The sequence below is a fragment of the Dendrobates tinctorius genome, unplaced genomic scaffold (assembly GCF_039654945.1).
Source record: "Dendrobates tinctorius isolate UK_male_01 unplaced genomic scaffold, ASM3965494v1 ptg000171l, whole genome shotgun sequence".
Classification (NCBI taxonomy): domain Eukaryota; kingdom Metazoa; phylum Chordata; class Amphibia; order Anura; family Dendrobatidae; genus Dendrobates; species Dendrobates tinctorius.
Genome location: NW_027361838.1, coordinates 2,058,925 through 2,598,792, shown reverse-complemented (window position 1 = coordinate 2,598,792; position 539,868 = coordinate 2,058,925). Strand labels below are relative to the sequence as shown.

At 45.3% G+C, this 539,868-nt stretch overlaps 2 protein-coding genes and 1 long non-coding RNA gene across 3 annotated transcripts; 2 read left to right on the top strand and 1 right to left on the bottom strand.

Annotated features, from left to right (window-relative positions):
• Nucleotides 1-76,017: 76,017 nt before the first annotated feature.
• LAMA3 (laminin subunit alpha 3) lies at nucleotides 76,018-373,598 on the bottom strand. The gene is made up of 77 exons (XM_073550824.1): nucleotides 373,020-373,598; nucleotides 345,812-345,964; nucleotides 334,840-334,957; nucleotides 328,530-328,648; nucleotides 320,724-320,894; nucleotides 317,137-317,234; nucleotides 312,260-312,375; nucleotides 300,692-300,810; nucleotides 290,796-290,886; nucleotides 289,423-289,554; nucleotides 282,082-282,147; nucleotides 275,932-276,069; nucleotides 263,344-263,478; nucleotides 261,605-261,739; nucleotides 260,334-260,471; nucleotides 254,042-254,088; nucleotides 251,939-252,038; nucleotides 251,762-251,814; nucleotides 251,454-251,559; nucleotides 245,264-245,363; nucleotides 229,866-230,022; nucleotides 218,623-218,755; nucleotides 216,539-216,681; nucleotides 210,363-210,460; nucleotides 208,441-208,594; nucleotides 201,526-201,683; nucleotides 200,455-200,563; nucleotides 200,043-200,140; nucleotides 198,496-198,667; nucleotides 196,771-196,897; nucleotides 196,552-196,691; nucleotides 192,090-192,205; nucleotides 185,695-185,906; nucleotides 184,470-184,674; nucleotides 177,083-177,227; nucleotides 168,269-168,409; nucleotides 164,425-164,586; nucleotides 163,039-163,140; nucleotides 157,761-157,844; nucleotides 152,227-152,457; nucleotides 138,181-138,294; nucleotides 134,709-134,827; nucleotides 133,495-133,575; nucleotides 133,268-133,374; nucleotides 132,984-133,025; nucleotides 121,284-121,435; nucleotides 120,875-120,985; nucleotides 119,706-119,817; nucleotides 117,802-117,963; nucleotides 116,860-117,056; nucleotides 116,439-116,555; nucleotides 113,760-113,914; nucleotides 113,246-113,387; nucleotides 112,470-112,569; nucleotides 112,192-112,308; nucleotides 111,915-112,094; nucleotides 107,665-107,804; nucleotides 105,415-105,597; nucleotides 105,067-105,218; nucleotides 104,368-104,527; nucleotides 95,673-95,806; nucleotides 93,887-94,034; nucleotides 93,630-93,755; nucleotides 93,202-93,338; nucleotides 92,972-93,089; nucleotides 91,029-91,169; nucleotides 90,252-90,388; nucleotides 88,473-88,607; nucleotides 87,900-88,047; nucleotides 84,769-84,938; nucleotides 82,794-82,983; nucleotides 82,166-82,306; nucleotides 81,562-81,721; nucleotides 81,070-81,200; nucleotides 80,839-80,932; nucleotides 79,932-80,051; nucleotides 76,018-78,343 (listed from the first exon to the last, which is right to left on the bottom strand). The coding sequence occupies exons 1-77, from the start codon at nucleotides 373,332-373,334 to the stop codon at nucleotides 78,201-78,203; spliced, it is 10,353 nt and encodes a 3,450-aa protein (XP_073406925.1). The 5' UTR covers nucleotides 373,335-373,598; the 3' UTR covers nucleotides 76,018-78,200.
• Nucleotides 191,334-221,527, top strand: LOC141053775 (uncharacterized). The gene is made up of 3 exons (XR_012221266.1): nucleotides 191,334-191,716; nucleotides 220,802-220,994; nucleotides 221,309-221,527. It is a non-coding gene; the product is annotated as an uncharacterized lncRNA (long non-coding RNA).
• Nucleotides 373,599-438,772: 65,174 nt separating the features above from the next.
• ANKRD29 (ankyrin repeat domain 29) lies at nucleotides 438,773-536,685 on the top strand. Its single transcript, XM_073550800.1, has 10 exons — nucleotides 438,773-438,931; nucleotides 453,631-453,741; nucleotides 462,182-462,280; nucleotides 462,410-462,508; nucleotides 491,042-491,140; nucleotides 524,470-524,568; nucleotides 528,974-529,072; nucleotides 531,095-531,190; nucleotides 533,399-533,497; nucleotides 536,414-536,685. The coding sequence occupies exons 1-10, from the start codon at nucleotides 438,911-438,913 to the stop codon at nucleotides 536,501-536,503; spliced, it is 912 nt and encodes a 303-aa protein (XP_073406901.1). The 5' UTR covers nucleotides 438,773-438,910; the 3' UTR covers nucleotides 536,504-536,685.
• The last annotated feature ends 3,183 nt before the right edge of the window (nucleotides 536,686-539,868 follow it).

The window sequence follows — 539,868 nt, the reverse complement described above, 5'->3', positions numbered from 1 at the left end:
AAGGAAAGCACCAACCATACAGTCCCCTACCAGAATGAGGGCAGTGTACCCCATAACACTGGCCCCGGGGGCAGCAGCCCCCAGAGTGGAGACGGGAAGGAAAGCACCAACCATACAGTCCCCTACCAGAATGAGGGCAGTGTACCCCATAACACTGGCCCCGGGGGCAGCAGCCCCCAGAGTGGAGACGGAAAGGAAAACACCAACCATACAGTCCCCTACCAGAATGAGGGCAGTGTACCCCATAACACTGGCCCCGGGGGCAGCAGCCCCCAGAGTGGAGACGGGAAGGAAAACACCAACCATACAGTCCCCTACCAGAATGAGGGCAGTGTACCCCATAACACTGGCCCCGGGGGCAGCAGCCCCCAGAGTGGAGACGGGAAGGAAAGCACCAACCATACAGTCCCCTACCAGAATGAGGGCAGTGTACCCCATAACACTGGCCCCGGGGGCAGCAGCCCCCAGAGTGGAGACGGAAAGGAAAACACCAACCATACAGTCCCCTACCAGAATGAGGGCAGTGTACCCCATAACACTGGCCCCGGGGGCAGCAGCCCCCAGAGTGGAGACGGGAAGGAAAACACCAACCATACAGTCCCCTACCAGAATGAGGGCAGTGTACCCCATAACACTGGCCCCGGGGGCAGCAGCCCCCAGAGTGGAGATGGAAAGGAAAGCACCAACCACACAGTCCCCTACCAGAATGAGGGCAGTGTACCCCATAACACTGGCCCCGGGGGCAGCAGCCCCCAGAGTGGAGACGGAAAGGAAAGCACCAACCACACAGTCCCCTACCAGAATGAGGGCAGTGTACCCCATAACACTGGCCCCGGGGGCAGCAGCCCCCAGAGTGGAGACGGGAAGGAAAGCACCAACCATACAGTCCCCTACCAGAATGAGGGCAGTGTACCCCATAAAACTGGCCCCGGGGGCAGCAGCCCCCAGAGTGGAGACGGGAAGGAAAGCACCAACCATACAGTCCCTTACCAGAATGAGGGCAGTGTACCCCATAACACTGGCCCCGGGGGCAGCAGCCCCCAGAGTGGAGACGGGAAGGAAAGTACCAACCATACAGTCCCCTACCAGAATGAGGGCAGTGTACCCCATAACACTGGCCCCGGGGGCAGCAGCCCCCAGAGTGGAGACGGGAAGGAAAGTACCAACCATACAGTCCCCTACCAGAATGAGGGCAGTGTACCCCATAACACTGGCCCCGGGGGCAGCAGCCCCCAGAGTGGAGACGGAAAGGAAAGCACCAACCATACAGTCCCCTACCAGAATGAGGGCAGTGTACCCCATAACACTGGCCCCGGGGGCAGCAGCCCCCAGAGTGGAGACGGGAAGGAAAGCACCAACCATACAGTCCCCTACCAGAATGAGGGCAGTGTACCCCATAACACTGGCCCCGGGGGCAGCAGCCCCCAGAGTGGAGACGGAAAGGAAAGCACCAACCATACAGTCCCCTACCAGAATGAGGGCAGTGTACCCCATAACACTGGCCCCGGGGGCAGCAGCCCCCAGAGTGGAGACGGGAAGGAAAGTACCAACCATACAGTCCCCTACCAGAATGAGGGCAGTGTACCCCATAAAACTGGCCCCGGGGGCAGCAGCCCCCAGAGTGGAGACGGGAAGGAAAGCACCAACCATACAGTCCCTTACCAGAATGAGGGCAGTGTACCCCATAACACTGGCCCCGGGGGCAGCAGCCCCCAGAGTGGAGACGGGAAGGAAAGCACCAACCATACAGTCCCCTACCAGAATGAGGGCAGTGTACCCCATAACACTGGCCCCGGGGGCAGCAGCCCCCAGAGTGGAGACGGAAAGGAAAACACCAACCATACAGTCCCCTACCAGAATGAGGGCAGTGTACCCCATAACACTGGCCCCGGGGGCAGCAGCCCCCAGAGTGGAGACGGGAAGGAAAACACCAACCATACAGTCCCCTACCAGAATGAGGGCAGTGTACCCCATAACACTGGCCCCGGGGGCAGCAGCCCCCAGAGTGGAGACGGAAAGGAAAACACCAACCATACAGTCCCCTACCAGAATGAGGGCAGTGTACCCCACAACACTGGCCCCGGGGGCAGCAGCCCCCAGAGTGGAGACGGGAAGGAAAGTACCAACCATACAGTCCCCTACCAGAATGAGGGCAGTGTACCCCATAACACTGGCCCCGGGGGCAGCAGCCCCCAGAGTGGAGACGGAAAGGAAAGCACCAACCACACAGTCCCCTACCAGAATGAGGGCAGTGTACCCCATAACACTGGCCCCGGGGGCAGCAGCCCCCAGAGTGGAGACGGAAAGGAAAGCACCAACCATACAGTCCCCTACCAGAATGAGGGCAGTGTACCCCATAACACTGGCCCCGGGGGCAGCAGCCCCCAGAGTGGAGACGGGAAGGAAAGTACCAACCATACAGTCCCCTACCAGAATGAGGGCAGTGTACCCCATAAAACTGGCCCCGGGGGCAGCAGCCCCCAGAGTGGAGACGGGAAGGAAAGCACCAACCATACAGTCCCTTACCAGAATGAGGGCAGTGTACCCCATAACACTGGCCCCGGGGGCAGCAGCCCCCAGAGTGGAGACGGGAAGGAAAGCACCAACCATACAGTCCCCTACCAGAATGAGGGCAGTGTACCCCATAACACTGGCCCCGGGGGCAGCAGCCCCCAGAGTGGAGACGGAAAGGAAAACACCAACCATACAGTCCCCTACCAGAATGAGGGCAGAGTACCCCACAACACTGGCCCCGGGGGCAGCAGCCCCCAGAGTGGAGACGGGAAGGAAAGTACCAACCATACAGTCCCCTACCAGAATGAGGACAGTGTACCCCATAACACTGGCCCCGGGGGCAGCAGCCCCCAGAGTGGAGACGGAAAGGAAAGCACCAACCACACAGTCCCCTACCAGAATGAGGGCAGTGTACCCCATAACACTGGCCCCGGGGGCAGCAGCCCCCAGAGTGGAGACGGAAAGGAAAGCACCAACCATACAGTCCCCTACCAGAATGAGGGCAGTGTACCCCATAACACTGGCCCCGGGGGCAGCAGCCCCCAGAGTGGAGACGGGAAGGAAAGTACCAACCATACAGTCCCCTACCAGAATGAGGGCAGTGTACCCCATAAAACTGGCCCCGGGGGCAGCAGCCCCCAGAGTGGAGACGGGAAGGAAAGCACCAACCATACAGTCCCTTACCAGAATGAGGGCAGTGTACCCCATAACACTGGCCCCGGGGGCAGCAGCCCCCAGAGTGGAGACGGGAAGGAAAGCACCAACCATACAGTCCCCTACCAGAATGAGGGCAGTGTACCCCATAACACTGGCCCCGGGGGCAGCAGCCCCCAGAGTGGAGATGGAAAGGAAAGCACCAACCACACAGTCCCCTACCAGAATGAGGGCAGTGTACACCATAACACTGGCCCCGGGGGCAGCAGCCCCCAGAGTGGAGACAGAAAGGAAAGCACCAACCACACAGTCCCCTACCAGAATGAGGGCAGTGTACCCCATAACACTGGCCCCGGGGGCAGCAGCCCCCAGAGTGGAGACGGGAAGGAAAGTACCAACCATACAGTCCCCTACCAGAATGAGGGCAGTGTACCCCATAACACTGGCCCCGGGGGCAGCAGCCCCCAGAGTGGAGACGGGAAGGAAAGTACCAACCATACAGTCCCCTACCAGAATGAGGGCAGTGTACCCCATTACACTGGCCCCGGGGGCAGCAGCCCGCAGAGTGGAGACGGAAAGGAAAGCACCAACCATACAGTCCCCTACCAGAATGAGGGCAGTGTACCCCATAACACTGGCCCCGGGGGCAGCAGCCCCCAGAGTGGAGACGGGAAGGAAAGCACCAACCATACAGTCCCCTACCAGAATGAGGGCAGTGTACCCCATAACACTGGCCCCGGGGGCAGCAGCCCCCAGAGTGGAGACGGAAAGGAAAGCACCAACCATACAGTCCCCTACCAGAATGAGGGCAGTGTACCACATAACACTGGCCCCGGGGGCAGCAGCCCCCAGAGTGGAGACGGGAAGGAAAGTACCAACCATACAGTCCCCTACCAGAATGAGGGCAGTGTACCCCATAAAACTGGCCCCGGGGGCAGCAGCCCCCAGAGTGGAGACGGGAAGGAAAGCACCAACCATACAGTCCCTTACCAGAATGAGGGCAGTGTACCCCATAACACTGGCCCCGGGGGCAGCAGCCCCCAGAGTGGAGACGGGAAGGAAAGCACCAACCATACAGTCCCCTACCAGAATGAGGGCAGTGTACCCCATAACACTGGCCCCGGGGGCAGCAGCCCCCAGAGTGGAGACGGAAAGGAAAACACCAACCATACAGTCCCCTACCAGAATGAGGGCAGTGTACCCCACAACACTGGCCCCGGGGGCAGCAGCCCCCAGAGTGGAGACGGGAAGGAAAGTACCAACCATACAGTCCCCTACCAGAATGAGGGCAGTGTACCCCATAACACTGGCCCCGGGGGCAGCAGCCCCCAGAGTGGAGACGGAAAGGAAAGCACCAACCACACAGTCCCCTACCAGAATGAGGGCAGTGTACCCCATAACACTGGCCCCGGGGGCAGCAGCCCCCAGAGTGGAGACGGAAAGGAAAGCACCAACCATACAGTCCCCTACCAGAATGAGGGCAGTGTACCCCATAACACTGGCCCCGGGGGCAGCAGCCCCCAGAGTGGAGACGGGAAGGAAAGTACCAACCATACAGTCCCCTACCAGAATGAGGGCAGTGTACCCCATAAAACTGGCCCCGGGGGCAGCAGCCCCCAGAGTGGAGACGGGAAGGAAAGCACCAACCATACAGTCCCTTACCAGAATGAGGGCAGTGTACCCCATAACACTGGCCCCGGGGGCAGCAGCCCCCAGAGTGGAGACGGGAAGGAAAGCACCAACCATACAGTCCCCTACCAGAATGAGGGCAGTGTACCCCATAACACTGGCCCCGGGGGCAGCAGCCCCCAGAGTGGAGATGGAAAGGAAAGCACCAACCACACAGTCCCCTACCAGAATGAGGGCAGTGTACACTGTAACACTGGCCCCGGGGGCAGCAGCCCCCAGAGTGGAGACAGAAAGGAAAGCACCAACCACACAGTCCCCTACCAGAATGAGGGCAGTGTACCCCATAACACTGGCCCCGGGGGCAGCAGCCCCCAGAGTGGAGACGGGAAGGAAAGTACCAACCATACAGTCCCCTACCAGAATGAGGGCAGTGTACCCCATAACACTGGCCCCGGGGGCAGCAGCCCCAAGAGTGGAGACGGGAAGGAAAGTACCAACCAGACAGTCCCCTAATAAGAATGAGGGCAGTGTACCCCATAACACTGGCCCCGGGGGCAGCAGCCCCCAGAGTGGAGACGGAAAGGAAAGCACCAACCATACAGTCCCCTACCAGAATGAGGGCAGTGTACCCCATAACACTGGCCCCGGGGGCAGCAGCCCCCAGAGTGGAGACGGGAAGGAAAGCACCAACCATACAGTCCCCTACCAGAATGAGGGCAGTGTACCCCATAACACTGGCCCCGGGGGCAGCAGCCCCCAGAGTGGAGACGGAAAGGAAAGCACCAACCATACAGTCCCCTACCAGAATGAGGGCAGTGTACCCCATAACACTGGCCCTGGGGGCAGCAGCCCCCAGAGTGGAGACGGGAAGGAAAGCACCAACCATACAGTCCCCTACCAGAATGAGGGCAGTGTACCCCATAACACTGGCCCCGGGGGCAGCAGCCCCCAGAGTGGAGACGGAAAGGAAAGCACCAACCATACAGTCCCCTACCAGAATGAGGGCAGTGTACCCCATAACACTGGCCCCGGGGGCAGCAGCCCCCAGAGTGGAGACGGGAAGGAAAGCACCAACCATACAGTCCCCTACCAGAATGAGGGCAGTGTACCCCATAACACTGGCCCCGGGGGCAGCAGCCCCCAGAGTGGAGACGGGAAGGAAAGCACCAACCATACAGTCCCCTACCAGAATGAGGGCAGTGTACCCCATAACACTGGCCCCGGGGGCAGCAGCCCCCAGAGTGGAGACGGAAAGGAAAGCACCAACCATACAGTCCCCTACCAGAATGAGGGCAGTGTACCCCATAACACTGGCCCCGGGGGCAGCAGCCCCCAGAGTGGAGACGGAAAGGAAAGCACCAACCATACAGTCCCCTACCAGAATGAGGGCAGTGTACCCCATAACACTGTCCCCGGGGGCAGCAGCCCCCAGAGTGGAGACGGGAAGGAAAGCACCAACCACACAGTCCCCTACCAGAATGAGGGCAGTGTACCCCATAAAACTGGCCCCGGGGGCAGCAGCCCCCAGAGTGGAGACGGGAAGGAAAGCACCAACCATACAGTCCCTTACCAGAATGAGGGCAGTGTACCCCATAACACTGACCCCGGGGGCAGCAGCCCCCAGAGTGGAGACGGGAAGGAAAGCACCAACCATACAGTCCCCTACCAGAATGAGGGCAGTGTACCCCATAACACTGGCCCCGGGGGCAGTAGCCCCCAGAGTGGAGATGGAAAGGAAAGCACCAACCACACAGTCCCCTACCAGAATGAGGGCAGTGTACACCATAACACTGGCCCCGGGGGCAGCAGCCCCCAGAGTGGAGACAGAAAGGAAAGCACCAACCACACAGTCCCCTACCAGAATGAGGGCAGTGTACCCCATAACACTGGCCCCGGGGGCAGCAGCCCCCAGAGTGGAGACGGGAAGGAAAGTACCAACCATACAGTCCCCTACCAGAATGAGGGCAGTGTACCCCATAACACTGGCCCCGGGGGCAGCAGCCCCAAGAGTGGAGACGGGAAGGAAAGTACCAACCATACAGTCCCCTACCAGAATGAGGGCAGTGTACCCCATAACACTGGACCCGGGGGCAGCAGCCCCCAGAGTGGAGACGGAAAGGAAAGCACCAACCATACAGTCCCCTACCAGAATGAGGGCAGTGTACCCCATAACACTGGCCCCGGGGGCAGCAGCCCCCAGAGTGGAGACGGGAAGGAAAGCACCAACCATACAGTCCCCTACCAGAATGAGGGCAGTGTACCCCATAACACTGGCCCCGGGGGCAGCAGCCCCCAGAGTGGAGACGGAAAGGAAAGCACCAACCATACAGTCCCCTACCAGAATGAGGGCAGTGTACCCCATAACACTGGCCCTGGGGGCAGCAGCCCCCAGAGTGGAGACGGGAAGGAAAGAACCAACCATACAGTCCCCTACCAGAATGAGGGCAGTGTACCCCATAACACTGGCCCCGGGGGCAGCAGCCCCCAGAGTGGAGACGGAAAGGAAAGCACCAACCATACAGTCCCCTACCAGAATGAGGGCAGTGTACCCCATAACACTGGCCCCGGGGGCAGCAGCCCCCAGAGTGGAGACGGGAAGGAAAGCACCAACCATACAGTCCCCTACCAGAATGAGGGCAGTGTACCCCATAACACTGGCCCCGGGGGCAGCAGCCCCCAGAGTGGAGACGGGAAGGAAAGCACCAACCATACAGTCCCCTACCAGAATGAGGGCAGTGTACCCCATAACACTGGCCCCGGGGGCAGCAGCCCCCAGAGTGGAGACGGAAAGGAAAGCACCAACCATACAGTCCCCTACCAGAATGAGGGCAGTGTACCCCATAACACTGGCCCCGGGGGCAGCAGCCCCCAGAGTGGAGACGGAAAGGAAAGCACCAACCATACAGTCAACTACCAGAATGAGGGCAGTGTACCCCATAACACTGTCCCCGGGGGCAGCAGCCCCCAGAGTGGAAACGGAAAGGAAAGCACCAACCACACAGTCCCCTACCAGAATGAGGGCAGTGTACCCCATAACACTGGCCCCGGGGGCAGCAGCCCCCAGAGTGGAGACGGAAAGGAAAGCACCAACCATACAGTCCCCTACCAGAATGAGGGCAGTGTACCCCATAACACTGGCCCCGGGGGCAGCAGCCCCCAGAGTGGAGGCGGAAAGGAAAGCACCAACCACACAGTCCCCTACCAGAATGAGGGCATTGTACCCCATAACACTGGCCCCGGGGGCAGCAGCCCCCAGAGTGGAGACGGGAAGGAAAGTACCAACCATACAGTCCCCTACCAGAATGAGGGCAGTGTACCCCATAACACTGGCCCCGGGGGCAGCAGCCCCCAGAGTGGAGACGGAAAGGAAAGCACCAACCACACAGTCCCCTACCAGAATGAGGGCAGTGTACCCCATAACACTGGCCCCGGGGGCAGCAGCCCCCAGAGTGGAGACGGAAAGGAAAGCACCAACCACACAGTCCCCTACCAGAATGAGGGCAGTGTACCCCATAACACTGGCCCCGGGGGCAGCAGCCCCCAGAGTGGAGACGGAAAGGAAAGCACCAACCATACAGTCCCCTACCAGAATGAGGGCAGTGTACCCCATAACACTGGCCCCGGGGGCAGCAGCCCCCAGAGTGGAGACGGAAAGGAAAGCACCAACCATACAGTCCCCTACCAGAATGAGGGCAGGGTACCCCATAACACTGGCCCCGGGGGCAGCAGCCCCCAGAGTGGAGACGGAAAGGAAAGCACCAACCATACAGTCCCCTACCAAAATGAGGGCAGGGTACCCCATAACACTGGCCCCGGGGGCAGCAGCCCCCAGAGTGGAGGCGGAAAGGAAAGCACCAACCACACAGTCCCCTACCAGAATGAGGGCAGTGTACACCATAACACTGGCCCCGGGGGCAGCAGCCCCCAGAGTGGAGACGGAAAGGAAAGCACCAACCATACAGTCCCCTACCAGAATGAGGGCAGTGTACCCCATAACATTGGCCCCGGGGGCAGCAGCCCCCAGAGTGGAGACGGGAAGGAAAGTACCAACCATACAGTCCCCTACCAGAATGAGGGCAGTGTACCCCATAACACTGGCCCCGGGGGCAGCAGCCCCCAGAGTGGAGACGGGAAGGAAAACACCAACCATACAGTCCCCTACCAGAATGAGGGCAGTGTACCCCATAACACTGGCCCCGGGGGCAGCAGCCCCCAGAGTGGAGACGGAAAGGAAAGCACCAACCACACAGTCCCCTACCAGAATGAGGGCAGTGTACCCCATAACACTGGCCCCGGGGGCAGCAGCCCCCAGAGTGGAGACGGAAAGGAAAGCACCAACCATACAGTCCCCTACCAAAATGAGGGCAGTGTACCCCATAACACTGGCCCCGGGGGGCAGCAGCCCCCAGAGTGGAGACGGGAAGGAAAGTACCAACCATACAGTCCCCTACCAGAATGAGGGCAGTGTACCCCATAACACTGGCCCCGGGGGCAGCAGCCCCCAGAGTGGAGACGGGAAGGAAAGTACCAACCATACAGTCCCCTACCAGAATGAGGGCAGTGTACCCCATAACACTGGCCCCGGGGGCAGCAGCCCCCAGAGTGGAGATGGAAAGGAAAGCACCAACCATACAGTCCCCTACCAGAATGAGGGCAGTGTACCCCATAACACTGGCCCCGGGGGCAGCAGCCCCCAGAGTGGAGACGGGAAGGAAAGCGCCAACCATACAGTCCCCTACCAGAATGAGGGCAGTGTACCCCATAACACTGGCCCCGGGGGCAGCAGCCCCCAGAGTGGAGACGGAAAGGAAAGCACCAACCACACAGTCCCCTACCAGAATGAGGGCAGTGTACACCATAACACTGGCCCCGGGGGCAGCAGCCCCCAGAGTGGAGACAGAAAGGAAATCACCAACCACACAGTCCCCTACCAGAATGAGGGCAGTGTACCCCATAACACTGGCCCCGGGGGCAGCAGCCCCCAGAGTGGAGACGGGAAGGAAAGTACAAACCATACAGTCCCCTACCAGAATGAGGGCAGTGTACCCCATAACACTGGCCCCGGGGGCAGCAGCCCCCAGAGTGGAGACGGGAAGGAAAGTACCAATCATACAGTCCCCTACCAGAATGAGGGCAGTGTACCCCATAATATTGGCCCCGGGGGCAGCAGCCCCCAGAGTGGAGACGGAAAGGAAAGCACCAACCATACAGTCCCCTACCAGAATGAGGGCAGTGTACCCCATAACACTGGCCCCGGGGGCAGCAGCCCCCAAAGTGGAGACGGAAAGGAAAGCACCAACCATACAGTCCCCTACCAGAATGAGGGCAGTGTACCCCATAACACTGGCCCCGGGGGCAGCAGCCCCCAGAGTGGAGACGGAAAGGAAAGCACCAACCACACAGTCCCCTACCAGAATGAGGGCAGTGTACCCCATAACACTGGCCCCGGGGGCAGCAGCCCCCAGAGTGGAGACGGAAAGGAAAGCACCAACCATACAGTCCCCTACCAGAATGAGGGCAGTGTACCCCATAACACTGGCCCCGGGGGCAGCAGCCCCCAGAGTGGAGACGGGAAGGAAATTACCAACCATACAGTCCCCTACCAGAATGAGGGCAGTGTACCCCATAACACTGGCCCCGGGGGCAGCAGCCCCCAGAGTGGAGACGGGAAGGAAAGTACCAACCATACAGTCCCCTACCAGAATGAGGGCAGTGTACCCCATAACACTGGCCCCGGGGGCAGCAGCCCCCAGAGTGGAGACGGAAAGGAAAGCACCAACCATACAGTCCCCTACCAGAATGAGGGCAGTGTACCCCATAACACTGGCCCCGGGGGCAGCAGCCCCCAGAGTGGAGACGGGAAGAAAAGCACCAACCATACAGTCCCCTACCAGAATGAGGGCAGTGTACCCCATAACACTGGCCCCGGGGGCAGCAGCCCCCAGAGTGGAGACGGAAAGGAAAGCACCAACCATACAGTCCCCTACGAGAATGAGGGCAGTGTACCCCATAACACTGGCCCCGGGGGCAGTAGCCCCCAGAGTGGAGACGGAAAGGAAAGCACCAACCACACAGTCCCCTAACAGAATGAGGGCAATGTATCCCATAACACTGGCCCCCGGGGCAGCAGCCCCCAGAGTGGAGAAGGAAAGGAAAACACCAACCATACAGTCCCCTACCAGAATGAGGGCAGTGTACCCCATAACACTGGCCCCGGGGGCAGCAGCCCCCACAGTGGAGACGGGAAGGAAAGTACCAACCATACAGTCCCCTACCAGAATGAGGGCAGTGTACCCCATAACACTGGCCCCGGGGGCAGCAGCCCCCAGAGTGGAGACGGGAAGGAAAGTACCAACCATACAGTCCCCTACCAGAATGAGGGCAGTGTACCCCATAACACTGGCCCCGGGGGCAGCAGCCCCCAGAGTGGAGACGGAAAGGAAAGCACCAACCATACAGTCCCCTACCAGAATGAGGGCAGTGTACCCCATAACACTGGCCCCGGGGGCAGCAGCCCCCAGAGTGGAGACGGGAAGGAAAGCACCAACCATACAGTCCCCTACCAGAATGAGGGCAGTGTACCCCATAACACTGGCCTCAGGGGCAGCAGCCCCCAGAGTGGAGACGGAAAGGAAAGCACCAACCACACAGTCCCCTACCAGAATGAGGGCAGTGTACCCCATAACACTGGCCCCGGGGGCAGTAGCCCCCAGAGTGGAGACAGAAAGGAAAGCACCAACCACACAGTCCCCTACCAGAATGAGGGCAGTGTACCCCATAACACTGGCCCCGGGGGCAGCAGCCCCCAGAGTGGAGACGGGAAGGAAAGTACCAACCATACAGTCCCCTACCAGAATGAGGGCAGTGTACCCCATAACACTGGCCCCGGGGGCAGCAGCCCCCAAAGTGGAGACGGGAAGGAAAGTACCAACCATACAGTCCCCTACCAGAATGAGGGCAGTGTACCCCATAACACTGGCCCCGGGGGCAGCAGCCCCCAGAGTGGAGACGGGAAGGAAAGTACCAACCATACAGTCCCCACCAGAATGAGGGCAGTGTACCCCATAACACTGGCCCCGGGGGCAGCAGCCCCCAGAGTGGAGACGGAAAGGAAAGCACCAACCATACAGTCCCCTACCAGAATGAGGGCAGTGTACCCCATAACACTGGCCTCGGGGGCAGCAGCCCCCAGAGTGGAGGCGGAAAGGAAAGCACCAACCACACAGTCCCCTACCAGAATGAGGGCAGTGTACACCATAACACTGGCCCCGGGGGCAGCAGCCCCCAGAGTGGAGACGGAAAGGAAAGCACCAACCATACAGTCCCCTACCAGAATGAGGGCAGTGTACCCCATAACACTGGCCCCGGGGGCAGCAGCCCCCAGAGTGGAGACGGGAAGGAAAGTACCAACCATACAGTCCCCTACCAGAATGAGGGCAGTGAACCCCATAACACTGGCCCCGGGGGCAGCAGCCCCCAGAGTGGAGACGGGAAGGAAAACACCAACCATACAGTCCCCTACCAGAATGAGGGCAGTGTACCCCATAACACTGGCCCCGGGGGCAGCAGCCCCCAGAGTGGAGACGGAAAGGAAAACACCAACCATACAGTCCCCTACCAGAATGAGGGCAGTGTACCCCATAACACTGGCCCCGGGGGCAGCAGCCCCCAGAGTGGAGACGGGAAGGAAAGTACCAACCATACAGTCCCCTACCAGAATGAGGGCAGTGTACCCCATAACACTGGCCCCGGGGGCAGCAGCCCCCAGAGTGGAGACGGAAAGGAAAGCACCAACCACACAGTCCCCTACCAGAATGAGGGCAGTGTACCCCATAACACTGGCCCCGGGGGCAGCAGCCCCCAGAGTGGAGACGGGAAGGAAAACACCAACCATACAGTCCCCTACCAGAATGAGGGCAGTGTACCCCATAACACTGTCCCCGGGGGCAGCAGCCCCCAGAGTGGAGACGGGAAGGAAAGCACCAACCACACAGTCCCCTACCAGAATGAGGGCAGTGTACCCCATAAAACTGGCCCCGGGGGCAGCAGCCCCCAGAGAGGAGACGAGAAGGAAAGCACCAACCATACAGTCCCCTACCAGAATGAGGGCAGTGTACCCCATAACACTGGCCCCGGGGGCAGCAGCCCCCAGAGTGGAGACGGAAAGGAAAGCACCAACCATACAGTCCCCTACCAGAATGAGGGCAGTGTACCCCATAACACTGGCCCCGGGGGCAGCAGCCCCCAGAGTGGAGACGGGAAGGAAAGCACCAACCATACAGTCCCCTACCAGAATGAGGGCAGTGTACCCCATAACACTGGCCCCGGGGGCAGCAGCCCCCAGAGTGGAGACGGGAAGGAAAGCACCAACCATACAGTCCCCTACCAGAATGAGGGCAGTGTACCCCATAACACTGGCCCCGGGGGCAGCAGCCCCCAGAGTGGAGACGGAAAGGAAAGCACCAACCATACAGTCCCCTACCAGAATGAGGGCAGTGTACCCCATAACACTGGCCCCGGGGGCAGCAGCCCCCAGAGTGGAGACGGAAAGGAAAGCACCAACCATACAGTCCCCTACCAGAATGAGGGCAGTGTACCCCATAACACTGTCCCCGGGGGCAGCAGCCCCCAGAGTGGAGACGGGAAGGAAAGCACCAACCACACAGTCCCCTACCAGAATGAGGGCAGTGTACCCCATAAAACTGGCCCCGGGGGCAGCAGCCCCCAGAGTGGAGACGGGAAGGAAAGCACCAACCATACAGTCCCTTACCAGAATGAGGGCAGTGTACCCCATAACACTGGCCCCGGGGGCAGCAGCCCCCAGAGTGGAGACGGGAAGGAAAGCACCAACCATACAGTCCCCTACCAGAATGAGGGCAGTGTACCCCATAACACTGGCCCCGGGGGCAGCAGCCCCCAGAGTGGAGATGGAAAGGAAAGCACCAACCACACAGTCCCCTACCAGAATGAGGGCAGTGTACACCATAACACTGGCCCCGGGGGCAGCAGCCCCCAGAGTGGAGACAGAAAGGAAAGCACCAACCACACAGTCCCCTACCAGAATGAGGGCAGTGTACCCCATAACACTGGCCCCGGGGGCAGCAGCCCCCAGAGTGGAGACGGGAAGGAAAGTACCAACCATACAGTCCCCTACCAGAATGAGGGCAGTGTACCCCATAACACTGGCCCCGGGGGCAGCAGCCCCAAGAGTGGAGACGGGAAGGAAAGTACCAACCATACAGTCCCCTACCAGAATGAGGGCAGTGTACCCCATAACACTGGCCCCGGGGGCAGCAGCCCCCAGAGTGGAGACAGAAAGGAAAGCACCAACCATACAGTCCCCTACCAGAATGAGGGCAGTGTACCCCATAACACTGGCCCCGGGGGCAGCAGCCCCCAGAGTGGAGACGGGAAGGAAAGCACCAACCATACAGTCCCCTACCAGAATGAGGGCAGTGTACCCCATAACACTGGCCCCGGGGGCAGCAGCCCCCAGAGTGGAGACGGAAAGGAAAGCACCAACCATACAGTCCCCTACCAGAATGAGGGCAGTGTACCCCATAACACTGGCCCTGGGGGCAGCAGCCCCCAGAGTGGAGACGGGAAGGAAAGCACCAACCATACAGTCCCCTACCAGAATGAGGGCAGTGTACCCCATAACACTGGCCCCGGGGGCAGCAGCCCCCAGAGTGGAGACGGAAAGGAAAGCACCAACCATACAGTCCCCTACCAGAATGAGGGCAGTGTACCCCATAACACTGGCCCCGGGGGCAGCAGCCCCCAGAGTGGAGACGGGAAGGAAAGCACCAACCATACAGTCCCCTACCAGAATGAGGGCAGTGTACCCCATAACACTGGCCCCGGGGGCAGCAGCCCCCAGAGTGGAGACGGGAAGGAAAGCACCAACCATACAGTCCCCTACCAGAATGAGGGCAGTGTACCCCATAACACTGGCCCCGGGGGCAGCAGCCCCCAGAGTGGAGACGGAAAGGAAAGCACCAACCATACAGTCCCCTACCAGAATGAGGGCAGTGTACCCCATAACACTGGCCCCGGGGGCAGCAGCCCCCAGAGTGGAGACGGAAAGGAAAGCACCAACCATACAGTCCCCTACCAGAATGAGGGCAGTGTACCCCATAACACTGTCCCCGGGGGCAGCAGCCCCCAGAGTGGAGACGGAAAGGAAAGCACCAACCACACAGTCCCCTACCAGAATGAGGGCAGTGTACCCCATAACACTGGCCCCGGGGGCAGCAGCCCCCAGAGTGGAGACGGAAAGGAAAGCACCAACCATACAGTCCCCTACCAGAATGAGGGCAGTGTACCCCATAACACTGGCCCCGGGGGCAGCAGCCCCCAGAGTGGAGGCGGAAAGGAAAGCACCAACCACACAGTCCCCTACCAGAATGAGGGCATTGTACCCCATAACACTGGCCCCGGGGGCAGCAGCCCCCAGAGTGGAGACGGGAAGGAAAGTACCAACCATACAGTCCCCTACCAGAATGAGGGCAGTGTACCCCATAACACTGGCCCCGGGGGCAGCAGCCCCCAGAGTGGAGACGGAAAGGAAAGCACCAACCACACAGTCCCCTACCAGAATGAGGGCAGTGTACCCCATAACACTGGCCCCGGGGGCAGCAGCCCCCAGAGTGGAGACGGAAAGGAAAGCACCAACCACACAGTCCCCTACCAGAATGAGGGCAGTGTACCCCATAACACTGGCCCCGGGGGCAGCAGCCCCCAGAGTGGAGACGGAAAGGAAAGCACCAACCATACAGTCCCCTACCAGAATGAGGGCAGTGTACCCCATAACACTGGCCCCGGGGGCAGCAGCCCCCAGAGTGGAGACGGAAAGGAAAGCACCAAACATACAGTCCCCTACCAGAATGAGGGCAGTGTACCCCATAACACTGGCCCCGGGGGCAGCAGCCCCCAGAGTGGAGACGGGAAGGAAAGTACCAACCATACAGTCCCCTACCAGAATGAGGGCAGTGTACCCTATAACACTGGCCCCGGGGGCAGCAGCCCCCAGAGTGGAGACGGAAAGGAAAGCACCAACCATACAGTCCCCTACCAGAATGAGGGCAGTGTACCCCATAACACTGGCCCCGGGGGCAGCAGCCCCCAGAGTGGAGACGGGAAGAAAAGCACCAACCATACAGTCCCCTACCAGAATGAGGGCAGTGTACCCCATAACACTGGCCCCGGGGGCAGCAGCCCCCAGAGTGGAGACGGAAAGGAAAGCACCAACCATACAGTCCCCTACGAGAATGAGGGCAGTGTACCCCATAACACTGGCCCCGGGGGCAGTAGCCCCCAGAGTGGAGACGGAAAGGAAAGCACCAACCACACAGTCCCCTAACAGAATGAGGGCAATGTATCCCATAACACTGGCCCCCGGGGCAGCAGCCCCCAGAGTGGAGAAGGAAAGGAAAGCACCAACCATACAGTCCCCTACCAGAATGAGGGCAGTGTACCCCATAACACTGGCCCCGGGGGCAGCAGCCCCCACAGTGGAGACGGGAAGGAAAGTACCAACCATACAGTCCCCTACCAGAATGAGGGCAGTGTACCCCATAACACTGGCCCCGGGGGCAGCAGCCCCCAGAGTGGAGACGGGAAGGAAAGTACCAACCATACAGTCCCCTACCAGAATGAGGGCAGTGTACCCCATAACACTGGCCCCGGGGGCAGCAGCCCCCAGAGTGGAGACGGAAAGGAAAGCACCAACCATACAGTCCCCTACCAGAATGAGGGCAGTGTACCCCATAACACTGGCCCCGGGGGCAGCAGCCCCCAGAGTGGAGACGGGAAGGAAAGCACCAACCATACAGTCCCCTACCAGAATGAGGGCAGTGTACCCCATAACACTGGCCCCAGGGGCAGCAGCCCCCAGAGTGGAGACGGAAAGGAAAGCACCAACCACACAGTCCCCTACCAGAATGAGGGCAGTGTACACCATAACACTGGCACCGGGGGCAGTAGCCCCCAGAGTGGAGACAGAAAGGAAAGCACCAACCACACAGTCCCCTACCAGAATGAGGGCAGTGTACCCCATAACACTGGCCCCGGGGGCAGCAGCCCCCAGAGTGGAGACGGGAAGGAAAGTACCAACCATACAGTCCCCTACCAGAATGAGGGCAGTGTACCCCATAACACTGGCCCCGGGGGCAGCAGCCCCCAAAGTGGAGACGGGAAGGAAAGTACCAACCATACAGTCCCCTACCAGAATGAGGGCAGTGTACCCCATAACACTGGCCCCGGGGGCAGCAGCCCCCAGAGTGGAGACGGGAAGGAAAGTACCAACCATACAGTCCCCTACCAGAATGAGGGCAGTGTACCCCATAACACTGGCCCCGGGGGCAGCAGCCCCCAGAGTGGAGACGGAAAGGAAAGCACCAACCATACAGTCCCCTACCAGAATGAGGGCAGTGTACCCCATAACACTGGCCTCGGGGGCAGCAGCCCCCAGAGTGGAGGCGGAAAGGAAAGCACCAACCACACAGTCCCCTACCAGAATGAGGGCAGTGTACACCATAACACTGGCCCCGGGGGCAGCAGCCCCCAGAGTGGAGACGGAAAGGAAAGCACCAACCATACAGTCCCCTACCAGAATGAGGGCAGTGTACCCCATAACACTGGCCCCGGGGGCAGCAGCCCCCAGAGTGGAGACGGGAAGGAAAGTACCAACCATACAGTCCCCTACCAGAATGAGGGCAGTGAACCCCATAACACTGGCCCCGGGGGCAGCAGCCCCCAGAGTGGAGACGGGAAGGAAAACACCAACCATACAGTCCCCTACCAGAATGAGGGCAGTGTACCCCATAACACTGGCCCCGGGGGCAGCAGCCCCCAGAGTGGAGACGGAAAGGAAAGCACCAACCACACAGTCCCCTAACAGAATGAGGGCAATGTATCCCATAACACTGGCCCCCGGGGCAGCAGCCCCCAGAGTGGAGAAGGAAAGGAAAACACCAACCATACAGTCCCCTACCAGAATGAGGGCAGTGTACCCCATAACACTGGCCCCGGGGGCAGCAGCCCCCACAGTGGAGACGGGAAGGAAAGTACCAACCATACAGTCCCCTACCAGAATGAGGGCAGTGTACCCCATAACACTGGCCCCGGGGGCAGCAGCCCCCAGAGTGGAGACGGGAAGGAAAGTACCAACCATACAGTCCCCTACCAGAATGAGGGCAGTGTACCCCATAACACTGGCCCCGGGGGCAGCAGCCCCCAGAGTGGAGACGGAAAGGAAAGCACCAACCATACAGTCCCCTACCAGAATGAGGGCAGTGTACCCCATAACACTGGCCCCGGGGGCAGCAGCCCCCAGAGTGGAGACGGGAAGGAAAGCACCAACCATACAGTCCCCTACCAGAATGAGGGCAGTGTACCCCATAACACTGGCCTCAGGGGCAGCAGCCCCCAGAGTGGAGACGGAAAGGAAAGCACCAACCACACAGTCCCCTACCAGAATGAGGGCAGTGTACCCCATAACACTGGCCCCGGGGGCAGTAGCCCCCAGAGTGGAGACAGAAAGGAAAGCACCAACCACACAGTCCCCTACCAGAATGAGGGCAGTGTACCCCATAACACTGGCCCCGGGGGCAGCAGCCCCCAGAGTGGAGACGGGAAGGAAAGTACCAACCATACAGTCCCCTACCAGAATGAGGGCAGTGTACCCCATAACACTGGCCCCGGGGGCAGCAGCCCCCAAAGTGGAGACGGGAAGGAAAGTACCAACCATACAGTCCCCTACCAGAATGAGGGCAGTGTACCCCATAACACTGGCCCCGGGGGCAGCAGCCCCCAGAGTGGAGACGGGAAGGAAAGTACCAACCATACAGTCCCCACCAGAATGAGGGCAGTGTACCCCATAACACTGGCCCCGGGGGCAGCAGCCCCCAGAGTGGAGACGGAAAGGAAAGCACCAACCATACAGTCCCCTACCAGAATGAGGGCAGTGTACCCCATAACACTGGCCTCGGGGGCAGCAGCCCCCAGAGTGGAGGCGGAAAGGAAAGCACCAACCACACAGTCCCCTACCAGAATGAGGGCAGTGTACACCATAACACTGGCCCCGGGGGCAGCAGCCCCCAGAGTGGAGACGGAAAGGAAAGCACCAACCATACAGTCCCCTACCAGAATGAGGGCAGTGTACCCCATAACACTGGCCCCGGGGGCAGCAGCCCCCAGAGTGGAGACGGGAAGGAAAGTACCAACCATACAGTCCCCTACCAGAATGAGGGCAGTGAACCCCATAACACTGGCCCCGGGGGCAGCAGCCCCCAGAGTGGAGACGGGAAGGAAAACACCAACCATACAGTCCCCTACCAGAATGAGGGCAGTGTACCCCATAACACTGGCCCCGGGGGCAGCAGCCCCCAGAGTGGAGACGGAAAGGAAAACACCAACCATACAGTCCCCTACCAGAATGAGGGCAGTGTACCCCATAACACTGGCCCCGGGGGCAGCAGCCCCCAGAGTGGAGACGGGAAGGAAAGTACCAACCATACAGTCCCCTACCAGAATGAGGGCAGTGTACCCCATAACACTGGCCCCGGGGGCAGCAGCCCCCAGAGTGGAGACGGAAAGGAAAGCACCAACCACACAGTCCCCTACCAGAATGAGGGCAGTGTACCCCATAACACTGGCCCCGGGGGCAGCAGCCCCCAGAGTGGAGACGGGAAGGAAAACACCAACCATACAGTCCCCTACCAGAATGAGGGCAGTGTACCCCATAACACTGTCCCCGGGGGCAGCAGCCCCCAGAGTGGAGACGGGAAGGAAAGCACCAACCACACAGTCCCCTACCAGAATGAGGGCAGTGTACCCCATAAAACTGGCCCCGGGGGCAGCAGCCCCCAGAGAGGAGACGAGAAGGAAAGCACCAACCATACAGTCCCCTACCAGAATGAGGGCAGTGTACCCCATAACACTGGCCCCGGGGGCAGCAGCCCCCAGAGTGGAGACGGAAAGGAAAGCACCAACCATACAGTCCCCTACCAGAATGAGGGCAGTGTACCCCATAACACTGGCCCCGGGGGCAGCAGCCCCCAGAGTGGAGACGGGAAGGAAAGCACCAACCATACAGTCCCCTACCAGAATGAGGGCAGTGTACCCCATAACACTGGCCCCGGGGGCAGCAGCCCCCAGAGTGGAGACGGGAAGGAAAGCACCAACCATACAGTCCCCTACCAGAATGAGGGCAGTGTACCCCATAACACTGGCCCCGGGGGCAGCAGCCCCCAGAGTGGAGACGGAAAGGAAAGCACCAACCATACAGTCCCCTACCAGAATGAGGGCAGTGTACCCCATAACACTGGCCCCGGGGGCAGCAGCCCCCAGAGTGGAGACGGAAAGGAAAGCACCAACCATACAGTCCCCTACCAGAATGAGGGCAGTGTACCCCATAACACTGTCCCCGGGGGCAGCAGCCCCCAGAGTGGAGACGGGAAGGAAAGCACCAACCACACAGTCCCCTACCAGAATGAGGGCAGTGTACCCCATAAAACTGGCCCCGGGGGCAGCAGCCCCCAGAGTGGAGACGGGAAGGAAAGCACCAACCATACAGTCCCTTACCAGAATGAGGGCAGTGTACCCCATAACACTGGCCCCGGGGGCAGCAGCCCCCAGAGTGGAGACGGGAAGGAAAGCACCAACCATACAGTCCCCTACCAGAATGAGGGCAGTGTACCCCATAACACTGGCCCCGGGGGCAGCAGCCCCCAGAGTGGAGATGGAAAGGAAAGCACCAACCACACAGTCCCCTACCAGAATGAGGGCAGTGTACACCATAACACTGGCCCCGGGGGCAGCAGCCCCCAGAGTGGAGACAGAAAGGAAAGCACCAACCACACAGTCCCCTACCAGAATGAGGGCAGTGTACCCCATAACACTGGCCCCGGGGGCAGCAGCCCCCAGAGTGGAGACGGGAAGGAAAGTACCAACCATACAGTCCCCTACCAGAATGAGGGCAGTGTACCCCATAACACTGGCCCCGGGGGCAGCAGCCCCAAGAGTGGAGACGGGAAGGAAAGTACCAACCATACAGTCCCCTACCAGAATGAGGGCAGTGTACCCCATAACACTGGCCCCGGGGGCAGCAGCCCCCAGAGTGGAGACAGAAAGGAAAGCACCAACCATACAGTCCCCTACCAGAATGAGGGCAGTGTACCCCATAACACTGGCCCCGGGGGCAGCAGCCCCCAGAGTGGAGACGGGAAGGAAAGCACCAACCATACAGTCCCCTACCAGAATGAGGGCAGTGTACCCCATAACACTGGCCCCGGGGGCAGCAGCCCCCAGAGTGGAGACGGAAAGGAAAGCACCAACCATACAGTCCCCTACCAGAATGAGGGCAGTGTACCCCATAACACTGGCCCTGGGGGCAGCAGCCCCCAGAGTGGAGACGGGAAGGAAAGCACCAACCATACAGTCCCCTACCAGAATGAGGGCAGTGTACCCCATAACACTGGCCCCGGGGGCAGCAGCCCCCAGAGTGGAGACGGAAAGGAAAGCACCAACCATACAGTCCCCTACCAGAATGAGGGCAGTGTACCCCATAACACTGGCCCCGGGGGCAGCAGCCCCCAGAGTGGAGACGGGAAGGAAAGCACCAACCATACAGTCCCCTACCAGAATGAGGGCAGTGTACCCCATAACACTGGCCCCGGGGGCAGCAGCCCCCAGAGTGGAGACGGGAAGGAAAGCACCAACCATACAGTCCCCTACCAGAATGAGGGCAGTGTACCCCATAACACTGGCCCCGGGGGCAGCAGCCCCCAGAGTGGAGACGGAAAGGAAAGCACCAACCATACAGTCCCCTACCAGAATGAGGGCAGTGTACCCCATAACACTGGCCCCGGGGGCAGCAGCCCCCAGAGTGGAGACGGAAAGGAAAGCACCAACCATACAGTCCCCTACCAGAATGAGGGCAGTGTACCCCATAACACTGTCCCCGGGGGCAGCAGCCCCCAGAGTGGAGACGGAAAGGAAAGCACCAACCACACAGTCCCCTACCAGAATGAGGGCAGTGTACCCCATAACACTGGCCCCGGGGGCAGCAGCCCCCAGAGTGGAGACGGAAAGGAAAGCACCAACCATACAGTCCCCTACCAGAATGAGGGCAGTGTACCCCATAACACTGGCCCCGGGGGCAGCAGCCCCCAGAGTGGAGGCGGAAAGGAAAGCACCAACCACACAGTCCCCTACCAGAATGAGGGCATTGTACCCCATAACACTGGCCCCGGGGGCAGCAGCCCCCAGAGTGGAGACGGGAAGGAAAGTACCAACCATACAGTCCCCTACCAGAATGAGGGCAGTGTACCCCATAACACTGGCCCCGGGGGCAGCAGCCCCCAGAGTGGAGACGGAAAGGAAAGCACCAACCACACAGTCCCCTACCAGAATGAGGGCAGTGTACCCCATAACACTGGCCCCGGGGGCAGCAGCCCCCAGAGTGGAGACGGAAAGGAAAGCACCAACCACACAGTCCCCTACCAGAATGAGGGCAGTGTACCCCATAACACTGGCCCCGGGGGCAGCAGCCCCCAGAGTGGAGACGGAAAGGAAAGCACCAACCATACAGTCCCCTACCAGAATGAGGGCAGTGTACCCCATAACACTGGCCCCGGGGGCAGCAGCCCCCAGAGTGGAGACGGAAAGGAAAGCACCAAACATACAGTCCCCTACCAGAATGAGGGCAGTGTACCCCATAACACTGGCCCCGGGGGCAGCAGCCCCCAGAGTGGAGACGGGAAGGAAAGTACCAACCATACAGTCCCCTACCAGAATGAGGGCAGTGTACCCTATAACACTGGCCCCGGGGGCAGCAGCCCCCAGAGTGGAGACGGAAAGGAAAGCACCAACCATACAGTCCCCTACCAGAATGAGGGCAGTGTACCCCATAACACTGGCCCCGGGGGCAGCAGCCCCCAGAGTGGAGACGGGAAGAAAAGCACCAACCATACAGTCCCCTACCAGAATGAGGGCAGTGTACCCCATAACACTGGCCCCGGGGGCAGCAGCCCCCAGAGTGGAGACGGAAAGGAAAGCACCAACCATACAGTCCCCTACGAGAATGAGGGCAGTGTACCCCATAACACTGGCCCCGGGGGCAGTAGCCCCCAGAGTGGAGACGGAAAGGAAAGCACCAACCACACAGTCCCCTAACAGAATGAGGGCAATGTATCCCATAACACTGGCCCCCGGGGCAGCAGCCCCCAGAGTGGAGAAGGAAAGGAAAGCACCAACCATACAGTCCCCTACCAGAATGAGGGCAGTGTACCCCATAACACTGGCCCCGGGGGCAGCAGCCCCCACAGTGGAGACGGGAAGGAAAGTACCAACCATACAGTCCCCTACCAGAATGAGGGCAGTGTACCCCATAACACTGGCCCCGGGGGCAGCAGCCCCCAGAGTGGAGACGGGAAGGAAAGTACCAACCATACAGTCCCCTACCAGAATGAGGGCAGTGTACCCCATAACACTGGCCCCGGGGGCAGCAGCCCCCAGAGTGGAGACGGAAAGGAAAGCACCAACCATACAGTCCCCTACCAGAATGAGGGCAGTGTACCCCATAACACTGGCCCCGGGGGCAGCAGCCCCCAGAGTGGAGACGGGAAGGAAAGCACCAACCATACAGTCCCCTACCAGAATGAGGGCAGTGTACCCCATAACACTGGCCCCAGGGGCAGCAGCCCCCAGAGTGGAGACGGAAAGGAAAGCACCAACCACACAGTCCCCTACCAGAATGAGGGCAGTGTACACCATAACACTGGCACCGGGGGCAGTAGCCCCCAGAGTGGAGACAGAAAGGAAAGCACCAACCACACAGTCCCCTACCAGAATGAGGGCAGTGTACCCCATAACACTGGCCCCGGGGGCAGCAGCCCCCAGAGTGGAGACGGGAAGGAAAGTACCAACCATACAGTCCCCTACCAGAATGAGGGCAGTGTACCCCATAACACTGGCCCCGGGGGCAGCAGCCCCCAAAGTGGAGACGGGAAGGAAAGTACCAACCATACAGTCCCCTACCAGAATGAGGGCAGTGTACCCCATAACACTGGCCCCGGGGGCAGCAGCCCCCAGAGTGGAGACGGGAAGGAAAGTACCAACCATACAGTCCCCTACCAGAATGAGGGCAGTGTACCCCATAACACTGGCCCCGGGGGCAGCAGCCCCCAGAGTGGAGACGGAAAGGAAAGCACCAACCATACAGTCCCCTACCAGAATGAGGGCAGTGTACCCCATAACACTGGCCTCGGGGGCAGCAGCCCCCAGAGTGGAGGCGGAAAGGAAAGCACCAACCACACAGTCCCCTACCAGAATGAGGGCAGTGTACACCATAACACTGGCCCCGGGGGCAGCAGCCCCCAGAGTGGAGACGGAAAGGAAAGCACCAACCATACAGTCCCCTACCAGAATGAGGGCAGTGTACCCCATAACACTGGCCCCGGGGGCAGCAGCCCCCAGAGTGGAGACGGGAAGGAAAGTACCAACCATACAGTCCCCTACCAGAATGAGGGCAGTGAACCCCATAACACTGGCCCCGGGGGCAGCAGCCCCCAGAGTGGAGACGGGAAGGAAAACACCAACCATACAGTCCCCTACCAGAATGAGGGCAGTGTACCCCATAACACTGGCCCCGGGGGCAGCAGCCCCCAGAGTGGAGACGGAAAGGAAAACACCAACCATACAGTCCTCTACCAGAATGAGGGCAGTGTACCCCATAACACTGGCCCCGGGGGCAGCAGCCCCCAGAGTGGAGACGGGAAGGAAAGTACCAACCATACAGTCCCCTACCAGAATGAGGGCAGTGTACCCCATAACACTGGCCCCGGGGGCAGCAGCCCCCAGAGTGGAGACGGAAAGGAAAGCCCCAACCACACAGTCCCCTACCAGAATGAGGGCAGTGTACCCCATAACACTGGCCCCGGGGGCAGCAGCCCCCAGAGTGGAGACGGGAAGGAAAACACCAACCATACAGTCCCCTACCAGAATGAGGGCAGTGTACCCCATAACACTGGCCCCGGGGGCAGCAGCCCCAAGAGTGGAGACGGAAAGGAAAACACCAACCATACAGTCCCCTACCAGAATGAGGGCAGTGTACCCCATAACACTGGCCCCGGGGGCAGCAGCCCCCAGAGTGGAGACGGGAAGGAAAGTACCAACCATACAGTCCCCTACCAGAATGAGGGCAGTGTACCCCATAACACTGGCCCCGGGGACAGCAGCCCCCAGAGTGGAGACGGAAAGGAAAGCACCAACCACACAGTCCCCTACCAGAATGAGGGCAGTGTACCCCATAACACTGGCCCCGGGGGCAGCAGCCCCCAGAGTGGAGACGGAAAGGAAAGCACCAACCACACAGTCCCCTACCAGAATGAGGGCAGTGTACCCCATAACACTGGCCCCGGGGGCAGCAGCCCCCAGAGTGGAGACGGAAAGGAAAGCACCAACCATACAGTCCCCTACCAGAATGAGGGCAGTGTACCCCATAACACTGGCCCCGGGGGCAGCAGCCCCCAGAGTGGAGACGGAAAGGAAAGCACCAACCATACAGTCCCCTACCAGAATGAGGGCAGTGTACCCCATAACACTGGCCCCGGGGGCAGCAGCCCCCAGAGTGGAGACGGAAAGGAAAGCACCAACCATACAGTCCCCTACCAGAATGAGGGCAGTGTACCCCATAACACTGGCCCCGGGGGCAGCAGCCCCCAGAGTGGAGACGGAAAGGAAAGCACCAACCATACAGTCCCCTACCAGAATGAGGGCAGTGTACCCCATAACACTGGCCCCGGGGGCAGCAGCCCCCAGAGTGGAGGCGGAAAGGAAAACACCAACCACACAGTCCCTTACCAGAATGAGGGCATTGTACCCCATAACACTGGCCCTGGGGGCAGCAGCCCCCAGAGTGGAGACGGGAAGGAAAGTACCAACCATACAGTCCCCTACCAGAATGAGGGCAGTGTACCCCATAACACTGGCCCCGGGGGCAGCAGCCCCCAGAGTGGAGACGGAAAGGAAAGCACCAACCACACAGTCCCCTACCAGAATGAGGGCAGTGTACCCCATAACACTGGCCCCGGGGGAAGCAGCCCCCAGAGTGGAGACGGAAAGGAAAGCACCAACCACACAGTCCCCTACCAGAATGAGGGCAGTGTACCCCATAACACTGGCCCCGGGGGCAGCAGCCCCCAGAGTGGAGACGGAAAGGAAAGCACCAACCATACAGTCCCCTACCAGAATGAGGGCAGTGTACCCCATAACACTGGCCCCGGGGGCAGCAGCCCCCAGAGTGGAAACAGAAAGGAAAGCACCAACCATACAGTCCCCTACCAGAATGAGGGCAGTGTACCCCATAACACTGGCCCCGGGGGCAGCAGCCCCCAGAGTGGAGACGGAAAGGAAAGCACCAACCATACAGTCCCCTACCAGAATGAGGGCAGTGTACCCCATAACACTGGCCCCGGGGGCAGCAGCCCCCAGAGTGGAGGCGGAAAGGAAAGCACCAACCACACAGTCCCCTACCAGAATGAGGGGAGTGTACACCATAACACTGGCCCCGGGGGCAGCAGCCCCCAGAGTGGAGACGGAAAGGAAAGCACCAACCATACAGTCCCCTACCAGAATGAGGGCAGTGTACCCCATAACATTGGCCCCGGGGGCAGCAGCCCCCAGAGTGGAGACGGGAAGGAAAGTACCAACCATACAGTCCCCTACCAGAATGAGGGCAGTGTACCCCATAACACTGGCCCCGGGGGCAGCAGCCCCCAGAGTGGAGACGGGAAGGAAAACACCCACCATACAGTCCCCTACCAGAATGAGGGCAGTGTACCCCATAACACTGGCCCCGGGGGCAGCAGCCCCCAGAGTGGAGACGGAAAGGAAAACACCAACCATACAGTCCCCTACCAGAATGAGGGCAGTGTACCCCATAACACTGGCCCCGGGGGCAGCAGCCCCCAGAGTGGAGACAGGAAGGAAAGTACCAACCATACAGTCCCCTACCAGAATGAGGGCAGTGTACCCCATAACACTGGCCCCGGGGGCAGCAGCCCCCAGAGTGGAGACGGAAAGGAAAGCACCAACCACACAGTCCCCTACCAGAATGAGGGCAGTGCACCCCATAACACTGGCCCCGGGGGAAGCAGCCCCCAGAGTGGAGACGGAAAGGAAAGCACCAACCACACAGTCCCCTACCAGAATGAGGGCAGTGTACCCCATAACACTGGCCCCGGGGGCAGCAGCCCCCAGAGTGGAGACGGAAAGGAAAGCACCAACCATACAGTCCCCTACCAGAATGAGGGCAGTGTACCCCATAACACTGGCCCCGGGGGCAGCAGCCCCCAGAGTGGAGACGGAAAGGAAAGTACCAACCATACAGTCCCCTACCAGAATGAGGGCAGTGTACCCCATAACACTGGCCCCGGGGGCAGCAGCCCCCAGAGTGGAGACGGAAAGGAAAGCACCAACCATACAGTCCCCTACCAGAATGAGGGCAGTGTACCCCATAACACTGGCCCCGGGGGCAGCAGCCCCCAGAGTGGAGGCGGAAAGGAAAGCACCAACCACACAGTCCCCTACCAGAATGAGGGCAGTGTACACCATAACACTGGCCCCGGGGGCAGCAGCCCCCAGAGTGGAGACGGAAAGGAAAGCACCAACCATACAGTCCCCTACCAGAATGAGGGCAGTGTACCCCATAACACTGGCCCCGGGGGCAGCAGCCCCCAGAGTGGAGACGGGAAGGAAAGTACCAACCATACAGTCCCCTACCAGAATGAGGGCAGTGTACCCCATAACACTGGCCCCGGGGGCAGCAGCCCCCAGAGTGGAGACGGGAAGGAAAACACCAACCATACAGTCCCCTACCAGAATGAGGGCAGTGTACCCCATAACACTGGCCCCGGGGGCAGCAGCCCCCAGAGTGGAGACGGAAAGGAAAACACCAACCATACAGTCCCCTACCAGAATGAGGGCAGTGTACCCCATAACACTGGCCCCGGGGGCAGCAGCCCCCAGAGTGGAGACAGGAAGGAAAGTACCAACCATACAGTCCCCTACCAGAATGAGGGCAGTGTACCCCATAACACTGGCCCCGGGGGAAGCAGCCCCCAGAGTGGAGACGGAAAGGAAAGCACCAACCACACAGTCCCCTACCAGAATGAGGGCAGTGTACCCCATAACACTGGCCCCGGGGGCAGCAGCCCCCAGAGTGGAGACGGAAAGGAAAGCACCAACCACACAGTCCCCTACCAGAATGAGGGCAGTGTACCCCATAACACTGGCCCCGGGGGCAGCAGCCCCCAGAGTGGAGACAGAAAGGAAAGCACCAACCATACAGTCCCCTACCAGAATGAGGGCAGTGTACCCCATAACACTGGCCCCGGGGGCAGCAGCTCCCAGAGAGGAGACGGAAAGGAAAGCACCAACCACACAGTCCCCTACCAGAATGAGGGCAGTGTACCCCATAACACTGGCCCCGGGGGCAGCAGCCCCCAGAGTGGAGACGGAAAGGAAAGCACCAACCATACAGTCTCCTACCAGAATGAGGGCAGTGTACCCCATAACACTGGCCCCGGGGGCAGCAGCCCCCAGATTGGAGACGGGAAGGAAAGTACCAACCATACAGTCCCCTACCAGAATGAGGGCAGTGTACCCCATAACACTGGCCCCGGGGGCAGCAGCCCCCAGAGTGGAGACGGGAAGGAAAGTACCAACCATACAGTCCCCTACCAGAATGAGGGCAGTGTACCCCATAACACTGGCCCCGGGGGCAGCAGCCCCCAGAGTGGAGACGGAAAGGAAAGCACCAACCATACAGTCCCCTACCAGAATGAGGGCAGTGTACCCCATAACACTGGCCCCGGGGGCAGCAGCCCCCAGAGTGGAGACGGGAAGGATAGCACCAACCATACAGTCCCCTACCAGAATGAGGGCAGTGTACCCCATAACACTGGCCCCGGGGGCAGCAGCCCCCAGAGTGGAGACGGAAAGGAAAGCACCAACCATACAGTCCCCTACCAGAATGAGGGCAGTGTACCCCATAACACTGGCCCCGGGGGCAGCAGCCCCCAGAGTGGAGACGGGAAGGAAAGTACCAACCATACAGTCCCCTACCAGAATGAGGGCAGTGTACCCCATAACACTGGCCCCGGGGGCAGCAGCCCCCAGAGTGGAGACGGGAAGGAAAGCACCAACCATACAGTCCCCTACCAGAATGAGGGCAGTGTACCCCATAACACTGGCCCCGGGGGCAGCAGCCCCCAGAGTGGAGACGGAAAGGAAAGCACCAACCACACAGTCCCCTACCAGAATGAGGGCAGTGTACACCATAACACTGGCCCCGGGGGCAGCAGCCCCCAGAGTGGAGACAGAAAGGAAAGCACTAACCACACAGTCCCCTACCAGAATGAGGGCAGTGTACCCCATAACACTGGCCCCGGGGGCAGCAGCCCCCAGAGTGGAGACGGGAAGGAAAGTACCAACCATACAGTCCCCTACTAGAATGAGGGCAGTGTACCCCATAACACTGGCCCCGGGGGCAGCAGCCCCCAGAGTGGAAACGGGAAGGAAAGCACCAACCATACAGTCCCCTACCAGAATGAGGGCAGTGTACCCCATAACACTGGCCCCGGGGGCAGCAGCCCCCAGAGTGGAGACAGAAAGGAAATCACCAACCACACAGTCCCCTACCAGAATGAGGGCAGTGTACCCCATAACACTGGCCCCGGGGGCAGCAGCCCCCAGAGTGGAGACGGAAAGGAAAGCACCAACCATACAGTCTCCTACCAGAATGAGGGCAGTGTACCCCATAACACTGGCCCCGGGGGCAGCAGCCCCCAGATTGGAGACGGGAAGGAAAGTACCAACCATACAGTCCCCTACCAGAATGAGGGCAGTGTACCCCATAACACTGGCCCCGGGGGCAGCAGCCCCCAGAGTGGAGACGGGAAGGAAAATACCAACCATACAGTCCCCTACCAGAATGAGGGCAGTGTACCACATAACACTGGCCCCGGGGGCAGCAGCCCCCAGAGTGGAGACGGAAAGGAAAGCACCAACCATACAGTCCCCTACCAGAATGAGGGCAGTGTACCCCATAACACTGGCCCCGGGGGCAGCAGCCCCCAGAGTGGAGACGGGAAGGATAGCACCAACCATACAGTCCCCTACCAGAATGAGGGCAGTGTACCCCATAACACTGGCCCCGCGGGCAGCAGCCCCCAGACTGGAGACGGAAAGGAAAGCACCAACCATACAGTCCCCTACCAGAATGAGGGCAGTGTACCCCATAACACTGGCCCCGGGGGCAGCAGCCCCCAGAGTGGAGACGGGAAGGAAAGTACCAACCATACAGTCCCCTACCAGAATGAGGGCAGTGTACCCCATAACACTGGCCCCGGGGGCAGCAGCCCCCAGAGTGGAGACGGAAAGGAAAGCACCAACCATACAGTCCCCTACCAGAATGAGGGCAGTGTACCCCATAACACTGGCCCCGGGGGCAGCAGCCCCCAGAGTGGAGACGGGAAGGAAAGCACCAACCATACAGTCCCCTACCAGAATGAGGGCAGTGTACCCCATAACACTGGCCCCGGGGGCAGCAGCCCCCAGAGTGGAGACGGAAAGGAAAGCACCAACCACACAGTCCCCTACCAGAATGAGGGCAGTGTACACCATAACACTGGCCCCGGGGGCAGCAGCCCCCAGAGTGGAGACAGAAAGGAAAGCACTAACCACACAGTCCCCTACCAGAATGAGGGCAGTGTACCCCATAACACTGGCCCCGGGGGCAGCAGCCCCCAGAGTGGAGACGGGAACGAAAGTACCAACCATACAGTCCCCTACCAGAATGAGGGCAGTGTACCCCATAACACTGGCCCTGGGGGCAGCAGCCCCCAGAGTGGAGACGGGAAGGAAAGTACTAACCATACAGTCCCCTACCAGAATGAGGGCAGTGTACCCCATAACACTGGCCCCAGGGGCAGCAGCCCCCAGAGTGGAGACGGAAAGGGAAGCACCAACCATACAGTCCCCTACCAGAATGAGGGCAGTGTACCCCATAACACTGGCCCCGGGGGCAGCAGCCCCCAGAGTGGAGACGGAAAGGAAAGCACCAACCATACAGTCCCCTATCAGAATGAGGGCAGTGTACCCCATAACACTGGCCCCGGGGGCAGCAGCCCCCCAGAGTGGAGACGGAAAGGAAAGCACCAACCACACAGTCCCCTACCAGAATGAGGGCAGTGTACCCCATAACACTGGCCCCGGGGGCAGCAGCCCCCAGAGTGGAGACGGGAAGGAAAGTACCAACCATACAGTCCCCTACCAGAATGAGGGCAGTGTACCCCATAACACTGGCCCCGGGGGCAGCAGCCCCCAGAGTGGAGACGGGAAGGAAAGTACCAACCATACAGTCCCCTACCAGAATGAGGGCAGTGTACCCCATAACACTGGCCCCGGGGGCAGCAGCCCCCAGAGTGGAAACGGGAAGGAAAGCACCAACCATACACTCCCCTACCAGAATGAGGGCAGTGTACCCCATAACACTGGCCCCGGGGGCAGCAGCCCCCAGAGTGGAGACAGAAAGGAAATCACCAACCACACAGTCCCCTACCAGAATGAGGGCAGTGTACCCCATAACACTGGCCCCGGGGGCAGCAGCCCCCAGAGTGGAGACGGGAAGGAAAGTACAAACCATACAGTCCCCTACCAGAATGAGGGCAGTGTACCCCATAACACTGGCCCCGGGGGCAGCAGCCCCCAGAGTGGAGACGGGAAGGAAAGTACCAACCATACAGTCCCCTACCAGAATGAGGGCAGTGTACCCCATAACACTGGCCCCGGGGGCAGCAGCCCCCAGAGTGGAGACGGAAAGGAAAGCACCAACCATACAGTCCCCTACCAGAATGAGGGCAGTGTACCCCATAACACTGGCCCCGGGGGCAGCAGCCCCCAGAGTGGAGACGGAAAGGAAAGCACCAACCATACAGTCCCCTACCAGAATGAGGGCAGTGTACCCCATAACACTGGCCCCGGGGGCAGCAGCCCCCAGAGTGGAGACGGAAAGGAAAGCACCAACCACACAGTCCCCTACCAGAATGAGGGCAGTGTACCCCATAACACTGGCCCCGGGGGCAGCAGCCCCCAGAGTGGAGACGGAAAGGAAAGCACCAACCATACAGTCCCCTACCAGAATGAGGGCAGTGTACCCCATAACACTGGCCCCGGGGGCAGCAGCCCCCAGAGTGGAGACGGGAAGGAAATTACCAACCATACAGTCCCCTACCAGAATGAGGGCAGTGTACCCCATAACACTGGCCCCGGAGGCAACAGCCCCCAGAGTGGAGACGGAAAGGAAATTACCAACCATACAGTCCCCTACCAGAATGAGGGCAGTGTACCCCATAACACTGGCCTCGGGGGCAGCAGCCCCCAGAGTGGAGACGGAAAGGAAAGCACCAACCATACAGTCCCCTACCAGAATGAGGGCAGTGTACCCCATAACACTGGCCCCGGGGGGCAGCAGCCCCCAGAGTGGAGACGGGAAGAAAAGCACCAACCATACAGTCCCCTACCAGAATGAGGGCAGTGTACCCCATAACACTGGCCCCGGGGGCAGCAGCCCCCAGAGTGGAGACGGAAAGGAAAGCACCAACCATACAGTCCCCTACCAGAATGAGGGCAGTGTACCCCATAACACTGGCCCCGGGGGCAGCAGCCCCCAGAGTGGAGACGGAAAGGAAAGCACCAACCACACAGTCCCCTAACAGAATGAGGGCAGTGTACCCCATAACACTGGCCCTCGGGGCAGCAGCCCCCAGAGTGGAGAAGGAAAGGAAAGCACCAACCATACAGTCCCCTACCAGAATGAGGGCAGTGTACCCCATAACACTGGCCCCGGGGGCAGCAGCCCCCACAGTGGAGACGGGAAGGAAAGTACCAACCATACAGTCCCCTACCAGAATGAGGGCAGTGTACCCCATAACACTGGCCCCGGGGGCAGCAGCCCCCAGAGTGGAGACGGGAAGGAAAGTACCAACCATACAGTCCCCTACCAGAATGAGGGCAGTGTACCCCATAACACTGGCCCCGGGGGCAGCAGCCCCCAGAGTGGAGACGGAAAGGAAAGCACCAACCATACAGTCCCCTACCAGAATGAGGGCAGTGTACCCCATAACACTGGCCCCGGGGGCAGCAGCCCCCAGAGTGGAGACGGGAAGGAAAGCACCAACCATACAGTCCCCTACCAGAATGAGGGCAGTGTACCCCATAACACTGGCCCCAGGGGCAGCAGCCCCCAGAGTGGAGACGGAAAGGAAAGCACCAACCACACAGTCCCCTACCAGAATGAGGGCAGTGTACACCATAACACTGGCCCCGGGGGCAGTAGCCCCCAGAGTGGAGACAGAAAGGAAAGCACCAACCACACAGTCCCCTACCAGAATGAGGGCAGTGTACCCCATAACACTGGCCCCGGGGGCAGCAGCCCCCAGAGTGGAGACGGGAAGGAAAGTACCAACCATACAGTCCCCTACCAGAATGAGGGCAGTGTACCCCATAACACTGGCCCCGGGGGCAGCAGCCCCCAGAGTGGAGACGGGAAGGAAAGTACCAACCATACAGTCCCCTACCAGAATGAGGGCAGTGTACCCCATAACACTGGCCCCGGGGGCAGCAGCCCCCAGAGTGGAGACGGAAAGGAAAGCACCAACCATACAGTCCCCTACCAGAATGAGGGATGAGGGCAGTGTACCCCATAACACTGGCCCCGGGGGCAGCAGCCCCCAGAGTGGAGACGGAAAGGAAAGCACCAACCATACAGTCCCCTATCAGAATGAGGGCAGTGTACCCCATAACACTGGCCCCGGGGGCAGCAGCCCCCAGAGTGGAGACGGAAAGGAAAGCACCAACCATACATTCCCCTACCAGAATGAGGGCAGTGTACCCCATAACACTGGCCCCGGGGGCAGCAGCCCCCAGAGTGGAGACGGAAAGGAAAGCACCAACCATACAGTCCCCTACCAGAATGAGGGTAGTGTACCCCATAACACTGGCCCCGGGGGCAGCAGCCCCCAGAGTGGAGACGGGAAGGAAAGCACCAACCATACAGTCCCTTACCAGAATGAGGGCAGTGTACCCCATAACACTGGCCCCGGGGGCAGCAGCCCCCAGAGTGGAGACAGAAAGGAAAGCACCAACCATACAGTCCCCTACCAGAATGAGGGCAGTGTACCCCATAACACTGGCCCCGGGGGCAGCAGCCCCCAGAGTGGAGACGGAAAGGAAAGCACCAACCATACAGTCTCCTACCAGAATGAGGGCAGTGTACCCCATAACACTGGCCCCGGGGGCAGCAGCCCCCAGAGTGGAGACGGGAAGGAAAGCACCAACCATACAGTCCCCTACCAGAATGAGGGCAGTGTACACCATAACACTGGCCACGGGGGCAGCAGCCCCCAGAGTGGAGACGGAAAGGAAAGCACCAACCATACAGTCCCCTACCAGAATGAGGGCAGTGTACCCCATAACACTGGCCCCGGGGACAGCAGCCCCCAGAGTGGAGATGGAAAGGAAAGCACCAACCATACAGTCCCCTACCAGAATGAGGGCAGTGTACCCCATAACACTGGCCCCGGGGGCAGCAGCCCCCAGAGTGGAGACGGGAAGGAAAGCACCAACCATACAGTCCCCTCCCAGAATGAGGGCAGTGTACCCCATAACACTGGCCCCGGGGCAGCAGCCCCCAGAGTGGAAGAAAATGAAGAGAAAAAGACTATCCTCAGGCTACGTGCCCACGTTAGCATTTTTAAATGTTCAGCAAACCGGACTCCTACCCAGAAAATGCGCGGTTTATTTCAGCGCGTTTTTGATGCGTTTTTTTCCGCGCGTTTTCTGGGAACATTGGAAACAGTTAAAAACGTGGATCAATGCGGAAATTAATGAGCACGCTGCATTTTTAGCCGCTAAGCGTTTTCTGAGCGGAAAAAAAAGCATGCATTGGCACAAAAAGCCAAAAATGCATTAAATTTAATGGGAAGCTTCTTTTAAGCGTTTCTGCAGCGTCTGAGCCGGCTCAAACGCTGCGGAAACGCTTACAAAAAGGCAACGTGGGAACAAAGCCTTAGGCCCCCTGCACACGGCAAGGTTTAGCCAAGCTTTCCCAGGCAAAGCTGCTGCAGGAAAGTATTGGCGGTCATTTCCTGGGGCAACTTTGCTAGCAGTTTTCAAAAACTCCACAAAAAACTAATTTCTCCATGGATTCTATAATAATAATAATAATAATTTTGTATTATTATTATGTAGATGACATTAATTACGAGGGGCGATCCAAAAGTAATGTTAATCAATAATAAACACAATGAATATAGTCAAATTTTTTTTTTATTTTTCTACATAGTCTCCTAACAAGTCTATACATTTAGTCCATCTCTTTTCTAAACTTAGAATTCCCTTCGAAAAAAATTCTTGATCTTGACCCTCAAAAAACTCCCCAACAGCGGTTATCACGTCGCTATTGTCGTCAAATTTCTTGCCCCGGAGGTGTTCCTTGAGCCGAGGAAAGAGAAAGAAGTCACTGGGGGCTAGATCTGGCGAATGGGGGGGTGTTCCACCAGTTCAAAGCCCGCTTCTTGAATGGTAGCCATGACAACTGCAGCTTTGTGAGCCGGTGCGTTATCTTGGTGAAACAGCACTCCAGCCCGCAGTTTGCCGCGCCTTTTCTCCTTGATAGCCTCCCGCAATCTTCTTATTTGTTCTGCGTAGTAGGAGCACGTAATAGTGGCTCCCTTCTCCAAATAGTCCACCATAATAATTCCTTCAGCGTCCCAAAAAACGGACGCCATAACCTTCCCTGCTGAGCTTGACACTTTGAATTTCTTCTGCGTCGGTTCGTCGGCTCGTTTCCATGTCATCGATTGTTGTTTAGTTTCAGGATCAAAGTGGTGGATCCAGGTCTTATCCATGGTCAAAAAACATGACAAAAAATTCTCCTTGTCTGCTTGGAACTTTTCGAGATCTGCTATTGAAATATCAACTCGTTTCTTCTTTTGCTCGTCGGCTAACATTTTTGGCACCCAACGCGCGGAGACCTTTCTCATATGCAATTCTTTTGCAAGGATTCTTTGAATACTGCCATATGAGATCCCTGTGACCTCAGCTACATGCCTGATAGTCACTCTTCGATCTGCCAACACAACTTCTTCAACTTTTTTCACGTTTTCTTCATTGAGGGACGTGGATGGGCAAAATTCGCGATGTTCATCTTCCGTCGATGTTCTTCCCAGCTTAAATTCCTTGGCCCAGCGTGCAACGGTGGAATATGGAGGAGAAGAGTCCCCCAATGTTTCCACCAAGTCGCTGTGTATGTCTTTGGTAGACATTTTTTTCAAGCAGAGGTATTTGATGACATCTCTGAGCTCGTTTTTTTCCATTTTGATGTTCACTCCTTGGCAGTTCATATTCAAATGAATGTAGCTCCCGGGAATCGTGGCCTATTTAAGTGATTTTTTTTTCCTGGACTAGTGGGTACCTAAGAAAGAAGAAAACATTTTATTTTAATTTCTGTGTGCAATAGAAATAACCGATTATCATTACTTTTGGATCGCCCCTCGTAAATATAACAGATCCATGCCTAAAATCAGTACTAAATATGTAGGGTGTGATCCTACCATAAGGCTCTTTCACAGGTCAGTGTGTCCAGTCTGTGTGGTGACAGTTTTCACACGTACCGCAGACACTGACCCATGTAGACACATTCAAGTGAATGGGTCTGTGCACGTCAGTGTGTTTTCATGGACCGTATGGGCAAAAGTCACTGACATGTCCGTTTTTTAACAGCAGCATGAGCCGCAAAATGTCCCGCACACGGATGACTTCCATGTGTCACACTACATACCGGCTCCAGGGAATCAACTGTTCACCAGCACCAGGTGCTGAAGTGAAGACAGCTCACATCACTGTCCCCTGCTCACGCCGCAATCAGTGCTAGCAGGGGACAATGTTGAGAGTTGTATTCAGCTGATAACAGTGAGAGCATGGGAAACTTCATCAGCCACTGCCTGAGCTATAAATTTGAAAAAAAAAGTGACGTGGGTTTCCCCTGTATTTTTGATAACCAGCCAGGCAAAACTGACAGCTGCGGGCTCCAACACTCAGCTGTCAGCTTCAGCAAGGCTGGTTATCAAGAAGAAAGGGGTCCCCACACTGTATTTGTAATTATTTAAATAATTTAAAAAAAAAAAACACATGGGGTCCCCCCCTTTTTTGACAACCAGCCAATCAGAAAGCTGGGGGTTGGTATTTTCAGGTTGGTAAGAGGACATGGATATTGCCCCCCACCAGCCTGCAGCTGCTCAGAAAAGGCATGTGTCTATTAGATGTGCCAACTCTGGTGCCTCTCACATGCCCTATAGTGGTGGCAAGTGGGTTCATATTTCTGTGGTTGATGTCACCTTTGTATTGTCTGGTGACATCAAGCACCCGGGTTCGTAATGGAGAGGCGTCTATAAGACACCTATATATTACTAATCCTACAGTTATATGGTAAATAAATAGCAAGTATAAAGTTGATTATTTGAAATAAAAACAATACACACAGGGTAAGTTCACACTAGGCATTTTTTCAGATTTTATTCTGCAGAAAAACGTAATCTCTTGACAGGAAAGAAGCTGCAGAAAAAAGCATGTTTTCCTTGTTTTTTCTTGCCTTTTATGCGGTGTTTTTTTGTGCATTTTTTGCGGCGGTTTCGACATGCTAGATTTGTCTCTTGTGCATGCTGATAACGTTTAGTATTGAATAAAAAAGTCCTAGTCTAAAGAATGAGGTTTTGGCACAAAAAATGCTGCAAAAAATTAGACCTGCATTTTTTTTTTTTTCAGCGTTTTTTCACCACTCTTTCAAGTCAATGGGTGTCCAAGAAGTATAATTTCTCCTTGCGGAGAATGACATGCTAAGCATGTCAAGATGAGGAGACTAAGGGTGTGTGCACACGCTGCAGATTCTGCTGCGGTGTACAGTAGCATTATAATTTATAACCTATGGAAAACGAAAACCGCAGTGCAGACGGTGCAGATTTTTCCGCGTGTTTTTGCTGCGGTTTTCAAACCGCAGAAAGAAATTACATGTCAATTCTTTCTGTGGATTCCGCTGCGGTTTGCCATCTGCTCCATTGCAGAGATGATAAACCACAGGGAAAAACCGCAGGCCAATCCGCAGATAAACCGCAGGTCTTCTTACCTGTGGATTTACCTGCGGATTTTACTAAATCCGCGCGGACAAATCCGCAGAGCATTCCGCAGCGTGTGCACACACCCTTAAAGCCGCAATGCTCCTCTGGGAAATATGCTAATTATGCAAATTGTCTCTTCAGAGAGGAAGAGGACTAGAACTCTAGTGCCACCTATTGGAGGTAGCAATCCTAAAAGTCAATGTCGACCTTTAACAAGCTTTATTACATGACTTAGGATAGCTTTTATCCTAAGTCATGTAATAAGGCTCGTTAAAGGGTCGACATTGACTTTTAGGATTGCTACCTCCAATAGGTGGCACTAGAGTTCTGGTCCTCTTCCTCTCTGAAGAGACAATTTGCATAAAGCCTGTTTCACACTTATGTTTATCGTGTCAGTTGGCAGCCGCCAAAAAGGTGGAGAACGGATCTGTGGCCGATGAAACACCAACGGAGCTACCGGACCGTTGGTGCGCCGGGATCCGCCGATATGGGAAAGTTAAAGGAACCGCGCTGAAAAAAATAAATAAATACCGCCGATGTAGCGGGAGCCGAGAGCGGGCATCTCACGGGATCCGGGAGCGGGCATCTCGCGGGAGCCGAGAGCGGGCATCTCGCGGGATCCGGGAAGTCGCGGTAAGGAGAGAGAGAGTTTAGCTCCAGCAATCAGAACAGGATTTAGGGTTAAATCTCCAGCAAGTGGGAAAAATGCGGATCCGGCCACGCAAAAACGTTGCATTGTCCGTCCAGTGATGTCAGCGTATGCCAAAATTTTGGCGGATCCGCAGAAATACGGATGCAACGGACGACTGTCAGTCAAAATCCGCCATTAATGCAAGTCAATGGGGAAAAAATCGAATAAGCCAAGAAAAATGGCGGATCCGTTTTTTAGGCAAGACGGCGGATTTTGACTGATGGTGACAAACGGATGTGTGAAACAGGCCTAAGTCAATGGGTGTAATTGCTGAAAAAACACTGAAAGAAGTGACATGCTTCTTGATATCAAGAAAACCCGCAAATGATGAATGTGTAATAATTATATGGTTTCTCTGGAAATGGTTTATACAGTTGTGCTTCGGGCAAGGGTTGATCTTGTCTGAGAAGAGTCATGGTGTTTATAGTGCCTGACTGCTGCGGCTTCATTAACTATTAACTAACTATCTCTACACCTGCACATTATAACAATGCGCATTAGACAATTTCCGGGCGTTCACCGCTCCGCACTGAAGTGATGATTATGTGCAATAATTATAGAAATTATAATCTGCAACATGAAAACATATTTATATTCTTTCATTCTTGAAGTCCTTGAAGCTTTGTATATTTTCTCTATTACACCGCCCATTATTCTAGCTTCCTGGGTAGTACATCCGTCGAATATGGTTTCTAATCAGAGCTGGATCCTATCCGCCTCTAAAGGGAACCTGTCACCTCCAAAAATGTAATTTACCTGTAGATAAATAGCAATTCAGCCATGTTTTGCCGTGTTCTAGGAAAAGCAGCTAAAGGGAAAATATGAAGTTATATTCTCCATGCAGCCGCTCAATCCCAGTTATTGGGATGGTGCAGGGAGCAGTGAGGCTATGTGCCCACGTAAGCAGAATTTTCCTGAGCAAAACCGGACTCCTTCGAAGTAAGGCTATGTGCCCACGGTGCGTGTTAAAACGCACACCAAAAACCGGATTCCTTCCCAGAAATCGCGAGGTTTTTTCCGCGCGATTTCACCGCGATTTTATCGCGATTTTGCCGCGATTTTCATGTGCGATATTCAAGCACTTTCCAAGCGATTTGAAGCATCGCTTGGAAAGTGATTGACAGGTTGGTCACACTCGTCAAACATAGTGTTTGACAAGTGTGACCAGGTTTTTACTATTGAGGCCGCCTATGCGGCATCAATAGTAAAAGATAGAATGTTAAAATGCTAAAAAAAAATAAAAAAATCGGGGTATATTTACCTTCCGGCGTCCCGCCCTGTATTCCCGGGCCTCAGCGTTCCCAGTAATGCCTTGCGAGACCTGTGATGACGTAGTCTCGCGTTCTATAGCGATCTCGCGATACCACGTCATCACTGGATCGTTCCGCAAGGCATTACTGGGAACGCTTAGGCCGGGAATACAGCGCGGGACGCCGGAAGGTAAATATACCCAGATTTTTTATTTTTTATTCTTTTTTTTACAGGGGTATGGTACCCAGGGCCTGGAGGACAGTCTCCTCTACTCCACACCGTGGGTACCAACCGCACATGAGACGCTTGTGCATAGCCACATGCGGGAAGTAAGGGATTCTCATGCATTCCTATGGGTGCAGAATCGCGGCAATTCTTTGCGATTCCGCACAAAAGAATGAGCATGCTGCGATTTTTTCCGCGATGCGATTCCGCCGCAGAAAAAAGCGCAGCATTAGCACAGCATGTGTGGAATGCCATAGGAATGCATGGGATGCGCTCTGTACACGATTTTTAAACGTTTTCGCTGCGTTTTTGCGCCGAAAATCGCGGCAAAAACGCTTAAAAATCGCTACGTGGGCACACAGCCTGAATCCGCTTTTTTTTTGCGTTTTTTTCGCACATTTTTCGTGTTTTTTTTCTGGAGCATCCTAATACAACAGTTTTATAAAATCTGCAGATTTTCCGCAAAATTTATGAACATGCTATGTTTTTTTCCGCGATGCGTTTTTTCTGCGAAAAAAAATTCAGCATGGGCACAAAAATTGCGGAATGCATTCTATTAATGGGATGCTTAATGAATGCGTTTTTTTGAGCGTTTTTGCAGGGAAAACGCTAAAACCCCCGAAAATAACGCAAAAAAACCTGAGCAAGGGCACACATTATGTTTCTGCTGCTTTTTTATGCCACGTTTAAGTTGATAACAAAAAGCAGGTGTTGTTTAGGTTTTTTTGTGTGTTTTTTTGCTTAGTTTTTGCTGTGTTTTTTGGTGCTTTTTTTATTTACTGTGATTTTGTCAGGGTCCATTTGTCTCTTGTACATAAAAAAACCAGATCACCTAGGAGACCAAAAGCTTCAAAAAACAAATGCATCCAAAACAAACAGAAGCTAAGTCTAAAATTGTAAATCTTTATTGCAAAAATTGTTCATAAAAGCATGAAACATATAAAATGGAGGACACGACAAATAGGTCACCGCACCATAGGGTGAATGGTAGAATCAGCAATGCATGTTAAATGTATATTTCCATGGAGATATATTACAAATCAATCATATGCATAATACAAAATGGTAAAAAATGCGCCATAATTTAGGCCATAAAAATATGTAAACTTGTGCCAATAATTGTTATGTGATTAATGCACATATGTACAAGATAAATCAATAATGGACTCCATAGAAAAAGAGTAAAATGAATGTCTATCATATAACCAACCGGGGGTAACTAGTATCCTGAGCTACATAAGAATAATTACATGCCAGTGCAGATAATAATAGGATATATAGTTAAATAGACTCCGAGGCTGCAGATGGAGAGAGACATTGATATGTAATCATGGCATATTTACCTTGGGTGCCGGCAGGGGTAACAATTACAATGTTCTGGAATGGCCATCCCAGTCCCCAGACCTGAATATCATTGAACATCTGTGGGATGATTTGAAGCGGGCTGTCCATTCTCGGCGACCATCAAACTTAACTGAACTGGAATTGTTTTGTAAACAGGAATGGTCACAAATACCTTCATCCAGGATCCAGGAACTCATTAATAGCTACAGGAAGCGACTAGAGGCTGTTATTTTTGCAAAAGGAGGATCTACGAAATATTAATACTTTTGCACCGGTCAAATTTTGATAAAATGCAGATTGCACATTTTCTGTTAGTACAATAAATCTCATTTGAATCCAGAAATATAACTGAGTCCATCAGTTATTAGATATATGAAACTGGGGGCGTGGCCTAGCGCGGATGTGAGTGGACGCTAGGTAGAAGAGCTCCGCCGTCAGATTTATGAATTATCCTTAAACAGGCCGTTCTAACACTGACCTGGGCACATCTATTGGCACAGTGAGTGCCCAAGAGTCGGGAGGAGACGCCGTGAGTGCAGAGGAGCGCCGAGATGGGGAGGAGGAGGCAGAAAGATATCAGGGAGGATGGCAGCGTGACTGCACAAGATGGCGCCGGGAAAGTGGAGGAGGCGCGGAGACAATCTGAGAGCTTTGGTAAAAGGTCACAGATCCTTCAGAAGTTGCAGCGCTTTGCAAGAGAGGAGGAGGGGGACACTGAAGAAGGTATAGTGCTGGAAGGAGAGGGGGTGAGCGATGAAACCGTAGGAGATGCTGATAGCAGGAGAAGAGAGGGAGGGGAAATCGCTGGCCCTGAGTGTGTGTATGAGGAGGAAGACAGTGGAGCTGATGATGAGACTCCTGAGAGAGAGCCACTGACTAAGTTGAATAGCCGGGTTGATAAGATTAAAGAAGAAATCACTGGCATTAAAGAGGCACTGAACAAAGCAGATACCAGGATGGGTGCTGTGGAAGAGAGAGTGAGCAGCACTGAGGACTCTGTAAACAAAATGCAGAGGACTCAGTCCCAGCATGCTCAAAAGATATCAGCAGTGCATTTAAAGCAGGATGATTTGGAAAATAGATCAAGGAGGAACAATCTCAGATTTGTGGGTTTTCCGGAAAAAGTAGAGGGCAGCGACCCCACCGACTCTATTGAGCAATGGATTTTATCCAAGATCGGCAGAGACACGCTTTCCAGGGTGTTCGCGGTGGAGAGAGCACACCGTGTCCCCCTACGACCCCTCCCACCGGGTAGTGCTCCTCGTACTATGCTGGCCAGGATACTGAATTGTAGAGACAGAGAGACTATCCTCCGGGAAGCTAGGAAGCTGCAGGATCTCACGTTTAATGGAAGCCATATTAAAATATATCCGGACTATTCAGCAGAGGTCCAGAAAATGCGGATGAAATTTGGCGAGGTCAAGAGAGAAATGAGAGCGCTGGGAGTGAAGTATTCTATGATGCATCCTGCTAAACTGAGAGTAGCCGCGTTGGGGTCTGTTCAGTTTTTTCCGACCCCAGAAGAAGCAGTCAAATGGATGGAGAACAATCGTTCCAAGCTGGGAGCAGTGAGAGACGGTGAAGGATGAAGTAGAGACTCTCGGACATATTTCATTTTTTTTTGGATGTTGTGCTCCGAGGCACCTGGTTTTTCAAAAACTTTTTTGGGGGCGTTGATCCCCGGGTGCTTTTTGATGACTATTGCAATATCCTTGTTAGAAAATGTTATGCGGCCTGATTAGTATTGATGAGTGTTTTTGTTTTTGATGGTGGGAGTGATGGACGCCAAACAAAGGAGACTCAGTGGCTTTATATGGGTGTGAAGTAATTGGGTGCTGGCTGTATTCTCTCTCGTTGGAAGGAGAGAATCAGCTAGATTGGGATGGAGGGGAGGGGGGGAGTGGAGGGGGACAGGGGAGGGTTGGTTGTGGGGGAGTTCGCATACTGCAATATAATATAGTGACCACAGAAGACCGGTTATTTTTTATATTTTTAGGACATAATGAGTGGTGATGTAAAAATTCTAAGTTGGAACGTACGGGGAATGTCAGATCCAAATAAAAGAGCGGCAGTTATGGCAGAAATTAGAAAGCATAAACCAGCTATAGTATGTCTATTAGAAACTCATTTGATTAAAGGAAAGGAAAATTGGTTAGAGAAAAAGTGGGTCACTCGGGCCTATCACTCTATGTATTCGGCTTACGCAAGGGGTGTATCTGTACTGATACACTCTCATACTCATTATGAAGAAATTGACTCTTATATAGATAAGGACGGTCAGTTTGTTTCTCTGCGTTGTCGAATTTCTGGAATATGCATAATTGTGGTGGCCCTCTATATCCCACCCCCATATTCAAAAAAGAAACTACAGGAGATTTTTGAGTGGATTGGGGGGAGAGGGGATTGCCCAGTGCTAATATTAGGAGACGTCAATAATGTTATGAATGAGTATTGGGACCGGGCGGGCAATGAGGGAAATTGCCCTAAGAAAGATAGGATGACTCCATTTGGGACATATGTTGGTGAAATGGATATGATAGACTTATGGAGAGTACGCAATGAGGGGAAGAAATGCTTTTCGTGTTATTCGACTTCGTATCATACTCTATCACGCATAGATTTGGCACTGGGTAATAGGGGCATGGACAGATTGGTTGGAACAGTGGAATACTTACAGAGACTTATCTCCGACCACAGGGCAGTTGAGGTTAGTCTGAGATTGGGAGTGGGGAAAAGGAGGAGAGTAGGGGGGACGATTCATCCGGAATGGCTCAAATGCTTAAACATGGGAACTATTAAGAATGATATTGTTGAGTTCTTTCAGTTAAACGAAGGCACTGCGGATCCACTCATAGTATGGGATGCCATGAAAGCTTATCTGCGGGGATTATTCATACGAGATATCTCGAGGCAGAAGACACGAACGAGTCAGGTAAACCAAGAGGCAGCTGATAGGCTCAGCAGGGCAGAGGAAGAGATGATAGTTAGACCCAATGCCGACACCCAGAACGCATTAAAAGAAGCACAAGAAGAAGTAAATAAGTTATATCTACAAGGGATAGATAAGAAAAGGGCATTCCAAAAAGCATTGTTCTATGAAGAGGGGGAAAAGGTGGGACACTTATTATCAGTGATTACTGCTGCGCAGAAAAAACCATCACAAATATACAAAATTGTCACTAAAGATGGGGCAGTTCATAGGGATACCGTCGGGATATTGGAATGTTTTAAGGAATATTATGTAGAATTGTATACCTCGGAATTGAGGGCCTCGGATTTGGAGATGGATAAATACTTACAAGGGATAGAGTTACCTAGGTTAGATGACACTGATAAACAAAATTTGGAAGAATTATTCACTGTAGAAGAGGTAGAGAAGGCTATCCTATCATTAACAAATGACAGGTCACCTGGATCTGACGGAATCCCGGGAGAAGTGTACAAAGAATTAATAGAAATTGTAGCGCCTAAATTTAAGCATGTACTTGAGGTGGCAGCAGAGAAGGGGGTATTGCCAAGCTCTATGAGGGAGGCTGTAATCGTGGTGATTCCTAAAGAAGGGAAAGATGCCTCATCCGTAGAATGCTATAGACCAATCTCGTTATTGACATCAGATGTTAAAATACTAGCCAAAATGTTGGCGTTAAGAATGTCTAGAGTTGTCCCAAAATTAATACATCCAGACCAATCAGGGTTCCTACAAAACAGATCTACCGCCATTAACCTGCGAAGACTGTTTTTAAATATTCAAATCCCAGCAGATAATAAGGGGGAAAGGGTGGTGGCCTCACTGGACGCACGGAAAGCCTTTGACAGGGTAGAGTGGAATTATTTATGGGCAGTATTGAAATGTATGGGATTTGGGCACAGATTTATTTCTTGGGTTAAGTTATTGTATGTAGACCCGAAAGGATATATTAGGATTAATGGGGAGACCTCGGGGGCATTTGGGTTGTTCAGAGGAACTCGTCAGGGATGTCCATTGTCACCGTTATTGTTTGCTGTGGCGATGGAACCGTTAGCGATTAAAATTCGCAACTCCAAAGAAATTCAAGGCTTTAGATATGGGGAACTGGAGGAAAAGATCGCCCTTTACGCGGATGATATACTCCTGTTCTTAAAAGACGGTGGAGAGACACTGACTGAGGTCATGGACCTTATAGGGAAATTTGGTTTCTTTTCCGGATTAAGAATTAATTGGGACAAGTCATGTATCATGGGGATTGATGGAGAGTTGGGATGTCGAGCTGTAGGGGAGGCGGCTGGACATTTGAAAGTAGTTAAGGAGTTTAAATACCTCGGAATATGGGTATCTATGCCTGTATCTAGATTTCTCGAACTAAACTTCGACCCGTTACTAGTTAAATTCAAAGTTAAAATGACAGCATGGTGTAAGTTAGTATTATCAATAGTGGGGAGGACGAATATAATTAAAATGATAATGATGCCTCAGTTGATGTATGTCCTCCATAATGCCCCGGTTTGGATCCCAAAGAAAAAATTTTACAAAGTTAATACCATTTTTAGAGAACTAATCTGGGGGAAAAAACAAGCAAAAATTAAATTGGAAATACTGCAAAGGGGGAAGGAAGAGGGAGGGTTGGCGGCGCCAAATCCATGGATATACTTTGTAGCAACGCAGGGGCAGCACTTTAGGGGCTGGCGAGAGGAGGGGAACTTGAGCGTTATGGGGGAAATTTTGGTCCAACTGACCAACAAGAGAACATTGGTACAAAGTTTGGAAGCAGGAAGCTTTGGGAGACTTGGGAAGGACATACCCACATTTGGACTATTGCACAAGATATGGCAGCATATCAAACTTCTTAGACGAGTTGAGGAACTGACGATATACACACCTATTTGGGATAATGTGAATCTATCGGAACTATATAAACTGAAGGACTTTATCGATTGGGAGAGGAGAGGTTTGCAATATGTGTGGCAACTATTGGAGGGGTCCGAGATCAAGCCTTTCTCTGTTCTAAAAGAAGAGTTTGGACTCTCACGTAGTGGGGAATTTCGATATTTTGGTCTTAGGCATGCATTTCAAGCACAGAAACAGACAACGAATATGACGGTACAGAGGGATGTGGTGTTGGATTATGTGTGTGCGTCCGGGGGTACTAGAGGTGCTATCTCTACCATTTATAGAGATTTATTATACTCTTACTTGGCTGGGTTTCCTCTAACAGTAAAATCTAAATGGGAGAGAGAAGTGGGGGACATAGTAGATGAGACATGGGAGACCATTTTAGAGTATATACCTAAACTCTCTTTGAGTGAGCCGGGTAGGATATCTCAACTATATATCATACATAGAACATATAAGACCCCAGAACTTATGAGGAAAATGGGCTTGAGGGACAACGCGGAGTGTCCAAGATGTGGGTACGAACCTGCGGGACTGCTTCATATGCTCTAGTCCTGTCCAAGACTTTTGTCATACTGGGAAGAGGTTATAGGGCTTGTTGAGAAGATATACCGATGTGATATAGGAAGGGATCCAATAACGTGTGTGTTGGGATATGTGGAGGAGGTGTCGGTGGGAAATGCCTATAAGTCCATCATAGCAAAACTCTTATATATTGCCCGTAAGCTGATCGCACAAAAATGGATTGATGCTGTACCCCCAACGATTGGGGAGTTTGTCACTCGTGTGAATAACGTAATCCGATTGGAAGAGAGAATTTATAGAAAACGACATAAAGAGGCACACTTTGAAAAACTCTGGGCCATGTGGTTACAGTCGAGATAATCACATTGAGAAAGTCTGTATTGCAGTTGGGAAGGGGGGGGAGGGAGGAGGGAGGAGGTTGGTTTTGTTTTTTATTTTTTTTTCTTCTTTTATGACGGGGAGGAAATTGAATGTCGTGTTCCTTTTTTTCTGTATGCAATGGAGATGATTTGAAAGCTTTGCCTAAATGTAATTATAACGACATTTGAATATAATAAAAAATCTTTGGTTTAAAAAAAAAAAAGATATATGAAACTGAAATAGCTGTTGCAAAAACCAAAATTGTTATAAAGAAAAAAGGTTAACATTAATAGGGGTGCCCAGACTTTAACATATGACTGTACATGCTGCTAATTGGGTGTAATTGAATCATTTAATGAAAGGGGGATCTAATTAATAGCAGTGCGGAGTCCAGTACTGAGGTCATTCATTCTGTGAAACACGTGTCAATTATGGCTCTTATTTAAAGATGGAGGGCAGAAAATGTTGTACCTGCTGGTTTTAGCCCTTGCTCAGTTAATAAAATGGGTCATTCCAGATATTCTACCGAAGGAGAAAGAACGTTGATTGAGAAGTCGATTCAATATTGGAAAACATATAAAGAAGTGCACAAAATAATTGGTTGCTCGGCTAAAAATATTTCTAATACTTTAAAATGGCAAACAAAAGCCAAAATACATGGCAGGAAAATAAATATTACCATCCACATACTTGTAGATCACAGAATCACAAGAAAAGCAAAGAAGCATCCAGTGATCAGTTCCAGGGAGATCAAAGAACATCTTCAGTTACCTGTGAGTTCAACTGTAGGGATTAAGTAAAAATGTTCCTTGTATTTATTACTTTTTGCTAACTGGTACTGCTACATGTTTTCATATATTACCGTATGTATGATATGGTACTGCTACCCCTTCTGGGTATTACCATCGTTTTGTCTTCATGTTTTACTCTATTATTGCGTTTACTTGCACATAGTTGTGATATTGTTTACTGCATTTCATGGTTTGTCATTTTTAGTATAGGGAAAGCATAGTGCTCTGTTTGAGACACTAGAGGGGGGCACTCTAGTGCATAGAATTCATAGCAGGATAGGGTTAAGTGTAGGAGGGGCTGCCGGGAGTTAAGGTTAGAGAAGGGAAGTTAGTTCAGACGGGGCTGGGGTGCCCGAAGTGTCCACATGGGCTATAGGCTCAGGACGGCTCAGCAGCCACGCATCATTAAGCAGTGACAGCCCACGTTATCCACAGCCACTGGACATCAATACTGTGGGCCAGTACAGTAGAGAGAAAAGATGTGGCGACTCATAGCCTGGGCGGACACCTTTAGGGTGGGAGTCGGTTAGAGTGAGGAACTGAAGGAAGTTGGAGCTTCGCAGGGAACGGTACAGACGGGTCAGATGCTTTTCCAAAGGCAACCAAACCGGGTGACTGATGATTTCAAGTCTGAGGCGAAACAGGCTGAAGGAATTGTCTTCATGGCGAGGTTAGGCCAGGAAGAAACTGGGAAACAGTGTAAGACGGTCCTGTCCAGACATGTGCCGTATAGAAGCGTCAGCAAAGTAGGGAGAGCTGAGGAAGCAAGTGAAGTTGAATGTGTGTCCCCTGATGCGCCAACTGTGGACATAATGTGTGAAGTCATAAGTAAAGAAAATGTTCAAGTTACTCTGGACTGTGTCTCAATTACTGGGAGTCGCCTCGGAGAAGGGCCATTGCCGCTTGGGAAGTGCCCAGGGGGACCTGAACCTGGAGACGCAGGTACGCTGAAAAGTGAAATGCAATTCTCTGTGAGGGAAGGCCGGAACACTGATGCTTTAGTGTCTCTGGCTACGACTATAGTCTTGGCCGACCCTTACACAAAAATCCAAAGACGTCTATGTGAAGCCATACTACCATATATACTCGACTATAAGCCGAGGCACCTAATTTTGCTACAAATAACTGGTTAAACTTATTGATTCAAGTAGAAATCAGGTATGCATTGTCCTCTCATCCCTATCCTGGTATGCATGGTTCCCCAGTCCCTGTCCTTGTATGCATGGCTCCTTATTGTTAGGCGTCGGATTCCTGGCACTGCACAGCGGGAATCCAGAGCCAGACATCCTGCGGTTGCCCATTCCTCTCCGACCGCTCGGACTCCTGCTCAGCAATCTCGGCTGGCCAGGCATCTCCCTCTGACTCGTTCTGTGAGCCTGGATGTTGCTGCCACCTCTGGTGCAGCAATGGTGACGCAACCTGCTTTGCAGGGAACTGCTCCCGAGGCTAAGTCCTCATGCCGTGCTACTAGGCATGCCCACAACTTGTCCTCTCAGTGGAGAGCAGGGGTCACATGTGCAGGTCCTATGTCGGATCTGATTGGTCCTTCCTATAGTACTGGAAGGTCCCGGAAGCGCATGGCTATAAAAAGCCTGCATAGCGGCTCGGCCATGTGCTAGTGTAGCATATTATGCTGTGTGTGTATGGTGATGGATGCATGAACTGGTGACTGACTCATTTGAAACCCCTTCCCTCGGTTATTACGAATGGTGACAGATTGTTGGGTAGTCAGCTCCAGGTTGTGGCCAGCTACACGCCACTGTGCCTCCTGCACGACACACTAGCGTCCGATGGTGCTCGGTCGTTCCGGCGCCGTCGCTCAGCAGCGATAGTTATTGCCGCGCTGCGGTTGCAGCGTTCTTGGCGTCTGCGTTGCAGCGTCATTCGCTGGGTATCCTGTGAAGTAAACAGGGCCAGCGTCCTCATACAACTCTGTTGTTTTAGCGACTCTGTGTGTGAACAGAGCCGTACTTAGCGTTCGGGTGACGTTAACCCGAGCGCAGTACCTCACCTTTCGATGCATCCGCCATTACTCAGCAGCGGTCTTGTCACCTACCGCACGGTGGACCCCGGGCGGCGAACGCACCTCCTATTATTTATATCTGGTGCGTTCCGCCGACCCTAACATTACACTAGCGCCAGGGTCTGGCTAGTAATGGCGGATGAACAGCGACTGCTGCAGCACATCCGGCAGCTGCAGGGCAGGTTGGCGGCTCTCGAGCGTTCAGCCTCAGCTGCGGATGTTACTGCAGTCGCTGTTCAGGCAGCCACAGAGGCTGTTTCCCGTGTGACCACTGCCATCCCTGCCCCGACTTTGTCCCACCTCCCGCTGCCCGAAAAGTTCTCGGGTGATAGTGCAGCTTGTAGGGGTTTCGTAAGCCAGTGCTCTATACAGCTGGAGCTGCTGGCCGCCCGATTCCACTCCGAGCGGGCTAAAGTGGGATTTATTATTTCCCTTCTGTCGGGCAGGGCTTTGGAGTGGGCCACACCGCTGTGGGAGCGTGGTGATCATGTGGTGCAGGGTGCTTCGCGGTTCTTAGACACTCTGAAACAGGTCTTCCTGGGACCACGAGCCACCCATGACACCGCTCTCCGGCTGCTGGCACTGTCACAGGGCTCGTCCATGGTCAGTCACTTCGCCATCCAGTTCCGGACGCTGGCCTCAGAATTAGAGTGGCCAGATAAGGTCCTCATTCCGGCGTTCTGGAGAGGTTTGGCTGGCCATGTGAGGGACGCTCTGGCCACCAGGGAGATTCCCGCTACACTGGAGGAGCTTATCTCTGTCTCCACCCGAATCGATCTTCGCTTCATCGAGCGAAGGTTGGAACGGGACCAGTGTAGGCAGAGGTTTAGGTTGGCACCTTGTTTTTCTAGACCTCTGGAATCCCCCGATCGGGCGTCCGAGCGTCAGGTGGCTTCCCGTGAGGGATCTAGACTCCGGTCCGCTCGAGCTCCTGTGAGCTGTCATATTTGTAGGCAGGCCAGTCACCTCGCCAACCGGTGCCCACAGCAGCAGGGAGAATGCTCGCGCCTATTGGCCGTAGGAGGCGGCGCACTAAAGCCAGCGACGTTTTCCTCCAAGCTGTCCTTTAAGGGGACTCTTGGGTTTAATTCTTCCACTCTGGCGGTGGAGGTTTGCGTGGATTCCGGGGCGGAGGGCAATTTTATGTCGTCAGCCTTCGCCCAACGGCACGCTATACCTCTGGTTATGATGTCTACACCAATCACCGTCAGAGTGGTAAACGGCACCACTCTACCCTCGCAGATAACTCACCAGACCGTCCCCTTGGTACTCTCTGTGGCTCCGTCTCATCAGGAGACGATATCCCTCCTCGTCATGCCCGAGGGTATTGACCAGGTACTTCTAGGGGTTCCCTGGCTGCGGTATGACTCCCCCCATATAGAGTGGTCCTCAGGTTGGATTATTGGGTGGAGTAAGTCATGTGATGGTAGATGTCTGAGGGAGTGCGTTCAGGTTGCCTCCACCGAGGTTCCCGCTGATCTCTCCTCGCTCCCCAAACACTATCGGCAGTATGCAGACGTGTTCTCCAAAAAGGCGGCGGAGACCCTTCCACCGCATCGCCCCTATGACTGTCCTATTGACCTCTTGCCTGGTGCTGAGCCTCCCCGGGGTCGAGTCTATCCCCTATCTCTCCCGGAGACTGAGGTCATGTCTCAGTACATCAGGGAGAATCTGGCAAGAGGATTCATTAGGAAGTCAGTGTCACCAGCGGGGGCGGGATTCTTCTTCGTCCAGAAGAAGAGTGGGGAACTACGTCCTTGCATTGATTATAGGGGTCTTAACGCCATCACCGTTAAGAATAAATATCCACTGCCCCTGATATCAGAACTGTTTGCTAGGCTACGAGGAGCGAGGGTATTTTCCAAACTTGATCTGCGGGGGGCTTACAACCTGATTCGCATCCGTGATGGGGATGAATGGAAGACGGCATTTAACACCAGGGACGGGCACTATGAATACCTGGTGATGCCCTTCGGGCTCTGTAATGCCCCGGCCGTCTTCCAGGACTTTGTGAACGATATCTTCCGGGATATGCTTACCACCTCGGTTGTAGTCTATCTGGATGATATCCTCATCTACTTTCCAGATATTGACTCCCACCGGAGAGAAGTTTGCAAAGTTTTCGATCGCCTGCGGGCGAACTCCCTCTATGCCAAGTTGGAGAAGTGTGTGTTTGAGCAGGAGTCCTTGCCTTTCCTGGGCTATATCATCTCGGCCCAGGGATTGGCCATGGATCCTGCCAAGCTACAGGCGGTGATGGATTGGCAGGAACCTCATTCTCTCAAAGCGGTGCAGCGCTTTATGGGGTTCATAAATTATTATCGCCAATTCATCCCCCACTTCTCGACTTTGGTAGCACCCTTGGTAGCCCTCACCAAGAAGGGTGCAAATCCCAAGTTGTGGTCGGAACCGGTCTCCAAGGCCTTCTTCACCATTAAGTCCCATTTCGCTAGCGCTCCCATTCTACATCGCCCCGATGTAGACAAGCCCTTCATTCTGGAAGTGGATGCCTCTTCCGTCGGTGCTGGAGCAGTCCTGTTCCAGAAGGACACGCAAGGTCGGAAGCATCCATGCTTCTTTTTCTCCAAGACCTTCACACCGGCGGAGAGGAATTATGCCATCGGGGACAGGGAGTTGCTAGCGATGAAGTTGGCCTTCTCGGAGTGGAGACACCTCCTGGAGGGGGCTCGTCACCCTTTCCAGGTGTTCACCGACCACAAAAACTTGGTGTATTTACAAACAGCCCAGCGGCTAAACTCTCGCCAGGCTAGATGGTCCTTGTTCTTTTCCCGGTTCCATTTCACCCTCCACTTTCTCTCCGGGGAGAAGAACGTCCGGGCCGATGCTCTCTCCCGCTCCGTGGTGTCATCGGAGGAAGAGGAGGAGGAGCCTCGGCTGATCGTCCCATCCGAAAGCCTGAGGACTGTGGCTCCGGTTGCCCTTGAGTCTGTGCCTCCGGGCAAGACATTTGTCCCTGCCCGTCTGCGACCGGAGGTCCTCTCTTGGGCTCACTCGTCCAGAGTGGGTGGACATTTTGGGACAAAACGGACCTCCGACTTTTTGGCGAGGACGTACTGGTGGCCACATATGGCCCGTGACGTCAAGGACTATATTGAGGCATGCGTCTCTTGCGCCCGGAATAGGTCCTCTCGGCAGCGGCCCGCTGGGCTTCTTTTCCCTCTGCCGATAGCAGACAGGCCCTGGGAGATGGTCGGTATGGACTTTGTGGTGGGGCTACCCAAGTCCAGCGGCAGCACGGTCATTTGGGTTGTCACCGACCATTTCTCTAAGATGGTGCACCTGGTACCTCTCTCCCGGTTATCATCAGCGCGGGGCCTGGCAGTCTTGTTCATCAAGCACGTTTTCCGCCTGCACGGCATGCCGGACAAGATTGTCAGTGACCGAGGTCCTCAGTTTGCGTCCCGGTTTTGGAGAGAGCTCTGTTCTCTACTCAGCATTGAGCTGAATCTCTCCTCGGCCTATCATCCCGAGACGAATGGGTTGGTAGAGAGAGCCAACCAGACCTTGATAACATATCTTCGACATTTTTTCTCAGCCAGGCAGGACGACTGGGCATCCTTGCTGCCGTGGGCAGAGTTCGCGTTGCACAATGCTGTGGCCGACTCTACCGGTCAAACCCCATTCCTCCTAAATTACGGTCAGCATCCGCACGTTCCTGTGCCCATGCCCGTGTCTTCCACCGACTCCAGGGTGGCAGACTGGGCGGTGGAGGCACGTGACATTTGGGATCGCACCCAGGATGCTATCCGAGCTTCCAAGGAGAGAATGAGGATCTCCGCTGATGCACACCGGCGTCCTGCTCCAAGCTTCTCCCCTGGCGACATGGTATGGCTCTCTACCCGAAACATTAAACTGCGGGTTGAGTCGCCCAAGTTCGCGCCACGATACATTGGCCCATTCAAGGTCCTTGAGTGACTTAGCTCGGTGGTCTACCGTCTGGCTCTTCCCCCACATTTGGCCATCTCGGACTTCTTCCATGTGTCCCTCCTCAAACCAGTTCACATGGCCCGGTTTTCCGAGCCATCTGCCGGGTCATCAGACTTATCGTCTGACGAGTTTGAGGTTAATGCCATTGTGGGGCGCAAGTTTGTCCGTGGCAAAAAATTTTATTTGGTGGACTGGAAGGGTCATGGTCCCGAGGCTCGGACCTGGGAGCCGGTGGAAAACATTCACGCACCGCTCCTGATCGCGGCTTTTGAGCGCAGTGAGGCTCAGAGGGGAGGGGGCCCTAGGCGGGGGGGTGATGTTAGGAGTCGGATTCCTGGCACTGCACAGCGGGAATCCAGAGCCAGACATCCTGCGGTCTCCCATTCCTCTCCGACCGCTCGGACTCCTGCTCAGCAATCTCGGCTGGCCAGGCATCTCGTTCTGTGAGCCTGGATGTTGCTGCCTCCTCTGGTGCAGCAATGGTGACGCAACCTGCTTTGCAGGGAACTGCTCCCGAGGCTAAGTCCTCATGCCGTGCTACTAGGCATGCCCACAACTTGTCCTCTCAGTGGAGAGCAGGGGTCACATGTGCAGGTCCTATGTCGGATCTGATTGGTCCTTCCTATAGTACTGGAAGGTCCCGGAAGCGCATGGCTATAAAAAGCCCGCATGGCGGCTCGGCCATGCGCTAGTGTAGCATATTATGCTGTGTGTGTATGGTGATGGATGCATGGACTGGTGACTGACTCGTTTGAAACCCCTTCCCTCGGTTATTACGAATGGTGACAGATTGTTGGGTAGTCAGCTCCAGGTTGTGGCCAGCTACACGCCACTGTGCCTCCTGCACGACACACTAGCGTCCGACGGTGCTCGGTCGTTCCGGCGCCATCGCTCAGCAGCGATAGTTATTGCCGAGCTGCGGTTGCAGCGTTCTTGGCGTCTGCGTTGCAGCGTTATTCGCTGGGTATCCTGTGAAGTAAACAGGGCCAGCGTCCTCATACAACTCTGTTTTAGCGACTCTGTGTGTGAACAGAGCCGTACTTAGCGTTCGGGTGACGTTAACCCGAGCGCAGTACCTCACCTTTCGGTGCATCCGCCATTACTCAGCAGCGGTCTTGTCACCTACCGCACGGTGGACCCCGGGCGGCGAACGCACCTCCTATTATTTATATCTGGTGCGTTCCGCCGACCCTAACACTTATCCTCTATTCTTGTATGCATGTTTCCTATTAAAAAAACAAACACACATCCTACTCACCTTCCGGCGTGCCCTCGCTGCATCTCTTTCGTTACTGAGCCAGCAGCTCTTCCTGCCAAGCAATCACATGGCCCCACTCATTAAGGTAATGAATATTCACTACACGCCTATGGAAGTGGAGAGGCATGCATATTCATTACCTTAATTAGCAGAGCCAAGTGATCACCTGAAATGCTGGCGCAGGAACCAACGAGATGCAGCGAGGGCGTGCAGGAAGGTGAGTAGGATGTCTTCTGGAAGCCCGGCAGCTGCGGGTGTCACTCTGCGCGCTATAAGAGAAATGAATATTCATTTCTCTTTAGCAGCAGGCACAGTTACAGCCACAGCACCCAGCTCCTGTGACCCACTGCTCCCCCTCCCCCGCCAGCCCTCTGGGACAATTGACTCTTGTTTAAGATGAGGGCGGCGTTTTCAGCACACAAAAAAAGTGCTGAACAACATTCTATTCAGATGAGAGCAAGATTGTTTGTATTGGGACTAAAAGCCACAGACAGTTTGTGACATTACCTATAAACACTGAATTCAAGCCACAGTACACTGTGAAGACTGTAAAACATGAAGGTACAAGCATAGTGGTTTGGGGATGTATCTCATACCATGGCGTTGGGCCTATTTATTGCATACTGGGCACTGGGGACAAGATTGAAAATATCAAATTACTGGAAGAGGTCAGGTTGCCTTAGGCCTGTTTCACACTTCAGTTTTCTGCGTCAGTCAAAATCTGCCGTTTTGACGGAATGACAGATCCGTCGAAATTAGTGAAAAATGGATGCAACTGATCAGTTTTTTCTACTGATCCGTGTAGCGAATCCGCCCAAAAAACGGATCCGTTTAATCAGTTGCATCCGTTTCTTTCATCCGTTTATTCCGTTTTTCTAACGGATCCGTCGAAATTGCAGATTTTGGAATTGAAAGGGATACGGTTCGAGAGAGAGAGACGCCAATACAAGTCTATGGGGAAAAAACTAATCCGCCAGGCAAATCCGTCAGATCCGTTTTTTTCCCCAAACGGCAGATTGTGACTGATGCCTGAAAACGGAAGTGTGAAACAGGCCTTATGCTGAAGAAGAAAAGACCTTGAAATGGGGGTTTCAGCAGGACAACAGCCCCAAACACACCAGCAAGTGGAAACATCCTGGTTCCTGACCAACAAAATTGATGTTATGAAGTGGCCAGCCCGATCCCTAGACCGAATCCTAGACCTATCCCCTGACCTCAATCCAACTGAGAATTTGTGGAGTGATATAAAAATAGCTGCTTTTGATACAAAACCTAAGAATGCAAAATAACTGTGGAATATAGACGAGTCAGTGTGGGCTGGAATATCTGTTCACAAGTGTGAGATGTTAGTTGACTCCATGCCACACAGATGTAAGGCTGTTATCAGAAATAAAGGTTCTACATCTTAGGGCTCATACTCATTTGCGAGTGACTCGCATGATTCTCGGGTGAGTCTCTCCCTTGAAAACCTGGCACTGCCGCCGGCACTCGGACCGGAGCGTGCGGCTACATGTATTTCTATGCAGCCGCACACTCCGGTCCGAGTGCCGGCGGCAGTGCAAGGTTTTCGTGCGAGTCTCTCGCAAGTGAGTATGAGCCCTAAATATTAGTTCAGTGATTAACAGGAAAGCTAAGTCTGTAAAAAAAATTTTGGTTTATGCTGTAAATATTCAAGTTTGTAAATGAAAATGCAGACACTGCTATTTATTTTGACCAGCCTATTATTCTTCATTTTCAGTTTAAAAATATATATTTTGTTTGCGTTTTCATTTGGAAATGAATGTGCAGCTCCCAGTGCCTTTGTGTATATGGAAATTAATGCTATTATGAGGATTTTTATCAGTTGTTTTAATACCTTAAGGACCAGAGGTATTTCCGTTTTTGCACCTCCATTTTTCGCTCCCCTCCTTCCCAGAGCCATAACTTTTTTGTTTTTCCATCAATATGGCCACGTGAGGGCTTGGTTTTTGTGGGTCGAGTTGTACTTTTGAACGACACCATTGATTTCACCATATCATGTACTGGGAAACGGGGAAAAAAATTCCAAGTGCGGTGAAATTGCAAAAAAAGTGCAATTACACAATTGTTTTTTTGATTTTTTTTTTACCATGTGCACTAAATGATAAAACTGACCTGCCATTATGGTTCTCCAGGTCATTACAAGTTCATAGACACCAATCATGTCTAGGTTCTTTTTATTTAAGTGGAAAAAACAAAATCCAAAATTTGTAAAAAAAAAAAGTCACCATTTTCCGAGACCCATAGCGTCTCCATTTTTTGGGATATTGGGCTGGGTGAGGACTTATTTTTTGCACGCCGATCTGATGTTTTTATTGATACCATTTTGATCGCCCGTTATTGCAATTGCAATGTTGCAGCGACTAAAAAAAACGTAATTATGGCATTTTATTTTTTTTCTCACTACGCCATTTACCGATCAGATTAATTCTTTTTATATATTGATAGATTGGGCGATTCTGAATGTGGCGATACCAAATATGGGTATATTTGATTTTTGTATTGTTTTATTTTGAATGGGGTGATTTGAACATTTTTATATATTTTTAAAAACATTTTTTTTTTTCACTTTTTACTTACTTCAATAGTTTCCATGGGATACTAGAAGTTGTGATCATCTGATCACTTGTGCTACATACAGCAGGGCTGTATGTAGCAGAAATGCTCACTTAAGGGCCCGTTACACGTAGTGATATCGCTAGCAATATGTAACGTCACTGGCTTTGTGACGTAGCAGCGATATTGCTAGCGATATCGCTACATGTGACACTTACCTCTGACCGGCTCCCCTGCGATGATCGCTGATCGCGCGAGAACGGCCTGGGCCATTTCTCGTTGGCCGATTCCTGCTGGGCTTCCTGTGGCGCCGACGAGCGAAGTGTGGACGCGGGCGGGAGGACGTCAGGATCGCCTCGTCTGACAGGTAAGTAGCGACCCCCGACCACTGCTATGTCGCTGGTGAGATCTGCCTGTGTGGCAGCTCACTAGCGACCACTTAGACATGCACCAGCAATCCATATCGTTGTCAGGATCGCTGGTGCATCGCTATGTGTAACGGTACCCTTACTATGAGCGCCGACTGCTCATAGAAAGTGACCACACTGCGGGGCTCATTGCTGGAGCCCGTACCAAAGAGGGGGAGGTGTCCAATGTCAGATATATCTGTCATTGGACGTTAAGGGGTTAAACACACTGCTATTATTTTGCACATAACTGTATACACTACACACAATGCAGAGCAGGTTGTCCCTCAAGGTGCAGTAGGGTGTAGTGAGCGTGACTGTCACCGCTCCGTGTACACCCTATGATTGAAAATTTGGAAGCGAGAAGCAGCAGGGAGAATATAACTTAATTTTGATTATGCATTCACTCTTTCAATAACACAGGAAAACATGTTTTAAACACTATGTACATGCAGAATACCACTGGCTCTGCTGGTAACTAGCATTTTTGGGGGTGACAGGTTACCTTTAAATTTTTAGGTCGAGGTCCAGGAAAAGTAAGTTGGGTAGTAAAGGTTACCATCTGAAGAGGTTGTCTTGTCCCTGGAAGATGTGCAGGGAGAGGCACTTGTAGGGCGCTAGTGCTGATCCGATCATCAGAGGAATGGTGCAGCACAGACACTGGCTGGTGGAGGAACACAGTAGTACTAGACTGTACACTCCTGTGTGCTGAGACCAAAAAGTAGAGAGCACAGGGGCCCGATCCACAGATGTTGTGATTTTTAGATCCTGTCAGAGACCTTCGGATTCCAGGTAGAATAATGTTAAATAGTAAAGATGCCCTACATACAGTTACTATGTTTGTATAGAGATTTTGTATTCCATTTTCAATTGAAGAGGGTCTGCAACAGGATTAAAAGGTCACAACTTCTGTGGGTTGCCGGTAATGAATCATAACTTTTTGGGCATGAAATTACTTGTGCTTTATGAAGCTGACTTGGATTCTATCGGGCATGCTGTGCATACTATACACAAGGATCCAAAAAACACAAGCAGAAAATATGTACGTGTAAGGAGGTGGCAGGACCCCTCAGTCACATGCTCTCCTCCTCCCGTGTGGCCCCCCGTGCACTTCATGTACATACTGTATATCCAGCACCTGTATGTTCTATGTGTTGTTATGCTGTATCTGTATTATAATATAATGCATCGTGTTGTTTCCCCTTTAAATGTATTAGAGTTAGGGCAAGAAATGGTTAATGTGAGGGGTTGGGTTAGCAGCAACAGAGAGAGGAAGCTGCTGTTTCCCTCCACTTCTGCCTGGATCCTTGACAGGTACAGATGTGTCAGACAGACGGGCACTGCCAGACCCCCCAGATGGGAGAGGTCTGTTGCCCGGGACTAAAGAAGGCCACAGACTAAAGAGGTCTTCCATACAGGCTCTCTGGACTTTAGAGGGGCCTCCACTGAAGGGGTCTCAGGCGCCCAGATACCAGCGGATTGGACGACTGGGATCCTCTGCTGCTGCAGCTGTAGTGGGTGCGACTGCAGCTCATGTCAGGGATAGAAAAGGAAATCCAGTGTTTGAAATTGTTGTTGATGTCCATTCTTCTCTACCTGTTTTCAATAAAAGTTATGTTTTCCCTGTTGGAATGGGTCGCCCTCCCAGGGCTGTGGGGTCCTCGGTACCGGGCTGGTATCAGTGGGATGTGTCACAGCAGCAGTGACCTGGACCGTGGCCCTGGGCGCCCAAGTAATGGGGAAAATGGGAATGGTGGAATATAGTTAGATGAATAGTTTGTGACGCCACCCGTGGGTCCGGCAAGGGAGGTGTTAAGCCGACGCTGCATGCAGGTCCGCTGGGACTGATGGTATGGTGCAGCAGAGATGTAAAAGCTCCCCACAGGTGAAGCTGTAGTCCCAGGGCAGTGTAGATGTGATTGGCACAGGGACGTAGCGGTGCCGGAAAGGTAGGAAGCAGACAAGACACAGCGGGGTGCAATTTCTGTACCTTTACTTGATAAACGCAGTCCAGGGTCCTGATTACAGATGGTAACGGAGCAGGCTAGCCTGGAAGCAACTCAGGGATTCTCTCTCAGCAGATGGGCTGTGCAGTCTCCTTCCTAGCGCTTGCTTAAGGGATCTCCAGTACTGAGTTACACTGAAGTTCCGCCTGTCAGATGTTCCTAAGAACTCTACTTGTATGGCAGACAACTGTAGCCTGTTCCAGGGAGTCCTCACTCCTAAGTCCCGGCTCACTATCCGTGTTGCTGTGGTGCCCTCAAGTCTTAGATGGGAGTATTACATTTACAGCCTTCTACTCCTCTGGTGTCTGCTGTAGGACCATCAGTGTCCATACAGCCGTGGAGACCAGGCTCCAGTTCATGCGCTTGTACGGGAGATGAGCTCTTCCTCTCAGCTCTATCTCAGCGCTCCTTCCACACGTCTGCACACTTCACCCTCCGCAAACTAACTAACCACTCCTTCCTCTTGGCCCTCAGAGAGCACTCCTCCCCTTAATTCCAGTTCAGAGCTTCCCCTGCTGGCCTGGAGTGGAACTGTGTTGCATGCATAGATTGACTGTGAAAGAGACCCGTCATTGCCTCCAAGCCTGGCATTACCCTCCCTGAAGGAGGGCAAAGCCACTGTGGTGGCCATGCTCCTGGGGGCGCCACAGGAACACGGCTACATCTCTGGACTTTTAATTACCTGGACTGCTGTGACAAAAGGAGAGAAGTTAACTTGGTTTGGGGGAAAAGCCTAATCCATCTCATATCACATGTACAAGGGGCCGGGGTATATACACACTGTGTTTAGTGGGTGAGCTTGGTCCAGACTACCACGCCGGCGTCTCTTGCATTACATATGCAGGGCTCTGTAGTACATATAACACAGTGGGAGAGATTTACTAATCTGCATGCTCAAACTGAGCCACAAGCTGGCACAATACCTGTTCAACACGTGACACATACGATGTCATATGTCGGGTGCTGCTCAGGGCCAAGACCAGGCGTACGAAGGGTATGCACCAGCTTAGGGCCCTACCTCCTGCTTCCCTGAGGGGGCTTACTTTGGGGGCAAAAAAAAGATACCTTATTTTGAAGACTATAAAATAATCTGGCTGTAGCTGTGGGTGGGGAAGCAGCAGGGTCACAGGAGGCAGGAGCTGGGGTCTCTGGATAACAGTGTGCCTGCTTTTAAAGAAAATGAATATTCACTGCTCCCCAAGCCGATAATCCCCCCACCTCTCTGAACTGAAGCCAGTGCTGAGGGATTGGTGAGACTATGAGTGTGGGGAGCAGTGAATATTCATTCTACTTAATAGAGGGCACACATGTTAGTCGCAGCCACCAACGTCCTACAGTGGCTGCGCCATCACGTGTGCCCGCTATTAAGGAAAGTGATTAGTCCTGGTCGTGGGGAGCAGTGAATATACTGGCAACTGACATCGGCATTTGGCGGGTGTATGGCAGTGATGTCATGTGCTGCTTACACCCTGAAGTCAGCTGCCAGCATCAGAACAGGATGCCACGCTGCAAGGGAACGGAAGAAGGTGAGTAGAATATTTTTTTCTTTTAATGTGCGCGGCTTGATAGGGCCATATATGCCAGGATGGGGGGGGGGCATCTATGTCCTGGATGAGGTTGGACCTATACCAGGATGGGGGCCATATATACCAGGATGAGGGGACATCTATACCAGCATGGAGAGGGGTCAAATATACCAGGATGAAGGGGCATCTCTAACAGGATTGGGGGGCATATATACCAGAATGAGAGGAGGGACATATATACCAGGATGGAGGGGCATATACATCAGGATGGGGGGGCAATCTATACCAGGATGGTGGGCCATCTATACCAGGATGGGAGGAGGGGGCATATATACCAGGATGAAGGAACATCTATATCAGGATGTGGGGGGTCATCTATTCCAGGATGGGGGGCATATATACCAGGATGGGGGGCATCTATACCAGGATGGGAGGGGCATATATACCAGATTGGGGGACCATATATATCAGAATGGGGGCCATCTATACCAGGATCAGGGGGCATGTATGCCAGGATAGGCTGACCATCTTCCCTTCCAGTTCATCATCAAATTCATAAAGACTACTGCCTTGTGTGCCTGAGTACGCCAGTCATATTTTACAGAGTAACACAACTGTGGGCAGCATGGTGGCTCAGTGGTTAGCATTGCAGTGCTGGGTCCTGGGTTCAAATCCTTCAAATAACAACATCTGCAAGGAGTTTGTGTAATGGGAGTGGTGGAACCACTGTGCCATGATCTGAGTGCCTGGAAGGGAGAGACTAGGTGAGCACCTGACTTTTCACTAGAGCCCCTGATGGGGTTAGGTTTGGTTCCCGATGAACACTAGGTGCTACTCCAGGACAGACCGCGGACGCACGGCAGCTGACCCTCAAGGGACTAATAGCTGGTACAGCATAGAGGGAGAAGACAGCTGATGCAGGCAGACACTGGTGGAAGTGGACTAGTTCGGCTGAAACACAAGTTAACACGGCAAGTGCAGACAGGTTTGGATGATGTACAGATTTGCACGGCCGGTACAGGTGGGTCCAGATGATATACAGATTGGCACGGCTGGTACAGGCAGGTCTGGCTGATGTACAGACTGGCACGGCACATGCTGGCAGATCCGTCTGATGTACAGGTTGGCATGGCAAATTCTTGTGGATTCGGCTGATGTTCAGGCAGGCACAGCAGGTGCTGGTGGGTCCGGCTGTAATACAGACTGACAAGGCAAGGAGGATAGTGACAGACAGACACTAGCGGGAGCTAGTGGACAGGGATCTGAGAACTAGCAAGCATGTTTGGGAACAGACTAACAACTTTGCAGAGGCACCTCCCATCAGGTGGACATGCCTTAAATAATAAGTGTCTCCCAGCCATCGGCTGGGGACACTTTAGGACAGCGTGCGCTGTCCCTCTAAGAGAGCCATGTGCAGACCTCGGGTGGCAGAAGGAGGAGGGAGTGCGGGACAGCGGCAATGAGTGAGTCAGCGTCACTGCTGGAGGAGGGGGCAGCGTGCAGGGACACCGGTGCTACAGTTTGTATGTTCTCCCCATGCTTGCCTGGGTTTCTCCCAGGTTCTCTGGTTTGCGCCCAAATTCCAAAGACCTACTGGAGGTGAATTTAGATTGTGAGCCCCAATGGCGCTATATAAGTGAGTAAAATAAATAAACTGTTCAAAATAGTAAAGGAAAATGTTTAAAGGTTGTAGGAGATGAGTTGTCTTTGCAGTTCATCTCAAATATAAAGGTTATATAGATATGCAGAGCAATGACGAGGGTTTTATATCCTTTGCCTTTCAACTTATGGGTCCACGTTTGTAGCAAAGCAATTATGATTATAATGTAACTTACAGGATGAGCAGCATGTATGTATTAGACATTGGCTAAATGATCTTAGCCATGTACAGGGCCTTAGGAAAGTATTCGACCCCCTGGAACTTTCAACCTTTCCCCACATATCATGCTTCAAGCATAAAGATACCAAATGTAAATTTTTGGTGAAGAATAAACAAGTGGGACACAATTGTGAAGTTGAATGAAATTTATTGGTTATTTTAAATTTTTGTGGAGATTCAAAAACTTAAAAGTGGGGCGTGCAATATTATTTGGCCCCTTTACTTTCAGTGCAGCAAACTCACTCCAGAAGTTCATTGTGGATCTCTGAATGATCCAATATTGTCCTAAATGACTAATGATGATAAATATAATCCACCTGTATGTAATCAAGTCTCCATATAAATGCACCTGCTCTGTGATAGTCTCAGGGTTCTGTTTGAAGCACAAAGAGCATCATGAAGACCAAGGAACAAAACATGCAGGTCTGTGATACTGTTGTGGAGAAGTTTAAAGCCAGATTTGGATACAAAATGATTTCCAAAACTTTAAACATCCCAAGGACCACTGTGCAAGCGATCATATTGAAATGGAAGTAGTATCATTCCACTGAAAATCTACCAAGACTCGGTCATCCCTCTAAACTTTCATCTCAAACAAGGAGAAGACTGATCAGAGATGCAGCCAAGAGGCCCATGATCACTCTGGATGAAATGCAGAGATCTAGAGCTGAGGTGGGACAGTCTGTCCATAGGACAACAATTAGTCGTACACTGCACAAATCTGGCCTTTATGGAAGAGGGCAAGAAGAAAGCCATTTCTCAAAGATATCCATAAAAAGTGTCGTTTAAAGTTTGCAACAAGCCACCTGAGCGACACACCAAACATGTGGAAGAAGGTGCTCTGGTCAGATGAAACCAAAATTGAACTTTTTGGCAACAATGCCAAACGATATATTTGGCGTAAAGGCAACACAGCTCATCACCCTGAACACACCATCCCCACTGTCAAACATGGTGGTGGCAGCATCATGGTTTGGGTCTGCTTTTCTTCAGCAGGGACAGGTAAGATGGTTAAAATTTATGGAAAGATGGATGGAGCCAAATACAGGACCATTCTTGAAGAAAACCTGTTGGAGTCTACAAAAGACCTGAGACTGGGACGGAGATTTGTCTTCCAATAAGACTATGACCCCAAACATAAAGCAAAATTTATAATGGAATGGTTCACAAGTAAACGTATCCAGGTGTTAGAATGGCCAAGTCAAAGTCTAGACCTAAATCCAATTGAGAATCTGTGGAAAGAGCTGAAAACTGCTGTTCACAAGCGATCTCCATCAAACCTCACTGAGCTCGAGCTGTTTGCCAAGGAAGAATGGGCAAGAATTTCAGTCTCTCGACGTACAAAATGATAGAGACATACCCCAAGCGACTTGCAGCTGTAATCGCAGCAAAAGGTGGCGCAACAAAGTATTAAGTTAAAGGGGCCGAATAATATTTCACGCCCCACTTTTCAGTTTTTGAATTTCCACAAAAATTTAAAATAACCAATAAATTTCGTTCAACTTCACAATTGTGTCCCACTTGTTGTTGATTCTTCACCAAAAATTTACATTTGGTATCTTTATGTTTGAAGCATGATATGTGGGAAAAGGTTGAAAGGTCCCAGGGGGCCGAATACTTTCGCAAGGCACTGTATGTTTATCTCTGAAACGCTGTGGCTGCTGCAGGGAGAGACTTCAGTCACCAACAGCGGGCGGGTAGAAGCTACCTGGGACCCACCTGTCTGATTAGTCTCTCAGTCCCCAGCGGCTAGTAAACTGTGCTTTTCCCTGAAACACTGTAGCGTTGCACAGCTAAAGGGAACCTGTCACCAGAAAACCACTATTAACCTTCAGACATGGGGTAAATCTGCAGGTTAATAGTGTTACTGTGCTGCCTGGTGCCTGCACTTAGCTGAATGCTGTGGGGGGAAAATGAACTTTATTATCCCCAGCAGCATTCCCATTTCAGGCACGGCGGCGGTTCTGACTGCCAGCCCTAATGGCGGGGGTGCGGTTACAGCCGCAACACTCTCTATACTCAGAGTGGTGACTAAAACGGAACACTGCCAGGAGGAATAAAGTTAATTTTCTCCCCGCAGTGAAGAGCTAAGTGCAGGCACCGGCCAGCATTATAATGACATTAACCTGCAGATTACCCTGTTTTTTCAGGTGACAGGTTCCCTTTAAACATACCTGGCTGAAATCATACAGCCCCTGTAGATCAGGCAACATGAATCAGCTGTCAAGAATCCTTTAATATTTAGGAATGACTTAATGAAATTCTGCATGCAATTCCCTTTTATAAGGCCGGGATCACACTTGCGAGTGCATTGCGAGAAACTCGCGTGAGTCTCTCTCATCAATACTCGGTACTGCCGCTGACGGTTTGGACCGGAGCGTTCAGCTGCATAGAAAGACATGCTGGTGGCAGTGCCGGGTATTGAGGCGCGAGTTTCTCGCATTGCACATGCAAGTGTGACCCCGGCCTAAGAGTGCAGGTAATACTACAGAAGTGAACCTCTAAATACTATACATCCAGTAATTGACTTTGCCGTTTCACTTTTATCCTTCTGCCCGGAGTGCGGCATTACAAAGTCTACAATACTGGAGAATATGTTCCACATTATGTTCTCATTCTATTTATTACAATGTAGATATCAACTCTCAAGATTTAATTTGTACTTTAGTAGATCAAGTAAAAAAAGATTCACTGCAGGCAAAGGAATTACTGTTATTTAATCTGCAGTCTGGAATGTCATAGTAAGAACTGAAAAAACTTAATAACAAACCACACATTACAAAATTGTTCTCCAAGTATGCAGATGGGACCGTGTCCTAGATACAGATATCCTAGAAGACGAAACCAAAGCAACGAGGACTAATCTGACCAAAATGTCTGAGTATAGGGGGTGAATAATGCAGGATTGTTTGTCTTATGGTAGATTTAGATCAACAGCGTTAATGATATAACAATTGTGAAAAAAAGCCTGCAGACAAAACACAACAAAAATGTTTACTCTGCTACATATAAAAGTTACAGTCCCGCGTTACGCCACAGAGACATTGAGATTGAAAAACAAAAATGTAAAAATAATGAATTCAGGTTTATAAGGAGTAAAGGCATTCTGATTAAATGCTCACAACTTAAAGGGGTTCTCCACTTTTAGAAATGATTCCAGTAAAATAAAACAACATAGATATGACTCACCCTCCCCCCTCTACAAAGCTGGATCTCTGACGCTGCTGCGGTCGCTGTATTTTGCCCACAGCAGTGATGAAACGTTGACAGCTCACATCACTGCTGCAGCTAATCATTAGCTAAGCGACTTGTGTCATCTACCTCAGTAGAGCCGCTGAGCTTTGTGACTGGCTGCAGTGGTGATTTGAGCCACTGACATTACGTCACCACTGCAGTCAAAACAGGGAAACCAGAACAACAGCGAGGAGCTGGCGTTGGAGAGGCAGCTTGCTGTATGTTAGTTTAGATTATGATAATTGCTTGGGATCCACTTTTCTAAAAGATCTTTGATTTCCCCACTACCTAACTGCTTCATCATTGGGTTCTTCTTACAAAATAGAGAACTTCGGAGTCAATTCATTACTTGTTTACACCAGAATTCTGCGTAAAACACCTTAATAAGTCACAATATTTTTGTGCATCTCCAAAGTTGTGCAAAAATTTTGCAACTTTAGGCAGTCCAAGCCAACATGGACAGAACATGGGTGGGATGGTCTTAACTACCGCCCGACCATAAAATTCATGAAAATTAGGTCACTTCCCGACTGGAGTAAATTTTATGGGGAAGCGCATGCCAGTTAGAGATATGCCTAATTTTTTATTTATGAATTAGGCACATCGTACACCAGTGAGACTGGAATGCACAACGCCAATCTTAAAGGGAACCTGTTGTTCTGTCCCCACATGAGGCGAATGGAGGTGTAGTTGATTGGGGTTGGGAGAGATTCCCACCTTCCGTTTCCTCAATGCAGAGCAGACAGGACCATTGTTGCTATTTTGCTGTTCATGCATCCGGAGAGATGATACACACCAGATATTGTGAAGTCCAGACTTGTTTATTGGAAATCTGGACATACAGCGTATGATTGGTAATGCAGTAGGTTCTCCAGAAATGCAGGTGTAACAACCCAAGTGATACAGCGATGTGTGTGCTGCAAGATAATTCAGCAAAATTGAGCAAATTGTGAGTGTGGTCAGAAAACTGATGCCTTTCACAGCCTGGTAAGCCTGTCTCTCCCAGAAGAAAAAGAAACTAGTAATGGCCACCGGCAGGAAGAGAAGCAGTCACCTGACCAGGAAGTTGCAGGCATGTACTAAAAATAATTAGCTGCAGTCTGCTATACAGAAAAAGGACAGCAGGTGGCAGCAGAGCAAATGCAAAACTGAACACAAAGAATGGTAACATAACACAATTATATAAGCATACAATTATAACTTTAGATGGAACAGCACACTCCCCATCTGAAATTCCGAAAGGGATTTCACAATATTAATGTTTTTTGTTTAAGTTAAGTTCAATAGCCTAGAAAGGAAACACAAATATGCATGCAATAATAACAACTTCAAAACAAGGTAGATGACAGTCAGTTCCTGAGACAATCCAATGGTACCCATCTTCGGATCGGAGAAGCCGCACCAGGCTAAACTGTCTCCGACCGAACGGTAATCCAATGGATGAAGTAGTAGGGCAGCGTCTATTCGTGGTTCATCCTACCGGAATGTTCTCAATTGGTAGTGATTTATGGCAAATGTGCCAACTGTGACAGTCTTTGTCTCCACGTGAGCTGAGATAAGATCCCGCAATGTGGACTAACCTTGCTACAGTCTTAAGAAGTTTCATCCCATTGGAGAAGTATTTGAGGCACTGGCAACCGAGGCTGGAGGTTGATTTAGTGTTCGTCACCAAAGCACTGACCTCGGAGCGGACTTCTGGATCGCCATACGGATCCTGGATGCTGAAGACTTCCTGGACACGTTCACTTCCCTTCTGTTCCAACAGAAACTTAGGACCTGAAAGCCAAGAAGAGTTAGCAAAGGACCTTATAGACATAGGTCTAGTGGCATGGTCAGCTGGATTAGTTCAGATGGGATATAGTGCCATTGTTCAGGCTTGGAAGACCTCCTTATTCTCTCGATGCGGTTACTGATGTACACGTAGAAGCGCCTTGTTTGGTTGTAGATGCAACCTAAGACAACCTTACTGTCACTGTAGTATTGCACATCATCTATGTTGGTGTCCAGCTCGTGCTGTATAAAGTCTGCGAGTTCTACTGCAAGCACGGTCGCACAGAGTTCAAGCCTGGGAATAGTGTGGTCAGGCTTGGGAGCCAGGCTTGCCGAAGACTAACCCAACGTGATCTTGATTGTGGGGTCCCGTCACCTTCAGATAGGCAAATGCTGCAATGGCCTCCGTGGATGCATCCGAGAACACATGGAGTTCCTTCCTAGTGCTAGCAGCAAGTGAGGTTCTGGCGTAGCATCTCGGTATGTGGATCTCATCCAAGGAACACAAAGACTGCTTCCAGGTTCCCTATTTTGGTTCCTTCTCAGGAGGGAGTGGAGCACCCCAGTCCTTGACGGTTTCGGAAAGCTGTCTCAGAAGGGATTTACCTTGTATGGTAATTGGTGCTACGAACCCCAGTGGGTGGTATAAGCTATTCACCACTGACAGGACACCACGCTTTAGTGAATGGTTTGTCTGCACAGTTGATTTGGAAACTGAAGGTGTCGACTGACAGGTTCCACCTCAAGCCTAAGCTTCTCTGCACAGGTGGACAGTCTGGTCCCAGGTCTATGTCCTTGAATCCTGCTGTGTGGTCACTTGAATCAAAGGCTATCATGACAGCCAGGCTGTTTGAAACAATTTTGTGCAATCTAAGCTTAGCTTGGATCAGCATACCTTGGGTCCTCTTGAGTAGATCGATAGCCACTTCTTCTGTGGGTAGAGATTTTAGTCCATCATCTACATAGAAGTCTTTCTCTACAAAGTCTTTGACATCTGTTCCATATTCGGTCTCTCCTTCTTGAGCGGTTCTCTGCAGGCCATAGGTTGCCCCTGCTGGGGAAGGGCTGTTCCCAAATACGTGCACCCTCATGCGATGCTCCACCATCTCTTTGCTGGGGTCATTGTCCTTGTACCACAGGAACCTGAGGAAATTCCTATGGTCCTCTCTGACTATGAAACAGTGGAACATCTGTTCAATGTCGGCGGTGATGGCAATGGGCTCTTTCCGGAACCTCATCAACACTCCTACTAGGTTGTTTGTAAGATTAGGACCCGTGAGGAGGACATCGTTGAGAGATACACCTTGATGTTTGGCGCTTGAATCAAAGACAACTCTAATTTGCTTAGGTTTCCGTGGGTGATATACTCCGAATGAGGGTAGGTACCAGCACTCCTTGTTTTCCTTTAAGGGAGGCGCTGGCTCCGCATGGTTATTCCGGAATATCTTGCTCATAAAGGTGACAATGTGTTCTTTTATCTCCGGTTTGTTGCCGAGTGTGCGCTGGAGAGAGTTGAATCTGAACAAGGCTTGTTCACGATTGTTCTGGAGTCTTACCCTTATAGTTCGGAAGGGTAGGGGAAAAACCCAGTGATTAGTCTCCTCCTTCAGGAACTCATTGTCCATTATCCTGACAAATTCCTTGTCTTCCATTGATGGGGCTACTTTGTTGTCATCCTTAGTTGTATGAAACACCAATCTTCCCAAGTCGTCTGCATAGGGAGAAGGAATGACATCAGGCAGCTGTATGGGATCTGGAGGCTTCTCTTTCACCTCGTAGTGATGAGGGCATGGTTTGCAGAAAGTAGCTCGTCCGTCTCTGCGTACATAGGTCTTAAAGGAATCGACTCTTGTTCGGTCCAAGCACACATTTCCTATGATTACCCACCCCAAGTCGAGTCTCTGTGCGTAGGGGGCATAGTCAGGACCATTGCACTGTTGGCAGACCTTATGTATCCTTAAATTATCTCTGCTAAGCAGAAGCAGGATTTCAGCATCTGAGTCCATAGGTGGGATAATGCTGACTAGGTGCCTTAGGTGTGGTTGGTGGAACGCAGCTTCCGGGGTAGGGATCTCATCCCTTTGGTTGAGTATTTGATCGCATTCGATTAGCGTAGGTAAGGGTATTTCTACGCCTCCGTTGACAGGAGAAGCAATGAAACCTTGTGCCCTTCTGCCGCTATCTCTATACGGCCTGAGCAAGTATTCAGAATATAGGGCATTGCTGGTCCCTTGATTCCAAAGGCTTCAAAGAAACTTAGGCCCTGCTAGGGATCAATTGCTCTGATTGTCAATGATGGCATACATTTTTACTGCCTTCTATGGTTGCCCTTTTGGATAAACTCTGATTAGGCATATCCTGGCACAGCATTTATCACTTTGGCTCTCCCCACATACCTCTGAGCATGAGCAGGAGACAGCCGTGGTAGAATTGGCGTTATTCTGTGGCTCCCCGCCATGGCTTGTAGCCGGACTAGAGGTAACTGCGACTGCTGGATCGCTGGTGGCTGAGGTTGGATGCAAAGCTGATGGGTGTTTGTCACTATGACACTCTTCACACTTAATGGCAGATTTACAGTCCTTGGCCATGTGTTCTAATGAGGCGCAGCACTTGAAACATACCCCAAGTTCGCTGAGGATTTTCTTGTGCTCCTGCATGGTTTTGGACCTGAAACCTCTACATTTGTTCAATGAGTGTGTTTTTTTGTGAATGGGACACTCACGATTGAAAGATTTATCTCTCAATTGAATAGTGGGCCCTGTATTGTTCAACATCTTTATCAACGATTTAGATGAAGGAATTGAGGGTAAACTGATTAAATTTGCTGATGACACAAAGCTAGGAGGGATAGCTAATACTAGAGAAGAGAGAGAGAGGATTCCAAAAGATTTAAATAAACTGGAGAAGTGGGCAGCAACTAACAGAATGGTTTTTAACAGGGAGAAATGCAAAGTACTACATCTGGGCAATAAAAATGAAAAAAGCATATATAGAATGGGAGGAATAGGGCTAAGTGACAGCACATGTGAAAAAGACTTGGGTATACTAATAGATCACAGACTGAATATGAGTCAACAGTGTGATGCAGCAGCAAAAAAGGCAAATGCAATTCTAGGATGTATTAACAGAAGCATACAGTCTAGATCACGTGAAGTAATTATTTCCCTCTACTCCTCTTTGGTCAGACCTCATCTGGAATATTGTGTCCAATTTTGGGCACCACATTTTAAAAAAGACATCAACAAACTGGAGCAAGTTCAGAAAAGAGCGACCAGAATGGTGACCGGTCTTCAAACCCTGTCTTATGAGGAAAGGTTGCAGGATTTGGGAATGTTTAGTTTGCAAAAGAGAAGACTGAGAGGAGACTTAATAGCTGTCTACAAATATCTAAAGGGCTGTCACATTGTAGAAGGATCAACTTTATTCTCATTTGCACAAGGAAAGACTAGAAGCAATGGGATGAAGCTGAATGGGAGGAGACACAGATTAGATATTAGAAAAAACTTTTTGACAGTTAGAGGGATCAATGAGTGGAACAGGCTGCCACGAGAAGTGGTGAGTTCTCCTTCAATGGAAGTCTTCAAACAGAGGCTGGACAGACATCTAACTGGGATGATTTAGCGAATCCTGCTTTGAGCAGGGGGTTGGACCAGATGGCCCAGGAGGTCCCTTCCAACTCTACGATTCTATGATTCTAGTGTACTGTTTATCGGCAGTTACTGCAGAAGGTGGCAGGTTAGTCTTTCTGACACTTAAACTGCTCCTCAAGTCCTTGCGTCTATGTGAGACACTTTCATACCTTGATGACGGTGTTGCTGGAGCTGTAGTGTTAGACTCCAGGAAGTCTAGGCTAGGGTCGTTCCTCATTTGGGCCTGTTCATCGACAAATTTGCAGAACTGATTAACGGAGGAAAGGTGACATCATGTTACCTTTTGTACCTGGAAACGCATACTGCCCACTTCTCTTGCAGACTATGCGGCAGCTTTGAGACGATTGGGCTCACCCCATGGGCAGTGTCCAGGTAGCATAATCCAGACTGACGAGGGTCTCTCTTTGCGAGTTCCAGTTCCATAAGCAGATCGCTTAAGTCCAGAAGCTTGTGGGCTTCCTTAAGGTTGATCCTTGGAACATTCTGCAGTCTCTTGAATAGGGACTTTTCTATGTCTTCAGCGCTGCCATAGGTTCTTTCGAGTCTCAGCCAGGCAGCAGCGAGACCTGCTTCAGCTTGCCCCACGTAGACGGTCCGAAGACTCTTGATACGGTTTGTGGAGTCAGGACCCAACCATTTTACCATAAGTTCGAGCTCCCGTTCTGCAGATAGATTGAGGTCAGCAATGGTGGCCTTGAAGGTTGCTTTCCAGGCTCTGTAGTTCTCTGCACAGTCGTCAAACTTTGAGAGGCTAGTGTTGATTAGATCTTTGCTCACCATAAACCTGGCTAACTCAGGCATATCCGATCCTTCACTCCTTGTTACGATGTTTGCTTGTGTTGCCTCTCGGGCGTATAAGCTGTGTGGCGTGGAAGGGTGAATTGTTCCCGGGTAGAATGATGTTGCTGCAGGGTTGAGCTGTGGTTTAACCTCTGGAGATTTTGATGACTGCGGCTTGAACTGTGGAGATGGACTGGAATGCATCTTGCGATTGTCTTGTGATGATTGCTGCTCCTGAAGGGACACATTATTGTGTTGGTCTTGGGTCTCTGCAGATGCTGTGGGTAACACTGGCACCATAAGTTGGGCTGACTTGGACGTTTCCACATTGTTGGGTTGAACGTCGCTGGAGGTGTGTGCTGCAGATATCTGCTTCTGCACGTAATCACTGGTACGGACAGCTGGGTCCTCTTCTTCCAGTGGTGATAGGCAAATCGGGTCAAGGTTTTGCTTCAATGCTTGCCTGAGTATTTTTACTTCAGCTAGCGCGATTTCTTCCTCCATTTCTGTTTGAAGAATCTTTGCCCGAGCCTCTGCTTCTGCTTTCTTGGTTTCTGCCTCTGCTTCTACTTTCTTTTCTGTGTAGGAGCGTCTTAGTTTGGATCGCTCTGCGTTTAAACGGGCCTCTAGGATTCTGTCGCTGAGGGCTGAAGTTCTTGAGCAGGATGATTTGTATGACCGAGCAGAGCGTCTGGATGAGCCTGACTTGTGACATCCAGCTTCTTGCAGATAAGCGTTACGGAGCTCCGCTTTATCTTTGGCGTCTTGCATGGCGGCGTCCCTTTCTCTGTCTGTGGAATCCACTTTGCTTAATTCTGATGAGGCTTCATCAATATTAGAGTCTTTTAGGAAGGCAACGTACCTTGCGGACAGTCTCTTGTATCTTCCGTAGGTCGTGTCTAGCCATTTTATAGTGTCCTGTAGACCCGCTGCATCATTTTTATGGCGTTGGATGCTTGACATGAGGGAGGTGACTCGTTCCCATAGGTCGTCCAGGTTGTCAGTGAACTCATCCTTTGTACTGTGATAGTTTTCGACAGCCTTTATGGTTGGTTTGACAGAGTATCTTGGTCGTGAGTCTTGGTCTGTTTCTGAAGCTTGCTCTGTTTGCCCCTCTTCATAATGGACAGCATCGGGTAGTATTTGCTCTGTTTCAGCAGTGGGATACTGTGCAGGGTCTTTTTCGGCCATTTTGATTTAAGGTACACTGTCTCTTTAAGAAACTGAACTTTTGAATTGGGGGCTGGAAATCGCAGTGCAGCTTAGTTAAGACGTCCTGACGAGATCCCCAATGTGTTTTTAGAGAATTGTGGGGTTTTGCAGTCCAACAATCCGCAGCAATGTTGTATAATATATGGAGTCTCTATGCACAATGCGGTCTGGGGTGACGCTGCAGAGTTTTCTTAGCAGCTCAGGGCTGCAGTATGTGAGCGGGCAGACGGGTTAGGATATAAAGGTGATTTTATGCCGGGTTTCAAGGCAGTTTTTTGACTGTTCTGTCCCCACATGAGGCGAATGGAGGTGTAGTTGGGGGTTGGGAGAGATTCCTACCTTCCGTTTCCTCGATGCAGAGCAGACAGGACCATTGTTGCTGTTTTGCTGGTCATGCGTCCGGAGAGATGATACACACCAGATATTGTGAAGTCCAGACTTGTTTATTGGAAATCTGGACATACAGCGTATGATTGGTAATGCAGTACTTCTCCAGACATGCAGGTGTAACAACCCAAGCGATACAGCGATGTGTGTGCAGCAAGGTATGCAGCAAGATGATTCAGCAAAGTTAGCAAATTGTGTGTGTTCAAAAAACTGATGCCTTTCACAGCCTGGTACGCCTGTCTCTCCCAGGAGAAAAAGAAACTAGTAATGGCCACCGGCAGGAAGAGAAGCAGTCACCTGACCAGGAAGTTGAAGTCATGTACTAAAAATAATTAGCTGCAGTCTGCTATACAGAAAAAGGACAGCAGGTGGCAGCAGACCAAATGCAAAACTGAACACAAAGAATGGTAACATAACAACTATATAAGCATACAATCACAACTTTAGATGGAACACCACACCTGTCACATGAAAAAACTGCAGATACGAGATTAAGCTGCAGGTTAATAGCATTTTGAAACTGCCCGGTGCCTGCACTTGGAGCACCGCTGACAAGAGGAACTTAACTTTTATTCCTCCTGGCAGTGTTTGTGTTTTAGCCATTGGGGTGGTGCTGCCGTGGGTACAGTCACCGCTCAGTGTATAGAAAGTGGCAGCTGTAACCGTGCCTCAGAACAGACTGACAGCAGGATGAGTGAGCATTAGAGCCAGGTGTTGGTTGGTGCAGAGGGTGAAATGACAGGTTAGCATGCTCTGGTGCTAACCAAGCGTCTTTGGCATGCTTGAAAAATATGTTAGAATCCCCACGTTTGTATGTCTCGTGGCTGTTAGATAGCTGCAACACATGCAGGAATTGCCAACAAACAGGCAATCCCTGCATGTGTTGCAGATGCCTTACATGCAGCCGCGAGGACTTGAACATAGTCTTCAAGCACACTGAATACACCCGGATAGCACCCGAGCATGCTCAGAAAAGACATTATCCTAGCATATTTGCTCATAACTACTTCGTAGCTATACGACCAATACAGTAGTGAGCCATAACAGTATGCCATATAAATCGCATCTTTATTTTGACATAATCGGTGTATGAACATGTTGTGTGTTATTTCCTTTATTAGAATCTGTCATCAGGTTTACGCTTCCCAATGTGAAGGCAGCATAAAAAAGGCGCAGAAAATCGACTGATTCCAGTGCTGGCTCACGTCTTTGTTCTTCTACTGATGCTTTCGGATGACAATAGCACACATATTCAGCCATCACATATGTCTGTAGGGGTCTTGGTTTTTATTTTCATTTGTTTCATTGCTGTTACAGACAATAACTTCTACATCTGCACGTTACTTTACATTTTATTTACTGTTGCAGAATACAGCTGGATAATATCACATTATATACAAGAAAACCCAATATCATATGTATAAGGCTATGTTCACACCTACGTTTGGATCTTCCATTTCCTTGTTCCATTTTCAGGAACAGACAATAAGGTGAAAATGGATCAATTCCATAACTGATGCCAATAGAAGCAGAGCGACCCTTATAGCGACTGTCAGGGGCATGTTACTTGCCCCTTTTTAGACCATAAGGAAAAGTTCTGCAAGCTTTTCAATTCTAAAAATGGACAAATAACCCAGGCGAACGCTATAATAATCAATGGGACTCGTCTTGGCGTCAGTTACGCAAAGGATCTGTTTTGTTACATTAATTCCCGTCTGTGTGAATGAAGCCTGACCTCTCAGAGCGTGGAGAGCAGCAATCTACACGGCAGGAGCTCTGCAATTAGAGGCCTCCCATAATGTAGACCTCTTCAGCCATTTTTCTAACACAATATCTGAATTTTTCATCTAGGCTTAGTCATCATCAGTTATCTCAATTTCTATCATTTTTAAATTTAGGATCATGTCCTGATAACCACCAAGTCTGAAAAGTCAAGCGAACATTAGCAAGCTACTAATATATCATCCAGGGATTACAACGTCCCAGAACAGAAAATATTTTTTGTGTTGACATTGGATGTTAATCTCACCTAAAACAATTAAAGTAGATTTGCTGATTGGAAAGTTTTCTATTTTCAAGATGCATTTGGTTGTTTTTACACAATGGAGACTTAGTAGGCTATCCTCAAGTTTGGAAGCTATTCCTATCCCTGGGACAGGGGATAACTTCCTGATCACTGGGGGTCGCAGGGACCCCCACCGATACAGAAAATCAGGGCTCTGGAGAGCTCCCATGTGAATGGAGTGCCGATCGATAGTGATGAGCGAAGGTCTTATCCGAGCATGCTCAGGTGTTATCCGAGCATCTGGAAGTGCTTGTATTTTATGTTCGAGTTCCTGCAGCTACATGATTTGTTGCTGTTAGACAGCCTCAACACATGAGGGGATTGCCTGTTTATTAGGGAATCCTCACATGTGCTGAGCCTGTCTAAAGGCCAGAAATCATGCAGCCGCAGGGACTCGAACATAATATACGAGCACTCCCAGAAGCTCAGATAACACCTGAGCATGCTAGGATAAGACGTTAACCGAGCACATTCGCTCATCACGAGTGATTGATCATGCAGACATCTGCACCATTGATTCTTAACGGGAGTCACCACTTCCTTAAGAAATGGATGTGCGCATGATCGGGAATTTTTCTCATGATTAAAAGAAAATTTCCAAATTTGAAAATACCCCTTTAAATTTGGATCTCTGCCTATTCTATCAAAATAGCAAATATACAGTTTGTTTTGATAGCAAAAGGATGGAAAATTAGTTTTGTTCATGAAAATCTATCAATTTATAATTAAAATGTTTCTTGGATATTTCCAATGCACAATGATATTAGCAGCTTTTTAGTGGAACAATGAATGTAAATCATCATACTAACCCCAAAAATGTAAAGATGGCACCAACATTGCTGCACAGAACTTGGTCTGAAGACCATTCATGTTCCACAATGGAAACAAAAGAATCCAAGCGCACCCAATATTTTAGTGACCCACTTGACAGCTTTTCATTGGTTGGACACAATCACTTTTATAACTGGGACACAACAGTACTTATCTGTCATACTGGCTGGCTACTTGTGTCTCCGTGACCTGTTTAAGGCCTGTTCGACAATTTTTCTTGTAATATTTCTTGCCCCATCTCAATTGTTGATCTGTTGTAGCAGTTTTAGGAATATTTGCTACCAATAGACAATCAACGTGCCCATCCTTATACTCCATCACATTTTAAACAGCATATTCTATCACAATTCACCATTTTAATAGTAAGTAACATACAATCTTATTGAGGTAGTTGCATTGTGACTTTTTGAACAAACCACAAATGAACAGATGAGGAGTCCGAAGAGTGACCATTTTTTAATCTATAGAACGGTAGTTAACGTGGAAAATGAGTCTTCTTAAGAGATCTGTATCTCTGCATGTCTCCAGGTGAGTGATGCCTGACTTATACACGACACTTATGCTGCGGGACACAGACTTAGGCTTATAGCGCCATAAACGTCTGTTTTACTAAACTTGAGGACTTTCTTATTGACTTTCAAGTTCTTCACACAGCCAACGAACGATCTCTTCACAGGAGGCCTCTGAGTTTCCAAAGAATCTGAAACAGAACAGGATCTTGTAAACGCTTGAAAAACTGAACAGTACGGTTGAAAGTAAAAATCAATTCTGAAATAATGAAAAATAAAGGTGTGTATTTTAAATGTGCTGCTTCCATGTAGTTACTGACAGGTAGACCTTTGGATAACTTCTCAAAAAATGTATATAACTTATGAGTTATACACAACCTATTAATGATTTCATCTGAAGCCAGCAAAATGGTCCAGAGATTAAAAGTCAACCTCCAAATTAAAACTCTTTAAATCAGCAAGTGATTTTGCAGAGCGAGAAGCCATAGTCAGAAGTTTAGTGTTAGACTGCAATGATTCAGAAAAGTCGCCATCCATGTAATACATAGACAGCAGAAGTCCAACAAAGCATCACCTTGCTGAAGGGGTATTCCCATAACTGAAAAATATCCCCTATCCATAGTGTGTATCATCAACTTCTCTCACGGCTCTGAATTCTGGGAATGGGCATAGCCCTGTGTGGATGTTGAGGAGGTGCACATGCTTGACCTCTACTCCATTCATTGTCTACAGGACTGCCAGAAGTGGACGAGCGATGTACTTGGCTTTCTCCGACAGACCCATAGACAATTAATGATGCGGAGATCAAACATGTGCCCTATGCATAAAGGATAACTCTAAAATGTGGGAATACTCCACTAATGGTTCCTCACTCGATGTAAAAGGAGGTTCTATGCATGGTGCCCCCTTCTGATGTCCAAATGCTCTAATACATTTAATACGCCCCTTGAGGAAGGAGCCGAGCGCTCCGAAACGCGCGTCGGGGTCCGGCCACTTTACGTCTCCTTGTCCTCTCCAGGTAACCTATGCCATCATGTGTATGGCGATTCTGCTTGCATCTGTTTTGCAAAGGTGGATGATTCCCCTTAGTCATATAGATGGCTATTGACACTGTCAGTATATTTAACTCATTACTTTATATCCATATGTACATGTCATACCACTAGCTCCCACAAGGGAGGATCTATGTTATTAATGCGTTACTTTCTTGGTCTTGGCATTTCATGTTTATGGTCATGTAATCTGACAGTATCCTTTACACAGATTTACGTTATATCTTTGCCAGGGGAACATCGCTGCATGAATGCGTTTATGGGATATTTTCCCTTTTTATATATTTAATCACTCCTATTTCCTGGAGTACCTTGGTGACGTAATTGGCCGCATTTGCCATTTGTATGCCATAATTGTTGGTTTTCCCTCCCCCCCCTGTTTAATTCCTGGTCTATATTTTACCTATTTATATTAATAAAGTATTTTCTTTTAATGGACATTTATGACTGTTGTGCCTTCCTTCTTGTTTATTCTGTATACTGTACAGTTGTCCGCGATCTAGTCCTGCAGGTATATGTGGCCTGGAGTGACATTTCGTCATTTACTTGACCATCTGTTTGGCCACATGTATACCATTTGTGCCTCAATCTTCTTTTACTACATTTTGGAGTGTAGAGAAAAACCTGTCGCTCTCTGTGAATGCCTGTTGGCATTTATGTTGTTCCAACTGGGAAAAAAAATACTTATATAAGAACTATATATGAGACTGATGTCTGCTCCGCTTACCTGGGAGTCCACCAATGTACAACGTAGCCTCTCTGCTGGACCTCAGCGCAGAGTTGGGGCCAGCTGTGTCTTTGGACTGGTTATCCACATCCAGCTGCACTGCATTATTTTTCTGACTCACTTTGAAAATGAAAATTAGAATTTTAAAGCTAAGTAGTGAAGGAATTACAGTATTTTATTTAAAGCACAATGAAAATAAAACTGTCAACATAATACACATGTAACATCCATAGTAAAAGTGCATAGCTTTATATGTCCTTAATCAGTACTTATCGGGAGAGAATAATTCTGCCGAACTAATTAGAGAGATTAGTCCTGCATGGTGATGATTACTGCCTGCCTAGCATTGGGATGCTACATTAAGCCTATGCATTGGGGGAAACGCAACACAGCCATGTTCTCCAAGCTACGTCCAAGCTAGTGTTCAGCTGATCTCAGGAGCCAGGATTAAACTTGTAAGAACACTGATTTCTCTTACTAACGAAGTATATTAACTGGTAAAGAATTAAATTATAGCTCATCACACAGAGCAGGCAATCACTGCACGCGTACTATACAGAACCCAAATAAAACAATGTCCCTCTCAGTTACTCTGGACTCCATTTTTCATCCCTTTTGGAAAGTGTCAGGAATAAGGGAAAACTGCATATTATAGCGTAAATATGACCTGCAACATAATTTCCAATTTTTTACCACCAGAAAACTCAGGCAGAGCATCAACAAATGACTCTCACTAGGTTTAGAAATGTTGACATGCTTTACCACACTATTGTGTTGTTATTATTATTATATAATAATATAAAGAACTATGGAAGCAGATTTTGGGATACAATAAAAATAATAAATAATTCTGTATACTGACATGTACTGGGTGCTTTTAGGGAAAAAATAAAAGATTTGGCATTACCTGTTATAATATGCCATTTTCCATCACAAAGTGATGCAACAGGGGTAACTGAAGCCTGGAAATTTCCGTTATTGTTACTTATGGACAAAGATACCTAGAAAGAAAAAAAAACACAAAATAAAATACATAATTTCTGAATTTCATGATGAATAGTCACTTGGTCTCTGAATTCACAATGTAACTTTTTTAATAGTCACAAGTAAAACATCTCCAAAAAATTAATCTACTCACCTTGCCATTATCTATGTATAGGCTGAAAATATATTCTTTTCCTTCATGTGCATGTAATAATATAGAGTCCTGACTTTGTGGTCGGAATTCGAAAGATATTTCAAACTCATTTCCCAAGTTCAAAGCATTATCTTAAAGAAACAAGAAAAACAGGTTCTAATGGAAGTGAGCAGCTACCTAGAACGTTCACAAGTTCTTCTACTTAGGTCTGACTAATCACAAAGTTCTCCCCAATAAAATACCACCTTTATTTATCACAAATAAAACAAACAAAACACAAAAGTTCCTGAAATATCCAAATAATGTTGGCCTGAGTGGTTTTGCTTTCCAATACTATGCCAAATAAACTACAGGACTGAGTAGATCAGGAAACGGAAATGAAGGGACCTGATACTTTCCTAAAGGATGCCCTAGATTGAAGCACGCAAGATTGGTGCCCCCGCTCACTGTCGTCTAGCCCTAGGAAGCCAAGTTTCAAGTTCCTCTACTTACCAACAGCCACATGTCCAGACTCTGGAGCAAAATAGACCCCTGTCTCATAAGAACCATCATAGCAAGGAGTGACCCCGACTGTTCTCCACGGCTTGGCTAACATCATCTCATTCACTCTCACATTTTTCATGCAGCCAGTAAAGCTTTTCTTGGGCATTCCCTGAAAAATACAATTTAATTATGCATTTCACAAAATATCCTCTTTTTTGCTATAAATAAAAAAATGAGACTCAGAGAATGAGACTGAAAATCAGACAACTGGTGAATACATGTAGGGCCAAATGGCTGAAAGGTAAATACAGCCACAACAGTAATGACTGCAGGAGGTTTCAGGTTTATCAGATATGCACGGTTCAAGTATGGACTGAGATACCTGGACCAGCCACAGCTCTCCATACCCGATCTCAAGAGACTCAGAGTCAGGCTGTTGAGTTCGGATCAGGAGACTCACGGCCGCTCTGGACATTATGGTTCATACTCGGACCATGAATGTCAAATATGCAAAACTGGCCTATTACTACTACAGCGTGTCTGCCTGTATATACATGTAGTCATATTTGTGTAATGCTGATAAGATCCATAATCCCAGAATAGATGTCCTTACCTGAACCTTTAGAGAAGGGACCCCTCCAAGGTAGAGCAGTGACATATTCTCTATACTCATTTGTTTTGACAGACTTCCTTTCCGAGCTTTTAGGCCATCTATAACAAGACGACCATTTATTCCATCCCAGCTGAATGCAACCTACACAAAAAAAAATTTGGATCATTAAATATTAAATCCTCTTGGCTCCTGCACGATCGATGAATGACTTATACGATTTGTATGAGGAAAATTGACTTTTGAAGTTATAAGGGTCGTCTTAAGGTACCAATAAATATACTATACTGCAGATTATTTATGGGTGTAACATTAGTATTTATCAGACTGGCAATTAACAGTCCACCACTGCCCATATCTGGATTATTATATATTTATCTATGGGTGCCATTTACATAGAACTTTATTAAACTACATCACGTAGTCACCAGTAAGTGACATAATGCATAAAATGAGATTTAATCCAACTTCCACAGAGATGATTCTTCCACTATGGCGCAAAATCAATATCATGGCAAATATAAAGTCAATAAAGAGAATTTTCAAAGTTAGAAATAGAAAAAGTTTTAACATTATTACTTCTGAGTGGTATTAACGGGAGATCTCTACAGCCAAACTATGCCAAACTTACTGTGTGCCACTTCCCTTCATTGTATTTTTCTTGGCTTCGTATCTTGAGCTTGTTGCCTTTGGTGCCCAAGGAAAACACAAAACGACCCTTGGATATATGAAGGGCCAAGTAACTGGACTCCTGTTTATCAGTCATTAGGAAAATTAAACCAGCTGACTGTTTAGTTTGAACCTCTAATGAGAAGTGTGACCTGCAAGATAAGAACACGGACCAATAATTTTCATGTGTTTCAATATACAGTACCAGTCAAAAGCGTCGACAACCTGTTGAAGCAATGATCCAAAACACATTTTACGGCATATGTGACCAAGAAGGATGGATGGCTGCATCAGATGATATAACCTCTACTATCACCCGACCTCAACCCAATTGGGATGGCTTGAGATGAGGTGGACGCAGAGCGAAGGCAAAGCAGCCAACAAGTGCTCAGCACCTCTGGGAATTGCTTCAAGACTGTTGGAAAACCAATCCAGGTAAGAGAACGCCATGGGGGTATTAATAAGTCATCAGAATGTCACGTGGACCGGTCCTGTGTGACACGACCTGCAGGCTGGTAACTGAAACAACAAGACACAGCACGTGAAACCGTCCTGTGTGACACGACCCGCAGGCCGGCAACCAAAACAACAAGACACAGGGGAAGGGGAAACAGTTACAACGGTGTGCCCTGCTATAGGGAACGGGGACGTGGAGACCTCCTGCACTCCCCTGAGTCAGTGTCCCTCACACTCCTAACGTTCCCTATACAGGCTCCTAACCTGTCGCCAAGCCGGAACCTGTCACCCTAGCACACTCTACACCTATCCCTTGCTATGGAGCTGGGTGATGCAGGCACTGGCCCCACCGCTGTACTAATACACACCAGGGAAAAATACAAACAGGGAAACACCACTTAGCTTTGCTCTGTTGCTCTTGCTCCCAGCAACAGAGTCCACCACCAGAATGCAGCTTTCCTCCTGAATAGCTGCCACCAAGCTCTCTCAGAGCTGCAAGGAAATCCCCTCTGTGACTCCTTCCACACCAGGACTCTGACTGTGCTGCACGGAACTCTCTCTAGCTCCTTCCTCCACCAAGGATGGTTGGAAATGACCACTATCACCAACAGTGATTGCAACACACTCTTTTATAGAAGAGCCAGAGCAATCACACCTGCTTTATAATCACATGCACGCAACTAAAAAAAACAGAGTGCAATGACCCTAGCGGCCACCGGGGGCAAAACTAGAACTGAAACCACCACAGTGCAATGACCCTAATGGCCACCGGGGCAAAACTATCTTTAAGCACCACAGCTTAAGAAAAAAAAAAAAAAGGTTACTAGTGCATTTTATCTGTCATGATCCAGCATGGATCATGACACAGAGTAAATGGAGGGTACTTTGAGGGATCAATGGTTTTACACAAATTCTGGTTTGTCCCTTTGTAGTTTTGCTGCCTTCAATCTGAATCTACAGTGCGCACATTCCAATAAAAAACAAAGAAAAACAGTGGATGAACAGGGTGTCCAAGCTGACAGGAACTGTATAGATCAACTTATTCTCTATGTACAATATTCCTCAGGTAAATGGGGACCATGTCTCTTACACAGATAACAAATGAAACAACGGCCACCATTAAAGTGTCTTATGTAGGTGCCTCCAGTTTTAGCCCTCAAACACACAGCAAAAACTTCCGTACACTCTATTTTTTGACGCTGTACTCTGAGGCTGTGGTGCATATTGTAAACCTTCTATGCCGTGTCATATTATAGAGATATTTACCTAGTAAGGTAAAGCTTAAAGGGAAGAATATTTCCATAATACAACATTTGATGGAACATGACGTGAAATCAGAAGCTACTGATTAATAATGGGGCCAAATAGATTTCACAAGGTCATACCCAATCAGTGTTTGCAACTCAATACTGTGTTTTATCATTAATATACCGTATCAATATAACAACTATATATATATGTACTCTGGCCATCACACATACCTGTCCTTGAAACTTTGCTTGCTTAGATCATAAACCATGAGACTTGCTGGAGTGTCCCCAAATCTTTGGGCGCTCAGGTGAGATGTGAAGTTTGAGTGAGGGGCGCAGCCTTGTAAACTCTTCAGGCCAGTTTTTGTATTCAGGAGATTGCTCACAATGTCCAGGCCCGACTGTTAGAGGAGAGGCACAAGTTCAAAAATGTACACGTTAAAGCCTGAAAATGTTTTTGAGAAACCCTAAATGAAAGCGAATATACGGGATGATTTACCGATAGGGCAGGGACAATTCTAAATACTATTAAAAGGGTTCTCCAAATACATGTATATTCAGAAATATCGTCAGTCAGAGACGATTCAAGGACAGCGTTTGAAACACATTGAACCTTTCTGGTATATCCTATCGATAAGCAATGAGTGTCTGAGACGGGCGAATCTCTCTGAATCGTAGGTCCAGCTACGTGTTGGCTATAGAGCTTTGCAGGAGAGGCTTCAGGCACTGGACGGTTGCCAGTTTTTGACAGTGTTACACCGACTCCCATGAACCTTTTACGACAGATACTGCCAAACTTGAAGCTGAAATTACCCTTTGATAAAGAGACTACACTCTTTAGTTTTTTTAATACACAAGCATAGACTTTTTCCTGTTTTTATTTTGACCCTTTATATGATTTTTCTAAGAGCAGTATTCAAAAAGTGTCTGTGGATCTCAGTATATCTTCCACTAAGATACACAAGAGTGAATCTAGTCTAATTGGTCTATCTACACTACTGTTAAGGCTTCCTTACTTAAAGAGGACATGGAACCTCTTCTAAAATATGGTCCTTTCAGTAAATGTGTGTATTTCTCAAATAATCTCTTGCTAGAACGCAGCACTGCATCATTCCTCTGTTATGCTGGGTTCCCACGTAGCGGAATTCCCAATTTATTCAGACTTTTACCAGAGGATTAAGGCTGCGTTCACACGTTCAGGTTTTTCCGCGTCGGTTTTTACCGCGCGATTTTGCCGCAAAAAAACAGCATCCCATGCAATCCTATGGGATTCCGCAATGCTGTGCTAATGCTGCGGATTTTCCCGCAGCGGAATCGCATCGCGGAAAAATCCGCAGCATGCTCATTAATTTGCAGAATCGCGGCAATTCCACCCACATAGGAATGCATTGTTCTGCTTACTTTCCGCATGTGGCTGTGCCCACCATGCGAAAAGTAAGCAGAACATTTGCGGATGGTACCCACGGTCCGGAGGAGAGGAGACTGTCCTCCAGGCTCTGGGTACCATAGCCCTGTAAAAAATAGAATTAAAATAAAAAAATTGGGTTATATTCACCTTCCGACATCCCGCACAGCGTCCCCAGGCTTCAGCGATACATGCGGCAGCTCCCGTTCCCACTAATGCATTGCGATGACCTTTGCTGATGTCGCGTCTCGCGATGCTGTAGCGGTCTCGGGAGACTGCAACGTCATCAAAGGTCATAGCCGCTATGCATCACTGGGAACGGGACCTGCCGGAGCATCGCGGAGGCCAGGGGACGCTGCGCAGGACGTCGGAAGGTGAATATAACACAATTTTTATTTTTTTTAATTATTTTTAACATTAGATCTTTTTACTACTGATGCTGCATAAGCAGCCTCAATAGTAAAAAGTTGGTCACACTAGTCAAACACTATGTTTGACGAGTGTGACCATTCTGTCAATCAGTTCTCCAAGCGATGCTACAGATCGCTTGGAAAACGCTTGCAAATCGCTATTTTTTCCGCTGGAAAATCACGGGAATTTAAAATGTGATTTTCCCGCGGAATGGAATTCTCGCGGTAACTTCTGCGGGAATTCCGCTACGCGTGAACCCAGCCTTACTGCTCCTCTTGTTAGCGCTGATTAGTCTGTCAAAGTGTATAGGAACAAGCACCTGTCACAAGAAGAGTGGTAATACCTAGTCCTCAGATTATTGTGCACAGTATTTCAGGAATGATAACAGAGGAAGAGCAAAGTTGCGACAATATACTTGGATTCTTCATGATGTAACAATTGTTAATCCTTTCTTCTTATAAGGTCACATTCCTAAGTCCGTATCATACAATTTGCACTTGGACCAAAATTCCACAGGTCTTCTCAATCAAACCAAAAGCTTCATATACGCCTATATGGCTAATAGTACAAGGCAGAAGACCTGCGGTCAGGCTGGGAATTGCGATATCAGCATGAACTGTATGATATGGACGTGTGAACTCGGCCCTATAAGAAGAAACGCTGCATTATTTCCTAAAACTTGTAAGAAGTGACAAGATCTTTTTCATGGAATCCTGACCCATATGAGAGATGTTAATAAATAGATGTGAAGGGCCTAAGTCACATATAATGGGGTTCTTCAGTTTTTCATCTAACTTGCAGACTGTTATTTTGCAATAAAAAAATTAAATAAATAAAAAAATCAGTCATGTGAATAGAGCTTCAGGTAGACAAACTGTTTCATACCATCACCCTATCCCATACTGATTCTGAATATCACAGCACCGGTTCCTGAACACCATAAGCAACTAAGCAAGATGAGGAATGTTCCTGTCTGATGATGCAAAGGGCCTCTTCAGAGAGGAAGAGAACTAGAACTCTATAGCGCCACCTGTTGGAAGCAGGAATCCCACAAGTCACATATCGACCCTTTAATAAGCCTTGCAATATGACTTACGATAAAAACCAAATCAGAATCTCAATTTGCAGATAGGGTGTTTCAGGGTATTGCCCTTCATCAGTGCAAAGTATAAGAACTGATTTGGCTAGGTAAGAGGCTCTGGACTGAGGTGTAAGGGGTAAGGTTTCTCCTTATGGAGAGTGACATACTGGCTCTGGCATGCCAAGGTAAGGAGGCTTATTTGCCATGCAATGCTCCTCTGGGAAATTTAATATGCAAATTACCTCTTCAGAGAGGAAGAGGACTTGAACGCTATAGCGCCACCTGTTGGAGACAGCGATCCGACAAGTCAGTAGCCTATCTGATGAGGCATGCTCTATATGCTGCACATGAATATCTATTCAAACCATGCAGATACTGTATCAGCCATTCTGCAAATATATATATATATATATATATATATATATATATATATATATATATATAGTAGATGAACTGAGGAATTACCAAGTCAATGTCGTTAAGTCTGAGATTCAAAGGCTGTCCACGCAGTATCAGAGGCACGGGGGCTTCTTCTGGGGTGCACACTCCTAGTGACACCTTATTCTTCTCCGTATGGTCAAACAGGTTCTGTACAGTAGGATTTTGTAAAGCTCTGAAGTAGAGAAAAAGATTAGTAGCCAACATGAGTATGAGTGTGTGACCCGTAACTGTGACATAAAATGTATAAGCCATAAAGGATCTGAGGAGTGGCATCTGAATGAATTCACTGTAATGGTGTGACCCCCTGTCCAATGGGTTTATAATAACATTCACGTGAATCAGTCAGAGACCCCGGCTCAGTGGTCTTTAGACTGATGCTCTCCAGCTGGTATGACCCTATAACTTCAGCATGCCGGCTGTCAGGGTGTTAAAGAAATTGTACATAATGTCGCCACATTGTGCACGTACCCCAGATTATCCTGCTAGAATGCTTGGCTATACTGAATTACACAGACAGGGCTTCTAAAGCAAGTAGGAAACAGGAAAATAATAGCAGCCTGCAACCCCATTGTGTAACCTGGAGGACAATGCAATTACCTTTTAATAAAAACATTGGTCATACAGCCCTTGAAGCCATTTCCTCCAATGTAGATATCGGAGGGTGATAGACCGGGCCTCCTGGAACTCACAGTATTTTCTGTTTCTTCTTTATCATCAACCAAGAGCTTATACCTGAAATAAAATAATCACTTTTATATGTTCACAGCCATAACTGACGGTTACTATCGTGTCACACACGGGCTCAGCTGTACCTTGGGCACACATTGGTAATATTTATCGTCTACGACAATCAGACATGAGCTCAAGGAGAAATGCAGTCCAGGAACAAACGGATAGAGATTCCAGGAGAGTATTCAGACTACAGCAGCTTCACCAAGATGAAGTTATCACTGAATTTAATAGGAGCCTTTCTAAACACTGCGGGGGGAAGTTTATTAGGACTGATGTTCCATGTCCCAGTCCTACACCACACCGTGCTCTATCACAGGAACACTAAACGTCACAGTTAAGCAAACAGATTCATTGGCTCCTGGACCAGCGGCGACATCAGTAGTCCATGGCCACTAGACCCGAGCGCTGCTAACCTCCTCCTACCTGCTGGCATCACTGGCGCCTCTTCTGATTAGTAGATCCAGGACGTCATTGTTGCAGAGTGATGCATGCATCACAACATACCGGTGCCAGGAACGCTAGCAGGTAGGAGGTTATCAGTGCTGGGGTCCAGCAGCCACGGAATGCTGACATAGCCGCTGGACCAGGCCCTGCAAATCTAATTCTCAATAATGCTAAACATAGAAAGTGTCGAAAAAAAAAAATCAACTTTTTGGTGTAAATTTCAGAAAAGTGACAACAGAAGCGCAAAGCAGCAAGTGCAACTGATTTGCAATTTTTTTCCACCATAAATCTGGAGTATTGCCCGAACCCCATCTCCCCCATACTAACAATCAGGGGAGACTCAGGAGGCCCCCATATACAGTATATGAGACAAATATCATGTAAAGTGTGCAGGTAAGGAATCAGGAATGTTACCTGCCGTTCTGTACTATGATTTTATACTATCATGCTTGTTTTATACCTTCGCCATGTGAATACTGAGTAATATATACTAATCCTATTCTCACAATCACAATGAGCAGATTTCTAACCTATAGCAAAGCCGCCTGCGGTCCCCTAAAAATAGCAGCTACTCCCAGAACAGCTCCACTGACGCCACACTTCATTTATAGGGAGATACAAAGGTGTTAATTAATCTGTAGGGACAGAGAAGAGAATCTGATGTGGTATTTAGCAGTGTGTATTTAATCTCCCGCTGTTTCCGCAGTCTATAATTTATCTGGTTCGGGCAATGTACAATACTGTGCGCGCTTCATGAGGTCGGCGTCTCAATAATGAAAAGGCAGATGCAGGGAATATCTGGTTACTGGGAAGTGTCGGACTCCTCATTATGGTTTTACTCCTTGTATGGGGAGAGGATTATTCAGCTTGAAGCTTTGCCTCTTATCTTCAGATATTACATTTTCACAAGGTGCTACTGCTAATACAAATTCCAGTAAGAGAAAAACCTTTCTATAGAATCATTATATTCCCATGTGACCTTAAAGGGGTTGAACCACTTCTGAATCCCTGCCCCCCCCCCAGTAAAATAATAACCCCTATACTCACCTCCAGTGCAGGCGCCGTTCCAGCAGTGTTGGCCACTCGTTCCCCCGTGGCTTACATGACATTGTTCTGATACTCAACCCCTGCAGCCAATCAGCGCTGCTTCACTCTCCCATCCCATCCATTTTTATAAACTGTCCATAACCAGGAACTTACTCATTATCGTTTCTTATCACTGACACATAGTGAAGCTTTCCATCGCTGTACTTGTCCCTGGATCGCAGGTTGACATTGGAGCTAGTCGTGGTTACAGATACTGTCCCATCCTCCAGAGAAACATGTAACTCATCAGACTGCAGGAGGAACAATAGGATATTACATGAAGAGGATATTAATAAATATATATTGTGTGTGAGTAATACCTGCTGGTTAATATACAGCCCCATATGTGAAGCACGTGACAGTATCAGATCTGTGTGATGAGATTGGGCAGCGTTCACACTTTGCTGTATGATTTGCTCTATATCTGAGTGAAAACTGATGATACATTGAGATTAGTTTCCAACAGTAGTTTCAATCTTTTACCTATTGGTCTCAATGGTAAAAAAGATACATAATTAATGAAAAAGGTTGATAATAAGGGAATTGAGGAAAAGCTCAACTGTGAATCTGATGGTGGACCTTAGGGCGTGGACCAGTAGAAATTGCCGGTAAGCAACCTGGATGCCTCCATACTGAATTCAGCACAGATGTAAAAAAAAAACCTTCCTCCTCGTAGGTGCTTTGGTGTTGCTGTTATCAGCATTTTCTGGTACAATGTTGATTTCTGAATCCTATCCTGGGCGTATGACATCATCAAATCTGCAGTCATGGGGAAGCCACCATCACCTTTCTATGACCACCCTTGTGAACACAACCTCAATGTTCATGGAGTTATATTGCTTAAAAGTGGACAAATAAGAATAAAACCTGTACTACTGAAGAAGAACAAACCTGTGTATTGTGGTTCAACAGCATGGCATCCACCTGAGGAGTCTGGAAGCCAAATGATGCCTGGAAGTCACCAGGGAAGGAGAAGCCATCTGCCTTCAGGCCCAAAGTTCCTCCATTAGAAAACTCTGCAGAACGGATGATCTGAAACAAAAAGGGAAAACGTAACTTCACGAAGACATCATTGTAAAAGTGTAAACCATGTCACAAGTCAATAGGAGAACACTGAAATATTTGCTTCAAAAAGGAGCAGCCCAACAAAAACATAAAAAGAGTCCACCAAACTGCTCCATGAGTCTTAATAAAACTAAATGTTCTATGTGACTGCCATTATACTGTTCAAACAAAGCCTATATCCCTATATAAAAAGTAAAGCGAATTTGTGAATACAGAGATTTAATTATTTAGTACTGATTTACAGGCTGTATTGTTGTCCGGAACTGCATTTAGAATTTTGCTGAAATCTCTAAGTATCTCCTTGTCTACCTGACTCTTGCACTAAAAATATAGGTTCCTAAATATGTAACTGGATTTAAGGTGTTGTGTTATGAATTAATTGCTACAGGCCTACATCCCAGCACAGGATTCTGCGGAGAGCCAGATACTGTAATTCTCCTTTAAAGGGAGGTAATCTATAATATAATGGACTCAAGCGTCACTCTGTCTGAAGCCTTTATAGACTGCGCAAGCGCGACATGCCTGCGCAGTCTGGCTCCAGACAGAATGAAGCAGCCAGCGGTGAGGAGTGTGTATGGCGCACGGAGATGGCGGTATGCTTACATACCGCGATCTCGGGCGCCAATCATACTTACATGACCGGGAGGAGCATTGCCGCGGTGCTTCTCTTAGACCGGGGCAGGAGTTCAGCCGGAATCTCGTATGCGCATAGCGCGATCTGGCGCCATTTTACTGAAGACACATTTGCAGTGTCTTCAGCAATATGGTGCAGGACAGCGCTATGGGCATGCGCGTACTCCGACGTCAGACTCCTCCCCCGGCCTCAAGCAGAACGTGACAACGCTGGAGCACAGGAAAGAATGGTGAGCATAAATGGTTTTTTTTTGCATGTGTGCAGTTTAATAGAGGTGAGGGAGACCATGCATACCAGGAAAGGGGGGGTGAGAGGACCACGCATACCAGTATTGGGGGGGTGAGGGGTAGCATGCATACCAGGATATGGGTGCAAGGGGACCATGCATACCAGGATAGGGGGTGAGGGGACCATGCATACCAGGATAGGGGGTGAGAGGGACCATGCATACCAGGATAGGGGGTGAGGGGACCATGCATACCACGAAAGGGGGGTGAGGGGACCATGCATACCACGAAAGGAGGGTGAGGGGACCATGCATACCACAAAAGAGGGGTGAGGGGACCATGCATACCACGAAAGGGGAGTAAAAGGACCATGCATACCACGAAAGGAGGATGAGGGGACCATGCATACCACAAAAGGGGAGTGAGGGGACCATGCATACCACGAAAGGGGGGTGAGGGGACCATGCATACCACGAAAGGAGGGTGAGGGGACCATGCGTACCAGGATAGGGGGGTGAGGGGACCATACATACCAGGATAGGGATAAGGGGGTACCATGCATACCACAAAGGGGGGTGAGGGGACCATGCATACCAGGATAGGGATGAGGGGTGCCATGCACACCAGGATAGGAGGGGGGCAGCACATACCAGGACGGGAGACCATATACCAATAAAAATGCTCGCCACCCGGGCGAGGAACGGGTTTCATAACTAGTAATACATATATGCCTGAAATCTGCTTACAGAGTGTATTTCCTTTGTGGACTATGATGTGGTCACTAACAAGAGACGCCCTCTATGATACCATAAGGCCATAGCAAGGTGTGTGTACACGGGTGTCCCCATAAGAGAACCTCTTTCTCTAAATCTACAAAACAGTTCTTAAAATGAAAAGGTCTCACTTACACTCCATTCACTGTAACACCTCCTGCTGACTCCGTACATTTCTTTAAAAGCGGCGGCACTCACAGGGGTCCTTACATTTTTAACACATCCACGGAATGGTGGAGTTTTTATGTTAAACCTGTTTAAAGTGGACATAAAATATATTCAGTATTGTAGACATATTAATGCAGCATTGACCCCGGGGTGGTTAAAGCATTAATAACGTTTCGAGCAGGGCTTCATGGACTCACTTTTCTCTAAATTCTGAGGGGGCTCCTCCCAAATAGTATGTGCCAGTAGTAAATACATCCACATCGGCAGCATTTAGGACCTCCTGACCTTGAAGAACACGTATGACTTTATCGCTGGGTGCGAGCAGAATCTGAATCTATGAAGGCAAGGAAATATCCGCTTATTTACAACAGTATGGCCACAAAATGACATAGTGACTTATATACTGAAATACCTTGGTGGAAAGCCAATGACAGAATGTAGGAAGCAGTATAGCGAGTTTTACACCATGGTTTGCACTATGGTGACGATGAAAAGTAGATTTAGTACAGCGTCAGTAGGAAAAACCTAACAGGAGAAGAGGAAGAACCCACTACCAAGGTGAAAAGAAAGACATCAGGAAAACATGAAATAATAAAACTTATACGCACAGTATGTGACTACTTACACGGATTTCTTCTCCAGTATTTACACGCTTTAATGTGGGATTTTTCTCTTGCTGCTCTGGATTAGAATTTATTTTGTATTTAAGGACAAGGAGGCCATCCTCAATTTCAACACTGATGTAACTATCCTGTATTAAAAAAAAAAATCTGTATAAAAGTCATAATATACAGTGTATGTGTGAGTATTGTACGCCTGCTCATAAATCCAACTCACACATTACTTTATATTACGCGGAACCAATTTTAGATATCTAAATACCTCTTTTTCTGCAAAATATAGCAAGCCAACATCTGAGGTGGTCCGGATGATTTGCTCAAAGCGCAGGATTTTGATGTTGGGCACATTGTAGGATATGCTGGCATAGCCAATACCTTCAAAGAAAATTTGTTCTGATTCTTCTTTATATCTGTGGAAGTAGAAAGTGGTTTAGTTAAGCAAGAAAGTGAAAAAAAAAAATACAGAATTACCAGCTATTTCTCACATAAAAATGACATTCACTCACTCAATACAACATAACCAAATGGAGCTGATGGTGGTTGATCAATGACTTAATGCCATGACTACAAGGCAACGTTTACAAAACCACTAGTGACACTGACTGGGGTCATTTTCAGTGTATTTAGATTTATTTTACAAATGTGCTCAGTGTGGTGTTAAAAAAAAGGTACATTGACTTACCGATCCTCCATACAAACGTGTGAACTCAATGGTTACTGACTGGCTCTGACGGACATCCTCCGTCTCCATTGGAGGACACTAACATTAGTACAGAGGAGCGGCATGAGATGGGTCGTTAAGTAATATGTTTTTTTAAATTAAAAACAGGGATGGACAATCCCTTCAAAATCTAGTAGGCTTCGATATTTGGCAACAACAATTGTGGCTCGATCTTGTTGACTAGAGTGTTGCCACATGGCTAGAGTCTGTCAGGCGTTGGGATTTGAACCTGTTATTGTAGTCGGCTTCTCTATTCACTGAGCCACAGCAGATACACCTTTGTGTTTAGTTTCTGTTATCCTTGCTGCAGTATTTTTAGGGTAACATGCTTTTTCATTTACTCATCTGTCTGTATTATCACCTTTCAGGTGCGGCTTTATATTCTTTTCCCTGCGGTATGTCCAGCCATACTGTTGTAGTTTAAGCCAGTCAGTGAAAGGCCAACTGGGGTTTATCTCGCTGCTGTTTATATTGTTTACCCTGCACCTATTTTCGGTTTCTTGTTGGGACATAGACAGCATATCTACTAAGAGTAAGTATTTAATCCCTTTGTATTTCGTGGATTGTTTTACTCACTCTGATTTCTTTCTATTTCAGCACACTTTCCCTTGTGTAGGTAATTTGCACTCTGCTTTGTCCTCGGATTCTTTAGGAGATAGGTGAAGCGCTTGACAACCTTTTAGGCAGCATAGTTACGAGTTGCCATTGTCTAGTCTGCGGTTAGGGCTACCTCAGCTCACGCAGGCACCACTAGGGACTGCAGGGTCCGAAGTTCTGGTCTGTACAGGAACCGGCAGGGTCAGTTGCAGCTTTTAGTGTGTTACCTATTTCCCGAGTTTCTACACTATCATAACAGAATCTCTATTAGTTAGAGAATGGGCATCACAACATTGTGATTTTAACAAGCATGGCCAACCTGTCACCAATAACCGCACCTCTCACCAAACAGACCAACTTCTGTTGTACATCCAAATGTTTTAAATTGTGAATAGTCACAAATTTTCCGCAATGATGATCTGTAGTGGTCCACACATCTGTATTCACCCTGGAAAGGGCTGTCTACTTTGGACAATCCCTAAACTCCACAATAATGAACTGATAACTGCTGTGACCCGAAAGATCAGCTGTAAACACTGGGGAAAGGCAGCAGTAAGTGTTCGCCTATGCCTTACCATGGTGGAAATGAAGTATTACACAGCTCGCTTTCACATCCATGCGCGGCCTATGTAGTGCAAGAATGTGCTCGATCCTTCATAGATCACCCCTTTATTAACTCAGAAATTCCTAATAGAGTATTCAAAAGTTGCCAACCTCTTTACAAGCATACCTTTTGCAAGGTTCAACACTAGTTGTGTCAATATTGAATGTCTGACGGAAATTGTACAAGCTGATTGGATTTTGGTTCAAGTCATCGAGTTCAATGCAGCCTTGGTATTTTGGAAAATTCAATCTGGGTGGAGGCTTTTAAGATATAACAAAAAAGAATATACAGGATTAAGAAGGAGAACACTGTGTTCACACATTGCAGATAAACTGTTTTTACCTAATGGACTGGAATATGAGATTGTGCTATTTTCCTCTTTAACTCATACTAAGCTATGCTACCGGAAACAGGGATTTTTGTGATAAACTCACCGTAAAATCCTTTTCTCCGAGACGCTCATTGCGGGACACAGGTACTGTGGGTGTATGCTACTGCCGCCTGGAGGCTGACACTAAGTGAAAAAAAAAGAGGTTAGCTCCTCCGCCGTATACACCCTCGCCCTGATTGCGGGCGGAAACCAGTTTAGTGCAAAAGCAGTAGGAGAACAACAAAATCAGCCTTAATGCAAGTTACATGTCTAGAAAATAACCACCTCAATGTCAACGAAAATGCACATTAATTAAATAAACAAGAGCCAACTGGCTATCAGGGTGGGTGCTGTGTCCCCCAATGAGCGTCTCGGAGAAAAGGATTTTACGGTGAGTTTATCACAAAAATCCCTGTTTCTCCTTTGCCTCATTGGGGGACACTGGTACTGTGGGACGTCCTAAAGCAGTCCCTGGGTGGGAAGTTGACTCACTGATCCAAGCTACATGCACCTCCTGTCTAAAGGTGCGCCACCGCTGCTTGGAGAATCCTTCTACCTAGGCTTGCATCCGCTGAAGCCTGAGTATGGATATTGTAATGTTTGGTAAACGTGTGCAGGCTGGACCAGGTTGCTGCCTTGCAAACCTGTTTCCGTCGAAGCCTGGTGCCGAAGCGCCCAAGAGGCACCCACTGCCCGAGTAGAGTGTGCTCTGATCCCTGCTGGAACCGGCCACCTTTGATGCGGTAGGACTCCTGAAAAGTCAAACGAATCCATCTGGCTATGATTTCGAGGCAGCGAGTCCCTTCCTGTGCCCCTCGGGGAGCACGAATAGCGTGTCTATCTGCTGAAAGGGAGCCGTCCGTGACACGTACCTCCTGAGGGCTCTTACCAGGTCCAACGTGTGCCGAGCCTTTTCCATGCGGTGTACCGGTGCTGGACAGAATGAAGGCAAGATAATATCCTCATTAATGTGAAACGAGGAAACAACCTTCGGCAGAAAAGGGAGGAGCTGATCTGAGAACCACCTTAACCTTGTGGAAAGTGAGAAACGGGGCTTGGCAGGATAGAGCTGCCAGTTCCGAGACCTGCCTGATTGATGTTATCACCACAAGAAACACTACCTTCCAGGAAAGGTATGACAAGAAGACATCCTGTAGCGGCTCAAATGGCGCTTCTTGCAGAACGCCTAGGACTAGGTTAAGGTCCCAGGCGTCCAGGGGCACCCTATAGGGAGGTACCAAGTGGGAGACTCCCTGGATGAAAGTCTTTACCTGTAAATTGGCCGCAATTCTGTGCTGGAACAGGACAGATAAAGCCGATATCTGTCTCCTGAAAGAGCTCGGGGCCAATCCTGAGTCTATGCCAGACCGTAGAAAGGCCAAGATGTTGGGGATAGGGAATCCCAGCGGAGGATAACTGTGATCTCGACACAAAGAAAAGAACACCCTCCAGGTGTGATGGTAAATTAGCGCCGAGGTAGGCTTCCGGGCGCTAACCATTGTAGCCACAACCTCGCGCCCAAACCCCACCTGGGTCAGAATCCAAGATTCAACGGCCATGCCGTCAAACACAGGGCCCCTGAGCTCGGGTGCAAGATCGGGACTGGGAAAGTAGATCTGGGCGCTCTGGCAGTCGCCAAGGAACGTCGGCGAGCAGCTGCACTAGATCTGCGTACCACGCTTGACGGGGCCAGCAGAATCGCTGAAATCCCCTTTGTTTTGATCTTCTTGATGACCCTCGGAAGTAGTGGCAGCGGGGGGAATAAGTATGGGAGGCGAAACTGGTTCTATGGCAGAACCAACGCATCCACGGCGATCACCTGCGGGTCTCGGGACCAGGCGACAAACATGGGCACCTCGCTGTTCACCCTGGAGGCCATCAGGTCAACATCCAGTGTTCCCCACCGTTGGCAACCTTGCTGGAAGACTTCGGGGTGCAATAACCATTCCCCGGACGCAAGACCCTGCCGGCTGAGGAAGTCTGCCGCTCAATTCTCCACGCCCGGGATGTGGACCGCCGATATCACCGAGTGGTTCCTTTCGGCCCAGTGAAGAACGTGCCCTACCTCGCGCATGGTCGCTCTGCTGCGGGTGCCCCCTTGATGATTTATGTAAGCCACTGCCGTGGTGTTGTCCGACTGAATCCGGATGGGGCGACCTGCTAGAAGGTGCTGAAACTGTTGCAGAGCCAGCCAGATTGCTGGTATTTACAAGTTGATTGGGAGGCGTGCCTCCTGCGGCGACCACCGTCCCTGGGTCATGTGGTGATGAAAAACCGCTCCCCAGCCGAGGAGGCTGGCATCGGTTGTGACTACCAACTAATGGTCTGGGGGAAAAGGTTTCCCCTGAAGCAGTGCGGAACTAACTGTCCACCACTCGAGTGACTGACTGACCTGAGAGGACAACCGGCATCGGTGACAGAGCGTGAATGGGTTCTTGTCCCAGGATGACAAGAGGGCGTGCTGTAGGGGGCGAAGATGAAACTGGGCGAACGGGATCGCTTCCATCGCTGCCACCATCTTTCCTAGTATCCTCATCCCGAAAACGGATGGTGTGAGGGACCAGTCGGCGAAGCGTTTGGACTCCCTGCTGGAGCGCTAGGGCTTTGTCTCGAGGGAGAATTACCAACTCTTGGCAGGTGTCGAAGATCATCCCTAAAAAAGCAATCCTCTGAGCTGGGACCAGGGATGATTTCTTCATGTTGACCAATCATCCTAAGCGGGAAAGAGACACTTTCCTCACATGCCTGAATTGAATGGCCCTTGACCCAGAGGTCGTCTAAGTAAGGCAAAACGACTATGCCCCGAGAGTGCAGGATGGCCATGACGACTGCCATGACCTTTGTGAACTCTCTGGGGGTGGTGGCTAGCCTGAAGGGCAGCGTTGCAAACTGGAAATGTAAACTGCTGATGGCGAAGCGTAGAAATCTTTGATGCGGAGGGGACAATGGGGATGTGCAGGTAGGCGTCCTGGATGTCGATAGAGGCCAAGTATTCTCCCTGCCCCATGGCCGATATAACTGAATGGAGAGAATCCATCCGGAAATGTCTGATCCTGATAAATTTGTTCCGGAGCTTTAGGTCCAAAACAGGCCTGACCATTTCGTCTTTCTTGGAGACCGCGAATAGGTTGGAATAGAAGCCCTGAGCCTTCTTGTGCTCTGGTACGGGAATAATGACTCCGTTCTGCTGGAGTAATTCGATGGCTCCTAGCAATGCCCTTGCCCGGGTCTCCCCTTTGGGAAGAAGGGAGAGAAAGAACCGCTTTGGGGGGTACCCGACAAACTATCTTGCACCCTGAGGACACCAGCTCTCTCACCCATGAGTCGCATGCGACGGTGACCCAGACGTGGCGAACCAGAGTAGGCGGCCGCCTACTTTGCTGATGTCGCCTAAAGAATGCCTCGAGTCATTTGGCTGAGGCTCTCTGGGACCTGGTTCCCCTCGACCTCGGCTGGCGAGCATGCAATCTCCCCAACGGGTTGGCTCTGAGACTTGTCGATCCCTATCCTGGTTGGGGCTACTTGAAGCGGCAGAATTGGCGTCAGAGATGAGCTGGTCTAACTTCTCTCCGAATAGGCGGCCGCACTGATAAGGTAGGGAAGTCAAGAACTTCCTGGGGATTGAATCGGCCCGCCATGTCCTTAACCATAAGGCTCTCCTAATGGAAATTGCGTTTGCGGCAGCCAGTGCCACGCAACTGGCCGCATCCAAAGAAGCATTGATTAAGTAGTCCCCAGCCACAGCGATCTGACTCGCGATCTCTGATACCTCTACAGGTAGTTCCCTATCCTGCAAGGCTCTGTTCAATGATTCAGACCAAGAAATTATGGCCTTGGCTACCCACGTTGCTGCGAACGAGGGAGAGAGTGCTGATCCTGACGCTTCAAAAACTGAGCGAGCCAAGCTCTCTATGAAACGATCAGTGGGGTCCTTAATAGGAGAACCACTAGGTACGAATAACAGGGTTTTAGAGGCCAAGTGTGACACGGATGGATCTACCGGTGGGGATTCCGTCCATTTTTTGCAGAGATCCGGGGCAAACAGATACCTTGCTTCCAGCGCCTTCTGGCCTGAGAAACGCCTGTCTGGCCGTTCCCTGTGTCGTTGCACTATGTCCTCAAACTCTGGATGAGTGCAAAAAACTCTATGCGACCACTTAGCTTGCTTAAATGACACCTTATGGCCTGAAGCCAGGGTGGAATCATCCTCAATCCCCAGAGTCTGATTGACGGTTTCAATGAGGCTGTTCACTGTTTCTCGACACCCCGGGGTACCTAGATCAAGGGGTTCGTCCGAGTCATAATCTGAACTTTGCTCGCTCTCGGCTGCTGGTGAGGGAGAGCGAGAGGCAGAACTCACGGATGCTGAGGCACCGGACGGGCCGGGAGATGCCGTGTGGGTTCGTTTCCCCCCGCGTCTGCCTGGAGTGAGAGCGGCCCCTGCAGGCCGGAGGCTCCTGTGAGGTCGAGGACCCCTCCAAGACAGGCAAGCCACCATCCCTGCCCCTATCTGGGGTGCAAAGGGACCCGATTGCTCTCGTAAGTGACGCCGTAGACTGCGACCGTGATAAGGCCCATTCTGGAACACCAGGCTCGGTCGCAGGGGAGGGCTCCTGGGCGCGTTTGGAATCGCAGGCTTCGCATAATCGCTTGCTCTGCGCGCGCAGGAAAGCGGCCCGACAAGAGATGCATGCAGCGTATAGGAACGTGTGCGTCTTCCCCTTCCCGGCCATACTCTGACTGCCAGGCATCAGGTACTGTCCTGCTGGGGGGTGGGGGGGGGGAAGGCACTCCTCGATAGTACGTAGTATGGCCTCGGGGCTGCACTTACCCCGGTCCTGTGTCCCCCATGTGTCCTTGCCAAGCGCTGCTCCTCTCCGCGATGCGCGCACTTCCGCTGTGGGTGGGCCGACGGAGGCAGCTGACCTTTCCCGGTTGCAGCCTACCCTGGAGTGAAGCCGGAGGCTCAATTCATTCGGCGCCCGCCCAGGCCATGGAGGGCGGGCCGCCGGAAGTGACTCTGCGAAGGGAGGGCGGGACTTCTGCCCGCGGCCTAACACCGGCCGAAGCCGCGGGCTGAATTTTTAGCGTCCGCCAGTGGAGGGGTGACGGGCGAGCAGGCCGCTGCAAACCAAGGAAGCGGCTGGCGTCCGCACGCTGCCAGGGAGGGGAAGGGGGAGCATGAATATGGACCTTCGCGCGCTGCCGACCGCATGAAGCTAAGGGCTCCAGCCCTCTGGACGCTGCCGCAGGGCCCTCCCAGCCACCCTATCCATGACGACTTCGCCGATCAGGTAGGGGAGGGGGGCGATATCCAGGACGGGCAAGGCACCCTAGCCCTTCCTCCGTCCAGGGATGAGGAGAGGGACCGTCCGCCGCCGTGCAGCACCTCCGTCTAGCGTTGGTGGAGCAGTGGGGGCCGCTCAGACTGTCTTGTGCCTCTGTACAGCCCATTGTTTCAATACCTAGGGGTGGTCAGGGCTAAGTCCAGCATCATGTCCCACGTCGCGGGAGAGGATACCTGGAGGGACACTCGCACGTGCTCGCCCGTAGATGGTTTTGGGGAAATCGGACCCTTTCAATAGGGTCCGTTGGCCGTCTTATCTTCATAGAAAGAAAAAAAAAAAGTCTGGTGAAAACGGCCCAGATATGTCCCACTGTGTGGGAGAGGATACGTGGAGGCGATACTCAACACGTGCTCGCCCGTTGGAGGTTTGGGGAGATCGGACCCTTTCAATAGGGTCCGTCGCCCCTGTCTCATCTTCATAGAAAAAGAAGGAAAAAAAAGAAAAAGTCTGGAGAAAACCAGACGTGTGTGCCTCCAACAAACACTAAGCATAAAATTGGTTTCTGCCCGCAATCAGGGCGAGGGTGTATACGGTGGAGGAGGAGCTAACCTCTTTTTTCACTTAGTGTCAGCCTCAAGGCGGCAGTAGCATACACGCACAGTACCTGTGTCCCCCAATGAGGCGAAGGAGAAAGTTAAATCACATACATGTAAGTGGAGATTATTATGATTCAATCTGACTGCATTATAATCCAAGATGACAGTACTGTAGGACAAGGCTGAATACTACTGATTGACACTACTGAAGCCTGATAATATATAATATTTCACTGGTACAAAAGACCGATAACATGTTCTAGAAATGTTTTAGCTTCACAAACTTTTCCGTGCTTTACTATGGTAAAATAGGAGATCTGAAAACTCGGCACCAGAGTATAAAAAAGTTACATCTGTTGGAGTGCAGAGGAAGGCCTCTATCTGGTGAATGCAGTTTTATGCTTTTACTGAAAGCTTACAATGTAAAATGTATTGTTAAGAATGCCTAATAATATTACTAGTAGGTTCTGAGTTTTGGCTATTAATGCAGGGATTTTTTTCTGGAATATTCCTGCTTTTTTTTTCCTTTTTATTTGGAGTTGGAAATAACTTTTTCCCCATTGATATTGTTAACTGCCCCATAGGTTGGACTTAAAGGATTTGTGTCTGTTTCCGCTTTGTTAAAGTCATAACTGACCTCCTGACGAAGCCCAGTGTTGGTGAAACACGCATTCAGGTGGTTTTTCTACATCAGGTTTACTTTACCAGCAAGGTATAGACAAGCTATAGGACTTATCTAATATATAAAGCTCAATGTGGGTGTGTATGTATGTATGTCCGTCCGGGATTGGCATTCGCACCGTCGCAGCTACAGCCACAAAATTTTGCACAGTCACACGTCTGGACCCCGAGAGCATCATAGGCTATGTTGTGAGGTGAAATTTTAACCCCGCGTGTTCCAATTCACCAAACAATTTTGCCCCTATCTACATATTGGGGAAAAAGTGAAAGGAAAAGTGTTGGAGGCAAATTGACAGCTGCCAGATGTGAACAAGGGGGACTTAAAGAATGGGAGCGATGGCGCCAAATAGTATATACCGTACAGTTGCCAAGGTTGGGCCCTGACATGGGATATGAACACACAAAATGCGCCACACACTACCACGTGCTTCAACATATATACCACCCTCAGCACACATTTCACCACACATACACCAACCTCGCCACATAAAAGTCGAAACACAAAAGTCGCTGTTTAAAAGATGAAAAATGAGCTGTGGTTGCCATCAGCAACAGTTTTCTTTGTAGACAGTTGTGGTAACTGAGGCCTATTATTCTTATCATTTCTATGGTGTTATCGTCCTTCCGTAAAGCTGGAAATAACACAATTTATTACCGTGCCAACACAGACCACCCTCTGACACAGACTGCAGGGGGAGCCCAGTATCACACAGGATAGGCTTAGATACACTGCTCAGCAGTCAGTATCACACAGGATAGGATTAGATACACTGCTCAGCAGTCAGTATCACACAGGATAGGATTAGATACACTGCTCAGCAGGCAGTATCAGACAGAATAGTATTAGATACACGGCTCAGCAGTCAGTATCACACAGGATATGTACAGATACACGACTCAGCAGACAGTATCACACAGGATAGGATTAGATACACAGCTCAGAAGTCAGAATCACACAGGAGAGGATTAGGCACATGGCTCAGCAGGCAGTATCACACAGGATAGGATTAGATACACAGCTCAGCACAGAGTATCACACAGAATAGGATTAGATAGGGGGCACTCTTCCGACTGTGTCCGCCACTGCATTATGTTATATGGGTCCTTCCCCCTATACATGTCTTTTTAGTCCAGTTTCTCCTGTATTATGTACTCTTATTATTTATGTATTTTTGTAATTGTATACGTAGTTGTAAGTATATTACTCCTTTGATTCTATCCCCTTTTTGTGTAATATGGGCAAGTCTAGTATAATAGAACTTTGCCATTGTGCTTTTGGTTGATGAAATGAGCAATACTTTGAAGCTTGGTATTTTTAATTTGCAGCAGGTTTTATTTATTGAATTACCTGATATAGCACACTAAACACGGAATGAAACTTCATAGATGATGTCCCAGAATATTGGTCATACCAACTACCCCCGGGGTAGGAGGTAGCTTGGGAGCTCATTGCTTCAGTACCATACACAAGGATCACTGAGCGGTGTAACACTGGACACAGGGGATTTATCGGGCAATTTAAAAAAAAAAAATATTTATGCAAATTACAAATGTCCATACAACAAACCTAGACGTGACTTATTAAAGCACTAAACTATGGCCAAGGGAAAAGTAATTTCTGGAATTCAATTCTCTGTGTAAAATGGGGGTAAACAGGTGTAGGGACTATCTGTAAGAAGCTCCGAGACACAGGGGGCTGACTGGGGAAAGGCTGCTTATAACATGCAGTAAATATGTGCATAATATTAATAAGGAATACTTATTACTAAATAATGTTTATAGAATTACACTCAATTTTACTATACCTTTTTCCCTAAATATCTGCTTAAGTCACAGAAAAAGACTTTCCACTAAAATAAACTATATAGCTGGTTGTATAAACTCACGGTGAAGTCATCTGGGTATCCTCCAACATAAAACACAACATTGGCAGCATCCAGATCGAGCAGCGTGTGCCTCTGGGTTTCCGCGGTGTATGTTCGGGTCGGATCTGGCTTATTGGAGGTGAATGATTTTGTGTAATTCAGAGTAACATATTGGTAGATCCTGAAATAAGACATTACATCAGGTCAAGCATATAACAGCTGATACTATAAATAAGAATATTAGCACATATCAGGTAGAAATGTGTATGTCATAATGTACGTATATTTAACGGCTCTGATTCATTAAGACTCGTGCTTCGTACGTCAGTGTTAATGTAAGTCAGTCTTACGCGCAGTATTAAATGGCCACTTAATCAATTTGGTGCATTTTTTCAGTGGTGTGCGCCTTGCCAGAAGCGTGGCTCCGTTAGTGTCTGGAATAACATTTCTGGCATAAGAAATGCCAGGCCCCCAGCTACACCCATTTTAGTGAAAATGCCCAAAACTGGTGAGAGAAAAGCTCCAAAAGTCACAACATTTTTGCTCAACTATTAATATTTATAAAATGTTTTATGCCAAATTTATGGCACAAACACTTTGATGAATTGGGGCCTATGACCTACATACGGCCCAGAAGTTGTACGTTTGCCATAAAGCAGAGACATCTGCCCACCAGACACAGCGTCAGTGAAATCCCATTAAACGTTCCATATTCCTCACCTTTCTAGAACAACTCTATCCAATATAGCTTCTTCTGTTCTACTGGATGAAACAAATGGGTCCACGTTGATTTCAGCCACGTTGCCTCCAAGATTATAGACACACATGAGACGGCCATCTTCAACTCCTAAGCCAATGTAATCCTTGGAAGTCTGTAAAGAGAGAATGCTGGTCATATTCACATACAACATACTCTAAGATAGAAAATCATCTGGTATACTTTAGCCCACCAGCAATAACTACTTATTGCAAACCATTTTATAGCTCCCTGTTCGGTATACTTTTTAAGAAACAGTTTGTCTTTATGTCTAGGAAGCGCAAACATTTTAATATAGGTATCGCACTTACATCTTTACTGCCCAGGTACATCACAAACATGTTGGCAGAGAGCTGGCGTTTCTTACGATCTCCTCTACTTGGTGGTCTTTGAAGGAAGAATGAAAGTGACGTATAGGCCTTTAAGTCTTCTAAATTGCTTGGGGGTCGCACTTCCACTCCAGAATTGCCATCAAACCTCATTGGTACAACAACCTATAAAGAGATGACCACAATGAGATGGAATGGGAGACAATGCTTGATGTTGGTGCTAGAGGGTGACAGAAATACAAGGCCCAGATTCTCCTAGCCTCATGTACATGATTATTGGGGCAGACATCTTGCCCTAGCTACCACTCTGCATTGTTGACAGCAGTCAGAGGTTTGCTTTATAGCAGCCACATAAACTAGAGGAAGAATTTTGATGGCATTCTCTGTGAAGAAAATGTGCAGGAAGGAGGAGAAGGAGAGCTGTAATATCACCAAGAGTGTTGTCAGTGGTGGACAGCTCCAGCTTTATAATATAGATGTTCATTTTCATTATATTTCTGCCAGTAATGATAATGAGATGACTACTAGGAAGTGATCTCTACAGAACATGGAGAATGTGAATGAACTGTCTAACTATCATGGGGCGACATGGTCAAAATGAAAACTGCAAGATCTCGGGATTCATTGTTAAAATAAATAACATTGGCAATTGGGAAAAAAACATCATCATTCATAAAATAACATTTAAACAAGAGGTTCTATTTGATGATACGGTCCTTTTAATGAGGTTGCTCACGACTACCAATAACATTGGTCCAAGTGCGATCCGACAAAATATCGGAATAAGGAATTATAAGGAAGTAATGCAAGGAATAAAGAAATAATAAGGAAGTAATGCGAGGAATAAAGAAATAATAAGGAAGTAATGCGAGGAATAAAGAATAATAAGGAAGTAATGTGAGGAATAAGGAATAATAAGGAAGTAATGCAAGGAATAAAGAAATAATAAGGAAGTAATGTGAGGAATAAGGAATAATAAGGAAGTAATGCAAGGAATAAAGAAATAATAAGGAAGTAATGCAAGGAATAAAGAAATAATAAGGAAGTTCATTGGAGAGATCTCTGTATTGCCCTCTGATATACTTGTACATATATATTAAGTCTCCCCTAAGTCTTCTCTTTTCTAGAGTAAATAGACCTAATTTTGATAACCTTTCTGGGTATTGTAGTGAACCAACTCCATTTATCATTTTAGTAGCCCGCCTTTGAACCCTTTCAAGTTCAGTAATGTCTTTCTTGAGCACCGGCGTCCAAAATTGCACACAATACTCCAAGTGTGGTCTGACGAGTGATTTGTACATTAATATGAAGAATAAAGAATAATAAGGAAGTAATGTGAGGAATAAGGAATAATAAGGAAGTAATGTGAGGAATGAGGAATAATAAGGAAGTAATGCGAGGAATAAGGCATAATTAGGAAGTAATGTGAGGAATAAGGAATAATAAGGAAGTAATGTGAGAAATAATGAATAATAAGGAAGTAATGTGAGGAATGAGGAATAATAAGGAAGTAATGCGAGGAATAAGGAGTAATAAGGAAGTAATGTGAGGAATAAGGAATAATAAGGAATTAATGCGAGGAATAAGGAGTAATAAGGAAGTAATGTGAGGAATAATGAATAATAAGGAAGTAATGCAAGGAATAAGGAGTAATAAGGAAGTAATGTGAGGAATAAGGAATAAAAAGGAAGTAATGCGAGGAATAAGGAGTAATAAGTAAGAAATGTGAGGAATAAGGAATAATAAGGAATTAATGCGAGGAATAAGGAGTAATAAGGAAGTAATGTGAAGAATAAGGAATAATAAGGAAGTAATGCGAGGAATAAGGAGTAATAAGGAAGAAATGTGAGGAATAAGGAATAATAAGGAAGTAATGCGAGGAATAAGGAGTAATAAGGAAGAAATATGAGGAATAAGGAATAATAAGGAAGTAATGCGAGGAATAAGGAGTAAAAGGAAGAAATGTGAGGAATAAGGAATAATAAGGAAGTAATGCGAGGAATAAGGAGTAATAAGGAAGAAATGTGAGGAATAAGGAATAATAAGGAAGTAATGCGAGGAATAAGGAGTAGTAAGGAAGTAATGTGAGGAATAAGGAATAATAAGGAAGTAATGCGAGGAATAAGGAAGTAATGCGAGGAATAAGGACTAATAAGGAAGTAATGCAAGGAATAATAAGGAAATAATGTGAGGCTTTGCCGCAGCGCCGGTTCATCTTGCTCCGGAGCTCACCTTATTTGCGGCATCTCGTGCTTGCTCAATGAGCTCTCTTATACGACTCACGCTCTCAGAGATGTTCCCTAAAGGCATAAGACTATTGATGCGATTCATAGCATCAAAAACATCAGGAAGGCTTCCACTCAGCTTCATCACTAGAGTTCAAAAATAAATTATAAATTACAAATCAATGTACATTTTTTTAGTCAGTGGTCACACTTTTAAAGCGTCACTCCAGCGGTACTTTCAGTACCACAGCGGTGGCACTAATAGTTTCCTGTCCCTAGTTCTACTGTATAGTTACCAGCCGCTGTGTTCAGCTCTTCCTGGCGCCGCTCCGCCATCTGTTGACTGCTAATACTAACTGACCGGTACTCAGAGGTAACAGTAACATGCTCTCAGTCTAAGCCTATGAGAGGCTCGTTCTGGCCTCATTCTGGCTCTCATAGACTTGCATTGAGAGCTTGTGACCTCTGACTTGACTAGAAAATACTGGAGCAATCCGGCAGGTCACAATCTGCAGGAGATGATGGGAGCGGCGCCAACAGCAAAACAAGGCAGCGGCTGGTAAGGAAATTACTATGGGCAGGGTAAAACCTAGAATGGTGCTTAAACCCCATAATATTTAGTTTTTTTCTTTCGTTTTTACACGTCATTCTCCGAATGGTCATCTTGCCATACAATGTAGTGGAAAATGGGGAAAAATTTCCAAATAAGAGGAAATGGTAAAAAAAATATGCAATTTTACCATAGTTTTGTGGGTTTTGTTTTTATGTAGTTCATTGTGCAGTAAAAATGACCTGACATCATAATATTCAAGGTGAGTAAACTTACGGCGACATTAAACTTTTATTTATTTAAGTAGTGAAAAAAATCAGAAGTTTGCACAAAAAATAAAAACTTTTCAAAAATTTCTTCTGTCTAAAACCCCCGTAACATATTCCAGAAAGGTACTGGAGTTGACGCATACAAAAATGTAGAAAATGTTTAAAAAGTCGCAATTGATGAAGCAAATGCAAATGTCTGGAAAAGCATAACCACACCCATAATAATAAACATAAAAAAAATCAAACAGGCGAACACATAAAATGGACGTAGCAAAGGGTCGTAAATAAAAAAAGGATTTGGCGCAAATCAAAAACAGGCCTAAAAAGACTGTCCTTGTGGGACAGTCCCTACTCTAGTATTTAAAACCTTTTCACTTGCCAAGTGACGTGAATGTGAACAAGGATCGAGCGGCTGAACCACTAGTAAAAGCTTAGGCCAGACAGGATGGTTTTCCCTGCTCAGAAAGAGGGCCTGTTAGTAGGGACTGTCCCACAAGGGTTGCCGTGACGTGGCGGGATGGCTTGTACATTATTTTGATCAAAATTATCTTTACTAAATACCCTTATTATTATTACCTTTATGCATTATTTGCAGTTTATTTTTTACTTTTTAGTTCAGGATATTTGTGTTTTTTGCTTTCTGTTTTCTCTGGTTAATGGTAATGTGTTAAAATGCACTTACATTGTGCATACACATTAACTTACTTTTCTCAGTTCAGATTCGTTTTTTATTTTTTTCATAAAGTCTGTAGCAAGACACACAAGCTCTTACACATACTACATGGTGGAGCCGTATCCCAGCATTCTACACCTGTCTTACAGTACATAGAGGTGTGTATGGTGCCTACTGCTTGCACTGATGTAAGCAGAAAGAGGGGAGTGTGTTGTTCAGGGTTAAACCAGCTAGGAGGCCAGCAAATGGATGTGATATACTCCGTTCTCCGTGATAGGCCATGTTCCGTATTTGGTCAGTATGTGTAAGTCAAAACCAGGAATGGAACAACCAGAGGAAAAGTCTAATAGAAAAACGTCACCACTTCTGTATTTATCACCCACTCCTGGTTTTGGATTACAAATACTGATGTGAACCATCTCCATATGGCCATTTTTTTATTATTGACGATTTTTCGGATTTTTTTTTTTCTGGATTTGTACATTTCTAGCAGATATGTCTTTCATACCACTGTTAGATGCATTTACATATATATAATATCTATGTATACTGTGGCGTAGCGCTTACTGTGTGTGTTGGGGAACACTCGCTTGGCAGAGGATTAACGTAGTCAGGCACAGTTTTTCCACACAAAACAGTCCATACGGTTTATTTAAGCATCATAAACCGCACTGTAAGCCAGGTTGCACATCACCAGCTCACACACAGTCCATTACTTCATCACGTGTGGCTTTACAAAGCATTCACTAGTCACGCCTGACTCTCCAGTCACCGGGTGACCGTACAGTTCAGTAACTGACCATTGTCAGTGCACATAGTTCTTTCCCCATTCCCGGGGTTACGTCTCAGGAGCTCCTGCTCCTTTTCATACTGAAATGAGATACACCGGATAGCGCCGATTTTCATTTGATGTCTCTTCACAGCTCCACTTGTCTGAAGAAGGTCCATTTTAAGGACCGAAACATTACACAATAATTGTCTTGTGGAAAACTAAAGCTGTGAATAAAACACAAATTCTTTTCTCTGCAATTGGGAGTGCCAGATCGCGTATTTTTTCCTGCTCCAAAGGCTGACTCCTCGTCAGTCCAAGGTCCTCAACAGGACAGCAGCTTTCTCAGTGTAGGGCCATCCCAGGCTGTTGTGAACTCATTTTCTGGTCTGCCTCTGGTTTCTGGTGAGGGAGCTGGTTGTGCTGACAGAGGAGTTGTGAGTTCTCTTTCCGGGCTCCCTCTGGTGGTGGCAGGAGGTAGTGAAGCTGATCTAATTAACAGAGACCTGCCACCTGATAATGAGGAAGAGGAGTGGACATCTGGAGTCTCAGACTGGATTTAAGACAGCCGACTCCCTATTCCCATGCTGGTGATTTTTTCCTGCCTCCTGAGGTCTTAGTTTCCAGCTCAGTTCCTGCCTTCTCAAGCCAAGTTGTCTTTGCTAATATTCACATTTGATTTGGTTTGGTCTATTCAGTTTTTTGTGTGGTCAGCCAGCCCCGGCTGGGGCTGTGCTGAATTTCCACTCTTATGTCACTGTATGTGCCAGTTTTCTTTTTTTCCCCTTATTAGATTGGCCTCTTTTTGCTCTGTTCTCAGAATATGCCAGAGTGCTGATATAGTGGGAGAAGTCTAGTGACTTCAGGGTATTTTTTGCTATCAGAAGTGTTGGACATTTTTGCAGGGTTTTTTGGTGTGATTGCAGACAGTATCTTTCCTTTCCTGTCCTTTCTAGCTAGTGTGGGCCCCATTGTTTGCTCAGCCTATTTTCCTACCTGTGTTCGTGTTTTCATCTTGTCTCACCGTCAATACATGTGGGGGCTGTCTATTTCTTTGGGGTCTGCTCTGGGGCAGTTTTAGATTTTCCCTTTTCTTGCTTTAGGCTTATTTAGTCCTCCGGCTGTGACGAGGCGTGTAGAATTATCGTAGGTACGCTCCATGGCTGCTGTTAGTTGTGTGGTTAGGATCAGGGGTCTGCAATCGACGTAGTTACCAACCTCTCTGGTTTTCTGTGACTTGGCTTGGTCTTGTTTTCCTCCTCGGTGACCCATTTATAACACCAGGCTCTGCACACACATGTTGCCTGTCCGGGTGCTATTCAGGACATTCATCCAACACTCAGGCCACCAGGTCCAAGGCCTCACTGCGTGCTCTTCAGGAAGTTCATCCCCACCCGGGACTTTCCAAAACAGACCTTCCAGGACCTAGCACTCTGAACCATTCAGGTCCATACATTCTGAACATGTGACCAGACCTCAGTCACATTATATGGTTGTAACCACCCCCATGGATGGGCGGTGCATGTGTGGTTAGTCAATTCCCACCCAGCTCTCTGACTAACCCTATAAGCCCCCTTATAAGTAAACACAACAAACACTTGTGGAACTATAAGTCCCAGCATAACCATATCATTTCGGGCTTACAGTGTAGAGAACCTCTGCGACACATACCGGCCATTTACAATAATGCCAGTCTCTAATTCACCATCATATTTATGCCTCCAAGCGTATCCCGAAGCGCACACACAGCGCCCCCTATCTGTAACAGGGGTCACTGTGTCATAATACACATATATTATCTGCATGATTTTATCTCTGTTGTATACCCAATAAAAATAACGTAAAATACGGTACATAAAATGAGAAAACAAAAGAAAAGAATTCATGAAGCCTAACAGATGGCGATAAATGATTCAGTGCTAGCCAGTTGCTCCCCACACTGAATCAATACATCAATAAGCTAACACATTTGGTCTCCTTGTCACAAGTTGCTCACCAGAGTCGCTTGCTTCCTTCAGAGCCTGATTGAAATTATCATTTTGTGCCGTTCCGATCGTACCCTGAAGATTTTCCACATCTTCTTTGATTGGTTTTAATTCTGCTTTGACCTTGTCAGTGATTTTATTTGCATCGGAGACTAATCCCTTAGCATTATTGATCATGTTCTCTATGTCATCTGAAAAGCAGGCAAGTGTTGGTAAATCAGCGGGAGGAGGATAACATGACAGAATATTACAAGTGAAGGAGCTAAAAAGAGAAGACAAGCTATTCACCTCTCTTGATGTCGTTGATGCTGTTCTGGACAGACGTGAGGTCACCTGACAGTCTATTTTTCTTATCTGTGGCGTCCGTCAATCGGTCCTTTATGTCTTCAAGTTGGGGGGTTACATCTGATTATAAAAGATGAATTTATAATATGATGGTTAACTAAAAAAAAAGAACTTTAATCTCCTCTGCGCTGTATGTCTTATTGGTACAGAGATGTCCAAGATCTTTTAGAAGATCTCTTCCATAGAGATGGTTTGGCCTTCAGGAGCGTGCTCAGCTTTACCTGTGAGTGAGTTCTGTGTCTTCTTGGCCTGATCCAGAAGGGCTTCAGAATCTTTCAGAGACTTTTTGGCTTTTCCAGGCAGGTCCTCACTTTCTACTTTCTAAAAAAAAAAAAAAAAAACATAAATAAGATTGTCTGACTATATAAGAGTGAATCACAAGAGATTCAGTACTGTGTAGAGTGTATAGACACCAGTCGCAGTGGTCCAGGGGTTGGTTCTGACCACCACCCTATCTCAGTGCCACCAGTCAACTGCTCCAGTGCAGCTGCACATACAATTGGAGACCGAAGCATTGTAGTAAATCACAACATCCTTCCATGACTAATGGAATGTCTTCCATCACCACATGGGTATACTCTCATGTCATCTACATCACCACATGGGGCAGATATGAGAGATGGACCTAAGCTCGACAGCAATGACACATGCAGCAATCACTCAGTTAAGATGCATACAATACAGTCTGCCATCACATAAGTCAGATTTCTTCAGCCACCTAGGGGTTATCTGCACGAACTAAGCCTGCCACACACTAGTTTTGATTATCAATTAAACTGTACAAACTACCACTCTATCCCAAAAACCGACCTCTCAGAGGCAAAAATGTAATTCTTCTAATTAACATTTGTCTCTCTGCTCAGACGTTTTAGGTTTCTATAATCTATAAGTGATGATAAATCTGTGATGAAAAGGGATGTGTCCGTAAGACTTAACAGGACCTTGTTCCATTGTGGACAGATTCCATGTTTTAAGGATTTTCGAATATTAAACTTACGGTCAGGGCTGACTCAGCCGCTGTCTTGGCTTTCTTTGCAGCATCTTCTGCAGCTTTGATTGCATTTATAATATCTTGGTAAGCATTGGCAGCATCCATAGCGCAGCGCACCAGCTCCTCACTGCTCGTGTTCTTCTTAATTCTATGAAATAAATAACATTTTAGTTAGACTTGCATGTGGTACATAAACCGCGGTTTTACTCAATCTGACATAGAGGAGGAAATGTTGAAAAATATAGAAATGAACATTACCTACACTCCTTGAATCCACCACTGCTCCTGGTCCCAAGCAGTGCAGGAAGTGGTGTCATCCCATCTATTGGCATGTGGTTACTCAAGCCAGTGACTGGCTGCAGCAATCAGGTGATTGATTGACAGGACATCACCATTTCCAGTACTGGCATGGGCCAAAAGAGTGATGGCACTGGAGCGGTATGTAATGAGGGCAGGGAGGGAGCAAGGAGAGGAGAAGCCAGCAGGGACATAAGACATAAAGAAAAAGTCTAGTACTTACTCCAACAGCTGATTGGCCAGATCCTGCAGGGACTGAGCATGCTTTTCTGCCAATATCACTAATGGCTCCTTGCTGGCAGCTCTGGAGATGTTGTTGACTTTCTCAATGAGTTCCAGTTTAGCGCCATGTAACTGTGCATCCAACTTCTCATATTCCTTTTATTTAAAGCAGAATGTGCCACACATTAGCAATTTGCTATTATTTCAGTTCATATGATTCTATCTCCTGATGGTAGTAAAACTTGTCCAGCACGTCTCACATCTGCATCAAGTGCTGGGATAAGCTGCTAATGCAGTGACCACAGGGTGCACTTGTCAGATGTCATGCACGAGTCCTATTCTAATTAATAGGTGCATGACATCTGAAGTGCACCCTATGTTCACTGCAATAGCTGCTTATCCCAGCACTTGATGCAGATGTGAGATGTGCTGGACTTAGGTGCTCGGATACCTACTGTAATGATCCAGGTTGGATCTGACAGATTAAATGCGCAAAGTAACCATTTTTTTTTTCCCTTGGCTGTGTGCCAAAGGTGGTTTTGCCCCTGGTGGCCATTAGGGTCATTGCACTGTGGTGATTTCAGTTAGTTTTCCTCCCGGTGGCCATTAGGGTCATTGCACTCTGGTTACCTTAGTTTGTGCACGTGATTATGTAACAGGTGTGATTGCTCTATAAAAGAGTATCAGGTGTGTTAATCACTGTTGGTGATAGTTCCTCATTTGCAAGCAAGCCTGGGTAAAGAATTGAGCTGAAGGAGAGTCACGGGCAGCCCAGTCAGAGTGCTGGAGTAACAGCTATGGTGTCTGCAAGGAGGGCTGGCATGGATTGGTGGAGTGTCAGCTATGGTGTCTGCAAGGAGGGCTGGCATTGCTTGGTGGAGTGGCAGCGATGGTGTAGAGCTGCACTCAGGATGCTGGACTCGGTTGCGGAAAGCTGGACTCAAAATGTTGGACTCTTTGGCAGAAAGGCTGGACTCATTTGCTGGACGCAGGTGTGGACTCTGTTTGCTCCAAGGCTGCACTATGGTGCTGAGAAGAGTCCAGGACAACTCAGTCAGAGTCCTGGAGTGGCAGTTATGCTGTCAGTGAGGAGTTCGTGGAAAGCATGGTGGAGTGGCAGCTATGGTGTCAGTGAAGAATTCTTGCAAAGCTTGGTGGAGTGGCAGCTATGATGTAGAGCTGCACTCAGTTGCTGGACTCTTTTGCTGAAGTTGCACTCAGGTGCTGAACCCCGTTGCTGGACAGTGCACCCAGATGTTGGACACGGTGGAGGAAAAGATGCACGCAGGTGGTGGGCTCTGTTGCTGGGAGCGTAAGCAACAGAGCAAAGCTAAGTGGTGTTCCCCTGTTTTATCACTTTTCCTTATGTGTGTTTAGTGCAGTGGTGGGATTAGTTTCCGCACCGACCAATTCCCTAGTGGGTTTAGGTGCAGGGCGTGTCAGGGTTTTTAGGTTCCTGATCAGCGCCCGGTGTGGAACCGGCCTAGGGAACGTTAGGAGCGTAGAGACACTGACTCAGGGGAGTGCAGGAGGTCTCCACTTCCCCGTTCCCTATCGCAGGGCCACCATTGTTATTGTTACCCAGGTTTTCCCTATTCCCTTGTCTTATTGTATAAGTTACACGTGCCGCGTCCTGTTGTATCAGTTACCGGCCTGCTGGCCGTGTCACTCAGGACGGGGCACGTGACACCTACCTAGTGTTTTAATATATAATTTCAAGGACAGGTTCTGGTTCAGATAACAAAGGGGACCTGGCAACTGACTATTTGTCCATCACTAGCTAAATCAAGGTGGTTGCTCAGGCACCATAACATACAGGACAGAATGCCTTATATACTTTATGCCTCCCAGATATTGTCTAGAGGCATTTCTAAAGTGTGCACGCTGCCCATTTAAGAATCAGGGAATGGTTGTGCACTGGGTGTGCTGTCGGGAGACCAGTGTGGAGTGCGAAGGCCCAGAGAGACAGGAAGCCATAGCAGGCAGTAAGTATGTTGACGTCGCTTCTGGGAGGAGGGAGAGGAACTACGTAGGGACGCTGGCATTGGCGTTACACAGATGTTGCAATATGTCGCCAACTTGTTCATTTTATATCTAAAAGACTTGCTGCTGTCCTTACAAATCATTGGAGGCCATAGCGAAAGGTAGATGTACTAGTTTTTATGTGAAGTATATTCATTTTTGCATCAACTAATTTGAGTAAAACTGAAGATTTTGTAATGAAAATTATATAGTATTAACCAACCTTACCAATCTTGTCCTTGTCAAAGGGGGTGTACTAATTTATGCTGAGAGGTGTAATAGGATCAATATAGGAATGATTAGATGAGATGGGCAGAACTAGTCATTCCCACCATCCAATCCATGAGTGCGGCTGGTTATAAAGGATAGCTGAACTGTTCATTCCTTGTCTGGGAGTAGAGGCGCAAACTCCTCTGGTATTGTGGGTTGTGGATGTTGCTTTGCCTGTGCAAGAGGCCGAGTATTGGACTTTGAATATTGAGCAGCTGAACCACTTCTCATACTGCTGTGGATGTTTTACTTTCTGCTGAAAGTCAATGGAATTAATAAACCTTCCTGTTTGGACAAGAAACTGAGTGCCTGTGTGAATGATACCCTACCTGCAGCCTGAAAGCAAGTGAATCCGTACAATATGTTTGACTGATTTGCTGTGATGTACCTCTTTACTTTTCTGCAGTAAATTCACCAAACTGCTAGTCTGTGCCAGACTGGTCTCTGCTGCCTTCAGATGGTTCGTTGCCTCCTTTTGTTGTCTTTTTAAGTCATCAACTCTTCTCTAGAATTAAAGCAGGAAAATAAACTTATTAATATCACAGAAAAGCTGCATCTCCAGGTTACATCTACACCTATTCTACTGAGCTATACATTAACCAATGTGAATATGGTATAACACCTTCTTCCCAGCTCAGATTGTAATGTATGTACAGTACATACAGTATATACATTTAAAGCCTATTCATTTTAGGAATCCAAGGAAAACAAATCTATTTCACTGTAGCCTAAAGCCATACCATATACATACAAGTATACATAATATAGACTCTTACCAGGAGAATAACCATAAAACACACAATTATTACCTTAATATCTTCAAGGGTCATTGCATTTTGTTTATTCAAGTCATTAGCTTGCTTCGTTTGTCCCAAAGCCTCAGCCAGCGCATCCCGGAGATCATTGAGTTTTACTTCATAATCTTTTATTGACTGGGTGATCTGTCTTATCAGGTCCTTATGTTGATCCTGGTGCTTCTGGAACTGGTTCCTTACCCGGGCCAGTACTAATAATACATTACATAAATTATTAATTAATAGCAACTGAGAGAACCAGGGAGCGACAACTATACAATAAAAGGATCTTGGTGTCCTGCTCTGTACACCGTTTCCTTCCGGCCACCACAGGAGCTGATCGTTGGGAGCGCCGGGTGTCGGACTCTCACTCATCTGATATTGAAGACCTATTCTAAGGATAGGTCTTCAATATCTTAACCCAGAAAACCATTTATGGTTATATCCAACTTTAATACTGTTCTTATTGACTGCATCAACAAAACAACAACAAAACCCCATAAAAAGCTGGCTGACATGAGTGCATGATGTTATGAGATATAAAAACTGAGACAATATTCACATTACGATTTACTTCACATCAGAAGTATATGTCAAAGGCTTCCCACTGTATATTTCAACATGGCCATGGGCTTCTGTGCACCCGGCGAACGCCAAAAGCGAGGACTTTTTTCCATAAGCTGGGCAGGAACCTCTATTTTCACACTACAGGAAAGTTTGGTCAATTCTACTTTCCTATACAGAGAGATACAATGTAATTTATTTATTTTTTATATTGGATCCTATGGGCAACGTATTCCACTACTTGCCAATACAGTGGGATACGTCAAAGCCTTCATTGGGGGTATAGGAAGGGGATCCTCCCAGCATATGTCTCTGACATAGCCTCAGAACGAGATGCAAACTGCTCCTAAGTGTCCTTTACCCAGTTTTTAAAAGCGATCGATCCGAACTTACAAGAGGCGGCTTCTCCTTTCTCCACTTCAGCTTCCTTTTTCTGCGCGTTGAAGTTGCGCTTCCGCATCTCATTTAACATACGCTGAGCTTCAGCCATGTTCTTAGTTACCTCTTCAGGGGTTGCTACACCACCTTGCACATTCCCAATATTCTTAATAAAAACTGAAAATAACAGCAAATGAAAAAACACATGACTCTAAAAAATACCATATCTGAATCTAATGCAATAAATGTCAAAATATAAAGCAAGCGGCGATATTATCAAATATTAAAATGTAAAAAAAAAAGTGCATCATTGGTAAAAGACAACAGGCAAACTGAACTAAAACTATAAAAAAAAAATTGCCTAATAGTCAATGTTCAAAAGACTTTCCTTCTTGCATGTCTATGATTTTCAGCAATCTTTAATTTTATTGTACCATAAAAACTAGCAGGGTATATAACCAGACATGTATGTGTGTGCACAGAGGGAGAGCGCTCCTTCTGTCACTACCCTCATCACCATGATGTCTGGTGTTAACTTTGCAATCGATAGGAGAAGCCCTGAAATTTATTTATTTGTTTCAGACCGGAAAAATCACGGATAAAACACTAATGGTAAAAACTGACAAACTGACCAAACAGTGATGGAAAATCGGATGAAAAATTTGAGAATAATCAGGCCTTTTTTTCATTATGGGAAAAATCATTGATGCCTGAAAAAAAAGGTATTCATGACTATGGGTCCGTGAAAATCATGGACAGCAATCGGATGGGGTCAGACAAGAAATCAGGTGATACACTGATGGTAAAAACTGTCACACTGACCAGATGCATCTTGGATCCAAAACACTGTAAATACAGACTTTTTTTGGGCACCAGAAAAATCACTGATGTCTGAATGAGTCCGTAAGGCAAGGTTCACATTTGCGGATGGCCGAGCTGCGGACATCCTCCGTGAAGCTCCGCCCACTGCCGCACCTTCTCCAGTCAGCTCCGCCTACATCCGTACGTGGCCTGCGTACCTGTCTTTAACATTGGGTACGTAGGCCGTGTGGATGTATGCAGATGCCTCAGCATGCGTCGTTTTGACGATGCGGCGACCGCACCAAAATTGCAACTTGTTAGGTTCGAGACGGGTCATAGGTGGAGCTTACCGGAGGAGGTGCGGCAGTGGGTGGAGCTTCACGGAGGAACTACGCAGCCCTCCGAAGCTCTGCCGGATGCTAGTGTGAACCTAGCCTAAACTAATTTCAGACAAGACCAATTTGAGTAGTATTTGTGAAATCTGACTTAACCATTCGGTAGCACTGAAGTCAATAGCACAAGTCAGACAAATTCAGTGTGCAGTGGTCAAGTCCAATTTGCAGAAGAGACGCTTCCATTGAACTAAATGGGAGCATACAAATAAAAAGAGAAGCCCTATGAACACTGTCCATAAGGCACGAGGGTCCACTGATCCACTGGAGTAAAATGAATGAGGGTTTTTTCAGAGTGAATGTAAACAGATGAACACCATTTAGATAAACAACTTTTTTTAGGCTATGAAAAAGACAACTGATAGGGTTAATGAGCTGCCTGTCAGTTTTACACTGGTAGGCATAATCCAGCGCATAGAAGAAAAATTATTAAAAATTATTTATTGTGTCAGAAAAAATGTAAATATAACTGGTATCACTGCATTAGTACCGACACCAACTATGAAATCACCAGGGTATGCAAAAAAAGAAAAAGAAAAAATGACCGGTCCCAGATAGATGGGCTGTTAAGGGGTTAGGATATGATATTGTATTAAGCATGTTTATTTTTTTTTTAATTGGTTTTATAGATTTTCTATAGAAACCTGCATTTTTTTTAAAGATAATTTGATATTATACAATATATTTTGAAACCAGCTTACTGGACTGCAAGGGATCATAACTTACTATTAATATTCTTTATGAGAAGGTCTATGGTCAGCAGCATGTGACTAGCATTGCGGAAGGTATCTTCTGCGTTCATCATGATGGATTCATATTTCTTAGAATTCATTTCAGCCTGAAGGAGAAAGAGGGAATAAATATAAAAGCTTGTGTATTAATTGGCCCATTAGAGGTTTCAGGCACAGTTAGGATCTACCATCTTAGCAGCCCACAAAATACAAAAAAATAGAAATATTACATTGTTGTACAATCATTTAATGCACTTTACTGATAAAATCATGTTCAAAGTAGAAATATAACACTTCATTTTGCAATCTAAATATGTTCAAAATTCTGTGCCGATTCATTACTTGATATTTTTATAGTGGTTGGAGCTCAGTTTCCTAGATTCTAACTGCCTGTACCAACAGTAGAGGGAGCTAAAGAGCTTACTGCATACTGTTTATACATTAAACTCATTTAAGGGAATCTGTAACCATATTTTTGCTACACGTATTAGAGCAGCATGAGGTAGGGTCAGAGACCCTGATTTCAGCGGTGTATCACTTACTGGGCTGGTTGCTGTCATTTTGGTAAAATCACTGTTTTCTTTGCTGCAGATCTAGCAGTTCTCTGAATGTTGAGCTCTGTATAACCCCGCCCACACCACGAATTAGCAGCTTTCTGCCCATGTTGTGTGTACACAGAAAGCTGCCAATCAGTGGTGGGGGTGGAGTTATAAAGAAGTGGGGGCAGTATTATAAAGAACTCAAATATGCGTGACTTCCTAGCAGCAGGTTTACTAGTCCTCTAGTGATAATCTCCTGCTATTAAAGCTGTGATTTTGTCAAAACTAGAACAAGCAGCCCAGTAAGTGACACATCGCTGGAATCAGGGTCTCTGTCTCTACATTATCCTGCTCTCAGATTTAATGGCAAAAAACTTGGTGAAGGCTTCAACTTAAGAACACATTAAGCTCCAAGTAATGGCTACAGGCAGCCAGAGTGCTAGGATTAAGTCAATGGGGATTTTGAGATTGACTTACAAGAAACAGAGCTCCACTATAATATATATTAAGAAATGAATCATAATAATAGTAGTTGGATATTAACAGTACAATCTGAGGTCAGGTATAGCGTTAAATCTCGTTCCTAGACACACGAGCCCCCGCTCTTACATGACTTCATGCTCACCTTTTTTAGTAGACCTGTTATCTGCAGTTTGAGAGCATTAGTTTCTGTGTCCAGGCTGTTCACTTTCTGGCGCTGACTTGAGAGTTTACTGTTGTAATGGTCATATTGTCGCTGCAATATAAATCCAAAAATAAATACAATTCTTAGTAAAATTTTTACTTCTGTCCATCTTTGAAAAATAACCATGATTTTGTCAATTTCAATCAATTTCGCAGATCTGCAAAACCCCTTTAACTAGTACACAAATGTCTTCCACTTCATACATTTAGGCATGTGTTAGGGCTTAGACAATAAAAATCTAAAGGCATAGATGTGATTAACAACATGGGACAAAGGGGATGTAACATAATATATTCACATCACATTATACAACGGCTATTAGGAGGAAGTAAAGTAGCCCTTTTCTTACTTTGACGTCTCGGATGCGGGCTTCTAGAGCTCTGATCTGTTCCAGTGCGCGGGTAGTGGCATTGATGCTCTGCAATCTTGCCTTAATTAGGTTGAGTTCATCATTTATCGTCATTAAGTCGATGAGGAGAGTATCAACGCAGGTGTCACAAGCTGGAAATAAACCGTCACAAGCACATGATCATCAGATTACGATTTAAGCTGCGCTCACACGTTGCTACTGCAATGCTTTCTTTGACACAGCTGTGACAAAACAGCAACATTTTTGTCAGAATTTTGGAAAAATCACAACAAAACCAGTAGATGCATAAAAAAAAAAAAAAAAAAAAAAAAATCCAACGCGGTCATAATGGGCGAACACAGCCTTAAAGGAAACCTGCCACCTCTGAAAATGCTATTTGCCTCAGATAGAGTTAATCTGCAGGTTTTTTTTTTTTTTGTTTTTTTTTTAAATCAGATGATTTTTATTTAAAAATTGTCAGCATGAAACTTTGACAATACATTTAACTTTAGCATATAATATAAACCATGTTCAACGTGACAGGCGATATAACTGTACTTACATCCTAAATCCCCTACCCTCCACCCATCTACCCTAACCCCATCCCTTTAAATCATTGCACTTATCACCCACCATGTCACATTTTGAATCTTTTTTCGAGACAGCCACTTAAGATCCCTGTTTAAAGTACCAACACAGATGGTCAAGGGCGCGTAGGTAGACGCATTCTTTCTCTCATAAGAGCCTCTGAAGCCAGGCCTGGGTGCTCCATCCAGCCACCCCACACATTCTCAAACTGCATGTGTTGACCTCTTTTCGCATATATGTTCTGTTCCATCAAAACAATAAAGTTAACCTTATTAATCAGTTCCTGTCTAACTGGCGGTTTGTCATCTAACCAGTGGGCTGCAATGAGCTTTCTGGCAGCATATAGGATTCTGGCTATGGTCAGCTTCCCCCACTCATCAACTGCAATATCCTCCATGCATCCCAATACACACGTCAGCGGGTTCCTTATAAGATCCACTCCCATTACCTCCTGAGTCAAATTAAGTGTTTGTACCCAAAAGTTCTACAGGGCAGGGCAGGACCACATCATATGTAGGAGATGTGCCCCATCCTCAGAGCAATGCGGGCAGCAAGAATCCCTTCTCAGGCCCACCCTCTTCATCCAGACCGGGGTCCTGTATACCCTATGTTAGGTAGAGTTGTGAGACTCTCCTGGCTTCACTCATAGAGACCTTGGGGATGAATTGTAATACGCACTCCCACTGAGAGTCCGAGATTGGTCCCACATCCTCTTCCCATTTTTCTCTGGACTTAGCCGGGTGCCTTACTAGGAATGAATCCAAAAAACCCCTATATACGAGGGAGATGAAACCCTTAGTGCCCCTCAGTGACACTATAAGATTCACCATCACATCTGATTGCACCACTATTCTTGATGTTTTAAGCTGTCGATCGACTGCATGCCGCAGCTGCAGATATTGAAAGAAGAGGGATTGACTCAGAGGGAACTCCCTCCTGATCTCGTCAAAAGTCTTAAGCATGCCGTCAACCAACAGTTGTGACACAAACCATATCCCGACCCTTCTCCATTGAGCAAATCCCCTCAGACGTATTAACTCCCCCAGTCTCGGATCAAACCAAACCGACGAAAAGCGCGTGAACTCCGTAATGCCCCTCCATTGTCTAACTCTTTGCCAAATCTTGTCCACCATAGCGATCGTCGGGAGCCTTTTAGGGTTCACCCGGAACCTACCAGCCTCTAGACTAGTCAGCAGCGGACCTCTGCCCACTATAAACTCAAGGACCTTCCCGGCCGACATAGATTAAGTTGGCTCCCCCCACCCCACCATATGCTGACATTGGGATGACACATAATAAACCCACGGGTTTGGGATTGCCAGGCCCCCCTCCTCTTTTGACCTCTGTAGTTGTTCAAGTTTATTGCGTGCCCTACTACCCTTCCAGATCAAGTCCCGGAAAAGAGAATCAATCCGGTAGAATTTATTTTGCGCCAACCAGACAGGCGTATTATGAAGTATATATAGGAGCTGGGGCATGAGGATCATTTTTAATAAATTTGCTCTACAAGCCACAGACAGGAATAGTTTCTTCCATGCTCCAATTTTTTGTTGAAACTTATTGATAAGGGGAGTAAGATTGAGCTGTTCATATTCCTCCAATTTAGCCGAGACCACAATGCCCAAATATTTAAACTCCCTAACCACCCTCAAAGGGGTCCCAGGGTCTAGCGTTAGGGGAGCAGCCGAGTCCACGGGAAGCAACACGGATTTATCCCAGTTGATAGTCCAGAAATAGACCCGAATTTACCAATAACTGCCATAGCCGAACTCAGGGAGTCGCTCGGGTCAGCCAGAAACAGCAGCACATCATCCGCGTATAAAGCCACTTTCTCTACGTGGCAGCCATATAGGAATCCCCGGATATCTGTAGTACCCCGAATCTTTGCCGCTAATGGCTCTACTGCAATCGCAAACAGCAGGGGGGACGGGGGACACCCCTGCCTCGCTCCCCTATATAGGGAGAAACTCTCAGACAGCAAACCATTAACCCGTATTTTAGCACTAGGGGATATATATAGCAAACGCACCCAACTCACAAACTGATCATCAAATCCCATGGTTCTCATTACCGCCCACAAATACCTCCACTCCACACTGTCGAACGCCTTAGCGGCATGTAGGGAAACTATTACCCTCTGTCCCACATTATCCGCCCTCACCTGCATGTTTAAGTATAAGCGCCAGAGATTTATAGTTGTGGATTTATTGGGCATAAACCCTGACTGGTCTTGGTGAATTAGGGATTCGATGACCTTGTTAAGTTGGTTCGCCAGCATTTTGGCCAATAATTTAATGTCAGTGGTCAACAAAGAGATCGGACGATACAAAGCTGGGTCCGTCAAATCTTTTCCCTGCTTTGGTAGGACAACAATTATCGCCTCTCGCATGGACCGGGGCAGCTCCCCCCCGCCAAACCCGCAGAGTAAACCTCCATCAACTTGGGAAGCAACACCTCCTTGTCTTTTTTGTAGACTTCCCCTGGGATATCGTCCCCCCCCCACCCCGGGGCCCTGTCCCTAGGTACAGAGGCCAGAGCTGCCTCAAGTTCCTCCATATCAAAGGGCTCCTCAAGAAGCCTCTGCTCCGCTAGTGAGAGTCGTGGAAGCTGCACCCCACTAAAAAGTTATCAATTTCCTCCTCCGACGGCTGCAGGTGTGACTGGTACAGATTGGAGTAAAATCCCATCATCACCTCCAGTATGGCCCTACTGCCTGTATGCTCACATCCGTCTTTCCCCTTTAATTTTGCAATATACGCTGATTCCATATGGGCCGCCACCACCCTGGACAGAAGGTGACCCGCTCTCTCCCGCCTCGAAAAACTTCACTGTGCAGAACAGCCTTTTCCTCTCCGCAGTTTTCATAGTCATATTACAAACCTCTCTCTGCGCTGATCTCAAACGGTCCCGGGCCTCAGGGGTTTGCTCCTCAATTAGTGCCGCCTCTGCTCCCTCCAATGACCTAATCAATTCCTGGTCTCTCCTGCCCGTGTCGGTCTTAACTAGCGATATGTCTTTAATGCACAGCCCTCTAAAGTAGGCCTTCATGGTTTCCCATACCATTAATACCGAGGCCGAGCCCATATTAATTTTAAAGAACTCTGTCAGGTCAGCCCCCACATGGCTGTCCAGATCAATCATCTGGAGCCAGAACGGATTTAGCCTCCACAGGGGTCTCCTGGAAAACTCGGAGCCCTGCCCCTGAAGCACCACACACATAGGCGAGTGATCCGACAGAGTTCTAGCCAAATAAGTTACCTCACCCACTAGACTTAACATCGGACCATTCCCCAGAGCCAGATCAATCCTGGACAGTGAGGCAGAGGTGGGCGAGAAGCAGGAGTACTTATAGGTTCCGGGGTAATGGATTCTCCATATGTCTATTAGTGCAGTCTCCTTCAGAACCACCCCAAAAGGGGTGCAGTTACCACCCGGTCTCCACGCCTCCTGACCACCCCTGTCCCAATGGGCATCAGGAACATTGTTGAAGTCACCAATTATCAGAAAGGGAATCCCCGGGAAATCGCCCACAACCTCCATGACCTTGTACAGCAATTTCCCACAATACGGTGGAGGGATATATATCGAGATCAGTAACATCAGTATACCAGACAATTTACATAGCAAGCAAGCAAGCATACGAACACTGTTCAAAAGGCATACCCGTGCGAACAAGAACACCGACCCCCCGTGAGTATGAGGAATATGTTGCATGATACCCCGCCTGCAGCCACCTTTTTTTAAGAAGATGCGTTCTACTCTCTATCAAGTGGGTTTCTTGCAAGCCTATGACTGCAGGTTTGGTATCGAGCAAGAAGGTAAACATTGCCTGTCTTTTTACTCCGGACACCAACCCCCTAACGTTCCAACTTATTATCTTTATTTTATCCGCCATTACCCTGCAACCCCAAATACCGTGCCATCCATTTCCACATTTGTGAATTAGTAAGGCTGTCTCCACTCAAATCTGTATGACATAGACAATAATTTAACATTCCCCCCTCCCTCCCCACCACCACCCAACTCAAGCTTTCCATCTCCTCCAGGTGTCACGGAGGAGAGGGCGTACTTTATCCGATTCAGAGTATCCACTTCACCGAAGCAAGCCCGCTTTACTCCCCAACCTCTGGGAGTAGCATATGACTAGTGATTGCAGCCAAACAATTCCACAGGTCTGTGACTAAAAAGCTATTTGATTATTTTCATCTAATTTCCATGTATTTTGGTGTGCTGAAGACGAAGAAAATATTGAAAAAAATCTTGGACGTCAGGATTTAACACAAAATGCAAAATTCTCTTCAAATTTAGTAAATTTTTCTCAATTTTTTTTTTTTTTTTTTTTAATCTTAGGGTTTTGAAAGTCAAAATTACTATTAATTAATTCACATCAATGCATTGAAGATATACAATGCCAAAAAAATATAACTTTCAAAGAAAAGAACTTGCAGAGTGAGCTAATGAAATCAGCATCAACATGTTGCAAGCTGAACGAGCGGGCTCTGACATGCCCGGGCTTGTTTCAATTGTTTTATCTTGGTTCTCGCCTGTTCACACTTTTTAATCTCAGTTCGTGTTAACTCGTCATATTCAACCGTGTTTCCCAAAATTAACATTAAGTGTATTAATTCGCCTGACAGTTTCTGCTACATTTGTGGTGAATATACAGTGTTGAAGCAACAGCTGAATATTACAGACTTTGTGAAAAAAGTATACTTCGCATATTTCGGACTAAAGCTTGGAGATCAAGATAAAGCTTGGACGCTTCATAAAGTGTGCAAAAGGTGTGTTGAGGACCTCCGAAATTGGTTCAAGGGTAAGAAAAAAGCTTTCCGTTATGGGATTCCTATGGTATGGCGAGAGCAAAAGAACCATAGAGACGATTGTTACTTTTGTTCATGCGATGTGAAAGGGTATAATTCAAAATGGAAGCATTCAATTTCATACCCCAATATTCACTCAGCAATTCGTCCCATCCCCCATGGCACAGATATACCAGTACCCAAGGCCCCTGCTACCTTGGAAGAGATAACTAGCTCTGATGAAGGTGGAGTCATACCTGAACCAGATGATGAATCAAGTTCTGACTTTGAAGATGATACAAGACCAAAATTGTTTTCCCAGGAGGATATGAATGATTTGATAAGAGACTTGAATCTTCCCAAAGATGCTGCTGAGTTACTCGGATCAAGGCTCAAAAGCAAGAATTTATTGTTGCCAGGAGTGTCTTTTTCATGGTTCAGACATCGTGAAGACGAGTTCGTTCCTTACTTTGCCCAGGAAGATAAGTTGGTTTATTGCATCGATGTCGAAGGTTTGATGGGTCAATTCAAAATCCAATATGATTCAGCGCAATGGCGTATTTTTATAGATTCTTCAAAAAGAAGTCTCAAAGCAGTTTTACTCCACAACGGCGGTTTTTATGCGTTCATCCCTGTAGGTCATTCCGTACACCTCAAGGAAACCTACGAGAACTTGGAATTGGTTCTTCGTAAACTTAAATATGAAGACCACGGTTGGCAAGTGAGCGGGGATTTGAAAGTCTTGTGCATGCTGCTCGGGCAACAAGCTGGGTATACCAAATACCCTTGTTTTCTGTGTCTATGGGACAGTTGACACTGACAAAATCACCGGACCAAGAAGAATTGGCAGCCGAGGGTGCTCACAGTTGGTGAAAAAAATGTCCTCCGAGAAACTTTGGTTCCTCCCCATAAAGTTCTTCTACCACCTCTCCACATCAAATTGGGATTGATGAAGCAATTCGTAAAATCACTTCCAAAAGATGGTGGAGGCTTCAAATACTTGGTCACCAAGTTTCCAGGCCTCTCGGAGGCAAAACTGAAGGAAGGTGTGTTCGTCGGACCAGACATTAGAAGGCTTATAGCTGATCAAGAGTTTATCAATACCATGACGCATCCTCAAAAAGAAGGGTGGATTGCATTTAAAGAGGTCGTAGAGAAATTTTTAGGGAATAACAAAGACCCTGACTACAAAAAAATCGTCGGACGAATGCTGAAAGCATTTCAAGCTTTAGGTTGCCTGATGAGTTTGAAAGTGCATTTCCTCCATTCTCACCTTGACAACTTTCCTGAAAATTTGGGAGCTGTGAGTGAAGCGCAAGGTGAACGATTCCACCAGGACATTAAAGAGATGGAAAGAAGATACCAGGGAAGATGGAGCATTTCAATGATGGCAGACTATTGTTGGACGCTTCAGAGAGACATTACAGATGCTACTCAAAAGCGTAAATGTACCAAGAGAAGCCTCACAGGGAAGAAGAATCGATTTTAGCGTGTGTTAGTGAGCTCATTGCAGTTAAAAAAAATGATTTTCATGAAACATTTGTAATAAAAAATTAATTTTATGAGTATTTTCATTTATTTTGAGGTATTTTCTTATTTAACAAAGTTACTTAAATTGTCAGAAAACATGATGTCCTATGACAAAACGGAGGTCATTTTCGGATTCAGCGCACTCAAAAACATAAAGATTACGTGGAATAATCAAAACAGCTCTTGAAAATTTTTTTATTGCAGACCTGTGCAACAGTTAACCATAAAACATTCACATTAACTTTCTGTTAAATACCTTCAACATGTCTAGAACATGTGAACTAGAAAAATAGAAAGAGGTAGGAAAATTTCTCCCTCCCCCTCCAAAGCACAGCAAGATTATTTCCCAAAATGAGAGGGAGGGTCCTCCTACTGAGAAAAAGGTATACAGGAAGGAAGAGCGAATATATGTAGGATCCCGTCCCGATTAAAGGACAAGTCCCGTCCCGATTAAAGGACAAGTCAGCTCAGTCAGCCAGCTGAGTCCTTAGAATTCGCCTTGCGGGGACGCATCTCGTTGCTGTCCAGCCAGTTGAGGGCCTCCTTTGCATCCGGGAAGAAATGGACAATGTCCTCATCTACCACTCTTATTTTAGCCGGATATAGCATTGCGCACGGCACACCCAGAGCTCTCAACTTCTTAATGTCAACATATTGGTCCTCTGCTTTTGAACCTCCATAGAGAAGTCCGGGTAAATGGAAATCCTGGAGCCGTTGATTTTCAGGTCCGGATGATTCTTGGAAAAGCGAAGAATAGCATCCCTGTCCCGATAATGCAGAACCTTGACAAGCACCTGTCTTGGAGGACGACCAGGGGGAAGGGGAAACGCGGTGAGCTCTTTCCACAGCGTATAAACGGGACAGGTTATTCTGGTCAATAGTTGTTAACAGCCACTGTTCAAAGAACTCGGTGGGCGCAGAGCCTTCGTTTTTTTTCCGGCACCCCAATGATCCGCACATTGTTGCGTCTTGACCTATTCTCTAGGTCATCAGTCTTTGCCTGCACAGCTGATATTGCAGTGGCCATACGCTGATGCTGCTTGTCAGATTTTGCAATAGTATCTTCCATAGTGCTAATACGTTTCTCAGCTTCCCCCATCCTCTCCTTAGTGACATGCGTCGAGTGTTGTAACTTAGACATACTGGCCTGCAGGACCCCCAGCTGTGCTGCCACATCAGTAATAGTAGTGTGAGAGTGCAGAGCCAGCCTGAACAAGTCTTTTAATGTGGGCTCCTCTGGGATCACCATCCCCCCCATTTGCCGCTTACATTTCTCCAGCTCACCTCCGCTCTCCCACCTCATGGTTCCTTGCTCTTCCTCCCGGCTCCCGCAGTCACTCTCCTCACCCTCCTCCACACCAGATTCCTCTGGCTCCTCTGCAGGCTGACCTCCACCTGCATGTGCCGGGCTCTGCGTGTCTTCCTCCAGCCTGGCGAACCTTAGGTTAGACGCGGCATCTGACTTCTTGGGGATTCCCCCATCCTCCTCCGGGTCCGCCATCATTACGTCCTCCCTGCCGGCGCCATCTTGTGCTTTCTTCTTCGACTCCCCTGCCGGCCTTCTGCCTCCTTTCTTCCCTGCCATTTGTTCGTGCACTCCTGATTTACAGAGCCTGCGGTCAGGGTCAGCACCCTCTCCAAGGAATGTGAATTTGACAGCTAAATAGTGGCTGCAATCTATCAAATTGTCCTATATCGAGCGGGAGCTCCTTCAGCATTCGTCCACTCACATCTTCCTCAGGCCACGCCCCCTGGTTAATCTGCAGGTTAATAACGTTACGATGCTGCCTGGCTGCCTTACTGGAAGTGCAGCTACCGGGAAAAAATGAACTAATATACTTCTGGAAACCGACAGCTTCCAGTCATTGGGGCGTGAAGAGACCGGCTACAGTCATTGCTGATGGCACTGCTTACTATACTGTTAGCAGCAGCTGTAAACACACCGCAGCGCCGCAGAGTGAGCTGTCACAGTGCTGGGGAGTGATTCAGCTGCCACTCGCAGTATATGGGGTGGTGCTGTGTGGTAACTGTAGCCGCTCCATGCACAAGCCCATGACTAAAAGCCGGCGGGTCCTAGAGTAAATAAATTATTTTTTTTCCCCTGTAGCCAAACTTTCAGTAAGGTGGCCGAGCAGCATTGCACTGATATTTACCTGCAGATTGTACAGATATCTACAGCTAAAAAACGTTTCCAAGTGACCGGATCCCTTTCAAGAGGAACCTGACAGCAGATACACACTGCCCAACCCACATTCATTATGTATCAGGTACTGGCTATATGATCTCAGCCAGGTATGTTTGGCTATGATTCGTGTTTCAGAGAAAATCATACTTTGAAAGTCGTCAGGGACTGAGACACACGGGAGACTCGTTAGACAGGTGGGTTCCTGGTGACTTCTCCACGCCCGCTACCTGGCATGACAGGTGTTCCCGTGTGTGTGTGTGTGTGTGTGTGTGTGTGTATATACAGACCCCTAGAATACAGGGTCTTCTACAATGTGTGGTTCCTAAACTTTTGATGTTCCATACTGTAAAATTTCGGGGAATTTTGCCTCAATATTTATATAGCACAGTACTCCTTACTCAAATAAAGTACATCAAGGTACAATGAAGATTATTATCATACACTATGCTAATAAGTAAAAGCAAAGTAAGAAGACCTTGATTTTAAGCCTACAGACATATCACATGCTATGGCTGCAGAACTTAGGTTTCACCCAGTGATGTAACTTGAAGGTTATGGGCTTCATTCTGCAACTAAGCCCCTGAAGTATCACAGGTCATAAATAGTATTTGTCTTCTTATATGGGCCAAAGAGACTATCCTAAACCAGTATAGTTTAGGCATTGGTTTGATGTTTTTCCTGACTGACCATCCACTGGGTGTCCTGTCTTGGTGTCCCTCTTATATACAACCCCTACAAATTGACTAGTGAATTACTTGCCTGTATTTTACTTTTTTTTCCCCACTGTTTGACTCCTAAACTCTCCATACTGGTGGGAATCTTAACTACAATGACAAGTCTAGACTGACGTCTTACATAGGCAGATATGATACATTCATGAGACAACTCGTTTTCCTGCATGTACTGCATAAAGTAGTCAAGCCCACCAGAAAGTGGCAAAAACAGGGGGACTTGGTGTCACATATCTGCAGTTCCCCACTGGATTGTACAGTGGGTACAGAAAGTATTCAGACCCCTTTAAAATTTTCATGCTTTGTTTCATTGCAGCCATTTGGTAAATTTAAAAAATTTAATTTTTTTTCATTAATGTATACTCTGCAACTCATCTTGTCTGAAAAAACACAGAAATGTAGAAATTTTTGCAAATTTATTAAAAAAGAAAAACTAAAATATATCACATGGTCATAAGTATTCAGACCCTTTGCTCAGTACTGAGTCTTCTTGGGAATGATGCAACAAGTTTTTCACACCTGGATTTGGGGATCCTCTGCCATTCTTCCTTGCAGATCCTCTCCAGTTCCGTCAGGTTGGATGGTGAACGTTAGTGGACAGCCATTTTCAGGTCTCTCCAAAGATGCTAAATTGGGTTTAGGTCAGGGCTCTGGATGGGCCAGTCAAGAAAGGTCGCAGAGTTGTTCTAAAGCCACTCCTTTGTTATTTTAGCTGTGTGCTTAGGGTCATTGTCTTGTTGGAAGGTGAACCTTCGGCCAAGTCTGAGGTCCAGAGCACTCTGGAAGAGGTTTTCATCCAGGATATCTCTGTACTTGGCCACATTCATGTTTCCTTCAATGGCAACTAGTCGTCCTGTGCTGCCACCACGTTTCACTGTTGGGATTGAATTGGGCAGGTGATGAGCAATGCCTGCTTTTCTCCACACATACCGCATAGAGTTCTCACCAAAAAGTTTTATCTTTGTCTCATCAGACCAGAGAATCTTATTTCTAATTGTCCGGGCGTCTTTGATGTGTTTTTGTAGCAAACTCTATGCGGGCTTTCATATGTCTTGCAGTGAGGAGAGGCTTCCGTCGGGCCACTCTGCCATAAAGGCCCGACTGTTGGAGGGCTGCAGTGATAGAGGACTTTGTGGAACTTTCCCCCATCTCCCTACTGTATCTGTGGAGCTCAGCCACGGTGATCTTGGGGTTCTTCTTTACCTCTCTCACCAAGGCTCTTCTTCCATCATTGCTCAGTTTGGCTGGACAGCCAGGTCTAGGAAGACTTCTGGTGGTCCCAAACTTCATCCATTTAAGGATTATGGAGGCCACTGTGCTCTTAGGAACCTTGAGTACTGCAGAAATTCTTTTGTAACCTTGGCCAGATCTGTGCCTTGCCACAATTCTGTCTCTGAGCTCATTGGCCAGTTCCTTTGACCTCATGATTCTCATTTGGTCTGACATGCACTGTGAGCTGTGAGGTCTCATATAGACAGGTGTGTGCCTTTACAAATCAAGTCCTATCAGTTTAATTAAACATAGATGGACTCCAATGAAGGAGTAGAACCAACTCAAGAAGGATCACAAGGAAATGGACAGCATGTGACTTAAATATGAGTGTCTGAGCAAAGGGTCTGAATACTTATGACCATGTGATATTTCAGTTTTTCTTTTTAATAAATTTGCAAAATTTTCTACATTTCTGTTTTTTTTCAGTCAAGATGGGGTGCAGAGTGTACATTAATGAGAAAAAAATGAACTTTTTTGAATTTACCAAATGGCTGCAATGAAACAAAGAGTGAAGAATTTAAAAGGGTCTGAATACTTACCGTACCCACTGTATATACTTTCTACTAATGGATTCATATTTAGCGCCACCACTTACAGCCATCATCTCCTGTGTCTTTGGGATCTTCATCAAGGCATTCTGTAATGGAAGGAATGAATATACAACATCAAGTCATTGAAATTGTACTGAGCAGTTAACAAGTTCATTTATTCATTTTTCGTGATAGACAGTTATCTCTACAACATATTATTACCCCCATAAGAAGGATCTAATGTATGCTGTGGCCTGGAGCCAAGTCCATGAGTATGGAGCTGAAACCTCTAGTGATTGATGACAATAATGAGGATAAACTAGAAAGAGACATTCTTCTTCATTCCTACCTCCTGTTAGAGGATCACAACCCATCAGCTGGCCATTGTTACCGCAGTTACATGGCTGACACTTGCCGCCAAGCCTTAAAGGATTCCCGTAATAGCCGTGTGCACATCTAGGAAACAGAAGATCTATAAATTAACGTTATGCTACATGACACAGCGCTGTGAGTGTGACACGTATAAATGTAATGGAGTGCAGCCGCATATTGGATTAGACAAGACCGCATACTTACTCTCCGCAGTTGAACCCTGTGTATCCTGGTTTGCAGAAACACCTGAGATTTCTACCACTTCCAGAACATCCGGTAGCAAAACTATTAAGTAGAAAGATTATTACTTTAACACGTCCTAAAAGTCAATATTATCTGTGAAAATAAAAGTTGTTATATATATATATATATATATATATATATACACACACACACACACACACACACACTATATACATGTGTATAAAAATACGAGCTAGATAAACGGATACACAATGTAGCCCTTTTCTTGTACCCATTGCCAAAAACAGATTGAGGTGTTTCATAGAGTTGCTAATATTGCCACTAACCACCTGAAATTAGAGACCTACAAAATACCATCTAGCGGACATCATAAGTTCACTCTACACCATTATTTTGCGCTTTCATGTGTCACAAGCACATTAAGGCTATAAGAACTATAAGAACCAGTCCTGTGCACCACAATAGTTCTCTTTGTGGTAGACATATTTTCATATTAAACAACAGAATTGACATAGTATTAAAGGGAATTTGTTACCATCTGGAAGCAGCATGATGTAGAGGCAGGGACCCGGATTGCAGCGATATATTACTTATTGGGCTGCTTGTTGAAGTTTTGATAAAAATCAGTTTTCTCTGCTGCAGCTGTAGCAGATCTCAGAATGCTGAGCTCTGTATAACCCTGCGCACACCGCTGATTGGCGGCTTTCTGTGTATACTATGTATAGGCAGACAGCTGCCAATTAGTAGCAGGCTGTGGGGGTAAACAGAGCTCTTGAATATGGAGGACTACAGCAGCAGGTTTTCTAGTCCAGTAGTGATAATTTCCTGCTGATAACACAGTCATTTTTTTCAAAGCTACAGCAAGCAGCAACCATTGTTGGAATCAGGGTTTCTGCCTCTACCTAATGCTGCTCTCAGATAAGGTGGCAAAAACCTGGTGACAGATTCCCTTTAATACAGTTCTCCTTACTGTAGATTGGTCACAGTTGCGTCTATCTTACAGCACTTAGACAGCAGTAGGTGACTGCCATGATTCTGTCTGGAAGCCCTATATAGGAATAATTCTATAGTATGTATACTAAGTGGAATATTGTAAAATATTGATTCAGTTGAATCAATTCCCTTCAATTATTGAATATGTTAAAAATGTTCTAATATTCTTCTGATTCATACTTATAATACCATATGTTGTTCATCACAAATGTGAAACCCACCTGTTGGAGGCCACGGGGAGAGGGCAGGGACATAAGGTGCAGGAGCCTTGGGTGGCATCCCCGCTGTAGCCTTCTCTGCACAGTTCGCAGTTGTCACCCTCCGTGTTATGCTGGCAATTCTATAGACATAGTCAGGAACACATTAGTGGTATATGAGTATATTTCTAACAACTACTTGTAAATAAGAACATGGCTGAATCTGTTTTCTCACATCTATTCACATGTGCAAACAGACACAGTTTAAGTAAAAGCAATTGTGTTGTTTAAATAGGCACCCTAGCTGTAATTACTATGTGCTAATGTAATGGTTATGATCCAGCCCACATGAGTCTAGTCATACTTTTCCTTTATACGACATGAGGACAAGCAGAATTACTGACTGTTCTCATAGTCTGATATGCGGAGTCCGCCATCCTGTAGCAGCTTGTCCTGTATATGTACAGCTGCTCCCTGAACCCGACTGTTAACTCTGCAAACTCTGCCATGAGATCTGACAGCTTCAGCCAAACTCAGCCACAAAGCAAGTATTGTCAGTAACTTACACATGCAAATAATGTCATTAGAAATGATTTATGCAGGTGTGGAATGATAGAAGGGTCAGAGGCAGCAGATGCACCTGGACCCTGGTGTTTGAGGGATTCAAAAGCCCTTCTGCCACACAAGTCTTATAAATGGCACAAGTTAAGGCCACGTTCACACGCTCAGTAATATACCTCAGTATCTGTAAGCCAATATCAGGAGAGGAACAATCAGAGTTAAAGTACAGTGTAACAGAAACATGTCACCACTTCTGCATTTTTCACCCACTTGTGGATTTGGCTTAAGGCTAGGGAGGACTGGACTTGTGGAAGTTTGGGTTCTGGTGCTCGACCCAAACTTTATACCAAAGTTTGCGTAGGGTACCAGAATTGTATCTGAACTGGAACCAGAACCCCATTGAAAACAGTTGGGACCCGGACTTTTGAGCGGGAACATTCTCTCTCTCAGACACTTTCAGACGTCTGTGATCCTCAGATCACAATGCACGGGCTGGCTGCACGTCTCACCACCCTAAGCGTGACAACTTAATATATTTTTATGAGTCTGTCACGCTCGGGGTCTTTAGACGCATTGTGATCTGAGATCTGAGGATCACGGACGTCTGAAAGAACCCTAAGCCAAAACAAAGAGTGCGTGAAAAACACAGAAGTGGTGACGTGCTTCTATTATACTTTTCCTCTGATTGTTCCACTCCTGATTTTGGGTTACAGATACTGACCAAATACTGGACGTGTGAGTGTAGCCTTAGTGGGAGTTCAATCATAGATTTTACATCGGGTTGTATGACCCTCATGTTACAAAGTTGGATTCATCACTTACATAACATTGTGAAAAACATTCTGTATAATGCAAAAAAATCGGAAAAGAAGAAACCTCATAGATAAGTCATTCCTATATATAAAATGCCTAATGCACAAGGGTCGAGTATATCCCTAATCAGAGCTCAGCTTCAGCTTAGGACAGAACCGCTCACATATTCCTGTATGCTGCCCCTGGATTTCGGATTTAAAGATAAAATATAATAGAAAACTCAGTCAGCATTCCTCAGGGAGAGGTAGTAATAATTAGCCAGCTTGGCCACTGTACAAAACTGTGGGCTAAAGTCCATCAGGATATCCAGGGAAATGTTTTCCTTTTGTGACTTAGGACTTGTTCACACGCTGCATTTTGTTTTCTGCAACATTTTTTTTTTTTAAACGCTGCAGCAAAGTGAAAGAGTTTTCTGAAATCTCATGCACACTGTGATTATTTTGTTCCTTGCAGGTTTGAACCTTCAAAACATTTTTTTAAAATCTGCAGCGTGTCAATGATTTCCTATGAATGGAAAAAACACACAAATTCGCCTCCAGAACACGTGTATAAGAGCAGAAAATGTCTCCTGCGATAATCGCATGGCACTGCCCGGACTGGCCGGCACCTCTCCTGACCTGAGCATGACAGCATGATGGCTTACTATGCAGCTGTCAAGCTCAGGAGAGCCGACAGCCAGTGCGAGTTTTACAATGCGATTCTCGGATGAAAAATACGACAGTGTGTCTCTGCCCTAAGGGCTCAGTCAGACGTCCGGTTTTCGCGTACGAGTGATATCCATGTTTTTCAAGGATAGCACTAGTACCTGTGATAGATTAGGGAGACATTCACATGTCCATGATTTTTTGCGGACAGAGGTTCGTGGAAAATTGCAGTGACATGTCTGATTTTGATCTGAGGATCGAATGAAAATCGTTAATGCAAGTCTATGGATTTCTGAAAAAAAAAAAAAAAAAAAAAAAATCGGACTGCACTCGGATTAAATCAGAATAGAGACGGTGGAGAAACTTTTTTTTCCTCAGGGTATGTGCACACGCTGCGGATTCCGCTGCGTTTCCGCAGCAGTTTTAGCTGCGGTGTACAGTACCATTCAAATGAATGGTAAACAAAAACCGCTGTGTAGACGTTGCGGAAAAATCCGCGCGGATTTCCTGCGGTTTTGAAACCGCAGAAAGAAGTGACATGTCAATTCTTTCTGCGGAATCCGCAGCGGGTTCCTATTTCCACCGTTGTGGAGATGGTGAATCCGCAGGACCAAACCGCAGGCAAAACCGCAGATAATCCGCGGTTTTTGCAAAATCCGTGCGGATTAATCCGCAGCGTCTGCACACACCTTTAATGTATGAGAAAAACAGATGCCACTTGGACTGCACTCTGATTACTCTGATCAGACTTTAATTAGTCTGTTTTTCTTGTAGGTGGAAAAATCAGATATGTGAATGAGCCTTAAATGGCACTTTTCCTGCCGATACTGGTTTTGTTGCAGAAAAGTCAGTGTGCACATAGCCTAAAAGGGAAAAATCCACAGGGTAATCCGCAACATGTGCACATAGCCTAAAAGGGAAAAATCCACAGGGTAATCCGCAACATGTGCACATAGCCTAAAAGGGAAAAATCCACAGGGTAATCCGCAACATGTGCACATAGCCTAAAAGGGAAAAATCCACAGGGTAATCCGCAACATGTGCACATAGCCTAAAACTGCTAACCCTTCTCAGCTGAGCCCTGTGAACTATCCCATGCGGTGCACGCCATGCTTCTGATTATCAGTATTCATCATTAGATGAGATTTCCGCTCTCTCATATAAGGAACCTACTAATGCTCAGGCCACAAACACTTTTGTAATATGACAATTTTTTTTAATACAGATTAATCAAAATCACGACAGGCAATTTTCAAGCGATTTTTGCCTAAAAAAAAATCCCACCATACAGCAATTAAGAAAAAAATCACTGACGACACGCCTGACTCTGTGGAGATATCCAGGCCACACAATGCGGTACTATGAGGAGAGATTTCAGAGCGATTATTTTGTAGCCAGACATAACAAGTCTCGGTGTCGGCCGTGCAAGAGGCTTAACAAATAAACAATTCTGAGGAGTGATATGAAATGGAACTTACAATGCATATTCCAGATCCGTCGTGGCATCGGCTGGAGTGCCCATTACATCTGCACGGGACGCATCGTCCTAGATACAACCCTTTTCTCTCCCGATAATGCCCGGGTGCACATGCCTGTGAGGAGAGAAGATTAGAGAGGATCCCGAATATCCAGGTTTATATAGTACAAGCTTGGCTGAAAGAAAACCATCAAAATAGCATTTTATGTGACCAAGAGTCTGCTCGGTTCATTACAGACGCTTAGGCCACGTTCACATGGTCAGTATTTGGTCAGTATTTTACCTCAGTATGTGTAAGCCAAACCAGGAGTGGGTGATAAATACAAAAGTGAGGCCGTGTTTCTATTACACTTTTCCTCGGATTGTTCCACTCTTGGCTTATAAATACTGAGGTTAAATACTGAATATGTGAACGATGCCTTAATCAGAGAAAAACCTGTGTGCCCATCACAGTTGCACAAACATTTGAGACTTAGGGAAGGTTCACACAACAGTATAAAAAACTGTTCAGAGTTTTATCCAGAAAAAAGGCGATTTGTTTCTCACTCGTCATCCGTATATAATCCGTTTTTACCAGCAGCAGCTAATAATCATTTACAATATATCCGTAAAAATCATATGTGATAAGGAGGCTCCGTATAAACAACCAATTTCTTTCACGCCCCCATAGACTTGAAGGGCGAGTCTCATACAATTTAAAGAACAACTGGTGCATAATGTGATTTTTTTCGACACAGATTCAGTCCGTGGAATAAAAACACTCTTTTGCACTGTCCCAATGGATAACATTGCAAGCACGTAAGTACAGTTGTGTACTGTGCCCTGTACGGCGCATTTACTACACCTTTAAAAAAAAAAATAAATGGGAAAAGCGTAGAAGGAGGCATAGTTGAGCCCGGCCAGCAAATTCATGATACTTTACATCAGAAAAGTAGGGTAACATACAATAGTGATGTTCTCCAATCACTGACTGGAGTACGTTCCTTGCAGTGGTGCACCGCAGCTGAAAGATGTACCACATTCAGTAAGAGGCTCTTCATGAATTCGCCACTTCTTACATACAAAACAACAGTTTGATGATCCAGAACCTATGGGTTCTCTGTAAAAACCTTCCGTGTCTTCGCTTCCATTCAGGCTACATGCACACCACCCTACTATATACTCAATCCATATACTAGAAATTGGGAAGATAATAGCCACGTTCAGTATAATGCCCTAGTAGAGCATGCTGAGAAAATGAAACACGGAGGGGGTAATTTCAGTCCTCTTTTTCTGGTCATAGTCACCTGATAGCAAATCATGTATAGAAAATGCCCACTGTTCCTCTGACGTCGGAAATTCATGTACTCCAGAGGCCACAATCGGGAAACGCTTTATTGATTCTATATTCCCCATACAAATTATTAAAACATAAATTTTCAGAAAGTTTTAATAACAGTAGATTAGAGCCATACTGCTTCCAGTCAACGGTACAATCATTCATATGCCATATATTACCTAAATTTGCAAAGTTTCTATATATTTAAGATGCAAATTGTCTCTTCAGAGAGGAAGAGGATTTGATTTCTATAGCGCCACCTGTTGGTAGTAGCGATCCTACAAGTCACAATCACACATTTAGGCTGTGTGCACACGCTGCGGATTAGGTGCGGATTCATCCGCGCGGATTTTGTAAAATCCGCAGGTGAAACCGCAGGTCAAAAGACCTGCGGTTTTACCTGCGGATTGCTCTGCGGTTTTGCCCTGCGGTTTTTCATCTCCTCAATGGAGGAGATGGCAAACCGCAGCAGAATCCGCAGAAAGAATTGACATGTCAATTCTATCTGCGGATTGAAAACCGCAGATAATCCGCGTGGAAAATTCCGCACCGTCTGCACTGCGGTTTTTGATTCCCATAGGGAATCATGGTACTGTACACTGCAGCAAAAACTGCTGCAGACCCGCTGCGGAACCGCAGCAAAATCCGCAGCGTGTGCACACACCCTTAACATGTCTTGCAATATGACTTGGATAAAAGCCAAATCAGAATCTCAATTTACAGACACGGTGTTTCGGGCTATTGACCCTCATCAGTGCAAAGTACAAGAACTGATTTGGCTAGGTGAGAGGCTCTGGACTGAGGTCTAAGTGTATGTGCACACGCTGCGGATTCCGCTGCGGTTTTGGCCACTGCGGCCCGCAGCAGTTTTAGCTGCGGTGTACAGTACCATTCAAATGAATGGTAAACAAAAACCGCTGTGTAGACGGTGCGGAAAAATCCGCGCGGATTTCCTGCGGTTTTGAGACCGCAGAAAGAATTGACATGTCAAATCTTTCTGCGGAATCCGCAGCGGGTTTCTATCTCCACCATTGTGGAGATGGAGAATCCGCAGGATCAAACCGCAGGCAAAACCGCAGATAATCCGCAGGTCAAAAGACCTGCGGTTTTATCTGCGGTTTTTGCAAAATCCGTGCGGATTAATCCGCAGCGTCTGCACACACCCTAAGGGGTAAGGTTTCTCCATGTGGAGAGTGACATGCCGGCTCTGGCATGCCAAGGTAAAGAGACTTATTCGCCGTACACTTTTGAGGAATAAGTGGTCCAAATAGTGTTTATCTACTAAAGATTTCTAATTTGTCAGTCTAATGACTATTGAGGATTTATTAAAGAACAAATTGGACATAAATTGTGCAGTAAAATAACAATAATGATGTAAAGACTGCAGATATCCAGTTATCTCAAGTGACAAAGATTTTACAATAAAAACTGTATACCCTATTAAGTAGATCAAATAGACCAGATGAGACTGTTACAGAGTGAGAGGTCATCAGTCCAAGTGTATGCTGACAGCTGCAGCTTGTGCTGAGCAGTGTGAGATCTCAGCAGTAAGAGGGACACTGAGGAGCTGCCAATCAGGCTTTGTGAGCGAAGATTGACTTAAGATGTCATAAAGGATTATACAGCCATTTTGACATGGGTTTTCAAAGTAAATACATAAGTCTCATTAGAACAAAGATCTGTTTAATAATGTATGTAGTTTATGTTGTGAATTCTGATGAAAAATACATTAAGGTTTTACAGCCACATCAGACAGCTATGTTTTTGCAGTCAAATGTTTATAAGGACTAATGAAAAAAAAGCCAAAGTAAAACCACAAACCTGAACATTCCTGTATTTTATAAAGCAATAATAATGCTATAAAAAAATGGCAGGGTGTGTAACTTTAAAATTGTGTTGTGTGCCATGTGGATAGAAAATGCCACAAAATCTCAGCAGCTTCTGACAGCCTGTGACTGCCGAACAATACCAGCAGCTGTAAATGGCACCTGTCCATTTCTGATGGATACAGAAGGACAACCATGAAGAATTTTAATTCCAATTTTCCTCCAGGTATTTCAAGAATTGTTTCCACTTCTAAAAAGTATTTCCAATAATCAGATCATGGCCCTGATTTATCGTTGCCTTTGCATCTGTTTTTTAGTCTAGTTTTGTGCTTATTTTATTTTCTCCCAATTCATTATTCTCTTTCTTTTTAAGTCAATTTTATATGTGCTACCCTGCTTTTTTTTTATTTTCCGCATTGTGGATGGAGATTAACAATTCTAGATGTTTTCGCCTGATTTGACAAGTCGCAAAATTTGGCACATTTTCACTCCACTTCTATACTGGTGTTTTTTGTGCAATTGTTGCTAATTTATGGAGAAAAATGGAAGAAAATTAATGATGAATTTGACGCCATAACCTGGCAACTAACACCACAAAGCAAAAAAGGAAAGAGAATAAAAAAAAAAAAAAAAAAACTGCAAATGATGAATCGGGGTCTGTTTATGGAAATAGCTATTAAAATAATTCCCTCATACACGGTATAGTCACACTTGTCAAATTAGTTGTAGAAATTTCTGTGATTGGGCTATTCATCTAAAGGGGACTTTCAGAAATTCACCAAAACAACCCCAATGAGATATGCAGAAACGATTTATGCTCTGAATATATGAATACACCCTAATGGAGATCTGATGCTGGTCCATCGGTATGTGTGCCAGTACTAGGTGAAGCAGAAAAACATATTCCGCTCAATGCAAATGTTAGGCCTTGTTTGCACCACATCTGTGATCAATATCCGTAAACCAATTTTGAGAAATCTCCTAGTGCTGAAAGCATAGATGACTATGCTCATATCAAGGTGAAAGATAATAGATCATGGTAGACCACCTAGAACGTACCCCAGATTCTCATGAAGGTGTCTTTTGTGTTTCAGGTACTACTAGTAGCAATTTACAAGAAGAAAGCAATAACCTTTGGGATGATCGCACATCAAGGCCCCATAATGTTATAATACAGCTGGAGTCCAGGTGCAATGTTATAATACAAGAACACTGATGAGCTGAATACAGCTTTCCAGAGAACATGCACCTACTCGCAGATCCTTGGCCGCCAGTGGGATCTACAGGCCCTGACAGACGCGGCAGCTGAAATATTACTAATGCATCTGAACTACTAATGTAGGACGTTGGCACTTCATCATCAATATTGGGAAGAAATTATCTAAAACAACCACTGATAGTAAAGGTAGTCAGAGGTTATGGCTGGATTACAAGAGGGAGAGTGAGTTGGCCATTGCTATCACAGGATCACATTTACCAAACTGACCAACGACATTTATAGAGAAGTAAAAATCCGTCCATCTTATCCACAAGAACTTCCAAGAACCGTTAAAATGATCTATATTGAACATGGAGGCACCTGTATACCCCCAGCAGCACGCACTGAAGAAAGTATCATTAATAGATGAAGAACACTTAGATGCCTCCGTCCTGATTGTCCCATATACTCACATTGTTGGCTTGGTCATTCAGGATGTTCTGCTGCTGATCAATACTAAGGGGCATCTGCAGGAAGTCCACCCTCTGCTGGGTACCAAGTGCCCCACATAGCATCAATCCTATTAGGAAGTTTAGCAAGTGAATCATTTTTCTAACGCTCCTGTTTACAGTAAGGGGTCCACTGTATATTAGTAAGCGTCCATTCTTCCCAGTGCAGTTGCCGCTTCACAAAACTGTCATCCACCTTGTCAAATCCTTCTTATACTGCAGCCCTTGTGACTCAGGTATCCCGGCTCGCTACGAGGCTCGCATGGTGCTGAGCTACGCCCCACCTCCCAAACCAAGGCGTGATTCATGTTGTGTAATAAATATGAGTGGCCCCAAGGGCTGACAGTTTAGAATATTGCAGCGTATCTAAGGTGTGTCTGATAACACTTCACCTCCACCCTGCGAGATTCAGACATTTCTAGACCACTGGGACGGTAAATCTCAGCCTGAGTAATGCAGCAGACAAATATTATGTATGTGTGATGGATAAGTCAGAGATGCCGCAGCTTCCTTTGGGCTACATATTTTCGACATAGCACTGTTATATGAGAACCGCTTACAGCATTTTAAGAAGCAAGCCCCTGCTTGCAGCAGACCTGAATATTCTTCATTTACAGTATTCACATTTCTGATTAACCTATTCAAATCAGTGAAATGTTAGATAAAAGACAATGACCATTATACTGAGATTAACTGTAAGGAACAGAAGTTTGGTCTTTGATCTCATTTTTTCCTACTAAGATGGTCACTCAGCTCACTAGAAACTAGAATACAGATTTCACATGAGGACAATGTGAAACAGAGAATGAATGCAAGATCTACAGCTCTGGGAGTTGCAAAGTACAGAGGTACACAGTGGGGTAACTTGAAGCTGTGGTCTCTAATGCAAAAGCTCCAACTCGGTCCGAATTATTGCAAGTCTTTAATAGTAATGGTCTTTTCACATGGGCCAAAAATGGCTGTACAACCTCTCTACTGCTCCCTAGCGGTGTTTGTGCAGCTCTACAGGTCTTCGCTTGAGGTGAGCCCCTGTTACCTCCCTTCATTGCCCTCTAGTGGTTGTCCTTGTAGTGCATGACAGTAGGCCTACAACAGACTGTAGACTGGTGGGGCAGGGATCCTATGGCTTGACGCTGATGTCTTGTAGGCCTACGGCGAACTGTAAACTGGTGGGGCAGGGATCCTATGGCTTGACGCTGATGTCTTGTAGGCCTACAGTGGACTGTAGACTGGTGGGGCAGGGATCCTATGGCTTGACGCTGATGTCTTGTAGGCCTACAGCGAACTGAAAACTGGTGGGGTAGGGATCCTATGGCTTGACGCTGATGTCTTGTAGGCCTACAGTGGACTGTAGACTGGTGGGGCAGGGATCCTATGGCTTGACGCTGATGTCTTGTAGGCCTACAGTGGACTGTAGACTGGTGGGGCAGGGATCCTATGGCTTGACGCTGATGTCTTGTAGGCCTATAGCAAACTATAGACTGGTGGGGTAGGGGCCCTATGGATTGACGCTGATATAGTTCAAAGTGGTTCTCGCCCTGATATACATAGCACTATTTCTGCAGTTAAACAAAATGCATGTTTGCAGCTGCCAGCGGCGCTCTTCAAAATATTAGTGTTAGGTGCAAAGAGCATTACCTTTGGGTAGGTAATCAATGTAAGATCACATAATAAGGATGGACCATCAATGTAAAAAATCCCTTTAAAAACAAATACTGTTGGGGGAGGGTAGTAGGTTGGCAGTGGTGCGACAGTTTAAATACCTGGGCATTCTGATTTCGAGCTATGCAGATTTGAATCGGATTCCACTGCTGAGTAAGTTTAGGAGTAAAGTAAGGGCATGGTGTAAACTGTATCTTTCAGTAGTGGGAAGAATTAATCTGATTAAGATGATTTTGATGCCCCAACTGCTATATGTCTTGCACAATGCCCCTGTCTGGTTCCCTAGGTGGTGGTTTCGTACTATTGACTCTATATTTAGGGATCTTTTGTGGGGAAAAAAGCAGCCAAGGATCAGACTTGAGATATTGCAGAGGCCCAAGGATGGAGGGGGACTGGCGCTTCCGAACCCTTGGATTTACTACTTAGCTGCTCAGGGTCAACAGATGAGGGGGTGGAGGGATGTGTTTGGAGCTGGTTCAACACAAAGGGTCTTGGTTCAGGTGATGGGGAGGGATCCCTTGGTTCAGGGGTTGGAGGCAGGAAGTTTTAGGAAGTTAGGTTTGATGTATCCTACTTTAGCGCTGATACATAAAGTCTGAGAGGCAATTAAAAAGATTAGGGGTTTGGAACACTTGACAAATTTTTCCCCAATATGGCAAAATAAGACTCTATCCGAATTTGTTAAAATGGGAGAATTTAAAAATTGGATGAGACTGGGAATACAGTACTTGGTTCAGGTGCTGGACGCGCAGGGACTGGTGCCCTTTGGAAAGTTGCAGGAAGATTATGGGCAACCGGAGGTCTGCAGATTTCAGTATGGACAGTTTAGGCATGCTTATGTTACACAGAGTAGGACGATGAATATGGAGATTCACAAGGATATATTCATTGATTATGTCTGTGCAGAGGGGGGAACAAAAGGGGTAGTGTCGAGCATTTATAAGAATCTAACGCATACTTTGTTAAATAATTACCCTATTAGAGCACAGGGAAAATGGGAGGAGGAGTTGCGTAGATAGAGGAAGATAAATGGGAAGTGATTATGGAATATATACCCCAATTATCGCTGAGTGAACCGGGCAGACTCTTGCAGATATATGTACTCCATAGAGTTTATAGGACTCCTGAACGGCTGTATAGAGCAGGTCTGAGACAGACTTCTGAGTGTCCTCGGTGCCGAATGGAGGGGGGCTGGAATTCTCCATATGTTATGGCAGTGTCCAAATCTGAACCCATATTGGACGGCGGTGCTTAATGCCATAGGAGGCGCATATGGTTGTAGGATTGAGAGGGATCCTGTGGTGTGTATACTGGGATATGTGAAGGAGGTCCAGGTACATCTATTATATAAAGCTCAAGTGTGTGTATGTATGTATGTATGTATGTATGTATGTATGTCCGGGATTGGCAACAGCACCGTCGCAGCTACAGCCACAAAATTTGGCACAGTCACACGTCTGGACCCCGAGAGCGTCCTAGGCTATGTTGTGAGGCGAAATTTTAACCCCGCACGTTCCAATTCACCAAACAATTTTGCCCCTATCTACATAATGGGGAAAAAGTGTGTGTGTCAAGCCCCGCCCCTCATTATGATGTCATAATGGTTGCCATGGCGACGCTGATGTCATCATAGGTTGCAAGACCCGCCGCTCATTATGATGTCATAATGGTTGACTATGGGATGCAGGATGTGTGATGGGTATATGGGCACTGGACTATGGGATGGAGGATATGTATGATGGATATATGGGCACTGGACTATGGGATGGAGGATATGTATGACGGGTATATGGGCACGGGACTATGGGATGGAGGATGTGTGATGGGTATATGGGCACTGGACTATGGGATGGAGGATATGTATGACGGGTATATGGGCACGGGACTATAGGATGCAGGATGTGTGATGGGTATATGGGCACTGGACTATGGGATGGAGGATATGTATGACGGGTATATGGGCACGGGACTATGGGATGGAGGATATGTGATGGTGATGGGTATATGGGCACTGGACATGTATGATGGGTATATGGGCACGGGACTATGGGATGGAGGATATGTATGATGGGTTTATGGGCATGGGACTATGAGATGATGTGTGATGGGTATATGGGCACTGGACTATGGGATGGCGAATATGTATGATGGGTATATGGGCATGGGACTATGGGATGGAGGATGTGTGATGGGTATATGGGCATGGGACTATGGGATGGAAGATGTGTGATGGGTATATGGGCACTCGACTATGGGATGGAGGATATGTATGATGGGTATATGGGCACGGGACTATGGGATGGAGGATAATTATAATTTGTTATAACTAACCACAGTAGTAATAAATATAAAGTGGCTATATCTAGATTATTATATATTGCACAAAAACTGATCGCCAGATACTGGATAAATGAAGATCCCGGGACATTGAGGGAATTTTTCAGACAGTCTGACTATATTGTGAATATGGAAAAAGATATTTACGTTAAGAGAAAAAGCATAAGAACATTTGAGACACTGTGGACACCTTGGGTGGAGAGAAGATGACCCTGAACTTAGGTTACACCATGCATTATTTGCTGCTCTTGTATGTAATGGGGAGAGGGGAAGGGAGGGAATTTCTGAAACTAATGACCATTGTTAATGTTTTCATTGCGATTTTTGTTCTATTGTTTTGTACCTGAATTTGGTTAAATAAAAATGTATCTGATTTAAAAAAAACAAAAAACAAATACTGTTAATTACCTGTCTGGCCAAACATGGATCCATGATGCTTTGTAGTGCAAGTCCATAGATACACCATTTGCATTTGTAGAAAAGCTTTGGTTCAGAACACAGCATCTGATGAAGCACCAAACGATTTTCCATATGATACTATGGGTTCGGTATTTGGGCCCTGTACAAGTCATAGGTAAAACCACTACTCTCTACCTTGGATCGACCTGCCTTCTTAGTTTTAGAGTCTGCTCCCAATTTCTTCAGGTCACCTCCTTCTAGATAAAGAAAAGTTGCTCATCCGGGAAAGCGCTCAGAGAATCCGACAAGTAATGAACTTTACATGCTGGTGCTGACTTCCATACAATGGAAACATTACACAAGATGTTAATGTTTCTCACCTCTACAATCAGCATGTACAAAAAATAAAATGATTTGAAGGAAAAAACAAGTGCGACTTTCACATGTTTTATATCACACAGCATAATAACGGCAATGGTTATCGACTTTGATCCATATATCAACATGAAGACAACTGAACCATAATTATTATTATAAAGTGTACAGTGGGGAATGTAACATAAACATAACATAAAATATCATAGCTATGGCCCTAGAAACATAAAGCTGGAGCGCTGTACATCATGTACTGTATGAAGTCAATCGTTTCACTGCTGCAGGTCCAAAGGTGATATTGTCAAGGTTTGAACTTGTCTGCTCAAAGCATTCACGGCGGCACACCCAGATCCCACTCCCAACTTTAGTTACAGTGCGCTTAAATCTGTCCTATAGAGGCAAAGATTTTACAATATTTTCTATTCTAGTCACAGTTATATGTTCTGTATAGAGAAATATCTTTTAGATTATTGGTAAATGGAATTTCTAAGATTTTTCCATAAAAAAGTCATGTCATCAGTGGCTTACGCTGTGCAATGCAAATGCTCAGCTACAGAGACATAGAATAACTATGCGTGTAGAAAAAGTTACAATATACTCACTCTATTTTGTACTCAGTCTACAATGTTCTATTTTGATGGATCATTGATATAGAAACTCACTGGAGACTGTAACCAGCAATTTTGTATCTCCCTAAGAGTATAACGAGAGTAGAGTATTCATCATTGAACAATTGTAACATATAAAATGGTTATCCCATGAACAGAAAACATGAAAAGTAGATGACTGGAGGGACCATGACCAATTGCAGATGTTAGGTCCTAAAGTCTTGCAATAATGGAGCTCCAATAGACAAGTAGTTCTCATACATGGGCACTAACACTTAATTCACATGTGAGGGAGCAGTGGACAGGGGACCACTGTTCTCATGACTGGTGGTCTGCCATTGCCCTGATTAGTGATGAGTGAGTATACTAATTGCTCGGGTCTCCCCGAGCATGCTCGGATGTCCGAGTATTTTGGCATGCTCGGAGATTTAGTTTTCGTCGCCTCAGCTGCATGATTTGCGGCTGCTGGACAGCCTGAATACATGTGGGAATTCCCCAACAAACAGACATTCCTCACATGTATTCAGGCTGTCCAGCAGCCGCAAATCATGCAGCTGTGTTGACAAACTAAATCTCCGATGACGCCAAAATACTCTTAGGTCACCCGAGCATGCTCGGATAAAACCCGAGCAATGAGTATACTCGCTCATCACTAACCCTGATCATACATTTACTAGTATGTTTGTCTACAGGTACATGGCTGTGTTGCAGGCCACCAGCTTCTGCATCAGAACACTGACATAATGGAAGCCACCCCAGCTCATTCCTACCTACCACACATTCAGAAATCTACAAGCCATTAACCCTCAGACACTTTCAGACTCCCTACACTCATCACTGTCCCCAATCTCCTCTTTTTCCTGTCCTGATCTGGCTGTTCATCACTACAACGACACTCTTAGAAGCACCCTTGACCAAGTAGCTCCCCTCACCCTCAGAACCTCCAAGCACAGAGTAAAACAGCCCTGGCTAACATCGCAAACTCAACTTCTCCAGCGATGCTCTAGGAGTGCTGAACGCCTGTGGAGAAAATCCCGCACACCAGAAGACTTCATCCACTTAAAATTTATGTTAAGAACCTATAACGCTGCCCTTCACCTCGCTAAACAGACCTACTTCACCACCCTGATCTCCTCACTAGCCAACAACCCCAAGAAACTTTTTGACACTTTTCACTCCCTCCTCAGGCCAAAAGCACAAGCCCCTATCACAGACATTTGTGCTGATGACCTGGCCTCCCACTTTACAGAAAAAATAGATAATATCCGTCAGGAAATCTGCTCCCAACCACCAAGTGCTGTGACTCACATCCCTTCCTGCATCTCCCCTGGCTCACTTTCCACATTTGATAACATCACAGAAGAAGTCTCCAGACTCCTCTCTTCCTCTCGTCCGACAACATGCACTACCGATCCCATTCCCTCACAGTCTCTCTCTCCAGTCGTCACAACTCACCTAACTGCAATCTTTAATCTCTCCCTCTCCTCGGGCATTTTCCCATCCTCCTTCAAACACGCCATCGTTACTTCATTACTAAAGAAACCCGCTCTCGACCCATCCTGCACAAACAACTACAGACCAGTCTCCCCTTCATCTCTAAACTTTTGGAGCGCCTAGTTTACTCCTGCCTTACCCGTTACCTCTTCACTCATTCCCTTCTAGACCCTTCACAGTCCGGCTTCCGCCCCCTACATTCGACTGAAACTGCATTCATCAAAGTGACCAATGACCTTCTGACAGCAAAACGTAACAGTGGCCACTCTCTGCTCATTATTCTCGACCTATCTGCAGCTTTCGACACTGTTGACCACCATCTCCTACTCTATAGGCTCCAGTCACTAGGCATTAAGGACACTGCTCTCTCCTGGTTCTCTTCCTATCTTTCTGACCGCTCCTTCAGTGTTTTGTTCTTTGGCTCCATGTCATCTCCTCTTCCTCTCGCTGTCGGGGTACCTCAGGGCTCAGTCCTTGGCCCCCTTCTCTCTCTACACGGCCCCAACTGGACAGACCATCAGCAGATTTGGCTTTCAGTACCATCTTTATGCTGATGACACACAACTATATACGTCATCCCCCGACCTTACCCCCGCTGTACTACAGAACGCCAGTGACTGTATGTCCGCAGTCTCTAACATCATGTCCGCTTTCTATCTGAAACTCAACCTCTCCAAAACTGAACTTCTTCTGCTCCCGCTGTCTACTAACCTCCCTAAATCTGACATTTCCCTCTCCGTGGGTGGCACCATAATAACATCCCGGCAGCAGGCACGCTCCTTCATATCCCATATACAATCTCTTGCCCGCTCTTGCCGCTTATACCTAAAGAACATCTCTAAAATCCACCCTTTTCTCACCATGGAAACAACAAAAACCCTCATTGTAGCATTGATCCACTCCCGCCTGGATTACTGCAACGCTCTATTAGGCTAGTTTCACACTAGCGCTTTTGAGCGCAGCGACGGCCTGCGCACGGCCGCAGCTAAGCCCCGCCCCCTGCCGCGCCTCTGCCGGTAGCTCCGCCTTCTGGCACATGACGTTGCATGCGTCCTCTATCTTTATCACTGGGGGCGCAGGCCGTGCGCAGTATGCGTTTGGCGGCGCATGCGCCTTTTTGACGGTGCGCCGAGGGCAACCAAACTGCAGCAGGTTGCGTTTGGCGCAGGTCGGCGCACCGTCAAAAAGGCGCATGCGCCGCCAAACGCATACTGCGCATGGCCTGCGCCCCCAGTGATAAAGATAGAGGACGCAGGACGCATGCAGCGTCATGCGCCGGTAGGCGGAGCTAACGGCGGAGGCGCGGCAGGGTCGGGGCTTAGCGGCTGCCGTGCGCAGGCCGTCGCTGCGCTCAAAAGCGCTAGTGTGAAACTAGCCTTAATTGACCTCCCAGTCACTCGACTATCCCCTCTCCAGTCCATACTTAATGCAGCAGCCAGAGTCATCCATCTGGCTAATCGATACTCGGACACGTCCACTCTTCGCCAGTCCTTACTTTGGCTGCCCATTCATTATAGGATCCAATTCAAAATACTTGTTATCACCCACAAAGCTCTCCACAGTGCAGCACCCGCCTACATCTCCTCCCTCATTTCTGTCTATCAGCCTAACCTACCGCTGCGCTCTGCAAACGACTTTCGACTAACCTCTGCACTAATCCGTACCTCCCACTCCCGACTCCAAGACATCTCCCGTGCGGCTCTCCCTCAAAACACATTTGTTCAGAGCAGCCTATCACGTTCACTAATCAAAGTCATTCTATGTGTAAGTGTGCGTGTGTAGCCCATTCACTATCTCCATCCATCCCTCACTCCCTCAAGATGGCTGGACCATCATTGTAAATACACACCTGTACTCTGTATCTCCCCCACATCAATATAGATTGTAAGCTCTCACGAGCAGGGGCGGCTTATTTTGCTTTATTGTATTGTTAACGTTGTTACTTATGACTTGTGTTTTGAAACTGTTAAACTGTAAAGCGCTGCGGAATATGTTGGCGCTATATAAAGATTATTATTATTAAGCCAAGTGAAGACGACTGATGACATGAAAATCCTACTGAAGTCAAGATGGCCAGTAACAGAAACGTTTGTGATGGATTATAAAACCTCACAATGAAATATTAAAAACAGAGAAGTTTCATTTTTAAATATTTTCACATAAGACTGGGATTATAAAAGTATAGTTTAGTGATATATTTGTACACTGTTATCAGTAGCAATATCATTACATCAAGAACAAAGATGGCAACTGAAAAGTTTAATTTGGGTGCCAACAGGATCATAGCATAAGATAAAGAACCAGACTATCTAAAAACATACCTGGCATGAATCACCTGTGTATTCTGGTGGGCAGGCACATATTTCTACATTCAGTGCTACACGTCCACTTCCGGACATGGTGACGTCCTCCAGCCCAACCTCTCCAAGGGTGAGGCGCTGTGTCTCAGTGAAGTACAGGGCTCGGATGTGCAAGCTTTCCAGTCTGGACAAGATCATCATCAGTTCTTCTCGAGACACCAGGCTGTTGCTACTTGCATGCCGGAAGTTGCTCTAAATAGTAACAGCAGCATATCAACAATGAATTACTCGAGACAGGATGTTTCATCCATAAAGAAGAATTAACATTCTTTCATTTCTAAATAATTTACCAAATCTTCATGTCCGTACTTGCAACGTTAAAAAATGTGCGAATCTCTACTCTAGAACTGCTCCATGTCTTTATTTTTCTATTAATAAGTTAATTTCACAAAGACTGTGCCGGTCCACATTGCCCACCGATGTGTATGGACAATTGCCCCTCTATGAGCCAGAGAGGAGGGCTTCTGGTAAAGAGCGATTCTTGGTCTGGCAATCTTCAGGTCTAAATGTGTGTTAGTAGTTGTCATCTTTAGGCATTTGCTTAATGTGTCAGGGGAGGAGGATAATGTTCCTTTAAGACTTCTCTCCTTAACTGGTCTTGATGTTAAATGTGTTATTATAATGTCTATATGCTGCTATGTTTTGGTACTGCTAGCCCACTAAGGTGTATTACCAATGTTTGTAATATTGGTACTGCAATATCTCATATGTATTACCATTTACTGTATTTTGTATGTATTAAATAGGGACAGTGTACTACCCTGGGTCAGCCACTAGATGGGGGGCATGTTTATGTTCATAGTTTATCAATAGTGTAGCTAGTGCAACTACATAGTTAATTGTAGGAGGGGCTGCTGCCCGTTAAGCTTGAGAGAGTCTGAGGTAGAGTCAGAGGGCCAGAGGCGCCCGAAGAGTCCACGTCGGCAATAAGCCCAGGACTCGGCAGCAGTCTTGCAACATTTCAAGTGAGAAGCCCAGGCTTCCTCCGCATCAGCACAGCACAGCAACTGGCTAGTATAGCAGAATGTGGCAACTTATTGCTTGGACACACACCTTTAAGACCGGGGCGAAACAGTGAGGGGAACCCACAGAAGCATTAAGTACAGATGGAGAAAAAGCAGAGCCAGTACAGAGAGCAGTACAAAAGAATAGGGCTCCTCCTCAGTGGCTACTGACTCCAGCGACTAATGATCTTGTGTCTGGGACGAAACAGACAAAGGGATGCTTGGCTGTGGCAGAGCTGAACAGAGAGGAAACTGGGAAACTGACAGGGACGGTCCGACCCGGGCCCGTGCAGTGTAACCGTGGAAATAGTGCAGGGAAAGAGAAGGAACCTTATGTGAAGCCTGTTGTAAACGCTGAGGAGTCTTTGGAAAAGTTGTGTAATGAACTAAGTAAAGATGTCTTTGTTGAAGTTATGTTGGACTGTGTCTCAGTTGATGTGAATTTTCCTGGAAACGATCTCCCACTGCATAGGGAAGAACCTGAAGAAGCTGAATCCGGAGACCCAGGTATGCTGACTGGCGAGCATGAAGTTTCTGTGAGGAGAGGCCAGGACACCAGAGCTCCGGTCTCCTCGGCTCCGACTACTGTCCTGGACCTCCCTTACAAGTGCATGGGGGTCTATAGTGCATGGGGGCTATTGACAAGATGGAGGTACAGTATATGTGAGGGAATATCCCCAAAGTATACCACAGAGCAAGTGTAGAAACAAAGGCATTATAAATAAAGTCTAATAAAGCACCAAAAAAGCTTCCTGCGCCTAGAATCACATAGAAGATAAGAAGCTTAAAAGGCAAAATCGATACATTATATTTACATTCAGAAATTGTTTGTTTTTGGCTGAAGGCAACATCCACACTTGAATAAAACAAGATATGCTAGGCTATGTTCACATGTTAAAACCCTTTTATCTATTTGAGGAACAAACAAACAAAATATTTTTTTTTAAAAAATTGATAATTTTCATAATTGATGCAAATCAAAGCAGAGGGATCACAATGATTTTTATGGGGTCTGTGAGATCTGTTATGTGTCCTTTTTTGAAACAGAAGATGTGCGGCATGCACAACTTTATCTTGCATTCTATAAATAGATGGATCCCATAATAATCAATTCAGGTCTTTCCCTTTACATCCACTATGCAATGGATCTATTTTTTATTTTATTCCATTTGTCTGTTCCTGAAATAGAGGTATAAACATAGCCCAATATGTATAGTCCTAGGCAGCTCCTAAACTGCATGTACAGTAGGTGTAGAAAGTATTCAGATCCCTTTAAATTTTTCACTCTTTGTTTCATTGCAGCCATTTAGTAAATTCCAAAAAGTTCATTTTTTTCTCATTAATGGAAACTCTGCACCCTATCTTAACTGAAAAAAACAGAAGTTTAGAATTTTTTTCAAATTTATTAAAAAAGAAAACTGAAATATTACATGATCATAAGTATTCAGACTCTTTGCTCAGTATTGTGTAGAAGCACCTTTTGAGCTAGTACAGCCAATGAGTTTTCTTGGGAATGATGCAACAAGTTTTTCACATCTGGATTTGGGGATCCTCTGCCATTTTTCCTTGCAGATCCTCTTCAGTTCTGTCAGGTTGGATGGTGAAAGTTGGTGGACAGCCATTTTCAGGTCTCTCCAGAGATGCTCAATTGGGTTTAGGTCAGGGCTCTGGCTGGGCCAGTCAAGAAAGGTCACAGAGTTGTTCTGAAGCCATTCCTTTGTTATTTTAGCTGTGTGTGCCTAGGGTCATTGTCTTGTTGTAAGGTGAACTATCAGCCAAGTCTGAGGTCCAGAGCACTCTGGAAGAGGTCTTCATCCATGATATCTCTGTACTTGGCCGCATTCATGTTTCCTTCAATGGCAACCAGTCGTCCAGTCCCTGCAGATGAAAAATATCCCCATAGCATTATGCTGCCACCACCATGTTTCACTGTTGGGATTGTATTGGGCAGGTGATGAGCAGTGCCTGGTTTCCTCCACACATACCGCTTAGAATTATCACCAAAAAGGTCTAACTTCATCTCATCAGACTAGAGAATCTTATTTCTCATTGTCGGGGAGTCTTTCATGTGTTTTTTAGCAAACTCTATGCGGACTTTCATATATCTTGCAATGAGGAGAGGCTTCTGTTGGGCCACTCTGCCATAAAGGCCCGAATGGTGCAGGGTTGCAGTGATAGTTGACTTTGTGGAACTTTCTCCCATCTCCCTACTGTATCTGTGGAGCTCAGCCACAGTGATCTTGGGGTTGGGTTCTTCTTTATCTCTCCCACCAAGACTCTTCTCCCACGATTGCTCAGTTTGGCTGGACAGCCAGGTCTAGGAAGACTTCTGGTGGTCCCAAACTTCTTCCATTTAAGGATTATGGAGGCCACTGTGCTCTTAGGAACCTTGAGAACTGCAGAAATTCTTTTGTAACCTATGGCAGATCTGTGCCTTACCACAATTCTGTCTCTGAGCTCCTTGGCCAGTTCCTTTGACTTCATGATTCTCATTTGGTCTGACATGCACTGTGAGCTTTGAGGTCTTATATAGACAGGTGTGCGCCTTTACAAATCAAGTCCTATCAGTTTCATTAAACACAGCTGGACTCCAATGAAGGAGTAGAACCATCTCAAGGAGGATCACAAGTAAATGGACAGCATATGACTTAAATATGAGTGTCTGAGCAAAGGGTCTTAATAGTCATGACCATGTGATATTTCTTTTTTAATAAAATTGCAAAAAATGTTTACATTTCTGTTTTTTTTCAGTAAAGATGGGGTGCAGAGTGTACATCACTGAGAAAAAAAATGAACTTTTTTGAATGTACCAAATGGCTGCAATGAAACAAAGAGTGGAAAATTTAAAGGGGTCTAAATACTTTCCGTACCCACTGTATGTGTTAGCCACAATTATAATTTGTATAAGCTGTAATAAAACATTTTCAGAATCAATGCAATTCTCTTTTGAGCCCGGACATTCCAAATAATGGGATCAAAGAGTCAGAGGCTTCAGGGATCATGGAGTTTGACCATTTCCCAAGCACTCAAATAGTTTTCTTTGGGGCATGAGGCTCCCATTCTTCTAGACTCCACTTATGTGATGCTATGAGACCCAGGTTTTTCAAAACTTTTGCACCACTGTTCTGGGGTAAAAAGCTTTGAGAAGTCACAAAATGTGCGACTTTTGGCGTTCTTAGGCCTTTTTAAGTACTCGGAGGTGTGGCGCGATAGGGGCGTCAAATCCACGACAAGCTGCAGCGTTCGCTAAGTCACAAATTTTACTCCAGCAGGGAAAGGAGTAGGACTTTTGGTAAGGAGCACAAGGATTCTTCACATGGATGGGACATCCCACTTGTCCAATGCTCCTGATTCATGAAGATGCTTGTGCCTCTTAATGAATCAGAAAAGTATGACTCAAGCATGCCCCCTCATCAAGACCAACAAGAACAACGAATAAGGCCCACCGAGGGAGCACAATGGCGCAAAATGCTCGTGATTCATGAAGAGGTGCAGACCCACGCTTGTTTGTGAATCTGGAATGTCTGATTAGTGAAACGCCCACCCATCCCGCCCTAGATTCGCCCATTTTGGAGAAGCTGGGAGAAATGGGAATGAAAACTCCAAAAGTTGCAAAATTTTTGAGTAATTGCAAGTAGTGCCAAATGTTTATGACTTTTTAAACCGATTTCTGCTAGAATTCTTGTGAAATTGCTTCGATGAATCAGGGCCTTTGTGTCTAAATGGTTACACAGAAAATTCTAAAACTGTAGGACAATAAACCTTTCCTGAAGGATTATGAAAAGTACCACTAACGTATCTGTGGGCTAGATGAAACTACTAGATGAGGTTAGAAGCCAGTCCTGGCCAGTCTAAGAGAAACAGTGCACTCAGACTAGCGTAGATTCCTTCATGCGAGAGAATCGGCTGATTATGTTAATGACACTTGGCTCAAGCTCTGTCAGAGTTTGAGCCGATTGTCATCTAAGTGTGATTCAATTCTCTTGCATGACAGAATCGTATCATAGGTGTGGAGAAGAAGAAGAATTTAATTTCTCCATTGTCTCTGGGAGCGTACATTGGACTGCACTTCGATGACATCCGAGTGCAGTCCGATGTTTCACACGCACCCATAGATTTGTATGGGTGCGTGTGATCCGAATATTGGAGCCACTTGCAGCATGCTGCAATTATTTTCTCATCCCGAATCAGCATGAAAAAATAATCGCTGATCTGCACTGCCCCATAGTATAACATTGGGTGACGTGCTATCTGATAAAACATTGCACAGCACTCGGCCATGTTATACGGTATTGTGAGTGATACCTAAACAGGAGTAAATGGAACAGTTGGGTTCACTGTATGACTAAACCAGCAATGGTTATTTTTCAACTTCCATATGAAATTTTGCAATGTCACCATTTCTACCTGATCCTCTATAGCAACATCCCCATATACACAGATACATGTGACTATGTCAGTAGATAGAAATAATATTAATAACCGTCTTACCTCGACAAGCTGAACACGTCCATAGTGTTGTCTATCTGGTAATGGATTATTTGGATCCACATAAACAACTGTCATTTGTCTGCCCTAGAGAAATACACTTTATCATATATTTTTTTAAATTAGACACATACAAATTCTAAGCAATAAAAGAAACCCGGCATGTTCAGAAATGCTGTATACCTGCAGATATAGTGTTAAACTTTTGGTAAATAGCATGGAAATCATGTTATGCTGCCTCACTGGAGCAGCAGCTACACGGAGAAAATGTGCTTATATACGTGGCTTTCAGTCTTCAGTTGCTGTTAGGTTTTGTCCTGATGAAGAGGTCGTGCACTGTCCTCAAAACACGTTGACCTATAAAACCTATTCAATAAAGTTTTGAAAGTATACCGTCTGGCCGTCCATATCCATCAGCAGCGTAACAAGTGCCACTTTACCCAGATTCGGTGCAGTGAGCGGCGACAGTAACTGCTCACTACTTTGTGAGTGGCAGCCGTAATCACTCCAAAGTACTCTGATTGACAGTCGGCTCTGCACTGTGTGCGTTAAATAAAGCTGCTTTGCTTTGGGTACTTCCTGGTATTTGGCTTTGACAAAAGTTGAAGTGCGGATTACATTTGTTTTTAGTGCATTTTAGCTGCGGAAACGCACTATAAACGCATGTGCATTTTTTACCTTGGAATTTTGGGGAAATTCCAAATTCTTTACCCACAAAAGAAATTGATACGTTGCGGATTTGAAACCCGCACTGCGGGGAGTTTAAGCAGCATAAAAAAAGAAGCACAATGGGCATGAGATTTCTATCAATCCCATCCACTTCTTTGCTAGAACTGTAAGATGCTGCGTTTTTGGTGGGTCAAAAACGCACCAAAAATTTATTGTGGGCACAAGGTCTAAGGTTTAGTTCACACATCCTTGTGTAAACACGTACATGAAATAATGGCACCAGTATCATCAGTGTTTTAGATCAGTGTGTTATCATTATTTGGTCCGGAAACCCACACCTGCATCCTGCAATAGCGCGAATACACATCACTTTTCTGCCCTCCTATGGGCATTGGCTTCTTTGTTCTTCTGCACAGGTGAGTCACTGCTACTTCCCCTCCAGTGACCACCGGCATGCGCGGTGATAAGGTGCTCTCACCACTCCAAGTGACCACTGACATGCGTGGTGCCAAGGTGCTCTCACCACTCCCAGTGACCGCCGAAATGTGCGGTGATAAGGTGCTCTCACCACTCCCAGTGACCGCCGAAATGTGCGGTGATAAGGTGCTCTCACCACTCCCAGTGACCGCCGAAATGCGCGGTGATAAGATGCTCTCACCACTCCCAGTGACCGCCAGCCTGCGTGGTGATAAGGTGCTCTCACCACTCCTCACTCCCAGTGACCGCCGAAATGCGCGGTGATAAGATGCTCTCACCACTCCCAGTGACCGCCAGCCTGCGTGGTGATAAGGTGCTCTCACCACTCCCAGTGACCGCCAGCCTGCGTGGTGATAAGGTGCTCTCACCACTCCTCACTCCCAGTGACCGCCAGCATGCGTGGTGATAAGGTGCTCTCACCACTCCTCACTCCCAGTGACTGCCAGCATGCGTGGTGATAAGGTGCTCTCACCAATCCCAGTGACCGCTGGCATGCGTGGTGATAAGGTGCTCTCACCAATCCCAGGGACCGCTGGCATGCGTGGTGATAAGGTGCTCTCACCACTGCCAGTGACCGCTGGCATGCGTGGTGATAAGGTGCTCTCACCACTGCCAGTGACCGCCAGCCTGCTTGGTGATAAGGTGCTCTCACCACTCCTCACTCCCAGTGACCGCCAGCATGCGTGGTGATAAGGTGCTCTCACCACTCCTCACTCCCAGTGACCGCCAGCATGCGTGGTGATAAGGTGCTCTCACCACTCCTCACTCCCAGTGACTGCCAGCATGCGTGGTGATAAGGTGCTCTCACCAATCCCAGTGACCGCTGGCATGTGTGGTGATAAGGTGCTCTCACCAATCCCAGGGACCGCTGGCATGCGTGGTGATAAGGTGCTCTCACCACACCCAGTGACTGCCAGCCTGCGTGGTGATAAGGTGCTCTCACCACTCCTCACTCCCAGTGACCGCCAGCATGCGTGGTGATAAGGTGCTCTCACCACTGCCAGTGACCGCTGGCATGCGTGGTGATAAGGTGCTCTCACCACACCCAGTGACCGCCAGCCTGCGTGGTGATAAGGTGCTCTCACCACTCCTCACTCCCAGTGACCGCCAGCATTCGTGGTGATAAGGTGCTCTCACCAATCCCAGTGACTGCTGGCATGCGTGGTGATAAGGTGCTCTCACCACTCCTCACTCCCAGTGACTGCCAGCATGCGTGGTGATAAGGTGCTCTCACCAATCCCAGTGACCGCTGGCATGTGTGGTGATAAGGTGCTCTCACCAATCCCAGGGACCGCTGGCATGCGTGGTGATAAGGTGCTCTCACCACACCCAGTGACCGCCAGCCTGCGTGGTGATAAGGTGCTCTCACCACTCCTCACTCCCAGTGACCGCCAGCATGCGTGGTGATAAGGTGCTCTCACCACTGCCAGTGACCGCTGGCATGCGTGGTGATAAGGTGCTCTCACCACACCCAGTGACCGCCAGCCTGCGTGGTGATAAGGTGCTCTCACCACTCCTCACTCCCAGTGACCGCCAGCATTCGTGGTGATAAGGTGCTCTCACCAATCCCAGTGACTGCTGGCATGCGTGGTGATAAGGTGCTCTCACCACTCCTCACTCCCAGTGACCGCCAGCATGCGTGGTGATAAGGTGCTCTCACCACTCCTCACTCCCAGTGACTGCCAGCATGCGTGGTGATAAGGTGCTCTCACCAATCCCAGTGACCGCTGGCATGTGTGGTGATAAGGTGCTCTCACCAATCCCAGGGACCGCTGGCATGCGTGGTGATAAGGTGCTCTCACCACACCCAGTGACCGCCAGCCTGCGTGGTGATAAGGTGCTCTCACCACTCCTCACTCCCAGTGACCGCCAGCATGCGTGGTGATAAGGTGCTCTCACCAATCCCAGTGACCGCTGGCATGTGTGGTGATAAGGTGCTCTCACCAATCCCAGGGACCGCCGGCATGCGTGGTGATAAGGTGCTCTCACCACACCCAGTGACCGCCAGCCTGCGTGGTGATAAGGTGCTCTCACCACTCCTCACTCCCAGTGACCGCCAGCATGCGTGGTGATAAGGTGCTCTCACCACTGCCAGTGACCGCCAGCCTGCGTGGTGATAAGGTGCTCTCACCACTCCTCACTCCCAGTGACTGCTGGCATGCGTGGTGATAAGGTGCTCTCACCACTCCTCACTCCCAGTGACTGCTGGCATGCGTGGTGATAAGGTGCTCTCACCACTCCTCACTCCCAGTGACCGCCAGCATGCGTGGTGATAAGGTGCTCTCACCAATCCCAGTGACCGCTGGCATGTGTGGTGATAAGGTGCTCTCACCAATCCCAGGGACCGCTGGCATGCGTGGTGATAAGGTGCTCTCACCACACCCAGTGACCGCCAGCCTGCGTGGTGATAAGGTGCTCTCACCACTCCTCACTCCCAGTGACCGCCAGCATGCGTGGTGATAAGGTGCTCTCACCACTCCTCACTCCCAGTGACTGCCAGCATGCGTGGTGATAAGGTGCTCTCACCAATCCCAGTGACCGCTGGCATGTGTGGTGATAAGGTGCTCTCACCAATCCCAGTGACCGCCAGCCTGCGTGGTGATAAGGTGCTCTCACCACTCCTCACTCCCAGTGACCGCCAGCATGCGTGGTGATAAGGTGCTCTCACCACTGCCAGTGACCGCTGGCATGTGTGGTGATAAGGTGCTCTCACCACACCCAGTGACCGCCAGCCTGCGTGGTGATAAGGTGCTCTCACCAATCCCAGTGACTGCTGGCATGCGTGGTGATAAGGTGCTCTCACCACTCCTCACTCCCAGTGACCGCCAGCATGCGTGGTGATAAGGTGCTCTCACCACTCCTCACTCCCAGTGACCGCCAGCCTGCGTGGTGATAAGGTGCTCTCACCACTCCTCACTCCCAGTGACCGCCAGCCTGCGTGGTGATAAGGTGCTCTCACCACTCCTCACTCCCAGTGACCGCCAGCCTGCGTGGTGATAAGGTGCTCTCACCACTCCTCACTCCCAGTGACCGCCAGCATGCGTGGTGATAAGGTGCTCTCACCAATTCCCACTCCCAGTGACTCGCCACATCTGCGCAAAAACAGCCAATGCCCATAAAAGGGTGGAAAGATGATGTGTAATCACGCTATTGCAGGGCGCAGGTGCGGGATTCCAGGGCCACCACTACACATCACAGGGCAATGTGATGCTGATGAGAGGGGGCTGTTATGATAATGAAGACAGAAGGCAGGGTTTTCTTCCAGGACTCGGACGCCCCAGAGCCTGGAAGAACTCATTACCATAACAGAATAAGAGAGGATTTCTCCCCAAGAATACTGCTGAGGCATACAGGTAGGACTGTGTTTACCATTCTATCACTTGTATGCCCATATTAATAGGTTAAAAACATCCCAGGGGGTGAGATTCCCTTTATTGCATTCTTATATCATGAGGAATTTTTTAGAGTATAACTTTTCTAGGTGTAGGCCTATCCTAAAATGTTATCCGATATGAATCCATGATCAGTTTGAGCAGAAGATATTGCTTGTTTTTTATGTTTCTGCCCCTTTAAATGTATCCAGGAATGTGACCATCCTGCTAGAGAAGAAAAGATGTGAGAGATTCAACACATTCTTGTATAATATCCGCAGTACTGACTCTCAGTCAATAGAGACTTTCAGGATTGTAGGTGACGGCTGGAGCAGGCGTTTGCAGCATTCACCTTAGGCCTCTATGGTGGTGGGATTCACTTGTCTAACGCTTCTTGCATCCCCTGCAGCTTGAATGTAACCTATTATCACCTGGTCAGGGCTAAGGAAGTGTGAAATGGCAGCAAATATGGCTGAACAAGAATGTTTTGCACGCCTCATCCATAATAGTGTCTGACAGCCTGCGGTCGCTAATGGCGGAGCGCTCAGATCCAAATCCCCACCACCCAGCTTACTGCAAGCACTGAACCAGAAAATCGTGACTTGCCCAGACAACATATCATTTTGTGTCTCATGGTACAAGAACAAATTCGGCAAGTCTGTAATGTACTGATACAGTGTTACATCGTAATTACACGTTTACAGAAAAATAACTTCTGGTCTCCAGATTTTCGCTTTACAAAACGCAATCTGGCATCTACTTACTGTGAGCAGAACATCTGGTCTCTTGTCTAACAGCACCATGCCTTCACTTGGCAAGCCAAAAGACTTCAGCTGGTAGGTCAGATAGCCTCCATATGACGAAACCTGCACAGTGACAAATGATTAGGCTGAGAGGAGATCACATGGGGCAGCTGGGGGGAGTAGTGAGGTTACAGTCGTGGTCAGATCATCTCATGAAAAATACATCATAATGAACAATTTTCATCCATAAGTCATCCGAGTGTGACCCCGATGTCCATTTTAAAAACATTTGCAAGACCAATTATTGTTTCTTATACTGCAGCGGTTTTTTTATTGCTGGAGTGGTGCCTCTAATCTAAGGTCCCTGCCTCTGATCTCATAATTACCCACCGCCGTCTTCACCTTCTATCGCTGTCACTCGGGTCAATATCCAGCAGTATGTGACCTGAAGTGCTTGCTGGAGTGAGCCGGAGGTCAGTCTTCAGTCTATGAGAGAATTGTTCTGGTTCTCACAGATTAAGGCTAGTTTCACACTAGCGTATGGAGGAGCTGCGGAGGGATGCGGACTTCCTCCATGAACCTCCGCCCACGGCCGCACCTCCTCCAGTCAGCTCTGCCTCTGTCGGCATGCGGCCTGCATTAGGTCCGCAGGCCGTGCCGATGTATCTGGCTGCCTCCACATGCGTCGTTTTGACGGTGCGGCGACCTGCACCGAACGCTGCATGTTGCATTCTGGTGCGGTCGCCGCACCGCCAAAGCGACGCATGCGGAGGCATCAGCATACATTGGCACGGCCTGCGTACCTTATGCTAAAGATAGGGTACGCATGCCGACAGAGGCGGAGCTGAGCGGAGGAGATGCGGCCGTGGGCGGAGGTTCATGGAGGAAGTCCGCATCCCTCCGCAGCTCCTCCATACGCTAGTGTGAAACTAGCCTTACACTGAGATCTTGTGATTATTACTTCTGACTTCCGGCCAGTCAGAAGCTGTGGGCACAAGAAGGCACTACGGGACCGGAGAGGCGATGATAAAATGTGAAGACGCCGGCAGGTAAGTATAAGGCTAGGATCAGAGACCTTAAATGGTGCTTTAAGAAACACAACGTATTAGTAAAAATTGGATGCAATACAGATGATCCATATTATTTCCAGTTTATTTTTGGGCTCTCAGATATGAATAGGTGAGTCTCATCCGAGACACAGAAGAGACCAGGGCTTGCTGCAATTTTCTCACACTTACACTCTTTCTGAACAGCTCTACTAAATAACATTGTCCGGTGAAGTAACTATCTGTGTAAACGGATAGCACATGTATGTATGATACACTCAACTGAACGAGCCCGAAACCACATCCACAAAGCATGCTCAATACTGACACTTTTCCATGCATTGCATTTATTCTTACGTACCCTCTTTCCCAAGTACGATGCTGGCGCCACCCAGTGCAAAATGTGAACAGATGGGGGTAATTCTTGCACATCCGCTACAACACTGTTGCTCCCTGGATTAAAGGTGACATCTACTCTGGTCTGATCTGATGTTTCAAGTATCCAGAACCTCATATCTACAAACTTAACAGAAGAAGCATATTCATAGTAATGGCAGTATATACAAGAAGTCAGGTCCAAACCCTTAACTAATATGTACACAAATATTTAAGAATACTGTATATATTACTCAATCATCTTCATTATAAAAATATGATCTGTAATAGCAAAAATGGGCGTAGAAGGAGAAAAAAACTCAAAACTTTGGGAAAGTATTGTCTGCTACTGTATATAGGGCACTTAGAAGTGGTTGGGAGAGAGTGGTCTGACACAGAAGAGCTGGGGGAGTGGTCTGACACCCAGAAGGGCTGGGGGAGTGGTCTGACACCCAGAAGGGCTGGGGGTGTGGTAAGATGACGGTCTGGGGGTGTGGTCTGGCACACAGAAGGGCTGGGGGAGTGGTCTGACACACAGAAGGGCTGGGGAGTGGTCCGACACACAGCAAGGCTGGGGGGAGTGGTCCGGCAAACAGAAGGGCTGGGGGAGTGGTCCGGCACACAGAAGGGCTGGGGGAGTGGTCTGGCACACAGAAGGGCTGGGGGAGTGGTCTGGCACACAGAAGGGCTGGGGGAGTGGTCTGGCACACAGAAGGGCTGGGGGAGTGGTTTGACATGCAGAAGAGCTGGGGGAGTGGTCTGGTACGCAGAAGGGCTGGGGGAGTGGTCTGGCACACAGAAGGGCTGGGGGAGTGGTCTGGCACACAGAAGGGCTGGGGGAGTGGTCTGACACGCAGAAGGGCTGGGGGAGTGGTCTGACACGCAGAAGGGCTGGGGGAGTGGTCTGACACGCAGAAGGGCTGGGGAGGGAGTGGTCTGACACGCAGAAGGGCTGGGGAGGGAGTGGTCTGACACGCAGAAGGGCTGGGGAGGGAGTGGTCTGACACGCAGAAGAGCTGGGGAGGGAGTGGTCTGACACGCAGAAGAGCTGGGGGAGTGGTCTGACACGCAGAAGGGCTGGGGAGGGAGTGGTCTGACACGCAGAAGGGCTGGGGAGGGAGTGGTCTGACACGCAGAAGAGCTGGGGAGGGAGTGGTCTGACACGCAAAAGAGCTGGGGAGGGAGTGGTCTGACACGCAGAAGAGCTGGGGGAGTGGTCTGACACGCAGAAGGGCTGTGGGAGTGGTTTGACACGCAGAAGGGCTGGGGGGGTGGTCTGCACACAGAAGGGCTGGGGGGAGTGGTCCGACACACAGAAGGGCTGGGGGAGTGGTCCGGCACACAGAAGGGCTGGGGGAGTGGTCCAACACACAGCAAGGCTGGGGGGAGTGGTCCAGCACACAGAAGGGCTGGGGGAGTGGTCTGGCACACAGAAGGGCTGGGGGAGTAGTCTGGCACACAGAAGGGCTGGGGGAGTGGTCTGACACGCAGAAGAGCTGGGGGAGTGGTCTGGCACGCAGAAGGGCTGGGGGAGTGGTCTGGCACACAGAAGGGCTGGGGGAGTGGTCTGGCACACAGAAGGGCTGGGGGAGTGGTCTGGCACACAGAAGGGCTGGGGGAGTGGTCTGACACACAGCAAGGCTGGGGGGAGTGGTCCGGCACACAGAAGGGCTGGGGGAGTGGTCTGGCACACAGAAGGGCTGGGGGAGTGGTCTGGCACACAGAAGGGCTGGGGGAGTGGTCTGACACGCAGAAGAGCTTGGGGAGTGGTCTGGCACGCAGAAGGGCTGAGGGAGTGGTCTGGCACGCAGAAGGGCTGGGGGAGTGGTCTGGCACACAGAAGGGCTGGGGGAGTGGTCTGGCACACAGAAGGACTGGGGGAGTGGTCTGACACGCAGAAGGACTGGGGGAGTGGTCTGACACGCAGAAGGGCTGGGGAGTGGTCTGACACGCAGAAGGACTGGGAGAGTGGTCTGACACGCAGAAGGACTGGGGGAGTGGTCTGACATGCAGAAGGGCTGGGGGAGTGGTCTGACACGCAGAAGGGCTGGGGAGGGAGTGGTCTGACACGCAGAAGAGCTGGGGAGGGAGTGGTCTGACACACAGAAGAGCTGGGGGAGTGGTCTGACACGCAGAAGGGCTGGGGAGGGAGTGGTCTGACACGCAGAAGGGCTGGGGAGGGAGTGGTCTGACACGCAGAAGAGCTGGGGAGGGAGTGGTCTGACACGCAGAAGAGCTGGGGAGGGAGTGGTCTGACACGCAGAAGAGCTGGGGAGGGAGTGGTCTGACACGCAGAAGGGCTGGGGAGGGAGTGGTCTGACACGCAGAAGGGCTGGGGAGGGAGTGGTCTGACACGCAGAAGGGCTGGGGAGGGAGTGGTCTGACACGCAGAAGGGCTGGGGAGGGAGTGGTCTGACACGCAGAAGAGCTGGGGAGGGAGTGGTCTGACACGCAGAAGAGCTGGGGAGGGAGTGGTCTGGCACACAGAAGGGCTGGGGGAAGTGGTCTGACAGGCAGAAGGGCTGGGGGAGTGGTGTGACACCCAGAAGAGCTGGGGAGGGAGTGGTCTGCCACGCAGAAGGGCTGGGGGAGTGGTCTGACACACAGAAGGGCTGGGGAGGGAGTGGTCTGACACAGAAGGGCTGGGGGAGTGGTCTGACACACAGAAGGGCTGGGGAGGGAGTGGTCTGACATGTTATTAATTTACACTGTTCTTGCACTTTTTACTCTGTTAAAGCTCAAAAACTTGGTGCCTGATTCTGAAATACAAAGATGAAGTACATTAACAGCTTAGTAAAGGCATCTATGGCAAAAACAAAATGTGTACAGTGCTTTCTGCTTACAACCCAACATCAAGTCATGTATATTTGGTTCTCATTATAAACCCACTTGTACTTTTTAATTTTATTTTTAGGCCCAAACCTTTTTTTTGGGATTAAGAAATTTTATGAATGACTACGGCCCAAGAGCCACTCACAACTACTGGCAGAACCCAAGTGATCCGACCACTATTGTGACTGTTGTTACAACTCTTAACACTTTCATGAGTCACTTCCACTATCCCTTAACACATGAAGTCTAGAAATTCTTTTTTTTTTTTTTTTACTATAAAACAAAATGCAAACCACGAGAAAATCTTTCCTAATCCAGGAATATCAGACATCCTTGGGATAGGCTATAACTTGAAGTTACAGTAACTTGATTATGTCACTAGTTTATATGGAATGATATCATCCAGTCTGAGGATTAGCTAAGATCTCTATTTGTATTCTCTCCGGTCTTAGACGAGCAGACAGGCCTAAAGGGCCTGTCACACTAAGAGATATCGCTAGCAATATCGCTATAACTAGTGACGTTATAGCGATATTGCTAGCGATATCGCTATGTCTGATTCTTACCTACGACCGGCTCCCCCGCTGGTTATCGCTGATCGCGCGAGAACGTCCTGGACCGTTTCTCGTCGTCAGCTTCCTGCTGTGACAACGAGCGACGCGTGGAGCCGGGCGGGAGGACGCAGGATCGCCTGGTGTGACAGGTAAGTAGCGACCCCCGACCCCTGCTATGTCGCTGGTGAGATCTGCCTATGTGGCAGCTCACTAGCGACCACTTAGCGATGTACCAGCGATCCTGACCGCGTCATATCGCTGGTCGGGATCGCTGGTGCATCGCTAAGTGTGACAGTACCTTAACAGTTTTACCAAAGTACAAAATATCTGGAACAATTATGGAATTATTTCAGACTCTTATATAAAAGAAACAAAAACTTTCAATTTATACAATAGATGTTTCACTTTCAGTCTATAAACATTGAAAATAATTGCTTAATTTACCTTTTTCCTATGTTTATTGGAAGAATGGCAAATATCAGTTGCTCCGAAACAGAAACATTTGATGCAGCCCTTTATATTTGAAGGGTCAAAATAAAAAGATCCACTGCGACATATATCACATCTCGTGCCTTCTGTATTTTCCTGCATGTGATTAGAAAGTTATATTTAAAAAGTTATAATCCAAGTGGACTCAAAGGGTTACTCCCATCTTTACAGGTAACTACTGTCAGATACTGCTTGTAAATGCAAGAAATTTTGCAATTTGCTGCTTATTAAAATGAACAGGTTTTCATAAAATATTAACACTTATTTTGTTTACAGCTCATTGCCTAAGAGACCGACCATCGCTGCCGTCTAGCTCGTAAGCACTGCGCTGAACCTGGCCAGGATTTGGAGGTATTGTGCATTAGCGATCCCAGGAAGCTTCAAAACAGTGCTTACAAGCTCAAGAGATAAGAGCAGACCTTCGCATGTCACTGCATATGTCTTGCTAATCTTTCTCGTCAGTTGTCAGTCTCCACGGTGACAATCTGGAAACAAAAGAAAAATGTGACCATCTGAAGAATGGATGGAAATTTTAGTAGCAGTAAATTGCAAAATTACTTTGCATTTACAAGCACTATCCGACAATACTCATTAAAGGGACTCTGTCACCCCTTTTTTGAGATATCATATAATGATATCATTCAATTGTGTGTCACATAAGGATTCTCTTAGTACTTTTGCTTCCCCCTAACCCTGCACCTTTCATGCATAAATACCTTTTTTATATCGGTTCAGATGTATGTAAACTGCCACTGTCCGGTCCGATGGGCGGGGTTTATTCACCTGCTCCCCCCCTCCCTGTCTTGCTCTACACAAGAAATGCGTAGAGCAAGACAGGGAGGGGGGGGGGAGGAGCCACGCTCAGCCCAGAAGGGCCGGTGGCTGGGGCCCCGCACCGCGCCCGCAGTCCGGTAACTGCAGGCCGCGCATGCGTTCCCGCCTGGCACGCAGGTGGAAGGCAAACCGGAAGTTCGGCGCCAGTCCCGACGCCACCTCCGGTGTGCACATGCGCGCCCAGATCGCATGCCGCATGGGGAGGTTGATGCCAGGAAGCTCCAGGAGGACCCCGGCTGCACAGCACCGCCCAGCTTTACCCCGCTGAGGGGGCACAGGAGGGGCGGGCAAGGGTCCCGAGTACCAAAGTGGAGACGGGAGCAGCCTTCCTACGGAGGAGAGCAGAGCCCGTGACCGATGACTGCCCGGCGTTACAGGTATCTGATGTTGTAGTGCCTCCGGTCGCCGGCCACTGCAGCACTATCAGGACCTCTTCATGCCCCATAGGGGACAGGAAAAACACTGGAGATAGCAGGAAGGGGAGTGTTATTTAACCTCTTGTGCATTTCCTGTCCCCCATTAGGGCGGGGAGACATCCTCCGATATGGCTGTCGTGGAAGGTGACTAGAGAAAGGTAGCTAATAAAATAGAGAAAATAAGGATTTGTCTTGTCAGTAGTGGATGCTGTTGTTGATCACTTTTATGCTATATTGTTCTCAAGTTTAAAAGTAATCTCCTAGCCATAGGATATGGTATAACTTTCAGATTGCTGGAGGTATGACTGATCTAGCCACACTGGTCCCGAGAACTGGGGCTCTTCAGACCGGGCTGAATGGAGCAGAAGTTGATTCATTTTAATAGGAATGCCGAAGATCAGCCGAGCGATGCGCTTATCAATCTGTGGTTGGGAGCATTAAGAATAATGGAGCGGAAGTGGACATAACGACCTCTGTTACATTCGGAGGGGGCTCTTCTTCTTGGGATCGGCGGGGCCTTGGTAGTCGGAACTCCTGCGATTGGTAACTTATTACCTATCCTGCAGTTACGAGATATCTTTTAAACTTGAGAACTCCCGTATAAGGAGGTTTTTTGACATGCCATAATGATAGCATTAATGAAGGTCCAGGCTGCGTGTTGTCAGGGACGACTTGGAAATGTAATTACATTGACACTTTAAAGCCACAAGTTGCAGAACACTGATATTCATTCTTGAGAGTCGAGGAACACAACAGATGCAATCTCTCCATGGCATATGTCATATGAAGCAGGGAGGATGAGAAGAACGCCTCCTGCTGTCTGCTTTTTGTATACATTGCAATAATAGTTATTGTATGAATAGTATTTTCCCAGACTATTGTCATGAACGAGAGCATGCAGCCTTGTATTCCCTGCATCAGCCTTGAGGGATCAGCGTTGTTGATGCCAAAGGTGTTGAGAAGGTTTCATCCATGACCCCCCATTCATTGATATGTCCTGGTGGAGAAATATAGAAATGACTGATTCTACATTAATCAAAGAGATGAAGACTATACTGGACACCATATGAGACACCAGGCTTTGCTTTTGGCAAGCTAGTTGGTTTGATTGTGAATATTTATTTGCCTTTTCAGTCTTTTAATATGCAGGTTGGTTTAGCTTATCTCGCTTTGGTATATTACCTAAGGGCTCATACTCACTGAAGAGAAATATGGACGAGTGCAATCCGATAAAAAATTGGATTGCACTCGGACCTATGTTATTCAATAGGTGACATCTCATTTGCGTTTTTTTTCTCAGCTGAAATCGGACTGAGAAAAAAATTGCAGCATGCTGCGTATTGCTGCGATTCTCAGATGAGACGCGCCAATGCAAGTCAATGGGTGCGAGAAAAACACGGAAGAAAAATGGACAATCTGTTTTCCATCCGTTTTTTTATGGATACATTACCATTCTGTGTCATGGAACACTGTAAATGGTCCTGTAAATGACTGTAGAAAAATAGTTGCAGAGAAAAAAAAAAGCATTGCATACGGATGTCATTCGGATGCTATGTGAGAAAAATTGCATTGTACTCGCATGACACTCGTATGTCACTCCAGAATTCGGACCTTTTTTTCTCGCGTGTGAGTATGAGCCCTTACACATAGGCTTTATAAAATTATCACCAGTTAGAACAAGTACTTGGTATCTTATAATACATAAAAGTAAGTGGTCTAATAAACCTTATAATTTGGATAACTTTATTTTCTGAATCACATTTTCCATATTTAAAGTACCCCTCCAGTGATTTTTTTTTGCCTTTGTTTTGTTTCATGTGTGCGAGTGTCATGAAGGTAGTAATATACTTACTGGTAGCTATTTCAGGTCCATTCCTGCACCACGTGACTGAATAGACCTGCCGAATCAGAGTAGTTGCTGTTTGGAGCAGAGGTTGCTTTTAGTATTTTCTGAATGCAAATCCATGAGTATCAGAACAAGACTATACTGTATATCTTTCCTGTATCAGAGTGAGACTAGAGAGATTTGTCCTGAGTCTAAAAGACTTACAATGAGAGGCTAACCGTCATTCCACACAGTGATCCGATAGGTTACCGATATAGTCAGCCACGTGGTACCGGAACGGGATACCGCTGAAACTGGGAGAAGACAGCGACCAATGAGTATGATACTATCCCCTTCATGACGCTTAAATAAAATATACCTAATAAAAGATCAAATTAAAAAAGAATCACTGGATAGGTACATTAGATCTAACTATTAGTGATGAGCAAATGTGCTCAGAAAAGGTGTTATTCGAGCATGCTCATGTGCTAACCGAGTGTCTTCAGCATGCTCGAAAAATGTATTCGAGACCCCGTGGTTGCATATCTCATGACTATTCAACAGCCGCAACACATGCGGGGATTGCCTGTTTATCAGGCAGGTCCTATTTAAGTGATTTTTTGATTGAGAACAGGTGTGGCCGTAATCAGGCCTGCGTGTGGCTAGTGAATTTGAATTCAGCTTCCCAAAGATGTGATAAACCATAGTTAAGCTATGTTTTAAGGAGGGGGGGCAGCAGTCACTTTTTCACACAGGGCCCTGTAGGTTTGGATTTCTTTTTCCCATAATAAAGAACTTAATTTAAAAGCTGCACTTTGTGTTTACTTGTTAATTATCTTTGTCTAATATTTAAATCTGTTTGGTTATCTGAAACATTTAAGTGTGACAAACATACAAAAGAATAGGAAATCAGGAAGGGGGAAAACACTTTTACGCATTTGTATACTTCCCTGCCTGCATCTTCACTGTCTGTGATGCACTGTTCTAATGCCCTGCAATGCAAAAGCATTGCAAAGTATTAGAACAGCAATCAGGGCAGGAAAAGTTCATGTACTATACTGGGACAAAGTTAAAAAGTTATTAAAAATTGTAAAAATATTTTTTTTTTAAAAAATCACAAAAAAATATGAATCCACATTTATGTGCAAACAAAAATAAACAAAAACTAGACTTATTTGGCATTGCCAAGTCCAGAACGACCCGACCTATAAAACTGTCCCACTAGCTAACCCCTTCAGTGAACACCGTAAAAAAAAAACAAGTCAAAAAACTATGATTCATCATCATACCGCAGAACAAAAGGTGGAATAAAGTGCGATCAAAAAGATGAATGTAAATAAAAATGGTATTTCTGAAAACGTCATCGTATCCCGCAAAAAACAAGCCGCCATAACATGCCCGAAAATGGTACCAATATAAAAGTCAACTCATCCCGCAAAAAACAAGTCCTCATCTTTAAAGGGGGTTTTACACTAAGCGATATCGCTAGCAATATCGCTAAAACGTCACTGGTTTTGTGACGTTATAGCGATATTGCTAGCGATATCGCTATGTGTGATACTTACCAGCGACCGGCTCCCCCGCTGTCCATCGCTGATCGCGCGAGAATGTCCTGCTCCATTTCTCGTCGGGCGCTTCCTGATGAGACTTCCTGCTGTGACGACGAGCGGCGCGTGGAGGCGGGCGGGAGGACGTCTTCATCGCTGTGTGTGAATGGTAAGTATCGTGCGCTGCGTCGCTGCTGAATCGCTGTGAGGTCTTTCTGTATGAAAGCTCACTAGCGATCATTTAGCGATGCACCAGCGATCCTGACCGGGTCGGATCGCTGGTCGGATCGCTGGTGCATCGCTAAATGTAAAAGGGGCTTTAGTGTGTGTCAGCAGCCAAACATAAAAGAAGATATAAATCTGGTATCGCTGTAATCGCACCAAATCAGAAAAATAAAGTCGTCTAATCACTCATACCGCCTGAGGAACGGCATAACAAATAAATAAAACCAATTCTTCATCTGTTGTTTTTTTTCATTCTGCCTCCCAAAGATTGCAATATGGCTAGGTTCACATTTACCTGCACTCTACACTGAGCGCATACACCGGGGTTTCCATGTAAGTCTCTGAAATACGTGATTCAGATGGAAGCTCTGGCGGAAGATCCCTTATAATGAGGCAGATGGAGGCACTATGGACACAGTCTGATCTGTGATCCGGGAGTGCCTGTCTTTTTAGACGTGCATAAAAGCGTGGTCTGCCACAGTTTTGTGCACTTCTGAAAAGAAGGACACCGCTGAACAGAGGCCAGACGGTGTCCAGAGCAACTGATGCCTCATTATAGTGAGTGCCTCCCTTGGGGGTTTCATCTGGATCTGATCACTTGGAGATTTAGATGGAAACTCTGATACAAGTGCTCATCGTAGAACGCAGGATAAATGTGATCCCAAACATTATGTAAAATGTTCCCAATAAAAACTTCAACTCAATCCACAAAAAAAGGGGCTCTCCAAATGTGACATGACACCCGCAAACCATCTCTGTGTTTCGAAACATCACTTCTTTTCTGAGCCCTGCTGTGCGCCCAAACAGTAGTTTTCTTCCACATATTGAAAGCTGGCGTACTCAGCATTAATTGCACAGCAAACTGTATGGTGCATTTTCTCCAGTTATCCTTGTAAAGATAAAAAATTGGGGCAAAAAGAACATTTTTGTGGGAAAATTTGATTTTTTATTTTCACAGCTCTACGTTATAAACTTCTGTGATGCACCTGGGAGATCAAGGTACTCACCATACATCTAGATAATTTCCTTGAAGGGTCTAGTTTCCAAAATGTGGTCACTTTTGAGGGGTTTCCACTGTTTAGGCACATCAGGGGCTCTCTAAACGCTAATGATTTCAGCACATTTTGCTTTCAAAAAGTCAAATAGGGCTCCCTCCTTCCTTTCTGAGCCTTGCTGTGCTCCCAACCAGTAGTTTTCCCCACATATGGGGTATCGGCATCCTCAGGAGAAAATGCACAACAAACATTGGGGTTCATTTTCTCCTGCTACTCTTGTTAAAATAAAAAAAATTGGGTCTAAATTAACATTTTTGCAAACTAAAAGTAAAATATTCATTTTTTCATGAAGGGTTAATAAACTTTTTGAATGTGGTTTTGAGCACCTTTAGGGGTGTAGTTTCTAGAAATGTGTCACTATTGGGTATTTTCTGTCATATAGACCCCTTAAAGTCACTTCAAACGTGATTTGGTCCCTAAAAAATGGTTTGGTTTTGTTGTAAAAATGAGAAATCGCAGGACAACTTTTAACCCTTATAACTTCCTAACCAAAAAAAATTTATGTTTCAAAAATTGTGCAGATATAAAGTAGACATATGGGAAATGTTACTAATTTGTTTTTCTTTATTTATTAAACTGCATAAGAACATAAGAACAACAAGAACTTAAGGCACTCTGTGTGCCACATTCGTAAATAATGGCAAGTAAAATAGTACAATGTCCATATAGGTAGTCATAAGGACTGTGACTTAGCATCTTGACATTGAGGTAATTAGCCAAACTAAATTTTTATCAACAGTTATACAATTGAACGATCCAATGTAAAATTTCTTTATAACATCAACCAAAAATAAGATGGAAACCAAGAGAGAAGCAGATAGAGAAGAAAAGGAGGAAGCAGATGAGAAAGAACAGGGGAGCAAAGATGCAGACTAAGGGTCCTATGTTTAGTGATCCTCGATATATGCCCAGTACTCGGCAGAGATCTAAAATCAAGCCAGTAAAACCAAGTTTTATGACAGTGATCATAATAGTTATTAGCTGTAGTGGTCAGTTCTTCCATGAACATCCCCCTCATTTATATCATAAAGCCAAAGGGCGATTGTTGGAATTGTATCTTTTTTCCAGAGAAGAGGAATACACACCCCAGCCGTCACAATTAGGTGCCTCAGTATAGAATGCCTGTATGTTTTCAGTGGGATGTTGCAGTGATGGAGAAGGACAAGAGCAGGGGTCAAGTCAGTCATGAAATCTGTGAACCTTCATATCACTGCTTGGACTCTGTCCCAAGAAGAAGTGATAAGCTTGCATGATCTCTTTTCCACATCTCCAACACATGGGGCTGGCCTCAGGAAAAAGAGTGTGTAGTCTAGTTGGGACGCTATACCATCGAAATTACAATTTATAACTTGTCTCGTGAAAAAAAAAAGAACAAATCGATGCTCTATGTGTTAGGGAGAAAATTATCCTCCATTGATCTTTCGATAGAGAGTTGCCAAAATCCCCCTCCCACTGTCTCTGAAACTTGGCAACCGGAAGGTCTGGTGGGTAAATCAACAGAGCATATGAAAAAGACTAGGTGTGACTCAGAGGTCCTGCACTTGAGCAAGCTGCCTCAAAAGTCATTTCTCACTATTACAGAAGGCTCCAGTAGGGAATGACTGAAAGAAATGCAGCAGTTGAACTACTCTCCAGATGTCCAGGATGGATGGCGAAGAAATGCCAAGTAGATGATCACTCGAGGGCCTGAGGTGTCCTGCTTCAAAATGCCAAATTCTAAAATGGCCCCTATTTATCCAAACTTAGAAAACACTGTCACTGAGGCCCGAGGGGGGGAAGGAATTACCCAAAATGGGACACATATAAGAGTATTGCGGTATGATATGGTCACGCACTGTGGGACGGGAACAGCATGCCAAAGTGATCACAATTGTGGGATGTTTTAAGTGCTTTACGCAAACCAGGGGGCTGATATGAGAGGATATTTGTAAAGCTGTGCTCAATCCTCTCCAATGCCTTCCCGATACCATTCCTACACCAGGTGGGAGGCAATTTAATAAGAACTGAAGACGGGCAAAGCTATAGTCCGAAAATTTGGAGCGATGTAATATGGTTCTTCTAATACGAGGAGGTTTGTCGGACCAAATAAACTTGGTCTGAACCGATGCTAAGCTCCTGAATAAGGATGAGGGAATCCTAATAGGGAGGACCTTTAAGACATACAGAAAATGTTCATTTTAAATATCACACTTCTCCTGAACCACGTAATGGCGTTCCTCGTCCATCTTGCGCAGATCTCCCTCCCCGATTATAGTAGTTTAGGGCAGTTAAGTGATTATGTCAAATCTATGTCTCTTGGTAGGAAAATCCCCAGATATTTTAAAGCTAATTTAGCCCACTTAAAGCTAAAAGCATTTTTCAAGGGCGCTACCGTAGACAAAGGGATATTAATATTCAGAATTTCCGACTTGATCATAAAATTGGATAAACCCTTATATAAAAGGAATACTGCCATCAGGAAATGTTATTTAGTAACTATTTTGGGTGACAACTCTGTGATTTAAGAGCATAAAAATGAAATGTTTGAAAACTGCAAAATTTTCACAAAATGTCCTATTTTTTCACAAATAATACAAAAGTCATATCGAATAAATTTTACAACTATCATGAAGTACAATATGTCATGAAAAAACATTCTCAGAATCACCGGGATCCGTTGAAGCGTTCCAGAGTTATTACCTCATGAAGTGACAGTGGTCAGAATTGTAAAATTTGGCCTTGTCATGAAAGTGAAAACAGGCTCGGGGGTGAAGGGGTTAATAACATAAGAATACCCAGTAAAATAGTTCTATACAAATTGCTTTGCATATTCTAAAAAGAAAGACACATAAGTCGAAAGACATTTTTTAAGCAATACATATAAATACCTTGCACAGGCAATCCCCTGTGTGATGGTCACAGATCTGGTCTTCAGTCCCATATGAGTTGCAGTCACACGGAATGCATTCGGGAAAGCGGAAGTAACCAGGGGCACATCGGTTACATTGTCTGCCGGTTATTCTGGGCTTACACCTGTGACAGAGACCAGTTACAGTATAAGGCAGGGGTCACACTTGCGAGTGCAATGGGAGAAACTCGCGCGAGTCTCTCGCATCAATACTTGGCACTGCCGCCAGCAATCGGGACCAGAGTGTGCGGCTGCATGTATTTCTATGCAGCTGAATGCTCCGGTCCAAACTGCCAGCGGCAGTGCCGGGTATTGATGCGTGAGTTTCTCACATTGCACTCACAAGTGTGACCCCGGCCTAATACACAAAGTGGCTACACATAAAAATTAATGTAAATCAACAATAGATTATCATTTACTTCAGACATGTCAGTAAATGACTTCAGTGTATCTCCTGCAAACCACCATCTACAGTGCTAAACAGGAAAATAGGGCTTAGCCAACGGTCATACATTCAGTATTTTACCTCAGTATTAGTATCCCTAACCTACAGTGGGTGAGAAATCCAGAAGTGGTGACGTGTTTCTATTATACTTTTCCTCTGACTGTTCCACTCCTGATTTTGGCTTTAGATCTAAGGCTGGTTTCACATTAGTGTTCTCGTGCACGTTTGCGTCGCATCCATGCGCATGCGTCATGCGTCCCTATCTTTAACATGGGGGCGCATGGTCTTGCGTTCGTATGCGTTTTCGTGCGCATGCGTCGTCTGGACGTTTGCGAAGGGGCGAGGCTAATGCAACATATTGCATTTTTCTGGCGTCGAATTTCCGTAAAAAAAAAACACATGCTTGCGTACAGAATGCGCCAAAAGAAAGCATGACAGTCTATGGGGAGCGCATATGTGCGCAGAGACATGCGCCTGACTGCGTTAGCGTGCGCATGCGTTTTTTGTGTAAACAAGTCTAGGAACTGTCTAGACCAGTTCCTAAGACCACCCCTAAAACCAAGATAAATAAAAATAGGGGGTGGACATTGGAATTCACTTCTTTACAGACTCTGGAGAGGAAAGCTGCAGGAGAGATGCCTGAATTGGAAATGTAATTATACCAGCTAATGGATGTCTGTCTGTTTTTTATCCCTGCAGTGTGTAAAGTTTTTTATTTTGTATTTCTTCTTGCAGAATTCATTAAGGAGGATCAGCATGTCATCCAACAGTGACAGTTCCCACAGCGGACACCCAAGTGAAGTGAGTACATTATCCACTGTTGGTAAGTATTCACTGTCACTTCAAGACATGAGTCCAATTTTTTGTTGTTCTTCACAGAGCTCTTCAAGTGGCGAGGAACACCAGCAGGAGCAGGCAACTCGGGGCCAAGCTGCGGTGGCAACATGGCATGTAAGTATATATATCTTTTTTATTTATTTTTTGGGGGTTAAAACTGTTTTATCTTGCAAATATTAATGTCTTTTTTTCTATTATAGGTTCCACAACGGGACAAGGACGAGGTCGATAACGACCTCCTCATAACATCGGTACAGGAGCGAGTTCCGTTGTGGGACACCCGTGATCCCCAGCATTCCAATGCACTGGTGATCCGGCGGCTGTGGGACGAGGTGGCCAAAGCGCTGTGGGATGCATGGGACAATGCCTCAGCTCGGATTCAAAAGGACTTTCGTAAGTATTGCAACTACGAGGCAGTGAAGCAGTAGACCGGGATTACACAACCGTGTGTGATGTGATGAACTCCTGCGAGTTTCTTGCATCACACACGGTTGTGTTATCCCGGCCGAAAGTGCAATTTTTAACATTGTTTTTTTTCCTTTCACAGTGAAGAAAGTCAAAACTAGATGGCGTTCCATGAAGGACCGATTCAATAGGAACCTGAGGCAGGAGTACCATCGTCTCCTCAGCTTCCTGAGACCGGTCCTTGCACGCCAAGTGTAAGTATTTTCTTGTTGGATTCCATTGTGTTGTGTTACCTAATCTGAATTTTTATATTCCACAGGAGTTGGCGAATGTAAAATTTAAATTTTTGGATACTAATGTTTCCTTTTCACAGAACCCATAGCAGCACCTTAGAACCTGGACAAGCATCAGGAGTGGTCCTTCATGAAACGCCATCGGACCCGTCCCAGACATCCCACAGTGAAGGGGTAAGTAGGCCTGCAGCACAGTCTGGAGAACCTTCAGCCGGTCCATCCGGGCTTCCCCTGTCAGAATCCTCTGCCGCTCCTTTTTTTGTCTTTTCCCGCCAGCGGCAGCGGGGCTTGGACAGGCCAGTCATGCCCGAGTTTTTACATTTGGGCACGGTCTTCCAGAATTGCTTCAAGGCGCTGGGTGACACAGTGCAAACTGGTTTGTCACAAGTCACCCGACGCCTTGACCAACTGGAAGCCGAGCACGAGAGACAGGCAAGACATTTTTTTTGTGCCATAGAGATGGGCATAACGGAAAACCTAACGCCGAGACTCCAGCTTTCTGTGATGCAGGCCTGCAATGCTGCATATGTCAGTGCTATGCAGCAGACTCGGTTCATGCAGCCACCACCAGCGGCTGCATTTCCATCAGTCCCACCGCTGACAAGACTGACGTTACCGATTTCTGCTGCATATCATTGTGCAGCCGCCACCATGACCACAGCCGCCCAACAACACTACACCATGCCGGGTGCTGAGGAACGCCAGTACACTGCGCCGCCGAGTAATGCTCCTGTGAGTACAACCACTATGATGCCGGGGCAAAGCAGCCATGGACAGGGGCAAAGAAGCCATGGAGCTCGGAGTCCAAGAAGCCATGGACAGGGGCAAATGAGCCATGGAGAGCGGAGGAGCCAGCGCACTAAAAAAATAAAACACAAACAGTCCATGTGCCGCCGCCCTCACCTCAAACTTTGGCTTTGCCGGACCATGTGTCCAACCCAAATGACTCTATCTCCAGCATCCCTGACCTTCCATCCAGTCTACTTGCCCCTTCCCCTGTCACCACCTCTTCACCCACCCCAACCCAATCACTCAGTCCCCCCTTGTCCATAATTTTTCTCCTTTTTATCGTCCCTAAATTTTTTTCTAACAATAAATGTTATTTTTTTCACCCATCAATGATTGTTCTTTGTGTTTTTCATCACTGGCAACACACACCGTGCGCCGTCTACACACAAAGGTTTTGACACCTCATATCTCCATGACAGACACAATCTGATCATCCTTTTCTTTGTTTGCTCTACAGCTTTCTGTGTCTTTCATGGAGCTATGAGGTGTCACAAACAAAAAGAGGATTCAAAATCCTCTTAAGAAAAAAATAAAGGGTCAGGGGTCACCAATGCTTCCCTGGCCAGGTGTTTGCACTATTATACTCAGGATGGTTTTCAGCATACTTAGGTCAATAGTTTGAACATACAGCCTGGTAAGCAAAGATATAGATTTGGTCCATGCAGACTTTATTTGTGAACTGGTGATCACCTTTCATTTTTTTTTTTTTTGGTTTATACATTTACATCAGGGGTCTCAAACTCGGCAGAGTAAATGGGCCGCACATAAAAAAAAAAATTGAGCTGGGGGGCCGCATTCCTTTCAAACTTAATACACCTCGTACACACACGGCTCCGCTCCGTACACCTTGTAAACACACGGCTCTGCTCCGCACACCTCGTACACACACGGCTCTGCTCCGCACATCTCGTACACGCATGGATCCGCTCCGTACACCTCGTAAACACACGGCTCTGCTCCGCACACCTCGTACACACGCGGCTCCGCACACCTCGTACACACACGGCTCCGCTCCGTACACCTCGTTCACACGCGGCTCTGCTCCGCACATCTCGTACACGCATGGATCCGCTCCGTACACCTCGTAAACACACGGCTCTGCTCCGCACACCTCGTACACACGCGGCTCCGCACACCTCGTACACACACGGCTCCGCTCCGCAAACCTCGTTCACACGCGGCTCTGCTCCGCACATCTCGTACACGCATGGATCCACTCCGTACACCTCGTAAACACACGGCTCTGCTCCGCACACCTCGTACACACACGGCTCCACTCCGTACACACACGGCTCCACACACGGTTCCGCTCCGTACACCTCATACACACACGGCTCCGCTCACCTCATACACACACAGCTGCGCTCCGTACACACACGGCTCCACTCCGTACACCTCGTACCCACACGGCTCCGCTCACCTCGAACACACGGCTCTGCTCCGTTCTGTACACACGCAGCTCAGCTCCGTACACCTCGTACACACGGCTCCGCTCCATACACCTCGTACACACGTGGCTCCGCTCCGTACACCTCGTACACACACGGCTCCGCTCCATACACCTCGTACACAAGCGGCTCCGCTCCGTACACCTCGTACACACACGGCTCCGCTCCGAACACCTCGTACACACACGGCTCCGCTCCGTACACCTGGTTCACATGTGGCTCTGTACACACACGGCATAGCTCTGCTCCATACACCTTGTACACACGGCTCCGCTCCTCATACACACACAGCTCTGCTCCGTACACACACAGCTCTGCTACATTCACCCTGTAAACCCCTCTTGACCCCACACAGAAACTTTACCTCATCCAGCACCATGACAACCAGTACAGACAGCAGCGTCTTGCATACACGGAGGCCCCTGATCATGTGACCCCCTGACTCCTCCCCCTCCTGTGACCTCATCCCAGGTCCTGTGCAGAGTGCTGTGTGCACACAGAACAGCCATCGCGGATCGCACGCCTTCCCCCTGCCTCAGGGAGTGAGACATGTGGTGCACCGCGGGCCACAGATGCCTGCCTCAGGGGCCGCATGCGGCCCGCGGGCCGCGTGTTTGAGACCTCTGATTTACATAGTTGATCACCAGTTCACATGTGTAGGCCACTTTTTTCAAGAGGTGTTAGTAAACGTTAAATGGACATTTTAATAGTCAAAAAAAAGGTGTTTTTATTGTCTGCAGCATTAAACAATACAGGCACTGCATAAACTAGACCATTTCATCTTGCCAGGACAACCGGCCAACATCAGAAACAAAATAGGCCGGAAATCTATCCCTCATTTGTGCAATTTCCACTGTTGTCCTCAGAGGGTGTTGATGGTAATCTGGCAATGGGTTACGAACTGGTTCATCTAGTTCAACGTTGGGTCGCTCTTTAGCCATAATATCATTATGGAGAACCACACACGCCTTGACCACCTCATCAACTGTCTCAATGTTAAGATTAATTGCTGTCCCCAAAATGCGCCATTTCGAGACAAGGATACCAAAGGCGCACTCCACAGTTCTTCGTGCCCTGGTCAGTCTGTAGTTAAAAATTCTTTTAGTATCTGAAACGCCTCATCCCCAACAACAATCGGCAGTGCAGATCCTTCAGTGTTGGGAAGAGGTCGTGGCTGAAATTATTACGATATAAGCGTTGGCCCATGTCGGAGTCTTTAAATGTACTGGAATCATTAGCAAGTCCGAAAGATCCGATGTCCACAAAGCTGCAGTCCGCACAGGCAATCGCCATGAGCACTGGTGAAAAATATTTTTTATAATTGAAGAACTCAGATCCAGTTCTTGCAGGTTTGGTAATACGGATATGTTTCCCATCCACCGCTCCAATACAGTCGGGAAAATCACAAAGTTCCTGGAATTTTGCAGCTTTGGCCTTCCATAATTCCGTGGTGGGCAGGGGTAAAAATTCATCCCGAAGAACGTCCCACAAAGCCCGGCAGGTGTCTGCAACAATTCCGGAAATTGTAGAAATTCCAATCCGGAACTGAAAATGGAGCGATGTTAAGGTCTCTCCGGTAGCCAGGAGTCTTAAAAACAGAGAAATTAAAAATAAATAAGTAAATTGCGGAACAAGAATAATAAGGGGCGTTTAGTTTTAAATATTACGTAACGTAGTGTCACCAACAGACGTTCCTCAGCAGGAATTGCTCTCCGGAGCTGGGTGTCCTGCCTGCTGATGGATCCTTCAATGTGTCGAAGCAAATACCGGAAACTGTCTTGAGACATCCGCGTGTAATCGTAATATTTGTCCGGGTTGTCATTTAGCTCGTGGAATAAAGAGTGGTAAGCTCCAAAGCTCTCCCGGAGTTCAACAATAGGGTGTCGCCAATATCGCTGACACCGTCTTCTCCGTCTTTCTTTCTTACGTTCTTCATCATACGCAACAGCAAAAGCAAGAGACAAGCAGAGATCCAAATCCATATTGCGGTACAAACTGTTCATTTGAAGATCCAGCTTGACACACGATACAGGAGCAAAATGGGAGGATTTCATCTGTGCAAGGGTATATAAACTGAAATTCCAGTAGACAAGCCCACTTGTGTCCCATTGGTGGTGTTGTTATCATGGTGTTTAATCTGGAAATTTTGTTTTCCTTTTGGAACGCATGCGCTTAAAAACGCAAACGCATGTAAACGCAGCGCTTTTAGGCGCATGCGTTAAGCGCATGCATTGAAAAAAGGGTGCGTTATGCATTTTTACATGCGTTATGAGGTGCGCTTGAAACGCTGCGCACAAGAACGCTAATGTGAAACCAGCCTAAAATAATGACCAAATACTGAACGTGTGAACTTGGCCTAACGACTAATATTTATGAACTTGAATTACAATACAGTAGGTAAAATGAGGTACCGTATTTTAATATGTAACCTATAATTAGAAATTATCTATCCCTAAAATAAATCTTTTAGGCCGGAGTCACACTGGCGATTTAAACGGCCGAGTTTCGCATGATAATACACGGCGCTGCCGCCAGGACTCAGGAGCGGGGCGTGCAGCTCCATGTATTGCTATGCGGCCGCATGCCCCGCTCCTGAGTCCCGGCGGCAGCGCCGTGTATTATCATGCGAAACTCGGCCGTTTAAATAGCCAGTGTGACTCCGGCCTTAGTATCAGATCTGTAGGGTCCATTTAACATTTTTTTGGGCCAGATGCAAACCATGAATGGAACCAAACAGCACAGCTCCATACACTGTGCAGTGGTCGTTCCTCTCTGGTCCTACTGAAGTTAATAAGAGCTGCGCTGCAGAACCTATGAACCGCTATTACACGGTGAACGGAGCTATGCATTTCAGCTCCATTCTCTTTTGGTAATCAATATTTGAAGCCTGGGAAATCCCTTTAAAGTGGTTGTTCAAAAATACCATGGCTACTTTTTTCTAAAGACAGCACCATGCTTGTCCACAGGCTGTGTGTGATCTCGCAGCTCAGCTCCAACCACTTTATTGTAATTGTGCTGCAATACTAGACATAAACTATGGATGTGTGTTAGAATCCCGTGAAACAAAAGTAACCATTCCATAGCTAAAATCCCATATGCCTTAGTGTGTGAACATCGGTAAAGAAATAAACAACGAATCTTGTACCCGACCTGCACTGCCCACTTGTAGAATCGCACTCTGGCCGGAATGGCTGTATGACTCCTGTGGTCGAACAGTTGCATCCTTCACACCCAAGGAGTGGGTGATAACTGAATGTATGTTGTTCACACACTTCACACATAGGTTTGACCGTCTGAGGTGGGCAGATGCATTTTCCGGTTATTTCATCACACAGGCGACGACCACATGTACATGCTAAATTGTGAATAAAAAATTTGCATGTTAATTGAGTGCTTCACCAAAAAAACAAAAAAGACTTTAGCAAACAGATCATACAGACCAATGCTTACCATGTTACAAACTGGAGTTGGACATAATATTTTTTGCCCATCATTTTTAGGCTATGTTCACATGTTGCGCTTTTTCAGTGGTTTTTATGCATTTTATTTTTTAAATGCAAATTTTCAGCTGTGTTTTACAGTACCAGCAAAGTCTATGAGATTTCAGAAATCTCATACAAACAGTTTGGTTTTTTTTCTGTCCTCAGTATTTTGTGCAAAACCTTAGGTTTTGCAAAGTAGAGCTGCTCATTTCTTTCAGCAATTTTTCAGCGTTTTTCAACCACTGAAAGCAATGGGTGATGCAAAAAAACGCTGAAAAAAAAAAAAAGCTGAAAAAACTCAGATATCAGTTTTTGGTGCCAAAACCTGATGAAGTAGAATCAATTTTTTTTATGCACTAAACTTTATCAGCATGTACAAGAGACAAATGTAGCATGACAAAAATGCAGCAAAAAAGGACCAAAAATGCAGAAAAAAACCAGAACAAAAACTAAGCAAAATCTGCTTTCTGGAAGTTTCTTACTGCAAAAAAAACGAATCAAAAATGCAAAGTGTGAACAAAGCTTTACACTTGGTGGACCTGTTGGCTTCTCGGGAATGTATGGTGGGTCATGATTAGAAGAGACTTGAATCTTCACCAGTGTAACATTTTCATGGAGTTTATATGTCTTCTACATGACTGAATAGGTTTCTTTAACTTTAGTAAGAACTTTGTAAAGTTAATAATTCATTCAAGTACAGGGAACGTTATAAAGTTCTACGAGAGGAACAAAACAACAAGCAGTCTAGCAACCTATTTTCAGGGGGACACATTTTAGAACCTGATCTCTGAAATCAAAGAAAGCTTTTGTGCAATGAGTCCAACCATCAACCATGACTTGAACAGGGATAAAACTAAATGAACAAATGCCCGGTAAAATCAACTTGAACTCACATATGCAGTGTGGAAATCCATAGTAACCGGTAGCACAACGGCTACAAGTTCTTCCAATGATGTTAGGTCTACAAGTGCACTGCCCTCCAAACGGATTGCACACTGGGTTTGTGGATCCTTCTGCGTGGCATCCACAAGGCACTGCTCCATTATTATAATATGCCACTAAAGATCTTGCTGAATTTTTGCAGAAATCAGGTGAGGAAAAAGGACTAAAGGAAAAAAAGTATGTATTGTAAATACCTTATTGTTCTATTAAGACAGTTGAAAATCCTTATGCTGCCGACTTCACACTAGAAAGTGTGGCTCTTCTCAGAAACTGAACTGCATAATAACATATACTTTGGCTTGCTAATCCTATAGAAATCTGGACTTCTTCTCTATATTGCCCTTCAATGTCAGCTGCCTCCAAGCCACCCATTCTGCCTATGCCTATACTTACCACCTGTATCCGTCACACCTCGATGGTCTCCACTAGGATGGGAGTAATGCTGGCCCAACCACCAGAGACCTCTATAAGGTCAGGTCACTGATAGCCAGGATGTCCCAAGCACTTCAGAGGGGTCGGATTCTGGTGATGTGTATGGCTTGTTTTCTTTCTTTTACGACTCTTTCTGACTTCAGTGATATTTCATCAGTGTTTTTATACCAAAACCAGAAATGTCTCCAAAACAAACAACAGGTGTCAATCTTTCAATTATAGTTTTTCTCTGTATGTTCCATTCCTGGTTTTGTCATCTAAACACTCATGATAAATCACTGATGTCTGAATGAGCCCTTATAAGTATACTTACACTCTGCAATGTTTATAACACGAGCATAAAACCCCTGTGAGGCAGTGAGGGGAATCATCTACGAGGGTCGTTATGTGTCCCCTAGGGTGCGTATAGAAACATACTGAGCCCGCTGGAGAGCGTTGTAATTACAGCCACAGCTGTGGTCACAATACAAAATAAACGAGATTGTGGATTTGGTCAAACTATTTGACCAAGTCAGATAAAAGCCTATGCCCAGTTTTCTTATACTTTTGGAGAGATCAGTAGGATTGGTAGTGGGACGGATCTCTTCCTCCACTCTGGGTCCTGGGAGGCAAGCACAGGGCAGGAGCTCTGTGTATGATAGGTCTGTGTGAGTTTGAACACAGGCCAGAGCTAGAGAAGCCACTGACGCACCGAGTGATACGGTGGTCAGGGCCGGCCCGAGAGATTACGGCGCCCTAGGCGAAACTATTTTGTTGCCCCCCTACTATTCTTGGCAGTAGATGAAAACTTGGGATATAAATTTAGGAGCAAAATAAACCACAACAACAATGATTAATTAACTCTCTCCTAACTCTTTAATCTTCTGAGAAGTTGTATAGGACAAATATATAAAAAGTAATCAATAACACAAAACAAAAACGACCATAGGTAATTAAAATTTTTGTTTCCTTGCCTTTTTTTTTTGAAAAGGATGACACTAAGTCACCGAAATTAATTTGTTTAGCAACTTCAGATTCTATCGAAATTGTTGCCAACCCAACCAACCTCTCTTGCGTCATATTTGCCCTTAAATATGTACACTTTTCTTTCCATCCCTAAAACTTTTTGCCTTTTGAAAAGATTTTTTAGAATTTTTTCTATTTTTTCTCTGGCGCCCTCTTTGGGTCGGCGCCCTAGGCGGCCGCCTAGTTCGCCTATACGTTCGGGCCGGCCCCGACGGTGGTGTAGTCGCCCACAACAATGAAGTGCTGTGGACTGTTATGGATGATCCAGCTGCGATCTGGAGGAAAACGTTTGCTTTTATGTTGTAAGTTGCTAAAGTAAAGACTTTTACATTGAAATATCTTGGGTCACTGCCTCATTACCACGCAGACACAAAAGCCTCTGATTTATATTCCATTAATGGCACAAGCACCTTTACCTAAAAGGAATAATGTGATAATAGAGAAAAGAGGGGCTGGTATGTGCGCCAAAAATATAAGAGAACGTTATTACCTCCTACATGAGTGGTGGGGAACCTCAATGACTTTTTATCCGGCCCCAGGCAGGCAGATTCTAGATGACCGCAGAGCTCGGGCCAGCAGCTATATTTTGCCACCCGCTGGCCCATTAATTTCTTCTCGGTCTGTGAGCACATGTACACAGTGTACACTACTAAACTCTGAGGCGCATGTAATGAAGGATTACATCCTTACCCCAGCGTCAGGTCATACTTTGTGGGCGGACTTGGCGTGCAATTTGTACGGCCCCCGTAGAATGGTACAGATATGCAAATAGCCCTTGGCAGAAAAAAAATTTCCCACCCTTGTCCTACATAGATGGTGATTATTGTGCAAAACAATGGTAAATTGAGCAAATGTTTATCATTACCCAGTGCAGATATTCACAGATCGTCAATAATTCACTCATTTGTCATTGCTCTTTTATGAAGGTAAATAAGTGTCGTCAATGATACAGCTTTCATGTCAGGCATCTACTAGTTATCAGAAACAACAAGAGGAAATCAGTGCATAGATGTCCAAAGTATGATAAAATCACAAATCTTTATTAGATAACACAGGTAGAAAAGCACAAACAATGACAAATAAAGGGTGACACAAGCAGAAGCAGAGCAAAGGGGTATACAGTGTCAAAAACCTCACTCTGACCCTTATCGTGAGTAAACACCTGGTGGTAAAGATTCAAGTATACACACCCGATATATAACAGGCAGACCAGTGAAAAGCAATAAGGGGTAAAATCCCCAGCTGGACAGCCATATAATCAGGGGTGAAATTACAAAGACACAAAAGTAAGGTAAACATACTGGGGCCGGATAAAAAGTCATTGAGGTTCCCCACCACTCATGTAGGAGGTAATAACGTTCTCTTATATTTTTGGCGCACATACCAGCCCCTCTTTTCTCTATTATCACATTATTCCTTTTAGGTAAAGGTGCTTGTGCCATTAATGGAATATAAATCAGAGGCTTTTGTGTCTGCGTGGTAATGAGGCAGTGACCCAAGATATTTCAATGTAAAAGTCTTTACTTTAGCAACTTACAACATAAAAGCAAACGTTTTCCTCCAGATCGCAGCTGGATCATCCATAACAGTCCACAGCACTTCATTGTTGTGGGCGACTACACCACCGTCGGGGCCGGCCCGAACGTATAGGCGAACTAGGCGGCCGCCTAGGGCGCCGACCCAAAGAGGGCGCCAGAGAAAAAATAGAAAAAATTCTAAAAAATCTTTTCAAAAGGCAAAAAGTTTTAGGGATGGAAAGAAAAGTGTACATATTTAAGGGCAAATATGACGCAAGAGAGGTTGGTTGGGTTGGCAACAATTTCGATAGAATCTGAAGTTGCTAAACAAATTAATTTCGGTGACTTAGTGTCATCCTTTTCAAAAAAAAAAAGGCAAGGAAACAAAAATTTTAATTACCTATGGTCGTTTTTGTTTTGTGTTATTGATTACTTTTTATATATTTGTCCTATACAACTTCTCAGAAGATTAAAGAGTTAGGAGAGAGTTAATTAATCATTGTTGTTGTGGTTTATTTTGCTCCTAAATTTATATCCCAAGTTTTCATCTACTGCCAAGAATAGTAGGGGCGCAACAAAATAGTTTCGCCTAGGGCGCCGTAATCTCTCGGGCCGGCCCTGACCACCGTATCACTCGGTGCCTCAGTGGCTTCTCTAGCTCTGGCCTGTGTTCAAACTCACACAGACCTATCATACACAGAGCTCCTGCCCTGTGCTTGCCTCCCAGGACCCAGAGTGGAGGAAGAGATCCGTCCCACTACCAATCCTACTGATCTCTCCAAAAGTATAAGAAAACTGGGCATAGGCTTTTATCTGACTTGGTCAAATAGTTTGACCAAATCCACAATCTCGTTTATTTTGTATTGTGACCACAGCTGTGGCTGTAATTACAACGCTCTCCAGCGGGCTCAGTATGTTTCTATACGCACCCTAGGGGACACATAACGACCCTCGTAGATGATTCCCCTCACTGCCTCACAGGGGTTTTATGCTCGTGTTATAAACATTGCAGAGTGTAAGTATACTTATAAGGGCTCATTCAGACATGAGTGATTTATCATGAGTGTTTAGATGACAAAACCAGGAATGGAACATACAGAGAAAAACTATAATTGAAAGATTGACACCTGTTGTTTGTTTTGGAGACATTTCTGGTTTTGGTATAAAAACACTGATGAAAAATCACTGAAGTCAGAAAGAGTCGTAAAAGAAAGAAAACAAGCCATACACATCACCAGAATCCGACCCCTCTGAAGTGCTTGGGACATCCTGGCTATCAGTGACCTGACCTTATAGAGGTCTCTGGTGGTTGGGACAGCATTACTCCCATCCTAGTGGAGACCATCGAGGTGTGACGGATACAGGTGGTAAGTATAGGCATAGGCAGAATGGGTGGCTTGGAGGCAGCTGACATTGAAGGGCAATATAGAGAAGAAGTCCAGATTTCTATAGGATTAGCAAGCCAAAGTATATGTTATTATGCAGTTCAGTTTCTGAGAAGAGCCACACTTTCTATGCACTGATTTCCTCTTGTTGTTTCTTATTGATTACAGTGTGTCCTACACTGATTTTCCATGGGCTGATTGTGTTGGTTTCATCTGCACCCACATGCAATATATGATGTTATACTGTTTCAGCCTTGTGGTCTGTCATTTTTATTTATCTACTAGTTATCAGTAGATTAGGCATGAGGGAAGGGTGAACCCAAACTATAAAAACTAGATTTACAAATCCATCAACACGTGCAAAGCTTTGAGACTGACACGGTTATGGAAGAACTATGGCTGGCTCTGCCACGTGCCAGGATACACAAATATAAGGGAGCATAATTACATCTCTTTTTTTTGTAATATAAATTCTGCAAATAATCCAAAAATTGATTGTGGACTTTTTGCACTTTGCAAAGGTTCACTAGATTATATGAAGTATATTGGAATATTTGTACTGGGAACACTGGTACGATCTCTATCGATCATTCTGCCAAAATATGGCAAAAAACTACTGTACATAGATCAAAAGTATCACACGTACTGTAACATGAGTAACATTAGTCCCCACAAGGTGGCAGCAGCACATTTGGAAATTAAAATTCTTCACCTGTTCTGCGAAAATTTGATGAGAACATACAAATGATACTATAAACTGAAGAGTCTACAGATTATAACAGTGGGACTATCACTAGAGGAAATCACATACCCTAATGTTATACACGGGGGTAGTTTTTATCCTCAAATGGAAGCTATCATCAGGAAATGACATTGTTTAAATGATTTTTTGTGTTATATTTTTTTTTTTTTTTTAAAAAGTCAATGTTTTATTTTTCATCAAATCACAATCTTTCTAAAAAAAACAAACAAAAACAATATTAGCAATCTTGCCATTTCACAGAGCCACTGTTTTTTTTTAGCTTTAATTTGCCCATCCTTTCAGGAAGCGTCTCCGCAGAGGCAGGATTACAATGACACACAACATTTGTGTACACAGCTGATTACACAGGATCCACCATTCACCATATCAGAGATAACCCTGCTCTCTCCCTTCACATACAACCAACTCTGAAACAGTTTTCTGCAAATGAAGCTTTTTTTCCTTCTGGAAAAGATCCTGGTTTTGCTTTAAAGCCCAAGTTAGGCGGTTAGGTTCTTTAAAGAATTTCTTGATAATGACTCTAGTCTAGGATTGCTATCTCCAACAGATGGCGCTAGAGGCTCTGTTCTCTCTCTTTGAAGGCTTCATGCATACCTTTGCACACCATTCACACTGCTTGGGGTCCTAACAAGCACAGAGCATCTGAGGGTTTCGGTGCATGTGCCGAGCAAAAGTGAAGTTTGGCATGTACACTCAGTTTCAATGCACATGCCCAGGAAGCTGTCTGTCAGCGCGCAGACGTGTGATTTCCTTCAAGAAGGCCATGACGCTGGAGCAGCTCAGCCATCAATGAAACTGCTGTGAGCACGACTACCGATCAGAGGAGCATAACTGAACGGATATCCAGTGCCACCTAGACTGGACATAGAAGGTAACTAACAGCTCAGTATGCAGCAGACCCATGTGGTTAAGATGGCGGCAACACAGGTGCAAAAATACCGATGAGACAACTACTCACGGCCTACTATGTATATGTTTTTGCAAAACAGTGATGGTCAAACTGAGATATTGAGATTGTGTGGGTGCGATTGTTCTCTCATTCATATGCTACACATTGCACCCCTATGGACGGGCAGAGACACACATACGACCTTGCACAGCTTTATATGCAACAGAGTGCAGGGAAGCTCCTCTGCTCTTTAAGGGGACAGCATTCAGTGTACAGGAGACTAGTATATGGAATGTAAAGGAATTAAAGCTAAAATAAAAACAGATGAAACTGGAAACAAGAGAATTACACTTACTCAACATAGAAGCTGTTTTCTCCACAAATATTTATGAAGTCAAAAGATTTATCCAGAGGTTTCTCCACCAAGATGTCATGAGTATAGCTGTTCACAGGTACAAGTAGAATAGATTCCTGAAAGACAACAATATCCTAATGATATTGAACTAATACTCGGGCTTGATGGGGAGGTAAAAACAAAATATTGTATAAAGTGGGGCCCCAATAAGTTATCAAACCAACAAGAAACAGACCCATCTATAACGCTGTAAGCGTCACTCTGTCCAAAGCCTTTATAGACTGCGCAAGCGCGACACGCCTGCGCAGTCTGGCTCCAGACAAAGTGACGCATCCCCCCAGGAGCTTGCGGTATGCATAAGCACTGAACGCATACCGCCATCTCCGCAACACCTTGCGAATCCGGTGTTGCTGTTGCCGCAGGGTCTTACGTCTTGATGTGGTGTCAGGAGAGGGCGGGTTGTGGCGCCGCAATCAGCGCATGCTCTTACTGCCACCATTTTGTAGAAGACACACTGCAGTGTGTGTCTTCAAGAAAATGGAGCTGGAAAGCGAGGACTGTGCAGACGCCGAGTCCAGCACCACAACACACCCTCTCCAGACATCACGGAACAACAAATTAACCATCGGGTATTGACACGGGCACCTCTCCTGACATCACGGCGAGACCCCGTGTCAATACCCGATCATTACGTTGTTGGGCCATGATGTCTGGACAGGGTGTGTTGTGGTGCCGGACTCGGTGCCTGTGCAGTCCTCACTTTCCGCCGCCATATTGTAGAAGACTACAGTGTGTCTTCAAGAAAATGGCGCCGGAAGCGAGGGCTGCGCAGGCGCCGAGTCCGGCACCACAGCACGCCCTCTCCAAACATCACAGCATTTGGGGCGGGGTGAGGGGACCATGCATTCCTGGATTGGGGGGTGAGGGAACCATGCATACCAGGATTGGAGGGGTGAGGGGACCATGCATACCAGGATAGGGGGGGGTGAGAGGACCATGCATACCAGGATAGGGGGGTGAGGGAACCATGCATACGAGGATAGGGGGGGTGAGGGGACCATGCATACCAGGATAGGGGGGTGAGGGGTTACCATGCATACCAGGATAGGGGGGTGAGAGGACCATGCATACCAGGATAGGGGGGTGAGAGGACCATGCATACCAGAATTGGGGGGTGAGGGGGCCATGTATACCAGGATTGGGGGGTGAGGGGACCATACATACCAGAATTGGGGATGAGGGGACCTTGCATACCAGAATTGGGAGGTAAGGGGTGCCATGTATACCAAGATTAGGGATGAGGGGACCATGCATACCAGGATTGGCGGGTGAAGGAGTACCATACATCCAACGATAGGGATGACCATGCATACCAAGATTGGGGGGTGAGGGGACCATGCATACCAGGATTGGAGGGTTGAGGGGACCATGCATACCAGGATTGGGGGGTGAGAGGACCATGCATACCAGGATTATTGGGTGAGGGGACCATGCATACCAGGACAGGGGGGTGAGGGGACCATGCATACCAGGATAGGGGGGTGAGGGGACCATGCATACCAGGATAAGGGGGTAAGGGGACCATGCATATCAGGATGGGGGGGGAGGGAACCATGCATACCAGGATGGGGGGGTGAGGGAACCATGCATACCAGGATAGGGGGGGTGAGGGGACCATGCATATCAGGATAGGGGGGTGAGGGGTTACCATGCATACCAGGATAGGGGGGGTGAGGGGTTACCATGCATACCAGGATAGGGGGGTGAGAGGACCATGCATACCAGGATAGGGGGGTGAGAGGACCATGCATACCAGAATTGGGGGGTGAGGGGGCCATGTATACCAGGATTGGGGGGTGAGGGGACCATACATACCAGAATTGGGGATGAGAGGACCTTGCTTACCAGAATTGGGAGGTAAGGGGTGCCAAGTATACCAAGATTAGGGATGAGGGGACCATGCATACCAGGATTGGCGGGTGAAGGAGTACCATACATCCAACGATAGGGATGACCATGCATACCAAGATTGGGGGGTGAGGGGACCATGCATACCAGGATTGGGGGGTGAGAGGACCATGCATACCAGGATTATTGGGTGAGGGGACCATGCATACCAGGATAGGGGGGTGAGGGGACCATGCATACCAGGATAGGGGGGTGAGGGGACCATGCATATCAGGATAGGGGGGGGGAGGGAACCATGCATACCAGGATGGGGGGGGAGGGAACCATGCATACCAGGATAGGGGGGGTGAGGGGACCATACATATCAGGATAGGGGGGTGAGGGGTTACCATGCATACCAGGATAGGGGGGTGAGGGGTTACCATGCATACCAGGATAGGGGGGTGAAAGGACCATGCATACCAAGATAGGGGGGTGAGGGGACCATGCATACCAGGATTGGGGGGTGAGGGGACCTTGCATACCATAATTGGGAGGTAAGGGGTGCCATGTATACCAGGATTAGGGATGAGGGGACCATGCATACCAGGATTGGCGGGTGAAGGAGTACCATACATCCAACGATACGGATGAGGGAGGACCATGCATACCAGGATTGGGGGTGAGAGGACCATGCATTCTAGGATTGGGGGGTGAGAGGACCATGCATCCAGGATTGGGGGGTGAGAGGACCATGCATACCAGGATTGGGGGGTGAGGGGACCATGCATACCAGGATTGTTGGGTGAGGGGACCATGCATACTAGGATTGGGGGGTGAGGGAACCATGAATACCAGGATATTGATGAGGGGGCACCATGCATACCAGAATTGGGGGGGTGAGGGGACCATGAATACCAGGATGAGGAATGAGGTGCCATGCATACCAGGATTGGGGGGCATACATACCAAAATAGGGATAAGGGGGCCATGCATACCATTATAGGGATGAGGGGGCATGCATAGCAGGATAGGAGGGGGCAGCACATACCAGGATGGGAGACCATATACCAATAAAAATGCTTGCCACCCGGGCATAGAACGGGTTCATAGCTAGTAAAATATAATGTTTATTGACTATGAATAAAACTCTCAAAAACACTCTAAGACCTGTTTCACACGTCAGTGACTCCGGTACGTGTGGTGACGGTACGTCATCAGAGGTCATTCTCGCAAAGCACGCCTGGGAACAGAACTTGCCGGCAGCGCTGATGAGGACCGGGATCGCCGCTGAGGAGATCGGGAGCTGCCAGGAGGTGAGTATATCCCTATTTTTTATTTTATTATTTTTAACATTCTAACTTTTACTATTGATGCTGCATAGGCATAGGCATAGGCAGCATCAATAGTAAAAAGTTGGCCACACTTGTCAAGCACTATGCTTGATAAGTGTGAACAACCTGTCAATCACTTTTCCAAGCGATGCTTTAAATCTGTTGGAAAAGCGCTAACATTCTGCAAGCTAAAAGCCCTTGCAAAACGCTTGTGTTTTACCCACAGGGGGGAGTTGCAGAAATGCTGCTGACAATTCCGCAGCATTTCTGCAACGTGGGCACATAGCCTTCCGCAGATAGGTAGGCACACTTTAGAGATTACTAGGGAATCCTTCGTCCCCTTATACCATTTCAAATTTTTTCTTTGGCCTAATATGCTCTGTATGTATACAGACACACCTCTATAATTTTTTATCTATCAGTAATATACAGCCACATTGCACATTGGCTCTACATACTATTTCCAGAGGTCTATGTCTGATCTAGGTATATAGAAAACTAAGAACTAAGTGAATCAAAGTACATAAAGAACTTAAAGAGTAACTAAACTTTCATTTTTTCATAACTTGGTTCATATGGAAGTTTATAAAACGTTCTAAATCTCTTTACTAGGTAATTTATCTTCATTGCTGGTAAAAGATTGCATATAGCTTCAAAATTCCTGCTAATCCCCAGATTCTTTGCTTGGTTTCAGCTGCATTCATATCATAACAACCTGATTTGGAGTACAGAAGATGGCAATGAAGGTGTCAGCTCTCCTGCCTCTTCCTCTGAGTGTCGTGCTTAGTCCGGGTTCACACTTGTGAGAAACTCGCATGAGTCTCACGTCTCAATACCCAGCACTGCCGCCGGCACTCAGGAGTGGAGTGCTCAGCTGCATAGAAATACATGCAGCCGCACACTCCGGTCCCGAGTGCCAGCGGCAGTGCCGGGTATTGAGACGTGAGACTCGTGCGAGTTTCTCACAAGTGTGACCCCGGCCTTATCAGAACAATCTCCTGCAGCAGCTTATCCCCGAGCTTGTAAAACACCAGGGCTGCGCTGATCCTTCACTGCCATCATCTGTACTCCTAATTAATATGTTCTGATATAAATGCAGCTAAAGACAGGCAAATAGACTGGGGTGTAGCTGTGATTTGACAGCCACTCACATGCAATACTTTTACGGACAAAGTTATTTAAAAAAATAGATACTCTTTAATTTAGCATTATCTTTAAGAAGAATCAATGTCTTAACTCACCACGTGTAGGGGCTTATCTGGTGGAGTTGTCACAGTTACTGACAGTTCTGGGTTAGTGACATCAAGGCTGATACGGTTACCAGCAACAACCAGATCTCGGCATCCAAAAGTGTGAGGACAATACGAAGCATTGAAAGTACCTGATAAAATACCACATATTCACACTATGGCTACAAAAAATGAAAATGACCATACATGAAGGAGCGTACAACATCATACCTGACCACAGTGCTCCACCGTCAACCAGCACAGACACTGGAAACGCCGGGTTCTGAGTCTGGTAGTAATGGACAATGAAGACATACCTCCCGGTATTAGGGATTCCTCTGCCCAAAATGATCTGATTCTGTATAGAACACAAATTGAAACTAATGTACTAACATAAATATAACATACAAGCTCAGAATTTGTGGACATGCAGGAAAAGTTGGCCATGCACACTAGATCAGGGTCAACCAACCAAGCCACCTTTGTTTCAGTATATTGTACTTTTCACTTTTTCCACTGTTATCTGCGTTGTGCAGCCATATGAAACTTTTACACACGTTGCTTATTTTTCCTTGCACATTTGCAGCAGACTTAAATCTGCAGCATGTCAATTCTTTCCGTGTTTTTGCTGCAGATGTCACCCATGAGTGGGGAAAAATCTGCAGCAAAAACGCGCTTATTTTAGACAGTGTTTTTCCTGTCAAGAGATGCAGGAAATACTTAATGTGTGCACATACCCCAAGGATCTGTGCATACTTTGTGGTTTTGTCGCATTTTTGTTGCGTTTTTTCCCCGACAGTTTTGTCACAAAACCTGACGGATTTCCTAGTATCAGCAAAGTGATTCCTGAAGTCTCATGCACAAGTTGCTTGTTTTGTCCTTGAAGAATTTTTTAACATTTAAATCTGCAGCATGTCAATTAGGCTGGGTTCACACTTGCATTTGGCTGCTCTGCGTATGGCTGCGTACTTCCTCCCTTAAGCTCCGCCTATGCTCTGCTTACTTCTGCATGCGTCGTCCTGTGTACCTAACTTTAACACTGGGTACACAGGGACATGCGTTATATGTGGATGCGTTTTGACGTGCCCGCCGAACCAACTTATATAACTGCAACATGTTGCGTTCCCGTGCGGTCGGTGGGCACGTCAAAATGCTGCATGCGGACGCATCCGCAAACAACGCATGTCCCTGCGTACCCAGTGTTAAAGATAGGTATGCAGGATGCATGCAGAAGTAGGCGGAGCGTAGGCAAAGCTTAAGGGAGGAAGTACGCAGCCATACAGAGACCAGCGCAAGTGTGAACCTAGCCTTATTTCAGCGTGTTTGCTGCAGATTTCACCCATACTAATAAATGGGAAAAACGCATGCAAAAAAAGTTTAAAAAGATGCACCAAAATCACATGATTTTATGTTGTGTTTTTCCTGCCAGCACATCAGTATTTGCAACAGATTTGCAGCAGATTTTTCTACTGCATATACTGAACGTGTGCACATGTTTCCACAGTCAGTATCCGGCAGCGCTTTGGACACAGCACATGTCCGCTCCGTCCAAAGCGCTGCCTGCTTTTGAACACAGGTGATTCCGCATGTGTTCATGGAACCGTGTGGAATCATCGCGTCCTATATATTGTATGGGTGACTTTATTTTGCGGAGACGGAGCGTCTCCGCAAGATAAATAGACATGCTGCGGTCTGGAAAGACGCGCTGCATGTCCGGTTACGCAGGGAAGCCGGAGGCATCCGTGCACGCATAGTGGACATGGGATTTCATGAAATCCCATCCACTATGCTGTAACATCTGGCCACTGTGGGTTGAACGTTGCGGCTGTACGTAGCGTCCAACCCGCAGTGTTTACTGACCGTGGAAACATACCCTAATTCACAGTGCAACATGACCATTGCAGCACTGTTGCAGGCAGCCATAGAGCTAGTAACATTACAAAGCCTACCAAATACCTGTTGTGCTGCCAGCAATACTCTGCTGCCCTGCTGCCAAGGAAGACCTGCTCCATGGACAGGCCCTTGTCCTGTGCTCCTCTGCCCAACAGAGTCTCTAACATCTTTGATGGGGTCCAGCAATAAGGAGAGAGGTGGATTTTCATAGACTGAAGACTGGATACAAGAAGGACTTCAAGACAAGAACAATATAAGTTAATCGCAAAATTATCATTACATTCAATCTCAGTGATTTTTCATGCACATTACTCTATGTACTACAAATAATCAATTCTAAAGATGTAATTAAACATGAGCTATAAAAGGGAAGAAAATGTGGTGTAAAACAAAGCTCCCACCAAAAATGTATGAATCAGATGATTTGTCATAAGGATGTCCGGCACACTGCACAGCCATGTACATGGCGCCTATACGTGCTGCAACATACTGTCATGATCCCAGTGCAGGTTTTTGAGCTGCACGTCAGGGGTTAATGTCTGGAGCTCAGAGCAGGTTTTGACCTGCACATCTGGGGTTAATGATTGTGGCCTCTTTCTGGTTCTGGGAGAGCTTCTTAAACCCCTGGGAAGCTCCAATCCCTGTCAGTTATACTTTTGACTTAGGCCGAGTGTGCTGACCTCTGTGTGCCTGTTCGTTGTTATAGCTTGTTTATATGGTTCTGACCCGATTCTGTTTCCCATTGTGAGTTTGCCTGTTGATTCTGTACTGTGCTATCCTCTCTGTGTATGACTCATTGCCTGTGACCTGACTACTCTCTGCTCGCCCCTCTTGTACCTTGCAGCTATCTCTGTGTATGACTCATTGGCTACGTCCTGACTATCCTCCCTGTCTATGCCCCTTGGTAACTTTGTCTCGCAGTTACCCTGCTAGGAGTTTTCCTGCAGCTCCTTGCTCTCTGGAGTTTAGGCCACGCCCCCAGCAGTCACGTGCTTCAGGTCCTGCTGTTCTGAAGTACGCATCTATTCGGCTGCTGCCCGCTCCACAGGTATCTTTGAGAACAGTTCGCTTTACTCAGGACACGCGCACTGGCTCAGTGAGCAAGTTCAGTGCGGTGTTTCTGAGACATACATACTGGGTGATTCGGTCATTCTGTGCTTGAGTCTGTAAAATCTAGTTTATAATCAAAAGATGAATACAAGTTCTTTACTAAAGGAAAAGATTGTTACTCTAGTTCCAAACTAAAATTGCCCTTAAAAAAAAAGTAGAATGAAAATTTTAAAGGGCTTGTCCGATTCTCTGATATTGACGACCTGTAATTACAATAGGTCATCAATATCAGATTGCGGGGATCTGACGCCCAGTACTCCCACTGATCAGCAGTTATAAGCTTCATCGGCAGCTGGGTGTACACAATGTAAGCTGCGTAACAACCCAGCTCTGTCCAATGTGCCTGTCATGGACATCAGCATCAGCCACTAAACAATGAAAGAAGTCACAATCAATGCTGATCGGAGGAGGTGTCAGCAGTAGAGACGACCATTCTAAGATGTAACCCTATGTCATCAGTATCAAATGAGTGGACAACCCTTTTAGAGATATACATTTACATTTGGGCGGGAGTTCGTCCATAAGCTGCTATACAGTGCACCTTTGGCTCTCCATACTCAATGAAGAACTCCTCCACTGGGATGATACACACAGTGTGCTGAAACAGAAGAGGTAACAGTCAAGGGAAATAAAGTAACATATATTTTGTCGAAATATACAAGTCGATTCCATGGGAATTCATATTTAAATAATGAAAGTGCAAAGTGTAGTAGAATTGTATAGCTGCATAGCTACAATGCAGCGATGGCTTCCTCGGACATGTACACGGCCCCATAGCATAACATTGGCCCGAGCGTGATGCAATGTTTTGCCGGATGCCTTTCGAATCGATCTACGCTTGCCTGCACCAGTCCTTAGAGAGGATCAAACTATGCATTGACAATGGTGGATATTTGGAAATGTGGAACTCACCAGTAGGAAATTGACTGATGATGCCGTCACACAAATTTCAGTGTCCGAAAACATCTCAAACTTTGCAACGCGATTCATGTTGTCCACCACAATACTGCGACAGAGGAAGCTGCAGTGTAACATATAAAACACGACAAAATAGAATTTACTTCAACAAATATTTTTATGCACAATCGACGAAGAAAAAAGGATTTTTGGGCACTATATGCCGGAGGGCGAATAGCTAAGGACGTGGTGGATGCCAGAAACGCGTCAGGTTTTATCTTCATGATGGATCTTTCTGTTATTAAATTAATGTCTAAAAAGATTAATTTTATGGATGGAAGTGTCGTCAAATCCTATTTTCTTCGTCGGTTCTACAGTAGCTGAGCTCCACCAGCAGGAATTGTCACCGATTCATCAACTATCCGATGTATCCTGAACAATATTGACATGGTGAGCTTCTTTATTTCTATTTTTCTGCCCATATTCCCTATAATGTTCATAAGAGGCATAGTTAGATAATGAGCGACTAGGGCAGGCTAATAGTCTGTAGACCCACATGTATATTCTTCTTTCTACAGCCTCCCATTAGTAGGATTGCTATTATTGGTTCTTATAATTAAGTTACAACACAAAAAAAAATTGCAGGTGGAGATAATAGGTCAGACAAGCAGTCCTTTTTCTAACATTTTAGACAAGAAATGAATGTTTGATGGTTAGGGGTATAACTAAAGCTTTCATAGGGAGCAGAATTGGTATTGTGGCTCTGTTTGGTATCTAGCAGTAACTATGCTGCCATAGAGGGGTTCGAGCCTTGCTAGAATAAATTATGGCATGCTCTATTGGCCTCTGTAAGTATGGAGATATGCCCCCTAGAAGCATTGCATTTACACCAGGACTCACTGAATATTACATTCAGGAAAGTAATGAAAACAGCATTCACTCCTCTATCCCCAGTCATTACCGAGCTGGCATAAACATTAGTAAAAACAGGCGTACTAGAAGTAAGCACAGGTAATGTAATCCAATGAATGTGCTGCTTATGAAAATTCAATCATGGAGACAAACAGAACAATACTCGTACTGTACCTGTATTTACAGCTGTACACGTTCACTCGGCCTGACATACTGGGGTCATTTCTCATCATCACAGTCAGAAAATATTGCTGGGCATCTTCATTGGCATATTCAAAGACAAAAGAATAAACTCCGGCACGAGGGACTTTGATACTAAAATATAACTCCACCTGTGGGAACCAAGATGTTTCACAATTATGTCATGTTAATTCATCTCAACCTAAACACACTGCAATAAAAGTGCGTTTGCATAATCAATGGGTTCAACTGAAGGATATGCCCACTTCTGGAAGCAGTTTGTTATTTCCCCATTACCCTGTAGGGCGAAGGGTGGGAACCTTTTCTCAGGCAAGGGCCATTTGGATATTTAGTTGATCCTTTGGGATTAATTTGAAAACTACCTTGTTATATTTGGTCAAACAATTAATTAACTCACTCCTAATACGATGGCTGGTGCAATGATGTTACATCATCAACAGGTTTTCATTAAAAATTGGAAACTTTGTTTCTTCACTATGTACCAGACTGCAGAATAACATTAGTGAATTAGTAAGTGAGCTTGTTTTGAAGGCAGGATTTGTAAGTTTTATCTTTCTTTTCTTGATCTCCACAGTGTCCCAAAAGCTGTTTTTCAATACCAGAACACCTGTTGTTCAGTGTTCACACTTTTGTGAGCAGTGTGCGTGGCCTAAACGTTCTACTATGGCCTGCAGGATCTCTCGATTTGTCTCCTATTGATGACACCTGGGACGTCATTGGTTGACAATTACAAAGGGAGCTGCCATCCTGAATGGAGGGACACGAGAGAGGAATACCGGGAAACTTACCGGAGGGCACAGGGGGATGGGCGGCTGGGTCGTAAGAGACGAGCAGCCGTCCCTCCTGGCTGAGATGCGAACCCTGATTCGGGAGGAAGTACAGGCCTCCAGATCCAGCCTCTCACGGCAGCAGTCCCCCAGTCCGGGACCAAGCCGGAAGCGGCCGAGGTGGGAGACGGAGCTAGCCTCGGAAGCAAGCTCGCCTGAAGGGTCAGACTTCTGGGACTCGGACCCCGAGGAAGAGATCCTGACCGACAGGCGGTACCAAGGCAGGAAATACCTGTTTAGGCTAGAGGATACTGACGACTTGGTGCAGGCGGTAAGGATCACCATGCAGATTGAGGAAGTTCCTAAGCCGCATTCCAGACAGGACCTGATGTTTGAGGGACTGGTTGCTCGGAAACACTGTGTTCCCTGTGAGTGAACACATTAAGACAATGGTCCTAGAAGAGTGGAATGAGGCAGAACGTCGACTCGTGCTGTCCCGGGACTTTAAGAGCCGACTGCCCTTTGACCCAGAGGAAACACGATTATGGGAGGAAATTTCTAAGTTCCTAAGATCAATGTTCCCGTAGCTAAGGTCACCAAAAAGACCGCCATTCCCTTTAAGGACACATCAAGTCTCCGGGACTCGATGGACCGGAAGGCGGATGTTCTGTTAAAGAGAACATGGGAAACGGCGGCTGCCCTCACTAGGGTTAACATAGCAGCCACCTCGGTGGCCAGGTCCATGTTCTTATGGGTGGAGCTGTTGGAAGAGAACTTAACCAACAAGACCCCTAGATCCGAGATCCTACCTTCCCTTCCCCTGATGAAATCAGCCACGGCGTTCATGTCAGATACGTCGGCCGGATCGGTAAGATTCGCAGCCAGGAACAGCTACCTTTCCAATGCAGCTCGAAGAGCGTTTGGCTAAAATCCTGGTCGGGGGATAATGCTTCGAAGGCGAAGCTTTGCTCCATCCCCTTTTCAGGCACAAGGCTGTTCGGACCAGCTTTAGATAGCATCATAGAGCAGGTGTCCGACAAAAATAAAGGTTTTCCAGAGGAAAAACCCAAGCGTCCCCAGTCCTTTCGGAGGGGGTCCTTTTTTAGGAGACAGACCGACTTTAGGAGCCAGGGTAGATACAACAGAAGCTCCTATAGAAGCTCCCACAACCAGGGGGGGGGGAAGCAAAGCCTCCCTTTTTGCGTCAACCTCCAGGTCTAGGAGGCAATGATGCCAGATGTGTCGGGGGAAGACTTTGTCACTTTGCAGGAAGGTGGGGCAGGGTTACTCACAACCGGTGGATCCTCAGAACCATCGCAGAGGGTTACAGCATAGAATGTTGCTCCCCTCCCCCGACAGATACATTGCCCCCACCGTAGTCCAGGCGGACTCTGCCATGTGGACAGACCTACAGGACATGCTCAGGTCAGAGGTTATAGTACCAGTTCCTCAGTTGGAGAGGGGAAAGGGTTACTACTCCTCCCTGTTCTCCATTGCAAAGCCATCTGGCGAGGCCCGAACTATTATAAACTTAAAACCCCTAAATGCCTGGGTCATGTACAAGAGGTTCCGGATGAAATCTATACGGTCGGCAATTCATCTTATAGACAGGGATGCCGTCATGTTTACCCTTGACCTGAAGAGTGCGTACCATCAGGTCCCTATCCATCCCTCATCCCAGAGACTGCTAAGATTCGTAGTCAGACTACCGACCCGGACCTGCCACTTCCAGTTCCAATGCCTTCCATTCGGGCTGGCTTCAACCCCCCGAATATTCACAAAGCTGGTAGCAGAGGTGGTGGCCTACCTGAGGAATCAGGGTGTCATTATAATACCATACCTAGAGAACTTCCTTCTAGTGGCAAGATCAGTAGAAAGGCTCATTCAGGACAGAAGGCGAACAGTCAGAACATTGGCGTTCCTCGGCTGGCTGATCAACGAACAGAAGTCAGACCTAAAGCCAGAAAGCAGGAAAATCTTCCTGGGAGTTCTCCCAGATTCAAGAAACAGGATATCCCTGCTACCACAAAAAAAGCAGCGGATCATTCAGGACAGAGCCAAGGACCTCCTGAAGCATTGTTCCTCCGTAAGAGGGGCAATGGATGTCTTGGGCCTGATGAAGGCTTGCATTCCGTGCGTCAGATGGGCCCAGTTCCATTCGAGACCACTGTAAAAGGAAATCCTCGCAAAGTGGGACAGGTGTCAGGATTCACTCGACAAGCCCATAACATTGCCAGATCCGGTGAAAAGGTCTGTACGGTGGTGGATACAGCCCAGAAACCTACAGGTGGGCGTGCTATGGACAACTTCGCCATACGTGGTAATCACCACAGACGCCAGTACGTGGGGTTGGGGAGCCCACGTAGAAGGGAAAATTTTCCAGGGAAGATGGCCAGTCAGCATCAGAAACAGATCCTCCAACTTCAGGGAGCTCTATGCGGTCTGGGAAGCCCTGCGGCAGAACCGGTCGGTAGTGAGGAATCGACACGTTCGAATATTGTCCGACAACATAACGGCAGTCTCATTCCTGAAACATCAGGGAGGCCCGAGCATCGACCACTCCAGGCGCCAGCAGAACGAATATTCGCATGGGCAGAGGAGGTTGTCTGTTATGATTGAGTCACCGTAGGAGGCAGACACAAAAATAGAAGCTACGTTCAGAAAACCAGAGAAGTTGGCAACTATCAGATTGCAGACCCCTGAACCTATCAACACAACTAGCAGTAGCCGTGGGGGGTTCCTACGATGCCCTAGACCCCTCGATCACAGCCGGAGCGCTAAATAGCCTAAAGACAGAAAAGGAAATCTAAACTGCCCCAGAGCAGACCCCAAAGTAAAAGGCAGCCCCCAACATATAATGACGGTGAAGCAAGATGAAAAAACACTCACACAGATAGAAAGATAGACTGAGCAAAGACGGGGCCCAAGCTAACTAAACAGAACAGGAAAGGAAGGTTGCTGTCTGCAATCTGCCAAAACCCTATCAAAGACATAAGCCAACAAGCTGATATGCAAAAGACCCTGAAGCAGCTAGGCTTCAAAAACTAAATCAGCACTCAGGTATTTTCAGAAGACAGAGCTAAAGGAATTCAGCACACCCCAGCAGGGAATGGCAGAAATCCAGAAAAACAAAGCAAAACAAAGTCAAAGCAAGAATGCAAAAACCCGAGCTGAAAACTTAGCTTTAGAAGAGCAGGAATTCAGACTGGTCTCCAAGGATCCCACAGAGAAATCACCCGCAGGGCAGAAGGGCGTCGGCAGCCTTATATCCAGTCAGTAACTCCACTCAGCCAGTCATCATCATCAGACTCAGGTGTTTGATAATCAGGCTCACTACCTTTCTTTACCAGAAGAGGGAGTTCCTCGGGCCTCAGTAGTGAAGGGGAAAATGAACTCACAACAGTTGTCCTCTCGGTAACGGCAATCCACCTGGAGGGTTCCCAGAACATGGTGACAGACTACCTAAGCAGACAGCAGGTCTGCCCGACAGAGTGGGAACTGAACGAAGAGATCTTTCATCAACTGTGTCAACGTTGGGGGACCCCCAGTATAGACCTGTTCGCAAATCGGAAAAACTCAAAGGTCTCCAGATTCTACTCCCTGAACCCGGCGGACCACCCGGACGGAGTAGATGCCCTGAGCCAGGCCTGGAAGGATCCCCTCTCGTACGCATTCCCACCACTGGCGCTCATACTGGCAGTACTCAGGGAGATCCGCGAGGACCACGTGAAGGTGATAATGATAGTTCCATACTGGCCAAGGAGAAGTTGGTTACCTCTCCTAGGGGCCATGGCAGTAGAAAACCCAGTCGAGCTACCCCTGAAGGAAGACGTTATCCACCAGGGCCCGATCTGCCACCCAGATCCAGCAAGACTCCACCTCTCGGCGTGGATCCTGAAATGGACATCCTGAGAGCAAAGGGCTTATCAGATCAGGTCATATCGACCCTACTGGCCAGTAGGAAACCGGTTACATCCGCAATCTACCGGAAAATATGGAAGAGATTCTGTCTGGACGGTGGCAGGTCCGACCTCGTGGCGGTACCCCCGACCTCCCTAGTGTCCTAGACTTCCTACTGTCGGGGTATAATAAGGGCCTTAAACCTAGCACGTTAAAGGTCCAGATTTCGGCCTTGAGCTCCTTTTTTGACTACCCTTTAGCTTCCCATCCTTGGGAAGTAAGATTCATAAGGGCCACGCAGCGTCTTCACCCAACAATTAGGCACCTTGGGACCTTGGCCTGGTACTCAGATCCCTATGTAGGGACCCATACATTCCCAGTGAAGGGATGACCATTTCAACTCTCATTCAGAAAACGGCCTTCCTTGCAGCCATTACCACGGCCAAAAGAATAGAGGAGATCCAGGCCCTGTCCACCAAGGATCCATATCTCCAGATCAGAGAAGATCATATAATCTTAAGATTAGATCCGGCATTTATCCCCAAGGTAGCCTCTTACCAAAATATAAATCAAGAGATTGCGTTACCATCTTTCTGCGGCAATCCCCGCAACGAAAAGGAACAGCGTCTCCACTCTCTAGACGTAAGACAGGCAGTTATAAGCTATCTCGAGGCCACCAACAACTGGCGTATTGACCCAAGCCTGTTCATCCTCTTTGGGGGTAAAAATAAGGGGAAAAAAGCCTCTAAGGCGTCCATCGCAAGATGGATTACCTCAGTAATTTCAGACGCCTACCAGTCGGAAGGCGCCAGCCCGCCAAATACTTTAAAGGCCCACTCTACAAGGGCAGTATCGGCCTCTTGGGCCGAGCGAGCGGGCGCCTCAGTTGAGCAAATTTGTAGGGCGGCAACCTGGGCCAGCCTTAATACAGTTTGCAAACACTACAAGCTTGAAGTGCTATCAGGCCAACATACCGCATTTGGGAGAAAAGTTCTCCAGGCGGTAATCCCACCCTGAGGAGATGCTTTGGTACTCTCCATGGTGCTGTCAGGTGGACGTCCTGGAAAATAGGTATTAGACCTACCGGTAATGATGTTTCCAGAAGTCCATCCTGACAGCACGGGTAGTTCCCTCCCTGTTATATTATGTTATGTCATATGCTGTAATATGATGGTATCATTAAAAATGTTATTGCATTATCCACGCTGTGGTACTTGTTAAATCACTGAGGGAAAGGGGGTGGGACGGGGCCTTTTAACCTCTCGTGTGCTTTCCTGTCCCTGTAAGGAGGAGGAGGACGTCCTCCATGGTGCTGTCAGGATGGACTCCTGGAAACATCATTACCGGTAGGTCTAATACCTATTTTCTATCCTTTCATAATATGTCTACCGATTCTGTGATTTTCATAATTCTACAACTTTTCCTTCCTGGTGTTACACTCCTCAGTATTGAAATTGCATACATAGTATAAATCAAACCAATGCATGACAAAAGGACATTTTTTGCTTTCATCTAGCATAGATGGGCAAGGTAGACATTTAGTTGGGAGATTTTCCTGACACATTAGCCATATTACAATGTAAACTTAGTCTAAGAATCCTGGAGATCTATTCTAACCATATATTCTTGGTGGAACAAGGGTATTTTAACAAGAGTATTTTAAAATTGGCCACATGTATTAGACAATGAAACTGAAACCTCTGACCAGTTGACCGTCTCATGTGTTTACTGCACATCAGCAGTAAACACATGAGATTTGAATAGGAGGTGGATTTGCAATATCATGGCCCGGCCACTACAAGTAGACAGAGCAGCCTGGCAAGTGAGCGGGGGTGCTGGGTGTTGGACCCTGGTTGATGATAGGCCATCAATGTCAAAGTAGTGGATAACCTCTTTAAATTTTAAAAACGTCAGATATTAAAGGAAAAATGCAGATTTCAGAGGTATGTCCGGGGCACAACAATGGGACTTCCTACTTAACATGCTGACAAGCTCCTGTCTTATAAGCATTCTAGGACACATTTCTGGCAGAGTAACATTTTAATTCTCCAGCAATTACATCCATAGATAAAGCAAGTATGATTTGCTAATTAAAGGTACTTAAGAATTATCCATGACATTTTGTTCTATATTTTTTTCTATTTCAGGAGAACCTCTTTAAGCTTTGTAGCGTACTCTACTAAATTTGTTAATTAAAACAATAAAAAGGAGCACGTTGTACCTGACTTCCAGAAATCGCTGCCATTAGAGGATGCCCATAACTTGGTTGCCGAACACTTATTGGGCGACTTTGTCCATTCTGTTTGAAATACTCCATTTCTGTGCCATGTAGACAGGTAAACTTTTCCATGGCCAAATGCTGAAAAACTAAGCAGCTAAGCAGCAAAGACAAGAAAGTGCAATATTACTGCAGTAAAAAGGAATTGCTTAAATAACAGTCATCTGATTTTTTATTATTCGCAAAGATTGGTAAGGATGGAGTAAAAAAGTGTTCAACGCAGACTGTAAAAAATCTTTGTAATATTGCAAATATACATGGCTTTTGTCTTGGCATAACCAGCGTGAATAGAGGTGGCAGTGCTGATTTTTTTATGACCCACACGTGCACAGATATTGAGTAATGTTGGCATACGGTGAATATTATAATTTGTAAAGAAGCTGAACATCCAGTGTTCCATTTGAATAAATCACCCTTTAATTATTATTGGAGGAACCTGGTAGGAGACAATTATTACTGCAGTTCTTAACTTTCTCCATTATGGCAGCTAGGAAAGAAGTCCAGACCCGGGATGCGGGAGCAGAAGGCATAGACAGACAGCGTGCTAGCCTCATAAAATAGTATTAATACCGTCCCCAAACAGTTCTGCCATTAATGCTCTGTGACTGTGTCCGGCCGGCAGCTCCTCTGTATTGTGACATGGTGGGCTATGCTAACAGCTTCACGTTAGTGAATTAGGAAGGGGAGGTCGGCAGTAGAAATATCTGAGCTTTGAAAGGAAACCTCCCTGTATTGCACAGGAGGATCTAAAAGCATAAGGGTGTGTTCACACTTTGCGGTTTTTGCTGCAGTTTTTTTTCGCAGAGAAACCGCAGCTCTTGGCAGAAACCGAAGGGTGAAATATTCCTGCGGATTCCTAGTTTTTGTTCAGTGGATTTGATGCATGTTCTTGTGCGTTTTGCCAATGCGGGGAAGACAGAGAGGGAAGAGAGAGAGATTTTTTTTTGTATGTCCCGAAACAAAATGCAGCTGCGGTTCCGCAAAAAAGAAGTGACATGCTGCGGAAAATAAACCGAAGCGAATCTGCTCGGAATTTTCCGCAGCATGTGCACAGCGGATTTGGTTTACATGGTACTGTAAGCTGCACGGAAACTGCTGCAGATCCGCAGGACCAAATCCGTTGCGGATCCGCAGCAAAAAACGCAACGTGTGCACACACCCTTAACGTTTCTTTTCACTGAAGATACAAAACGTACCGTTCTCTGTGATCATGGCTTACCACAGGTAATCAGTGAGTGAGGGAACAGTGGTTATTACAATTAAAGAGGGTTTTCCCCACAAATAAAGAGAATTTTAATCAGTAGATCTTGGAATAATAATAATTTCCACAATTTGATGTATTAAAAATGTTCCTGTGCTGAGATAATCTTATAAATGTGCCCCTGCTGTGTACTGTGTAATGGCTGTGTCTGACCGTACAGGAACATGGTCTGATCATACCACAGCTCCTGGGCAGGGGAGGAAGTAAAAGAGAATATACAGACATTACAGCACGGGATCACAGCTGATTCTTTCAGTGAGGTTAAAATTTTGATGCTTGTTTTTACCTCACAGAAATAATCAACTGTGATCCCCTGCTGTAATATCTGTATACTCTCCATTTCTTCCCCCCCTGCCCAGGAGCTGTGGTATGGTCAGACACAGCCATTACACAGTACACAGCAGGGGCACATTTATAAGATTATCTCAGCACAGGAAGATTTTTCTTAACATATCCAATTGTGTAAATTATTATTATTCCAAGATCTAGTGATTAAAATGTACTTTGTTCATGGAAAACCCTCTTTTACATAGTCAGGTCAGATACTTTGTTTTTATAACAATAGGTTTATACAGTATATAAGATGAAGCAGTTGTAGACTTACTTTGTCCCCACCGGTCCATTATAGCCACATGGATGGGTAACTCTCATCTGTAGAATGGAGGCTTCATAGTAATCACTTGGCAGAAGCACAAGGTAATCCTGTTATAAAAAGTGGTTGTGAAATAAGTTATAAATGCCTTACTTTGGCCCAAATTTATAACAATAAAAAGATCAAAAAGCATTTTGTATAAATTGTTTCTTGTTAGATACAGTATTTCACAAATGTGAGTACACCCGTCACATTTTTTGTAAATATGTTATTATATCTTTTCATGGGACATCACTGAAGATCTAACCATTTGATATAATGTAAAGTAGTCAGTGTATGAGTTGTACAGCAGTGTAAATTTGATCCCCTCTAAATAAATCAACACACAGCTGGTAACAAAAGTGAGTACACCCCTAAGTGAAAAGGGCCAAATTGTGCCCAATTAGCCATTTTCCCTAACCGATGTCATATGACTTATTAGCTTTACAAGGTCTCAGGTGTGAATGGGGAGCAGGTATGTTAACCCCTTCACGACATGCACCGTACATGTACAGCGCATGTTGAGTCTCTCCATTTGATGTAGGCTCTGGCATTGCGCCCACATCTTTCCCAGCATGTCAGCTGATTTGAACAGCTGACATGTGCCCGCAACAGCCGCAGGTGAATCGCGATCGATCCACGGCTATTAACCTGTTAAATGCCGCTCTCAATCTCCAGAAGCGCATCATTAATCCCGCCCATCGGTGCCTGTGTCACGTGACTGCGGGTCGCTGATGGTAGTGGGTATGATAACCCGGGGTCTGCAGCAGATACCTGTGATTGTCATAGCTGGATAGCTATAAGTGCCATCCAGCAGTCGGTGCTCATAGCAAGTGAGCATTTCTGGTACATAGAGCAGGGCTGAAGGCCTGCTGTGTGTAGAACAGGTGATTGGACGATCGCAGTTTCTTGACTCCCGTGAAGACTATTGAAGCAAATGTAAAGTAAAAAAAAATGTTTTTAAAAATATAAAAAAATAAAAAAAATATATAAAAGTTCAAATCACCCTCCTTTCAACCCATTCAAACTAAAACAATTAAAAAAAATACACATTTAAAATCGCCGTGTTCAGAATCGCCCGATCTATCAATATATAAAAAGAATTACTCCAAACGGTAAAACGGAAAAAAAAAGTCAAAACGCCAGAATTACGACTGTTTGGTTGCTACAACATTGCAATAAAATGCAATAACGGGCAATGAAAAGATCGTAGCTACACGAAAATTGTATCAATAAAAACGTCAGCTCGGCACGCTAAAAATAAGCCCTAAACCCAGCCCAGGTCTTGGAAAATGATGCAATTTTTTTTTTTTATTTTAATAAACTTTGGATTTTTTTTCACCACTTAAATAAAAAACAACTTAGACATGTTCAGTATCTACAAACTCATAATTACCTGGAGAATCATAGAATCATAATGGTAGGTCAGCTTTAGCATTTAGTGAACATGGTGAAAAAAAAAAACCCAACTGTAGGATTGCATTTTTTTGCAATTTCACCGCACTTGGAATTTTTTTCTCGTATTCCAGTACACAATATGGTAAAACTAATGGTGTCGTTCAAAAGTACAACTTGTCCTGCAAAGAATCAAGTACATACATGGCCTTATTGCCAGAAAAGTAAGAAAGTTATGGCTCTGGGAAGCAGGGGAGCAAAAAAACAGAAACACAAAAACAAAAATTGGCTACGGCGTGAAGGGATTAAATTTGGTGTTACCGCTCTCACACTGTCTCATTCTGGTCACTGAAAGTTCATTATAGCTCCTCATGGCAAAGAACTCTCTGAGGATCTGAAAAAAAGAATTGTTGCTCTACATAAAGATGGCCTAGGCTATAAGGAGTTTGCCAACACCCTGAAACTGGCCAAGACCATACAGCAGTTTAACAAGACAGGTTCCACTCAGAACTGTCCTAGCCATGGTCGACCAAAGAAGTTGAGTGCACCTGCTCAGCATCCTAGCCAGAAGTGGTCTTTTCAAAATAGAAGTACGAGTACTGCCAGCAATGCTGCAGAGGCTAAAGGGGTGGGGGGTCAGCCTGTCAGTGCTCAGACCATATGCTGCACACTGCATGAAATTGGTCTGCATGGATGTTGTTCCAGAACGAAGCCTCTTCTGATGATGCGCAACAAAGCCTGCAAACAGTTTGCTGAAGACAAGCAGACTAAGGCCATGAATTAATGGAACCATGTTCTGTGGTCTGATGAGACCAAGCGTGTGTGGCAGCAACCAGGTGAGGAGTACAAAGTCAAGTGTGCCTTGCCTACAGTCAAGCATGGTGGTGAGAGTGTCATGGTTTGGAGCTGCATGAGTTCTGCCGGCTGTGGGAAGCTACAGTTCATTGAGGGAATCATGAATATCAACATGTACTATTATATACGGAAGCAGAGCATGATCCCCTCCCTTCAGAAACTGGGCTGCAGACCAAACACACCTCCTAGACGCCTTGCTACAGAAACTGAGGGTAAGGCCGGAGTCACACTAAGGCTGGTTTCACATTTGCGTTTTTTAGCGCTGGAAAAAAACGCTAACCTGCGCATGCGTTTTTTCCCCTATCTTTAACATGGGTGCGCATACTTGCGCGCTTGTAAGCGCATGTATGCGATTTTCATGCGCTGCGTTTTTTTGGGGTGTGCGATTGGATTTTCCAGACGCATCATGTTGCATTTTTTGGCCCTGCAAAAAAGCGCATGCGCACATATGCGCACGTTTTGCGCTAAAAAGGGCCATTATAGCCTATGGATGCGCATATGTGCGCACTGGCATGCTCATGTAAGCGTTTTTTTGCATATGCGTTTTTTTTTTTTAACCATGGAATTTAGGGGTTTGAGTTAGAGTTAGGGTTAGTTAAGGGGGTTTAGGGTTAGGGTTAGGGTCAGGGTTAGGGTTGGGTTTTGGGTCAGGGTTAGGGTTTAGTATGGTTTGGTTAAGGGTTAGGGTCAGGGTTAGGGTCAGGATTAGGGTTAAGTATGGTTTTGTTAAGGGTTAGGGTCAGGGTTAGGGTTAGGGTCAGGGTTAGGGTTAGGGTTAGGGTCAGGGTTAGGGTTAAGTATGGTTTTGTTAAGGATTAGGGTCAGGGTTAGGGTCAGGATTAGGGTTAAGTATGGTTTTGTTAAGGGTTAGGGTCAGGGTTAGGGTTAGGGTTAGGGTCAGGGTTAGGGTTAGGGTCAGGGTTAGGGTCAGGGTTAGGGTTAAGTATGGTTTTGTTAAGGATTAGGGTCAGGGTTAGGGTCAGGATTAGGGTTAAGTATGGTTTTGTTAAGGATTAGGGTCAGGGTTAGGGTTAGGGTTAGGGTCAGGGTTAGGGTTAGGGTTAAGTATGGTTTTGTTAAGGGTTAGGGTCAGGGTTAGGGTTAGGGTTAGGGTCAGGGTTAGGGTTAGGGTTAGGGTCAGGGTTAGGGTTATGGTCAGGGTTAGGGTTAGGGTTAGGGTTAGTTAGGGTTTAGGGTTTGGGTTAGGGTTAAGTATGATTTGGTTAAGGGTTAGGGTCAGGGTTAGGGTTAGGGTCAGGGTTAGGGTTAGGGTCAGGGTTAGGGTTAGTAAAGTCATGGTTTGGGTAGTGTGAGGGGCCACCTAAAAATGTTGGACAAAAACGCAAACGCGGTAAAAACGCGCTAAAAACGCATACAAACGCATAAAAACGCTGCGTTTTTTTCATGCATGCTCATAAAAATGCTTGAAAAAAACGCAGCAGTTGTATGCTTATGTATGCGTTTTTTCAATGCGTTTTTTTGCGGGAAAAACGCGCTGCAAAAAAAAGCAAGTGTGAAACTAGCCTTACCGACGCAAAATACGGTCAGTATTTTACATGCGTAATACGGATGAATGACCCCTAGACAGTGCTCCGTATGTCATCCGTAATCAAGGTGTAGTCGCGTATTTTGCGCATGTAAGCATCCGTATGTAATCCGTATGGCATCCGTATGGTGAGATTTTCTCGCCGCCTTGCAAAATGGACATATAATGGAGCCCTATGACAGGGTTTCTAACAGAAACGAAAGAATAGATATAGACACATAGAATGCATATATATATATATATATATATATATATATATATATATATACAGTATATATATATTTATATTCTATGTGCCTATATCTATTCTTTTGTTTCTTTATTAAACCTGTCAGTGTGAGTTTACTGTATCGCGCACTGAATTGCCGGCTTTGCTAAAAGACTCCGGGTGCGTATTTCTCGCAAGTCACATGTGTAATCCGTATTTTTTGCGCACCCATAGACTTGCATTGGCGTATTACGGCCGTAGTATGCTGACAGTCCCAGCATGCTGCGATTGGCACTGAGCGCAGAATACGGATGAGAAATATACGGCTGGTGCGAGGGACCCCATAGAGAATCATTGGTCCGTGTCTAATGCGTGCTTTTAGCGCCTCTCACTCGGCCGTATTCCTCGCCAGTGTGACCCCGGCCTAAAGGTGCTGGACTGGCCAAGCATGTCTCCACACCTAAGCCCTATTGAGCAACTGTGGGGCATCTTGATATGGAAGGTGGAGAAGTGCAAGGTCTCCAACATCCACCAGCTCTGTGATTTTGACATGAAGGAGGGGAAGAGGATTCCAATGGCAACCCATGAAGCTCTAGTGAACTCCATGCCAAGAGAGTTAAGACACAGCTTGAAAATAATGGTGGTCACACAAAATATTGACACTTTGGGCACAATTTGGCAATTTCCACTTAAGGGTGTACTCACTTTTGTTGCCAGGGAGATTAGACATTAATGGCTGTATGTTGAGATACTTAGAGGGCACACCAAATTCACACTGTTACACAAGCTGCACACTGACTACTTTACATTGTATAAAAGTGTCATCTCTGCAGTGTTGCCTCATGAAAAGATATAATAAAAGATTTATAAAATGTGAGGGGTGTACTGACTTTTGTTTTATACTATAACTACTAATTTTATTTTTCTCTGTTCACAGTGTCAGGAAATCTTCAGAAAAAGCATAGAGTGATAGAATATATTTTTCCAGTAGTCCAGTAGAGGACAACCTCTTCTAATTCACTCCAGTGGCCATCATAAAATAAATAACATTTTTGATGCCTCCTGCAGTGGCACTGCTCCAGCAATGTCAGCGCTGACACTCATCACGTGATTGCTGCAGCCAAACAGCAGCCATTGATCAGCTGCAACCTTAGCTATTCGGTCAGAGCAGACTTCCAAATGTTTTGTTTTTTTGATGATCACTGAAGCGATTAAATGGAATCTGTCAGCAGGTTTTTACTACATAACCTGAAAGGTAGGAATAAAGACACCGATTCCAGCAATGAGTCACTTAGTACACTGGGTTATGATAGAGTCACAGTTTTCTCTTCTGCAGATTCAGCAGAGCTCAGTTGTTGAGCTGTGTATAACCCTGCCCACTCCACAGCATTCTGTGTACAATGTATAGTGACAGAGAGCTGCTAATCACTACTAGAGGCGTGGCTGGACTATCCTGCAGGTGCAAAGTTGTCCTGCAATGATAATTTCCTGCTGATAAAACACTGATTGTATTGAAACAGTAAAACACAGTCCAGTAAGTGACATATCGTTGCAATCAGTGACTCAGCGCCTAAATTATGGTGCTCTCAGATTACATAGCAAAAACATGGTGACAGATTCCCTTTAAGAAAGGGTTGCCCAGCAGTGTAAAATATATTAGGTTTGCAGCCACAACTGGATGGAGCTTAGAAGTTTCATACATATTCATATTATGAACAAAGCTCCCAAGCTCCTTCTAGTGGGGGCAGCCAGAAACTTATAATATAATTAAGTGCCTGATGATTTGGAGATTTGGGACCTCAAAATGAACTTATGGACCTGAATGTAGATTATTGTAATTCATTCAACACTGAACAATTGAACAATGCATCAGAAATGACAGGTAAATATTCAGTGTAGAAATATTTTCAGGGAATTTCAGGTTATCGATTCTAGAGCTACTGTATATAAATACTGATACTGTGACTTTTACATGTAAAAACCAATATAGAGGTGCTGTGCAGCCTGTGGCTCTCCAGCTCTGACTGCCAGGGCATGCTAGGAGCTGTAGTTCAGCTGGTGGTCACAAGCTGCAGAGCACTAATATACACTACTATGCAGAAATTCACACTACTGACTTGTGTGTTTTGAGAGCAATGAACTTACCAAAAGTACTCCTTCTACAGAAACTGTAATTATCCAGTTTCCAGGCACCAAAGAGAACGGCTCTACAAAACTTTTTCCTGGCACAGTAAGGAATGTTGGCTCCGCACTTGGAGGGAACACAATGTCTTTGACATCTAATGAACCTATAGATTCACAATTTGAGAAAATGAGATTGTAAGTGTAAGAGCTCAGAATGTAAAGGCTATTTTAATTTACTATTGCATAAAATGCATTTATTTATTGAATAAATGTAAATTAATTTATCACGGTTATATTCTAAATATTACACTTAAAATTTTAGATAATGTTTTAATATTTAGTATAGTCTATTACTCTACAAAAATAATGTAATTTATATATTCTTAATCATAAGAACATGTGTATTCCAACTATAACAAAGTCTCTGGCAAACTACTGGACAGGAGATATGTATCACTGAGGTAATTAGCTTCAGTGATATGAAACTAGGAAAATGCAGCACTAAGTGCTGAGAGGGATTAATTGGCCATGTTAAGGGCAAGGTTTAGTGAACAGCTGAAGAGTTGGTGGGAGGTTGTTCATCATATCTCCACCCCAAAGTGGAGTCCAGAAGGTAAATACACAGCCTTCTGGCTTATTTAGAGTTGCGAGTGCCTGGAGACGAGAGCTCCATAGCTTCATGTTTTGTGACAAGGAAAACTGAACCTTTTTTTGTATTTGTTTCCTAAGCGGACAGACCCCTGCAACAACATGGATTGTGACATATATTATGCTTTGCTTTCTCATTAGTCCCAAAAGGCCCGTGTTTATTTTGATAACTTAGCGCTGGTTTATGTAGTACCTTTAAAGGGAACCTGTCAGCAGTTTTGCCTGATATAAGATGTGGCCATTGCCTTTAAGGGCTTATCTACAGCGTTTTATAATGTTGTATATAAGCCCCTGATCCGACCTGAAAGATATGAAAAATAAGTTTTATTACACTCACCAGGGGGGAAGGGGGCGGTCCGGTCCGATGGGTTTTGCAGGTCAGGGTCCGGCGCCTCCCATCTTCTTGTAATTCCACCCTCCTGCTTGCTTCATGCCTCCCCGGCATTGCGCTCCTGCACAGGTGCACTTATCTGCCCTGTTGAGGGCAGAGGAAAATACTGCAATGCACAGGCGCCGGGAAAGGTCAGAGAGGTCCAGCGCCTGCGTACTGCAGTACTTTTCTCTGCTCTTAACAGGGCAGTTAAATTTGCCTGCCCAAGAGCGCGATGCCGGCAAGCTATGAATCAAGCAGGAGGGGGATGGCGTCGCAAGAAGATGGGAGGCGCCGGACCTGCGACACCCATCGGACCAAACCGCATCGGACCGCCCCCCCCCGGGTGAGTATAATAAAAATTATTTTTCTTATCTTTCAGGTCGGATCAGGGGTTTATCTACAGCATTATAGAATTCTGTAGATAGGCCCTGAAAGGCAGTGTCCATATGTTATAGCAGCCAAAACTGCTGACAGGTTCGCTTTAATAAACCAGTGGAAGATTCAAAGAGACAGTGCAACTGTGTCTACCTCTATGTGAAGCCGAGTGAGCCGATCTACCACACAACAAATAAGAATTTGTTGCGATAACTTATCTCCTGATGTAAAGCTTTTACAAATTAAAATCTAATTTTTTTTTATCTACAACCTGATATGTTAAGATGCCCAAACACATTAAATTAAAGTTGAATAAATTGGACGAATTCAACCATGAGGAATGTCCGTCAGGTGAAATTTAAGAATGAATAATGGATTCCCATTATTGACATCCCACAGGACATAGCACAAATTGTTTTTTCTGCTGGATTCCAAAAATCTATACAAAAGAAAATACCCATGTCCCCATATGGAACTGAAGGCATAAGGAGGTGCACTGTACTGTGTGAAATTAGCCGCACAGGACAGATGCAAGAAAGCCCAAAATAATTAGCAAAGTACGCTATGATATTGGGTCTTTAGATATAGGCTATGTCATTTGTGTAGTGCGTGATGCCCAGTTACGCTATGCTAATATTGCATGTGCCCCACTTGTAAACAACATAAGACAAGAACATCTGGATGTCATCAGATAATATTTTGTACTCACCTTTGGTTGAGCGAGATCGGTGTACTGAAATCTGTCCATTTATTACATTTACTCCAGGATTAATGTATCGTAATATAATACGAAACAAGTTAAGATTGGATTTGCCCACAGTGACTGGGACTCTTACTTCATTCTGTAGAAACAGGAATAGTGTGAATGTAGAATGTAAGGAACTCAGCTCTCCATATAGTCTTACATGAGCTCGCACGTGCCATCCTCTATATCTTTTAACCATTATTTATCTTATGAGTTTGGAAATGACATGCACATCTGATTTACCATACTACATATTATTATATTTTTGAAAAAGCAATATACCGGTACATAAAATACACATAATTATTTCTGAGCCAATACTGTATTGAGATCACGGAGTGTAACTCACAAACTGCACCTGACGGGCCCTGTACTGATCATAGGGAGAATGTTCGGCACTGCACTAGGAAGCACAGAGTTTGGTTGCAATTAGAAAGCAAAATACTCTTATTCAATAATTTATAAAAACGATTATATATTATAAAGTCTTGCATCATAAAAAATACTCTTACGATAACGAAGGTGCACTTTAACATGAATAAAAAAAAAGTACGTCTGGCTTTTTAGGGGCCGTCGACTGTAATAATGATGTCCTATCTTTTGGATAGGTTATTGAAATCAGGTCATAGGGATCAAATGACCGGCAACCCCACCGATGGGTTTTTAGTACATAAAAGAGTGGCCAGATGTACAGTATATAGTGTATGGAGCCGGAAGGCCACTGCTCCAAACATGGTGTGGTGTAGTTCTTGGATTCTGCAGCTCCAATCCTATTGAACTAAATTGGAGATGAACTGTTGTACTCAAGAACATCCACTACACAGTGAACAGGGCTTTCCTCATCCGGCTCCATTCACTGTTCATATCTGTCGGCACAGAGTCCCCCACCAATCTGATATTGATGATTGCTGCTATGGACCAACCATGAATTTCATAGTCATGGACATTGTCTCTTCAGAGAAGAAGAGGACAAGAACTCTAGTGCCACATATTGTCAGTAGCAATTCTAAAAGTCAATATCGACCCTGTAACGAGCCTTGCCACATGACTTAGGGTTAAAGCTAAAACCAAAATCTCAATTTGCAGACACTGTAATTTCGGGTACTTATGCTCTAGTCAGTGCAAAGTGTGAGATCTGGTTTGGCTGTGTGAAAGGTGTCTGACCGGGATCCAATGGGTAACATTTCTCCTTGCGGAGAGTGACATGTCAAGCCTGACATGCCCAGGTGAGGAGACTTTTAAGCCTTGCAATGCTCTTCTGGGAAATGTGCATATTGTCTATTCAGAGCAAAAGAGGGCTAGAACTTCAGTGCCACCTATTGGAAGTAGCAATCCTAAAATTCAATATCGACCTCTAACGAGCCTTGCCACATGACTTAGGATAAAAGCCAAAATCTCAATTTGCAGAAACTGTTTCGCGGTGCTGCCCATCGTCAGAGTACAGTCCTGGACAACCCTTTCAAAAAAAATTTAAGACTTCATATTGACTGAACTGGGGCCACAACGATCTACTCAATATTCTGTCCATCCAGGTTGTAGCTCCAAGATCTAACAACAAGGAGGTGTCAAGACTCAAATACCACCAGGAATGTCAACTTCTGATGTCAACTGAAGCCGAGACCCCATCAACTGACAGAACAAAGCTTCCCCCTCTATTAGCAATGAAGTTGTATATTACAACTGTATTCCATCTGGGGCTATGTGCAATGTTTTCTTATAGACAGTTACGATACATGAAGCCGAGTAACAACTATTTATTCAAGAAAAAAAATCTTTAGCCTCAAAGCTTATAAGTCCTGTGGTAGATAATGGAAGAAGAAATCACTGAGCAACTGAATGATTCCATTAAAGACGTTTAGGAAAACGAGCAAAGCACAAAGAAGGTAACACAAGCGGCAGACAAGTATAGCCAGGTCTGGCAGAAAGGAGACCAACAGAACAAGACACAGATGTGATTACCTAATCCTTCCAAGGGTTCTCAGTTTTTGTAAACTGAATTTAGAGTGAATATCTAGCACTAAACATGATTTTGTAATGTGCAGTAATTAATTTATTCATATTGCTATATGGCTCAGTTTTTCCATTACAGAGCGCCGAGTTCCCTACATTGACAATTACCGTACTTTTTTTCTACTGCTTACAGAAAAAAACTGTATAAAGCGACGGAAAGATAAAATGGAATGTCTATACTTGAACAGATTCTACTGCCATCCTCCCAAAAAATGTGAATACACAGAAAGGAGGTCGTTCTCCGATTATGTAGGAATGAAAGCAGAAGTCTGAAATTGGCACCAAGATTTCATAATTACAGGCTATTTGTAAAACATCCATATGCGGTAACTATTTATGTTTCTAAACAATCCTGTTAACTATACATGCAAACTTGTTTTTTGGCAAACTGGTCACACGTTTACTGATACTAATGATTTGGGATTACAAGTGTTATCGCAGTGTGGCACACTTTCTGTTTTAGGCATTATACCTTTATTCAGGGGCATATGAGGTCATGCTGGTTTTTCCATGTATGACTCATGTTTAGCTACAAGCTCGTTACGATTCTTTGATTGTGGTTTATCATCCTATTGGATGATGTTGTAATAAATACGACTGTTTTATTATACATTGGTGTTTTTATCCTATTGGTTTGTAGAGTTGATGACCTTCTAGACAAAGAGAATGGAAGAAATATCAAATTAACACTAAGCAGTTCCAACCTAGAACATGAAGAAGACGTCATCTGAACCAAACGATATCAATAAAGTGGTGCAGCATAACTGATATGATATGAGAACCAATGCACTAAAAGTTATATGGAAAATGAAGTTGCTTGGTACGTGTATTTATAGTTTTATCTGTTTTTATGTGTAATTTTTTCTCCGTTGTGAAGATCTATCAATAGTTTGTATGTGTTTGTCACATTTTAGGCTTTGTTCTATTATGCTTATTCCTGCATAGGCTAAACATGACAGTATTGAAAGTGTTTTTAACAATGAACAATTGGCCACCTCTGTGTATGATGACTCGACCATCCACACTTCTGACCATTGAAGCCACTCGCTAGCCTCAGTGGTCTTGTGCCATCCATTGGCTACAGCGATTTCCATGAGTCACACACTGGTACGCCCAGAAGAGGAAGTATGTAGGTTGGCAGGGGACACTGAGAGGAGAATTGTCTAATGGTGCTCACCAGGACGGGTTCGATGCACACATAACGCTAATCTGCTGTAGACCCACGAAAAGATGAAAGTGCAGGTAATGGAGAAATTAATGGGTTAAATCTGTGATGCCATGTGGAAAGGACGAAGGATGCCAATTCGATTATAAGTTGTTTATTAGTCAACGCATTTTGAAGTATACATACTTATTCTTCAGGACAACCACGTGGAAACATTCTTTCTCAAAACTTCCTTGTTCTTTCTTCCCCTGTCTACACCCACTACACTTGGCTTAGTATCCTATCATCCCTTCATAGGTTTACGGGCTCGCTCACACTGCTGCATAACACGGCATAGTGCTATGCAATGTTTTATCGGATAGCACTTGGCCCAATTTTATACTATGGGGCAGTGCAGATCAGCAATTATTTTCTCACTACCATCGAAGTGCAGTCCGATTACAACTGATGTCGGCAATGGAGAAGATGGAGAAATTACTTTCTCCGTCTCCACACCTGTGCTGTGATTCTCTCATGCAAGAGTCGGAGCACAGTGCATTGACACTTGGCTCAAACTCTACCAGACTTTGAGCCGAGTGTAATTTGCAGAATCGGCCCGATTCTCTCGCATGACAAAATCTACGGCCATGTGAGCGAGCCCTTACACTATCTGTCTGCAAAACCGTATTTTCATCTTTGAAAGTAGCTCTCTCCACTTTCCACATCTATGGGAATCCATCAACATTTACACATCTAGCAAGTAAAGTCTATACTAGCGCATGTCCGAGCGGCCATGCGGGCCTTTTATAGCCGTGCGCTTCCGGGACCTTCCAGATCTCTGAGATGGGCCAATCAGATCAGGAGAAGGACCTGAGCACGTGACTCCCGATCTCCATTGGGAGATCATCTCGTGTGCATGCCCAGTAGCGAGGACTTAGCCTCTGGAGTGGTTTCCTGCAGAGCAGGCTGCGCTACCATTGCTGGTCCAGCGGTGGCAGCAACAACCAGACCCAGAGAGCTGGTCTGAGCAGGGCGTCTGGATCGCCAAGATTGCTGTGCAGGTCCCTGAGAGGTCGGAGGGGAATGGGAGACTGCTGGCTGCATGGCTCTGGATTCCCGCTGTGCAGCTGCAGGAACCCGACGCCTAACATTTACCATCTCAGGTGACCCACCAGACAGCACCACTCGGTCTCTAAATCTCACCGTCCCACCGTGAGATTTTGTCCTTGTTCATTTTGCCTGATGGCATTGACCAGGTGCTCCTCGGAGTTCCCTGGCTCCGTTGCCTTTCCCCTCATATTGATTGGGCTTCGGGGAATATACTGGGTTGGAGCAAGGACTGTAAGGGAAGATGCCTGAGGGGCAGTGTTCAGGTAGCTGTAGATTCCGCGGATCTCTCCGCGCTCCCCAAACCGTACCATCAGTATGCAGACGTCTTCTCTAAAAAAATCTGCGGAGACGCGTCCGCCGCACTGTCCTTATGATTGTCCGATAGATCTATTGCCAGGCACGGAACCTCCTAGAGGCTGCGTGCATCCGCTATCACTCCCCGAGACGGAGGCTATGTCTCAGTATATCCGGGAGAACCTGGCAAGAGGTTTTATCAGAAAGTCGGTGTCGCCGGCTGGTGCAGGGTTCTTCTTCGTGTAGAAGAAGAGCGGAGAGTTACGTCCCTGCATTGATTACAGAGGTCTCAACCCCATAACGGTTAAAAATAAATACCCTCTCCCGTTGATCTCTGAATTATTTGAGAGGTTGCGAGGGGCCCGGATCTTTACAAAATTAGATCTACGGGGGGCGTACAACCTGATCCGCATTCGCGAAGGAGACGAGTGGAAGACAGCTTTTAACACCAGGGATGGCCATTATGAAAATCTGGTCATGCCTTTCGGCCTCTGTAATGAGCCTGCTGTCTTCCAGGATTTTGTTAACGACATCTTCCGCGATATGCTCACTACCTCGGTGGTGGTCTATCTGGATGACATCCTCATCTTTTCGCCAGATTTGACCTCCCACCGGAGAGACGTCTGCAGGGTCTTCGACCGTCTGCGGCGAACTCTCTTTTCACCAAGCTGGAGAAGTGCCAGATTGAGCAGGAGTCCTTGCCGTTCCTGGGCTACATCATCTCGGCCCAGGGGTTGGCTATGAATCCGGCCAAACTGCAAAGCGGTGCAGCACTTTTTGGGGTTCGTCAACTATTATCGCCAGTTCATCCCCCACTTCTCCACACTGGTAGCTCCTCTGGTTGCTCTCACAAAGAAAGGAGCTAATCCTAAGGCTTAGTCTGAACAAGTCTCCAAGGCCTTCTCGTCTCTAAAGTCCCATTTTGCTGGCACTCTCATCTTACACCGTCCCGATGTGGATAAACCTTTTATCCTAGAGGTAGATGCTTCTTCTGTCTGTGCAGGAGCAGTCCTTTTCCAGAAAGATGCTCAAGGTCGGAAGCATCCCTGCTTCTTCTTCTCAAAGACCTTCTCACCGGCGGAGAACTACTCCATCGGGGACAGGGAGCTGCTGGCAATGAAGTTGGCCTTTTCCGAGTGGAGACATCTCCTGGAGGGAGCCCGGTTTCAGACTGGTCAGACTCCATTCCTTCTTAATTACGGCCAGCATCAACGCGTCCCTGTCCCGATGCCAGTGTCCTCCACTCATTCCAGGGTGGCAGACTGGTCGCGGCCGGCCGGCCAAATGTCGCAAGCCTCCACTGCCCAATCAGCGACAGGCGCAATCCGGCTGTGAATCGGCGCGGAATTCGAACGATGCACACCACTGTCGGGAGATCTGCGGTGCTAGCCGCTGATCTCCTGACGGTTGCCGTGGGTCATCTCCTGCCGCACGGATTTGCCGCAGTCAGCGATATTGGTGCGGAATTTAAAGGGAATCTGTCACCCCATTTTTGGCCTATCAGATGCCCCCGATAAAACCTGAAAGCTAAGAAAAAAGAGTTAGATTATACTCACCCCGGCGTTTGGTCCGGTTAGATGGGTGTCGCCGTCCCGTCCGGCACCTCCCCATCTTCATACGATGATGTCCTCCTGATGACTTCTCCTTTGGCTCCTGCGCACGCGTACTTTATCGGTCCTGTTGAGGGCAAAGTACTGCAGTGCGCAGGCGCCGGACCTCTCTGACCTTTCCCGGCACCTGCGCACTGCAGTACTTTACTCTGCCCTCAACAGGGCAGCTAAAGTACGCGTGCGCAGGAGCCGAGGGAGAAGTAAGGAGGAGGACATCATCGTATGAAGATGGGAGACGCCGGACCGGACCGCGACACCTACCGCCCCCGTGTTTTTCAGGTTTCATCGGGGCATATCTACAGCATTATGAATGCTGTAGATAAGCCCTTGATGGTGGTGGCCTCAGCTTATGGGGTAAAAATGGGGTGACAGATTCCTTTTAAATAAACTACATACATATTCTAGAATACCCGATGCGTTAGAATCGGGCCACCATCTAGTATAATTATACTTAAGAGGGGAAAGACCCCCTTGAGTGTGGATCATACCGCCCCATATCACTGGTAAATGTAGATTATAAAATTTTTACTAAGGTCCTGGCCAATAGACTGAATTAGGTAATATTGGACCTTATACACCCTGACCAGACAGGCTTTATTCCTGGTAGGAGCACTTCTGTTAATATCAGATGGGTTCAGGCGATGGTTCAATACAGTTCTTTGATACCAGACAATAATTGGGCTTTGGCGTCGTTAGACGCGGCTAAGGCCTTTGACTCTCTTGAATGGCCCTTTTTATTTGCATGTCTGCAGAAGTACGGTTTTGGTGATAAATTTTAGAGGTGGATCGGCGTAATATATGCAAAACCCAAAGCTTGTATAATTATATATAATTCTATATCAGTACCATTTTCTCTGTCTAGAGGGACGCGACAGGGGTGCCCCCTTTCCCCAGCCCTTTTTGCCCTTGCGACTGAGTTGTTAGCAATACGAGTAAGGTCTTCTCCAAATATTATGGGTATTAACATAGCAGGTCGTCTAGATACTATCGGCTTATATGCCGATGACATGGTTATATTCATGGATAAAACAGAAGAGACGCTACCATATGTAATCACTACCATTGATAAATTCAGTAAATATTCAGGAATTATATATTAACTGGGAAAAATCTGCCTTGTTTCCCCTTTCTTGCAGCTCAGGAACCCACCATTTCAAATATTTAGGAATTAATATACCAAAAAATAGCGAACTTGATCTACAACTCAACATCCTTCCATTATTAGATCTAAGGTACCGTCACACTTAGCGATGCACCAGCGATCCCGACAACGATATGACGCGGTCAGGATCGCTGGTGCATTGCTAAGTGGTCGCTAGTGAGCTGCCAACAGGCAGATCTCACCAGCGACATTGCAGGGGTCAGCCGTCGCTACTTACCTGTCAGACGAGGCGATGAAGGCATCCTCCCTCCCGCGTCCACGCGTCACTCGTCTCCACAGCAGGAAGCTGACGACGAGAAACGGCCTAGGCCGTTCTCGCGCGATCAGCGATAATCAGCAGGGGAGCGGTCGGAGGTAAGTATCACACATAGCGATATCACTAGCAATATCGCTGCTGCGTCACAAAACCAGTGACGTTATAGTGATATTGCTAGCGATATCGCTTAGTGTGACGGTGTCTTTAGTTAAGCTTAAATTTGCATGTTGGGAAAAACTCCTGTTGTCTGTCACCGGCCGAATAAATCTAATTAAGATGATTTTACTTCCTAAGTTTAGTTATTCCCTTCAACATAGCGCGGTGCTGATCCCTAAGTCCTTCTTTACAAACTTAAATTCTCTAATCACAACTTTTAAATGGGGGGGAAAACCAGACCCAAGCTTAAATTATCTACTTTACAGAGGCCCAAACAGATAGAATCATAGAATCGTAGAGTTGGAAGGGACCTCCTGGGCCATCTGGTCCAACCCCCTGCACAAAGCAGGATTCGCTAAATCATCCCAGTCAGATGTCTGTCCAGCCTCTGTTTGAAGACTTCCATTGAAGGAGAACTCACCACTTCCCGTGGCAGCCTGTTCCATGGGTGGGGCGGCACTGCCAGATTTCTATTTATACTATCTGGCCGGGCAGATTTAAGGCCCCTTTACATTTAGCGACGCACCAGCGATCCCGACCACGATACGACCCGGTCAGGATCGCTGGTGCATTGCTAAATGGTCGCTAGTGAGCTGCCACACAAGCAGATCTCACAGCGATGTAGTGACGCAGCAGCGGTCTCTACTTACCTTTCAGACACGGCGATCCTGACGTCCTCTCGCCCACGTCCACGCATCGCTCGTCGGCGCCAGCAGGAAGCCCAGCAGGAAGCGCCCGACGAGAAATGGAGCTGCACGATCTCGCGCGATCAGCGACAGACAGCGGGGGAGTCGGTCGGAGGTAAGTATCACACATAGCGATATCGCTAGTGATATCGCTGCTGCGTCACAAAATCGGTGACGCTTTAGCGATATCGCTATGTGTAAAGGCCCCTTAAGGCTCTGAGTAGATGGATGCCTGATAGTCACTTATCTAACCCTGAAAGTCATTTCGTCCACCCTGCAAGAGTTGACTGCCTGTTGGGTTTTCTAGAAGCGGATAAACTTAGTTTCCCTCGGTTATTACCTTTACTTCGATTAGCGAGGTCAGTTTGGAGACAAATTAAAAGGGTAGTCCGCTTTGGGGATATTATAGCTGAAATGCCACTATGGAATAATGCTTATTTTCCGGTGTTGTTGAACCACCTGTCCTCTGAATTCTGGATTTTACATAAGGTTTCCTCGGTCAGGGATTTATATGAATGAGGTGTCCTAATGTCTTTCGAACAAATTCAACCTAAAAACAATATTCCGAGGTCTCAATTTTTCCGCTACCTTCAGCTTAGATCAGCTTTCCAGTCACAATTGCGCTCTATGGGTGGGTCCCAGACTGTCTCGTCCTTCGCTTTTAATAGGAATCCTTAAGTCACAAGGACCCCAGGGTCTAATCTCTGCCCTGTACATGTATATGCTATCTGTGGGAACTGGCTCTGCAATAGTGGCAATCAGGAGGAGGTGGGAGGGGTCTTATTCATGATGCTCAAGATGAGGATTGGGAGGAGGTTCTTGAATCTTCAATTAAAGTGTCCTCATCAATCAACAATAGAATGACTCAATTGTATATGATACACCAATCGTATTTAACTCCGTCACGATTCTTCAAAAAGGGTCGATTTGAATCTTCGGAATGCTTGAGATGTCAATCATTGGAAGCAGACTTTGCTCACATGATATGGAGTTGCCCTATTATCCTTTCATACTGGAGTGAGGTAACATCGATGTTAATACAGACCTCGATACCCCTTAACCCACTAGTCTGTTTGTTCGGGGTGATGGACGAGGAGATGTGGGGACACTATGTTATGATTTTCTTACGTGAGACACTCTTTCTAGCTAGAAAAGAGCTAGCACTACATTGGATGGGTGGCGTACATCCCTCTCTTAGGGCCTGGATTGAACTGGTAAAGGCAGTTATACCATACAAGTGAACATTATATCAGAACAGGGGATGCTTGAGGAAATTTGACAAGATTTGGGACAGGTGGAACTCTTCTCATCTTACTATACTGATACGTAGTGGTCCAGTACCACCGTGACATTATGGTTAAAATACACTGAATCAATCTATGGCATCACATGGCTATTAACATTACATTATATAACTATGCTTGGCAGTGTGTTAGTAGTAGTTTAATTAGGCATGTAGTGTTGTTTAAGGTGTATGTTTCCGGATGGTTATAAAGTTAAATAATGTTCCACTCACTTGATACTTGGTTTATTGTCCATACAGCAATACATGGATTTATGAAGCTTAAATTATATTGGCAATCTACTGTGCAAATTTGCTGTTCCACTATAATTGTTTGGATAAATGCATGTGTACTTATCTGGCTATATGCATATGTATATATGTTTTGTGGCTAATAAATGAATAAAAAAAAATGATGTATTCATTTATTTTACATTACAATTTTAGATTATTGCATTCCTAGTTTTCTTTTGTTAGTTAAAATTCAAAATTTACAAAAAAAAAAAAACAGGAGCCAAAACACGGATAGAGTACAAATCTTTCATTATACTTTTTACTCTCTGTAGGATACAATACTGGCTTAAAAACATTGGCCAAAACATCGCCATATGAAAATTGTCATAAGGCTATGGAGCTTGTACTGCTGTGCACTGAGCTTGTGCAGCCTCCATGAACTGCCACAGACACCATCAGTCTCCTTGTGTAGGATATTATTCTTTCCCAGAAGCTATGCCATATGCCGCCATACACAAGGAGTCTAATGGAGCATGTTTATAAAATTTGCGTTTGTGAAAAATAGCAGTCATTTGTAGGTACAGTAAGGGACTCACACACAGACCTCATCTGGAATATTGTGTCCAGTCGAGGGCACCACATTTTAAAAAAAGAAATAAAAAAACTGGAGCAAGTTCAGAAAAGAGCGACCATAATTGTGACCGGTCTGCAAACCATGTTCTATGAGGAACGGTTGCAGGATTTGGGAATGTTTAGCTTGCAAAAGAGAAGACTGAGAGGCGACTTAATAGCTGTCTACAAATATCTCAAGGGCTGTCACATTGTAGAAAGATCATCTTTATTCTCATTTGCACAAGGAAAGACTAGAAGCAATGGGATGAAACTGAATGGGAGGAGACACAGATTAGATATTAGAAAAAACTTTTTGACAGAGTGATCAATGAGAGGAACAGGCTGCCACGAGAAGTGGTGAGTTCTCCTTCAATAGAAGTCTTCAAACAGAGGCTAGACAGACATCTGTCTGGGATGATTTAGTGAATCCTGCTTTGAGCAGGGGGTTGGACCAGATGGCCCAGGAGGTCCCTTCCAACTGTACGATTCTATGATACTATGATCTATAGCAGCTCAATTATGGATCTTTAGAAAACAGTGTGGGAGGTAAGCCATATGCATAAGCCTTAAAGATATAATGCAGGTGAAAAATGTGACGAAAACCTTAAATTAGAGTAAAACTCATTAAAGATGACTTAGTATAACTCTTACTTGTACGGCAGACAACTGTGCATAGCCCCTCCAGCTGAATCCTGGAAACTCTTGAGAATTATAGCCAAAGCGAACAGGTCTTCCACTAGCAGTCGTGCCATCCTCAATTTCAAACTTCATCTGATGGAGGTCAGGGAAGTAGTAGTTTTGTTTGGGCCTTGGAAAACAGAGATACATTTAATGGTTAAAATTGAAGATGAGCGACTTTGCCTTTTTTAGGGTCGAGTCGGGTTTCATGAAACCCGACTTTCTCAAAAGTCGGGTCGAACGAAATCGGTCGACTATAGGGAAAAGTCGGAGGCCGACTGAAACACGAAGCCCAATGTAAGTCAATGGGGAAGCAAAGTCGGCAGGGAGTGGAGGACAGGAAACACACCTACAGTGCCCATTTCAATGCCAAAGACATCAATTCTGATTACTGAAGCTTGTCAACCTTAATTTACTTCATAATAATAGTTACGCATTGAAAACAGGGGGTTATTTGGCTAAAGTTGTGGGGGGGTAGGGCTGGCTCCAGGTATTCGTGTGCCCTGGGCCAAAGAGTGTCAGTGCGCCCCTTTAACACATACCACAACTCATGATGCTCTGATACGGCACAGAAATATAGGTATAGTACAATGACAAATACTTCACTGCTTACATGACATGACTGATCTATTTCAAATTGTACAATAGCTCAAAAAAAGGACAGTATATTACTCCATACAGTATTATGGCCACCACATTGTGCGCCATACAGAATAATGAGCCCCATATATTTCTCCATACAGAATAATTGGCCACATATAATGTTCCATACAGTATATGATGAGCTCCACATAATGCAACAGTATATGATGGTCCCCATGGACGATGCTCCAGTGTGTTATTGGCCCAAATAATGCTTCACATATAATGGGCTCCATTTCTAATGCCCCAGTGAATAATGGGCCCCGTAAATGCTGCTCCAGTGTCTGATGTCCCCAATCTGGAATGCTCCAGTATATGATGGGCCTCATGGATGATGCTCCAGTGTATGATGGGCCCTAATAATGCTCAATATAAAATGGGCTCCATTTGTAATGCTCCAGTGTATAAAGGGCCCTGTAAATGCTGCTCCAGTGTCTCATGTCCCCCATTTGGAATGCTCCAGTATATGATGGGCCTCATGGATGTTGCTCCAGTGTCTTATGGGCCCTAATAATGCTCCATATATAATGGGCCCTATTTCTAATGCTCCAGTGTATCATGTGCCCCATAGATGCTGCTCCAGTGTCTGATCTGCCCCATTTGGAATGCTCCAGTATATGATGGGCCACATGGATGATGCTCCAGTGTATTATGCGCCTCATGGATGATGCTCCAGTGTCTTATGGGCCCTAATAATGCTCCATATATAATGGGCCCCATTTCTAATGCTCCAGTGTATCATGTGCCCCATAGATGCTGCTCCAGTGTCTGATCTGCCCCATTTGGAATGCTCCAGTATATGATGGGCCTCATGGATGATGCTCCAGTGTCAGATATCCCCCATTTTGAATGCTCCAGTATATGATGGGCCCCATTTTTAATTAACCCAGGCATGGTATGTGAAAAGAGCTCCATGGAGTAATCTGAAGTGTGTACTGCCGCATTCTTCACTTTTGGTGTGGGTGAAGGACACAAGGAAAGTGGTTGCTCTTGACCAGAAGCCTGCACTTACGACTCAGTGCTTGCATTTTTTTAAACTTCAGAAGAGGAGGCGATAGAGCTGGAGGCTGTTTCAGCAATGTAAGCCAAAATCAGTTCCTGATGCTCCGGCTTTAAAAGCAGTCTACCTACTCCCAGAAAATGGAGCCTTACAGGCCTTCCAGAGCTACACCATGACGCAGGCTCAACACCTCCTGCCTTAGCTGCTATTGTGTTTTTAGCACTACCAGCAGATGCACCACCACCACCACCATCAGTACCAGGTGGCCGCACACGTCCGCGTCCTCTTCCACCATACTTCCTCATGTTTTAGAAAACTGACCCAAAATACCAGCAGATATATGGTACTGTATCAGAAGCGTACAGCTCTATACAGTCTAAGGATAACAGTAAATCTCCGTATATATTTCATGAGTCATACACAGACGCTCACAGGCTCAGTATGGATTACCCAATAAAATAAAAAGGTGAAAAAGGGTACAGTATCACCAGATACAAGGTATATATAGTATAGTGTAAACATTCTGAATCTCCGTATACTTTTCAGGAGGCAGACACAAACGCTCTCAGGCCCAGTATGGATTACACAAGAATATGAAAAGCTGTAAATTGGTAATGTAACACAAGCGTACAGCTGTATACAGTGTTGGCCAAATTTGAAATCTCGGTATATATTTCCGGAGTCACCCTCAGACGCTCACTCAGTCTGGGTTTGGCCATAATAAAAAATGTTGTAAAAAAGGTACTGGATAAGAAGATAGCTATTATAGGGTACAATTGAAATCTCCATATACATAGTCCCGTAGTCAGTCTCAGACGCTTACTCAGTATGGATTTGACCGTAATACTAAATGTCGAACAAAGGTACTGTATAACAAGATACAAGCTGTATCGAGAATAGGGTAAAAATTGGTATCTCCGATTCACCGTATATATAGAAGGCGTAAACCACATACGCTCACTCACTATGGATGATACCGTAATACAAAATTTGGAACAAAGGTACTATATCAGCACATACCAGGTGTATCCAGTCTAGGGGTAATTGTAAATTTCCATCTATACTTCCGGAGTCAGACACAGACACTCACAGGCTCACTATGTATTACACCAGAAATTAACAAGTAGAAAAAGGGAAAGGTAGTCGAAGCGTACAACAGTATACAGTGTTGTGGTACTTTTAAATCTTCGTATATATTTCAATCTCAGTAAGCCAGTCCAGACTCTCCGCTACTGGAAGCTACATGGATACAAGTACAGACAGAAAGTCGAGTGTTAGCAGAAATTTGGGAATTACTCATCGCGGGAAAACCTCCCGGTAGATGTTGCAGAGGCGATGCAGACCCTCAATTACTGTGTCTGTGGAGTCAGCGAAAACGGTTCTTTGTGAAGAAAGAATTGCTTTATCGCAGTAGCGTGGATCACATCACCGTTACTCGTCTCCATCAAACTGTGATCACAGGGAGAGATGTAGACATGGTCCTCACTGCCTATCATGATGTGTCTGGTCATTTTGGAGTGCAAAAGACAGAAGCCACAGACCGTAGGCGATTCTATTGGATTGGCATGAGAGGAGACATTGAAAAATGGTGGCAGGAATGTCACACGTCTGTGACTATCATAACTGTGAAAGGTGATCATAAAGCACCACTGCATCCGCTTGTAAGTTGACGTCCATTACAAATGGTAGCCATTGATCATCTGAAGGTAGAGGCCAGCAGGACAGGCCATAGCTTCATCTTAACCATCATCGATCAATACACCAAATTTCTAGTGGCTGCCCCTGTGAAGGATTTAACTGCCCAGACTACACAGCGGTGGAGCAGGGAGAAGTAAGAATTGCAACTTGCAATTGTTGTGGCCATGACCAAGCGGGGGGGCACACTTGGGGTCGACGGTACTGGCACAGGGCCCCTTATAGTACGCTGGTGTGTCTGACGACGAGTGGGCCCCCCACCGTCAGAGACACTGTATTGTACTATGAGGGGCCCTGTGCCAGTGCCGTCGGCCATCTGTGGGCCCATCCACCTGTTCAGAGCAACGGCACTTACCCGGGTGCGCCAGGTGTTGACCCCAGCCATTGGGGGGGGTGGGCAGCCCCCTTAGGGAGGTCTAAAAAATGGCATATATTGATGTGTTGGCTGGACATTCAGCTGCTGCAAAGGGCGGAATTGGGCAAGTCCAAGGAAGAGGAGGACAAAAGCGAGGCAGTTTTCTGGCAACCTATGTGTCATCAGGGGAAGGTGGGACAAAATCCTTTGAAACCCATGCATGGTTCATTTTAATGAAGGTTAGATCATCAACATTTTGGGTAGACAGACAGGTCCTTTTTTCTGTCAGGAATGATCCAGCAGCACTGAAGACTCTTTCAGATAACACACTAGCAGCAGGGCAAGCGAGCTCCTGTAAGGCATATTGTGCCAATTCAGGCCAGGCATCCAGTTTAGAGGCCCAACAGTCAAAGGGGAATGACCTGTGAGGGAGAACATCGATATTGGAGGAGAAGTAGTTTGTAACCATAGTTGACAACTGCTGTCTCCTGTCACTTTTAATCGATGCAGTATTAGCAGTCGTGTGAGCGGTACTTGAGAAATCATTCCACAACATGGTCATTAAACCCCTGTCTCCAACGCCACTTTGGCTGTGTGCACCACGAACATCTCTTTCATTGTGTCCACTACGGCTCGTGGGAGAACCAGCACCGCTGCTGTGTGCTGGGAAAGCCTCAAACAACCTGTTTACCAGAGTTGCTTGTTTGTTAGCCAATATTATCTCTAGGTTCTCCTGTGGCATGATGTTGTGTAATTGCCTTTGCAGCGTGGATTGAGGATGCTGGCCAGCCAGTAGTCGTCATCCCTCATCATTTTGGCAATGCGGGGGTGCCTTTTTAGGATCCACAAGGCATAATCGCACATGTGAGCCAATGTTCCAGGTGTCAATGATGCACTGCCAGTGGTGGGAGGAGGAGCACTTTCTGGCAAATCCACATCGCTACAGTCACGCACAAACACTGTACCTGACCTTGGAACGCCAACATTTTCTCTTTCCCCCTGAGAAGCATCCTCCTGCCCAAAATAATCATCCCCCTCCACCTTATCCAGGACAGTTCCCTGACCAGACAATGACTGACTGTTGTCAAGGATTCCCTCCTCCTCCGCTGCAGACGCCTGATCCTTAATGTGCGTCAAACTTTGCATGAGCAGACGCATAAGTGGGATGCTCATGCTTATGATGGCGTCATCTGTGCTTACCAGCTGTGTGCATTCCTCAAAACACTGAAGAACTTTACAGAGGTCTTTCAGCTTTGACCACTGCACACCCGACAATTCCATGTCTTCCCTCAAACTGCCTGCCCGTGTATCCTCCCACAAATGCATTACAGCCTGCCTCTGTTCGCACAGCCTCTCAACCATGTGCAGGGTGGCGTTCCACCTTGTTGCAATGTCTATGATTAGGCAGTGCTTGGGGAGGTGGAGCAATCGCTGCAGCTTCTGTATACGAGTGGAGTGGACGTTTGAGCGACGGATGTGCGAGCACAGTCTTCGCACCTTATGGAGCAGGGATGTTAACTAAGGATAATTATTAAGGAAGCACTGCACAACCAGGTTCAAAGTGTGAGCCAGGCAAGGTATGTGTGTGAGTTTTGCACGGGCTATGGCTGCCACAAAATTACGGCCGTTATCACTGACTATCTTGCCTGCCTCAAGATGTAGACTGCCCAGCCATTACTCAGTTTGTCGCTGCAAGTAGTCGGCCAGTACCTCAGCGGTGTGTCTGTTGTCGGCCAAAGACAGCATCTTTAACACAGTCTGCTGACGCTTACCACTAGCTATTCGATAGTGGGACACCTCGTGTGCAACACTGCCAGCTGCGGATGGAGTGCTCGTGCGACTGCGCTCTGTGGACGAGCTTTCGCTGATAGAGGAGGAGGAGCGAAAGAAAGCCTACAGCCAACTGTTTCCTTCTATGATTGAGTCACCGTAGGAGGCAAAAACAGAAATGCTAGCTAAGTCCTGAAAACCTGAGAAGTTGGCAACTATCAGATTGCAGACCCCTGAACTTATCAACACAACTAGAAGTAGCCGTGGGGGGTTCCTACGATGACCTAGACCCCTCGATCACAGCCGGAGAGATACATAGGCCTAAACAAGGAAAGGGGAAATCTAACTGCCCCAGAGCAGACCCCAAAGCAATAGGCAGCCCCCCACATATAATGACGGTGAAGCAAGATGAAAACACTTACACAGACAGAAAGACAGGCTGAGCAAAGACGGGGCCCAAAAACTACCTAGATAGGAACGGATAGTGCTGTCTGCAATCTGCCAAAACCCTATCAGAGACAAAAGCCAACAAGCTGATATAAAAATGGCCCTGAAGCAACTAAGCTTCAAAAACTAAATCAGCACTCAGGTACATTCAGAAGACAGAGCTCACGGAACACTGCACACTCCAGCAGGGAGAGGCAGAATCCAAAAAGCAAGAAAAACAAAAACAAATCTTAGATGCAAAAGGCAAAACAGAAAACTTAGCTTTAGGAGAGCAGGAATCAGACTGGTGTCCAAGAGTCCACAGAGAAATCACCCGCAGGGCAGAAAGGGCGTAGGCTGCCTTAAATCCAGTCAGTGACTCCACTCAGCCAATCGTCTTCATTAGTCCCAGGTGCCTGATAATCAGGCTCACTACCTTCCTTCACTAGAATAGGGAGTTCACCAGGCCTCAGTGACGGAGGGGAAAATGAACTCACAACAGTACCCCCCCTTGAGGAGGGGTCACCGAACCCTCAACAACGCTACCAGGGCGATCAGGGTGAGCCCGATGAAAGGCACGCACCAATCTTTTGGCATGAATATCAGAGGCAGAGACCCAGGAATTATCCTCCTGACCATAACCCTTCCACTTAACCAAATACTGGAGCCTCCGTCTAGCCAGACGGGAATCCAGAATTTTCTCTACCTCATATTCCAAGTTACCTTCAACCAATACAGGGTCCGGAGGTGCCACCTCAGGCACAACTGGCTCAACAAACCTCTTCAACAAGGACTTATGGAACACATTATGGATCTTAAATGTGACAGGAAGAGCCAAACGAAAAGAGACCGGATTAATAATCTCCAAAATCTTGTAAGGTCCAATAAATCTAGGCTTAAACTTAGGAGAAGCCACCTACATAGCAATATTTTTTGATGATAACCACACCATATCACCAATCTTAAACTGGGGACCAATGGTCCTATGTCGATTGGAAAACCGCTGGGCCTTTTCCTGGGAGAGAGATAACTTATCCACCACTTGGTCCCAGATCTGGTGCATTCTCTCCACCACAGTGTCAACACCTGGGCAGGCAGAAGGCTCCACCTGCCCTGAAGAAAATCGAGGGTGAAAACCAAAGTTACAAAAAAAAGGTGACATCAAAGTGGCAGAACTAGCTCTATTATTTAAAGCAAATTCGGCCAAGGGCAAAAATGAAACCCAATCATCCTGATCAGCGGAAATAAAACATCTCAAATACGACTCCAAGGTCTGGTTTGTTCTCTCTGTCTGCCCATTGGTCTGCGGGTGAAAAGCAGAGGAGAAGGACAACTGAATTCCCAACTTGGAACAGAACGTCCTCCAAAATTTAGACACAAATTGAACTCCTCTGTCAGATACAATGTTCTCAGGAATCCCGTGCAAGCGAACCACCTGTTGCAAAAACAGAGGCACCAACTCAGAGGAAGATGGCAACTTAGGGAGTGGTACAAGATGAACCATCTTAGAGAACCTATCACAAATCACCCAAATAACAGTCATTCTTTGAGAGACCGGCATATCAGAGATGAAATCCATTGAAATATGGGTCCATGGCCTCCTGGGGACCGGCAAAGGCATCAACAACCCACTAGAGCGAGAACAAGATTTAGACCGGGAGCAAGTCCCACAGGACTGCACAAAATTCCTGACATCATGAGACAAGGTGGGCCACCAAAAAGAGCGACTCACCAGATCTCTAGTACCAAAAATACCTGGATGACCAGCCAATGCAGAGCAATGAACTTCAGACATCACCCTCTTCTTCCACTGGTCAGGAACATACAACTTTCCACTGGGGCAACGCTCAGGTTTGTCCTCCTGGAACTCTTGCAGAGCAAGTCTCAAATTGGGCGAGATGGCAGAAAGAACTACCCCTTCGCCTAGGATGGTGGCAGGCTTGGTCACCACAGGAGAATCAGCAAAGAAACTCCTAGAGAGGGCGTCTGCCTTGACATTCTTAGTTCCAGGAAGGAAAGAGACCACAAAATCAAAACGTGTAAAAAACAAGGCCCACCTAGCCTGTCTAGGGTTCAAGCGTTTAGCCGACTCTAGGTAAATCAAATTTTTGTGGTCAGTGAGGACCACAACTTGATGTTTGGCTCCCTCCAACCAATGTCTCCACTCCTCAAATGCCCATTTCATGGCCAACAGTTCCCGATTCCCCACATCATAGTTACGTTCTGATGAAGAGAACTTACGGGAAAAGAAAGCACAGGGATTCATTTTAGATGTTACCGGATCCTTTTGGGACAACACCGCTCCTGCACCAATCTCAGAAGCATCCACCTCTACCTGGAACGGGAGTGAGACATCAGGTTGCCGCAGAACCGGGGCAGAGGTAAATCTACGCTTCAGCTCCTGAAAGGAAGCAACAGCCTCCGGAGACCAATTCAACACATCCGCACCCTTCCTGGTCAGGTCAGTCAATGGTTTGGCAATACTAGAAAATTTTGCTATAAATTTCCGATAAAAATTAGCAAAACCCCAAAACTTCTGGAGGGCCTTCAAAGAAGTGGGCTGAACCCAATCATAAATGGCCTGTACCTTGGCCGGGTCCATTTCAATAGTTGACGGAGACAAAATAAATCCCAAAAAAGAAATTCTCTGTACTCCAAAAAGGCATTTTGATCCTTTGACATACAGAGAATTCTCTCTCAAGATCCGGAACACAGTCCGAATATGTTCCACATGAGAATCCCAATCCTTGGAGAAGATCAAAATATCATCCAGATAGATAATCAAAAATTTATCGACAAAGTCTCGGAAAATATCGTTCATGAAGCACTGGAAGACAGAAGGGGCATTAGTGAGCCCAAAAGGCATCACCAGGTACTCAAAATGTCCCTCCGGAGTATTAAACGCCGTCTTCCATTCATCCCCCTGCTTAATGCGGATAAGATTATACGCCCCCCTGAGGTCAAGCTTGGTAAACCAGCAAGCACCTCTGACTCTAGAGAATAGATCCGAAATCAGGGGTAACGGATACTGATATTTAATAGTAATTTTATTGAGGGCACGATAATCAATACAAGGTCTTAAAGAACCATCCTTCTTGGCCACAAAAAAAAACCCGGCACCTAAGGGTGAAGAGGATGGTCTAATATGACCCTTCTCCAACGCCTCCTTAATATAGGACCGCATAGCCTCGTGCTCGGGTACAGATAAATTGAAGAGCCGACCCTTAGGAAATTTACACCCCGGGTTTAGTTCAATTGCACAGTCATAACTCCTATGAGGAGGCAAGGACGCAGACTCATTCTCACTAAATACATCATAGTAGTCCGCCAAATAGTCAGGAACCTCATGCGACTGAGGAGAGGTGGAAAAAACCGGAGCCTCACTAAAGGTACACCGGCAACCCCAACTCACCACAGACACAGACTTCCAATCCAAAACTGGATTATGAATCTGCAACCAGGGAAACCCCAGAACAACGGCATCATGCAGACCATGCAGCACTAAAAATCTGCAATTTTCTTGGTGGTCTGGGGCGACCCGCATGACCAACTGGGTCCAAAACTGAGGTTTATTTTTAGCCAGAGGGGTAGCATCAATCCCCCTCAAAGGGATAGGCGTCTGCAGAGGTGTCAACGGAAATCCACAACGTTTAGCAAAATCCAAGTCCATTAGGTTTAGCGCTGCTCCCGAATCCACAAAAGCCTTGGCGGAAAATGTGGACAGGGAACAGATCAAAGTAATCGCCAAAAGAAACTTAGGCTGAACCCCACCAACAGAAAACGTGTGTGCAAAGCGTTTCTCACGTTTAGGACAAACAGAAATAACATGTGAGGCATCTCCACAGAAAAAACACAGCTTATTACGCCTTCTGAATTCCTGACGTTGCGCCTTAGACAAAACTCTATCACATTGCATAGGTTCAGACGTCTGTTCAAGCGGTGGCAACACGTCTAGTGTAATCCTGCTTTCATGTAAACGCCGATCAACCTGAATGGCTAAAGACATAGAATCGTCCAGACCAGAGGGAACAGGAAATCCCACCATAGTATCTTTTACAGCTTCTGACAAACCCTTCCGAAAGAGAGCAGCCAAAGCACTATCATTCCAGGTAGTAAGGACCGCCCACTTTCGGAACTTTTGACAGTACAACTCTGCAGATTCTCGACCCTGGTTCAATGCTAACAGGGTCTTTTCAGCCTGATCAACAGCATTAGGTTCGTCGTACAGCAACCCCAAGGCTTGAAAAAATGCGTTCACATTAGTCAGCATAGGGTCATCTGGATTCAAAGAAAACGCCCAATCCTGGGGATCGCCACGCAGCAAAGAGATGACAATTTTAACCTGCTGCGCGGGGCTCCCTGACGAGTTAGGCTTCAAAGCAAAAAATAATTTACAATTATTTTTGAAACTCAAAAATTTAGATCGATCCCCAAAAAATACATCAGGTGTGGGGATCTTTGGTTCAACAGCATGTGAACGAGCAAGATAGGCGGAAATTCCTCGCACTTCAGCAGCGAGCTGCTCCACACGATCAGACACTTGCTTTATCTCCATTGAGAGAAAAAAAAATTCCCCCTACGGCCTCAGAGATATAGAGGAAAGAATATACACACACCCTTTTTTTTTTTTTTTTAAACACAATTCTTTCCTGCTATTGAGTACCCCAGGATCTGCGGTTGGGCGGGTGATTCTGTTATGATTGAGTCACCGTAGGAGGCAAGAACAGAAATGCTAGCTAAGTCCTGAAAACCTGAGAAGTTGGCAACTATCAGATTGCAGACCCCTGAACCTATCAACACAACTAGCAGTAGCCGTGGGGGGTTCCTACGATGACCTAGACCCCTCGATCACAGCCGGAGAGATACATAGGCCTAAAGAAGGAAAGGGGAAATCTAACTGCCCCAGAGCAGACCCCAAAGCAATAGGCAGCCCCCCACATATAATGACGGTGAAGCAAGATGAAAACACTTACACAGACAGAAAGACAGGCTGAGCAAAGACGGGGCCCAAAAACTACCTAGATAGGAACGGATAGGAAGGCTGCTGTCTGCAATCTGCCAAAACCCTATCAGAGACAAAAGCCAACAAGCTGATATAAAAATGGCCCTGAAGCAACTAAGCTTCAAAAACTAAATCAGCACTCAGGTACATTCAGAAGACAGAGCTCACGGAACACTGCACACTCCAGCAGGGAGAGGCAGAATCCAAAAAGCAAGATAAACAAAAACAAATCTTAGATGCAAAAGGCAAAACAGAAAACTTAGCTTTAGGAGAGCAGGAATCAGACTGGTGTCCAAGAGTCCACAGAGAAATCACCCGCAGGGCAGAAAGGGCGTAGGCTGCCTTAAATCCAGTCAGTGACTCCACTCAGCCAATCGTCTTCATTAGTCCCAGGTGCCTGATAATCAGGCTCACTACCTTCCTTCACTAGAATAGGGAGTTCACCAGGCCTCAGTGACGGAGGGGAAAATGAACTCACAACAGTTTCCTTTACCGTGGGCTAGGCAGCACTGTTCCACCGCCGCTGTCCCCAGTGGAGCCTGCATTCACCACATTAACCCAGTGCGCAGTGATGGACACATAACGGCCCTGGCCATGCCTACTGGTCCATGCATCTGTTGTGAGGTGCACCTTTCCACTCACTGACTGTTTTAGTGCATGGACAATGCGGTCTTTCACATGCCGGTGGCGGGCAGGGATGGCTTTTCGAGAAAAGAAGTGCCGACTGGGTAGGTCATAGCATGGGACAGCGTAGGCCATGAGGTCGCGGAAAGCTTCGCTTTCAACCAAACGGTAGGGCATCATCTCTAATGAGATTAGTTCGGCAATGTAGGCGTTCAAAGTGTACACGGATGAGAGGATGAGTACTTTCTTGTCCTACTCAGAGTGTCTGGTAGGGTGAGCTGGACTGGAGAGCTGCATATGGGGGAAGTAGCGGTGGACCGGATGGAGTGAGAGGGGGTTGGTGATGGTATTGGTGGTGATGGCCTAGATTCAGTGTTGTGTTGCAAAACCATTGTGATTCCCTGAGTGCTTTGGCCTTGCAACGACACCTCCACATTTAGTGCTGATGGTGTGCTTAACAGTGGCGGTGGTCTTACAGTGGGGGAAGCGATGGAGCATTGCTGGCTACCTTCAGTCGGAGCAGGTGCACACGTGCTACCTGAGGTTTTGAAGTCCGTCCACGCTTGCAAAGTGCATGTTGATTAAATGTCTAAGCATGCAACTAGTATTCAAATTTCTGAGTTGTTTAACTCGGCTAAAGGTCCTTCCGCACTTCTTACAGGTAACCTTTGCCTCATCAGTAGGATTTTGGACAAAGAAGTGCCACACTGCACTCTTCCTACTATGGTATACATTTTCTGGCCTTGCATGCTGTGCTAAGTTGACCGTCTGGCCAAGCTGTCCTGCAACTCTTTTAGTTTTTGTTCCACGTTTTTGGACAGCTATGGGCCTGGCAGATAACCGCTGCTGCGATGTCAATGCCTGCTGCGGATCCTTCTCCTTATCTCAACTATTTCCAGCACCACCCTCCTCTCCCAGTGGATGCCAATCCGGGTCCAGAACTGGGTCATCCATCACTTCCTCTTCAAAGTCATCTGCACCTTCCTCTTTACCTTTCTCTGGGTCACCGTGTAAGGTGGTATAGTATGCGGGAAGGGGCACCTGAGTTTCATCAGGGTCAGATTCTGGCTCAATAGACTGCGAGGGCAGTGTAGTGCTCTGGGTTGATGTACCAGCAGAATCATCTAGCAGTGGCTGTGCATCAGTTCACTCCATGTCAGGTTCATCTTGGACTGTGGAATTCTGGATTTGACTGGATAACCCAGGCATGGTATGTGAAAAGAGCTCCATAGAGTAATCTGAAATGTGGGCTGCCGCATCCTTAACTTTTGGTGGGGGTGAAGGACACAAGGAAAGGTGTTTTTCCTGACCAGAACCCTGCACTGACGACTCCGTGCTTGCAGGTTTCAAACGTTCAGAAGAGGAGGCAATAGAGCTGGTGGCTGTTTTGGCAATGTACGCCAAAACCTGTTCCTGATGCTCCGGCTTTAAAAGCGGCTTTCCTACTCTGAGAAAAGACAACCTTACAGGCCTTCTTGGGCCAGACGATGAGGCAGGCTCAACACCTCCTGCCTTAGCTGCTATTTTGCTTTTGGCAGAACCAGCCGATGCACCACCACTATCAGTACCAGCTGCGCCCCCCTGCCCACGTCCACGGACTCTTCCACCATACTTCCTCATGTTTGGGAAAATGTACCAAAAATACCAGCAGAGAGATGGTACTGTATGAGGAGTGTCCAGCTGTGTAAGGTGTATTAAAAAAATTCAATCTACGTATATATTTTGTTAGTCACAGACGCTCTCACAGTATGTATTGGACCGTAATCCAACAAGCAGATATACGGAACTGTATCAGAAGTGTACAGCTGTATACGTTTTTTGTGTAACTAACAATCTCCGTATATGTATTTACGGAGTGTCACACACACACGCTGACTCTGTATAGATGTGACTGTAATGCGAACGGCAGATATACAATACTGTTTGAGAATCGGACAGCTCTATACGGTGTCTGTATGGAAAATTGTCACTCTCCATCTATTTGTATAGGGACTGACACATGCTGTCTGTCTAGTTTTGACTGTAATCAAACTGCAGATATACGAAACTGTTTGAAAAGTGGACAGCACTCTAAGGTGTAGGTCTGGAAAAACAGACAAACTCCTCGGCTTTTTTTTCCAGAGTCACGCACAGATAGCTTCTATTTGTCCGTGATACAAGGTGGTACACGGTAGTGTGTGAGGAGCGTACACCGCTATACGGTGTGTGTATGGAAAATTGTCAATCTCCGTCTATTTGTACAGGGAGTGACACACGCTGTCCGTCTAATTTTGACCGTAATCAAACTGCAGATATACGAAACTGTTTGAAAAGCGGACAGCACTCTAAGGTGTAGGTCTGGAAAAACAGACAAACTCCTCGGCTTTTTCTTCCAGAGTCATGAAAAGCGCTATCAGCAGAAGCAGTTTTTTTTCTTCTTCCCTGCCTAACGCTCTCCCTGTTCAGAATCAGCAGCAGCACCTCTCCCTATTCTAAGATCGGCAGAAGTAAGATGGCGGTCAGCGGTCACAGCCTTTTATACCCACTGTGACGCCACACAAAGCCAGCCAATCACTTCAATGCCCTTCTCTAAGATGGTGGTGGCCGCTACCCATGTCATCGCGTTGCCCACAGTGTGTGTCATCCATCATTGGCTGAGAAAAGGCGCTGGAAGCATTATTTGAAACGCGACTTTGGCGCTCCGATCGGCGACCTGATGGCCGACCTCACGCTATGGTCGGGTTTCGATCGGCGAAACCCGACTTTAGCTAAAGTCGGCTATTTTTGAATTTGACCGACCCGTTTCGCTCAACTCTAGTTAAAATGTTTTGCTGCTATTTTTCATACATAAACATTACACCCAAACTATCATACTACAACATAATACAAAATATGTGTGGCACAGTCCAGTCCACCATACAACTAGTACAAGGATAGAAAGAGACCATTATCACATAAATGTTATCATCTGAGATGCCATATGTATTATTGTATGGTTATCACTATTCTATATTGAAATGCAATGTAAGCAAGTGAGAAAAGACTTTCCCTAAGGGCTCGCTCACACTGGAGAGTAGCATCTGGTGATTATCTCATGCGAGACAATCAAATGTCTATACACAAACGACCCTTGGCTCAAACTCTGCTGCGAGGATGAGCTGAGTGTCATTTTACTGTGATCATTTTTTTTTTTTTTTAAATCAGATAATTTTTATTAAGAAAATTACACAATAACATTTTTACAAAAAGAGATCAGTAGAACAAAGAGATTTTCAGAATTACATGGTACCATTATATATTATATTATTATACATAAAATACAATAAAAGTTGTCATCTTCCAAGAATTTGATTTTTTCCATTCAAACAAACTAATACTAATCGGACTTCCCTTGGATGACAATTGAGTGCAGTCCGATGTCTCACACGCATCCATAGACTTGTATAGGGGCGTGCGATCCGATTCTCAGATGGAATCACAGCATGCTGCGATTGTTTTCTCATCCTGAATCCATCGGAAGAAAAACCATGGCGTAATGAATCGTAGATTATATGTATAGAACAATTCTCCATAAAAGCAATGTGAGAAGTCAGACAGGCTCAATGACAGTGAAGCTTGGAGTTCACTCTGTTCAGTTTCTATTCCCTTATGTACATGTGACTTTTTAATACTTTGTGTTATATTATGTAATTAATAAAATTTATTTTATTTTATCTTGGCTTCACACTTCTGTTTTTTGGATTCTCTCTCCTCAATGACATTGAAGTTATACATTTTAGCTTTCCTATTTTTTTTGCTATTCCTGTTAAGATATAGAGTGAAAAAAAAAAATAAAATATTAATAATACTAATAATAGGTTAAGTATAAATAAACGTACCGATTGCAGTTCTGGCCTTGAATATTATTTCTGCATATACATTTTCCTGTGGACTGATCACAGAGATGACTGACCGATCCTCCAACATCGCACTGACAACCTGCCATAAAATATAGACACTAATGTTAACAAAACAATTGTAATCATTGTCCTCAATATGAATCTCAGAATCTGCCTCATTTTGTTACCGCACGCAATATAATCATTTCAGCTACTATCACAGCCTCAGTTAACATCACAATGAACAAACTGATAGCCGGGTCTTACAACATCCCTTATCAACAGTGGGTGTCCCTACACAGCGCGACACTGTCAGCAAAGAATGGGCACCACCAGACGAGCGCGAGGAAACTATCCAACGATAAAGAGACTAAGTAGTCCATTTATTTATACATATTCAAGAGACTACATGAAGGAACAAAACAATGAGGAATTATAAGAAATGTTGCTCCAAAATTGTAATTTATGGAGAATGCAATTATTTACTAAAATATATAAGACCAGAAGGCTGACAGGTCCTATTTTAAATATATTTATGGTATTTGTTCCCTTTTATCTAAACCATATCATCATAGAGACCAGGCTGTTATGTATCTGCCAGCCTTCTAAGGGTAAGTGCACACGTAGTTTTTAGGTTGTGTGGATTTTGTTGAAAAATCCGCAGGTAAATCCGCAGGACAAAAGTCCTGCGGTGTATCTGCGGATTAGCCTGCTGTTTTGCCATGCGGTTTCACACCTCATAATCAGGGCTGTGGAGTCGGAGTCGTGGAGTCGGAGCTCATTTTGGTGGAGGTGGAGTCGGAGTCGGTATAAAATGGTCCGACTCCGACTCCTAAAATATATAATAAATTGGCTACAGTAGTTCAATGCAAAATGTGCTGAATATTTTTTCATAGGAATTTGGGAAAGTTATGAAATGTCCTATAAATGACTGTTCTAAGGCTACATTCACACACAGCGTTTTTGCTGGTTTTTTTGAGGATACATTTTTCAGCTGCAAAAGCAGATCAGCTTTTTAAAAAACCGCATCACCTGAAAGGTTTTTAAGCTCATAGATAATGTTTTCAATAGAAAAAGCAGATTAGAAATCTGCTCTGTCTATCCATATCTTATCTGTACCAAAAAGAATGAAAGCCGGGTAGCACACAGACTAACACTCCTTTTTTTTTTAGCACCAGTCAGGTACACCTCATAGCTGCCCAAAAGGACGCCCAGGACAGGCATTGCTCGTCTTCAGTAACACATCAACATCAATTGATAGTTGGAATAAATAGACTGCATTCACCACATCTTAAGGTGCAGGCTTTATTTTCAAGTGTAGGGGTGTGCAGTATATGGTTCTGCAGCAGCTGAAGTGTGCAGTATGAGATTCTGTGGAACAGTATGAGGTTCTGCCCCCTCCTAGTTTTGATCCTGGCTAAAACGGTTTCTTATAGATATGGCGAACCCTCAGGTAACCCTAAATGAAGGTCAATGGACACAGGTGGCTGAATTGAAGGAATTTCTTAATCACCTATTTACCGTCACTAAAAAATTACAAGCTGAGGATTTAACTCCTGGCATTTTCATATGGGAGTGGAAGAACTTGCTATTTTGCATGTCCCAAAGAGGTTTAATTGCAGATGGCATTTCTGCTTCATTGAAACGGAGAGAGACAAAGCTATTGGAAAATAAAATTTTTCTGGCAGCTGTTTATGTGGACCCAAGTCATCGTATTTTGCTTGATGATCAACAGCTTACTAAAGGAAAAGAAGCGCTGAATGAGGTAGCAGTTAGGATGAGTGGCCTACAGGAGGACTGCCAGGCGCAAGAGGACTTGGGTCCTGACAGTGCTACTGCTGCCATATCTTCGTCCTCATCAGATGAGGAGTTTGACTTTGACAAGTATTTGGATGACATGGAGCAGGCAAAGCGTTGCTGCAAGGAAAAAGATTTCACTCCGTCTCCTATAGCAAGCAGATTGACCATATTTCAGCAAAATGTTTCACTTGCTGTCAAAGAAAAAGAAAAATTCAACCGTTCATCAAAACTGACTGTGCATGAGGCAATTCCTTTATACTTGGAAATTGTTAGAGATGTTGCCCATGTGGTTACGGCTTTGCCTCCAACCCAAGTTACTGTAGAGAGGTTGTTCTCTGGCCTTAAAATTATTAGGTCAGATTTGAGGTCATTTATGAAGGAGGATCTGATGGAGGCAATTCTATTTCTTAGAACAAATTCATAGACTTCACAAATGTTATTTAGTATGTTTTTGTTGAAAACTGTTTTTTGACACTTACATAGTTTATTACATAGTGTTTTATATATATATATATATATATATATATATATATATATATTGTGGTGTAGTAACCACTATGTCTGCTAGGGGGCGCTGTGTGGAGGTTCCAAGGGAGAGGATGAGTGGCAGAATCCTGAAGGATGGTTGTGTATCTCAAAGGGGGTGGCTTTGAGATGGAGACTTAGTTATGCGTATTGATCAGCAATGGTATTGCTGGGGTGATATTTCAAGGTATAAGGGAGAAGTCTCTAGGTAACTCGGGAGTTGGGCGGGCCAGTTACCTACAAACCCACCCAGGGGTGTGTCTGAAAACACCTGTATTAAAAGCTATGTGAGTGTGTGAAGGACCTGTGATGAGGTCATAGTCACGTGACCCGGTGGGCGTGGCTATAGACCATATAATGTGGCCAGGGTAGGTCACAGGGGGAGGAATGCTGGGACCTGGTTGGTCTGGTGTGGAAGGTCTTGGAGACATGGAACTTCCTGCCTGACAGCATGTGTGAAGTGTCTGGGAGCAATGGCGATGTGTGCCTGAGAGTTCCCTGGAGGGAACGAACGTGTGCGGAATGCTGCAGCCGCATGAGGATCCCTGACGTGGGTGAGATAATTGTGAGGCTAAGTGAGCCTGCGTACTGGACATTGATAATAAGAGTGAAGCATTACAATGGATGCTATCCTGGTAATTCTATTGGGTGAACTTTCTGTTGCTGCTGTGGTTTATGAGGCGTGAATAAACCGCAAGGACTGTATGATTAGATGGAAAATCCGTGCCGGAACTGTTTTTTGTTTGCTGCAAGTGAGAATCCCCTAAGCAAATGACAGCGCTACCTCACATATATATATGTAATCGATATTACAGTGTATTACATATTTACAATTTATTACAGTTTTTTGTGTTCTAAAGTTGTTATAATCTAAATATCTTGATTATTGTATCATAAAAATGATTAAATGTCTGATGTTCACATTGTACTACAATAAATTTTTCACTTAAATATAAGCAATATATGTTGGAGTCAGTGGAAGGGAAATTGAGGAGTCGGAGTCGCAGGTTTGGCTTACCGACTCCACAGCCCTGCTCATAATGATAAGGTATGAAACCGCAGCGGAAACCGCACAAAGAATTGACATGCTGCGGACTGTAAGCCGCAGAAAAATCTGCAGCATGTGCACAGCGTTTTTTTTTCCATAGGAAATAAAGGTACTGTACAACGCAGCAGAATCCGCAGCGTGTGCACATACCCTAATGCCCCCATAGATAGAGGTCTTCTGAATATGCCAATTTTAACCTCATCATCCAACCATCTAATGTGTTTGGGGCCTCCTGCAGTTGATGTTTGGGGATAGAAGGTTCCAGCCCATTGCATTTTAACAGACAATCTTTTTGTTCGGTGTGGAGATAAGTTGCTGCTAGTGTAAGAGCGAGTATACGCGTTGCTCGGGTTTTTCCGAGCATGCTCAGGTGTCCTCCGAGTATTTTGGCGTGCTCTGAGATTTCGCTTTCGTCGTCTCAGCTGCATGATTTGCAGGTGCTGGACAGCCTGAATACATGTGAGGAATGCCTGTTTGTTAGGGAATCTCCACATGTATTCAGGCTGTCCAGCACCTGCAAATCATGCAGCTGAGACGGCGAAAACGAAATCTCAGAGCACGCCAAAATACTCAGAGGTCACCCGAGCAACGAGTGTACTCGCTCATAACTAGCAGCAACATTTCTCCACACCGAACAAAAAGATTGTCTGTTAAATTTCAGCGGGCTGGAACCTTCTATCCCCAAACATCAACTGCAAGGGAAGGGTCAGGAGGCCCCATACACATTAGATGGTTGGATGATGAGGTTAAAATCGGCATATTCAGAAGACCTCTATCTATGGGGGCATTAGAAGGCTTAAACAACCTGCAATGATCCCCGCTGCCTCCTCACCATCACTGGAGCTGCTGCAATCCCCCAACCTACTGTCTCCTTCCCCACCTTCCTGTAGCATGTAAGCCCGCAAGGGCAGGGTCCTCTCCACCTCTGTGTCTGTCTGTGATTGTTAGTTTGTTTACTGTAAGTGATATCTGTAACTTGTATTGTAACCCCTTCTCATGTACAGCACCATGGAATCAATGGTGCTATATAAATAATAATAATAATAATAATAATAATAATAATAATAATATTGCACCATTAATTCCATGGTGCTGTACATGAGAAGGGGTTACATTCAAAGTTATAGATATTGTTTACAGTAAACAAATTTACAATGACAGACTGGTACAGAGGGGAGAGGACCCTGTCCTTGCGGACTTACATTCCATGGCATGGGTCTCAAACTGCATTCGAGGGTCGCAAACCATGCGTGTTTTCAAGATTTCCTTAGCATTGCACAAGGTGCTGGAATCATTATCTATACAGGTGATTAAATTATCACCTGTACAATACAAGGAAATCCTGAACACATGACCTGTTTGTGGCCCTTGAGGAATGCAGTTTGAGACCTCTGTTCTACGGGATAATGGGGAAGAGACAGAATGTCGGGGGTGCGGCAGCTCTGGTGGTGGTGAGGATGCAGCTCGGTGGGTGGTGAAGCAGCAGAATGGTTATTGCAGGCAGTAAGCTTTCCTGAAGAGATGGGTTTTCAGGTTTCGTCAGAAGGATCTGAGGGTGGTGGATAATCGGACGTGTTGAGGCGTGGAATTCCAGAAGATGGGGGATAATTGGGATCTTGGAGGCAGTTGTGTGAGGAACGAATAAGTGTGGAGGAGAGTAGGAGGTCTTGGGAGGATCAAAGATTATGTGAGGGAAGATATTGGGAGATTAGTTCAGAGATAAAGGGAGGGGACAGGTTGTGGACGGCTTGGTAGGTCAGTGTTAGTAGTTTGAACTGGATTCATTGGGAAATTGGGTGCCAGTGGAGGGATTTGCAGAGGGGAGAAACAGGGGAGTAGCGAGGAGAGAGGTGGATTAGTCGGGCAGTAGAGTTGAGGACAGACTGGAGTGGTGCAAGACAGTTGGAGGGGAGGCGACAGAGAAGGCTGTTGCAGTAATCAAGGCAGGAGATGATGAGGGCATGCACAAGAGTTTTAGTAGATTGAGGATTGAGGAAGGGACGGATTCTGGAAATATTTTTGAGTTGGAGGCGACACGAGGTGGCAAGAGTTTGGATGTGTGGTTTGAAGGACAGGACAGAGTCGAGAGTTACTCCGAGGCAGCGGATTTCAGGTGCAGGGGAGAGCGTGATGCCATTTATCATAATAGATAGATCGTGTAGGGAAGATACGTGAGATGGAGGAAAGATGATTTCGGTTTTGTCTACATTGAGTTTCAGGAAGCGAGAGGTGAAGAAGGAGGATATGGCTGATAGACACTCCGGGATTCTGGACAGCAGAGAGGTGACATCTAATCTTCCCAATAATTCAATATTTGCCAGGACTATTCCAACTATATAGACATACTGTAGATGACAAGTTTTGGTATGGCCCAGTCTACAAAATGGGGGTTTCCACTTGAATTTTGTCATTTCCATGGGCAGTCCTAGTGGAATGGACGTAAATGCCCTTGTTTTATCAACTGAGATGTCGGTAAGTTTTCTACTTGCCTAAATACTAACACAGTATTAAAAACAAACAACACTGGAGCAAAAACTTTCCAGATTCATGTATTTGCCTATTTCTTTCATACATTATTTATTCCCACAAAAGCCATTGACAAACCCACTGTCACAGAAATGAACAATTCTTCATTAGAACAAGTTTTTTTCCCCCCCAACACATTTCTTGGTGTAAGTAGTGATACCAGCAATTATACCCCTACTGATCCAATGGATAACTCTTCAAAATCCTGAGTACAGTTAACACTTCCTACACTATAACACATGCAGCACTCGCATTGAATACGTTATTTTAGAACTTCGAAAGCCATCCTACCTCTACATCCAAAATAGTTCTTTCCTTCGAGGTAGAAATAACCATCTTTGCAGGTTCCGCATGATGTGCTGCATGTGTTTGGTTTGCAATGACAATCGCCTTCAGACTGAGAAGAAAAGTGACAGCATTTGTACAAATGTAATGAAATATCACACTCCTTACGATAAATTCATAAAGGTTATTTTTTAATGTAATAAAGATGAGCTGCAATACAAGATGCTGCCTATATGGACAAGAGTGGCGCTGTTTAATGGGGAAAAGGCAGCTCCTCTATCTTATTCCTGCGCGATACTTTTATGTGTTATTACCTGATGACATTCACCTATTCCACTTAAAGTCCCTTCAACATCACAAGCACAATCTGAAAAAGAAAAAGACTCCACTATGTACGTATTGCAGGCTATACATAACATGTATCATAGTATATACATATGTACCAATCACATGCACATACTTAAAGCTAGAAGCAAATCATAGTTTCTTACCAATGCAGCCTTGGGGGTTGTCTTTATCTAAATTCCAGAATAATGGCTTGCAGTGATCACAAGTGGTACCCTCCACTCTTGGTAAGCATTGGCAGTGGCCCTGCAAAATAGTAACAGTCAATAGTACAACAATTAACTATTTTGTGCATTTTATACAACTAGGAGCCACAGAGAAGAGAATTCCAGGAGACTGGCGGGGGACACAGTACGGAGTACTGGTAAATGATTTAGATTTTTTTTTTTTTCTACCTCGCTGTGCCCATTAATAATACTTTTCAAAATAGTACACTTTAAAAGGGTTGTCTATCTGTCAGCAACTTTTAGAAAGTAATTTGTATCAGTTTAAGATATATTCTTTTGCAGATTTGTAGATAAGGCCGGGATCACATTAGTGTATAACATCTGATGCAAGAGTATCGGATGCGATATGCTAATTACCCTTGGCTCCAGCTTTGCTGTGAGCGTGAGCCAAGTGTCAGTGCCCTGACTGTCTCACATGAGAGAATCGAGCACAGGTGTGGAGGAGATGGAGAAACTCATTTCTCCATCTCCTCCACTGCCAGCGTCCGCAGTACTCAGATGACATCCGACTGCAGTCTGATGTTTCAAACGCACCCATAGACTTAAAAGTGTGAGTGTGATGCGATTCTCAGATACAATGGCAGCATGCTGTGATTATTGTCATGCCAAATCAGCATGAGAAAATAATTGAAGATCTGAGCTTCTCCATAGAATAACACTTAGCCGAATGCCATGTGATGTTTTATTGCATAAAACTCGAACGTGTTGTACGCTCGTGTGGGCGACTGTGACATATAGAAGTAGTGTTAACTGCTGTTGATTGAAAAGCATCCAGAAACTAGAGGGGTTAACACAGTCACAGGAGACAGGGAGTGGTTAGCAGAGCCCCAGGGGGATTGTGGGAAACTTGTTTACTGTTATGACAGCAGCTGAAGGGATTAGTGGTGTGTGTCTGTGATCTGTCTCAAAAACGTTCAGGCAAGTGAACAATAGGGACACAGGATTCCATTACAGAGTGGAGCTGGGTTAACCAACCTGTGTACTGCTAGTTGAGAAAGTCTATCAGGAGCAGGAAGATAAGTACTCTAAGAAATTGTGTAACAGAGATAATCTCCCTCAGCAAACCCTCCCTCCATTACACTGTGTTAGAAGGAATGCTGTGTACTACTGTGCTACTGTAAAGAGTCTTGATCTGTGCTGAACTGTGCTATCAAGAGAGACTGTTAGTCCGTGTGCCTCTAAGAAGCAGCTGTGCTGTTTATGAAGCCTGTGCTTAAGAGACTTGAAGTGTAGTGAATGTGCTGCGACATTAAACTACACTGTTCCTGTTCATGAGGACTCTATTAGTTGTATCTGTGTGAGCAAGTGGATTCATCTTGTGCCTGAGGAAGCCGCAGTACATGGTCGCCCTGAGTAACGGTTCCCGCAGAGTTCCAAAGAATTCATGAGACCTGTTCCGCCCCTGTCTGAACCTAGCGGTGTGCACGTAACACGACCCCTAAAAGTGCCTTTTTTTAAACTTTATTTCATTTTCAGTTACATTCACGGTGAAGTGATTGAGTTTGAGAGATAGCCTGGGGTCTGAATAAATCTAAAATATGGGGATCAGATTCAATTCAGCATCATGTCAGGTGATATGAACAACCAATCAGCAGTTTAAAAATAAATCTGAACAAAGCCTGAACCCCCATGATTAGTTATGAGCAGTTGTGTTGTTACGGTACATAGATATAATACTGCACTGCTGCAGGACGAAAACGCTAGTCATGGAGAAAAATGTATAGAATTGTTCATATAGAATGCGCTTCGGTAAAAGATACTCTTTAAAGGGTTTGTCTCACCACAGATGACCCCTTTACTATTGCAGGGAATAAGCCGTCCTGCATGGCAGCGGCAGCCATTCAAATAAATGACAGCAGTTGTAATAGAAGTCTCCATAAAAGGAGACCACCCTCCATACTGCACACAAGCCCTACATGAGAAATGCTTTCATGTTTCATTTACTGCAGAAACAAATGGAGTCATTACATAAGAGATGCTAAAACTGTGGAACTGAAGGCAACAAAATGAAATTGAACTTACAGCTTGTGATGTAAGGGTCCCTACAGGATCACATTCCCCATTCACATCTATAGTAAAAAACACAATAAACATTATTGAGCATCAACAATGTAGAGGAGGCCTGTGACTATGACCAGCTTAGAGGGGTTTTCCAGGTTTACTACATTGATGACCTATCATACAATAAGTCATCAATATCATATTTGTGGGGATCCAACAATCAGCTGTAATTAGCTCTGGTGGTGACGGATGCAAACACTGAACAGAGGGAAAGTTCACAGTACAGTCCCAGTTCCAGGGTACTGCAGCTCAACTCTTACAGGACTGAACAAAATCTGATCTGCAGAACCTGAGAACAGCCATTATATATAGTATGATGCTGTGCTCTTCAGTAACATTCACTGTCTACACCAGGCTTGGACTGGCCCAAGGGTGGGCAGGTAAATCCTCTGGTGGGCCCCAATGAATGAATATGCCATAAATCTTTCTACAGTACGTGGCTGAATATACCGTACTTGATTCACTATGTGAAGAAGAGGACAACAAAAATGATGGACCACTGAAGCACAGTGTAACCAGAAATGTATTATAGTATAAGTAACCTTTATTAAGGATGGGAAGGCAACAATGAGAATTACAAAAATACAGGTGCGTACAACCAGAATTTGTAAAAAAAACACTGCCACTTCTTACTGTGCAGTAAGTACAGCCACCACTCTCTTCCATTGATTTCGCACTGACACTTTACCTTGGGCACTTTTGGACTTTGTTACTAGCGATGTGTGCCATATTGATAATTAGATATTTCACATTACTGTATATATGGATTTATAAATTTCCTGGCATTGTACCATATTATGTAAAATTTGCTCCCTGTGATATACTGTTTCTTTATAAATTCCTGGTGTGCACCCCCTGTACTTTTGTAACTCTTAATGTTGCCTTCCTAATGTTGCCTTAACTCTATAACGGCGACCGCAAAAAAAAAAAAAAGCCGCGATTTTACATTTAATTTCTCTCTCCTCTGATGTGATCGCACATCAGAGGAGAGAGAGATAGGGTCCCCGATCCCCCCCCCCGGTATCTCTTCGTGGCCCTCCGTCCCCTCCCGGTGGTCCCACGTCCCGCCGGCATCCTCCGATGGGCGCCGCCATCTTGAAAATGGCGGGCGCATGCGCAGTGCGCCCGCCGGGAATCTGCCAGCTCCGGCTGGCAGATTCCATTCATTATTTTGATCACTATGATAAACGATCATAGTGATCAAAATAAAAAAATTAGTACATAACCCCCCGTTTATCACTCCCTTATATAGGCCAATATAATGAAATAAAGAAAATATTTTTTTTTTCAGTTTTCCATTAGGGTTAGGGTTAGGGTAGGGTTAGGGCTAGGGCTAGGGTTAGGGTTGGGCTAGGGTTAGGGTTGGGCTAGGGTTAGGGTTGGGTTAGGGTTGGGCTAGGGTTGGGCTAGGGTTAGGGTTGGGCTAGGGTTAGGGTTAGGCTAGGGTTAGGGCGAACTAGAATTAGGGTTAGAATTAGGATTAGGGTTGGGATTAGGGTTAGGGTTGGGATTAGGGTTAGGGGTGTGTTGGGGTTAGGGTTGCAGCAAGAATTGAGGGGTTTCCACTATTTGCCAACTTTGAGGGTCTAAAAATTGGGGTCTAAAAAATCACTTTTGTGGAAATAAAAAAAGACTTTATTTTCACGGCTCTGCGTTTATAAACTTTTGTGAAGCGCTTGGGGGTTCAAAGTGCTCACCACACATCTAGATAAGTTCCTTAGGGGGTCTAATTTCCAAAATGGGGTCACTTGTGGGGGATTTCTACTGTTTAGGCCCATCAGGGGCTCTGCAAGCGCAACATGATGCCCGCAGACCATTCCATCAAAGTCTGCATTCCAAAATGGCACTCCTTCCCTTCCGAGCTCTCCCATGCGCCCAAACAGTGGTTCCCCCCCACATATGGGGTATCGGCGTACTCAGGACAAATCGCATAACAACTGTGCGGGTATGATTTCTCCTGTTACCCTTGTAAAAATAAAAATTTGGGGGCAAAAAGATCATTTTTGTGGAAAAAAATAGATTTCTTATTTTCACGGCTCTACGTTATAAACTTCTGTGAAGCCCTTGGGGGTTCTAAGTGCTCACCACACATCTAGATAAGTTCCTTAATGGGTCTAGTTTCCAAAATGGGGTCACTTGTTGGAGGTTTCAACTGTTTAGGCACATTAAGGGCTCTCCGAACGCAACATGGCATCCGATCTCAATTCCAGCCAATTCTGCGTTGAAAAAGTCAAACGGCGCTCCATCCCTTGCGAGCTCTGCCGTGTGCTGAAAAAGTGGTTTACCCCCACATATAGGGTATCAGCATATTCAGGAGAAATTGTACAACAAATTTTGTGGTTGATTTTCTCTTTTAACACTTGTGAAAATAAAAAAAATTGGTTCTGAAGTAAATTTTTTGCAAAAAAAAGTTACCGTAAATGTTAATTTTTTCCTTCCACATTGCTTTAGTTCCTGTGAAGCACTTAAAGGGTTAATAAACTTCTTGAATGTGGTTTTGAGCACCTTGAGGGGTCTAGTGTTTAGAATGGTGCCACTTATAGGTATTTTCTGCCATGTACACCCCTCAAAATGACTTTAAATATGATGTGATCCCTAAAAAAAAATGGTTTTGTAAATTTTGTTGTAAAAATGAGAAATCGCTGGTCAACTTTTAACCCTTATAACTTCCTAACAAAAAAAAAATTTGCTTCCAAAATTGTGCTGATGTAAAGTAGACATGTGGGAAATGTTATTTATTAAGAAATTTGTGTGACACATCTCTCTGATTTGAGGGCATACAAATTTAAAGTTTTAAATTTGCAAAATTTTCAAAATTTTCACCATATTTCCGTTATTTTCATAAATAAACACAAGACTTATCGAAGAAATTTTACCACTAACATGAAGTACAATATGTCACGAAAAAACAATCTTAGAATCAGCGGGATCCATTAAAGCGTTCCAGAGTTATAACCTCATAAAGGGACAGTGGTCAGAATTGTAAAAATTGGCCTGGTCATTATGCTGCAAACTGGCTCTGTCGCTAAGGGGTTAATACATTTCTGAAAGCACTGGGATTCAATGGTTGGTACAATTTTTTGTCCTCTTCTTCTTATTGTCACTATACCGACTGTTCGTTTTTTTGCCCTTTTTTTCCTGTATATCATTTAGTGTGGAATTATTTTATATATACACATATATATACTGTATATATTTACTTATTACATTGACTTTTGTGCCCCACCTATATGCCATTTCCCTTGCTCCTCCATTGATTCACTATTTACAGACAGAGGCGGCGTCTCGTCACTTATTTAACAAACTACGGTACCTAGTTTATTATTATATACATTTGTAAATGTGGGCAGTGTAATATTTGCACGTAGCTGAAGAGTGGGCTTCCCCAGAGTTGATGTTAATGGTGGGTCCTTGACATCCCAGTCCACTGGTTTACACCGTCCGCCTCTGAAATTAAAAACAGCTGATTGGTGGAGTTGGGCGACAGGTGTCAGACCCCCACTAATCTGATATTGATGACCTGTCTTCAGGATAGATCATAAATACAGTAAGCCTAGTCAATGTCAACACCTTTAAACATTTGATCTTAATATTTCACTCTTAAAACTGTCATAATCAAGAATATTTGTCAACTACGTTTGTAAGTTTTGTTAGAAGGGCCACATTACAGGTTCATACCGTACAGATCGGCAGAGCATTCGGCACCCAACGAATACACCACCCATACAAATCGAAGATCCCTTACTGTACTTTAGTAGGCCTTTTATGTCACACACAAGCCTAGTGGAGATGTTCTTCCAATGGAATTCGCAAGAAACATTGTTGCATGATGTATTACCGAGACTATGCCATTAAGGGTGGTACATGAGAATGACAGATGGCAGCTGTGTCAAGTAATAGTTAAAGTCCCTTCACTCTGGTGATTGGTGGGGCACCGGTTACCAGGCCCTGCTGATCATTTACTAAAAAGTTATATGCCTTTGTGTCTATTTAAAATAAACAGGATCCCTTTAACCTGTATATCAGCTTTTGCCAAAATACATTTGGTACAAGACTATAAACTTCCTAAAACAATTATACCTATTCGCCTCAGCATTCATAACATGGGTCACACTAATGTCTATATACAAATGGAGATGGAGTCCAGCCAAATATTTCAGAGGAACTGAACTCGGCTGCTCGCTATAATAAAGGAGTCTTCCATGATGGTTTACTGCACGTCTGTAATAAAGCGGACTTGATTAACAATCTCTAGAGGACTGTGTGTTATAAAACTAGCAGCCAGCGCCGACCTCACAAAAGTCCTTTGTCTGTTAGTTGTTTCCCTTAGGACCGTACCTCACAAGTGTCACACACTTGACAATGCTTGGGAAAGAAGAAAATCCAATAGTTTGGTAGTAAGAGCACTGGATGTGAGCCCAGATGTCTGGAACAACACCGGAAATGTGCCAAGGAGCCAGTTTGGGAAGTAAGTTATAATGTCTATAAAGCAAATTACCCAGAACATGTCTTTTTTTAGGAATCTTAAAATGTTGGACAAAGACAAAAGATACATAATAGCTGAAAGTCTAGAACAGAAAGTATAACTTTCAGCATGCCCTGACAACCACAGACTATGGTCAAGAACCAATAAACTCTTGAGAATCTGTTACTTCTTCTGTTTCTCTCTAAGACAATCTTTCACATTTGTCTTTGTTATCATTCTGCCAAAAATTCTGCCAAGATCTGAGCACAATCTGATCATTATGATTCCATACGACTGTACAAAGAGGATGAGGAAGATCATTCTGCAGCAACAAAGTTTCTCGAGCTGTGAACCACCCCTAGTTGTTGGTATACTTAGCATTATCCTTTCTATGGTTGCAGAAATCCCTAGTTTAGCAATATAATTGACCCATGTTTTTCTTATTTTAACATTCTATTGGGTCCAGGAGGCAGGAAAGGAAAATTGATAGATATTTTTGATTTGAGCATGGATTTTTTGCTACATATGGTGAGACCCAGATAGCATCTTGATCATGGTGAGGCCCCAGTAGAAAAAGTTTGAGAAGCACTGATCTCCAACATTAACTGGAGGAAGACACTCAGGTGTCAGTCATTACTTTGATGACTGCCCAACATGGCACTGTTCTCACACTGTAAGGCCTGTCTGACAATAGATGACTATACGCAATAAAGATATCTATGGGTTCATTTATATGAACACAGTAGGGTAAGGGCACTTGTATGAGACCTTACAGAACGCCTTTGATTTCATGAGAAGCCAGACAGAAATATTTTATTATGTTGGACTGCTAATGATTCCGAAAGAGAAGAAAAGGGGGGAAAAATCATTAGAGTCTGTATGGGGTGGGTTAAGTATGGTTTCTAACAGGCAATTAGTGGTGAGCGCGTATACTCGTTGCTCAAGTTTTTCCGAGCATGCTCGGGTAGTCTCCGAGTATTTTGGCGTGCTCGGAGATTTAGTTTTCGTCGTCTCATCTGCATGATTTGCGACTGCTAGACAGCTTGAATACATGGGTGGAATGCCTGTTTGTTAGGGAATCCCCACATGTATTCAGCCTGTCTACAAGTCGCAAATCATGCACATGAGACGAGGAAAACTAAATCCCCGAGCACGCCAAAATACTCGGAGATCACCCGAGCAACGATGCTACTCGCCCATCATTACAGGCAATGCATCGCAGAAAAAAAGGATAAAAAACAGCTTTCTGCTAGTGAAGAAAAACTGTCTTTGTAGTACCACCTATTGGAAGTGGCTATCCTGCAGGTCAAGGTCTGACTCTTTAACAACTCTTGCAATATGACTAGGCATTATAGCCAGATGTCTACAGATAGGTCTCTAGTCATCTTGCAACTCATTAAAGGAAGCTACAATCTCTCCAATAGTTCTCCTTCCTGCAGGATAGCCTATTCGCACTGAAGTTCTACACTAAATCCAGCTTATCACTGAAATCTGCCAGCAACACAGGGGCAGAGGACTATTTTGGAGATGACCATTCACATGCCAAGGGCAGAGTATTGCTCAGATCATCGTAATCCCACATGTACACAGTTCAGGTATTAAGTATTTTGTTGTAACAGTGTCATACACAGGAATTGTTTATACACTCCCACTGCCACATGAACTGCACAATTTCTCTTTATATTACAGTCTAAATGGTCATAAAAGGTTACATCAAGAAATTGGGAAATTGTACAGTTCTCTCTTTTGAGCCGTGTTTAACTCTCATTGATATACAAAAGAACATACCGTGACAATATGGATAGTTATCTAATCCAGGCGAGCACCTGTCACACTTCTGCCCAGTTACCCCTGGTCGGCATTCACATTGACCAGTAATGGGGTCACATGCGCTCTGATAAGATCCTTGTGGAGAACACTGACAGCCTAAACAACACATAATGCAAAAATAATAAACTTCCGCAAAAATACACACTATACACAAAGAAAAAAACTGCATTCTATAAAAACTATAATCCCACACCCCAAAAGTAGAAAGTAATTGATGACTTCACAAAAAATAATTTTTCAGAACAATCACCTATCTGTAGATTTTATTGGCAATGATAATAGGAAACATATTTGTTAGGCGTCGGATTACTGTAGCTACACAACAGGAGTCCAGAGCCTCACATACTGCTTTGCAGCAAGTCACTCCTGAGGCTAAGTCCCGCTGCCGCTCCACTGAGCATGCTCATGAGACGATCTCCCATTGGAGCTCGGGAGTCACGTGCTCAGGTCCTTCCCCTGATCTGGTTGGTCCATCTCAGAGATCTGGAAGGTCCCGGCAGCGCATGGCTATAAAAGGACCGCATGGTGTGAATAGTGACGGATGTATGATTCTGGTGACTGACTCATTTGAAACCCCTTCCCTCTGATATTACGCATATGGATAGGGAATTAGTTCAGTAGTCAGCGCCAGTCAGCGGCAAGCCTTAGGCCACTGTGCACACCGTGCCTCTACACTAGCGTCCGATTGTGCTACTCCACATGGCACTATCGTCTCGCGGCAGTGTCCTACGCCGCGCTGCAATTGCAGCTCTCTTTGGCGTCCACAGTAGCGACGCCGCACACACGGTAGGTCTAGACGGACGCAGTTCCTCCTGCCTTGGGTCCTGCACCTGTGACCTGATACCGTGTGTGCATTTATCTGAGACCTGTGACGCTAACAGGCTCAGCCTTTTTGTGTTTACCCCTACTGGCATCTCAGTGATTAAACAGTAATTGCTCTGCGCACCTGGGTGACGTTTAACCCCGTGCGCATTATACCGCCATATAGCACGTCTGCCATTACTCAGCAGCAGCTTCACCTTCTGCACAGTGGACCCCGAGCGGCGAACGCACTTTATTATTTATTTTATTTAGTGTGTTCCGCCGTTCCGAACAATATTAAAGGAAACAAATACAATGTTTTGTCTGTATGCTAATCTGCACTGCTGGTCTGTTATAGCACTTATCACATGATGTTGTATGGCTAGGACTCCTATCAGAACCTCATAATGCCGCCGTGATACACTTACCTATACAGATAGGATAGTTGTAAAAATTTGGTGCACACTGATTACACGTCTGTCCTGCGTAGTTAGGATGGCAAAGACACTCTCCATTTGGTCCACACGAAGGGTCTAAGGCACCAATCGTGCCGCAGTCACATTCTAGTGTTAAAAGAAAAATGTAAATTAAATAAAACAGTGTTGAATTGGTCAAAGTCTGAAAAGTTAAGTTTGTCATTCAGTCAAACGTATATCATGGCCCGACAAGATGTTATGTGTGATTTTACACACAATTGTGGTGAAAGGTTTTAGGCTGACGCAAATTTTGGTTTTCACAAAGCTTACTGCTTCAGTTTCTATAGAGGCAATTCCCATTAAAGTGTTTAGCCACTCCGTTTTATTTATTACTTAATTGCTTATCCTTAGGCCACCAATATCTGATCGGTGGGAGTGTGAGACCCGGCACTCACAACACTCGACTGTTAATGGCATCTGACAATTTTTGGAAGCTGCGGGAACACTGCAGCTCCATCATTTCTACAGTGACCGTCACTGGTTACTACAAATGAATAGGGGATGGATAATTCAATATGAGGTGGATTGTAGCACCAAGCCATGGCCTCTATAGATATGAAGGAGTTGCTGTGTTATGGCAGCATTCAAGAACTTCCAGACAGTAGTATGAGCTGACTGGTGGGGGTGCTGGGTGTCGCACCCACACAATTAGGTAGAGATGGTCTATTCTAATGATAAAATATCAATTAAAAAAAGTAGTGGCCAAACCCTTTAACTCTAGATTGTTATGAAAATTAATCATATGAATTGCAAAAAATTGCTAAGTCATCCTTTGTCATGTAAATTAACATTTTTGTGATTAGTTATTATGGAGCCATTTATTCTATGGTTATACATGTGAAAATGGGTATACATAAGAAACATAATAAAAAACAAGTACAGTAATCATGAACAATACAAGTCAGTGACTGGTACAGGAGGAGAGAGGACCCTGCCCGTGAGGGTTCACAAACTACAAGGGATGGGTGAGGATAGAGTAGGTGAGGCTAGAGCTGGTCCTGCAGTGGCTTGGTCGATCGGTGGTTACTGCAGGTTGTAGGCTTGTTGGAAGAGGTAGATCTTCAGGTTCTTTTTGAAGGTTTTGATGGTAGGTGAGAGTCTGATATGTTGGGGTAGAGAGTTCCAAAGTAAGGGTGATGCACAGAAGAAAGCTTGTATGCGATTGTGGGAAGAGGAGATAAGAGGGGAGTAGAGAAGGAGATCTTGTGAGGATCGGAGGTTGCGTGCAGGAAAGTACCGGGAGACTAGGTCACAGATGTATCGAAGAGACAGGTTGTGGATGGCTTTGTATGTCATGGTTAGGGTTTTGAACTGGAGTCTCTGAGTAATGGGGAGCCAGTGAAGGGATTGACAGAGTGGAGAGGCCAGGGGACAGGTGGATTATGAATAAATATTAAGTTAACATATAGGTCCAAGTGGCTAAATAAATAATCATGTACGCATATCACAGCAAATACTGTATATCACACTACATATGAATAAATAAGGAGAAATTTCCAAGCATGGCCACCCAAAAAACTGTATAGTGAGCGCTACCATGAGACCAATGTCAGGCCAAGAGTAAAGCATCCTAATGCTCCTTACATTTGGTAGCGGTTGCATCTGATATTGCGGCTCGTGGCTTTTTATTTCAGTTGCAAATACTGTATATATGGTTGAAACTCACATAGTATAGCCATAAAGACACTAACCTTTACAGTTTGGAAAGGAATGGTAGCCTGGTCGGCACTGGTCACATTGTGCCCCCTCGATTCTCAGCTTGCACAGGCACTTTCCTGTAGGGCTGCATACCTCAGGGAGCACACCAGCAGGATTGCAAGCACACCCTAAACAATCAAAGGAAATGACCTTTATACATTGAAAAAATATCATTTTTATTTTATGACACTGGCAGGAAATTAGTTACAATGTCAACAGTAAAGGAATTCAGCTCTAAACTATGCCCATTCTACTACAAAATAAATCCATCATTATGAAGCTGGAAGAGAAGACAGGAAAACATGGCAGTCATATAACACATTACACTCTCTACCCTTACTGACGTCTGCAGTGTTAGGCTTTGTAAGCTCTCTGCATACTACATTTATCATATACCGAATATAGACAGAATAGCTATATATCCATAACATTGAAATATTTTTTAGTTAATTTGAACTTTTTCAAATATTTTATCTCACTTCTTCTAGTAAAAAACTGAATCAATTTACTTTAGGCGGAAAATGAATGTTCCAAAGAAATCCGTGTGCGGACTCACGCCCCAAAATAGGTCACAGTACAGTAATATAAAATAGGAAGTTTTTTGACCTTCAGACAATCTGACAGTAGATGAGAATTCCACTGTATCTGTGATTGCAAGAAACTCCCGTAAGACACACATTGGATCCTGTCATAAATCACATTTTATCAGAGCGTGAAAGTCAACCTTTTGTACTGTGATGATGATTGTGTTAAGGCAGAGTCTGGCAATGAAAGGTTTCAGCAGGATGAACTTGCTGCTATCGATCTGCACAATGAATGTGTTGTTTCTAGATGGGAATCATCTTTTAAAATGGCATTGTAAGAAGAAGGACCCGACTGCGGGTGCCTGTTCTGTGCCGGGTCCGGAACTGTCGGGGCTGTCTTCTCTGCTGTCCGGGGGAAAGCTAATGAGACCAGACAAATCTATACATCCGGGAGTAGGTGGTGTGGCTAAGCGGTTGTAGCCACAGCGCGCGCATTAGTACATAGTTTCAGGGGGAAGAGAGTGCGTGGCAGGCAGAAGTGAGTGCTCTGGTCTCCGAGCCCTGTCAGAGAGCAGATCCGTGCCTGCAGATCACCACAGCGACAAGCAGTTTCCGCCAGAAGAGACGTGCAGGACGCCCGTTGGTCATCCTGAAGCAAGGTGCCAAACGCTCCAGGCTCATGAGTACCTCGCCCGCATCACCTCAGAGAGACTCAGTGTGGGACCGTAAGCTGTGCCCTGATTCCCCCGCTTACGTCCACCGGTCTATCTTGAACCCGGAAAGTGTTGAGACCTATACCCTCTTGGTTGCATTAGTAAATGGACTAAATGCTCAGCGGGAGGTATCGGAAGCCAACTGCTGCCACCAGAAGACGGATCCTCATTACCCATAGGACTTCATCGGATCAGCATCGCGCCCGCCGTTGTGGGCGCCATCATCGGTTCAGCAACATCCATGACCCAAGAACTGACCTACACGATAAGTCAACCAAGAGAACTTCTGTTGTTATAGTTACTGCTATTTGCCCCCATCATATACCTCACGTTTAACCACCTGTTCCCTCCTTAAATTTGCTTTATCTCCCTGCGTGGAGTATTCCCGTTAATTAAATCCTTTAACCCTTGCTCTGCCCCTGCTGCCTCACTGCATCTCGCAACCTGCTCACAGCATTACCTGGACCCGAACACTATGGCTCACGTTATACTAATGAATGTAGTCGGAGCCACTTCAGCCATTAGATGAGATGTGTTAGGCGTCAGGTTTCTTCATCTGCTCTGCAGGAATCCAGACCCTTACATTCTGCGGTCTCTTGCTGTTTATCTACCGCAGAGGAGATTGCCTTGCAGCAAATCTCTCCAGGGGCTAAGTCCCTCTGTCCTCCTACTGAGCATGCTCATGAGACGATTTCCCATTGGAGATCGGGAGTCATGTGCTCAGGTCCTGCTCCAGATCTCTTTGGTCCATCTCGGAGATCTGGAAGCTTCCGGAAGGTCCTGGCTGCTATAAAAAGCATGCATGGCCGTTCCGCCATGAGCTAGTATAGCTTCTAGTTGCTACTGCGTGAATGATGATGGATGTATGATTCTGGTGAATGACTCATTTGAAACCCCTTCCCTCTAATATTACGTATGTGGACAGGGACTAAACTTGGAGTCAGCGCCAGCGCGCCACTACTACATCATCCACAGTTGTAGCGTCTGACATTGCGCTTGTGTACTAGCTTTGTCGTCTAGCGGCAGTGTCCTACGCCGCGCTGCAGCCCTCCTTGGCATTCGCAGTTGCGACGTCGCACGCACGGTAGGTCTAGACGGACGCAGTTCTGCTGTCTTTGGCTCTGCTTGTGTGACCAGATACCGTGTGTGCATTTACTCTGAGTACTGTGATTCCAACAGGCTCAACCCTATTGTATTTGTCTTTGTTGGCACCTCTGTGACTTAACAGAGATTTCTCTGCGCACCTGGGTGATGTTTAACCCACGTGCTCATTTCCACCATATTGCTTGCCTGCCACCACTTAGCAGCAGTCATATCATCTACTGCACAGTGGACCCTGAGCGGCGAACGCACTTTATTATTTTTATTTAGTGCATTCCGCCGTTCCTAACAAGATGAGCATCTCGCCTCAGACAGTGGTTTAGTTTACTCACGTATATAGCGCCATTAATTCCACAGCGCTTTACAGACATTATCGTATGAGGTTACTCTCAGGGGGCAGCATTTTGCAGAGCTAGTCTGGGTGTGAGCACATCAGCCTGCAACACTTAACGGTATCGGCATCCTCGAGAGCTGTGGCAGAGTGGAGAGCCATCACCTGCCTAAACCGCCACTTTCTCCAGCATGATTCTTCCAGCCTGAGGCCTTATGAAGGCTGACGTTACACAGAAGATGTCAGATGGAGAAATTATATCTCTACATCAAACCCCCTATGAGACAAGATAGAATAGGAGACAGTGGTTTTGGAGAATGAGGAACAGAATTAGGTGAGTATACATTTTTTGTTCTTACTACTATGCAGCTGGCTGTGGTGACATCAAATAGGGTTTGTATTGTGAGGCCATAATACTGTGAATATGGGGCTGAAGACATCATACTGTATACTGGTAGCTATGGGTGACATTACACTGCATATAGGATGCTTTGGATGCCATTATACTGTATATAGGAAGCTGTGGGTCATCATACTCTTATATAAGGTGGCGATGGTGCCATAATACTGTATATAACAAGCTGTGTAGGCCATCATCTAATATACAGTCATATGTTAAAGTTTGGGCACCCTTATTAACCCCTTCACCCCCAAGGGTGGTTTGCACGTTCATGACCGGGCCAATTTTTACAATTCTGACCACTGTACCTTTATGAGGTCATAACTCTCGAACGCTTCCATGGATCCCGGTGATTCTGACATTGTTTTCTCGTGACATATTGTACTTCATGTTAGTGGTAAAATTTCATTCAAATAACTTGCGTTTATTTGTGAGAAAAACGGAAATTTGGCGAAAATTTTGAAAATTTCGCAATTTTCCAACTTTGAATTTTTATGCCCTTAAATCACAGAGATAAGGCACACAAAAAACTTGATAACTAACATTTCCCACATGTTTACTTTACATCAGCACAATTTTGGAACCAAAATTTTTTTTTGTTAGGAAGTTATAAGGGTTAAAAGTTGACCAGCGATTTCTCATTTTTACAACACCATTTTATTTTTAGGACCACATCACATTTGAAGCCACTTTGAGGGGTCTATATGATAGAAAATACACAAAAGTGACACCATTCTAAAAACTGCACCCCTTAAGGTGCTCAAAACCACATTCAAGAAGTTTATTAACCCTTTAGGTGCGTCACAGGAATTTTTTTGAATATTTAAAAAAAAATGAACATTAACTTTTTTTCATAAAAAAAATACTTCAGGTTCAATTTTTTTTATTTTACCAAGGGTAACAGGAGAAATTGAACTGCAAAAGTTATTGTGCAATTTGTCCTGAGTACGCAGATACCTGATATGTGGGGGGGAACGACTGTTTCGGCGCATTGCAGAGCTCAGAATGGAAGGAGCGCCGTTTGACTTTTTCAATGCAAAATTGGCTGGAATTCAGATTGGACGCCATGTCACGTTTGGAGAGTCCCTGATGTACCTAAACAGTGGAAACCCCCTACAAGTGACCCAATTTTGGAAACTAGACCCCCCAAGGAACTTATCTAGATATGTGGTGAGAACTTTGAACCCACAAGGGCTTTACAGAAGTTTATAACGTACAGCGGTACAATTAAAAAATCATATTTTTTCCACAAAAATGATCTTTTCACCCCAATTTTTATTTTCCCAAGGGTAACAGGACCCTAAAAGTTATTGTGCAATTTGTCCTGAGTACGCTGATACCCCACATGTGGGGGTAAACCACTATTTGGGCGCATGGCAGAGCTCGGAAGGGAAGCAGCGCCATTTGACGTTTTTGGCTAGAATTGAGATAAGACACCATGTCGCGTTTGGAAAACCCCTGATGTACCAAAACAGTGGAAACCCCCCACAAATGACACCATTTTGGAAACTAGACCCCCTAAGGAACTTATCTAGATGTGTGGTGAGAACTTTGAACCCCCATGGGCTTCACAGAAGTTTATAACATAAAGCCATACAATTAAAAAATCATATTTTTTAAACAAAAATGATCTTTTCACCCTCAATTCTTATTTTTCCAAGGGTAACAGGACCCTAAAAGTTATTGTGCAATTTGTCCTGAGTACGCTGATACCCCACATGTGGGGGTAAACCACTATTTGGGCGCATGGCAGAGCTCGGAAGGGAAGCAGCGCCATTTGACGTTTTTGGCTGGAATTGAGATCGGACACCATGTCGCGTTTGGAAAACCCCTGATGTACCAAAACAGTGGAAACCCCCCACAAATGACACCATTTAGGAAACTAGACACCCTAAGGAACTTATCTAGATGTGTGGTGAGAACTTTGAACCCCCATGGGCTTCACAGAAGTTTATAACATAAAGCCATACAATTAAAAAATCATATTTTTTCCACAAAAATGATCTTTTCACCCTCAATTCTTATTTTTCCAAGGGTAACAGGACCCTAAAAGTTATTGTGCAATTTGTCCTGAGTACGCTGATACCCCACATGTGGGGGTAAACCACTATTTGGGGGCATGGCAGAGCTCGGAAGGGAAGCAGCGCCATTTGACGTTTTTGGCTGGAATTGAGATCGGACACCATGTCGCGTTTGGAAAACTCCTGATGTACCAAAACAGTGGAACCCCCCACAAATGACACCATTTTGGAAACTAGACCCCCTAAGGAACTTATCTAGATGTGTGGTGAGCACTTTGACCCCCCCAGTGCTTCACAGAAGTTTACAACGCCCGGGCGTGAAAATAAAAAATTCGTATTCTTTCCACAAACATGATCTTTTAGTCACCATTTTTTTATTTTCCCAAGGGTACCAGGAGAAATTGGACCCCAAAAGTTGTTGTCCAATTTGTCCTGAGTATGCTGATACCCCATATGTGGGAGAAAACTACTGTATGGGCACACGTCGGGGCTCGGAAGGGAAGTAGTGACGTTTTGGAATGCAGACTTTGATGGAATGGTCTGCGGGTGTGATATTGCCTTTGGAGAGCCCCTAATGTACCTAAACAGTGGAAACCCCCCACAAATGACACCATTTTGTAAACTAGACCCCCCAAGGAACTTATCTAGATGTGTGGTGAGCACTTTGACCCCCCCAGTGCTTCACAGAAGTTTACAACGCCCGGGCGTGAAAATAAAAAATTCGTATTTTTTCCACAAACATGATCTTTTAGTCACCATTTTTTTATTTTCCCAAGGGTACCAGGAGAAATTGGACCCCAAAAGTTGTTTTCCAATTTGTCCTGAGTACGCTGCTACCCCATATGTGGGAGAAAACTACTGTATGGGCACACGTCAGGGCTCGGAAGGGAAGTAGTGACGTTTTGGAATGCAGACTTTGATGGAATGGTCTGCGGGTGTCATGTTGCCTTTGGAGAGCCCCTAATGTACCTAAACAGTGGAAACCCCCCACAAATGACACCATTTTGTAAACTAGACCCCCCAAGGAACTTATCTAGATGTGTGGTGAGCACTTTGACCCCCCCAGTGCTTCACAGAAGTTTACAACGCCCGGGCGTGAAAATAAAAAATTCGTATTTTTTCCACAAACATGATCTTTTAGTCACCATTTTTTTTATTTTCCCAAGGGTACCAGGAGAAATTGGACCCCAAAAGTTGTTTTCCAATTTGTCCTGAGTACGCTGCTACCCCATATGTGGGAGAAAACTACTGTATGGGCACACGTCAGGGCTCGGAAGGGAAGTAGTGACGTTTTGGAATGCAGACTTTGATGGAATGGTCTGCGGGTGTCATGTTGCCTTTGGAGAGCCCCTAATGTACCTAAACAGTGGAAACCCCCCACAAATGACACCATTTTGTAAACTAGACCCCCCAAGGAACTTATCTAGATGTGTGGTGAGCACTTTGACCCCCCCAGTGCTTCACAGAAGTTTACAACGCCCGGGCGTGAAAATAAAAAATTCGTATTTTTTCCACAAACATGATCTTTTAGTCACCATTTTTTTTATTTTCCCAAGGGTACCAGGAGAAATTGGACCCCAAAAGTTGTTGTCCAATTTGTCCTGAGTACGCTGACACCCCATATGTGGGAGAAAACTACTGTATGGACACACGTCGGGGCTCGGAAGGGAAGCAGTGACGTTTTGGAACGCAGACTTTGATGGAATGGTCTGCGGTTGTCATGTGCGTTTGGAGAGCCCCTGATGTACCTAAACTATTGAAACTCCCCACAAGTGACCCCATTTTGGACACTAGACCCCCCACGGAACTTATCTAGATGTGTGGTGAGCACTTTGAACCCCCAAGTGCTTCACAGAAGTTTATAACACTCGGACGTGAAAATAAAAAAATCATTTTTTTTCCACAAAAATGATATTTTTGCCCCCAATTTTTTATTTTCCTAAGGGTAACAGGAGAAATTGGACCCCAAAAATTGTTTTGCAATTTGTCCTGAGTAGGCTGATACCCTACATGAGGGGGTAAAACACTGTTTGGGCGCATAGCAGAGCTTGGAAGGGAAGGAGCACCATTTGACTTTTTCAACTCAGAATTGGCTGGAATTGAGATCAGACGCCATGTTGCATTTGGAGAGCCCCTGATGTGCCCAAACAGTGGAAACCCCCAATTCTAACTCCAACCCGAACCCCAACACGCCCCTAACCCTAGCCCTAACCCTAGCCCTAACCCTAGCCCTAACCCTAGCCCTAACCCTAGCCCTAACCCTAACCCTAACCTAACCCTACCCCAACACACCCCTAGCCCTAACCCTAGCCCTAACCCTAATGGAAAAATGGAAATAAATACATTTTTTTTATTTTATTATTTTTCCCTAACTAAAGGGGTGATAACGGGGGGTTTGATTTACTATTTATGGCGGTTTTTATGTTTGGCGGCTGTCGCACGCTAAAAGACGCTTTTTATTGTAAAAATAGTTTTTGCATCACCACATATTGAGAGCTATAATTTTTCCGTATTTTGACCCACCGAGTCATGTGAGGTCTTATTTTTTGCGGGACGAGTTGACGTTTTTATTGGTACCATTTTCGGGCACGTGAAATTTTTTGATCGCTTTTTATTCCGATTTTTGGGACGCAGAATGAACAAAAACCAGCGTTTCATGAATTTCTTTTGGGGGGGGTGCGTTTACACCGTTCCGCGTGCGGTAAAATTGATAAAGCGCTTTTATTCTTCGGGTCAGTACGGTTACAGCGATACCTCATTTAGGTCGTTTTTTTATGTTTTTGTCGGTTTTATGCAATGAAAACTATTTTATATAAAAAATAATTATTTTTGCATCGCTTTATTCTGCGAGTTATAACTTTTTTATTTTTTTGCTGATGATGCTGTGTGGCGGCTTGTTTTTTGCGGGACAAGATGACGTTTTCAGCGGTACCATGCATATTTATATGCGTCTTTTTGATCTCGCGTTATTGCACTTTTTGTTTGGCGGTATGATAATAAATCATTATTTTTTGCTTCGTTTTTTATTTTTATTTTTTAAGGGGTTCGCTAAAGGGGTTAACTAATGGGACAGTTTTATAGGGCAGGTCGTTACGGACGCGGCGATACCTAATATGTGTACATTTATTGTTTTTTTTTTTTATTATTTTAAAAAAATGAATTTATTGGGGAATATTTTTTTTTTTTTTTACTAATTTATTTGGCGATTTTTTTTAATTTATTTTTACACTTTTTTTTAAATTTTTTTTTACTTTATTACATAGTCCCAGGTGGGACATCACTGTCCTGTGACAGATCGCTGATCTGTCACATCACAGATCACTGTGACAGATCAGCAATCTGTCACAGGCAGTGCACAAGGCTTCCTCATGCCTGCGCTTTGCAGGCACTGAGGAAGCCAGCTTCCCCAGGCCCCCGAAGGCCCCCGTCGCCATCTTGGATTCGGGGGCCTGGAGGATAGGAGTCCCCCGCAGCAGCGCTGCACATTGCGCTGCCGTGGGGGGCTCAGGGAAGCACGGAGGGAGCCCCCTCCCTGCCGATGCTTCCCTTTAACTCCCGGTACACCGCGATCGCGTTTGATCGCGGTGTGCAAGGGGTTAATGTGTCGGGGGCGGTCCGTGACCGCCCCTGACACATTGTGCCGGGTGTCAGCTGTGATAATCAGCTGACACCCGGCCGCGATCAGCGGCGCTCACCACGTGGGCGCCGCTGATCGCGGTAGACGTACTATCCCGTCCCCGGTCATACGGGCCCGGGTACCGTGGACGGGATAGTACGTCTCATGTCAGGAAGGGGTTAATGTTAACCTTTCTTTATAACAATTTTGGTTTTTGCAACAGCTATTTCAGTTTCATATATCTAATAACTGATGGACTCAGTTATATTTCTGGATTCAAATGAGGTTTATTGTACTAACAGAAAATGTGCAATCTGCATTTAAACAAAATTTGACCGGTGCAAAAGTATGGGCACCCTTATCATTTTCTTGATTTGAACACTCCTAACTACTTTATACTGACTTCCTGAAGCACTAAATTGGTTTTGTAACCTCATTGAGCTTTGAACTTCATAGCCAGGTGTATCAAATCATGAGAAAAGGTATTTAAGGTGGCCACTTGCAAGTAGTTCTCCTATTTGATTCTCCTATGAAGAGTGGCATCATGGGCTCCTCAAAACAACTCTCAAATGATCTGAAAACAAAGAATATTCAACATAGCTTTTCAGGGGAAGGATACAAAAAGTTGTCTCAGAGATTTAACCTGTCAGTTTCCACTGTGAGAAACATAGTAAGGAAATGGAAGAACACAGGTACAATTCTTGTTAAGCCCAGAAGTGGCAGGCCAAGAAAAATATCAGAAAGGCAGAGAAGAAGAATGGTGAGAACAGTGAAGGACAATCCACAGACCACCTCCAAAGACCTGCAGCATCATCTTGCTGCAGATGGTGTCACTGTGCATCGGTCAACAATACAGCGCACTTTGCACAAGGCGAAGCTGTATGGGAGAGTGATGCGAAAGAAACCGTTTCTGCAAGCACGCCACAAACAGAGTCGCCTGAGGTATGCAAAAGCACATTTGCACAAGCCAGTTACATTTTGGAAGAAGGTCCTGTGGACTGATGAAACAAAGATTGTGTTGTTTGGTCATACAAAAAGGCGTTATGCATGGAGGCTAAAAAAAAACACAGCATTCCAAGAAAAACACTTGCTACCCATAGTAAAATTTGGTGGAGGTTCCATCATGCTTTGGGGCTGTGTGGCCAATGCCGGCATCGGGAATCTTGTTAAAGTTGAGGGTCGCATGGATTCAACTCAGTATCAGCAGATTCTTGACAATAATGTGCAAGAATCAGTGACGAAGTTGAAGTTACGCAGGGGATGTATATTTCAGCAAGACAATGATCCAAAACACCGCTCCAAATCTACTCAGGCATTCATGCAGAGGAACAATTACAATGTTCTGGAATGGCCATTCCAGTCCCCAGACCTGAATATCATTGAACATCTGTGGGATGATTTGAAGCGGGCTTTCCATGTTCGGCGACCATCAAACTTAACTGAACTGGAATTGTTTTGCAAACAGGAATGGTCACAAATACCTTCATCCAGGAACTCATTAATAGCTACAGGAAGCGACTAGAGGCTGTTATTTTTGCAAAAGGAGGATCTAGGAAATATTAATGTAACTTTTATGTTGAGGTGCCCATACTTTTGCACCGGTCAAATTTTGTTAAAATGCAGATCGCACATTTTCTGTTAGTACAATAAACCTCATTTGAATCCAGAAATATAACTGAGTCCATCAGTTATTAGATATATGAAACTGAAATAGCTGTTGCAAAAACCAAAATTGTTATAAAGAAAAAAGGTTAACATTAATAGGGGTGTCCAAACTTTAACATATGACTGTATAAAGCTCAATGTGGGTATGTATGTCCGGGATTGGCATCCGCACCGTCGCAGCTACAGCCACAAAATTTGGCACAGTCACACGTCTGGACCCCGAGAGTGTCATAGGCTATGTTGTGAGGCAAAATTTTAACCCTGCGCATTCAAATTCACCAAACACTTTTGCGCCTATCTACATAATGGGGAAAAAGTGTATGTATTGGCATCTGCATCGTCGTAGCTACAGCCACAAAATTTTGCAAAGTCACACATATGGACCCCGAGAGCGTCATAGGCTATGTTGTGAGGCAAAATTTTAATCCCGCACGTTGCAATTCAAACAATTTTGCCCCTATCTACATAATGGGCAGCTGCCAGATGTGAACAAGGGGGACTTAAAGAATGAGAGCGATGGCGCCAAACAGTATATACTGTACAGTTGCTAAGGTGGGGCCCTGACATGGGATATTCACCACACACGGGGATATGAACACACACACAAAATGCGCCACACACTACCACGTGCTTCAACACATATACCACCCTCAGCACACAATTCACCACACATACACCAACCTGTCCACATAAAAGTCGACACACAAAAGTCGCCACTCAAAACTCGCCACACTGTCCCAGAGCTGTTTAAAAGATGAAAAATGAGCTGTGATTGGTTGCTATCAGCAACAGTTTTCTTTGTAGACAGTTGTGGTAACTGAGGCCTATTATTCTTATCATTTCTATGGTGTTATCGTCCTTCTGTAAAGCTGGAAATAACACAATTTATTACTGTGCCAACACAGACCACCTTCTGACACAGACTGCAGGGTGACCCCAGTATCAAACAAAATAGGATTAGATACACAGCTCAGCAGTCAGTATCACACAGGAGAGGATTAGATACACAGATCAGCAGTCAGTATCACACAGGATAGGATTAGATACATGGCTCAGCAGACAGTATCACACAGAATAGGATTAGATACACGGCTGAGCAGTCAGCGTCAATGCTCAGGGACAGTCCTTGAAAGTAGTAGGGATCGATTTAAGTAGTAGGGATCGATTTGCAATCTCCATGCTTTTCTCATGGTTAGCTTTACGTGATCTGTTCAAGAGTTGGAACTGCCAAAAATCTGTTCATCTTTGCACCGAAAGGAAAAACCAAACATGTTGTTTATCAAAAGGCTCTTGAGTGAGTTGAAAATAAAATACTATCTATACTCGGGTAATCGTTTAGTTAATTTGTGTTACAAATCTGTAGTGTTAAATATATGATGTGAAATATTTTTATATGCAACATAATCATTATAACTTGTTATAACTAACCACAGTTGGTTACTATGCCTGGGCAACGCCGGGTTCTTCAGCTAGTACTGTATATAAGTGGGCTGTGTGGCAATAATACTGTCCATAGGAACTGTTGGGGACATCAAACTGAATGTAGGGGATTGTGAGCCTATTCTGTGCATATGGAGCTGTGGATGCCATATTGTACATAGGAGGCCAACATACTGTACGTAGGGCGCTGTGCGGGATATCATACGGTTTATGGGTTGGATGTGGGACTATCATACTGTGTATATTTGTAGTATTACGAGTTCAATATTATGTACAGTGTGTCCGTAAAATCATGGTGCACTTTTGACCAGTCACTGGAAAGCAACAAAAGACGATAGAACTGTGAAATCTGCTCCAAATAAAAGAATAACTCTCCCAGTTTCATACCTATTCAGTGAGTGCGATGTGGGCTCCATTTGTTGCCCTACACACATCCAAACGATAGTGAAGTTCTTGCCACACACGGGTAAGGACGTCCGGTGTAAGAGAGTGAACAATGTCTTTGATTCTCTGTTTTAAGTGATTAATGTCGTTGATACATTCAATGCACATGCTGCCACATCATCCTACAGAAAATGGGAGGGTTTTCCTTTTATTGGTGATTGACTCAGATCACATCACCCATCTATCCTCTCCATGCTCACTCCCCCTTCTCGTAGTGATGCTCCTGACCACAATGCAGGAGAAGCTACTATGGATAACACAGTATAGAGAACCCACTGGACTCATTCTGTTAATGGTTGTAATATGATGATAAGTTGTAGACTTACTTTGACAGAATGGATAATGGAAGTATCCAGGAGCACACATATCACAAGCTGTCCCCCGGAATCCTACACGGCAGGGACACTGTCCTGTCACTGGGTCACAATTATTGCTCAGTGCTCCAGCTCCTGTACAACTGCAACCTGTCAGCAAGAACAACATGTATGATTGCTAGTCACAGATAGCACAGGGATTTTTTTTTTAGGTTAGTCTTATTATTTTTCAAAATTGCAAAAGATCCTGTCCGTACTCAGATATCTTCTTTCTAATGTCAAAATAGATTTGGGCTTTAGGATTCTTTGCTTCACCCCTAACTGATATTTTACATTTGCTTGTATACAGTGTCTGAATAACCCCCTTCAGAGAAAGGAGTCCCTCCTCTTGTGATCCCCATTCACATTAGACAGAGGCAAGAGAGAATTACGCAAATAGTAGTTCCCACTATTCTAGACTCAGATTGGCCATGTTTTTATTTCACTCTACGCTGTGCACAATTATTAGTGAAGTGAGTACTTTCACCATATCATCATTTTATGCAGATTTCCAACTCCAATTGGTATAAAGTTGAATGCTGATTGGATGAGTAAACCAGAAAGAACAAAAAACTTTTAAAAATTAACTTTTAATTAATACAATTAAGAGTGTCTTGTAAAAAAAAAAAGCTTAAAAAACACCTTCTATGCTCTTTTTAGGGGGGTGCAGAGAAGGAGATATTCTGAGTAGATGTCCTCAAATGATCCCAGTAGGTCCCTTTTAATCTGTTAGATCCTACCTGACTGCTGAGGTTGGCACCCTAAAATTCGATATGAAACCCCCGCTCAACGTCAGCAGTCCCTCAGAGTCCCTGCATGCTCCCAAAATATTTAACCACATACACGCAACATAAATCTTACTGTCATGGTTTGTTTGGAAGTTGTTGGCTGATGTGTCAGGGGTTAATGCTGTAGGCCTCTCTCTGGCTATGGGAGGGCTTTAAATAGCCTAAGTTGGGCTCTGTTCCTTGTCAGTTATACTTCTGCCCTCGGCTGAGTTAGTTGACTCCTGTGTGCTTCTGCCTTGTGCATGCTTTTCGTATGATCTCCTGTTATTGACCAGATCTGTTTCCCCGATCGGCATTTTGGCTCCGTTTTTACTGCCCGTTTCGCCTGTTCTCCTGATACCTTAGTTGCCCTCCATGGTTTTTGACATTTGGCTTGAATCTGACCCTTCTGTATCTCATGCCTGTACCTTGTTGTCCTCCCGGTAATGACCTCGGCTCTCCTGATCTCTCTCCAGTCCTGCCGGTCCTCGCAGCTCTCCGCTACCTCCTTCGGGAGTTCTGTGGCTGGCTCTGCCCCAGTCCCTCCCTCTGCAGTCACGTGTCGCAGGTCCTGCACGTCGGCGGTCGCGCTCTGTCCCGACAATCTCTCGGTGAGCAGCGAGACCCGCCTGCATAGCATCTTACAGGACAAGTGTACTGACTGGAGTTCTATCAGTCACGGTGTTCCTGATACTTACTGTCTATGATTGGGGTGACCGTGTGACCGCCCTCTTTCTGAGCTGGGAAAGCCATCCAGTCTGGCCTAAGCTGTTACTAGTGGTTCAGCCGCTCGACCCTTATTCACATTCACGCCACTTGGCAAGTGAAAAGGTTTTAAATACTAGAGTAGGGACTGTCCCACAAGGGTTGCCGTGACGTGGCGGGATGGCTTGTACATTATTTTGATCAAAATTATGTTTACTAAATACCCTTATTATTATTATTACCTTTATGCATTATTTGCAGTATATTTTTTACTTTTTAGTTCAGGATATTTGTGTTTTTTGCTTTTTGTTTTCTCTGGTTAATGGTCATGTGTTAATATGCACTTACATTGTGCATACACATTAACTTACTTTTCTCAGTTCAGATTTGTTTTTTATTGTTGTTTTTTTTTTTTTGTCTATGATTTTAGTTGTCTGTGGCTATGGAGGTACAGTCATGGCCAAAAGTATTGACACCCCTGCAATTCTGTCAGATAATACTCTGTTTCTTCCTGAAAATGATTGCAAACACAAATTCTTTGGTATTATTATCTTCATTTAATTTGTCTAAAATGAAAAACACAAAAGAGAATGAAGCAAAAAGCGAAACATTGATCATTTCACACAGAACTCCAAGAATGGGCCAGACAAAAGTATTGGCACCCTCAGCCTAATACTTGGTTGCACAACCTTTAGCCAAAATAACTGCGACCAACCGCTTCCGGTAACCATCAATGAGTTTCTTACAATACTCTGCTGGAATTTTAGACCATTCTTCTTTGGCAAACTGCTCTAGGTCCCTGATATTTGAAGGGTGCCTTCTCCAAACTGCCATTTTTAGATCTCTCCACAGGTGTTCTATGGGATTCAGGTCTGGACTCATTGCTGGCCACCTTAGAAGTTTCCAGTGCATTCTCTCAAACCATTTTCTAGTGCTTTTTGAAGTGTGTTTTGGGTCATTGTCCTGCTGAAAGACCCATGACCTCTGAGGGAGACCCAGCTTTCTCACACTGGGCCCTACATTATGCTGCAAAATTTGTTGGTAGTCTTCAGACTTCATAATGCCATGCACACGGTCAAGCAGTCCAGTGTCGGAGGCAGCAAAGCAACCCCAAAACATCAGGGAAACTCCACCATGTTTGACTGTAGGAACTGTGTTCTTTTCTTTGACTGCCTCTTTTTTCTCCTGTAAACTCTATGTTGATGCCTTTGCCCAAAAAGCTCTACTTTTGTCTCATCTGACCAGAGAACATTCTTCCAAAACATTTTAGGCTTTTTCAGGTAAGTTTTGGCAAACTCCAGCCTGGCTTTTTTATGTCTCGGGGTAAGAAGTGGGGTCTTCCTGGGTCTCCTACCATACAGTCCCTTTTCATTCAGACGCCGACGGATAGTACGGGTTGACACTGTTGTATCCTCGGACTGCAGGGCAGCTTGAACTTGTTTGGATGTTAGTCGAGGTTCTTTATCCAACATCTGCACAATCTTACGTTGAAATCTCTTGTCAATTTTTCTTTTCCGTCCACATCTAGGGAGGTTAGCCACAGTGCCATGGGCTTTAAACTTCTTGATGAGACTGCACACGGTAGACACAGGAACATTCTGGTCTTTGGAGATGGACTTGTAGCCTTGATATTGCTCATGCTTCCTCACAATTTGGTTTCTGAAGTCCTCAGACAGTTCTTTGGTCTTCTTTCTTTTCTCCATGCTCAATGTGGTACACATAAGGACACAGGACAGAGGTTGAGTCAACTTTAATCCATGTCAACTGGCTGCAAGTGTGATTTAGTTATTGCCAACACCTGTTAGGTGCCACAGGTAAGTTACAGGTGCTGTTAATTACACAAATTAGAGACGCATCACATGATTTTTCGAACAGTGCCAATACTTTTGTCCACCCTCTTTTTTTATGTTTGGTGTGGAATTATATCCAATTTGGCTTTAGGACAATTCTTTTTGAGTTTTTTCATTTAAGACAAATTAAATGAAGATAATAATACCAAAGAATTTGTGTTCGCAATCATTTTCAGGAAGAAACTGAGTATTATCTGACAGAATTGCCGGGGTGTCAATACTTTTGGCCATGACTGTATCAGTTTGCTGTAGATTACAATGAGCCTATAAGCCGCAGTCTCTGCTATTTAAACTAAAGATGCATACAAAGAGTCACAAGGAGAATCCAAAGGACTGTGTTGTTCAAATACGCATCTGCTAAATATGTGGGTCTTAATGCGGATCCCCCAAATAACCAACCAAGGGACAATGGATTTCTGGAAGAAAAGTTCCCAGATAACTATCAGCTAAGTGGTCCACTGGGATCTTCACCCAAATTATTTTCTGATCTGTCCATTATCGATGGTGGGGCACACATGCACTTTGTTTAATTATGTGCAGTATGCCAAATGTATTGGTGGGGCACATATGCACTTTTTATATAATTAGATGTGGCGCACCAGAATTTGACATGGACCCTTCCTCACCTGACCTAAACCCTATTGAGAACTTGTGGGCTCTTCTTAATTGGGAGATTTACGGTGAATGAAGGAAACAGTCCACCACTCTTAACTTTTTAATTTAGTTGCATAATTATGCACACTTAGAAATTCTAAGAAAGATAAATCCTCACTTTTCCTTTCTTGAATATTCAGGTTTGAGGTTTCATAAACTTTTGGACTGACTTGACAGCAGTGTAGTTCAATAATAAAATTAGATGTCAAAAATACAAATTGCCTAATAATTCTGCACACAGTATACAGTGGGGAAAATAAGTATTTGATGCACTGCTGATTTTGCAAGTTTTCCCATTTTTTCCCACTTACAAACAATGGAGAGGTCTGTAATTTTTATCGTAGTTAAACTTCAAATGTGAGTCAAAATCTAAAAAAAATTCCTGAAAATCACATTGTATGATTTCTACATAATTAATTTGCATTTTATTGCATGAAATAAGTATTTGTTACAATAGAAAAACAGAACTTCATATTTGGTACAGAAATCTTTGCTTCCAATTACAGAGGTCAGATATCTTCTGTAGTTCTTGACTAAGTTTGTACACACTGCGGCAGGGATTTTGGCCCACTCCGCCATACAGATGTTCTCCAGATCTTTCAGGTTTTGGGCTGTTGCTGGTCAATATTGAGTTTCCGCTCCCTCCAAAGATTTTCTATTGGGTTCAGGTCTGGAGACAGGCTAGGCCACTCCAGGACCTTGAAATGCTTCTTACGGTGACACTTCTTTGTTGTCCAGGCTGTGTGTTTTGCGTCATTGTCATGCTGAAAGACCCAGCCTATTATCAATGCTCTTGCTGAGGGAAGGAGGTTACTAACGATAATGTTTGAGACTGTGGTCCCAGATCTCTTCAGGTAAATAACAAGATCTTCCTGTGTAGTTCTGGGCTGATTCCTGACCTTTATCGAAATCATCCTTACCCCACGAGGCGATGGAGCACCAGACTGAGGAAGAATGACAGTCATCTTGTATTTCTTCCGTTTTCTAATAATTTTGCCAACAGTTGTTGCCCTCTCACCAAGCTGATTGCCTATTTTCCTGTAGCCCATATCCCAGCCTTGTGCAGGTCTACAATTTTGTACCTGGTGTCCTTAGACAGCTCTTGGGTCTTGGCCATGGTGGAGAGATTGGAGTGTGATTGAGTGTCTGGACAGGTTTCTTTTATACAGGTAACAAGTTCAAACAGGTGCAATTAATACAGGTAATGAGTGCAGAATAGGAGGCCTTCTTAAAGAAAAGCTAGCAGGTCTGTGATAGGTGATCAAACACTTATTTCATGCAATAAAATGCAATTTAATTATTTAAAAATCATAAAAGGTGATTTTCTGCTCTTTATTTTTAGATTCCGTCTCTCACCGTTGAAGGGTATCAGCTACTTATTTCCCCCACTGTATGTGTGAGCTCTTGTAGTTGAGCCCTTCTGTTTTCTGCTGTTGTCACTAAGGGGTTAGAGAGTAACCATTATCTTAATTATTGTTTCATAAATCAAAAGTACATATGATAAATCGGCAACTTTGTATTATATTTTATTTGATAAATATGTTTTTTCCCCCTCAGGGATTGATTTTTCACTCTTAATTTATGGGTAAAATCTGTCAAATCTGTTTTCAGGGAAGTGCTTTTAAAGTTATATGAGGATGGGCGTGGAGAAGCTAGAGGCAGAGACAGACATTCTACTGGAAGTTCCATAGAACTTGATGAGCACCAATCGTTATCTCCTCTCAGTATTGGGAAAATCTGGATTTACTAAAGGCAGATTATAGTCCAGAATTGAAAATTTTGAGAATAAATGATCAGACAGAAGGAGAAAGATGTGGCCATCACTAATAAGACAGATTACAACGTTTCTTGTATTCATGTGTACTATCCATTTATGGAAATAAAAACTAAAATGTCAGCTAATCTTTAATCTGTCAATCAGTTGATGATCACCAGCGTTTCTGTTTGAGGAACAATATCAGATAGGTGTCACAATGATTCAGATGTAATACTGAAAACCTTTACTGCCATTCCCAATATTGATATTTCATATAATAAATCTACAATCAGGGGGAAAAAAAACAGATATGAAGAAAAGAGTATGCAACACTCTCTGCTGCGAAATAATACAGGTGATAATAGTTTTAAAGTGAATGGTAATATCTTGCCTTTTATATTTCCAGCAGTTGGTCCCACAGGAATTGATGTGGTAGGAACAGGATAAAAAGGAATTCCTAAAAAAAAAAAAAAAAAAAATTAAAAATACCATGTGTTATAGCTTAACACACATTTCTGAGAGAGAAAATAAGCAGAATTTTTGTTCTACAGATTTAATTTTTTAAAAAATTTTCATCTTAATTACTCACAATAGAGAAAAACGCTCTTACTACATGGAATTTGTCAATTTTCCATAATTACACCATAAATGCCTGATCAGGAAAAGGCTTCGCGTCACAATCGTCACCAATCCAAAATGGACAGAAATAGCCAAATCCACGTAGATTGTAACTGAGACCTGTTTACAAGCAGCCACAATATTTTGGTGTTCCAAGCAACAAAAGAAAGCACTTAGCACCGCTGCACCACCTATACCTCAATCCTGATTCCAAGAGGTCAAAATACACACCAATTCTTAACGCCAAACTACCCCATATGGAACGGGTGCTCAATCCATGAGAAAAAAAAAAAAAAAGAAAATCCACGTATGAAGAAATGACGGATAGCACTCACCGGGTCCTGTTGAAGCGCAGCAGCACGAAACGGCCATAGTCCGTACTTTGCACATGTCTCCCGTGCCGATGTCTTTTATTCCTGAATAAAGCCTTTCATATTCGAACGGTGAGTGCCATCCGTCATTTCTTCATAAATTGTTGAGACGAGTTTGGGAGTACAAATTTATGACGAACTTTGACACTCTCAGTGCTGGAATGAATGTGTCGCATGGATTTATGTCTCTTTACATCAATTAAGGAATTTCCTTTTAAAACCTTGCGGGGCAACACAGAACTAGACCCCAATCAGAGGACCATAAAACATCCAGACTCCTTATCTATGAACTGGTCCAATGTTTATATTTATGTTTCTCCCTCTCCCATATTGATAGTTCTGCTTCACGTCACTTGTCTTATCTATTGCATTTTTTCCAGGCTGTATTGTGCATAAATTTGTGACTTCAGATTTTGTATTAGTGTAGCCTGATGAAGAGACCTGAGTAGTCTCGAAAGCTTGCAATGTATTACCATCTTTTCAGTTAGCCATTAAAAGGTATCAACTACTGAGGACTCTCAATCCTGAATATTTTTCTTGGTCTTATTGAAGAATCTTTGTAATTTTTGTAATTTTTATCTTTTATTTTTCAATTCAACATGTTGAATTGAAAAATAAAAAATCAAAATTACAAAAATTATAAAGATTCTTCAATAAGACCAAGTCATTTTTGAGTGCGTCTGTCTATTTAGAGGCACATTTATAACATTATCTCAGCACAGGAACATTTTTTTTTTAACACATCCAATTGTGAAACTAATTTTTATTCCAGGATCTATTTGCACTTTGCACATGAGACAACCCTTTTGTATCAATGATTTGGGGGCTCAGAGGCCAGAATGTTACTTTTTCTAATTTTCTTGGCCAGATATGACATGAATAAGACCTGAAAATGATCATCTTAATTTGTAACTACAGCTAAAGGAACAGCAGTGACTTAGTGATCAATAAGACAACCAATACAGTATGGCTGCTATTCCTGTTATTGTTTTTTTACAACAGTGGACAACATAAACATAACAAAGCAGAAAAATGCAAATATGTTTTTGTTTTTCGAGGAAGCGTGATGTAATTATTTACTGCTCTAACTTCTCAGTCATTACTATATGGCCTGTCCGGTGCCTTACAGAGACATACGTGCCTAATAAAACATTAAGCGATAAAACATTGACTGCATGATAGATCAAGAGAAGCAGTCTCAATGTTCAACCTCACTATCCCATTGTAATGAGAGGATGAGTCACAAAGCTTCATGTTACCTTTCACTCTCATTCCTCCCTGATATCAAACACTGCGTCACCTTTAATGATCAATATTTACATCAACTTCTGGTTTCGCTTAGGCCTTGATCAGGAGTTACAAGGAACATGTCCTAAGTTGACCGATGGATAAAAAAAAAAAGTTTCTCCGATGCATGGATCAACACCATTGATATCACATTACTGCAGATTTATTTCACAGGCTAACAAATAAAAATACAGAAATTAATTAATTCAGCTTTGATTGTCTGCATGGTAGCATACTCAGTAAAGGTTATTAATATTGTGCATATGATCCAGTTATCATCTCTTTTTATTAAAGGGAACCTGACACCAAGAGAATGTTGTGCAATCTGCAGGCACTTTGCTATAGAGCAGGGGTTGCTGAGTAGATTGATATATCGTTTTGGGAGAAAATATTCAGGATAACTTGTGTTTTAACCATTTAAACATCAGCTTTTTCAGAGATTTTTAGTCCAGTAGGTGGTGCCATCAGTGACTGACAGCTACCTCTGTATGCACACTTATTAAAAAAAAGGCTGTCAGTCACTTTTAGGACCGCCCATTAGAAAATCTCAGAAAGAGCAGAGTCTAAATGATTAAGCACAGGTTATACCAATAGGAGGAAACCGCTAAGGCTAAATAGAGCTGTAAGGGGCACAATACATGACGAAAATAAAGCGTTTAGAGAATTAAAACAAGAAGGTAGTGATGAAGCATTAACTAATTGTAGAAAAAAAATAAACTGTGTAAAAAAACAGATCAAGGCAGCAAAGAATGAGACAAAAAGGCTAATGACCAAAGAAAGTAAAAATAATCCCAAAACATTCAACTACATAAACAGTAAGAAACTCAAAAATGATAGTGTTGACCCACTTAAAATAGTCTGGATGAAATGGTGGAAGAGGATGAGGAAATGATCAATATGCTAAACTGCTTTTTCTCTCCAGGAGAATTTCACTGCGGTGAACTTGCCTCTGCACCTTGAAACATTTTGTCACTGTGCTTGGGTGATGTCAATGGAGGTAACCGCAGTTCATTGACCTGCCTGGGAACGCAGTCCCAGTAAGCTGCGGTAACCTCGATGACTTCACCGCTTGTCACTGAGGCTGCGCTCACAGCAGCTCATTCTCCAGTAGTTCTGTTCTCAGCCTGGACGGTCACATCTTGGCACCGCCCAGGTTAAAAACTAGTAATACCCAGATGTGGATTATGGCATGGGACAGAATGTCGGACAGGTGAGGGATATTGTTGCTTTCTATTTTTGTTTTATTACAGGAGACTCGGGATTCAATGGAATGGGCGTTAGGTGAGTATAACTGTGTTTGTTATCTTTAACTAATAAAAGGAATGTGTGTTTAGTTTTATTTGAAATAAAAGACTTTATTCTGGCTGTGTGTTTATTTACCATACAACTATAGGATTCATAAAGGATAACTGTCTTATAGACGCCTCTCCATTACTAAGCTGCAGGCTTGATGTCACCAGACAATACAAAGGTGACATCAACCCCACAAATATGAACCCACTTGCCATCGCTACAGGGCAAGTGGGAAGAGCTGGGCAAAGAGAAAGAATTGGCGCATCTAATACATGTGCCTTTTCTTGGCGGCTGTGAGCTGCTATTTTTAGGCTGGTGGGGGCAATATCCGTGGCCCCTTATTAGCCTGAGAATACTAGCCCCCAGCTCTCTGAAGCAGTGTTTGCAGCACTGTCATGCACATGACAACATGGCAAACACTTGATGTTTTGCCACCCCCCCATTCAAGTGAATGGGGTCTGAGTTTGGGTTCGGGTCCGGGTACTGTTCTGGTTCCCAAACCCAAATTTTTTTCCACCGCTCAGCCAAACCCGCCAGACCCGAACATTCAGGGGTCCGCACATCTTTAATCCAGAGAACTAGTCTCATTGTTGTATGTGGAGTGGGGAAGAAACTTTTCCCTTAGTTTCATGTTATTAGCTTTTAACTTCCGCCCCATGGGGTTTTTGCCTTTCTATGGATCAATATGTTAGGCTATACGTTGAACTCGATGGACTTCGGACTACCTTCAACCTTATAAACTATGAAACTACTAAAATTAGGTCACTTTGGTTTTTTATTGTGTTTTTGAGTGCGTTCTTTTACATGCCTTTTTACCTCTTTTTGGTTTGTCATATTTTAAATATAGCTGCTTCGTTTTTTATATTTCCTGGTATTTGGATTTCACGAAACTTTATTCATACAATCATGTGTGGCTTACATGCGTTTTAGTGTGTCGGAAACACACCAAAAACTCATATGCGTTTTTCCATATCTAATGCAATGCTTTGTTGAAAATTCAGACATAAAACTCAGTGTACCCGTAAGAGAAATTGACGTGTTGCGGATTTTGAAACACGCAGGTCCGTTTACACCGAGTTAAAAATAAAGCACAGGAGGAAGGAGATTTCTATAAATCCCATCCACTTCGCTGGAATTGTAAGACATTGAGTCAAAAATATGAAGCATCAAAAACGCAACAAAATTCATTGTGGCAAGAACTTGACCTAAGTGAAGCACCCGGGTGGAGCAATTTAAGTCAACGGAATTTCGGAGCACATTCTATTAATGTCGCAGCACTTGACAAGTGTAGTGGTAAGAACTCAAAGAGTGGTATTCCTCCAAAGAAATACAGCGTCACAGAAGGCAGACATGTTCAGGTGCTTTTCACTTGGGTCATTATTTACTCTCTAAGTGTTTGCCTTCTGTATAGACACAGGACGCTTTGTATTTAATTCACTGATATTTATGGGAAAAAAAGCTGTGTAAACAAAAGTTTTTCCATTGCTTTCAACCATACTGAAATATTCTACTTCAAAGATTTGTAAGGTTTTGTGATACTGTCTATAACATACAAAGTGCAGCAAGCACCTGCAGAACTGCTGTGCACATGTTTTACACACCAGTAATACTGCACTTGAATGGTGCGAGTGGGGTCTACAATTGGACCAAACTCAAACTTGTCTTTACTTTTTTAACTACTGATAAAAAATAGGACATGTGAAAAGTCCCATGTGCTGTCAGTTAAAAGAATGGACAGCAGAAAGGCCTCAACCACTGACATGTGAATGAAGCAAAACTTCTGTAGCTCATCTTGAAGTTTCTTTTAGCATTCTCTTTCCTTCTGCAGTCATACTGCCATATTTCTGTACATTGTTTATCAGTCTGCAGCAAGATAGGTCCAGAAATAGATGGACAGTGACACAAGTTTTGGCATTTTAGCTGTTTACCAAAACATATTAAAGATAGTTATTTAATCAATATGGGCTTAAAGTGCAGAATTTCAGCTTTAATATGAGGGTATTCGCAGCCTAATTGGAGTAAGTGTTTAGGAATTATGTAGCTGCTTTTCTTTAAAGGGATCAAAAGTATTTAGACAAATATCTCAATATGTCTTTATGTGGTGCTCTGCTTACATATTCATCCTTATGGCTTATGACAGGTCACTGATCCCTCAGAGACCTGCCCTCTATTTTACATTCTGTAAACCTTATTATTTGAAAAAAAAATACATTCAACACGCAGGCACAACTGTCAGCGCCATTTTGATGGAGCAGCCTCTATCACGTTCTAAATGATGTTACTGTGCAGGCGCAGCCGCTGGCATCATTTTGATTACGATAGTTCTTTTTTTCCCTCAAGAAATTTCTATGCGAAAACTGAATAAAAATATAGATGTTATAGAGTGCATCTTACTACAGTACAGGCGCCGGCGTCTGCATGATGAATGTAATTTTTTTTACAAACAATAAGATATACAGTGAGTAAGTAAGGTGAGTATTATTGTTTTTTTTTTTCTGTTTTATTTTCAGGGGACGAGGGCTTCAATGGAATGGACGTAAAGTATGTATTACCTGTTTTTTTTTTTTATAGATAAAAAAGTAATACGGTGTGTATTTTAATTTCAAATAAAGGACCTTATTTTGGCTGTGTGCTTATTTACAATCTGACTATAGGGATAATAATGGATAGGTGCTGTCATGGGTTTACTGCAACAGAGAGAAGCCAGAAGACCACAACATTTGATTTCTCCTACTCCTGCACTGATTAGAAGCACTTCACCTTCATATTAAACGGTGCAAATTGATTATGGCAGTGCAGGGGTTAATCTGCTCAGTTGAAAGCTCCTGAAAGCTTTCCTGCATTAAGGCTCAGCTGCTCACTGTTAGCCACTCCCATCTCCTATATAATTTGGGCCTGCCAGAGATAGCTTTTGCTGCATGGCTGATGTTTGTTGGTGGTTGTTAATGGAAAAGGCGTATGGTGGCTTTATTTGTGACTGTTGCTAGGTTTTGAGTGTGTGATAATTCCCTTTCTTCTCCTACTCTGGTATTACCCCATCCTCCACTCCTCGGTTCATTCCTCTCTCATATCTGTGAGTATATTTGTATGTATGGTATTTTTGTTTATCCTTGTTCGTCTTACTTTGTTAGTTTGGTTGTGTATTACGGTACACTACTTCTCCCTCTTCCTTGGGTGGTGGAAGGCTATAGACTGAAGGTGGATTCAGGAGTTAAGGCAAGGTACGTGGCCCCAGCGTCTTCACCATCAAAAGTAATCCAGGGAACAGAACGAGATAGGGTGCCCCTAGCGTTAGGGACAGGGAACAAGCCCCTGGTCCCGGCACACTCGACAACAGATTCGTGACAGGCGTCTTATAAATGCCTCTCCATTACTAACTTGTGGGCTTGATATCATCAGCCATAAAACAGCTAACATCAAGGCCACAAATAATAACCCCACTTGCCACCGCCACAGGGCAAGTGCGAAGAGCCGGGCAAAATGCCAGAATTGGCATACCTAATAGATGCGCCTTTTGTGGAGAGGCTACGGGCTGCTATTTTTAAACCGGGGGGGTCAATATCCATGGCCTGAAAATACCAGCCCACAGCTGTCTGCTTTAGCTTGGCTGATTGTCAAACACGGGGGGACCCCATACTGTTTTTTCTAATTATTTATTTAAATATATTTGTCTTCTCTAGAAGCGTGCACATTCACACTTCGTTGCTAGTCACTGACAATCACAGCTCAGTAGCATTTGAGACTGTTAGATGAGCTTCCTTTGCTGTGATTAACAAGAAAGGAGGGATGATTGCATATGTCCGCAGATAAATCTCTTCAGAAATGCTCAGTTGAACTATAAGCAGAAATTTCACATACTGAGCTCCAGAAGCAACAAATGTAAACATCTCTGCAATGGAGGAACGCAGCGCAAAATGGAAGAGAGTGTCAGAATCAGTGGAGCTCAGGGATTTTTACTGGGCATTTAACTAAATCTTTTGAACAAGTGACACATTTTTAAATATAATGTTATTCAACCATTTTTCTACCTTTTACATCTACATGTAGAACGGAACAAAGCTAAGGTTTTGTGTTTCATCTAATTATTTGCTGGTGCTACTAAACAAGTGTAATTAAGAAAACAGTTATACAAATAGAACAGAAGTCAGTTCCTCATTACTTACTCAGACAGACTGGGTACCCATAGTAGCCTTCAGCACACCTCTCGCAGCTATTTCCACTAAAGTTGGGCCTGCAGTAGCACCTTCCTGATCCTTCCTCGCAGCCATTTGCATGTTCAGGGTTACAGCTGCACGCTGAGGAATATCATTAATGAATTCTTATTATTAAGAGAGTATTTTTCATTATTATTCTATTACATAAGAATGTTAACTGTCAAATTAGTTGGTTTAAAACCACACAATATATGACCACGTAGAAGGAATTATCACATAAAGCAATAACCATGGAAGGTCTCAACTCTTTACTCTATAAATTACAGTATAAAATGAGCCGTTTGTAAAAAGTATGCTTATATCTAACCACACAAGTATTTCTCCTGCACCTAATACTATTTGTTTTGCTACTACTTTACCACTAAAAATGTATAAAAGAAGATAGCCCCATTTAAATGCCATATGCAGAATACATGTTAGAATGCACAAAGGTGTAAGGCTCAGTTCACAAATTGCGTTAAGAATGCAGTTTTGCCGCGATTGTCTGAAAATAGCATCAGGAGTAAAGGTGGCTCATTTTTACCCCCTTTTCAGAAAATAACGTAAAAATCTGCATAAGGCCCTCTTCATACACCTGTTTTTTATGTCCATATGAGGTCCGATTTGTAACCCCTTTCCGACATTGGACGTAATAGTACGCCCATGTTGGACTCCCAGTTTGATGCGGGCTTCGGCATTGAGCCCACCCCTTTGCGGGCACATGACATGTGCCCACAACAGTCGGGGTGGAACCGCAATCCACTTGTGGCTGTTAACCAGTTAAATGCCGATGTCAATCTCAGACAGCAGCATTTAACTCACGTTTCCAGAAGCGTGTCGCTAATCCCGCCAGTCGGTGACCCTGTCACATGATCACGGGTCATTGAAGGGTTGTCATGACAACCAGAAGTCTGCAGCAGACCTCTATGGTTGTCATTGCCAGATTGCTGTGAGTGTTGCCCCGTGGTCGGCGCACATAGCAAGCAAGCATTTCTGCTACACACAGGCATTCTGATTATCACCTGTGTGTAGCAGAGGTGATGAGAGTACTGCAGCTTCTAGTCTTCCATGGAGACTAATGAAGCATGCAATAAGTAAAAAAAAATAAATTTAAATATAAAAAATACAACATAAATCACCCCTCTGTCGCTCCATTCAAAATAAAACAATTAAAAAAAATCAAATATAGAATTGCCAGATCTATCAAAATAATAAAAGAATTAACCCAAAGGAAGCTTTTTCACCTGCACTTCCTCACCCCATTGCTAAAATGTCTACTAATATTTAATATTATAGCAACATCTATCCACAGAGAGTAACTGAGAAATGAGTAGAAAACTTACGTATACAGCCATGCGCAGCTTCTTTTGGGACCCCATAATGCCTAAAATATCCTACTGCGCACTTCTCACAATTTATACCGGCTGTGTTATGCTGCAAGTGTGAGAAAAAACACAGACAAAAAAGGCATCAAGATATTGTTCAGGAAGGGGGAATATTATCAGAGAATTCGCATAAGTGATACAGGAAAAATGCTAAGATATTTCTGCAAATTATGTTCTCTACATGTTACAGGGTGTTTAAAATTCAATGATAATGTCCAGTGTTCAAGCCTCCATCAATATAGCACAGTGTATGTAAATGCTGAAAATAAATGTATTTCTACGACAAACAGACCACCGCTATAGAGCTACCAATAACTCCCTTATCTCAGATGAAATGTTACAGTATATATCTACAAAATGGAATATTATAATAAATCCTGAGTGACATGAAAAAAACCAACAAAATTTAAAGATAAGCTTTCATTTCATTCATTGGTTTATTATACCAGGCAATAATAAAGGGAGAAAGTGGATGACACTCAGTGCCAGACTGAGGAACATTGGGCCCTCCAGAGGACTAGATTCTGAGTGTCCCCTTTTTATCTATACAAGATCAGTACATTATCGCTAAAGTGTTTTTTTGGACCTGGGCTAAGTTTCATCATGCACTGTATCAAGTGATATGAATGTTAGGATTTGGCTCTGCTTGCTGATTCGATTGGTTATCACGTGATTGCTCAGATACCGTTGAAATCCAGATTGTGGTGCCGGGTACTTACCCCCCCAAGAGCCCTATAGCATCTGCAAGGTCTGCACTGTAAACTCCCCTGAAGGAGAAGTGGGGCCCACCGTAGGATTTTCCAGTTTTCCGGTGGTCCAGTCCAACCCTGATGACAATGATTAGGTTCCCAGTGTGCGTGACTGGTGTCCAAAGTAATTAGAAAAATTGTTTGGGAGTATTGATGACATGGTGTCAGCACTTTTGCCTTATAAATTTATCTGAGACAAAATTACAAAGATTTTAATTTTAGGACTTGAATGGATCACGCTCATGTGTTTTGATTTTCAGCCCAGATGCAAACCAGTTGTTCATGTCATCTGCATGGATCCTTAGTTATTCTTGAAAAGCCCCTCCAAATGTCAGCTTCTAGAGATTGCCCATTGCTGGCTGCACTATGATCTGGAACAATTATTTCTGCCTACCTAACATTAGTAAATCTATATTGCATAGTAATACCAGACACTGTAGTGCTGGATTTCATGAATACAAGTCAGATCATGCCATTACCTTCTAAGAACCCTATCCATCATCACAAATAATACAGCCGTGATATAGTCCCATTATCTAAGTTCTTCAGAGGGATGAGCTTTCTCATCTCCTTACTCACTCAATAGACAAGAAGCTACATGCCATGCTCTGCCCTATTATTCCTTACATAGAATTTATGCACAGGGGAATCAGGCCAGGATAATATCTATACTTTACACCTTATCTTATTAGGGAGTTAGGCTACATTCTCATATCTATTTTTCTCATTCATTGGCTATTTTTAAAACGGACAGCCCTCTAACTCATAGAGTTTCATGGACTCATTCACACTTCTGTATTATTTTGTTAAAAGGATCTGTGTCTGTTCCGTCAAACTCAGTGTAAGTCCTATTTTCATGAGGTTTTAGGATGAGATTCAAGCTAATGGGGACACATCAAAACTAGATAACAAACAGAAATCTATTTTGCATCAGTTTTGCCTTTATTTTCATCAGCTTTTAATGAATTTGCCGTTAAAGGGTAAATGGAATAAAATTCAGTTAACCTCCTTTAGTGTTTGGATGAGAAAATGGATGAAAAACAGCTGCAATTGGGAGGAAAAACTGATGACATGATGGGCGTAAAAACAGTAATGGAGGAAGGATGGGTGAATATAGCCTTATAGGGGGTAACTTTTGGATTGCTGGGGTTTGAATGATGTTGCTTCTACTAATCCAAAGATTCAGGTCTCTAAAGAGCCTTGGTTGAATGTAGAAGTATTCGATAATGCGAAATAACGCTCCGTACATTCCAAAGGTCAGTCGAGTGATGTGCTCAGCAATCTCCAGCACTCCCATTAAGAATGAGTGGAACAGCAATGCGCATGATCGTCTTCTGCTACATTCAGCTGGAGCTCTTTAGAGCCCAGGTATTTGGGATGGGTGGAGGCCATGGTGGTCGGACCCCCAGCAATCGGAAACTTATCCCCTATCCCATTGATAGGAGATAACTTTTAAACTTGAAATCACCCCTTTTTGAGATGTCAGACAATTACTGACTCTATTCCAACTGTCTTTGTAAGGTCCCCTTCACATGTCCTGGTGATTCCTGTACTGAAAAAAACAATACTGGTGAGATCAGTGGTCCATGTCTGTATGAGATCTGTGTACACGTATGTGATATCAGTGTGACATCTGTGTGTCCACATGCTCTCCATGTCAGTGTGCTGTCAGTGTGACACATATAGAATGAAATGCAGAATAAGAATTAAAGAGTTGTATGTATTAAAGATGTTCAAAGATAGAGGTAGACAGTGATGAGGAACATGATAGATGATATATAGACAGAAATATGTCAGTGTGATTTCCAATCAGTGCTTTGCGTGCTTATTTTTCTGTACTTGTATTTTACTGTACTTGTATTTATTGTATTGAGAGGAGTCAGCTCACAGCTGACGCCTCTCAATTGCACATATATTCAGGGCCATGCGTCTGACCAGACGTGTCTGACCATGCATATTTCAAAATCCATATTTCAAATTACAGATTTCTAATTACACTACTGTGAATTAGACTAGAATTTCATGATGCACTTACCCATTCATCACTGCTGTATTATCATCATCCTCACCACAACCTGCGTCATCTAATCGAGTTGTTTTGTCTACCCACAGATATGCTGCTCACTCATCCACTCAACTTTCCTGCATTGTGTATGCTGCTCATTCATCCATTAAACTTTCCTGCATTGTGTGTGTATATGACTTGCATATAATCTTGCTCTGGTATGCTGCTCACTCATCCATTCAACTTTCCTGCATTGTGTGTGTATATGACTTGCATATAATCCTACCCTGGTATTGCACTGCTTTTGTATCCATAATGTATTCATTCCTCTTGTGTCTTCCATGCATACCTGAGTAGTCAATCCCTCCCCCCTTTTTATCACCTCTCTTTGAGTCAGAACATGTGGTCTGGGCAATCACACCCACAACCCCCTCACAGCTGACTCCTCTCAATTGCACATATATTCAGGGCCATGTGTCTGACCAGACATGTCTGACCATGCATATTTCAAAATCCATATTTCAAATTACAGATTTCTAATTACACTACTGTGAGTTAGACTAGAATTGGACTGGAATTTGACTGTAAGTAAAGGAATCTTTAATCACCACAATGTTTCGGTTTCTTCTCACTTTCACACCCATACTTCTCTATTTTGTCCGATCTCCTGTAATCCCCCCACCTAGTAAGGAACTTGCCATTTCCCCCTCCATCCTCCCTAGCCACCTAACCTTCTCAGAACTGTTCCTCCACATACAATCCTTTTTCTCCAGACTCACATGGCCACATCATGTCCTATCCTGCTCCCATGTTCTAACGCTCTGTCTGCCACTCCTCATTACTGGCGACGTGTCCCCAAATCCTGGCCCTCCTCGACACATCCCCACACTCATTTCTAACATCCTGCCACGATCCTCTACACGTTTTTGCAACCATGATAACCTCATACCTATTCATTCAGCCCCCACTCCCCCGGTCCTCTTACCTGGCGCCTTATGGAACGCACGCTCTGTCTGCAACAAGCTTTCGTTTATCCATGACCTCTTTATCACCATCAAACTCTCCTTTGCCATCACTGAAACCTGGCTCACTCCCTCTGACACAGCCTCTCCAGCTGCGCTTTCCTATGGCAGATTCCATCTCTCTCACACCCCTCGCCCCAGCAACAAACATGGTGGAGTTGGCTTGCTCCTGTCTGATCCTGCTCCTTTACCCCAATTCAACTTCCACCCTCCGCTACTCTTCCCTCGTTCGAGGCGCACTCCGTCCGCATCTATTCCCCCTCCAACCTCCAACTGGCTGTCATCTACCGCCCCCAGAACTAGCCATCTCCACCTTTCTCAACCACTTCACCACGTGGCTACTCCATTTCCTCTCTGCTGACATCCCCACCATCATCATGGGCGATTTCAACATCCCAATTGACACTTCTACCTTAGCTGCCTCTAAACTTTTATCACTGACTGCCTCCTTTGGCCTCACTCAATGGTCCTCTGCAGCCACTCAAAAAGATGGTCACACGCTGGACCTTATCTTCACCCATCTCTGTTCCTTCACTAATCTCACTAACTCACCCCTCCCCATGTCCGACCACAATCTACTGACATTCTCTTCCCTCTCCTCTCCGACGGCGCAACCCCCACTCCACAAACTTGCTCACCCTCGCAGAAATCTCAAACACCTCAATTTACAATCACTCTCTGAGTCCCTTCTCCCTCACACAGACATAGCTTCCCTTCATGACACAGATGCTGCTGCCACCTTTTATAACACCACAATAACAGCAACACTTGATTCAGCCTCCCCCTCATGCAGAGAAAAACTAGTACAATCAACAGGCAGCCCTGGCTGACCAGCCTGACCAAAGAACTGAGACGGGTTTCCAGGGCCACTGAGCGGAGATGGAAGAGAATCCGTTCTACCGAGCACTTCAACGCATACAAGATGTCCCTTGCCAGCTTCAAGTACACGCTCTCTGCCGCCAAACAAACTTACTTTGCATCCCTCATATCCTCACTGTCTCACAACCCTAAACAGCTTTTCAACACATTTAATTCTCTACTCCGTCCCACAGCACCTCCTCCATCTCCTCTCATTTCTGCTCAAGTCTTTGCCTCCTTCGTATCGATCTTCTGCTTAAAGATCAGAGAAAGCTTTGGTCCGCAGCCCCCAATGCCCCTCCTAGCTGCTCAGCCCTGTTCTTCCAAAACCAGCTTCTCCACCATGACAGATCAGCTCTCCACCCTCCTGTCAAGATCACATTTCACCTCTTGTGCGCTTGACCCACTCCCGTCTCACCTCATCCCTAACTTTGCCACAGTCTTCATCCCAACTCTAACACACCTCTTCAACCTTTCTCTTACAAATGGTGTCTTTCCCTCATCCTTCAAACATGCCTCAATCACACCCATACTCAAAAAGCCCTCCCTCGACCCATCCTCTATGTCTAACTATTGCCCGATATCTCTTCTCCCTTACGCCTCAAAACTACTGGAACAGCATGTATATCTTGAACTGTCCTCCCACCTCTCCTCCTGTTCCCTCTTTGACCGGCTACAATCTGGCTTCCGACCGCATCACTCAACTGAAACTGTGCTAACTAAAGTCACTAACGACCTACTAACCACCAAGAGCAAGCGACACTACTCTGTCCTTCTCCTGGACCTGTCTTCTGCCTTCGAAACCGTGGACCATTCCCTCCTGCTACAGATTCTCTCATCTCTTGGCATCACAGAATTGGCCCTATCCTGGATCTCACCATACCTAACAGACCGAACATTTAGTGTCTCCCTCTCACACACCACCTCCTTACCTCGCCCCCTGTCTGTCGGTGTTCCTCAAGGCTCAGTCCTCGGACCCCTACTCTTCTCCATCTACACCTTCTGCCTGGGACAGCTCATAGAATCCCACTGCTTGCAGTACCACCTCTACGCCGATGACACGCAGATCTACCTATCTGGACCTGACCTCACCTCCTTACTGACCAAAATCCCTATTTCAGCCTTCTTTTCTGCTCTCTTTCTCAAACTGAACATGGACAAAACAGAATTCATCATCTTTCCCCCATCTCACTCTACCCCTCCACCAGACCTATCCATCAATGTCAATGGCTGCTCGCTTTCCCCAGTCCCGCACGCTCGTTGCCTTGGGGTGATCCTCAACTCTGCCCTCTCTTTCAAACCACATATCCAAGTCCTTGCCTCCTCCGGCCGCCTCAAACTAAAAAATATTTCCCGGATCCGCGCATTCCTCAACCATGAAACCACAAAAACACTAGTGCATGCCCTTTTCTCCCGCCTCAACTACTGCAATCTCCTACTCTCTGGCCTCCACTCCAGCACTCTGGCACCACTCCAGTCCATCCTACACTCTGCTGCCCGACTAATCCACCTGTCTCCTCGCTATTCCCCAGCCTCCCCCCTATGCGAGGCCCTTCACTGGCTTCCTATTGTCCAGAGGCTCCAGTTCAAAACCCTAACCATGACATACAAAGCCATCCACAACCTGTCTCCTCCAGTCTCCTCCATACAACTGTGACATGGTCTCCCGGTACCTACCCACATGCAACCTTCGATCCTCTCAAGATCTCCTTCTCTACTCCCCCCTCATCTCTTTTTCCCACAACCGCATACAAGACTTCTCCCGTGCTTCCCCCATACTCTGTAACTCTCTGCCGCAACACATCAGACTCTCACCAACAACGGAAACCTTCAAGAAGAACCTGAAGACCCACATGTTCTGACAAGTCTACAGCCTGCAATGATCCTCAGTCTACTGAACCACCACACAACCAGCTCTACCCTCTCCTAGTGTATCCTCACCCATCCCTGTAGACTGTGAGCCTTGCAGGCAGGGTCCTCTCTCCTTCTGTACTTGTGTGTCCCTTGCCTTGCACATGTTTATTGTACTTGTCTATATTTCCCCTTTTCCCATGTAAAGCGCCATGGAATAAATGGCGCTATATAAATGTATAATAATAATAATAATAATAATGTTTAAATAAATAGTTATAAAAAATGGTGTGGGGTCCTCCTTAATTTTCATAACGAACTGATGGAAAACTGACAGCTGGGGATAATGTTAATATTCTGGTAAGGGGCCAATAGCCATAAAGGTCCCCAAGCTATTAATATCAGCTCACACCTGTTTTGCTTAGGCTTTACTGGTTATTATAGTGGGACTAAAAAAAATTATGTGGGGTCTCCCTATAATTACTAACCAGCAAAGGCTAAACAGACATATTATGGAGCTGTTCACATGTCCATGCTTATCAGTATAAAGCCATATTCACACATTCAGTATTTGGTCAGTATTTTACCTCAGTATTTGTAAGCAAAAACCAGGAGTGGAACAGTCAGAAAAAAAGTATAATAGAAACATGTCACTACTAGGGTTGATCGAATAGCTTCGGATAAGTCCTTATCTGAATAGCCATAGTGCTTACCGAATTGCTGCACTGGGAACCCGGATACCTGGAGCGCTCCCGATAATAAGCTGCTCGGCGCTGCAGCTGCATGTGTCGCGGCTGTGTGACAGTCACAACACATATCCAATGTGATATTCTCACTTGGATTTGTAAAGATATATATTGATCCCATGACTTGTCAATTCCCCCATCTCCACATTAGGTCCCTTTCACAGGTCAGTGTGTCCAGTCTGTGTGGTGACAGTTTTCACACGTACCGGAGATACTGACACATGTAGACACATTGAAATCTACTTTGCTGTGCACATGTCCGTGTGTTTCGATAGACCGTGTGTCAATGTGACCCACGCGTACACATGTCCGTTTTTTACTGGCAGCATGGGCGGGAAAACATCCCGCACACGTGCACATGGATGACACACTGGGATGTCATCTACTGTATGTGACACATCCCGGCGCCTGAGGAGCAGCGGTACAGTAAGGCCTATTCCCCGGCGCCGGGTGCTGAAGATGACTCTCATCATTCTTCCCTGCTCTGCCGGCAATCAGCGCGAGCAGAGAATGATGAGAGTTACAGTGGGTACGGAAAGTATTCAGTCCCCTTTAAATTTTTCACTCTTTGTTTCATTGCAGCCAATTTGGACAATTCAAAAAAGTTCATTTTTTTCTCATTAATGTGCACTCTGCACCTCATCTTGACTGAAAAAAAACAGAAATGCAGAAATTTTTGCAAATTTATTGCCACACGTGTGCCGCAAGTATTACACACTCGGACACTTACATCTCTGGTAACGTTTTTTTCCGGTCAGAAAGTGTGAAACCGGCCTTAAACTTATACAAAATAAGTCTTGAATACAGAAGCATATAAGTAGTGCATGTTCTATGCCATCTCCTTCTCTGTTCATTTTAGGCAAACATTATTGTATATATTAGAACAAGACAAAATATTTTAATACAAATACCAAAGAGCAAATATGGAGATAGTTATCCAAACTAACCAATATGTCAGTCCCTCTATCTGAGGATTGGCTGAACTATTGTGTATTTGCAGCTCGGTGGCTCAGTAATCAGCACTGGTGCCCTGGGTTCATATCCCACCAACGAAAACATCTGAACAGAGATTGTATGTTCTCCCCATGTTTGTGGTGGTTTCTTCCAGCCCTCCCAACACTTGCTGATAAAGAGTTCAGATTGTGGGGATAGTGGTGATGATGTCTGTAAAGCGATGTGGAGTTAATGGCGCTATACGAGTGAGATGAAAGTGAGTTGCCATTTGGATGTTTTTTATACTTGTTCTTCATCATTTCCTAAATAAAAGTTGAAGACATGCTATTGGGATCTATGAGTTAAAGGGATTTTCTTTATTTATTATGAAAAATATATTATATGCAAAATTATTTTGTATAAAGAATAACTGCAGAGTTAAAATGTTCTGTGCACTTAGAAGGGGTTAGCCATTACTGACTTAACAATAATAATAATTTTATTTCTATAGCGCCAACATATTATGCAGCACTAGACATTACAGAGGGGACTTCTACAGACAATAGACATTACGGCATACCAATAAACACAGATCAAAACAGATACCAAGAGGAATGAGGGCCCTGCTCGCAAGCTTATAGTCTATAAGGAAAAAGGCGAGACACGAAAGGTGGATGGTAACAATTGCTTTTATTGTTCGGACCAGCCATAGTGTACGAATCGGGTGTTCCTGTGATGCTGCATGAACCAGTTAACAGTCTAAATATGTAACAGTACAGACACAGAGGGCTATTAAATGCATAAAGCATATAAGAACATGATGCGAGGAACCTGGTTATGGTAAAAAATTTTGAATGAGCCACACAGGGATATTTAGGTTAATGCGTTGAGCCGATAGGCCAGTCTGAACAAATGCGTTTTTAGGGCACGCTTAAAACTGTGGGGATTGAGGATTAATCGTATTAACCTGGGTAATGCATTCTAAAGGACTGGCGCAGCACATGAAAAGTCTTGGAGACAGGAGTGGGAGGTTCTGATTATTGAGGATATTAACCTCAGGTCATTAGCAGAACGGAGGGCACGGGTACGGTGGTAGGATATGATGAGGGAGGAGATGTAGGGTGGTGCTGAGCCATGGAGGGCTTTGTGGGTGAGGGTAACAAGTTTATACTGAATTATGGAGTGGATGGGTAACGAGTGTAAGAACTGGCACAAGGTAGAGGCATCGGTATAACGATGGGTGAGGAATATGATCCTGGCTGCAGCATTCAGGACAGATTGGAGGGGGGAGAGTTTGGTAAGAGGGAGACTGATTAGTAGAGAGTTTCAATAGTCCAGAAGAAAATGAATAAGAGAAACAGTAAGAGTTTTTGCAGAGTTGAAAGTAAGAAAGGGTCGAATTCTAGAAATGTTTTTGAGGTGCAGATAACAAGAGCGAGCCAGTAATCGGATGTGGGGGGGTGAATGAAAGCTCGGAATCAAGTATGACCCCAAGACAGCGGGCATGTTGCTGGGGAGTAAGGGTGGAACCACACACGGAAATGGCAATGTCGGGCATAGGTAGGTTAGTAGAGGCAGGAAACACTAGGAGTTTACTGATAAATGACCAGTAGATATAGAGCTAATGTAGACATTACACTAGAGAAGACACATATATGTGGTTCAGGTAAAACACTGTATGAGCAAGTACCTGGCAGTTAATGCAGACTCCTCCACCGCTATATTCTCCATGTATGTCCAGACTTGCTTGACGATTGTCTACATCACTATCATAATAGCAATCAGACGCATGTCCATGACAATTGCAAGCTATGGGGAGGTAACAGGATATTCATTAGTCATTAGAAGACTTGTTTCCTGCAATTCTAAAAATAAAAATAATGTGTCTTGGATGCAGTGAGTTTTGTGGCCCTATGTCAGTTTGGTGAATGACAGCTTAGCCGTCCAATCTAGTGCAGGGGTGTGCTGAGCTGTCGGTATTTTGATAGATAGCTCAGTCGTCCATTCTAGTGCAGGGGCATACTGAGTGGTTAGTATTTGGAAAGACAGCTCAGACGTCCAATCTGAGACTGAGAGGTGATGAGCTTCCTTCAGGTGTTCTCTGTTCCAAGTGAACACCCTGTTGCTTAGCTAAGCTGTCAGTCCCAGATCTCTGCCAGTCATAGCTTTCGGCATAGTGTTGTGTTTGCTCTGTGCTCTCTGTTCTGAACTCTGATATTTTGATCTTTGCTCCCAGACCTTAGATTTGCCTTATGACTACCTATTTGTATGACCCCTTTTGCATTGATGCACTCTGATCTTGGAATTATGACCCCAGACTGTGAGCTGATCACACCTTTGTCTCTTCCCTCTGTTTATGACATACCCTCCTGGCTCTTGCCTTCGGACTCCTTGACTCTCCCAACTCACGGCTTGTCCGTGAGAAGTAACTCAACGACACGATAGCTTTTATATTCAGTTGTAAAAGATGCATGTACAACTGTACATTACAGTGTTTCTGCAGGAAACGCAGAGGCAGGCTTCAGGGATTTTTTTATAAAGTTACAGTGTAGCAATGCCAGAGGCGCAATATCCTACTGGGAATTTTATTAAACAAGACCTTTCACCAAATTTTTCACACTGAACCGGACCCCTGATGTAATAGGCAATGACGAGCAAAATAAAACATTTCCTTTTTAATTTTGCCTCACTATTGCGTAGATATTAGTAAGTAAAATGTTTAGCTCCTAAACAGTTAATTTATTTTTCACCAGAGAGATTTCACTGGGGGGGGGCGTGTACTTCTTCCTCTTTCTGACACTGGCCAATCATAAGCAGGCAGCAACCCACTGGGGAAAAAAGAACACACCCCCACAATAACATTGACAAACTTTGCTCTCCTCATTGCAGTGTGATAACGATGGAACACAGCACAATTGAGTGTGATTGATGGACAACTTTCATGCTTCATCTCTGCCATTAAATGTGGGGGGAGGGACAATGCTCCAGAATTTAAGTCTAAAAGTTGCGGGCTGCTTATGATTGGCCAGCGGTAGAAAGAGCAAGAAGTACTGTACATGCTACCAGTGAAATCTCTGGTAATTCCCACTTGGACTTTAACACAATTAACTGTTCAGTTGGCAAATACTTTGACAGCTAATATGTCCGCAACGGAGAAGAAAAATGAAAAAAAAACAGAAAAAGTTTTATTCTGCTCTGCACCGCCAAATAAATTGTATGTCAAGTTCAACATGAAAAATTTGGTGACTTCTTTAAATTATAAGGCCAATGACCAAAACTGCTTTAAAAAATACTGGTCTTTGCAGAAGCACCACGTTTAAGAGTAATTATCACGAGCATGATCTCACTCTTTAAATATGGTTTCATAAAAAGTTGTATAAAACAAATACATATAAAGGTGGGGAAAAAACGAATTTATAAAAAAAAACCAGAGAGAGTGAGGTATCAGATTATAGGAAAAACAATACAAGTGATATAGAAATGTTAAAGGTACTGCAATTGGTCAGATATGGCACGCCAAACATTGGCCAAATGCATAAAGCACAAAATATAAAACCAGCAGAATACTAAACAACAAAGTGACAAGTGCAAATATCAAGAAATATAACACACCAACCCAATGGGACAGATCATATACAGTGGGGTAAAAAAGTATTTAGTCAGCTACCAATTATGCAAGTTCTCCCACTTAAAAAGATGAGAGAGGCCTGTAATTGACATCATAGGTAGACCACAACTATGAGAGTCAAAATGAGAAAACAAATCCAGAAAATCACCTTGTCTGATTTGGTAAGATTTATTTTGCAAATGATGGTGGAAAATTAGTATTTTGTCATTAACAAAAGTTCATCTCAATATTTTGTTATATATCCTTTGTTGGCAATGATAGAGGTCAAACGTATTCTGTAAGTCTTCACAAGGTTGGCACACACTGTTGGTGGTATGTTGGCCTATTCCAACATGCAGATCTCCGGACTTTAAAATCCCTCCAAAGGTTTTCTATGGGGTTGAGATCTGGATACTGGCTATTCCACTCCAGGACCTTCATATGCTTCATACAAAGTCACTCCTTCACTGCCCTGGCAGTGTGCTTTGGATCATTGTGATACTGAAAGACCCATCCACGTTTCATATTTAATGCCCTTGCTGATAAAAGGAGGTTTGCACTCAAAATCTCACGATACATGGCCCCACTCATTCTTTCATGTACACAGATCAGTCATCCTGGTCCCTTTGCAGAGAAACAGCCCCAAAGCATGATGTTGCCACCCCCATTCTTCATAGTAGGTATGGTGTTCTTTGGATGCAACTCGGCATTCTGTCTCCTCCAAACACGACGAGTTTTGTTTCTATCAAACAGTTCTACTTTGGTTTCATCAGACCATATGACATTCTCTCAATAATCTTCTGGATAATCCACCAAATGCTCTCTAGCAAACTTGAGATGGGCCTGGACATGTACTGGCTTAAGCAGGGGGACACGTCTGGCACTGCAGGATCTGAGTCCCTGGCGTCGTAGGGTGTTACTGATGGTAGCCTTTGCTATGGTGGTCCCAGCTCTATGCAGGTCCACTAGGTCCCCCCCCGTTGTTTTGGGATTTTTGCTCACCGTTCTTTTGATCATTTTGACCCCACGGGGTGAGATCTTGCGTCGAGTTCCAGATCGAGAGAGATTATCAGTGGTCTTGTATGTCTTCCATTTTCTTATTTTTGCTCCCATAGTTGATTTCATCACACCAAGCTGCTTGCCTATTGCAGATTCAGTCTTCCCAGCCTGGTGCAGGGCTACAATTTTGATTCTGGTGTCCTTCGACAGGTCTTTGGTCTTGGAGTGTGACTGTTTGAGGTTGTGGACAGGTGTCTTTTATACAGATAACAAGTTCAAACAGATACCATTACTACAGGTAATGAGTGGAGGACAGAGGAGCCTCTTAAAGAAGAAGTTACAGGTCTGTGAGCCAGAAATCTTGCATGTTTTTAGGTGACCAAATACTTATTTTCCACCATAATTTGCAAAATAAACCTTGCCAAATCAGACAAGGTGATTTTCTGGATTTGCTTTCTCATTTTGTCTCTCATAGCTGTGGTCTACCTAAGATGTCAATTACAGGCCTCTCTCATCTTTTTAAGTGTGAAATCTTACACAATTTGTGGCTGACTAAATACTTTTTTCCCCACTGTACAAATGAGCACATAAAGAAGAACAACAGTATCTAAGTTTTGTGATGTATTTATGTAACTTCAGATCTTCTTTCTCTTCGAAAGATGGAAGAATGGGGCACTGTCTGCGCCAATTAGGAATCCGTGTAACCATAACTAAGTTGTGAACAGTTTGTGTACCTATATGGAATGGAATTCAGATGTAAGATCTGATAATTGTGCTCAAGCATGTTCATAGCTACCAAGACCCAGAAAGTCTTTTCTGTTATTAAAGTACAGCAATGCCAGAACAACAAATACTTTGTTTAATTCAGCAAGTTACACAGCAGTGGGCATTTTAGTCTTCAGTCTACTCTATAAACTTGGACAGTTATACAAGGACGATATTTAGGCTTGCAGAAGGATTTGGAGGATACTTGTCCAAAATAATGGATCGCAGCGAGGAGCTACATCTTCGCAGTTTAGCTTTGTGTGAAGAATAGGTTTACTGTAGCATAAAAGGGCAGGATTTATTTTTCTGATTGCTCTGATTTATAGCATCTCACATCATGAAATTTACTCTTTATGCCCATTTACAAGGGCTAATTGTCAAATTTTCATTCCAGAATGTTTAGTTTTTATTAACATTTTTAACAATCTGTGCAAAATACAATATTTAACCATTTTCTTGTTTGATTTTTATTGTTAAACGCCCTAAATTTTGTTCCAAACCTATTTATTGGAATATTACAATTAAATGATTACCGATAAGATGTTTGTTTTGTGATTTTTAATTAATTAAACTATAGAACTTTTTTTTATCCTTTTAATTAACTACAGTGGTGCTTGAAAGTGTGAACCATTCGGAATTTTCCATACTTGCGCATAATATTTCAGCTAAAACGACGTGGGATTTTCACACCAATCACAAAAGTAGATAAAAAGAACCAAATTAAAAAAGAGTCTCAAATATTAGACCTGTCTTTTTAGTAAGGTAAATGATGCAATACAACATGTCCGTGAGTGGCAACAATGTGCAAACCTTTCTGACTACTAGGAAATTTGAAGGTGAAAATAGGGTCCAGTGTTTTCAATCAATGGGATGACAATCATGACTATGCACAGATGACACTTTATTTAAAGTACAGTGATTTATCAAAGCCTGATCTTCCTATCACGTTTGTATCAAGAGTACCATGGCACAAACAAAAGAAGAGTGCGTGATGCTCACAAGGCGGGGAAGGGTTACAAAACCATCTCGAAAGAGTTTGGACTTTACCAATCCTCAGTCACATAAATAGTTTACAAATGGCGGAAATTCAAGACAATTATTACTCTCTCCATGAGTCGTCAACCAACAAAGATCATTCTAAGGGCCCCGTCACACACAGCGAGATAGCTGATTTTGTGACGCAACAGCGATCTCTCTAGCGATCTCGCTGTGTGTGACATCCATCAGCGACCGCCCCCCCCCGTCGGGTATCGCTGATCGTGCAGGATCGTCCTGGGCCATTTTTTGATCGTTGGTCTCTCGCTGGCCAGCACACATCGCTGCGTGTGGCAGCGGGAGACCAACGATCAGCGATGCTGCACGCTGGTATCTAGGGTAAACAGCGGGTAACTAAGAGCCGCGTGGCTCTTGGATACCCGCTGTTTACCCTAGATACCAGCTTGCTCGCTGATCCTGATCGCTGGTGAGTCTGTCTATGTGACAGGTCACCAGCGATCAGCCTAACTATGTCCCAGCAATTCCATCCATGTTGGATCATTGGTGGGATCGATGGGACATCGTTGTGTGTAACGGGGCCTTTAGAGAAAGGCATATAATAGTCTGCAAGATCTCAAAGGAAGCCAAGGTAACGTAAAAGCAACTAACGGCCTATCTTGCATTAGTTAATGTTAATATTCATGATCCCACTATTTAGAGGCACTAAGCAATAATTGTGTGCATGGCATTGAGAAGGCCACTTCTCTCCAAGAACAGCATTACTGGTTATCTGCAGTCACTTGGTCAAACCAGAAGACTATTAGTTAGAACAATGATTTGTAGACAGACGAGCCCAAAATACAGTAGAGCCTTTTAGTTTAAAAGAGAGGTGTTATGTTTGGAGACAGAAAAATGCTTAATTAGTGCATAAAAACCTCATACCATCCATGAAACACAGTGGTTTGGGCATGTTTTTGTTAGGAATCTGGTGTCTACAATACCTATGCAGGAACACAGATCCTCACATTTGTCTCCAGAGGCTAAGTCCTTCGTGCCTTCTTCTGAGCATGCTCATGGGATGAGCTCCCATTGGACTTCAGGAGTCAGGTGCTCAGGTCCTGCTCCTAATTCCATTGGTTATGCTCAGGGCTCTGGAGATTTCCGGCAGGTCCTGTACGCTATAAAAAGTGCGCATAACCGTTCCGCCATGCGCTAGTATTTTTCATACTGCTGCTGTGTGTATGGTGATGGATGCTTGGACTGGTGGATGACTTATTATGAAAACCTTCCCTCTGATATTACGATTGAGTGAGTGATTGGGCAGTCGCCAGTAGCAGCGCTAGCGCCAGCTCGCTCCAGCCATACCTTTTGCAGCAGCTAAGCGTCCTGCATTGCGCCAGCGTTCTTGCAGCGCCTTGCTTACGGCTCTGTTCACGCCGCGCTGCGGTTGCAGCCTCCCGGGTGTTCGCAGTTGCGACACCTTGTACCTTAAGTTTTACGGTAGGTCTAGAGGGGATAGTCCTGGTGTGTAAGGCTATTTCTGTGACCTTTAATACCGTGTCCACATCGCTGAAGTCTGTGACCCTAAACAGATTCAGCGGTATTTATGTTTTGTTAGCAGCTCTGTGCATATAACAGAGTCTGCTTTGGTGCATTGACTGCAGTTAAAGTCCTGTGCACATCTCCGCCTGAGTGCCCTTCCTCTTTCAGCAGCAGTTTTGTCATCTACCGCACGGTGGACCCCGAGCGGTGAACGCACTTTATTTTAATTTTATTTAGTGCGTTCCACCGCTCATAACATAATACTAGCGCCAGGGTCTGGCTGGAGATGGCAGATCCGCAGCAACTGTTGCAATGCGTTAAGCAGCTCGGCGACCGGGTGGCTGCTCTTGAGAAGTCTCTCTCAGCTGCGCAAGCTACAGATGCTGCCGTACAGGCGTTAACGGATGCAGTAGCACGTTTGTCCAGGTCTACCCTTGCGCCGACAGTTACCCGCCTCCCGTTGCCCGATAAGTTTTCCGGGGATGGCGCCTCCTGTAGGGGTTTTATCAGCCAGTGCTCGATCCATCTGGAGCTGCTAGCTGCACAATTCCCTACGGAACGGGCCAAAGTGGCGTTCATTATATCCCTACTGTCGGGCAAGGCTCTAGAATGGGCTACGCCATTATGGGAACGTGGTGATCCCGATATATGAACCGCAGCGCACCTGCTGATGGCCATCAAGCAGGTTTTCCTCGGTCCACGGGTCACGAACGACACCTCCCTACAGCTACTCGCACTCTCTCAGGGATCCCTCTCGGTGAGCCAGTATGCCGTACGTTTTCGGACACTGGCGTCCGAGTTGGAGTGGGCTGATAGGGCCCTTATCCCTGTCTTTTGGAGAGGTTTGGTGGAGCACGTCAAAGACGCTCTTTCTACCAGAGAGATTCCTACTACCTTGGAAGAGTTGATTTCCATCTCTCGCATATTGACCTCCGTTTTTCGGAGCGCGGCTTGGAGCGTGCTCAATCAAAAGGGAAGGGTACTCCGCTTCCCAAATTTTTAGAGTCTCTGGAGCCACCTAAGCCAGAGGTCTTACCCCCTGAGCCCATGGAGGTGTCTCGTACCGATTTTAATACAGACTCGGACCAGGAATCCGTTTGCGGTTGTCATCACGTATGTGCGGTTTCTCCGGAAGCCAGCTCCCCGCAATGGTCTGAGCCTGAGCCGGTTGTCGAGACCTTTGTCCCTCCTCATCTTAGGGCTCAGGTACTCGCCTGGGCGCATGACTCCAATGCGTCTCACCACCGAGGCTACATGCAAGTCTCGAAGCTCTTGGTTGGAGCGTATTGGTGGCCCCATAGAGCTCGAGACATCAAAAAATTCATTCGGGCATGCACGTTATGTGCTTAGGACAGTCTCCCCGAACGGAGGGTGGTGACGGCCGTCGATACACGGCGGCGGTCTCCTAAACCTTCTGCTCCTATTGTCAACAGGATATCCCTCCTGAGACCTGGTGACCTGACCTCCGCTGATACCATCTGTATGTCCCGGTTTTCAGTTTCACCTACTTGGACATCTGGTTCGCTGTTCGGCGAGCCTGCGGTCTGTGCCATTGCCGGGCACAGGCTTGTGGGTCGGAGGCTTCAGGGAGGGGGGGCCCTAGGAGGGGGGGTAATGTTAGGAATCTGGTGTCTACAATACCTATGCAGGAACACAGATCCTCACATTTGTCTCCAGAGGCTAAGTCCTTCGTCCCTTCTTCTGAGCATGCTCATGGGATGAGCTCCCATTGGACTTCAGGAGTCAGGTGCTCAGGTCCTGCTCCTGATTCCATTGGTTATGCTCAGGGCTCTGGAGATTTCCGGCAGGTCCCGTACGCTATAAAAAGTGCGCATGGCCGTTCTGCCATGCGCTAGTATTTTTCATACTGCTGCTGTGTGTATGGTGATGGATGCTTGGACTGGTGGATGACTTATTATGAAACCTCTTCCCTCTGATATTACGATTGAGTGAGTGATTGGGCAGCCGCCAGTAGCAGCGCTAGCGCCAACGCACTCCAGCCATACCTTTTGCAGCAGCTAAGCGTCCTGCATTGCACCAGCGTCCTTGCAGCGCCTTGCTTGCGGCTATGTTCATGCCGCGCTGCGGTTGCAGCCTCCCGGGTGTTCGCAGTTGCGACACCTTGTACCTTAAGTTTTACGGTAGGTCTAGAGGGGATAGTCCTGGTGTGTAAGGCTATTTCTGTGACCTTTAATACCATGTCCACATCGCTGATGTCTGTGACCCTAAACAGATTCAGCGGTATTTATGTTGTGTTAGCAGCTCTGTGCATATAACAGAGTCTGCTTTGGTGCACTGACTGCAGCTAAAGTCCTGTGCACATCTCCACCTGAGTGCCCTGCCTCTTTCAGCAGCGGTTTTGTCATCTACCGCACGGTGGACCCCGAGTGGTGAACGCACTTTATTTTAATTTTATTTAGTGCGTTCCACCGCTCATAACAGTTTTACTGCATTTGGACCAGGACGACATGCCATCTGTAACATCTGCCTGAGGTCACAGGCCCAAAAGGCTGACTCAGACAGACTTGACTAAAAAGAAACTCATTCTGGCAGACTCCAGGGAAATCCCAGCACCCTTTAACCACTGTACAGGGATCTGGTTTTACAATAGGACCCAGTGGAATGCTGCAATGGAAGACCTGACGTCCAGTGGTAGGAATGGCCGCCAAGCAGGGTCAGAGCCGAGAGATCATGTCAAGGACAAAATGAGGATCTGTAAGGCTAATCAGAAACAAGCCGGAGTCAAAGCAGGAATACACTAAACAAACCAGGAAGAGAACATGCACACCTAGCTAAGGAAACACTAATCTATGTCTGGCAGCTTCTAGCAGCAAGCTGGAAACCTTAGTAGAGTGTGATGCTCTCCAATTGGCTTGACCAGGGAGCTGATAACTTCAGATGGATAGCACACACACTCATACTGCCAGACTGGATGGCACTACATGTCCCAGCCACCCTAACCTTAGTAACTGGACAGCCCCAACCATTCAGAGCTTCTAGTTCTGCAACAGAAGAAGAAGTCACAGGAACAAGCTCTTGGTGGAGATGTGACACCATCATTGATAGGACAATGGATTCTGAATTTTATCAGCAAATTCTAAAGTAAAATGTGAGGACTTGAGCTGAATCTCAAGACAAAGTGGGTCATGCAGTAGACATCCCAAAGAACGTAAGTCATTCTACAAAAGAATGGATAAAGAAGAATAAAGCAAACATTTTGGAATGGTCATGTCAAAGTCGTGAAGGACTGAAGTGAGCGGTTCATGGAAGAAAACCCACCAACGTAACAAAGTTGAAGCTATTTTATAGGGAGGGATGGGTTAAAATTCCTCCAAGCCGATGTGCATGATTAATCAACAATTGATGGAAATTATGAGGTGCAGTTATTACCGCACAAGGTGGTCCTGTGTGAACCTTTGCATCATTTCTGCCACTGTCAGACATGTGATATTGGATTATTTTGATAACAAAAAAATGACAAAGTCTAATATTTTGACGCATTTGTTTGGATTTTGTTCTCTTTATCTACTTTTAGGACTTGTGCAAAAAAATCTGATGTAGTTTTAGGTCAAATTTATGCAGAAATATGGAAAATTCTGTTGAATTCACAAACTTTCAAGCACCACTGTACATGTGTAAGCTCCCTTGATGGAATATAGGCCCAGTTTCATGAGCCGATAATTGTCGAACAAGTGTTCACAAGTGAGAATATGGAAAAAGTATCTGGGTCATCTCTATATCTGCCTGGCATCTCTATAACAAACCATACATTTACTACTCCCAGTACAGAATCAACTCCACTGAATATGTTTGTCTGTCCTTGGTCACCTTCACACGGTCAGTATTTTACATCAGTATTTGTAAGTCAAAACCAGGAGTGGGTGATAACTACAGAAGTGGTGACGGGTTTGTTATACTTTTCCTGTGATTTTTCCACTCATGATTTTCTCTGACAAATAGTGATGTAAAATACTGAGCAACTGACCGTATGAATGTGGCCTTAGGTTAGATGCACTCAATCGTTTTCTCCACATCCCCCCAAAAAATGGCCCAATTATTCTGATCAGAGTTTGATCAGAGCTTGATCAGAGTGGCATCAATTTTTCTCGGAGGTGGAAAGAAAAACTGATGCCACTCTGTCCAAGGAAAATAAATCACGTGCACAGCCACATATAATAACATGGGACAAGTGCTATCCGTAAAAACCACGGATAGCACTCATGTGATATAATTGGTTGTGTGCATGAGCCCTTAGAGTACCGTTACACATAGCGACGCGCCAGTGATCCCGACAACGATACGACCTGGTAGGGATCGCTGGTACGTCGCTACATGGTCACTAGTAAGATGTCAAACAGGCAGATCTACTCAACGACGCAGCAACGATCCGGTGATCCGTATAACGACCTCGGCGGTCATTGGGACCTTGTCACACAGCAGCGATTCTGACGACTCACGCCTGCGTCCCTGAGTTCTGCGTCGCCAACGAGGTCGCTCGTCGACGCCAGCGGGACGCCAGCGATCAAAAAATGGCCAAGGACATTCGAGCACGATCAGCGATACAAAACCTGTGACGTTTCAGCGATCTCACTAACGATCTTGCTATGGGAGATGGGGCCTTTAGAGCAATTACACAGATATTATCTAAACATAACCCCTAGCATTCACTGTCAGACTGAAGAGCATGTTGCACCATCTAGCGTGTGCAAAGAATCTCATAATTAAGCTAATTTATTAAATTTAGTACATACAAGATAGCAGAATTCATCATAAAAGTAGACTAAACCTAATGTGTAAGTCGCTAAGCTTTAGTAGAATATTTTATTGATGTCAAATTAAAGTACATTTACAAAGCTGTTAGAATTTCCCTCGAACAGAGAAGATAAAGCAGTTTTTCAATTTCACACAAATCATATATTACCATAATCACTAAACGGGCTCGCTCACATGAGCAATGATTCTGTCTTCCTACAGAATAGGATCGATTTTGGTAATGACACTCGGCATAAACTCTGATCAGATTTTTAGCCGTGTGCTGGTTTACTGAGAGAATAAGAGCACAGCTGTGGAGAAGACAGAGAACTTAGTTTTTCCGTCTTCTCCATTGTCTTTGCGAAAATTGGACTGCACTCGAATGACATCAGAGTGCAGTTCAAGATTTAATTTTACACGGACCCACAGACTTGATTTGTGTTCACTCGCGACATGCTGAATGGGCATGAGAAAATAATCGCAGTTCCGCGCTGCCCAATAGTATAACATTGTTCCAGGTATAGGATAGCACTTGTCTGAGTTATACGCTCGTGTGAGCGAGCCAGCCCAGTAAGATCGGGTTCAGAGCTACGCTAGTAATGATAAAGAAGCACTCACGTTCACACTGATTGGCAGTGTCAACACTGGCAGGACGCCAAGGCTTCTGATTGTACCCTGGGCAGCAGTGGTCACATATTTCCCCACATGTGTTATGTTGGCAGTCACATCGATACCTGCACAAAAGAATGTCAAGCAAATCAATGGCTGAACAGTATGTTTTGTTAATGGACCAGTAATCAACATTCTACAAAATATCCATTTTTATTGTATGAATAATTAATTCTATGTAAGTTCTGCCTAGTAAATAGAATCGGGAATGTAACAAACTGACATAGCATTTATATTACTGCGGAAGCTCAGACCCCACGGGGGTCATCAATTCAGATAAGTAATGCTCTCAATTATTGACTGCTCTTTTATAAATGTACCTATAGAATACTAAAAACGCACAGTAATTATATATGAGATGATGAATATCATCAAGTATAAGAACTTTTGCACAAAAATGCTCCCTAAAATAGTAAATCAGGGGAGGTCTCTGCATGTAGTTGGGTACATAAAACAGTAGCCTATAGCAGACTGAGTAATGTGGGCATGCCAGGATGGAGGCTACCAAGCAGGGGTGGAGGGAGATGTGCATCCAGAACATGTGTCTCGTGTCCCAGAATGTGTGCAGCTGGGATCCATGGGAGAGCAGAAGGTACCAAGATTTGCCACAGAACACAGCCAATGTGAAAGTCGCCTTAAAAGGAATTGTTCTGCCACTTAAATTTTCTTTTTTGTTACAAATCCTCAGAACATTGTGAATTTGTAAAATAAGGAAAAATCAGCTTACTGATCCTCCACTTCCCCATTCTGATACTTGCTGGGACTGACAGGAGGTCCCATGAAGTGTCAAAATTGGTGCAATAGGGAGTAGGTAGGGTAAGCCTTTTATGTAAATAATTACCGTAAATTTGATTAATGCAAAAAAACAAACAACTTCCTAGTATACTTTAAAGGGCTTGTCCGGTCTTCACTCTGTGTGACTGCAGACTTCTGAATCCTTACAGAACGCACACTGCATACAGTAAGGATTCTCCGGGTTGTAATATGCATACACGCGGTCACATACCGACTAGACGTGTGCAGCCTCACTCAAAGCCATTGAACTAAGGCTGAGTACATCTAGGCGGAATTTGTCCAGAAATATGCAGAAGTAAGTGCGCATTCTGTGAGGGTTCAGAAGTCTGCAATCACATAGAATGACTGCAGACTTTTAGCAGAAGACTAGGTTTCCTTGGATTGATCTAAGGATAACAGCACCGATCCAGGCAAATCCTGAGTCTGCATATGACCAGTGCTCTGTGTAAGGGGGACTGGAATGTTTTGTTTGGATATTTGACCTTGGGTCTAATATAAGAGCTTGGTATCGGAGTCTGAATACATTTTGTACTCTAGTTTGAATTTCTTAAAGGGTCTGAATTAATTTAGGGGTTTGGTCTGGAGCCTGAATATACTTTGAGGTCTGGTCTAGGGTATGAATCAATTTCTGTTGCTACAGAGGTTGGTTGCAGAAGTTGTTAATCAGTGTGCAGGGGCATGCCGAGAGCTTGTGAGCGATGAATGAAGCCGCTCAGGGGAACACCTCTATGACCGAAAGTCGGCGGCTTCGGGGAGGAATAAAGTCAGTTTTCTCCCATTAACGGCACCTTCAAACAGGCAGCCAAACTGCGAATAATGCAATTACCTAAGGGTGGCAGATGTGTTGCTGAATCCATCTGAATGAGGTTGTTTCTGCATGTGCAGAGATGGAAACCACATTTAGTCCTCATTCACTTGTGTGCTTTTGACTCCTTCTAATCTACGGAACTATTCAGGTGTAACAAGTACATGGGTCATTGGGATCACTGTACAGAGTGAGTGCTGTCTGCAACTAACATTGCAATGAATACGTGAAATAAGAGAAGTTTTGCAATTTCTCTATTTTTTTCATACATGGAGATCACTGATGAAACACTGTTGGTAAAAACTGACACACTGACCAAATACTGATGAAACACTGATAAAAAATACTGAAGAACCAAGGTCCGTGTTTTTACATACAAGACAAATCATGAACATCTGACCTTATATGTGTGGAAACATTGCAGAAATTTCTAATATTACAAAGAAAATCTGTCACCAGGTTTTTTTCTACCCATTTGAGAGCAGTATGACCCTAATTCATGCGATGTATCACTTACTGGGCTGCTTGATGCAGTTTTGATTAAAAACGGTTTTATCTACAGCAGATTTACGAGATATATATATATATATATATATATATATATATATATACAGTGCCTACAAGTAGTATTCAACCCCCTGCAGATTTAGCAGGTTTACACATTCGGAATTAACTTGGCATTGTGACATTTGGACTGTAGATCAGCCTGGAAGTGTGAAATGCACTGCAGCAAAAAAGAATGTTATTTCTTTGTTTAATTTTTTTTTAAATTGTGAAAAGTTTATTCAGAGGGTCATTTATTATTCAACCCCTCAAACCACCAGAATTCTGTTTGGTTCCCCTAAAGTATTAAGAAGTATTTCAGGCACAAAGAACAATGAGCTTCACATGTTTGGATTAATTATCTCTTTTTCCAGCCTTTTCTGACTATTTAAGACCCTCCCCAAACTTGTGAACAGCACTCATACATGATCAACATGGGAAAGACAAAGGAGCATTCCAAGGCCATCAGAGACAAGATCGTGGAGGGTCACAAGGCTGGCAAGGGGTACAAAACCCTTTCCAAGGAGTTGGGCCTACCTGTCTCCACTGTTGGGAGCATCATCCGGAAGTGGAAGGCTTATGGAACTACTGTTAGCCTTCCACGGCCTGGACAGCCTTTGAAAGTTTCCTCCCGTGCCGAGGCCAGGCTTGTCCGAAGAGTCAAGGCTAACCCAAGGACAACAAGGAAGGAGCTCCGGGAAGATCTCATGGCAGTGGGGACATTGGTTTCAGTCAATACCATAAGTAACGTACTCCACCGCAATGGTCTCCGTTCCAGACGAGCCCGTAAGGTACCTTTACTTTCAAAGCGTCATGTCAAGGCTCGTCTACAGTTTGCTCATGATCACTTGGAGGACTCTGAGACAAACTGGTTCAAGGTTCTCTGGTCTGATGAGACCAAGATCGAGATCTTTGGTGCCAACCACACACGTGACGTTTGGAGACTGGATGGCACTGCATACGACCCCAAGAATACCATCCCTACAGTCAAGCATGGTGGTGGCAGCATCATGCTGTGGGGCTGTTTCTCAGCCAAGGGGCCTGGCCATCTGGTCCGCATCCATGGGAAGATGGATAGCACGGCCTACCTGGAGATTTTGGCCAAGAACCTCCGCTCCTCCATCAAGGATCTTAAGATGGGTCGTCATTTCATCTTCCAACAAGACAACGACCCAAAGCACACAGCCAACAAAACCAAGGCCTGGTTCAAGAGGCAAAAAATCAAGGTGTTGGAGTGGCCTAGTCAGTCTCCTGACCTTAACCCAATTGAAAACTTGTGGAAGGAGCTCAAGATTAAAGTCCACATGAGACACCCAAAGAACCTAGATAACTTGGAGAAGATCTGCATGGAGGAGTGGGCCAAGATAACTCCAGAGACCTGTGCCGGCCTGATCAGGTCTTATAGAAGACGATTATTAGCTGTAATTGCAAACAAGGGTTATTCCACAAAATATTAAACCTAGGGGTTGAATAATAATTGACCCACACTTGTATGTTTAAAATTTATTAAAATTTAACTGAGCAACATAACTTTTTGGTTTGTAAGATTTATGCATCCGTTAATAAATCCTGCTCTTGTGTGAAGTTTGAAGGCTCTAACTTATTTGCATCTTATCAAACCTGCTAAATCTGCAGGGGGTTGAATACTACTTGTAGGCACTGTATGTATGCCAAGCTCTATAAAACCCCACTCACACCACTGATTAACAGGCTTCTGTGCACACCGTGCAAAGGCAGAAAGCTGCCAATCAGTGGATGGGTGTTATACAAAGCTTATGAATACGGAGGACAGTATGTTTACTAGTCCTCTAGCGATAATTTCCTGCTAATAAAACTGATTTTATTCAAACTACAGCAAGCAGCCCAGTAAGTGACACATCACTGGAATCAGGCTCTCTTCCCCTTCATTATTCTGCTCTCAGATTAGGTGGTAAAAACCTGCTGGTAAATTCCTTTTAAGCAAACCACCTGTAAAATGTTGTCTTAACCTTGATGACCTTCACTTTATTTTTTTAGGGATATAAACACTTAGATTAACGAGTACCTATCAGCGATCTGAGGCTGCTCTTTTTATTTGGTGATAGAGTGGTGATTTTTCTAAATATAAGCTATATTCAAAAGTGCACTGAAAAAAAACCCTAATGCATGCCGAAAGTGCGGCCGAGGTTCCAGGCTGTGAGATCCCGACATGTAGAACTGGATCCAACAACCCTCCGTGACCGATTTTGAAGTAAAAAAGCGAGATTACAACAGCTCTAATGTTACTGTTCAGTAACTGCGTAGTAAACTAGGCGGCTGCGCAAAGTGCAAGATCTCGTGATAACAGGCAAGATCTTGTGCTTTCCCCTAGAGAGGGTCCGCGGAAGGTTGTGAGGTCCTGCTCTGCACAGCAGGATCCCACAACCAGGAGGTTGTAGCAAAAGTTGGGCCCATTGAGGGGGCATAAGGATCCCTTATCAGCAGTTGTGACACAAACATATTTAGTAAAATCACCAGTCTTGGGGATACCACTCTCATTAAATTAAAAAGGACACTTCTTCACTGCTGATAGGCACTCTGGCCAGCTGTAAGTTAGACGACCAGGTCTTCTTCTCTTCCTTTTTTCATACATGAACACAGTCTATTCGTAATCCAAACAGATAAAATCAAGCAGGTTAAATTGTGAATATCAAGTGTTACTTACAGGTTTTGGTTGCCAAAACTCCGTACACTGCAGACATTAGCATGACCATGGCATACACAGCGACCTCCAATGCTTATATCCTTAATACTATAATAATACTAGAAAAAAATGTATATTAGCTGTTGATTAAAAATTCACAATTCAACAAATAAATACTAAAATCTAACATTGTTTATACATATAGTGTGTATATATATATATATATATATATATACACATATATACACTCACTGGCCACTTTATTAGGTACACCATGCTAGTAAGGGGTTGGACCCCCTTTTGCCTTCAGAACTGCCTCAATTCTTCGTGGCAGAGATTCAACAAGGTGCTGGAAGCATTCCTCAGAGATTTTGGACCATATTGACATGATGGCATCACACAGTTGGCGCAGATTTGTCGGCTGCACATCCCTGATGCGAATCTCCCGTTCCACCACATCCCAAAGATGCTCTATTGGATTGAGATCTGGTGACTGAGGAGGCCATTTGAGTACAGTGAACTCATTGTCATGTTCAAGAAACCAATCTGAGATGATTCGAGCTTTATGACATGGCGCATTATCCTGCTGAAAGTAGCCATCAGATGTTGGGTACATTGTGGTCATAAAGGGATGGACATGGTCAGCAACAATACTCAGGTAGGCTGTGGCGTTGCAACGATGCTCAATTGGTACCAAGGGGCCCAAAGAGTGCCAAGAAAAAATTCCCCACACCATGACACCACCACCACCAGCCTGAACCGTTGATACAAGGCAGGATGGATCCATGCTTTCATGTTGTTTACGCCAAATTCTGACCCTACCATCCGAATGTCGCAGCAGAAATCGAGACTCATCAGACCAGGCAACGTTTTTCCAATCTTCTACTGTCCAATTTCGATGAGCTTGTGCAAATTGTAGCCTCAGTTTCCTGTTCTTAGCTGAGAGGAGTGGTACCCAGTGTGGTCTTCTGCTGCTGTAGCCCATCTGCCTCAAAGTTCGATGCACTGTGCGTTCAGAGATGCTCTTCTGCCTACCTTGGTTGTAACGGGTGGCAATTTGAGTCACTGTTGCCTTTCTATCAGCTCGAACCAGTCTGCCCATTCTCCTCTGACCTCTGGCATCAACAAGGCATTTCCGGCCACAGAACTGCCGCTCACTGGATTTTTTTTCATTTTCGGACCATTCTCTGTAAACCCTAGAGATGGTTGTGCGTGAAAATCCCAGTAGATCAGCAGTTTCTGAAATACTCAGACCAGCCCTTCTGGCACCCACAATCATGACACGTTCAAAGGCACTCAAATCACCTTTCTTCCCCATACTGATGCTCGGTTTGAACTGCAGGAGATTGTCTTGACCATGTCTACATGCCTAAATGCACTGAGTTGCCGCCATGTGATTGGCTGATTAGAAATTAAGTCTTAACACACAGTTGGATAGGTGTACCTAATAAAGTGGCCAGTGAGTGTATATATATATATATATTATATATTAACACAATCTTATGTCACGAGATTACAGCGACAGTGTGGAGCCAGAAAACCGCAGTGTCTGATTGTTGCTACTACTCCGGCGTTGAGAAGAAGCATTTCTCCTTTATTTTAGATGTGTGTTTTTTTTTTTTTTCTGGCAAAACAGAGGTTAATCGGCCATGATGGGAATCCCTATGCTCACAGCTATGTTCGGTTAGCCACTCCTTTTCCCTTTATAATATGAGCTCTGCTACTAATCCTGGTCAGAGCTAGCATTTACTGCATTGCTATCGGTGGGAGAGGAGTACATATGAGAAGGAGAGTTGGAGGAGTTATTAGTGACTGTTGCTTGGTTTGTCGGAGTGGTAATTCCTTATCTTCTCTGTTTTTGTTTATTCCCCTACCTTCACGCCCTGATGCATTCCTCTGTTATATGTGAGTGAATATTTTGTATGCCTGGAGTTTTCTGTTAACCCTTGTCCGTGTTACCTTGTTTGTCGGGTTGGTGTACTACAGTGCACAGTAGTGCCCCCTCTTCCCTGGGTGGGGGAAAAGAACAGACGGAGGGCTTACTTAGGAGATAAGGCAGGAGCGGAGGCCCAGGCATCTTCGCCATCTGAAGTATCCCGGGGAGTAGGGCAAGCTAGGACGTCCCCTAGTGTTAGGGACAGGGAAGGAGCCCCTGGTCCCAGGTCACCCGAGAGCTGTGTCGTGACAATCTACACTTGTGTGTGCGTGTTCCTTATCAACTGTCACACATTTGAAAGGAATCTATTATATGGAAGCAGTGGTTTGGTTGAGTAGTAGCTTGTCACCAATAAAAATGTTACCTTTTTTGTGGAGATCTGATGTTCAATATGCAAATCAGGCAGGAAGTGTACTAAGGGTGGGTCATTGTAATTGGAAGAAGTAGTCCAAGTACACTGACGTACCCTAGGTGCACTCTTACCCTCATTGTATTTGGCTTCTACAATAGATTTCTCTTGACTGGCACATCAGATTTGTACAAAAAATGTATAACTATACTACTATAACAATACTACTACTTCAATATGTAAAACCTGCAGACAGGTCCCCTTTAAACTGCCAACAACAGCCGGCACTGGACAGTGGCTGAGATGCTGAGAAGGGATCCTCATATCGTCTGTGATTGCCTTTCCCAGGTTTCTCATAGTCATTTCTGAGCAGTCATCTGAGTGTTTAATTTTGCTGAACTACTAACAGCCTGCTGCATCCAAAAATAACAAGTTATTACTCCACAGTTTACAACCCCCTTCACTGGCCTCAAATCGTGATTTAGGGAAAACAAGCTGAAATGTTATGTCCTAGCTGAAAGTGGGTTACTAGCAGAAATTCAGCAGAAGGCCCTTCTAGGAAGTTTGAAAAACTATGAAAACTCTTGTCACTCAATGAAAAAAACTAGAGGAGAAGCCAGCCATAATATGAGACGACTTTATTATGTTTCTGCCTTTTTTCCTTTGTTATGTGGAGCTTTTGTTAGAATATGGATGTGATTTTAAATATGCAAATTGTCTCTTCAGAGAAGAGGACTTGATCTCTAGTGGCACCTATTGGAAATATCATCCTTAAAAGTTAATATCGACCGTTTAACGAGCCTTGCCACCTGACTTAGAATAAAAGTTAAACCAGAATCTCAATTTTTGGGGTGTTGCCCCCTCCTCAGTCCAAAGCATAAGATCTGATTTTGTTGTATGAGAGGCCTCTGACCAGGGTCTCTTTCCTTGTGGAGAGTGACATTCCTGGCATGCCAGTGTAAGGATACTTAAAAAAGATGCAATTTGCATATTTAATTTCCCAGAGCAGCATTGCATAACCTATAAGTCTCCTTACACTGGCATGTCACTCTCCACAAGGAGATGTTACCCCTTAGATCACATTTTTAAAGATATGTCACAAGCCTCACACACCGTAGATTTTACACCTGGAAAATCTTCTGTGTATTAGAATAATTACAATAGCAATATTGTGGATGATATTTTAACAAAGCGCCTCTATGTGGAAATTGGCCAACGTTGAAGATTTGAAGTCAGCAGACTGTCAAAAAGTTCTTATACATGGTCACATATAAATAGACATGCAAAAAACAACACAAAATAATCCTCACCAGTGTTACTCACCCTCCGTGTTACTGTTTGATCTCTTTCTGCTTTCGATATTAGATGACCAAGAAGAGTATTTGTTCTAAGGAAACGCAGTCGGATGTTTGTAGCCTTTGTAAATTCTCTTAGTATAGGAGAGTCCATAAATTGCTTAGCACTGGGTCTTCCACTTACTAGCCTCACTACCACCTGAAATTCATGAAATAAATATCAACAGGTTAAATAAAGCTAATGTCTAATTAACCTTTTAGAGATTTCTGAGTTTATACAAAACTCCTCTTGCTCTGGAGAACCTTGTGTCTACACATAGCTAATGTTAATGGCTGGGTTCACACGTAGCGGAATTCCCGCGGAAGTTACCATGAGAATTCTGGAATTCCAATCCGCCGGAAAATCGCATTTTAAATTCCCGCGATTTTCCCACGGAAAAATTAGCAATTTGCAAGCATAATTAGCTTGCAGAACACTAGCGTTTTCCAAGCGATCTGTAGCATCGCTTGGAGAACTGATTGACAGGTTGGTCACACTCGTTAAACATAGTGTTTGACTAGTGTGACCAACTTTTTACGATTGAGGCTGCCTATGCAGCATAAGTAGTAAAAAGATCTAATGTTAAAAATAATAAAAAATCGTGTTATATTCACCTTCTGGCGTCCCGCGCAGCGTCCCCAGGCCTCCGCGATGCTCCGGCAGGTCCCGTTCCCGGCAATGCATTGCGATGACCTTTGCTGACGTCACGTCTCGCGATGCTGTAGCGGTCTCGCGAGACCGCGACGTCATCAAAGGTCACTGCCGCAATGCATCAATGGGAACGGGACCTGTCAGAACATCGCGGAGGCCTGGGGACGCTGCGCGGGATGCGGGAAGGTGAATATAACCCGATCTTTTATTTTTTTAATTATTTTTAACATTAGATGAATAGGCAGCCTCAATAGTAAAAAGTTGGTCACACTAGTCAAACACTATGTTTGACGAGCGTGACCAACCTGACCAACCTAGCATTCTGCAAGCTAATTACGCCTGCAAATCGCTAGTTTTTCCACGGGAAAATCGCGGGAATTTAAAACGCGATTTTCCCGTGGAATAGAATTCCGGAATTCTTGCGGTAACTTCTGCGGGAATTCCGCTACGTGTGAACCAAGCCTTAGTGTTGTCAAGTTCTCCAACCATGATTGGTGGGGATGTTTATTCTTTTTTATTCAATTGTTAACTAATCTTTATATTTTTAATGGAGAAATAATCACACTCACTGATGTTCACAAATATCAGGATGTAACAAGAAGAGCGGCATAAAGCAGCCTTCCTCTGCCACACATCAAACAGAGCAAAGTGCTCGCTCTCTCCTACTCACTCCAGCAACTCGTTTATCTAGTTTCCTGCAGTACAATACACCTTTTCCACTGATAATGATGCAAACATTTGGATATTCAGTCTACACTAAAAACATCAACAAAACAAGAATGCACACTGATGGGGTTAGGCCCTGAAATGCCTGTTAGAAGGAACATATGATCGGGGTGATTACTAAAGTCATTATACTGTCTGTATGTAAGGAACACATTAAAGAGGGCCTTTCATCAACTTTTTCATGCTGAACTGGACATATGATGTGACAGCGACTGCAGAGTGGAATAATACTTTTTTTTTTTTCATTTTGCCTCTTTGCTTGAGATATTAGCAATTAAAGTATTTAGCACCTAATGAGTTCACTTTTGTTAAGTCTAAGTGGGTGGATAGTTTTCACTGGGGGCATGTGCTTCTTCTCTCTGTATGGTGCTGACCAATCATAAGCAGGCAACAACACAGTGAAAAAAAGAACAACCTCCACTATAGTATAGATTTCTCAGTGTGTGAGATGTAATGAAACAGCTCTGATCTCTTGGTCTAAAGCGCCCGTTACATATAGCGATATCGCTTGCAATATCGCTGTAACGTCACCGATTTCGTGACGTAGCAGCGATATTGCTAGCGATATCGCTACATATGATACTTACCTCCGACCGGCTCCCCCGCTGGTTATCGCTGATCGCGAGGTTCTAGACCATTTCTCGTCGGGCGCTTCCTGCTGGGCTTCCTGTGGCGCTGACAAGCGACGCGTGGACGCGGGCGGGGGGACATCAGGATCGCCTCGTCTGACAGGTAAGTAGCGACCCCCGACCCCTGCTATGTCGCTGGTGAGATCTGCCTGTGTGGCAGCTCACTAGCGACCACTTAGCAATGCACCAGCGATCCATATCGTTGTCGGGATCGCTGGTGCATTGCTAAGTGTAACAGTACCCTGATCTCCTGCATGATTAGAAAATGCTGGTAGATTAGAGCGCAGATGACTCAAACCTTTCAGATAAGGCCCCTGTGGGGCAGCATAACTGAGTTTAGAAGTGTGATAGTACAAACCCTTCTATCAGCTCTCCTCCTTTTATAGCACTGTCATCTTTGCTGTGCTCTCTTTTCTCTCACACTGCCTGTCCAAAGATAAGTCACTCTTTTGTCTGTTGTGCTCAAAGCAATTTTTGAGCACAACAGACATAAGTGAAGCTACTGACATAGGTCCTGACAGGCAGTGTGGGAAAAAGGCAGTACAGCTGAGTGACAGTGCTATGAGAGTAAAGGCCCCGTCACACTAAGCGACTTACCAGCGATCCCGCCACCGATATCAAGGTGTCAGGATCGCTAGTAAGTCGCTATGTCATCGCTGGTGAGCTGTCACACAGACAGCTTCACCAGCGATCAGCACAGCGATGCCGAGCGCCCGGCATCGCTTGCCATCCCTGTAAAAAATAGAATTAAAAAAAAAAATATTGTTATTCTCACCTTCCGACGTCCCGTTCAGCCATCCTGCCTCTCTCCACGCTACGGTCCCAGTGATCCTTTGCGAGAATGACCGCGAGATGTCACGGTCTCGAGGGATAACAAAGTCTCGCGGTCAGTCGTGCAAAGGATCACTGGGACCGGAGCGTGGAGAGAGGCAGGATGGCTGAACGGGACGTCGGAAGGTGAGAATAACTATATTTTTTATTTTTTTTTATTATTTTTTTACACTTGATCGCTGGTCTCCCGCCTGTCACACACAGCGATGCGTGCTGGCCAGCGGGAGACCAGCGACCAAAGAAATGTCCAGAGGTTTCTTCCAGCGATCAGCGATACCGGCAGGGGGGCCGCTCGCTGATCGCTGTCACACACAGCGATCTCGCTGGTGAGATCGCTGTTACGTCACAAAAGTTGTGACTCAGCAGCGATCTCGCTACCGAGATTGCTTAGTGTGACGGGGCCTTAAGAGAGCTGATAGATTAGATTGTAATGTTACACAGCTAAACTCAGCTGTCCTGCCCCTTTCCCTACAGGAACCTTATCTGAAAGGTGACAGTCATTCGTGCTCTAATCTCCCAGCACTTTCTAATCATGCAGGAGGTTAGACCAGGAGGTCAAGGTTGTATCCCTACATCTCATGCAGAAAAACGTAAACTATTGTGGAGCTGTGTTTTTTTCTGCTGTACCGCTGCCTGCTTAAGCTTAGAGGACTCAGGGGGAGAAGAAGTACACAAATCCAGTGAAACATATCTGATAACACAGACTTGAACTTAGCAAAAGTTAACTCATAAGGTGCCAAATGACAAGGGAGAGGAGAAGTTTAAAAAAAAAAACATTTTTTTATTCCGCTCTGCAGCCACAGTTCCATTGTGTGTCCTGTTCAACTTGAGAAATTTGATAAAAAGGCTTCCTTAAATTTTAAGACCATTGACCAAAACTGCTTTAAGAGCGACTACACTTGTCAGAAGCAGCAGCACGCTCTCTCCAGAGTGCAATAAAACTAGCATTGTCAAAGCTTGAATTTGATCTCCCTTTACTTGATGCTTATCTTATTACATACCATTACAATCAAATTACTTCATTACTTATCCAGCAGCAAGAATGGAAAGGTAAGAATCTTCTTTCATAATTATCCTAACACACAGGCGTGGTTCCCAAGTTTTGGCAAGTCTATCAAAGTGCCATAAAATCAATTTACGTTGTTTGAAACAAGAAAGACATAAACCGATGTTCTATTTTCCAGATACATTTTCCACTCACCACATGCTTCTTTACCCATTATTACAATTAACTTGTCCCTGATATTATACATTATCTAAGAATTTTCATTGAGACCAGAGTCTTTCTACATGGAATTGTTACTGTAATCCCATTATAACAGCAAATTATGAAAAATATTTATTAGTTCTAAAGTTTAATCCGTTATTAACAATCAAGCTCAATGGGATTAGTTGTGAGATGTGTAAAGCACTACTCATTATAATTAGAACTTATTTACATGGATTGTCACGGCTTTATACAACCTTTAAGTAACGTTCCGTGGTATACATTTTACTACATTTAGAGCCACATAGAGTTTTTCTTCAGAATCAATTAAAATGGCATAGGATGCTCCATCATAATGTGGCACTGAGATACCATATGCTGACACATGCAATTCCTATTTTTGCACAGTACAGACCTATTGGGGAATCATGCACTGATGCGCAAATTTGGTGATAAATTGACTTTTTATCAATACTTTAGATCCTTTTTTTCCACTTTTCTCATATGAACAAAACAATTTCAAAGCTTCTCATATCAATTGCTGAATAGGAGCTTAATGGTACCTAATGGGATAACGAGAATGTGAGTTTTGTACCATTTCTCTAATCTTTGTCTCTGTAAATTGCAAATATTTTCACTTTTTACTTACGGTATATGTTTGTCCTTTTTTATAGTTATATATTTAATTACTGTTATATTTTATTTGCTCTGTGTGGAAACTGGAGATATAGGTATGTGAAAAAAGTGTTTGCCCCCTTCCTGATTTCCTATTCTTTTGCGTGTCTGTCACACATATGTTTCAGATCACCAAACAAATGTAAATATTAGACAAAGATAACACAAGTAATCACAAAACGCAGTTTATAAATGAAGGGCTTTATTATTAAAGGGCCTTTTACACATAGCGATATCGCTAAAGCGTCACCGATCTTGTGACGCAGCAGCGATATCACTACATGTGACACTCACCTCCGACCGCCCCCCCCGTTGGATATCGGTGATCGCACGAGATCGTTCTGATCCATTTCTCATCGTCGGGTTCCTGCTGGTGCCGACGAGCGAGCCATGGACGCTGGCGGAAGATGTCATCTGACAGGTGAGTAACGATGGCCGACCATCGCTGCGTCGCTGGTGAGATCTGCCTGTTTGGCAGCTCACTAGCGACCATTTAGCGATGCATCAACGATCCTGACCGGGTCATATCGTGGTCGGGATCGCTGGTGCATCGCTAAATGTAACGGGACCTTAAGGGAAAAAAGAAATAGAAACCTACAGGGTCCTGTGTGAAAAAGTGGTTGCCCCTAAACCTAATAATTGGTTGGGCCACCATTAGCAGCAACAACTGCAATCAAGCATTTGTGATCATTGGCAATGAGTCTTTTACAACGCTCTGGAGGCATTTTGGCAACTCATCTTTGCAGAATTGTTGGAGTTCAGCCACATTGGAGACCATGAACCGCCTTGTTAAGGTCATGCTACAGCATCTCAATCGGATTAATGTCAGGACTTTGACTAGGCCACTCCAAAGTCTTAATTTTGTCTTTCTTAAGCCATTAAGAGGTGGACTTGCTAGTGTGTTTTGGATCACTGTCCTGCTGCTTAACCCAAGTGTGCTTCTGCTTGAGGTCACGAACAGATGGCTGGACATTCTTCTTCAGGATTTTTTGGTAGACAGCAGAATTCATGTCAAGTCTTCAAGATAATCAAAGCAGCAAAATTGCCAGTCCATCACATTACCAAAACACATTTTGCTGTTGGTATGATGTTCTTTTTCTTAAATGCTGTGTTACTGCTATGCCAGATGTAATGGGGGGGCATACACCTTCCAAAAAGTTCAACTTTTGTCCCATCAGTCCATAAAATATTCTCCCATCATCAAGGACAATGGGGATCATCAAGATGTTTATGTTCTTATTGCTCAGCAGTGGTTTTCGTCTTGGAACTCTGCCATGCAAGCCATTTTTGCCCATTCTCTCTCAAATGTTGTCATGCAAACTGACCTTAACTGGGGCAAGTTAGGCCTGCGGTTCTTTGAATGTTGTTGTGAGGTCTTTTGTAACCTCTTTGATGAGTTGTCGCTGCGCTCTCTGGGTAGTTTGGGTCAGTCAGCCACTCCTGGGAAGGTTCACCGCTGTTTCATGTTTTCTGGCTCTCACTGTGGTTAGCTGGTGTCCCAAAGCTTTAGAAATGGCTTTATAACCTATTCCAGACTTATAGATCTCAATTACATTGTTTCTCATTTGTTTCAGAATTTTTTGGATCGCAGCATGATGTCTAGCTTTTGAGTATCTTTTGGTCTACTTAACTTAGTCAGGCAGGTTCTATTTAAGTGATTTCTTGATTGAGAACAGATGTGGCAGTAATCAGGCCTGGGTGTGGCTAGGAAATTTGAACTCAGCTTCCCAAAGAAGTGATAAATCACAGTTAATTTATGTTTTAAGGCGTGGGGGCAATCACTTTTTCACACAGGGCCTTTCTTTCCATTTAATAATAAAGAACTTCATTTAAAAACTGCATTTTGCGTTTACTTGTTATCTTTATCTAATATTTAAATTTGTTTGATGATCTGAAACATTTCAGCGTGACAAATATGCAAAAGAACAGGAAATCAGGAAGGGGGCATACACTTTTTCACACAACTCTATGTCTTTTATTTTTTTCCTCCACTGATGCAACGAATCTTACCTTGGATCCAGAAGAGAAAAGGATAAGGTTAAATAGATGAAAAGTAGTAAGTATGAACCTGTTCTGGTTTTAGCAAATCAACAGCGTTATTATTATTATCATCATTATAAATTTCTAGTCACTACATAATACTGCTTTTTAGCAATTATATAACATTAGCACTTTGTTTTACCAGCCGCCCTTTTTATATACTACTGGTTTCTTAGTATTCATACTTTAATCATTATGTCGACTACCGCCATCAAAAATATGACAGGATAAAATCTTCAGACCTGTGGTACGCATGCTCCAAGGTAATCCGGTCCAGTCTATCCCATAGAAGGCACCTTGGGATGGATTGTACATTTTTGTTGCATTAGGACTATGCCCTATCTGGCTGGATCATTAGAAATAAATAGAGATGAGTGAATATTTCAATATTCAGTTTGGATTACGATCGCCGTACTTGAAATATTTGCCGAACATAGCCTAACACTAGCGAATATGTTCGGAAACGATCGTCAAACATAAATTACGCACAAATATGGCAAATTTGGATTTGGCAATCGTTTTCCATACATATTAGCTCATCTCTAGAAATAAAGCGTTCTCTTGATCTCTGGTCAGAATAACTATAAATAATAATATTGACTGACATTAAAGGTGGAAAAAGTTTTGAAATTATTCTTATTGTATGATTTTTTTTTTAGTTGGCATTTGAACAAGAGTGTTGCAGACTTTATATATCCACTGTAAATGTAATATTGAAGTAATTCTGGAAGAAATACATGGTATTTCTTATGAATTACTGTTTTGAGACTCTAATTTCTATTTTGGTTAATCTACTCAATAGGAGCTGCAGTCCCTATAACCACTGCACAGTGCATGAAGCTGCGCTATTCTAGCTCCATATACTGCATGCACTGCACATCCAGCTGATCGGTGGGGGTGCTGGGAGTTAGCATCCCACCAATGTGATATTGATCACCTATTTTACTGATAGGTTATTAATTATCTAAGTAGTAGACAACCAATTTAGGCATTTCAGCATTACAAAATGATGCCACCTGTTCACATTACACGTACCTCTCCGTTCTCAAGCGGAACTATTCGTGAGTACTCTGTTGTGCAAATAACATCATCATCCCTGATAATAGGCTGCTTTGTGTCCTTTCCAAAATGAAGCAAGCAGTCCTGTTTAGAATCTGTAACACAAGTCCAGGTCAATCAACTTTAATGTAATAAGGCATCATAGTGTGCAAAAATGGCAAGCTGCTTGCTTACATTGCCCCTACTCCTTGGAGGCAAGAAGGAACAATATCATTACAGTGCCTGCAAAACAAGAGCAGGTGGGGTCAACCTACTGGTCCCCGCAGCCTTTCCTATACATACATGGATGTTTTCATTTGTACAGGAATTGTTTTTGGTGAGGAATGCTGTTGAAACGTAAGAGGAGATAGGGTTTTGACTTTACGTGCAGAATAAAAAAAAACATTTTGCTAAGCCACGTGAATACAGACAAAGGTGGTAGCTCAAGTAGTAAGGTGACTCCAGCGTTTTTGAAGCCATTGCTCAAAATGTGAAACACAAAACCAAAAGATGACATTGTAATAGATCTATTAAAACATGCTTTTCTTGCCATCCCCTCTATGCCGATATAATCTTGTGGTCCATAGAAAGAAATAGAGGCGGATACATTCAGACTGCCTTAATAGTTGCTTACCAGATACAAAGATACTAACCGGCAATTCAGAATAAATTACTCCATCCTACATCATACAATGATCTAAGACTGGTTTCACACTGTCTGTGGACTTAGTCCGTGATCAGATCAAAATTCTGTGGTTCCAGACCTGAGCCATCTCCATCTACAAGCATTCATGGGTCTGGCCCTGGCTTATTCGCCCCTACTCAATAGAGAAAACTTGGTGGAGTTGTGAAGAAATTCTCGCTGACAGCTATCTCAAGTACAGTATATGGCTAGATTAAAGAGGAGCTATTATCAGAAAATGACCTGTTGTTTAAATCAAGTTTTTGTGCGACACGTATTCATACTATATTTTTTGGCAATTTTTTTTTACATATTACATAGTAACATAGTAATTAAGCTTGAAGGGAGACTTTAAGTCCATCTAGTTCAACCCATATCCTATCCTAACTTGCCCTAACATGTTGATCCAGAGGAAGGCAAAAAAAACCCATGTGGCAAACAGTAAGCTTCACATTGGGGAAAAAAATTCCTTCCTGACTCCACATACGGCAATCAGACTAGCTCCCTGGATCAATGCAGCACTAAGGAAACTAGTGTATATACCCTGTAATATTATACTTTTCAAGAAAAGCATCCAGTCCCTTCTTAAATTTTAGTAGGGAATCACTCATTACAACATCATATGGCAGAGAGTTCCATAGTCTCACTGCTCTTACAGTAAAGAATCCGCGTCTGTGATTATGCTTAAACCTTCTTTCCTCCAGACGTAGAGGATACCCCCTTGTCCCCGTCACAGGTCTAAGAGTTAAAAGATCATTAGAAAGGTCTTGGTATTGTCCCCACATATATTTATACATTGTAATAAGATCACCCCTAAGCCTTCGATTCTCCAAACTAAATAACCCCAAGTGTAATAACCTGTCTTGGTATTGCAGACCCCCCAGTTCCCTAATAACCTTGGTCGCTCTTCTCTGCACCCGCTCCAGTTCAGCTATGTCTTTCTTATACACCGGAGACCAGAACTGTACACAGTATTCTAAGTGTGGTCGCACTAGTGACTTATATAGAGGTAAAATTATGTTCTCCTCATGAGCATCTATGCCTCTTTTAATGCATCCCATTATTTTATTTGCCTTTGCAGCAGCTGCCTGACACTGGCCACTAAATGTGAGTTTGTCGTCCACCCATACACCCAGGTCTTTTTCAGTGACTGTTTTGCCCAGTGTTTTACAATTAAGCACATAATTATACATCTTGTTCGTTCTACCCAAGTGCATGACCTTACATTTATCCCCATTAAAGCTCATTTGCCATTTATCTGCCCAAGCTTCTAGTTTACATAAATCCTCCTGTATTATAAAATTGTCCTCCTCTGTATTGATTACCCTGCAGAGTTTAGTGTCATCTGCAAATATTGAAATTCTACTCTCTATTCCCCTTACAAGGTCATTAATAAATATGTTAAAAAGAAGCGGGCCCAAAACTGACCCCTGTGGTACCCCACTGCTAACTGTGACCCAGTCCGAGTGTGCTCCATTAATAACCACCCTTTGTTTCCTACCCCTGAGCCAGCTCTTAACCCACCTACACATATTTTCCCCTATCCCCATTGTTCTCATTTTATGTATCAACCTTTTGTGTGGCACCGTATCAAAAGCTTTTGAAAAGTCCATGTACACCACGTCCACTGCATTCCCTTGGTCCAGTCCGGAACTTACCTCTTCATAAAAGCTTATCAGATTAGTCTGACAGGAACGGTCCCTTGTAAACCCATGTTGATATTGGGTCATAAGTTTATTCTTCTCCACATACTCCAGTATAGTATCTCTTAGAAAACCCTCCAGGATTTTACCCACAGTTGAAGTTAAACTCACTGGCCTATAATTTCCAAGTTCAGTTTTTGTCCCCTTTTTGAATATTGGCACCACATTTGCTATACGCCAGTCCTGTGGTACAGACCCTGTTATTATGGAATCTTTAAAGATTAAAAATAATGGTCTGTCTATGACTGTGCTTAATTCCTGCAGTACTCGGGGGTGTATCCCATCCGTGCCCGGGGATTTGTCAATTTTAGTGATTTTTAGACGCCGCCGTACTTCCTGCTGGGTTAAGCAGGTGACATTTAATGGAGAATTTTTATCCCTGATCATGTTATCCGTCATGGGATTTTCTTGTGTAAACACTGTCGAAAAAAAGTCATTTAGCATATTGGCTTTTTCCTCATCCTCCTCCACGATTTCACCCAGACTATTTTTAAGGGGACCAACACTATCATTTTTTAGCTTCTTACTATTTATGTAGTTAAAGAATATTTTGGGATTATTTTTACTTTCTCTGGCAATGAGTCTCTCTGTCTCAATCTTTGCTGTTTTGATTTGCTTTTTACAGAATTTATGTAATCTTCTGTATTTAGTTAATGCCTCATCACTAGCTACTTGCATTAATGATCTAAATGCTTTATTTTTATCTCTTATTGCACCCCTTACAGCTCTATTTAGCCATAGTGGTTTCCTCCTATTTCTAGCATGTTTATTCCCATACGGTATATATTGTGCACAGGTCCTATTCAGAATGCTAATAAACGTCTCCCATTTTCTTTGTGTATTTTTATGTCTCAGGATATCGTCCCAGTTAATTGCACCAAGATCATCTCTCATCCGTTGGAAATTTGCTTTCCTGAAGTTTAGTGTCCTTGTAACCCCTCTACTACACATTTTATTAAAGGATACATGAAAACTTATTAATTTGTGATCACTATTACCCAAGTGACCCCCAACCCTTACATTTGATATGCGGTCTGGCCTGTTGGATAATATTAGGTCTAGCAGTGCCCCCCCTCTTGTTGGGTCTTATTAAAAAGCAAAATTAAAAATATTGCAGTTTTCACAAGTGCCAATGGGGCTTTTTTAGGCTCTCCTTTCAGTAAGAGTTTACAGCAAGCCTCCATATCATCAGAGGCAGGATCACAATGACAAGTAACCCAGGGGCAGACATATCATTGGTACAACCTGTGCAGCCGCATAGGTCCACAAGAAGTAAGGGGGTCTATTTCCACCTCCAAAACAGGTTTTGAATTGTCAATTAAGGTGAGCTATTGTTCTGGAAAGGGCTCCTATATTGTCCTTGCACAGGTGTCCTTTTCTGTTTGTGTCCGCCAGTGGATGCACCAATCACAATCACAATGTCTGAACTGATCCTGCTGCTCCAATTCACAATGACCTCAGCACTGTCTTGTTAGACACTTCAATAGAAATGATAGGTTCTGGATCCACCTTTTGTATCTATGTACATGTGTTGTTTCCTTAAGAATTTTTTTTTTTAATACAGATTGTAATGTGTAAAAAAAAAATTAATTGCCAAAATTGAAAAACAAATATTTAACACAAAAAAATGATTTTAACAATAAAACAAAATGCCATTTTCTGGTAATATCTTCCCTTTTACACATGTCAGTACAGAAAAGTGAACTGCTCCAAGTATATACAGGAATAATGGTTGATCCTTTTTAACAACTATAATAGGCTTGTCGTTAACAAGCCTTGTAATACAAGCTCTCTTTTCTTTTTGATCCATACACCCTTACGTTTTTTTTTTTTATGTTGTCATAAAAAAAATTTGACCTGCCTCTGTCTCAATAATGAATAGAAGAAAAAATGTTGGCAATCGAATATTGAATGGATGAACATTTCACCTGCATTCCACATACATAAGAGACAGCAATTAACAGCACAAAGTATATGAGAGCAGCGAGCCCGATGAAGGCACCATGCCAAGAAATTCCTCCTGGATTACTGGACTAGAAGGTATAACACCTGCGCTTCACGTCAGCTTATTGTAAAGCCAACATTCTGGTTTTAGAAGAAATACAGTTGTGGCCAAAAGTATTGACACCCCTGCAATTTTGTCAGATAATACTCAGTTTCTTCCTGAAAATGATTGCAATCACAAATTCTTTGGTATTATTATCTTCATTTAATTTGTCTTAAATGAAAAAACACAAAAAGAATTGTCCTAAAGCCAAATTGGATTTAATTCCACACCAAACATAAAAAAGAGGGTGGACAAAAGTATTGGCACTGTTCGAAAAATCATGTGATGCTTCTCTAATTTGTGTAATTAACAGCACCTGTAACTTACCTGTTGCACCTAACAGGTGTTGGCAATAACTAAATCACACTTGCAGCCAGTTGACATGGATTAAAGTTGACTCATCCTCTGTCCTGTGTCATTGTGTGTATCACATTGAGCATGGAGAAAAGAAAGAAGACCAAAGAACTGTCTGAGGACTTGAGAAACCAAATTGTGAGGAAGCATGAGCAATCTCAAGGCTACAAGTCCATCTCCAAAGACATTAATGTTCCTGTGTCTACCGTGCGCAGTGTCATCAAGAAGTTTAAAGCCCATGGCACCGTGGCTAACCTCCCTAGATGTGGACGGAAAAGAAAAATTGACAAGAGATTTCAACGCAAGATTGTGCGGATGTTGGATAAAGAACCTCGACTAACATCCAAACAAGTTCAAGCTGCCCTGCAGTCCGAGGGTACAACAGTGTCAACCCGTACTATCCGTCGGCGTCTAAATGAAAAGGGACTGTATGGTAGGAGACCCAGGAAGACCCCACTTCTTACCCCGAGACATAAAAAAGCCAGGCTGGAGTTTGCTAAAACTTACCTGAAAAAGCCTAAACGTTTTGGAAGAATGTTCTCTGGTCAGATGAGACAAAAGTAGAGCTTTTTGGGCAAAGGCATCAACATAGAGTTTACAGGAGAAAAAAAGAGGCATTCAAAGAAAAAAACACGGTCCCTACAGTCAAACATGGCGGAGGTTCCCTGATGTTTTGGGGTTGCTTTGCTGCCGCTGGCACTGGACTGCTTGACCGTGTGCATGGCATTATGAAGTCTGAAGACTACCAACAAATTTTGCAGCATAATGTAGGGCCCAGTGTGAGAAAGCTGGGTCTCCCTCAGAGGTCATGGGTCTTCCAGCAGGACAATGACCCAAAACACACTTAAAAATCACTAGAAAATGGTTTCAGAGAAAGCACTGGAGACTTCTAAGGTGGCCAGCAATGAGTCCAGACCTGAATCCCATAGAACACCTGTGGCGAGATCTAAAAATGGCAGTTTGGAGAAGGTACCCTTCAAATATCAGGGACCTGGAGCAGTTTGCCAAAGAAGAATGGTCTAAAATTCCAGCAGAGCATTGTAAGAAACTCATTGATGGTTACCGGAAGCGGTTGGTCGCAGTTATTTTGGCTAAAGGTTGTGCAACCAAGTATTAGGCTGAGGGTGCCAATACTTTTGTCTGGCCCATTTTTGGAGTTTTGTGTGAAATGATCAATGTTTTGCTTTTTGCTTCATTCTCTTTTGTGTTTTTTCATTTAAGTCAAATTAAATGAAGATAATAATACCAAAGAATTTGTGTTTGCAATCATTTTCAGGAAGAAACTGAGTATTATCTGCCAAAATTGCAGGGGTGTCAATACTTTTGGCCACAACTGTATTCGGCTTCTTATCACAGGAGAGATTATAATGCACCCCTAGCTTTTACATATTAATATCTCACACAAGAGCGTATGGAAGAATCCAAATACATCACATGCGAAACGTTCCATTCTGATATCATCTGCTAATAACAGACGCATGTATAAAAAAAAAAGCTATAAAGTAAGATAAATGTACTTACTAGCAAAATATTGCCAAGGAATATAAGTGCTTCCAAAGTCAACTGATCGCTCAAGCACCCAAAGATCAGGCCGAGGAGAGTTTGCAAATTTTATGAGAACATAAGCAACATGGAAAACCTAGTGAAACAAACATGAAAATAATAATAATAATAATAATCTTAAAAGTTGTTTTTTTTTAAATTAAGATTTTGGAAAATAAAGTTGCAAGAAACAATAAAGACATAATGAAACACAAAATGTATTTAATGAGCATCTTAAGTCAGCACTTACATATTTGGTATCTTCACAACTGTGGAGACATTGCCATCTTAGCTTTTTACTGAGCAGTATAAAATTAATTACAAAAATTCTACAATGTTTTTTAAATGTATTCTTCCATAATAAAAGGCGAAATAAATTCAATGGTAAGACTCGGTAAGATAAAGTTCCCATACAGCTTTAGTTTACAGGAAAATAAAAAAAAACTAGGGTTTTCAGGATGCATAGAAGAAAAAGTGGGAAAAAAAACCCAATTGTACAGATCTAAAACATTTTTTACAGGACTGCTGGATTTCAGATGAACTGACATTAAACCCGCTCTGATTCATATTTTTTTTTAGCTCAGCCTTGGACGTGGGCATGCTGCAGTCGTACTGCTCCTGACCTTCCAGCCAGCTCCTCCTGCCAGATCATAAACCATTTATTTGGGCTAAGTATTTACTACTGCCTCTTGGCATGAATAACATTGTGAGCTCATCAGGGAAAAATGACATTTTTTTAATATGTTAGAGCAAAGTAAGATCTTAAAACTTGTGGACAATTGCCAGCCAAGGCCCGAGATTGGGAGCCATAGAGTAGAGGGGGCAGGAAATGCAACTGCGTACAAGACAATATAAGACGCAGCATTATGCAGCATAAATCCTTTCTACAATCTGCACCTATGGTTATCGCAACACTGATTCCAGGCACATAAAATCTGCTGTACAGTGCCATCATATAAGCAGCTTAGGACCAACACAAGAGACTAAAAGTGCATTTAGCCGGGTTGAGAAATGGCCAGGTGAAACATGCAGGAGATTACTTGACACATGAGCAAAACACTTAGTTGTCGGGTAATTTAATAATTTATGCCAGCATAAAAATCATCCTTATAGACATCCCATTACTCCGAGTAAAAAAGGAGATTTCCGGTAACATGTTGCTGTATGGGGACGGCACAACTGCATTTATTATCATTGTTCTGCCCATTCATGAGCAGCAAAACATTTCTTAAGTGCTGTTCCAGCTATGGCCATTAGATGTCATAGTTGCCCTTCTTTTGCCTGTTCATGGATTCAGAATCCTTTCCCTTTAATGGTTAATCTGTTCAGAACCGCACCTTTATCTTCCAGAGCTGAAGCATGTAGCCATTTTCCCTGGGATCCCTGAGCTGCTCACACGTGTCCAGCCCCCTGCAAAACCACTGCTTATATCAAGCGGATTCCAGTAAGGTTTAATGCAATTATGTGCTATGCATCTGTGTTAGCTGCCATAATGCAGCCCCCCTGATATTTGCAATGCATTTTCATCTCCTGTAATGCTCTTGCTCTGCATGAAGTTATATGCATTTTCTGTTCGATTAGCACAATGCTTGCAGCCTAAGTTGTTTAAATATCTCCTTTCTCTTTTCACTGCATTGTGTGTTGTATAACTTAGCCTCTGTATAATGCATGCACTCTGTATACTGTTATGACAGTACCCTGTATTACTGCTGTGATATTATCTGCCAGCACTGACATACTGTATTGTCTGTTTCTTATAGTTTTTACCCGAAATCATCCACTTCTATATATCTGATTCATCCACAATGGTGTTCAACAACCTCTAATATCATCTACTACTGTGATCTACTATACCATCTGTTATCATCTCCCTTTGTTGTCCATATCATCCCAATAAACATAGACTTAATCACCCATACGATCTTCTTACTGGGAGTGGATGAAGGGTTTAGCCGTATGCTGGAATCCACACAGCGTCATACGTGGAAGAAGGCAGAACAATCATGCTGTTCCTAACAGTAATCGTTGGTCAGTGTAAACAGGTATCTAAACGAGTGCCGACCAACGTGTATATAGTCAATCAAAGGTCATTAATGGGCAGAGATTGGCCCACCTAAATGCATCTTAACAGTTCTTTCAGATGGCCGAAGAATCAGTGAAGGGATGTTTGTAATAATGTACATTCTGGATTATCAGCCTACGAAAACATGTCAGCGATCACCCGACAAACTAACACAACGCTCCTTTGTTAGTTGATTGGATCTTTAATGCATGCATAAATCTCACCAGTTTTGGTAGCTCATTGCCCCGTGTTATTAGGGAATGTGCTGCCGATAATATAATTTATGGGGACAGAACAATAGCATTAATGATCATTCCCATAAATACTTGTTGCACTTGCACTGTGTAAACAGGTCCGAAAGCAAGTCACGGTCGACTTACATATAAAGTACATCGGCGCAGGGTAACGGGCCACGATCAGTCTGTATGAATGCACCATAAATGTAGCATCAGTAGACACAAAACTCCTTGTACAAAGAAATCATAGCGACTATAACAAGCATTTTGATATCCTACAGACAGGAGCTTCCTGTTGCCCCAGTATAATAATGCTCCTTCCTCTCCACAACTATCTTTTCTTTGAGAAAAGCGCCGTCTGCCCCACTTATCTCCATTGTATGTATAACGCACGTGTACAGTGATACATTTCTGTCCCATTAGATGCAACATTGTTCTCTCCTCTCTAGATGCTGCGGCTCCTGATTTCCCACAAGAGAGTGTAACACAATAGGCTCCAAACTGAATGTAATGGTTCGTCAAATTTTAAAATACATTTTTAGTCCGCATTGATTGTATTTCCTGCTAAAAAAGCAGTAGTTCCTGCTAAAAGGTACTTTTCTCTAGGTAACGCCAAAATCAAAGCTGCAGTCATGGTCATTTAGGAAGCTAAGGGACCTCTCTATTGTCCCCCAGCCTGAGAAAATACATACAAGCGTGTATATAATTTCCTGCTTTTTGGACCCATATATATTATTATATGTTATAAAAACCATGCACTACAGGCACATGCTCCATCATGTCTCCCTGCAACTGCCATTGTCAACTGTATCTACATTGCCAGGAGGACACAGCTATAACGAAATACTGTCTGACTCGTGGCTCACATCATGCTTTCAGCAGGACCTAGTAAAAGTTGTGTTCGTGTAAGGGAGTGGAGAAGCTGCCCACACTACCCCTTGAAGATCTTGTGGTTATATCATGCAGGGTTAAAGCACCACTCCAGCGGGGTTTTTTCAGCGCTGCAGTGGTTCTTTAAATTTAAGCCCCCTGCACCGATCTTTTACTCACTCTCCGGCATCTTCACCTTTTACCGATGCCCCTCAGGTCATGTGGCGCCATCTGTGACAGTAGCTTCTGATTGGCCGAAAGTCAGAATCTATGTCACAAGCTCTCAATACAAATCTATGAGAACGAGGCCATAACGAGGCTCTCATAGGCTTATTTTGAAAACTAACCTCTGACGCTCTCCAGCTGACACTGGAGAGCACCGGCAGGTCACTTTTTGCAGGAGAGGGAATGGAGCGACGCTAGAAAAGAATGAATGTAACGACAGGCGAGTGTTAGACAGGGGACTAACATTTTAAAGCACCACTCCAGCGGTGCAATAAAAAAAAAACGCTGGAGTGGTGCTTTAGTTGTTAGGACCAGCCCAGGATGGGAAGAGTTACATGGTCACATGGTAGAATAATTTCCTGCTAATGACTCAGAAAGGGTTAAATATTGAGAAAAACACAGCTTTGGTGTAGCAGCTTGCAGACCTGCGTAGAAAAGGGGTTGTGTGCAAAGAGGGAAGACCACGATATGTCAGTATTTTCTGAAGAAAAACAAGGATTAAGAGACAATCACGGGTCTGGTTCTCAGGCAGGAAGCCTAGTAGGGATAAAGGGGAGGACGAGGTCCTCCGCCCAGGCCAGAAGGTCTAATTTAAAGGAACGGAATATGGCTCAGGGGAGCAGCAGGACAAGATTCTTAGTCTACGCCAGGAGGCCTACTTAAACGGTATAGAATTTTGCCCAGAGGTAGAAGAAAGTGAGGAGGCCTAATTAAAGGGGATTAAGCTGAAGGAAGGATTCCTTATCTCAGATATACAGGACAATTCTATACTAGGGAGAAAGATAAGCTGTCAAATACCAGGACATGAGTTCTACTATGGAGAGCTAAAGATGCAGTGGCACAGCAAGGAGCTTCTAACCATCATCGAATGAGTTTTGAGCGTACTGGTGAGGCATTGCACCAACACACCTCAGTCACTGAGGTCCTCACAAATCAAGTGGGAGTTGAGACTAGCTGCAAGACACGGTATAGCATAACACCTCGCACGAGGAGTCCTCACCGGGGAAGTTGGAACTTCCCATAATGGGTTCCTGTCCCTGCATTATGCAGAAGAAGCATTCATGAAATGTTGTGCCTGCTATCTGACGTACAGACTTATCATCTAATTCTTGATAATTAAAGAAAAGTTTATTTTTTTTACTTTGGTCTCCCTCATTCATCTCTACCTCAATTGGTACTGGTCAAATGGCAGCCTTGGGTCTGCAGTGGCATATAGCCAAGGTATCATCAGCACACACATCTAGCTAGGACTTTAATTTCCTGTAGCGTGGCAGAGCATGGACGATGCTTCCCTCACCCACGACTGCAGCCTCGCACCATGTTACACTTGGTGTAGTCGGCACGATCGAGTTTGCAAAAGAAGAAAAGGAATGAATACTGTGTCCAGTTCTGGGCACCACATTTTAAAAACCACGTGTACAAACTGGAGGAAGTTCAGAGAAGAGCGACCAGGATGGTGAGCGGACTGCAAAGTATGCCCTATGAGGAACGGTTAGAGGATTTGGGAATGTTTAGCTTGTAAAAGAGTATACTGAGAGGAGACTTAATAGCTGTCTACAAATATCTCAAGGGCTGTCATACTGTAGAGTGATCATCCTTATTATCATTTGCACAACGAAAGACTAGAAGAAATAGGATTAAACTGAATGGGAGGAGACAGATTATATAGTAGAAAAAACTTTTTGACTGTGAAGGTGATCAATGAGTGGAACAGGCTGCCACGAGAGGTGGTGAGTTCTCCTTCAATAGAAGCCTTCAAACAGAGGCTGGACAGACATCTGTCTGAGATGGTTTAGTGAACCTGCATTGAGTAGGGGGTTTGATAAGAGGACTAATGAGGTCCTTTCCAACTCTACCATTTTTTTCTATGATTTTATGACTACGGGGAAGACTTGTGAAACGCTACATTCATTAGATACACACATTAGTCATTGCGACATCAACTATAAAGTTGTTTATTGTGAATCTGACTGTGCCAGGTATAAAGAAAATTATAATGAAAAGAATACACCAATATGATAAGTCTAAGATTCACATGAATAACTCTGCACAACAGGTCATAAAATCAGTGAACACTTATTACGGGCCAGGAAGCTAACAGGAATTTAAAACCAAGGAGGTACTACAGAGGGTACCATTCCTGACACTTTGACCTGGTTTCAAAGGATGGGCAAATGATATGAAGCTGAACATTCCCTGTTTACTAAAGGAGGCTGTAAGAAAGCAGTAAGTAAGGTCCTGGATGGCAAATACATGTCACTGAGATGGTTGGTTGGCCTCGGTGATGTCAGTCCCTGGACAAAGTTCGCCAGTAACAATAGGTTCCTGAGATGGTTTTAGTTATGACTGGATTTTGGGTCTGGGATTTATGAGTGACCAAAAGAGCCTGGGTGGAAAAGGTCGCTCACATACTCCAGTCTGGGTCTTGCAGGTCTAATATTAGGCAGCTGGGTTAGAACAGCAGTGTTTGTTGTGTTGGATCTGGAGAAAGACAGTTCAAGGTGGACTGTCTATGCTAGAGACTGAGAAATGCCTGTAATACCAAGTTGGTGAGACTGTTTTGATTTACTTTGCCTTTCCCATAGAAAGGATTGTTTTGTTATTCGTTTGTGCCGAAAAAATTACAGTTTTATTATTCATTTGTTATGAAGAAAAACTTCCTTTCTCCAGCTACAGTGGCAAAGTTTGGGCACACTTGGTTAAAATTACTGTTATTGTGAATAGTTAAGCAAGTTGAAGATGAAATGATCTCTAAAGGGGCTAAAGTTAAAGATGACACATTTTCTTTGTATTTTAGGCCAAAAAAAGTTTTCATTTTTTACATTTTAAAAACTAAAAAAAAAGAAAATGGGCCGATGGAAAAGTTTGGGCACCCTGCATGGTTAATACGTAGCAGCACCCCCTTTTTGCAAGTATCAGAGCTTGTAAACATTTTTTGTAGCCAGTCAAGAGTCTTTCAATTCTTGTTTGAGGGATTTTCATCCATTGTCAACTTGGAAAATTCTTCCAGTTCTGTGAGAGTCCTGGGTCGTCTGGTATGCACTGCTATTTTGAGGTCTAGCCACAGATTTTCAATGATATTCAGATCAGGGAACTGTGAGGGCCATTGTAAAACCTTCAGCTAGCGCCATTTGAGGTAGTCTATTGTGGATTTTGACCTGTGTGTTTAGGATCATTATCCATTTGTAGGAGCCATCCTCTTTTCAATTTCAGCTTTGTTACAGATGGTATTATGCCTGCATCAAGAATTTGTTGAAATTTCATTTGGGATCCAAGGGGTAACATTTTTCCTTGCAGAGAGTGACATGTTAAGCATGCCGAGATGAGGAGACTTTAAGCCGCAATACTCCTCTGGGAAATATGCAAATTGTCTCTTCAGAAAGGAAGAGGACTAGAACTGTAATGCCACCTATAGGAAGTAGCAATCCTAAAAGTCAATGTCGACCCTTTAACAAGCCTTGTCACATGACTTAGGATAAAAGCCAAAACCAGAATCTCAATATGTGTTTCGGGGTACTGCCCCTCGTTTGATCCGCATAGATCCGCATGCGTCCAGCGTACAAATATTTAACATGGTGTACGCAGGGACATGTGTTTGCATGCGTTCGCATGCTTTTGCGTATGCATGCATCGTTTCCTAAGTCATCTATATGGCCATGCAGGTCATAGGAAGATGAATAAAAATGATACATTGATTGAGATCCAGTGTCTTATTCCGGAGAAATACACATGTTTCTTAATAAGTAAATGATCTATTATGATCTATGGGTGGGGCATGGATCAAGAACCTGTTTACAGAGTTTATTTTAAATAAAAGGGCGCATTAAGTGTGTGATACATGGAATGACTGTCAATCTGCTCTCCTCATCTACATGTTTCATACTGTTAACTCCCCTTTAAGTTAAAATAAGCTCTGGAGGCAGATTCTTCTTAGATCTATGTCCTGCTCATATACATATTAAGAAAGGATTTTTCGCTCAAATAGATGGAAGGGTAACTCCTATTGACAGATAAATGGGGAAGAAAGTTGATTTCTCTGATAAGATATATTAAAACGTTTCTTATATTTACCTCTACTATTGATTTATGCAAGTTTGTTGATATACAGTTCCATTTTAAAGGAGCAATTCACTACTCACAAAACCCTTTCTGAATTGCTAAATTAACCCGTGTAACATAAAAATGCAACTGACATTCGGAAGAGGTCAGAGGGCAGTAGCAATCCTGACTTCCTCCGAAGGGAGTGAGATTGAAGTGGCTCATTAGCAGCCAGTATTGGCTGACGGGCTCAGGGGACATAAAGTCAAGAGAGCCCCCAGAGACCCAATGCCGATGTCACTGGAGTGGCGCCAACGCCGGAGGTGAATACAGACTGTTTTATTTTACACGGTGTAATACAGACATTGTTAATGGCTTGTCTGAGTAGTGGACATCCCCTTGAATAAAGCTACACTACTTTATTGATGTATGTTATGACATTTTTTTTATCTGCAAGCTCCCTTCTTTGGTAAAATTGTCACAAAATACCATGCATCATTCAGTTTAGAAACTTGGCACGCCAAGTTCTTTTTATACAGGACTATGGCTTCGAAAGATACTTGAGCACCCCGATTCCTTGGGAAAGCCATGTGTCCACGTTATCATTACTCCATGCATCGTTGCCATTCATTTTCACACTGGTTAGAAGGACGACCATTCTTGTACGCTAAGTGCTGTGTTGATTTTTTTTCTTTACAAGTTGCATTTCATAAAAGTGTCCAAATCAAGGACAAGCAGGAGGTCACTCCAACTTTTCAACCTAGATTTCCAGACTGACATTTTTGATGCAAATTACTGCAAACTCCGTTTAATGGATATGTCACAGAGCAGATCAAACATAATTTTGGCATGAAGCTCAAATGTATTAATAAAAAAAGAACTATTTCTCTATTTCATGCATTCATCGACTGTTCTTTACACTGGCTGCCTTCAATGAAAAGCTATCAAGAATAAAGTACTAAGGTCAATGATAATCTACTTCTCATTTCCTATGATGAGGCATGTCCTGGGGAAACATTACAACCTAGCAACCAGAATACAGAAACATGTTAGTCATACAAACAGCTGCACTTCCAATCTACACAATGTAGTGCAATATGCATACAGAATCAATCCGGCACACAAATTATGCATCATTCTTAGGCAGGGTTCACACATTGTGTTTCTGCAGAGGTTTTTTTTTTTTGCTGCATTTTTTTATGCTCTTTTTTTGTGTAAATTCTTTATTTTGGGTTTATCATAGGAAAGATACAGACATGTTGTAGGCATATACATAGTACACAGCAGTACCTATCCAGCCGACATGCCGGAAAAAGAGAGTGAAACATATACTGTATCCAATCTTGCATAATCTTCAGAAAACCTATGAAGAAAGGCTAGAAACATCTGTATAGTTATGTTGGGTAAGGGTATTTATAATGAGGGAGGAGCCACAGGAAGGTAGACCTCATCTGTAGCCTGTACCTATGTGGCACCCCAGGAGTTCGGTGGCCACAGTGGCCTTGCCTCCCTCCAGGGGGGAGTGATGTCATGCCTGGAAGCAAAAAAGGAATCCCCTTATCAGGTAGTTCCAGCATAAAACACAGTTCCTGCTCCAGGCCAGCAGGGGGAGCGCTAAACCCGACTTCAAGGAAGCTGCTCTCTCTGGTCAGGAGGAGTAAGTTAGTAGTTAGTGCCTGAACAGGGTTGAGACAGGACGTGTGGAGAGAAGCTGGGGACAGGAGCTATAGCTGAGCTCACCCCCAGGCTTGAGCGCCAGAGACCGGACCCCGGAGTCCGAGGTTGTGTGGGTACTAAAGCCCCAGCAGCAGAATCCAGAGGACAGAAGACCGTAGATCCTCTGTCCCAATTGATGCTCGATGACACAGCAGCACGTGTGAGCCGGAGACACTAGATAGGAGCAATCCCTGAAGCAGGGTACAGCTGCTTGTCATGCGAGTGGAGTTCTACCTAAGTAGCAGACAGAGAGAGGAACTTGAATAGAGTTCACAGCAGCAAGTACCTCAGAGAACAGCGCTACAGAGGAGGCCTCACAACCCACCTGCATAAGGAGATTCTCAAATTGCTTCCAGGCTAACCGGCTCCAGAACCATCTGTAACCTGAGCCTCGGACTGTATCTGCACAGCTCAGTAAGAGGTAAAGGAAACTTCACTCTGTTGTGTCCTCTAATTATTCCTGCATCACATACATCATCTTCTCTTTCACAACTGCCCTGGGACAAAGCTCTGCCTGTGGAGAGCTGTACCCACCCTGCTGCATTACTATCAGTCCCAGAGGATCTGCCCTACAGCGCTGGTCACCTCTGACCAGAAACCACAGGTGGCGTCACGAACACTTCTTTAAAAACTTTATTATCCCTTGTAAATATCCCCTTTTATTGGACGCCCAGGGCCACGGACCGGGTCACTGTCGCTTAGACACTTCCCCTTTAAGAAGCGGCCCGGTACAGAGTACCCCACGGCCCTAGCAGGCGAACCACCTACGTATGTAAAAAACCTTATATTGAAACTCTAGATTTTTATGCAAATTTTAAGCTGCGTTTTACAGTACCAGCAAAGTCTGAGATTTCAGTAATATCATGTACACACACGTTTTTTTTTTCCTGACTGATTTGGAAAGCAGCTGCGTTTTTGCAAACTGCGAGTCACTTCTTTCAGCGTTTTTTTTTCTACGTATTTGCAGCATTTTTTCACCCATAGGAAACAATGGGTAAGTGCAAAAACACAGCAAAAAAAAAACCTAAGGAAGTGAAATCATGCTTTATTTTGCACCACTAAACTTTATCAGTGTGCACATGAGACAACAAAAATGCAACAATCAAAACGCAGCAAATAGGCAGCAAAAAATGCACCAAAAACACAACGTGTGAACATAGCCTTATCGGAACAATTCTATGATATACCGTATACCTGCCACATAAAAAGTATAGCAATATAGCCATTATAGATATCATATACACATCATCATATCTATCACAAATAAAGCAACAGATCATACATATAGAAACTGATATTTTATATACAGTAAGAAATCTACCATACATCAACATTTCTATCACACATACAGCAACATAACGTATCGATAATACCGAAAGCAATATATCTATCAAACAAATCCTGTGTTCACAAGTCACAAAAGACTATGCTTTTCTTTATTACCACTTAGAAATATTTTCAGGTTGATATTTTGAGTTAATATAATAATTAAAAAAAACGTACATACCCACGGCCTTCACACTCCAGAAATCACTCATATCCACAATCTCTCCGGTTAATAATTATATCAGCAAAGACTAAAACAACTTTTGCAACCAGAAGAAAAATTGCTGATGGTTTATCATGTGTGATTGAGATGGAGCAAATATTTCACACATATAATGCACGCTATTTAATGGTAAAATGCGGCACCTCACGGCTCCCACCATCAGCACCACGGACAGAGGTCTAGATATAGAAAGCTGACGGGTGATCTATATTGGGAAGACGTAATAATACGAGAATATGGCCCGGCGCTGCTTACCTGCCCAAGGTCAACAGTGACATTCACTTCATTGTATCTTAAGCCCAGGGATAACGGGGGACTTTGCCACCATCGCTCTGTGCCATCAATGGCATTGGAAGCAGGATGTGCTTTATTAGGGTCAGAAGAATCGCAGAAATCACAAGACTGCCCCTGTGAGGGAAAAAGAACTTAAGAATTCAAAGGAAACTTATCACAGATGGATTAGCCTTAGACTTAAGACTCATGTCCTATTCTACATTCAGAATTATTAGGAAAGATTACATTATGTTCATATGTATTAACCATAAAAAATAAAGAGTAGAATCACTATCAGGAGATAAATATGGTCAATGAGAAATATGAGGACTCGGAGTAGAAGTACTAGAACTAGATTACTGAAGACTTTAATGGGTTATTCACATTTTAAATAATAGTAACACAAATCACTTGGAATTTTTATTTGCCTTCATTCACTTCCTATCACTCATTTTCTGTATTTTTTATTGCTAATTGCCCAGAGGCCAGCCTCTATTGTTCTATTGTTGCATGGGGCAATGGCAAAACATGCACACTTCATACAATGAGTCCGGACAGGATTTTGCTGCTGTTTCCAACCTCCTCTGTTACCGGCTCACTCTGTTCCAAGTCCCCCTCTGTTCCCAGCCCCCTCTATGTGCTGCTCCAACTGTTCCCTGCCTCCTCTGTTCTCTGTCTCCTACCTGCTCTGTTCCCTGCCTAATCTGTTTCATGCCTCCTCTGTTCCCAGCCTCCTCTGCTCCCAGCCTCCTCTGTACTCTGCCTCCTGTTCCCTGCTCTTCTGTTCCCTGCCTCCTCTGCTCCCTCCCTTATTTGTTCCCTGCTCCTCTGTTCCCAGCTTCCTCTCCTCCTCTGTTCCTTGCCTCCTCTGATCCCTGCTCCTCTGTTCCCAGTCTCCTTTGTTTCCTGCCTCCTCCGTTCCCTGCTCCTGTTCCCTGCCTCCTCTGCTCTCTGCCTCCTCTGTTCCCTGCCTCCTCTATTCCCGGTCTCCTTTGTTTCCTGCCTCCTCTGTTCCCTGCCTCCTCTGCTCCCTCCCTCCTGTTCCCAGCCTCCTCTCCTCCTCTGTTCCTTGCCTCCTCTGATCCCTGCTCCTCTGTTCCCTGCCTCCTCTGTTCCCAGTCTCCTTTGTTTCCTGCCTCCTCCGTTCCCTGCCTCCTCTGCTCCCTGCCTCCTCTGTTTCCTGCCTCCTCTGTTCCCAGTCTCCTTTGTTTCCTACCTCCTCTGTTCCCTGCCTCCTCTGTTCCCTGCTCCTCTGTTCCCTACCTCCTCTGTTCCCTGCCTCCTCTGTTCCCAGCCTCCTGTTTCCTGCCTCCTCTGCTCCCTCCCTTATTTGTTCTCTGCTCCTCTGTTCCTTGCCTCCTCTGCTCCCAGCCTCCTGTTCCCTGCTCTTCTGTTCCCTGCCTCCTCTGTTCCCTCCCTTATTTGTTCCCTGCTCCTGTTCCCTGCCTCCTCTGTTAACAGCCTCCTGTTTCCTGCCTCCTCTGCTCCCTCCCTTATTTGTTCTCTGCTCCTCTGTTCCTTGCCTCCTCTGCTCCCAGCCTCCTGTTCCCTGCTCTTCTGTTCCCTGCCTCCTCTGCTCCCTCCCTTATTTGTTCCCTGCTCCTGTTCCCTGCCTCCTCTGTTCCCAGCCTCCTGTTTCCTGCCTCCTCTGCTCCCTCCCTTATTTGTTCTCTGCTCCTGTTCCTTGCCTCCTCTGCTCTCAGCCTCCTGTTCCCTGCTCTTCTGTTCCCTGCCTCCTCTGCTCCCTCCCTTATTTGTTCCCTGCTCCTGTTCCCTGCCTCCTCTGTTAACAGCCTCCTCTCCTCCTCTGTTCTTTGCCTCCTCTGATCCCTACTCCTCTGTTCCCAGCCTCCTCTGTTCCCAGTCTCCTTTGTTTCCAGCCTCCTCCGTTCCCTGCCTCCTCTGCTCTCTGCCTCCTCTATTCCCAGCCTCCTTTGTTTCCTACCACCTCTGTTCCCTGCCTCCTCTGTTCCCAGTCTCCTTTGTTTCCAGCCTCCTCCGTTCCCTGCTCCTGTTCCCTGCCTCCTCTGTTCCCTGCCTCTTCTGTTTCCAGCCTCCTCTGTTCTCTGTCTCCTCTGTTCCGAGCCTCCTACTTCCAGCCCAATGAATTTCTATAGGATTGCTCCTGGGCATACACAGTAGCGTAGGAGCAGTAATATGGTTCTGTACACCTATCCAACAGTGCACACTTCTGGCCCTAAGAGTACCAATCCTGCTGGCATGAACTGTCAGTCAACCACCCACCACCATGAATTCGACAGGCTGAGGAGAGGCGCGTTCCTGAAATACAATGCTGATTACAGTCCTTCAGGGTGTGCTCACAAGTCACGATCAAACTGAACACATCCTAAAAGGCAACTACAAATCTGCAGGAACCAGTTGATAGTAGCCAGGCAGTGAACTTCCTCAAAAAGTTGCCATCTGCAAATTTCTACACATATCGGCTACAATTCACAAAAGATTTGTCCCTTCCAAGCTGGCATTCAGAAGCGCCATTAGCTTTCTTATGTCTTGCAGGCTGGATCTCCCCTTAAGGCTGTGTTCACACACAGCGGTTTTTTAGCGGTTTTTACCGCGGTTTTCACTATAAAACCGCTAAAAATAAGCTTCCCAGTCATTTCTATGCATTTTGCACTTTTTGTGCACATTGATGCGGTAAAAAACGCAGCATGCTCATTAATTTTGCGGATTTTTCCGCGGTTTTGGCTTCTTCCATGCGGTTTGAAACCGCTGCGGAAAAAAACACATCAAAAACGCATCAAAACCGCGCATACAAATCCTGTGTTCCCAGCGGATTTTACCGTGCAGAAACGTTGCATATCCGCATTGTGATGTACAGTAGCATTGAAAGCAATGAAAAAAAAAAACGCTGTGCAGGCGCGGCAGATTTTTCCGCACGGTTTTCCTGCGGTACAAAATCCGCAGCATGTTACTTCTTTTGTGCGGTTTTCCACCTCGCCTGTCTCCAAATCCGCAGGGGGAAAACCGCAGTGGAAAACCGCACAAAAACCGCAAGAAAACCGCATTAAAAATGGAAGAAATCCGCAGGAAAAATGCAGGTCATTTCACCTGCGGATTTCTTCTATTCTGCACGGAAAAATCCGCAGGGCCAAAAAGTACGTCTGCACTCAGCCTAAAAGTCTCTATGACGGTCCCCATTACATTGTGAGCGTAAAACAAACAATAAAGCACAAGCACGCAGAAGAGAATGCTGGAAGTATCCGATTTCCAATGTTTGACAAGAAAAGCTGCCCGCTCTATTATTATAAATTACTACAAGACAGGACATGATGATAGCTCTAAAAACAGAAAGAAACTGTGAATCATCCACTAAAAGACGGCATACACCGAGCAGTGTGAGATTAGCAGCAGCCAATCCTCCAGCCAAAGAAAACACCTTTATCTCATGAGTCACAATATAATCACTTTATCAGCTTTGCCCCAGTAGATCTTAGTTTTAATCAAACATAGACATATAGGGCAGAACTATCAACGTGTCACAGCTTTATAACTTGTGAAAGCTGCATCACTGCCGTACAAAGGAGATCCCAGCGCAATCACACTTGGATCACAGTAAGGCCGGGGTCACATTGCGTTCTGGCAGTCCGTTAGACGGACCGCGTTACACCGCGGTATAACGCAGTCCGTTAGCGCTGCCACTGACCCCCATTATGCCGTAAAGCGGCATGCGCTCGCGATGTGCCGTCATTCAGTGACGGAGCCTCGGACGTGGGCTCCAGTGTCTGAGGCTCAGTCACCGCTAGCACAGCGTTATGCTATATCGTTAACGCAGCCAGTCAACGCTATGCGTGAACGGGCTGGGTTAACGCAATATGAACCTAGCCTAACACGTTCGGTTCAGCAGTTTGGTTTCATTCCTTCTTCAATTTAATGGAACAAAACCCAACTCCCTGGGACGGGTCACACTGTGGCTTGCAGCAATCAGATGTCTATTTAAAATCATGTAATATTTAAGAGCTGAGATTAAATACTGCGTCATTCAGAAAGCAGTGACTCACCAAGAACTTGGTCCAACGGAGTCCTACAAAGCGTTACTTCTGCCATATTATCAAATAACAGTGAAAACATACGGCGTGGCCTGGAAATGTCAAACATTACACTCTGGCAACCGTGGCAAAACGTTTTGAGACTGACATACATTTTGGTTCTCACAAAGCTCGTAACCTCAGTGTTTTTAGATCTTTTAGAAAGATGTTTCTATGATAAGTGAAGCACAATTTAAGTATTTCAAATGTTTTAAAATTTTATTACTGTAGAAATTTAGATGTGGGAAACAGAGCGCACAGAAGGATAATACCCTACGGATGGAGAGTGGGTAGGTGTTTGAGTAACACTCTGCTGGTGGAGATGTAACAGGCAAAACTCCAATTTAAACATAAAGAGAAACAGCTGCTGCACCACGGCTGGTGGATAAATCATCCAGGAAATACTGGATCCAGTTGGATAGAACATGAAGGTTGTTAGCACCACGCCGGAATCCCTGCTCTGACAGGCAGGGTCTCCGGCGTGTCACTTCACTCACCTGTGCAGCGGTCGGTTCTTCCTTTCACCATGCTCTGCATGCTTCCAGTAGAACTTCCAGCCGGGCCTCTAACCATGCACTTGGAGCACGCACGCATGTACTTGGAGCACACGTGCATGCTCCCACCCCCTTAAAGAGCCAGCGCATGCACTTGTTATTTCCTCCCCAGCCAATGGCTGTATGTATATATTGCTTCCTCCCCACTGGAGAGGTGCCTGAGCAACCTACCTGTTTTGCAGTCTATGTTGTGTAAGGTTACATACCAGTCCCTGCAGCACTCTGGTGCAAATCCTGCCTGCTGCACTCTGGAGCAGATCCTGCCTGCTGCACTCTGATCCAAACTCTGCCTGCTGCACTCTGGTGCGAACTCTGTCTGCTGCACTCTGATACAAACTCTGCCTGCTGCACCATCCAGTCTGTCCTCTGGGTCCAGCTGCTACACCTCCTTTGGTCTGTCCTTGAGTGGCACCTGGCGTTCATCAGGAGCCAAGTCTAACCTGACCATCAGAGGCTCTAGTGAACAGTCCGGTGCTCCCTTAGTCACCCCCCTCCAGGCTCTCCGCAGTCCATGGCACACTGGTTCCACAAACCACGTTCGTGACAAAGGTGGGCTGCGTTGCTGGAGTAACAACAAAGATAAGGGGTTTTTTTGTTTTTTTTTTATTCACAGCGCATTGCAATGCTGCACTGGCGTCTTTATCAGGTGGAAAAAAACAAAAGGTTTAAACTTTAATTGACAAATACATCAAGTTTACGTAAAGACTCAATATTTACTGTTTTGACCTTTATTTTTCAAAACTTGTGCACGTCGCCCTCACTGATGACAGACCAATCTTGCCTAATCAGGGCTTAGAGTTTATCACAATTCTATGTTATACGCTATTTCTATGTTAGTTATCTTGTAGCTTCTTTTTCTCTGTCCTTCTCAATGGCCCTGATAAAAGTCATTTTGACCGAATTGTTGGCCTTTGCTGTACTAAATAAAGATTGTGTGCTTTCACATGCAAGCCCCCAGTGCCGTGTGATATATACAGTATACTGTTTTCTACCACATAGCACAGATCATTTATTGAACCACTGAGTGGACACCATAGCATTTCTATGTATTTCTCAGCAGTGAGGATTGCTGCCAGCTATGAGCTGATGGTAGTACTGCTGGACATCTTCCTATTTTGAAGTGAAGTGAGCAATATTTGTCTTCCAACTGCTGCACTAAGGCTGGTTTCACATTTGCGGACAGAGGGCTGTGGACTTCCTCCGTGAAGCCCCCCCCCGGGGTGCCTCCTTCAGTTAGCTCCGCCTATTTCTGCATGCGGCTTCATGCGACGTAGAACGCATCATGTTGGAGTTTTATGCGGGTGTCAAAACGACGCATGCGGCAGCATCCGCATACTGCGGTACGGTCTGCGTACCCAATGTTAAAGATAGGGTACACAGGCCGCATGACGCTGCATGCAGAAATAGGCGGAGCTTACTGGAGGAGGCGGGCCAGGGCTTCACGAAGGAAGTCCGCAGCCCTCCGTCCGCAAATGTGAAACTAGCCTGTGTCCTTGGTTGACCACTGTATCTACAGTACTCAACAGTATCCATTTCTTTTGGTGTATCTTCAAAACAAGCTTGAACAGAAACCCCCGTCTGATTTAATAATATTAATCTTTATTTATACATCGCCAACATATTCCACAGCGCTTTACAGTTTAACAGTTTCATACACAACAGTCATAAGTAACAATGTTAACAATAATACAATAATTAAAGCAAAATAACACGACCCTGCTCGTGAGAGTTTACAATCTACTGATTTGAAATCTTTGCCTGGGAGAGACTTTGCTGATGCAGTATAACTACCTTTTGTCTTCTTACAGTGCTTAGTCTTGCTATTTTGTGTGACCAGTGACATAAAACTGTTTTCTCCAACATCAATTTTGCAGCAAAGTTTTGCTGTTTGTCACCCAATATTAAGCTTCCCACACAGTTGTTTAAGTTAGTGACTTACATGTGAGTAAAGCTCCCTGCAGTCTGGTACCCTTAGTTAAAATTCTGAGTGACCAATTGCCTACAGAAGTGACATAATTAGTAAATTGAGTCCACTTATGTGTAATCTATTCTTAGTATAACCACAGCTGTTCTGAGAAGGTCTCACAAGTTTATTTGAGAACATTAGGCCTCTTTGACGCTTCATTTTTTTGTTTCAGTTAAAATCCGCGAAAAAGGCAGAAAAGTGGATCCGTTTCTAATTGATGTGAACGGATGGCACAGGATCCTTATTTTGACGGATCCGTAGAATGAAGAATTTTAAAGGAACAGCTGGCCGGGAAAAAGGAGAGAGAGAGAGAGAGAGAGAATTTTTCGTCCGTCGTAAGGCTTTCAGGGTTAATTTTCTCCCTGACTTCCTTTCTCCGGGCATGCGCTATGGAAAATGCGGATCCAACAACCAAAAAAACGTTGCAAGGTCCGTCCAGGCATGCCGGTGGATGAAAAAAATTTGGCGGATCCTCACAAAAACGGATCCAACGGATGGCCATCCGTCAAGATCCGCCAGTAATGCAACTCAATGGGGAAAAAAACGGATCCTCAAAAAAATGGCGGATCCATTTTTTTCAAAACCTGGCGGGTTTTGACTGATGGTCAAAAACGCAAGTGTGAATGAGGCCTTAGTGATCAAACAGCATTATGAGCCCACCAGACAGGCCAGGGATAAAGTTGTGGAGAACAATAAAACAGAGTTAGGATATAAAAAATTAGCTCATGCTCTGAATGTTTCACAGAGCACTGTTCAATCCATCATCTAAACATGGAAGGAGTATGGCACAATTACAATCCTACCAAGATATGGCCATCCACCTAAACTGACATCCCAAGCAGGGAGAGCACTAATTAGAGGAGCAGCCAAGATTACCATTGTCACTCTGGAGGAACTGCAGAGATCTACAGCTAAGGTAGGAGAATCTGTCCACAGGACAACTATTAGTTGGATACTCCACAAATCTGGCCTTTATGGAAGAGTGGAAATAAGAAAGACACTTTATATAGCAAGCCATATAAAGTCCAGTTTGCAAACCGTCATGTAGGGGACACACCTAGCAGAAAAAAAGGTGTTCTGGTCAGCTAAGATCAAAGTAGAACTTTTTGAGCTTAATGCAAAAACATATATGTGGGGGAAAACCACTTTACTTTGCTTTGCTTCAGCAGGGACAGGGAAGCTGGTCTGAGTTCATGGGAAGATGAATGGAGTTAAATACAAATCCTTGAGGAAAACCTGTTAGTAGCTGCAAAAGACTTAAGACTAGGATGTAGGTTAACCTCCAGTAGGACAAAGACCCCGAACAACCTGCCAGAGCTACAATGGAATAGTTTAAATCAAAGTATATTCATGTATGTGAATGGACCAGCCACAGTCCAGACCCAAATCCCATTGAGAATCTGTGGCAAGACTCAAAAATTGCTGTTCAGTCGTTCTCCATTCAGTCTCACTGAGTTACAGCTAGTTTGCAAATAAGTATAGGCAAAACTTTTCTGCCTCTAGATCTGCAAAGCTGTTAGAGACATAGCTATATATATATATATATATATAATATATATATATGTAAATACAGAGTGTAAAGAGTGCCCATGCTGTCCTCTAATAGCTGAAAGCACTCTGTAAGAGTTCCAGATGTTCCTTAGAGCCTGTTTTGCCATTGTCCAAGATGGAGTCTGATGCATCGCCCTGCACTTGAACTTCCTGTCTATCTTGCTATTTTAGTCCGGGCGGGTCAGGAGATCCTGCTTGTCTGAGTATTTTGTTGCTGTTGGCTCCTGAGTTAATGCCTATTTGCTTCGGGACTCCCTGCTGCTGCTCGTTACTCGGTGGTCTACCTCTCCACTGCAGCTGCCTTCAGTCCTTGGTGCAGCTCCTTGATCTTGACCAGGGTTACATATTGTCCGGTCTTCTAGTGAGGAGCTACTTGCCTCTGGATCTGCTGTGGTCATTAAGAAATTCTGACATCATTATCTCTTCTTGGACTGACTCTGTCGGGCTGCAGTGCTGGACTTGAGCGGGACTTTTCAGCCCAAAAAGGTACATTTGGAGACCTCTCATGTTGGACTTCCACACATATGTGCCGTGCGGCACTTGTGATCATATTACTGCTGGACTTCCACGTTTAAGTACTGTGTGCACTCTCACTCATACTTTTGTTGGACTTCCGCGTTTAAGTGCTGTGTGCACTCTCACTCATACTTTTGTTGGACTGCCGTGTTTAAGTGCTGTGTGTAGTCTCACTCTTATTATTGTTGAACTTCCACGTTTACATGCTGTGTGCATTCTCACTCACATTATTGCTGGACTTCCACGTTTAAGTGCCGTGTGCACTCCTGCGTCATATTACTGCTGGACTGGTTTGTATTTGCGGTCGTGCCACGCTATTCAGTTTGCTAAACATTTCTATATTGTGCTGTGCACTTTGTTACAATTGCAGGAAGATTTCTGTTAGTTTTGCTTCACTTCTTACTTTGTTAAATACAATTGTTTGCCTCAGCTTTGGTCTCAGATTCGTTTTATCCCACGCAATCAGATTCCATAGTACCCATATAATTGTTACAGGGTCATAGCTTCAGAACCGATGGAATCACACTATATTAACTGTTCAAGAACATGAAAGAAAGTGGGTGAGATCTGCTGAGGCTCCACATTGGTGACATTGGTGTATTATATATACATCAGAGCAAAAAAGTATTTGATCCCGTGCTAATTTTGGAAGTTTGCCCACTGACAAAGACATAAACAGTCTATAATTTTAAGGGTAGCTTAATTTTAACATAGAGAGATAGAATATCAAAAATAAAATCCAGAAAATCACTTTGTATAAATTATATAAATTTATTTGCATTTTGCAGCGAGAAATAATTATTTGATACCCTATCAACCATTAAGGCAGTCTTCACACGTAGCATTTTTTTTGCCTTTTCGCGGCGATTTTAAACGCGTGATTTTGCAGCGATAACGCAAAAAAACAGCATCCCATGCAATCCTATGGGATTCCGCAATGCTGTGCTAATGCTGCGGATTTTCCCACGGCGGAATCGCATTGCGGAAAAATACGCAGCAAGCTCATTAATTTTGCGGAATCGCAGCGATTCTGCACCCATAGGATTGCATTGTTCTGCTTACTTTTCTTTCCGCATGTGGCTATGCCCACCATGCGAAAAGTAAGCAGAACATTTGCGGATGGTACCCACGGTCCGGAGGAGAGGAGACTGTCCTCTGGGCTCTGGGTACCATATCCCTGTAAAAAATAGAATTAAAATTAAAAAATCGTCATATTCTCACCTTCCAATGTCCCTTGCAGCGTCACCAGGTTTCAGCAATGCTGTCGGCAGGTCCCGTTCCCAGTGATGCATTGCGGCAATGACCTTTGATAATGTTGCGGTCTCGCGATACTGTAGCGGTCTCGCGAGACCGCGACGTCATCAAAGGTCATTGCCGCAATGCATCACCGGGAACGGGACCTGCAGGGAGCATTTCGAGGATCGGGAACGCTGGGTGGGACGTCGGAAGGTGAGAAAAACACCATTTTTTATTTTTTTTCATTATTTTTAACATTAGATCTTTTTACTACTGATGCTGCATAGGCAGCCTCAATAGTAAAAAGTTGGTCACACTCGTCAAACACTATGTTTGACGAGTGTGACCAACCTGTCAATCAGTTCTCCAAGCGATGCTACAGATCATTTCGAAAACGCTAGTGTTCTGCAAGCTAATTACACTTGCAAATCGCTAGTTTTTCCGCGGGAAAATCGCGGGAATTTAAAATGCGGTTTTCCCGCGGAAAGGAATTCCGGGATTCCCGCGGAAGCTTCCGCGGGAATTCCGTAACGTGTGCACATAGCCTAAGAGTTCTGGCTCCTACAGACCAGTTAGACGCTCCTAATCAACTCGTTACCTGCATTAAAGGGAACCTGTCACCTCTTTTGGCCGCTATAAGATACGGCCACTGCCTTTCAGGGCTTATCTACAGCATTCTATAATGCTGTAGGTAAGCCCCTGATCCAACCTGAAAGATAAGAAAAATAACTTTTATTATACTAACCCGGGGGTGAGGCGGTCTGGTGCGGCCCGGTCTGATGGGTGTCGCAGGTCCGGGGCCTCCCATCTTCTTGCGTTGCCACCCTCCTGCTTGCTTCATCACTCCCTGGCATCGCGCTCCTGCGCAGGCGTACTTCTCTACGCTGTTGAGGGCAGAGCAAAGTACTGCAGTGCGCAGGCGCTGGGTCTCTCTGACGTTTCCCGTTGCCTGCGCACTGCAGTATTTTGGCCTGACCTCAACAGGGCAGAGAAGTACGCCAATGCAGGAGCACGATGCCGGGGAGCGATGAAGCAAGCAGGAGGGTGGCGTTGCAATGAGATGGGAGGCACCAGACCCAGACCTGCGCACCCATCGGACCGGACCGCACCAGACCGCCCCACCCCCGGTTTAGTATAATAAAAGTTATTTTTATTAACTTTCAGGCCAGACCGGGAGCTTATCTACAGCATTATAGAATGCTGTATATAAGCCCTGAAAGGCAGTGGCCGCATCTTATAGTGGCCAAAACAGGTGACAGGTTGCCTTTAAAGACGGATGTCTTACATAGTCACCTTTATAAAAGACTCCTGTCAACAGACTTAATTAATCAGTCAGACTCTAACCTCCACAACATGGGCAAGACCAAAAGGCTTTATAAGGATGTCAGGGACAAGATCATAGACCTGCACAAAGCTGGAATGGGCTACAAAACCATAAGTAAGATGTTGGGTGAGAAGGAGACAACTGTTGGTGCAATAGTAAGAAAATGGAAGAAATTCAAAATGACTATCAATCGACATCGATCTGGGGCACCATGCAAATTCTGACCTCGTGGGGTATCTTTGATCATGAGGAAGGTGAGCAATCAGCCTAAAGCTACACGAGAGGAACTTGTTAATGATCTCAAGGCAGTTGGGACCACAGTCACCAAGAAACACATTGCTAACACATTACGCCGTAAAGGTTTAAAATCCTGCAGTGCCCGCAAGGTCCCCCTGCTCATGAAGGCACATTTGTATGCCCGTCTGAAATTTGCCAATGAACACCTGGATGGTTCTGTGAGTGAATGGGAGAAGGTGCTGTGGTTAGATGAGACAAAAATTGAGGTCTTTTGGCATTAACTCAACTTGTTGTGTTTGGAGGAAGAGAAATGCTGCCTATGACCCAAAGAACACCGTCCCCACTGTCAAGCATGGAGGTGGAAATATTATGTTTTGGGGATGTTTCTCTGCTAAGGGCATAGGACTACTTCTCCGCATGAATGGGAGAATGGATGGAGCCATCTATCGTAAAATTCTGAGTGACAACCTCCTTCCCTCCGCCAGGACATTAAAAATGGGTCGTGGCTCAGTCTTCCAGCACGAAAATGACCCAAAACATACAGCCAAGGCAACAAAGGAGTGGGTCAAAAAGAAGCACGTGAAGGTCATGGAGTCGTCTAGCCACTCTCCAGACATTAATCCCATAGAAAAGTTATGGAGGGAGTTGAAGCTCCGAGTTGCCAAGAGACAGCCTCAAAATCTTAGTGATTTAGAGATGATATGCAAAGAGGAGTGGACCAAAATTCCTCCTGACATGTGCGCAAACCTCATCATCAACTACAAAAAAACGTCTGACTGCTGTGCTTGCCAACAAGGGTTTTGACACCAAGTATGAAGCCTTGTTTGCTGGAGGGATCAAATACTTATTTCTCACTGCAAAATGCAAATAAATTTATATAATTTATACAATGTGATTTTCTGAATTTTATTTTTGATATCCTATCTCTCAATGTTAAAACTAACCTAACCTTAGTGGCCAAACTTGCAAAATCAGCACGAAATCAAATACTTATTTCCCCCAAAATATATATATATATCCACCTTCCATTTGAGGATGCCCCACAGATGGACAATAGGGTTTAGGTCTGGAGACATGCTAGGCCAGTCTAGCACCTTTAACCTCAGTTTCATTAGCAAGACAGTGGTCGTCTTGGAGGTGTGTTTGGGGTCGTTATCATGTTGGCATACTGCCCTGCAGACCAGTTTTCGAAGGGAAGTGATCATGCTCTGCTTCAGTATATCACAGTATTTGTTGGCATTCATGGTTCCCTCAATGAACTATAGCTCCCCACAGCTGGCAACACTTATGCAGCCCCAAACCATGAGACGCCCACCACCATGCTTGACTTTGTATTTCTCAAATAGTTGCCACCACACACACTTGACACCATCTGAACCAAATATATTTATCTTGGTCTCATCAGACAACAAGACATGATTCCAGTAATCCATGTCCTTAGGCTACTTTCACACATCAGGTTTTCGCCGTCAGGCGCGTTCCGGCGTCATGCCGGATCCGGCAAATGTTTTGTAAAACCGGATGTGACGGATCCGGTTTTCTGCCGGATCCGTCTTGCGCATGACAGCCAAAACCGGATCCGTCTCATCCGGTTTTCGATCCATTTTTCGACGGATTACGCCGGATCCGGTTTTTAAAAACGCCCCTTGTGGCCTTCCGAACGGGATTGGCTACTGAAAAACTATATATACCGTGTTCCTACAGCCCTTCTTTGACAGGTTGTAGAGGAGAAAGTGCAGTTTGGAGAAAAGAGCAAGTGACTGGCGAAGATGGATGTTGTGATTGGAAATATTTTGAAGAATTTGGCGGATTTTACAGCGGAGTCGAATCGTTTGAGGGTGATTGTTCTGGAGAAGGAGAGAGCGAGACAGCAGCGCATCAGGCATCGTAGACGACGTTTGTGGATCCACCCCATCACAGCCAAGAGAATGACGTGTGGGGTATATTCTACACTCTGCATGGACCTTAGACGAAACCTGGAGAAATTTTTGGGATATGTTCGGATGAAAATGGAGAATTTTGATTACTTGGTGGAGCGCATTGCACACCTCATAAGAAAATCGGACACCTATTGCCGCTTCTCTGTTTCATCCGCATTGGATATGCTCGCATCAGAGCACACTTTCACTGCAATCTTGTTGGTGGTAGTTTGTATCTCCAAGTGTTATAGCTGAGTTTTGGTATGTAATGCTGTTATTTTAAACTAATTGATTGTTTTTTAATTCCCCACAGATTTCTTGCAACTGGAGAATCCCTTTCGTCACTGCATTTCCAGTACAGACTCGGGATTTCCACCATATCTGGAATAGTGAAGCACACATGCCGTGCACTGTGGGACTCCTTAGCTGAAGAGTTTTTACCAGAGCCCACAACAGAGAGGTGGATTGAAATTTCTGAAAAGTTTCTACAGATATGTCAGTTTCCGAACTGCTTGGGCGCTGTGGACGGGAAACATATCCACATTGTAAAGCCAGCCGGATAGGGATCGGAATATTTCAATTACAAGAAATATTTTTCAATTGTCCTCATGGCCATCGCTGACGCGGAATACAAATTTATTGCTGTTGATATTGGGGCCTATGGTCGCTCAAATGACTCTCAAGTTTTCAAACTGTCTGCCATGGGGCGTAAACTGTATGGAAACACCTTCCAGTTCCCATCCTCTAGACCGCTGCCGCAAACATCTGGTCCACTTATGCCATTTGTCTGTGTAGGGGATGAAGCCTTCCAGCTGTCAGAACACCTTTTGAAACCGTACGGTAGCAGAGGATTGTCAAGAACAAAACGCATTTTTAATTACCGCCTCACAAGAGCAAGAAGAATGGTTGAATGTACCTTTGGTATTCTAACAGCCAAATGGCGGGTCCTATTGACTGCGATCAACCTCAAGACAGAAACTGTGGACGAGGTGATCAAAGCTTGCGTGGTACTCCACAATTTTGTTATCTGCAAGGAACCCATTTCCATTGAGGACACCTCTGAAGAAACCACCTTGCAAGATTACCAGGACATTACCACTAGAAGTTCTGTGACGGTTTCAATAATTTTGCACTATACTTTATGTCACCTCAAGGCAGAGTTCACTGGCAGGATGACAGAGTGTGAAAGATTTGTGCCCTTAACCAAACTTGTGTACCTTCTGTACCAACAGTATATACCTTTGCCAACCAAAGTTGGCTATCTTGTCATGGTCTTAGTATTTTTACCTTTAGGCCACAGGTGTGTACCTGGTTGTGTTTTATGCAAAGTATTTCAACTTTTAATAAAAGTTGTGTACATTGTTAGGAAATCACCAACAATAAACACAACTTTTTAGGTGAAATACTTTGCTTCAAACACAACCAGGAACACAACTGTGGCAAAAAGCTAAAATTTACCCACAGTTATATACCTGGTTTTGAATACCTTTTTACCTTTTAAATACCCTGTATTTAACCTTTTTTTAAACATATTTCGCCGCAGAAAGAAATGACAGACAACCGGTGTAAACGATAATTTAACTTTTATTTAAAAATTTTTTTTTTTTGTAAACTGTTTTTAAAGTTAAAAAAAACTTTTTTAAGAAAGGTTTGAAACCATAAAACTGGTCATTTTTATTAAAATACACACATTATAAATTGGTGTAGTGTGGGGTGGAAATACTGCTGGAGGGGCTGTGGGACACTTCGACACTGGGAGTGTGGAGAGAGGACTGGGATCGTGGTGGGGAAGGAACAGTTAGAGGTGGAGGTGTGGAAAAAGCTAGAGAATGGGTGGACATGTGGGAGGCAGAAGAGGTGGTGGGTGGTGGAGTGGAGGGTTGGGCAGGGACTGTAGGAGCAGATGATGTTGATGGAAAGTTGTATGGGGACGGAGTTTGGTACGGGGAAGGAGTTTGGTACGGGACATGTTGCTGGAAGTGGGGAGATGTCTGGTACTGGGGAGGTTGCTGGTACTGGGGAGGTTGCTGGTACTGGGGAGGTTGCTGGTACTGGGGAGGTGGCTGGTATGTAATAAGAGGGGGAGGATGGAAAGTGGCTGGAGGGGGTGTAGGTGGAGGAACTACTGGGGTGGGAGGAGGAGGTTGGGAGGTAACGTGCTGGAGAGCACCGTGGCACGAATGCATTACATGCATCTGCTGGCTAGGAGAGAGCGTTTTCATGCGCTCCACAACAGACCTGAAAAAGGTGTGGTTTGGCGAAGATCTTGCTTCTGATCTGGAGTTGATCTGCTGAAAGCCTGCGGAAATTTGCTCTGACAAGACTTTTAGACAGTTCTGGAAAGATGCATTCAGAAGCAAGAACTCTGGCGCATAAGTCTTTTCCTGACCCCTCTGCCGCTGCCGCCCAGTACCCGCAGGTGTACTAGAGGTGGCAGGGGCAGAAGGGTGGGGTAAAGGGAAAGCGATCTCCTCACCAGCAGCTTCATGTAATGTTGTCGGCCACGATGCTCCTGCGCTGGTGGATGGGACAGATGGCTGTAATGTGTGGGAAGGTGCAGATGTACCGGGGCGGTCGAAGTGTCCCTCGGTGCAGGTCTCCTCAGGGATTGCCTCAGAAGGGTCCAATCGTGCAGGCTCCCGAGTGCTGCTCACCGTGCTGTGGAATAAAGAGAAAAAAAAACAATTAAAATAGTGACATGGCATGGCCCTGGCTGAAAAATTTTTTTTACATCTAAACAATTTTTTTTTTACATGTGGTGTGTAATATTTACCTTCTGGTGACCATTGTATCCCGGAGGAACGACAGGGCTCGTGCGTACTTGTACTTGCTCCTGCGTCCTCCAGATCCACTCGGGGCCCGCATCTCTTTATTGAACTCCTTCTTGAAACGATCCCTCACAGACCGCCACCGCTTCACAATTCTGTCCCCTGAAACGAGAAAGGACAAAGTGGTTAGTATACAACATCAGTGTTTCCCAAACTCCAGTTCTCATGGTCACCAGGGGTCATGTTTTCAGGATTTCCATAGTAAATAGAAATCCTGAACACATGATCCGTGGGGACCAAGAGGACTGGAGTTCGGGAAACACTGGTTTACATCAAGCAACCGGTACTGTATATACTTACGCTCTTTAATCTGGGCCCGAGCATCGAGGTCCTACCAGCGGTCCACAAGGAGCGAACAGATTTCCTCCCAGAGCTGTCGGGTAACAATCAGGTCAGCATGGCGGCGGTCAGCCATATTCCATAGCGGCTCCCTTTCTCTGAGGAGATCGATGAGGTGGTCCACATCAATTCCTCCATCCTCACCGTAAGAGTCGGGAGCACGCTGTGAAGGCTGTTAAAGTAAAATAGAAAAATAGCAAAATTAGTCACCACACTTTAAGACATGAAATAAAAAGTGTACCAAAATTTAACTTAAATATTATACTTACACGCTGGTGACCGCCGCGTTGCTGTCGCCGACGACCCTGGGAGGCACTGCGAGGACCTCTTGGCCGAGCACCAGATTGGGAAGACTAGAGAAGAAAAGAAAAAAATTTATGTGTTTGGATGTTGGCATATTTGTTTGCTGTGTGATGTCTGCGGTACATTGTTTTCTATGTGTTGTGTGTAGTGTGATGTTGTGTTTCTGCGTTTGATGAAAAAATCTTACCAATTGTGAGCCCACTACAGGTGTCTGTCCACCCCTTCCTTCTTCTTCTGGGAGCTCCTCTTCAGCTTGTGATTCCTGTTTTGAAATAAAAGGCAATGAATAGACATATATTACAGAGATGATGGATTTTGGAAATAAAAACTTACCATCAAACGCTGACGATGCGAGGGAGGGCTCCCAGAAGAAGATGTGGTGTCCTCCTGCTGGCCAGACTCCATGGCTGTGGGTGGTGCTGCTGCTGCTGCCAGTGCTGTTGCTGCTGCTGCTGCATCTCTTGGGCGGCTGTTGAATAAAGAGAAACAAAGGGCCAATGAATATCTTGATATTCCATGGCCCTAGTTTTGAGGAATGGGGGATTTGATAATTACCGTCTCTCATCTGCTGCTGGACTCCCCTCCCGTTGTTCAGCATGTTCCCTTTGCTGCTCCATTTGGGGTGGTGGTGGTGCTGATGGTGCTGCAGTGGTCTCCTGCCTTCTCCTGCGCCTGGTTCCTGTCTTGGGTGGCATGTTGGGTGTGGCTGAGTGTCCCACTGTCATGCTTTTATATATGTGAGCTGTGGGCAGAGCTACTGAGCATGCTCAGACCCAAAAAACCGGATCCGGCCACTGGATCCAGCTTTCGCCGGATTCGGCGCATTGCGGCGCTCATAGACTTTCATTGTGTGAAAAAGCCGGAAGCGCCGGATCCGGTGGGTCCGGCTTTTTCGCCGGAGACAAAAAACGTTACAGTTGCCGTTTTTTCCAGACGCCGGATTGCAACACATTGCCGGATCCTGCGAAAACGGGACGAAACGCATGGCCATCCGGCGCGATCCGGCGCAAATGCTTGTCAATGGGGGGGAAACCAGATCCGGCATTGCATTTCGCCGGATCCGGTTTTTGTCAAAAGAGCCGGATGGCGCCTGACGGCGAAAACCTGATGTGTGAAAGAGGCCTTAGTCTGCGTGTCTTCAACAAACTGTTTGCAGGCTTTCTTGTGCATCATCTTTAGAAGAGGCTTCCTTCTGGAATGATAGACATGCAGAACAATTTGATGCAGTGTGCAGAGTATGGTCTGAGCACTGACAGGCTGACCCCAACCCCTTTAACCTCTGCAGCAATGCTGGCAGTACTCATACATCAATTTTGAAAAGCCAACCTCTGGATATGATGCTGAGCACATGCATTCAACTTCTTTGGTCGACCATGGCGAGGCCAGTCCTGAGAGGAACCTGCCTTGTTAAAGCACTGTATGGTCATGGACAACCGTGCTGCAGATCAGGTTCAGGGTGTTGGCAAGGATCTTATAGCCTAAGGCCCAAGGTTATCTTTATTTAGAGCAACAAATCTTTTTTTTCAGATCCTCAGGCCAATATTTGCCATGCAGTGCAATGCTGAACTTCCAGTGACCAGTATGACAGAGTGTGAGAATGATAACACCAAATTTTACACACCTGCTCCCCATTCACACCTAAGACCTTGTAACACTAATGAGTCACATAACACTAGGCAGGGGAAATGGCTGATTGGGCAAAATTTGGCCATTTTAATCTATGGGGTGTACTCATTTTTGTTGAAAGCAGTTTAGATATTAATGGCTGTGTGTTGAGTTATTTAGATGGCACGCCTATATATAATAGACCAACATGGAGCCTCAGCAGGTCTCACCCAGTTTCGCTCATGTTACTGGAACTCCTTTTGAACAGTTATTGCAGAGTGGTTCCATCGGTTCGGCCAGGGAGGTAGTCATGGCTGAGATTTACAGCCCAGCCACGCCCTGGCCTCCCCTCACATACACATCACAGTTCTCTGTCAGCATACCTGTTGCTCCATTCTTCTCACATTCAGGGCTTTCCCTGGGTAGCTGTATACTTTTCCATAAATTTTGGTACATACAGAGTCACAGTCTAATTCCAACTTTAAACAAGAAACTTTACTCTTATACATTCTCAGTCCGTTCACTTCAGTTACAGCATATACGTCAGCTAACACACAGTTTGCCTTCTTCTCTTTCCCTATATCTCACTGTCACCTTCCAGAACGGTCCAGGGTCATCCCGTCCCAGTCAGCATCACAGAATCCACCCTGTCCAGCTTCGCTATCTTTGGGAGTTCACCTGTCCGTTTCGCCCCAGACAAAAGGGCATCTGCCCACATAGCAAGCTGCCACATGATGCCTTAATAAAGCCTGCCCTGCTGCAAACTCTGTTATTCTCTTTGGCCCTCTGGCCCGGAACGGCTGAGCTACTATCTTCACAATGTTATGGGGCTGACTGCCCTGTCAGGGCTCCCCTAGCCCAACTGACTAAAATGTCGGATGCTCCCCGGCTTAACCACAGTTAGCCCCTACTACATTTAACTATATACATCCTGAGCATAACTCTGCCCCCATCTAGAGGACTAAATAGGGTACTGCACTTTCCCTACCATAAAGCAATATAACAATATACATTTGTAAAACCATACATTAATATATGGACATCTCCTACTATATATACAAGACGGTCTTTTTAACCTCTTACACTATGACCCCATTTTGGGTGCTTTCAGCTATTAGTGGTCAGTATGGGTACTCTTTCCAGTCTGCATTTACACACCCCTATATGCAGGACCCTCTGAACCATTTCTGTGAATGGATAAGATGATCTTCACTGATCATTGAACGTTGAGCGCTCATGACCCTGGTGCATGTTTATCAGTTGCCCTTTCTTCGGCTACTTTTGGTAAGTGCTACTCATTGCATATTGAGAATGTACCATGTTGTCATTGTATTGGGAGAATATTATTCACTTCCCCTGACAGTTATTTTAATGTTCTGGCTGTGTACAATATAAATTAAATGTATCTTATTAAGAATGAATATGTAGCTAATGCAACTTCAAAATTATTGTAAGGAAAAATATCAATTTCCAGAAGATCACAATATACCGTATATGACTCGTGGCTTAGAGGAACACGCCGGTAACACCTATTTGGATTGTGATGACACATGTTTGCATTTAGGCAACCTGTTTCTGACCCCAGACGTTCACGACAAAACAAACCTACATGATAATTATGACATGGAAAAGTGCAACATACCTTATCTATGCAGCATTATTGTGGAAAATTTATTTTACCATATATTATCGGAAAACTGTCAAAACTGCTACAGTAATCCCAGATATTACCGGAAACCCCACTGCAATTCTTTTATACTATTGGAATCTTCTCTGTACTACTTACATTCTTCTAAATATATTCAATCTCCATTTACAAAATTATAGTCAGGTTAGGAGAGTTCACATGAGAGTTGTCATTATATTTTTTTTTGTTCTGTGATAGGAAAAGAAAATAGAAAAATATAAAGTAATGAATCCAACAAATGGACACCAAAAGAACCTGAAGGACCCACTAATGAAGTGCGTTGACTTTTGTCTTAGCCTCCGATATCTTTTGGGGAGGAAAGATGCTGCATGATGTGCTGTTCTACCAGTCAAATGTGACAACATCCGTCATGAAGCCTCTGACATAGATGTGAGCTTAGCCTAAGAGTCAGGCTTGGACTGGCCCACAGGAGAATCCTCTGGTGGGCCCCTGCGCAAGAGTGCGCCCTCTTACATGAGCAGGGCTTGGCACTATACACTTGAATCACCATGTACACAAGGAAGCATCATATTCATCTAACAATCAACCCAGCTCATTGTTCCATAAATTTGTGAATGAGGGTAATGTCACATCTGCATGCAGCTGAAAAATGGGCCCCTGGAGTTGGTCACTAGTGGGCCATTGGCACACAGGTCCGACACTGCTGAAGAATCGTTCGGATGTCTGATTTACGAGAAAAAAAGACTGATTATTCTGATCAGACTTTGATCAGAGTGTGGTATGAATGTAATCCGTTTATCTCGTACTTACAGAAAAATAGAAAAGTTTCTCCACCTTCTAATATGTGACTGTAAAATTTGGCTTCCGCGTGCAGTCCAATTTTTCACAGACCTATTGACTATTATGTTCTGAAAATCGAACGTCTCTTCACAATTTTCCATGGACTGCATAAAATCACTGACATGTGAATGGCCCCATAGACTATCACAGGTACAAATACCATCCGGGAAAACTACATATAGCACTAATCCATGAAATTAGGGCGTCTGAAGGAGCCCTTAAGGGTCACACATACCAGATTCGTGACATTAAGAGTAAGACGTGGGGAAACCCGCACCAACCTCTCCGCGCCAAGTGGTGCAGATCTGGCAGATAATTTAACTGTGAAAACAAGTGATGGTGTAAATGCTAAACATCCCGCTGCACTCACCTCTGCTGGCGATCTTGTGGCAGCACTCGCTTTTCAACCAATCTCTGTATACCCAGCCCAACGGTGTCTGGTCACATGTGACCGCTGCTGCCTGTAAATGGCTGCTAATGAGACGTCAATGCTGGAGGTGTAGAGACACAATTCTACTTTGTTGTGTGGATTTTAACTTCACCACTGCCCTCAGTGCGTGAAATCCACAACAAAATCCACAATCAATCTGACCCCCCGCGAGTTAAGAAATCCACAATACAGGTGGAAAAAAGTCATCCACAATATTGCTAGTATATTCCAATGCAGATCGTCTGTCTAATAGTCAAAAAACATCACGAAACAATCACTGACCTCAGGGAGACCAGTCAAAGAATACACTGCGGCAGCCGGCAAAGGCGCTCAATCAGTGAAATCCTAGGTGCATCGCTCCCTGGGAAATACGAATATGCAAATAAAGTCCGTGGAGCCTCATTTAAGAGTCTCAAACACGGGACTAGGCAGATCTTGCTCCAGGGAAGGACCCAGCCAAGGGGTGGCTCCTTTCGGAAACCACCATTACCAGCATATTAAGTGGCCCTTTAAGTCAATATCCAGCTCTTTACGAGTTTACAAAGATGACAAGGGAAATACCAAGGCCAAGTATCCATCCACAGACAGTTGTTTCGGGGTGTTGCCCCTCATCAGTGTGGAGTAGGATTCTGGCTAGGTGGGAGCAATGCCTAGTAGACCAACATCACGAAACAATCACTGACCTCAGGGAGACCAGTCAACGAAAACACTGCGGCAGCCGGCAAAGGCGCTCAATCAGTGAAATCCTAGGTGCATTGCTCCCTGGGAAATACGAATATGCAAATAAAGTCCGTGGAGCCTCATTTAAGAGTCTCAAACACGGGACTAGCCAGATCTTGCTCCAGGGAAGGACCCAGCCAAGGGGTGGCTCCTTTCGGAAACCACCATTACCACCATATTAAGTGGCCCTTTAAGTCAATATCCAGCTCTTTACGAGTTTACAAAGATGACAAGGGAAATACCAAGGCCAAGTATCAATCCACAGACAGTTGTTTCGGGGTGTTGCCCCTCATCAGTGTGGAGTAGGATTCTGGCTAGGTGGGAACAATGCCTAGTAGACCAACGTCATGAAACAATCACTGACCTCAGGGAGACCAGTCAACGAAAACACTGCGGCAGCCGGCAAAGGCGCTCAATCAGTGAAATTCTAGGTGCATTGCTCCCTGGGAAATACGAATATGCAAATAAAGTCCGTGGAGCCTCATTTAAGAGTCTCAAACACGGGACTAGCCAGATCTTGCTCCAGGGAAGGACCCAGCCAAGGGGTGGCTCCTTTCGGAAACCACCATTACCACCATATTAAGTGGCCCTTTAAGTCAATATCCAGCTCTTTACGAGTTTACAAAGATGACAAGGGAAATACCAAGGCCAAGTATCCATCAACAGACAGTTGTTTCGGGGTGTTGCCCCTCATCAGTGTGGAGTAGGATTCTGGCTAGGTGGGAGCAATGCCTAGTAGACCAACATCACGAAACAATCACTGACCTCAGGGAGACCAGTCAACGAAAACACTGCGGCAGCCGGCAAAGGCGCTCAATCAGTGAAATCCTAGGTGCATTGCTCCCTGGGAAATACGAATATGCAAATAAAGTCCGTGGAGCCTCATTTAAGAGTCTCAAACACGGGACTAGCCAGATCTTCCTCCAGGGAAGGACCCAGCCAAGGGGTGGCTCCTTTCGGAAACCACCATTACCACCATATTAAGTGGCCCTGTAAGTCCTTCCCTGGAGAAAGATCTGGCTAGTCCCGTGTTTGAGACTCTTAAATGAGGCTCCACGGACTTTATTTGCATAAAAGTCTAAAAAAAGAACATCCACAGCAATCTCGGTACATGTGAATGTACCAAAATAAGAATCTTGAAGCAGAATAACAATTACCGGTAGCCATTTATTTATTTAAAGAGATTGACCACTTCTTAGATATTGAGTCTATCGTAAGGATAGGTCATCAATATCAGAACAGTGAAGGTTCAACACCCAGCACCCGCACTGATCAGCTGTTCACCGTGCCGCTGCAGGACGGATGTGAACGATGCACGGAGCCGCAGCAACGCGGCTCCACAATCTAGTGGCTTTTCCTTGGTGCTGCAGCTAAGCTCCCATTAACTTCAATAAGAGCAGAGCCTTAGTACCCCAAACAGCCACTGCACAGTATATGGAGCGGTGGGGTTTCAGCTCTGCAGACTGTGTACGTTTCTCCACCACAGGAGCTGTAAACCACTAATCCTAAGGCTAGGCCATCAATATCTAGGAAGTGAGCAACTCCTTTAATTGTGTGTTTGTGCCTATGTAAAAATGTGTCTGTGTATTATGTGCATGGATGCTTGTGCATAATGTGTGCACGTACATGAATGTTTGTGTAGGTGTTGCTGTTTGTATAAAGATGTCAATGTGTGTATATATTGTGTGTGTACATAGAGATATAGTGTGTGTGAACAGATATATAGTGTGTGTGTGTATATAGATATGTGTGTTTGTATATAGATATATAGTGTGTGTATTTAGATATATAGTGTGTATATAGACATAATGTGTGTTTGTATGGATATAATTGTGTAATGTTTTCATAAATGTCAGTGTTTAATCTTAGATACCTGTGTACAAAGTGTGATGTGTATGTGTATAGATAGTTGTGCTCAGAGGTTTCCATACCCTTGCAGAATTTTTGCTTTCTTGGCCTTTTTTTCAGAGAATATGAGTGATTGATAACACCAAAACCTTTTCTCCGCTCATGGTTAGTGGTTGGGTGAAGCCATTTATCGTAAAACTACTGTGTTTTTCTCTTTTTAAATCATAATGACAACCCAAAACATCCAAATGACCCTGATCAAAAGTTAACATATCCTGGTGATTTTGGCCTGATAACATGCACAGAAGTTGACACAAATGGGTGTAAATGACTACTAAAGGTAACATCCTCACCTGTGACCTGTTAGCTTGTAATCAGTGTCTGGGCTTAAAAGCTGAGCAAGTTTCTGGGATCCAGACAGACTCTTGCATCCTTTATCCAGCCACCGACGTTTCTGGATTGTGAGTCATGGGGAAAGCAAAAGAATTGTCAACGAATCTATGGGAAAAGGTAGTTGAACTATATAAAACAGGAAAGGGAGACAAAATGATATCCAAGGAATTGATAATGCCAGTCAGCAGTGTTCAAACTGTGATTAACAAATGGAAAATCAGGGGCTCTGTAAAAACAAAACCACAGTCAGGCAGACCAACAAGAATTTCATCCGCAACTGCCAAGAAAAATGGGTTGCATGGTCGAGTCGTCATTACTGCGCAAATGCCACAAAGTATCTTGCCTACAATATGCAAAACAGCACGGAGACAAGCCTCAAAACTTCTGGAACAAGGTAATTTGGAGTGATGAGATCAAAATTGAACTTTTTGGCCACAACCATAAACGTTAAATTTGGAGAGAGGTCAACAAGGCCTATGATGAAAGGAACACCATTCCTACTGTAAAGCATGGAGGTCGATCGCTGATGTTTGGGGATGTGTGAGCTACAAAGGCACAGGAAACTTGGTCAAAGTTGAAGGAAAGATGAATGCAGCACGTTATCCATAAATACTGGAGGCAAATTTGCAATGATCAGCCCGGAAGCTGCGCATGGGACGTACTTGGATGTTCCAACATGACAACGATCCAAAATACAAGGTCAAGTCGACCTGTCATTGGCTACAGCATCAGAAAGCGAAGGTTCTGGAGTGGCCATCTCAGTCTCCTGACCTCAATATCATTGAGCCACTGGGAAGATCTCAAGCGCACAGTTCCTGCTAGACAGCCCAGGAATTTACAGGAGCTGGACTTTTTGCTAAGAAGAGTAGGCAGCTTTACCATCAGAGAAAATAAAGAACCTCATCCACAACTACCACAAAAGACTTCAAGCTGTCATTGATGTTAGAAGGGGCAATACACAGTATTAAGAAATGGGGTATGTGAACTTTTGATCTGGGTCATTTGGATGTTTTGGGTTGTCAATATGATTTAAGAAGAGAAAACACAGCAGTTTGACAATAAATATCTTCACCCAACCACTAACCATGAGTGGAGAAAAAGTTTTTGTGTTATCATTCATATTCTCTGAAAAAAGGCCAAGAAAGCAAAAATTCTGCCGAGGTATGTAAAGTTTTGAGTACAACTGTATAGGGCACACTACGTGTCTATATATGGACAACTGTAACATGTCTGTATGTTTGTGTGTATATATATCCATGTCTGTGTGTTATGTTTATATGTTTGTACAGATATAGGCAGTGTATAGATGTAGGACACTCTGTGTCAGTGTAAAATGTATAATGCGTGGGCATTTTCTTCGTGCTTTACATGTCACATTTATGATATTTCTATGTTTCACAGAAAGAAAGAAAAAAGACAGAAAGAAAAAGGTAGAAAAAGAAAAAACAAGAAATGTGAAAAAAGAATGAAGTAAAAAAGACAAAAATAAGGAAGGAAAGAGAAAAGACTGAAAGACAGAAAGAAAGAAAAATAAGGAAAGAAGACTGAAAGAAAAATAAAGAAATAGAGAGAAAGAAAAAAAGTAGAAAAGAAAGAAAGAAGTAAGAGAAAGAAATTGAGAGAATGAGAGCTGAAAGAAAGAATGAAAAAGAAAGGAGTAGGGACAGAGGGAAAGCAGAGTGCCGGCAGACAGAGAGCAGAGTGTGGGCAGAGTGCGGACCGACGTAGAGCAGAGTGCGGGCAGACGGAGAGCAGGCGGAGAGCAGAGTGCGGGCAGGCGGAGAGCAGAGTGCGGGCAGACGGAGAGCAGAGTGCAGGCAGACGGAGAGCAGGCGGAGAGCAGAGTGCGGGCAGGCGGAGAGCAGAGTGCGGGCAGACGGAGAGCAGGCGGAGAGCAGAGTGCGGGCAGGCGGAGAGCAGAGTGCGGGCAGGCGGAGAGCATAGTGCGGGCAGGCGGAGAGCAGAGTGCGGGCAGGCGGACAGCAGAGTGCGGGCAGGCGGAGAGCAGAGTGCAGGCAGGCGGAGAGCAAAGTGCAGGCAGGCAAAGTGCAGAGTGCGGGCAGACGGAGAGCAGGCGGAGAGCAGAGTGCAGGCAGGCGGAGAGCAGAGTGCGGGCAGACGGAGAGCAGAGTGCGGGCAGACGGAGAGCAGGCGGAGAGCAGAGTGCGGGCAGACGGAGAGCAGAGTGCGGGCAGACGGAGAGCAGAGTGCGGGCAGACGGAGAGCAGGCGGAGAGCAGAGTGCGGGCAGGCGGAGAGCAGAGTGCAGGCAGGCGGAGAGCAGAGTGCGGGCAGACGGAGAGCAGGCGGAGAGCAGAGTGCGGGCAGGCGGAGAGCAGAGTGCGGGCAGACGGAGAGCAGAGTGCAGGCAGACGGAGAGCAGGCGGAGAGCAGAGTGCGGGCAGGCGGAGAGCAGAGTGCGGGCAGACGGAGAGCAGGCGGAGAGCAGAGTGCGGGCAGGCGGAGAGCAGAGTGCGGGCAGGCGGAGAGCATAGTGCGGGCAGGCGGAGAGCAGAGTGCGGGCAGGCGGAGAGCAGAGTGCGGGCAGGCGGACAGCAGAGTGCGGGCAGGCGGAGAGCAGAGTGCAGGCAGGCGGAGAGCAAAGTGCAGGCAGGCGGAGTGCAGAGTGCGGGCAGACGGAGAGCAGGCGGAGAGCAGAGTGCGGGCAGGCGGAGAGCAGAGTGCAGGCAGGCGGAGAGCAGAGTGCGGGCAGACGGAGAGCAGGCGGAGAGCAGAGTGCGGGCAGGCGGAGAGCAGAGTGCGGGCAGACGGAGAGCAGAGTGCGGGCAGACGGAGAGCAGAGTGCGGGCAGACGGAGAGCAGGCGGAGAGCAGAGTGCGGGCAGACGGAGAGCAGGCGGAGAGCAGAGTGCGGGCAGGCGGCAGTACCTGGATCGTGTGCCCCTGGGTGGAGGAGAGCACTGGTCCTCCTACCAGCTTACAGTACAGGTCCACCCTGCGCTGTGCGCCCCCGGCTCCGCTCGCCTCCTCGCCGCAGGTCGCCGTTGCCCGGATCTTGGCCCCTTCTGCCAGGTTGAAGGAAGGCGGGTGCAGGCTGAAGCCAGTGCTGACTGCTCCGAACTCCTGGCCGCGTCCCCCGTGCAGCCAGGAGAGCAGTGCGGATGCCAGTAACAGCGCCCCTGGCAGCCTGGTGCCAGTCCTCGCAGTGTGGCTCCAGGGGCAGGGCCGGGTCCGCAGCACCATGGTCAGGTGGAGACACTATCTCCCCGCAGCCAGTCACCGGCTCCTCCGCTCCCGAGCTGCTGTCAGCGCTGCAAAACAAAGCAGCAGCGAGGCTGCCCCTGGTGCCCAGCCCCGGGTGTGAGAGGAACGACACTCCCCCAGCAGCAACCTGCCCGCCCGGGTCACCTCGGCACAGGCTCTGCTGCCACAGCTACATCTGTGCTGCAGGTGGATGCTCTCTATTGTTCCCTGCTATCAGCCCATTAGGTTGGGCAGCGGGCGAGTGAAGACGTCAGTAATGTGTCTGCTCCGTCAGTAACGTGTCCGCTCCGTCAGTAACGCGTCCGCTCCGTCAGTAATGTGTCTGCTCCATCAGTAACGTGTCTGCTCCGTCAGTAACGCGTCCGCTCCGTCAGTAATGTGTCTGCTCCGTCAGTAACGTGTCCGCTCCGTCAGTAATGTGTCTGCTCCGTCAGTAACGTGTCCGCTCCGTCAGTAATGTGTCTGCTCCGTCAGTAACGTGTCTGCTCCGTCAGTAACGCGTCCGCTCCGTCAGTAATGTGTCTGCTCCATCAGTAACGTGTCTGCTCCGTCAGTAACGCGTCCGCTCCGTCAGTAATGTGTCTGCTCCATCAGTAACGTGTCCGCTCCGTCAGTAACGCGTCCGCTCCGTCAGTAATGTGTCTGCTCCATCAGTAACGTGTCTGCTCCGTCAGTACCACGCCCACTCCGTCAGTAACGTGCCCGCTCCGTCAGTACCGCGCCCACTCCGTCAGTAACACGCCCGCTCCGTCAGTAACGCGCCCGCTCCGTCAGTAACGCGTCCGCTCTGTCAGTAACGCGTCCACTCCGTCAGTAACGCGCCCGCTCCGTACCGTGCCCGCTCCATCAGTAATGTGCCCGCTCCGTCAGTAACGTGTCTGCTCCGTCAGTAACGTGCCCGCTCCATCAGTAACGTGACCTGGAACAGCCCCGCTCACCGAGGACTCCAGAAGGACGGTGCCAAGGCGATCATCCGAGACTTGCTGCCCCGCTCCAGCCCGCGGTCACTGCGGCCCCAGTAGAACCCGTGACCGCTGCCGCCTCCCCTCAGCCCGTGGCTGCGGCCTACCCGCGGTCACCCGCGGCCGCTGCCGTCTCGCTCCAGCCCGCAGCTGCGGCCTGTTCCCCACCACCTGTAGCCGCCCTGCTCTCACCAGTGGCCGCGGCAAGTACAGTGCCGTCGGCGGCCACCACTGACCCGCTCCGGTCCGCAGCAGGGGCCGGGCCTCCGCTGACCGCAGACTCCCCGTCGCAGCCGTTAGCTGCGCAGGTGGCCTGTCATTCGCCACCACACATCGCTGCCGCTTGCCCCAGTCCGGGGGCTGCAGCCCATCCATCCAAAGACTCCGTCGGGGCCTGTGGGGCTCCAGTGTCATCAGCGCGCCTCAGCAACTGGGCCCAGCAACTACTACGCCGAATGACCACCATCCCGAACGGTGAGGGACGTCTGGACGGCTAAGTTGACTATACATTTAAGGACCCGTAGTCGGCCATACCGCGGCCCTATAGTGACCGGCTATTGCCGGAAGTAGTCGTGTTCTACCCGTTTTGTGTTTGCTTGTATAGAGCCCCTGCGAGGGCAACCCGTGTTACCCCTTTTGGTGATCAGGCCGTGACTGAGGAAAGTTCCCTCTAGTCTTATAAACGTTATTATAGAAAGCACCAAATTGTCTCGCGACTCGTCACTGCATCCTGCGTACCTGCAAACACCACATTTGGCGTAGTCGGCAGGATGCAGTCTCCGAGCGCAGACGGCGGTGCACCTGATCAGAGTGGGGTTGCAGGCGCTGCTGATGATGGGGGTCCCCGCTCCAGCATCTCCCTGGGGGCTATGCTAAGTAAGTTGCCCCGGTTTTCTGGCTCCGATACGCTGTTGTGGAGCTGGACAGAAGGTATGCGGGGCCTTTTCTGCATGCACCCCATGACCGCCGATTTAGAGGCTGAGGTGGCCCTTATGGCACTAGATGGGGAAGCCCGGAAGTCGGTAATGTTGAGACCCCCGGGGCGTCGCAACACCTTCGCCAGGGTCTTGCAGATCCTGGAAGAGACCCACGGGGATCCAACAGACGTGGGGGAGTTGAGAAGCCGGTTGTTCAGTCGGGGGGAGGGGGAGACCACCACCCAGTATATGAACGCCCTCCAGGAGCTACACACCGCCATAGAAAGGAAGGATGGAATAGGGGTAGGGCCCATCGACATTACCCCGCGTGACCTGCTAGTGACTGGACTCTGGGACCCGCTAATCAAGCAGGCATTGCGGGAACAGGTCCGAGTGAACCCACGTTTAGCCTTCTCCGAAGTGGGGAGTCAGGCCCGGGTGCGGGAGCAAGAGCAGGGGATGACGGCTCCTGTGGGGAAGGCCCGGAGCATGGAGTCTTCCGTAAGCATTGTTGAAGAACCTCAATGGATTGAGGAAATGAGACAAGAACTGAAGAGTATCCGGGGCGAGCTGGCTGATGTGAAGAAAAGAACGGAGCCTGCGCCCGGCCGACCTGGCTACAATTCCGGGCCCTGGGGGCCTCGCAATACTCGAGGTGGCCGAGCCTCACCGCCCCGGTGTTATGAGTGTGGAGAACTGGGCCACTTCGCACGGGAGCGTCTGCGGCGTGGGAAATACCCACCCCGGCGGACATTAAACTAGAGGGCTCCATGAATGGGGGATGCCGCTCGGAGCCGGAAGCCACAACGAGGGGTGGTGGAAGTCCCGAAGAACTGGTCGCTAAGTGCCCAATAGTATGGGCCGAAGTCGAGGGTCGTGCTGTGCGGTGCCTAGTGGATACAGGGTCGCAGGTAACGACCATGCCGGCAACGTACTTCCGGCAGCATTTCCCGGAAGCGGCAAGGCCCCAGTGGGGGCCCATGATACGACTAGTGGCCGCAAACCAACTGCTGGTACCTGTCGGCCACCGGGGAGTGGTCCTAACCCAAGGAGAAGCTAACAACCGTCATCCGATCATCTTGGGCATGAACATACTGCGGGAGTTCGGTAATCTACTCCTCAACGATTCCATGCAGGAGACCCTAAGTCAGTGGCCCAGGGGCAGGTCTTCCAGCGGTTGGTGCGGGAGGCATGAGTGCTCCAGGAGTGTCAAGAAGGTGAGGCGCTGGGCAAGGTCATCGCGCCGGCAGCCCCCCCACTCGTGCTTCCTCCGAGGCAGACGGTGGTGGCTCTGCCGATCCGCGCTCCGATACCACTGGAGGGCGTGAAGGTGCAGGTGGAACCATGTTACTCGGAGCGTCTGCACCCTGGCATCCTGGTGGCCCGCTCCCTGGCCACAGTGCGGGAAGGGACCATCTTGGTACGTTGTGTCACCCTGGAAGATCAGGATATCGCCCTGAAGCCCCGGGCCGAAATGGCCAAACTAGTAAGGCCATTGGAGGAGATGCTGCCGGACCCCGCAGTCCAGTTGAGAGTGCAACCCGAAGATCCCTGGGCAGTAACGGTATGAACCCAACAGGCTGCCGCATCCGTGGCCCAAGAAAAAGGTTGAGTCATTCTGGAGAGAATGCGGGCTGAACTTTCTGGCCTCGCGCCAGCCCAGCTTCTCCAAGTAGAGACACTTCTTGGACAATTTTACAGTGTCTTCGCCAGCCACAAGGACGACTTCGAATGTACCATGGCCATCACGCATGGGATCCCCACGGCAGGAGCGGCCCCCATCCGGGAGCGATATCAGCAAATACCACCACAGCTATACCAGGAAGTGAAAACTCTATTAGCCCAAATGCTCTGGAAGGGGGTCATACGAGAAAGCCAAAGCCCTTGGGCGGCCCCTATTATCCTGGTTCGGAAAAAAGATGGCACTCTGCGTTTTTGCGTGGATTATCGGAAGTTGAACGCCTGCACCATCAAGGATTCGTATCCACTGCCCCGCATAGAAGAGTCTCTTTCCGCCCTGGGGAACGAGACGTACTTTTCAACCCTTGACCTGGCCAGTGGGTACTGGCAGGTGCCGATGTCGAAGGAAGACAGAGCCAAAACGGCATTCATCCTTCCCATGGGACTGTTCGAGTTCAATCGGATGCTGTTTGGGCTGGCCAACGCCCCAGGAACTTTTCAGCAGTTGATGGAGCGGTGTCTAGGAGACCTCAACTTTGAAACCACGTTGATATACCTGGACGATATTATCATCTATTCCGCCACATTCGAGGACCACCTGAGGCGGTTGGGGTAGGTGCTTGGCCGGCTGCAGAAGTACGGGTTAAAGGTAAAGCCCCAGAAATGCCACCTGTTCCGCACCCAGATCGAGTACCTGGGGCATACTGTCTCGGCAGAGGGCGTCTGACCATCCCTGGAAAAGGTCGCTGCCATCCAGGGGTGGCCTACCCCCGAGACGGTGAAGGAGGGGGTTGGCCGGCTACTACCGTCGGTTCGTGAAGAATTTTGCACGCCGAGCTCGAGCCCTGCAAGACCTGCTGAAGGGGGCTCCCTCCATGGCGAATGGACAGAAGATCCAGTAGCAGCAACCGCAAGAGGATGCGTTTCAAGATCTCAAAGCTGCTCTCTCGGACGCCCCGGTATTGGCATATGCGGATTTTTCGCAACCGTTCATCCTGCATACCGACGGGAGCCTCCAGGGACTAGGAGCTGTGTTGTCACAGGTGCAGGATGGCCGGGAGAAAGTGATCGCCTACGGTAGCCGGTCGCTGCACGACTCAGAACGCAATCCGGACAATTACAGCTCCTTTAAGCTCGAGCTCCTCGCGGTAGTGTGGGTGATGACGGAGCGATTCGCAGAGTATTTGGCGGGCTCCGAAGTAGTAGTGCGGACCGATAACAACCCATTAGCCCATTTGAAGAATGCCAAACTGGGGGCCCTCGAGCAGCGGTGGGTGGCTCGGATGGCCAAATTCAATTATAAGACAATTATAAGATCATCTACAAACGGGGAGCTGAAAATGTGCACGCCGACGCGCTCTCCAGAATCCGACACACCACCCCAGGGAGAAGTCGAGACGACGAATTAGAAGCAGACGAGACGCCGTTCGCCCTTCACCATCACCGCGCTTACAGTCAACACGCAAGAAGCGCCACATCCGGAGCTCCTAGGAGGGATGCTGGAACAGCCCCGCGACAACTGGATCCAGCAGCAACAAGAAGATACAGAAATTGGAGTCCTGCGCCGATGGGTGGCCACTGGTAAATTGCCCACGGGCTCACAGAGGCAGACTTTGACCCAAGTTATGTTGCTGATGTTGCACCAGTGGGAAAAACTAGTCATCAAAAAGGGACTTTTATATCGAAAATGCCATGTCACGAACCACGTCAGCTACGATATGGCAGGTGATCGTGCCCGGGAAGCCCATGAGAAGGGGGCTCATTTTGGTGCTCAAAAGACTTTACAATGGTTGCACAAGATAGTGTACCACCCACGCTTGCACGCTGCTGTAGAAGAAGTTTGTCGAACCTGCCGCCCGTGCGAGCTCGCTAAACCCCCCGCGTAACGAGCCCCGGTGCAAACTATTGTAACATCAGCCCCTCTGGAGCTTCTTACGGTGGACTACCTGACCATAGGTTCTGCATTTCTGGGGTATGAACATTGTCTCGTTATGGTGGACCATTTCACCAAGTTCGCCGTGGTCACCCCCACCCGAGACCAAACAGCGGAGTCGGCCGCCTATGCGATTTGTAAGAACTTTATTCAAGTGTACGGCTGTCTACAATGAATACATTCGGACCAAGGAGCTTGCTTCCTAGGAAAAGTCATGGAAGAGCTACACCATCTTTACGGTATCGATGAATCGCGGACTACGCCGTACCACCGGCAGGGAAACGGAGCCTGCGAGCGATTCAACCATACGCTAATCCAAATGCTGCGCACCCTGGAGAGCGACCGCAATGCTCGCTGGCCTGAATATGTCCCCGAGCTGGTGTGGGTATATAACAATCGGGTGCATCGAGTGATTGGTTACACCCCCTACTCATTGCTGTTCGGACGGGAAGGCAAAGGAATTACGGAGGTGGAATTGAATCCGGAGGAACCTCAACCCTGTATCCTCGTGGGTCCGAAACCACCGGCACCAGCTGCAGACCCTTCACCGTATCGTCCATACGAAGCTCCAGGATCTAGAACACCAGGGGGGAGCACTGCCCCCACCCATTGACTTTCAGACTGGGGATCGGGTACTCATACTTGATCAAATTCCCCAAAACAAGTTAGAACCACGGTGGGAGGTGAACCCGTACCGAGTGTTGCGCCGAATAAGCCCCGACGGGCCTGTGTACGAAATACAATCTGAAGGGAACAATGCGCCTCTCACTTGGGTTGTGCACGTAACATGTTACGACCTTGTACGTCTACCGATCCCCCGTGGCTCGAACCGACCCTCCAGGTCCCCGACCACCTGCCCACGGTCTGGGACCTGGATGACGAAGAGGACTTCCTCGTCGCATCTGCGGGTCGCCCCAGTAGTGGCACTACAGTAGACCTGGAAATCCCACCAGAACCAACTATTCGACCACCCTCCACCACCCCAGAAGACTCCACTACGCCCGAGCTTCGACGCTCCGAGCGGTCAACAGCTGGCAAACCCCCCGAACGTTACGAACAGGACCAGTTCGTATGGCGACAAGGACTGTCGTCCCAAAAAACTAACCAAAGTCTACAAAAACCGTACCCCGAGGACTGGTGAGCATACAGGGCGGGGGAGTGTGGGAGGAACGGCCCCCATCGGGTGTCCGAACCGGAACCAAGGGAGCTGTCATCTGGGTTCCGGGGGAAACTGTCCCCGGGGGACAGAATTCGGGGACGGACCGGTGTGACAGACAGAAGGGCTGGGGGTGGGACCAGTATAAAGGAGGCGGGGAATTCCTGGGACGATGAGTCAGCAGACCGGGACAGAGGCAGCAGGAGACCGTGGGAGCGACTGAAAGCTAGAGCGACTTACCAGTGCCAAGGAAGACGCTCACCGAGGACTCCAGAAGGACGGTGCCAAGGCGATCATCCGAGACTTGCTGCCCCGCTCCAGCCCGCGGCCACTGTGGCCCCAGTTCAACCCGCGGCCGCTGCCGCCTCCCCTCAGCCCGCGGCTGCGGCCTATCCGCGGTCACCTGTCTCGCTCCAGCCTGCGGCTGCGGCCTGTTCCCCGCCACCTGCAGCCACCCTGCTCTCACCAGTGGCCGCGGCAAGTACAGTGCCGTCGGCGGCCACCACTGTCCCGCTCCGGTCCGCAGCAGGAGCCGGGCCTCTGCTAACCTCGGACTCCCCGTGGCAGCCGTTAGCTGCGCAGGTGGCCTGTCATTCGCCACCACACATCGCTGCCGCTTGCCCCAGTCCGTCCGAAGACTCCGCCGGGGCCTGTGGGGCTCCAGTGTCATCAGCGCGCCGGAGCGCGCCAAGACTTCGTCATCACCTCAGCAACTGGGCCCAGCAACTACTACAGCAAAAGACCACCATCCCGAACGGCGAGGGACGTCTGGACGGCTAAGTTGACTATATATTTAAGGACCCGTAGTCGGCCATTACGCGGCCCTATAGTGACCGGCTATTGCCGGAAGTAGTCGTGTTCTACCCATTTTGTGTTTGCTTGTATAGAGCCCCTGCGAGGGCAACCCGTGTTACCCCTTTTGGTGATCAGGCCGTGACTGAGGAAAGTTCCCTCTAGTCTTATAAACGTTATTATAGAAAGCACCAAATTGTCTTGCGACTCGTCACTGCATCCTGCGCACCTGCAAACACCACACAGACACTTTACTGACGGAGCGGACACGTTACTGACGGAGCGGACACAGCATACACAGTTTGCAATGATAGATTTTAGAGAACCTCACTATTTTCTTGGGTTTTACAATTTCTTTCTGCGATGCATCATTATTTTTATAGATAAAATGCTACCTCAGCTGGAGCAGACACTCAGTCCTCCGCGTCCCATTATAAACTGCCTCTACCATCTTCACTCTATTTATCCCCTGTTTACAATCCAGATACTTCAAATTTTCCAAATTAATTCTCACCTCTGAAGGTTGTTTAGCAGATCCAGTACAGACTTATTTTCCGTTCGGCCCCATAATTGCTATTGTGCCCGGTGCCCTGGTAATTATGTCCTTGTCCTTTGGCTGTACTTGTATGAGAAATACCAGTTTGAGGTCTATAAATGGTTAGTTTCTCTTAGGCCACCAGCATAGAAAGGCTACAAGGATCATTGTTCTCTGCAACTGTGACACAGCAACCATAGGAAGTGACCCAATTACTGTCCTATTCTGATTTGAAATAATTAAAATGAACGTTTTACAAAATTGCAAAATAGGATGATCCTACAATAGCAACAGTGAAAAAAAGAAAATACTGTACAAGAAACCATGATTCTTATATAGTGTTAAAAACTGATATTGCAATTTTTAAATCATCAAACTATATATACCATGCCAATTCCAGAAAAGTTTGGATAAAATAAGTTAGAGTAAAATGTAAAGAAAACAAGAATGGAGTGATTTAAATATCTATTATTGCCATATTTGTTTCACAAGAGAACATAGAACACAGATCAGAAGTTAGACATTTTTCCATTTCATTTGAAAAAAAAAAAAAAAAAACTTAGAAATTGATGACAGCAACCCTTCTGAATAACGTTGGGAAAGAGTTAATAACAGTTTGAAAGTGCAAGTCAAAGCTCTATCATGTAAAAAAGAAGCCAGATATCAACACAATCCAGAAATCCTGCCATTTTTCTCTGAACCAAAGTTCATTTAAAATGAACTGGGGCAAAATGGAAAACTGTCCTGTGGTCAAATGAATCAAAATTTGAAGTTCTTTATAGAGACCAGGTATGCCGCGTCCTGCAGAGTCAAGAGCAGAGTAACCATCCAACACACAGTTCAAAAGCTGGCATTTCTGATGGCATGGGGTTATGGGCAGATTACACATCTTGAAAGGCCCTATCAATAATGAACATTATATGGAGGTTTTAGAAAAATATATACTCCCATCCAGGGATGGGATGAGTAGTAGGCAGGGTATGTAAACAAACACCTAGGGCGCTGTCTCCTTGCTCTCTGAGTGGAGCATGCTTTGGGGAGAAAAAAAAGTGACGTGGCTGAATGCCTGCGGCCGCCCAGCGTCTTCCTCCGGCTGCAGACATTCAGCACAGTGAAGACCGGTGGCTGGGCACACAGGGGAGCAGTGTCAGTCACTGACATCGCTCACCCCTCTCTGTCTTGCGCTCCGGCCATCGCACCTTCCCTGCACTCAATTGTATTTATGGAAAACATAAGAGCGGCAGGCTATGGGGGACATTTGAGGGGCTGGCTATGGGGGACATATGAGGGGCTGGCTGTGGGGAATATAAGATGGGCTGGCTATGGGGGACCTAAGTTGGGCTGCTATGGGCGACATAAGAGGGTATGTGGGGGACATATGAAGGGCTGGCTGTGGAGGACATATGAGAGTGGCTGAGGGGGAACAAATGAGGCGCTGGCTGTGGGGGGATACAGTGTGAGGGGGATACAGTTTGGAAAAGACAACGTGTTGGGCAGTATGAGGGCACAGAATGGATATGGAGAGGGGACAGTGTGAAATGGAGGCACAGTATGGAGAGAGATTACCATGGCGGGGGCACAGTGTGGGCAGGGGCAGACACTGACAGCTTGGGGCCCCTGTGCAAGAAATGTGTCTGGGCCCCCCTCCTTTCATGGCGTCAAAGCTACGTGTGTTTGTATGTATATATATATATATATATATATATACAGTAGAGACCAAACGTTTGGACACTCCTTCTCATTCAAAGAGTTTTCTTTATTTTCATGACTATGAAAATTGCAGATTCACTCTGAGGGCATCAAAACTATGAATTAACACATGTGGAATTATTTAATTAACAAAAAAGTGTGAAACAACTGAAAATACTGCATGTCTCATCATGTATATATATATATATATATATACACATACATACTGTATTTATATTATAGAGCCACACACACACATACATGTATATATGTTACTGCAATGATGACTGATGAAGCATGGGAAAGCGTCCTTTCTAATGGAGGAGCTGATGGACTGGTAGTTTGGTCACCGGCTCCTCGATCAGCAGTCATTTTATATCTAAAAAGAGAGGGGACTATGTAATAAAAGAGGGCACTATGAATAACAAAATTAACAAGAATACACTATGTAAGAGAGAGCACTGTACATAACAGCAGGGGAAGCTATATAATAAGGGAAGGCATCATATATAACTAGAGAGGATGGTACATAATAAGGGACGGTGTTATACATAATAAAAGCGGAAACTATGTAACTAAGGATGGTGTTATACAGAATTAGTGAGTACACTATATACTAAGGGACTGTGTTAGACATAATAAGCGATAATAATGTCTTCCTCCACCTCCCCGTGTTCCTAAGGCCATTATAAGTCCCCCTTCCTCCCATCCCAATACCACACACCCGATTGTCCTCCTCCCCTCACATTCCATTATTGTACTCTCCCCCACCCCATCATTGCCCTCTTCACCACCTCCATCATTTTCTTCTCCCCCACCACTATCTCCTTTCTCCCCCACCACCCCCATCATTGCCCATTCCTCCACCTCCATCATTTCCTCCTCCTCCACCACCCCCATTATTGCCCTTTCCACCACCACCATCATTGCATTCTCCCCCACCACCCCATCATCATTTCTTTTTCCCCCACAACCCCATCATTGCCTTCTCCCAATCACTGCCTTCTCCCCATCACTCCCATCATTGCATTCTCCCCATCACTCCCATCATTGACTTCTCCATCACTGCTATCATTACCTTCTGCCCATCACTGCCTTCTCCCCATCACCCCCATCATGGCCTTCTCCCCATCACTCCATCATGGCCTTCTCCCATCACCCCATTATGGCCTTCTCCCATGACCCCATTATGGCCTTCTCCCCATCACCCCATCAAGGCCTTCTCCCCATCACCCCATCATGGCCTTCTCCCCATCACCCCATCATGGCCTTCTCCCATCACCCCATCATGGCCTTCTCTCATTACCCCATCATGGCTTTCTCTCCATGTCCCCATCATATCATTGCCTTCTTCTCCAGGGCCAGGCTTCACCTACACACATACTTACATATACACACACACAGCACCTCTCACACACAGACATACACACACACACAGCACACACACACAGCAGCACCTCTCACCTGTCACACACACAGCAGCACCTGTCACACACACACACCAGCACCTCTCACCTGTCCGCAGCATCGGCCGCGATTCCTCGCTCTGGCACAGCAGCGGCAGCTGAATGATGACGTCATTCTACGGAGCGCTCCTCTCTGTGTCAGAGACATGAAGCGCTGGCGCTGGGCAAGAAGGATCCTTGCAGCTCCGCTGCTATTTTCTCTTGCAGGCAGCGGAGCTGCTTGGATCGCTCCCTGCCCGCTGAACATGAGGGCAATCTGGCCAGAGGCCCCAGGAGCCTCGGGCCCGGAGAAACCGGCCAGATTGTCCTCATCATTAGCCACCCTGTAGGGCCTCCTGGAGGCTCTGGGCCCCGATGCAGTCGCACCGGTTGAACCGGCGGTATGTCCGCCCGTGAGTGTGGGGATACAGAGAGTGTAAGGTAAAACTAGAAAGGGGACAGCCATGCTATGGACCATTGACGGCGAACCTTTTAGAGACGAATGCCCAAACTGAAACCCAAAACCAACTTATTTATGGCAATGTGCCAACACGGCAATTTAACCCTGAACACTGAGGATTTAGTTAATAAAAAAACAATATGTACAGAGAGCAGGTGGGGGGCAGCAGAAAGCAGCCTCAGACAGGAGCAGGGGCACCAGACTGCAGATATAAATTAATATGCCAATCAGTAGATTTGGTTTCCAGTACCATCTCTATGCTGATGACACCCAATAATACGCTTCTTCTCCTGACATCACGCCAGCCTTTCTAAAAAACACCGGCGATTGTCTAAACGCTGTGTCTAACATCATGTCCTCACTATATCTGAAACTGAACCTGGTAAAGACTGAACTCCTGGTGTTTCCTCCCTCTACTAATGTACCTATACCTGACATTGCTATTTCTGTGTGTGGCTCCACTATTACTCCCCAGCAACAGGCCCGCTGTCTTGGGGTCATACTTGATTCCGAGCTTTCCTTTGCCCCCCACATTCGATCACTGGCTCGCTCTTGTCATCTGCACCTCAAAAACATTTCTAGAATTCGACCTTTTCTTACTTTTGACTCTGCAAAAACTCTTACTGTTTCTCTTATTCATTCTCGTCTCGACTATTGTAACTCTCTTCTAATCGGTCTCCCTCTTACCAAACTCTCCCCTCTCCAATCTGTCTTGAATGCTGCAGCCAGGATCATATTCCTCACCAATCGTTACACCGATGCCTCTACCTTGTGCCAGTCATTACACTGGCTACCCATCCACTCCAGAATTCAGTATAAACTTATTACCCTCACCCACAAAGCCCTCCATGGCTCAGCACCACTACATCTCCCTTGTTTCCGTATACTACCCTACCCGCGCCCTCCGTTCTGCTGATGACCTGAGGTTAGTATCCTCAATAGTCAGAACCTCCCACTCCCGTCTCCAAGACTTTACACGTGCCGCGCCAATTCTTTGGAATGCACTTCCCAGGTCAATACGATTAGTCCCCGATCCCCACAATTTTAAGCGTGCCCTGAAAACACATTTATTCAGACTGGCCTATCGCCTCAACACATTAACCTAATCTATCCCTGTGTGGCACAGCCAAAAGTTTTACCATAACCAGATTTCCCGCATCATGTTCCCACATGCTTTATGCATCCATTAGCCCTCTGTGTCTGTACTGACACACACTTAACATTATGGCTGGTCCATACAATCAGGGCAACTGTTACCACCCACCTTTCGTGTCTACCTCTTTCCTCATAGACTGTAAGCTTGCAAGCAGGGCCCTCACTCCTCTTGGTATTTGTTATAATCTATGTGATTATTGTTATGCTGTAATGTCTATTGTCTGTACAAATCCCCTCTGAAATGTACATGCCCCCAATCCATGTATTTGCTCCCTCATTTAATGTATATGCTACTACATCCTTGCATATGCTCCTCAATCCTTGTATGTGCCCCCCATCCTTGTACATGCTCCCACAATCCATGTATATGCTCCTCCAATCTATGTATATGCTCCTTCAATCCATGTACAGTGGGGCAAAAAAGTATTTAGTCAGTCAGCAATAGTGCAAGTTCCACCACTTAAAAAGATGAGAGGCGTCTGTAATTTACATCGTAGGTAGACCTCAACTATGGGAGACAAACTGAGAAAAAAAAATCCAGAAAATCACATTGTCTGTTTTTTTTTCATTTTATTTGCATATTATGGTGGAAAATAAGTATTTGGTCAGAAACAAAATTTCATCTCAATACTTTGTGATATATCCTTTGTTGGCAATGACAGAGGTCAAACGTTTTCTGTAAGTCTTCACAAGGTTGCCACACACTGTTGTTGGTATGTTGGCCCATTCCTCCATGCAGATCTCCTCTAGAGCAGTGATGTTTTTGGCTTTTCGCTTGGCAACACGGACTTTCAACTCCCTCCAAAGGTTTTCTATAGGGTTGAGATCTGGAGACTGGCTAGGCCACTCCAGGACCTTGAAATGCTTCTTACGAAGCCACTCCTTCGTTGCCCTGGCGGTGTGCTTTGGATCATTGTCATGTTGAAAGACCCAGCCACGTTTCATCTTCAATGCCCTTGCTGATGGAAGGAGGTTTGCACTCAAAATCTCACGATACATGGCCCCATTCATTCTTTCATGTACCCGGATCAGTCGTCCTGGCCCCTTTGCAGAGAAACAGCCCCAAAGCATGATGTTTCCACCACCATGCTTTACAGTAGGTATGGTGTTTGATGGATGCAACTCAGTATTCTTTTTCCTCCAAACACGACAAGTTGTGTTTCTACCAAACAGTTCCAGTTTGGTTTCATCAGACCATAGGACATTCTCCCAAAACTCCTCTGGATCATCCAAATGCTCTCTAGCAAACTTCAGACGGGCCCGGACATGTACAGGCTTAAGCAGTGGGACACGTCTGGCACTGCAGGATCTGAGTCCATGGTGGCGTAGTGTGTTACTTATGGTAGGCCTTGTTACATTGGTCCCAGCTCTCTGCAGTTCATTCACTAGGTCCCCCCGCGTGGTTCTGGGATTTTTGCTCACCGTTCTTGTGATCATTCTGACCCCACGGGGTGGGATTTTGCGTGGAGCACCAGATCGAGGGAGATTATCAGTGGTCTTGTATGTCTTCCATTTTCTAATTATTGCTCCCACAGTTGATTTCTTCACTCCAAGCTGGTTGGCTATTGCAGATTCAGTCTTCCCAGCCTGGTGCATGGCTACAATTTTGTTTCTGGTGTCCTTTGACAGCTCTTTGGTCTTCACCATAGTGGAGTTTGGAGTCAGACTGTTTGAGGGTATGCACAGGTGTCTTTTTATACTGATAACAAGTTTAAACAGGTGCCATTACTACAGGTAATGAGTGGAGGAAAGAGGAGACTCTTAAAGAAGAAGTTACAGGTCTGTGAGAGCCAGAAATCTTGATTGCTTGTTTCTGACCAAATACTTATTTTCCACCATAATATGCAAATAAAATGAAAAAAAAAACAGACAATGTGATTTTCTGGATTTTTTTTTCTCAGTTTGTCTCCCATAGTTGAGGTCTACCTATGATGTAAATTACAGACGCCTCTCATCTTTTTAAGTGGTGGAACTTGCACTATTGCTGACTGACTAAATACTTTTTTGCCCCACTGTATATGCTCCTACATCCTTGTATATGCTCCGCCATTCCATGTATATGCTCCCCATTCTATGTATATGCTCCCCATCCATGTATATGCTCCCCATCCATGTATGTTCCCTCATCCTTGTATATGCCCCCATCCTTGTGTATTCTCCCCCAATCCATGTATATTCGTATCCTTGCATATGCCCCCTATCCATGTATATGCCCTTCATCCTGGTATATATGCCTTCATCCATATATATGTTCCCCCCAATTCACGCATATGCCCCCCTTGTATATACTCCCTCAATCTATGTGTACACTCCCCCAATCCATGTATATGCTCCCCATCCAGGTATATGCCCCCCCAATCCATGCTTATGCCCCCCAATCCTTGAATATGCCCCCTATCCTGGTATATGTCCCCCATCCTAGTATTTGCCCCCATCCTTGCATATGCCCCCAATCCATGTATATGCTCTTCATCCTGGTATATATGCCTTCATACTGGTATGTTCTCCCCATACTGGTATATGCTACCCCATCCTGGTATATATCCCCCATCCTGGTATATGCTCCCCCATCCTGGTATATATCCCTCATCCTGGTATATGCACCCCATCCTTGTATATTCTCCCACATCCTTGCTGTATATGCCCCATCAATGTATATGTTCCCCTATTCTTGCATATGCTCTCCCAATCCATGTATATGCCCCCAATCCATGTATATGCTCCCCCATCTTTGTACATGCTCCCCCAATCCATATATTTGCTCCCCCAATCCATGTCTATGCTCCCTCAAGCCATGTATATGCTCTCCATCCTTGTATATGCTCCTCATTCCATGTATATGCCCCCCATCCATGTATGTTCCCCCATCCTTGTATATGCTCCATCAATCTATGTGTACGCCCACCCAATCCATACATATGCCCCAATCCATGTATATGCCCCCCATCCAGATATATGTCCGCCAATCCATATATATGCTCCCCCCAATCCATGTATATGCTCCCCCCAATCCATGTATATGTCCCCCATGCTGGTATATGTTCCCCATCCTGGTATATAGCCCCCATCCTGGTATATGTCCCCATCCTACTGTTGTTGTTCAATACATAGAAAAAAAACACAATAAACACTCCTACTCACCTTCCTTCCTCTCCCCCGCTTCTCCGCGTTATCTTCTGAAGCCAGCAGCTGACTGCAGCGTCTAAGCAAGGTGCACATGAAGTCACTACCATGCGCCCAGTCATGTGTACACGGACATAAGCTGCTGGCCTCTGATTGGCCAGTAGCATGTATTGCTATGCACGGACCTGGCAAGTTCGTGCGCTGCAATACACTTCAACTGGATGTGTGTCCGTGGACTCAGATCCAGCTGAAGTAGGGGCTGGTATCTCTTCTCCACAGGTTCTGTGTGCCCTCTCTGGCACACATGCCATAGATTCGCCACCACTGGTAAAGGCTGTGGTTAATAAGGGTGGATGGTGTAGCAGTTATAGCAGTTATAGCAGATAATAGCAGCCAGTGGGGCGGTTATACCCCATTAAGTTCAACAGTGTTTTGGGTGTAGCTCATTAAGGTGGACAGTGTGGAGGCCATATACTAGTGGAGGCTTATTTCGGTCATAATATGGACAGATATTTTTATGCAGAGAGAATTTTAATAACACTGCTATTTTTTACCCCTTAACCCCCCGGAGCTTTTTTCAGTTTAGCGTTTTCATTTTTTGCTCCCCTTCTTCAGAGCCATAACTTTTTTATTTTTCTGTCAATATGGCCGTGTGAGGGCTTGTTTTTTGTGAGACGAGTTGTACTTTTGAACGACACCATTAATTTTACCATGTCATGTACTAGAAAACGGGAAAAAAATTCCAAGCACGGTGAAATTGCAAAAAAAGTGGAAGTCCACTCTTGTTTTTTGTTTGGCTTTTTACTATGGTCACTACATGCTCCAACTGACCTGCCATTATGATTCTCCAGGTCATTATGAATTCATAGACAACAAACATGTCTTGGTTCTTTTTTATCTAAGTGGTGAAAAAAATTCCAAACTTTGTTAAAAAAAAAGAAAACAAATTGCGCCATTTTCCAATACCCGTAGCGTCTCCATTTTTTGGTTGGGTGAGGGTGTGAAGTACAGTATTCAGTTGTACTGGATATCTTGTTTTCCAGACCTCCACTTTTGTGCTTGCGATGCCATTTTGTTGTTTACAAGTTAAATTTTGTAACTAGGTGAAAGTTCGCAGCTGTTATAAAACCAGACTGTTCCAGCTTGCACAAGATATGAGATATAAGACCCTGATGAATGTGCTATTGTTCTATTCTCTACGTCGCGTAACTAGGGACATATTCCGATTTTCTTGCAATACTATTGGCTTATAAAGTAAATGTGTTGCGACGAAGCTATTGGTAACTGGGTACTTTGCATAATTAAGCAAAATACTATAAAAGAGGTGGCATAATAAACGGGGTTAGTGATCTGCCTTGATCCTCCCATACAGAGGCACGCGTCTCCGTCTGGTCATTCCCAGTTGCTAGCAACGCCTTGTGGATTAATTTGGAAATCACTTGGTCAACCGTGAAGGGTTAATTTAGCCCTCCCTCAAAAGCTACCTTGTCAAGAGCCCACATCAAAGGGAGGGTGTCTGACGTTAGCGTACTATTATGTCTAGTGTCAGAAAGGGGTTAAAATCATTTTTCAAGTTGGTGTTATAAAGTATTCTAATTTACTGAGATAATGACTTTTGGGTTTTCATTGGCTGTAAGCCATAATCATCAACATTAACAGAAATAAACACTTGAAATAGATCACTCTATTTGTAATGACTCTATATAATATGAGTTTCACTTTTTGCATTGAAGAACTGAAATAAATTAACTTTTTGGTGATATTCAAATTTTGTGAGAAGCACCTTTAAGTGAGTAAAAGAAATAAATAGAAAACATTTGGTGCATTACAAAACTGAAAATCTGACAGAGAAAACCAAGAGCTGTGGAGCAGCTAAAGTTCTACTCATCAGACATGAATGGGACAATATTCTGGTCCCAAAACTCCCGCAATTGGTCTCCTCGCTTCCCAGAGCTTTACAGATTGCTGTAAAAAGAGGCACACAATGGCACACTTGACCTTGTTTCAACTATTCTGAGATGTGATGCTGCAATTAATTTCTAATTTTTATTTTTCATTCAATTGTAAAAAAACCCCTTTCCACGTCAGATCTGTGGTCTTTGTTCTGTTGGAAATAAAATATGGCTATAAGAGATTCCCAAATCATTGCACTCTTGTTTTCGTTACATTTTACACAGCGCCCCCACTTTTGGGGAATTTGCCTTGTGGAAACAAGAAAATATTTTTAGATATACAAGAAAATATTTTTGCTACATTATGTTCGCTTTGAAGATCATGATAAATGATGATCCTTCCTGTGCCAAGCACTTTTCATTAATCATTCGGCCCTTTCTTATTGTGGGATTTGAGTACTCCATTACTATGACTTCACTTCCGATCAATACAATAGATATGCATTTTGTAAATGAAATGTTTTGCAATTAAAGAAATCCCGTGTCCAAAAAGTATTCTAATAACATCCATCTTTTCACCTATTGACCATTGGTAACTAAAAAGATAATCTGATTATTTGTAAAAACAAGAGCAAGTGCTATGTTTATTTTCTGCTAAACCTTAAAGCGAATCTGTCATTCCCCCTTTCATGTCTGCAATGGTAAATATGTACTTACAATTCCCAATAAATAACAGTTCTGCAGCACTACTTCTTAGGGTATGTTTCCACGGGCCGGAATACTTCAGAGTATTTGCTGCTGATTGGACGCTGCGTACAGCCGCAGCGTCCAATCCGCAGTGTCCGGATGTTACAGCATAGTGGAGGGGATTTTATGAAATCCCGTCTCCACTATGCGTGCAGGGCCACATCCGGTGGCTCAGCCTAACCGGACATGCGGCGCTTCTTTCAAGACCGCAACATGTCTATTTATCTTGCGGAGACACTCAGTCACCGCAAGATAAATAACCCTGTCTATGGGTGAATGAACACGTGGAATCACCGCACATACAACAGGGGGCGGCGCTTTGGGCAGAGTGGGGTATCCGCTGCGTCCAAAGCGCAGGGATTACGCCCCGTCGAGACATACCCTTAGGGTATGTGCACACGATCAGGATTGCCTCAGTATTTGCTCAGGATTTGATGCAGGTGAAATCTGCATCAAATCTGCACCTGAGGTCACTGGCAGGTCACCTGCGTTTTTGATGCGTTTTTTTTGCATGCGTTTTTGATGCGCTTTTTTATTGCATGCGTTTTTTGTTTTTTTCACTTGAAATAAAGCTAATTGAAAATTGGCTTCAGGGAAGGAAAGAAAAGTGATTTCCTGTTTGCAGATATATTGCTGCAATGCCTCCAATTTTACTCCCAATCCAAAGGAAGAGAATTATGTTACACTTGTTAATTCTCATTATAAGAATGAATATGCTAAAAACAGTAAGTATATATTATATCGGTATTTGTTTATTACATTTTATTTGGAACATATGTTATATTTCAATCTTTTATTCAGCAACAAGAAAGACGCAGGCGCCGCTTCTGGGTTCACCCCCTCCTTGAGGAGTGTGCAGAAAAGGGACACTTTATTAATCTGTGCCCTGACGTGCACAGATTTTTTTTACACAATTATACTTTTTTCATTTATGTTATCATATATATTTTTTATGCAGATATCCATAATTTTTTTTTGTCATTTTGCTGGCTTCTATTTAATGCCATTGATGATTTGTTTCAAATTCTTCATCCACATTTGTCCATGGAAGATACCGTTATGAGGCAGGCTATCTGTGCTGAGGAAAGGATGCTCATCACCTTGCGGTAAAATAACTTAATTTTTGTTCAAGAAATGTTGTCTCACCATTACAGTACACAACAATGTACCCAGTCAGGGCTGCCACTAGAAATTTTGGGGTCCCATACTGGCACAATTTTGGGGGCCCCCTTTAGACTCCACTCAGGCTCCACCCCAGCCCCGCCTCCACCCCTCAAACTGTCCACAGTCTCACCGCCCTCTCTTGGAAAAACTCCACTTCTCACCAATCACACATTAACAGTTCCCATCACCAGATCACACATATAGCCGGCAGCTTTTGTTTTGGCCAAAAGATTTTTGTAAGCCGCCACCATAACAGGGTAGACACTTTTGGCCAGGCCCTACTCTATTGTAACCTAGTAAATATTTGTTAAAATATGCAATACAATTTAGGTATATTTTTATTTATTTTTCAATTTTTAAAATGACTAATAATATCACATACAAGGGACAAATACCTCCACACCATGTCCAGACCATATTACCACTACATAGTGACCTATAATACCACATACAAGGAACAATTACCGCCACACCATAACCAGACCACATATTACTACCACAGTGACCAAATAATATCATATACAAGGAACAAATACCACCGCACCATGACCAGACCACATATTACCACCACAAAGTGACCAATTAATAGCACATACAAGGGACAAATACCGCAACACCATGTCCAGACCACATATTACCATCACATAGTGACTGAATACTACAATACTGATCAGTAATAAAAAAAATACTATCACCATAAGTGCCATTATACACAGGGGATCTGTACTTAGCATGCAATGTCTGTGTACAGGTAATACAGTGATCAATGACATTATACACAGGACCTCTGTATATAGTATAGTGTATAGTGTCAGTGTATAGGTAACACACTGACTCACCAGTGATGTCTCTAGGTGAAGTCTTTCATCCTTGCTTATCATCATTCATCCAGCACAGATCGCCATCACTTCTCCCAGTCAGGGCTCGTCTCTACAGGAAATAACAGTTATCTAGAGCTCCGCTTGCAGAACACATTACTTATTTTGTTCATATCTTCTACATTACATCACATGAAGAAAAAAAGGCAACATAGTATCACTCTACACAGTAACAGGACCACCCCCCCATTTAAAACAGTATACTCAAAAAATAAAATAAATACATCACTGCAGTAATAATATCCCTTAATTAGCCCCTATGGTAATGATATTCCCCATCCTGGCCCCCGTGTGTCTCATTCCTGGCTTCAGCCATGTTCTCCCATCCTGCCCTCATGAGTATCTATTGTACCCCATATGATCTCCCCATCTGTTTCCATCATATCCATCCTGCCCCATGATCCTGCATCATGCGCCTCCCATCCTGCCCCCTCCTGTGTCTCACATTCTGCCCCCTCCTGTGTCTCACTGTCACATTCTGCCCCTCCTGTGTCTTACTGTTACATGCTGCCCCATGTCTCGCATTCTGCCCTCGTGTCTCGCATTCTGCCCCGTGTCTCGCATTCTGCCCCCGTATCTCCCATTCTGCCCCATGTTCATTCTGCCCCCATGTCTCACATTCTGCCCCCATCATGTCTTGCATTCTGCCCCCATCATGTCTGCATTCTGCCCCCATTATGTCTTGCATTCTACCCCCATCATGTCTTGCATTCTGCCCCATGTCTGCATTCCGCCCCCATCATGTCTTGCATTCTGCCCCCATGTCCTGCATTCTGCCCCATGTCTGTATTCTGCCCCCGTGTCTTAGTCTGCCCCAAGCCCCCCGAATTGCTGCTTTCAATAAAAATAAAAAAAGTTCTTCTTACCTGCCCGTACTCCAGCGGTGAAGCTCCCTCCATGCAGCTGAAGCGCACTCGCCGGCGACTGACACTGACGTCAGATGCCAGCGACGTGCGCACTTCGGCTGACGTCAGTTGCCAGCCTCCGATTGGCTGGCGGCTGTTAACTATTGACGTGCGGGCCAGCGGGCCCGCATGTCAATAGTGTTCAACTGCCGCGACGCTAAGGGCCCGGTTTAGCCTGCCGATAGGGGCCCGGTTAGCAGATGAGATGGGGCCTGATGCAGGCCCCCTCTGCCCACCGGGCCCCATACGCCAAACAGGGCAATAATGCCCTGATGGCGGCCCTGTACCTAGTGACTGTCTGCAGCAGTCAGGTGATGTCAGCATTGCTCCATTTGTTGTTTTCCAATGATAAGCCATACTAATACCACCTTGCCGCTGCTAACAATCAGGTTATATGTTATTTGGCTAATTATTTTTTTTCTGTTGTTGCAAATTTTTGGCCACAGGAGAAAGCTTTGCATCACTGCATCTTCAATTTGGAGTTGGAAAAGCAACCATTTCTAAAATTGTTACACGCTGACACACATTACAAGTTTATGGCCATCAATGTTGGTGCCCATGGCAGAATGGGGGACTCCCGGGTGTTGAGAATTTCTCAGATTGGAATGCAAATTCTCCAAGATGACATTACGCTGCCAGTTTCTCAACCTCTTCCAGAGACTACACATCCAGTCCCTTTTGTGATGGTATCGGATGAGGCTTTTTCCCTTATGACAAACCTGCTGCACGCATATCCACGAAGGGGACTTAATGCCCAGAAGAGGATTTTTAACTTTAGACTGAGCTGGGCATGAAGAGTTGTGGAATGCACCTTTGGAATCATGGTAAGTCATTGGAGGATCTTAAACACTGCCATCCAGTTGGATATTAGGACAGTTGATTCTGTTGTAAAAGCTTGCTGTTTTCTTTACAATTATGGTAGGGACTACAGTCCTGAAGTAGATGTGGAGACACTGTACCAACCTTTTGATACAGCAATCAACTAGGGTCCTGGATGTCCCAACATGACAGGTTTGCGTGTTCGAGAAACCTTTACTGATTATTAGAGATGAGCTACTTTGCCTTTTTTAGGGTCGAGTCGGGTTTCATGAAACCCGACTTTCTCAAAAGTCGAGTCGAACGAAATCGGCCGACTATAGGGAAAAGTCGGGAAACACGAAACCCAATGCAAGTCAATGGGGAGAAAAGTCGGCAGTGAGTGGAGGACTGTAAACACACCTGGCATGAATTTTAACCCTAGAGGCTGCAAAATCTCTATCTCTCTCTTCTCTCTCTTCTCTCTCTCCCTCTCTCTCTCTCTCCCACTCCAGCTACGCTCCGCTCCGCTTCTGTCATTGGCTGAAAAAAGTCACGTGCAAGCATTCAGTGAAACCCGACTTTGGCGCTTGGGTCGCCGACCGCATGGCCAACTTCACACTGTGGTCGGTAAAGATGAGCGACTTTGCCTTTTTTAGGGTCGAGTCAGGTTTCATGAAACCCGACTTTCTCAAAAGTCGAGTCGAATGAAATCGGCCGACTATAGGGAAAACTCGGGAAAAGTCGTGAAACACGAAACCCAATGCAAGTCAATGGGGAGAAAAGTCGGCAGTGAGTGGAGGACTGTAAAGAAACCTGGCATGAATTTTAACCCTAGAGGCGGCGAAATCTCTCTCTCTTCTCTCTCTCCCTCTCTCTCTCCCACTCCAGCTACGCTCCCGCTATGCTACGCTACGCTCCGCTCCGCTTCTCTCATTGGCTGAAAAAAGTCACGTGCAAGCATTCAGCGAAACCCGACTTTGGCTCTTGGGTCGCCGACCACATGGCCAACTTCACACTGTGGTCGGGTTTCGTTTCATGGAACCCGACTTTGGCGAAAGTCGGCGACTTTTGAATCTGACTGACCTGTTTCGCTCAACTCTAGTGGTCGGGTTTCGTTTCATGAAACCCGACTTTGGCGAAAGTCGGCGACTTTTGAATCTGACCGACCTCTTTCGCTCAACTCTACTGATTATTTTATGAGTTCTGAAGGTGCCATGCCCTGACAATACTCCTGTCTTCGTGGTGTGCAGCCTGTAGAGCAAACATTCACTTTACAGGAGACATAACGGATATAAATCTTCTGGACCAGAATTAATAATGTTCCACTTTTTTGGTTATGTTTATACAGTATACTGTTTATGTAATGTTATGTCAAAATACATTTTTGAAAGAGTAAATGTGTTTTTGAGATCATTTAAAAAACAAACAAAAAGCTTCACATGACTATGAAAATATAAAGATATATCTGTGTCTTCTGGTTTTCAGGGGGGTGGGTGGTAGCAGCCGTATGTGTCATATATATAGTAAATAGATACCCCTTTTTAAAAAAAAAATAAACATACAACAAGATATATAATGTTACATATATCTATAGCATACTAAAACATGTTGGCAGCAGACCATGAAGCAAATAATGCTTGAGCCTTGGCCAAGGTTGTCTCCTATGAACCTTTTGCCAATGCTATTTTTGTGCCTAGTATGCATGCTCCCCCATAGACTACATGTTGGTATTGTTGATGGTTTTAATATTTTTTTAAAATAAATTTTAAGTAAATTTTGAACACCGGCCTATCAATCTCCCAGCATTACACTTCTGAAGAACATCTGACAAGCATAACCGTAGTAAGTTAAACTCGTGGATAACACCCGTGAGGCCAATTTTTATCCGCTTGTGCGGTTCGGAAAACGACTACGATACTATTTTGTACCATAATTTATTTTGTTGAAAAATACCAGGTGAAGCAACATAAACAACACGAATTTTATTATGAAAACTTAAATATATATTTGGCAAAAAATAACAATAACTTGCCTCTTTGTAAAATAAACCAAACAAAAAAAAATCTAAAAAATATGCTTTTATTTTAGAAATCTTAAAACAAAATTTTTAAAACACATGTATATTGGTGAGTGTATCAGACATGTGTTTTATGTATAACATAACCTGGTAAAATATATTTGGGGAAATGAATGCTGAGACTCCGTTATCATTGTTAATTACTGAAGAACTTAATGGGTGATTGTGCTTGTTTGGTAATTTTTTTTTCTTTTTTGGGTCAGACAGGTTTATCTGACATTGAGCGGGGGTGCCACAACACTTCCCCCTAGGACTCCAACCACCGCTGCCACGTATTGAAACGGAGTATCAGCATTATGTTCCCATAGACTATTTCCACATATCAATAAATTTTACATGGTTTTGATATACATAATAGCCATGTTTGATCCACTCACCGATTTACATGTGTTGTTAACACTAAAGTGTCCTTCAAATATGCTATATTGGCACTTCTACCACAATAATACACACTCAATGGCAATAGGATATAACTAATAGCTCCCCAAAAAATGAAGCGATCCAATCAATATTATGTAATAAAATCATACAATTTTTATTTAATGAGACAAAAATTAAAAAGACTACATATCATTTTACATAATATACCCCAAGGGGAATTGCACAGCCCAAGATACTATAATCAGAACAATAAGTGTACATACATAACACAATAAATAATCATCAATTACCTCATACCATTACTATAATCCTCATAATCCTCACTATAAAAAACTATCAAGGGTTGACATTACTGAATTTAGTTATATCAGTGCCAAACTGACCCCAGAAGGTCTATTATATAGCATCTACATTATCAGTTGGGTTATTAGTTACATCCTTGAGTGTGTCTTATTGTGGTAGAAGTGCCAATATAGCATATTTGAAGGACACTTTAGTGTGTTAATCTCGTGTTACTGTTTTCTAACAGATTGTCCGTATTATGGATTTAAAGGCCAGGGAGAATGCTAGGCGTTCTAAGGCTATAGACATTTTTTCTCGTAATACCCCAGTGGTTTCGCAGGATACCTCTCATGAGATCAAATATCTCATGCATAAATATAGACATGCCTTACAGCGGAATACAAAATTATGGTGGAATCGATCCTCATTAGAGAATTATTTTGATAAAATTATTCCCAGGGGGTTAAGGGTCCTGCTGTACCCTACGTATAATTTGGGAAATAAAGACTTTGAGACAAGATGGACATCAGCTGCTTAGAAATGCTCTTGGAGTTCATACAAATTTTTATTGATAATAATACAGTATCTCTTTCGGAGGTTGATAAGGAGCTGGACGATCTTTCAAAATCCTTAATGAAGGATAGATATGCCAGGTGATCAATTCACAAAGTGGTCCAAAGATTTGAATGGGGATATTTCTAAATAGGAGGATAAGGACAGCCAAGAAAAGCTTAAGAAGTATCAACGGGATGTGGATGACTATGATTCTAACAGAATTTATAGATGGCAATTTAATGGACTGAAGGATAATCGTAAGAAGAGGTTTAGAACACAATCTAGTGTTTCTAATACGTCGAATGTATTAGAACATGATAGTTTTGTCTCCACTAGTGATGTTGAAGCTTCTCGAGATATACATGTCAGAATTGGAGATAAGAAGAAATTCCCAGAAATTTTTCATAAAGCCCAGAGAGGGCGTGATTCTAGGGATCGTTATCAGACCTGTTCGAATCGGTGAAGGATATCCACTTTTTTCAAGAAAACTGATTTAAAAAAAATTGCATGCCAACAAGTCAGATCAGGTTTCTAATTATACTGAAGCAGAAAAAGAAGCCATTGAGGTGCTTACCTCATTAAAGGAAGAGAATGCTGTTTCTTCAGAGAGCCTTCTAGTGGACATTCTTGATAAGGCCTTTGTACAAGGCATCATTTCTAAGGAATTGTTGGATCGGATTTGTAATAGCCATCCAAAATTACCTACATTCTACTTAATCCTGAAGATACATAAGAATGCCTTGGATCCTCCTGGCCGCCCGATTGTGGCAGATTCCGCGCATCCCATTTCTACAATCCGTGGCATCCCAGTGGGCCAATTTTTGCGTGCTAAAAGAATTTGTTCGAAGGAAGAGAATTTTGAGCAACAGGCTGTGGATCTAGCAAGATGTTTTACAGATAGAATCATAGAATCATAGAATCGTAGAGTTGGAAGGGACCTCCTGGGCCATCTGGTCCAACCCCCTGCTCAAAGCAGGATTCGCTAAATTATCCCAGTTAGATGTCTGTCCAGCCTCTGTTTGAAGACTTCCATTGAAGGAGAACTCACCACTTCTCGTGGCAGCCTGTTCCACTCATTGATCACTCTAACTGTCAAAAAGTTTTTTCTAATATCTAATCTGTGTCTCCTCCCATTCAGCTTCATCCCATTGCTTCTAGTCTTTCCTTGTGCAAATGAGAATAAAGTTGATCCTTCTACAATGTGACAGCCCTTTAGATATTTGTAGACAGCTATTAAGTCTCCTCTCAGTCTTCTCTTTTGCAAACTAAACATTCCCAAATCCTGCAACCTTTCCTCATAAGACAGGGTTTGCAGACCGGTCACCATTCTGGTCGCTCTTTTCTGAACTTGCTCCAGTTTGTTGAAGTCTTTTTTAAAATGTGGTGCCCAAAATTGGACACAATATTCCAGATGAGGTCTGACCAAAGAGGAGTAGAGGGAAATAATTACTTCACGTGATCTAGACTGTATGCTTCTGTTAATACATCCTAGAATTGCATTTGCCTTTTTTGCTGCTGCATCACACTGTTGACTCATATTCAGTCTGTGATCTATTAGTATACCCAAGTCTTTTTCACATGTGCTGTCACTTAGCCGTATTCCTCCCATTCTATATATGCTTTTTTCATTTTTATTGCCCAGATGTAGTACTTTGCATTTCTCCCTGTTAAAAACCATTCTGTTAGTTGCTGCCCACTTCTCCAGTTTATTTAAATCTTTTTGAATCCTCTCTCTCTCTTCTCTAGTATTAGCTATCCCTCCTAGCTTTGTGTCATCAGCAAATTTAATCAGTTTACCCTCAATTCCTTCATCTAAATCGTTGATAAAGATGTTGAACAATACAGGGCCCAGGACAGAGGTTATAGTAAAAGGATGATAAAGAGAGGTTATCTCAAAGCATCCAAAGTCGCAAGAAATAACCTTCTGTATGGAACTTCCTTCCCCAAGAAACAAAAACTAGACAACCAGATCCATTTAGCAATAAATGGAATGACCTAAAGGATATCATACGGAGTCATTGGGGTGTTTTAATGGTGGATCCGACTTTGCGTAAAAATCTTCCTGATCAACCATCTTTTGTGGCTAGGAGATCAACAAATCTAAAGGACACGTTGGTTCATAGCCATTTTGAACCCATAAAAGAAAAAATAAGGTCTGGAACGCCGGGCTTTTTTCCCTGTGGCCTGTGGAAGGGTTGTTTGAACCATATAAAATCGGTCTCTTTTTCTAATCATGATGGATCACGTTTTTTTGATATCCGGAAGGACCTCAGTTGCAATTCTTTGGGAGTCATCTACAATGCGAAATGTTCATGTGGAAAAATCTTCATAGGGATGACAACGAGTGAGCTTAAGGTAAGAACTCGGGAGCATGTTAGAGATATCGAGAAGGCCAAAAATAACAATGATCTTTCTTCCCTTAAACCTCTTCAGAGGCATTTTAAAGTTGCACATGACTGTAATGCTAAAGATTTGAAGATTCAGGCCATAGATCAGGTAGATTTGGGGGTGCGAGGGGGAGATTTGACCAAAGCCTTGCTGCCGGTAGAGAGCAGATGGATCTATAGTTTAGGTACTTTGAGCCCAGCTGGTCTTAATGAAGCCTATGGTTTTGGGACTTTTCTTTATGTGAGTCATGTCTTTTGAGGTTTTTTATGGGTTAGGGTGGTTTGATTGTTTTATGTTTATATGATTTTAATAATTCTTATTTTATTATTCTAGCATAATTTTAGGTGGGCCCATATCTTTGCGGTTTCTTGTGAGATATCCGAAGTCTGCCTGACCTGACTGGTTTTTCGAGATCAAGAAATGTCAAGAATGAAGAAAGAAATAAAGGATGACAATAAGGAGCATGAATTAGTTATTCACTGTATTATTCTTGTAGTATAGAGGTCCTTTAATATTAATATTTTATTGTAATGTTTAGTTATTATGTGATTTGCACATTGAGATATGAATTATTCATAATGGATGTGTTAAAGGGATGAGGTAAAATGCACTATGAGATTGATCAATATTTTATTGAGATATATATATTTATATTGGATATGCACTTTATAATATCAATTGGTGGTTAGTGAATTTTTGTAGTATTGTTCTTTTTTTAAACTATATGGGTTTTTGAGATATATATTGTATAGGGTCTAGAAGGTGGTATATATTTGTTTATTTATTATTTTATTATTAATATAGTTTATATATTTTGGTTATTTATATATTAATTAATAGATATCGAAATAAATTTATAATATATGGGCACTTGCAGTTTATTAAATAAAATTAATTACATATAAAATTATAATAATATAGATAGGCACATGCACTTTTGGAATCAATAAAATTGATTATATAAAAAAACACAAATTAATTTATCATGGTTTTTTCACTATACAGTATATAGTAGGTTTATATTGATGTAATTTATTGTTATTTCACTCCTTATGAGATCGTGCGCATGCGTTTTCTGTCTTCATTCCGTGTACTTCCTGCAGCGTTATTATAATGACCCATATGCGCTTCGGCGAGTGGTTCATTTTGCACATGATGGGAAATATATTTACTATTACGGAATATGGAGACGGACGCATGCGCCGTAATATCTCTTGGAGACTTAGATATCTTCTTTGACTTCAAGCTTGGCACTGCGCATTCCCGGAAATCATGTAGAAGATGTGTTTACTTATGTCACATGATGCTTGCGCCGGGATATCTCTTGGGCACTGAAGTATTTCCTCTGACTTAAATTTTGGCACTGCGCACTCCCGGAAATCATGTGGGAGGTGTTTTTTTGGTATACGTCACATGACCATCGATACAGGGCATTGATTGGCCTTCTGTATATATAAAAAGAGACCCTAATCTGTTATGGGCACGCCCCCGGAAGAAGCAAGAGGGCAAAATGCGCAGCGGGGAGTGGGGGATTTTTGCACAGCACCACGATTACCGTCACACCTCGGCTAAGGTAATTAGGATCTATACCGATATTGCTTTTGTGCGGTAACTTGCTCAGTTTTAGAGACCTGGTAGCAGGCTATTTAGACACTGGCATTATTTTATGCTTTCTAGCTATGATCATTTCAGGATATGTTGTTATTATCTCTGGGTAAGCAACTGATATTGAAGATGCTATATAATAGACCTTCTGGGGTCAGTTTGGCACTGATATAACTACATTCAGTAATGTCAACCCTTGATAGTTTTTATAGTGAGGATTATGAGGATTATAGTAATGGTATGAGGTAATTGATGGTTATTTATTGTGTTATGTATGTACACTTATTGTTCTGATTATAGTATCTTGGGCTGTGCAATTCCCTTTGGGGTATATTATGTAAAATGATATGTAGTCTTTTTAATTTTTGTCTCATCAAATAAAAATTATGTGATTTTATTACATAATATTGATTGGATATTATTACATAATATTGATTTTGGGCTATTAGTTACATCCTATTGCCCTTGAGTGTGTATTATTGTGGCAGAAGTGCCAATATAGCATATTTGAAGGACACTTTAGTGTGTTAAGTTCCTTAAGGGGTCTAGTTTCCAAAATGGTGTCATTTGTTGAGGGTTTCCACTGTTTAGGCACATCAGGGGCTCTCCAAACGTGACATGCTGTCCGATCTCAATTCCAGCCAATTCTGCATTGAAAAAGTCAAATGGCGCTCCTTCCGTTCCATGCCCTGCCGTGCGCCAAATCAGTGATTTACCCTCACTTATGGGGTGTATTCAGGAGAAATTGCACAACAAATTTTGAGGTTCATTTTCTCTTTTTACACTTGTGAAAATAGAAAAAAATTGGTTCTGATGTGAAATGTTTGTGAAAACGTTAAATGTTAATTTTTTACTTCCACATTGCTTCAGTTCCTGTGAAGCATGTAAAGGGTTAATAAACTTCGTGAATGTGGTTTTGAGCACCTTCAGGGGTGCAGTTTTTAGAATGGTGTCACTTTTGGGTATTTTCTGTCATATTGACCCCTCAAAGTGACTTCAAATGTGATGTGGTCCCTAAACAAAATAGGTTTTGTAAATTTTGTTGTAAAAATGAGAAATCGCTGGTCAACTTTTAACCCTTATAAGTTCCTAACAAAAAAAATGTTGTTTTCAAAATTGTGCTGATGTAAAGTACACATCTGTGAATTGTTATTTTTTAAGTATTTTGTGTGACACATCTCTCTTATTTAAGGGCATAAAAATGAAAAGTTTTAAAATTGTCTCCCTATTTTTGTTAACCAGCCAGAGTAAAGCAGACTACTGGGACTGGTATTTCAGGATGGTAAGGATCCAATATCCATGAACCTTAACCAGCCTGATAATACCAGGCCGAAGCAGTCTGCTTACCTTGGATGTTTAGCAAAAATAGTAAGATCCCTTCCAAAAAAAAAAATGCGTGGAGTCCCCCCTATTTTTGTTAACCAGCCAGAAAAAAAGCAGACTACTGGGACTGGTATTTCAGAATGGTAAGGATTAGTGATGAGCGAGTATACTCATTGCTCGGGTTTTCCCGAGCATGCTCAGGTGTCTTCCGAGTATTTTGACGTGCTCGGAGATTTAGTTTTTGTCGATGGAGCTGCATGATTTGCAGCTGCTAGACAGCCTGAATACATGTGGGAATTCATTAACAAACAGGCAACCCCAACATGCATTCAGGCTGTCCAGCAGCCGCCAATCATGCAGTTACGTTGACACAAACTAAATCTCTGAGCACGCCAAAATACTCGTAGGACATTCGAGCATGCTCGGGAAAATCCGAGCAACTAGTATACTCGTTCATCACTAGTAAGGATCCAATATCCATGAACCTTAACCAGCCTGATAATACCATGCCGCTGCTGGCTGCTTACCTTGGGTTTTTAGCAAAAATAGTGGGATCCCCTCCAAAAAAAAATGCGTGGGGTCCACCCTATTTTTGTTAACCAACCAGAGTAAAGCAGACTACTGGGACTGGTATTTCAGGATGGTGAGGATCCAATATCCATGAACCTTAACGAGCCTGATAATACCAGGATGCAGCAGTCTGCTTACCTTGAATGGTTAGCAAAAATAGTGTGAACCCCTCAAAAAAAAATGCGTGGGGTGCCCCCTATTTTTGTTAACCAGCTAAGGAAAAAGCAGACAGCTGCGGCCTGGTATTCTCAGACTGGCAAGACCCATGGATTTTGGCTCTCACCAGCCTAAAAATAGCAGCCCGCAGCCGCTCCACAATTGGCACATCCAAAGATGTGCCAATTATGGCACTTTACCCAGCTTTTCCCACTTGCCCTGTAGCGGTGGCAAGTGGGGTAATACTTGTGGGGTTGATGCCACCTTTGTATTGTCTGATGACATCAAGCCCACCGATTAGTAATGGAGAAGCGTCTATTAGACACCATCCATTACTAATCCTATGGTTATATGATAAATAAAGACACAGCCAGAATAAAGTTTGTTAATTGAAATAAAGAAACAGACTCGTTTAATATTCTCAATTAAACCATACTTACTGCATCGCCTATCCACGGATGCCTTCCATCTCCTGTAAGAGAAAGAAAATAAAAAAACAACAGTATACCATTCCTGTCCGCCAAGAAGATATCCATGATGTCCCACGACAAATCCAGCTCTGCTACATCTGGATGCCTTTGGCTGAACAGTGGCATGATGCCACCATCCAGCCAGACATCCAGACACAGGAGAGCTTGCAGCTGATCACCGGAGGCGATAACCCCATCCTCGGCAGTCACATGTACTGCAGTTTTCTTGAACAGCTGATTGTGAGAACTGAAGTGCACGTGACCGCCGGGGACAGGGTTATCTCCATTCACTATTCAAGTTCTCACAGGCAGCTGACTGCGAGAACTGCCAGGCACGGACACCCGGGGACGGGGTTATTTCTGTTCACTATCCAAGCTTTCACAGTCAGCTGACCGCGAGAGCGTCTCCGCAATATAAATATACAAGCTGCTGTCTGGAAAGACGTGCCGCATGTCTGTTTACGCAGGCTGGCCGCGGGCGTCTTTTAACGCATAGTGAACATGGGATTTATTGAAATTCCATCCACTATGCTGTAACATTTGGCCGCTGAAGATGCACGCAGCGTTCAACCCGCAGCGTTTACTGACCATGGGAACATACCCTTAGAATTTATCATAGTGTCATTCATCTGTTGCTCATGGTGGAAATACATACATAAAACAACACCAATAGATGGGAACAGCAGGTTCCAGTTACCAAGTTATCCATACATGTCCAAAGAGGATAACAGAGGAGAAATGAAAAGCAGAATTTTAAGAAAAAAGCTTATTTTTTATGGATATACAGGTATCCACTAAATCAAACATCAGATCACAGATAATATAATAATTTTATTTATATAGCTCCAAGTTATTCCACGGCACTTTATAATTAAGCAGTGACATGTACAGACAATACATCACAAAGAAACACATAGTTCATAAGTTACAGGAGGAGTGAGACTCCTGCTTACAGACTACAATCTATAAGGAAATAGAGGGACACAATAGGTACAAGTGCTTATCATGTGTGATCCAGCCATCATTGTAATAAATAGGGTAATTCAAATAAACTGCATGATCCGGTCATCAGCAAGTATCTGTCTAAGTACAGTTGTCAAGTGCTATGGAGGATGAATAGGAGGTAGCAGATATCAAGAATATATCACTTTATTCAGCATCCTATGACTTGACGGCTTAGGGGGTTTATCCTACTGACAGATTCCTTTTAAGGTTTAGCTTTGCAGGTCAGCCTGCGTAAACCTCTTTTTCCCTTGTGGTGTAGTGACCACTGTGTCCGCTAAGGGGTGCTGTGTGGATGTCCTAGGAGAGAGGATGAATTGCAGAGTACTGAATGACCGTTGTGTATCTCAAGGTGGGTGGCCTTGAGATGGAGACTTATGTGTGTTGATTAGCAGTGATACTGCTGAGGTGCTGTTTCAATGTGTCCGGGAGAAGTCTCCAGGTAGCTGGGGAGACGGGCGACACTAGTTACCTACAAATCCACCCAGGGGTGTGGTTAAGCCCGGCTGTGGTTCTGGAACCGTGGGGCGGCCTAGTGAGTAAGGCGCTGTCTGGATCGATGAGCCCAGTGCGGCCACTTCCCCAGGAGAAAGAGACTGGTGATTGCTAGGGTGCCTCTCCGGAGAAGAGGTACCCAAGGACCTGTGTGGCCGACACAGGTGTTCGTGTGCTACTGACCTGGGTCAGTGAGTAAGACTGTGTACCTGGAGGGTTCAGTGAGGAAAGGTCCTGGAGGGTCAGTGTTGGGAGATTCTAGGAGAAAGAATCAGATCCCGGGAGCACGTGGTATGACCTTGGACCTGGTGAGGCGCGAGTGTTGGGCAGTCTCAGGCAGAGACGGATGTCCTGAAGAGCACCTGCCGAGCCCCTGGACCTGGTGAGGCCGGTGTGTGGGGAGACCCTGGGAGGAGGGTTGCTCCCTTAATCGCACCCGGTGCGCCCTGTGTGTTGGACGGTCTCAGGCGGAGACTAGAGATGAGCGACTTTGCCTTTTTTTTGGGTCGAGTCTGGTTTCATGAAACCCAACTTTCGCAAAAGTCGGGTCGAATGCAATTGGCCGATTATCACGAAAAGTCGAAGGCCGACTGAAACACGAAACCCAATGCAAGTCAATGGGGAAGAAAAGTCGGCAGTGAGTGGAGGACAGGAAACACACCTACAGTGCCCATTTTAATGCCAAAAACATCAATTCTTATTACTTAAGCTTGTCAACCTTAATTTACTTTATAATAATAGTTAGGCATTGAAAACTGGGGGTTATTTGGCTAAAGTTGTGTGGGGGGGTAGGGCTGGTTCCAGATTTTCCTGGGCCCAGGGCCAAAGAGTGTAACTGGGCTCCTTTAACACATGCCACAATTCATGATCCTCTGATACGGCAGAGAAATAGCGGTATAGTACAATGAAAAATACTTCACTTCTTACATCACATGACTGATATCCATTTTAAATTCTCCAATAGCTCCAAAAACAGACAGTATATTACTCCATACAGTATTATGGCCACCGCATAGTGCGCCATACAGAGTAATGAAGCCCATATATTTCTCCATACAGAATCATTGGTCCCATATAATGTTCGATACAGTATATGATGAGCTCCACATAATGCTACAGTATATGTTGGTCCCCATGGATGAAGCTCCACTGTCTTATGGACCCAAATAATGCTCCATATATAATGGGCCCCATTTCTAATGCTCCAGTTTATAATGGGCCCTGTAAATGCTGCTCCAGTGTCTGATGTCCACCTTGGAGTGTATGGTGGGCCCCATATATCATTCTCCAGAGAATAGTGCTCCCCAAAAATTGCTCCCTACCTTTAAAACAATTAAATAAGTCTCCTCGCTAGGGAATCCCTGTACTCTGGATTCCTAGTCGTCCCCATCTTCCATCTCTCTGCACTTGGACTGTTTAGGCAGAGGGCTTACAAGCGTGATGTCATCGCGCTCTCTGACCAGAATGTCACTGTCAGGAAACGCGGAAGACGTCACGGTGGTGGAGCAGGGAGAGGTCACCGGCAGAGACACTTGCGTACTATGAGGGGCCCTGTGCCAGTGCCATCGCCCATGAGTATGCCCCCCCCCACCTGCTCAAGTAACCTGCACTTTCATCTGCACCTTCCTCTTTGTCACGGTGTAAGGTAGTATAGTATGCGGGAAGGGGAACCTGAGTTGCATCAGGGTCAGATTCTGGCTGTGTAGAGTGCAAGGGGAATGTAGTGATATGGGTCAATGTACCAGCAGAATCATCTAGCAGTGACTGGGCATCAGTGCACTTGTGGCGCCCCCAGGAGTACAGTTGCCACAGTGGCATTACCTTCCTCCTAGGGAGTGTGATGTCATGCTTGGGAGCAGCGAAGGATCTCTCTAGCAGTTAAACCAACACACAACACAGTTCCCACTCCAGGTCAGCAGGGAGAGCTCTGAACCTGACTGCTGAGGAGCTGCTCTCTGTGGTCGGGAGGAGGGAAGTTAGGGCAGTCTGTGAAGGGAAGGGGAAGTGTGTGGACGTGAGAAGGGGAGCTGGAGGATGAGCAGAGTTAAGGCTCACTCCTAGCTGGAGCGCATGGTCCGGATTCCGGTCTCTGAGTTTGTAGGGACACTGACGGTCCTGCAGCAGAAACCGGAGGAAGTAGCAGCTGTAAATGCTCTGTTCCCAACTAAGGCTCGGAGGCCCCAGCAGCGACATGTGTGAGCCAGAAGGAAAAGGCTATGGCTGCCTGCCATATGAGAAAGTTCCAAAAGAGAGTCAACAGGGGGAACTTCAGTGAACTCAATACTGCGAGTACCTCAGATAAGCGCTAGATCGGAGGCCACACTACCTATCTGCAGAGAGAGAATTCCTAATTTGCTTCCAGGCTGACCAACTCCTCCATCTGTACTCTGGGTCCTGGACGGCACTTACCAAGTACAGGTAAAGGAACTGCACGACTGTGTCTGTCATCTTTCTCCTGCGCCTGGCGCACGGCTCTGCTACATCCTGCACTGTACACCATCTACCAACTCTTTCATCTGCCCTGCGACTACGACCCTACCTGTGCAGGGCTTCTACATCTTAGCTGCACCACAACATCTGTCCCAGAGAAGCAACACTGCAGCGCTGGTCAATCTGATCAGAAACCACAAGTGGCGTCACATATCATTCACCTATAAACGTTATTCACCCTTTTGCATGGACGTCCAGGGCCACCGACCGGGTCACCACCACCGTGACACATCCCTCTGAGACACTGGCCCGGTACCGATTAACCCCACTGCCCTGGCTAGCTACCCACACTCCATGTCAGATTCATCTTGGACTGGGGAATTCATGATTTGACTTGATAACCCAGGCATGGTATGTGAGAAAGAGCTACATGGGCTAATGTGAAGTGTGGCCTGCTGCATCATTCACTTTTGGTGGGGCTGAAGGACACAAGGAAAGGGGTTCTTCTTGACCAGGAGCCAGCACTTGACGACTCAGTGCTTGCATTTTTTGAAACTTCAGAAGAGGAGGGCATATTAGCTGGAGTCTGTTTCGGCAATGTAAGCCAAAACCAGTTCCTGAAGCTCCGGCTTTAAAAGCAGTTAACCTACTCCCAGAAAAGGTAGCCTTCCAGGCCTTCCAGAGCCAGACCATGATGCAGGCTCAACACCTCCTGCCTTAGCTGCTATTGTGCTTTTGCCACTACCAGCAGATGCACCACCACCATCAGTACCAGCTGGCCCCCCCACGCCCATGTCCGCGGCCTCTTCCACCATACTTCCAAATTTTGGAGAAAATGTACCCAAAATAACATCAGATATATGGTACTGTATCAGAAGCGTACAGCTGTATACAGTCAAAGGATAATTGTAAATCTCCGTATACATTTCATGAGTCACACAGAGACGCTCACAGGCTCAGTATGGATTAAACAAGAATATAAAAAGTAGAAAAAGGGTACAGTATCATCAGATAGAAGGTATATATAGTATAGTTTAAACATTCTAAATCTCCATATATATTTCAGGAGGCAGACACAGACGCTTTCAGGCTCAGTATGGATTACAACACAATATAAAAAACCGTAAAACGGTAATGGATCTGAAGCATACAGCTGTATACAGTGTAGGGGTCATTGTCAATCACAGTATTTATATCCAGAGTCAGAAACACTCACTTGGTCAGTTTGGATTAGACCAGAATATAAAAACCAGTAAATGGGTAATGTATCACAAGCGTAGAGCTGTATACAGTGTTGGGGTAATTTTTAAATCTACATATAAATTGCAGGAGTAACCCACAGACTCTCACACGCTCAGGATGGATCACACCACAATATAAAAAGAAGATCCACAAGAAATAATCACACATGTGGTCCAATGTTCCAGGTGTCAATGATACACTTAGAGTGCTGGGTGGAGGAGGACTTTCTGGCAGAAAGGGTACAGTATCACCAGATACCAGGTATATATAGCATAGTTTAAACATTAAAAATGTACGTCTATATATCAGGAGTAGTGTTGAGCCACCCCACTAGTGTTCGAGTTCGGTTCGTCGAACAGAAGGCAAGTTCGTTGAATGTTTGTCGAACGTTCGACGAACACCGTCGAACCCCATTGAAAACAATGGCAGGCAAACACAAACACCTAGAAAACACATACAAAACACCTTAATAGGTGTCCCAAAGCAGACAAAATGCTCAGAAGACACAAATAACATATGGAAAAGGGCAACTACATATAGAAAAGAGGTGGAGGAGTAAAAGGAGGAGGAGGAGACACAGATATAGGCATGTCATGCCCTTATAAAGTCAAGAAAGGCTGGAAAAAAAAATTCTAAAATACAAAAAAATTTCTAAAATTCTAAAATCGAAGACGATGATATACCGTCGGACTTCCCACCATAAATTAAGCCAACTGCCGATCGGGCGGCGTTATTCCCACGACCCTCTGAACAGCATCCATGAAGGCAAAGTGTTTGGTTTTCGGGGGCAGTATGGTTGCAAAGCTGAACCTTAAAGGAATGTCCAGAAGGGCACCACCACAAGGAGTGGAGACTGCGGCTTAATTGGACTCCACACGGGCAACCTCAACCATGCCAGCCATGGAAAGGATGGACAGATTGCAAGCTTTCTCGATTCTGTGGGTGGTGGTGCATGGCCGTTTTTAGTTGTGCTAGCGATTTGCCAGCTTAATTCCGTTAATGAACGAGACACCGGCATGCCCCCGTGATCCGCGTCCAGCTTACTAGAGGGACACGCGAGGGTCTGGCACGCAAGATCGAGCAATAACAGGTCTGTCATGCCCTTACATGTCCTGGGCTGCACGCGCGCTACACTGAAAGGACCAGCCTGTGTCGCTTACAGGTGCGGATAACCCGCTGAACCCCGTTAGTGATGGGGATCTGGGATTCCAATTCTTCCCCGCGAACGAGGATTTCCCAGTAAGTGCAGGTCAACCGGAATTCCGGAAATAGGCCTAATCGGCATTCCAGAAAGAATGTGCAAAGATTAAGTGTCCAAACCACAGGTGCTGTAGCTTGCTTAACAGCTGGGCTCCTCTGCTGAGTAGCAGACAGTTCTTACAAAAACAGGCGGCATAGCTTGGTTCACGAGTGGGCAACTCTGCTGAGTAGCAGACAGTGCTTACATAAACAGGCGGCATAATTAGGTTCATGGGTGGGCTCCTCTGCTGAGCAGTAGACAGGTACTAGGCCCAAAGTATTGACTGGGCTAAATGGAGTTAAAAAATGGTTTTTACATAAACAGGCGGCACAGCTTGGTTCATGGGTGGGCTCCTCTGCTGAGTAGCAGACACAGTTACTAGGCCCAAAGTATTAACTGGGCTAAATGCAGTCAAAAACTGGTTCCTTCATAAACAGGCGGCATAGTTAGGTTCACGGGTGGGCTCCTCTGCTGAGTAGCAGACAGTGCTACAAGGCCCAAAAGGATTTTCTGGACAAGATGCAGTAAAAAATTATTAGAAACACACACAGTGTAGCTCCTTGACAGGTGTACTACACCGCTGGCTACCAGACACCGCTACCCTGCCATGAAACTGTCTATTAACATTGAAAACCATTATTAATGTGAAAATAAAGTTACGCTTTTGGTGAACGAACCGTTCTCGAACGGAACCTCGAACAGCCGAATTTTAAGCAAAGTGTTTGAGTTCGACGAACGGCTCGAACACCGCCCAAAACAGCTCGAATTTGAACTTGGCGAACAGTTCGACTCGAACACCGCTCATCTCTAATCAGGAGGCAGACTCAGACGGTCTCAGGCCCAGTATGGATTCGACAAGATTGTAGAAAGTTGAGAAAGGGTACAGTATCACCGGATAACAGGTATATATAGCATAGTTTAAACATTAAAAATCTCTGTGTATATTACCGGAGGCCGACAAAGACACTCACAGCCTCAGTATGGATTAGACAAGAATCTAAAAAGTAGAAAAAGGGTAATGTATTCGAAGCGTACACCAGTATACACTGTTGGGGTATTTTTATATATATTTCAGTCTCAGTAAGACAGTCCAGACTCTCGCAAGAGGAAACAAGATGGATACAAGTACAAGCGGAAAGTCGAGTGATTGCAAACATTTTGGAATTACTAATCACAGGAAAAACTCCCGTGAGAATTCTCAGAGGCGATGCTGACCCTCAATTACTTTGTCTGTGGAGACAGCGAAAACAGTTCTTTGTGAAGAAAGGGTTGCTGTATCGCAGTACTGTGGATCCCATCACCGTTACTCATCTCCATCAAATTGTGATCACAGGGAGAGATGTAGACATGGTCCTCACTGCCTATCATGATCTGTCAGGTAACGTTGGAGTGTAAAAGACAGAAGCCACAGGCCATAAGCGATTCTATTGGATTGGCATGAGAGGACACATTTAAAAATGTGGGCAGGAATGTTACACATCTGTGAGTAGGAAAACTGTGAAAGCTGATGATAAACCACCACTGCATCTCATTGTGAGTCGACGTCCATAACAAATGGAAGCCATTGATCATCTGAAGATAGAGCCCAGCAGGACAGGGCATAGCTACGTCTTAACCATCATCTATCAGTTCACCAAATTTGTAGTGGCAGTCCCAGTGAAGGATTTAACAGCCCAGACTACACAGCGGTGGAGCAGGGAGAGGTAAGTATTGCAAGTGCTGGGGCCCTGAGCAAGCAGGGGGGGCCCACTCGTGGGCGGCGGTACTGGCACAGGGCCCCTCATAGTACGCCGGTGTGTCTGAAGGTGTGTGTGCACCCTCACCGTCAGAGACACTTGATTGTACTATGAAGGACCCTGTGCCAGTGCCGTCGCCCAAGAGTGGGCCCACGCACCTGTCCAGGGCAACGGCACTCGCACGGGTGCGTGCGCCAGATGGCGACCCCGGCCCTGGGGTGAGGCAGCCCAGTTAGGGAGGTTGAAAAACTGGCACATGTTGATGTTGGGCATTCAGCAGCTGCAAACGGAGAAATTGGAGAAGTCCGAGAAAGAGGAGGACAAAAGCGAGCCATTTTTCTGGCAACCCATGTGTCAGCAGGGGAAGGTGGGACAAAATCCTTTGAAACCCATGCATGGTTCATTTTAATGAAGGTTAGATCATCAACATTTTGGTTTGACAGAGGGGTCCTTTTTTCTGTCTGGATTGATCCAGCAGCACTGAAGACTCTTTCGAATAGCACACTAGCAGCAGGGCAAACGAGCTCCTGTAAGGCATATTGTGCCAATTCAGGCCAGGTGTCCAGTTTACAGGCCCAATTGTCAGAGGGGAATGACCTGTGAGGGGGAATATCGATATGGGAGGAGAAGTAGTTTATAACCATAGTTGACAACTGCTGTCTCCTGTCACTTTCAATCGATGCAGTATTACCAGTCGTGTGAGCAGTACTTGAAAAATCAGTCCACAACATGGTCATGAAACCCATCTCCAACGCCACTTTGGATGTGTGCTCCACGAACACCTCTTCCATGTTGCCCCCTGCGGCTCGTGTGAGAACCGTCACTGCTGCTGTGTGCTGGGAATGCCTCAAACAAACGGTTTACCAGAGTTGCCTGTTTGTTAGCCAATATTAGCTCTAGGTTCTCCTGTGGCATGATGTTTTGGAATTTGCCTTTATAGCGTGGATCCAGGATGCTGGCTAACCAGTAGTCGTCATCGTTCATCATTTTGGCAATGCGGGGGCCCCTTTTTAGGATCTGCAAGGCATAATCACACATGTGGGCCAATGTTCCAGGTGTTAATGATGCACTGCGAGTGCTGAGTGGAGGAGCACTTTCTGGCAAATCCACATCCCTCCAGTCACGCACAAACCCTGTACCTGACCTTGCCACGCCAACATTTTCTCTTGCCCCCTGAGAAGCATCGTGCTCCCCTAAATAATCATCCCCATCATCCTCCTCCTCCTCTTCCTCTTCTTTCTCTACCTCGTCCAGGAGAGTTCCCTGAGCAGACAATGGCTGACTGTCATCAAGACTTCCCTCCTCCTCTTCCTCTTCCTCCTCGGCTGCAGAAGCCTGCTCCTTAATGTGCGTCAAAGTTTGCATGAGCGGACGCATAAGTGGGATGCTCATGCTTATGATGGCGTCATCTGCGCTTACCAGCCATGTGCATTCCTCAAAACACTAAAGGACTTTACAGAGGTTTTTCACCTTCGACCACTGCACACCAGACAACTCCATGTCTACCCTCAAACTGCCTGCCCGTGTATCCTCCCACAAATGTATTGCAGCCTGCCTCTGTTCGCACAGCCTCTCAACAATGTGCAGGGTGGAGTTCCACCTTGTTGCAACGTCGATAATTAGGCGGTGCTTGGGAAGGTGGAGCAATCACTGCAGCTTCTGCATACGACTGGAGTGTACGGGCGACCGGCGGATGTGCGAGCACAGTCTTCGCACCTTATGGAGCAGGGCTGTTAACTCTGGATAATTATTGAGGAAGCACTGCACCACCAGGTTCAAGGTGTGAGCCAGGCAAGGTATGTGTCTGAGTTTTGAAAGGGTTATGGCTGCCACAAAATTCCAGCCGTTATCACTAACTACCTTGCCTGCCTCAAGATGTAGACTGCCCAGCCATGACTCAGTTTGTCGCTGCAAGTAGTCGGCCAGTACCTCCGTGGTGTGTCTGTTGTTGCCCAAACACATAATCTTCAACACAGCCTGCTGACGCTTACCACTAGCTGTTCAATAGTGGGACACCTCGTGTGCAACACTGGCAGCTGCGGATGGAGTGCTCGTGCGACTGCGCTCTGTGGACGAGCTTTCGCTTCTGGAGGAGGGTCGAATGCCTACAGCCAACTGTTTCCTATACCGTGGGCTAGACAGCACTGCCCCACCGCCGCTGTCCCCTGTGGACCCTGTATCCACCACATTAACCCAGTGCGCAGTGATGGACACGTAACGGCCCTGGCCATGCCTACTGGACCATGCATCTGTTGTGAGGTGCACATTTCCACTCACTGATTGCTTGAGTGCATGGACAATGCGGTCTTTCACATGCAGGTGGAGGGCTGGGATGGCTTTTCGAGAAAAGAAGTGCCGACTGGGTAGGTCATAGCGTGGTACTGCGTAGGCCATGAGCTCGCAGAAAGCTTCGCTTTCAACCAACCGGTAGGGCATCATCTCTAACGAGATTAGTTTGGCAATGTGGGCATTCAAACACATTGTGCGCGGATGAGAGGATGAGTACTTTCTTGTCCTACTCAGAGTCTCTGGTAGGGTGACCTGGACTTGAGAGCTGCATATGGTGGAACTAGCGGTGGACATGGCGGACTGAGAGAGGGTTGGTGATGGTGATGGTGTTGGTGGTCTTGCTGATGGCCTAGATTCAGTCTTTCGTAGCAATAACATTGTGATTCCCTTCCCTTTCCCTTGCTTTGGCCTTGCGACGACACCTCAACATTTGCTGCTGGTGGTGTGCTAACCGGTGGGCTTACAGTGGGGGAAGCTATGTAGCATTGCTGACTACCTTCATTCGGAGCAGGTGCACATGTGGTACGTGAGGTTTGGTAGTCCGTCCACGCTTGCAAGTGCATGGTGGTTAAATGTCTAAGCATGCAACTGGTATTCAAATTACTCAGATTTTTCCCTCAGCTAAAGGTCTTTGCGCACTTCTTATAGATAACCTTTGCCTGATCATTAGGGTTTTGTTCAAAAAAGTGCCACACTACACTCTTCCTACTATGCAAAACCTACAAAAGACAAAATGAAAAAAACCCTGCTATAATTAAATAAGTAAATAGCAAAAGTGCATTTAAATCATACAGAGTTCTTAGTAATACTGTATTTTTTTTTTATTTTTTTTTTACTCTTCCTACTATGGAAGACATTTTGAAGCCTTGCACGCTGTGCTAATTTGACCGTCTGGCCAAGCTGTCCTGCAACTCTTTTGGTTTTTGTAACCTGTGTTTGGACTGCTACGGACCTGCCAGATAACAGCTGTTGCGATGTCGATGCCTGCTGCGGATCCTCCTCCTCCTCTTCTGAGCTATTGGCAGCGGCACCCTCTTCCCCCAATGGATGCCAATATGGGTCAACAACTGGGTCATCCATCACCTCCTCTTCAATTACATGTGCACCTTCCTCTGTGTCACTGTGTAAGGTGGTATATTATGCGGGAAGGGGCACCTGAGTTTCATCAGGGTCAGATTCTGGCTCAGTACACTGTGAGGACAATGTAGTGCTCTGAGTGAATGTACCAGCAGAAAAATCTAGCAGTGGCTGTGCATCAGTGCACTCCATGTCAGATTCATCTTGGACTGGGGAATTCACGATTTGACTTGATAACCCAGGCATGGTATGTGAAAAGAGCTCTATGGAGTAATCTGTAGTGTGGCATGCCGCATCCTTCACTTTTGGTAGGGGTGAAGGACACAAGGAAAGGTGTTGTTCCTGACCAGGAGCCTCCACTGACGACTCAGTGCTTTTATTTTTTGAAACTTCAGAAGAGGAGGCGATAGAGCTGGAGCCTGTGTCAGCAATGTAAGCCAAAACTTGTTCCTGAAGCTCCGGCTTTAAAAGCGGTTTAACTACTCCCAGAAAAGGGAGCCTTCAATGCCTTGAGGAGCCAGACGATGATGCAGGCTCAACACTTCCTGCCTTAGGTGCTATTGTGCTTTTGCCACTACCAGCAGATGCACCACCACCACCACCATCAGCACCAGCTGGCAACCCCCGCCCACGTTCACGGCCTCTTCCACCATACTTCCTCATTTTTGGGAAAATGTACCCAAAATACCACAAGCTATATGGTACTGTAAAACAAGGTACAAGATGTATATAGTATTGGGGAGAATTTGAATCTCCCTAGAGATTTTAGGAGGCTGAATGTGGCGCCCCCAGGAGTATGGTCACCACAGTGACATTGCCTTCCTCCAGGGAGGGTGATGTCAGGCTTGGAAGTAATGAAGGGTCTCTCTAGCAGTTAACCATGTCATGCAACACAGTTCCCACTCCAGGCCAGCAGAGGGAGCTTTGAACCAGGATTGGGGGAGGAGCGGGCTCTGAGGGCCAGGAGGGGAAATAGTCAGTTAGTGTGAGGAGGGCAATGAGTGTAGATGCGTGGAGAGAAGCTGGAGGTTGAACTGAGGATAGAGAGCTCCCTCTGTTGTGAGTTCATTTTCCCCTTCACTACTGAGGCCCGAGGAACTCCCTCTTCTGGTGAAGAAAGGTAGTGAGCCTGATTGTCAAACACCTGGGGCTGATGATGATGACTGGCTGAGTGGAGTTAATGACTGGATATAAGGCTGCCGACGCCCTTCTGGCCTGCGGGTGATTTCTCTGTGGACTTCTAGGAAACCAGTCTGATTCCTGCTCATCTAAAGCTAAGATTTCTGCTTTGCCTTTTTGCATTAGTGTTTTGTTTTCCTTGCTTTTCTGGATTCTGCCATTCCCTGCTGGGGTGAGCTGAATCTCCTTTTGCCTGTTGCTCTGTCTTCAGAATATTCCTGAGTACTGACATAGCTTTTTTGAAGGCTAGCGTCTTCAGGGCCTTTTTTACTGTCAGTTTGTTGGCTCTTATTTTCATAGGGGTTTTCACGGATTGCAGACAGCAGCCTTCCTGTCCTTTCCTATCTAAGCTAGCGTGGGCCCCATCTTTGCTCAGTCTATCTTTCTGTCTGTGTTTTGTTCTTTCTTCTTGCTTCACCGTCATTATATGTGGGGGGCTGCCTTTTACTTTGGGGTCTGCTCTGGGGCAGTTTAGATTTCCCTTTCTGTCTTTAGGCTATGTAGTCCTCCGGCTGTGATCGAGGGGCCTAGGGCATCGTAGGAGCCCCCCACGGCTACTGCTAGTTGTGTTGATAGGTTCAGGGGTCTGCAATCCGATAGCTGCCAACTTCTCTGGTTTTCTGGACTTAGCTATCATTTCTATTTTTGCCTCCTACGGTGACTCAATCATAACAGAATCACCCGCCCTACCGCAGATTCTAGGGTACTCAATAGCAGGAAAGAATTGTAAAAAGTAAAAAAAAAAAAAAAAAAAAAAAAAAAATGTTGTGTATATTTTTTCCTCTATATCTCTGAGGCCGTAGGGGGATTTTTTTTTTCTCTCAATGGAGATAAAGCAATTGTCTGATCGTGTGGAGCAGCTCGCTGCGGAAGTGCGCATGATGTTCCTGATTATTTGGCGGACTTTTATGATGTATTTAGTGAGAATGAGTCTGCGTCTCTGCCTCCTCATAGGAGTTATGACTGTGCTATTGAACTGAGCCCGGGGTGTAAATTTCCCAAGGGTCGGCTCTTCAATTTATCTGTACCCGAGCACGAGGCTATGCGATCCTATATTAAGGAGGCGTTGGAGAAGGGTCATATTAGACCATCCTCGTCACCCTTAGGTGCCGTTTTTTTTTTTGTAGCCAAAAAGGATGGATCATTAAGACCTTGTATTGATTATCGTGCTCTCAACAAAATTACTGTTAAATATCAGTATCCGTTACCCCTGATTTCTGATCTATTCTCCAGAGTTAAAGGTGCTTGCTGGTTTACCAAGCTTGACCTCAGGGGGGCGTATAATCTTATTCGCATTAAGCATGGGGATGAATGGAAGACGGCGTTTAATACTCCGGAGGGACATTTTGAGTACCTGGTGATGCCTTTTGGGCTCACTAATGCCCCTTCTGTCTTCCAGTGCTTCATGAACGATATTTTCCGAGATTTTGTCGATAAATTTTTGATTATCTATCTGGATGATATTTTGATCTTCTCCAAGGATTGGGATTCTCATGTGGAACATATTCGGACTGTGTTCCGGATCTTGAGGGAGAATTCCCTGTATGTCAAAGGATCTAAATGCCTTTTTGGAGTACAGAGGATTTCTTTTTTGGGATTTATTTTGTCCCCGTCAACTATAGAAATGGACCCGGCCAAGGTACAGGCCATTTACGATTGGGTTCAGCCCACTTCTTTGAAGGCCCTCCAGAAGTTTTTGGGTTTTGCTAATTTTTATCGGAAATTTATTGCAAAATTTTCTAGTATTGCCAAGCCATTGACTGATTTGACTAAGAAGGGTGCTGATGTGTTAAATTGGTCTCCGGAGGCTGTTTCTTCCTTTCAGGAGCTGAAACGAAGATTCACCTCCGCCCCGGTTTTGCGGCAACCTGATGTCTCACTTCCGTTCCAGGTAGAGGTGGATGCTTCTGAGATTGGTGCAGGAGCTGTTTTGTCCCAAAAGGATCCTGTAACATCTAAAATGAATCCCTGTGCTTTCTTTTCCTGAAAGTTCTCTCCATCTGAACGTAACTATGATGTGGGGAATCGGGAACTGTTAGCCATGAAATGGGCATTTGAGGAGTGGAGACATTGGTTGGAGGGAGCTAAGCATCAAGTCGTGGTCCTCACTGACCACAAGAATTTGATTTACCTAGAGTCGGCTAAGCGCTTGAACCCTAGACAGGCTAGGTGGGCCTTGTTTTTTACACGTTTTGATTTTGTGGTTTCTTTTCTTCCTGGAACTAAGAATGTCAAGGCTGACGCCCTCTCTAGGAGCTTCTTTGCTGATTCTCCTGTGGTGACCAAGCCTGCTACCATCTTAGGCGAAGGGGTAGTTCTTTCTGCCATCTCGCCCGATTTGAGACGTGCTCTGGAAGAGTTCCAGGAGGACAAACCTGAGCGTTGTCCCAGTGGAAAGTTGTATGTTCCTGACCAGTGGAAGAAGAGAGTGATGTCTGAAGTTCATTGCTCTGCTTTGGCTGGTCATCCAGGTATTTTTGGTACTAGAGATCTGGTGAGTCGGTCTTTTTGGTGGCCCTCCTTGTCTCGTGATGTCAGGAATTTTGTGCAGTCCTGTGGGACGTGCTCCCAGTCTAAATCGTGTTCTCGCTCTAGTGGGTTGTTGATGCCTTTGCCTGTCCCCAAGAGGCCATGGATCCATATTTCAATGGATTTCATCTCTGATATGCCTGTCTCTCAAAGGATGACTGTTATTTGGGTGATTTGTGATAGGTTCTCTAAGATGGTTCATCTTGTACCACTCCCTAAGTTGCCGTCTTCCTCTGAATTGGTGCCCCTGTTTTTACAACAGGTGGTTCGCTTGCACGGGATTCCTGAGAACATTGTATCTGACACAGGAGTCCAGTTTGTGTCTAGATTTTGGAGAACTTTCTGTTCCAAGCTGGGAATTCAGTTGTCCTTCTCCTCTGCTTTTCACCCTCAGACCAATGGGCAGACAGAGAGAACAAACCAGACCTTGGAGTCATATTTGAGATGTTTTATTTCTGCTGATCAGGATGATTGGGTTTCATTTTTGCCCTTGGCCGAATTTGCTTTAAATAATAGAGCTAGTTCTGCCACTTTGATGTCTCCTTTTTTTTGTAACTTTGGGTTTCATCCTCGATTTTCTTCAGGGCAGGTGGAGCCCTCCGCCTGCCCAGGGGTTGACACTGTGGTGGAGAGAATGCACCAGATCCGGGACCAAGTGGTGGATAAGTTATCTCTCTCCCAGGAAAAGGCCCAGCGGTTTTCCAACCGACATAGGACCATTGGTCCCCAATTTAAGGTTGGTGATATGGTGTGGTTATCATCAAAAAATATTGCTATGAAGGTGGCTTCTCCTAAGTTTAAGCCTAGATTTATTGGACCTTACAAGATTTTGGAGATTATTAATCCGGTCTCTTTTCGTTTGACTCTTCCTGTCACATTTAAAATCCATAATGTGTTCCATAAATCTTTGTTGAAGAGGTTTGTTGAACCTGTTGTTCCGGGGGTTGCACCTCCAGACCCTGTATTGGTTGAAGGTAACATGGAATATGAGGTAGAGAAAGTACTGGATTCCCGTCTGGCTAGACGGAGACTCCAGTATTTGGTTAAGTGGAAGGGTTATGGTCAGGAGGATAATTCCTGGGTCTCTGCCTCTGATATTCATGCCAAAAGATTGGTGCGTGCCTTTCATCGGGCTCACCCTGATCGCCCTGGTGGCGTGGTTGAGGGTTCGGTGACCCCTCCTCAAGGGGGAGGTACTGTTGTGAGTTCATTTTCGCCTTCACTATTGAGGCCTGAGGAACTCCCTCTTCTGGTGAAGAAAGGTAGTGAGCCTGATTGTCAAACACCTGGGGCTGATGATGATGACTGGCTGAGTGGAGTTAATGACTGGATATAAGGCTGCCGACGCCCTTCTGGCCTGCGGGTGATTTCTCTGTGGACTTCTAGGAAACCAGTCTGATTCCTGCTCATCTAAAGCTAAGATTTCTGCTTTGCCTTTTTGCATTAGTGTTTTGTTTTCCTTGCTTTTCTGGATTCTGCCATTCCCTGCTGGGGTGAGCTGAATCTCCTTTTGCCTGTTGCTCTGTCTTCAGAATATTCCTGAGTACTGACATAGCTTTTTTGAAGCCTAGCGTCTTCAGGGCCTTTTTTACTGTCAGTTTGTTGGCTCTTATTTTCATAGGGGTTTTCACGGATTGCAGACAGCAGCCTTCCTGTCCTTTCCTATCTAAGCTAGCGTGGGCCCCATCTTTGCTCAGTCTATCTTTCTGTCTGTGTTTTGTTCTTTCTTCTTGCTTCACCATCATTATATGTGGGGGGCTGCCTTTTACTTTGGGGTCTGCTCTGGGGCAGTTTAGATTTCCCTTTCTGTCTTTAGGCTATGTAGTCCTCCGGCTGTGATCGAGGGGCCTAGGGCATCGTAGGAGCCCCCCACGGCTACTGCTAGTTGTGTTGATAGGTTCAGGGGTCTGCAATCCGATAGCTGCCAACTTCTCTGGTTTTCTGGACTTAGCTAGCATTTCTATTTTTGCCTCCTACGGTGACTCAATCATAACATCCCTCCCAGTGAGAGCGCATGATCTGGAGCCTGGTCTCCACGGTTGTATGGATACTGAAGGTCCTGCAACAGAAACCAGAGGAATAGGAAGCTGTAAATGCTCTATTCCCAACTAAGACTCGGAGGCACAACAGCGACCGGTGAGCCAAGAGAGAGAGAGGGCTACAGCTGTCGGCCATACAAGGTAGTTCTAAGAGAAGATAAGAAGGAGGAACTTCAGTGTAACATAGTACTGGATGTGCCTCAAGCCAGCGCTAGGAAGGAGACTACACAACCCATCTGATAGAGAGATCCCTGAGTTGCTTCCAGGCTAGCCTGCTCCTGTGCCATCTGTAATCAGGACCCTGGACTGCGTTTGCCAAGTAAAGGTAAAGAAACTGCACCCTATTGTGTCCTTGCCTCCTTCCTGCAACATCCTCAGCACTACTACATCTCTGTGCCAAACACTGCACCTTCTTCCTAACCCTTTATTTACACTACCCTGGGATAACAGCCCTACCTGTGGAGGGCTACAACATCATAGCTGCACTACACCATCTGTCCCAGAGGATCTGTCTGCAGCGTCGGCTTACATCTTCATTGCCAAACACCACAGGTGGCGTCACGAATCACTTATAAACTTTATTCCCAACTCAACACCTTTTAGATGGGTGCCCAGGGCCACGGACCCGGTCACCGCTGCTGTGACAATCCCCTCTAAGAGACCGGCCTGGTACCGAGTACCCCACAGTCCTGGGAGGGCGACCCATTTTTGGCATCACAAACAGGATTACGGAGCCCAGTACCCCCCGGTTCCTGTGTGCCAGAGACTGTTGTGTGCTATAGACTGTGTACGAAATTGGCGCCATTGCCGCCATTATCCTGCTGATTGGCGCACGCGGGAAGAAAAGGGGCAGGCCTTCGTGGGAGGAGCCTGCCGCAGAGCACGAAGAAGTGAAGTACCGCGCGGGAAGAGGACAGCGCGCGAGAAGTGGGAGGAGCTGAGGCCTAGAGCCCGGAGCATCGGGCCTGCGAAGCGACCGCCGGTAAGCTCACACAACCCCTGGCCCTGGCTAACGTTAACTAGGGGGGAAGAGAATGTAATGCAGCATCGGCCGCCGCCGCCAACCGCTCAGCGCCGCATGATGATGGATCCAATGTGGCTGCGACTCCGATAGCACCCACCGCAGCGGTCCCCATAATGCCGCTGTCCATGCCCTACATACCGGTAGCGGCCTTGCTACCGCAGTACTCAGGTGAGTCACATACCCTGAGTGAACTTAAAGAGAGACTGTGTAGTTTGTTTGAGATGTATCCATTATCTGAAAGCCAGAAGGTGAACATCCTTATTGGACAGCTAACAGGTGCAGCACAGAGAGAAGTAAAAGCCTGGCAGGACCCTGATAAAGAGACTGTTAAAAAGATTTTGGCCAAGCTAAAAAGCACCTTTGACACCCGCCCTGCAGCTGAAATCAAGATGAGATTCTTCGGATGTAAACAGAAAGTGCAGGACAGTATAAGGGACTATGCTCTTAACCTGCAGGAGGCGCTGCGAGCCGTCAAGCAAATTGATCCTGACAGTGTGAAAGAGGAAGACAAACTGTTAAAGGAGCAGTTCATTGAAGGACTCCTATCCAGTACCCACAGAGCACAGCTGCGCAACATAACCCTACAAGACCCTCACCTGGACTTTGCTGATTTCAAAGACAGGGCTATCCGGGTGCTGCAGGAATCAACTGTCAGCCGTCCAGCGCCCCCTAGGCGCCCAGCAATCACCTACCACCAGGAAGCAACATTTTTCCCTTCCATCCCTGTGGAGGCTGATGCACAGACTCTAGATAAAGATCCAACAGAAGAGCTATGTCTTCAGGTCCAGGAGTTGATCAAAGGTATGGCGGCACTTACTAAAACCGTGCAGTCCCTGCAGGTGTTCTCCATGGAGAAGATCCAGCTTGCTTCCAGTCCAGAGGATGTCCCGTGGCTCCGGAAGAGGAGAACCCCGCCACTCCGCGGGAGGAACAACGATCGCTATGACCAGGACGGACGTCCCATCTGTCGTCGCTGCTACAAGGCAGGTCATCTTGCAAGATTCTGTCCTTTCAACGAGCAACCCCTGGGGCAGAGGGCCATCCCCCCAGGAATAGGACCAGAAGGCCCAAGGAACTGGCGAGCCAAGTATGTTGGAGGGAGACCGATCCTTCCAGTGGTGATTAACGGCATCCCCATCAACGCTTTGCTGGACACTGGCTCCCAGATGACCACTATGCCCTATATCCTCTACAAGCGGTATTGGGCTGACTCTGAACTCACCCGTGGCCCAAGTAATGAACTAACAGTAGTTGCCAGTAATGGTTAGTCTTTACCACAAGTGGGATGTAAAGAAATTACTGTTAAAGTGGGGAGGGTAAAGTTAAAATCTCATGGTCTGATAGTTGTGGATATTGATCGACGTGAATGTAATCTCATGATGACTCTTGGTACAAATGTAATTGAAAATTGTCTTTCCAAGGTTATTGTCTTGCTGCAACAGGTGGCTGAGACTGCTGGTTCCAGTGAACAACGAGTCCTGCAGAAGGAGATCAAGGCCCTGATGCAAAGACAGCAGGTAGAACTCTCTGGCGGAGAAATTGGCAATGTCAGAGTGAGTGATGCTTTCCCCTTTGCAATACGCCCCAGATGTGAAATGTTGATTTGGTTTCGGGCAGCTATAGGTCTCAGAGGGAAGGATTACCAGGCATTGGTAGAACCAGTATACCCTGATAGCAGGCCCACTGTCCTGACATCCAGATGGGTAGTTGATGTCCGAAAGGGGAGAGTACCTGTACGCCTTTTGAATTGTGGGGAGGAGGAGGCCACAATACCTTGGTACGCCACAGTTGCTAAGCTGCTCACTGTCAGTAATAATGCAATGCAGGCAGCAGAGCCCTTGGTCTCGTCCGACCAGGTGGAGGACAATGGCTCTGTAAAGCAGCTAGAGGAGTGGTGCCAGCAACTGCAGGTGGGAACTGACTCCACACCGTCATACCAGAAAAATGGGGTTTACAGGATGACCCAGGAGTATGAGCGGGTATTCAGTAACCATCCCCTAGACTTTGGGAAGGCAAAAGGGGTTCAACACCATATCCCCACTGGAGATAATCCACCCATTAAAGAAAGATACCCGCCTATACCCCCAACACAATACCAATGTGCTAAAGGTATGTTGAGAGAGATGAAGGAAGCAGGGGTTATCAGAGACAGTTGTATCCCCTGGGCAGCTCCAATAGTTTTTGTAAAGAAAAAGGATGGTACCATGAGAATGTGTGTTGATTACAGAAAAATTAACAGCATTACACATAAAGATGCCTACCCATTAACTAGGATTGAGGAATCATTAGCTGCACTTAAAACTGCTAACTACTTTTCCACCTTGGATCTCACTAGTGGGTATTGGCAGGTTCCCGTGGCAGAGGCAGACAAGGAGAAAACAGCATTTACCACCCCAATGGGTTTCTGTGAGTTCAACTATATGCCATTTGGGCTCTGCACCGCCCCAGGAACATTTCAATGGCTGATGGAGTGCTGCCTGGGACACATGAACTTTGAGACAGTCCTGTTGTACCTTCATGATGTCATTGTTTTCTCCAAGACTTATGAAGACCATCTGGAGCACCTGGCTGAGGTGTTTGAAGCCTTGTCCAATTTTGGCCTGAAAGTGAAGCCTTCCAAATGCCATCTCCTGAAGCCCAAGGTATGGTACCTCGATCATGTGGTGAGTGCAGAAGGTGTGGCACCAGATCCTGACAAAGTCACAGTCATCCGGGACTGGCCGAAGCCCAGTAACCTCCATGAAGTACGCCAATTCCTCGGACTGGTAGGCTACTACCGAAGATTCATCAAAGGCTTCACTGAGATAGCCACCTCTATGCAAAATCTTCTGGTGGGACAGTCCAAGAAAGCCAAACAGAAGAGTTCCACATTTGAATGGACAGAGGAGTTGGAGAGGTCCTTCACCCGACTGAAGATGGCTCTCACAGGAGATGAAGTTCTGGCCTACCCAGATTCTGACAAACCATTTGTGTTGTATACTGATGCCAGCAACGTGGGACTTGGAGCAGTACTGTCACAGGTACAGAATGGCAAAGAAAGTGATCTCCTACGCCAGCAGGAAGCTTCGTCCCACTGAAAGGAACTGTGACAACTACAGTTCCTTCAAGCTGGAGTTCCTCGCCATAGTCTGGGCTGTGACTGAAAGATTCAAGCATTACCTAGCTTCAGCCAAGTTTACCATCTTCACGGACAACAACCCGTTGACTCACTTAGAAACTGCAAAACTAGGTGCCATGGAGCAGCGATGGATAGCTCGACTGTCTAACTATGAATTTACCATCAAGTACCGAGCAGGGCACAAGAATGCCAATACTGATGCGCTGTCCAGAATGCCTAATCTGCCAGATGCAGGAGAAGACCCTGAGGCTCTCGAAGAAATAGAGTCACCTCCCTTCCACCAGCCACTTGCGGCCCAGCGTGCTCAAGGAGTGAGAGACAGACGGTCTGGCTTGAAAGAGGTCACCCTAAATCCATTGCCCCATCATGACTGGGCAGAAACTCAGGATAATGACCCCACAGTCCGCCTGATGAAGGAGCTACTGTCACAAGCTGACTCACGCCCAGAGTCGGATGCTCCTGAAGAAACCCAGCAGTTGTGGAAGGAAAGAGGTCAGCTGTTCATCTATGCAGGAAAGCTGTGTCGGAGGAGTATCAATGCCCGCACTCATACGCTAGTCTGGCAGGTGATAGTCCCAAAGAGAGAGGCATCAATGGTCTTGGAAGCATACCACAATGGAGCTGGCCACTTTGGATGGAAGAAGTTGGAAGCCTTGCTCCGGGAGAGATTCTACTGGGCTGGTATGAGGAAAGCCATCGAAAAGGGGTGCCGGGAGTGTGGACAATGTAACCTGCGCAGAAAGGATTGAAACAGCCAGAGAGCTCCTCTGCAGCCAATAGTAACCAAACAGCCCCTTGAGTTGGTAGCCCTGGACCATGTGAAGCTGGTTCCAAGTCAGTCAGGCTACATCTATGCTCTTACCATCGTGGACCACTACTCAAGATTCCTGGTAGTTGTGCCTGTCAAAGATCAAACAGCCAGGACAGCAGCCAGAGCATTCCAACAGCACTTCTGTAGACCACATGGATATCCTGAGCAAGTGCTTACAGATCAGGGTCCCGCCTTTGAGGCAGAAGTGTTCCAGGAATTCTGTAACTTGTATGGTTGTAAGAAGATCCAGACAACACCGTACCATCCACAGACCAATGGCATGTGTGAAAAAAAAAAACAGGTAGTGATTGACCTACTGAAGACCTTGCCTTTGGAGGAGAGGAATCTGTGGCCAGAAAAGTTGCCAGATCTGGTAGACCTCTACAACCACATTCCTGTGAATTCCACCAACTGCACTCCAGCCTACCTAATGAGAGGGAGGCCTGGTAAACTGCCTATTGATTTGGACATGGGAGTCCTGACACCTGAAGTGACATCACCAGATGCTGACTGGGATACAGAGAGGCAGCAACAGTACAGAAGAGTACAAGAGTGTGTGGAAAAGAGTCTAGCTCAGGCAAGAGAGGAACTACAATCAGCATGCACCTGCAGATCCCTTGTCACCAGGAGAACAAGTCCTAAAGAGGAAAAGAAGGATGCATAAGTTAGATGACCAATGGGAAGCTGAACCCTACACCATTCTACCCTCAAACTTTGACAATACCAAGGTGTGCCTTATTAGTAAAGATGGAGGAGAAACCTCAGCAGCAATATCAAGGGATCATTTGAAATTATGCCCTGACCAGCTAAAAGAAAAGAGGGAAGAACAAAATAACATCCAACCCATAGAAAAAGAGAAGGTCAGCACCATACTTGGAGAATTCCCTGCGAATTGGACTAAAGTAAATGATGCTATAGTGGTGCCAGTGTTGACATTTCCCCAACTGGTAGTACAAGAAGAAGTGACTCAAGAGAATCCTGAAAATCAGGAAAATCAGGCAGCAGATGCCACACCAGCAGTGGAGCCAGAGAACCCTCGCCTTGCCAGTGGTGAATCTGTCATGCCCACAGTGAGTAGAACTGGTCCTAGGAAATCTAGTATTCCTGTGCTACGCAGAACCACCAGTAGTGTATCCAGTACATTACACACTACACCAGTAGTTAGCACTAGACAACCAGTAAGATCCCCAATCACACCAGTGTTACGCAGATCTACCCGTACTACACAAGGTATACCACCCATCAGATTCCGCATATAAATAAGTTAAAGTAATGTTAACCTGTACATTTACATATGTAACTGTTTTCAAGTTTGTGCCTACAGATAATCTGTAAGAGTTTCCTTTGAACTTCCCAGTTTTGTTTCCATGGACATTTTGGCCACAGGACTGTGTGTGGTCAAAACCAACCTGTAAATAGTTCAACATTTGCCCAGGAATGGACCATGGACATTGATGCTTGGACTTATCATCATATCATCACTATTTTTGGAGCTTTTGGTTTTTGTACATTTTTCATTTTTCAAAATCTTGTAACCTCCATAATTGTTTATTTGTCATTTCTTATCTGTTTTTATGTTTTTCATCAGCCCAGGAGTGCTGACTTGCACTAGGGGGGAATGTGGCGCCCCCTGGAGTATGGTCACCACAGTGGCATTGCCTTCCTCCAGGGAGGGTGATGTCAGGCTTGGAAGCAATGAAGGGTCTCTCTAGCAGTTAACCATGTCATGCAACACAGTTCCCACTCCAGGCCAGCAGAGGAAGCTCTGAACCAGGATTGGGGGAGGAGCACGCTCTGAAGGCCAGGAGGGGAAATAGTTAGTGTGAGGAGGGCAACGAGTGTAGACACGTGGAGAGAAGCTGGAGGTTGAGCTGAGGATAGAGAGCTCCCTCCCAGTGAGAGCGCATGATCTGGAGCCTGGTCTCCACGGTTGTATGGATACTGAAGGTCCTGCAACAGAAACCAGAGGAATAGGAAGCTGTAAATGCTCTATTCGCAACTAAGACTCGGAGGCACAACAGCGACCGGTGAGCCAAGAGAGAGAGAGGGCTACAGCTGTCTGCCATATGAGGTAGTTCTAAGAGAAGATAAGAAGGAGGAACTTCAGTGTAACATAGTACTGGATGTGCCTCAAGCCAGCGCTAGGAAGGAGACTACACAACCCATCTGATAGCGAGATCCCTGAGTTGCTTCCAGGCTAGCCTGCTCCTGTGCCATCTGTAATCAGGACCCTGGACTGCGTTTGCCAAGTAAAGGTAAAGAAACTGCACCCTATTGTGTCCTTGCCTCCTTCCTGCAACATCCTCAGCAATACTACATCTCTGTGCGAAACACTGCACCTTCTTCCTAAACCTTTATTTACACTGCCCTGGGATAACAGCCCTACCTGTGGAGGGCTACAACATCATAGCTGCACTACACCATCTGTCCCAGAGGATCTGTCTTCAGCGTCGGCTTACATCTTCATTGCCGAACACCACAGGTGGCGTCACGAATCACTTCTAAACTTTATTCCCAACTCAACACCTTTTACATGGGCGCCCAGGGCCACGGTCCGGGTCACCGCTACTGTGACAATCCACTCTGAGAGACCGGCCCGCTACCGAGTACCCCACAGCCCTGGGAGGGCGACCCACTGAACAATTATCTCAGGCCCACTATAGATTACACCTCAGTTTAACAGGCTGAAATTGGCTGGTGTATGACAAAGTACAAGGTGTATATAGTATAGTACTGCTGCACACAAAAGTGTGGAAAAATGAACGCTTGGTAACTGTGCAGAAAAGAGGAAGAAAAGTATTTTTGCTTTTAAAAAAGCAGTTTGCACAGCAGTGTGCAAACAGCAATGCAGCTATCAGGGAGCCTTATACGGCAGCCTAATAACCAACAGAGCTGATGCACAAAAACATAGCCTCCCCTGTCACTGCACACTAACTGCTGTGTTGTACAGTGAAAATCGCTACCAGCAGAAGCAGTTTTTTTGTTCTTCTTCCCTGCCTAACGCTCTCCCTTATTCAGAATCAGCAGCAGCAACCTCTCCCTATGCTAAGATCGGCAGAAGTGAGATGGCGGTCGGCGTTCACGTCCTTTTTTAGCCCCTGTGACGCCACACAAAGCCAGCCAATCACTTGCATGCCCTTCTCAAAGATGGTGGTGACCGCTGCCCATGTCATCGCGTTGCCCACAGTGTGCGTCCTCCATCATTGGCTGAAAAAGGAAGCTGGAAGCATCATTTGAAACGAGACTTTGGCGCTCTGGTCGCCGACCTCATGGCCGACCTCACGCTATGATCGGGGTTCGTTCGTTTTCATGCTATTGGAGTATCGAGTGGGGTACCTGCAAGAGATTGAGCAGTTGAGGCTGGACCATCGGCGAATCAATAAAGAGGTACGGAACACCAGGTGGCGCCCGCCTTCAACCCAAGATGTAAGGACCCGAACGGTTCCTCCAAGAAGTGACATGGCAGATGGCCGAAGAATGTCAGCAAGTGGTAGTTCAACTGGCAGGATGATGTTGAGAGACCGTAGTTCCTGTGAGATGCTGAATGAGTCAGACTCAGGACAGACAGTAGGCTTAACTATCACTTATGGCCGTGCTGACAGGGGGAGCTGTGAGTGGAGGGCCAAAGATCAGGGCTGATATTCTGACCGCTGGGGGTGGGGGAGGCCTAGCGTAGGAATGAGGCCGTATGACAGATGGAGACGGTTCTCTCGACCTGGGGGGCAAGGTGTAGTGAGTGCCCGGTTTCGAGATCCTGAGGTTATGCTGTGTGTTCAACCCCACAGGTTTGAACAGAGGGGGGAGGTATGTGGTGTAGTGACCACTGTATCCGCTAGGGGCGCTGTGTGGATGTCCTAGGAGAGAGGATGAATGGCAGAGTACTGAATGACCGTTGTGTATATCAAGGTGGGTGACCTTGAGATGGAGACTTTTGTGTGTTGATCAGCAGTGATACTGCTGAGGTGCTGTTTCAATGTGTCCAGGAGAAGTCTCCAGGTAGCTGGGGAGACGGGCGACACTAGTTACCTACAAATCCACCCAGGGGTGTGGTTAAGAACGATATTGTAAAGAGTGTGAGAATGGTTCAAGGACCTGTGATGAGGTCATAGCCATGTGACCCCGTGGGCGTGGCTACGGACCATATAAGGTTGCCAGGGTAGGTCTCATGGGTGAATGCTGGGACCCGGTTGGTCCGTTGTGGAAGGTCCCGCTGGGAGATGTGTCTCCTTTCCTGACAGCACGTGAATGTTTGGTTGAATGGCTGCACATGTCTGTAAAAAGGATCAGGAGAATAAAAATAAACATGTTTGTTTAGATGCTGTGATTTATATCAGTGACTGAAACTAATATGGCTAAGTCGTTGATTATAGTATATATGTAGGCAGCCAAGTCCTGCAAAAAAAGAATTTGTTTTAATTGCAATAATCTTAAATAATAAAAAAGATCTCTACTTTTTATGCCATGCCATAGTAGCACCTGCAAAAGTGAGCTGCAATCCAGCGCGGTGACATAAGGAGCTTTACCTTGATTTACCTTTGATAGCTTCTCTCACACCCATCTCATTTCACTTCATACAAACATCCATTCACCGACTCAGATTCACACTCCTGATTAAAAGGATGTGTAACAAAGCTTTCCTGTATCCGATGCTAAACCTATGTCAGGAACTAGTTCTTTTCTTTCTTCTAGGCGCATTTCTATCATTCCAGTACACAACAACCATCCCATTGGTCTGTATTTGTAAGATTAATCAGATCCTAGTATTACTCTATTGTAAGCTCTGGCATAGTCCAATAGACTTATGAAGGCCATTGCAACAAGGGCTATTGCTCTCAACCGTATTTTTGGTCCCAGAGCTGTCCGACAAAACATTGGATGGCATTGGGATCAAGGCTAGTTTATGGGGCCGTGCACATGTCCGATTTTTTCCTTGGACAGACTCTGTCTGATGAAAAAAATTACAACATACTTGATTATCATCCGATATTTGGATTGCACTCGGCCTTGCAAGTCAATGAGTCGGATCTGAGTGTCATCCAATTTTCAAGGACTGCCAAAATGGAGAAGCTGGAGAATTTTTTTCGTCCATCTTCTCTTCATCTGAGATCACACTCTGATCACACTTTGATCAGAGTTGGATCAGAGTGTGATTAGCATAATAGGCCCGATTCTCTCTGATGAGAGAAAATACGGTGGTGTGACCCAAGCCAAATGGAGTTTCTCATCTTTGAGTCCGTAGAGGAACATCGTGTCACATGGATAACATATGCAGTAGCTGTAATAAAATCATAGTTTTGGTTCTCAAAAAATGTATTGCTACAGCTCCTACTGAAGACTGTGTGCTACCCTTTGTGTGACTGTAAGGGTGTGGACTGCCTTGTTCCCACCACTGAAAACAGCATCAAATTGCAAGAATAGTATTGTGCGGTTTTACCTCACTGTGTTTTATTGTGCCATGTGAAATGTGTACTGTGTGATGTAATGTAACTAATGTATAGTATTGTAAGTACTAATGCTGCTGTGTAAATACTGTAAAGGTAATAATAAATAATAATCTTTATATAGCGCTAACATATTCTGCAGCACTTTACAGTTTTGCACACATTATCATCACTGTCCCCGATGGGGCTCACAAAATTCCCTATCAGTATGTCTTTGGAATGTGGGAGGAAACCGGAGTACCCGGAGGAAACCCACGCAAGCACAGGGAGAACATACATACTCATTGCAGATGTTGTTCTTGGTGGGATTTGAACCCAGGACTCTAGTGCTGCAGTGTTATCCACTGAGCCACCAGGCTGCCCAGTAGGTAACAGGTAATGCCTATTGTGAGTAACAAGCAGGCAGCTTAGGTGTAAGGTAAGTATAGGATACCGTTTAATTCTTAGGGTGGAGATAGATAGTGACTGTAGGTACAGTAGGTCAAGATAAAGTTAAATGTTTGGGACGAGCCCATAATTGAGAAAGGGGGATAGGGCAAGTAGAAAAGGGAACTACTTCCTGTTTTTAGTCAGAGAGAGTTGGTCAAAGTGATAGTGAAAGTGTTTGTTGGAGGCAAGGTGAAGTTGAACGTGCAGTGGGCCGGAAGGACGGTGTGGAAACAACGTTGGCGGTATGAGGTTATACAAAACTCCCAGCGGACATTCTTGCACTGTCTGGCGCTCAAGGCTCATGTCAGGAGGCTATGGAGAGTACCAACAACCCTATCATACAGAGGACGATGGAGGTGAAACCGTGTGAGGGAAACATAGCAGATCTCTGGAATACTGGTGTTTCGGGTGGGGGATCCCTATCTCTAACTGGACCTGTTAAAGTAGGAATAGTCCAAGCTGAACGTAAGAAAATTATTGAAATGTACTGTGTTGATGGAACAATAACTGGAGGGCGCTGTGCCCGATACTGAATGTTAAAGACTGTTATATTTGAACTGTCCAATTAAGGTGAACTTGTTAAAACGAACTGGGTGTCACCTGATGTGTGTGCAGCTGATCCTGGTACCAAGAACATGGATACAGCAGAGGCCTCTGGCCTACAAGTGAGTACAATGCAATGTGCACAGCACAACACTTATGGTCCGGGACACAATCTATTTGTAATGTGCCAGGGCGCTATAAAGCAGCAACTTGCCCACTGCTACCTCCCTGGGCTCCTTTCATGATGATATGATGATGTCATGAACATTTATTTACAGATTGTTATCTACAGCAATGATGATGTCATAATAGTTTGTCTTATAGGCTGCTATTGTTTGAATCTCACAATTTTATGTCCGAGATTTCAGTGTTCCATTATCCTGATATGACAATTGTGCCTATGTAAAGGTACTGTCAAACTTAGCGATGTACCAGCGATCCCGACCAGCGATATGACGCGGTCAGGATCGCTGGTACATCGCTAAGTGGTCGCTAGTGAGCTGCCACACAGGCAGATCTCACCAGCGACATCGCTGGGGACGGGGGTCGCTACTTACCTGTCACACTAGGCGATCCTGATGTCCTCCCGCCCGGCTCCACGCGTCGCTCGTCGTCACAGCAGGAAGCGCCGCAGCAAGCTGACGACGAGAAACGGTCCTGGACGTTCTCGCGCGATCAGCGATAAGCAGCGGAGGAGCGGGTTGTAGGTAAGTATCAGACACAGCGATATCGCTAGCAATATCGCTATAACGTCACAAGTTATAGCGATATTGCTAGTGATATCGCTTAGTGTGACAGTACATTAACAAAGTTTAATTTGACAAATAACGCACAATCTTGGTTACTTGTTTTAGAATCTTATCATTTAAGAGCAATAAGAGAACATTGCACAAGCCACTGACCAGTGTCAAGTTAGGCGTCAAATTACACTTTTTGGTACTATTGTATCTGAGTTAAGGTAAACCTTGCTGTATCCAGTGTCAAACTGGGGTTCCAAGGGTCCACCAGTAACATTGACTTTGGGGGCCCACTTTTCACCTGCATACAAATATTACATGACCCTGGTTCACAAATTTATCTATATATAGTGCTTTGCAAAAGTATTCGGCCCCCTGGGACTTTTCAACCTTTTCCCACATATCATGATTCAAACATAAAGAAACCAAATGTAAATTTTTGGTGAAGAATCAACAAGTGGGACACAATTGTGAAGTTAAACGAAATTTATTGTCTATTTTAATTTTTTGTGGAAATGCAAAAACTGAAAAGTGTGGCGTGCAATATTATTCGGCCCCTTTACTTTCAGTGCAGCAAACTCACTCCAGAAGTTCATTGTGGATCTCTGAATGATCCTAAATGACTAATGATGATAAATGTAATCCACCTGTGTGTAATCAAGTCTCCTTATAAATGCACCTGCTCTGTGATAGTCTCAGGGTTCTGTTTGAAGCACAGGGAGCATCATGAAGACAAAGGAACACAACAGGCAGGTCCGTGATACTGTTGTGGAGAAGTTTAAAGCCGGATTTGGATACAAAATGATTTCCAAAACTTTAAACATCCCAAGGAGCACTGCGCAAGCGATCATATTGAAATGGAAGGAGTATCATGCCACTGCAAATCTACCAAGACCCGGCCGTCCCTCTAAACTTTCATCTCAAACAAGGAGAAGACTGATCAGAGATGCAGCCATGATCACTCTGGATGAACTGCAGAGATCTACAGCTGAGGTGGGACAGTCTGTCCATAGGACAATAATTAGTCGTACACTGCACAAATCTGGCCTTTATGGAAGAGTGGCAAGAAGAAAGCCATTTCTCAAAGATATCCATAAAAAGTGTCATTTAAAGTTTGCAACAAGCCACCTGGGAGACAAACCAAACATGTGGAAGAAGGTGTTCTGGTCAGATGAAACTAAAATCGAACTTTTTGGAAACAATGCCAAATGATATGTTTGGCGTAAAGGCAACACATCTCATCACCCTGAACATACCATCCCCACTGTCAAATATGGTGGTGGCAGCATCATGGTTTGGGCCTGCTTTTCTTCAACAGGGACAGGGAAGATGGTTAAAATTGATAGGAAGATGGATGGAGCCAAATACAGGACTATTCTTGAAGAAAACCTGTTGGAGTCTGCAAAAGACCTGAGACTGGGACGGATATTTGTCTTCCAACAAGACAATGATCCCAAACATAAAGCAAGATCTTCAATGGAATGGTTCACAAATAAAAATATCCAGGTGTTACAATGGCCAAGTCAAAGTCCAGTCCTGAATCCAATCGAGAATCTGTGGAAAGAGCTGAAAACTGCGGTTCATAAACGATCTCCATCAAACCTCACTGAGCTTGAGCTGTTTGCCAAGAAAGAATGGGCAAGAATTTCAGTCTCGATGTACAAAACTAATAGACATACCCCAAGCGTCGTGCAGCTGTAATCGCAGCAAAAGGTGGCGCAACAAAGTATTAAGTTAAAGGGGCCGAATAATATTGCACGCCCCACTTTTCAGTTTTTGAATTTCCACAAAAATTTAAAATAACCAATAAATTTTGTTCAACTTCACAATTGTGTTCGACTTGTTGTTGATTCTTCACCAAAAATTTACATTTGGTATCTTTATGTTTGAAGCATGATATGTGGGAAAAGGTTGAAAAGTTCTAGGGGGCCGAATACTTTCACAAGGCACTGTATCTATATAATAATAAACTGGGTAGTTTGGTTAATGAATGATGAGATGCTGCTTTTTTCTGTACAGAGAGAATCAAGTGAATTATGTCAAGTACTGCCCATACAGTAAGGTTGGGGGCCCAGATCTGCACAGGGACCCACTGGGGGATTCCCCTGTGGGCTAGTCCAATCCTGGCTGTATCTGTGTGTGTTTGTGTTTTTTTTTTTAAATTGTAATTATTTTTTTTTCATATCACAATTTTTAAATTAAAATAAATAAATTTGTATTTTTGCCATTTTTACACCGGCCACTAAGTCTGTTTTCAGCCTCCTACTTCCTCTCTTTTCAGGAAGAGTTTTCATCAAGGCTCCTTATCATCAGAGTCAGGATTACAATGACAGCTAACAGACACATCTATACACAACTGATAATAACGGAATCGCCATTCACAGTGGCTGATGTCTTAGCGGACCTGCTCCCCCTCTCTTCACAATGATCTTTGCACAGGCTAATTAATCACTTCAATACAAAGGATAGGGTTAGGGTCTGGCCATTGACCACTGTGTACATTTCCTGGCATGTTTGCAGTTGATGTTTTGGATCAGCAAGAGGAAAGCCATTGATTAGAGTTAAGGTGAAAACCCCTTTACCTAAAGATATTAGATCAGTGGTCCCTAACCTTTTTGACCTTGAAAGCCACATTCAGCTTAGAGAGAGGGTTGTGAGCCACATTCAGCTCTGAGAGGGGGGCACGAGCAACATCCTGCTCCTGTCCCCCTCAAAGTAGTGTCAACCAAAGCCCCCATTAATGATAACCGAAGCTTTTCCACAGAAATCACTCCAAAGAAGTACACTGAGATCCAGGGGTTCCCACAATACCCCCATTCAGTATTCTCCCATCAAGGACTCCCAACACATTGTCGCATCCAGCTTCGAGCACCTCCTCTAACAGGTAGTACCATCCTCCAGCGTACCATACCTAAAACATCTCTAAACCCCTAAGACCAGTAAATGTGCATCCAGATCTGTTCTTCTGTGCAGGGCTACTCACAAAATTCACCATTTTGAGATCGACTCCTCCTACCTGTTTGCTAGACCTGGACCTAATGCACCAAGCTGGCAGACAGTCGCGAGCCACAATTCCTGGGACCGCGAGCCACATGTATTAGATATTATTAAATAATCAGGGTTTCCAACTATCCAGAAATTCCAGGACAGTCTGTCAAATAGGAGACTTTTTCCCCTGATCCATAAAAGTTTTATCTACTGATAATTTTTTAATAAGCTGTCCAGAAAAAATAAAAAGTCAAGTTGGCAACCATGTCTGTGATGACGCATCAATCATGCCAAAACACAAAATGGGAGTTTGGGATATGCAGGTGTCAACCTTACACAAGCACACAATGTCTTATTCTGTCTTATTAAATTCTGCTTAGTTTAAGTAAAGTTTAAAAGTTATTATCCTCTGTTCTACCCTTTGTATTCTTAGCAGATATATCCAAGACCCATTAATGAAATGGCAGGTCAGGTGAATGTACTAAATAGAAGGCGTGATGATACAAGTATACACCATTGTCATGAATTGCTACCTATATGTATACGAAGGGGAATCCTATGGCATCCGGACTCCTTATCTATGAACTGGTCCAATGTTTATATTTATGTTTCTCCCTCTCCCATATTGATAGTTCTGCTTCACGTCACTTGTCTTATCTATTGCATTTTTTCTAGGCTGTATTGTGCATAAATATGTGACTTCAGATTTTGTATTAGTCTAGCCTGATGAAGAGACCTGAGTAGTCTGGAAAGCTTGCAATGTGTTACCATCTTTTCAGTTAGCCATTAAAAGGTATCAACTACTGAGGACTCTCAATCCTGAATATTTTTCTATCTACTGGCTAACACGGTACAAAGATATACATCTTTCCTGTATGGCATCCTGCTGCACTTATTTCACTGCTATATGTTTCCTATGTGTACACTAAAAGCAACCCTTGAACACTTTAGACGTCTTGCGGTACTTTAGGGATTCTCTCCCAGGGATTCCGGCAGTGAACTAGTCAGTATTGCTGGCCACGACTCTGCGGATGTAAATCTTGGAGATTTTATTCTCTCAGTATCTGCTGATGGAAGAGGCGAGCTGGAGCTCAGAATCCCAGAGTAAGCTACTGATCCTATTCTTCATAACCTTCCTGGACTAGGAGGAATCTGCTGCCGCTACGACATGTGCATGATGTCTTTCAAGGCAAGTGAGAATTGTGTTCCATTCAGATGAAGCTGTAAAAATGGCAAGGCCCCAGACTAAGGTTTCTGCTGTCCAGGCCTCTGGGATAGCATAGTGCAGATATGGCTGGTGCGGGTCCTGAGCTACATTCTGCAGAAATGAGCCAGCAAATATCCGGAGTGGGAAAGAAAAGACAAAGCTGGGAACCTCGGGTTAGGATGCTTTGCAGGGAGCTTGTTATTTAGAGCATTCACAAAGCTTTATATTATTTTAAGTATTATTATTACCACTATTATTTATAAATATTTGTATATATTTGCTTATTGAAACAGTCACCAATGTGGCCCAATAGTGGATTTATTTGTCATTTCTTCTCTTTGTGAAATATGTGTAGATCAGTTTCTATATGTAATTCACTTTTCACTCCCGATATCTTTACGGTTTATGACAGTGTCTCATCGGTCTTACATTTTTGACACCGGTCCAGTCGTTAGCTGGTGATCTTTTCAGGACACGGTTCTTGCTTATCTCGCTCTTATAATGACTTGGTTAGATCATAGAGCAAATATTGTAAAACAAAGTGCTTCACTCGAAAGGTTGGCATGATACTGTGCTCTACAGAACGTCTTCACAGACCCTAAAAGAAGCAGTTTAAGAAAATATGCCACCGTTTCTATAGGACATCAAGAAAAAGGTAGTGCAGGTGGAACTGTTATGGGGCACTGTATTGCTGAATTCTTAGCCTAGTTTTGGCATCGTTTGACCTGCTCTTCGGTTACCTGAATACTATGGCGTCCTTTTTTGTGGGTCCCTATTCAGTCTGTATATTTATTTCTATGAGATTCTCATCAAGGCTATAATATAGAAGACGCTGTATGATTCAGGTCGTCAGAGTGATGGTCACATCGGGGTTGGACTGACCCACCAGAGAGCCGGAGAATCCTCCGGTGGGCCCTGGCTTCTCCTTCAGAAGAGTTCACAGTGCAAACCTTGCAGTTGCTCTTCAGTGGGGGAGAAAGGCGGACCCTCAGAATCAAAGCCTCCCGTGGGCCCAGTGTTCTTCAGTGTGACACTGGGTCACATTACATAAAAACTGCCATGAATGAAGCTGACAATTCAGAAAAAGTGCATCTGGCCTTATACCTGATGCACAATACAAACTATGGCAATGATAAAAAATGTTATTGAAGATCTTCCATAAGTACGGAATGGAGAAAGGTCTGCGCAGGTTTACTAGCAAGAAAAGGCTGGGGCTGTCCTTGAAAGGAATACCGCACTTGCTAGCAAAAACTGCCTGAATCTAGATGTAGCACTTGGCTTCAGCTAATGGGACAATGCCAAATAGATTCCGCCTGGGGCCTGATGACGACTCTTGGCTCAAGTGTTCTGTCTTACAGCAGTCATTTTCTATAGGAGTGCATTAACTCACAGATAGCTGCAATGCATAGTCAACGGCAATGTCATATAGGTTTAGTCAGCTGGATTTTGGAGACTTTAGATTGTATTTTTCCCCCATAAAGTGATTTGAAAACCTTTTTGTAATTGACAGTTGTTTGAAGTCTGCCATACGAGAAATTGTCACTTACTTTAGAAAAACTTTCCCCACTAGGGGATCTGAGGAGAGAATATCTGGAAGTGATTTTATGCTATCTATTAGGGGCTCCAGGATTTCTAAAGCCAGGGTAGTGCAGTCTGCAGCAAAATTCTCATTGTAAAAAAGATGGAATAGAAATATAACACTGGCAGACCCTTTTATGTCTCCTAAGCTCACATGGAGATCCATCCATTTAAATCTCTATTTATGATGAATGACCAAATAACTTTAGAGATGCCCATGTGGCGTAATGGACGTCCTTTAGTATAGAGTCAGACGGCCATAGATCCTCTCACCCAAAACAATCGGGATGATTATGCAAATGGCATTCTCATCAAACTCTGTTTAGCGTGTCAGCATAGCGTGATCCAATTCTCTCAGCTGAGAAAATCGGATCACACTGTGAGGAGAAGATGGAGAACAAAATTTCTCCATGTTCTCCATTCTGTGAGTCAGCAAAAATGAGACCGCACTCAGATGTCATCCGAGTGCAGTCTGATGATTTTCACGCACTCACTGACGTGTATCACCAAGTGCGATCCAATAATTGGATCAAAGTCGATCATGTTGCCATTTTTTTCCTCAGACTGGCTTGGTTTCAGGAAAAGATCGGACAGATTCATAGATTTACATTAGTCCGAGTGCGATCTGATGTCTTGACGGATCACATTTGGACAGAAAATATGGTGGACTGAACGAGCCCTTAGCCCTATGAATCACTACAATAAATCATAGCATAGATTGTACCAGGTATTTAAATCATAATGCATATATATTAACCCAAGGAGACAGGACAGTTTCCATCTGTTGACACCTTAGGCCAACGTCACACTTAACGTATGGAAAATCGGACAAGTGTTCTCCGTATGGTCATCCGTGTGTAATGTGTTTACAATGCGATGATGCGATTTTCTCGCACCTGTGTATCCATATGGCATCCGTATGACATGTGTATGGCTGTGCAGTTCTCACTGATTTCCCCCATTGAATTAAATGGCTTAATGAGCTGAAATGAGGAAAATGTTTGTGTATTTGGCGCAAGCTATGCCTATACCGATAGTCGGAGTGGTGTCCAAGTTTTTCTAGCACCCATAGGCTTTGATTGGGGAGTCTCGGAAGATATACACGTACAATCTTAGGCTACTTTCACACATCAGGTTTTCGGCGTCAGGCGCGATCCGGCGTCGTGCCGGAATGCCGGATCCGGCAAATGTTTTGTAAAACCTGATGTGCCGGATCCGGTTTTCTGCCGGATCCGTCTTGTTCTTGACAGACAAAACCGGATCCGTCTCATCCGGTTCATCCGTTTTTCTATCCATTTTTTGACGGATTACGCCGGATCTGGTTTTTAAAATTGACCTTTGTGGCCTTCCGAACGGGATTGGCTACTGGAAAACTATATATAGCATGTTCCTACAGCCCTTCTTTGACAGGTTGTAGAGGAGAAAGTGCAGGTTGGAGAGAAGAGCAAGTTACTGGCGAAGATGGATGTTGTCATTGGAAATATTACCACTAGAAGTTCTGTGACGGTTTCAGTAATGAGGGACAATTTTGCACTATACTTTATGTCACCTCAAGGCAGAGTACACTGGGATGACAGAGTGTGAAAGATTTGTGCCCTAACCAAACTTGTGTACCTTCTGGACCAACAGTATATACCTTTGCCAACCAAAGTTGGCTATCTTGTCATGGTCTTAGTATTTTTACCTTTAGGCCACAGGTGTGTACCTGGTTGTGTTTTATGCAAAGTATTTCACCTTTTAACAAAAGTTGTGTACATTGTTAGGAAATCACCAACAATAAACACAACTTTTCAGGTGAAATACTTTGCTTCAAACACAACCAGGAACACAACTGTGGCAAAAAGCTAAAATTTACCCACAGTTATATACCTGGTTTTGAATACCTTTTTACCTTTTAAATACCCTGTATTTAACCTTTTTTTTAAACATATTTCGCCGCAGAAAGAAATGACAGACAACCAGTGTAAACAATAATTTAACTTTTATTTAAAATATTTTTTTTTGTGTAAACTGTTTTTAAAGTTAAAAAAACTTTTTTAATAAAGGTTTGAAACCAACCAAATGGGCATTTTTATTACAAAAAAAACATTATAACTCGGTGTAGTGTGGGGTGGAAATACTGCTGGAGGGGCTGCGGGACACTTCGACAATGGGAGTGTGGAGAGAGGACTGGGATCGTGGTGGGGAAGGAACAGTTAGAGGTGATGGTGTGGAAAAAGCTACAGAATGGGTGGACATGTGGGAGGCAGAAGAGGTGGTGGGCGGTGGAGTGGAGGGTTGGGCAGGGACTGTAGGAGCAGATGATGTTGATGGAAAGTTGTATGGGGAAGGAGTTTGGTACGGGGAAGGAGTTTGGTACGGGGAAGGAGTTTGGTACGGGGCAGGTTGCTGGAAGTGGGGAGATGTCTGGTACTGGGGAGGTTGCTGGTACTGGGAAGGTTGCTGGTACTGGTGAGGTTGCTGGTATGTAATAGGAGGGGGAGGATGGAAAGTGGCTGGAGGGGGTGCAGATGTAATAGGAGGGGGAGGATGGAAAGTGGCTGGAGGGGGTGCAGATGTAATAGGAGGGGGAGGATGGAAAGTGGCTGGAGGGGGTGCAGATGGAGGAACTACAGTGGTGGGAGGTGGAGGTTGGGAGGTAACCTGCTGTAGAGCACCGTGGCACGAATGCATTACATGCATCTGCTGGGTAGGAGATAGTGTTGCCATGCGCTCCACAACAGACCTGAAAAAGGTGTGGTTTGGCGAAGATCTTGCTTCTGAATGCATGGTTTGCAGAAGTGTCTTCACCTCCAGAATGCTGGAGTTGATCTGCTGAAAGCCTGCGGAGATTTGCTCTGACAAGACTTTTAGACAGTTCTGGAAAGATGCATTCAGATGCAAGAACTCTGGCGCATAACTCTTTTCCTGACCCCTCTGCCGCTGCCACCCAGTACCCGCAGGTGTACTAGAGGTGGCAGGGGCAGAAGGGTGGGGTAAAGGGAAAGCGATCTCCTCACCAGCAGCTTCATGTAATGTAGGCGGCCACGATGCTCCTGTGCTGGTGGATGGGACAGATGGGTCGAATGTGTGGGAAGGCTGGGAAGGTGCAGATGTACCGGGGCGGTCGAAGTGTCCCTCGGTGCCGGTCTCCTCAGGGATCGCCTCAGAAGGGTCCAATCGTGCAGGCTCCCGAGTGCTGCTCACCGTGCTGTGGAATAAAGAGAAAAAAAAACAATTAAAATACTGACATGGTATGGCCCTGGCTGAAAAAAAAAAGTTACATCTAACATTTTTTTTCACATGTGGTGTGTAATATTTACCTTCTAGTGACCATTGTTTCCCGGAGGAACGACAGGGCTTGTGCGTACTTGTACTTGCTCCTGCGTCCTCCAGATCCACTCGGGGCCCGCATCTCTTTATTGAACTCCTTCTTGAAACGATTCCTCACAGACCGCCACCGATTCACAATTCTGTTCCCTGAAACGAGAAAGGAGTGGTTAGTATACAACATCAGTGTTTCACAAACTCCAGTCCTCATGGTCCCCAGGGGTCATGTTTTCAGGATTTTCATAGTAAATAGAAATCCTGAACACATGATCCGTGGGGACCACGAGGACTGGAGTTCGGGAAACACTGGTTTACATCAAGCAACCGGTACTGTATATACTTACGCTCTTTAATCTGGGCCCAAACATCGAGGTCCTCCCAGCGGCCCACAAAGAGCGAACAGATTTCCTCCCAGAGTCGTCGGGTAACGATAAGGTCAGCGTGGCGGCGGTCAGCCATATTCCAGAGCGGCTCCCTTTCTCTGACGAGATCGATGAGGTGGTCCACATCGAGTCCTCCATCCTCACCGTCAGAGTCGGGAGCACGCTGTGAAGGCTGTTAAAGAAAAAGACAAAAATAACATAATTAGCCTCCACAAAAGAAATGAAATAAAAAGTGCAAAAAAACAAAGCAAAAATATTTATACTTACACGCTGGTGACCGCCGCGTTGCTGTCGCCGACGACCCTGGGAGGCACTGCGAGGACCTCTTGGCCGAGCACCAGATTGGGAAGACTAGAGAAGAAAACAAAAAATGTTATGTCTTTGGATGTAGGCATTTGTTTGCTGTGTGTGGTCTGCAGAACATTGTTTTCTGTGTGTAGTGTGATGTTGTGTTTCTGCGTTTGATGCAAAAAACTTACCAATTGTGAGCCCACTCCAGGTGTCTGTCCACCCCTTCCTTCTTCTTCTGGGAGCTCCTCTTCATCTTGTGATTCCTGTTTTGAAATAAAAGGCAATGAATAGACATATATTACAGAGATGATGGATTTTGGAAATAAAAACTTACCGTCAAACGCTGACGATGCGAGGGAGGGCTCCCAGAAGATGATGTGCTGTCTTCCTGGTGGCCACACTCCATGCCTGTGGGTGGTGTTCCAGCTGCTGCCATTGCTGCTGCTGCTGCATCTATTGGGCGGCTGTTGAATAAAGAGAAACAAAGGGCCAATGAATATCTTGATATTCAATAGCCCTAGTTTGGAGGAATGGGGGATTTGATAATTACCGTCTCTCATCTGCTGCTGGCCTCCCCTCCTCAGCATGTTCCATTTGCTGCTCCATTTGGGGTGGTGGTGGTGCTGATGGTGCTGCAGTGGTCTCCTGCCTTCTCCTGCTGCGCTTGGTTGCTTTCTTGGGTGGCATGTTGGGTGTGGCTGTGGGTCCCACTGTCTTGCTTTTATATATGTCTTGTGGGCAGAGCTACTGAGCATGCTCAGACCAAAAAAAACGGATCCGGCCACCGGATCCGGCTTTCGCCGGATCAGGCGCATTGCGGCGCTCATAGGCTTTCATTGTGTGAAAAAGCCGGACGCGCCGGATCCGGCGTGTCCGGCTTTTTCACCGGAGACAAAAAACGTTACAGTAGCCGTTTTTTCCAGACGCCGGATCGCGACACATTGCCGGATCCGGCGAAAACCGGATGAAACGCATGGCCATCCGGCGCGATCCGGCGCAAATGCAAGTCAATGGGGGGGAAACCGGATCCGGCATTGCATTTCGCCGGATCCGGTTTCTGTCAAAAGCGCCGGATCGCGCCTGACGGCGAAAACCTGATGTGTGAAAGAGGCCTTAGCAAGCTGTGATTTTACACGCACTTAGAATATGCCTGAGAAAAAATAAGGTGATGTGAGCTGGATTCAGTGTTCATTCATTCATTTATTTATTTATTTATTTATTTATTATGCTTTGCTTAAATAGCGCTATCATATGCAGCAGCGCTTTACATACATTATCATCGCTTTCCCCATTGGGGCTCACAATCTACATTCCCTATCAGTATGTCTTTGGATTGTGGGAGGAAACTGGAGAACCTGTAGGAAACCCACGCAAACACGTTCAGAAAATACAGACCCTTTGCGGATATTGTCATTGGTGCGATTTGAACTCATGCAAGTGCAATGCGATTTTTTTCTCACCTAGCATCCATATGACATCTGTATGACATGCGTTTTTAAATAATATCTTTTTATCTTTTACATACTATAATGCTCTATGTAACTTAAAGCTAGTTCACAAATTAAAGCAATCTTATATAAAGATATAGACAAATAGATGATGGAAAGATTATATATAGAGTTGAGCGAATTTAGTCGGATCGGGTTTCATGAAACAAAATTTGTTTCAGATGAAACTGGTCCGACTAGGGCAAAAAAAGTCGGAGTTTCGTCCGAAACCCGACCCCAATGCAAGTCAATGGGAAATAAAAGTCGGCATTGAGCGGATGACATTCATCCACTCACTCAATGCCAACTTTTATTCCCCATTGACTTGCATTGGGGTCGGGTTTCGGACGAAACTCCGACTTTTTTTGCCCTAGTCGGGCCAGTTTCATCTGAAACAAATTTTGTTTCATGAAACCCAATCCAACCAAAGTCGCTCAACTCTAATTATATATAATAGATAATAAATAGATATTAGATATATAATAGATACATACAGTATATAGATAGAGACACACATAGAGCTGTGTGAAAAAGTGTTTGCCCCCTCCTCATTTCCTATTCTTTTGCATGTTTGTCACACTTAAATGTTTTGAATCACCACACTAATATAAATATTAGACAAAGATAACACAAGTAAACACAAAATGCAGTTTTTAAATGAAGGTTTTTTTTTTATTAAGGAGAAAAGAAATCCAAACCTACAGGACCCTGTGTGAAAAAAGTGATTCCCCCTCCCTTAAGACATAAATTAACTATGGCTTATTAAATCTTTGGTAAGCCGAGTTCAAATTCCCTAGCCACACCCAGGCCTGATTACTGCCACACCTGTTCTCAATCAAGAAAATACTTAAATAGGACGTGCCTGACAAAATGAATTATACCAAAAGGTCCTCAAAAGATAGACATTATGCCACGATCCAAAGAAACTCTGGAACAAATGAGAAACAAAGTCATTGAGATCTCTCTGTCAGGCAAAGGTTATGAAGCCATTTTTAAAGCTTTGGGACTCCAACGAACCACAATGAGAGGCATTATCCACAAATGAGGAAAAAATGGAACACTGGTGAACCTTCCCAAGGGTGGCAGACAGACAAAAAATTACTCCAACAGCGCAGCGACAGCTCATCCAAGATGTTAAAAAGGACTCCACAACAACAACCAAAGAACTGCAGGCCTAACTTTCCTTAGCTAAGGTAATCAAGGGCTGTTTTGATGATTTAGGACCTGGAAGACTTGTGGTAAATGGAACCATGAATTCTGCTGTCGACCAAAAAAAATCCTGAAGGAGGATGTCTGGCCATCTGTTTGTTATCTCAAGCTGAAGCAACACCAGCAAGTCCACCTCTGATTGGCTAAAGAAAAACAAATTTAAGACTTGAGTGGCCTAATCAAAGTCCTGACCTTAATCCAACTGATATGTTTCATTTAATATATTACTATTTAATATATTTATTAATGATCTAGTGGATGGCTTACACAGTAAAATATCAGTATTTGCAGATGATACAAAACTATGTAAGGTAGTTAACACAAAGGAGAACAGTTTGCAACTACAGACAGATTTGAGTAAATTGGAGAATTGGGCTGAAAAATGGCAAATGAGGTTTAACACAGATAAGTGTAAGGTTATGCACATGGGAAGGAGAAACAGATGCTACAATTACTTACTAAATGGGAAACTGCTGGGGAAATCAGACATGGAAAAAGACTTAGGCATCTTAGTCAATAAGAAGCTAAGTTGGAGTGCCCAGTGTCAGGCAGCTGCCACCAAAGCAAATAGGGTCATGGGATGCATTAGAAGAGGTCTGGGGACACGAGATGAAAACATAATTCTCCCTCTGTACAAATCACTCATCAGACCACACTTGGAGTATTGTGTGCAATTTTGGACGCCGGTGCTCAAGAAAGACATTACTGAACTTGAAAGGGTTCAAAGGCGGGCTACTAAAATGATAAATGGAGTTGGTTCACTACAATACTCAGAAAGGTTATCAAAATTAGGTCTATTTACTCTAGAAAAGAGAAGACTTAGGGGAGACTTAATATATATGTACAAGTATATCAGAGTGCAATACAGAGATCTCTCCAATGAACTGTTTGTACCAAGGACTGTGACAAGAACAAGGGGGCATTCTCTTCGTTTGGAGGAAATCCTAAATCAAAGAAGTTGGGAGGACAATACCCTGTCAATCCCTAGGGGGCTAGCAATCATCTAATCCCCAAAACTCCCGCCCTGACAAGGGCAGTCCACAGCTAACCCTATTAACATGCCCTGCACTTTCCCTAAAACGGGGGGTATCCTTGTCCCAAATGGGTATTGTCCTCCCAACTTCTTTGATTTAGGAAACATGGTCTTGATTTGATCATTGAAGACTCCCATCCTGCTTTCAACTTTGGGTGAGATCACTCCATTTTTTATTATACTTATGATCTCACTCGCATGATGTATATTTGTGTAGCTGACATTATGGGCTTTTAAACATCTGTATTTATATGCAAAGTTTTGGTTAAGGCGTCTAAATTTGAATCAATTATTCGTCTTTTCTATATTTTCCTTGTTGTCTAACTGTATTTAGGTAACTTAAATCTCTTTAATGGTCAGTTTGGGCCTGATTTAAATGTTATATTATCAGGTTCCTTATTTGACCGATCAATTTTATGTACTTTGGTGACACATATGGTGTTATTTTATATTTTACATCAGTAAAAGTTACGTTTTAAATTCACTGATTGCTTTATATTATGTAATTTTCTTTGGTGAATTCAGCACATGTCAATTATTGACTGAGTGCTTATTGCTTTGTAGTTTTTTTTTCAGATTTTAACTGACACAAAAAAACTGAAGTGTGAAACAGGCCTTAGGGGGATATCACTTTTTCACACAGGGACACGTAGGTTTGGATTTCTTTTTCCCTTAATAATAAAGACCTTAATTTTAAAACTGCATTTTGTGATTTCTTGTGTTATCTTTTGTCTAATATTTAAATTTGTTTTGTAATTAGAGACATTTACTTAAGTGTGACAAACATGAAAAAGAATAGGAAATCAGTAAGGAGGCAAACACTTTTTCACATAGCTGTAGATAGAATAGATATGTAAAATAGATAAATTGATAGATATCCTGTAGATATATAATTTCAGAAGCCACATACATATAATATACTTACACCCTTTAGTGCCTTTCATGTGGCCTGGTGACGTCAGTAACTACTCAGAGTCACCAAGTCTCATAGAGGGCAGTGTGACTTTGCTGCCCTAATGAGCAGTATAGTTACTGACGTCACCGCTGTTAGCAGCTTCCGGCTCTAAATATCAAAAGCTTTCCACCATTAAAAGTACATGTACGAAAATGAGAATGCGAGTCCAAAGTAAAAGATCGCTAGCTCAAGTGTAAGGGCTCGTTCACACTGGTATACAATGTGGACTCAGTGCTCATCTGTAAGTTTCTCCTCGGCTCTAATCGGACTGAGGAAAAAATCGCAGCAGCGTCATTACAGTCATGTTTTTACTTTGCATTTCAAAATCATGCTGACAGGTTCTCTGTAAACATCTCAACACAACTAATATAAAAAAGAGTTTCTCCAACTTCATTATAAAATGCCATAATTGCCGAAGCCAGTTTTCATGTTTGTGACCAGGCCAAAATTTTTCAAATTTGTCATGTCCCTTTATGTGGTAATAACTCTGGAATGCTTCAACTTATTCTCGTGATGATGAGATTTTTTATCGTGACACATTGTACTTTGTTTTTGTGGTAAATTTAGATGAAAATGATTTGCATTTATTTATGAAAATATCAAAAATATGAGGAGAATTTAGAAAAATTCACAATTTTGAACTTTTGAATTTTTAAGCTTTTTAAAACGAAAAGTCAGAGTGCATAAAATAATTAACAAATATCTTTTATTACACATCTACTTTAGATCAGTTCCACTTTTCTAAAGTTTTTTTTTTTTGTTAGTTCGGGTGCAGACGATCCGGAAATGGCAGCTCTTTGGATTCAGCGCATGTTTGCTGCGTCCAAAGCGCTGCCGTCTATTGAACGCAGGTGATTCCACCTGTGTTCACTAAACCATGCAGATACACCACGTCCAATACATTCTATTGGTGAAATTGACACGCTGCGGTCTGGAAAGACGTGTCACATGTCCATCTTCACGGGTAAGCCACGGGCGTCGGTGGACACATAGTGGGCATGAGATTTCTTGAAATCCCATCCGATATGCTGTAACATCTGAACGCTGCGGGTTGGACACTTCACAAGTATGCAGCGTCCAACACATATCCTTAGGGTGTTAGAGGGCTTCAAAGTTTATCAGCAATTTTTCATATTTTTCAATAACATGTACATATTTTTTAGGGAACATTTAACTTTTGTTGCTATTTTGAGGGGACTATTTATTAAAGTGTGTAAGACTAGATTCAAGAAGTTTGTTCACCATTCTAATGCTTCCCAGGAATCAAAGCAAAATTGAAGGAAAACATGAAAAACTACATTTCTTTCTAAAGTGTGGGATTAGCCCCAAATTTTTAAATTTCACAAGGGTAGAAGTAAAAATATAAGCTCAAAATTTATAGTGCATTTTTTTCTGAATATTCCAATACCATATAGTAAAACATTGCTAAGGCAGGGGCTTGTAAAGAGCACTATTTGACTTTTGGAATGAATTCATCTAGAGGTGTGATCAGTATCTTGACAGGTGCTTCACAAATTTTTATAACATTGGGCTGTAAAAATGAAAAATTACATTTTTTTTCTCATGATAATATTGTATAAGACCGAGATGTTTAATTTTTTCAAGGGTAACAAGAGAAAGTGGGCCACACAATTTGTAAAGCAATATTACCAGATACCCCATATTTGGTGGAAACTACTATTTAGGCATACTGCAAGGCTTGGATGGGAAAAAGTGCTTTTTAGAGCACTCATTTGTCTGGAATAGATTGCGGACACCATGTCACAATTGCAGAACCCTTTAGGTGCCAAAATAGTAGAAATCGCACACAAGTGACCCCATTTTGGAAATTACAACCTTCCAAATATTTATCTAGGGGTTTAGTGACCCTTTTGGACCCACAAATGCTTCACAAAAGTCTAAATAGAAAATAAAATCCACAAAAAATGTTGCTTTAGATCCAAACTTTTGATTTTCACAAGGGTATCATGAGAAAATGGACCACACAATTTATCATGCAATTTCTACCCTGTATGGTAATATTTCATATGGGGTTGTAAACTACTGTTCAGGCACACAGCAAAGGGCAGAAAAGAAGGAAGCTATTTTGGAGTACAGATTTTTGCTGTAATGGTTAGATGGGTGCAATAGGATGGTGTAATAACTGTAGATCAGAAATAAAAATTAGTAATCCATGGATGTGGTTCTTTTTTAAACATTCCTTTATAAGTCAAGTTTGCAGGGGATAAAAGATGGGAGATTCAACACTAGAGAATCCCCTTTCTCGCATAGTGGTTGAGCCACGCCAGAGCCTTGCCATTGAGATGGGTCATGATGAAGGCCATTTTGGCCCAATCTGAAACTAACTGATGAGCCAAGAGTTTGAAGTGTAGTGTGTACTGGTTAATGAACCCCCTACAAAAAGCAGGATCACCACCATAACATGGAGGAACTGACAGACGCAGCCCAGGGCTTGGTACATAGCTGGCAGGCTGGTGAGTCACGTCCGGAGTTGTAGCAGCTTGGTGCAGATGTGGCTAGAGTTGTCTTGTGTCCTGTTGGGTGTTTACTGTACAGGCACAGCTGGTAGTCAGGCAGGTGGGCCTGGCTGATAGACAGGTAGGTGGGCATGGCTGATAGACAGGCAGGTGGGCATGGCTGATAGACAGGCAGGTATACTGGGATATGAGCACTGGGACCTGAGAGCTAGCAAGTGTGTTATGGAAACAGACTAACAACATTGCACAGGCACCTCCAATCAAGTGGAGGTGCCTTAAATAATAAGTGTCTTCCAGACATTAACTGGGGAACCTTTAGGACGGTGCGTGCTGTCCCTTTAAGAGGGCGGGACCATGCGTACACTACGCACAGTGTCCGGGGATCTGCGAGCTGTGGCAGACTCCTGGCTGCAGCAGCAGGAGAAGAAGGAGGGAGTGCGGGGCAGCAGTGGTGAGTGCGTCAGCATCTCTGCTGGGAGAGAGGGGCAATGTACATGGACCCCGACATTACAATATCCACACTCTGAATCTCTGCCTACTTCACTATTTCTTCACACTTCTGTAGCTTAGAAGAAAGTCAGGTAGCTGCTGCATAGTCCTGATGTAGTGGAGCCGAGTTTGGGCTAGTTTCGTTCCCACTTTCAATGTTGAGAGATTACTGGCACCACAGTGTTGTTTTCTCTCAGGTTACAGATGCTCGGGAAGAACTATTCTAGCTGCGCAATGCAACTCTTTCCTTCTGACACGGGCCTGGTGATTGATCTTGCAGTAACCGGGCACAATCTTCTCCCTTGAAGCCATTAGTTCATTTACCAGTCTTTCATTGTTAGGTTATAGTTATAGAGGTGCCTGTCTCTCCCAGACACAAGGCTCCCTCTGTACTTCCTGACCAGACACACTTCCTGCTTCTTGACCAAAACCAACACACAGCAAGCTGCAGGGGAGAAAGGACTAGTCCAAGTGCACACAAATCAGAAGGGAGCATTGTCTCTTAAAGTCATTTAGTTCGTAGCAAGGGCTGTCCCCCTACAGGGTACACTGCAACAAGTCAGGAATTGGAAGATTTGGTGATCTTCATGTGATCTGCACCAACAGTAGCTGTGATGACAGCAGAAATCTGTGGCATCACAAATCCCCGCAGGAAGGCAGCTTGCAGATCAGCACAATGACCGCTCTGCATGTTTTTATAGACTGGAATGAAGCGGTGCAGTGCAGTCATTGAGAGGTTAGACTGATGTTTCGAGCAGTGATTGGTCGGATATCACTATCTGATAGCACCAAACAGTGATGGCTTTGACGATCGGTGCTGTCATAGATGGAGTTCAAATAGAATTCAAACATTCTTCAAATGAAGTTCATTTTCTTAATTGCAGTGAATGGACCCATCAGAGGACACATTTGAATGCAATTTTTGGGTCAAAAACATAACCTGCTGTGTTCTGTGCAGGTGACTTCTCTAATGTGAATGCAGTCAAACAGATTTCCTTTAAAATGATATGGTACACAAAGGATAAAGGTGATGTAGTTTATTGTTCTTACCACTTTAACATCTATAAAGAGCGGAATATGCAATGTGAAATTTGAAGAATAAATATTTCTCATGTGTTAGCATGTTCACTGGTTTTCTGAAAATGTGGATTTGTTATTTTCACTGCCACAAATATCTTTTTCATTGGATTTACCAACAGTGTGAAGGCTTTCTGCCACACGTAAGGTAGAACTGAACCTGTCGAGATCTGTTATCTAAAAAACTTGGAAGAACATTTCACATTTCAGTATATGTAGTGAAGTTTACTTTATGCTGTTGAGTACTTTGATTTGAGGGTAATGAACTTTCCTTGAATAAATCCCAAATCACCAGATATTCTCCATTGTTGTGTTAATCCATTCAGTGATGTGTTTATTTGCCTTTTAAATCAAGATGCCATGAAAGTAATATGGAGCTATTATTTTACACAGAAGGAAACGCCTCTTGCCAATGCTGCTTTCTGGGCCGCGCGAAAAGGAAACCTGGCGTTACTCCAGCTGTTGTTGAACAGTGGCCGCGTCGATGTGGACTGCAGAGACAGTGTATGCCCTTCACTTGTGTATGCCAAGAATTCCAGATCACTATCTTCTTTATCAGAATGGCACAATGGCCAGACAACAGGCCTGTTATTATTCCTTCAGTGTCAATATTAATCAATGGTTTAAAACAAAGCTCTAGGATGTTGTAATGGATTTGTGTTTTTTGTGTTAAGAACTGCAAAGTGCAATCTAGTAACCAAATAAGAGAAAGAGCTAAAGGAAGCTTGGTACAAATGCTTTATTAATGCCCCTGGGAATGCCCATCTTTAATTCTGATGGATGTTTTGACAGCACATACTGTACTAATAGTGACAGTTTGCAGTCTGCTGTTAGGATCATCTAACAGGATTGTTCAAACTAAGCACAGGCATTCAGTGCACACATGCCATGGCTATACAGTTCAGTACATCACCAACTTCTGCCCTCCTCTCGCTTGATTGACAGCTCTGGCATAATAGGAGCCAGAGATGGGTGGAGATATATAGTAAAGAAGTGATTGGAAAGGTGCACTGAACTGGGCAGATTGAAAAGTGCAACAAGCTCCTGTGCGTGGTTCTTACAGCCAGTGTGTGCTGACAAACTCCTTTTTTCTCATCAGAAAACTTCCTTTTGTTTAAGTCAAGTTTTTGTGTTACATTTATTTTTAAAAATTGTTTGGAAATGTTTGTTTATTCCTTCTTTTCATATCATGATCTTTATAAAAAAAAAAAATATAGTGATCTTTAGGTTTCCCCACTGGCCACTGTGCCATTTTTTAGACTACTATTCCCTGTCATTTTTAAGAAGAATTTACAGTAAGGCTCCTTATTATCAGTCAGGATTACAATAACAGGTGACACCTCTATATGTAGTTGATAACACAGGATCCTCCAATCAGAGTAGGTGATTTCTGAGCTGACCCTGTTCTCTCTCTCTTTACAATTATCTTTGCACAGGCTCATAAGACACTTAAACATAAAAGGTAAAGTTGGAACTGACCATCGTCTCTATGTACATATGTTGTTTCCTGAAACGGGATGTTAGAGTTTGAAAAAGCCCCAGTGGCCAGGATGAATATTGTAGGATGTTTATTTTTTTAATTTTTAATACAAATTGTGATATGTAAAATAAATTGAAAACAAAATTGCCAAAAATATCTTAAATATACCTTTAGCACAAAAACCTCATTTAACCAATAGGTTATTTTCTGATGGTAGCTTCCCTTTAAAAGGAATCTGTCAGTAGGATCAACCTTCTTAGGGATCATACTCACTTGCGAGAGGTGCGAGTCTCTCGCATGAAAACCTGGGACTGCCACCGGCACTCAGACTGGAGTGTGCAGCTACATGTATTTCTATGCAGCCACATGCTCCAGTCCGAGTCCTGGTGGCAGTGCCAGGCTTTCATGCGAGAGACTCGCACGAGAATCGTGCGAGTCTCTCGCAAGTGAGTATGAGCCCTTAATCTGTCTATATGAGCCTTCAAGTCAAAGAAAGTTGAATAAAATGATACATGCAATCCAATGTTTTATTCCCGAGAAATCCATGTTTTTCTTAATATGTCAATAAGCTGTTAAGATCTACGGGCAGAACATAGATCTCCCTGAAAGGGGGCGTTACTATGATGTGCATGCCCATATAGATGGCTTAGGAGGGATGATCCTACTGACAGTTTTCCTTTAAATATAACACTGCCAATAAGGCTGCTTCTATAACTTCTACATAAAGGATTTCTTCCCACCCTGGATCTGCATGGCCACCTTCCCTGGATGGTCTGAGGACGTCTGTTTTCTGTTCTGTCTTCCTCATTATATATAGCATAGATACCCAATGATTTCAATCCCACTTTTACATGCTTTTTATTTCTTCGTATTAATGATCAAAACCTAAGTTTGGACACCTGTCGATAGCTAATGTTTAGGGTAAGCTCACACTAGGCGTTTTTTCATGCAAATTTTCAGCTGCGTTTCACAGTACCAGCAAAGTCTATGAGATTTCAGAAATCTCATGCACACACCTTGACTGGTCCAATATTTATGTTTCTACCTCTCCATAATGATAATTCTGCTTCACGTCATCTATTGCATTTTTTCTGTGCTGTATTGTGCATAAATATTTGACTCTTCAGATTTTGTATTAGTCTAGCCTGATGAAGAGACCTGAGTAGTCTCGAAAGCTTGCAATGTGTTACCATCTTTTCAGTTAGCCATTAAAAGGTATCACCCACTGAGGACTCTCAATTCTGAATATTTTTCATGCACACACCTTGTTTTTTTTGTCATCAGGATTTTGTGCTTTGCATGTGTTTTTGCACAATAGAGCATGTCACTTCTTTCATGGTTTTTTTCTGCGTTTTTCACACATTGACATGAATGGGTGGTGAAAAAACGCCTGAATATCTGCAGCAAAGACGTAGGTATCAGTTTTTGTTGTGTTTTTTGTGCCAAATTCTGATTCTGTAGAATAGGGCTTTTTTTGTTTTTTTACACTAACCTTTATCAGCATGCACAAGAGACAAATCTAGCATGCCAAAACCGCAGCAAGGAAACGAAACAAAAAATAAGCAAAACCCGCTGAAAACATGCCTAGTGTCAACTTACCCTTAATGTGTACTGATAAACCACAAATTAAAGGAGGTGGAAACAAAGTGACATTTTTTAAAAAGAGACATGTATATAACAGATGGTGAGAAGCTAAACTGATGTCACAAACCTTTGGTTATATGTTCTAGAATTCTGTTATTATATCAGGTTTTATTTTAAACTTACTTTCACTTTGTACGGAAACTAGTGGTCATTCAGAATAATTAAATGGAAAGTGATAATCTGCGTAAAATTTTGATGTACTTTACAGTCCCTTTTTGTGGTATATTAGATACTGACCCCATCATAAAAGTCTTATATTTTATTCCATGAGTCCCAGATTCATCTGCTTTCTGGTAACATAAGACCGACAGCTGGCATGCTCTTACAAATACCTATTGAAAAGTAAAAGAAGAATAAAAAAACTCTGGCTTAGAACATGTTGTGCATGAGTCACAAAAATTCTCCACTGTGGAAACTTTCTCCACCCATCCCAATCTCATGTTTTCTTGTTATCATCTCATGCAGTATGTGAGCTGGCATTACTGGTTGTCTTGCAGACTGACAGTGATGTATATCACTAAGGAGAAGAAAAAATAGACACAAGCAGTTCCAATCTATGTTCTTATCATATGATCCCAAGAGGAATTATTGGGAGGAACCAAAACTGAAAATACATTTTTGTTGTTATCGGAAGCTGAATTTATCTGCGTATTCTATATAACAGCCATATCACACAAAGCTTTGTTTATTGAAAAGTGACACAAGTTTCCTTCATAATATACACCAATTCTTCATGTGTTATTTTATTGCTCATTTGCTTCCTAAATGCATGGTTAAACAGCTTTGTAAACAGTCTTCATAAAAAAAAAAGTTCTACTATTTTGTGCTGCAAAAGTCCTTCATCTAGCTAAGTGCTTTTGCAGAACTGATACTAATGCATCAGGGCACCTACGTCTGGCAGCTCACTCTACATTCTTCCTTCGGCTGTGTGCCCACGTTGCGTTTTTTAACAAAAGCATCCCATGTAATCATAATTGAATCCGCACATGTTGTGCTAATGGTGCGTTTTTTTCCACTGCGGAAACACTTAGCAGAAAAAAACATCATGTTCATTAATTTTCCGCATACATACAATTGTATTGCAAAAACACATGCTAAAACGCTTAACAAAAGCATCAAAAACGCTTACAAAAGCGCTTCATAAAACACATGCGTTTTCCCGGGAAGAGGGTGTGCGTTTCCACTCAGGAATATTCTGCTTACAAAAGGCAACATGGGCACATAGCCTTCCTTCTGTGTGAGATAGCATAGGGAGGGGGTTGTACACAAATATTCAGAATGTGGACATGGGGGAAAGTATGTACAGTCTCAGAGAGGGTAGTGAAAACTGGTTATATAAAAGCTAGAAAGCACATGATTGGAACATACCGTAAGTGCAGGACAGAAGCTTTGCAGATATATGATATAGTGAAGAAAGCAACACCTTGGATACACACGGAACTCTTATTCAGCCTATAGTAATAAGAGAAACACGCTACGTGTGAACACAGCCTTATAAGAAAAAAGTTTGAATGTTAGCTAAGGCTGCAAACTGCATATCGGAGGTTCTGAGAATGAATGAAGGAAGGAATGTTGGAGTGTTGCAAGAATCTTTTTTCTGCATTTCCAAATTTTCCATAGTCATTAATCTTTGGGAATAATTAAGCACATTTCCATTACTTATCAAGTGCATGAACCCTAGAGCTGAGTACAGAACTGGATGACTCTGTTACCCTCTGGAAACTGACAGGTAAATCCTTCAGGGTGAGGATTTTGTCAAACAATATCATAGCTTTTTTGACTGCGAGTATGAGTAATGTGAAAGCTCATGAGAAAATGAGCCTACAAGTTTCTTTATTTGCTACTACAGGTCATTAACCCCTTCACCCCCAAGGATGGTTTGCACGTTCATGACCAGGCCAATTTTTACAATTCTGACCACTGTCCCTTTATGAGGTAATAACTCTGAAACGCTTCCATGGATCCCGGTTATTCTGATATTGTTTTCTCATGACATATTATACTTCGTGTTAGTGATAAAATTTCATTGATATAACTTGCGTTTATTTGTGAAAAAAACGGAAATTTGGCGAAAATTTTGAAAATTTTGCAATTTTCCAATTTTGAATTTTTATACCCTTAAAACACAGAGATATGGCACACAAAAAATTAATAAATAATATTTCCCATATGTTTATTTTACATAAGCACAATTTTGGAACCCAAATTTTTTTTTTGTTAGGAAGTCATAAGGGTTAAAATTTGACCAGCGATTTCTCATTTTTGCAACACCATTTTATTTTTACGGACCACATCACATTTGAAGTCACTTTCAGGCGTCTATATGATAGAAAATACCCAAAAGTGATACCATTCTAAAAACTGCACCCCTCAAGGTGCTCAAAACCACATTCAAGAAGTTTATTATTCAGGTGCTTCACAGGAATTTTTTGAATGTTTTAAAAAAAATGAACATTTAACTTTTTTCACAAAAAAATTACTTCAGGTCCAATTTTTTTCATTTTACCAAGGGTAATAGGAGAAATTGGACTGCAAGAGTTATTGTGCAATTTGTCCTGAGTATGCTAATACCTGATATGTGGGGGGGAAGCACTGTTTCGGCGCATGGCAGAGCTCAGAACGGAAGGAGGGCCATTTGACTTTTTCAATGCAAAATTGGCTGGAGTTGAGATCGGATGCCATATCACGTTTAGAGAGCCCCTGATGTGCCTAAACAGTGGAAACCCCCCACAAATGACCCCATTTTGGAAACTAGACCCCCCAAGTAACTTATCTACATGTGTGGTGAGAACTTTGAACCTCCCAGGGCTTCACAGAAGTTTATGACGTACAGTCGTACAATTAAAAAATCATATTTTTTCCACAAAAATGATCTTTTCACCCTCAATTTTTATTTTTCCAAGGGTAACATGACCAAAAAGGTATTAACATGACCAAAAAGTTTATAACGCCCGGGCGTGAAAATAAAAAAAATCATATTTTTTTCACAAATGTGATCTTTTAGTCCCCAATTTTTTATTTTCCTAAGGGTAACAGGAGAAATTGGATCCCAAAAGTTGTTTTGTAATTTGTTCTGAGTAGGCTCATACACCATACGTGGGGTAAAACACTGTTTGGGCGCAGGGCAGAGCTTGGAAGGGAAGGAGCACTGTTTGAATTTTTCAATGCAGAATTGGCTGGAATCGAGATCAGACGCCATGTTGCATTTGGAGAGCCCCTTATGTGCCTAAACAGTGGAAACCCCCAATTCTAACTCCAACCCCAACCCCAACACACCCCTAACCCTAATCTCAGCCCTAACCCTAGCCCTAGCCCTAGCCCTAACCCTAACCCTAGCCCTTACCCTAATGTGAAAATTGAAATAAATACATTTTTTAACTTTATTACTTTTCCCTAACTAAGGAGGTGATAAAGGGGGGTTTGATTTACTATTTTTAGCGGTTATTTACACACGCTAAAAGACGCTTTTTATTGTAAAAATAGTTTTTGCATCACCACATTTTGAGAGCTATAATTTTTCCACATTTTGACCCACTGAGTCATGTGAGGTCTTATTTTTTTGCGGGACGATTTGACGTTTTTATTGGTACCATTTTCGGGCGCGTGACTTTTTTGATCGCTTTTTATTCAGATTTTTGTGACGCAGAATGAACAAAAACCAGCATTTCATGAATTTATTTTGGGGGGTGCGTTTACATCGCTCCGCGTGCGGTAAAATTGATAATGCGGTTTTATTCTTCGGGTCAGTACGGTTACAGCGATACCTCATTTATGTCTTTTTACGTTTTGGCGCTTTTATGCCATGAAAACTATTTTATATAAAAAAATAATTATTTTTGCATCGCTTTATTCTGCGAGCTATAACTTTTTTATTTTTTTGCTGATGATGCTGTATGGTGGCTCGTTTTTTGCTGGACAAGATGATGTTTTCAGCGGTACCATGGTTATTTATATCCGTCTTCTTGATCGCGCGTGAAATGAATTTATTAGGGAATATTTTATTTTAATTTATTTAGCGATTTTTTATAAATTATTTTTACACTTTTTTTTACTTTATTACATTGTCCCGGGGGGGGTCATCACTGACATGTGTCAGATCGCTGATCTGACACATCACACAGGGCTGTGTCAGATCAGCGATGTGACAGGCAGCGCTGGAGGCTTCTTCATGTGTTAACGGGGTTGTCTGGCACGTAAACATAGATGGCCTATCCTTAGGATTGGTCCTCAATACCAGATTGGTGGGGGTGCGGTACCCAGCTCCCCCAATGATCAGCTGTTCCATTTGTCTGGATGTGATCAGTTGTGGTGCTCCCCAGCACAGCCCTGTCAAACGCATAGTTTCTGCTGCCAGAGACTGCACACCTTCCCCTATTCCAATGTATTTGGGTGGGTTTACAGTACTTGTGCCACTAGGCAGTTGACTATGCGCTTCCACTGCACAACTGATCACATACTTCCGCCACCAATCCTGGGAACAGCTGATTGGCTGGTGTTCTAGGTGTCGCACCCCCACCAATTGGTGACCATTGGTGACTTATCCTAATGATAGACCACAATATTAAAGTGCTGGACAACCCCGTTAACACTTTGCAAATAAATAGTATGATAATTGAAAAGAATTCTACTTCGGTAAAACAGGAGGCCTGATCTTTCTTCTGAGAATCTGTGAAATCAAAAAGGTCTTAGGAATAAAAGAGTTATTTGTCTATGGTTTAGTATCCTGTATTTTATGTTACTATTATCTCTGTCAAATCTTTACATGAAAAATTATTCACCTTTAATGGGAATCTGTAACCAGGTTTTTTTCTACCCCTTAGAAAATTGTCTTGGGGATAAGAGATAATAATAAGAGTCCAATTCATCAACATTGTCTTTGTAAATGCCAGTCTTAACATAGTTGTACTGGCCACTTAATGAATTCAGCACATCTTCTAAGTGATGTGTAGTTCCATGCACATCGCCAGTAATGCTACTCCATTCATGGACTGGAGTAACATTTCTGCCACTGATAAATTTGTCTTATGGGCGCAGTCACAGCCCTGTCCTGATCATATACCCCCATTTTGCTATGGGTCCAAACAAATCAACATTTTTATTAAAACGCTGTTGAAAAAATGCTTTTGTGCCAAAAATGCAAACTTTTAGGTAAAAAACATGCCCCAAAGGTGTCAATAAGTAATGAATGGACTGTCTTTTGGATGAATATTTTTTTACCAATGGTTTATAATGGTGTAGGGATTTAGCTAGTAGTTGGCAGCGTTCACACAGGCACGCAGATTCTTGTCCAAACAGGAAGATTTAATAACTTCATACACTTCCAAGAGAAAGTAAAAACAAAGCGTCCATACAGCAGTATGAGAAACAAGTGGTTCAGCTGCTCGATATTCAAAGGCCTCTTGCACATTCTTAGAAACATACACGTGTCCTCCACCTTGCATCCCCAGACCCAAATCCCAGAGGAGTTTGCGCCGCCGCCTCTCCCAGACCAGGAATGAACAGGTCAGCTGTCCTTTATAACCAGCCGCACCTCCTGGATTGGAGGGTGGGAATGACTAGTTCTGCCCATCTCATCTAATCATTCCTAACTAACCTAGACCCATATATTGGTCCTATTAACCCTCTCAGCGCCTCCTATCCAGGATTCTGTCAGCTGTAATATTTTTTCATTTATTGAAAAAATTAAACTGGACATCGCCCATTTTTTCCAGTGCAAAACAAATTATATAAGACGTTAATCATAGCATTCGCAATATTTTGTGAAAAAAACAAACACGTTTTTATATGGCACATTCTTATAGTAAATTCCTTTTTCCACAGACTGGGGCTACAGCATTGATGGTGGCATCGTATGCAGGACATATGCAATGTGTACGAGAGCTGGTACTTCAAGGGGCAGATATTAATCTTCAGAGAGATGTATGTATAATCCTTGTTGAAGCAGAATTATTAGTCCATATCAGAGAACTCTCCAATTACTTATTTTATGTCTGATAAAATCTACAATGGGATGTTGAGGTCTGTAATTTGTTGCCCCTTTTTTTGCAGTCTGGTGCTACTGCTTTGTTCTTTGCTGCTCAGCAAGGACACAATGAGATTGTGAAATATCTTTTTGAATTTGGTGCATCTACGGAGTTTACAACCAGAGTAAGTAACACTTTGCTAAAAGAGCGTAAAAAAACAAAACATATAATGCTGTAGAAATGATTAAAAAATAAAGCATGTTTTATATAAAAATGCATGTATATTTAACAAGTATAGTAAAAAAAACTGTTGCCAGCAGTTAAATTTCGTAATGGGAGAAGTGTAGTTGGCCCTTTATAATTTGTGGGCACTGTGAGGAGCTATGTTATGGTATCTGCTCCCACTGTACATGCGTGACCATTTTTCCTTTGCTTACATCAACTAAATATATTGTTAACACCCTCCTTGGTTTAAAGGGAACCTATCTTTAGCCCCCGTCCCTACTCTACCAAACCCAATACTTGTCCTTATAATTTATTGAAACACAACTCAATGTGTACCTATCTTTCCCAAAAGATTGACATCAGAGTATAGAACATGCATGTGCTTCTCACTAAATTAGAATATCATCAAAAAGTTCATTTATTTCAGTTCTTCAATACAAAAAGTGAAACTCATATATTATATAGAGCCATTACAAACAGAGTGATCCATTTCAAGTGTTTATTTCTGTTAATGTTGATGATTATGGCTTACAGCCAATGAAAACCCACAAGTCATTAGCTCAGTAAATTAGAACAATTAACAAAAAACCACCTGCAAAAGCTTCCTGAGCATTTAAAAAGGTCTCTTAGTCTGTTTCAGTAGGCTCCACAATCATGGGGTAGACTGCTGACTTGCCACATGTCCAGAAGGCAGTTACTGACACACTCCACAAGGAGGGTAAGCCACAAAAGGTCATTGCTAAAGAAGCTGGCTGCTCACAGAGTGCTGTATCCAAGCATATTAATGGAAAGTTGAGTGTGAGGAAAAAGTGTGGCAGAAAAAGGTGCACAAGAAACCGGGATAACTGCAGCCTTGATAGGATTGTTAAGAAAAGGCCATTCAAAAATTTGGGGGAGATTCACAAGGAGTGGACTGCTGCTGGAGTCATTGCTTTGAGAGCCACCACACACAGACGTATCCAGGACATGGGCAACAAGTGTCACATTCCTCGTGTCAAGCCACTCATGACCAATAGACAACACCAGAAGCATCTTACCTGGGCCAAGGAGAAAAAGAACTGGACTGTTGCTCAGTGTTCCAAGGTGTTGTTTTCATATGAAAGTAACTTTAGCATTTCTTTTGGAAAATAAGGTCCCAGATTCTGGAGACAGACAATCTAAGCTGCTTGAGGTCTAGTGTCAAGTTTCCACTGTGTTTTATCAAGACCAAAGTCAGCGCAGCCGTCTACCAGGAAATTTTAGAACACTTCATGCTTCTCGCTAAGCTTTTTGGAGATGGAAATTTCATTCTCCAGCAGGACTCGGCACCTGTCCACAGTGCCAAAAATACCAAAACCTGGTTAAAAAACAACAGTATCACTGTGCTTGATTGGCCAGGAAACTCGCCTGATCTTAACCCTGTAGAGAATCTATGGGGTCTTGTCAAGAGGAAGATGAGACACCAGACTCAACAATGCAGATGAACTGAAGGCTGCTATCAAAGCAACCTGGGCTTCCATAACACCTCAGCAGTGCCACAGGCTGACCGCCTCCATGCCACGCCGCATTGATGCAGTAATTGATGCCAAAGGAGCCCCGACCAAGTACTGAGTGCATTTATTGAACATACATTTCAGTAGGCCAACATTTTAGATTTTAAAATAATTTTTCAAGTTGGTGTTATAAAGTATTCTAATTTACTGAGATAATGACTTTTGGGTTTTCATTGGCTGTAAGCCATAATCTTCAACATTAACAGAAATAAACACATGAAATAGATCACTCTGTTTGTAATGACTCTATATGATATATGAGTTTCAATTTTGTATTGAAGTACTGAAATAAATGAACTTTTTAATGATATTCTAATTTTTTGAGAAGCACTTGTAGGTCGACTTTTGAGGCAATATACAAATGAAGTTGGCGGTGCATTGGGGTGTGACATTGCACTTCCAATGCCTGGTTCCCCCCTCCATTCTGCACATAGCCCTGTAATCCTCTGTGCTGCTGCATAGTCGCTCTGTTCCTGAATGGATCTGTTTTTGGTTGGCTGTGTTATCATGTCTGTGCAGTAGTTTCCCATATGTGCACTCAGCATGCTCAAGATTCCAAGAACAGAGCGATGATTCAGCAGGGCTAAGCCGTGGAGGGCAACATTAGGTGGATGCAGCAGGAGATAGACGATTGAAGTTTATTGTCAATATCCAATGCATTTCCAGCCTCTGTTACACATATCTTCAAAAGTTGATTTCTTACCAACAGAGGAATACTTTGGGGGACATAAAGGTGTGACTTTACTTGTAGATCAATAATCTACAACAACAGGTTCTCTTCAAGGTAAAATACTTTTTTTTACATTAATTTACTCATAGTTTCTTTACTCTTGCTTCTAGCAGGATTAGCATTGTAAGTGCAGGTGCAAATGAGCGTATTTGTTGTCTGAAAACATCCGGTTGCACCCAGACCAATGTTAGTGTATGGGGCAGTGCACATGTTCAGTTTTTTTCCTCAGACAATGTCCGTCCAAGACAAAAATTACTGCATGCCTGAGTTTGATTCAATATTCAAATCGCCTTTGGCCATGTAAATCCACGAAAGCGTAGAAATCATCAGACTGCATTTGGATGAGATCCGAGTACAGTCCAATTTCTGCACACTGATACAATGGAGAAGATGGAGATTTTTTTTTCCTCCATCTTCTCCTCAGAGAATCGGTTCACACTATGCTTACACTCTGACCAAACTCTGATTTGGGTTTGATCAGACTGTCATTTGCATAGTCGACCTGATTCTCTTGGATGAGAAAATCTACTGCTGTCTGCACTTGCCCTTCGGCCGGGATCACACACAGCGAGATACGGCCGAGTCTCGCAGGTTAAAACCAAGCTCTGGCGCCGGCACTCCGGAGCGGAGTGTGCAGCCGCACAGCAATACATGGAGCTGCACGCTCCGCTCCAGAGTGCCGGTGCCAGAGCTTGGTTTTAACCTGCGAGACTCGGCCGTATCTCGCTGTAGTGTGACTCCGGCCTTAGGAGTTTCTTGGCACATGGCCATTTTATGGGTTCACTCATAGTAACAGTTTGGGAATAACTGATGAAATCCAATTTCACTGACGTTGGTTTTGCTCTGATGATTCATAATGTTTCCAGAATGACTCATAAATGATCACAATTGGAATAAATATTCAATATATACATATTGCATTATAAAATCCTGTGCACTAATAGGTGAAGTTCACATTTGAGGAAATCGTCTTCTTACTTTGTAAAATAATTATCTCATGAATCCTATTGACTGTTCTTGTCTGGGCTATTAGATAACGAGAATACTGGTGGTACCATTTGTGATCCCATGATTTCTGAGTCATGTTTCTATCTATGTTCACTAACCGTAGCACATTATTATAAGCTTATTTGCTCCTTATCTGTCGCTCTTCCTACATGACTGAAGCTAATGTTTCAGGCTTGTATCACTGTTCCCACTTTAGGATGGTACGAGTGTAGCGTTTCTTGTTCTGACGGCACACACTTCCTGTCTTCTCATTTATCTACAATCGTATTATGTCTTCAGCACCACAGACTGGGGTCTGTCTACTCAGCAGACTGGAAACAAGATCATTGGAGAATAACCATATTGTCTGCAGAATGTTCAGGGTATCTACAGTAACTTTAGAAGTCCTAAATTCCCCATGAAAATAAATTGGTAGACTGTACAATTGATGTAATATGTTACTATCCTGGAAGCCAAGCACGAGCTGGATGGACATGAGTGGTCTCCATGCTGGGGAAACACCATAACGAAGCTAAAACTGAAGTATTGGACCCATCTAAATGATGATGTTCTGGGCTGATTTTCTCCATTCTGGTCATATATTGAGGACTTTTTAGACTTTACAGATGACTAAATTACTATTAGTGCATCAGCCATTACACTTGAGGTTCTCTCCATATGAAATCCTAAACACATGAATTATTTGAGTAACTTGAAGCAGTATTTGAGCCACATTTGTCTAAATTTCTTCACCATCTTAACCCCTTCCCAACCGGGCGACTTTTCATGTTTGCGCATTTGTTTTTCTCCTCACCTTCTTCCAAGAGCCTTATCTTTTTAATTCTCCATCAACATAGCCGTGTGAGTGCTTGTTTTTGTTTTACCTTTGAACGACACCATCTGTTTTATAATGTGATGCAATAGTAAGCTGGAAAAAAATTCCAAGTGCCGCAAAGTTACGCAATTGTTTTTTGGATTATCGTTTTACAGCATTCGTTATTCGCTAAAAATGACCTTGCAATATGATTCTCCATGTCAGTATGATTACAGTGATATCAAATATATCTAGGAATTTTTTATTTAAGTAGTGAAAAAATGTGGGAAATTCATAAAAGAAAAACAAATTGCTTGTGCCACCCTTTTCTTATACCTTTAGCATTTTCAATTTTTGGTCGATGGTGCTGCATGAGGCTTGCTTTTTATAGCGTTTTGGGGCATATCTTATGTTTTCATCACCCGTTATTGCATTTTATTGGGTGTTGAGGCTGTTAAAAAAAACTTCTGACATTTTGCTATATTTTCTCATTACAGAGTTTACCTATCAGGTTAAATAGCTTTATATCTAGATAGATCAGACTCTTCTGGACATGAAGATGTTGTGATTCATACTTATAGAATTTTGTTCCCATGTTTTAAAACAATTTTTTTAATTTTTACCCTATTTTGCTGTGTTAAAGGATTTTAACTGATTGAGTTAATTAATTCCAAGATTCCTCTGACATTAACATTAGCATAAAAAAATTGTCCATCAAAGCCATCTATTCCATATTGTGACGATGTAGAGGTGTGGGCCGAGCTGGGGGGTGATCCCTCGTTATACCGCGCAGAGACGTACAGAGACAATTGGAGACAACATTCGGGTACAACAGGTCCAGGTTTATTCGCTTGCCATCCGCCTGACAGCCTCTGAAGTACACCGCACTTCACTTCAATTCACCTCACTTTCCTGAGCCTCCGTTTCTAGGCCCGCTTTACACACCGTACCTTAGCACCAGGGACGTACATGCACGTACCGTCCCTACTTCACTTGATGACGCTGCTGACAGGTCCGTCACTGTGGCCGCCTTAGGCCCTTACACCAACAGTAATTTTACTGGTCAGACGTCTTATTCCACACGGTATGTTTCGCCTCTGTCTCGTCCTTTTTGCGGTACTTTCCTGTCAGGACCACCCCCCTGACGTTCTCTCTCCTCAGTCCCCCTGGTCTGGATTCTCCTCATAGCGCACAGACTGTCGCAGTCCTCCTGTCACTGGAGCTCCCCCCTGGGGACTGGAACCTTCTGGAACCCTCCCTCAGTATTTATAGCTAACCCGGTTCCTTGAAACTGTCACTCTGCCCCCCATGACCAACGGTTTCTAAAGCCCTAAGCTGATGTCAAGTCCTTTGCTCACACTCCTCCCTGCCATCTAATGGTCAACCCAAGGTACTGCACGTCCACTACACTTTCCTAGCTGTTTTCCCACTGTAATACCTGACACCTACCCACACTGTGCAAACCTTTCCTTCTTCACTCTGACTAGTCCGTCCGTCCGTCAGGTCACCTTCCCTACACTCCCTCTTCCTTTGTCCATTGTCGTCCTCGACAATCGTCATCCCTGCCTTCGTCTTTCTGAAGCTACACCTACATTCTGTTGTCGGACCAGCTGTTGAGCCAAACCCACTATCTGCGGGGGACGAACCATACTGGGAGCTCTATGCTCTGAGCAGCCTACTGCTACTCACCAGCGCGCACGCCACATGACAACGTCTTTCAAATTGGGCTAGGTACACCCATATTCTCTCTATGGCGTGTACCTTCCCCTACTCTCCCCTACTGTCACCTTCCACTATTCGGTACGCCATGATCGAGGTCTCTTACCTTCCAGATCATCACCAGCGCCCGCCTTCCTCCTTCAGGGGTGTCCGTGGTGTTGGGGACCTGACCTAGGACGGCTGTCTCTCTCACGTCTTCCAACTCATTCTTCCTTCTTTCAATTACATGTCATGGTCGGCGTCCCGGTCTCCCAGATCTCCTCAACTCTTAGATCCCTAACGGATCTCACACTTTCCTTTGGTCCCGCAGACCTTCCCTTACCCGGACCTGTTGCATTTTACTTTGGCATATTATACAATAAACACTGGAGCTCCCCCCTGGGGACTGGAACCTTCTGGAACCCTCCCTCAGTATTTATAGCTAACCCGGTTCCTTGAAACTGTCACTCCGCCCCCCATGACCAACGGTTTCTAAAGCCCTAAGCTGATGTCAAGTCCTTTGCTCACACTCCTCCCTGCCATCTAATGGTCAACCCAAGGTACTGCACATCTACTACACTTTCCTAGCTGTTTTCCCACTGTAATACCTGACACCTACCCACACTGTGCAAACCTTTCCTTCTTCACTCTGACTAGTCCGTCCGTCTGTCAGGTCACCTTCCCTACAACAACTCCTGGAGTGGACCCTCTGGGTCGTGACACCAACCCTCCCAGGGCGAGCTGACCTAGTGAAGACCACCCCCTATACAGGGAGTGTCAAGGGCAAGCCCCAGGGGGTGAGGCACCACGACTGCTGGCACCAGGCGGCCGCCTCACAGGAGATACGAGTGGGTGAATGTGTCTGCAGGAACGTGTAAAGCGTGGACACGGGAACACGTGGTATACAGAGACTTCGTTCGTCCGGGTGTGAGTGAAGCAGGATGCGTGCAAGGAGCACGTCAGAGCACTGAGTCAGGCAGCAGGTGTGCCAGGAGGTGTAACAGAGTACAGGAGCAGGGTGTGTGCCAGAGGGCACAACTGAGCATAAGACAGAGCGCAGGATTGGTACGTGTGCCAGGAGGCACAACAGAGTAAGAGACTGAGTACAGGATCAGAGCATGTGCCAGGAGGCACAACTGAGTATGAGACAAAGCACAGGGTCCGAGTGTGTGCCAGGAGGCACAACCGAGTACGAGACAGAGCACAGAATCAGAGTGTGTGCCAGGAGGCACAACTGAGTATAAGACAGAGTACAGGGTAAGAGCGTGTGCCAGGAGGCACAACCGAGTATGAGACAGAGTACAGGGACAGAGCATGTGCCAGGAGGCACAACCGAGTACGAGACAGAGCACAGGGTCAGAGCATGTGCCAGGAGGCACAACCAAGTACAAAGCAGAGTGCAGATTCAGAGCGTGTGCCAAGAGGCACAGCAGAGTGCAAGGCAGGGGACCTGAATACAGCGCACAGCCAGGCAGGGACACGGCAGACCAAGCCAGGAAGCACAACAATAATCAGGCACCTCCCCTAGGGGGGGATCGTCTGATATAGCACATGACTACTACTGGTTCCGGGTCAGGACCTAGCCAGAAAGCACATGACCACTACAGGTTCCGGGTCAGGTCCTCCATTACCATAGAGAGGACCGAGCCCTATACAGCACTGACAGGAGCGCGCAAGCGCAAACGTGACATGTAGGAGGAGACCCGGGGACGAAAGCTGCGCGTGCGCACCGACGGGACCCCCGGAGTGACCGCGGCTCCGGAAGAGATGACGTCGGGACCGAGGTCCCGCCCCCAGGTGAGCACGGCGTGACAGTACCCCCCCTGTACGCCCCCTATTTCTAAAACTGGAGAGGAACTTAGACAAAATCTGGGGTGCGCGGATATTCTCCCTGGGTTCCCATGACCTCTCCTCGGGGCCAAAACCCTTCCAATCGACCAAGAACATGGTTCTCCCTCTTACCTTCTTCATGGCCAAAATGTCATTCACCTCAAACTCATCCCCCAAGCCAACAGGCTGGGGTGTGTGGCCTGGAGAAGGATGAAATCGGTTAAGAACCACAGGTTTTAGGAGAGACACATGGAAGGAATTGGGAATACGGAGTGAAGGAGGCAGCTTCAATTTGTAAGCAACATCATTAATCCGCCTGAGGACCTCAAAAGGACCAATGTAATGGGGACCCAGTTTGTAAGATGGTATCTTAAGGCGGACGTATTTGGTGGAGAGCCACACCTTGTCACCAGGGAGAAACGGAGGAACGTCCAGACGCCTTTTGTCAGCGTGTAATTTCATTCTGTCCCGTGCTTTCTCAAGAGCGGTTTTGGTCTCCTGCCATACCCTGGAGAACTCCACAGACAGAGAATCGGCAGCAGGTACCCCCGAGACAGGAAGTACCGGTAGAGTCACATGGGGATGCTGCCCAAAGACGATGAAGAAAGGAGACTTGGTAGACGATTCACTGGAGTGATTATTGTAGGCGAACTCAGCCCAAGGAAGTAGACCGACCCAGTCATTCTGATGAGCATTAGAAAAATGCCAGAGGTAGGATGTAAGGATCTGGTTGGTACGTTCCACCTGCCCATTGGTTTGGGGGTGATAGGTGGAAGAGAAATCCAATGACGCTTTCATGAGTCCGCATAGAGCTCTCCAGAATCGGGAGGTGAATTGGACCCCTCTGTCTGACACGATGTGCTGGGGGAAGCCGTGAATCCTGAAGATATGGGAAATGAAGATCTTCGCCAAGTCAGGAGCAGAGGGTAGTCCGGGAAGAGGAATGAAGTGGACCATCTTTGAAAATCAGTCTACAACCACCAAGACCACAGTACAGCCGGAAGAACAAGGCAGATCTGTAATGAAATCCATGGCTATGTGCTGCCATGGAGCCGACGGAACGGGAAGCGGGAACAGAAGACCGGAGGGTGGTTGTCTGGGTATCTTGTTCTGGGCACAGGACGGGCAAGATGCTACAAAGTCTTTAACATCCTGGGAGAGTGAAGGCCACCAATAATGGCGAGAGATTAAGTCCAAAGTCTTTTTGACACCAACGTGGCCGGCAATCTTGGACGAATGTCCCCAATTTAGCACTCGTTTTTGGTTATTCTCAGCCACAAAGGTTCTTCCCGGAGGTAACGTGGTTAACTTGACAGGAGCCACAGTAATTACTTTGGATATATCAATGATATGAGAGGGTTCTTCCTCTGCATCAGACGACAGGAATGATCTTGACAACGCATCCGCTCTAACGTTCTTATCACCGGGCCGAAAATGTAGCTCAAAGTCAAAGCGGGCGAAGAATAGGGACCACCTGGCTTGCCGAGGATTGAGCCTCTGTGCGGACTGGATGTACGCCAGGTTCTTATGGTCCGTGAAGATCTTGAATGGATGTATGGCACCTTCCAGTAAGTACCTCCACTCCTCCAAGGCCAACTTAATGGCCAATAGCTCTTTGTCGCCAATGGAGTAGTTCTGCTCAGTGGAGGAAAATACTTTAGAAAAGAAGCCACAGGTGACAAAACATCCAGAAGAGGATTTCTGCAGAAGGACTGCGCCAGCCCCAGTAGAGGATGCGTCCACCTCGAGAGTGAAAGGTCTACTAACCTCAGGTCGGTGAAGCGCCGGAGCAGCGGTGACGGCTTGTTTCAACGACTGGAAGGCCTCTTCAGCTTCAGAGGGCCAAGCCTTTGGGTTAGCTCCCTTGCAGATAAGGGACGAGATGGGGCGAACCAATGAGGAGAAATGAGGAACGAACTGTCGGTAGTAGTTCGCAAAACCAAGGAAGCGTTGGATTGCCTTCACCCCATGGGGCTGTGGCCATTCGAGGACAGCGGACACCTTTGCCGGATCCATGCGTAGACCTGATTCTGAGATAATGTACCCCAAGAATGGCAGGGACGTTTGCTCGAAGGCACATTTCTTGAGCTTGGCATAAAGGCAGTTCTCCCTCAGGCGCTGGAGGACTTGACGCACGTTCTTTCTGTGGGCGGAGAGGTCTGGAGAAAAAACGAGGATGTCATCCAGATAGACTACCACGCAGGAGTACAGCATATCCCAGAAGACGTCATTCACGAACTCCTGGAACACCGCTGGGGCATTGCAGAGGCTGAAGGGCATGACCAAGTACTCGTAGTGACCGTCTCTGGTGTTAAAGGCAGTCTTCCACTCATCCCCGGAATGAATGCGGATCAAGTTGTAGGCCCCACGAAGATCCAGTTTGGTGAAAATTCGAGCTCCTCTAAGTCAGTCAAAGGGCTACGGGATCAATGGCAATGGGTACTTGTTCTTGACCGTGATATCGTTCAGGCCTCGGTAGTCTATGCAAGGACGGAGGGAGCCGTCCTTCTTTTTTACAAAGAAAAATCCCGCTCCCGCGGGCGAGGAGGACTTACGGATAAAACCTCTCGCAAGGTTCTCCTGGATATAGTCAGACATAGCTTGGGTCTCAGCAGGGGATAGTGGGTATATCCTACCCCTGGGTGGTGTAGAACCAGGAATGAGGTCAATCGGACAGTCATATGGCCGATGGAGGGGCAGAGTCTCGGCCTCCTTCTTGTCGAAGACATCTGCAAAGGACCAGTAAGCCGACGGCAGACCTGTAGGTGCCGGGGATGGACCGGCAGAGTTCATCGGACGGACGGGCAACAGGCACTTCTCCTGAAAGAACGGTCCCCACCGGAGTATCTTGCCCGACCGCCAGTCCAGGGTTGGCTCATGAGTCCGTAGCCAAGGGAGGCCTAGAAGAAGCGTGTGAGACATGGTAGACAAGACGAGGAAGGAGATCTTCTCCAGGTGCAGGGCTCTGATCTGCAGCTCGATCTCTTCGGTGGCCTGGGTAACGGTCTCCTGCACGGACGTACCATTGACCGAAACAATCAACCGAGGAGTCTCCAGGGATCTGACAGGAATCCGGTATTTTTTAACCGCCTCGAGTGTGATAAAATTCCCCTCTGCGCCAGAATCCAGAAAAGCCTCCTCAGAATAACGCTTGGCACCGAGATTCAATAATACGGACACAAGCAGGGGGGGAGAGGAATCACGTACACCTAGGGAGGCCTCTCCTATCAACCCTAGGCAGAGAAGTTTCCCGGTTTCATGGAGCAGGAACGGAGGAGGTGAGAGGAGCTCTTCTCTCTGGCTAATTCACGGGCACGTTCCTGAAACCGCAGGTCAATGCGTGTCGCCAGAGAGATCAGATCCTCTAAAGAGGTGGGAGTATCCCGACCTGCCAGTACGTCTTTGATCCGACCGGACAGGCCACGCCAAAAGATCCCTACGAGAGCCTCGTTGTTCCAACCGAGTTCGGAGGCCAAGGTACGAAAACGGATGGCATACTGTCCCACCGGTAGCGTACCCTGATGGAGGTTAAAGAGGGACTCGGTGATAGAGGCCAGCCGACTCGGCTCGTCGAACACCTTGCGGAAGGTGTCCAAAAAGGTGGAAAGCTGAGAGACGAGTGGGTCATTGCACTCCCAGAGGGGGTTCACCCATGCTAACGCCTCCCCCTCTAAGTGTGAAACAATAAAGGCAATTTGGGCGCGCTCAGTGGGATAGTGCTGCGGCAAAAGCTCAAAATGTAACCGGCATTGGTTCAGAAATCCTCGACAAAACTTAGGGTCCCTGCTATATTGGGGTGGCTTGCCGAGGCGCGGCATCGGGTGCGGGACCGAGGCCGACAAATGGGACTCCATGGATTTCAAAAAGGCTATAATCCTGGTCTGACTCTCCCGTAGGAACACCAGTTCCTTTTGGATGGAGGTGGTGGTACCAGCGGGGTCCATGGCCTGATTATACTGTGACGACTCCTGGAGTGGACCCTCTGGGTCGTGACACCAACCCTCCCAGGGCGAGCTGACCTAGTGAAGACCACCCCCAATACAGGGAGTGTCAGGGGCAAGCCCCAGGGGGTGAGGTGCCACGACTGCTGGCACCAGGCGGCCGGCTCACAGGAGACACGAGTGGGTGAATGTGTCTGCAGGAACGTGTAAAGCGTGGACACGGGAACACGTGGTATACAGAGACTTCGTTCGTCCGGGTGTGAGTGAAGCAGGATGTGTGCAAGGAGCACGTCAGAGCACTGAGTCAGGCAGCAGGTGTGCCAGGAGGTGTAACAGAGTACAGGAGCAGGGTGTGTGCCAGAGGGCACAACTGAGCATAAGACAGAGCGCAGGATTGGTACGTGTGCCAGGAGGCACAACAGAGTAAGAGACTGAGTACAGGATCAGAGCATGTCCCAGGAGGCAAAACTGAGTATGAGACAAAGCACAGGGTCCGAGTGTGTGCCAGGAGGCACAACCGAGTACGAGACACAGCACAGAATCAGAGTGTGTGCCAGGAGGCACAACTGAGTATAAGACAGAGTACAGGGTAAGAGCGTGTGCCAGGAGGCACAACCGAGTATGAGACAGAGTACAGGGACAGAGCATGTGCCAGGAGGCACAACTGAGTACGAGACAGAGCACAGGGTCAGAGCATGTGCCAGGAGGCACAACCAAGTACAAAGCAGAGTGCAGATTCAGAGCGTGTGCCAAGAGGCACAACAGAGTGCAAGGCAGGGGACCTGAATACAGCGCACAGCCAGGCAGGGACACGGCAGACCAAGCCAGGAAGCACAACAATAATCAGGCACCTCCCCTAGGGGGGGATCGTCTGATATAGCACATGACTACTACTGGTTCCGGGTCAGGACCTAGCCAGAAAGCACATGACCACTACAGGTTCCGGGTCAGGTCCTCCATTACCATAGAGAGGACCGAGCCCTATACAGCACTGACAGGAGCGCGCAAGCGCAAACGTGACATGTAGGAGGAGACCCGGGGACGAGAGCTGCGCGTGCGCACCGACGGGACCCCGGAGTGACCGCGGCTCCGGAAGAGATGACGTCAGGACCGAGGTCCCGCCCCCAGGTGAGCACGGCGTGACACATATCCATTCAAGATGTTTTCATTTCAGCTGTTTCATTTCTTGTGATTCTCAATTATGTTTAATTTCATTATGCGTTTTATTTACAGAAGTTTTTCACACCTTTCTCACTCTGTGAATGATGACATCAGTAAGGTTATTGCAGTTCACAGACCGGCTCACACAGACGTCACTGAGAACCGCCACCTGTGACCTGTGGTAACCTTAATTATTTCACTGTTCTTCACTGCAGCCACTTTCTCAAGCTACTGTCATTCTGCTCCGATAGCCATGCTAGGCGGTCACGTTACTGATGCCACTGCTCAGCACAGTCTCCGGATGTAGCAGAGTTGGGGGATCATTGTGGGACAGATTTATGGCAGACCACTTTGGATTATTATTTTTTTATATGGTAATAAATTGGTAAAAGAAGGTCGGGGAGTGCTTTTTACAATTAAAAGACTTTTCTCTGTGTGTTTATTACTTTTGACTTTGGGGTTATTAATGGCGTTGTCTGACAGACGCCTCTCCATTACTAACCCTTGGATTTGATGTCTGCGTACATTATACAGCTGACATCAACCTCAAAACCATTACCCCAATAGACAACGCATTAGGGCAAGTTAGAAGAGTCTAAGCTAAGCATCATCTAATGTATGCGCAATTTCTTTGGTGGTTGCGGGCTGTGTTATTATTCTGGGAGGGGGACAATAGCCATGGCCCTCACCGAGCCTATTAAGATCATCTTACAGCTATCTGTTTAGCATTTGCTGGTTATTAAAAATAGGGGGGACCCCACGTCATTGTTTGGGGAGTCCCCCTTTTTAATAACCAGTAAAGGCTACACAGACAGCTGTGAGCTGATATTGATATTCTGGGAACCTTTATGGTTATTGGCCCCTTCCTAGAATAACACCAGCACCCAGCTGTTTGCTTTCCCTCTGCTGGTTAATAAAAACTATAACTATCATCACCGTCACCTGGTCTTGCTGATCGCAGAGAGACCAGGAGAGTATAATAGTTGAAGTCAGCAAGCAGTGGCTGGGAAAAATGTTAACTGTACTGCTTTCCACAGCTGTGTGAGAATTTCATATGGGTACCTGTCATGCAGATCGCATCTATAAGTCATCCGTGTGCTGGTATGCAGCACTCATTTCCTCTGTGGTGCCAAAAAAATAGGACATGTATGCAAGTTTTTCACATGGACACACAGTCCATGTGGAAAACCTGATATCTGCACACTACCATTGAATTTAATGTGTGTGTGTTTGTATCTGAGGTCCTAAAAAAACACACCACATACGGACATAAAAATGGACGTGTGAAGGGGGCCTAATACAACAGCTTCCTTTTAAAAAACTCTACTGCTTTGAACTCCATAGTTAATGTATTATCTTGCCATCCCCCCACGTTATTAAAAATATACCAGTGGGGGAATTAATATGCACTAAACACAACTGTTCTCTTCAACAAGATTATATTACAGAATTAGAAAAAGTTCTTTGTAGATTGAGGGTAAGGGATTACCCGGATTGGACCTTAAACAGAGCCAGTATACTACTAATGGCATAGCAAGAAAAAAGTTATTTACTACACAGCATAGCAAATTTTAAAGAAAAACCTTTAATTCTTCCATCATTTTTTTCTACTCAGTCCGCAATTTCATGTGATCACTACCATTATTAAAAAATATTTTCCTTTATTAAATCAGGATTCAAAACTCCAGAACATTTTGGAGAGTTCCTCCTTTAAATTTGTAGCAAAGAATGCTCCCACGATAAAACATGGCTTTACCTCAAAGGGTTTTTTAAATGTGGCCACACCAGCTGTATTTCTTATAATTTTGCTCAGAAATGTACCAATTTTCATTCATATAGCAATGGACATAGTTTTTCTATAAATGATTTTATTAACTGTAATACATCAAATGTAATTTATCTAATAGAATGTAAGGTTTGCAAAATACAATATATTACAGGTCCCCTAAAATTACCCTTTCAAAGACATATCTCTGACGCCACTAATCCAGTTGCGGTCAATATCTCAGCAGTATCCGGACACTTTTCCAGTGTGCACAAAGGCAACATTTCTGCCCTTAAATTTGCTGTCATCGAAAGAATGTCTACACCTTTTAGGGGAGGAAATTGGAAAAGTAAAATCCTTAATCGAGAATCTTGTTGGATCTTTATGTTGGGAACCAGGGTTCCTTTAGGATTAAATATCAGACATGATCTGATATTAATAATATAAAAACCTCAGTGGCACTCAAGTGTATACAGGGACTCCAGCAGCAAAAGTAGAAAGACACGAGTCACAATAGATGTCAAAGGGAAAGTCTGCATAGATAAATGAATTACTACTGCGCTAAGAGTCACTGGTAACTATTGTCTTACTCAAATGGATTTGCAATCAATAAAAATCAAAGTCCAGAGCACAATAAAAGAACCAGGTTTGAGCAGAAAACAACAATAAGTGACACTAAAAAAGTCATATATATCCCTTAGGATGCTTAATGCCAATTGTAGTGCATGAAACCAAGATTACCTTGTTTCGGTCAATATGTCAGCAGTTTCCGGACACTTTTCCAGTGTGCACAAAGGCAGCATTTCTGCCCTTAAATTTGCTGGCATCGAAAGAATGTCTACACCATGTAGGGGAGGAGATTGGAAAAGTAAAATCCTTAATCGAGAATCTTGTTGGATCTTTATGTTGGGAACCAGAGTTCTTTTAGGATTAAATATCAGACATGATCTGATAATACACTATAACTAAAAATCCATATGTTTATTTATGCTTCATTAATATCATTTTGATGTGTTTTATATGTGGCGCCCCCAGGAGTATGGTCGCCACAGTAGCATTACCTTCCTCCTAGGGAGTGTGATGTCATGCTTGGAAGCAATGGTCTCTCTGTCAGGTAAATTCAACACACAGCACAGTTCCCACTCCACGCCAGCAGAGGGAGCTCTGAACCAAAACTGGGGGAAGAGCTCCTCTCTGGGGGCCAGGAAGGGGAAGTTTAGTTAGTTCGTGTGAGGAGGGCAATATGTGTGGACGTGAGGAGACAAGCTGGAGGACTGAGCAGAGTTCAGGCTTACTTCTAGCTGTAGCGCATGGTCTGGAGTCCGGTCTCCAAGGTTGTATGGATACTGATGTTCCTGCAGCAGAAACCGGAGGAATAGGAAGCTGTAAATGCTCTGTTCCCACATAAGACTTGGAGGCACAACAGCAACGTGCGAGCCAGAAGAAGGAGGCTACAGCTGTCTGCCATACGAGGGAGTTCTAAAAGAGAACAAGCAAGTGGAACTTCAGTGTAACACAGTACTGCAAGTACCTCAGAAAGCACTAGAGAGGAGACTACACAACCCATCTGCATAGAGAGATTCCTAAGTTGCTTCCAAGCTGGCCAGCCTCTGTTCCATCTGTAATCTGGACCCTGGACTGCACTTACAAAGCACAGTAAAGGTAACGGAAACTGCACCCTGTTGTGTCATTGCATTCTTCCTGCAAACCCTCCAGCACTGCTACATCTCTGTGCCAGACACTACACCCTCTTCCTCAACACCTATTACCTCTGCCCTGGGACTACAGCTCCACCTGTGGGGAGCTATTACATCTTGCTGCCTTATACCATCTGTCCCAGAGGATCTGCTTTCAGCATCGGCTTAACCCCTTCATTGCCGATCACCACAGGTGGCGTCACGTATCATCCACTTATAAACTTTAATCAGCCACGCTCAACCCTTTTTACATGGACACCCAGGGCCACGGACCAGGTCACCGCTACTGTGACACTTCCCTCTGAGATACCGGCCCGGTACGAAGTATCCCACTGCCCTGGCTGGCGACCCATATACTTTTAATTTAGTTCAGTATTCATATTGTTATCTGATAGGATTCCAGTAACATGTGATCAGAAATAGAGGGTATATAATGTTGCCGTGTATCCATTTCCTTATGACCATGATTAAGCCTATATGCCGGAAAAAATCTTTCTCTCTTTCTCTAAATGTAGAAAGGACTTCCAGGAGAAGACTGTGTTCGGAGTACAGCACTGGGCACTAGGTGTCTGGTACGAAGCCAGAACTTTACAGTTCAGGTTCGCTCATTTCTACTAGGGGGCTGTTTTTCAACAATTAACCAAGGTCCCTTTATTCCAGTGAATTGAAATCTTAATGTATCAGTATGCCAAAACATTTGAAAAATTGTATGCTTCCAACTTTGTATGAACAGTTTTCTGTTCCATATCTGTTCCCCAATACAAAAAGCAAGATCCATAATGGCATAGTTAGGCAAGTTTGGTGTACAAGAACTTAACTGGTCCTACACAGAGCCCTGACCTCAACTCCATCGTCATTAATGCTCCAATAGGTATAACCTGTAGGTGTCACAATACTATAGTCCATAGTGAAAATTAATGTTCCCAAATAAAGCCACAATATTTTGTAGCACATTCTTATCATATACAGATAGAGATCCATATCTCCCTATAATAATGGTCAGCATGTTTTTGACTGTGGAACGGTAAAAGGCCAATAGACATTGCTAGATGCTGAGAACACCATGGGCTCCTCTTGGGCACTACTTAAGCTGACAAGGAAGCAGCTGTTAAAGATAGTTAAGATTGTAAGGGACAATGTAGTATTGTGCATTTTTTAGGAGATTTTCAAAAAAAGTTTCACTTGTTGGGTTAAAATGTGCTTAAAACAACCTAATAGTAATAACATAAGAGAGATAATAGATTTGAGATATTCCAGAGAGATTACATTAACAGACACCCTTGGGTCTAACTCATAAAACAAATGCTCTTTTACATGCCTCCAAGTAGGACTTTATTGCATTTGTTATATTCTTAATTGCAAACTTCTTTGTGTAACGTAAACTTGTCAGAATCTCTTTGCGTTGTGATCCTGCTTGGACAAGTCTTTAGAGCACGTGGCGTGATGCAGAAAGCCTGTAAAAATAAATAAGAGGCCGCCTTGTTGTACGAGTTGGTAACAAGTCAATATGTTAAGTGTTATGAAAGGAGATGGAATCCTCTTGGTGTTGAATCTGTGCTCAGTGAGAGCCTGGCACCTATTCAGAAAAGTGCTGACTTGGCTCATTGGCACGTTACGGTTTAATGCACACATTTATTTCCGGACAGTAAAAGGGCATCTGAGGCTGGATTTCAGGTACTAGCTTGAAGATATTTACTTCATGCCCAGTGTTTCTTATCCCAGAGAATTGGCTTAATGGAAATTGTTTATTTCTGTTGGAAGGATTGCAATTCAACTACTTTGCAAAGTCCAATATCCTGCAATCAGCATTTAAATCTACAAACTATTGAAAAGAGTGGCTGCCCATGCCAGTAATCATCATTCCCTCATACAGGATGGAAATAAAATAAGTTAAGGGGATTTTCATTATTAAAAGGGCGCTCATCAATTTCTGTCAGGGTGATGTCAACTCTGCTTCTGTTAGCTTCATAGCCATTGCATAGAAAAGTCATGCAGTGAGTAGCAATGGGGGTTTGGGATCCATCCTCATTGCAATGATAAGTTTGGGGTTCCATTGATTGGGCCCCCAGCAATTAGACAATATGGGTCCGATTCATCAAGACCGGCGTTGTTCACACTAGTGTTGATGACGGGATGTGTTGAAGACAGATGTTTCTGTTTCATGACGAGGTGCGCGTACTCTGTACCCTACAACAGAAATTCCACTTCACTCAGGTACTGCAATGAGGTTTCTGGCATTGGGAGCACAACGACTTGTCATAAATTAGACAAACTGTAGCGTCACGGCCCTGCCCCAGGTCTACCCATTTTATCGGAGCTGGGAGAAACTGGCATGAAAACACCACAAATTGCAAAAGTTAGGCACAATTACGAGGTGCATCTAAATTTTGCAACTTTTCAAAGCTTTTATAGCATCATTCTGGGGGGAAAGCTTTGATGAATCGGGTCCTTTTTATGTCTGTCCCATATGCCTGGGATAGATAGTAAATGTCCATTGAGGGAAAACCCACAGTTATGCACATTTTAAAATTTACAACTAAATCTAAATTTGAAGATTAGACACTTTTATCCAGAACTGATATCCTGTGTTAGACTTTCAGTTCCATCGTAAATTAAGTGTACAGACCATCTTCTTGACAGAGGGACCCGTGTGAAAGAAAATTTTTGGGCAGTCCTCTCAAAGACATTTCATTTTACTTTACATTTCGTTTCCAATCCTCACCAATGATAGGGTCTCTACTTTCTGGAAGCATTCTTGTTTACCTTTAGAGTCTTCAAAAACCCCTCCCTGATCTTGTAGTGCTCACAAAGTGGTAGTTGTTTAAACGGATTATTTATAGACCAACCATAAAAAAGATAACAGATTCCTTTCTATGACACGTTGCTAAGATTCAAAGCCCCATGATTATATTAATAAAAAATTTACAAAAGATAAAATGAGAAAAACCCTGCTGTAATTAAATAAATAAAAAGCAAAAGTGCATTGAAGTAATACAGAGTTCTTAGTAATACTGTATTTGATCAAATATAGCATAAAATCCGTCCCACCGTCGACAAGGTGACTCTGTGGTCAGGACGGTCCTACACTGTCTAATATTAAAAACCTTACCTTGTATCAAAGTTGACGTCAGTGTATGAATAAAAAGTGATCCCTGCAGCTCCGCTGTCCCCAAGAGAAAATAGCAGCGGAGCTGCAGGGACCCATCCTGTTTCCTGCCCTCGCTTCCTGTCTCTGACACTGCGCGGCTGGATGACGTCATCATTCAGCGTGGCTGTGCCAGAGAGATGAAGCTGCCGAGACAGTGATGCTTCAGATGCGGGAGAGCGTGCGGAGAGGTGCTGTGTGTGTGTTTTATGTATTTGTGTTGTGTGTGTGTGTATAGAGATGAGTGTTGGTGTGTGTGTGGGTCGCCCTCCCAGGGCTGTGGGGTACTCGGTACCAGGCTGGCGACAGGGGGATGTGTCACAGCAGCAGTGACCCGGTCCGTGGACCTGGGCGCCCAAATCAATGGGGGAATGTAGTTAATGGAACAGTTCGTGACGCCACCTGTGGTGTTCGGCAAGGAAGATGTTAAGCCGACACTGCATGCAGATCCGCTGGGACTGATGGTAGGGTGCAGCAAGGATGTAAAAGCTCCCCACAGGTGAAGCTATAGTCCCAGGGCAGTGTAGAGGTGGTTGGCACGGGGATGTAGCAGTGCCATAAGGGTAGAAAGCAGACAAGACACAGCGGGGTGCAGTTTCTGTACCTTTACTTGATAACTGCAGTCCAGGGTCCTGATTACAGATGGCAACGGAACAGGCTAGCCTGGAAGCAACTCAGGGATTCTCTCTCAGCAGACGGGCTGTGCAGTCTCCTTCCTAGCGCTTGTTTGAATGAAGTACTCCTAGTACTGAGTTACACTGAAGTTCCTCCTGTCAGATGCTCTCAAGAACCTTACTTGCACGGCAGACAGCTGTAGCCTATCACGGGGGCTCCTTTCTCCTGAGTCCCGGCTCTCTATCCAAGCTGCTGTTGTGCCTCAAGTCTTAGATGGGAGTAGGGCATTTACAGCCTCCTACTCCTCTGGTATCTGTTGTAGGACCGTTAGTATCCGTATCACATGGTCCAGGGCTACCAACTCAAGGAGCTGTTTGGTGATGATTGGCTGTAGAGGAGCTCTCTGGCTGTTTCGATCCTTTCTGCGCAGGTTACATTGTCCACACTCCCGGCACCACCTCTCAATAGCTTTCCTCATACCAGCCCAGTAGAACCTCTCCTGGAGCAATGCTTCCAACTTCTTCCATCCAAAGTGTCCAGCTCCATTGTGGTATGCCTCTAGGACCATTGATGCCACTCTCTTTGGGACTACCACCTGCCAGACCAGCTCATGAGTTTGGCATTGATACTCCTCCGACACAGTTTTCCTTCATCTCTCTCAACATACTCTTAGCACATTGATATTGTGTTGGGGGTATAGGTCTGTACCTCTCCTTTATGGGTGGATGGTCTCCAGTGGGGATATGATGTTGAACCCCTTTTGCATGCCCAAAATCTAGTGGGTGTTTGCTGAATACCCGCTCATACTCTTGTGTCACTCGGTAAACCCCATTTTTCAACTCCTACTCCTCTGGTATCTGTTGTAGAACCGTTAGTATCCGTACAACCGTGGAGACCAGGTTCCAGTTCATGCCCTCACTGTGAGGGAGCTCTCCTTTCCTAGCTCAACCTCCAGCTTCTCTCTCCACGTCCGCACATTTCACCCTCCGCAGACTAACTGACCACTCCTTCCTCTTGACCCTCAGAGAGCACTCCTCCCCTTAATCCCGGTTCAGAGTTCCCCCTGCTGGCCTGGAGTGGAACTGTGTTGCATGCATAGATTGACTGCGAGAGAGACCCATCATTGCCTCCAAGCCTGGCATTACCCTCCCCTGGAGGAAGGCAAAGCCACTGTGGCGGCCATACTCCTGGTGATGCGTGCATGCGTACGGAAATACGTTGGAAAGAGGCAGAGGGAGATGGGGACAGGCACACAGATCCTCACTGCACAGGCGCGAGATTCCCAGCACCGCAGTGTGAATACATCATAACACACAGCGGGACGGGATCTGGGGCCTCCGCTACACGCAAGCGCGAGAGCATTACATCATCACCTGATGTATGTTCCCGGGCAGCACGCACGGCGCATGCCCGAGAAATGTTTGCAGAGCCCAGGTGCCGGTCACATAATGAGGAACAGAGGAGGCAGCGCACGGAGGCAAGAGGGGGATGATGGATGGCTGCGAGGCGGTTGAGACAGGGGGAGAAAACATACTTCCATGCTGCAATAGAGGTATGGTGGGCAATTTATGAAAGTCTTTATTTCAGCGTTCCTACGGATAATAAACATAAGAGCCACCTTCACAAAATGCAGCCTTAGTGCTGCTGAAGGTGGCTCTTTTACTTTAATAGGCCCTGTGGGGAGTGACAGGTTCCCTTTAAAACAGAGCAGGAGGGCGGATGATGTTTCCTCCAGTTCATCCGATGAGGAAAAGAGGGAGAGAGACAGTTACCTCCTCTATATAATTCCCACCCTTCTCACAGTAACACACCAGGCACAAACATACTTTGCTCCTTTGTCTTAAAGCAACATCACTCTTAAAATCTACAAACAAAGCTGTAGGAGTTAAAGGTCCATCCCTCCCAAAGTTATGTTCTCCTCCGCTTAGTGCTCCAGTGGTTTCTTTCTCAGAGTTATGCAGGAGCACCTATAAGAGTAGAAAATAGTTGTAGAAATCTCTATTCCATAACTAAAAGGAGATGGGCAGGATTTATAAGGTATAAACCTTAAGGTTCATTTAAGAAGCTACACTAAGTTTTGCAATTTTTCACTACGCTGTACACATTTTCCTTGTGTTTGTCAATGAGGGGATAATCAGAACATATGCATCAATATTTTTACAGTTTTATTGAATTCTAATTTTAATTTATGTCTGCTGTATAAAAATCACATTGTTACTTTACCTGGCGCTACTACCTAATGCTGCCAGGGCTGCAGGAAATTACATTTCCAGAGTAACTTTAGGAATTTTTGGGTGAGTGTTTAGAATTCTGCAGTTTAATGTTGCGTGAACAGTTTCACTTGTAAAAATGAAAAAAAGTGAAAAAGCATTTATGAATTTATGAAACCTCTCACTGCAGCTTGAAAGGCATTTCAAATATAATCCTCCTTCTGCTAAACAGGAAAATAGATAGGGTGTGCATTAAAGCATGTACCCTGAATTATTATACATTTTCATCCAACAAACATTTTTAGGCTTTGTAAAAGTCAGAAATTAGGTTTTTTAGTTTTTGTTCAATGGGAAGATTTCTTCCATCTTAGGAAACATGCAGGAAAGGTTTATCCAATTATTGTCACATTGACATATATTTATCTTCTTGGTACAATTTCAGAGATTATTTAAGATATCTATGATACTGTCTGTCCTCCTTGTCTCTTGTTATTTTGTCTGTCCTTTACTTACTTTATTTATCTCTTCTCTTTTTTTCTTTTCTTCTTTTGGCTGGGCAACTCCAGCACACTGGGAGTCAGGATCAGACTTATAGAAGTGGAGGCACATCTAGAAGAGGGTGGGGCACAAGGGATGGTGGGATCTAGAAGTCAGGATCAGGCTTATATACAGTCATATGTTAAAGTTTGGGCACCCCTATTAATGTTAGCCTTTTTTCTTTATAACAATTTTGGTTTTTGCAACAGCTATTTCAGTTTCATATATCTAATAACTGATGGACTCAGTTATATTTCTGGATTCAAATGAGGTTTATTGTACTAACAGAAAATATGCAATCTGCATTTAAACAAAATTTGACTGGTGCAAAAGAATGGGCACCCTTATCATTTTCTTGATTTGAACACTCCTAACTACTTTTTACTGACTTCCTGAAGCACTAAATTAGTTTTGTAACCTCATTGAGCTTTGAACTTCATAGCCAGGTGTATCAGATCTTGAGAAAAGGTATTTAAGGTGGCCACTTGCAAGTAGTTCTCCTATTTGATTCTCCTATGAAGAGTGGCATCATGGGCTCCTCAAAACAACTCTCAAATGATCTGAAAACAAAGATTATTCAACATAGCTTTTCAGGGGAAGGATACAAAAAGTTGTCTCAGAGATTTAACCTGTCAGTTTCCACTGTGAGGAACATAGTAAGGAAATGGAAGAACACAGGTACAGTTCTTGTTAAGCCCAGAAGTGGCAGGCCAATAAAAATATCAGAAAGACAGAGAAGAAGAATGGTGAGAACAGTCAAGGACAATCCACAGACCACCTCCAAAGACCTGCAGCATCATCTTGCTGCAGATGGTGTCACTGTGCATCGGTCAACAATGCAGCGCACTTTGCACAAGGAGAAGCTGTATGGGAGAGTGATGCGAAAGAAGCCGTTTCTGCAAGCACGCCACAAACAGAGTCGACTGAGGTATGCAAAAGCACATTTGGACAAGCCAGTTACATTTTGGAAGAAGGTCCTGTGGACTGATGAAACAAAGATTGAGTTGTTTGGTCATACAAAAAGGCGTTATGCATGGAGGCTAAAAAACACAGCATTCCAAGAAAAACACTTGCTACCCACAGTAAAATTTGGTGGAGGTTCCATTATGCTTTGGGGCTGTGTGGCCAATGCCGGCACCGGGAATCTTGTTAAAGGTGAGGGTCGCATGGATTCAACTCAGTATCAGCAGATTCTTGACAATAATGTGCAAGAATCAGTGACGAAGTTGAAGTTACGCAGGGGATGGATATTTCAGCAAGACAATGATCCAAAACACCACTCCAAATCTACTCAGGCATTCATGCAGAGGAACAATTACAATGTTCTGGAATGGCCATCCCAGTCCCCAGACCTGAATATCATTGAACATCTGTGGGATGATTTGAAGCGGGCTGTCCATGCTCGGCGACCATCAAACTTAACTGAACTGGAATTGTTTTGTAAACAGGAATGTTCACAGATACCTTCATCCAGGATCCAGGAACTCATTAATAGCTACAGGAAGTGACTAGAGGCTGTTATTTTTGCAAAAGGAGGATCTACAAAATATTAATGTCACTTTTATGTTGAGGTGCCCATTCTTTTGCACCGGTCAAATTTTGTTTAAATGCAGATTGCACATTTTCTGTTAGTACAATAAACCTCATTTGAATCCAGAAATATAACTGAGTCCATCAGTTATTAGATATATGAAACTGAAATAGCTGTTGCAAAAACCAAAATTGTTATAAAGAAAAAAGGTTAACATTAATAGGGGTGCCCAAACTTTAACATATGACTGTAAGTGGAAGCACATCTAGAAAAGGGTGGGGCACAAGGGATGGTGGGGTTTAGGAGTCAAGATCAGGCTTATAGACGTGGAAGCACATCTAGAAGAGGGTGGGGCACAAGGGATGGCGGGGTCTAGGAGTCAGGATCAGGCTTATCGAAATGGAAGCACCTTTAGAATAGGGTGGGGCATAAGGGATGGTGGGGTCTAGGAGTCAGGATCAGTCTTATAGAAGTAGAGGCACATCTAGAAGAGGGTGGGACACAAAGGAAGGCGAGGTCTAGGAGTCAGGATCAGGCTTATAGATGTGGAAGCACATCTAGAAGAGGGTGGGGCACAAGGGATGGCGGAGTTTAGGAGTCAAGATCAGGCTTATAGAAGTGGAAGCACATCTAGAAGAGGGTGGGGCACAAGGAATGGTGGGGTCTAGGAGTCAGGATCAGGCTTATATAAGTGTAAGCACATCTAGAAGAGGGTGGGGCACAAGGGATGGCGGGGTCTAGGAGTCAGGATCAGGCTTATCGAAATGGAAGCACATTTAGAATAGGGTGGGGCATAAGGGATGGTGGGGTCTAGGAGTCAGGATCAGTCTTATAGAAGTAGAGGCACATCTAGAAGAGGGCGGGACACAAAGGAAGGTGAGGTCTAGGAGTCAGGATCAGGCTTATTGAAGTGGAAGCACATCTAGAATTGGGTAGGACACAAGGGATGGCGGGGTCTAGGAGTCAGGATCAGGTTTATAGAAGAGGAATCACATCTAGAAAAGGGTGGGGAACAAGGGATGGTCACGTCTAGGAGTCAGGAGCAGGCTTATAGAAGTGGAAGAACATCAGGTAGAGGGTTCGCACAAAGGTATCCCAGCTATTGGGCACCCCTTACTTACAGGCCCCATACTATCTGTGTGGTCTTCCTCCATTAGAGATAAAACACGGTCCAACCACACATTCTGCATGCCTGATTTCAGAATATTTTTGTAGGTTTTTTTCTTTGTTACATTCAATGGTCTATCATGTTTTTTCTTGTTATATTGTAGCTGATCGTCTCTGGACCATCATATATGTATTAATGTAAATGCTTTATCTTTAGAAAAGTTTTACCTGAGCGCAAATATGATCAACATATTTCCCTTAGCATTTTAACTTGCAGCTGTGACAACCCTTTTCAAAGGAATGTTTTTAAGATTCACATTGGCGGATAGCATGAAAACGTAGCAAACAAAAGTTAAATACCCAAACAAATGGGAACATTTCTACATTTTCATTTATACTTTAAAAGGGTTATCTGGGACTTTAACATTGATGGACTATCCATCAGTGGGGTGTGCGACACCTGACAACTTTCCCAATCAGTTGTTCCTGTTGCTGGTGGTGGAACTGCTCAGTTGCTGAGTTGCACAGCTCCATCAGCGTAATAGTGGCCGCAGCCAGATACTGCACATCCACCTGCTGTGGACTCAAATACTCAGCTGCTGCCACTATACAGATGATGGAGCTGTGCAGTGCCAGGTGTCCCACCCTCACTAATCAAACATCGAAGACTAATCTTAAGAATATCTCATCAACGTTAAAGTCCCAGACAAAACCTTTAATAGACATTCCCTGGAGTCAGTACTTTACTTACAGTTTATGTAGCCCCTCTACATAATAAAGTATTGTGTCCTCTAGCTACCATACAGACATACCCCTTTACCAGCAGCTTAGAAAGCTATTAACCCCATAAAGGTTTCCTTTAATTTATATACCACTGTTGTCCAGCCCCAGGCACATGCCTAGTTTGTCTACATGTTAAATATATTTATTAGTTTTGTGCAGAGTAAATGATCAAGCATACTATCGACATCAGATAAATGAAGCATTTTTCTAATGGATTTTCTCTACTTTGAAAATGACACTTAATTTCATGTTTTACAATTGGATTGAATGCTAATGATTAATAAACTTCTTTTTAAATGTATTCTTTGTACTTCTACACGTTAAGATGTGATCACCAATATTATTATTATTATTATTATTATTATTATCTAATATATAAAGCTCAATGTGTGTGAGTATGTATGTGTGAATGTCCGGGATTGGCATCTGCACTGTCGCAGCTACAGCCACAAAATTTTGCACAGTCACACGTCTGGCCCCCGTGAGCATCATAGGCTATGTTGTGAGGCGAAATTTTACCCCCCGCGTTCCAATTCACCAAACAATTTTGCCCCTAGGTACATAATGGGGAAAAAGTGTATGTATGTATGTGTGTATGTCCGGGATTGGCATCTGCACCGTCGCAGCTACAACCACAAAATTTTGCACAGTTACACGTCTGGACCACGGGAGCGTCATAGGCTATGTTGTGAGGCGAAATTTTAACCCCGCGCGTTCCAATTCACCAAACAATTTTGCCCCTATCTACATAATGGGGAAAAAGTGAAAGGAAAAGTGTTGGAGGCAAATTGACAGCTGCCAGATGTGAACGAGGGGGACTTAAAGAATGAGAGCGATGGCGCCAAAGAGTATATACCGTACAGTTGCTAAGGTGGGGCCCTGACATGGGATACTCACGACACATGGGGATATGAACACACACACAAAATGCGCCACATGCTACCACGTGCTTCAACACATATACCACCCTCAGCACACATTTCACCACACATACACCAACCTCGCCACATAAAAGTCAAAACACAAAAGTCACCACGCTGTCCCAGAGCTGTTTAAAAGATGAAAAACGAGCTGTGATCGGTTGCTATCAGCAACAGTTTTCTTTGTAGACAGTTGTGGTTTATTATTCTTATCATTTCTATGGTTTTATCATCCTTCTGTAAAGCTGGAAATAACACAATTTATTACCGTGCCAACACAGACAACCCTCTGACACAGACTGCAGCGGGAGCTCAGTATCACACAGGATAGGATTAGATACGCGGCTCACCAGTTAGTATCACACAGGATAGGATTAGACACACGGCTGAGCAGTCAGTAACACACATGATAGGATTAGGTACACGGCTCAGCAGTCAGTATCACACAGGATAGGGTTAGATACACGGCTCAGTAGACAGTATCACACAGGATAGGATTAGATACACTGCTCAGCAGTCAGTATCACACAGGATAGGATTAGATACACGGCTGACCAGTCAGTAACACACAATAGGATTAGATTCACAGCTCAGCAGAAAGTATCACACAGGAGAGGATTAGGTACACAGCTCAGCAGACTTTATCACACAGGATAGGATTAGATACACAGCTCAGAAACAGGATGTGCAAAAGGAGAGGACATTTTCATTCCAAGAATTCCACTCATTCCATCTGATTTGTTTTTTGACTTTAAACGCCTCCTGTTTCCAGTTCAACTGCTATTTGCAATGTTCATTAACAATGCTCAGGGACAGTCCTTGAAAGTAGTAGGGATCGATTTAAGTAGTAGGGATCGATTTGCAATCTCCATGCTTTTCTCACGGTCAACTTTACGTGATCTGTTCAAGAGTTGGAACTGCCAAAAATCTATTCATCTTTGCACCGAAAGGAAAAACCAAAAATGTTGTTTATCAAAAGGCTCTTGAATGAGTTGAAAATAAAATACTATCAGTACTTGGGTAATTGTTTAGTTAATTTGTGTTGCAAATCTGTAGTGTTGAGTATATGATGTGAAATGTTTTTATGTGCAATATAATCATTATAATTTGTTATAACTAACCACAGTTGGTTACTATGCCCGGGCAACGCCCGGCTCTTCAGCTAGTTTATTTATATAGCGCCATTAATTCCATCTTGCTGTACATGAGAAGGGGGGTTACATACAAAGTTATAGATATCGTTAACAGTAAACAAATTTACAATGACAGACTGGTACAGAGGGGAGAGGACCCTGTCCTTGCGGACTTACATTAATAATGTGTGCAGTATCTATGGAATAGAAGGCTCTACTAGGGTAGAACCTACTATAACTAAATTCTGTGGAAATCCATTTATTGCAGCAGTAAAAACGGCATGATGTTTATTTGCATAGAAGCCATGGACATAGCCTTGGATAAGGTCTCATTTACCTTTATTTTATCTCCATAGGATGGAGGTACAGCATTACTGACTGCCTGTCAGCATGGACATTGTGGAGCAGCAGAAACCCTGTTAAAAAATGGAGCCAACATTCATGAGCAGCTTTGTGTATGTACTAATGAGCCATTAAGTATCATTATGAAATATTATGAATTATTCTGCTGAGAACACATAGGAGGGATGTCCACCAAGTGCGTTTACATTAAAACATTTTCAGTTACAAATATAGTAAATCAGAACAAATTCATAAAAAATGTTTTCAATTTTACCAATTATGCTTTGAAATAACTATAATTTAAACCGCATAATACCGAATTGATGCAAATATAAAAGTAACATAAGTTCTAGGGAGCAGTCCTCCAGTTAGGCTCACCTTATGAAGTGGACCAACTAAGCCCCAGGTCTGGGTGGGTGCCAGGATCACAGGCGTTGGTGTAGTTGGCAGGATGGCACGTGGGGAGTGAGGATGAGGCAGCCTCTGGAATCTTAGGAGCCGCAGAACAGATAAAGGGAAATCAGCAGGGCAGCACGGGTGAAGTCAGCAGCATAGAAGCAGGTTAACATGGTGTGCACAGGAGGTGGAATCCTGGATCTCATGTGTGTGTCCTAATGGGCCTTAAAGGCCTAGGAAGATGATGTCACTGAGTCACGCCAAGCAACCTAACAAAACCCGATGTGGAGCACAACAGAGGGCAGTGGATCGAGGTGAAGGGTGCAGAGCTGGGAATACCCAGGACAGGTGTGTAAAATACAATGTATGAAATGGGTGGTCCAAGACTTAGAAAACAGATGACCTATCCTTAAAATAGGTTACCTATTGGTGGCGGTCCAACACTGAGTAGCCTCACTGATCAACTGTTTGCAGAATTGACCATTAATATATGAAGTCCACCATACACATTAGACTAATATCGGCTGAACCTGCCATTACCGACAAGTTCAGCTGACAGTCTAATGTGTATGGGGCCGTCGTGCAATTGATTGTCAGGGGAGTTAAGGATCTGGCATGTTCGTTATTAGAGTGACAATGTTTTTGTTCTATAAGGGATAAGCCGAGAGCAGAGATGACTGTCAGCAACTCTCTCATAGAGAGAACAAGAGTGCTTGGAGGAGTGAGAGTTCCTGTGTATAAGAGAGATAACCGAGATAGCGGTCAGCAGAACTATTAGCTGAACCATCCTTCATCTGACAGCCATCTAAAGTTTAAGTTTAAGTCCTAAACAACTCTTTTAATCAAAATTAAAAGGAGATAAGATATATTTGACCTTAAAGATATAGATGTAAATTATAATCTCTTCACTACCAGTATAATTTAAAGCCTAAACCACCCTAACCCTCAATTAAGCCAGAAACTAGTTCTATTTTCTTATGTTTAATCAAACTATTGTAATTATCTTTCTTTTCTGACATTCTTTGAAATCAGAAGTGTGGCCATAACTACCACCAATTCAGTAGCTCCATAAAATAGTTCTAAACATTTAATTTATTTTAGACACACATTTAATTTATTGCCGGTCCTGTCCTACCTGTCAGCTAACTGCTTCAGTCTCCCACTTCTGCAGTCCCCTAGTGCCGTTACCCAATATAGAGGTCCCATTTAACCAAATTGCTAGGGATCTTGTCAGGCCCCTAGTTACAGTAAGTCCACCAGAGCGCACCCCACATAGCCCTCTATATAGTATAATGGGCACCAAATAGCCCTCCATGTAGTATAATGGGCCAGTCATTGCCTTTCATATAGTATAATGCACCGCTCATAGTCCTCCATATAGTATAATACACACACCATAGCCCTTGTGACAGAGTCACTTGCAAAGTACTGGAAGGTAAATATGTATCACTAAGGTTATTAACTTCTGTGATATAAACCAAGCAAAATGCTCCATCACATAAGTGCTGAGAGGCATTAATTGACCATATTAAGGGCTAGATTTATTGAACATTGAAAAGAGGGTGGGAGGCTGGTCACCATATCTCCACCCCATCCCCATAGTCCTCCATATTACTGATTTAAAAAAATTATATAATTACAATATTCACCTCTCTTCCTCTTTCCCATGCTGCTCTGGTCTCTGTACTGAGCGTTCTGAAGCATTGTCTCCACAGCTAGGTACAGCCGGCGCAATGAAGTGACGTCATCAGATCTCAGACACCGATAGAGAATAATTGGGGAGGGAGCGGACGGCTCCCTCTTTCAACATTGCTTTCTACTGTATCGGAATCCAGGAGCTAGCGAATCCAAGATCCCTACCAGCCTCAGTGTAAAAATGTACACTGCTACTGTATTGCAGCAACTGCATATGTAGAAACCAACTCTAAAAGGCCCGTTACACATAGTGATATCGCTAGCAATATCGCTATATCGTCACCGATTTTGTGACGCAGCAGCAATATTGCTAGCGATATCGCTACATGTGATACTTACCTCCGACCGGCTCCCCCGCTGATTATCGCTGATCGCGCGAGAACGTCCTGGACCATTTCTCATCGGGTGCTTCCTACTGGGCTTCCTGTGGCGCCGACGAGCGACGCGTGGACGCGGGCGGGAGGACGTCAGGATCGCCACTTCTGACAGGTAAGTAGTGACCCCCGACCGCTGCTATGTCTCTGGTGAGATCTGCCTGTGTGGCAGCTCACTAGCGACCACTTAGCGATGCACCAGCGATCCATATTGTTGTCGGGATCGCTGGTGCATCGCTAAGTGTAACGGTACCCTAAGACAGCAATGGTGGCCTGTTCCTCTAGCAATAAAGCTAAAAAATAATCAGATAGTAGGAGAATTGTGCAACACAGATAAACCAAGTTAATTGCAGTTTTGCCTCCTTTACCACTGCCTTATTACCTATCTGTAGGTCTATGGAAATTACATGGCTGTGTGCTTGATTTTATGCACCTGTTTGGGGTAGCAGAAACACCTAAACTCAATAATTAGCAGGACTGTCCACATACTATTGGCCATATATTGTGGGTTATGTTTTATCTGTATTATACACTTTAAAAAAAAACGCCTAGCATAAAACCTGGGCATCATTTAGAGATTACTTTCAAAGCCAGCTGTACCCAGGAGTACTGTATGTCTTTCATGTTGGTACAGGATTTATGAGATAAAAATAAAGATATCTGCACGAGTAGGTACAAGGATTAATAGTTAAGTTGGCTGGCTTCTCTTACCTCACCCTTAGCGGATGCATGTTAATATTGCCATTTATTTTACAAGAAATAATTGCTCTGGTTAAGTAAGGTCACACAACTCTCCCTGGGGCAGCTGTTCTGATTGTGGGGAGGAACTGAAATCATACATGGTGTAGATACATCATTCTGCAAGATGAGCTGTAATGTAGGAGTAGCACTTGTAGGAGCTCCATGCAATTTGTACACAACTTTCCCTTCATGACAAGTAACATATTTTAAGTTTCATGTACTGCCAGTACTATAGTGTCGGGGTTGAGAAGCAAGGGTGGTTGCCTTGGAGCCAAAGTCTATGAGGTTGAAAAATTTTGCAACTCTTTCCCTTTGCTTTGTCCCATCTACATATATAATCGCCAATTGGGACTTCCGGCCGCTGTCCCCGAATCCCATAAGGCACCATGCAAGTGACATTCACGTCACCGCTATTCCCTCGCATGCCCAGTAATAGCCACAGCCACATATAGAACAGATATGTTGGAAAGCGCAAACGGTGTGAGACATGTCCGCTGCTCCTGTCAGCACCACTAAGCATACACAGATGTTAATTTCACCGCACTCCCGATGCGATAGAATCGGGCCTATTTCTAGTTGTCATATAACCAGCACTTGTACTACTTGGAACTGTGAGTCCTGACTCAGTACTGCACTTGCAGAGCGCTGCAGATAATGAGTTTGTCATTGGCTGCTGTGCTTTGCATAGGCAGCAGGACAAATGGCAAAGCATACTACAGTATAATGAAGTGAGCTTTGCCATCACGATCATTGCTTTTTCAGAAAACAGCAAGTCATAGCATTTATTACTAAGAGCTGCTATTATTAACGCTTTTTTTTAATCCTAAGGCTATGTTTACATGCAGCATTTTTGCAGCAATTTTTTTTATCTAAATTAAAATTTGCTATCTACCATCTGAGGCTATGAGATTTCAGAAATATCATGCACACGCTTGTTTTTTTTCCTGTCTGAATTTGGGCACTATAGCGTTTTTTTAATCTGCAGCAAGTGAGAAAGTAAAAGCACTGCAAAAAAGCATAGCAATTGTTTTATTAGCATTTTTTAATCATTTTTGGTGGATAAAAAAACTTTATTAAACATGTACTGTAAACAAAGCACACATGTATTCCGCACCCAAATTAACAGGCACAAAAGCAGTGAAAAGCATCGTAAAATAAGATAAAATGGGCATTTTGAACCCAGCGTTGTTACTGCCAAGAGAACAGGTATTGGATGCAGAAAAAAATGCAGCAAAAACGGCTTGTGAAACATAGCATAACTAGAATTAGAGCATGGATTGGATAAGCTGCACAGAAGACTAGTTGGAAAGGTGGGACCCCAGTGGCTTCTCCCCACCAGATGCCAGTGACTGACAGGTCTCTCACTATAATCGCATGGAGGAAGAAACCCGTTACTCAAGGGGATTGGGCAGGGAGAAGCCGCCAGGGACTTATCTGGACAACTAGTCTGTTGTGTACACAAAATAGCAGAGAAGCAGTGTCCTTCTGAGGGGTGTTTTACACTCCTCAACATTAAGGCTGTGTGCCCACGATGCGATTTTTAAGCGTTTTTGCCACGATTTTCGGCGCGAAAACATTTAAAAATCTTGTACAGAACGCACCCTATGCATTCCTATGGCATTCCGCACATGCTGTGCTAATGCTGCGCTTTTTTCCGCGGCGGAATCGCATCGCAGAAAAAATCGCAACATGATCATTCTTTTGTGCGGAATCGCAAAGAATTGCCGCAATTCCACACCCATAGGAATGCATGAGAATCGCTTACTTCCCGCATGTGGCTATGCCCACCATGTGGGAAGTTAAGCGTCTCATGTGCGGTTGGTACCCACGGTGTGGAGGAGAGGAGACTGTCCTCCAGGCCCTGGGTACCATACCCCTGTAAAAAAAAGAATAAAAAATAAAAAATTGGGGTATATTTACCTTCTGATGTCCCGCACTGCATTCCCGGCCTAAGCGTTCCCAGTAATGCCTTGCGGCAAGGTCCTGGAATGACGTAGTCTCGCGTGACTCTAGCGGTCTCGCGAGATCGCTATAGTATCGCGAGACCAACGTCATCACAGGTCTCGCAAGGCATTGCTGGGAACGCTGAGGCCCGGGATGGCAGCGCGGGATGTCGGAAGGTAAATATACCCCGATTTTTTATTTTTTTATCATTTTTAACATTTTATCTTTTACTATTGATGCCGCATAGGCGGCCTCAACAGTAAAAAGCTGGTCACACTTGTCAAACACTATGTTTGACGAGTGTGACCAACCTGTCAATCACATTTCAAGCGATGCATCAAATCGCTTGGAAAGTGCTTGAGAAAATCGCGGCAAAATCACTAACAGAATCGCGGTTAAAATCGCGGTGAAATCGAGCGGAAAAAAACGCGCAATTTCTGGGAAGGAGTTCAGTTTTCATTGTGCGTTTTAAAACGCTACGTGGGCCCATAGCCTAAAACTGCAACACAAAGAAGGAAAAGTTGTGGAATTATGAAAATCACTGCACCAATAGATACAGGTGCTTCTCAAAAAGTTAATTTATTTCAGTTCTTCAATACAAAAAGTGAATCTCATATATTATATAGAGTCATTACAAACAGAGTGATCCATTTTTAAGTGTTTATTTCTGTTAATGTTGATGATTATGGCTTACAGCCAATGAAAACCCAACAGTTTTCAGTAAATTACTGTAGAATACTTTATAACAACAGCTTGAAAAATGATTTTAAAATCCAAAATGTTGGCCTACTGAAATGTATGTTCAGTAAATGCACTCAATACTTGGTCGGGGCTCCTTTTGCATCAATCACTGCATCAACGCGGCGTGGCATGGAGGCGATCAGCCTGTGGCACCACTAAAGGCCCTGTTACACACAGCGAACTCGCTGGCAAGATCGCTGATTTTGTGACACATCAGCGATCTCTCCAGCGAGATCGCTATGTGTGACATCCAGCAGCGACCGGCCTCCCTGCCGGGTATCGCTGATCGTGCTGGATTGTCCTGGGCCGATTTTTCATCGCTGGTCTCCCGCTGGCCAGCGAGCATCGCTGCGTGTGGCAGCGGGAGCCAGCGATGAGCGACGCTGCACTCTGGTTTCCAAGGTAAACATCGGGTTTCTAAGAGCTGCGGGGCTCTTAGAATCCCGATGTTTACCCTAGATACCAGCGTGCACTGCAGGCAGGGCGGGAGGTGAAGGCAGAGCGGCGCACAGACAGACCGGAGTAGCAGATAGCAGATAGCAGAGCTACTCCGGTCTGTCTGTGCGCCGCTCTGCCTCCACCTCCCGCCCTGCCTGTAGTGTACGCTGGTATCTAGGGTAAACATCAGGTTTCTAAGAACCCCGCGGCTCTTAGAAACCCGATGTTTATGTTGGATACCAGCGTGCTCGCTGGTCCTGATCGCTGGAGGGGCTGTCTATGTGACAGCTCACCAGCAATCAGCCTAACATGTCCAGCGATCCCATCCATGTTGGATCATTGGTGGGATCGCTGGGACATCGTTATGTGTAACGGGGCCTTAAGGTGTTATGGAAGCCCATGTTGCTTTGATAGCAGCCTTCAGCTCGTCTGCATTGTTGGGGCTGGTATCTCTCATCTTCCTCTTGACAATACCCCATAGATTCCCTATGTGGTTATGGTCAGGCGAGTTTGCTGGCCAATCAAGCACAGAGAAACTGTTGTTTTTAAACCAGGCATTGGTACTTTTGGCAGTGTGAACAGGTGCCAAGTCCTTCTGGAGAATGAAATTTCCAACTCCAAAAAGCTTGTCGGCAGAGGAAAGCATGAAGTGCTCTAAAATTTCCTGGTAGACGGCTGTGCTGACTTTGGTCTTGATAAAACAAAATGGACCTACAGCAGCAGATGACATGGCTCCCCAAACCATCACTGATTGTGGAAACTTCACACTAGACATCAATCAGCTTGGATTGTGCGCCTCTCCACTCTTCCTCCAAACTCTGGGACCTTGTTTTTCCAAATGAAATGCAAAATTTAATTTAATCTGAAAATAACACCTTGGACCACTTAGCAACAGTCCAGTTCTTTTTCTCCTTGGCCCAGGTAAGATGCTTCTGGCGTTGTCTATTGGTCATGAGTGGCTTGACACAAGGAATGCGACACTTGTAGCCCATGTCCTGGATACGTCTGTGTGTGGTGGCTCTTGAAGCAATGACTTCAGCAACAGTCCATTCCTTGTGAATCTCGCCCAAATTTTCCTTTCACTCAATTTTCCATTAATATGCTTGGATACAGTACTCTGTGAACAGCCAGATTCTTTAGCAATGACTTTTTGTGGCTTATCGTCATTGTGGAGTGTGTCTATGACTGCCTTCTGGACATCTGTCAAGTCAGCAGTCTTCCCCATGATTGTGGAGCCTACTGAAACAGACATAGGCCGGTTTCACATTAGCGCTTTTTAAGCGCACGCACGGCCGGGGGTAGCTCCGCCCCCGAGCCGGCTCTCTGCCCGGCGTGCCCGCCCCTTGCTTGTAGCGCCGCCTACTAGCGGACAGTGGCGCCTGCGATCGGTGCACCCTATCTTTAGCATAGGGTGCGCAGATCGTGCGCAGGCCGTGCGCTACTTGCGCTTTGACCTGCGCTGCGCACTTTTGACGGTGCGCCGTGCGCGCCAAAATCAAACTTTTCGGATTTTGGCGTGCACGGCGCACCGTCAAAAGTGCGCAGCGCAGGTCAAAGCGCAACTAGCGCACGGCCTGCGCACGATCTGCGCACCCTATGCTAAAGATAGGGCGCGCCGATCGCAGGCGCCGCTGTCCGCTAGTAGGTGGCGCTACAAGCAAGGGGCGGGCACGCCGGGCAGAGAGTCGGCTCGGGGGCGGAGCTACCCCCGGCCGTGCGTGCGCTTAAAAAGCGCTAATGTGAAACCGGCCTAAGGGACCTTTTTAAACACTTAGGAAGCCTTTGCATTTGCAGGTGTTTTTTGTTAATTATCCTAATTTACTGAGATAATGACTTTTGGGTTTTCATTGGCTGTAAGCCATAATCATCAACATTAACAGAAATAAACACTTGAAATAAATCACTCTGCTTGTATTTATAGTATATAATATATGAGTTTCACTTTTATTATTGAAGAACTGAAATACATTAACTTTTTGATGATATTCTAATTTTGTGATAAGCACCTGTATGTTATTGAATTGAGCATTGCATTTGAACACTATGTGCAGCAATCCCTGCACTTACATGCCTTGGCTGCTATCAATGAGGATATTAACGGTTTTTCTAAGGATTGTTCGCCATGCTAAAAGCACTTGACCACACAAATCATTAGATCTGCTGAGAACAACTCTCTTTGCGATTGCCAACCAATGTCATCCTAAATGTGCACATTGGGAGACAACACCAGAGACGCTGAAGCCTAAACAGACAAGTCACAGTAGCACAAGCAACATACGACCTCTTGTTGTTGCGTTGAAACTCTGCTCCTAGGACACTTTCACATTCCCTCGTGAAGACCTATTCATGGTGTTACCACTTTTGTCTCCAGACCAAACGCAGAATATTATTGCATCCAAGACAAAAGCGTTACTCATCACTAAAGAAGATAAACTTCCATTCCAGTCTTTATTCCAGTCTTTATTGTCATTTTGCTTGGCACTGTATTAAGCTTAGAAAGCGATTGCATGAGTTCAATGGAACAAGTGCAGATGGACGTCTGAATAATAACGGAATGTCATGCAAATGCCTTCTGATGGTTTGTGTAGACACTGCTTGATGCCTTAAGCTTGACATATGACATCCAATTTCACTTGCTTTGAGAATGGACTATACGCCACTCAAATATGACAAGACATTGTGTGAAAGGTCATGCAGAGGTCTTCACGAGGGAACGTCATACCATTCCTTCTCCCAAAATTATATTGTGGTGGCAAATGTTCAGTAGCCAGACCCCCTCAGTCTTCATTCCAGGTAGACTATCAGCTTGTGTTTACATTGATTTCATGGTGAAACCAGTGGCACGAGCAACTCTCCAAAGTGTCCAAAGAGCCATTTTTAAACATAAGAACGCCAGGCTATATAATGCTCATGCTACAGTACTTTGAGTAGCCTGCATGGCCTAAATGTACTATGACTCTCTGCAACGTCCCCGGATCGGGGAATTCACTGTTCAACAATTCCTAAGGGAGCTGCCAGCAGTGGATCTTAATGATTTGTTTGCTGAAATGAAATTAGTGTGGTAGAACATTGCCCAGAAAACCATTAATAATATCACTGACAACATTCAAATACGTGTAAGCATGAGGATTTTGGTGCGTGATGCTCATACTCAATACTGAATAGAGTTATTTTAAAAAAAATCGTTTCTGTATTTCCTCATTTACATACGGTATCATTAACATATGTATATTGAAAAAAGCAACAGCACTCACCATTGTTTCTTAAAAAAGGTTAATGTCAGAGCAATTAACTAGTAATTTCAGAGAAAAGGGCTATCCAAAAAAAAGTTAAACAATGCCTTTAATAGAGCTAAAAACCACACACAACATGATTTATTGGGTAGTAAACTAGGTAAAAACAAGGGCGCTAGTGATAGATTTGTGTTCAATTTTAAAAGCAGCCCTATCGATAATATTTTGAGGCAAGCGATAAACAGAAATTGGCATTTATTGGAAAATGACAAGGATCTTAATAATCTAGCAAAAGATGGACCAATTGTATCATACAAACATTGTCAAAATATTGGGGACATATTAATAAAACACAGAATATTAATAACTGGTTAGATAGATCCCGCCCCAAAGGTAATTTCAAATGCAGAAATTGCTATTTTTGTGATCATCATTTAACTATTAATCCTTTGAAAATGGGTCCTGTATTGCATGAAGTTAGCGATTTCATAACTTGCAGATCAAAATTTATTGTCGATGTTATTTTTTTGCCTTTGCAGTTGCTTTTATATAGGCAAAACAATTTGTTCTTTAATTATCCATTTTAGGGAACACTAAAGCTAAACTACTACACTTCAAAAGTTTGGGGTCACCCAGACAATTTTGTGTTTTCCATGAAAACTCATACTTTTATCAAATGAGTTGCCAAATGAATTTAAAATGTAATCCAGACATTGACAAGGTTCGAAAAAAAGATTTTTTTTAACCCCTTCACGACCTTTGGCGCCACGTAGGCGTCATGAAAAGTCGTGCCAGAACGACCCATGACGCCTATGTGGCGTCATGACTTTAAAGCCCCCCTGCGGGTCGGGTGACCTAGGTCACTGAAAGGTCACCCGACCCGCAGATAAAGGGGGCTTTGTTCTTCGACACAGGGGGCGTGGCTTCGCCCCCACGTGGCTACGATCGCTCTGATTGGCTGTTAAAAGTGAAACAGCCAATCAGAGCGATAGTAATATTTCATCAATGAAAATTGATGAAATATTACAATCCAGCCATGCTGTAGCATCGAACATGGCTGGAGACACCGATTCCACCGGCAATCGCCCCCCCGCAACTGAATGACAGCGGCGATCTGCCGCCGCTGTCATCATCTGCCCCCTCCCATTCCCTCTGCTCCCCGCCAGCTTCCGACAACCCCCTCACCCCCTCTCACCTCCCCCGGCACCTTCTAAGTCCCCCTGTCGCTCCCGGTGTCCGGCGGGTCCGGTTCATGGGCGCCGCCATCTTAGAAAATGGCGGGCGCATGCGCAGTGCGCCCGCCCGAATCTGCCGGCTGCAGATTCCATTCTTTCATTTTGATCACTCTCACAGTGATCAAAATGAAAGAAAAAGTAAATAAACCCCCTGATTATCACCCCCATAGGTAGGCACAACTAATAAAGTAAAGAAAATATTTTTATTTTTATTTTTCCATTAGGGTTAGGGTTAGGGTTGAAAAGAGGGTTAGGGTTAGGGTTGAAAAGAGGGTTAGGGTTAGGGTTCGAAAGAGCGTTAGGGTTGGAAAGAGGGTTAGGGTTAGGGTTGGAAAGAGGGTTAGGGTTAGGATTGGAAAGAGGGTTAGGGTTGGAAAGAGGGTTAGGGTTGGAAAGAGGGTTAGGGTTGGAAAGAGGGTTAGGGTTGGAAAGCGGGTTAGGGTTGGAATTAGGGTTAGGGTTGGAATTAGGGTTAGGGTTGGAATTAGGGTTAGCGTTGGAATTAGGGTTAGGCTTGTGGTTAGGGATGTGTTAGGGTTAGGGCTGTGGTTAGGGGTGTGTTGGGGTTAGGGTTGGAGTTAGAATTGAGGGGTTTCCACTGTTTAGGCACATCAGGGGGTCTCCAAACGCGACATGGTGCAACCATTGATTCCAGCCAATTTTGCGTTCAAAAAGTCAAATGGTGCACCCTCCCTTCCAAGCCCTGACATGTGCCCAAACAGTGGTTTACCCCAACATATGGGGTATCAGCGTACTCAGGAAAAATTGCACAACAACTTTTGGGGACTAATTTCTCGTGTTACCCTTGGGAAAATAAAAAATTGGGGGCTAAAAATTATTTTTGTGGAAAAAAATGATTTTTTCATTTTCACGTCTCTGCATTATAAACTTCTGTGAAGCACTTGGGGGTTCAAAGTGCTCACAACACATCTTACATACGTTCCTTGGAAGGTCTAGTTTCCAAAATGGGGTCACTTGTGGGGGGTTTCCACAGTTTAGGCACATCAGGGGCTCTGCAAACGTAATGACGACCACAGACTATTCCATCAAAGTCAGCATTTCAAAATGTCACTACTTCCCTTCCGAGCCCTGACGTGTGCCCAAACAATGGTTCCCCCCCACATATGGGGTACCAGCGTACTCAGGACAAACTGGACAACAACTTTTGGGGTCCAATTTCTCCTGTTACCCTTGTGAAAATAAAAAATTGCGAGCTAAAAAAATCATTTTTTGAGGAAAAAAAATTATTTTTTATTTTCATGGCTCTGCGTTATAATCTTCTGTGAAGCCCTTGGGGGTTCAGTGTGCTCACTACACATCTAGGCAACTTCCTTATGGGGTCTAGTTTCCAAAATGGGGTCACTTGTGGGGGGTTTCCACAGTTTAGGTACATCAAGGGCTCTGCAAATGTAACATGATGCCTGCAGACCATGCCATCAAAGTCAGCATTTCAAAATGTCACTACTTCCCTTCCGAGCCCTGACGTGTGCCCAAACAGTGGTTTCCCCCCCACATATGGGGTACCAGCGTACTCAGGACAAACTGTACAACAACTTTTGGGGTCCAATTCATCCTGTTACTTTTGTGAAAAAAAATTGCGGGCTAAAAATCTTTTTTTTTTTAAGGAAAAAAAATGATTTTTTATTTTCACGGCTCTGCGTAATAAACTTCTGTGAAGCACTTGGGGGTTCAAGGTGCTCACCACACATCTAGATAAGTTCCTTGGGGGGTCTAGTTTCCAAAATGAGGTCACATGCGGGGGGTTTCTACTGTTTAGGCACACAGGGGCTCTGCAAATGTAACATGACACCCTCAGACCATGCTATCAAAGTCAGCATTTCAAAATGTCACTACCTTCCTGCTGAGCCCCGACGTGTGCCCAAACAAGTGGTTCCCCCCCACATATGGGGTACCAGTGTACTCAGGACTAACTGTACAACAACTTTTGGGGTCCAATTTATCCTGGTACCCCTGTGAAAATAAAAAATTGCGGACTAAAAATATTTTTTTTAAGAAAAAAAAATATTTTTTATTTTCACGGCTCTACGTTATAAACTTCTGTGAAGCACCTGGGGGTTCAAAGTGCTCACTATGCATCTAGATAAGTTCCTTAGGGGGTCTAGTTTCCATAATGGGGTCATTTGTGGGGGAGCTCCAAAGTTTAGGCACACAGGGGCTCTCTAAACACGACATGGTGTCCGCTAACGATTGGAGCTAATTTTCATTTCAAAAAGTCAAATGGCACTCCTTCCCTTCTCAGCCCTGCCGTGCGCCCAAACAGTGGTTCCTCCCACATATGGGGTACCAGCGTACTCAGGACAAACTGGACAACAACTTTTGTGGTCCAATTTCTCCTTTTACCCTTGTGAAAATAAAAAATAGCGTGCTAAAAAATGATTTTTGAGGAAAAAAAATGATTTTTTATTTTCACTGCTCTACGTTATAAACTTTTGTGAAGCATTGGGGGTTCAAAGTGCTCCCTACACATCTAGATAAGTTCCTTAAGGGGTCTAGTTTCCAAAATGGTGTCACTTGTGGGGGAGTTCCAATGTTTAGGTACACAGGGGCTCTCCAAACGCGACATGGTGTCCTATAACGATTGGAGCAAATTTTCCATTCAAAAAGTCAAATGGTGCTCCTTCCCTTCCGGACCCTGCCGTGCGCCCAAACAGTGGTTTATGACCACATATGAGGTATTGGAGTACTCAGGAGAAATTGTCCACCAAATTTTAGGATCCATTTTATCCTGTTGCCCATGTGAAAATGAAAAAACTGAGGCTAAAAGATAATTTTTGTGAAAAAAAAAAGTACTTTTTTTTTATGGATCAATTTGTGAAGCACCTGGGGGTTCAAAGTGATCACTATGCATCTAGATAAGTTTCTTGGGGGGTCTAGTTTCCAAAATGGGGTCACTTGTGGGGAAGCTCCAGTGCTTAGGCGCACAGCGACTCTCCAAACGCGACATGGCAAGCGCTAAATATTCCAGCATATTTTCCTTTCAAAAAGTCAAATGTGCTCCTTCCCTTCCGAGCCCTGCCGTGCGCCCAAACAGTGGTTTATGACCACATATGAGGTATCGGTGTACTCAGGAGAAATTGCCCAACAAATTTTATGATCCATTTTATCCTGTAGCCCATGTGAAAATGAAAAAAATTAATGATAAAAGAAAATTTGTGGTGCAAAAAATAAAATGTCCATTTTTTCCTTCCACGTTGCTTTAGTTCCTGTGAAGCACCTGAAGGGTTAATAATCTCCTAGAATGTAGTTTTGAGTAGCTTGAAGGGGTGCAGTTTTTAGAATGGTGTCACTTTTGGGTATTTTCTGCCATATAGACCCCTCAAAGTGACTTCAAATGTGAGGTGGTCCCTAAAAAAAATGGTTTTGTAAATATTGTTGTAAAAATGAGAAATCGCTGGTCAACTTTTAACCCTTATAACTTCCTAACAAAAAAAAAATTGTTTCCAAAATTGTGCTGATGTAAAGTAGACATGTGGGAAATGTTATTTAGTAACTATTTTATGTCACATCACTCTCTGGTTTAACAAAATAAAAATTAAAAATTTGAAAATTGCGAAATTTTCAAAATTTTCACCAAATTTCTGCTTTTTTCACAAATAAACGCAAAAATTATCGACCTAAGTTTACCACTAACATGAAGCCCAATATGTCACGAAAAAACAGTCTCAGAATCGCTAAGATGCGTTGAAGCGTTCCAGAGTTATTACCTCATAAAGGGACACTGGTCAGAATTGCAAAAAATGGCCAGGTCATTAAGGTCAAAATAGGCTGGGTCATGAAGGGGTTAAATAATAATTTTCTCCTTCAAACTATGTGTGCACATACCCTTAGGGACAGCATCGGTCCAGACTATTTATAAAGCAGTATTCCCCTGGATGGAACATTTATCTGCTATCTATCTATCTTTCTATCACTGCAGAAAAAATATACATAAATCAGCCTAGCAACCCAGTTTCATAAAATGAAGATATGTCATAGAGAAACTTGCCTGTTCTTGAACTGATTATTATAATTTGTATAAATACATAAATGTAAAGTTATTGTCTGTGCACTGTACTTTACAGAAGATGGTAATTCTAGCCTTCCAGCAGTACGGGAGGTAAACTCAGACATTAAGTCACCTGTGGATTTTACGATTTAAGTAATAATAATGTGGATTATATTGAAGTAATTAACATAATAAACACATTTTGTTTTTTAAGCCAACATGGCTTCTTCTGATGTACTTCATTTGATTTACCCAATATCTTTCCAATTTTTCTGTGCCCGTATGGCATACCCAAATACATTTGTTAGCAAATTTATTACAGCATGCTGTGAAGTTTGTCTTAACACCCTACTGACGCTTGTTCCCAGAAGAAGAACTTTGAACCAAGGCAGTCCTTGTACTTGAATATCTAAGTATTTATTAATGTACAGTACGGTGTAAAAGTTTTAGGTAAGTGTGAAAAAAATACTGCAAAGTAAGAATGGTTACAAACACAATTCAGAAAGGTATTTTACATTTTATCTTACATAAAACACTCTTAACCTCTTTACCCCCGAGGGTGGTGTGCACGTTAATGACCAGGCCAATTTCTACAATTCTGACCACTGTTCCTTTATGGCGTAATAACTCTGGAACGCTTCCATGGATCCCAGTGTTTTTGAGACTAATTTTTCATGACATATTGTACTTCATGATAATGGTAAAATTTCTTTGATATGACTTTGTGAAAAAAATGGAAATTTGGCCAAAATTTTGAAAATTTTGCAATTTTCCAACTTGGAATTTTCATGCCTTTAAATCGCAGAGATATGTCATACAAAATACTTAATAAATCACATTTCCAACAAGTCTACTTTACATCAGCACAATTTTGGAACTAAAAATTTTTTTGTTAGGAAGTTATAAAGGTTAAAAGTTGACCAGCAATTTCTCATCTTTACAACACCATTTTTTTAGGGACCACATCACATTTGAAGTGACTTTGAGGGGCTATATGATAGAAAATACCCCAAAGTTACACCATTCTAAAAACTTCACCCCTCAAGGTGATGAAAGCCACATTCAAGAAGTTTATTAACCCTTCAGGTGCTTCACAGGAATTTTTGGAATGTGGAAAAAAAATGAACATTTATCTTTTCCCAAAAAAAATTTCATTTCAGAGCCAAATCTTTTTATTTTGACAAGGGTAACAGGAAAAAATGGACCCCAAAATTTGTTGTGCACTTTCTCCTGAGTACGCCGATACCCCAAATGAGGGAAAAAACACTGTCTGGGTGCATGCCAGAGCTCGGAAAGGAAGGAGCACCATTTGACTTTTTGAATGCAACATTTGCTGAAACAATTGGTGGATGCCACATCACATTTGGAAAGCCCCTGATGTGCCTAAACAGTGAAAATCCCCCACAAGTGACATCATTTTGAAAACTAGACCCCTCATGGAACTGATGTAGATGTGTGATGAGCACATTGAACCCTCAGGTGCTTCACAGAAGTTTATAATGTTGAGCCGTAAAAAAAAAAAAAATCAAATATTCCCCACAAAAGTTTTTAGCACAAAATATTGCATTTTCGTAAGGGTAACAGGAGAAATTTCACCATACAGTTTGTTGCACAATTTCTCCTGAGTACACCAATACCCCATATGTGGGGGAATACTACTTTTGAGGCACAGTGCAAAGCTCAGAAGGGAAGAGGTGCCATATTGGAGTTCAGATTTTGCTGTAATGGTTTGAGGGTGCCATGTCACATTGGCAAAGCCCCTGAGGTGCCAGAACCACAGAAACCCCCATATGTGAACTCATTTTACAAACTACACTCCCCAATTAATTCATTTAGGGGTGCAGTGATCATATTAACACCAAATTTGCCTCACAGAGTTTTATACCATTGAGCGGTGAAGAAAGAATAAATTATATCTTTTCCACTACAATGTTGTTTTAACCCCAAGTTTTTAATTTTTCTAAGGGAAATTTTTTTTACATCAAACTGAGGATCATTTTTCCTGAGTGCGCCAATACTCTACATGTATTCGGTAAATATTTTTCAGGCAAAGTGCAAATCTCAGAAGGCAAGGCACGCTAGATTTTACTGTTGTGGTATCAGGTGCCATGACCCACTGGGAGAGCCAAGAGGTGCCAGAAGAGCAGAACCCCCCCCATACGTGACCGCATTTTACCTACTACACATCTCAATTAATTCATCTAAGGGGTGCAGTGATCATACTGACACCATGGGTGTGTCACAGAATTTTATACCATTTTGGAGTGAAGACAAAATAACTACATTTTTAACACCAAAATTTAGTTTTAGCACCAGATTTTACATTATCACACAAGAAGTGGATAAAAATGACACTAAAATTTGTCCCACAATTTCTACTGAACGTGGCAATACCCCATATGTGGCTGTACAGTACTACTTAGTGTGGTTTCACATTAGCGTTTTTTGGCGCAGCGCTTTGTGCGCATCCATGCACATACATCATGCGCACCTATGTTTAACATAGCGTGAGCATGGTCTTACATTTGCATGTGTTCATATGCGTTTTCGTGAGCATGCGTTTTTTACGGTGTGCACCTAGGCGCGCCAGACGCAACCGGTTGCATTTTTTGATGCACCGAAAGGCATGAAAAAAACGCATGTGCACGGAATGCGACAAAATAACACATTACAGTCTATGGGAATGCAGGCGTGCGCTTGAATATGCGTACGCCTGTGTTTGAAAACGAATGCGTTTTAACAGTTAACATGGAAAGAAAATGATTAAACACATGCGCCTAAAAACTCAAACGCATGCAAAAACGCATGATGCGTTTTTTGCATGCATTTTTATTGCGCACAAAGCGCTGCACCAAAAAACGCTAATGTGAAAGTAGCCTTAGCCATATGGAGAGACTCGGGAGGAACGGAGCGCTATTTGCCTCCTGAAGTGCAGATTCTCCCCACAAGTGACCCCATTTGGCAAAATTTACCCCTTGGGGAATTTATCTACAGGTGTAGTGACGATTTTGACTCCATGGGTATTTTCCATAAAAAAGCAACAATGAATGTTGTTGAGTGAAAATTGCAAACTGCCGCTGTAGTGACCAGTACGTTGTAGGGATCAGTACGTTGCAGTCACCAGTACGTTACGGCCAGCCTGTGCTTCTGGCAGCATGCACCCGTAAGTTAGGTGGGCTCTCAACGCTTCAGAAATGGCAAACGTGGGCTCAATATGTGGTTAAGGTACACTGTGGGGCTCAGAAGGGAGGGGGCATTTGGATTTGGGAGCGGAGAATTTGCTGAATTTCTTTTGGCGGGTGAGGAGCCATTTTGCTTTTCCAGAGCCTTTGTACTACCAGTAACGTGGAAGCTCCTTATATTTCCGTTAACAGATGACAGACCTAAAGGAGGGCTTGCTTTTTTTGTGGATTGAGTTAAAGCTTTTATTGGGAACATTTTACATAACATTTGGGATCACATTTATCTGGCGCTCTACGCTGACCACTTACTTTTGGGTTTCCATCTAAAATGTTCCGTGGTATGATGATAAAGAATTGTTTTTTGCCTTGTTTTTTTTATTTTTTATGGGGTTAACTAGTGGAACAGTATGGGGGGGAGTATTTAGTCAGCCACCAATTGTGCAAGTTCTGCCACTTAAAAAGATGAGAGAGGCCTGTAATTGACATCATAGGTAGACCACAACTATGAAAGTCAAAATGAGAAAACAAATCCAGAAAATCATCTTGTCTGATTTGGCAAGATTTATTTTGCAAATTATGGTGGAAAATAAGTATTTGGTCATTACAAAAGTTATCTCAATATTTACAAAGGTCAAACGTACTCTGTAAGTCTTCACAAGGTTGGCACACACTGTTGGTGGTATGTTGGTCCATTCCACCATGCATATCTCCTCTAGAACAGTGATGTTTTGGGCCTGTCGCTGGGCAACACAGACTTTCAAATCCTTACAAATGTTTTCTATGGAGTTGAAATCTGGAGACTGGCTAGGCCACTCCAGGACCTTCATATGCTTCTTACAAAGCCACTCCTTCATTGCCATGGTGGTGTGCTCGGGATCATTATCATGCTGAAAGACCCATCCACGTTTCATCTTCAGTGCCCTTGCTGATGGAAGGAGGTTTGCACTTAAAATCTCACACTACATGGCCCCATTCATTCTTTCATGTACACGGATCAGTCGTCCTGGTTCCTTTGCAGAGAAACAGCCCCAAAGCATGATGTTGCCTTTCCCATGCTTCACAGTAGGTATGGTGTTCTTTAGATGCAACTCAGCATTCTGTCTCCTCCAAATATGGCGTGTTTTGTTTCTACCAAACAGTTCTACTTTGGTTTCATCAGACCAAATACATTCTCCCAATACTCTTCTGGATAATCCAAATGCTCTCTAGCAAACTTCAGACGGGCCCGGACATGTATTGGCTTAAGCGGGGGGGACACATCTGGCACTGCATGATCTGAGTCCCTGGCGGCGTTTTGTGTTACTGATGGTAGCCTTTGTTACTGTGGTCCCAGCTCTATGCAGGTCATTCACTAGGTCCCCCCCGTGTGGTTCTGGAATTTTTGTTCACCGTTTTTGTGATCATTTTGACCCCACGGGGTGAGATCTTGCATGGAGCCCCAGATCACGGGAGATTATCAATGGTCTTGTATGTCTTCCATTTTCTTATTATTGCTCCCACAGTTGATTTCATCACACCAAGCTGCTTGCCTGATGCAGATTCAGTCTTCCCAGCCTGGTGCTTGGCTACAATTTTGTTTCTGGTGTCCTTCAGCAGCATTTTGGTCTTCACCATAGTGGAGTTTGGAGTGTGACTGTTTGAGGTTATGGACCGGTGTCTTTTATACTGATGAGTTCAAACAGGTGCCATTATTACAGGTAATGAGGTGGAGGACAGAGGAGCCTCTTAAAGAATAAGTTACAGGTATGTGAGAGCCAGAAATCTTGCATGTTTTTAGGTGATCAAATACTTATTTTCCACCATAATTTGCAAAATAAATCTTGCCAAATCAGACAAGGTGATTTTCTGGATTTGTTTTCTCATTTTGACTCTCATAGTTGTGGTCTACCTATGATGTCAATTACAAGCCTCTCTCATCTTTTTAAGTGGGAGAACTTGCACAATTGGTGGCTGACTAAATACTTTTTTTCCCACTGTATGGGTACTTTTATTGTTTATATTTTTTTATTCAAATATTTATTTAGAGATATCTTTTGATTTTTTTTAATTATTATTTTGATTTTTTTAAACATATTTTTGCAATTATTTAACCCCTTTCTAATGTTGGGCGTAAATTTATGCCGACTTTGGACTCCCTCCCTTTGATGTAGGCTCCATCACTGAGCCCACACCTTTCCCGGGACATGTCAGCTGTTTTGAATAGCTGACATGTGCCCGGAATAGCCGCAGGTGTAATCGCGATCCACCCGTGGCTATTAGCCCATTAAATACCGCCGTCAAATGCTGACAGCAACAATTAACTCGTGCTTCAGGCCATTGGGCCAGAAATCCGCCCACCGGTGACCCCGTGATCGTGGGTCACCGGTTCGTTGCCATGACAACCAGAGATCTCCTGGAGACCTCTATGGTTGTCAGCGCCGGCTTGATGTGAGCACCACCCGGTGGTCGGCGCTCATATCAAGTGATTCTGTGGTGCCGGCAGCTGGTGCGTAACTGAAAGTATGTGATTTGCATACATGCAGTCACGTGTCGACTAGACATGCGCGGCCTCATTCAATACAAGTATATTGAGTGAGGCTGGACATGTCTAGATGGAATGTATCCAGAAGTATGCAAATCACATAGTTGCGGTTACATGAGTGTCTTCTCCTAGTGCTGGCACCGGAGAATCCTCACAACATGCAGACTTGTACCCCTAGGCCGAACATTCTCTTTAATATCATGCAATCATGATAAAGCACGATGTGCACACTGACATTACTTCCCTATATGTTTCGTACTTGTGGACGGTCATGTGACCTCACATATAGAAAATCGCAAGCATATGTGGGTCGCCCTCCCAGGGCTGTGGGGTACTCGGTACCAGGCCAGTTTCCCAAAGGGGAATGTCACAGCAGCGGTGACCCGGTCCATGGCCGTGGGCGCCCATGTAAAAGGGATTAAGTGATGGAATAAAGTTTATGAGTGAATGATTCGTGACGCTACCTGTGGTGTTCGGCAATGAAGATGTTAAGCCGACGCTACAGACAGATCCCCTGGGACAGATGGTGTGGTGCAGCAGGGATGTTGTGGCCCTCCACAGGTAGGGCAGTAGTTCCGGGGCAGTGAGGATAGGTGTTGAGGAAGACGGTGTAGTGTCTGGCACTGAGATGTAGCAGGGCTGACGGGGTTGCAGGAAGAAGGCAAGGACACAACAGGGTGCAGTTTCTTTACCTTTACTTTGCTTGGCAAATGCAGTCCAGGGTCCAGATTACAGATGGCACAGGAGCTGGCTATCCTGGAAGCAACTTAGGAATCTCTCTAGGCAGATGGGTTGTGTAGTCTCCTTCCTAGCGCTTAGTTTTAGGTACTTGCAGTACTGTGTTACACTGAAGTTCCACTTGCTTATTCTCTCTAGAACTCCCTCGTATGGCAAGACAGCTGTAGCCTTCCTCTTCTGGCTCACACATCGCTGTTGTGCCTCCAAGTCTTATGTTGGAATAGAGCATTTACAGCGTCCTATTCCTCCGGTTTCTGTTGCAGGACCATCAGTGTCCGTATGGCCTTGGAGACCGGGCTCCAGATCATGCGCTATAGCTGGGAATGAGCCTGAACTCTCTGCGCAATCCCCCAGCTCTTCTCCTCACGTCCACACACGTTGCCCTCCTCACACGAACTCCTCATTCTCCCTTCCTGGCCCCCAGAGAGTAGCTCCTCCCCAGTTTTGGTTCAGAGCTCCCTCTGCTGACCTGGAATGGAACTGTGTTGTGTGTTGTGGTTAACTGCCAGAGAGATCCTTTATTGCTTCCAAGCATGACATCACACTCCCTAGGAGGAAGGTAATGCCATTGTGGCGACCATACTCCAGGGGGAGCCACATTCCCCCCTAGTGCAATTCAGTACTCCCGGACTGGAGAGAAAACATATAAACAATTATAAATATAACAAGATTTCCAAAAGTGAAAAATACAAAAAAGCACAAAAAAAGAAACACCCAAAGCTCAAAAATAGTCCTGATGACGATTAGTCCAAGCGTCAATGTCCATGGTGCCATTCCTGAGCAAGTTGGTAAACTTATTTACAAGTAGAGTTTTGACCACACATAGTCCTGTGGTCCAGCTGTCCATTGAAACAAAATAAAATATCCAAAAGGTCTTACAGAGTCTCTGTAGGCTCAAAACTTGAAACGTTGCATATTTACAGACTAACAATTACATTAACTAATTTATATGCGGAACCTTAAGGGTGGAATACCTTGGGTACTACGGACAGACCTACATAGCACTGGTGTTGTTGGGGACCTTACTGGATGCCTTGTGCTAACTACTACTGGTGTAGTGTGTGTTGTACTGGCTACATTACTGTTGGTTCTGCGCAGCACAGGGATACTTGATATCCTAGGACCACTTCTACTCACTGTGGGCATGACAGATTCACCACTGGCAGAGTGAGAATTCTCTTGTTCCACTGCTGGTGTAGCATCCGCTGCTTGTACTTGCTGGTTTTCAGGGTGGTCTTGAGTCACTTCTTGCACTACCAGTTGGGGAAAGGTCAAAACTGGCACCAGTATAGCATTATTTGCTCTAGCCCAATTTGCAGGGAATTCTCCGAGTACAGTGCTGACCTTTTCTTCTTCTTCCTCTTTGGGCTGAAGGTTGCTTTGCTCTTCCATTCTGTCCTTTAGTTGATCAGGGCACAATTTCAGATGATCCCTCGATACTGCTGATGAGGCTTCTTCTCCATCCTTTAAGGCACACTTTGGTGTTGTCGAAGTTTTCATTGTAAGTTGGTGTAGGGTTCAGCTTCCCATTGGTCATCCAATTTATGCATCCTCCTTTTCCTCTTTAGGACTTGATCTCCTGGTGACAAGGGAACTGCAGGTGCATGTTGATTGTAGTTCTTTTCTTGTTTTTGTCTCGCCTGAGTTAGACTCTTTTCTACGCACTCTTGTACTCTTTGGTATTGCTGCTGCCATACTGTATCCCAGTCAGCATCTGGTGATGTCACTTCAGGTGTCAGGACTCCCATATCCAAATCAATAGGCAGCTTGCCAGGCCTCACTCTCATTAGGTAGGCTGGAGTGCAGTTGGTGGAATTCACTGGAATGTGATTGTAGAGGTCAACCAGATCTAGCAACTTCTCTGGCCACAGATTCCTCTCTTCCAAAGGCAATGTCTTCAGTAGATTGATCACCACCTGATTCATCTTTTCACACATGCCATTGTTCTGTGGATGGTACGGTGTTATCCTGATCTTCTTGCAACCGTACAAGTTACAGAATTCCTGGAACACTTCTGCCTCAAAAGCTGGACCTTGATCTGTAAGCACTCGCTCAGAATATCCGTGTGGTCAACAAAAGTGCTGTTGGAATGCTCTGGCTGCTGTCCTGGCTGTTTGATCCTTGACAGGCACCACTACCAGGAATCTCGACTAGTGGTCAACGATGGTAAGAGCATAAACGTAGCCTGAACAGCTTGGAACCAGCTTCACATGGTCCAGGGCGACCAACTCGAGTGGCTGTTTGGTTATTATTGACTGCAAAGGAGCTCGCTGGCTGTTACGGTCCTTTGTTACATTGTCCACACTCCCGGCACCAATTTTCAATGGCCTTCCTCATATCAGCCCAGTAGAATCTCTCCCGTAGCAAGGCCTCCAACTTCTTCCATACGAAGTGTCCAGCTCCATTGTGGTATGCTTCCAAGACCATTGATGCCTCCCTCTTTGGGACTACCACTTGCCAGACCAACTCATGAGTGCGGGCATTGATACTCCTCTGGCACAGCTTTCCCTCATAGAGGAACAGCCTGCCTCTTTCCTTCCACAACTGCTGGGTTTCTTCAGGAGCATCTAGACCTGGGCGTGAGTCAGCTTGTGAGAGTAGCTCCTTTACCAGGTGGACTGCGGGGTCGCTATCCAGCGTTTCTGCCCAGTCATGATGAGGCAATGGATTTAGGGTGGCCTCTTTCACGACAGACCAACTGTTTCTCACTACTTGGGCATGTTGGACCGCAATTGGCCGGTGGAAGGCAGGTAACTGTATTTCTTCGAGTGCCTCAGGGTCTTCTCCTGCATCTGGCAGAATAGGCATTCTGGACAGCGCATCAGCATTGGCATTCTTGTGCCCCGCTCGGTACTTGATGGTAAATTCATAGTTAGACAGCCGGGCCATCCATCGCTGCTCCAGTGCGCCTAGTTTTGCAGTTTCCAAGTGACTCAACAGGTTGTTGTCCGTGAATATGGTAAACTTGGCTGAAGCTAGGTAGTACTTGAATCGTTCAGTCACAGCCCAGACTATGGCGAGGAACTCCAGTTTGAAGGAACTGTAGTTGTCAGGGTTCCTTTCAGTGGGATGAAGCTTCCTGCTGGCGTAGATCACTCTTTCTTTGCCATTCTGTACCTGTGACAGTACTGCTCCCAGTCCCATGTTGCTATAAAGATAAAAGAAACCACAAAAGTGTGCCCATAGGGCCTTACCAGTGCAGATATAATGAATATAAATTAAATTGTGCAGGGTACTCACCCTTAATAGTTGTGTAAAGCCACAACTACTGTATGCGCTTAGTCACATGCAATGAAGCTGCAGCAGGATGGTGTAGACAGACAGCATCTGCTTCCATTTTTTTTTCCCTCTTGGGATCTCCTCTTTGAGTAATAGAGTCCCACATTGCTGGTATCAGTATACAGAACAAATGGTTGGTCATAATCTGGGAAGGCCAGAACTTCATCTCCTGTGAGAGCCATCTTCAGTCGAGTGAAAGACCTCTCCAGTTCCTCATTCCATTCAAATGTAGGACTCTTCTTCCTGGCTTTCTTGGGCTGGCCCACCAGAAGATTTTGCATAGGTGTGGCTATCTCAGTGAAGCCTTTGATGAACCTTTGGTAGTAGCCTACCAACCCGAGGAATTGATGTACCTCATGGAGGTTGCTGGGCTTCTACCAGTCCCGGATGACGGTGACTTTGTCAGGATCCGGTGCCACACCTTCTGCACTCACTACATGACCGAGGTACTGTACCTTGGGCTTCAGGAGGTGGCATTTGGATGGCTTCACTTTCAGGCCAAAGTTGAACAAGGCTTCAAACACCTCAGCCAGGTGCTTCAGATGGTCTTCATAAGTCTTGGAGAAAACAATGACATCATCAAGGTATAACAGAACTGTCTCGAAGTTCTTGTGTCCAAGACAGCCCTCCATTAGCCGTTGAAAGGTCCCAGGGGCAGTGCAGAGCCCGAATGGCATGTAGTTGAATTCGCAGAGACCCATTGGTGTGATAAACGCTGTTTTCTCCTTGTCTGCCTCTGCCACGGGAACCTGCCAATACCCACTAGTGAGATCTAAGGTGGAAAAATAGTTAGCAGTTTAAGTGCGGCTAATGACTCCTCAATTCTACGTAATGGGTGGGCATCCTTATGTGTAATGCTGTTACTTTTTCTGTAATCAACACACATTCTCATGGTACCATCTTTCTTTTTCACAAAGACTATTGGGGCTGCCCAGGGGCTACAACTATCTCTGATCACCCCAGCCTCCTTCATTTCCCGCAACATACTTTTGGCACATTGATATTGTGTTGGGGGTATAGGCCGGTACCTTTCTTTAATGGGTGGATGATCTCCAGTGGGGATATGGTGTTGAACCCCTTTTGCCTTCCCAAAGTCTAGAGGGTGTTTACTGAATACCCGCTCATACTCCTGGGTCACCCTGTAAACCCCATTTTTCTGGTATGATGGTGTGGAGTCAGTTCCCACCTGCAGCTGCTGACACCACTCCTCCAGCTGCTTTACAGAGCCATTGTCCTCCACCTGCTCGGATGAGACCAAGGGCTCTGCTGCCTGTATTGCATTGTTACTGACAGTAAGCAGCTTAGCAACTGTGGCATACCGAGGTATTGTGGCCTCTTCCTCCCCACAATTCAAGAGGCGTACAGGTACTCTCCCTTTGCGGACATCAACTACCCCTCTGGCTGTCAGGACAGTGGGCCTGCTATCAGAGTACACTGGCTCTACCAATGCTTGGTAATCTTTTCCTCTGAGGCCTATGGCTGCCCGACACCAAATTAACATTTCCCATCTGGGGGGTATCGCAATGGGGAAAGGATCACTCACTCTGACGCTGCCAATTTCTCCACCAGACAGTTCTACCTGCTGTCTTTGCATCAGGGCCTTGATCTCCTTCTGCAGGACTCGTTTTTCACTGGAACCAGCAGTCTCAGCCACCTGTTGCAGCAAAACAATAACCTCGGCAAGACAATTTTTAATCATATTAGTACCTAAGATCATCATGGAGTTACATTCTCGTCGATCAATGTCTACAACTATCAGACTTTGAGATTTTAACTCTACTCGCCCCATTTTAATGGTAATCTCTTTACATCCTACTTGCGGCAAAGACTGACCATTGCTGGCAACTACTGTGAGTTCATCACTTGGGCCACGAGTAAGTTCAGAGTCAGCCCAATACCGCTTGTAAAGGATATATGGCATAGTTGTCACCTGAGAGCCAGTGTCCAGCAAAGCGTTCATGGGGATGCCGTCAATCACCACTGGGAGGACCGGTCGCCCTCCAACATACTTGGCTCGCCAGTTCTTTGGGCCTTGTGGTCCTACTCCTGGGGGTTGGCCCTCTGCCCCAGGGGTTGCTCGTTTAAATAACAGAACCTTGCAATGTGGCCTGCCTTGCAGCAGTGACGACAGATGGGATGTCTGTCCAGGTCATAGCGATCGTTGTCTCTCCCTCGGCGTGGCAGGATCCTCTTCTTCCGTAGCCACGGGACATCCTCTGGACTGGAGGCCAGCTGGATCTTCTCTTTTGATGACACCTGCAGGGACTGCACAGTTTTGGCAAGTGCAGCCATATTTTTGGTCAGCTCCTGGAACTTAAGACGCAGTTCAGCAGATGGGTCTTTGTCCAGAGTCTGTGCATCAGCCTCCACAGGGCTGAGAGGGAAAGATGCTGCTTCTTGATGGTATGTGATCGCTGGGCGCCTGGGGGGCACTGAACGGCTGACATTTGGTTCATGCAACACCCGAATAGCCCTGTCTTTGAAGTCTGCAAAGTCTTGGTCAGGGTTTTGTAGGGCTATGATGCGCAGCTGTGCTCTGTGGGTACTGGATAGGAGGCCCTCAATAAATTGCTCCTTTAGCAGTCTGTCTCCATCTTTCACACTGTCAGGATCAATCTGCTTGTTGGCCCGCAGCGCCTCCTGCAGGTTAAGAGCATAGTCCCGTATACTGTCCTGCGCTCTCTGCTTACACCCAAAGAATCTCATCTTTATTTCAGCTGCAGGTGTCAAAGGTGCTTTTTAGCTTAGCCAGGATTTTTTTAACAGTCTCTTTGTCAGTGTCCTGCCAGGCTTTTACTTCCCTTTGTGCTGCACCAGTTAGCTGCCCAATAAGGATGTTCACTTTCTGGCTTTCAGACAGAGGATACACCTCAAACAAACTGCACAGTCTCTCTTTAAATTCACTCAGCGTATGTGACTCCCCTGAGTACTGCGGTAGCCAGGCCGCTGCCGGTATATAGGGCATGGACAGTGGCAATATGGGGACTGCTGTGGTGGGCGCTGATTCTTGTGGTGCTCTGGAGGCAGCCCTGGCTGCTGGATGCAGAGGCGCTATGGGAGCGGCAGATGTGCTGGGCCCTGCAGCTTGTGGCACTGTGGGGTTTGCAGTGGCGTCCGCCGCTGCGTCTGCTATTGCTTCAGACATTCTCTTCCCCCCCAGTTAACGTTTGGCCAGGCCCTTGGTTGCGCTGGCTTACCGGCTGCCACTCTGCAGGCTGGATGATCGGGGACACCGGGACTGCAGGCCTCGGCTTCTCACGCGCTGGCCTCTTCCCGCGCAGCACTTTTCTTTTTCCGCGCTTTTCAGCTGGCTCTGCCCACGACGGTCCGCCTCTTTGGTTTCCCGCGCGCGCCAAGCAGCGGGGTAATGGCTGCGATGGCGCCGACAGTCTGTGGCACACAACACAGTCTCTGGCACACAGGACCCGGAGACACCGGGCTCCGTTAATCCTGTTCGTGACGCCAAAATGGGTCGCCCTCCCAGGGCTGTGGGGTACTCGGTACCGGGCCGGTCTCCCAAAGGGGAATGTCACAGCAGCGGTGACCCAGTCCGTGGCCCTGGATGCCCATGTAAAAGGGATTAAGTGATAGAATAAAGTTTATGAGTGAATGATTCGTGACACCACCTGTGGTGTTCGGCAATGAAGATGTTAAGCCGACGCTGCAGACAGATCCCCTGGGACAGATGGTGTGGTGCAGCAGGGATGTTGTGGCCCTCCACGGGTAGGGCAGTAGTCCCAGGGCAGTGAGGATAGGTGTTGAGGAAGACGGTGTAGTGTCTGGCACAGAGATGTAGCAGTGCTGACGGGGTTGCAGGAAGAAGGCAAGCACACAACAGGGTGCAGTTTCTTTACCTTTACATTGCTTGGCAAATGCAGTCCAGGGTCCAGATTACAGATAGCACAGGAGCTGGCTATCCTGGAAGCAACTTAGGAATCTCTCTAGGCAGATGGGTTGTGTAGTCTCCTTCCTAGCGCTTAGTTTTAGGTACTTGCAATTCTGTGTTACACTGAAGTTCCACTTGCTTATTCTTTCTAGAACTCCCTCGTATGGCAAGACAGCTGTAGCCTTCCTCTTCTGGCTCACACGTCGCTGTTGTGCCTCCGAGTCTTATGTTGGAATAGAGCATTTACAGCGCCCTATTCCTCCGGTTTCTGTTACAGGAACATCAGTGTCCGCATGGCCTTGGAGACCGGGCTCCAGATCATGCGCTATAGCTGGGAATGAGCCTGAACTCTCTGCTCAATCCCCCAGCTCTTCTCCTCACGTCCATACACATTGCCCTCGTCACACAAACTCCTCATTCTCCCTTCCTGGCCCCCCAGAGAGTAGCTCCTCCCCAGTTTTGGTTCAGAGCTTCCACTGCTGACATGGAATGGAACTGTGTTGTGTGTTGTGGTTAACTGCCAGAGAGATCCTTTATTGCTTCCAAGCATGACATCACACCCCCTAGGAGGAAGGTAATGCCATTGTGGCGACAATACTCCTGGGGGCGCCACATGTGGTCGAGTGACTATCCAATCACAAGGGGCATACAGGAGAATCGTGACAGTTTGTTCAGTGACTACAGACTTTTCTATCTGGTAACAGTCGCAGGTAAAACCCCACAGGTGCCTTGTTACTTATAGATAGAACAATGTGTTATAAAAAACTGAAGTAACAGTCAAATCTGCCAGAAATGCACAAACCAGAGTACGCACTGTTGTCCATCCCTCAATGGAGGCCAGTGGATAGAGGAAAAAAGCCTGTCTTCAATGCAGGGAGCGTCCTCCCGTTTGCATGTGAAAATCCCCTAAGCGATGATCCACAGAATGCGGCTGACAGCCTCGGCCGATGGTGCCGCTGTGGAGTAGTGTGGCTGTGGCGCCCCTGAGGCTCAGTCGCCACAGAGGTACTGCACCTTCTCCTAAGGTGTAGTGCCCCACCATCCAGGTAAGGTGGGAACTCCTTGCCACATTCCAACACCTGCATCCCACACACAGGATAGTTCAGCAGAGGACCAGATTGCAGCTCAATGCTTAGTGGGTAGCAGAGCACCTTTCGTGGATCCTTGCTTCGTAACACGAGATGTGCTGGGAGGTGGGTGGAGTTAGTATAAAAGAAGGGGAAAGATAGGATTGAGAGGTCAGTCTCCCAGGAGAGTGAGGGAGAAGGAGTTCAGACCGGGAGGTCAGGCAGTCAGAGGAGTCTGACAGCAGGCGGGAGAGAAAGAAGCCATTCAGACAGGAGTGAGGATCCCTGGAAGAAGGGAGAGAGGAAGGAGTGCTGCAGCTGCCTCAGTGACCTGAACCAGCTGGCACGGGAAAGAGAAGAGAAGAAGAGAGATGTAGACTGTAACCTGCATTTCCATAAGAGAGAAGACGAGTACGGAATGAAGAAGGAGAGAGAACAGAGAGGAGGAGTGGGTTGGATAGGAACCCTGCCTATAGGTTCTCAGCGCAAGGCCGGGGCCCGGTCCCCGAGGTTGTATGGACACTTATGGTTCTGCAGCAGACACCGGTGGAGTAGTTGGCTGTAAATGCACTACTCCCATCCAAGACTTGGGACACAACAGCAAACTGATAGAGAGCCGGGATCCAGGAGCATCCCCGAGCAGGCTACAGCTGTCTGTCATACAAGTGAGAGTTCTAGGAACATCTAGCAAGGAGGCATTCCAGGGTAACTAAGTACTGGAGTGCTTCACCATTAAGGCGCATTGGCGGAGTCGTTCAGAAAGGCACATGTTGGCGGAGTGTTGGCAGGGAGATCCCTATCTTGCCTGGAGGTTGGCTGGGTCTCTGCCCCGGAGGACACGGCACTGAAGCGGGCACCTGTGTGCACTACGAACTGTGAGTAAAGCTTTGAAACTACAAGCCCTGGTGTCCTCCATTCATTCTCACACCAGCACTGCTACATCTGGGTATCAGCATCCACACTGCCCGTGCCTCTCCACTAATCCCACATCTACACTGCCCTGGGACTACAGCTCCACCTGTGGGGAGCTACACCATCTTTGCTGCACCACATCATCAGTCCCAGTGGATCTGCATGCAGCATCGGCTTAACATCTTACTTGCCAAACACTACAGGTGGCGTCACAAACTATCCATATAAACTACATCATAAACCCCCATTTTATTGGGCGCCCAGGGCCACGGACCGGGTCACAGCCACCGCAACGCATCCCCCTGACACCGGCCCGGTACCGAGTACCCCACAGCCCTGGGACGGGGCGACCCATGGCTAATCCCTGCACATGTCCGTCAGTTCGGACTGGTGACGTCACCGCTTCAATTTATGCTGTACAGCGTTTTCAGCGCGGCAACTTCAAATTTTACATTGGTTTATTTTTGTGGCAGAGAGGCACACTTCATCTGCCTGTTTGCCATCTGCTTTAAACTCAGCTGTGTTAAGCGCCGGTGTGGTAACTTTTCTTCATCTAACAGTCAAATCTGTTTTATGCCTGCGGGTGTACATACCAAAGACTGAACATTTTTGTCTGACAGGCATTTAAAATTAATATGTATAAAGTTAAGTACTGAAAGAAAGGATGTCTGATAGCAATGATGGTTTTATAGAAATTATTGCTTCATAGAAATGATAAAGTGCTACGCTTTTAGCCATTTTTGCCATCAGTTTGAGCCCTGTACTCCTAATATATATATATTTTTTACAAACATTTTATTCTGTAGATTCAGAAAGAAAAGAAAGAGCAGTTAATAAATACTGTAAATATTTTATAGATGTACATACAAAGTGAGCATGCAAAATTCGGAGGTATATAGGATGATAGGGATCAGCACACTGGCTACCAGATAACACAATTATAAAGCCAGATGGATGTACGGTATATAGTAAGTTCCCCATGTAATATACTAAATAGTCATAAGAATAATGTCCACTCAATATAGAAGTGGCAACATATGAATTTTAGGAAGAACACCACTATCAAATAGTCACCATAGTGGTCAAAGTGATTGCCGCAGTTTATAACTGTAAAATTGTATAGTTAGTTCATTATGAAGTACACCCAATCTGGTTGCCAGGCATGAAAAGAGTCCCAACGCACGTTTCGCGTGTTTGTTTTGTTGCTTCTTCAGGGGGGTCATGCAAACTACTATAACGCAGGTCCTTAAATATTCTACAGTGAACGGTCACATGACGGCAGTTCCTCCAAATTCCACAAATGAAGTCCTGGAGAGCAGTGTATGCGCACCACGCTGCGTGCCAAACACACCACCCACAGCCATGCCAGGATGCGTGACCATGCCAAATGAGTGTGCGTAGACACCATGCAAATACCGAGGGCAGTGCGGGGGCAAGTAGTGGCAGGGCGCACACGTTGGACTGCACAGAGAATGAAAAGAATAAATGAAAAATGAGTGTAATGGCCGGCATGTGGTTGCATCATAAAGTGACAGTGCATAAATACAATACAAGAGGATCAGTAACGCCATGAAAAATGGCGCAAATGTCCATACATAAGGCGTGTTAGGAATAAAAACTTCGTAAAGCAGTGACAAGAGAACAATAATGATATCGACATAATCAGACATGTTGATATAAAGTGATAAGTGCAATTCACATTGCCACTGAGAGCCTACATATCTACATTTCTCACGACTGCTTTGGTTGCCAATCAAAGATATCTTAACAGCATGATGTAGAGGTTAGAGACCCATATTCCAGTGATGTGTCACTTTCTGGGTTGCTTGCTGCAGTTTTGATTAAAATCACTGTTTCCTTTGTTGCAGATCTACTAGTTCTTGGAATGGTGAGCTTTGTCTAACCCCACCCACACCACTTATTTTACACTGTGCATAGGCAGAAAGCTGCCAATCAGTGCTTGTAGTGGGGTTACACAGGGCTCAGGAATAAGAAGGACTACCTGGCAGCTGGTTTACTAGTTTATAAAAACTGCAGAAAGCAACCTCAATAAGACCTCTATCAGACAATCAGAGTCTCTGCCCCTACACCATGCTACTCTCAGATTATGTAGCAAAAACTTGGTGATTCCCTTTTATTATAGGGTCAGTAGTATCAGTTTGATGGTCTTAAGACTTCACTAGCCTCATGGCTCATGGAAGAATCAGGTGTTTGCTGCCCTTAACCCTATAAGTAAATATCATGGACATCAGGTTGGGACGAGGCCTGCAGCAACATCACAAAAAAAAAATTACTATTAATTAATTCTTGATTTTGTCTTTCCTAATTTGTTTAATTAGTTTTTATATCTAAATATAAAATCTGGTTATTGTAGGAGTTGAGCAAAAAGATTTGCAGGGCCCTGGTGACTAAAGCACTGCGACCCTCCACGACTCTGCTGTAGCATCCTAACGCATCTACTGATTAGTACGACCCCAAAACATCATGTGTGTGGTGCTGTATGTAAAGATGCCGCGGGGCCTATTAATGATATTAATCAGAAGAGGAGTTGGGTATGCTGCAGATAGTAGGAAATTTGCAGTGCGTTTGTCCAGTGGCCACAGCGACAATGTGGTCGTGGAACTGAGGTCCTCAGAATCTTTATTTCTCAGCTGTAGTTATTGGTATTCTATGTAAAGGGGCTGTTCGGGACTACTAGACTGATGACTTGGCACTCCCAGCAATCAAGTGAATAGGAGGTAAACTGCACTTGTCATCAGCGGCTGCTAAACAATGTAAGGACCTGCACTGTTGCATCCAGCTCTGCGGAGTTGATCGGTGGTGGAGCCAGGTCAACAATATAGCAGTACTAGACAACACCCTTAGATGTAATACCAATAACTGTGCCCCCATTGATCTCATATTGATAATCTTTTTGTGAAAAGAGCATCAATATTGTAATCATGGGCAACCCACTTAAGAATATTTCTCTCATTTCCTAGTTCCTGTTTCATGATTTTCAGCTCTGGGTTCTTCTGCTGAAATAAATTACTTTTGATCTCTCCTTTTTATTAGGATGGGGCAACTCCACTGTTTCTTGCAGCCCAGGGAGGCTTTGTGGACGTAGTTCGGTTATTGCTGACATATGGAGCAAAGGCAAATCAACCCCGACAGGTGACTGTACTCCTCCAGTTCTTCGTGCCTCCACTGTAGCTGGTATAACCTGCTTACTGTGCACTTGTCATCTCCATTCTTTGAGGTTTAATGTTTGACAAAGAAAGCAGTGACACAGTCCGTGTGAGCTACAAAGTAAGGAGAGATTTATGAACCAGTTCCAAGAATAGATACTTATGGTGATCATAAATGTTCTCATAAATTCCAAGAGTGGATTGTTCATGCTGATCATATCTAGGGCAGCAGTTCATTATAAGTGGTCCTCCATCACCTATTCAATTATGGATTTTACCCAATGTTAAAAAGTAACTGTAGTTAAAATTGTCTTTTCCTAAGTTTTTGTACAAATCAAGAAATAGTGCTTGGTTGGGAAACAATTTTACTCTGTAAGAAGACGATTGATAAATTTCATTGTCTGAATTTAAGGGATTTTCCAGTTTTGAAATTCCCCTATCCCCGGCTGCAGCTTGTTTTAAAAAGAGAAATTGTGCATTACACTGCCCTGAATCTCTGCCATCATATCACCAGCGCTGCAGCTAGTCGTTGAGCTCAGAGGTTCTAAGCAGCTCATGCCATCAACTTGGGCAGAGCCACTGAGCTCAGTTATTGACTATGTAGGGAAGGTGACCTGACGGACAAACTTGTCAGCAAGTAGGAAGGAGGGTTTGCACATTTTAGACAGATAGCAGTTATGACAGTGGGGAAACAGCTAGGAAAGTGTAGGTGACGTGCAGTACCTTGGGTAGACCATTAGATGGCAGGGAGGAGTGTAAGTTCAGGATTCAACAGCAGCTTAGGGCTTTAGAAACCGTTGGTCATGGGGGGCGGAGTTACAGGGAACCAGGAAAGTATAAATTTGATAGGAGGGTTCCAGAAGGTTCCAGTCCCCGGTCAAGAGACAAGGAGTCTGTGCCAGTGTCTGCTGTGAGGAGAGCCAAACCAGGGGGCTGAGGAGAGAGAAAGTCAGGGGGGTGGTCCTGACATGAATTACCGCAGTACAGACGAGGCCCCGGGGAAAAGCATACCGTATTGAAGATGAAAACTGAGCAGTAAAAGTGCTGATGGTGTAAGGGCCTAAGGCGGCCACAGTGTCTGTGCTGACAGGATCGTCGCTCAGTGAAAAAAGGGACGGTATGGGTGTTTACGTCCCTGGTGGAAAAGTATGGTGTGGGTATCGAGGCCTGGAAACGGAGGCCCGTGAAGGTATTACGTGTACTGCTGAGGCCGTCAGTCGGACGGTAAGGAATAAACTTGGACCTGTTGTACCCGAAACCTGCCTCTTTTGTCTGTGACGTCTCTGCGCGGTATATAGAGGGACCAACCCCCAGCCCGGCCCACGACTCTACAACTACAGCACTGACAAGATGAAGTCAGCCCTGAAGACAATAACAGGCACTTGGAGCAGTGGCAGAGGCTCAGCACTGGACCCTGGAAGGCAGAGTAACACCATACCTCGTCCAGAGCTGCTGTGCTAACTACAGGCCTGTCTCGAATCTTCCCTTCATCTCAAAACTCCTGGAACGCTTGGCCTACTCTCACTTAATCGTATTGACCATTTACAATCCGGCTTCCGCTCTTTAGACTCTACAGGAACTGCCATTACTAAAGTCTCTAATGATCTACCAAAAGCAAAGTCTAATGGCCGCTACTCCCTGCTGATTCTTCTGGATCTCTCTGCAGAATTTGACAATGTGGATCATCAGCTCCTCCTCACTATGCTCTGCTCTATCGGGCTCAAGCATATTGCTCTCTCTTGGTTCTCTTCCTACCTCTCTGACAGCTCCTTCATTGTATCATTACTGTTGGAATTCCTCAGTTGGTCTCAGTCCTGGGCCCTCTCCTCCCACCCCTATTGGACAAACCATCAGCAGATTTGGTTTCCAGTACTATCTCTATGATGATGACACCCAATTATACACCTCTTCCCCTGACATGACCCCCACCTTAATACAAAATACCAGTGATTGTCTTACTGCTGTCTCTAACAACACATCCTCTTTCTACATGAAACTGAACCTGTCAAAAACTGAACTCCTTGTATTTCCCCACTCTACTAACTCTACTAACCTACTTAAGCCTGAGATTTCTATTTCTGTATGTGGTTCTACCATAACTCCCAAGTGACATACTTGCTGTCATGGGGTTATTTTTGATTCAAATGTTTCATTCATTCCCTATATCCGATCACTCGCTTACTTATGTCACCTGCGCCTCAGAAACATCTCTAGAATTTGACCTTTTCTTACCTTTGACTCTGCAAAAACTCTTACTGTTGCTCTTATTCATTCTCACCTGGACTACCACAATTCTCTACTAAACTCTCTCCTCTCCAATCTATCCTGAATGCAGCAGCCAGGATCATATTTCTGTGTAACTCCAACTGCTACACTGATGCCACCACTCTCAGCCAGTCTTTGCAATGGCTGCACATCCGCTACAACCTCCAGTATAAATGTATCACTCTTACTCACAAAGCTCTCCAGAGTTCTGCACCATCCTACATCTCCTTCTTTGTCACTGTCTACCAGCCAACCTATTATCTCCATTCAGCGAATGACCTAAGACTAACATCCTCTATAATATGAACTGCCCACTTAATCTGCAGAACTTCTCTTGTGCTGCACCAGTTTTCTGGAATGCAGTATCCCAGACAGTCCCGTTAATTCTCAGTATCCACAGGTTCAAGCATTCCCTAAAAAGACGTTTCTTTAGACTGGTCTATCACCTCACCACACTAATCTAACTATTCCCTGTCCTCACTTACATGTACTTAATAGCACTCAGCATCTGTGCTTATACACACACTGGCTATTATTTGGATGCCGCTATTTATTATATTGATGGCCGGACCATACACTACAAACTCTTTATTTTTCCCCTTTGTGTCACCACCTATTTCCTTCTAGATTGTAGTGTTTGTGTGAAAGAAAATTCCAGGATGCACAATAGGATGCTCAATATATCAGATGAGACACGCCGATTCAAGCGTATGGTTTTACAAAAAAATCGGACCTCATACGGATCAAATGTGTAGCATGTGTATTTTATGGATATATTGCCATTAATGAGCTAAGAAACTATATTAGATGCCTCATGGGTGTAATAAGCGGACACATATGCCACATAGATGATGATACTGACGAAAATTGTCCATGTTTTCTGCATGAAAATCGGACGAGTTTTCATATTGGGATGTCCAAGCTGCCAAAACCATCTCTAATTGTGGTGAATTAGGTTTTCAAATACAGTGTTAATTGGCCACAAGGTTTTATCAAATTTTTATGAGTAAACATATGATTTCTTTTTATAATCATGTGGTCACAGCATCGTCCGTGTGGTCTCACGCTACTTGCAAAACCATTCGACCGTAATGGTTGTAATTTAGTGCGATATTTTAGCTGCTTATGGACCCACAACTCCTCGTCTGACTCCATGTACTTCATAATCATATACTTCCTATTACTTATATTTTTGTTCGTCAAAAAGCCCCCGATTTGTGCCCCCTGCCCTTACACCTAAACCTGCCAAATGCCTATGAGTTTCCATGCTTTTTTGTGTAATCAAAAATGAGCAGCTATATCCTACCTTCCTGCCCTCCTGTTGTATATTGCAATCATATAATGCAGCGATATATATCAGTTCTGCATTTCAAACTGTATTTTTTAGTTTTGTAGAAAATACTATGGCTAGGTGTTACATAGTTGTGAGCAGAATTAAAATCTCCTTTTGCCCACCATAATACAGTCTCTTGAAAACAAAATTTTTTTTTGCCGTTTCATTTTGGTTGTTGTGACGCTCCTCTGACAAAAGTCCAAATGGTTCCGAAAAATCAGATGGCAAGCTCCCAGAAGGCTATAGAAATGATCACTAAATCAATATCGCCCTCTGCTGGTTGTTTTAAAGTAGTACGTGACAAATATTTTCAGAATCAATACGGCACCATCACGCATCAAGACGATGGGGAATATATTCGCATTGTTGGTGATCACCTGTATCTGGGCTGGTAAATTGCTAAATAAAAGGAGAATCTGTTATCTGTGATATTAAAGATACGCAAACAGAATATGCCCTAAAATTATTTATGAATAATGACATCTCCTCCATGTGTACGTTTTTCAGCTTATTAATGTCTTTGTACCCTTTCTGCCTAACAAATGAACTAAAAAGTCTGGCAGCAAATTCCTTGAAAGACTTGAGCCTTCAGTTGTGTAAGCGTCCCTGCAGACATAAGGTGCCACCCTGTGATGTGCGCCTGGCACAACTTAAAGTCCCTGCATGAAGTAAAGAAATAGAGCTAGAAGAAAAAGCCATATTATCCTTGTAGAATTGTTAGAATAGACTCTACATATTGCAACACACGTAATGTATAAGTTTTATAACCTGACGCAACTTTCTTTCCATTCAGGATGGAACCACGGCTCTCTGGATAGCGGCCCAGCTGGGGTACAGTGAGGTGGTGAGGGTCCTTCTGCTGAGAGGAGCCGACCGTGATGCTCTGCGGACAGTAAGACCACACTGACTTATCAGTAACTAAATCTCCAAGTGGCTGGAAGGCTACTTTTACACATGCCGGATTTTTTGCGGCCCGTTTTTGCCACGAAAAAACTTCTCGGATCGCCGGTTTTCCCTGTTATAACAAATTGCAGGGAAAAAAACTGCAATCCACAAATACGGTGTACCGCAAAAATAAGCTAACGCTGTTTTTGCGGTACCATTGATTTAAATGGAGGCCGTGTCCGTGAGCCATGAAAAATATAGAGAAAGCTTGATATTTTTTCACGACCGTATACACGGCCCTCTCGGCCATGCAGGACACGGTGCTCCAATGTATTTTTGCGGGCCGATTTTGCGGGGGTTGGGGCTGCTAAAACGGCCCGCAAAAGCACAGCAATTGTAAAAGTAGCCTTAGTTTACAGAATTGTTATGGGTACAGCATAGTTCTTGGCCAAATCATATTTTTCATATAACCCAATGTGAAATAAAAGTAAAAGGAATATATAGTTTGTATGTTTTTTTCCCCAAAGTTTCTCAACTTAAACATGTCCCATTAAGGTTTATGTAACTGTGTTATATCCTGTAGGGGAATTTATCACCACTCTTACACCAAGAAATTTGTGACGAAAAGTCATAAAAATTGTAGCAAATGGAGTTCTAAACAACTTTTTTGCAACTTTTTGCCCTTTTGTACACGTCATAGCACTTTTTTAAAAAGCAGCAAGAGCTTAGCAAAAGAGAGACACCTGCCAGCATGCAACAATGTCACTATAATTTATGCCATGTCAGATGTATACTACAACCCACATAAACTTGTGCATAAGGCATTAGAATGGGTTTCCTATAAAGTAATTATAAACTGCTACTGGTACTAATATTGCCATTACTACTGCTGTTACTTCTACTACTACTGCTACTATTGTTAGTACTACAACTACTACTTCAACTGCAACTAGTACTGCTACCACTACTACTTCAACCGCTAATACTACTACTACAACTGCTAATACTACTACTACAACTGCTACTACTACTATTACTACAACCTCTAATACGGCTACTACTACACTACTTGCAACTACAACTTCTACTATTAGTACAACTGCTACTACTAATAATTGCACTATTATTACTACTACTGCAATAACTGGAACTACTACTATTTCTACTATTACTACAACTGCTACTACTACTAATGCAACTATTATTAAAACTACTGTTACTGCTGCTACAACTGCAACTACTAATCCTGCTGTTAGTACTGTTATTACTGCTACTAATACTACAACACCTTCTGCTAGTACTGCTATTGCTACTACTACTATTACGACTACTACTACTGTTACTACTTGCACTATTACAACTACAGTAACTACACAATATGATTTCTACTACTGCTAAAAACAAAAAAAACAGCATTGTTCTGGGGTTCCTTGTAGCACAATAGAGGAAATATTTCTGGAAATAAAGCTGTATAAAGCTTGTGCACATCCACTTTTAGCTGCATGGTAATCATTGGTATTATTGCGCACACAAGACACATTATTAATAAGGTCTAATAGGCTGTTGGGAATCAAGAGTAATAAGTTATTTGCTCCAAATGGGGCTGTCTTCTTGTTGTCCCTCAGGGCCATGCTCAGAGTGCTCCACAGGGGAAAAGGTGAATCCCTCTGTGGGTCACTGTATTGAGTGGGCTTCTCACCCTCCTATATGAGCAATACTTGGCACAATACACTTAATTCAACGGGTACAGGCAAAGGCAGCAAGTACCCTGTTCATTATTATAATATTATTATACAAATTTAGGAATGAATGTAATGTAATATCTGCATGAATAATGGGCCCTCAAAGTCGTAACTGGGAGGTTGTTGGCACCCAGTCTGACACTACTCGGTAACCATTTTTTGGGGGGACCTGGATCCACCAGAGGAGCCACTGGTACTCTGGTGGGCCTGTTTGACCCCGTACAAAGGTATATTCCCAGCTTCATGAAATATTAATTCTGTATCCTTTGTTATCCAATTCCTGGCAGGATGGCACCTCTGCTTTGTTTAAAGCTGCAGCTAAAGGATTCAATGACGTAATCGAAGAGCTACTCAAGTTTTCTCCCACACTTGGCATCTTAAAGGTAAAAATCCACATAATTACAAAATATCACTGCACAAAGCCTAAAGATTGGTGCTCTGAAATAATAATGTTAGGAATGTGATGCTCATGATTATTTCTAAAATAAAAAAAAAATATATAAAAATTAGCCCAGTTGTGATGCCAAGCACGCTATCACAATATATAAACAGGTAGTGATACTGGAATCATGAGGGGGAAGCAGATTATTCCAGTCCACAATTTGCCAATTGTTACTTTAAAATTAAATGCAATCTGTCAGCAGGATCACCCCTCCAGGACCATTTATATGGGCATCTAGGTGACTAGAATGATACTTTGATATCAGCGATACAATATTTTTTTCTAGAGATATCCACATTTCTCTCAATATGTAAATGAGTTGTTAAGATCTGTGGGCCGGACGTATATCTCACCAGGGGTCTACATCCAGGGATGAATGAACGGGAGCATTACCAGTGTGAAACATGTAGATCATGAGAGCAGGGAGCGGCCAATACACATCACACTGGTAACTCCCACTTCATGTAATTCTCGGTGTCAGTGTCCGGCCTGTAGATGTTAACAGCTCATTTACATGTAAGAAAAACATGGATTTCTCTGGAATAAGACATCGGATCACAGATATCAAGGTATCATTTTATTCAGCTTCCTTTAATCTACATTTCCATATGGATGGCAAAGGAGTGCTGATCGTACTGACAGATTCACTTTAGGGTGACTGCAGACGAGCATATGAAAAAGCATCCAAGTTTCATCCAGAAAAAAAGGATGATTTATTAAAAAAATTTTCATGGTGTGCCCGTTTTTTAAAGTCCGTGTGACATCTATGTGAGATCCGTTTTCACACAACTACATTAAGAAATGACGATGATCAAATACAGTTTCCTAAGGTTATAATAAATAAATCAAGGCTCTCCATAGTGCAGAAATCCTTAATAAACTGGGGATGGGGAGGGCTAACAAAAAGGGCACATGGTTGTGCCCTCACCTTGGACGGATGTGCAGATACCAGGCACAACCCAGAGATTGAAGAATAAGCTGCAGCAGCCCAAGGTGAAGGTCCAGTCCAGGAACACCATGTGTCGGACAAAATTGTTTAAAAAAAATTGAGATAAAAAAGAGGGTGATAAAAGTGCCTGTGAGTGAGACAGGTAGGTAATATTGTTTTTATCACCCCCTTTTTTATCTAAATTTTTTAAAACATTTTTTCTTATAAACTTGAATGGTTGAGTCTCATCCGAGACTGAAAAGAAAGTAATCCATGTTGCAATTATTTTTTCAGACAGTCAGACTGAGGAAAAAAAAAAATTCTCCTGAACACCAATATTGAATATAGTAACTTAGATCAGTGTGCTGTCTGTGTGCTATCCAATTCAATATCGAACTGCACAAATCTGATTTCTTCACTAGTCTGCATGAGGCCTTAAACAAAACATAATAATAATAATAATAATAATAATAATAATAATAATAATACATTTTATTTCTATAGCGCCGACATATTCCGCAGCACTTTACATTTCGGAGGGGATTTGTACAGACAATAGACATTACAGCATAACAATAATCACATAGATTATAACAGATACCAAGAGGAATGAGGGCCCTGCTCGCAAGCTTACAATCTATGAGGAAAAAAGGGAGACACGAAAAGTGGGTGGTAACAGTTGTCCTGATTGTATAATGTTAACTGTGTATCAGTACAGACACAGAGGACTAATGGATGCATAAAGCATGTGGGAACATGATACGGGGAACCTGGTTATGGTAAAACTTTTGGCTGTGCCACCCAAAATGCATTTTCAGGGCACGCTTAAAATTGTGGGGATTGGGGACTAATCGTATTGACCTGGGAAGTGCATTCCAAAGAATTGGCGCAGCACGTGTAAAGTCTTGGAAACGGGAGTGGGAGGTTCTGATTATTGAGGATGCTAACCTCAGGTCATCAGCAGAACAGAGGGCGCGGGTAGGGTGGTATACTGAAACAAGGGAGGAGATGTAGGGTTACTATGGATTACTATCAGATTTATCTGTCAAAACTCAACTCTAATGGAACCAGATCAGACTGGAAAAAACTCAATTCTATATGCCACATGTTACAACTGTAGTTATTATTTATTGTAAATTAATATTTTGACTTGGTAGGAAGAACTAGTATTAAATTGATTACTTTACTACTTATGTGACTTTATAATCTTATCTTCCCCAGAATGGATCCACAGCTCTCCATGCTGCAGTTCTAGGAGGGAACCTGAAATCAGTTTCTCTTCTGCTAGAAGCTGGAGCCAACCCTACAATTAGAAACAAAGTGAGTGAATATTACAATTGATTTAAACACATTGCTTAATGCATCTGATTCATGACACTCAAAATCCTACTGATCAGCTGTTTCCATGACCCGCAGCTGACGAAAGTACCCACCCTTTGTATGACTCCATACACTGTATACTTCCAGCAGTCACCAGTCATTGTGACATTTGATCTGGGGTGTCTAGGTGCCAGACCCCCAAGAATACAATAACCTGTCTGTAATGCACTGTGGAATGAATGGTACTGTATAAGTGAGTAATGTAATGCTCCTGATACCCCCCTTAAGGCACGTTGTACTGGCCAATCAGATGGAATTTGGTCCTGCAGCCTTTCACTGAACGATAAACTGTTACTTCAGGGGGTTGACTGGCCTTTCAATACAAATCTGCACTCCATGTGATTGAAGACTTGTGAGTCTTCACAGCGTGTTCACTGCGTGCTGTGAGGATCCCTTGGTGTCGGGAATATGTGAAATTTGAAAACTACTGTATACATTCCAACTAGACATGTCCAGCCTCGCTCAATGCACTTGCGCACATCTAGCTGGCATGTGATCGCATGTATGCAAATCGCATACTTGTCGTCATGCGCCCTGTATAGTGCATGGTGCACTTTATTATCATATAATGCATGGATGTGATGCTGGTCTCTACTCAGTGTGATGCTATTTACTACTCATGGACTTACCGTTAAGCAATATAGTCAAGAGGTCTAGGGTCAGTACCAAGACAGCTTGTAAAAGACAAAGGGAAAAGATGAAAGAGTAGTCAGGTAACAGTCTGAGGTCACAGTATCAAGAAGGGAGCAGATCAAGACAAAGGGTTAAGTCAAACACATGGTCAGAAAGATAAATCCATGGTCAGCGACAGAGATTAGAATACAACTCAGAGAACATGTAGACCGTGTGCCGGGTGGGCTCAACAGGATACAGCAAAACTGTGAACAAGGAAAATGGCCACACACCAAGCTTGCCAAAGGAACTTTGTACTAACAAATTTGGATAAACGCTTTTCCAATAACAAGAGAAAGATCCCAAATAGATTTTCATATACCCAGTCAATACTGACTAGAAGCACTGTGCTGCACAACTCAGCAGACTCAAGTATAGTCATACATTGCTATAATTTTCCTAGCAGAAACCCGCCAAGTACAGTGGCAGAGAAGTTTGTCTAAGATACAGGAGTAATCAAATGGTTGTGAAGAGTGACCTATTGGTGGTGCAACACAGCAGTTCACAAACTTATCAGAAAGTACTCTAAATCTCTCTTTGCTCCCACCCCGTAGGTAATCCCCCTTAGAAGTGTTTGATATGGCATTGTGTACGCTTTCCACAGCTGTAGTCCCTTTCAGATACAATTACCTCTGAGAGCTGAGTCGGCTGGGAACAGACACAATCTGGTGTCTACAATTGCCTGACTAAGTTTGGCGCCAAACTAACTATGTTTGCTTGCACACCAGCCAGCACTCCCACCATTCAATTACACTAGTATGGAGACCTAACAGCAGCTGTAAACAGATTGTTAGTGGAAATGGTGCAGCATATTTTCCAATCATCTCACATACAGAGCACACACACTCACCACTTGAGCAAAGCTACAATTGTCAAAAGTCTGAAAATGATCAGAGTGCTAAATAGCCTTGTAATCACCCAGAATAGATTACACCTTGTGGAGATCCCACAAACCCAGCCAGATAGGACCGCCGATCTGTCAATCACAATACTCACACCTCTGCCTCAGATTGGGTGGTAGAGCTGTCACTCACAATCTTGACAGCTCAGCCAGCCCTCGATCCAATAGAGCGGTAGAGCTGTCATTCACAGCGTCGATAGGACACCGTTATTGGTGGAATCGTGACAAAGGACTCTCCTTTCTTGCTTATAAAATAAAGGGAACCTGACGTCAGCTTTTTCCTGTGAAGCGGGTACCACGCTGCTGCAGGTTATTAAAAACTAAATACAATGATGTTTTTATGTCAGTTCCTATGTCCAGGATGTGTTTGCAGTTATGACTCGGTGACTTTGCCGTGCTGGTTCCCTGATTTCTCACGGTAACCGAAAAACATAAAATGCAAAGATTATTGCTGAATAATGACAAAAAGTAAAAGGGCCAGCTTTTATACAAATATGATGGTGTTTAGCATTTAATAACCTTCTGCAGAATGGTACCAGCCTGAAGACAGGCTCCTGTTAAGGTCCTGAACTGTAGACTATCCTGTCTATGAGGCCATGTTCACATGTATTTTACATCAGTAGAGGTAGTGGTGCACACATGTTTCTATTATACTTTTCATCTGATTGTTTCGCTCCTGATTTTGTTTTAGAAATACTGATGTAAAATACTGACCGAATACTGAATGTGTGATCATGGCTTTATATTGGAATTCCCTAAGGCCATATTGACACATTCAGTTTTTGATTAGTATTTTACATCAGTATTTGTAAATCAAAATCAGGAGTGGAACAATCGGATAGTGCAAGGGTATGTGCCCACGGTCAGGAATAGTAGCGTTTTGGACGCAGCATATTTTCACTGTGTCCAAACCGCTGCGTTCTACATTACAAGCACAGTGGATGGGTCCAAAACGCTACTATTCCTGATCGTGGGCACGTAGCCTAATGGAAACACGTCACCATTTCTGTATTTTTTACCCACTCCTAGTTTTGCCTTACAAATACTGATGTAAAATGCTGACCAAATACTGACCGCATGCCTATGGCTTAACAGAGTATGTAATCAAGAGTTTTTTGCGCTACACAGCCGTGTCGGGGACGTCTATAGTTTGCTTTCAGACTTCAAGTGCAATAAAAATGAATTTGACTATCGCATGTTAATCCTGCTTACCTGATTTCTTTTTATTCCAACACATTGTAGGAGAATAGGATGTAATTTACTGTTATTTATTTTTATTACAGGCCAATGAACAACCAGCAGATCTCACAAAAAATGAGCAAATATTACGTCTCCTAAACCCAACAGAGGGAATCAAGAGTTTATGGCCTTAAGATGTATTACTTATTCTTTTTGACTGATATAATATATACTGTATTTGCCCTATTTTGCTGCTGCAAGCCTAATACTCAGCTGGATCTTCACAGTGTGCTAATGTATAATATGTAGAAAAATATTGCTGATCTAGATTTAAAAATGGAATTTTAAAGTGTCCTATAAAACCTTTACCAGCTAAGTCTTAAGACCAGTTTATTGTAAGTACTGAACTATCTACACGTGCCAGCAAGACCTTTTAATATTATTCTTCCATCACTTGTTTAGTTCACAACAAATTGCTACATACTGAGCAGTATTCACTTAACGCAATACTTTAATATTGACATTCAAACAATATATACAGTATGTTGATATCCGACTTTTCACCTTACAGTGCTTTAGAAACAAACAACAAGCAAATATTCAACTTAGGGAAATGACTGTATTTTCAGCAGAGTTCAGAAAAGATGGCAGTCTGTAGTTATATCAGTGGGGTGGGCTATACAAATTGTTATATGGTGGTCCTATAAGGCCTCTTTCACACATCAGTTTTTTGCCATCAGTCACAATCCATCGTTTTGTAAAAAAAACGAATCCAGGAAATGCTGCTGGATTCGTTTTTTTCTCATAGACTTGTATTAGTGACGGATTGCGACAAATGGCCTCACGTTTCATCCGTCTTCCAAAGGATCAGTCGGAAATTCTGTGTCCGTCGGCTGGATACAACGGTCATAGTAACGTTTTTTATGTACGTCAAAAAGTCGGACAGCGACGGATCCAGCGCCATCCATCCTTGGCTATAATGGAAGCCTATGGGCGCAGGATCCGTCGCTGTCCGTCAAAAGACGGATCCATCGCCAGATTCTGTTTTTTGCAACTGAGCATGCCCAGAATCATTTCTGTTCGTTTAATTTAACCCCAAAAGCCTTTCTGGCACAAAAAAAATCTCTGTCTCTCATATTTGGTTCCATTATCTGCACGCAGGGCTTTTGGCATTCTTCCAAATTTGTTAAACACTACCGTAAGATATTATTCAAGTTTCTGTGGAACTTCATCCTTACTATGAAGCACGTAGGTGACTGTATATCTTGAGTAGTCATCAATAAATATGAGAAAATATCTCTTTTTGCTAGGAGCTTGAACACTCATTGGACCGCATACATCTGTATGTATCAGATCCAGTGGCTTTGCAGATCTAGTGGTGCGTATTTTAGGAAAGGATTTTCTGGACATTTTCCCTTTAAGACAGCTAGTACACTTCATCATTTGACAACACTAGTTGAATTCAATACCATTTACAAATTGAGCTAGCTTCCTTACGGCTTCTGAGTCTCTGTGCCCATGATGTGTTTGCCTTACATGGATACAGTTCTTATGTACATCTTGTCTAGCACTGTACACTCTTTGCATTTTGCTGATAAAGTTCATTTTGGATTTTTCCGTCTACAAGAGTGTGACCCTTCTTTGAAATGACGCAGCTGTTATCTTTAAAAGTAACTACATTCCCCTTTTGCGTGAGCTTCTTTACTGACAGAAGATTGCTTTCAAGGCTGGGAACATAGAAAACATCCTTTATTGGGATCTTTCTGCTTTGTGCTGAGGAAACTGGACAGTGGAGGTAGCCGTCTCCTACTCCTTCTAAAGTCATATAGTGACCATTAGCTAAGATGACCTTTTCTGACTTGCTTTCATTAAGGTCAGTGAAGAAATCCTTGTTATTTGTCATATGGCTGCTTGCACCAGAATCTATACATCATATATGCTTTGCAGATGGGCTTATACTGGCATTAAATGCAGCTTCAACACTTGCACATCTTCCTTTACAGCTGTTTTAACCTTTTGATGACTGTTCTGCTTTTTAAACTGACTCATTCTTGCTTTCCAAATTCTGCAGTCTGCTTTAAGATGGCTGTGCTTTTTACAGACAAAGCATTTACAAGTTTCTCTTAGATTGCTCTTATATTTAGGGAAATCCTGTGTCTTTAATGCTGTTTCTGCTCTAGATTCATTACTGCTGGTTACATGCTTCGTTTTTCTCTTGAATTCATCCACAAGTTTGCCTTTATCATACTCTAGTGTCAGCTCATCATCTGGCTGTGCATCTAGTGCAGTCACGAGTGTGTCATAACTATCCGGAAGACCACTTAATAGAAGTGCAGCAACATGAAAATCATTAATTTCTTCTCCTATACCCCTGAGAGACTCCACAATCTCTAGGGTGTTTCCTATATAGTCCTGCATATTCTGTCCATCACTTAGCTTAGACTGATACAACTTTCTCATGAGATAAAGCTTATTGCTGAGATTTGATCTTTCATGCACTTTCTTTAATTAATCCCACATCTCCTTTGCAGTTGCACACTTGTATATCTGCACAATCTGATTATCATCCACACTGAGGGAGATTGTGCTTTGTGCTTTCTGATCCTTTCTAGCCAATCATCTAATAGATAATGGATGAGGCACTTGTTCCTGAGTATATTTCCACGTACCTTCTCTTATGAGCAGCATTTTCACCTTGAATTTCCAGGACTGGTAGTTCTGGTTGGTGAGGCTTGGCACTGAGAACTTGACAGGATTGCTGCTAATGGACATCTTCTCTGTTGCTCTGTGCTGATTTTGCTCTGGGTTTCTGTTGCTGTGTTAGGCCACATGCTCACATCCAGTATTTGGTGAGTTTTTTACCCCAGTATTTGTAAGCCAAAACCAGGAGTGGGTGAAAAATGCACTAGTCGTTCAAATGTTTCTATTATGTTTTTCCTCTGACTGTTCCACTCCTGGTTTTGGCTTACAAATACTAGGATAAAAAAAATCACCAAATACTGGATGTGTGCATGTGGCCTTACTCTGCTGTTCTGTGTCACTCTGGGCCCATAACCTGTTAGCGGCAGATTATTCAGGATACTCTCCAAGCGTGTGACACCAGAGCCTCTTTATTCAGGAACAATATATGATAAGCTCAATAGATCAGGATTAAATCATTTGTGTGTCTCTATCTGTGCAGCATCTACAGCAGGCTGTTTCATTCACAGACACAGGAAAACAGGAAACACAGTCACATGCTATCCCTGTGTGAGCCTCTGGGAGTTTTTTTTTTAACTTTGTGAACAGCATACAAATCTAGCATCTAAACATTCAGACAGGAATGAGTTGTTGCACCAAACATATTCCAACACAAAGCTTACAGAGACATTAAGCTACCAAACAGGAAAATCCTTCTAGAAATTATTACTCACAGAGGGAGGTATGCCCCCAAAAAAACATTTGCTAATTATAAAAATTTTTGTCTTGCTAACAAAGCAATTGTCCGTCAATTGCGTATATTGTAGCAGGAAGAATAAATTGTACTGGAATGAAAGACAAAACGTTTAAAATGTGGAGG

What these genes read in the sequence shown, in the direction of transcription:
- ANKRD29 (XM_073550800.1), top strand. Translation starts at nt 438,911, where the DNA reads ATGTGCATGATGTCTTTCAAG. An exon ending in ATATTAATCTTCAGAGAGAT is followed by an intron (nt 462,281 to 462,409) that starts GTATGTATAATC and finishes CTTTTTTTGCAG; the next exon opens with TCTGGTGCTACTGCTTTGTT. An exon ending in CTACGGAGTTTACAACCAGA is followed by an intron (nt 462,509 to 491,041) that starts GTAAGTAACACT and finishes TTATCTCCATAG; the next exon opens with GATGGAGGTACAGCATTACT.
- LAMA3 (XM_073550824.1), bottom strand. Translation starts at nt 373,334, where the DNA reads ATGGTGCTGCGGACCCGGCCCTGCCCCTGGAGCCACACTGCGAGGACT. An exon ending in GACCAGATGTTCTGCTCACA is followed by an intron (nt 157,845 to 163,038) that starts GTAAGTAGATGC and finishes GTATTTCTCTAG; the next exon opens with GGCAGACAAATGACAGTTGT. An exon ending in GACTTAACGACATTGACTTG is followed by an intron (nt 84,939 to 87,899) that starts GTAATTCCTCAG and finishes CTCCTCTAACAG; the next exon opens with TCGGGCCTGGACATTGTGAG.